We start from the raw sequence: 555,653 nt of genomic DNA on the forward strand, positions 1-555,653 counted from the left end.
TATTATAGAATCTAAATAATAAAACTACTAGTTTAAAGAATTCATATCTTATCCTAAAAACAGACTATATTATAGAAACTAGTTTTATATAAATTTGGTTAAAAGTATATTAAATATCTAATTTAGTAAATACTAATAATTTAGCTAATTAGTTAAGAGTTTTAGTAATAAGTAATAGGGAATAATAGTTCTTTTTTATTATTATAGTATTTAGCTATTAATAATTAATATAAAATTATAGGCTACTATTTTTTTTAATAAATAAAACTAGTAATAAGAAGAGGAATTCGAATGGCTTAATAAAATTCTTTTTTAGGTTCTTAATAAGATACTTTCTTATTTTTTCGAGTTTACTAGAGCTTATTTTATAAAGATAAGCTATTTTTATTAAAAGGTCTAGTTTATTAAAACAGAGCTTATAATTAAAGAATTAAAACTAGGGAAGCTTATTTATTACTTTTTCAGAAAATGCTCTAGTTATATTATATTATTATATAGAAAGAAATACCCGGAGCTCTTAAAGTTCTTTAGGATTAAAAGATAATATATTACCGAGAGTATTAGGTTTATTTATATTTAAAAAGTATATTAGGTTACTAGTTTAAGTATAGTACCCGGTAAGCTATAATATTAGTTATCTAATTACTATAGGTAATAATAAATATCTCTTTAGTTTATAACCCTATTTCTTAAATATATAATTAATCTTATTAATAGTAACTAATCCAATCAAGTTACTAGAGTCTTTAGTATTTAATTAGAAAGTAGTTACTCTAATAAAATAGCGGAAATAGTTTAGTAATTCGACTATTTCAAGAGTATTAAGATCTAGCTCTTTTTTTCTTGCTTAGTATTTAGCTTTTCTTATAAGAAGGTCTTATAAAGAAATAAGAAATACGTTTTTTTACTTCTCGGGTCTAGTTTTACTAGTTTCTTTTAGGATTCTAGTTAGTGTATTTTTAAAGCAGTTAGCTTTTTAATATTTCTTATTAAAATATTGGATTTTCTAAGCAAGGTTTAGCTAATTTGTCTTATAGTTCTTTGGCTAATAGAATTAATTCCGTTAATAGTTTAATAGGATATTATATTTTACTAACTATTTTCTTTTTAGGATTATATTATAAGAGTTAAAGTTAGTAATAAGCAGGTATTATTAAGTTTAGAAGTACTAATTAATAGCTAGATTTATAATAGCTAGATATTAAATAGCTTTACTAGATTATTTATTAAAACCTTATAAGGAAATAGGGGTTTTAAGTTTATATAAAGGCATTTATAATACTTTTATTAAGGGGCAAATATACTTTTAGTTAATTAGAATATATATATTTGTTCTAGTATTTACTAAGTACTAGAAAATTATAGTTTTGCCTTTCTAATATATTTAATAATTAATAAAGAACTAGTTCCTACTAATTAGCTAAGTGAGATTTACGAGTTCTTAGTAAAGTTCTTATTCTAGAAGGGCTATCTTTATATCTAGAGCTAGACTTTTCCCGACTTATTAATATTATATTTCTTATTAGATAGTAAATAAGAGTTAGTATTTTTATTATTTATTCCTAAATTATTAGCTTTCTCTAAATAATTCTTTTTAATAGATATAATCTTATTAAAGTTAGAACAGGTACTTTTTATATATTTAGGCTTTCTATAGCTATAATAATAAAGACTTTTTAGCTAGTCTAGTTTCTTCTTAAATTCTTGGCAGACTACTTCTTTTAGTTATAAAAATACCGGCTGCTAAGATTAATTTATTAGATATGGGATTACTATAGTTTTTTGGATTCTGGCAGGCTTTCTAGCCCGAGATAGTATTTAATAGCAAGTAGTTTCTATTAGTTATTTCTCCTGGAATTACTAATTTTTAATTAAGAGAAGCTTATTTTCTTATTTCATATATTATTTAGTAAGATCTCTAGAAATATTAAACTTCTTATTACCCAAGCTCTTAAGTAGCTCGAGATTTATTTTATTTATTAAATTATTATATTAGTTATCTAGTAACTTCTCTAGTTTTATTATTAAGTAAGTAAACTTTACCTAGAATACCGGAAATAGCTTGTTTTTTTGTTTTAGGTACTAGTATATCTCTTTTATTTCCTAGTATTCTATCTTTTTACTTTTGCTATAAGCTTACTAGAGAATCTTAAAGATCTATTTAGTAGTTAAGATTTATCTAACTAATTCAGGTTCTAGTTAATTATAAATAAAGTTACGGGTATTTCTAGTAACTAGTTATATTATATAAGTAATTTTTAGTAATTTGCTATTAAATTTAGAGAAGTTCTATATTAGTTTATTCTTTATATTAAATATCTAATTATTAATCTAGTAATTATCCTTACTTATAAATAGGGCAGGATTCTTAATTCTAATAAGCTATAATTAATTACTATAAACTAAAAGCAGGAAGGAGCCTTAGTATTAGTCTCTAAATAGTTCTTTTAATAGGGATCTATAGTATTCCTAAATATCTGCTTATTTGGATTTTTACTTTATTACTTTTTCTTATACTAATCTTTTCTTTATATAAAGTCGACTAGTAATTACCTCTAGCTTATTAACCCTCTTAGTAAGTTAGTTAATATATAAGTGAAATTTCTAGTAGTATTTCGCTTATTTATTAGCTATAAGGCAGTATTTATTAATAAGGTTATCCCGTATAAATAATCTTTACTAGGCCTTATCTGTTTTCGGGGTATTTATACTAATTTTGAGTTCTAAGTTAGCTAGCTACTTCTTAATATCTTTTTCTAGAATAGTATTATAATAGCTTTCCTAGTAATATGGGTTTATAATATTAAAGTTTGGCTTCTCTATTTTATTATACTAGGGCCTCTTATCTAATATATTTATAGTAATAATACTTGGCCCCGGGCTATTTATAATAGCTTTAGAAGAAGTATTAGCTATAGAGGTAAATACTAAGTAAGTTTTTCTTATTTAATATTAGTAAACTATAACTAATTATTATCTTATCTAGTTTTAAGTTAATAGACTAAAATTAACTATTATCTTTTCTTGTTTTAAATTAATAGACTATTACTAATTCTTCCTATACTAGGAGAGGGAGCCGGTTCTTTTACTCTCGTTAGTATTAAGGGAATATTATCTATTCTAGTTAAGGGTTAGGCTTCGAGATTAACTAGATTATAGAGAATAATGTCTTTTTTTTTTTATATTAGCAGAGAACTAATTACTAGGAGAGGGATATTATCTGCTCTAGTTAAGGGTCAGGCTCCGAGATTAACTAGGTTATAAAGGATATTATATTTCTAGTTAAGCTCTCTAGTTCTTTATAGTTTAAGAAGATTATTAAATATTAAAAGCAGTATTTTATCTTTACTTTCTAAGAACAAATACGGGTTCTTTACTAGTAGTATTATATTACCTCTATAGGCCAAGTCAAGTAAGCTTAGTATTATATAATAGCGGGATTAATATAATAGTTAAAGGCTTAAAGTTTAAAGAATCTTATATATTAGAAAATACTAAACTATGAAATAAAGTAGAAAGAATACCTTAATCTTTAGTATTATTTTATCTAAATAATTCCAGCTTAGCTTTATTTTATATCTGTTTCTAATATCCTGTTCTTAGTAGATTATGCCCTTATACTAGCTATTATAAATATTCTAACTTATTACTTTTATTTAAATATAGTATTATAATATATATAGCTTTCTTAAAAGAGGTTATAAAAGTATAAAATAAAAACTATCTATTTAATAAAAGAGAATATAAAAATATAATATAAAAACTAGCTTTTTAGAAAAAGATATAATAGTAAATATAGCCTTTTTAGAAAAGAATATAATAGTATAATATAAGAATTAGCTATTTAATAAAAGAGATATAGTAATAGAATTAGTAGTTTAAAAAAAAATAAAAGATATAATATAAGAAATAGCTTTTTAAAAGAAAATCCAAAGATATAATATAAAAGCTAAATATTTTAAAGAAAAATATAATAGTAAATATAGCTTTCTGAAAAAGAATATAAAAATATAATATAAGAATTAGCTATTTAATAAAAGAGATATAGTAGTAAAATTAGTAGTTTAGAAAAATATAAAAATATAAAATAAAAACTAATTATTTAATAAAAGAAATATAGTAGTAAATATGGCTTTCTAAAAGAAAATCTAAAGATATAGTATAAGAAATAGCTTTTTAAAAAAAGATATAATAGTTAATATAGCTTTATTAAAAAATATTATAAAAATATAATATAAAAACTTATTATTTTAGTTTTAATTACTATTATTAGGATTTTATTAATAAATAATATAGTAATAAAAGATTATATTACTTTTATAGTTCTTTTCTAATACTTCTAAAATTATATTATAAGCTTAAGAATATTATATCTTTTATTTCTTTTTATTTATATTATATAAGTAATATATTTATTTTATAAAAGTATTTCAAATAATAACTTTTATTTCTAGCTATAATAATTATAGATTCTTTATATTAAATAAAGTAGTTATAAATAAGGTAATAATTTAAAATAAAAAGCAAGAAAATAATAAAAGAAAGAAATATATAGTAATAGAGAAAAAAAGAAAGGCTTTTTTATAAAGCCTATAAAATAGTAAAGTTCTATAATTATTAAATTAGTATTACTTTTTATAATTCTAATTTAAGAAAATATTATATATTTAAGTTAATAAATTTACTAATATAACTATTATTATTAAAATAGATTATAGATTATTAAATATTACTATATATATTAAAATATAGCTAATTTAATAGTAAATAAAAATAATAAGATTTTATAGCTTAGGCTTTCTAATTATTATAAATAATAAAATATCTAATATAAAGTTTTATTAGGAAAAAATAATAAGAGTTTAATAACTAGTTCGGCTATTTATATTAATATATTTCTTTTATTAATATCCAGAAACAAATTAGTAAATAATACTAGAAAAGTAATATAAGAATTATATTTTCTATTTATTATATTTATATTATATAGTCTTTTTAATATATTTTATTAATAGATTTAAATATAGAAAAAAAGAATAATATTATTTAAGAATTAGATTTGAAATAGGAATTTATTAATATAAGAATATTTACTAAGGCTTTTTTATATTAATAGCCTTCTAGTATTATTTTAGAATTATAAAAGAAATAAAATAGTATTTATTTAAATATATAAAAAAGAAACTTTATAATAAGTAGTATTTTATATTATATTTTATAAAATAAATTATATAAAGATATATTTATATAATAAAAATAATATATTATCTAAAAAGCAAACTATAAATAAATAATTATTTAATAGAATTCCAAGTATTATAATTCCTAGATATCTAATATTTAAAATATTTAGCTAGATATTAGATACTTTCTAGATATATATAATATAGCCGCTTTACTAGAGAAATATATTTGAAATATATTAGAAATATTTAGAAAGCTAAGTTCTTTTAGAACTAGTATATTATAAGATATATATATTTTCTTATAGTTTTCTATATTCTAGTTTTTCTTTCTTTAGCTTTAAATTGTCTTTATAAGAGACCTTCTATCTTGCTTTCTAAGCTCTAAATACTATATTTATAATAGTATTTAAAGCTTATTTTCTTTAATTCTATAGAGAATTTTAAATAAACTAATTTAGAATTATTAGAAATATAAATATTACTAAGATAATAGAACTTTAGAAATACAAGTAATAAACTCTAGAATAATAAAAGTAAAAAGTTTTAGAACCCTTAGAGAAATCAGGTATTTATATCTTTATAAATATATATTAATAATATATTAGAAATTTCTTTAAAAATCCGAAAATTAAAAAATCTTAAATAAAGGCTATTTTTTAATTAAATCCTAAAATAATAGATACCTATAAGCTAGTAACCTAACTACTATTTTCAAGCCCTATTCTATAATCTTATAGGCCCTATATATATATTAATAATAAAACTATTAGAGAAAATATAATAAATTAATTTCTTAGAATATTATATAATTCGAAATAATATTAACCTTTACTAAGGCTTCTATTAATTCAGGTTATTTTATTAGTAGTTCTTTCTAAATCAAATACTTTATTTATTATAGGTATAGTATTTAGGGCTTAGAAAATAAGATAGAAAATCTCTTATAAAAATGATTTAAAGTTAAGAAAAGGAAAACTAGAATATAAGAAACTATAAGAAAGTATATATATCCTATAGTATACTAGTTTTAAAAGAGCTTAGTTTTCTAAATATCTTTAGTATATTTCAAGTATACTTTTCTAATAAAATAGCTATATTATATATATCTAGGAAATATCTAGTATCTAATTAGATACCTCAGATACTAGATATCTGGGAATTATAATATTACTTTTCTTTTTAAAATAAGCTCGTTTCCGAGCTTTATAAAAGCTATTAATTTATCTAATTTCATACTATTTTCCTTTTTAAAATAAAACTAGTATTTCGAATATAAATATTATATATAAAAGGCCAATATCTTTAATATATAACTTAGGAGAATTTATTATTATTTTTATATAATTCTAGATAAGTATTATTTTTTATATAATCTAGCTAATATTATAGGTTTTATAGAGATTCTAATATATTAATATTATTATTATAGAAGTTCTATAAAACTAGAAGGCTATTACTTAGTACTAAAGCTAGATACTAAACTAGATTCTTATTCTAACTAATTTACTAAATTCTATACTTTAGCTTATTTTTACTAGCTTAATTATAATAATTCATTTAATACTATATTCTTATTTACTATTCTCTAGTATTAATAAAAGCGGTTCCGGGTTTATTTAACTTAATAAAGAATTCTAAGAATCTTTTTATAGCTTTTTTATATAGAAAACTAGATAAGGATATAAGAATAATTCAGATAATATTTAATAGTAAGAAATAGATTAATAGCAAGAATTAGTAAATTATACTAGCTTTTTAAAGAAGTAATTAGTTTCTAGTAATAAAATAATATTTTAATTAGGGAATGAGTTCTTTATAAGAGAAGTTTTCTTTATATAGAAATAGGAATATATAATATATTAACTAAGCCTTAGTATAAGTTTTAAAAATAGCTATAGTTATATTAAAAAAGAAGTAGGTTTTCTAGTATAAGATAGGCTTTAAATAGGCAGATCTAGTTTATTTAATATCTAAGAAATTTCCAGAATTATATATTATTAAATATTTTCGGAAATAATTATTAGGTTTAATAAGGTTTTCTTTTCTTTTATAAGGCTTTTAGTTCGGCTATTCTATTTATATATAACTCCTAATTAGGAATTTATTTAGATATTATAAGTAAATTTATAATAGTAATTCAAGTTAAAATCGAGATCTATAAATATTATAGTTAAGCTTTAGATTAGTATAAGTTATAATAATAGCTAATTAAAAAGGCAAATATAGCTTTTAAAAGATTTCTAGTTTATTAGAATATATATAAAAGGCCCTCTTTCTTCTTTTTTTTTCTTTTTTTTTCTAAATATAGTTATTATTTATTATTATAATTCGGAATTAAGAGTCTATAAGATAATCTCTTAATTCTCTATTTATTTTTATACTAAAAGAAATATTTTATATTTAATTCCTAAGATCTAGTAATAGAATCTTATATTAAGAATACTATCTAGTAATAATAATTAGATAATAATAAGAAATAAGTAATAGTAAAGCTTATTCGATTTCCAGAATAGTAATCTAATAATAATATTCTCTAAAAATTATAAATAATAGTTAGAAAATATATATATATATATAAAATTAAAAGTAATAAGCTTTATTTCGGGTTAAAAAAAGCTTCTATTATTAGATACTTTCTTCTAGTTCTCTATAAAAAAGATATATTTTACTTTTTCTAATTCTAGTAATTCTAGAATATATATAATAGTACTAGTAGCTTTTTTAATCTCCTAAATACTATTTTACTTATAGTACTTTATAACTACTTCTTTTTCTAGTTCTATATCTATCTTAAAATATTTATTTATAGATATATATTTATTATTAACTTCGTTTTTAGGGAAATACTAAAATCTATTTTTTTTAATAAATTACTTAAATTAATTTCCGGTATATATCTTTTAGAATATAATACTATTAAGCTCTTCTAGTATATAATATTCTTTTAGTTAATTCATATATTTTATTTTATATAAGCCAAGCTAGTAGTATAATAGTTCTATATTTCTTAATTTATCTTAATTTATTAATTTAATATTATATATAAGAATTAGATTCTTTTTAGAAATAGGCTTTAAATAAATCTAGTAAGTAATATTAAATTACTTCTTTTTTTTTAGTATCTTTTATTTTTTTTAATTCTAGCTTCTTTAATATCTTTATTTCTTATTTATATTTGCTTTATATATATTTCTAGAAATGTTTTTTTATTATAAACTTTATTTTATTTAAGTATTCTCTAGATTAAAAAGTATATTTCTATAAATAATATAGCTTTCCTATTATAAACTATATAAAAGAAAGTAAATTCAGTTAGTTTATATATAATAACTCAGTTAGTAAATAGAATATATAATAGTAAATTAACCTAAGGCTTCTTTCTATTTATTATAAATATAACAAGTACTTAAATAATTAATTAATAGCTTCTTTTAATTATACTATTTCTTTTAAAATTATAGGCTAAAATAATAATTCTATTAATTCTTAGCTTATTAAGTTCCTAAATTATTATTTCTTTAAATTCCGATCTACTATTTATTTTAAGCTATCTAAATAAACCATATTTATAAATAATTTCTTTCTAAATAAACTTAGTAATCTTCTTACTAATTAGGTTCTTTAAAGATCTAGCTTTAATTTATCTTAAGAAATTATTTCTAGTAATAACTAGTAAGTTATATCTTTTATAATCTAATAGTTTAATTATATTAATTCCAAGATAATAGAAAAGAAATATAGCTTTTATTAAATATAGAGCTTCTTCTTATTTTCTTTTATTCTTATATTAATAAATCTTATAAATATTAATATATTTCTATATATAATTATAATAACCTTTCTAGTAATAATAGCTAGCTACTAAATAAAAAGTACTTTTCTTTCTAATATATCTAATCTTATTATATAACTCTTTAATAATAATATCTTTTTATTTTTAGTTATTAATAATAAGTTAAGATAAATATATTTTAGATATAACTCTTTATAGTAATTAATTTCTTATATTATAATTTAAAGCTTTTCTATTTAACTTTCGAAACTCGGCTCTAGATATTTCTTCTAGTCTAGAGAGTATTATAAGATATTATATAATATTCTAGTATTATTCGAAATAGCTATTATCTAAAAAGTCTAATAAAATAGTTAGGTTATTAAATAAAGTATAGGAGTTAGTATTATTATTTACTATTTTACCGGAGATTATATATAAAAGGCTATAGTCTTTACTATATAACTTCCGGATAATTTTATTTTTTAATATTACTAATTTGCTTTTAAATATAGTAAGGCTTTAATTATTAATCTCTAATAACTAGATACTATTATTTAAATATTTAATAAAGATCTTAGAAGTTTAATTCCTTAAAATAATATTATATAACTAAACCGGAATTATTTCCTTTAACTAAACTTTCTATTTAATAAATACTATTCTAATAATATTAAGCTTTATTACTAACTATTTATTAATATTCTTATTATTTTCGGTATTATCTTTTTACTATAGATATCTTAATAATTCATTAGTAATAATATATTTGGTTTCCTTAATATACTTAATTTTAAAGTCAAATAATTAAATTTATACTAGCTAGTAAATAACTAGAATTTTAGAAAGATTTATAACCGCTTTATTTAGGTATATAATAAATATATTAGTATCTAGTTTAAAAATAAAATAAACTTCATATAGCCAAAATTATACTTTCTATAGATATTTTACTAGTCTATAATATTTTCTTTTAATAATATTATATTTCTATTTGGTATTATTTCAGATTTCAGACTTATATTATATAATTCTCTTTTTTCCTTTATTATTATATTAATTAAGAGTTCCGCTCTATTTATTTAGGCTAGTATCTATTACTAATATAATTATTCCCTAATTTTCTAATAGATTATAGTATAACTTATAGAATATTAGAATAGTAATAAGCTTTTTTTAAAGAATTTATATAGCTTATATTTATTTATTACCCTAGTCTTATATTATATCTTTTTTTATTAAATAGTAAATGGGTTTAATAATAATTATAAAGCCTTTAATCTAAATATAATAGTAAATAATAATTCTAATAAATGCCTTACCTTTAGTTATATTATTATAATATTTCTATTTTAAGATTTTAGTAATTCTTGAGTTTAAAGAACTTCTTTTAAGTATTCTATAAATAAAGCTAATAATAACTATATTATTATAATAGAACTATAATTTTTTTTTAATACTAGCTCTAGCTTATTTAATTTTATCTAAAGTTATATCTAGGTTTTAAAAGTATTTAAATATAAAATACCGAATTTCAGGTAAAATAAGCTATCTATTATAATTTATATAAGGTTTCTTAACTCTAATATTATTAATAAATAATATAGTAATTTTAGGAAATAAATTCTCTAAAATAATTATAATAATTCATATAAACTATATAACGGAATTAGTAGTTCCCTAAGATAATATAATTATTCTTAATAGCCCTAGAGATATTATAAATATAATTAAATCTCTATTATAAATATCTAGTATAAGTTAATTATATCCGGAAAAGAAATTAATTAAAAAAATATAAATATATCTAGTAAATTTCTTTAAGATCTTATTAATAAATAAGAATAGGTTAATATTTTATAGAATTACTAAATTCATTTTTATAGTAGTATTAATTAGTCTATAAGTTCTAGTAATCTTTTTTATAATCAAGAATTATAAATTCTAATAAGATCTATTATATTTCTTAAGAATTCTATAATCTAGATATTTTAATAATATTTTTACTATTACTAGTATTAGAGTTTTGAGATATAAGAAATTCTTTTCTTATTAGACTTTATATTTAATAGTTTTAATTAGAATAAATAAGCTAATATTTTTATAGACTTTTCCTATTTCTTTCTAATTAAATATAATTATATTTTCTTAATTAATTATTAATTCTTGAAATATAGCCAGTTTTTCTTTCTAGAGCTAGTTACTAATATCTAATTATTTAAGACATTTCGGAATAAGTTATAAATCTCTTAAAATAGCTAATATTCTTATATTTCCTAGTATACTTTTATAAGTATTTTTTAGCTTTAGATCTTTTAAACTAGTTTAGATATTTACTTAAGCCTTCTCTAGTTCTATTATTAGTATTTACTAGTTAAATCTTCTTATTCTTTATTTTATATATTCCTATAACTAGAAATAGACTATAATTATTATTCTTTTCTTTAAAAGCTATAGTTATTTTTTTAGTACTCTTTTTGTCTAATTTCCGGAATTTATAACCTTTCTATTTAGCTTCTTTTTATTTAAATATAGAAAGTATCTTTTTATCTAGTATTTTAATATATTTTTCTTAAGCTCCTATATATTCCAGAATTCTTTCTAGTTTTAGATTCTATATTTCTTAGTTTCAGAAATATATTCTTTTATTATTAGAAAATACTATTTTATTTTTTCTTTAAAAATATTTTTATATAATATTCTTTTTATTTCTTTTTCTATTAAATCCGGAATTATTCTTAATAATATTCTAATTAGAGTCTTTTTTATTTTAGTTTCTCTAAAAATATTATTAATTTCCTAAATTTCTAAACCCAAAATAAAAAAATTTATAAGAAATTCTAGTATTTTCCTATTTCTCTTAATATTATTACTAGTTATAATACCAGGCTCTATTTTTTCTTTTTCTTTTTAGTTTCCTGCTTTATATTACTTAATTTCTTAACTTTAGAAGCTTAGTACTTTTAAACTATTACTTTCTTTTATTTTCTGGTATTTTTTAAAAATAAAATAATTATAATAATATAAGTATTCTAGTTATTTTTAGAATTAGTAAATCTTCTATCTTATAAACTATTACTTTTATATATAATTTTTATTTTTATTTTTATTAAAAATAATTAACTAAATAAGATTTTTAGAGCTTTTTTAACTAGGAAAAATATATCTTTATATTTTATTTATAATCTTAGCTCTAAGCTTTACTATTTTTATAAATCCAAATTCTATTCTAGTAATAATAAATATTTAATAATCTATAATATTATATATTATTTTACTAATATTTCTAGAAATCTTTTTAAAGAAAATATTAACTTTAGTTCTAGTATTAATTATTTCTTTATATTTAATACTTTTTTAAGGTTCTTAAAATATAAATCAGAAATATAAAAATTATATAATATATTTATAAGCTAGTAATATTCAAATATTAATATTATTATCTTTAAATTAAATAATTCTATTAGTATTAGATACCTAAGCTAGTATTTCTAATTCTTTAAATATTTTATTTATTATATAAGCTATAGCTACTAGCTCTATAAATCTTCTAGTATATTTAACTATATTTAATATAATAGTATTTCCTATTTATAAAATAATAAAATAAAGAATATTATTCTTAATTTATTAGTTCTAAAATATAATAACTAGATCTAGTATTTTTAAGATATTAATAAGTATTTTTTTTTTAAGTCTTTAAAAGTAAAATAGTTACTTTCTTTAGTAGCTTTATTAGAATATTATTAATTTCAGGAGTTCTATACTTATTATAATTAAGAATATACTAGGTTCCTAATTTATTCTATTTTTTTCCGGAAATATTAATATTTATATTTTTAGCTAGGCTATTTCCTTATTTATTATTTCTTAAAATAGTATTTTTTTAGCCTCTTATATAAAATAGCTTTTCTTTTACTCTAGCTTGTCTTTAGAAAACTTTTTTAGCTATTTTTATCTCTTTTCTCTTTTTCCTTAATAAGAAATCTATTATAATATTAATAGAAATACTATTTATAGCTAAATCTTAATACTATTTATTAATTCCAGAACCTAAAGTATTAGTAATTCTAATATAATTTTCTCTAAAGTAAAGCAGCTATTTAAATTCCCTAGATATAACTTATTTGCTTTTATATATAAATTCTAATTAGCTAGTTTCTTTTTCTTTTTCTTATCTAGTAAACTAGATATTCTCTATTAATCTCTAGATATTTTTAGATTAAATATTTAAATTATAATCAAATTCTTCTCTTTAGACTTAAGAAATAATTTAGTTAAATTACTAGTATTTATTAGTAAGAAAAAAGAAAAAACTTTCTTATCTAAATTTAAATAGTTCTTTATATTATCTTCTATTAAATTAGTAAATATATTTATAATTTATAAACTCTTTTATTAGTAAATAATAAAACTAAAAAATATAAATATATTCTAAATTAATATTATTATTCTTATTTCTATTATAGTATCTATAATAAATTTATTCTTTTAGTTCTAGATTTATATTATAGGCTATATTAATTTAAGTAGTATTCTCTAATTATATTTAAGACTAACTTTCTCTAGAATATAATTATTTAGATTCTTTATTTATTTTAGCTTAATTACTATAGCTACTATATTATTCTTTATAACCTCTATTATAATTTCTAGTATATTTTTTTAAAAAACCCGAATTATACTTACTAGGCTATTAATACTATTATATTTATTATAATTAGCTAGATTATATAAATAAATTATAGATATTTTCTCGAATTATAATAATAGCTATATTAAGTTATCTTTATAAGTTTTCTTAAATTATAATAGTAATAAATAGTTTTTTTAGACTTTTTACTAGCTAGTTAATATTATCTTTTTTAGATTTACTACTTTTAGTAAATTTTATATAATTAGCTATAGGCTAGATTCTTTTCTTATTTATATTTATAATAGCTTTAGGAAATATAATAAAAAGAACTAGTAAAGAATAATTATTTTCTAGCTTAGGAATTATATTATAGACTATTATATTCAAATATTCTTATCTAAATCTAGATATATCTGGGTTATTAGTAATATTAAAATAATATTTCTTTTCTTTATACTAATAAAATATTACTATTTTCTTATATATCTTATTATATTTATAAATAAAAATATCTATAGGCTTAAAATTTATATTTTTAAGAATATAATCTCTTATTAGAATAGATAATTCCCTTATAAATTTTTAGTACTAAGTAATTTTATTTATTTCTTTTCTTTTTAGTAATTCTTTTAATATTTTATTAAATATATTAATATAAGATTGAAAAGAAATTTCTTTATTTTAGGCTTATATAATAATCTAATTAAGAAAGTTATAACTAATTTTAAATATTTCCTAGTTATATTCTCGGAATTTCTTTAATAAGGCCTTAAAAAACTTAATTTCCTAGTAATTTTCTGGATTATTAGTATAGTATTCCGGTATAGCCTTAATTTAATTCTTATAAATAAGAGAAATATAATAAATAATTCTCTTTTTTTTAGTATTATTAGAAATATAATAATTCTTATATATATTTATATATTATTTTAAGAATATAGAAATATTATTTTCCTAAAATTATAATATTTTAGGAGCTCCTATAAATAATAGATTTAAATCTAATACTAGTATATATTTATTTTTAGCTATATTAATCTTAATAATTTCTTCTATAATTAATTATAGAGTTTTTATATCTGAGACTTCTACTAATAAAATTCCTAAAAAAACTAACTTTTTATTTAAATATATCTTTTAATTTAGGAACCGGAATTAGAAAAAAACCGGTTAATAATAATAAATATAATCTAGATTTAAATTTCAGTATTAGTAATAATAAAATAATAGCTTTTCTAGTTTTATTTCTATTATTTATACTTTTTTCTTTATTTTATTAGCTTAATATTTATAGTATTTTCCCTTAATTTTATTAAACTAAATATATCTAATAATAAATATAATTTTACTAATTTTACTAATTTTTCTAACTTTTCTGAATTCTTTTTCTTTTCTTTACTTAGTATTCTTTTCTTTTTTTAGAAGTTTCTCTAGTTTATTTATATAATTTCTTATTTCTAATTTCTTTTTAATTTTTATTTCTAATTTCTATTTACTATTTTATTTAAAATTAAAGATATTTCCTCTTTTAAATATTTTTTCCGGATTTAGAAATAAGCTTTTCTACTAAAACTAGTATTACTTCTATTCTAGTCTTTATTATAACTAAAAATAATATATAAATTAATAATATAACTTTATTTCTAAATACTAAAGTTTATTTCTTATTTTATTTTCTTTATTTCTTTTCCTTCTATAATTAGCCTCTATTTTTATTATTCCTATATACTATACTAGTAATTATATCTTATAGCTAACTTATATTCAAGTTACTAGATATATTAGAAATTAATATAAGATACTAAAATTAATACTTATATATCCTTAATATTTTGGCCTTAGACTTAAAATATTATAATAGCTCTTTTCTTTCCTAACTTATTAAGCTAATAATCTATCTTATAAATATTTTTTAGAATTTTATAAAAATATTATCTTAATTATAAAGTTTTAATCTCTCTATATTACTTATTATAAAATATATAGGAAAGAAATTATAATAAAACAAAAACCTATATAAAGTATACTAGAATATAAAACATAACTTAATAATAAAATAATAAATTAAGAATATAAATAATAAAGTATAAATAGTATATAATATATAAAAGCTTAAATTAATTAAATATTTATAAGAGATTATTCTCTAGAACTATAGAAAAACTAGCTTTCTTATATAATTTCTGTAAGTTATATATAAAAGGCTATAGCCTTTATTATATAACCTAAATCTCAAAATTACTAAAATAATATAATTTTTAAAAAATATAGCCTGCTATATTATATTAGCTTTTTATTAAAACTATATATAGTATAAGATAAGAAAAGAAGTTATAATTCTATTTCTAAGAATTATTCTATAAACTAAATAAGCTTTATATTAATAAAAATATAATTATTAGCTTTAGTATTAATAAGAGAAAAAGACTTAATTTCTAATTTATTTATACTAATAATATAGAGTATTATAAAAGTATTTCTTTCTATTAAATAAGTCAAGTTAATCTTTATTAAATTTATATTATAAGCCTCTAAAATAGAGACTTTTTTGGAGATATTTATTTTCCGGTTTTATACTAGAATTAGAACTCAAATTCTCTAAATATTTTACTAGAATAATATATTTCAATAAAATAGAAACTAAGTCTAGTTTAATTCTAGAAAGAGCTATTTTAGTTTCCTTATTATATAGAACCAAATAGTATCTAATATAGTAATTAAACTTGTTATAATTATAATATTTAATAATTAAAAGATCTTTGGTTTTTATAAGATATTACTTATATTTATAAAAGAGTATATATTTAATAAAAATAGTTAATATAGGCTTTTTAGGCTCTTTTTTAGAAATATATTTTTTAGAAATATATAGGGGTATAGTACTAGAAGTAAACTTAATAGAAATAGCTTTTATCTTTTTATATTTCTTAGTTTTCTTATATATAGCCTTAATTTACTAATTATTAGTAATATAATATTAAATAAAGCAAATAATATTAATAGAAGAATTATTATAATATATATATACCAATTCCTAAAGCTTTAATAAAAGCTTTTTATTTAGTTTATACTTAATATCTTAAAAACTAATACTATTTTCTATAAATAGTTATAAAAAAAATATAGAACTTCTAAAATATTTAACTAGAATATATTTAAAACTTACTAAAGTTATAATAAGTATTCTATATTTTATTAGAATTAAAATATAGCTTTTTTAGGTAAAAATAGAACTTTAAAAGCTAATAATACTAATTCGAACTATTTTTATTTATATAAAAATTAGTTAGGGCAAGAGTATTACTAGTAAGTTTATTAGAAATATAGATAATTTTAAGATTCTCAGATAAATATAAATTAGTATTTCCTTATTACTTATTCTTAATCTAAATTAGCTAGTTATTAAAGATAGTATAATCTCTAGTAAAGAAAATTAGATCTGAGAGCTTAGTAATTCTAGTATTTCTAAAAAAAAATATAAGATATAGGGAATTCTAGATAAAAATAAATAGGAAATAGTTCGGATTTCTTTAGAAAAGAATTCGGAATAGCCGGAACTATAGGAATAGCAGAAATAGCTAAAGCTATTATAAACCAATTTATTATAGCTATATAGTATTTAATATTATTCTCGAGTTTAGTATTATAGAACTTAATATTCTCGAAAATAGTTTTATTATAACTATAGATATTCTTATATAAAACAGTTCTATAAATATTTTCCTAGTAGCTCTTTATAATAATATTAATATTTGAGAATAAGATATCGGGTTTCTTGGTCTATTTATATAACTCTCTAGTAGTAATATAGTTTTTGGTTTCTAGAAGCTTTATAATAAAAGTAGAAAGTTTTATTTCTATAAACTTATTTATAAATTTTCCAGAAATACTAATAGAATATTTAATTCGGAAAGAATTACTAACGGAATAATTTGAACTAATAAAAGTTTTATTAAAAGCCTTAATAGAAATTAATATAGTTTCTAGTTATATAATATTCTGGGAAATTAACTTATTATACTTTTCTTTTATTATATTCTTTCTAGTAATCTCATTACTAGTATATATATAGGGCCTATAAGGTTATAGGATAAGACTTGAGAATAGTAGTTAGGTTACTAGCCTATAGGTACCTATTATTCTAGGACTTAATTAAAGAATAGCCTTTATTTAAGGTTCTTTAATTTTTAGGTTTTCGGGAAAATTTCTAATATATTACTAATATATATTTATAAAGATATAAATACCTAATTCTTCTAAGGATTCTAAAGCTTTTTACTTTTATTATTCTAGAATCTATTACTTATATTTCTGAAATTCTATTATCTTTAATAATACCTATATTTCTAATAGTTCTGAATTGGTTTATTTAAAATTCTCTATAGGATTAAAGAAAGTAAGCTTTAAATACTATTATAGATATAGTATTTAGGGCTTAGAAAGTAAGATAGAAGGTTTCTTATAAAAACAATTTAAAGCTAAGGAAAAGGAAACTAGAATATAAGAGACTATAAGGAAATATATATATTCTATAATATACTAGTCTCGAAGGGATTTAGTTTTCTAAATATTTTTAGTATATTTCAAGTATATTTCTTTAATAAAGCAGCCATATTATATATATCTAGAAGGCATCTAGTATCTAGTAAAATATCTCAGATACCAGATATCTGGGAATTATAATATTTATTATTTTAAGTTATTTTTTTTACTAGTTTTATTTTATAAATATATATTTTAAATAAATATATTTTATTTTTATAATCTTTAGCTAATAAGTAAAAATAATAGTAAATATATAAAAGCTAAACTAAAACTAATAATATTTGAGACTAGAATATAAAAAATAGCTATATTTGAATTAATAATATAATTTAAAGAAAAATAATTAGAAAAATACTAAAAATATATTTTCTAGATTAAAGAATTTAAAATAAGTATTAAATTATTCTTAATTAATATTATTATAAGTAATATAGCTATTATAAAAGAAATAAAATAATTATAAGAGTTATAAATAAATAAATAAAACCAAATAGTAAATTAAAAAAGTTAAAAGAAAATAATAATAAAAAGAAAAGAAAATAACTAGAATAAAAAGATATTTATATTATAGTAAAAATTATAGTTCCTATTCAGGTATATTTAATTAGCTGCCTAAATAAAGTAGTTATATTTACTTATTAGAATAAAAAAAAGAATTAAATAATACTAGTTTTAAAATAAATATAATAAATATATATAAGTTTTTATTAATATATTAGTAATTAAGGTTTAAAGTTTCTAAGAAATGATATTATTTTAGTAATTATTATAATAAGCCTTTTATTAGAAAATAACTATTATAATATTATTATATATATCTAAATTTTAATTAAACTTAAATATAATAATATTAGAAAATATAATATTAAATTAATTCTTATATTAAATTTATTATATAAAATTAAACTCAAAATTTGAACTAGTTATATAAAATAAAATAAGGTATTATTTATTAAAACTCTTTAAATTACTTAATATTATATAATAATAAATTATTTTATTTATAATTAAATTAATTATTATTAATAAATAATAAAATATAAAAGGAAATATTTTAAACTATTTTAATACTTTTTAATAATTAAAAAAACTATACTAGAATAAAGAGTAATTATTAAATATTAATTTAACTTATTTTTATTAGAATATAAATATTAATTTTATATAATCTTTTTAATAATTATTATATTTAAAAAAAAATTAATAAACTAAAATTATAATTCCTGATTTAAAAACAAGTAAATACTATATTAGTAGCTTTTATAGCACTCTTATATAAGGCAAGAATGAATATAAATAATAATTATATTAAATAATACTTTATATAATACTTTAGGCTATATTTCAGGATCTTATTCACTGGAGAAAGCCCTATAGAAATATGCGATTCACTTCGCCCCAAAAAAAAAATTTGCCTTAAGTAATATAAATAAGACTTAGAACTCCCAGAATTAGCCCCTGGCTAGTTCACCCTCCAATTTCTTTCGGCGACAAAGAGGAATTCGAGCAACACATTTTGACGGAGCACAAGGGGAAAATCAATCCATCACGAATCTCTACTTTGGCAAAGATAGCTTCCCGACCGGCATTGCGGTCGTTCGACGAATGTCCACTCTGCAAAGCTGGATCTGAGGATATAGACTCAGCTGAAGGTCTGTCTGGGCAGAATGGCAGTCCCGATCGGCTTCCAAGGCACGTTACAGGCCATTTGAAATCCCTAGCTCTGATGTTCCTGCCGCCAGGAGATGACGACACCGAGGACGAAACAGGCAGTGAAATTCCGTCATCCAACAAACGTTCAGCTCGAACTGTGGATTCAAAGGATTCTATTTTCGAGGATCCATTGACATTCGAGGGTTACGATCGTGCCCTTCCACCTTGGGAACCAGACGTTGAAGCTGATGAAGACTGGTTGCTTCTGTCTAAGAATCAGGATTTTGACCCCGAGATTGATCCCACATTACAAGCTTTCGTCAAACGTGCTCAGTCACGGCAACAACCCTTGACCCAAGCCAAAGAAGAGAAGATTCGGCAACTCTAGACATAGAAGAAAAGGCCACCCTTACCACGGCTATCGACGAGATCAAAGCGGTTACTTTAGGAACTAACGCGGAGGTTGACGAGCAATCTAAGAGGATCGAGATGGCCGAGTTACGGTCCAAACTCTTCCTTCGACTTGGGATGGAACGAGTCGCACTTAACTTGGATTACGTTGGGCGTGAGCTCATCTTCAGAGGAGATCTTCAATGTGCTGGGCATTCCACATGGCTGGAAACACACGCAATACTTTTTGACCATTATCTTGTCCTTGCAAAGACCGTCACGCAACGAGAAATTATAGCTAATGAGGGAGAGAAGGAGGTATACGACGTTTCCACACTTGTAAGTGGTCCCTAAGTAGTCAACAGATCTTCGGTCTAACTTTTCACAGCCAATCCCCATCCAGCTTCTTGTCCTTGAGAGTACCGACGATGATCCAGTCATTAAGTCTTCAGTCAAAAGTGTTGGCGCAGTCACTACTGGAAAAAAGACCACCGCAAATACCCAGAATTCAAGGCTCAATCAAACCGCGACACATGACCTTGAACGGCAGAACACCCTGGAGTATGCACAATCAAACAACTCAGTGTCGATCATACCGTCTGTTAGAGAATCGGGCTCAGCGCCTTCAAATGACGCCGATGCTATGCTTATGTATCCGTTTCGGCTCAAGCACCTTGGAAATCAAAACGTATACACCTTATGTGCTCGTTCTGCACAAAATCGGCAAGATTGGTGTGATAAGATCCTCGAGGCTAAGACTCGCTATACTACATCTCTCTTAAAAGAGGATAGTGAACCCTTCCGACTCCGGGTCATGGCTGATAGTGCATTTGCATATGAGGGGATGTCTGCGTCACAACGTAGTGTGGTCTCAGTCAAGGACACACCTTTGGACCGAGCTATCCGAGAGATAGAACAAATATGTGGAGCTAGCCTTCGACCACCGGTATGCAGAGCAGAAATCAATTGTGCTGCAACGTTCAATTGCTATGGAAAGCCGATGGTAGTGATTGGCACTGACTATGGAATCTATATCTCCGAGGCAAACGATCCTCGAAGCTGGACAAGAGTAAGTAAAAAATCCATATTAATGACGATTCAAGCTAAAATAGTTCAGTCTATTCAAATAAGCCGTGTTACGCAAATAGGGATTCTAGAACAGTTCTCTATTTGCCTTATTATCGCCGACAAATCTCTCGTAGCCTACCACCTGGATACTATTATTCCAGGCTTTGATTTTCCTGCTTCGAATATCGATTCCAACCCTCCTTTACCGCAGAAACTTTCTGGAAATCGAGATGTTTCCTTCTTCGCCACTGGCCATATGAAGGAAAGAACCTTAGTCTTCTATAAGGAGCGAGACGGTCTACACTCTACATTTAAGGTTCTCGAACCCGTCCTCCGAAAATCATCCGAGAAATCCCGTAATATTTTCGGTAGGAAGTTCGGTATAGTGACAACAGAATTCTTTAGAGAATTTGACAAGTTCTATATCCCAACTGAATGTTTCACGATCAATCTGTTTAGCGTATATATAGCGATTAGTACCAAGGCAGGCTTTGAGCTTCTTACCCTAGCTAAGAAAGTTCCAATGAGGATTCCCGATCTGAAAAATCCTGATCTCACGAACATCGCAGCACGCCTCGCCAACCAGAAGCCACTTGGCATGTTCCGGCTCTCGAGTTCTGAATTCTTGCTATGCTATGAAGAAAATAGTGTGTACGTGGACAAACACGGTGAAGTCTCAAGGTCTGTCGTGATGGAGTATGTGGGTAAGGCGAAGACGGCTGCGTTGTACGGAGTATACCTTGTGCTTTTTCACAGTGACTTCGTGGAAGTAAGGAATGCGGAGAATGGCAGATTGAGACAGGTGATTACTGGTAGGGACGTTAGGTCTTTGGACTTTGGCACTAATCTCCTTGGTGTTGGTATGGCTACGAATCATTTGAATCCACCTGGCAACAGTGCACAGAGAACTCTGAAGTTGGCTATGGCTCATCCGGAGGTTGCGGGAAGGCGGATTGTGTTGGAGATGATTCTTAATGAGGGGCATTAGGAGGAAGCATCTGGACAAAATGCTGGAGTCTAGTCACTTTCGTCGCCAAGGCTTCTAATGGAAGTGCGGTAAGCAGTTATCCGAAACGGCTTTTAGGAGAGGTGCTCGGAAGCTGACGTTCGCAGTGCCATGGAGAATCATCATGATTTCTTACTCAATTCTATAGAGACTTTCAGCGGTAATACAATTGCACTCCTTCGTCATGTCACTGGAAATAAGGATAGTTTTTTCGAATCTAATTCGGTCTTCGATATGGCGAGACTACTGGGGCATAGTGCCTTCCATTATTGAGAAGATGGGATAGGGGATGAAAGATACGAAGGCGAGAGGAGGCGGCCATTTTTGGAATGCGCACCTGCTAGATCCTCTTACTTCAACACGAAGTGGGCCCTTCACTTTACCCTCCCGGCCTCCCTTCACCTCCACAAACCCCATCGATCCACCCGGGCCCTCGCTCAAAATATATGTCCCCCTCCCATTTCCACACCTCCACCAACCCCCTCTTTCGTACCACACACCGACCTTGGAGACATCCGCACCCGCGACCTAACTCTTCCTCTAACACGCACCCTCCCTCCCCAAACTACAGACTCCCAACCCGACCACCTCCCACTATCTCTCCAGCTTCCACCAATCCGAGACTGGCGACACCAAATCCCGCTCTCAAAGTTCCCCTCTTGTCAATCCCAACCCCTGTCACCTGCCACCAAGGATCGAACGAGAACCATCTACTCCCTTCCACCTCTCGAGCTCTCGAGCCAAGCCCTGCTCGATCGGTACAAGGCAGCAATCGAGACCAAGAACGCATTCCACGTTCCACGTTCAATCTGCTGGCGTCTCCTGCTTTACTGCTGCTCCAGCTGCCGTTTCTGATAGCTGCGTCTGACATCTGAATCGTCGATGGGCTGAGGTTGGCTATAGGCTTGCTTATATGTTCGCAGCTGATGCACTACAGCAGCCATGCTCCACTCGCCGTTTCGGAGGCTCAAGCACCAAACATGTGCTGTCACACCTCACAATCGGCTTGCACTTGCACCCTCTTCACCACACAAGATTGAAAAACACTGCAAAGGAAGAAACGAATAGCAACAAAGAACAAGAGCTATATTCAGATTTACATGCAGCCGGGTATATTGATACACACTCTCACTCTCACTCCCTTCCCTTCTCTCCTCAAGCAAAAATTCATCTCAACTCCTCGAAAAGCGAAGTGGTATCCAACTCCTCGTATGCCCATCCCCGAACGCCGAGTGACCCATCATTACAATCATCTAACAACCATCTCCCCTGTGATGCGAACGAAGTGAGCATCACAGGAATCCACCTTCGGAACCAAAGACGCCCACGCTGCCCCGCCACCCACACCTCTTATCCCGCTCGCTCCTGCTCTCCCCCATCCCCATCCCCACCCCCATATTCTGGCCGCCACCTCCTCGCATCCCCAGCCTCTCCCTCTCCATAGGCTCCTCAACACCATACTCTGAACTGCCCCTCCGACTCCCATCTCTACCCGAACTCGAACTAGCGTTCGTCTGCACAAGTAGCAAACTACTCGTCGAGCTCAACCGCTTCGCAAACTCCGAGAAACTCAATCTCTTCACACTCGTGCTGCTCCTTCTCTTCACGCTTGTGTCAGTCGGTTGTAAGCTCCCATTGTCCCTTGCACTCGGCACCGCAGTCGTAGATATCGAGCGAGACGGCAAAGCGAGGGAGTTCGGGCGACTTCCGCCGTTTCGAGACGAGGCAATTCCAGTGCGAGGGCGGAGACTGGTGCTCGGTGGAAGGTTACCGTGCAAGGCTTCCATAGCCTGGGAATTCAGGAATGGGATCGGAGGACTGCGTGCTGGAGAGAGCGTTCGTTGCGGCGGCGGGATACGGCCAGAGATGTAATCCAGTGCTCTCTTTGCTGGCGTAGGGATGACAATCTCGTGATCAGACATCTCGAGTCCCTCTGCATCATCTTCATCTTCACCCACTTCCCCAGAATCAGACATCTCCGATTCTTCATCTAGATCCCAGTCCTTCCCTTCCCTTCTTGACTGAGAGGTGGCGAGTTTTGCTTGCTTGCGTTGATCATGCTCGGCCATCAGTGCCTCGAAGCGCGCAATGCTGCTTATTTTCTCGTCATCCTTGGGGGAGGAGACGCGCTCACTGCCGGGAATACAGCGCATTTGGAAGGCGCGGTCGAGGATTGTTTCGCGGGGTCCTGGGGGCGAGGAGCCAATTGAGCCGGGAATGGCGGGGGCAACGGCTGAGGCGATGCTGTTGCTTCCTCTTGTGTGAGAGGAGAGTGCGGAGGAGCGGCCTTGGGCGGATGTCCAGCCTTCGATGAATTGGGTCTCGTAGCCGGAGGTTAAGGCTGGTGATGGTAAGTCGTTGGGGAGTGTGCCGTAGGTTTGAGGGTGCGAGGAGGTGAAGCCCATAGGGGGATGGAGGGAGCTTGATTGTGAGGATAGATCTGAACGTCTTGATCGAAGGCTTGGGGATGGGGAGATCAGGGCAGAGGGCCGTTCCCTTGGTAGCGGCGCATGTGGGTATGTATTCTGATGTTGCGTACTTGGTCGAACTTGGAAGTCAGCCCTACTGTTTGAATTCGAAGTCGTCCGGCTGCTAGCAAACGGATTGGTAAACAGCGGACTTATGGGACTTAAAGGACTGTCTTCCGGCTCATCAGGCGTCAGCAATGGCATCACAGCCTGCTGCCATTCGTAGATACTGCGTGGGTCCTCCACGACGGTTCGGAACAGAAGTATATTCCCCCATGGATCCTTCGACGTAAGCCCAGCCGTCCTGCTCGATCTTCGTTTGCGTTGTTTGTCCGACGGTGAATCCGGTTTCATTTCGAACATAAGCGTTGGAAGAGTAGGACTTTGCTTGCGATGCTGCAGTGCTCGAATTTCACACGATTTGAAGGCAGATACCGGATACTGTGACAGAAATTCCCAATCACCCTGCACAAGTCAGACACGGAATGGGCGAGGCTGAAAAAAAAAAATCTTACTTTTGCCTTGTAAATCGAGATGTAAAGCCTTCGATCCTCTGGGCCCGGATGTGCGACATCGACCAGACTCGGTTTGGAGGTTGCGGCTTTCAGCCCTTTGCGCGAGCTTTTTACTGAATTGTCTGTATTCGCAGCAACCTCGTTCTGCGCTTTCAAACCTGCCCCTGTACCGAGGACGACATATCGAGGCTGAGGATCGTTAGCCCACCGAACACAGACTCGTCCGACCGCAAACTGACCTTCCAGACGGCTCTGCCAATGATGGTCCCACGCTCTGGTGGCACCAGCATCAACCCTTCCATGACAATCATCGTCCCAAGTTGCTCTTGGCGAAGTTTCTTCGACCACTCGGAATTCCCCAGGCGGACGAACACAAGAAGATGAGGGAGCGACGGTTGATTAAAACATAATAGCACGAAAGTAATATTCTCCGGCCGCGGTCGCACGAAGAATCGAAGTCGAAGAGGAGGAGGAAGCTGAAGGAGCGTGGGTGACCGGTGGTCGTTGGTCGCAGGCGCAGGCGAGGCGGAGGCGGAATTAGTGAGGAAGGACAGAGAGAGGAGTGAAATCTTGGCTCTCGGGTAGCAGCCGTACTTTAAAGCGAAGCGGCGGGCTGGGCTGGTTGGCGATCCTCCCTACTGGGCAACCTAACTCCGTTTGCCTGGCCGACTACCCGGAGTTGAAGACAGCAGAAAACACAGATCCTACGGCTCGAGGGTCTGTCTGCTCCAGTGGCAGTGGCAGTAGTGGCAGTAGTGGCAGAGGACGGCCAGCATCGGACGGTCTGCGGTCTGCGGTCTGCAGTCTGCGGCGTGCAGCCAAGCAACCAGGCAGTGGCCAATCGGCGTTTTTACTAGTTGTTCGGGTGCAGCTGGTGCAGTGACTGCGTGGCCACGCCGATGGGAACGCATTTTGCCTGGGGTCGTTCCTGGATTGCATGGCGCTCCCCAGCACCAACTCCCACAACATGGCTCGCGAACAAGGAAAGGGGTTGCCGCACTGCACTGCACTGCACTGCACGTAAGATCAGGGAAAATCATGCACGCTGCTGTTGGTGTTGCTGTTGGCTGTAGCCTGTTGGCTGCTGTAATCTGGAGCACTGATCGAAAGTTCATGCTCACTCGTCTCCGTCTATGCGATAATGGGGACCTGCAGTCCATTGGCGAGGTTTCGCCTATCCCGCCCCTCGAGGCCAAACGAGATCGGGAGCATCGTTGCTTGCTTTTCCTGAATGTCTCAGCATCATATCATCTGCTTCCTGTTTCCTCTCTGCTCCCCACCAGATGCTCTTCGTCATGCCAATTTTGCCATCCCCAAGTCCGCTTTCTCCAACTGCCCCTCGTACCTTATCCTATCAGCCAGGTCCACCGCTGTTAGTCAAGATATCCGCTTCTGATATCCTTGGTTCCTCCCCTGCATTAGTGCGTGTCTGCCGAGTCGTTCTTACACTATCGTCCACTCTCTACCAACTGCACGTCGAGGATAGCAACGTTAGATCCACCTCATGAATCAGTCGATCCACCAGACGAGCGAGTGACAACGGCAGATCTACCGTCCGTCCGGCTCAATCCTGACCGCCTTTGAGATAGAGGAACCATCCATTTAGCCAACGATGCCACGGCCCACGAGCAAAGATGAGATGAACCCCAACTGTGCCCCCCAAGCATGAATAGCGTTCGTAGTTCCAACGATTGATGCCTCTTCGTCTGATATATCCAGTACTTATCCCGGTTCCTGGAATCGAGGTCCGGCATGTGCCGTGTCCATGAAATTTCGGATCGATTCAGGGCAAACCTCTTTCGGGGAAATCCAAGCATCCATTGTGAAATGAAATGTAATTGCAAGCCAACAGCCCTCGATACATGCCCCCGATATTATGCTCACATTTGCGGCCGTTCTTCATCCATTCTCGCCCTCGATATGCCAAGGATGATTATTAATTTGAAGCTGCTAAATTCAGTAGTTCACGGCCCGCACCCTGGCCGAAAGTCAAAAGTTCGGACCCCGTCAAACCCCAGATACACGAGGCCGATCAAATCTCCTAACGGTCAAGGGACATCCTGAACACGTGTACCCACGGAGCACTCTGGTACCTGTTCCCATCCTCGTGACACCCCAATCAGGAACACGAGTCAAACGAAACACGGGCCCTTCCCTCCCTCCCATTACTTTCATCAACTTCAAACTCACCGTGCCCCGGATTATCCTCGCCGTGCAGGATTTACACTCGGTGAGTACTGTCTCCCAAAGAAGGAAAGATAGGAGGGGTAAGACAGAGCGCGCATAAGGGTAAAGAAAACATAAAACACCAACAGGAGGGACGTTTAATGCAAAACACAAACCCCACAAAAAAATATCCCACCATTGAAACCTACCCTTCCGCCCCCGCTCCTCCCGCCTCCCTGCGGCCTCTCCCGACCAACCACCAGCGAACGCCACACTTCTCCCCAGGAGAGGTCGCGCCCCATCAACAAACGGAACGACCTTCCAAAAGCGCGCCCTTCTCCGCCTCCAGAGTCGCAACTCCCCGGCGCAAAGTTCGCCCGGCTATTATTGATGTATTAATATCGTCGAATCATCCGCAACAGTTTATTACCATGCCCCTCTAAATCCTGATTCCTGACAAACACACAATGCTTCCCCTCCCCTGAAAACCTAAAAGGGTGGTTCGGCGTGGTGGAAGCGGGAAAAGTGTGGCTTGAGAAATTACTCCTCTGGGAGACGCGAACGAAAATGCACCCCGCCGCCAGAGCCGCCACGTTTTATTTCGCAGCAGCGGCGCCCTTTGCTTGCTTGCTTGCTTGCTTGCTTGCTTCTTTCCCATGCATATGCATACCATGCATTGCATTGCACTGCATTGCATCGAACAAATCTTTTTCGTTGCTAAATCGCCACCTCTTCGTCCCGTTGTTGTTCCGACGGTACTCGCCACCCCGATGACGGAAGTTGCGTGGTCCTGTCCTGTCCTGGTGGAGGGGGCCTGTGGCGTGCGAACCGGGAACAGTTGGTCCATGAACGGGGGGGGGGGGAAGAAAAGAAAGGCCGAAGGGTGCTGGAGGGGGGTGCGATGTGTGGGGTTTTATGTCTGAGAAGGTGTGGTGATAGAGATGGAATAGGAAGGTATAATAATACAGGATAATTTTTTTTCACAATAATTTTTTTTTTTTTCAAGAGAGAGATTGGTGGGGTGCATGAGAGCTGCCGGGCGGATTCAGGGGTAAAAAGGTACTGTGGGATTCGGGGAGGAGAAAGAACAGCTGATTATTATGCGCCAATCCTATTATAAAGAAATGCATTTCTGTTCGGAAAGGTGAGCAGAGCTGCTTTACCAGCAATTTTTTTAGTAAGCTAAGGTCAGCAAGGGTGAGTCGAAGGTACTGCAAGAGCAATAGTAAATAAACTAGCATTAAAGGCGACCTGTTTCTGTAATAGCTCGGATATCTAGGATTTAAAGGAGACACTAAGTAAATACGTCGAAGTCCTAAAAGGTAGAATGTCTATATTCGAGGATCTAAAGCTAGGAGGAGGAGAAGAAAGAGAGAGAAGGGCGTAATATATCATGGGGACATGTCACGTGGCATTCACGTGGCAGACATGGGTTCCAAGTTCCAGTTGTCAGGGGACAGTACGCCCAGCCCAGTGCCGTAACAATTAGCATCGTTTGAATGTAATAGGTGCTTTAATATACGGGACTGGGGGAAAATTTCCAGAAAATGTAGCGATCCTCGTGTTCAAAGCAGCTGTGCAGAGAACGGAAACCCAGGTGCTTTATTTAGCCTACAGTCTTCCTCCTTGCCTCTATTTATGGCATACCGTATCCAAACTCAACGTAGCCGCACTGTGGGCATTTGGTGAGATTTCAAATCGAAATAAGATCAGCCGTAATATTCGTTCTGCTTGATTTCATCCGCGTCTTCTCTGTCATCAAAAACCATCTGGAGACGATTATCAATAACACCAATCTTGACCGGCTGCTTGAGTATCCCCAGTGTTGCTATTCCCGCCCCAGTGTTCTTCAACACCGATGATGGTGTGGAATTCGCAGCCAAGGCCACCAGTTCTGTGATTGACTTCCAAGAACTCGATGTCATCTTTGCAAAACATAATGAATGGACGACATAGATTGTGGCAATTAAGCTGTAGATGAATAATACCAGCGTCGACAAGAGGGGTGCCGCTGTAATTCCGTAGCCATAGCCGTTCACGGCGGTTCTCGATTCAAACTTCGTAGATTGATCTCCTTGCTGATAAGTGTAATTGAAGGCTGAGCCACCAGTACCAAAGACCGTGTCCTTGGGTAAAAACTCATGAATCCATTCTCCGTTGTCGAGACCCTTCAAAGATCCAAGGATTGTAGCCAGACTGCTCGTCCGCGCAAGACCATCAGTTATCATTACCGCAAGGATAGCTTCGACAGCGTTGATGGGAGATACTGCCTTTGATACATTGCCAAGACGTCCTATGCTATTGCAAAGCGACGTGAAAACTGACTCTGAGGAATCCGTAACGATTGAGCTTATTGATTCTGCCCATGCAGGAGCGATTGTAACTTGGGGCCACAATGGCAATCCAGTTGAATCAAGTTGATATTGTGCTCCACCGAGCCACAGAGCTGGTGTTCCAGAGACTATCATCGGCCCACCCAGAAATGAGATTGCCGCAGTGGCATTAGCCCATCGTGCATCGATTGTACAAGCGAGAATTTGGCCTCCCTCTTCGCCGGTTTTGGTTTTGGTCCCAGGAAGTGCGACGGCTGCACCTACAGAGGCTCGCCCAAAGTCTGCTGCTGGAAGTTCGACCCAGCTTAAACCCGGGTTTGATCCGTTACTAGTGGCTGCATCAAACCATTGCTGAGACCCAATTGTGGTACTGCTGTAGTTGACCAGTGGATACTTTTCAATTCCTTGATCGAGTCTTGGAAACTGTATAGTAGCGTTGATGTCGCTCGCGGAGCATCTGACGAAAGTGAGTGGCTGCAAAGCGTTGACTGTATAGGATATGTCATTGTAGTAATGGAAGCAGGTTTTGCCAACATAGCATTGATGTGTGTTTGCATTGTTCCAATATCTTGCCACTTGAGAGAGAGCATCTGCAACCGCAGCAGAGGGCGTTGTAGCAGAAGTTAAATGAGGATGGTAGACAAAGGGTCCGATAAATCGCGCTTCCAAGGTATGAACGGAATAACGACCTGAGATTGAAGCTTTCTCTGGCATAAGCCTTGGAACAGTCCCACCATCAGCAGATACCGAGGAGGGAGAAGGCCAGAAAGAGAGCATTTCCATAGCAAGAAGGCTATAATTCGGTGGAACACACGAAGCATTCTGGGAAGAAATGCAAGGTAAGTCTGGCAATCCCACTCCATCCAAATGCGACGGCCATAGCTCTTGAGACGTTGCGTTCAGCCAAAACACCGTCCCCCCTCCTGGCCAGTTGCGAAGAACTGGCTGAGAGGCTACGGCCGCTGAGGGTCCGATGGTCGCACCAAGAATGGTAAAGACAACGATTGTTGAAACCAAAAGAATTTTTGTGCGCGAGGAAGAGAATGTTGTAGCACCACAGGTGGCAACAAATTCCTTGGACCAAAGTAAGGATATATTGTTGAACTCAAATCCAGTAGTCATGGCTCCAAAAGGCAAAGTGTCGTATATTAACAGGGAACGAATTAAGGCAAACAGAATAGTGGAGAGAGAGGCCACAGCAAGTAATTCGAGCATCTTTGAAGCAAATTGTAGACCCAAGAATCGCAGTCCATCCTGCCCTACTGGCCCCTGCAGCTCATCTCCTATGTAATAGCCCTTCCAGTTGAGGACCAAAAGTGTGATTGAAGCCGTAGTTGGGAGAATGTGGAGTAATGAGACATAGCAGGCCGAGCGCATGTCACCAAGTATTGCGACTTTCTTTTCCTCGACAACAGAGTGGCCCCGAATTTCTTGGAAAAATAGGTAGACGGCGTCCAAGCGGAGAGTATGAGAAAGTTTTCCGAGACCTGTGGAAGGTGTTTTGTACTTTGAGCTTTCTACTTTCAAAGGATCCGGGGTATCTTCCTCCTGACTGACTCCCGGCATCCTCCTCCTCATTGTGGCTTTGGTTGTCTTCCCCCTCACTACTATTCCGAGTGTCTTCCATGCCGCTGTGAGTCTGAGTCTCCTCTGCCTCGCTGTGGCTCTGAGAATTTTCCAACTGACTGTGAGCCTGGGTATCTTCGCCCTCCCTATACCTGTCTGTTAGCAAATAAGTTTTGAGAATAATGGACTGTTTACTATAATTACCCACTTCTAAGAGGAGAGAACTTTGGCCCCTGTGTCTCCTTGCAACCCAGTTTGGTTGCTGTAGGAGGCCATTTCCAGGTGCGGGGAGACGCCATGCAATCCAGAAATAGAGCACGCCTTCAGTGAGTGGTGGAGTCCGACGGAGCACATGTAAATTTGAGCGAGAACTGCGCGCTAAGCTATTTATAGCTTGGAAACTCTGTGAAAGTTAGCAAAAGCGGACGGGATAAAAGTTGGTTTGTCTTAATTCTCTGAAGTTCGTTCCTGTGCAGGTAAATGCTGGGTTTGCAGTTAGCGCGCGGCTGTACAGCAACCTCAAACAGGGGGGGAGCTGCAAATCCTGTGTAGCCTTCCCGATAAGGACTAGCCTAGGCATTCTGTTTCAGGCTGATACTGCTGCCTGAAATAATCCATGGAGGCTACATCAGCCATGTTTTCATCTATTATTGCTTGACAGCCTTTGCTTCAGAGACTAGGTAGGTATCGGACTCCAACCGACATCCCTGCGTGGCGAGAATCCCCTAGTAAATAAGTACATCATGAAACATTACTGGGCTCATAGCTCCCTAATCCTAAATTTCAACTATTCTCGATTCATACCTATTTACATATGCAAGATACCTTTCGTGGGTGTTTATTAATTATACTTTGATTGTGCTCAAACCTAAAGTTACTGCACTGCACACGAATTTTCAATACCTTAACAATGTTCTGACAATTACTATCTCCGGTAATGTAAGCAATAAAGTCATTTACTTAGCTTACAAGCGTTTTGCTTAATGTTTTACTCAATAGGCTGGCGTCCAGGAGAAAGTAACACTGTCCCGTAGAAATACTCTCCCCAATTTATACGGTATTGTGATTGAAGAGTTTTGAGGTCAATCTCAACGAAAAATGCAGTTCATACTTACCGCTATTGATGCCGATAATGCCGATCTCCGAGGAATGAATTGCGAACTTCCTACAAAGGGAGATGGAGGTTATATTACCTTCGTAGTAGACTACGAGGAGGCTCTTCGAGACAAAGCACGTGACAGTCAAGTGCGGGGTAGTCAATATATGAGTGGCACCACCATGGTATCCCTTTCTTCGTTCATATGGAAAAGACCCAATGGATAGAATATACTTCGACAGTACTTGCGAAACGATTCTCTCCAAGAATGCCGAAGGGTCTATGCCAGTTGTTATTACAGCCTTTCGTCAGTATTTAACAACCGACGAGGAACTGCAAATCCATCAACAATTCCACAGCACATGGTGTCGGAACAATCAAGTTATGTGGAGTGGCATACTACGGGAATGTGCTCAGGCATGGGCAGATGAACATAATATGGCAACGCTAACTACGGCAATGGGCCCTTTGATGACCCCAGGGCATCCACTATGCTTGAAGAGCCAGAAATCGAGCGGGGGATGGAGCAAATACATAAAAGGCGCTTCGGCTCTTTTTGCATGGCATATCTTAAGAGGTGAAAGGGTTATAGTATTATCGCCCCCTCCGGAAAGATTTCATCCCTCTGGACAAACGAATTACCAGGCAATAGAGGAGCCGATTTTGAAAAGAGAAAAGGAAGGTGGTACTAGGTTGCGACTCGAAATGGTCCATCCGATGGTGAAAGGAGCTGAGGATTTCATCTACCAGATATGGCCAGTTGATCAGACGAATGCCTGGGTTGAAAGGTTTGGAACGCTAGCCCAGGGGGTACGATGCTGGAGATTAGTAAAGGGAATTTCGGAGAAAGCGAGAGTTAAGGATACCTCAAAATGTGCCGTGAAAGATGGAGTAATTACTCGTGCCCAAAAGAGCGAATTTGACGAAAATAGCCTTCTGTTGAAAGAGCAGGCGGCGTTAAAAGAGAAGAAAGCCTTGAAAGCGAAGGCAGCGCTGAAGACACAGGCGGCATTGAAAGAGCAAGCAGCCTTGAAGCAGAAGAATAAAACCCTGAAGAAGCAGGCAGCCTTGAAAGAGCAAGCAGCCTTGAAGCAGAAGAAGAAAGCCCTGAAGAAGCAGGCAGCCTTGAAAGAACAAGTAGCTTTAAAGGAGAGGAAAGCCCTAAAGACGCAAGCAGACTTGAAGCAGAAGAAGAAAACCCTGAAGAAGCAGGCAGCCTTGAAAAAGCAGGCGGCTTTGAAGGAGAGGAAAGCCCTAAAGATGCAGGCGGCCTTGAAAGAGCAAGCAGCCTTGAAGCAGAAGAAAGCCCTGAAGACGCAGACGGCCTTGATAGAGCAGGCAGCCTTGAAGCAGAAGAAAGCCCTGAAAGCGAAGGCGGCGCTGAAGGAGCAGGCGGCGCTAAAAGAGAAGAAAGCGTTGAAGCAGAAGGCGGCTTTGAAAGAGGACATGTGATATTCTGCCACACCACAACAGGTGGAAGAAAATTTGCTTGGAGAGGGAAGAAATATTATCTGCGGATGTCACGTTCTGCGCACAGGCATATATATAGCTTCTTCACCGCCATTAGGGCTGGATCATTCTTACATATTTACACAAAACATACCCACATTCCACTTCCACAGCTTGTCCAGGCCGTGACAGCGGACCATAATATAAACCATGTATGCCCACTATAATCGAATCTCCCGCATACCCAAGTCCAACTCGTCTTTTACCAATCACGGCATGTCTTCATTCCTACTACAGTATCTCAGCTCTTAGCTCCTCTATGTTCCCGCTGCTTTCTGTAAACGTTTTCTCAATCGCACTGCCGATTCGCTCTGTCAAGCCACCCTAGAATTACGCAACTTACCGTTGAGCATGCTCGGTGCAATAGCTTTTGCGATGATTTTGCCGGGTACGCCGAGGGTTAGGAATGCCCCGAGAGGCTTTTGCAATTGCGGTGGACGGCTGGGCACGAAACTTTCCTCCCTTTTGATAGAAATTCCAGAGAAATAACCGACATCCCTGCGAGCAGAAAGTCTCCGTTACATTCGACGGCGGCTACTAAATCGCAAATGTATCGACGTCAGGAAAACGGGCATTTTTCGCCTTGATTGAGAATGGGAATGGCTCTATAATCTCATAGTCACATCACTTTGATAAGCATAGATATTCAGAAATAGCTTCTTTATACTCAACTTGAGATATTCCCACCCTAAATCAGCTAATACGCTTCATTAACATTTGAACAAGACTTTGGGCAAGTTGACCACCCTCCGCGATCAATGATAGGAACTCGGGACAGTGGATGAGATTTTCCGCCTCGCATGCTATACGTAGACAACGGCATAAAGTGACGGGAATACAGGGCATACGGACAGGTTCAGGGCTGCGAAGGCACTAATACATGTGATTTAAAGGCTTACACCCGCTATGATAGACGTGCATCTGGAAACCATGCAGTGGCTTGGAAACTTCAGGTTAATGTGCTAACTGAACTTGAACACTGAATTTCTGCCAAGTGCCAAAGCAAGGGTAAGAATTCCAACTATGAATGTTCGCCCCGGATTCGATCAACGAACTGCTTCGCAAACCCAGCAACCGGCTGTCAGCCAGTGTGTCAAAGAACCACTCATGCTACTCATACTACTCATGAATATTCATGAGTAGCGTGAGTAGAATATGAGTAGCGTAATGTTCTAAAAATTTGAGTAGAGTAGAGTATATACTCATGAGTAGTATGGTAGTTATGAGAAGCCGTCACGTGACAATTATAAATTAAGATTTATTTAATAATACTTAAATAATAAAGGCAATTATTAAGTAGCTCTAGTAAAGATAAGTTAGGGCTTATATAATACTAGCTAAATACTAGTTTTCTATAATAATAAACTAGTTACCCTCCTCAGAATCTTGATTTCCCTCTACTTACTAAGTAATGCCACCGCCTAATTGGGTAGAGAAATAGCGCTAGAGCGGTGCTAGATGAGAGGCTTACCTAATTAGGCTAACCTATCACGTGCACCTATCACGTGGGTACCTCCTCACACTACTCATACTACTCATAAGTAGCGCTCTAATTGGTTGAGTAGAGTATGAGTAGGACCCACTACTCTACTCTACACTACTCATTTGACACACTGCTGTCAGCCAACCGCTCAACCGAAAGACAACACTCAAATTCAAATGTTCCGCTCGGATATCACACAGCCCTAGTCCCCTCGCTCCCCTATTTACCCGAACAGAGTCCTATTATTACCCACCACTCACCATCCTCCGATGACCCTCGCTTCCCGCAACAGCCATCTTCCACCCCGAAAATATATTAACATCCCGCCTCATGACACTGTCCCAGCCACAATCTCCACATCACCTCCCCAACCGCTTTTCACACCTTCCAGATGCGACTTGAATGTCATCCTCCGTCAGGCACAAGAACACCATGTGATAGGAACAGGAGGCAAGATATGTATTGTTGCATGTCGGCCGGGTAATCTGGCTTTATCCACCACATTTGCATTCTTTCACCAAGAAAATACGAAGGGTGTTGGTGCTAGGATGTATGTACAAGGATGGTTACGACATTGAAAGTGAGCAGTGAAAGAGATTAGAAGAAGATAGTGATAGGGAGAAGAGGTTTGTGAGTAAAAGAATAGCGTAAAAAGGGGGTGTGAGAGATATTTCTCTGCAGCACTGTAGCAACAAGCAACAAGTGCAGCATGGGACGGTAGGTTGGGATCCGTCTTTTTCATAGGATACACACTGTGGGGATGCTGTGACCCTTGATTTTGGTTCTTCGGGGATGTTTGGGACAGTTGTGTCTAGGTCAAGGAGTTCTTCGCAGACGAAGGAGATGAGATGGTTGTCAGGCACAAGGTTATTGTCAAAGGATCAGAAGACATGGGATGAAGATTTGAGAGAGGGATAGGTTATGAAAGGAGGAAGGGATGCGATATCCTTGGTGAAGTGGGACAATGGTGAGTTCGGGAATGACAATATCCTGACTGGGACACACAGAAAGGTATCGTTGTCCAGGGACAGCGATGAGAATGTGTGATGGCCAGTTCTCCAGACTTTGGAGGAGCATACATACGATAAGAGAAATCGGGCTTGGCCAGGTTGGGAAGGCATTTCATATTTTGCAAAAGGTGAACTTAGTATTATTAATGTCCCCACAGTTTTGATCATACACCTCCTACTCATATAAAGCAAATGGTGATGGTATCAATCCCGAACGCCGTCGCTAAAGTCAATTTTATATGCCAAGGATCGCACTCATACGCTGAACGAGGAGATATAATACTGCAGAAGACGTTAGCTGGTGTCATGGAAAATGCAGCGGAGCGATTACGGTCAATACCGATTCATCCGCTCCATCATCGTAGTTAGATAGATAGACGTAAAGAATCAGAGCATGCTCATCAGCAAAACATGCAATCACCCTCCCACCAAGTCGCCCAACACTCAACACCTTTCCCCAATCACGCCCATCAATCCTAACCGTCGACCAAGCATCAGGCCCCGCAGCCTTCAACTTCGCACTCGGAAGATTCTCCAAGTCCCCATCCTCAATCTGCCCAGGATCCAGCTCCGGATTTGTAAGACCAGTCCACACACTCGAGATATTCAGCGAATCTGTAGCAATGCTAAGCTTCAGACTCCCATGCATATTTGCAGCCAACTCCAGCTTCGGAGCCACAGCACTAGAACTTCCGCTTTTCGTACTAGTTGTTGTGGCCATCGCGAGTTTCGTGAATCGGTCAGAGATGGCCTTGAGTTGGATGAGAGAGGGAAGAATAATATGTGCATCTGGTTCTCGAACTCGAGGCTCATGAATCCCTTCTACGCTGACGGCAGTCAAGACTCGGATAGGGATATCTTGCGTGACAACTGTCTCTCGGTCTCTCATGTTTGCATCGAGAGCTTCCTCTCGGAATGCATTGTCGCCGAATGGATCTGCATTTGCTCCGTTCAAGAACCCGTTCGCACTGTTCCCGCTGCTCATTGTGTTTGTGATGATTGTGAGGGAGAGGACTGGAATTCCATCTTTCTTTGTGAGTCGGATCGAGGCGGATGTTGCATTAATAGCAGACTTCAAAGCGCGGTGCAGCGGCGGGAGGGGTAACTCGAGGTTGATGGTATTGTTCGGAGCGGCGGATTGGATCGTGTAGTCTTCGAAGATGGATTCGATAGACAATGAGCTGCAGAGCGTCAGAAGGTGATTTGTAGGTGGTGCTTCGATTACTTACGCCCATACTTGAGTGCCTGTCTCCGGGATGATTGTGAAGCGTACAGCATCATCGTCGAGGCGGACCCATGCTACCTTTCCTAAAGACGATAGCGAAGCAGTGAGCTCTGATGAATCTGGTCAGTGGGGTTTCTAGGCTCGAGGGAGGAAGACCCACTCGAGAAAGTTTGGATATTTCGAACTGAAGTCTTGAACCTCATGGTGTGAATAGAAGAAAGAAGAGCATGGGCAGTTGGGAGACGTGTCGCGCGTACCCTTGTACAGTACCCCGCTTAACCTTCCAATGTCGTTAGCGCGAAATGCGACTACATCAATCTTCACTCTCCACCCTTCACAACCATTTTGTGCAATGTTCGCACGTGAGATACAGCTGCATCATTTCAATTTGCTAAGTACGACTTTGAATGTTCTTGTTACTACAGTTACAATCCATTCCAATTGTTCCATACACGTCCCATCGAATCACCTCTCGTATAAACGGCGGCCGGATACACTCCGTCTCAATGTACCAGCTGGGGATGGATCTCTGGTACTGATGCTACCAGGCCGCTCTCCAAAGATGAGATTACTCTCAGCAGTCAAACGCTGACGAAGTGCAGCAATGTCCAACGAAGTGGCAGTACTGTCACGGGCCCCCTGAAGCATTTCAATTGGCGACAACAGAGCCGGGCGGGAGCGAGGCGGAACGGAATTGCGACCACCTTGCAGGGCAGGGAGAGGAGGGGATTGTGTTGGCGGTCTTGTGGCTGCAAGGAGATGCGGGCTGCGTCTGGAGGGAACAATGAATGAAGCCGTCGCAGCGTCAAAGATCGCAGGGTTGTGGTGATGTGCAGGCACCTTGCGGTCGGGGCTCGTCATCAAATCGGACCAGGCCTCTTGCTCTTCTGGCTTGACAGTCTCACCATCCTCGTCGTCGTCAAACTCGTCGTCATCATTCGCGCTAGTCTTTGGCAATGGCGAAGGCGGCTGAATGTTGAGTGTGATCTGGGCTGAAGCATGACCACTCAGCATATCTCCTGCCAAGAACTCATCACCCCGGCTTCGAGAATCCGCGTTCATCTCATCCATGAACCGAGCGTATTCCGAATCGGCCCGCTGAGAAAATGCACCACGATTGCTCCGTTGGCCACGGCGATTTCTCTTCCTAAACTCTGCAATGGCCCCACCACCAAGCATACCTTGTGGCGTAAGCATGTTGTGATCGGCAAAAGGGTCATCAACACCTAGGTTACCGAATCCGCTCTGCATGTTGGTGATCTCCTGAAGCGAAATACTGCTCCGAAATGGTGGGTGGGTTGGAGTGCCTGCGCGAGCGTGTCTGTCTCGAGCACCCAGTGGTGCGTGTAAGAGGATCTGCTCACCGAATGGATGTTGTGTCACAGGACCCCGAAGGCCAAAGTTGTGTACACCACCAACGTTGCTATCATGCATAACAGCTGGTTCGCTCAAACCTCCGGCGAGCATTTCGTCCATGCTGGGAAGCCTCAACTGGTTATTCGGAGGAGCCATACCGTCACGGGTGTTCTCTTCGGTGAAGGTGCCTTTGTGATAGAGAGACGCCTGGGAGGTACGAGTATTCTCGATGTGTTGATAGCTTTGCATGAAAGCACCTGGAAGGCTTCCAGTACGCGGGACCATTTGAGCGGCGCGGGCAGCCAGAGCACCAGGTGCTTGATCATCAGCAAAACTGCCAGAGCCGCGGACTTGCTCGGATGAACCCGAGTTGCCATGTGCCAACCGACGCTCCCGCATAAGTTGTTCCGCATGGAGCCTGTTGGCGTTCTGCTGACCTGGATGCAATGGCCGGTTGATATTCTTTGGAAAGTCGGGTGGATAGCCTTCAACCTTTCCGGCCCGAGTAGAGAATGATGAGCTACCAACCAGAGTCGCCGAGATGGGACGAGCCGGTGGATCCATCTTGCTAGTGCCCTGAACGATGTGTTTTGCCTTCTGATCGGTCAAGACACGCCGAACTTTTTCGTCACCCTCAACCGTTTGCTCTGCTTGTTCATTGACATTAGCTTGGCGATGATTTCCATTATTCTCAACGACTTTCTGTTGGCGGAGATTGGCATTGTTGTTTTGATGCATGCCACTACCGTCAATGACTTGCTGTTGCTGGCGATTGACACGGGTGTTCCTCAAGCCAGTGGTACTGTGCGTCTGACGGCCAAGACGTGGGACGTAAGTTCGTCGAATCTCCTCGATGTTCATCTGCTCATTGTATCGCCGGAGTCGAAATCTCGTGTTCTCTCGCTTCAGATGCTGTTGCAGAGTGCCGGATTCGTTGATTTGTGCGATGACTTGTTTGCCAGCATTGCCGAATCGGGTGTCAACGGAACTTCCCATATGTGCAGCTCCAGGCACATCAGACTTGTTGGCTACCGAGTAAACGGAGACCGTGTTAGACAGACTGGCGAATCTCGACGGGACTTGGGTATAGGTTCCGGATTCGAGAGTGACTTTTGTGAGGCTGGTCGGATCTAGCTTCTGGGTTCGAAAATCATCGAAGGGATCTGGTTGTGCAGTCTCTCCGCTGTTGATGCTTTCTCCATCCTCCTCGGTGTTGATACGAGTGGCAACCCGAGCCTCTCCTTCGTATCTTTGTCTAGTAACTTTGATGTCTCGAATAGCTTTGTCGACTAAAGCAATTTGGTTCATGAATGGATGCCCGGCGTCAGCATCAAACTCATCAACAGGATCCTGACAAGTTGTTAGCTATACATAACAAACACAAGTCTTCGCTCTTCTTCTTACCAGTGGTCCAAAACTGAGACAGGTACCATTGTCAAACTTTCTAGTCCTCTGCGTGGCTGCCGGTCCGACACGATGGTACGCCTGGTTTGCCAGTGTTAGCTCCGTTACCCCCAGTGGATTATAGCATTTCACCTGTGCAAATCCCTCAGACGGTGTGCTCGGTCGACCAGGAACACCCAGCCCCCAAGTGAGGTTACTTGGGTGTGGGTGAGGGCTTGGATTCTGCGACATCTTTTGACGTGCAATACAGCTAGTATGTTTGCGGCCTTTCTGTGATGTTCTATTCTCTGTTCGCCAGTTAGTTTCTTGCAAATATTTCTTTTGACGCCAGAAAAGTAGATCTTTGAGACACAGTAAGGGGGTTTCGTAGATAATTTTGAGGGTGTGTTTGTTTTGTGCACTTGTCCTGAATGACGGAACAAACGATAAAGGGAGAGATCGGAACAGCACTTCCAATGGCAATACAACTCCAACCCCCAATTCTGGATTTCAAGAGCCCAGCGGCATAGGAAAGGGTACTATGGTGCTCAGGGGGGAGAGATACAGCAGCTGGAAGCACACAAGAGGTAGTGTTTATGAACGAGCCGGCATCGACACCGGCTCGCACCCAACACCTCACAAACGTGAGCCGGATACTAATGACCGGATATTCAGGAAGAAGCGGAGGATGATCAGGGGATCAATGAAGGTGCGAAGGGTGGAAAGGACAGGAGATGACCCAAAATTCTCCAAAACTGACGCCGACAGTTCGCTCCACTGTCTCATGAAGCCGAGCAGGACCGACACCGTTCCAACAAAGAACAACATGTCCAGCAACAGAGATAGAATGATCAACAGCATATCTGAGGAGGCAGAAGGGGTGAACGGCAAGATATCTCGATGCTCCCAAACTGACGCCGACCGAGAGATTGTGCTCCTCCCTGAACGCGAGCCGGACCCGCCGAAACGGGTAATAAACAAACAGAAAAGGACTTACCCAGTACGTCCTCTTTCACAGAAAAGGAGATGGAACCAACTGCAGTTGGCTGTCAAGCACTGCTTTGCCGCTGTGCGAGGTGCGATGTGGAAGGATGCTGTGGTTGTGGGAAAGAAAAATTGAATGAAGAGGTGGAAGTTGGTGTTCGTTTTCTGTTCTGGAGCCTCGTCCTCATGCAGATGCGGATAGCCTTGTCCTCACGTGGGCGCTATGAGGACGAGGCTCTGATATCGATACCGGAGAGATTTAGGGGCTATTCACCGATCTTTCTTCTATTTTGCCAGAAGAGTCCCGAACCTTCGAAACTTCAATCTACCAGATCAATTGGTACACTGAAGAAGTCCTCACCGGTAATGCCTCTAATTCCTCTAGAACGTTGAGGCACTGCTAATCTCATTGTCCAACCAGCTTTCGTGCAATAAATCCCCTTATCCAGCAAGCCACCGTTCAACAAGTCAAAATGAGGGCACCAGATTCGGCACCATTGAACTGGAAGCCCAGCAGAGCGCATTTCAAAGAGCCCTTTGAGGGGAAAGTCCAGATTACGGCTACGGTTACTGAGGAGGTTCCTGATCACGAGATCCGCGAGAGTATCGAGATCGACGAGAAGGAAAACGGACTGAAGAGAGGCCTGCGGAAGATGACACGCTTCGGAAAACGCGTCATTAAGAAGATCGAGAAGTGGGCAAAGGGGATGGGCAAGAAAATAGAACGGAAGACGGGAGAATTGTCGTTGCGGAAGAGGGAGAGAAGAAACGCCATGTCCTACCACAGCACGGGGGATTATATGCGGGATGAGGGAATGATGTTGGCGATGAAGGATAGAGAGGAGTTGGCGGTATACCAGAGGGGCAGAAACTGAGGTTGCAGAGAGCTTGCTTGCATTGCTTGCAGAATGTACGAGCCAAGCAGGAACATTGCTGCGACTGTCCTCACTCGTATCTTGTAATCTTACAATGGCTCGTATGAGGTAACTTCATTCCATGCTCCAACCCGTTCCAAAACCACCCAAGAGTGTCATTTACAGAATTCCGTCACCAGAAGAACTCGTCTTCGCCCCCGGATACTACGCAAACTACCCCTCATTCAAGCTCTCAATCCTCGGACACATATGGTCCAATAATCGTGTTGACGCTCTCCAGCAAGCTCTCCATCGGCCCACTCGGATCATTGTAACCTCCTTCAACACATCCGGTGCCACCGCGAACAAACTCTGGAACACAAAGCACTAGAAATTACTCCCCTCCAACAAATGAGCACTATTGTAAATCTCCCCGTCAAATTCCCTAGATTAAGAACAGCTTAGGGATCCACTTTCCACGTGTCGCCACCAATAGAAAACATCCCAGAAAGGCCTTGTGGTATGCCGAGGAGGCCGAGCCCACTTAGTATATTCTTGTCTGCGGAGAGCGGTCCGCTAATCGAATTAACTGGGTCAAGGGAGAGGATGTTGCCGTTCAAGATTGCGCTGCAGATGGCGAGGAAGCTGGCGATGCCTACGCCGAGACCTTAGACTTTCCTTGGTCAGCAGGGGGAATCAGGGCTTGAGGCATGGGAAATACCTAAGACTATCTGGGTGGCGATGTCTGTCCAGGCTGCTACTCCGTTGTGAGGGAGGTAGTTGTGATTTACTAAAGCACCCAGACCGGTTCATAGACCACTCTGATCTCCAGCGTCAAAGTTGGGTGGCACGAAAGCATGCTTGCCTGTTACATCTACCAGTTGAGTTGCGGGATCGGAAGTCACTGCTCGCTTCTCAGGGTTTCTTAGTGAAGCAGATGCAAACCGAGTTGCCACATTTTCTGCCACATGGGGAAATGCTGAGGTGGAAAGGGGCAAAGCGGCCAGCGCGGCGTGGAAGAAGAGAGATCTCAACTTGAGGGTTTTAAAAGAGTACAAATGAAAACGAACCGAAGTGAGAAAGGATAAACCCCCTGGCAGAGGGAGGTATGGGATTTTAAAATGCCTAAGTTACTAACAACACAGATCAGAGAGATTTCTAGGTGGCGCTCATGAACGGAACGGAGGCTCATCCGAGGCTAGAGTAGAGACTTTAAGTTAAGTTTTATTGTAAGCTTAACTGTAGATCACCAATAAGCCCTCCGTAGTTCCTGGTGAAGAGGGAGCTAAGCTCAGGTGGTGCTTGTGTGAGAGACTCGTGAACGTCATTTGCTTAACCAGAATCGGAACTAAACAGTTATCAAATCAGGACATCAAATAAACACTGGAGAAGAAGAAATGTGGGAAGTAAAAGACTTGTCCCAAATTCTCGGTAGTTCGCGGCCTGTTATACAGCTCAACGCATGCCAGCGGAGCATCCGTAAGCCATTCCTATCCAGGTTTGTTCTCAGAAGAAGAAACTGAAACTGAACCCATTGACTCCTTGAGTGTCTGTCCAGCCCAGGATCGCAGAACTCCCAAAATTAGATACAAGGTATCCTCCCCAGTGACCAGTTACCCCTCATTCATTATCTCATCTCTGAGCGAGATGATCGCGAACGCCTTCATCTGCCTCAAAAAGCGGTCTCAATGCCCCAAGCCTTGACATCTGCAATCAATTGATCGACACCCCTAAATCCGACTCTCTGGCCAGTCTTATCCAGCTCGACGGTTGGGAACGCCAACTCCTTCTCCAAGCCACCCACTCCATTCCCCTCATCAATCTGGCCAACGCTCTTGATATCGGAGAACAATCCTTGCACCCCCTGACCTTGCTCGCCCTGAATCTCAAAGAATGGCAGACCAGCAGCAGCATAACTCTCAGCCGTGACTGGGGAAGGAGGTGGTGCGGTGCCGGTAACGCGTTCAAAGACGTCGGCCGACAAGAGTTGGATGTTAAACATGGCTGTGTTGTCATTGTCCCACGCGGAAGACGGGTGAGGATCGCGGAGGATAGATTGCTTGATGAGACCACCAACGCCGAGGGACATCTCACCGTTGGGAATTGGGTGAGCAGGGATGAGGGCACCGCCACCTTGGAGGTTGAAGACCAGGTTTATGATGGATTTCTAAACGGTGATTAGCTTTGAATGCTTTTGTGGAAATCGGATTCTGAGTGACTTACGTCTTCGATACCATAAGAGTAGAGCAGACGGTCTGCTTGAGTTAGCTATAAAAATGATAAGAGAGTAGGGACAGAGTTACCCTTCTCGAGGCGACGATTTTGGTACAGAAGAGCCATCTGCTCAACAGGAATTTCAGTGCGCTCAGAAATGGCTTTTAACAACTTGAAGACCGTGTGACTGATTCGGACCTTTAAGAAGATTGAGGATCCTCCAAGACGATTAACCTGAATGACACCAAAGCTAGCCTTCTTGATCGGAGTAACCATGATCTGAATGCCGCCAACAGTATCATCATTTGCGATCTGTGCCTCGACCGAGTATCCAGAGCCAGTGGGAACTGCGACGAATTGCGCGACTGTGCCATTTTGCTTTGCAATACCATCAAGCCAAAGCTGCGAATGATTGGCGGGTTCAATAACAGCGTAGTCTTGGATGGGCTTTTGCTCATTGAGAAGGCGGGCTCGACGGAGGGCAGTGGCGAAGGTCTCGGGGATGGGCTCACCAGAGATGGCGTTAATGCCTCCAAGGAGGACCTTGACTGCGAAAGGGCGGGTAGACTTGAAGCGGATCCAAAGAGCCTCCCGTACTGTTGCTTTGTATAAGCTAGGGGTCTAAACAGACTAGCTAAGATGGCAATGGAAGATGAGACGGACCATGAACAGGCATGAAACAACCGCCCTTGAGCATCATGCCCTCGGGAAGAGTCTCCTCGTAATGAGCAACATTATAAAGAGGGAAGTTTCCAAGGTTTGGCGGAAGATGATAAGTAGTGCCATCATCAGGCTGTGTCCTAGTCAGCTCTTTCCAATAGCGCAAAAAGACGGGAAGACTTACAACGCGGATAGTGCGCTTGAAGGAGACAGCAAGAGCGTTTTGATCGTCGCCTTGATGGACGTAGAGGCACCCGTGGGCATTAAGGTCAGGAATCGGCTTGCCAAGCTTGACCCTAAGTTTATTCTCTGCCGCCATCTTGGAGACCTTTTGCGGCGATTTGGGATCTAGACGAGTAAAGTAAGGGAAAGCAAAAGGCAAAATAGCGCGGTGTTGAAGGTGTTGAAAGATGATAAGTGGGAGAAGAGGACTGGGGGGATGAGGGAGGTAAATTTATGAACGAGGAAGACCGCTAGACGTTCGCTTTTGGAATCTGCAAGGCAACAGTACGTCATAACAGCAACGCGAGACACAAAGAGGAAGAATTCACCGAAATATAGGTGCGACGGTGCTGCCTCGGAGAGCAATGTCCAAATCTCAAGGAACATTGATGATAACCATGCTAAAATGTCATGCTTGCAAACCAAATTGGACAAAGACCACCATACTAAAAGAACCAACTCCAAGTTGGCAATCCCCACTATCTCAAGTCCTCTTCAACTTTGATGTTGGGCCTCTTGATTATTTTGTCCAAGTATATTAACTTAAGGTTACTCGGTCTCAATCAACTTTGACGACAACCTTCCCGAAATGGCCCCCTTTGAACAAATACTCAAACCCTTCCTTCGCCTCCTCGAAACTGAACACCCTATCCACCACCGGGTTAATCTTCTTCTCATCATAAAATTTCAACATCTCCTCCAGTCTCTCCCGCGGCCCGTTCAACAGCCCTTTCAATGTGACATTCCTCCTCAATGCCAGCACATTCGTATTGGTCCTATCTCCCATGGCGTCTTCCTTGCCAGACAGGTATCCAATGCAGTTGATTAATCCTCCAAAAGCAATACAATCAAACGACTTCCTCAATGTTTGGGCTCCGCCATTCTCGAAAATGATGTCCACCCCCTCGCCATCCGTCATCTTCAGCACCTCTTGTTCCCACTCTGGATTCGTCTTATAGTTAATTGTCTTATCTGCCCCAAGATTCTGGGCCAGCTCGAGTTTCTCATCCGAACTAGAAGTAATGATCACTGCCCATCATCAGCCCTGCCCTCCCATCCCACTCCGAATAAATCATACCTTCAGCACCACTCGCCTTCGCAATCTGCAACCCACTAATCGCCACGCCTCCAGTCCCCTGGATCAATACCTTCTCCCCCTTTCCACCTGGCTGTCCCAGTGTCCTCATCCCATTAACCGCCATCCAAGCCGTCAACCCCGCAATTGGCAACGTAGCTGCCTCCTCATCACTCAAATATGGCGGCTTGCTCACCAACGCCTCCGCATCAAACACCCTATATTCCTGCAGCACACCATCCAATGGAAACCCCAGACCATGCTTCATATGCTCTGCCTTAACCTGGCCTTTCAAATGCGTCTGATTGAAGATAGAAAGGACCTTTTCGCCTGTTTTGAAGCGAGGGGAGTTGGATAGGAGGATGGTGCCACACATGTCGGAGCAAGGGACCAAAGCAGAAGATTGGGAGCCGGTAGTGGAGTGGTGGTTGTAGAGGCCCATTATCACTTCTGTATCGCGGTAGTTGAGGGAGACGGCATGGATCTTGACCAGTACTTCACCTGGTCCTGGAGATGGGAGGGAAGAGCTGGAGAGGGCGATGTTCGAGATGCCGGATTGTGTAGTGAGCCATTGGCGGTTCTGGGTGGGGAGAGACATCGTTGCCGCTGTTATGAAGAGGTGAAGTTTGAAGAAAAGAACGAAACTTGGAGAACGGTAGAGGAAGGGAAGGGAAGGGAAGGGAAGGAGAGATATGGAAGAGATGAGAAACGGAAACCAATACACTCGCAAATGACAAAGATAAAAATGGAAGACTGCCCCGCCATACTTCACCGTGGTTTTCTTATCGTTGTAAAAGAGGTGACGGAACTCCGAGCACGATTCAGTCTTTGGTGTTCAGCGCGGCGGAAATCCCACTTTCAATGCTGACTAATTGACCTCCATCACGTGCAATCTACCCCTTTTCAAATTCGGGATTCAGGAGATCTCGAATAACGGAACCGAGAGGAAGAGGTGTCAATCGTAATCGTAACCCCAATCATAATCGCCCCCATACCCTGAATCTTTTGCAGCTGCCTCTCGGTGATGCCGTGCTTGGTCTGTCTTCATTCTGTTTACGTTCCTTTTTGGCGGTCGAAGTTTCTGCTGGCAACTCGCACACGCTTTCATCTTGCACCCTGGGCATTGCAGCAAGTAGCTGTAACGAGAAACTGCACACTATCACAAGTCGATCGGCCCTCGATCTTGTCCCACCAGCCCTCGTGAAGGCAGGGAGAAATCGTGGCACCGGATCGCGTTTTGTGTCGTGACCCGCCGGACGACCTTGCTGGTTCTGCTTGTGCCCATGGGTTGTTATTATACCCGCTGAAACGCCTTCTTCGCTCTTCCTCTTGCTTGATACGAGCTTTCTCTAGTTCTTTCTCCAGTGCGATTCTTGCTGCCTCATCAACCTCCTTTTGCCGTTGTTTGGCTTCTGCCTCTCGTTCATGCCATTCTCTCCAATATTTCGCTTGCTGCTCGCTCCGGGCTTTCTCCCTTGCTTCTCTCTCAATTCTCTCTCTTTCCAATTGCTCCTTCCAAGCTCTGGTCCTTGCTTCTCTCTCAACTCTCTCCTTCTCCATTCTTTCCCTCTGGGCCTTCTCCCTGGCCTCTTTCTCTATCCTTTCCTTCTCCCGCCTCGCTCTCTCTTTCTTCCGAAGTACAACCTCCTCAAGTACACTTCTAGCAGCATCATCTTTCTGATCCCCAACCTCCTTTTCTCTTTCTTTGACCCTCAACCGCTCCTCCCAAACCCTTAAGTCTTCGTCCTTTCTCCCCAGCTCTCGCTCCTTAAAGCGTATACTATGCATCCTATCAATCCTCACCTTGCCCTTCTTCTCCTTCTCCTCTTCCGTCTCAGCTGGCTTCCCATAAATCGGATTCAGCATCCACCGTGTCCAACTATTCTTCGCCGCCTCTTCATCCCTCTCCGCTTTCTCATTTTCCTCAAGCTCCCGTATTGCAGCCTGCAGCTTCCGAATCTCTCGCTTTAGCTCGAAGATAGCATCGTCGTGCACCTTCCTGCTTTTCACCCATGTGGCCGCGCGCTCGGCTCTCGCTTTGTTTATCGCCGCAATGCCGGTAATTTCTGTGCTGATGTCTTCTTCATCCTGTTTTGGCTTCGTCTTCGATGTGCCAGGCGCCTTAGGAGTAGCATTTGCCGCTCGTGTCGTTGGTTTGGATTTGATTTGAGGGTAAAGGCCATCGTAGGCTCGGCGTTTGTTCACGTCTTTGAGTGTTTCATACGCTTCTCCTAGCTTTTTATTGCCGGTGCAATCATCAGTAACGGCATGAAAACATGACAAAGATTAAGAAGCCTCTCTGAAGTAAGGAAACTCTGGCACACCAGCTGAAATGCTTCCGTAGCGTCGTGCTTTTTATTCCTGTCCGGGTGAAGCAGGAGGGCTAGCTGCCTGTACGACTTGGTGATCGTCTCTGTGGTTGCTGATTGGTCGACCTTTAGGACAAGATAGTAGTCTTCGGTGATGACTGCAGGCGCCATGCCTTCACTTTGTTTCCATCCCCTATGTCTGAATTAACTTGGAATGTTTGTTTAAAGTGCTTTATGACTTATTATGGACAGAGCCGCATGGAAGGGGAGGGTTTGTTTGCTGTCAATGCATTGTCGAATGTTACACAGCAGTTCTTGTGACACATTGCTGTCCCAATCAGGAGTGTAATCGACGAGACCTTGGACAATCTGACAAAAGTAACAAGAATACCAAAACCAACAGACCTTCATGGAAAATTGCGAGGAGATCTCGGGAAGCAAAAGTGTAAACGGGAAAGCATTGTTTTCATTCCCGAGAACATTGCCATTCCCTATCCTCAACTCAACTCATCTCTCTCCAAACAGCACTTAAATATTGGTATCATCATCCACCAATGCAACCCCATCTATGCTCTTTCGCTCGCTATTCAAATATGATCAATATGCAATACTATACATTTACTCATCATTGTCATCATCATCACTGTCCTCATCCCGGACCAAAACAATGCACGGCTCTCTCGAATGCCAAATCCTCCTCTCTTTCGCGCCAAGAATAGCGTCCATCATCGTCCTTGTATTTGCTCTCGGTCTCCTTCCCTCAGTTGGCTTTTCGTCATGGGGAGACTCTTGGAGTCGAGCTTCTTCTACGGAGGCGCTGATTTCGAATTCGCCTCTCGCGAGAGGCGTTAGCCCAATACGGATCTCGGCGGTTTCGTGGCCTGGGAGGTCGGGGAGAACTTCTTGTTGGATGCCGTTCCAGACTAGCTTCTTTGACAGGTCGAGCGAAATATTGTGTGGTTGATTCCTGATTGAAGGCTGGATGCGAAGGAATGGGGATATTGTACCTGAAGTTCGGTTCGTGATCTTGACTTTGAGCTCAGAGAAGCTGTCTGTGAAAAGCTCCTGCTTTAAGTCACGACTTCCAATACCGTTGACAGAAAGTTCAATACCGATATCGTCGATCTTGAGGGCTTCAATCATGCGCGGAGTCAACCTGAGCCCTCGAAGTTCGATCTCGCCATACCTATGAGGCCCTGATTTTGTAACCCAGGCGCCGTGAAGGATCTTGAGGATTTCCTCCCGGTACCAGAATGCTTCGCGGCTCGCTCGTTCTGTATCAGCAGATACTCGGCCGGTGCTCACGACGAACTGTCTTGCTCGTGAGGGATCAAGTGCTGGTATCGATGCTGATGGATCTTCAAGGAGGACCCGGCGAATTGGAAACATTATACGGGATGTGTTGCCAGGAAGGATCTCTTCATCAATGGCACCACCGTTGGCGATATTAAGATGAACCTGGAGCTGGCACGGCCAAGCGTTTCGAAGATCGAGCAGGAGAAGACAATAGTCATCTGGCGTGAAAGTCTCATCTTCGTCTTCGCCGTTGACATTCGACCAAAGAGATCTCGGAATGCTACCTGTAAGGGGCAGAACATCCATCCTCGCCAGCTCAATGCTGGCGTTGACGGTAACGGTCAGTGGCAGGCTCACTTGCCTTGTGTGGAACTTGTCTTGCACGTCACCGGCAGGTACACCAAGATGGGCGTAATCGATTTGCACAACGGCACTTGTGAGCCCAGGCTTACCAAGAATCTCCATCTCAAACGTTGCTGTCCCACCAGGATCAATATACAGTTTCTCACTATCTTTCATCTTCCAGCGCAGGGCTTGTTTGCGAGCATATATTAATTCGCATTCATACAGTTCTGCCGCGGAAGCTTCGCGATTGCTCATTGCTTGCTGGAGAGGTCCTTGCGTTGAATCTTTGAATGAAAACAAGAGTAGATCTACTGGCGTTTCTTTCGATAAATTTTGTAGCGTGATCGAAAATGTCTGGCGCTCTCCTTCTAATACCATGACTGCAGACTGGGACAGAGTGGTGGATTTGACAATCACAACGGGTTGTCTGTCGATTACATTCAGTCCTAGGGACGTGGCCTTCGGCGGAATTATAGACGAAGTAGCCGTAATGGAGCCTGAGCCAACACTGGTGGGACGATCCTTTTCCTTGAAAAGTGCTGCGACGCCAATGGTTTTGATCTTCACTTCTCCCCGGGGTGACCAAGGCTCTTCAAATATAGGGAACCGTCTTTCCCTACATCCCCTGACTCGGATGACGCATCCAGTTATCTTCAATTGGCCAGAAGCCTTTGGAGTTCCAAATATCGTGAGAATCTGAGTTCGGTAAGGGCCAATTACGGTCTTCTGTGTCCCAGACTCAAACTCAGCTCCTTCCGACTCAAGCCTGAGATTCTCGATTTCAATATCAAACTCGTATGGATTCTGCAGAGTAACTTTGAAAATCGCTCCTTCTCCAGCAACCAGCAGATGATCCACGGCTGCAGTATCCGGAGTCCGTAAAAATGGATTATAGATAAATGGGTTGACTTCTCGTGATGCTGCAACAGCGGATGCACCCGGAAGTTCATTGCGTGTGTGTGGTATGGGCGTTCGAGTTGGTGCCAAGGCCTCAAGCTCCACGCCCCTGACCAGGAATTCGTCCCAGTATTCAGCGGTCAAGTTCTTGACGCCCAGGTTCCTGGCTGCGCCAAGTGTTCTTGATATGTTTGTTGCAAGCCGAATTTGCTCGTCTCGACTCATCGAAGGCGATGCATCCTCACTCCGAGGTCCAGGTGCCACTCCGCTGCCAGCAGTCCGTAATAAGTCCGCTGTAAACTTCAGAACGCCGTTAAAATCCGGTAATGCTTCTGAGAAATTGATGCATGATCGAAGGACATCCAGCTTGAGGTTTCGGCCACCGAAAGACCGGATAGAGGCATTCTGTACGATTCTTGCAATCGTTGCCTCATTTGAATCATCGATGGAGTCGTCTTCCGCAGCACTCAACTTGGACGCAACAACGCCATACGCTTGGCCGAGTGAGCCGAGGAACGTATCCACTCCAACCTCCACATCTCCTTCGCCCAAATCGAGGGCTCCTGCCCCGTTCGTATTGCCATTGACATTACTCAGGGCAGCCAATCCAGCAGCAGGATGGACCCCCATCTCAGCAGCTCCTTTTAGTCTCGCCTGAACCAAACCTGGTATGAGAACGTAAACCAACTCACGGGTTACCATCGCCTTCTTCCTATGATAGCCTAATGAACCAAGGACCGATGCAATTCCACTCAAAATTATAGTCCTGTCGACGACAGGTAAATTCTCTGGTGATGATGTCGTTGGAAATGCTCGGAATAAGATAGTGATGATTTCTGTTCTTGCAGGGCGGATATTCAATCGAGGTGTAGTGAGGTTCGGGCTTTTTTTGATGGGCGTTCCTCGAACCAGTAGTTGCAAGACATCGTCGTCCAGAACTCCGCCAGCTAGATGAATCGCTGAAAGTAACTTCGAAAACCGGATCACAGACTCGGAGAATGGATATTGAGGTAATGACTCTCCAGTATTGTTGGCGGCTCTGGTATAGAGATTTAGGATCCTGTCTAACAGCTCTGGAAGCAGTGCAGATAGGTTTTGCAAAGCAACCAGGCGATTACTTGTTGGACTTTTTTGCTGATCCGCAGCAGTAATTGGGATCACTGCTTTCTGATCGGTAGAAACGTAGCAGATTTGGGGGATCTGGAAGTCTAGGCCAGTCCAAGCAATCATGAGCATGCAGACAATGATGTTATCAAGGGCTTTGGCATGCCACAAGTGATCGAGGTTATTTCTTGCGATGTAGGCGGCATCAATCAACTCCTTCAAGGCATCTCCCCATCTTCCAGCTATCATGTAGAGCGAGCCTATCACAATACCAACTCGACTCTTGCCTTTATTTCTTGAGCGTTCACTGATGCTGTTAGATCCAAACCCCTGGACTGAGACTCGATCGCTGCTGGAGCTTCGGAGATCAGGAGTTAGGCGAGGGTGAACGTTTCTCTGTAGATTTCTGGGGGAACCATTTGGGCCCACAGTGTCATCAAAGGTACTTGAGCCATCAGATGGTATGCCATTCATAGGCGTAGTAGGCCGACCAGACGGTGTTGAGGAATTGGAACCTGCGCCAGGTGGAAAAACAGGCATTGACATTCGGACATGGCTCCGATCAACACTTCCAGCCGGTGATGACGACCGGGAATCCTCTGGTAATGAATATTGGGAATTCCGCCGCGAGAGCATCTCACCCTGTATTGTTGGCCAAGAAGATCCATTGTGCTGACGACTGACCTGGGAATTGCTTGGAGAGTCGATGGTGTTCAAGGCCTGAAGCGACTTGGCCAGTGTTGTCATCTCTGCCAGCAGCATTGAAGATATATCGCACATGATCGTCTTCATGGTTGTTATCTTGCATTTCTCCGCAGGTGGTACTGCAATTAAGCCTTCCGGTAGAGCAGCAGCATTCTCCTTTAAGGTGAAGTCGAACAACAGCAATTGATGCACCAGTGCCTTTGGATATCTGTCCCGGAGATCCTCCAAATCCTGGTATAGTTCTCGCATATTATGCTCTGGCCGAGGGGGTCCATTTCCATTGAGACTCCTTCTCGTCTTCCCTCGATATGATACATGGTTCAGCTCTACGCCATCTGCCAGGGCGAGAATAACCAGAGGCTCGCGGTACAGCTCGAAGGGCGAGAGGCTGAGATGGGTGTTCGGAGGGTAGAAAGTCGTGAGATCGTACACAATCATTCCCGTCGGGAAAGCTAGAGGTGAGAACATGTCTGTGAATCATTAGCACTGTTGTAGCAGAGCTTCTCTACTCGGGACTCGGGGCAGGTCTCACTCCTATTCGGCCGTCCATCTGGACTGATGTCCCCCAATCGCACAACATTCTCAGGCTGTAATCTGTCAACGAAGCTGAGGAACCGAGCGCGCTTGATCTGCCCGATGGGGAGGAGGACCACTCGCACTCTGGCAGGTGCAGCGGGGGAGAGTTGATCCAGCATCTTAACAACATTGGGGATGCGCCTCAGACTGTTGAACGTTAGGTTTGGAGAGGCAGCGGCGCTATCTGGTCTTGATGGGATCCATCTTGCAGCAGGTCCAGTACAAGCAATGTTCGGAGACGAAAATTAAGCCCAGCTTGCTGGCAGAAGCCTTTGTAGTTCGCAGTGTGCTCTGAGATGAATGCCTTCAATGTCTTCTACGGTGACCTTTTTGCACCCTTGACATCGCTCTAATGTAAATCCGTGCCGATGTGACAGACCTCGAGGGTTTCAGTATTCTCCTTTATGCTCTGATGAAAGATTGCCTATTCATGCTCAATTCTTTCACCTTCTCTCAATATTGCAAGTTTATCAATTTCTAACGTCATGGTAAAGCTCTCAAGTTTCCACTGTCCATCAGACTGAATCCGCAATAACCTAATTTTCGGCCCGAGATTCACACTCCGAAGCGAGCGAGGTCCTGGGGGAAATTAATCTAACAATCTTTTCCGTTTGACTTAAGCCTCAACCTGTCCTTTCAGACAACCTAGTTTGCCTGTCTGCTGCTGTGTACAAAGCGAAATGCAGCTCCTGGGCAAGGAGATGTAGAAAGAGGGGCTTGCCAGGCGAAGTCATTCGTCAAGTCAACTCACTGGAGCCACAATTTATGGAATGTTTGAACACAGTTTATCACCTTCCAATCATGTTGGACCTGAGGTTGGGCCCTTAACAATACAATGTCTTCTCGGTGCTAGCTCGGTCCTCTGCTTTCTCGGTCCTCCTCGTCGATACCAAAGGGAACTCGGCCTTCGCCTCCATGTCATTTGACTGATATCTCGAATGGCCTTGCCAACCAAATCAATCTCAGTCAATACGATTCGAGAAGAGATAACCAACATCCTCTAGTTGGATATGAAAGATGCGGGCCCCATATGGAACTTCACGAACATGATGGGATTGGAGAGGCTATTTGCGTCCATGAGAGAAGTATTCAGAGTACTGGTTGACTTCCATGGCGGGGTTCGCAGATGCTAGAATTCGTGACAAAACTCGAACTCGGAACCGGTAGTTTCACTCTTGAAGATGGTATGCTTGATTCCATGCCTCCCAACAAGAGATATCTCCTCTCAATGCTGAGCCAAGCTTTCCAGAAACACGAGGTGCTCCTCAGACCCGCAGCAGCATGGTCAAGAAGGCATGTCAGGACGACTGCCAGTATGTTGGACCTCACGTGCAGAAGACGGATATCTGGATCTGGAGCAATTCCCAGCTCGAACCCGAATGCTGCATCTTTCATCTTGTCCCCAAGTAGATGATGGCGGCCTCTGGTATCTTGCCATCTCTTCCCCACTCTCCCATATCTCTCCTCGCCACTGATCTTTGACGGAGAACCCAGACCACCCGCAGTATAGTTTAGGTTGTCTTGAAGGTATCACATCCAAGGAAGGCAGCAAGCGCGCAAGCTACCGGCTCCTAAGACATGCCATCTTATTAGCGAAGAGAACTTGGTGCCGAGATCGACGTTGTTTACGGGACCAGCTCGAGCTCGGCATGGATCGCACAGCCCCTGAGGACGAAAAGGGGACTTGAGAACCTAGGGAAGGGTAGACGGTTGTACTGGGAGTATCGAGGCAGGGCTTGACCGCACTGTATGAGGATGTGATGTATTGTGGGAGTTAGGTTCGATTTCTCGCATCGATGGACCAGTGCCGCTACCTCCTCTGAACGGATTTACCTGGGAAATGGACGGGTCCTTGCTCGTGGCAATCTGTCGTGTGATTAATCGTTCGATTGTCTTTATGTTTCATTCTATTATCTTCACATCCGTTGCTTTGTTTCTACTCGTAGTCCCTAAGCGCCTAGCATTCGATCCCTCGGTATCTTGTTGATCCCCTGTTCATGTCAAGGACTCCTATTCCAGTAATCTAGGACCCGCATCATCACGAGCATCGCTGCAATCCTTCCACCGCAGCCGACCTGAATGTTGTACAACCTGTCTCCCCAGCCCTCAGTGAAGGGATTTCGATTTCACCGCCTCTTCACCATCCCCAAACATTCTCTAGAACGTGCGAAGTGACGCTCAGACGCTGTTCAGAGAGGCCCATCGGCCATTTTAGGCATTCGACAGCAAGTAGACACTACGACGCTGCTTGATCAAGGTAGCGGGGCAAGAACGACTTGGAACACTCCACTCCGACAATACCCAGACCTGGTGATTTTTTGGAAGTTACCAATCGCCTTTGCTCAAAGAGATGCTATATATCTTCCAAGATCTTCAAATATTGCTAGATGCAGCGGCCATCCTTATGGGCGACAAAGGTAAGAGTAACTCCTACAATCTCAGGCACCTCACTCCAAGCATATCGAGGAACGTGGGAATTGACTTGTATCAAGGCTGTTTGACAGACCCGGCAGAATCTTCAAACAAGCACTCACTTATGTGGACGTGGTTTGAAAGACCTCTCTGAAGCGGTTACCTCAACGCGTTTTTGTTCATGTTCCTACAATCATAGCCAGCGTCCATATCGGTACCTATGACTAACGTAAATGCAATCCACTGGCTTAGCTCTTCCGGTTCGAATGACCCTCGAAACCTTAGGCCCTGCCACGTCCCGTTACTGCGTGCAACGCAAACATTTCTTTTCATGAAATGTTACGCAAGCCGTATGCCGGTAAGCCATGCTTCCGGTTCCGCCAGCCATATTGAGTAACCTTGAGGCCAGGCAGAAATGAATCAACAGACCAAGTTCTCTCTCGGTATCCAGAGTGGTACACTCACTCAGGAAGTGAAAGATCCCCGTGTTCCCCGAAAATACTTTACCAGCTTCATGTCTCCCTCTTTACAAATGCAAACCTCTCCCGATCAGCTTGAGCTGCTTTGCCATAAATCAGTCTCGAAGAAACATTTGATTCAAGATCTCCTATACATTTCAAGTGCATTTTAAGCAGAGATGCTTCAGGTTCAACCCCATTGCCATGTTACTCAAATATACTAATGCTTCTCCAGGACTGCTTCATAGCATAGGAGCTACCTGTCGGCTTATTCAAGCTCGAGGCCAATTATCCAGTCTCCTGGTCATCCTTTTGTGACCGGAAAGCTCTTGATATTCTGTGCGCTACTACGAATTTCAAACGTGCAAACCAACCTTGCACATTCCTGCCAAGTTGAAAGCTCCACAGGAAATTGACCTATCGTGGCATATACTATAGCCTACATAAAGGTCTCTGGATCTTCGCAGCGGGTCGTTTCTGGTTCGGTGTTTCTGGCCGCATTGGAGAGTATCCAACTCTCTGTTGCCACGACCGGTGGCCGATAATCTTGGAAAAAGCCAAAATTGGAGCTCTGCGTAAGCACTTTACAGCAAATTCTTATGAATTTTCGGCCAGGAGAGTGCTAGAATCGAGTCGGCCCGAGAAGCCTATCAACCGCTGCAGACGGTCAGGAATTCGTCACGTGATCTAAATTTCTTCTCGACTCCTTACCACCTTCTCTTACATCGGACCTCCAATTTAAAACCAAGCGGAGGTGGTCCATCAAATTCCCGAAGTTTGGGACTGTCTACAATTTTGGGGCCCTTTGTTTCAGAGCATCTGGGTTTATGATCTGATTTAGTGCTATGATACGAACGATTTCCTGTTTCCTCTGAAAGTCTGCATAATCGAGCACTGAGTGCTTACTTTACTAAGCTTATAAAGCCAAGTGGTATCTACAAGCTTCAAAAGTGAGCCGGTGGTAGTGAGAGGTGAATTGTTGTTATTTATTGACAATGACGATGTCGGTGACGTCTCTCGAGCCTCTGGGGGTCGAAGTGAATAGGGGGAAGCGAAGATGGTATCTCGATGCCAGCACTGGGTTATTGTTTCCAAGCTCTCCGATCTCTGCATCACCCAGGTCGTCGAACCACGTCCCTCTTCAAGCTACAGTCCACAAACAAAGACCCAAGATGGCGCAAACATTGCTACAGACCCTCACCCAGACTGCTCAACATGCGACCGGCAAGGCAATGATCCTTTACGGCTCCCCTCTCGAAAAAGGCCATATTACTTTGTCTTACAATGCCTTGTCAAGGACAGCAGATGAGCGAGCTTTGCATTTACTCCCGCATCTGAACCTTAAGAATAACAATATTGTTCTCCTTCATGTTAACAGCCATTACGTTGCCATAATCTACTTTTGGGCCATTGTTGCGGCCGGCGGCATCCCCTGCATGTCAACTCCGGTCTCGAAGGATGGCTTGCCAAGACGGAAACACCTGACCTCGGTCCTAAAATTACTGAACAACCCCCTTATTATCACGACCCAAGAGCTGGCAAAGGATTTCGCTGATCTGGGCAATATTCAATTGAAAACTACCGAAGAGCTCGAAGCAACACCTACACATCTTCTGGACAGCAAACTTATTTCTCTGGGAGGCTATAAGAAGTCCCAAGATGATGTAGCCGTCCTCATGCTGACATCTGGAAGCACGGGGAACTCGAAAGCCGTGGCACTCACACACAGCCAGATTTTGCATGCCGTTGTTGGTAAGAGCTTACTCCACCATACTACCGAGGACGATGTCTTCCTCAACTGGACTGGCTTGGATCACGTTGCGAATCTGCTGGAAATCCACCTTCACGCCATGAGTCTAGGAGCTATTCAAATTCACGTTCCCAGCGCAGCAGTTCTCGCAGAGCCGATGGTATTCGTGGAGAAGCTTTCGAAGCACAAGGTTTCTTACACTTTTGCCCCCAACTTCTTCCTTGCAAATCTCGTCCGACGGCTCTTGGAAACACCCTTGAAGGAAGAGAACGTACATCCGGCTCGGGTAGCCTATCGACCATCCAGCACGTTCCAAATCCCCATCAGACCGAGACAAAATGGAGAAGATCGAGTTCAATTGCCTAAGAGAGCACTTGTCGATTTGTCGAATCTCCGAGCTTTGGTCTCTGGAGGCGAGTCAAATGTAGTCCAGACCTGCGAAACGCTGACGAATCTACTCCACCACTTTGGTGCACCAAAGTCATTTATTCGCCCTGGCTTTGGCATGACAGAGACATGCGCAGGCTCCATTTACAACACTATCGATTGCCCTATATACGACCTTGGTAGGAACGCGGAATTCGCTTGCCTTGGAGAGTGCATTCCGGGTATGAATTTCCGAATTCGCCTTCAAGACGGCTCCTCTGCTGCCGAGAACGAGGTTGGAGAGTTACAGGTAAAGGGTGAGGTAGTCTTCAAGTGTTACTACAATAACAAGTGTGCCACAGTGAAGAGTTTTACGGAAGACGGCTGGTTCAAGACTGGTGATCGAGGTTTCAAGGATTCTAAAGGTCGTCTTCACTTAACTGGTCGCGACAAGGATACAGTTGTTCTCAATGGGTAAGCATATACCACAACCTTCTATTTGGGCTTTTCTGACTGAAGTCAGTGTAAGCCATCATCCGCAAGCAATTGAATCCGCAATCGAGATTGCAAAGATTCCCGGTGTCACACCGTCACACGTTGCCGTCTTCGCGCATCGAGCTACGAATTCAGAAACTGAATCTATCGTCGTTGTCTACCTCCCATCGTATAATATCTCTGATCCAAGTCCTAGAGTTCACGCAGCAGCATTGATCTCGAAGGTTGTGGTTACTCATTGTGGCACGCGTCCTGACAAGATTCTCCCCCTTGACGCAAACTTCCTCCAGAAGTCTTCTCTAGGAAAGCTTCCTCGGTCCAAAATCAGAACAGCTTTTGAAGAGGGAAAATATGATTACCTGATCAAGCACGATGAGGAACTGGTTGTTTGCTACAAAGACCCTGAATTTGAGCCTGCTTCAACTGGAACTGAATTCACCATCGTCGATGCTTGCAACTCGCTCTTGAACACCACTGGTGCCGAGCTAGGCGTCCATAACGACCTATTCAAGCTTGGTATCTCATCAATCGATCTCCTCAAGCTCCGTCTCCACCTACAGCGCAGCCTCGATATCCCCGAAATACCCATCACCGTCTTTTTCTCCAAGCCTGTGATCCGAGATCTAGCAATCGCGCTCGAGCATCTCCAAAAGCACAGGTACGACCCTGTCGTCGCCCTACAGCCCGAAGGCACCAAGACGCCCCTCTTCCTCTTCCACCCGGGCACCGGCGAAGTACTGTCCTTCATGAACATCTCCCGCCACTTCCCCGACCGCCCGATCTACGCTCTCCGCGCCCGCGGTTTCGACAATGAACTCTTCTTCTCCACCCTCGACGAGCTCATCACCACATACCACACCGCAATCAAAAAAGTCCAGCCCACCGGTCCCTACGCCTTCCTCGGCTACTCCTTCGGCAGCTTTCCCGCCTTTGAGATCACAAAGCTGTTAGAGGCTGCTGGCGACGAAGTTAAGATGCTCGCCGTTCTCGACCAGGCACCATTTCAGCAGGAGCGAGCCCGCAAGTACGATTGGTACGAAGTCAGCTTGACGATTGCTTTTTTCCTGGGTCTCTGCACGGAGGAGTTTGCGTACAAGGCTATGCCTGCCTACCGCCTCTGTTCCCATTCCCAAGTCCTCGATGCTATCTTCATGATGGCTCCGAAGCATCGGATTGAGGAGCTTGGCATGACGAAGGAGAAGCTTGATAACTGGGCAAACTTGGCATTGCATCTGAAGAAGACTGTGTGTGATTGGGAGCCGACGGGTGTGGTCAGCAAGATGGATGTCTTCTACACGGGTCCGCTGGTTGGCTTAGTTCCTGCGAAGACGACTGATGAGTGGTTTATGAATTTTATTGCGCTGTGGGGGCAGTTTGTGGAAGATGGCGAGGGAAGTGTTACGTTCACTGAGGTCGGTGGTACGCATCGGACAATGATCAGCCCTCCACACCTTACTGGCTTCATCAGAACCTTTAAGAAAGTGATGGAGGCAAGAGGACTTTGAATGAATGCCACGTATCAGAATGGCACAGTGGGACTAGAGAAAAGCATAAATGGTAAATCAAAAGCAACTCCACCCTGCAATTAAAACACGTTGATTTCAAAGTACCATTTCTTCTGCGAGCATTGAAAGTGTTAATCCAGCACTCCGCTGAACATCTAGGATCGTTGGAATAGAAAGGCTCATCTGAAAGTACGAATAGCTCTAGATCACATTGGGAACTTTGTCCCATCATTCGGTAGAACATTAAGGATTATGTAGACTTAAATATCTCGCAGACTCGCAGCAATCTGAATCCGGAAGAGTGTGACTGTGTGACCTAGGGGGAAATTTGAATTATCACTCCGCAAAACCTTCGGCATCCGTATATGGAAAGAACCCCGAACACTCAATTTCCATGTCCAAACCAGCAGTGGTTTATTGTATTAATATCTTGATATCTCTTTAATTGCTATTCCCCCCCCCCTCAACTCGAAGGCCCCGCCCCTAGAGGTACGGCATGCGCGTCCACCTTCGCACCGCTCAGCGCAGCCCGTCCCACATCACTCTTAAAAATATCGACCGCACAGCTCACCTCGACAAAGTCTTCCAGCTCCTCACTAACAGTCTTCAGCTTCTCTTTCACGCTGTTTACGCCCTCGAACCCTACGATATGTCTCGCTGGAGGATTCTCGTGACCCCCTATTGCTGTCAAAGCGTGTACTGTCTCCATTACTAGTCGGTCTCGAGCTTCACTGGGCAGGCGTGGGTACCGGGAGACTATTTTATTCTTCTTGGAGGAGGAGGGGCGTGAGGGGTCGTTGATGCGGGTTTCGGGGTGGAGATTTACCACGTTGGTTAAGATGTCTCGCAAGCCTGGTGCTGGGTTAATCGAGCTTTCATATTGGGGTAATTGTGGTGCAAAGGTAATCTTATTCGTAAGCACCGAGATCTCTTTATTTGGTTGCACGATCGTAAGTTTGATGTTAAAGGGCGCGATTTCATATGCCAAGGAGTCGCAGTATCCTTCCAGCGCCCAGGTCGCGGCCGAGTATATTGGCGTCCCAGGTGTCCCAATGTGACCTCCGATTCCAGTCAGGATTATCAAATGTCCGGTGTGCTTTTCTCTTAGAAGGGGGAGTGTGGCTTTTATGAAGTTCACTTGGCTGAAAAATATTGTTTCGAATTGGTCGCGGACCAGGTTTTGGGTTGCTGCGTTGGTGGAGAGTTCTTCGACTGTGCCTACTACCGCTATCCGATTGTTAGCTCGTGCAGAGAAAACGAAATGGGTAGAGGAAAAGGATACCTTCTGATGTGCAGCAAAGCAAAATATCAATCCGTCCAAAAACTTCAACTGCTTCTGCAACAGCAGCACCACATTGTCCCATCACTCGCCCATCACATCTTATCCCTCGTATCCTGTCCTTCCATCCCTCTCTATCTCTCCCCCCGCTCTTGCACTCGTTGATCAGTTCTCTGAACTCTGCACTTCGGTCCTCGTCTTCGATTTCGTGGGGTGGCAGGCCGGCTGCGACGTAATCTCCATGCGCAAGTAGGAGTCTGATCAACCGCACAGCTAGAGGTGATAGCGACGACGTGAGGAACCAGACGCGAGGTGAGTTGTGTGTTGCTGCTGCTTGTCAGCTTCATGCTCGTTCTTGCGATGAGGGGCACTCACGGAAGGAAGCTGCGGGAATGGGGATCTTCGTCGCGGACGCTGCCTCTGACATCTTGCGTTCGGCCATTGTGCCTTCTCACCCTGAGTCAATGGACTTTATGAGAAACTTGAAGCATTTTCGTCCCAAGGGATAGGAGGAAAGAGAAGGAGACGGACTTATCGGCAGTTGGAGGAATACGAGGCTGAGGTGTGTCGTCGGCAATTGAGGCGAGGCTGACAACAGGGGCATTCCTTGGCACCGAACCCCACTACTGTACGAAATGAAAAATCTGGGGAACCTTGACCTGACTCATCCAACAAAAAAATAACCCTTGCAGGAGACCATACAATTGAGATTGTTTAGAGCTTTCCTCGAACATTGGATAGACACTGAATACTGTAAGTAATGGTTTCTCATTTTGAGTACATTCCCCCCACGCGGATTGCTGTGCGCCCTCCGCAATCGGAGAAAATAGACATACATCAGGAGGACCCAATGATTCATTGTCCGAGATGAGCTTTGAACGTTTAGATGCTCCATGCCCTCAATGTTCCATATCCTTCCGATACATTCAATCAACTCCCTGGGCTTCAATTCTTCCAGACAGATATCTAACGGAGCCAGAGGCGATTGTCCCGAATATCCCCGAACATTTAAATACAATATGCCGGAGCGAGCAGATATCACATACTTTGGGGCCGGACCAGCTCTTCTTCCTACGGACGTTCTAGAGACTGCAGCAGCATCTTTGGTGAATTTTAATGGCACCGGCTTAGGGCTTGCAGAGCATTCTCATAGGTCACAGCTGGCGTCGAATATTGTCAATGAAGCAAAGAAGGATTTAGCCACATATTTGGATGTACCAGACGACTATGACATATTGTTCATGCAGGGTGGTGGAAGTGGAGAGTTCTCGGCGACTGTGTACAATCTGGTTGCAGTTTGGGTGGAGCGACGGAAACAGAGGATCCTGAAGGATCTTGGGGTCGAGGACAACAAACAGCTACCGGAGAATGTCATAAAGGAGCTACAAAAGGCGGTCGATGAAGAGCTGAAGATCGATTACCTCGTCACTGGATCTTGGTCATTGAAGGCTAGTCAGGAAGCCGCGAGGTTGATCGGCCCGGAACACGTCAATGTGGCAGCAGATGCGAGGGAGGTCAATGGAGGGAAGTTTGGCAAGATACCGGAGGAATCGACATGGAAGCTCTCGAAGAACCCGGCGATGGTGTACTACTGCGACAATGAGACGGTGGATGGTGTGGAGTTTCCCCGGTTTCCCGCGGTTCTGGCGCCGAAGGGAGTTGATGAACCGATTGTGGTGGCAGACATGTCCTCGAATATTCTCTCCAGACGGGTGCCGATCAAGAACTTCTCAGTCATCTTCTTCGGAGCACAAAAGAATTTGGGGAGCACTGGAGTCACCGTGGTCGTTATTAAGAAGAGTCTGCTTCCACCTACCGTTGCGAATGCAGAGCCATCGCTTGTACGGAAATTAGGTATTCCCAATGGCCCGATTGTTCTTCAATATTCTACCATTGCCAAGAACAATAGTCTTTACAACACCCTCAGCATCTTCGACGTCTTCATTGCTGGCCAAGTTCTCAAAAAGTCGCTCAACACGTTCCCCAACAAAGTGGATGGGCAGCAAGCTCTGTCAGAAAAGAAAGCGAACTTGATATATGCCGCACTGGACGCACATCCGGAATCATACAAAGTCGTCCCAGACAAGAGTGTACGCTCAAGAATGAACATTTGCTTTCGAGTCACACATGTGAGTCCCGTATATTCAACCTGAATGTATCCCGCTAACCTAGAACAAGCTGGAATCGGGCATCGATGATTCTGAGAAAACATTCCTGGAAGGCTCAGTCGGAGTTGGTCTCACCGGACTCAAAGGCCACAGAAGCGTTGGTGGCATCCGGGCTAGCAACTATAACTCGATATCCTTGGAAGGTGCGGAGAAGCTGGCGAAGTACATTGAGGAATTTGCTGCCAAACCGAGGAAATGAAGTTTTCACTTGATTGTTCCTCCTTGGCCTGGTTCATTTGCATTCCATGGAATATTTTTTTCCGACAGTAGTTAGGACATTCAATCTATAAAAGTTTGCTCCTAGACTTACTGATTTAGAGAGGTTGGCTTGGGAAGCTTTGGAACATGTCGCCTTTCAGCCATAATATGAGATCATTGTTCGAGAGCCAGTGGGTACGTTTTTTCAAGAATCCCTCGGTTGTTCTCGGTTGTCCAGTTACATTGTTTCTTGGTAATCGCCTCTTTTCTTACCTCCGATTTGATTTCAAATCAAGCCCCAAAATGGATAAGTCACGTGCGCCTTTTCTCCTCTGCGCTTCTCACCTAGTCTTTGAACCCCCTCCCCAGTGCATTCGTAGTAATCTGTACAATTCAATCCAATTCAATCCTTCAAAATGACATCCCATTTCAAATCTCTCTCCGAAGCAGAAGTGTGGGTTAAGAAGGTAAGATTACTTCCCTTCCCTCCCTATTCCCCTTATCCAACTTCTATAAGTGCTCATACTGAATTAAATATAGTTCCACGTTACAGCAGCTGATTCTCTGGATACAACGAGTTTACAGAAGTTTTACACCAAAGATGCGGTGTTGCAGTATGCAAATATGGAGTTATTGGTTGGGTTGGATAGCATTGAAAGGGTAATATTTTGCAATGCCTTCCACATGGCCTCAAACAACACGCCTCAAAAAATTTAACGTATAAATCATATGAATGTATCATTCGCTGATTGTGATGAGAAGTTCTTTGGTGGTGTCTTCCCACTGTTGGAGAGCATGAAGCATGAGATCATTGAACTTAGTAAGTCACTGTGAATCTCGCTTTGGATGAAGATGAAGTCAATTTCTATACAGAGATTCACTTCTCACACCAAGAATCTCCCAATATACTAGAAGTTCTGGGATATTGAGTGCAACATAACCACCAAATGAAGATGCAAATGCATACTCTCACATCTTCTCTTCTAACAACAGACAGACCTTACGCCCAACAAAATCTTCCAAGCTTGTACGATCTCCTATATCGTTAAGAACGACCCTGAGAACAAGTTGATCAAGATCCCGGCAATGGGGGTCTTTCATTTGGTTGATGTGAGGAAGAACGAGAGCGGGGCTATCTTGAAAAGATTTGATGTTTATTTGGATCCAGGGGAGGTGTTTGCTAGGATTTCGGAAGTTAGGAAGTAGAATCGAGCCCACGACGAGGCACCGGAGGAGAGGCTGTTCAGAGAGTAATTTGATAGTTGGCAAATTGATCTGCTGTGGGTGAGAAAGACGAGAGAAGTATGCTGAATTTGATCACACTTTCCTTCCCAAATCTCACACGTGGAGAAGTCTCTCACTGATCGCTTAATCTGCCTTCCTCTACTCGTCTCAGAGAGCCACCCACCTCCATTACCCCTTTTTTTTCTTCAGAACAACCTCAATTCTACTTCCTATTTGTCGCTTATTCACGCACCTCCGGCCATTCTTCTAACCTTCCCAGCTCTTCGAGGGCTGATCATTTCTTCCTTACTTCACCTTCCCTCTCAGCTCTTCTATTTCCCCTGTTCACATGCAAGCTGCAACTACCCCATCGCCGAGGAGTTCCGCCACCTGAAGAGCGACAATCCTCCCTCAGTTAACGTTCCATCCTAACTAACTTTCCACCCTACATTCGTCACAGCTTCAATCACCTCAACCGCCTATCAGATCTTCAACCTCCTCGAGTTTCTTTTCTCATCGCATCTACATATTACTTCGCCTCCAGCCCATTTCATCATCAACAACATCTCCAGACCACCCACCTTCTTCATACCGAACTCAGCCGCATTCAGTCAACAACGTCCATTCAATCTTTCAACCACCTCTACCTGTTATCGAGTCTTCAACCTCGTCGGCAACTTATCCTAACGACGAATTCAAGACAACATATTATCTCCATCACATCAAACTCAACCAACCGTCACCCGCAACAACTCCCATTCAAACGGCCCACCCGAGCGACTCCTCGTTTCCATCAGTCCGAATTAGACCAGACCTCTTCAAACATACCACAAACTCAACTTTCGAACTCTATCTGCCTCAATAACTCCTCACTTCCAACCTCATCCGTGTCCCCTCTCCCCAGGCGGGATTTGAAATCGCTCTTGAGATTGCACAACATTCCCTCACTTTCAATTTCAAAGTCCCCGACCATTTGGAACATTCGAATCTCGATCACTGTGAAGTCCCACAGAGCTCTGGGTGATTGACTCTAGTCTGTTGCTTGATAAGATTCGTCTTTAAGCTGGATTCTGCAGCGAGGTATGCTGGTAGCTCAGATTTAAGCCTCGTCTCTGGAGTTTTGACTTGTTTCTGGTGCCTCAGAGGAACTTTCGTTGATCACAGCTGTTGATCATGGTGTTCCTCGGTCCCCAAGGTGCCGAGATTGAGGTCCGCCTCGTGAAGCCGCCTTTCGATGCCGAAGAGTCTGCCCGGGTGTACTTTGATGAGTACGAAAAGCTTGGCACACCACATCCTGAGAAGCTCAGCCATGAATGTACTCGGTACATTATTCCCGAGAACACTGCGTACGCCGTTGAGATTACTCTTAAGAAGGGATTCGACTATGGAGACTGGGACGGTGTTATTGTAGAAGTACTCAGAAAAGTAAACAAAGCCTCCATTGGCCAGGAAATTCTTCATAAGCCGACCGATCAGAAAGATCCTCTGCCAATAGGGAGAAAGTATGTTGTGGACCGGTTCAACTATGCTATGTTAGATGGCAAGTTAACTCGTGACGCAACTCTGACATTTCGCGGGCTCAATATTGGTAAGTGATTTCTGTAAGGACCTCGATTCCATCCTTTACTAACCACAAATTAGATGAAACGCTTTCCAACCACGAGACCGATGTGCCAGGTGTTGCTCCACTCGATCTTGGTGATATCACGATTTGTACCTATAAATACAAAAACCTGACATTGCGAGATTGCCAGGGAAAACATTTCCAGAGATTACTGAAGCGCTATCAAGACAACCTCTTAACCCAGGCAAAATCGGTTGACCAGAAAAGCTTTGAAAAGCACGGAATTACACATGCAGTCGGGTGAACCTTCTGACACATCCCTATTTTATTATCTGACTACTGACTTGTCCCAGGGTCGAAGGAGGGACTTCAACAGTAGCACTTGAGCCTCCAAAGAGAAAGAGGGTTACGTGCGATAGTGATGGACTCCGGTCTGCCCATTATCTATGCCGGAGTCAAGGTTTGCACTCCCTTCTCATTTCTGGTAAGCACTAACGCTTGATTAAGTATTCTTTGAACCTAACTCGATTGCCAAATGCTCAATTCCAATGGAGCGTCAGCCTTGGGATTCTCTCATGGACCGCGAACGCCAAGCATGCTTCAAGACTCTCCAGGTATGGTTCTTCCTTCCCCAAACTCGAACTGTGAACCGTCTACTGACTAAAATATTTTGGAGGCTTATGACAAAGACCGAGTATTAATGCAAAAAATATCAGAGGCTAGCCCAGGAGCGGATACAAAAGTGATCCAAAGGCAGCTTCTTGAACTCGGCGAAATTCCAAATCGTTGGCGAGGATGGGGACAGCTATACAAGCGAGAGAGTCAAGCCTTGTTTGAAAATCTACAGGCACATTCCCCGGAACAGACTTCACTGCTACCATGGTCCTGATGTATGAAGCTTCGCCGATCATTTTGGGAGAAGGGAGAGATACCACCAGAAGACAGGAAGGAAGAAACCGAAACCAAGTCCCCAACCGCTGTTCTTGCAGCTCTCCCAACTGTCAAGGAGGAACCTGTCGACATACACACCCAATCACCACCAAATCGAACTCCTCCACTAACTACCAAGGAGGAATCTGTCCAGACAGCAGCACTTCCGAATGCCAAAAAACCACAGCCTGATATCATCATCGTCGATGATAGTCCCCCTCGAGCCAACAAACGATCAGCTGCCAGCATCCCTGACCTCGCGACACCTACTATCAAAGGCGAGCCAACCTACCTCGAGAACCTCCCTGTATCGTCCATGGCAGGCACTCTTACTGCTATTGAGGGAGGACCTGTTAAAAAAGTCAAACTTGAGCCAGGACTTGAAAGTACAGGCGGTGGGGAGGACAAGGAGCTTTTGCGTCTCAAGGAAGAAGATGAGAGGCAAGAACAAGAACTACAAGTAATGCAAAGAATGGCGGATATCTTTCGGCAACGTAACGAGAGGAAGTCGAGAATTTCTGCTCTTGAGGCGAGGGTCAAGGCAACTCCAGGACAGGCAAGTCCGAACTAGGCGAGTTTGCTAGAGAGCGGATATGACTTTGGTGGAAGACCCTCTACTACGGTTTTGCTGATATTTCCCTTCATATTACAACAATTACGTAGCATCGTCAGTGCTCAAAGGACGGTGATTCTGGTTGGAGGCAAGCCTGGAATCTTCATACCCATTTGTCTTTGACGCCAGCAGATGCTCCTCGCATATTTCATCACATAATTCACATCTAATTCCCAAGTATATTCTCCCCAAAAATTAATGGATCCGAACGTACTTCAGAAATAATAAACTCTTTTCTCTTACCTCTCTTCGTGCAGTTGCCCCTTCTTCTTCATGATGAGTTGCATTTCCACTTATCTCACTGCTTCTCTGCTCCTTTTCCAATTCTGCAAACAGTCAATGTACCAGATCTATTGGTAAGTCTAGCACCTTAAATGTACATGTAATCATTCGGCACTGTACAAGCCGTGCCCTCGCACATTCCCCTGCCTTAAAAGACATCATGTAAGATCTTGGCTTGAACCCAGTGCCCTAAAATTCCCAACCACCCAATCACCAAACAATCGACAACCAAACCGTACCTCGCTCCTACCCATTCACCCCAACTGTCTCCCTTCTGCTCTCCAACCCCCAGCTCCTTTTGTCTCAACCCTGAGCACGTGATCACCCTCCTTTTCCACCTTCCTTCGCTTAAACAATCACAAGACCGGGGTCTCACTCACTCACCCTCCTAACCCAAGCGAACTCATCCCTACCAATCGCGCGCGAATCGCCGTATCCAAGATTTATCAACGACCCTGCAGCGAACGCATGTCATTGAGCCTGACAAGGTCAGCCGCTGACGGCCTATCACACGATCCCCAAAAGTTCCGGAAGGTGTACCGAAGTGCGAGTCAAGATTCGCAGATACGAGGGCGTGAGTGAGGTCATGGCACGGGCCGCATGTGTTGTGTTTTGCTCTACATACAAGCAGAAGGGAGTGCTGCACCTTGATTTCGGGGCTTGAAAGTTCGAGGTTAAGTTCGAGGATTTGGAAGGCTGGAAGGCTGGGATGGAGAGTGGCGAAGGTTGGGAAAAAGGACGGAGATGGATAGAGGGAGAGGCAAAGTCCTGAAATGTGCAGTCGTAGCTGTGCTCGTAACTCGTAGTCTAGATTCCTGATTCAGACATGCGAATGCGAAGGGCGAGCCTCTTTAGTTCAACAACACCCTACCATCAGCCGGAAAGAAGGGAGTGAAAAATAAATTGAAAACAGGGCAGGAGGGTAGAGGGCGCGGTCACTTGCTCTTGTCATTTCTTCGGGTTGTAGCCGCCGGGCCTGGTCAGGTTTGCGAGGTATTTGTGGATGGAGGGGTGGATGGGTGGTGAGGCGAGGAATGTGGAGGGAGGGAAGGTGTCTTATATAGCGCGTGTCCCTGTCCACCTTATGAATGGGATTTTCTTTTTCTTTTTGTGATTGTGTGGGAGTGGTCTAGGAGAGGAAGTATATTGACTGCATGTACACATGTACCGCCCGCTCATCTCTATCCACACTTTCGGACCTGGTCTCGAAGGAGAACACTCAGAACCAGAAAGAAGGAGAGTATCGATATCGAAGCCAAAGATGGATAAGATGAAGATGGCATTCACAGTCTCGCCAATGATAAACGCAATCCAAGCGCACCTCGACGAACAGCCTTCCTACCGCTGCACAATCTGTAAGGAAGTCATAGGACAACCGCGACTTGATGGGCTGGTCGAGACAGCAGTTATGCTTCCCTGCGGTCACATATTCGGCTCCCTGTGTATCTCTCGATGGCTAGAGGATGCTTCCACACATCAAGATTGTCCGAATTGCAGGCGAAGGATGATTTATAGCGAATGTGGGCACCATGTCCGTCCGCTCGACATTGAGCTAAAGCCGAGGCCGGTGAGGGACGCGGATATGCCGGGGAAGTGCGGGATATGTAGGGCTGGTGGTGGGGCAGTGGAGGAGAGATTGAAGATTCTGCGGATGAGGCAGGAGGCGGAGGAAAAAGCGCTCGTGGGCATGAGGATCCAATTGCCTGGGTTCTTTGGGGCGTTCTGTAGGGGGAGTATTTTAAGTGTTGAGAGGAGGATTGAGGAGAGTAAGGAGGGATGGAGGAGGGAGTTGGAGGGGTTGTATGAAGAGCTGCGGCGGGAGCATAGGGTGGAGTGGTAGTATTCTGTAGGCCTTGGGTGTGATGTTCGGCGTTGATTCGAGAATCGAGGATTTGACGGAGGCTGGAAGCGGCATTTCAGCAGAAGTGTAGGTAGCTGTTGGAGTTTGGATTGGCGGTCTTGGCGCTGCCTTTGATGATACCCACCTAGATTAAGCCATTGTTGTGATTATGCTCGTTAATTGTCTCTATTGTTTCGACTGCTTCGGCTATAATAATAGTGTATTGACATTGGAGAGTCGTGCATTGTTGGCATCATTGAGAGTCCTTCCTGAATAATAGAGAGTCGTGCATTGTCCGCTTCATCGAGATAGTGTCCTTCCCTGTCTTTCATCCGGTATGCCGTCTTCATCCTCATCCTCGCTATCGTCTTTGAATCCTTCTTCCAAATCCCGAGAGAGCCGGCTTCCATCTTCATTTCGTCCTCTTCGTGCATCTAACGACAACGCCTCTCTCCTATTCTCATCAACTTCATACAACTCCTCACCCTCCTCTTCATCGAAATCACTGCCGTCCTGTCCGTTCACCGCGAATCCATTTCGGCCGAAATCAGTCCTCCACGTCGAGGGTAGTATACTCTTAATCAGGAAACTCCCTATTCGTTGTCGCCAGGAGGTGGTCCGGGTGCTGATGGTTTCCAACGGCAGATACTGACTGTACCGCCCGTGATATCGTTTCCATGTTGGGATCACAGCATAGGATATGACAAGATAGAGGATGAGGGAGATGAGCGCTGGAATGATAAGAGTCTGTGGGACGTCAGCAATGGCCACAGCTGCTTCCGGACTGTCCTACCTTCAGAACCGAGAGCACGCCCATCTTTACATCATCGTCTTCATTCCCTGCAGCGTTCGGTGCTGTTCCAGGAATATACGAGGCTCCGTTGGTCCTTCTTAACAGACCCAAGTTGTGCAGCTGCCGCTCGGACGACATTCGAACGATCGGGAAGTCGCAACACAGAGCAGGAGCTCTGGCAACTGCTTGAGGATGCTCGTGATCAGCAACAACCAGGGCCGACAACAGTCATCGCTCTCCGAATCTTAGTCGGAGAAATTGGACTCTTCTATGGAGGTTGTCCAGCTGGAGTTTCTGGGCGCGGTTTGCGAGCTGAGTGGTGGAGAGGGAACACGATGGCCGAGCTATTCTCGGCTCAACGTCAGGGGTACTGCCACTAGTCGGGTTGGAAGCCTTAATTGGGGCGCGTTAAGGAGAAGCAACATGGAGACTTCATGAAATACACGCGGACACAGACACAGGCACAACCTTCACTTCGCTCTTTTCTCTTGCATCTGTTGAAGGAACGCTCTTTACTCTCCTTGGCCACCCACGTCCACGGCTGCTGACACTTGGATCCCTTCCTTGGGCCCGTGCCCCAGAGTGTTTTACGCCTGCACCCCCCAAGGGAGACGGTTTCAGCTCCGAATAAACGAACGGCCATATCGACAAGGGCATCACCGGGGCCGCGCGATAACACAACATTTCTCCAGATTCTTCACATCTGCCCCCTTGGAACTCGAACTGCAGTTGTGACATATGTGCGGAGTGGTGACAGAGGAACAATCTTGGGTAAGACCCCGACCGCGGCAAATTACTGTCAACCCCCGTTGGGTGCTGACCTTGGCTCCTCCCACGTCGCAGAACCTTTGATCCTTCATGCTAACCACCGCCGTTAATAGCACGATTACTGTACTGGTGAATACACTCTACCTGTGGTCCCACAGCGGTGACAAGTCGCCCATGTGGCATGATGAGAAGGGCTTGGTTCTGAGACAACGGAGAAGACTCGAGTGAAATTGAACGACGACGGCGCATCGAAGTCGCGGCCAGGACTAGGGATCCATAACACATAACGGCGTTCGAAACATTGACTTGTTAGCTTTTGGTCATGTCAGCAGCGGACGCCAAAGCCAGGCAGTCATCGGGGGGCAAGTCGTCATTCTTCTCGAGAAGCAGCAAGAAAGACAAGAGAAATGTCAGTGACGAGGGGAGATATCTGGGGGGCGATTTGGATTCTGGCTCACGATCATCACGACATACACGAGGCTCGTCAGTTGTGTCAATAGAACGTCCGAATTCGCCTGGTGCGGATCAGTCTGGATTGAACATGATGGCCGGGGTGATTACGTCCATTCCTTACGACAGCGTGACGGCAGACAGCAAGTCGCCTATACCGGTGGACTATCTGCCTCGAGGCGACCAGATGCCAATTCGAAGGGAACCTCTGCCACACCATCTCAATAAATCGAACGGAGACTTCCATCAATATCCATCTTTTGACCCCTCCACATTATCCAATGGCAGTTCGCATCCATCTGGGCCCAGACCTCCTCCAGGAGCTTCTAATATAACAATGGCATCCACAGGAAATCGCACGACGCAATTGCAACAATGGGGGCCGGGAAGAGCAAGCGGGGCAAGCACAATGAATGGGCACAATTCGAGATATGACTCCTACTCGACGAATCAATCTTACGGCAGAAGTTCCTTCGACCAATCCAGCGTAGATGGGAGCACCGAACGCTCAAGCGTTTTCTCTTCTGGAAGCTCTTCTAGGACAGCCATGCCGACTTCACATTCCAACAGTTCTTTCAGCAGCACTTTATCACCCTCACATCCACGAGAATCGCACCGCCTCACGAAGCTGCCCCACCATGGGCAGGGCTATGGATCATCCGCATCCCTCAGCGACAGCTTCAACCTCACCAAGCCGACCGACGATAGGATAATCGAGGAGCAATTCCTCGCTTTGATGCAGAAGCGGGGATGGCACAATCTACCAGAGCAAGCGCGCCGGCAGATGATGGCATACCCTGCGGCAAAGAAATGGACGTTGGTACACCAAGATCGATTGACAGAATGGCAGGGTGATCAGAAGCGGCGGACTGTGAATAGACAGACAGGAACAATTGGTGGTCAATATGGCAGAGAAATGGAAATGCTCGCCAATGCCGAGGAGGAGGGAACACCAGAATGGTTCGTCAAGAAGGTCATGGACAACAGCATATCCGCGAAGCAGCTACAAAGTTTGGCAGTCAGCTTGCGAACACAACCGATAGGCTGGGTCAAGACTTTTGTAGAATGTCAGGGTCAGGTAGCGCTCACGAATGTGCTAGGGAAGATCAACAGAAGGCAAGCCCAGGGACCGGCACCAGCTGATGGCTCAACTAGTGACAAAGATCTCGACCGAGAATACGATATAGTCAAGTGCTTAAAGGCGCTCATGAACAACAAATTTGGAGCAGACGATGCATTGGCCCACCAGCCTGTCATTGTTGCTTTAGCAACTTCTCTGATATCGCCGAGGTTAACGACAAGGAAGCTTGTCAGTGAAGTTTTGACATTCTTATGTCACTGGGCAGATGGCCAGGGCCACCTCAAGGTTATCCAGGCTATGGACTATGTCAAGGCCCAACATGGAGAAAATGGCCGCTTCGATGCCTGGATGCGAGTGGTGGAGGTCACAGTCGATGGCCGAGGGAAGATGGGAAGCCTTGTTGGAGCTAGTGAAGAAGTCCGAAGTGGTGGCATTGGAATGGAGAACCTCCTTATGGAGTACGCCGTTGCTACGCTCTTCTTGATCAACATGATTATCGACGCCCCCGAGAGAGACCTTCAGCTCCGAGTTCATATCCGAGCTCAATTTACAGCATGTGGAATCAAACGGATCCTGACGAAGATGGAAGGTTTCCAGTACGATGTGATAGATAAGCAGATTGAGCGATTCCGGGCCAACGAAGCAATCGACTACGAGGATCTTCTGGAGCGCGAGAATAGTAGTATGAAAGATAGCTTCGAGGGTGAAGTCAAGGATCTCAATGATCCCGCTCAAATAGTTGATGCTATCATGCAGAAGGTCCAAGGCAGTAGGACTCAGGACTACTTTGTGTCTGCTATGCAACATCTTTTGCTGATCCCAGACAATGATGGAGAAGAGAGACTACGAATGTTTCAGCTAGTGGATTCAATGCTCAGCTATGTTGCCATGGACAGACGCCTCCCAGACATGGATCTCAAGCAAAGTCTCAACTTTACAGTTCAAAGTCTTCTTGACAAGCTCCACACGGATTCAGAAGCACGCCAAGCTCTCGATGAAGCTCTTGAGTCACGCCAGATTGCCGATTCGGCAATGGCTGAGCGTGATGAGATGAAAGCTCAAATCGAGCTTGGAGCCGATGGTGTGGTTGCAAAACTACAAAGACAGCTAGAAGAGCAGGCCCAAGTCATCGAAGTACAGAGACGGCAAGCAGATGCTCTGAAGGCCGAACTTGAAAATATCCAAACTGTCAGAGCAAAGGAAGCTCAAAGGAATGAGCTTGAAACGAGGGAACTCTACCTTATGCTTCGTGATGCTCAAGATATTGCTGCTTCGAATGCTGCAAAGGGTGGCAGTGCTGCCTTGAGTGAGAGTGATCCTTCACAGATGAAGGGTATCCTTGACCGAGAGAAACTTATGGACAGACTTGAAATGCAAATTGAGCGTCAAAAGACGCAATATAAGCTGGAGGGCCGAGTGTGGGGTGATGCAGCGGGTCCATCTGACAGGTTGCGCGCTCTTCGTGAGGAGATGGATGGCGGCGAACGACCTCCAGGAGGAAGTACCCCACCAAGAGACTACACGAATAGCATGCTTGGCAGCGTTTCGCGACAAACCAGAATCCCTCGAAAACCTGTCAACTCACAAGAAATGCTCCTTGAAGAAGGCGAGGATGAGGATGAGGATGAGGATGGCGCAATTTACGAGAAGCCTCGTCTTGTTGAGATGAGACGACCAAAGCAGACTCCTGGATATCTGGAAGAGATGGGTTCCAAAATCAAACGATACGATGCAAGCGATGACGAAGATGGTGATGGAGTTACCACTGGGCCTTCACATCCAAGCATTGAATCAGATTCGCCGAGGACGCCCAGTGACGAAGGTGCGCCTAAGACTGTTGGCTTCAATGGAGCACCCCCGCCACCTCCCCCTCCCATGCCAGGGCAGACGCCTGGATTCAATGGACCGCCTCCTCCGCCTCCTCCACCCCCACCTCCTCCCGGATCTTTGGGAGGCCCGCCACCGCCTCCACCTCCCCCACCAATGCCAGGCAGCGCTGGCATGCCTCCTCCACCACCACCTCCTATGCCGGGCAAGATGGGTGGAAATTTCTTGGCTGCTCAGCCAGCTTACAATGCTGTACCTACCCTTGGATTACCTGTCGCTAGACCCAAGAAGAAGCTCAAGGCTTTGCATTGGGAGAAGGTTGATACTCCTATGACCACGCATTGGGCTGCTCATGCTCCAACACCTGCTGAGAAGGAAGAGAAATATGCTGAACTCTCTCGGAAGGGTGTACTCGACGAAGTGGAGAAACTCTTCATGGCCAAGGAAATCAAACAGATTGGCAAAGGTGCAAGCAAGAAGTCGGAGAAGAAGCAGGTCATCTCAAGCGATCTCATGAGAACCTTCCGTAAGTACAAATGTGTGCCCCGCTTGAAAATTACTGATCATGTCTAGAAATCTCGCTTGCCAAATTCTCTACTTATCCCGTTGAAAAGATTGTTCAAATGATCATCCACTGTGACAAGGAAGTGTTGGACAACAATGTCGTTATGGACTTCCTACAAAAGGAGGATATGTGTACAATTCCTGAGAATACCGCCAAGTTAATGGCTCCATACAGCAAAGATTGGACTGGACCAGATGCCAACAAGGAAAACCGCGAACAAGATCCTTCAGAACTCACTCGAGAAGATCAAATATACCTCCAAACAGCGTATGAGCTACATCATTACTGGAAGTCGAGAATGCGGGCGCTGGCATTGACACGAACGTTCGAAGCTGAGTATGACGATGTTTCTGGCAAACTGAAGTCCGTTGTTGCCGTATCAGAATCCTTACGAGACTCGGTATCATTGATGAATGTCCTTGGTCTCATTCTCGATATCGGTAACTACATGAACGACTCGAACAAGCAAGCAAGTGGTTTCAAGCTGAGCTCGCTTGCTCGTCTTGGAATGGTTAAAGATGACAAGAACGAGTCAACGTTTGCGGATCTCGTCGAACGTATTGTCCGAACCCAGTATCCAGAGTGGGAGGGTTTCACTGGTGATATCGCCGGAGTCATCACAGCTCAGAAACTCAATGTGGAGCAGTTACAACAAGATGCGAAACGCTATATCGACAACATCAAGAACGTCCAGATGTCTCTTGATTCTGGTAACCTCAGCGACCCCAAGAAGTTCCATCCACAAGACCGCGTGAGCCAAGTCGTCCAAAGATCGATGAAGGATGCAAGAAGAAAGGCAGAGCAGATGCAGCTTTACCTCGACGACATGGTCCGCACGTACGACGACATCATGGTATTCTACGGCGAAGATCCCACCGATGAGAACGCCCGCCGTGACTTCTTCGCCAAACTCGCTATCTTCGTCACGGAGTGGAAGAAGTCGCGCGAGAAGAATATCGAGTTAGAAAAGGTCCGCAAGCGCAATGAGGCATCTATGAAGCGCAAACATGCTCAGCTAAGAGTAACCGGGTCTTCGGATGGCAGCGCACCACCCTCCCCTATCTCCACTGGTGCCATGGACTCCCTACTTGAGAAACTCAGAGCGGCCGCCCCGCAGACAAGAGACCAAAGAGATCGCAGACGAAGAGCACGGCTGCAAAATCGCCACCAAGTCCGTGTAGCCTCGGGCCAGAAGATCCCTGACCCAGACGAGATCCCCGAGATCGAAGAGTCGCTGAAACACCCTGAGTCTATCTCTTCGGACGGGCTGATCAGCCCTGAGATTCAGATTGGTGACGGTGGTGATGATATCGCAGAACGTGCGGCGTTGCTACTGCAAGGCATGAGAGGTACGGATGGCGCGGCGGATGATGGGGAGGCGAGCGAGAGGAGGGATTCCATGCGGAGGGCTAGGAGGAGGGATAACGCTGATGAGGAGCGCAAGACAAGAAGGAGAAGAAGGGAGAAGGCGAGCAGTACGGCAGGGAGTTTAGGTGATGAAGGAGGCGAGGAGGAAGTCCCTGATACGCCGATTATTGAGGAGCAGGGCGAACATGAGGAGGAGGGAAAGGTGGTCGTTAGTCCGCCCAGTCCGGAGGGCAGCGAGAAGAGGCCCATTGAGCTTGATGATTAGGGATTGGGAAGAGGGGAGATTAAAGCTTTGTAATGTTAATGCTTCGTGTGGCATCTTTGTCTTCTAGGGAAGGTGGAGGTGGGGTTTGGGGTTTGTAGTATAGCATTGACGACCGGATGAAAGTCAAAGAGTGGAGGAAGGGGTGTGGAAGATGTACGATGAAAGGGGTGATTCGTTTCTGCATAGCGTGCGTGCATGCGGTTTCTTGAGTTGCGGGAGTTGGTGTGAAAGTATGAATGAATCGAGGAGATTTGAGCGTGGATACTTGGTCCTTTTGCCCTCGTTGTGATTGTTCAAAGTTTTTGATGTCTGACTAGGAACTTTCCCGTGTTTCTACTTTCTTTAGCTTCGGATGAGAGACGAGAGGAATTGGTCTACTTCCTCGACGTCGAACGCTCTTGCCCGAGAGCGGAAAGGTGAACGAATGTTCAAGGTGGGCTGAGACAACCAGGTTATACAGGTTGATCTCTTCTCAGCCCTCGATTTGCGTGTATTTCCCAGCCCTCGGACGTTCCCCTTCGCTCCTGCCTCGACTGCCATTTCAGCGCTACTTCCCCAGGACAAACACCTCGCCCCCGCCTCGCTTGCTCTGCCCCATTCTTTCTCAACACCAACACTTCCATATCCACATCAAGCCTTCGATACATTCTCACGAACACAATCCCTTCAGGGCTCCTCCTCTACTTTGCCTTGAGGTAATATTTACCAAGCGCTCTCCTCGCCTCCACCTGCTGAGTACAAATACGTTGCTTCCACCTTACCTCCTCGTCTCCTCCTTTTTCATTGTTTTTCAACAACAATAACTCTTCCACATCCACTTCGATTCTGCGGCGCCTTTCTCCGAACATCGCGCCTTCAAGATCCTTTCCCTGCTTTTCCTCGGGGCAAAGCTTAGATACCATTCCCCAGGGCGAGTTGACATTAGTTTTGCATCTGTCAATACATACAGCCTATCGCTTCAGAGAACGAGCTCCATGACATTGCAAAGCTGAAGCTGAGACCTCTCTTGCTTTCCTCCCTCGATTTTGATATCAAAAGGCCACTTGACCTGTGAAGTCACCTTTGCTTTGCAGTACATTGACTTCTACATTTCAAGACACACTACCAACACTGGCTCATCGCCATACACTCCCTTCCAACATGGCCATCTTGAAAAGTGGCAACGATGAGTACGAGGTCCGCATCAAGAGATACCTCGAAAAGACATATTTTGATGAATACATCAAGACCGGAGAACGAGAAAAGAAGGCAGCCACAACGTGTAAGCGATACATCGTGGGTGGGGACGGGGTCAGATACACCACCGAAGTTACCTTGAAGAGTTTCATTTCGCCCAAGCCCAGCTCAAGGTTCCAGGTAAAATTGACTCAGTCTGTCACAAGAATATACACAGACCCGCCGATTACAAAGATGGGATCAAGGAAAAAATCACAACCGGGTTGGAGTACGCAGATGTTACAGTTCGAGGACTTAAACTTTGGGGGGCAAGATTTGCCTTTCGAAGTCTCGCCTTGGGTACGCTATTTGTCCAATCTATTTCGGCTTACACTAATGATATCGTAGATGAGAAACTTGTCAACGAGACCGACCTTATGGGAATCAATCCCGAAAGTCTTGGCTTCTTTGAGATCAGGCTGCGCAAATTTAGGTGGGAGAATCGGCGATTAACAGATAGAGAGTATAAAAAAAAAGTGGCAGCCGCGAACGACGCATCCAAAGTTCCACCGCCGCTAAATTCTTCTCTAGTCGTTGGAAATCACAAGGAGCCACGTCTCTGGGACGCTCAGAAAGTTGATGAGGACAGTTTCAAGAAGGATGGAATTGTATACGCAATTGGGTAAACTTCCAGTGTCTTCACCGTACAATGCATAATCGCTAATAACAAAGCTTTGTTGGAGGGAAACTTCAGTTTCCGTTTCCTGAGCCTGCCCGTCAACCGTTTGTCAGCCCCTTCCAACGCGGTTGGCCAAATTCTGTCTCCAAGCCGCCAGCTTACGTATCTCCAACAGTAGATGTGCTGGTCAGAGGCGCATTCTTTCACTTCCACTTCTATCATCGAACCTTAGGTAAGGTTTAAAGCACTCAAGCTTTCAAGATCAATATTAACAAGTTGGAAGAATTCCTCGAATAAACTGGAATCGTCAAGTATGCGCCGCCTCTTTACCTATACGCCTGGAAGGACCTCGACAAAAGTGAACGCCAGACTGCCCTGAAAGAACTTCAAGCAATCAACAAGGAGCATGTCATAAATGCACTAGAGGCGAAGACTGGCAAGATTCATGTAAAGTTTGGCAGGGGCCGGGGCAAGAATGAGGCGAAAGAATGGCGAGCGTGGTTCAAGATGTCAGAATGGGAGAAAGAAGATGCATTTGAAAGCCTGCGGGTAAGTTTGGCACACTCGACTATTCTGGCCTCAAAGTATCTCATTGTGATCCAGAAATCAAAGAAGTCACACGAGCGTGGAGAAGCAATACGCCAGTATGAAAGTCGTAGTGGGGAAATCGTATCTCTTGTCGATGAGGATGAAGAACAATCCAAGGCAGAGAAAAAAGAGCCTTTCCGGCCCAAGACTTTTCCAGACCTCGAATATACAGCCGCAAGATCCGAAGATGGCTCCGCTGTAAAGAAGGAGAGCAAGATCAAGCACGAGCCAGTCGATATCAAAATACGCCTCGAGGATGATATGATGGTCAAGTCCTCCAATGGAGCTACACCTGCGGGAAATAATAAGAACTTCCGAGCTCACGAGGATAATAATATTACCTCTGCAAACGACAAGAGCCCCGGATTTGAAGAACATAAAAATATTGCACCTGCAAGAAATAATGAGGTAGAAGATGATGAGTTAGAGAGAAAGATGGCAAAGGCAAGAGCATTAGAAGAGGAGATTGAGATGGAGGAAAGACTTGCAAAGCTGAAGCGTGAACGACGTGCATTGCAAGACCAGATCGAGGACGCCAAAAGAAAGAAACAGAAGCATGGTGAGGAATGACTTGTTGTGACTCGTGGATTCTGAGAGAGTCCTTCACGTGGAGCTGCAGTTCTTAGCACATGGCAATTCATTTGGGAAATAGACCACTTTTCCATTATTTGGCGGACATTCTACGGGAATTTTGGAGATCATAATTTGCAGAATTTTGGAGCACGGTGCTAGGATCATAATCTTTCAGCTAGTTTTCAGAATTTAGGGGTAGCTTTGAGGAAATTTTGTGAGGTTTCTTCCTCTCCTTCCTAATGAAATATATTCTTTCAACAGAAACTGGGAAGTGTCCCACTCCTCCTCCCCAGAACTTTGAGCTTCTGTTATCAACGTGTGAAAATTTCTTGCTTGTTTAAAAATCGCCCTTCATAATTTGTATCAAACTCGAGGAATTCATTGAGATTGCTTAGTATCCCCAATCCCACGGGTACTCGGCATTCTACAGCAACGCTTTTGATGATTGAAAGATAGCAACTAGCTGAGTAACATCCGGCCGCGTGCTGCAAAAACATTTCTTCCAAGGCTATGGTAGGCGGCATAACAAAACATCACGGCAACAGCAGCTCTGCCAAGACCAAAGGAAAGGTAAAAACTTCTTGAGCCTTTGACACCTAACCCTCCGAAGTGGAATCTTTCGCCAATATTCACTGTATTAACTTCAACCGCAACGCGGGACAAGTGATTCCTGGAAGCAAGCTAGGCAAGGCTGGCCTCGCGTCGATACTTTACCTTTGCCTCGCGTCCCAACCTTCCTCTTCCTTCTCCACACAATACCACGTCGCCAACACCACGCTTACTCCTCGACTCATTGTTTGCAATACCTTGGAGGTTCCGTGGACACATTCTCGTGGTACGTGCATCTCGCACCGGAAAGGGGAGCGAGGATGGTGTGGAGTTGTATTTTTACTTCACTTTCGCCTGTCTTGGGATTGTGTGCTGACGCTTTGGCGGGTTGCAGTCACCTTATTATTCTCAGACCCTCTCGTTGATTTGAGTTCAGTTCATTCCGTCACAATCTTTGCCGAAGTCACGTCAGATATCGAAGGCGATCATCATGGCGATCCTCTCGCTGGGGCCGAACAAGGTCGAGGTTCGCATTCGAAGACACCCGCAGAACACATCCTTCGACGAGTATGTCAAGGTCGGAGACCGGGAGAAAACTGATGCTACCTCTTGCGACCGATACATCATCCCTGAACCTGGTCAGATCTACACCATCGAAGTTACATTGAAGAGAGGCTACAATTTTGGAAAGGCAGACTGCGTGAGTGCTTCTCTTTGCCTTCTTGGCGTGGCAAAACCTATCTCGGCGCTGCAGATTCGTCCCCCCAATGACTACGAAAACTTCACAAAAGAGGACCTCAAGGTCCATCTTACTTATGTTAAACGAGTCAGAGTGGATGGACATAGTATCTCTGGGGCGCGCTTAGTGTTTGGAGAAGTTTCGATTGGTATTTCGGTTGCCTTCAACCCCAGAATTTGCGCTAATCCTGCATTAGATGCAGACCTGCAAAATGAAACCAATGTTATGGGTATTGATCCAAAAAATCTTGGTAGTCTTTGCATTGAAGTCAAGAAGGAGAAATATGACTTGGTCCCCATGACGCCCGGTGAACACGCAAAAATGATTAAGCAAGACAGCAAAGAGATATGTTGCTCTTGTGAATAAAGTTAATCCACTTTCTGACGTTTCATAATGTAGATCAGCAGCCTTGACAGAAGCCAAACCCTTTGGGATGTAGAGAAAATTGACAAGGAGAACTTCAAGAAGCATGGAATCACCGCAACAGTTGGGTAGGCGGCGCAACGCCCCTAGTGCATCAACACATATTAATGAAGAGTAGCTTCGTTGGCGGCCACCCTTCACAGCCATCACAAAGCAAATACTGGATAGCCAATTATAGACACGGAAAGCCACTAGAATTTCTATTCCATTGTCATCCTGCTGGTAGGCAGACTAAGATGAGGAAGTTTCCAACTCAAAACTTACTATTCGTAGAATTCCTTGAGCAAGCTAACATTGTTCTCTATCCACCACCTCTCCATAGCTTTTCGTGGGAGCAATTAGACGAGGGCGAACAAAAAATTGCTCTGCCAAAGCTCCAAGAACTGTCTAAGAAGCGAGCCACCCAGTGGGGGCAGATCGAGCTAGATCCCGATGACTGGCAAGAGGAATGGGATTCTTGGAACGAGATGCAGCCCCATGAACGAAAATATGCCTTCAAGAAACTACAAGTATGTTTCTTCATCCTCCAAAGATCAGCAAATGGCTAACAAGTACTAACAGCAAGAAGAAAAAACATACCGACGAGGCCAAGTCCAGAACCAAATTGCCCAGATTCCAGCAAGTAGAATTCAGGATCTCGACCGTGGTACGCCTGGCACCGTGACAACGGCCAGTAGTCGCGGCTCTGGTTCTCGTCCAATTATTATTCGCGACTCCCCGCCAAAGGTCAACAGTACTCGGAAACGACTTGCAGACTCCCAATTACATCGTCAAAGTACTCGAAGCATCAAGCAAGAAAGCTTCCACAGCCACCCTATGGCTGCGAGACAATCCATCACGAAAGAAGAGCCACTCGAACAAATCAATGTTGGTGATCTTGACGATGCAGATGTCCAGATGCTACCAGCGCCAACTATCAGGCACGACATAGCTCAAGGAAATAAATGCAGCTACTGCGAAGCAGGCCAAATTCGAAGAGGTTCCAGAGTGTGGCGGTGTGGACTTGTATAGTATCAAAGAGTTCTCAAGAAAAGCATCTAAGGTTGTTGTTGTTGTTGTTGAAGGAGAGACGGAGCAGGAGGAAGTGATTGCCGATCTTGATCAGATCGCTGAGTTAGAGTCTGTCACGGAGGACGAGAGAACTGAGGAGGAGAAACGTGCTGAAGCTGAACAATTAGTCAGGGATGACGAGGAGTTTGAGAGAAAAAAATTAGAGACGGCGAGGACAATGGCAGGATACATGGAGGAGCTGAGGTCACAGATGTAGCGCCGGCTCAAGGCAATCATCTTAGGGTGATGTTGGATTGTTTGAAACTGTTTGATGCATATCGAGTAGATGACTGGTTCTTGTTTGAGCCATATACCAGAGAATTGGGGATGTGGGACATTCTTGCCGTAAAGAGCAATGAAAAAACTTAAAATGCAATCTCGAAAAAGGGGGTGGATCACGTGGCTGCAGAAAGGAAAGCTAGGGTGGGCCCAAGATTTGCAGGGGTGTGAATATTGAGCCCCCTTTCAGGCTGTTATGCCAGCCGCCAACAACATGCCGGCAACTCACCACAACCCCTCAATCGAACCCCACTATGAAGTACTATTCTACCGCATGTAAGGTACTGTATCGATCCGCTGTCGGTCCCACACGTCCGCAGCTCTATTGAGTCTTCAGTTAAGTATCAATCGGCCCATTTTCACGCATTCATCTCATTTCCTTCATTCTCTCTATTACTCTGCAATCATGACGACAGCTTCGCGCAAAGCAGTTAAACAATTGGCCCTAGGGTACTCCGATTTCCACCCCTTCTCCAACGTCGACATCACGGATCGAGCTTCTGTACAAGAGCTGCTAAAAACGCTGCTGGACCCCCTCGAACCTCACTTCTCCCCGAACAAAGCCAGAGTCAGAGTCCCTGGCGCCACAGCAGTACGATTCGACAATACAGCTGCAGAGATTGAGGGAACGTGTCGGCCGTTGTGGGCACTATCGAGTTTGCTGGCTGGAGGCGGGGAATATTATGGGACAAAATGGTGGGTTGAAGGCCTGAAGGCTGGCACGGATCCTGAGAATCCAGAGTATTGGGGGGACCCGAGAGATAATGATCAGCGGATGGTGGAGATGTGTCCGTTGGGGTTTACACTCGCGGTTGCTCCGGTGTTTTGGGACTCGTTGTCGGAGAAGGAGAAGGGGAATGTGGAGCGCTGGCTTGGGAATTCTATCAATGGGAAAGTGTAAGTACAAGTACCCTGAAATTCTCGAACTGGTGCTGACATAATGCAGCATGCCAAATACCAATTGGCTTTGGTTCCGCGTATTTGCCAATCTTGGATTGAAGAAGAATGGTGGGAAATACTCTCAAGAGAAGATCGAGCAAGATATCATTCATCTGAATTCCTTCTTCCGCGGTGAAGGGTGGTCCAACGATGGACCCGAGGGCGTTTGGCAGCAAGATTATTATAGTGGCAGCTTTGCCATCCAATTTCTGCAGCTGCTCTATGCGAAGCTCGCTGAAAAGGATGACCCCGCCAAAGCTGCCGAGTTCAAGAAGAGGGCACAGGATTATGCATTGGATTTCATCCACTACTTCGACGAGGAAGGACGAGCTATCCCATTTGGCCGGAGTGTTGGGTACCGCTTTGCGATGGCCGGTTTCTGGGGAGCTTGTGCCTACGCTGATATTGAGCTCCCAGCGCCTTTGACGTGGGGAATTGTCAAGGGGTTACTGCTGAGAAATTTCCGCTGGTGGCAAACTCAGGAACAAATCTGGAGTCCGACTGGCACTTTGACGATTGGATACTGTTTCCCAAACATGTACATGGCGGAGAATTACAACTCCCCACAGAGTCCAATGTGGGCATGTCTTGCATTTATATGCTTGGCTGCTCCCCCGGAGCATCCATTTTGGACATCGACAGAGGAGCTATATCCCACTCACCTGATACCTAAAGTCAAGGCCCTGAAACATCCGGGTCATATCATCAGCTATCTTGGCGGTCATCGACTTCTTTTCTCATCTGGCCAGGCATGCAGCTATCCGATGAAGGGGACACATGCCAAGTACGGCGGCTTTACTTACAGTAGTGCATATGGATACTCTGTACCGACTGGCTGCTTCACGCTCGAACAGTTTGCCCTGGCTTCTCAGCTCGGTCTCTCGGACGATGGTGGAGAGTTCTGGAAAACTCGACGCCTTTGTCAGGAGGCTATCATCGAAACTCATGAAGATCTCCCAGTCTTGAAATCCATCTGGAAACCATATCCCGACGTCGCGATAAAGACTTACCTCATCCCACCAGTCGAAACAACCCCAAATTGGCACCTACGAGTCCACAAAATCGAGGCCGGTCGTGAAGTCATGACCGCAGACGGAGCTTTTGCCATCTACAACGAGAGAGTGCCCGATGGCAGATACCTGGATCTTTACGACCCCGAGAAATGCGAGGGAACAATGCCCAAGATCATCGGCAACTACGATCTCAACACTCCGGAAGGCTATTCGCCAGGCGCAATTGGCGCTTTCGCTGTCTCGAAAGGTGCCGTAGGAATCGTAGCCCTCGAGGCAGATACAGTGCGAACGGCGATGCATGTCAACGCTGACCCGAACTCGAATCTCGTTGAGAGCAGAACAATTATTCCGACTCTGCAGCATACGTTGAAGAAGGGGGAGACGGCTTGGTATGTAACTGCTATTTATGCCAAGCCGCTGAAGGAAAATGTTTCTCCGTCCACATATCTTGATGGTTGGGATACCAAGCCGGCGATACCGTCTTGGCTGATGACTGATATATCTTCAAATTGATTTCAAACATAACGATGGCATTTTGGGGACATTTGGTAAGCAGATTTGGAATGGGCATAGCATCTGCAATGAATCGGCATCCACGTCCCCCAAGAGTCGTCGAATCATCAATGCCCGCAAAACTCATCCATGAAATTTTAGCCCCACCACGTATCGAGCTTTGGCGGCCAATACAGAGCGCCGCTTTTTATATTGATCGCATCTTTACCATCAGGCTGGTCCTTGTGCAGACCCAAATTGAGCATTATCGGCCGAAAAGGCTAAGATTGATGAGGTTATCTGTATACGGGGTCGGATCTTGTGCAACCCACTTGGTGCCACATGGATGCATGCATCCTCGCCAAGGTTCCAGCAGTCCATTCCGAGGCCCAAAAATGACACAATGCGAGTTGGTGCTGGACATCCGGGCTAGTTCTGCCAAGTGGTGCGATTTGCTCAATCGACTTTTTGTCATTGATTGGAGGATGCTCTCATTGGATTCCATCGACTACGGGTAAGCTTCATATATACATATTGCCAACTAAGTTTGCAACTGGAACGGCAAACAAATTAATCCGGGCAAGCACAATATCCAGATTCGAATCCTCACGCTTTGAGGCTCGCTGTCCGAGTTTTTTTTTCTATTAATGCACGCTCGTGTACCATTTCTGGCATTGGCCGCTGATCATGACTTCTCCAATCACATCTCACTCCTCTCTATCCTCGTCGTGCAGGAGAGCTGCAAGTGATGAGAATCACATCAATTAAACGCGAGGTCTCTGGAGCCCCGCGTTCTGGAAGGCCGGGGTCACTCTCAGCCGGCGGAGACAACCGATATGTCCAATCAAATCCATTGGTCGCTGGACCCTCGTATGATATGGCTGTTATGGTTGTGTTGCCCATTGGGTGGATGATATGCAGGCTGAAGTTTACCCGTCTTGGGATCAAGTTGTTTTCCGAGAGTGAGCTAACCTAATACCCTAATATACACCCTTTTGTCATGAGAGCTCCGAGTATTTGAACTTTCAACACCCGCTTCGTGACCCCGCCACCAAGTGGTTCATAGAACTCGCGGATTGTTGCTGTCAAAGTCTGGTCTTTATATTAGGTCTGATCGACGACTCTCGAGCACCGCCAACAGGCCTCGAAGTCGAGAAACTAGCCGCCAAAATGGTTAATATCCTCAAGCACATCGTTAAAAATGATGCGATGAAAAAGTCAGTGGCGCTTGTGACAGCGGGGCGGGCGAACGGTGCTAATATTTGCTGGCAGTGATCCGGTCGAGATCTACGGATGGAGGGTCTTTGCATTAGGTAGGTTTTGTGCATATTTCTCTGGATCACTGCCATCTTCCCCTCTCTTCCAAGCACTCAATCCCCCAATTCCGAGTCAATTTATGAGTTGGAAATATTTGCTGATTTGGACCAAAGCATGCTCAGGTACGAATCCGACTTGAATCCGCCGTTGCGGGGGGGTCAGCTGGAGAATTCCTGTGTGACAATGTGTGGACAAGAACTAACATTTCAAAGCCTGTTTCGGAGGCATGCTTTTCGGATGGGGTATGTTTTGATGCCACAGACGAGACGGGATATACTGACTGGGTGCAAGATATTGGATCCATTGGAGGAATTATTGTCATGCCCGCATTCATGAAGTGTGTTTGGACGAACTACTACGAATGAGGGAGTCCGTGCTAATTGACGCCAGGGAATTTCACCTCACAGATGCAAACTCTTCTACTCTCAATAGCAACAGTACGATCGCCCCTGCGAGCTCTCAGCCGGTTCTAACTATTACAGTCGTCAGCGTTCTCCAAGCAGGATGTTTCTTTGGTTCTCTGATTGCGTATTACGTGGCGGACAGATGGGGACGAAAGGTAAAGTCACTCCTAGTTGGAAGAATAATCACTAAGACAGGGGACTCAGCCTGCGTTGTTGATTTCGGCTAGTATTACGATGGTTGGCATCATCATCCAAGCTACAACCCTCAAATCATTGTATGGCTTGAACCCAATCAGAGCCATAATTCTGTGTGACGAACGCTGACATTGTCCAGGACACAACTTTACCTTGGCCGACTTATTTCTGGGTTTGGTGTGGGCGCTGCAAGCATGCTTACCCCCCTTTACGTGAGTGCTATGCAGCTTGAGATATTCAACAAGGGCTGAAAGTTTGATTCTTAGGTCAGCGAGAATGCGCCCCGTGCTATTCGTGGTGGCTTGACTGGGTTGTATCAGCTATTCATTGCAACAGGTACATTTTGACGGTTTTGTTGGATCCAAGACATGAAGCTAACCTACTCTTAGGAACGATGCTTGCTTTCTGGACCAATTATGTCAGTCTCCCTATCCCGATCAATTCTTTGCCATGATACACACCTCTCCGCACTTGGAGATGATGAGAATGATTTAAAGTGGACTTGAGAGAGGGATCCCTAATTAGCGTCGTCTTCCAGGGAACCAACAAAAATTTCAAACCCCTCAACAAGGCCAATGCTGCATGGCAAGTGCCTTTGGCCATGCAGGCGCTCCCAGCCCTCTGCCTTTTCTTCGGTCTCGTACTTTGCAACGAATCTCCCCGATGGTTGGCTAGACAAGACAATTGGGAGAGAGCCACCGAAGTCCTGTCTCAGGTCACTAAGTACGTTGGTCATATGTAGAATCTTTGAACCGACGTGGCTAATCTGGTCAAGTCTTCCCCCGGACCATCCGTATGTTCAGATGGAGTTGGATGAGGTAAGTAGTTTCAAGATGGACTCCAAGGATATACAGCTAATAAGCTATAGATGAGAGATCAACTTGAAAACGAGGTTTATATTACTCGTTGCAGCTTTCTTGATTGAAACTGACATTATTTTCAGCGACGCCTGATCGGTGGGGCTACGTTTTGGGATCTTCAACGTGAGATGTGGACCATCAAGGGGAACCGAAATCGAGCCCTTATCTCCATCGGTATCATGGTTTGTCAACAGGTAAGCCCAAGTCAAGATCCCCTTGCTAAACCGTTGCTAACTTCGAAAAGATGACCGGAACGTACGACATCCTTCGCCTGTAAATGGGTGATCACTGACCTTTTGTCTTCAGAAATGCCATTAACTATTACGCACCGACCATTTTCCTGAATCTGGGTATTCCTGTACATCACCTCACCTATTTGAAGATGAAAACAGTGCTGAAAATCCAAATAGAGCGCAAATACTGGTCTCTTCGCAACAGGAATTTATGGCGTCGTCAAAATGGTAACCTGTGCCGCCTTCCTCCTCTTCGCCGCCGACTCTCTCGGTCGCCGTACGTCCCATCTCCCTCTAACATTCTCATATGCCTCTAACATCCCACAGGACGGTCTCTACTCTGGACCTCCATCGCCCAAGGATGTGCCATGTTTGTCATCGGCTTCTACGTGCGCTTCGATCCCCCAGTCAAAGGCCACCCCATCCCTCCCGTTGGCTACTTCGCCCTCTCCTGCATCTTTTTTTTCGCCGCCTTCTTCCAATTCGGATGGGGCCCATGCTGCTGGATTATCGTCTCCGAGATTCCCACTGCAAGACTGCGAGCTATGAATGTGGCGCTCGCGGCCGCGACTCAGTGGCTCTTCAACTTCGTTGTTGCTCAGGCCGTCCCGCATATGTAAGTGGAGTTTCTTCTTTTATCCCAGGAGAGGGGATTGCGGGCGCGGACTAACGAGAATATAGGCTTAAGGACGGACATATGGGCAAAGCGGGCTATGGCACATATTTCTTCTTTGGCTCCTGCTGCTTCGCCATGTTCTTCTTCGTCTGGTTCCTGATCCCGGAGACGAAGGGAATGAGTCTTGAGAGGATGGATGATATGTATGTCCTGCTCCTTCGACCTTCATCAGTGAAATATCAAGGGAGGGGAGAGTGCTAACCAAAACAGCTTCGGCGTCACGGAACTCGCAAAAGCCCACATCGATGAGGAAGGCGCTCATGCTTCGACGAATATTAACGAGAAGTTGTATAACACGCATGTCCAAGAGACGACGGCTGATGTGATTTCTCCTCAAGATCGTGAGGCTCAGAGCAGTGTGGGCTCCGATAAGCTCGATAAGCGATGATTAGATAATCGCGCTAATTTGTCAATAATCGATAATTATCGATAATTATCGTTCTAGGCGGTGAGGGGCCCGGCAGAATCTACCCCTCCTGCTCTCTATTCCAATTAATTAATTAATTAATTAATCTTTATACTAGTTCTTTAAAGAATATAACTAATTTGAGATATATTAAAAAAGTAATAATTTGAGTTATTGCTTTATTAATCTAATAGCTAGCTAACTGCTTTGCCTTAGATATAAAGATTAATTCCCTAATACCTGACCTAATTACTTTGCTAGTAACCCAAGTAAACTAACTATCCTATAGTATTATTATAAGGCATTCGCTAACCTTACTAATATCTATTATTCCTAATCTCATTTATTAGACTAGCTTTATATTCTTTTTCTAGATAGTAACCCGCTTTATATAAATAGCTATAAGGTTTATTACTAGAATTAGATTAGTATAAAAATTAGTATAATTAAGAAAAATAACTTATATTTAAACTCCATAATAAGAAGCGCCTCTGCAGACTCTTATAAAGTATATAAAGCTAAAGCTTGGATATATATATTTTATTTATTTTCCTGAGCCAAAATCTCCTTTACTAATTAATAAAATAGTACCTTTGGAATTAATAAATTAGTACTTCTCTAATATTTTCTAATTTCTTAAAGGGCCTTGGCTATAAATCCAGTTAGTAGATATACTAATATTTTTACTAATTAACTAACTACTAGGTCTAAACCTATATTTTCTCTTCTTTTATATAATAGCAGGAATATAATCTTTTCTGCCAAGTATCTTTCTTAGAGCCTTGCTTATAAAAGCCTTCCTAGAAGTAATATACTTGCTATTAGTTTACTTAATTCATACTATAGTTAAATAATTAATTAGAGATTATAATTACTATATCTTAATTAGTATAGTAATTAATATAAATTAAGAAATATATTATAGAAGAAGTTAATTAAGGGATTAATTAAGAGATTAAAGTAGTATAATTAAAAGAAAGGTATTAGCTAAAGTAAAATAATAGAAAAGAATAAGGTAATAGCTTAAAAAAAATTCATATATCTTAAAAGTAAATTATTTTATATTATAAAGTTAATTTTATTTTACTTTACCTTACTTACTTTTTAATCTCTTCTTAATTACTTAATTATATTACTATATAACTCTATATTATAACCTATAAGTTAGTATTCTAATATACTAATTAATTTACTAATCTCTATATAGATTATTCTTATAGTATATTCTATAATAATAAACTATAATTAGTATATTAAATATATTAGTAATTATAAAATATTAGTAATTATTATTAAATTATTTCTAGAGCCTAAAGTAAGTCTATACTTATATTATATTAATCTTTATACTAATTATAATATTATAAGATAATAGCTATATTAATATAGTATCTTAACTAGCTTCTTTTATTAGATCTATTTATACTATTACTTATAAGAGAAAAGTACTAACGAATCTATTTTAAAACCCAAATACTATAAAAATATATAAGTATAATAAAGCTTTTATAAAAAACCCTATTTATATTAAGATTAAGAAAGTAAAAGTAATAAATTAAGATATAATTATAGTAGTAAAATATAAGATAATAAGCTTAGTAATATATAAAAGTACTTTATTATTAAGATAATAGGAAATAGTATAGAAGTTTACTATAAGTATTAAATTAAGAAAGTATTTTCAGAATATTTCTATACTAATCTTTATATTAATCTGGCTTTAGAGAATAATAAAAAAAGAATTAGAAAGTAGTTAAATAATTACTTGGCTATAGTAAGTATAATAGCTTATATATAGCTTAGGATAATAGTAACCCGGTATAAGAAAACATTAAATATAATTCCGAGAATAATATATAATTTAAGGAAATATAGAAAACTAAGAAAAAGCTTAATTAAGAGAAAAAGATTAAGTAAGTTTTAGAAAATAAAATAAAAGAAAAGGCTAATAGTATATAAAGAGCTTTAGCTAAGGTATATAACCTCTTTTTAGATTAGTATAAAAATTAGTATAAAACTAACTAAAATAGAAATATAAGTATATTAAGTTTATAGTATAATAGGAAACTTAATAAAAGAAAAAAAGATTCTTATTCTATAAGATTAGATTATTATATAGTAAGTATGAATTTTACTTATTTTTATATTAATTACTAATTATTATATAATAATTATATTATACTTATTAGTCTTACTAAATTCTTTATACTAGGCAAAAAGGCTATTTAGAGAAACTTAGCTAGTTAGATATAGGGAAATAATAAATGAATTAACTTTTCTAGTTCTATTATTTAGTAGCCAGAATCCGAGACTAAGTTAAATACTACTAGCTTTTATTTCTCTACTAAATCTCGAAAAGGCTATAAAGTAGTAATACTACTAATATATATTAGAAAGAAGCTAAAAAATAGCTTATACTAATATATCTTCTTATCTAACTCTAAGTTATGAGTTATAGAAAATACTATAGCTACTTAATAATATTTAAGAAACTTCTTTAATAAAAGTAGTAATTAGCTAGATATTAGGTCTTTAAAATACTAGTAATTATAAATTATAAAGAAAATAATTGCAATTATACTAATTTTTATACTAATCTTACTATTTCTTACTAGTATTAATAAAAATACTTAAAATTCTACTTCTTTTCTAATATTTTAAGTATTCTATTATTTCTAAAATCTTAGCTATTATTTGGGTCCTATTTTATAATACTATATAATAAGTACCTAAAAAGATTTATTTTACTTTAGTACTTATTACTAAAATTAAGAAAATATTAATTATTATAAATAAGAGCTTTAGTTAGTACTTTCTTTATATATCTTAATACTATTATTAAAGTATAAATAAGTCCCTAATATTATATAGCTCTTTCTAATAATAATTCTTATATTTGTCTTAATTTACTAGCTATATATATTTCCCTAATATCTAAATAATCTTATTAAAATTATCTAGTTCTCTCTCTATTAGCTATTTAATTTCCTTAACTAGTACTAAATTATTAGGGGTAGATATCTAATCTTAATATTTCTCCTAAAGCTTTTTAACTTTAGTTAAGGTAGGCTAAACCTATCTTTTCTCCTAATTAGTTCTAATATACTTTATATAGTAATTCGAATAAAGTATAAGAATAATAGTATAAAGAGATATATTATTAGACTTATAGTAATATATATTAAAGATTTCTTATTCTTTCCGGATTCGAGTATAAAAGTCTTTATTATTTATATATATATTCTATTATATTATAGTTAGTATTATTAATTCAAGTAATAAAGATTAGTATAAAGATTAGTATAAAGATTAATATAAAGATTAGTATAAAAATTAGTATAAAAATTATTACTTATTAGTAATTTATTAAATATTCGAATTAAAATATCTATTATAAAAAGTACCTAATTAATAGTTATAGTATTTCCTTAAGTCTTAAGAATAGCTCTATAGAATAGTTTAAAAAAAATAGAAATTATCTAAAGCCTTTTCTAGTTTTCTGAACTAAGATAATCTAATTTCAGATCTATAAGATACTTCTTATAATAGGTATTAAAATAAGTATATTACTAAAGAATAATATTAAGTATTATATACTAGCTATTCTATTATATTTAATTATTAAAAGGAATTATTCTTCTAATAAGAGCTTTAAATCTAGTAATCCGACTAGGAAAGTAATAAATATATATAATAATATTATAAAGCTAGCCTAATAGTCCTAAAAGTCGAAATTTTATTTGTTTTTCCTTATTACTTAATAAGGCTTCTAAATCTCTCAAGTTTTCTTACTTATTAAGTGCCTCTAATTCTTTATTTATAAAAATATTATAAAATAAAAAGGCTTATATAAAAAGATTAATAATATATCTTAAATAATAAACTTACTATTATAAAGTATCTTATTCTAATTCTTTTTCCCTTAATAAATAAGCCTAAATAGCTCGATATAATATATTATTTATACTAGTATTATTACTAATAATAGCTTTAAGTTATTTAATAATACTATAGTTTTAAAGTATAGGTTATAAAACTATAAATTAGTTTTCTCCTAAATATCCTAGTACTATATAAAGAGCTAGAAGGGCCTTTATATAATTCTTATCTTATTATTTAATAAAATATATAATAATATCTAAAAGAAAATATTCTTATAAAGAAGTCTAGATATTAAAAGTAAAATAAATACTTGAAACTATAAACTAGAGTTTTTATTATATAATATCTTTTAAGCTAATCTAGTATTTCCTAAGCTTTTTTCTTATATAAAAGTAAGTTATAGAAAGAAAATACTAAGATTCTAGATTAAGTATTTAATAAAAGATATAAAATTCGAGCTATTTAATTATTTAAAAAGATAGATTATAGATAATAATTAATAAAATTAAAGCTTTATAAATTACTACTTAATTAAGGTATTATTAAAAGATATATATATTAATTTTAGTTATTTAGCTAGATAACTCTATTTATAAATAAAGCTATTATAGCTAGTTAATTACTTTTAATTAAAATAAACTAATTTCTAATTTACTTTTAATAGTAATATTATATATTAACTTGAGATAATTATATTAATTAGTAAAGACTAAAGTTAAATAAATATTTAATAGATTTTATTTTTTATAAGAAAGATAATAGTAGTATTTAGGTAATTCTCCTATATCTAGATACTCGAGATAAGTATAAGCCTAAATAGCTTTTATAAATTCTTCCCGTTTAAAATCAGATTTGAATTAAGTTAAATCTATATTAGTAAAGGCTTAATAGATTAATAAGGCAGATTTAGAAGCTATATTTAAATAATAGAAGATAAAATACTATTATATATTAAAGAAAAAATAAAAGAAAATATAAAAATTTTAATCTTTTTTAGAAGAAATAGTAATATAAATCTTAGTATTATATATTAAATACTAGCTAGTCTATATTATATAATAGACTATTAAATAGAAAGTATAATAGTATATTTATAATAGTCTACTTTTATATTAATCTTTATACTAATTAGTTTATAATTAAATTAGAAAGCGAGATATTTATATAATAGGACTTACTTAATAGCTAGCTAGGCCTACTTTTATTAATAATTATTAAGGTAATAGGGCTTGCTTAATAGCTAGCTAGGCCTATTTTTATTAATGGAATTATTAATAACTAGATTAAATACTAGCTAGTTTATATTATATAATAGACTATTAAATAGAAAGTTAAAAAGTCTAATAGTATAGTAATAATAGTCTACTTTTATACTAATCTTAATACTAATTAGTTTATAATTAAACTAGAAAGCGAGATATTTATATAATAGAATTTACTAGCTAACTAAGCTTACTTTTATTAATAATTATTAAGGTAATAGGGCTTGCTTAATAGCTAGCTAGGCCTACTTTTATTAATGGAATTATTAATAACTAGATTAAATACTAGCTAGTCTATATTATATAATAGACTATTAAATAAAAAGTTAAAAAGTCTAATAATATAGTAATAATAGTATACTTTTATATTAATCTTAATACTAATTAGTTTATAATTAAACTAGAAAGCCTTAATAGGGCTCGTTTAATAGCTGGGCCCACTTTTATTAATAGAATTATTAATAACTAGATTAAATACTAGCTAGTCTATATTATATAATAGACTATTAAATAAAAAGTTAAAAAGTCTAATAATATAGTAATAACAGTATACTTTTATATTAATCTTAATACTAATTAGTTTATAATTAAACTAGAAAGCTATAATAGGGCTCGTTTAATAACTGGGCCCACTTTTATTAATAATAATTATTAATATTAATTATTTATTAATTACTTAGCTAATAATAATTACTAATTAATAATCCCGATTAATAATTTATTAGAGCCTATACTAGCTTAGAGAGAGGAGGTAAACAAGATTTAAAGGCTAAGTATTTCAGGTTAGTAAGTATATTTAATTAGGAGGCAGAGTTAGTTAAGGTTATCTTAAGCTTAATACTAAATGAGAGTAGTAGGAAAATGAGTGAGATATAATAAATAACGTGGAAATTTAATACCAAGTTTATAATTTTAAAAGAATCTAAAGCTCGAGGAATTTAATTTAATAATAAAGTTAAAGTTATAATTAAAGTATTTTAAGAGTATATATAAGGCATATATATTTCAAAGAAAGAATTTTAAAAATTAGAGTATTATATAAGTAAAAATAATAATTATAAAGAAAATAATCTTAATATTATAATAAAAATAATTAAATAAAGAGGTTTAAATTAAGATAAAATTTAAATTATGTGCTTTTCTTTTTTAAAGTTATAAAGAATTTATATTATAAATAAAATATTATAAAGTATTATATAGATACGGGTACTAGGGAGCTTAGCTTTACTTACTTAGCGGCCCCTTTTATTTAGCTAGATTCAGAGGCTTCCTTTAGAGCTTCTTCTAATTAGATAACTATTTATACAAATTACTATTCCTTGCTATTTGTGATATAAAGTTAATATATATAAAGATCGCAGAGTAGGAAGTTGTATTAAATAGTAAAAGAGTTAATTGAACTAACTAGAAAAGAGCTTGAGTAAAGTGTAAAGCTTTAGGAAATAAGTATACAGATCCTGACTAAGCAGAGTAATCACACTAGCCCCAATTCAGTGATTCTCACTGCGACAAAAGTAAATATAGGGCTTACTTTAATTAAAAACTAGTCGCAACTAGCTTTAAAAATTATATTAAAAGAGCGATTTATATCTTAGTTATTGTTACACTCTACCGCTTCACTAGTAAATTTAGCGTCACGTGATCGCGATAACGCATGCGGCTGGCTAGTATTTAGAACACCAAAGCTCCTGTACTTACGAGCTTCCCTCCTTAGTTTAGAATCCTCGGATTAAGAGCCACTCTGCCTGCTTTCCAAGCCCAGAGCCCGGTTTCGTGACAGTTATAACATGTGAGAATTAGGCTCGCACCACAGTTCACTGGGCCAAAAGACCACAGTATTTACCACAGGTGAATACGCCTAATTACGATTAAATGGCTGGACTGTAGTCACGTGACCTCACACACGTGACATTAGTTTTATGTCATTTTAAATAAAGCCTTTATATATAAGACTTGTAATAGCCGTGGGAAGATTAATAATCGAAGCTTTAGACTGCTATATGACATATTCATTGTGCTGCCACCAGGGGCAAGTTCGCTTACGATTTTCGTACTAAATGTTGTAGTAAATGCGGGTGTATGTAATATAATTGAGATAATCTGGAGCTGAAGGCTCGGGTGCTCGGTAAAATAAGCGAATGTAAGGTCACGTGACACTTGCACGTGACACTAAATTTGAACTCAAATAACCTTCTATAAAGAAATAACGAATATCGAATATCATTGCTCTAATAAACTATTAGACAACCTTCTATACTATATATAGTATGTTTACTTCAAAATTTGTTAACATACTAGGGATTAATAGGAGTTGGAAAAGTGGGATTTTTAATATATTTCCTTGATTTAAGCGAACTTCATCCCTGGAGCAGCGCAACGGATAATGGCGCATATGAGATTGGCAGGACAGGCCCTTACGTTAGTAAGGACAGCTCGAATGGCGGTTCTCAAGAAAACTGTATGGGTGGGATAATCCATGATGGACGGGCAGTTTGTTAGGAGGCTAGATCTGGACTGCCCAGTTCTACGAGGCGCCTACTGTCATAAGATACTGCTCACAAATGGCGAGCTGTCTTCTCCCCACTCTGCGGAAGTAAATGCGGAAGCAAAACATCTTTCAGCGACTCTCAAGAGCCTTCCGAAGAGTCAACACAGAGCGGTGAGGATGCCTGCAACGCAACGCAATGCAACGCACTGCGTATTGCGCTAACGAATAGAAGGCGGCAAAATGATCACCGAGTACATTTGAACCATCATGTGCGGTCTCAACATCTGCCTTGTTGTCGGCTTACCAGACCAAGGACAGAGTCTGATTGAGTTGGGGTCTGCGCGACGTCGCCGAATGTTGCAGGTGGCGTCCAAACATCACCCCTTACATCTGCACATCGATTTTCCCAAGACCAATAGCCCGACATCTGCACCACCTTTGGCCGTTCCTCCCATCCAACTTCAAGTACTTAAGCAACGGTCGAAGTCGCATTCCAGCCTTGTGTTACCCCATTCCTACCCAATGCAAAGTCTAGCACTTATACAACGATGCTACTCCCTTTGCCGATTCAGAATCTCCTTAACATGGTTGCAGCCCTTTGCGTCAAGATGAGAAGCATCATTTTTCGATCCATGATAGAGATGGACGTTGCCTCCACTCCCGATTTACTTTCTCAATTCGCAGGCATCATCCCACTCGCTTGCCACCTCGCCAGCCCTCGATATGCGTTCCAACTGGTTGGAGCTGCAGCCTTGACACACAGGTTGTCTGTCTCCATGTTCCCCCGGCTCGGAGTCTTCAAAAACATAGCAACACTTCTGAAAGAGGGTCCGCAGTTCTTCGACAGAGTGGACTCGCTCGGAACACAAGAAGTCTGGGACGTCAACTGGGGTAGCACCTTCCCTTGCGCGAATGGTGCAGCTGGTACCATCATCGCATCCTACGCAATTCAGGAGTCGCGACGCCGCGAGAAAATCCAGACGTCCGCATCTGGCAATGCAAGTCGCCAGGTTGTAGAAGGCTCTATGGTAAGAGACGTGGAAGGAACAACGATCGCCACCAACGCGTCTCGGGGATCATTCCAGTCATCTCGGCCGGAGAAGGAAGGGTCTATTTCAAGTTCCATGGTCGAGAAAGTTACTAGCCCAGTATTTTATCGAGGGCAAGAGCTTCATGTGCTCCAGGTCAGCAGGAGACAGCCAAATATAAGCTGGTACTGCAAGGCCATTGAGTCGGTCCATGTCCAGAATCTTGCATATCTTGCCCTCCTAGGGTGTGCCGCAGTTATGGCGTTTTGCCAGCTCTATGCCACCATGGCAGCATTACTCATCGGCGTTCTTTCCAAGATTGCTTGTCGCTTTACGAATATCCAGAAGCCACTGAGTTTCCTTGAGAACAATGAAAAGCACGACGCGTGTATGCTGGTAGCAGCGCATAGAAATGCAAGTGTCTGGTACTTGTACATTGGTGATCGGGGAGTGGTGGACCACCTCTTGAACAAAGATATGGTTCGTGTTGAGCCGAGGAGCGCCTTACTGGCCAACTATTTCCAGCTCGCGCATATTCTGCAAGTTATCGCAATGGCCTTCGCTGCAGCGCATCGAGGCTGGGACGGTGCTGTAATGGTGCTGATGATGCTTGTTTCCTGGTTCGCGGAGTGGGAATTCGAAGATCGCCATCTTGCCAAGCACTGGATGAACAAACACGGAATTGGCGTAGAGGCAAGGACTTTTCATTTTGGACGGCGAACCCAAATGATTTGTGCCATTCACAGCTTCAGCGGAGCCCGGAGCAGGCAGTGGATGGACAGTATCATTGTCCCCAGTCTCAGGCGAGATACCCTTTTAGAGCGTCTTGGGCACTCTGCCACAACGCCACAAATCACCGGCGAGACATTACTGACGCCTTCCGACGAGGCGCAAATCTGTCAGCAGAAAGCACAAGTTGAAACCGCTGTTGAGATCATAAAGAGAGCTGTCGCAGGCATGGAAGATGCATAATGGTGTTCCGATCACATGAATGCACTCGTTTCATTTTATGTTACCTCCAGAGTCTCGCGGTGGTGACGGGCAGGTCGCTGTCTCAGTCTCAGCCTCAGTCTCAGCCTCAGTCGGCCTTTTCTTCTTCTTTTTTCTTCTTCTTTTGCTGTTGTTTTTGCTGTTGAATCCGAAAAGTATGCCTGAACTCGGCAGGGGATGCCCATCCCTGCTCGCCGAGGCCAGGCTTTCCTTGGGGCTTTTTGTACCCCCCCTAATTGAATGTAACAGCGGGTCAAAGTGCAGGGGTTTTTTTTTGGTATGGCAACTGGACCGTGCCAGGCTGGTTTTGGGGGACCCACTATTACATTTATTAGGGGGGGGGCGGCGGGAGTAGGGTTGATTCAATATCAGATGGGGCTGAAACGCCCCAAAATACAATTTCGCACCTCTCGTTGCGGATCAATTCGCAGTCTGCCCCGTGCCCCTTGCCAGGGTTCTACGTAATCTACTCCGTATCCCTTTACAGCAGCCTATTGGATAGGTTAACCTAGTGCGCTGCTTACCGTGACCGCAATTTGCTGCAGCCCATGTTTAAGGTTAACTGCTCGAGTCAGTGCGGTGCTGGCGTGGCACTGAGTCACTGCCGAGGCTCTTGCCAGATACCGGACGAAGTCTTCTACCTGTTTGAATTAAACGTATCTTTTCTTTTTTTACTCGACCCGGTCAGAATTCGCTATCTTTCGAGTGCGGGCATCTGTCGTAATGTTTTCGCAGCAATCCCAATCGCCAATCAATCACAGTGCACTATTTAGAGCCCCCAGAACCTCATGCTGCCTGAATTGAATTCTAAAGGTTTCAAAATCACGCTCGAAATATATTTTTGGAGCCGCGACAAGGTTGCCAACTCATTGGCCTGACTTCGAAACGAGACGAAGTACCCCAAACTCCCCAGATATGTCCAGGTCGCCCCAGTCTTTACGATCTCCAAGGCTGTTATCGCCGCAACGCTCACCTGGGCACAGTCTCACATCCCCACCTCAGCTTCCCGCAAGCCATGCCTACTCATCATCATCCACAAGCTCCAACATTTCGTCTGCACGGTCCCAAAGTGTCGATTTACTGGATGAACTCGAGAGGCTGGTAAAGAGCAAGATGGGATGGAGCACCATGAGGGATGCCTCGGAAGTGGACAATAGTATGGCCATGTCTTGGAGTCAGACCAGAGATGATGCCAGTGTCAAGAGTGACAGCTCCGGCGTGACAAGTGATTCTAGCTTGTCGGGAAAGTACGGACATGGGGTGACGAAGACCTTCCGGCCATGTCTTATTGACTTCAAGGAGGAGCTCAAAAAGAACGAATTTCCTTTGTCAGTCTTCAGTTCTGCTTCGGTTAATCGAACACTGACCAAAACTACAGAGGACTCAAGACTGCAATCGAGGATGGCTGTCGGTCACTATACAGAGCCGTGTCTGCTGTAACTCAACGCCGCGGGAGCGATGCATCGGGATTCATATCTCCCACGAGCCTCAACTCAGATCACCAAAGCCTGATAGGACATAATTTCTACTTTGAAGAGCTAGACAAAGCCTACACCATGCTCATGCCAGTCGCTCTCGATAGTAAAACCAAGCACGACCCACTTCCTCGCTCAGAAAGAAATGACTACGTAGGTGAGATCGATAGTCTCCTGAAGAGACTTCCCGTTCATCCTCGACAGCTTCCCAGCGATATGTTGTCACGAATAGGTTCTTCGCGACCCAGGCTCGGGAATCTTACAAGCGTTTCGGAATGGAGCAAACTTGACATCGTTCGGGTCCCTGCCACGCGAGAAGTCCGTCTTGCCTCGCTCAAAACTTTGAGATCCGAAATTGAAATCAAGCCCAACATCCTACCCTACATCAACGCTTCGGCACATCTCATCAACGAGGCACTCAAGCATCTGCTATCTTCCCCTAAACAAGATGAGAATTATTGGCTAGTTGTGATCACCTTCTTGTGGAGCTCGTGGCAGCGCGCAACAATGCTGCACCTTCATAGCCTACTAGACGGCAACTTGAGAAGAGGATTCAACCCAACTAGTCAAGCCCGGCTTTTACGCCTACAGGCGGTGAATCTCTTCAAGGGTGTGGAGAAGATTGATCTTGAAGGGGACAAGCCCGACGACATCTGTAATTGGGCATGGTTGGTACTTCGAAACGACTCCGCGCTCGTTCCTCAAGACTTCCGTTACTTTCTTGAGGTATACCGACAATCTGCGACTACATTCGGAAGGTGCATCGACCATTCCTCATGCCATGGATCCTCGCCACATTTTTGTAACAGGGCCGAGAACCCTCCTCGAGGGCAGCATATCACAGCTTGCGCTTCACAAACGTGCGCTAGAATCACATGGGACCGGGAATCGTGGCATGCCGTCGGCAGGACTGCTCACGAGGACGATACCTCAGCTGATGTGGAAATTGAATGCGTAGACGAAGAGCTTGCATATATTGCGCTAAATTCAAGGGCTGTATGCTTGGCGCTCCAAAGCAACAAGCTCTGCTACACGGCTGTTACCTCCAGCACTATAGCCTTTTCCCACGTCACCGCTCACGGTCGAGAGGGCAGTCCTGACGATGGAATTCCGCGTTGTTGGCATGAGCAGTGTGCAGCAATCTCAACAGAACTTGGAGGAAAATCCTACTGGATCGATAATTCCTGCATTCCTGGAGAGGAGGAGCATCAGCCCGTAAGGAAGAAAATCATCGACGAGATCAATGACATATTCTCGACCAGTAAGGCGGTAGTGATCTGCGACAAAGATCTCATGGACATAGACATCCCCGGGGATTTAGATCTGGACAAGCTAGACTCAAAGGCGATAGACCTACCCGCCCAAAACCCCAACGTAAGGCTTTTGGAGCTGATTGTGGCAAGATTTATTGTCAGTGACTGGAACATGCGAGCTTGGCCGTTGTTGGAGGGCATTCGCGGGAAACAGAACCTCCAGTTGTTGTTTGCCAGAAACAAAGTTCTATCTCTAGCGTCAGTATTGAAGGTCGTCTGTCGGCATGCGCGACTTGATCTAGCAATCTTAGGTTTGACGCTTCGCCATCTGCTTCCCTGGAAGAAGCCTAGAGCCTTGGACTATGCTCATTTGGCCCCTCGGCACGTACCCGCAAGAGAAGCAACAAAACTTCTTAGTTACCGTTCTGCTCGTCGTTATGGAGATCGCAGAATCATCCAAACACTTTTGGAGGGCAGAACACCGTCTTCGTTCTTCGGCTCTCCAACTTATCGTCGAAGCAACGCCTTCTCGTGGTTTCAAAATGCAAAGACTCTTGTTGAAATCAACAAATGGTTGGTTAAATCAAATACAGGCAACGGGATCAAACGTAATGAACCACTTCTTGTGGTGAACGCTTTACCTGCGGTCATATCGACATCCGATAGACCAAGAGATGGGGAGGAAGACTTCATTAGTTGGGCACCCGAATTGCCCCAAACCTACTTGTCTTTTGATGACTCTCAACTACATCTGCGTATGGCATTTAGTGGAAGACAGAAGCGAAGGGAAGAGTCGCCTGAGTTTCAAAACATTGCTCATGTGATGGTGAACTGGAACGCATTACTGATCGACGGCGATGATAGCGCAGAATCACTGAGTGGCCAGTCGCAGGATGTCCTTGAACTTTTCCAGAAGGCTCGAGAGTTGTACAAAAAGTGCGTAATTCTTTTCCCGAATGGTTCCTTCGAACTGTCGCATATGTGCAAAGTTGGCATTTGCGGGTATAACGGACGTCGAGAAGTAATAGCAGGGCAACTCAAAGATTCTGAAAGGACCTTTCTGGACGAGAACTTCTGGCATTGGTTAGGCGTGCGTTCTTGGAACACTCAAATGCAATCTCGACCTTGCACGATGCAGCACGTTATTTTCTTGCCCGACAAGCAGGAACACGGCCGCTACGAGCCCCTTTCGATTCCTCCTCGTGTCTCTCGCGCCCTTCGTCGAAACGATTTCAGGGGCATCTTTGACGAGGTCCCCGAGCGTATGCAACCATTTGACAGCTTCCGAGTACATTATGAGCAGAGTCCTTCAAGATTTGATATGGACATTACCTCTTCGATTCAAATCGAAACGTACCAATCCGTCGTTGTTCAGCATTTTCTCGAAGATGACATGATCCGGACGGACGTTGGGGCACCGCGCTGGGAAGAGTTTGTTCAGGTGGAAAAATTGAATGATCTTATAATTGTAAGTGAAAATCCTAGCAAGTCATTATTATTTGCTAACAGGCGGCTCAGGGCCCAGATGAAGTCCCCAACTTTATCCAAGCCCTTAAAAATCTTCAACATTCAGCTGAGAATAGCTCGTTCAGAAACAACATGGAACTCACGGCCATCATAAAGGAAGCGGAAGTCATGATCGAGGTCTGGCAAGATACTAATGTGACAGCAGAAGGCAATCTTCACAAACTTGACACCTACCCTCGGACACCATTTCTAGAATCTACTGCTGAAATGGACGACGAATCCGCTTCAGTCAAAAATGCCTACCACAAGCTCCTTGCGGTACTCGAAACCCACAAAGGCAAGTATCAGAAGAAACACGAACGGCTACACAATGAGCCAGATGACGCTCTCGATACTTTGTTGGTTTCTATGTTACATTTGAAGCACAAAAGTGAGCATCGACGCACACAGATGCAAGAATGCCTCCGATACTGGTATCAGTGGAAATTATCTGTCGTTCAAGGTACATCGCTTCCTTACGATGATGTGCACGCTCTTTTCGACAACGCTAGTATCATCATACTTTCGAAACTCTGCAGGAGGGAGAAAGCGACGAGGAGACTTGGCGGCAGGATTATCCAGTTGGTGCAGCCACGCCCAAAATATGACCGTGATTTTACTGCTCAATGCAGAGCTGTTCTCAATATCATGGTAGCTTTGAGAATTTTGATTCCTCCCACATACACGGCAGCTTCCCAAACACCACCGCCTTTGTCCCAATCTCAAACCTTGAAATTACGAGGGGAAAAGTTAGCAAAGGAATCGGAGAATATGTTGTTGGAGGGACAAACAGAGGCGGATTATGACGAGCATTCTGAAAATGGTTCAGAAGCCCGGACCGTTATTGGGGATCGTCAAAGATCACCAATGTAAGCTTGTTACTCATCCACTCACAAATTAGGCTACTAATACCTGTTGCTTCCCAGTACCGAGCTCAATTATTCACCATCTCCACATAGAGATCTTCGATCTTCACGCAGCAATGGCGAAGAAGCACGTCCGTTTTCGCCGACGTCTTTGCTGCCCCTTGTCCCACACTCACCTACACCAACTGTCATCCACGATAATTTACTCCAGCAGCCGCCACCACGGATTTTCTTGCCTGTACCTACACCAACTGTCATCCACGATAATTTACTCCAGCAGCCGCCACCACGGGTTCTCTTGCCTGCACCTACTCGGACGACTATTCCCGCACCGGCGTGGGAAGCCAATTACGCAGATAGAAAATTGTCCAGAGGTCAATTAAAGAAACGACAAGACAAGAGGCATAAGTTCTGTCAAGATAATGCCTGTTTTCGTGATCGTGAAACGGGAGAATATTATAGGGAAGTGTCGATGGAGAAGTTGTGATATGACCATGGCGTTGGTTGCGAAAATCTTTTGTTATATGTATGCATATATATGACATGTGTATCTGCTCGGTGAGGGATTTTCCTCAAATGTGTTATGTTTGGAGTTCAGGCGAGGGAAAAAAAAGTTTGGCGTTTAAATTCTGGGATTTATGTTATTATTGTTTTGCATATGGATAAATGTGTAGATATCTGGTTATTCAATGGGGTATCTGAAGTTATATAAAAGTTTGGAGGGTTTGAACGGTGCATTTACATGAAGCATATAGATTTAGAATACTATCTTGCTGATATGTACAAATGTCAAAGATAAATTCGGAATAGAAAAATAGCATTCTGGCCAACAAAGTAACTTAATTGTGCCTTAACGTAAGTTCAAGGTCCATATGAGGGCTTGCGACGACTCAATACCTCCGCGTGGTGCAAGCTGGAAACCTTTAGTACTATTATCGAGATAGTATCTAGAGGGCTAAGATTGAGTTACGATCGATTATACGCGCCCCTGTGAGCGACCTCGTCCACCGCTCCATTGACACTACGATTAACAACACCAGAACGATCACGACAAGTCTTCTGCCAGAGACCACGATCACGATCAACGATAATATCGATACGCTAGTGAGAGCGCGCCCACGATTATCCTTTCCTCTCTCGATCGCCGAATCCACGATACTCGATTTATATAAACAAACCACCGATTAATAGGGAAGGTCTAGTAGACTTCCCTCGATATATATATATACGTTGAATATACAAGGCTCGGGAAAGCGAGGTATAAGGCCCAGTAAAGGAAAGACGTATTTATGGGCAGAATAAGCCTGTAATTAATTACTCTATACGCTTAAGACAAGAGAGAAGCTAGTTAAGGGATAGATACGAGGGCCTCTTTTGAGGAGATACGTATCTCCGGCTTCAGCAACGGTATTGTCTACTAGGGCCCCTGGTCGTAAATATGGGAGGGTAAGAGTATAAAGCGAGCTTGTTTTGGGGTCTCTTATCTTAGAGGATGGTTTGGTTAACGGAAACCTGTTAAACGCACGTCTTAATAAGGCCTTTGTATATGGAGATAGTAGTAATACGGGCCAAATATTATACTATTTTGGATTTATATTAAGGGGATAGAATAAGAGGCTTAGCCCGTTCTATACTCTTGATATAATAAGCAGGTAGTTCCACCAGGTATACGGACGGCTATATTATATTCGAGTCCCTTACTACGATTGTCCTACTTGCCTCGCTGGGGGATCAAGTCTGGACAGTTACGAGAGCCACGAGGTCTTAGTGCCTCGTTATTTCAGAAGAAACCATGGTCTTTCCTTTGTATATTATATTGGAGATTTAGGCTCAGCTTTATAGCCACTTCAGGAGGCTCTGCATTCTATGACTAAATCAATCAATCAATCAAGGTCCATATGAGAGATCGAACGATCCTGCTAAAAAAGAAAATGTACCCTCACCCTATCATCGCATCATCGGCGATTCATCGTATTTTCTAGGCGGAGCCGCGGAGAGGGCATTGCACATCTTTGTTCAATTGTGCCTCCCAGAGTCCCAGGCCTGAACCCCGAAACTTCTCTCCTAGGCGACCATAGACAAATATCTCTTCATCTGCAGATTTTTGCATTTCCTGCTTCCTCGAGAGAAATTGTCTTGCAGTTTGGAAAAAGCTACAGAGCACTATTTCATATCGAGTTAGAAAATGAGAGGGACCTTTCGTTGAATTCTAGAGACGATAGGTGTCGAAGACAACGACGTAAAGTATCGGGAATACAGGGCATTTTGACCCTTGGTGCTCTACAGGGTGCGAAATTAGGGCAGAACAGTGTGTCAAATGATTTAGTTTGATTTGATTAATAGTCGGACTTAACGTCGCGACTAAAGGGGCCCTTCCCTTTGCCCCTTTAGCGTGACGTGAAGTCCGACTATTATAGCCTCTGAATCAAATCAAATCAAGTCAAAATCTACTTAATCAAATCATAATCAACTATAATCAACTATAGTTGATTATAGTTAATTATTTAGTCACGTGAGCGTGCACGTACGCTCGGAGGTTCGAAAGCGAGATAAGGCTAAAATTAGGCTTAGACTAGTCCGTATCCGGTATCGCTTAAGGCGCTCCTTACTAAATCGGGTATCGCGCTGCTTGGTAAGCGAAGCGGCGCGAGCCGAAGGCGCTAAAATCCCTCGATTTTCTAGTAATTCTTCGCCACCTTATAAATCTTATTATTATAAATAAATTAGCTAAAAATAGGCTCTCTCATAAATAGACGCTTTAAAATTAGAGGGTTATATCTAATTAGACGCTTATTAAATAATCTTCTATATTCTAGAGGATTTACATATAAATAAGAGATTTTCCTCAGGTTACTTTCTTCTCCCTTTACTTTATATATAAATATCTCAATAATTATAGCTCCAATTAAGAAGCTTTCGACTATAAATTTACTTATTTTTACTCGATATATTCGAAAATGTCTCAATAATCTTTAATTAACCTTAATATCCCTCAAAATAGAGAGAAATAAAAAAGGATAAAAAAGATAAAGAAGAGGTTTCTAAGAAAGATATCCAGTTTTTTATACCCGATTTAGACTAGCTTTATACTCTTATATATATTCTATAAGTTTTGTTTATATCTTATTAATATAGCCGTTAGTTATTTAATAATCTTTTAAGTTACTTGAGAAATTCAAGTTTTCTTAGTATTACGTAATGATTATAGTTGATTATAATTAATTATAATCATAATCAAATCAAATCAAGTCAAAATTTGCTGAATCAAATCATAATCAACTATAATTAACTATAGTTAATTATAATTAATTAGCCTTGATTTTTTTTTGATACACTGGGGCAGAAGCTCGCTACAAGCCCTTATAACTCTAGGTAGTGCCCCCTAAATCGACATACAGAGGCGCTATAAGATATTCGCATGGGATAGGTATATCTTCTAGGGTTATAGCGCTATTGGTAGAGTAACTATAGCGCTCGGACGCTAAATAAGCAGCTACCATAGGCTTCCTTAGCGAAGACCTCCTTGTACATACATGGAAGAAGCGAGAAGCCCTAAAAAGGTGTGATAGCCCTTATCGAAGGTATAAATGCTGCTTCTGGTGCTTTTACTCGTTAGGGGAAGGGCCTGGGAATATAGGGCCTTACAGCTAGTTTATTACCTTAATCTGTACGTTGGAGAGCCTAAAAGTCTCCCAGTGCCCTGTATTCCCGATACTTTATGCCACTGTCTTCGTATAGTGCATTCATTCCTGTCTTAGTTGCATAATTAAGGCCGTTTCGGGAATTGATAGGGGTAAGGATTACGGGGTTGCGGTTCATCGTCAATTGGCGAGTTGCCGGAGGTATAGTAGGAGGAACGGCTAAATTGACCGGACAATTCGATAAACCAGCTTGCGAATGCTTCGTCTATACCAAGCAAGTAGAGTGATCTTCATGTATGTGCTAAGTCAGCCAAAGCATAAAGTCAGAAAATGATCACAACGAACGACGTTCTGATCTATTGCCACTGATACTGGACACTTGTTTGAAGATGTTGTATTCTGGGAGTAATGGATTACGATTGGGTAGTGTCTTTCTTGCCTAGCTCTCTGCCCTTTCTTTGCTGACAAACTAACAGTTAAGGTAGCCAATACGTTCCACTGACGACGAAATTATATATCATTGCAAGTTTATTTCTCGTCATAGCTCTGTACTATATAGGAAGGCTTTCTAAGACTTCTGATCACTACGTTAATTATCTCTCCACATATTATAATAAGCAACGGAAGCAGCCAAGTTCAAAGGTCAAGGGAGAAAATTTTAAGAAGGCGGAGGCATTTAAACCACTGAATAATCTCTGCGGCGAGACGAAATAGACAGAAGGCCTATGGCTCTATTGCCACAGGTATTGCGACATGAACAAGACTTCTGCCTGTGGTGGTGTCAAAAATGCCAGGAGTAGAATTCAAACCCGTTTGCGACTTGCAATTGATGCAGGCGCGAGCATCGTCATCCCCTCTTTAACCCAGAGGAACGAAAACAACTTAGCCAACACCATCATCTCTACTGCTTGCGCCGATAGATTCTTCAACATGGAACACCACCAAGATTCACGAGTCAGAAGCCGTCCTCAGCTCAAACTTCGACTTTGTGACGATAGAAGTGGCATCGAACGTGTAATTCCGACCCGTGAGCGAGGATATGCTCAAGCCTCGTATACAAACGGCACTTTTCAAGCGTTTATGGAGACGGTGATGGAAATAGCGGGATTTAATATAACCAAAATCAGCGCAGAGAACTCGGTTGTGGTTAGCTACGGAGATACATTAATTGCTTGGGACTACATTGCCTTCGGAGAGCTAAGCACCATCTGAAAAGCACTCTTCAAGACCATCAAGTTCAACCGGGATTTACTGGATATAGGCGAAAAAATCTACCAAAGTCTCGTTCTCAGGGGTGCAATTTTATCGGAGTTCACTTTCGCGGAGAGCGACTGGCCAAAGGAATGGAGCTCGGCAGCCGACCAGGTGCAGTTTTATGGCGAGGAGATTCTTCGAATAAGGGGTTCCGTATCTTACAATCACAAAACTGTCGATGTAAGCGTAAGTCTTCCAGAATACCGAACATCCTAGAATCGATTCTCCGAGTCTAACTAAATCATTGAACAGTGCGGCGACCAGGGAGCCACCAAACGTTTCCACAAAAAATTGGGCACGCTCGGTTTCGAGGTCGCCGACAAAATAAGGCTTCTTCGGGGGAAAGAGAATGCGGCAGTTACGTCTGGGTGAACTCACTCTTTAGGTTTAAGTACAAGTATGTCTGAAAAGGGTTCCATGAACCCGTGAAGGGCGATGATGACACAATTTCTTCGAGATGCGAAGATCGATGATTGTAAATGACAGAAGATGAATTTAGAGTGGTGTAGTTAGTTGTCGGATCTACACTAATTTAATAGTGACACGCTCAGACCTGTCAAACATAAACCGCGCTTAGGCCCCGCCTAGATTATCGTATTCCCCATTTGAAAATTGGACCCATTCATTTTCGCATAAATTCGAGCTCGAAATAGCCCACTCCTTGAGGCGGCGGTATGCTGATGGCGTCACATCGCCCGAATCTGAAATGACAATAGGTTCTGTCGCTGAGAGACCAGGTGGTTGATGAGGAGACACCATCAGGAGGTAGTCCCACTCGCGTCGGTTTTTTATGATTACAGCGACATCCTTAACAATCGCCAAAATCGCATTCGTAAGCGAGGGGGGAGGAACACCAAAATCGCAAAACCACGATATTAACTTCTCTCGACTATACTATTAATTATTAATCAAAACTCTTAGTTCTTACATAGAATTAAAGGAGGCATCGGGGGCTTTCCCTCTAGAAAAGGAGTTTTAAGCGAGAATTATACTTATCAAGTTATTTAGATCCGGGCGAGATCGCGATTTTCTAGCCTCTTGCGCACGCCTCGCCTCTCAGATTTTGAGCCTCGCGAGTACTTTTCTTCCTTTTCTTTAATAACTTTATAACTATAACTCTAGAAGAAGAGTACTATATCTTAAATAAATAATATAAGTGCCCCCTTCCTCTCTGTAAAAGCTTATCTTATTTAAATAATATTCGGGGCTATAGCCGGCGTTTCAGTAAGATTTCACACCAAAAATTATCTCGTTTCAAGTAAAAGTGCCCTGCCTTAAATTACTTAATAACTATAACTCTAGCCTAAAAGTCCTCTTCTAAAAGGAAAGCCCCTGATGCCTCCTTTAATTTAAGCCTATTGTTAAGTCAATTGAAGACGTGGTTATTAAGATGTCGTAGGAAGTGGGCTTTGTAGTTTTGGTGTTCCGACCCGTTTTGGGCTCTCGCTTAAAATGCGATTTTGGCGATTGTTAAGGATGTCGCTGTAAAAAAAAGGGGTTCGCTTAATGTAGCGAACGCCACTTCATCTCCTGTACCCAAGACCATGGACCAATTTGGGACCGAGTCGACGCCTAAATCGTCCCTTCAACAAAATGAAGATAACTAACTGGCCACTGGTTTTCTAACACAGCCAGGGAGACTTGCTTCAGTCCATTTCCGAGGTTGAAATTTCTTGTTCATCTTCACATCAGAAAAGTTTGCCTTGCAACCTCTCAACCGCTTTTTATTCTCCACGATCGCATTCAGATACAGAAAATATGAACAACACCGTACCTGCCCAAAAATGCGACAAATTTGCAATAATCACACTTATTCATTGCCTTAGGCGGGATGAACCTCCTTCTAATGGTGGTCGTAATCGGCGTTGGATTTTAAGAAGGGACAGAGATGTGACGGGTCGAATAAGAGAATTGGAAGATACAAATAGGAAGCTCGAACTGAGGAAAGAGAAACTTGTCAGAGTTTGGGTTGAGTTGACATATGAGAGGGGTGCCAGCACCGTGGAGCTCCAGAGCCATCAAGTGGCAACGGTAGAGGCGGATGAGAAAAGGGAGCCGTTAAAGTTCGAACTGTCTAAGTGGGAATTAAATTGAAACCGGAAGGGGTTTTTTTAATAGTTCAGGAGTACGATGGACCGATTGTTCTCAGAGAGGGAAAAAGGATTTGATTCATTTTGCTCTGAGTGAAGCAAAAAAGGGGGGCGTTTCGTTTAAAGCAAGGTGGGGCTCGATGAGCAAGTGTTCCTAATTTTATATTCATTTATAGAGAACTTGTACCTTTCAGAATTCCAAATGTCAGAAACGCGATTGCACAATATTTAAACTCCGGAGCCAGTAGCTGAACCATAGTATCGCTTAAGTTGAACCATATTATCAGTAGCGAGAATACCCTTGTATTTTCCATAATATGGTTCAACTTCCCTCACCAAAAACCATACTGTATCTACTAGCTTTAATGATACATAGACACCAGTCCTCGTTCGCACCCTCCTTCTAACCCCGACTTCCTCCCAACGGCCCGCCAGGCATACTCCTAGCATATGCTTAACCTTTACTACTAAGAAATACATAAGTAAGTTAGAATATATCTTGCTTTATAATTATTATTACTCAAGCATATGCTTGGCATATAGAACCTATATACCTAGCATATGCTTTACCCTCATTACCAAGAAGCATATAAGTAAGTTAGAATATATCCTGCTTTATTATTACTATTAATCAAGCATATGCTCGGTATATAAAACCCATATGCTTAGCATATGCTTTACCTTTACTACTAAGAAGCAGTATATAAGTAAGTTAGAATACATCTTGCTTTATTATTATTATTACTCAAGTATATGCTCGGTATATAAAACCCATATACTTAGCATATGCTTTACTTTACTACTAAGAAGCATATAAGCAAGCTAGAAATCACCCTACTTTATTACTATCCGTAATATATACTCGGCATATGGAATCCATATGCCTAGCATATACTAACCCTAATCTATAGAGCATATGCAGAGTATAAGGAAAGCATATGCCTAAAATATAATGGCCACAAAACCTATTCATTTGCTCGGCTAGCTGTCTCGCTTCCTTAAGCGATACTATGGTTCAGCTAAATAAACGAGCATATGCAGAGTTTGATAATATGGTTCAACTTAAGCGATACTATGGTTCAGCTAAATAAACGAGCATATGCAGAGTTTGATAATATGGTTCAACTTAAGCGATACTATGGTTCAACTAAAACCCCTAAACTCCGAAATCTGTAGAAATCAACGTCACCATTATCCCCCCGCATTTAACCGAGGAGGGGGGTCCTGGCAAAAGTGGGGGTAGTATATAATAAATCTTTGGTAATGCAAGGTTGTTTTCTCCCTCTTAGGAAACTGATCTGTAGCGCATATAGGATTTTGTCGCGCATGTAGTTCCGTCGTTCGCAGGCAAGGTTTATTAATTGTATTAAATTGGTATTAATCCTGCCCACATTCCAATTGACCGGGGACAATACTTTCACCGCTCCAACGTCGAACAAACCGAGGTCGAAAAGCAATCCTCCACAGTTCGCAATGCCAATCTTTGTAATCACAGGAGCAAATCGTGGGCTTGGCCTCGAATTCTTTCGCCAACTCAGCACCGACTCCTCCAACACCATTCTGGCAGCAACACGATCTCTATCAGGAGATCTCGGCTCTCTAGAATCTCTCAAATCCAATGGCGCAACTCTCCATATCATCGAATGCGATACAGGATCACAAGACTCTATCGCGGCCTTCAGCAAGCAAGTGACTTCCATCCTCGGAGGACCAGAGAAGAAAATCGACTTCCTGCTCAACAATGCAGGCATCAATGCTACCCATTGGCAAACGAGCTTAACCTTGACGGCAGAATCTCTATCCAACCACATGAACGTCAATGTCATGGGTCCCGCCAAAACGGTGCAAGTTCTCGAGAGCCATTTGCAAAAAGGAAGCGTGGTCATGAATATGACATCCGGGCTCGGCTCACTGGCATACATTCGGACTAAGGATCTAGCAGAGTCTGCCGCGTATTCGATCTCGAAGGCGGCGCTTAACATGTTGACTATCCATCAAGCAAATAATCTGAAGGGCCAAGGTGTGGTTGTTGTGTGTGTTGACCGTAAGTGTTATTCTTACGGTATTTTGTTGTCTTCTTCTATGAGAGCTCAGAGCCTGGAGGCTTTACTGGAGACGGCATGATTGTTTGTCTCAGGAGCTTGTCCGCTGATCTCCCAGTTCAAGATCGTGAAGTATCCATACTAATTTGATGACAGCGGGGTGGGTGAAGACTGATATGGGAGGCACTGGGGCAGTGTTGGAAAAGGAAGAGAGTATTGGGGGAATGCTGAAGTGTTTGAGAGGCTTAAAAAGTACGGATTCAGGGAGATTTTTTGTTTATGATGGGTCGGAGAAAGGATGGTGAGAGGGAAACAGTTAGGCAATAGTATTGGGTCAAATCAGGGAAGAGATGCCTCTTGTTTTCATTAACACATTAATACTTTAGTTTCCTCACAGGTTGATTTCCTTCAGAATTCCTATTAGAACCATTCCAATGACCGTCAGCTTTGGAAATTATCCTATTTTAATTACATTCCACCCCCCTTTTATTTTTATTTTTATTGAAGTGTTAGGGTGGGGGGTTCTGGGGGTGAGCGAAAATCTGCCACATAAATTAGAAAAGATTATTTTCTACGACATCGACTCAAAATTCCGGGAATAGATTATGATAAAGACCTACTACCCTTCTTTTCCAAGGCTGATATATATCGCACTTCTTTAAATTCACTGGAAAAGTGGTTATTGTTTGTTTTTGAGCGAGGATTTTGGGTGGTCTTGAAGGAAACGTCGGCAAGTGCGGGGTAGATTGGCCCCGAAACTACCGAGAACTATAGGGCATCGAAGCCTGTAGCATGACCAAACTTCCACTGGGCAGAGAGTTGTCCCTGGATGTAAGACGGCGCGACTTGAAACGCTTCGCCAAGACTTCTACGTCAAATCGTGGTACCTCATAAAAATGTGCTCTTCCTCTAGCGTATCTCAACATCGTTTGGGGCAGATTGTTAATAAACCTCACAAACAGCAATGCGCCCCAGTCATATGTTGTCTCCATCATTTTAAAGCAGAAAATTGGCATCGTACCCCCTTCCCTACAATGTCCACTCCATATTCTCAAACGATCTGAACCCCGCGCCTCCTCCTCCGGCCCCCTCTTCCCTCCGATACAGAAGCAATCCACCTCATCCGCACGCATCCTGACGTATCAGTGTGGAAGCATGGCCCCAATTTTTACATAAACTCCCAATACTCCAACCCCTGGAGTTCCAACTAACAATTCCCTAGTACAGGCAACACCACCGACCCTATTTTCGTGACAGAAGAATGGATCCAACGCACTTTCGCCCCGGAAAACACATTCAATTTCCTGACCACGTTGCTTCCATCTCCTACATCTTTCAATAATGTAGATGGAACCGTGATCGGCTTCCTAGGCTTAAGGCTCATGGCCAGGACGTCTGTTGCTAGCATCGGCTATGAGATCTCTCCTTCCTACTGGAACAAAGGGTACCTCACTGAAGCGCTTTCCGGATTTCTCAGTGCTTATTGGAAAATACATCCTGAGGGATTGCAAGGCAGTAAATTGGATGAAAGCGGGAGAGTGTTCGTGGATGCGACTGCCCTGGAGAACAATGCTGCGAGCTTGAGGGTTCTTGAGAAGGCCGGGTTTGTTAGTGTTGGGCAAGAAACGGCGAAGGATTGGTATGGGGGACCGGATGTAGTTTTGAAGAGATGTAGGGTTTGGAAACCGGTGGAATAGTGGGGTAAGAGAGATGGCGGGGAAGGGGAAACGTCTGGGTATGGGGGCGCACTTGAGAGTCACAGAGGTGCCACGAAGGCTATAATTTTCCAATTTGTGCTCTGCATGGATAAGATGACTCAATTTCGTTTTTTGACCCCTATGCTGCTAAATAGAATGGTATGGATGTTCGAGATCTGCGAAGTATTTTGCCCTCTTGATCATTGTAGGAAAATATACACAAAGTCTTGATAGACCAAAGACATCCAAATCGACCACGCGGATGGGGCCGGATTCTGCTATTGTGCCGTTGAATGATGTTCGAGGCCGGCATGTGGTAGCCATCGATGCCTCGAGAGGATTCTAAGCCAGTATCTATTCGAGTACGGTGGTAAGACCTAGCACAGTCAGTAAAGTGGTAAAGTCAAACTTAATATGGTAGAAATATTGTGTTCTTGCACACCTGGAAAAGAATTTTGTATGGCAGGTGCTTTGTGAAAAATATATTCAACATGCAGCTCGCAGTAAATGCCAAGGCCACTTTGTTGAAGAAGGCATTGTCTGTCTCGCAACTGGAAGACACCCTGTTGCCGTCCGAGCCTTGGTTTCTGTCTCTGCAACCTTAATTTGCTCTTGGCTCGAAGTTAAGAAGATCAGTTGACGGGAAGCCGGTGAGGAGCCCGGGCATAAGTTGCAAGTTGACCGCTGTGTCGAGCTTCGAATTATTTCTCGATACGAAGGAGGTATCAACAAAGTGTGAACGGATATTTTCGTTCAGTAGCGTGAGGAGCCATGACTTGCTCCATGATTTCGAGGAAGTTGGGTCACAGATAGGTCGAAAAGCAGCCCAACTGCTTTAGTGAATCAAGCGAAACCTAAAGACCAGAAAAAGAACATTGACAGCATTCGCAGATGTGATGCGTAGCTTGCCCCCTAGTTTGAGCTCGAGAACAAAAAAATCTCTTCCAACGGGCATTTGACAGATGGAGGGAAATCTTGAGATTTTGCTTCGACTTCTTTTCCTTTCCCGAGCTCACAATGCGTCTCATTTGATTCACAAACTTTAGTGTTACATGCTATGAAACACAACCCCATGAGAAAGCCATCCCTAATGCTTGGCTGTGGGAGTCACAAAAGCTCACCAATCTCCGGTGACCCACGTCGGGCTGCAAATGCATCTGAGTCTGTTGCTGTTCGACCTGACCCCCTTTTCGTTTACAGCCACGCTTAGGCAACATTTTGGAACCAACCCGGACACGATTGATAAGCTTCGAACGGTCCGTCTGAAGCGTAGCAAGCCATCAACTTCGAAATATTATAGCACCTTAAACACTGGGAACATTTATACTTACGCATATTTAAGCACCTAATTGAGCCTGTTACATAATTGAGTGACCCATAAAGTGATGGCCGCTTGAACGCAGAGCATGGTTGTGTGATAATTTTCTTTTCGCCTTAGAAATAAACAACACCATGCGTTTACGCTCGTCATTTCGATCCTGTGAGATGTTCTGTTGAAGATCGTTCTCTGAGCCTCTGTGTTAGTACCCCTAGGCGGTGATGGGGTCGCTTCGGAAAGCAGTTCAGTCAAGGTGCTGGCAACCTCGCCGAGTACGACAGGGAAGTTCAGCTTGCCCAGGTCTCGATGCCTTCGGGAAATGTTTTTCATTCATTTGCCAACATTTCCGTGAATAAAATGCTGTTCACTAATATCAAAATATAGTTCGCAGAGGCTTCGAGTTCCAAATTAGGACAATGGTGATCTGAGCCGAGGAAACCCTCCACTTATGGAAGGGCTGAAACAGGCTTTGGACTCATTTCTTGGTCCCGGGGTTTTCATCTGAAAAATAACCTAAATTAATAGCGATATCGTTTCTATTGGTTCTTATGCTAAAATTATTTTTAAATATTAGCAGTGCGAGTTCTCATTACAAAACGCGGAGTAACGGTTGCACCGTCGTTGGTGCGGATGAGCCCCTTTTCCAGGGCTTAAGGCTGGCTCGCTTAAAACGCCACTCTGCTCTCCTTCGGGTGGTTTTCGGATCAGGAAATCGCTTGGACGGGTACCTGAATCCGTATGCGGGCTCGGGAGCAAAAGAATGAAGCGCTCCGATGGACTGCAGTAAACGAAATATGCATCCATCCCCTTCGTTTTGGACTGCATAATTTTATGAACATACAACTGCGGTGACCAGTCAGAGAACGGTGTTCCTGGATCTTCGCCAAGAACGGCCCCGTTATTGGCCAAATTTGGTTACAGGAAGAGGAGAGCACAGCCCCATGTGTCCAAGAGTCTGGTGCCATCAAAGTCTCTATTGAAACAGGTTTTCTCAAAAGCCTCAAAAGCCTGTCATGCAATTTCACTGTTGTATATAGCCTGTTCTTCCTTCCTCAAAGTAAAAGCTTTTCTATCCATCAGTTGTTAATTCGTTCATTTTCAGCATCACGGTCTTTACCCATTAATTTCAACTCGTCACTCATTTAGAAAAATACCTCAATACCTTATCTTTCAACCGCAAAGATGTTCCACAAATCCCTCGGTGAACTGGCAGTCATTGCCTCCAGCGTCTTGGTAGCGACAGCTCAACTTACCCCTCTTCCTGCTCCCTTGCATCCAGAACTTATCATCTTTTCCCCTCCCATGATCGAGAATCAGGACTACGACATCAAGATCGATCCAACGTTTATGGAGCACGTCAAGACACTGGACACGATTGATCAGCCACTCGGTTCGGGAGAGTGCATGGTACCCGGACCGGACGGCACCAACCAGGGACTCGGTCTCGGCGGTTTGTTGCTCTTCTTCACCGTGGAATATAACTGACGCAAACCACAGACCTCGATGTCGACTTTGGTGGTTATCCTGGCTATACCATCCAGTGTGAGAAATGAGTAGAGTAGAGTAGAGTAGTGGGCCCTACTCATATTCTACTCAAGTTTTTTTCTCACTACTCATACTTTACTCAATACTCTACTCAACTACTCTAGAATATTCTTGAGTAGTTGAGTAGTATGCACGTGATGCTACACGTGACATGCTAACCCAATTGGGTAAGGCTCCGGGGTGGCCCGAGTCTAGCGCCACTGCACTGCCCAATCAAGTAGTGGCAAGGCTTAGTAAGCAAGGTAGAACCTTAATATATTCTTAGGCTTCCTTAGCTATTAAGGGCAAACTCTTCTCTCAAGGTACTCTTATTATTTAAATTATATAATAGACTTAATAAGAGTACTATTAAGATAATATCTTATTTAAAAAGCTGGGAGTTATTTAAAGACGAATTAGAAGAAGTAAAAGGAGAAGAAAAAAAGCAGGAAAAGAAAGATTTCGAGGAAGGAAATCTGGTTTTTATAGAAGAAAAGTAGTATTTAAGTAGCCTTATATAAGCTCAAGCTTAAATTATATAGTACTGCTTAATAGGTACCTTATTTATTTATTAATAATTAAATGAACATTAATTTTCTATATTCACGTGACTTACACGTGACTACTCTTGAGTTACTCTTGAGTAGTACTCTACTCTACTCTACTCAAGTACCATATTACGCTACTCAAACTCTACTCTACTCTACTCAAGACTACTCTTGAGTAGCTTGAGTAGCTTGAGTATTTTTTGCTCACACTGATACCATCCCATCTGGTAACACTTTTGACAATGCCTGTTGTGTGTTCTACTTGGTCACCGCAAACACCCCATTCCCGGAAGCCTACGTCGCCATTTCCGAGCCATGGGCAATCTTCAAGAAGGATCCCGGGTCAAACTTCACCAATCCGTGCGCTGTCTCGAAGACAGTCAGCTCCAGCTCGTTCTATGTAACACCAACAACTCTGCCAACCATTTCATCTACCACCGCCAACGTTACTTACCCAACCACCAGCATTGCTTCCTACACAACCTCCACTGTCTACACCACGTTCATCCATACAGTCACCGATTGCCCCAAGACTGTGACCGACTGCCCTGCACGTTATACATCCGTTGTCACTGACGTGATTGCCCTATACACCACCGTGTGCCCAGTCACAGCAAAGCATACCCCACCAGCATACACAACCACAACCTCGACAATTTACGATACTTCTATCTACACCGTCACCGAGTGCCCAAAATCAGTCTACTGCCCCGACCACTACAAGACGGTTATCACTTCTGTTTACCCAGTGTCCACAACTGTGTGCGTCGTCCCCGTCATGACTGAGGCAGTTTACTACCCGACATACCCGACGTCAACGATCAGTACCTACGCTGCGGTGAGGTACACGCCAACTTACAGTGCCAGCTTGGCTCAGTTCACGGGAGGTGCTGAGTCGGCGCACAACTCAGTTGGGATTATGGGGGCCGGTCTTGCCGCCGTGATGGGTCTGGCCTTGGCTTTGTGATTGTGTTTCTCAATAAGGGCCATTAACTGACCCAGTGATTTTATATCTTGGGTGGATAGGGTGATGAGACATGGCATCAAGGCTAGCCTGGGGAAGAGGAGTGTTGGGGGAGGGTGCGTTAACCGTCGCGTTTGTTTTACACACTACCTTTTCTTGTAATAATCAACCTTTCGGCTCTCTGCAATAATGCGGATTGCACGTTTTCAATTCATTTCCCCTACACTACTCACTGTTGTTGCTGGAACTGTCGAGCGCGCGAAGTTTCACTTCAATTCTGTCCAGGACATTCGAAGGCGATTCACAAAGTGTCTATCATCTGCACCTCCACACCCCCATGAATTATGTTCGATTTTGACGTCACGGCTGAATTTATGTTGATTCGAAGTTCTCGTTTCCACGCTGCGAAGTTGCTAGCTGCACAGAGTAGAGCAACCTCACCATCGTTGTATGACTTCAAGTTTTATTCGAAATCACTTGTAAAATCTTCTGAAACCCAGTTTAGCTTCTCAAACTGTGTGCGGGCGAATTGTGATAGGATGAGATTTCTAGCTGTGGTATACTTGTAAAGTGAGGTCGAAGGGGTCTTGCGAGACAAGAAATTGTCGCTAGAAACACGGACTCATCAGAGGCAATGAGGGGCAAGCGCGGGGTCCAGTTCCCTGAGATTGCGCGGATTACGCGAAAAGGAGCCTGAAAGAACGCATAAAGAGGAAGAAAGACCCTATTCTGTGTCTTTTAAGGTAAGATCTCCCTGGGCTCGCATGTTCGCAAAGGCAGAATGATATCCATGATAGACATTCTTTTATGCCGCTTCACTCTCTTATCATTTCCAAGTTTTTGGCCTCTGTGGCCGAGTACTGGTATTTTTGGAGGGCGTCTCCAACACCCCTGCAGCATTGAGGCTGTGCCTCCTTGTGTTGCAGACCCGAGAGCCGAACGTTGGAAACCGGGGTAAATGCAGGACCTGAGATGAGATCGTGGGGTTGCACCAGCTTCCTTTTCAACGCATCTCATCTTTATCATCCTTTACTCGCCCACTATCATCCTCTAATCATAGTAATTGTCTAAGTGTGGCAGGCTCTGACTCGGGCCTTGGAACCATGGCCCTTTGCGCCACCTGTCGAGACTTCGACATCAAGAAATTCAACTCTGCATCAAACACTCAATCCTTCGAGCTCACGCTCGTAGCCATCGCGGCCTCGGAAGGCTGTCCCTTTTGCAAATTCATATACGCGAATAAACCTGCCCATAATGTAGCATGGGAAATGAGTACTTTAAGGGTGTATTTCAAGATGTTGACTCCGCCTGATGTTGGATATGATATGTTGCCGCCAGGACCTGGATTGCGGTTCACGCAACTGCAGGTTTGGGTAGGAGGCAAGGAATCTCTTGTTAAAGGGAGGTATCGTAAGGAGTTTAGATTGGTTTCGGATCCAGGTATGTGCCTAATTGCAAAAGTGCATTGTATATGATAATAATATGCTCACGTGAAATAGGTAGTGCAGCTGAACTAAGTGGAGATATCCCACGAGCGTATATTGGGAATACTTCGGATTCGGAATATCAGTTCAATGTTCTGAGGCAATGGCTAGTGGATTGTCAATCGCGGTCTCATTTTGCTTGCAACACGACGATCTCCGGAGATGTCTTGATCGATGATAATTATCACGTACCTTTGCCTTCACGCTTAATAAGCGTGGGGTATCCTGGCGATAAAATGGTTTATTTGCGGGACACTGGGGGAGAGAAAGGTGCTTACATTACTCTAAGTTATGTCTGGGGTGGACCAGGAAGGATACCGAAGACTACTTATTCAAATATCGCAGAGAGGAAAGGCGGCATCTTGGTCTCGAGCTTGCCAAAGACGTTCCAGGATGTTATCATCATTACCAGGAAGTTGAATGTACCTTATGTATGGATAGACGCCCTCTGCATCATCCAAGACGACGAGAAAGACTGGGCTCGACAAGCGGGCCAGTTGTCTAGGATATACCAGTTTTCTCTTTTCACCGTGGCAGCTACCGGAGCGGAAGATACGAGCAGAGGATGCTTCTTGGACCGAGTGCCGACATCTGTCGAGATTGTCCCTGTGATAAGCCTCCCATATCGAACGAAAGAAGGCGTTGTTTCGGGGCGGTTCATGGTATTTGAGCAGCACAAGACATTCGCAGAAGAGTATGACCGCTTTGTTGAGAAAAGCCCCTTGCTGAAACGGGGTTGGGTATTCCAGGAACGAGTGCTTTCGAGACGAATGGTTCACTATACCAAAGGGAAGATTTTCTTCGAGTGTAGGACACATAGATTTATGAATGAGTGTCAGGAGGGTGTGGGCAAAGGCGAGACCCAGCTGGGATTCTGGGGGCCAGAGATCAAGGCGGGAACGATGTTTCCAAAGAAGGATCAGAATCCGTTCGACTCTACTCTCATGGGTCGTTGGTATATGGCTATCAAAATTTACTCGCAGTTAAGGTTGACGAAGACAAGTGATAAACTTGCTGCAGTCGCGGGAGTTGCGAGGGAATTTCAGATGTTGTTCTCAAAAGAGAGAGAGGCGGCTGGGAAAACAAGCAGAGATGGTTCGGCATTGCATACACCGCTTTATGTTTCGGGTCTCTGGTCTCATGATCTCCTGTATGGTCTATCGTGGTATCCGTCTAAGCCTCCGAAGCTGTGTATTGCGGGCAACAAAGTTCCTTCATGGTCTTGGGCGAGTTGGCATACCCCAATCGAATGGCCGGGAGTCATGACCTTCAAACCCGAATGCAGGATCATTGTTCCAGAAATGCTAGAACAGTACAAGAGGATTGAGCCGAGTTCCGTGAAGTCGAGGCAGGGGGTGAAAAGCTCTGAACTTTCGAACTTCGAAGCGGACCTTCCACGAGGAATCACTTTGGACACAACAATGTCCTTTCTTTCGGAGCTCCAGGTCACTGGAAAGATCCGAGAAGTGTGGAGGAGACCTCAAAATGCCAATTGTCTAACAAATGATGAGAGAAAGGAGTTCTCTGATGCTTCGGAAATGGGTGTGGTGGAGAGGCACTGGTTGCAGTACTGCCATGCAGTGTATTTTGAGAAAAATGCAGCTAAGCCTGCCGGCTATGGTTGTTTTGAGGATCATTGGCTTGCAAAGAGCGTGGAATTATTTCGTTGGGAAGAGACTGGCGCTGCACTGAATGGAGGACTCGACGAAGCTGAAGCTACAGCTTTGTTGCTGTCGTTGAAGGATAAAGGTTTGGGGAACAACAGATCTGCACCAATCAACCAGACTGGCGATGATTTGGAACATGCGATTGCGGCGTCGTTGGGGAAAGCAGCTTCAAAGAAAGGCGTACCTCACCAGGCTGACTTGGATGAAGAGTTTAATGACCAGTTGGCAATTGCTCTTATGTTGTCTGCTGAAGAGAGTTCAATGAGTAAAATTCCGAGTGGCGGGGCGGAAGATGCTCAGCTGGCACAGATGTCATGTCAAGTGGCGGACGCTGATGAGAGTACAAACAACCTCGAGCAACCTTCACCCTCGATAGATGCGAACACGAAGATGGCTAACAACGCTCATCTTACAGAAGAGCCATCAGAAGAGGCTATTCTCGCAAGAAACAACGAAATTAAAGAACTAGTGCCTTCGCTCCCAAACACCAATACCAATCACCACGCAGTAGGCGGAAAGAACAAGCAGTTAGCAGTCATTGAGGAGAACCCTCACTCAGTGCCAACTATTTAAGAGGACTTCGTCGCCTTGGAACACTCCATCAACCACCAACCTCCAGAACAATTACTTCAAGATTCGAAAGGAAAACAAAAATCCGTCCCCGATACCCCAACCACGACCAACCACCAACCACCACAAATCCCATCCCGAACCTCCTCATCCCAACCACCGAGCTCAACCCAACCACCTGCCCCAAATCTTCAATCGTCAAGACCACAAACGTCAGCAAACGACCTCCCACAAATTCCGGCAAAGCTCCATTTCCTCCCCCTCTACTCCACACGCGCAACTGGGTCTCTAAGTTACCTCGGACTTTCAGCAACAGTGTACACAGTCCTTTTTCTCAGGGAAGCCGGAGAGAGAGAAGGGAGGAGAGCGTTTGAGAGGGTTGGTGTGGGGAAGGTTATTGAGAAATCTATCTTTGGGAAGGGGGAGGCGGAGACGGTGGTGCTTGTGTAAGTAGTGTGGAAAGGATGGAATCCAGTACTGTAGAGAATCATTGGTTGAATGCTGAATGGGATTGTTAAGAAATATACAGTGGATGCGGATGACCTTGAATGTTTTGGAAGTGCATGGTCAAAGAGGGAAGTTATCGATTTCGGTGAGAACTCTAAGTGAAATGAATGCCGACTATTTGCAAAAGCGATGAGTAATTAAAACAAACGTTCGATGTACAACAAATTTGCAAGTGGCAAAGGGGAAGAGTGGTTGTGGTGTGCTTGTTTGATGAAGGTGAATCGGTGGTTTGAAAAGGAGTCTTCTCGCTTGCAGCCCCTGAATATTTAGCGAGAAGAGATGGAAGTTGGCGACGTCTTCTCATCAGGAAAAGACTTCGCGAAATGTAAGCCATCAAGAGTCATTGAGGATCCTACCATTAGATTCATGGAACATAAGGTGCTTGGGAGATGGTCCGTTGGTTTAGCGTCATTTGTATTCTAACATCTATGCTGCCGTGGTTCTATCTACGGGTTCATCATCATCGTCATCATCACTGCCAGCTTGCAGCTCCACCTCCCCATCCATCATCTTCTGCCACTGATCTGCAAACTCCCTCATTCCCGTCTCCCCACCTGCACTCGCCTGAACCACCTCCCTCGGGAGTTTATGCGCACTATACTGCGGACTAGCAAAGCAATACGCCTCTGGATCATCTTTCCTCACAAATCTAATCTCCGGCTTCCATTCCACTTCCTCCACATCTACATCATCCTGCATATCCTCATCGCTGCTGAGATCCAGACTCTCCAGTAGCGGTAGATCCACTCCCGAGTCTGGGATACCCAGTAACGGTTTCGGGAGCGGCATCGTAAGAAGCTCTAACCAGGAAAATAACAAGGGATCCGTTCGTGGCGCCCATGGATTGATATCCATCAATCGAACCTTATCATAAGGTTCCGGCAGATAGATATCAAACACAAAATTGCCATCCGGAAACGTGCTCTTCAATGTCTTCTCGAAGTATTTCAGTATCACCTCCCTCAACTGCTCTTTCATCGGGAACAAGAACTCAAAATGATTGAGATCCCGCTGACAAATCCCTATCACCCTCCTTTCTCGTACGAAACAGCGGAATTCACAAGATGGGTTGACTTTAAACCACTTCCTGAGCACCAACACGTATTTTATGTCTTCTTTTGTCAAAGATTCCTCTTCATCCTCTTCGCACCCATCAAAAACATGCTCCAAATCATGCGTTACGAAATCTGAGCTCTTGAGTAACAAATAAATATCATTCGGCGTTGCACACTCCATGCTATTTTTCTTCATGCTAATCCATGTTGCGTCTTTCGGCGCGGACCAATTTAGCTTTGGTGCTACCAGGCCGCCGAGCTCATGGATGGTTTCTTTGATGGCTTGGTGGATTGTGGGGAAGGAGAGCGAGGGGTCGGGATCGGGATCAGAGTCCCAGTCAGAGGAGGTAGAGGAGGAGGGGTTGTACGTTGAGGGAGGTGGGAAGGTGGGTGTTTCTGAGGGGAGGATTATGCCGTCCTCGCGGAGGTAGGAGAGGAATTGTGGCGTGAGGGGGATGATTCGGGATTTGAGGGCTGAGGAGCGGTATATTTGGGTTCGTTAGCTGTTATTCCGCATAGTCGGGGGGAGTGTGCTTACTTTGAGTGCCAGTAGTCGTAAGAGCAGTGTAGGATATGCGATTTCTTGACTGGTTCGAAGGGGAGTCTAGTGAGGGGTTGTGGCTCGGGCTGTGGACCGTCTACTGGATCTAAAGCTGGCATCTTTGCGTTGATGAACGAACTCTCAAGAGCAAGCCACAAGATTAAGGGAATATTTGAGCTCGTAGAGGGGAATCTCCGATTTCAATTTCTAGCTTTTAGGAGGTTGAGTCATTCCAAAGTGAAGCTCGACGAGGGGCAATTAAAATACTGCCACGCTAGCCACACCGCCTGTGATACTTTCCCGCCATCACCAGAACCTTCAGCCTTCTTCCAACCCCAGTTCCCCACCACCGATTCCCCGTACCTACACACTTTACGAACCAAAACCATGTCCTCAAACGTTGGTCTCAGTACCCCAAGAGGCAGCGGCACATCCGGCTATGTCCAGCGCAACCTCGCACACCTCAAGCCCCGCGATTACGGCAAGCCTTACTCGACAGACCTCGAAAGCTTAAAGCACCGGCAACGGCAACCTGACAAGGAGATCTTGGAACACGATAGGAAGCGCGATGTTGAGGTTAAGGTTTTCGAGTTAAGAGATCGGTTGGAAGATGAAGGGTATGTCTTGCTCCCCACCCCAGTCTCTTCCACTCCCTCTTTTGATTAGGAAACGTGGGCTAATCAGAGTATTACAGTGTCGACGAAGAAGAAATTGAAGCCCAAACAGACGCACTGAGAAAGAAGCTACTGAAAGAGAGTGAGAGGGGCGGTGGACCAGGCAAGAAAGGGCTCAAGATGCATCAGGTACATGAGCTGGCGGAGGCGAAGATTAAGCAGGATGATAGGTTTCGGAACGCGTTGGGGATTAGGAAGGATTATGTGGAGGGGGGCCATTGGAAGAAGCAGGAGGAGAAGTTGAAGGCTGCTGCGGAGAAGGAGAGCCAGGCGAAGGATGAGGAGAAGTGAGGATTGGGGATGGAGCTATGGTGTGCATTGTTAGGTTTGGTGTTTGGCGTTTCTGGATGCATAAGGGGGACATTTGAGGGGCTTCGGGAATTAGGGACGTGGAGTCTGTCATACGGAGCCTCTGCTGTCTTGAGCGATAACACGCTGAAGGTGCGAACGAATCCCGGATTTCTTTTTGTCATACCAGTCTAAGTACCTCACAGTTTATGCCTCTTCTCCCCACTCGCAATCTTCCTGAACTCCTCCTGTGGAATTCCCGCGTTAAATCTCTCCAACCCAGCAAAAACCTCCGCCACCCCCTGCGCATCCAACACATCTCTCTCCGGCTTGCGAATCAACGCCTTAATCTTCGTCAAACTATCACCAATCAAATGATCCCCCAGTCGATTCTCAATCTCCTCAAACACCAACCGCTGAAACTTCTCCTCTTCTCCTCTCCCACAATCGAAAATCTTGTTCACAAATCCCACCTGGAGGAGTTCTTCGGATGTGATGCGCTTGCTCATGATGAGCGCTTCGTTCGCTTTGCTGATCCCAAGGCGTTGGACGAATGCTCGTGAGGCGCCGCCTTCCGCGACGAGTCCGAGTGAAGAGAATGGCGTTAGGAGGAAGGTGTGAGGGACGCAGTAGATGAAATCTGAGAAGGCGATGAGGGCGGCGGATAGACCGATTGCGGGGCCGTTGAGAGCTGTGACGAGGATCTTGGGGTGGGTGTAGAAGGCGTGTGTGATATTGAGGTTGTTGGCGACGAAGTTGCGGAGCCAGTGACGCGCGAGATCCGTTCCTTCCGGTTGCGACCTGGAGATGGATACATCGGCGCCGCTGAGTTCTGTTAGTAGTGGCCTTGTCAATGAAGTACCAGCCACTTACGCTGAGAAATATCGTCCTGGAAATATGTCAGTATCGGTCAATGCTTCCACGGAGACTGAGACATACCTTTCCCAGTCAATACTGTAACAAACACCTCCTCATGCTCAGAAACCTCTCTCAAGAACTTAGCAATCAGGTAATAACCATCTTGATCTAAAGCATTCAACTTCTCCACATTATCGATCGTGATAATGGCAATCTTGCCCGTATATTCAAGCGTGACTGGTCCCGCCATCTTATCCCAAAGTCTCAATTGAAGTTCGCAAAAGAGTTTAGATGGATATCAAGAGAGATTGGGACGTTGGTGAGAGTGAAGTTCACTGGGAGGACTGTGGGGTAAAACTACCATTTCAAACCGGAGCCGGTTGAGCCTCGGTCCGGCATTTAATCAAGTCCGACTATTAAGGTTTGCAGGGGTCCAGCTTGCATGAGGTGGCGGCCTTGGACGGAAGGCGCAAAGATTTATCGTTCGATATCGACATCGAACCCGAGTCTGTCTCTGCACCACAATTACTCTCTCAGCCCGCTTCTCTACGCACATTTAAGATGGGTGGTCCCAACCTCGAAGTGTTCAGGGTACGCCCCAAACCACAATCTCTCTTCCCATCTCACAATCTCTCTTCCCATCTCACAATCTCTCTTCCCATCTCACAATCCCTTCCCCGCCCTTGCTCCCCGTCTGAAGTGTGCTGATCATGAAGTAGTTCGGCATGTACATCATGTTTCCAATCGCAATCATGTACTACTACGGCAAGAACCTCGATAACCGCTTCTCGGTGCCCGATTTCTGGCCCAAGCCGGAGCAGACGAATCGCATTCCGTTTGAGAAGGAGGAGATCCATAGTGAGTTGGAGAGGCTGAGGCAAAGAAGGCTGTTTTTGAGGGAGAAGCGGTTGGAGCAGGATAAGGCTTGGGGAAGGAGGAGTGAGGGGGAGAACGGGAGTGATTCGTAAGGTGTACCGCCTGGGGTTGATGCGGGGGGTTGGGTGCGGATGACGGGCCATTGAGTCGCAAAAGCGAGGTTGGAAAGCACGAGGGATGATCGAGGAAACTGCGGAATCTGCATCAACTGAGAGGGAATATTGCATGCCCGCGGCGTTTTGCATTGGAGGCGTTTAGGGAACTCTGCGTGGCAAGGAAAAGGGACCAAAAACTCCATTCCAACCGAAGAGAGGGGCGGCATCCCGCTGCTTTATACAAATACTCTACACTTGTACCCCTGTTGTACAGTATTCCATCTATGCATCTAGTTTTACCTGCAGATCTTCCCAAATATCATCTGCCAGACCTCCCTGAGCAGCATTCGCATACACACCCTGCACATGCGGATTATCCTGCAAAGCCTCTACGAAAGCCGATAACGCTTTCACCGCATCCTGGGACTCCAATGGAACTTTCGTATCCTCATTTGGATCCCAGATGATATCCGAGCTCTCCACCTTCAGATTGAGACTTTTCTGCAGAGCTTCCGCAGCGGCCATAGTCTTATTTGGCTCCGTCCACACCACAATGCTTCCATCTTCATCCGCCTCAACATCTTCTGCTCCAGCTTCAATAGCTTCATCCAGCACCTCATCAACCCCTAGATTCCTCTCGTCTTTCTCGAACGCAATCCTTCCTTTCTTCTGGAACAGATAATTGGTAGGCGTGACCGAACCTCCATGAACCTTAACAAGATGTCTCAGATCCATCATTGTCCGCGCCTTATTGTCCGTTTCGGCATCGATGATCATGGCAACGGTGGGTGGCATGATGACTTCGAGTGTGACATTCTCAAGAGTTGCTCCAGTTGCAGATTTCCCTTGGCCGCGAGCAATTGCGGCTTCCATTGAAGCTTTTGGGAAGCCGGCTAGGAGGTGTAAGCTTCTATAGATATCGAATCTGAAGGTATTATACCCCATTATGTACCTTTCTTCGCGGATACCAGCAGTGATGCTAGTCTTGGATTTGAATTTGGGTCTCCGCCATACACTACAGTCGGATCAGCACCCTGGTCTCAAAGCCTGCAGACTTCTGAACATACTCTTTGAAGCAAGAGCTATCTCTCTGGAAAGGCTAGTCCGTTGCGAACCCTTATTTGCATCTGCCTTCCCCTTATCATGCTTGATCTTGGACCATCGACTGTGGCCTGATTGAAGAGTAGATGTCGTCGAGAAGAGACATCGTGAACAAATTAACTCCTCCTGAGGAAGTCGAGAGACAAAAGAACGGATACCTCTAGAAAATGCAGCCATATTGCAACTCGAAGAAAAGTACTGTAATCTGATGTTGCACGGAAAATGTTTCTGGAAGCTCATCGGATAAACTTTGTTTCGAAGAGAGCTCCGATTGGCTGGCAGCAAAAAGGCGAGATCACGCCCTGTCTGGGGACAATCTTTCGAAGCCTCCCAAAAAGCCTTGCACCCCCTTAACGCCCCAGTGAAACTCCACACGTCTCTCACCTCCATAATACAGACGTGTCAATGTCATCGACACCTCTCCCGAGCTCCATAAATGGCTCCTACGAAACTCCAACCTCCCGAGTCGATACCTCGCCTACCCCCGAGCTCGACGTTAAGAAACTAGCCTCCCTCCCCTCCGAACAACAAGACCTCTACCTCCTAACCTTCGTCTCGACTCTCACCAAACATGTCGAGAGCTTGGCAGCAGACGACTGCACGGCACAGCAACTATATCTCAAGAAGGAGCTCCTACAGATCCTGAATCTAGCCGCTCCTCCACCGACAAGAGTAATACGAAATAATCTAGGGAGATGCTTTGCGCATGTACTGGGGAAGGGGGACAGGAAGTTGTTGTTTGAGACGGTGAATGACCTGGTGGGGATTATTGGGAGTGGGAAGGCGAAGACGGAGGGCGATTTGAGGACCAAGCACGCGGCTGTTTACTGTCTGGGAGATGTGTTTGCGGCTGCGGGAGATAGTGCTATTGGATTGCACCCTCTGGCATGCACCGCTCTTCTGAAGCTCTTGAAACCTGCTCAGAATAATGCAGGGCTACGGGCCGCAATATTCAGGGCCTCGGGAAAGATAACTGGCATGGTTGGAACGAGCATGGATGAGAGCATATCGAGAGATGCGTGGAAGCAAGCACGGAGTTATGCATCGAGTGATAAGTCTTGCTTGGTTCAGATTGCAGCATGCAAGTGTTTGAAGTTGTTGTCGAAACATACCCCCTATTTCGATAATTCGAGCGATTTCGACAACCTTAAATCAACTATATTCAAGACTATTGACTCGTCGAGTCCGTTGGTACGGCAGGCAGCGGGAGACTGCCTAGCGGAGGCTTTGGTCAAGAATCACTCGGAGGACGCGGTGCAGGATAATGATATCCCGAAGATCAGGAAGCCAAAAAGGACCAATACCAAACGTCAGTCCATGGCACCAGGTGCGGATGATGAGGAGATCCAAAGACCCGAGAGTCCCGGTCCAAAGAAGAGCCACGTTCTATCCTTTACTCTCCAGGAAATGCTCAAGCAGCTATCAACATTTTATGTTAAGCCCTCTACAAGCAATAAAGCCAGATCTGGGATAGTTGTTTGCTATACTAGGATCTTCAAGAGCTTGAGTGAGAGAAACGTGGAGACAATGTACATGAAGATTGTGGATCATCTAACCATCGATGTCCTGAGCCACCCCAACATCACCGCCAACCGTTACCGTCTATTGGCTACTAGGAGATTTGTGCAAATCATTTTGGAAGAGGCTATTGGGCAATCAATTCTCGGAGAGTCAGGCCAAATAGATTCCGCCAAGTCTTTGATCAACGACATCCTCAAGAACTATCCGCAGGTCATCAAGGAGCGCCCTGAGCCTGGCAAGCATGCGCTCATTGCTGTCCTGAGTGCTCTAGCATCGTTGATCAAGACACTAGGCCCTGCTGCGAACGCCTTCTCCGACTCGTGTCGAGATGGTTTGTTGCAGGTTCTTCAGCATCCAAGCTACACTGTTCAAGTGTATACATCCTTTTGCTTGCGGACATTTGCTTTGGCCTGTCCGCAACAATTATTGCCTTGCCTCACTATCTGCATGAACAGCGTCAATCGCGAGTTAAACTTACTGTCGACGGGCAGAAATTCTCCTCGCCGCTGTGTAGGATATGCAAATGGTCTCTCTGCGATGATCAGCACGGCGCCTCTGCAACCTCTCTATGGCTCTGTCGATGTCAACAGCCGTGTTCTATCACTTGCAACTGGGCTCCTCAAATCTAGTAGCAAGTCTGAGTTGCGCGTCTCCAGCACCCAAATTCAAGTAGCCTGGATCTTGATCGGCGGTCTCATGTCTCTGGGTCCCAATTTCGTCAAGATCCACCTCTCTCAACTCCTTCTACTGTGGAAGAACGCTCTTCCCAAACCGCTTGCAAAAGACAACACGTCTCAGCGCAGCTATTTGGAATCTTCCTTTCTTACACATGTGAGAGAGTGTGCTCTGGGCTCCATTTTGGCTTTTCTGCAATTCAATAGCAGACTCTTGACTGTAGACGTGTCGAAACGAATTGCTGCAATGCTCCAAAATACGACTGCATTTCTAAAGACCCTTCCGCCGAGAAAGACTACGGAGGATATCACGCAACGGCTCATGCCATCTTTACAACTACTTGATTTCGATCTCATGGTACAGCGACGCGTGCTTCAATGCTACACCAAGCTGGTCAATCTCAGCCCGGCTGGCGGGAGTGAAGCTTTACTACAATCCAATCTTCTCACTCTGGCCGTATCATTTTTCGCCGATCCTGACAATTATACCCCAAGCTCATTAAGTACGTCAATCGCAAGCTCCGCTGGCAATTTTGAAAGTATCTGGGACATTGGGGACAATTGCGGCTTTGGAGTCACAGGCTTAGTCCGTGGCTTCGAAGTCAAAAGCCTTGCTGGCCAAAATGCCAATGATATCAACGATGCTTGGATGTCCGAGAGTGGGGCCGACAATGCCATCTCGAAGGTCTTGTTATCGCCAATATGCAGCTCCCTCGAACACGACTCGCTCTCCCTGTACCTGGGCAATCTGGGGGCATCGGATGCTCTTCCAGATCCCCCTGCGACTGAAGTTGTCAACATAGCCATTAAACTATTCGCTATTGCCTTTCCTCTTACTCCTCCCAAGATCCAGGAAAGTATCCTTGAGCAAGTCGCTACCTTCCTTTCGGCAGGATCGCTGCAACGAGATCCTGGACGGAAAGCAGCGATGAATATCAACGTCGCAACCGCCCTCTTGAGCACTCTGAAGGTTGCCGTGAAGGAGACGCAGTCCCCATCAGGCGACTTGACGAACGCCGCGGTTGAAAAGCTCATGCAAGAGATAATAAGAACGTTCGTTATTCATCCTGATCAATACCTCCGAAACATTGGATACGAAGCACTCGCCAGATTATGCAATAGTTCCGGTAATGCCTACACGAATTCGGAGATCAAGTATCTCGTCGACACGATTGTCGGGAATCGTGAACCAAGTGCCAGGGCCGGATGCGCGATGGCCTTGGGTTGTATTCATTCCCAGGTTGGCGGCATGGCTGCTGGTTTTCATCTGAAGACGATTCTGGGGATACTGATGTCCCTGTGCAATGATCCGCACCCCACGGTCCACTTCTGGGCTTTGGAGGCCTTAGCCCGAGTGGCAGACTCGGCGGGGCTGACGTTCTCTGGTTATGTGTCCAGTACACTTGGTATAATCAGCCAGCTGTACGTTGCAGACACACATAATGAGGAGATCTCCTCTATCGCAACGTCAAACTTGGAGCTAGAGTTACCCACGACGGCGGTCATTGCACGATGCGTGGACTCCCTTGTTAATGTACTAGGACCAGATTTGCAAGACCTCAGCAAAGCTCGAGAGCTGATCCTGACTCTTGTGGGGCAGTTTCAAGGCGAGGAGAACACTCTGGTCCTGGGTGGTAGTCTCCGCTGTCTTGAGCATCTTGCTCTGTACGCTCCCGGCCACATGCACTTCTCTGACTATGTGGTTCTACTGCAGAAAGACCTCAATTCAGAGTACCCCGAGCTTCGAGACATTGCCATCGACGGATTGTATAACCTCATGAAGCGCAATTCAGAAGACGTGGTCAAGGCTGCAGAAGCAGGTTTTGAAGATCAGCTTTGGTTGGCTCTGGATTCAGATCCAAGCCACGAAGGAATCAGGAACGTCATCAGAAACTGGCTCCAACAATCTTGCCTCACTGAAACTACCCGCTGGCTTCAGAGATGCCAAACTGTTCTGAGCATGACGAGACCGAAAGCAGTGGAGACGGCCACAGCTTCCGCAATGAAGAGTGTCATGCCAGACTTGCAGGATGAAGAAGTTGCTGGGTTTGCTGCTGCGTCTGGCGATGCAAAAGACGATGGTACGAAGGCTTCGGGCTCGGATCAAGAACCATTGCGATGGCAGGTTCGAACATTCGCCATGGGCTGTCTCGGCGAAATGTTCCAGCTCATCAGCAAAGCTTCACCTCCTGATAGAACATCCCCAGCAGAGATGGCTTTGCAAAAACGGATCGCTGATATCATTCGAATGGCATTCTCAGCATCGACCTCTAATGTCGTTGAGCTCCGAGTATGGGGTTTGAAGATCATCGATGCTGTTCTGAAGATGTTCGGCAAAACTCCCGATCCTGACTTTCCCGAGGCACCACTGCTGGAGCAGTACCAGGCACAAATCAGCTCAGCGCTCACACCTGCTTTCGCTGCTGATTCATCGCCCGAGCTCGCATCGGAAGCTGTCAATGTTTGTGCTCAATTCATTGCCACAGGCATCGTCACTGATGTTGAGCGAATGGGTCGTATTCTGAAAACACTGGTCACTGCTCTCGAGAACTTCTCGACCGAGGCCGAGATTCAATCAATTGGAGAATTAAAGGGCCTCAGCTCCAACGCACAAGTCATGGTGAAGATGGCAGTCTTTTCGGCTTGGGCAGAACTACAAGTCGCAAGCACAGAGCAACACTATTTGGTCGATGTCTTGAAGCCATACATCGGAACTCTAACGCCTTTGTGGCTAGCTTCATTGCGTGAATTTGCCAGACTCAGATTTGAACCAGATATCTCGATGAGCTTGGGTCCTCCATCCTTGTCTGGCAGCTTGGATAGTATCTACTCAGCTCTAAACCGTGAGACTCTATTGAGATTCTATCAAGAGTCATGGCTTAAACTCGTCGATGCCATTGCGAGTCTGATCGAGCAAGACAGCGAGTTTGTCTTCGACGCTCTGGACGGCAAGGAGGCTGATGCACCTGCTACAAACGGCCATTCCAAAGGGAATGATATCAACTACCGAGATGAACCTGTCGCATTCTTCTTTGTGCTCTTTGGGATTGCTTTCGAGGCTCTCGTTGCCCGGCCGGGAAGCGATGCACTTGCTTCCAAGGAGCAGACCCTCGAAATTCTTCAAGCTCTCAAAAAAATCTTGCACCCAAGCGTTTCTGGCCATGCGATTTACCGCGAGGCAATCTTCTCGGAAACGATGGACCTGCTTGATCGACTTGTGCTCACTGAGGGTCTTGATGTCCAGGGCGTTATTGTGCAGATCGCTCGAGGGCTATGTATTTCTCATCCATCCGCGACGAAAGTGGAAGCAGCAGAAGATGGTGATTTGTCAGAAGACATCGAGCAACTCTTCGAGTTGACGCGGATCATTGTTCTTGTTCTCGCCGGACTTCTGCCAAATCTCATTGAGGCCAAGCAACCTGCCCGGCACGCATTAACGGATGATGCAGTGTCTCTCGTTCGCCTGTCTTTGAACGCTCTCGTCGATGCAGCAGAAGTCTTCCCATCTATCATCAAGACCGACCTGCACGCCTGCATCATCCACATATTTGCCACGATCCTGGGCACAGCAAGGTGTCAAGCTGTGGTTGTCCCGCAATCACTTCCAATCCTTAAACGATTTATGACGAGCATTTCGACACCACCTAAGAAAGGCCGCGACCCTCAAGATACAAACCTCACTCAAATCCAAGGCTGTCTCAAACGCTTTCTATCTATATATCTCAATGCCCAAAAGCGCGAAACCGAGGCTTCACTCCCATGCGTCAAGAACTCTCTTCTAGCATCCACGGTCCTCCTCACCAGCGGTAAGAACTACATGTCAGCCAGCGAACCACTCGTCTCTCGCTTCCTCGACGAAGTCATTGATTGCCTGAGTGATCGCATGGTAAATCATCCCTACCCCTGTCTCCTGCGTCTGCTAACAAAATACAGACTGCCAAAGTAGCATCGGGCTGCATCCGAACGCTCCTCTTGCAATCTCCCAAAACGCCAGCCGATCAAAGCATATCCCGCTACCTCCTGCCTCGTCTGATTGCCTTCGCAACCAACGCGGAATCCGAAGACCCAGAGAATGCTCGAGCACTAGTAGCCCATGCCCTCACGGCATTCGTGACAACATTGGCGGGACCGCAAAAAGGCGTCGCCATGTCGGTCATCGTGCCGACTTTACTTGCGAGAGCAAACAGTGAAGGTGAAGAAGTATACAGAGAGACGAGTGCAAGGTTATTGGATTTGGCGGGGAGCGATCAGGCTGCTTTCAGGGGCGTGGTTGCTGGTATGACAGATGCGCAGAAGCAGTTTATGGAGAGTGTTATTGTTGCTGGCAGGCAGGCGGGCCAGGGACAAGGCAAGGCTAAAGATGGCGATGGAGAGGAAAGGGAACCTACGATTGCATTGAGGATGGACTTTGGTGTGTAGGTGTGTGGGATGAGATTATGAGAGGTAGATGAACATATACCCTTTTGTCATTGTACCCCCAGGTCCGGAGCACATACTTTTAGCGTCTTATACCACACGATCCTCCGCCCATTTCAACTCGTCCTGATACCCCAGTCCGATATTTTCTTTAATAACCTTTAGAAGACCTTTACTCCATCCTCGTAACCACCAAACCCTCGGCGCCCTCTCCAGCACCACGCAATAATACGCCAGCAACACAAGCGCTAAACCCTGCCTCTCCCTGAACAAACGAATGCACTTCTCAGGCAAGACAGCCGTCCAAGCCATCGATATATGAGGATCCGTCCCGCTCTCCATACCACTTATTTCCCTAAACACATATTTCAGCGAATCAATCGCAAGCGTGTAAGCCTCAACATCACCCTCCCTACTACGTGTACTGTTCAGTTCATGCAACCGCTCAAACACACGCTCCGTTTCCTCGTCAAGGCAGTCGGATTCCCCTGGCTTCGGTTCTAAAGGTAGAAGGCCTACGGTACAGTCAAGTCTATCGGCCACGCCCACAACCTCACCCCACCCCTTCGCAAGCAGAAAAATCTGGCACAAGTCATCGATCACCTCGATTGCCGCCTCCTCGCCGGGTCTATAAAGTCCGAACGCAAACATCGCCGTGAGGCTCGAGAATGCAATACTCGCAGCATAGTTCCACTCCTCCAAATGTTCCAGGATGGAGTGGTACAATGCGAGGCCTTGGTTGTGGTGCGCCGTTGCGAGTCTAGTGTATCTTTCTCTTTCGGTTAGGTTGGTTTGCGTGTCTGCTAGGTGGAGCGCGGAGAGGGCGAGCAAGCCGTGCAGAAGGAAGTGGTGCTTCTGGGCTTGCGTGAGGATTACGGTTTGGCAGAGCTCGAGGGCTGCGGCGTTAGGGCCAGAGGTGGCGACGACGGTATGCACTGTTATTGTGAACCAGTGGATCATTAGATCGATGCCTTCGAGGCTTAGAGGTGCTGGAGTGACGGGTGTACTGCATAGCCTTGGGTCATGCAGAGGAGAGGATTCGTGAGACGGCGAGCTTTCGTTGCTGGGTTGGTGTGATGCACTATTGGAAGTGAAAGAATGAGAAGTGGTGGCTTCTTCAGGTACTCGTACCCAGACTAGTCTTGTTGATGGGAGATACGTGCAGGTGGTATCACGAGATATGCACTTGTCACATGACGGCTTTTGCTCATTGCACTGCGTGCGGTGGAACGATTTAGTTCCTTGGTCCAGCTTAAAAATGGGGGGGTGCTACGACGGCGGCGGAAGGAGGAGACGTACTTTCACTCTTCTCTACTTACAGTTTGTGCATCCGCCCCGTGATTTCTTGTGAGCCTTCCGAACTGGCATCGTCTCGCGTGTCAGGGCTGCTTCTATCGATTGGTGTTACGTTGGTGCACAAAACCAATTATTAGGCCAATAGTAAAATATGTATGGGATAAAGAGTCTCTCTGTTCCTTCTCGTTCTCGTTTTGAGTTGCCTGGTTGGGATACTATATACGATGGGAGGAACGACGCGGCCTGCCCCACTTGGTTTCAAGGACCCGACTCGGCGACAGGTTCGAGGGAGCCAAGCCACCGTATTCGTTTAGTGCTACCTCAAACCTACTAGTGTGTTCGTCTTCAAATTATGTTATGTTCTTCGCTTCCAAGACCATGTCTTCGAAAGTATTTATAATTGAGAAGTGTTTTGTTGCCTTTTTCCTGTCCTGTTCCACTTTTCGATCAACTGGGTGCTGCATTCCGTTTTCAATCGGTCATTTTGAATATTCTCTCAGACGAATCACGCAATACATGAGTTACGAAAGTCGTTTTCTATAACTTCCAACCACTTTTTGGATATCCTTCCGTTCCAATCATCATGGCAAATAAATTCTGGACCAAAGAACGCCCTTCAGCTCTCCCACTCCACGCTAGCCTCCTCTGTTCCCAATTCCTACTCGCCATTATCGTCGCTGTACTCTACGGCGTAGACTTACGCAGTGCCACCGAATCTTACGCTAATGGCCGAACGCCCTGGGTCTACGCCGAAGTCGTTGCAGCGCTCTCCGTCCTGACTTGTGTGGGTTACTGTGTTTTGTCTAACAACCCGGCTGCTTGGTTAGTATGGGAGTTTGTGCTGTCCATCCTCTGGGTAGCATTGTCCGGTGTTTTTGGGTCTATCTACATTGGTGGGAAGAATGCGGGTTATGCGGGAGCCACGTCTTCTGTACTGAGGATGAAGATTGCTGTCTAGTTCGACCTTTTGGGCATGATTCTATGGCTTTCCAGTACTGTGAAATCGGTTGTGGGTTGTTGTTGTACGACAAGTCGAGGAACGAAGCGGCTGCAGAATGAGGCGGTTGAGGACGAAAGTGATGCCCATTTTGTGGGACCAACAGCGGTGCATTCAATTGAAGACCTCATTCAAGGTAGCGTAGAGAAAGTGGATGAAGATAGGCGACGGGATGGATTTGAAAAAGGAACTACGTGGCCAAATGACTCTGCAGGAGCGCATTCGGGCCCCTCCTCATCGACAGAATCTCAGATGAAGGGGGTGGACCTCGAACCGCCACCGCAATATAGTAATTAACCTGTCTCTGTGGACTTGAGGTTTCTAAATATATCAAGTTGCAAACATTTGGCATATGCCCGATCTCATTTTTATATCCTACCTGTTAGCGATGAGCGAAGAATATTTCCTTCGAAATTTTTGCGAGTCCAAAGCATGCTTCCTTTAATTTCGATTTTCTTGTTGCTCTCCTCAGCGTAAATTCTCTGTCAGAGGTTTTCTTGATACTGTTCAGAGAGTGTGGCAAATAGTCTTCACTGTTCTTCACAATATCTTGCGGATTTAACACGAACAATAATGAGTTAAATAAGCCTCTGCAATTCTAGTCAGGTATTCAACCACCTAATTCTTCTTTATCTTATCAATGCTTCGATGCCTATCTTTTCAACCATATAACGTAAGCAAGCACATGGCATCAATCATGGGCAAAAGGAGCCAATTCATTTGAACCCCCTAAGCCATCCAGCTTCTTCCTACGCCTCGCTTCCCTGAAAAGAGTGCCCGGATGAACGAAGATCAAAAGTACCGAAACAAACAGCATGAACGACCCATCGAAAACATAGAGCATAGATTCATGCGTCGCAATATAACCATCCCCGCTCTGATTAAACTTCACGATCCGAGCAATATTTCGCACGACGAACAAGATGCTCACAACGTAGAGAACAACCATGTACTTCCTCCATCCCAGGCCAATATCGTGTCCTGATCTTCTATACCGCACATGAAAAACAATAGCGAGTATTCCGAAGAATGAGAACATTGCAACCTGGAGGATGAGACCAGCAAGGACAATATGGGAGCCGGTTTGGTTGGTTTGCGGGTCGCCACTCGCCCTCAATACGGAACCTGCGAGCTGGCTGGCGAGGCATATCACGTCGCCCAGCACGAAAAGTGAGGTAAGCCATCGAGGTGAGATGAGGGAGGAGGAAGCGGCTTTGAGGTTTCGAATAATTCGTCCGAAAGTCATGTAGACTGTAGCAGCTAGCACGGGTGGTGCAGCGAGAATAAGGAGGCCAGATATGACGAAGGGGAGAATCTTGTGGGTGTTTGCTGCGGACCATGCTCTACAGTAGTACCCTCCTGCTTCCACTAGCGCCCAAGTAAGAATATCTCTATGGTAGCGAGCTTTGAAACTTACTGGCGCATCCAAAAAAGAGAGGGATGAAGAAGGCGGCACGAGAGGGAACACCATGATGAAATGAGCGAGTGCGCTCAAGGCAAAAAGAGCGAGATAGGTATATGCTGCAATTTTGGATGGAATGTAATCATAGAGGTCTTGAGCAGTTTCTCCTGCAGCAGGAGTAGTGTCGGAGGTTGAGTTCGACATCTCCGAGACTTGAAGAGCAAAGGTGATTAAAAAAACAATGGACACAGAGCGTTGGTGCTTTGGGATCTCCACTGCTTTATCTATGAGAGTTTGAGACACCAAGTTGGAAGGCATGGAGGCCTTCGTTTATGAATACGGTTTGTCTCAAGGGCTTCAGCATGAGACATGGGCCAACCGACAAGGCAGCCTCTGTAAAACCTCTCGAAGAGATGGATTACGTGTTCTGCAAATTGGAGAGCTGGATATCCCTTCGAGGTTGAGTTTCGGAGTCTCGTTTTTATGGGGGCGCTCCGAAAAAAGGGGGTTCGGTTAGCCGAAGTAGGAAACAAAATACGAGAACGAAACTCCCATTTTCCTCCGAATCGCATGTGCAGAGTTCTGTCGCTTTGCAGATTCCTCCTTCTGTTAATCCCTCCCTCCTTCTCCTATTCATGTCCTGCATCCTCTACATCCTCTTCCAATTCTTGTTCTAGGTTAAGGGTGATCTCGCCACCTAGGGTTGGACAAAGTTCAAACAACTCTTCATCTTCTTCTGCTAACGGAATCGCGATTGGAGGCATGTTGTCTTTGCCGAATTGTCCAGCACGAGAAACCGGTTTCGGTTGGTGGACTGCATCGACTATTCCTCTAAGCTATTCGAAATCAGCGGGTAGTAGCTAGTATTGGGAAATGGGGGAGATGACCCTTGTCTTTCTCATGAACTTAGGAACAAACACAATTCCACCCGTGCATACAGCGACGCCAGCAAACTGTATCACTTTTCAATAAGCTGATTCTCGACAATGCTACTGTCAAGTATGGGGCCGACCTCAGTATGAATACTCCATGCACAAGCACTAGCCTTTGGCCACCACCCAGCACTGGGCGTCAATTCGGCAGAACTAGCGCCCGCGCCCCCAAGTGTCACATCCACAACAGACTCATTCGAAGTTAGGACAGCAATCCCTTTCTGGGTATGGTATACGTTTTGGCTACAATCCGAGTACTAGACTCCTTGACTATCGCTCGGTGGAGTGGATGGGTCAGCAATTTGACAGCGTTCTCTCACGTCCATCGGATGAAGATCTTCTCAATGCCTGCCTGGTGGTAGCGCACCGGAGGTTCCGTGACAAGAACAGCGCCTTGCCCTTTGATACTTCTGGACTTTGCGTCGATCATGCCTCCCGCCAGAATTTTAGGAGCTCTAAAAAGGTTTTCTTAGTAAACGCTATTCACATATGCGATCCCAGCGGAGCGCAGGGGCGAGGGCCATTCAGAATCTCTCATTAAAACCTGTATAAGAAGAAAACATCTTTAAGCAATCAACTTCGAGAACCACGGATTTTAGATCATTCGAGCCTTAAGCTCAAGGCAAGACTCGCTGGGAAAACGTCTCAAATTCTTTAGAAATTAATTAATGAAATTATAATTCAATTACTTCTTTTTTCAGGCTCTGAATATTGAGTCTTAATTATCTATTGTTGTCTCATAATGATTAAGTGATTACGTAGGCTTTGGGTTCGGAAAGCCATCTTGGGTTGTCACGGCGCCCGCATCTCATTTAAGGCTTCCTCTCACCTTCAAACTTAAATAAGTTGTCACATAATAATGTAAATCTAAAATCCTTCTATAACGTGAGAAACAATCCTTTTCACTATAAGAATATTAAGTTTGTTTTAATTTAAATAAGAGTTTCGCTACCTATTATAAAGTGGCAGCGTTAGACTTTTGATACTCCTTTGGTTTTAGTAAGATGCGAGCACTATGGCAGTGCAACGGAGAGTGAGTTCGCTATGCCTGAATCTGCCTGGAAAGTGCCTTATGCGCACAGACTGACCAGTTGCCCAATCTGAGTGCGATTTGGATCAAGAACCGCTTTCAAGGTTCCGAATAAAAGTGAGGAGATACAGTGAGCACTGAGCATAGAAGAGCTCAAATCGCGAATAGAAAGGTGGGATAAAAAAAGATTCAGGTTGAAAGTCGCGGGGCTTTCGCTTCCTCTCGTGACATGAAAAATACCATTTCATCATCTCTTGCGGAAGTTTATGAAATATAGTGCAAACCTTTCCTATGCCTTCAGACGATAGACTCCAACTAGACTGAAATTTCGAATCACGTTTCTCAGCCCCTTTCTCAACTCCCGCGAAGCCCCATAAGCGTGACGGAATATTTTCCTCCGCCAAATTTACCCGATTGCCTCGTCCACCTTCGGACCGTCACATAGATTACCTCTCGATATTTTATCTGGACATTCACGCACACGGTGCATAATTTAGTGCAATATGCAGGTACCATAACTTTTGCCAGTGGTCATTCAGACGGAAATTAATATACTTTCTGGTTAGTGCAGATAGATGGTGTTAATATGAATGCGGGGATTTCCAATTCTTATAGTCTACTACTTTCCTTCTTTTTTGCGGTCTGTTTTCACGGAAAGAAAATCTCAAGTGAGGATCTGCAGAATATAATCCTTTTTCAAGATGTTCTCAAAATCTCTCGCAGCCGTGGCATTACTCGCCACCAACGCAGCAGCCACCATCTATTATGCCGGCGTTGCAGAAAGCAGTGGAGAGTTCGGTGTCTGGAGTCAGACCACAACGATAGGTACCGGTTTGCCCGGCGTTTTTGGCAAAGACTACTCTTTCATCAGCAAAGAAGCAATTGATACCTACGTCGACCAGAACAAGGTAGTTCCTCTTTCCCCCAAAAGAAAATCTGCAAACCGGTTTAACAAGAAATAGGCAAACCTATTCCGCGTAGCCTTCCTCCTCGAACGCATGTGTCCGCTCTCCAGTGGCCTGGGATCGAAGTTCGATGAAGCCGTACGTTCCCCTCCCCTTCTATTTCTCCCAAGTTCTGACATCGAAAAAGCATTTCAACAATTTCGCGGATGCCATCAACTATATAACCGTCACAAAAAAAGCATACGCCATCCTTGATCCCCACAATTACATGCGGTATAACGATCCCTCACAGCAGCCAATGACTGGGAGCGTGATCGGTAACTCCAGTGATTCGAAAGCTGCTACGACGGCGCAGTTTGGAGCCTTCTGGGGAGAGCTTGCTAGACGGTTTGTGGATAACCCGAAGGTTATCTTTGGCTTAATGAATGAAGTGTGTATCCCCTTTTGGACCTCTGATTGGAGAGTGAGGAGAGAAATGATAGCTAATATTGAACAGCCTCATGATATGCCAACTAGTCTTGTGCTTGCCAATGACCAAGCGGCTATTGATGCAATCCGCAATGCCGGAGCCAAACAATTGATCATCGCGCCAGGAAACAGCTGGACAGGTGGCCACTCCTGGATGGAAGGCTCCGACTCTTCGGGAGCAACGATGTGCAAGATTAAGGACCCACTGAATAACACCGCATTCGACATTCACGAGTACCTCGACACTGACTACTCCGGCAGCCACCAAGAATGCGTGAACCTCGCCTCCACGAAACTCGCCCCGGTGACAGCATGGCTCAAGAAATACGGCTTCAAAGCCATGATTACCGAATTCGGCGCCTCTCCTTTGGCATCCTGCAACACTTATGTGACGGATATACTGAATTATATGGCGACGAATGATGTGTATATTGGGTGGACAGCATGGGCTGCAGGCCCGATGTGGGGAACGAGGAGCCCGTGCTGTAATGGTAATAAGGATTTCGGGAGCTTGGAGCCGGGCAGTACGGCGAGTGATGGGAGCCCCGGGCTGTATACGACGCTTTGGGTTAATCAGATTCAGAAGTTGTTGCCGACGACGTTGGTTTGGAGTGGGATGTCGAGTGTTACTGGTGGGATGTAGATCGATGAAATTGGTGGCTTGGTTGGGAAAGGGAAGAAGCGGGAAAGTCGAATTCGAGTGCAGAGTAAAGAGCGAATTGTATATAAGCTGTTGGGGGTAGAGTCAAGCATGGAATGCTCCTCAGTCTGCCTTCCCCTTCGTCCCAGTCTCGACTCCGATGAATTGTACGCTACCGCTCCCGCTCCCACTCGTTCTGGGGACACCGAGCTCTCGGGTAGCGACTCCGTGGATGACTTGATCAGTCGTCAAACCAGTCTCCTTGGTAACGCGTACAATCCTCTGCATATTTCCTCGCGTTCTCCTCCCTTTTCAACATCCACAAACCAGATGACTACGCTAGCAGCAAAGCACAGCGCAAAGAGGAATGGGAAGCCCGTCCTACCGAGGCCTCTAACCCCTGTACTGCCAAAACCCCGATTTTTAATTGCATTCGACATTAGCACTTTGCACATAGCGCATTCGCACTTTGCGCAGTGCATTCGCACGTTGCACTTGACTTTTAGTATTACTTTAGGCATTAGAAATACTGTATTTAATTAGGGCTAGACCCTGGAACTAATAGTATTAAGGTTTAATTACAAATCGAGAATTAATTACACATATTACTCGCTATTATTATTAGTAATAAATATACTTTAATATTAACTATTTATAGTTCGCAAAGTTTGAGGGGGTTAATACACTAAATATCGCTCGGTTACCATAGTAATTTAGCGCTTTTTAGTAAGCCTCGCCTAATTTTAATTACTTCCAGAAATCGCGATTTTACACTTCCCTTATTAATAATACTATGAAAATTATTAAAACCATTAAAACAACTATAACCCTCTATAAATCTATTAAGATATCTCGCCCAAAGATAGATCTAGACCTGATCCGAGCTTATATTATTAGCTAAATACGGGCCCATTATATAACTAAAGAAATTACTAAAAATATTAAAACTACCTTTAGCTAGATAGTTTCAGAAAGAATAATTTATTAATAACTATAATTCTGGGGTATTTGCAGACGCGTAATTACTCAAGATACGCCAAATCTACGCGCTCAGATTACTATACTATTTAGGATAAGCTATACTAATAATGAAATAGTTATTAAGCTTTAGTATTACGGATATAATATTAATAAATTTCAAGTAACGTATCTACGGAGAAAGATTAGGCTTCTATGGCAAATAGGCGTATTTGAGAGAAAAGAAAGAAATACTTAGCTATTTGAAGTCCTGCGGGAAGAGCTTAATAATAGCCAAATTAAAGACTATAAGCAAAGGCTTTTATATAACTATTTCCGAAAAAATAGCTAATTAGTTACTCGGTATCTTCTTCTCTTATTTTCTATTAATTTCTTATAATCTCAGTTTATAAGTATATGGTCTAATTAATTAGGTTCTATATAAAAATATCTTATTTATAATATTATATATTCTTAATCCCGAAGCTATTATTTAATAAATAAGAAAGATATAATTAAATAAGGAAAAGTATATTATTCCTGGCCCGGACTATATTTAGTTAATTAATAGGCATAATAAGCTATTTCTATTTAGTATTAATATTTATATATATATTAATATCTATTCTCGGGCTATTATTTGGATTTATATTAGTATATTAAATTACATATCTTATTTAGTAATATAGTAATATCTTATAACTTGTACCTAATTAGGCTATATTCTTATATTTTTTCGGGCTAATAAAAATAGTAAGCTTTCTTTTATTATAGAGGTATACTTTTACTTCTCTTATCTTATAGATTTTTTTATTCTTTATATTTAAGACTATTTCTATTTCGGGAAAAGTACTAAGAATTAGTATATTAAATCCTAGTAATAAAAGCTAGAGATTTCCTAATTATTTTAATAGCATGTGAGTTAGGCTTTCCTATACTACTTATTATATTACTTTTTTTAGTTAAAGCTATTCGGAATTTTATTCCGGTATATATATATAATCTAGCTAATATTTACTTATAAAATTACTTTATAGAACTAGTAAATAAAGAGTAATATAATTCTTAGAACTTATGAGATCGGATTATATTATTAGTGCTTTATATGCCCAGAATTAGGGATAAGGTCTTTAGATATACTAATTTGTGGAATATATATATAATTAGGATAAATCCTATATACTAAAATTATGTCTCGGGGAAGCCCTTTTTCCTTTACTAGTATCTAAAGTAAGGGGCCAAATAGTATAATTAACCTATAGATATAAACCTCTATAATAGGATTCTTAAGAATTATAAGTATTAGGATAAGATTCATGTATTTTTTTTAGTTATTTATTAGCTTACTTTATATACTAATTTTTATAGATCTTAATAAGTACTTTTTACTAGTAATACTTAATTAGTATTACTAGGCTTTACTTTCTCATAGTATTAACCTTAATACTTTAAAGCTCTCGGATATTAGGGCAAGTAATAATATTTCTTTATATATTTATATATATTATATGCTTCGAGCTATAATTTATAATTATATGCACGCTATAATACTTCTAGTTCTAGCTAAATTAATTATTTTATATGGGAAATATAAGGCGGCTATTATAAGAGAAGGTGCCCTAAGTAAAATCTTTTAGTCTAATCTTAATTTCCGAGCTCAGGTATTATAGAGTAATTAGACTTTCTAATTTATAGTACTACTAATTCCCCCGGAAGGCTTTTTTTATATTAGAAATAATAGCTTGAATTGCAGGTAATCTCAGGAAAGGTTAGTTAGCTTAAATATATAAGATATATGCCTCTTTTCCTAATTTCTTTATTATTTACTTATAGAAATTACTTTCTAGCTATTTATATAACTAATTCTATACCTCAAATTCCTTAACTTTCCTTAAAATTTTAATTATAATATCCGAACTAACTTTAATTAATTTTTTGAAATATATAACTTTATAGCAAGATACCTGCCTAAATATGGCCTGAGATCCTAAGAAGCGCTTCTATGAGTTTACTATTAAGTTCTATAATTAGTACCGTGCTTATAGACCTAATAATACCAAATTTAGTCTATAAACCTCTATTTCTATTACTTATTTTACTGCCCTTATATAACCTGGTATTAGCTAGCTTCCTATAATATCCGGCGGTATTTTAGCTTCTTTTTCTTTTCTTAGCTAGCCTATTTCTAGTACCTATATCTCTTAATAGCTACTTTCCGGATTTATTTTAATAGGCGGCCCTTAGTAAGTTCTAGTATCTTATTTATCTCGTTTTTTCTTCTTTAGATTTTATATTCTTGGAAATAAAGCTAATTTTACTAATAATAGCTCTTCTAGTATAATAGGATCTCAAGTAATCCAGAGTACTAGATACCGAGATAATCTAATTACTATAATATATAATTTTCCTTATACTAGATAACTTCCTATTTCTTAATATATAAGTAACCTTATAAAGCTATTTTTTATTACTCCCGTAACCTTAATATAGCTAATAAGTAATCCTAGTAAGAAAAGGGAAAAAAATAAGGCATAATTAGTACTAGAGAAGTTTCTAATATACTAGGTTATATATAAGTTCGAGTATATATTACTAGATACTTATTAGGAAAGCACTAAGACATAATTAAAATATAGGAAAGCTAGTAATTATATTTTCTCTTCTTTCTTATATTATATAATTACTAATATTTATAGCTAAATATGTTTATTATTTCTAAAATCACGCTATTTCCTTTATTAAGAAGTTTATATTAGAGCACGTTTAGCTAATATTTAAAGAATACTAGTTTTATAGTTATTTATAATATAATAACTATATTATTTTCTAGTCTTAAAAAAAGTAATTTAAGCTTTATTTTAGTAATAAAAAGAACCCTAAGCCCTATAATATTACCTTATTAATAATCTAATTAATTAGGAAATATATTTATAGCCTTAAGTTACTATTTACTAGTATCCGAGAACTTAAAGCAAGTATTACTATACGGGTACTAAGTAATATATCTAACTATAATACTTTTAGAGTACTTAATTATACTAAGTATAAAGAGCTAATTTGGCTTAGTTATATTCTTAATCCTAATAATTCCTTTACTATAAACTTTAGGGCATAATTAGTTATTTCGGGAAATAAAACTCCTAAAGTAATTTTTGAGATAAATAAACTAGAATATAAAACTTCTAGTTTTTTTACTATTATTAATTCTTGGGCAAAGTTTAGAATAATTATATAAACCTATTTTCTTTCTTATTCTTTTTTTCTAATATATATTTATTTAGGATCCCGATTTACTAGTAAACTCTAACCTAACTACGAATTAATTTGCCTTAAAGAAGCCTACTATAGGTTTATCTAATTACCTAATTTTTATATCCTTATTAGAATCTAATATACTTATATTAGAAAAGCTATTTCCCAGACTTTCTAATTTCTCTCTAGAGCTTAATAACTATCCGCTGCCTTTAACCTAATTACCTATTCCTACTTCTATTACTAATACTAAATATTAGAAAATACCTGCTCTTTACTAGTACCTAGAAATAATTAAGCCTATTTCTCCTAAATAATTCCATTATATAACTTACATAAAACATATTACTAAGCCTATTAATTATAAGAAATAATTAGATCTTTTACTATAATTAGATCCAAGCTATATTTAGTTAGAACTCATTTACTTACTTAGTTCTTAACTAGCTATTTCTAGAGTTTTAGTTTATCTTATAAAATTAAAACTAGATAATTAAATTTCATATGTTTTTCTATATATAAAAGCTATGCTTTTAGGTATTTTTAAGTATATAAAATTCCCCTATTTACTATATAACTAGGCTTTATTTATTAAGTCTTTTTTCTATTAGCCGGTTTATAGTTAACTGGCTTTATAGTTCTTTTTTCCCTTATTATTTTATACTTTTCCTTTAGTAATTCCTTTATATACCTAAACTCATATTTATCTATATTTTTTACTTTGTAATTAGCTTCCTTATCTTATTTTTTATAATTATTATATATGCCGCTATAATAATTCTCTAGCTTAATATAGCCTATAAAGATTTCTTACTTATTTATATACTTTTTATACGGGTTAGTAATCTATAAAACTTTACTAAACCTAATTAGGAAAGTCCTATAGCTAGGCTAGCTAAATAACTTACTAGTATTAAATTAGAATAGCTTTAAAAACTCGATAATTATATAATACTTTACTAATTAGAAAGGTATCTATATAGTTTATATTATAGTTCCGAAACTTGAGAAGTTTTTTAGGTACTTAATTAATACTAATAATCTCATTTTGCTTTACTATTATCCTATAAGTCTAGAGCTAATTATATTAGCCCTATATATTATCTAGTAAAAGAAGTAGCTTATTCGGGTAATAGTAACTTGAAGTTTGCCCTTATTATTAACTAGGAAGTTATCTTAATTCATATAAGTAGCTATAGTAATTATATTAAAAGAGGGTATTAAGGTATTAAGGAAATAGAAAATAAAGGCAGCTAGTATAGGCCTTAAATCTGGATTATTTTTTAATAAATTATTTCTATTTAAAATATACTAAGAGCTTATATAGAAATTATATAATAATAGGAAAATAATTATAAGAAAGAAAAGTCAGGTAATATAAAGAAGTCTTTAAATAATCGGGGCAAGAAAGTAATTAATATAAAGTAAATATTATATAACTTACCCTATATTTCTATAACTCTTCTATTATTATAATTACTTACTTACTTATATATATATATATATATATTTTTCCCTCTTTTCCTATTTCTTTTCTTAATATATAAAATACTAAACTAGAAGCCCTATAATAGGAAGACTACTATTAACTACTTTTACTAATATAAATATGGCTAAAACCTTTATTTTTTATACTAATTTTATATATACTTTTATATTATTAAGCGAAATTAGTAATATTATATTCTTAATCTCTATAAAAAATCCGGACGTAATAATAATAGGCTATATAATAGCAAATAAAATAGTTCTTTTATCCGAATATTTAGGTAGAGAAATATATATATATTTCTATTTAAGTAAGCTAAAAAATAAGATAATTTTTTATTATTATATATATTCTTACTATTAATATTATTTTAAAATTTAGCTCCTAAATTTATACTATTATAAAGTACTAAAGATTAGTATTTTAGTATTAGAAAAACGAGGCTAGTTAATATAAATGAACTTAATTTCTAGACTATATATAATCTATATTATATACTAATCCTAATACTCTTATTATATAGCTAATTAATAAATACTATAAAGATTTCAAGTTTCTAGTAATTAGTAGTATTTTTATATTAATTAGAGTAAGAAATACTAAAAATCATTATCTAAAAATTAGTAATTATAATATATAATAATTACTTCTTCTAAAAATAGATATTTCTCTCTTTTCTCCTTATTCTTTTATTCTCTTTATTCACATTCCGGTATATAAATAGAAAGCCTATAAGATAAAGTATAATAGGATAGGATATAATAGAATAAGAGAAAAATGCCCGAAAATCGCCTAAAAATCGCCAAAAATTGGCACCCCTAATATATAGTAATTACTTTTTTAAATCTATATATATATCTTCTTTTTCTTTTCTTCTTTTCTTTCTCTTTATTTATATTCTAGTATAAGGATAGAAAACCTATAAGGAAGCTAGGAATAGTAAGGTTAATAGCAAGTAACGGGTTAACTATTACCTTGATTTTCTATACTAATTTTACACGCATATTAGTACTATATAGCTAGATTAGTAATATTTTATTCTTAATATATTTTAACTAATTAGATTTAATAGCAAATACTTATTAATAGTAAATGAACTAGTGCTCCTATTCAAATATCTATAGCCTAGAAACACATGTATTTCTAAGGCTTAAAGAGGCATATAAATGGGACAAATTATTTACTATTACATATATCTCTATTATTAATTTAATATTAGATAAATCTATTAGGTTTCTAGTACTATGAGGCATTGGGGAGGGAGGGTGAGTCACGTGAATAACAGGCTTCACACCCCCATAATCCATTAACTTGAATTATTCTTAGAATTAATGCTATCTGCTTTACCTAATTAGCCCAAAATGACTTAAATATATCCATTAAGGCTTGGATATTACGTATTAGCAATAGAATTATTAATTATTAAATTTTGATTTTCTAGTATTAAGTACGATATGCGCAAATGCATTATGCAATGTCATTTCGGGGTTTTGGCAGGAGCATCGCTATCGGCCTCGGTACGTCCAGTTATTGTTCGTTGCATTGATGATACCTTGGACAACGTTAGGTCCGATAATACTTGACTATTTTAAATTAGTGATCAATGTTCGACTGTGAGGGAAACAATGACTTACGGCTCGATTCGTGATACCGAACAACCCGAAAAACATATTCTCATATCCTCTTGGTGTGACTTTAGACATCACCGTTTGCGCATACGCATAATACAGAGCCTGAAAAAGACCGAATAGGATGTTGTAGATTCAGAAATCGCGGACATGGTGGTACCCAACTTTCTCAGTCCACAACCCAAGCATTCCATAGAATGGGATAAAGGCCGAAAAAAGCTGGTCACCATAAACATGTGCTTCGTCTTTAGACCAAAGTGTTTCTGAATGTACCAAAACCCGAAGGTTGAAGTAATCGAGCAAGCTGCTTGCGACAGTCCGAGGTATGTGAGTTGCAGGAAGGGGAAAGAGACTACTTGATTTTGAATAGTTCCAATCAATGTACCAGTTGTGTTCAGGCCACCAGCGAGCAGAATGTTTGGGGTAGGTGCCGGATTTCTTTAAGCGCAAGCCAGACTTGTTTCCAGCCGATTGTGAGGTTGTTGCTTCCTTTTGGGAGCTTTGGGCCGGGACGGGGTTGCTGGTACGCAGATTGTGGCATAAAGTGACGGGATTACAGGGCATTTATACCGCAAGCCCACTCTCAGGCCACTTTCTACTACACTCACCCACTAAAGTCCCCTATATTTCCAGGCTACTCTCCTGTAAGCACGCTATAAACTATAAACAAGTGGTACCACACCTTTAGAAGGCATATCCCCTGTACTTACAGGGGCAGACTCGCTAAAGGGTCCTATTAGCTCTCTTACAGCGCCCGAGCGCTACGGTTGCTCCGCCAGCAACACCATAACCCTTGAAGATTTTCAACCACCTTGGAAATGTCTCACAGCCCTTGTTTTAGGGGTTCAGGCCTAGAGTTACAAGGCTTATAGCAGGCGCAGTACCTTAAGCCACACCCTGGAGTCCGCTAACACCCCTATACGAATGTAAATGCCCTGTAATCCCGTCACTTTATTGCGCAATCTTCGTAGATAAACCATCATATGCCGAGGACAACCCAGTCTAACAATGTCAGTGAGGACAATTGAGTGGCATAATAGAAAGCTTACATGAATTAGTCAAGCAGGAGCGAGGTTATTGCCAAATGGATTTCTCTGAAGTGGCAGGAGACTGAATGATTGATCACAAGAGTGAGGAGATATCCGATGTTCGAATGAGCGGTTGATATGCTGCTGACGTGGCTTCGCTCCGAACTCTCGATTTTGTCATACTCGGCTTGAATGATCTTGCCGTATTTCAGATCCTCTTCTCGTGCCTTTCTGACACGGGGCATGTAGCGAGCAAGCCTCGGGAAAACTGCAGTGTAGAACACGAGGGTGGCTCCCTAGTTGAGCGTGAGCAAGTATCAAATGGATGGAATGGACAGAAGGCCTGAAGAGAGATTCACATATGAAATGTACGTAATGATATAGAACACTATAGCAGCAAGCCACTGATCTGGTCTCCTGATAGCCATCATGTAATACTGGAATATCCAGCAAATAACCGTCAGGACGAGGAGTAACCAACGTCCAAAGTTCCCATAGTCTGCTGCTGACCCCAGAGCCACAAACATAACCGTCATGACAGCGGAGCAAATTCCATTTGAAATGAGCACAATGCTCGCCATCGATCTGGTTCCTGAGCCCCAGGGGACGACACAGCCTCCCGTGGTGCAATTATCCTTTCCGATTGGTGTGACTACTGGATCCCATCCTGCACTGCTCAAGGCAGAATGGAAAAGGGCTTGGGAGTATGAGCCTGGGCCAACTCCGTTGTCACCTTGCATTTGTCAGTGATTAGGGTCAAGATATTAGGAGCCAGGGAGATCTTACATTGTAGCAAAGGTAGTAGGTCAACAGCTCCTTCCTCGTCATTGTCAGCTGATCGAACGCGTCTTCATCCGCGCCAAACAACTGCTCATACTACTCAAGGTTCTCCTTCAGTTTCTGCTTGCTAGAGCCGTCGATGTCGGCCGTTTCTGCCGCCACCTGTCGGGAGATAACTTCGTTCAGTGTGCTGACACCGATTGAGTCTTCCATTTTTCAAAAATTGAGACGAAAAGATGCTCGAAAACTACTCCGGATATCCCAGATAAAAAGCCATCACAATGCGGAAACCAAGCTTTTCATATAAAACCCCACTCTTTTCGAACCGGGCCATCGTAATCCATCGCGAGCAGCTCACGGATTGCCGTTCAAGATGGCGTGGGGGTTGTTTCAATGAGGAGAATGATCTTCATGTAAACCTTGAATTCTCGCGCGTCGGCCGCCCGGAGGAGAGGGTTGGTCCTGCAAATACTACGTTGCATAGTTTTTGATGGTTTGCAGTTGGCGCGAGAAGAAGTGGGGAGGTTGAAATAGAGGAGCTGCACGTGATCGGCAACCTTATTTCCACTTCTCGGTCCTCGTCTCGTATTCCGCAAACACGGGACAGTACATGGAAGTCTTCGAGGGATGTCACGTAGGAGGTGGATTGGATCCTTCACTGTCGACTGTGGTTGAAAAAGTCTGTTTGAACTTAAGAAGGGTTTCGGATCTCTCAAGTGAGGGGAGGCATTCGATTTGCAGATTTCCCACTCTTCATGATGACTGAGCAGAACAGCGCGATGGCACCGTGGTCCGAAGATGAGTTGAGAGCCAAAGTGGGACAGGTGCGTTGATTTTGACATCTTACGTGTGCTTGAGTAATTCTCTATTCATCGTTGCATCGATTTTGATCTTGTCCTTACAGCTTGTGGCCTGGTCGATCCCCACTATCGTCGAAGTCTCGACGCATCCAGCCGGCCACGAGATGAATGTACAGTCTGGATGAAATTAAGCAGCTTCTTAACAGCGGTAGTCGTCTTTGCCTTACTTATATATTTTCCAGCTCTTCATCGTCGGCTTCCACGGCCACGTCGCAAGCGAAGACATCAGAACCCTCATCACTACCCACAAAGTCGGCGCCGTGATCCTCTTCCTCCGCAATGTCTCAACCGCCACACAACTCACCGAGCTCACCACTTCCCTCCAAGAGATCGCTGCAGCCTCGGGTCATGAGCAGGGCCTCTTCATCGCCATCGACCAAGAAAATGGTCTCGTCACGCGAATCAAACCGCCTGTTGCTGCACAGCTTCCTGGATCCATGGCTCTGGGTGCAACAGGAGATGCATCGAATGCATTCAAGATCGCGTCGGCGACAGCAGAGACGTTGAAGGCTTTTGGGATTAACATAAATTATGCTCCGATCGCTGATGTGAATTCCGAGCCAAAGAATCCGGTCATCGGGGTAAGATCCCCGTCGGATGATCCCGAAACTGTTGGAAGACTTGTATCTGCGCAAGTGAAGGGGTTAAGTGAAGGTGGGATTCTTCCATGTGTGAAGCATTTTCCAGGACATGGGGATACTGCTGTGGATTCGCATTTTGGGTTGCCGGTTACAGCGAAGAGTAAGGCAGAGCTGGATGCTTGCGAGTTGGTACCGTTTCGAAGGGCGGTGGTTGAGGGTGTTGAGTCTGTTATGACGGCTCATATTGCTATGCCTGGAATCGGAGACCCGAGCTTGGGAGAGGATCATCCTTCCAAGAAAGTACCGGCGAGTTTGAACTCGGATGCCATCAAGATTTTAAGGGATGAGATGAAGTTTGATGGCATGATCGTCAGTGATTGCCTGGAAATGGATGGTGTGAGGGCAACTTTTGGAACAGAGAAGGGTGCTGTCATGGCGTTGAAGGTGAGGAACTAGGTATCCGCTGTACCGAATGGGAGCTGATCATTTTTGTGAACAGGCAGGAAATGACTGCGCGATGATCTGCCACACGATGTCGGCACAAGTTGGCGCCATCGAACAGGTCGTTCAAGCAGTGAAATCTGGCGAGCTTTCGCAAGAGGCCATTCGATTGTCGGTGGATAGAGTCAGGATTCTCAAAGCCAAGTATGGCATTCAAGCTCCGCTGGTGGCTGAAGAAATGTGGAGAACACGCGACACAAATTCGAGGAATACTAGACAAGCTGGCCTTGCGGCTGATATCTATGCCAAGAGCGCAACGGTCGTCCGCTCCGAACCTGGCTTAATCCCACTTTCGCCGCACACCATGAACACGAAGCTTGTTTTCGTCAGTCCTGGGAAGACCCCAGTCGGCGGTGGAGCAGTCGGAAGTGGAGAAGAGAAAACCCGGGAACCATATACGCCAGCATCGTACATTGATCTGATCCAGGTTCACAACCCAGATGCCATTGATGTTCGATTCCACGATGGCTTTAAACTTTCGAGAGAGGAAGAGAAACATATCGCCGACTCTGATGTCATCATCTTCGCAACGAGGAACGCAAGTCTAAGTCCATACCAAAAAGACCTTGGCTTGTCTCTGGGGAAGAAGTATGGAAACAAATTGATTGTCGTCGCAACTTGCGATCCATATGACTTCCTCGAGGAAAAGGCTGACATCAAAAATTACATCACGATCTATGAGCCTACGATCCCTGCATTCAAGGCAGCTGTGGACATCATCTTTGGAATTGCGAAATCTCGGGGCTCCTTGCCTGTCGGAACTCCTCCCGTCAAGCATGCCATCAGGGGTCTCACCAACTTCAACGAGGATTTTGAACATATATTGCAGATGTGGAAGACAATCTTTCCGAAATGGCCGATCGAACGCTCGCGCATGCAAAACCTTCTCCGCCAACCTCCTGGTCGACATTATATTCACGAGAAGGGGCTCTGTCTATCCTTCCTGACCGATGGGCCACACGGCAAAATTGCTGCAGTGGGTGTGCTGCCAGAATACCGAGGTAACGGCCTCGGCACTGCTTTTATGAAAAAAGCACAAGCCGAGTTGAGAAGTATGGCTCGTGCTAATGGGGATGGGGAATTGAAGTCGTTGGAGATCGGATCTGTGTTTCCTAGATTCTGGCCACAGGTGCCGACTGATTTCCCACAAGAATTCAAAGATTTTTTTCTTCACAGCGGTATGCCATGCTCTCATTTCGGTGGTTAGAGACAAATTTTTGACAAAAACCAGGCTTTCACAAATCCACGGCACCAACCGCCCGGGATCTCTACAGAGATATCCGCGGCCCTGTCGCTCCACCAGAAACCCTCGAGCGAGTCTCAAAGATGAACCTCAAATTCTCTCCCTGGTCTCCAGCGCTGTATGAAGAATGCATGACAAAGCAAAGGGGCAATTTCAGGCAAATCGTTCGTCCGTTCTCCCCTATACCTTTTCCCGCTCTCTAACGCTGTGTCCAGGGGTGGGTCAACGCCTACGAAACTCTCGCAGCTCGGAATCAACACCACGAAGTAATGGTGGCCTTCGACCCTGACACGAACGCACAAATCGGATGGACATTGATGTGTTCTCATTATGCCATCATCAGCGACGCCTTTGCTTTCCTGCCATTGATGCCATCGAAAGAGAAGACAGGGCTCATTGCTTGTGTTGGGGTTGATGAGAGTGCGCGAGGCAAAGGAGTAGGACTGGCGCTACTGGTAAAAGCCATGGAGCATATGCGGGAACGGGGGATTGAGGGTGTGTGTATCGATTGGGTTGTGATCAGAGGCTTCTATGAACGCCTCGGATTCGAGGTTTGTTGGGAATATGAAGGTTACCAATGGTGAGGGGACCACGTGCCAGATGGGAAAGAATGCATGCAAGCCCGTTTGGATACAGCCTTCCTTCTTGTGTGTCGACAGCGTGGGAAGACGGGAGGAAACATGCATTCGGATCGCCGGCGTGCTTGTACCCGTCTTCTCTCGGAAGTGGTTTCTTCTCGAGTCAACATTATACAAACGCCTTTCGGAACTTCGTCAAGTTTTGAGTCACAATAATATCACACGATTTCGACACGACTTCCTCAGGAAGGGCGACCTGACAGGGCGCGTTTGACATCACTTCATCGTACCAACGGGTGAGAGTACATTGTGAGCGTTCGGGATGCTCCCTCCACTCAAGCTTGGCAATTGCTTCCTTCCAGCTTTCTCGGTTGTCAAATTTCCTCTTCTTGCCGTATTTGCGTGCGAAGTTCTCCTTGCTTTCGCTCCCAAATGGAGAAGTGCGCGGTGGTGGTGACAGACCCTGAGGTCGCTCCTTCCTCAACTGCCAATCCTTCCACACCGTCTCTTTTGGCGAACTTCAACTTCTCAACTTCCTCCACCATGAATTTTCCTATTTTATGATCGCATACCCTCTTTCGTCCACCAGTTGGCGATATGGCCGACTCCGTGACTCCTCTCGTCGATGCCGCCTATGTGTTGACCATCCTGTCCTGCCTGATCATTCTCGCTCGAACGTTGTTCCGCCGTCTCAAGCATGAAGCCTTCAAACCCGATGACTACTTGATGTTGGCTTCCACCGCCATCTATGCGGCATATACGGGAACGTTTATTGTTGCTGTCAGTCTTGCCAAGGCAGACGATGCGTCCAGCGATCTGTCATCTGGCATATGAGCTGATACAAAGCAGGCATATCACGGCACCAACATTAGCCAAACGAATCTACAGGACTGGAAGGATGACCAAATTGCATACGGCATCGGCTCTTTGGACCATGTCCCCAAACCTATCTGCTGACATTCGTCCAGTGGTCCTCGGGTCGCAGTCCCTCCTTCTCAGTCGCATCTTTTACGTGTCATACCTATGGACGTTGAAAGGGTGCCTGGTAACCTCTTGTCTGTTCATTTTTCTCGCTGCCCCGCTAAATACATCTGATAGCTGATCTACTGCTACCTGCGCCTGCCCCTACGAACGAAAGAGGTTCTCACAATCAAGATAGCTGCCGGCGGCCTCGCGGCGAGTTGGATTGCTTGCATGATATCGTTCTTCACGGAATGTATACCGGTCCAGTTATATTGGCAGATACAAATTGACCCTCCAGAATGCACTGTAAGGAGATTCTGCAGAGAGATACTGTTGGCGGAACGCCCATTTTATCATCAATTATACTGATTATGTACAGAGAGCGGTGCGCAAAACGATTCCCTGTCAGCTGCTTTTGCTGATCCTTTGCAGATTGCTGCAGTAATTGCTACGGAAGCAGTAAGAGTTCAGATCCTCGAACAGCAGACCTTGAGATTAACTCAATTACCAGACGAACATCTTGACCGATCTGATTTTGATGGCAATACCTCTACCGATTCTTCTGCGACCGGTTCCCCCACGCCAGTACGTCAATCGCATTCCTTATTCATGTAGATACATATCAGACGGAGGCTGATTGGTGATTTCACAGGGAACTGGTACCACTCTGTGCATTATACTTTGGCGGCATTCTCGTACTGGGCTCTCTTCCTGCCAATTAAACCTTCGGCTTACTTGAAGACAGGTCATCATTGCCTCATTTGTACGAGTGGCATCTGTGCTCACAAACTTGCTCGGTCAGCATGAATTGATATGGGGTCAGGTGAGATAAGTCCTTCAACATATTGCATTGCACTTTGCTGATTTCTTCGTGCAGATTGAATGTCTCCTTGCAGTAAGTCGAACATCTGTACATGTTCCATTGGATTCGCCCCGATATTGAACTGATGATATTCGCAGACCGTCGTTGTCAATGCCCCTGTTCTTCACGGAATTTATCGCCACGGCTGCAATCACATTCGAACATGGAAATTTGGGAGAGTCCATTGTGCACAGGACTACGAGCTTGCAGTACAAGAACCGGCAAGGGTGAGGAATTCTATTCCTCAACGAAGCGAAGAACAGCACTTGACTGCCATTGAGGAAGAACATGGAGGCCATCCTCGGGGTGGAGAACGAGCTGAATACCCCCAAACTGAAGAAGAGCAGCCACCACCACAAGGAGTAGAGCACAAGCCAACTAGGATGAGCGCCACCCGCGCCTCTCTTCGGAACTCTGTAAGTGTCTCCACTGCAGCTTTTCCTTCTTGTAAGCTCCTGGTCATCTGACTCTTCAAAACAGATCTCTGCTGCTGCTGCAACTGTGAAACGACTCTCCGATCAAGTACGAAGCAGTTTCGATATCGGAGGCATCGAAATGAGACGAGAGCTTGTGCAAGAAATAAAACATGAGCCCCCAGCACCAGCAGGGCCTGTGGAGGACGATCCCTCCGGATTCGATATTTACACCGGTCCACCACCGCTTCAGCTAGCTCATGTTAGCACCCAGGCCTTCGGAGGAGAAGGGCCACGACCCAAACACCTTCGCCCTCCGAGATTCACCGCACTCAGACGGAAGAAATGAGTTCCTTTGGTTGCTTTCCTATGTGTTTTTGGGGAGCTTTCGTTTGGCAGGGTCTCAAATTGGATGTTGCTGGTGTTGCAGCAGCTATCTGGAAGCAGAAAACCACTGGACTGCTTAAAGAGGCATGATTAAAAGAAGGAGGCTGTCAGACTGACTCAGTACGCAACTTCCCAGGAAGCAAATTGACGACAGAATAATAGAATTAGTAGAACCCATGCCTGATGTCTCAACCGGCGTGTATTGTTAATATTTAGACTCGGGAAATTTAAAACCGCACGCTGTCGGCTAAGGCCCTGTTTCGCACGGACGCACGTCTTTCGATTGCTAGCATCCGCCAATAACCAAATACTAGCGTTCAATACTCAGTATTCAAAGCTGGTATTCATATAATTTAGAGGTGTTTCGCAAAATGCAAATACTCAATAACTATCGCAATTACGGAAGTTTCAGAATAATCTCCGGTGATCTTAAATCTCAAGGCTTACTTTTCTTTAGTAATTACTCCCTATAATTATAGGGTATTATAGCCTAATAATTATTTCTCTCCTAAGGCAAAAGTAATTAATTAATTAATTACTTTACTATAGCTTTCCTATTAAGAAAGAATTCACAACAAAAATTATACGAGAAGCGCGATATTTATATAATAATTAAAATATTATACCTTAAGAAGCGCTATAAAGGTAGTTGGAAAAGACAAAAGCCAGTATCCAAATACTCAGTTTTTTCAGAACCACCTACCATAGGTGGTTCTGAAAAAACTGCGATTTGTATGGGAGCAAATACTGGTAATCGAATACCAGTGTTTGGTTGCTAGTATACAAAAATTTACGAAACACTAAAATTCCTAATAATCGAAAGCTAGTGTTCGATTGCTGACCAAATGCTAGCATTCAAAAGTTGCGAAACAGGGCCTAAGCATCAACCTGGTCATGAAACCGCTAAAGCTTCACATTCTTATTTTTCGTCTGCAAGCCTCGTATCATCCAAATCCGCTATCTACCAACTTTCCATCATGAAATACATACTAACCGATACGTCCGGCTTCATCGGCACCGAAATCCTCACTCACTGCCTCTCAAATCCCCTGATCACATCCCTGCTCATCCTTTCTCGACGGCCCCTCCCAGACATTGCATCCCTTGCTCCCATCATCAAAGTCATTGTCCGAGAAAATTTCCTCGAATATCCTGAATCCCTGAAATCAGAACTCACTGGTGTGAAAGCTGTTCTTTGGTATGTAAGAATCCTTCCTCCCGATTTCTGGGACAGTGGGGCGAGAGTGGGGTAGGGATTCTCGGGAACGAAGTTGATGGGCATGAAAAGGGCATTGGGAGGTTCCAATTCAAATCCGATACCAAAGGGGAAATGCGACGAAGTGGAGGTCCAGTATCCTTTAGCATTGGCGAAAGCGTTGATCGAAGCGAGTAAAAGTCCGGCGGAGCATGTGTGTCATGTAGTGAAAATCAGGTTTCTACTTATTACCGGGGCATTGTCTGTTCGTGACCAGACCAAAAATCTTTGGATTTTGGAAGAGGGAAGGAAGGCGAGGGTTTGTTCCCTTCTTTTTGGGACAATGGGGGGCTTGGAAGGGTGTTGACGCTATGCAGGGACTTGCAGAGACGAAATTGTTAAAGTTGGCGGAGGAGAATGGGAATTTTGAGGCGGTGGTTGTCAAGTGTGGGTATGTTCTTAAGAAAGAGAGTTCTGTGCCGGAGGTACTGGTGGAGGCAAGTAGGAATGTGATTCGGGTGGATGAGTTGGCTGCTGCGATGGTTGAGCTTGCTGTGATGGGGAGTAGGAGTCAGACAATTGGGAATGCGGAACTGAGGAGTATGGGGAAGAAGCTGCTGAAGGAACGAAAGGAGAAAGATAAGTGATGTATTGAATGAACACTCTCGTGTTTAAATTAAAGATCATAGAGTTAAGTCTACCTCAAACTCCAGGAACAATATTGAAGGCCGAGGTCGATAGAGAACGCCTTGAAATGGAAACCCGAAAAGGAACGACGAAGGTCTTCCTACAAACTTCCGAACTCGTCCACAATCCACAGACAAAACTGTTCCCACTCTTTATTCCATTCCCTGATTCTCTTCGCGCGAATACCGGTTCCGTTGACACCAGCAGAGATGTCATCTAGCCATGTTTGTGTATCTTGATTCTCGAAATTGGACCATTTCACACTGTTCTGAGCAAGTGAACCCTGGATCTCGAGTTAGTTTCATTCACAAAACTCTCCGGCTTTTACTTACCAGTCCTGCCAGCCCCAGGTTTTCCCAACCTTGAATCGCCTGCCAAAAATCATGCGTCATGCCGGAAGTATCATGTCCCATCAAAGCAGGGTCATCATTCGACAAACTTGCCGGGACGCCTCTTGCCAACAATGCCGGCAACGGATGGGACATGATCGAGGCTGTGTATCTCAATACCTCATTCGAGATGGGACAGCTCTCGATGAGGATCTTTTTCTCTTTCACCATGTCAATTAGGAGCGGGTGTTTGTACAGCGAGAAGCCGTGCCCGATTCTTCTTGAGCCGAACAGGATCGCGTCGAAAAGATTTTGATCCGTGCTGTTGCCGTCTCCGACACATTCTCCAGCGTGGAAGAAGAATGGGATATTGACTCCTTCTTTGGCACATTCGTCTTGAAACCACATGAGCTCGGGCGTCAGGTCGCGCAGAGTCCGGCCATCATCTTCAGGCCCGACGAGATCGTAGCCTGAGATGAGGTGAGGGTAGCTCTTCTTTGCTTGGATGCAAAATTTCATATCTATGAAGCGATCAGTCCTCGTTCTCACCAGATGTTTGGACAACAAACCTTCGATGATAGTCTTGGTGTTGAAGCTCCGCAATGTATCCCAAATCAACCTAACTCCCCAAAAGCCCTTGCCCTCTTCACTTTTTACGAAAGTGTTAATCTCCTCATCTATGACCCTCACCAAATCCAGTCTCCTCTCCGTGTGTTCATGCTCCCCCTCCAGCCGAAAATTGCGATTCATACCCCGCATCTCAACCCACTTCACCCCATCCTCTTTCACTGTCTGTAAAAACCTCCTAATGAATCCCCTCGTAATGGGCTCGTAAAACTCAATCGGCGCAATGGTTTGGAACGCGCCCTGCAGTTTCCTCCAGATGTCGTCCACGCCCAGATGGTGAGCCACGTTATCCTCCTGCGTGATCGTACACCTGCTCTTCAACCACTGGACAAACCCCTCCCTGCCCCCGTTCGGAAAACGCTCACTTGCACTCTTCAAGCTTACCCAAGTCTCACTCACGTAGCCTTTCTTCCAAATCGAACTCCCATCCGCATTCCCGTTCTTCTGGAACAGGATTCGCACATCGGCCTTTGCTCTCACATCCTGTCAAGGCCTGAAGGGGCTGTGGGGATAATATGGGTGTTTATTTGTATAAATCGTAAGGAATCATATGTGCCCTAAAGGCGGGGAAGAAGCTATATATATATCTATATGTGGCCTGTGCGTAGCACGTGACATGCCCCCTCAAAAGGAAGGAAACGTCCCCGTTGAGCCTAGCCCACGCCGTCCAAATGGGCCATTTTCCCCTTAATATAAGCTAGGAAAGAGGAACGAATAGAGCTCGTTGTGAGAAGTGAGCTTATTAGAAGAAGGGAGCTCGTAAAAAGAGCGAGAGTGAGAGGAAGGGAGGAGCTCTTTATAAGAGTAGGAGTGGAGGGGCTCGTCGTGAGAGCAGGAGTAGAGGGTTGTTCTTTATCTACTTCGTCTTTATCGGCGGAGGTAGAGGGGCTCGTTACGAGAGCAGGAGAAGAGGCTTGTTCTTTGTCTTCATCTTCTTCGTCTTCGTCTCCTTCGTCTTCGTCTTCGTCTTCTTCGTCTTTATCGGCGGAAGTAGAGGGGAAAGGAGGAGTCGGTGTATTTCGTAAGACTATCTGGTGAAGGGCTTGAGTGATTTGTTACATTTGAGTATTATTAAAGCCATCGAATCGTGGAGGGGTTTTAAATCGTGAAATAAGAGCAGCGCAAAGCTTAGAGACAGGAACACACGAGAGGAGATAACGTTCCAGGGGTGTAAGCTCTATGGAATACCAGAAGAGAGCTATACCACGAAGGCAGAGAGGGAAAGCCGTACGAATATCGTCGTGCTGAGTCTCTGCAAGGTGCAAGAGCATGTCCGTAAATGCGTAAATGTCCGAAAAAATCACTATCTTTCCCGTTATATCTATACCTTGCGGATCGAAATATCCGATATCTGTCGCTCGCAGGCGAGAAGAAGGAGGGCTTACAGGAGTATTTGTGGAAGGGTTTGCAGGAGGGGTAGGGGCTATTCTGGAGGGTGGCGTGAATATGGGTCGAGGACTTAATTAAGAGCTCGCAAGGTATTAATATGGAGGTCGAGATCTTGTAGGTAGGGTATCGATTTGGAGGTCGATTACGGATACGGAGTACTAAGGTATTAATATGGAGGTCGAATCTCAGGAGTAGGGGGGGGGTATTAATCTGGAGGTCGATAAATCGGAGGATACTAAGGTATTAATATGGAGGTCGAAAATCTTAGGGCATTACTATTATGTCAAGGCCTAAAAGGGCTGTGGGGATAATATGGGTATATATTTATATAAATCGTAAGGAATCATATATGCCCTAAAGGCAGGGAAGAAGCTATATATATATCTGTATGTGGCCTGTGCGTAGCACGTGACACATCCTTACTCACCAACCCCCCTCCCAGTAAACAAATACAAACCCCCTCCGTCTCAATAGCAGTCTCAATAACCCACTCCAAATCCACCATGGCCCCAAGATGACAATGAAGCAGCGCGCCTTTTGGCATCTTTTGGCAGATTTTCCACAATGAGGTCTTCTCCATGTGGGATTTAGCGAGGTTGAAAATCATGCCCGGGAAGAGCTCTTGCTTCTCAAGCTCTGAGTTCTGGGCCGTCGACCAGAAAGCTTCGAGCTCACGGGCACGAAGTTCTCCGGCCAGAAGGCAGGCCTTTTGGGCGATGGGGGAGAGGTTTTGGCGGAATTCATGGTCTGTGGTGCATGTGTTAGCGGACGAATGGATAGTTTTTGAGTAGGGGGGAGGGGGGAGGTGGTACCACTGCGTTGTGATTTTTCTTTTGCGATGAGGGCTTCGCGGTTTTTGAAGAAACTTTTGACGGAAGCGCTTTTACGGTCTGGGATTGAGATTTCGAAAGCCCGTTCTTCATAGGGCGCTTCAGGGGAATGGAGATGCCCGATGGAAGCACTTTTCCGTTCCGGAGTTGCATCGCCATTCATGTCGAAGTAAATTGGATCCAACAGAAGTAATGAAAATAGGTTCGAGAAATGAGGGGAAACAAGTTGACCAAATATACCGACGCTTATTAAAGGAGGGAACTTTATGTGTTTGTTTTGAGGTATGTGAGGTGCCGGCGGTAAACCGCAGAATATGAGTCAGTCCGACAAAAGTGGGGCGAGCCCTGATTTAGGCCCCCATACGGAGATCGCGACATAATGTATGGGGAATACAGGGCCTCGGTGCTCTACAGGGTACGAATTTAGGGCAAGAGTTTACTCTAGGACCCTATAACTCCAGGCCGTGTTCCCTAAATCGACGTCAAGAGGCACTATAAAATATTCGCAAGGGATAAGTAAATTTTCTAGGGTTATAGCGCTATTAGTAGAACAACTATACCGCTGGGACGTTGAACGAGTAATTATTATAGGCCTCCTTAGCGATAACTCCCTTGTAAGTACAGGGGAGAATCCCTAAAAGGGCATAACAGCCCCTGTCGAAGGCGTATAGGCTACTTTTAGGGGAAGGGCCTAAAAATATAGGGCCTTATAGCGAGTTTGCTACCTTCATCTGTACGCTAGAGGGTCTAAAAGTCTCATAATGCCCTGTATTCCCGATACTTTATTCCGCGACCTCCGTATAGGCCCGCTTTTCGAGCTCTTCCGTGTTTCCCGGTCCCTACGGAGATATCTTAGGAATCCGCTGGTCTATCTCGCATCGGTGTATTATTCTCGCCTAGAGGAGAGTATCGGTAGTCGATACTGCTTCGAAATTCGTCGTTGTGCCTTGGGTTCATGCGTTTTTTTTACTAGAGAAGAGCATTCTCCAAAATCGTAGGAACTCCATTGTCGACTTTTATGAAGACAGGATATCGTTCAGTGATTCAGTGGAAAGCGGCCAGAAAATGGAGTGTGGAATAAATGGCCTGGGACCGACTGGCGATCGTGTATAGCCTAATAGGGATACACCATTCCCGCTCTAAAAAACGGGGGCTCGCTTAGCCGAACTTATTTGAAGCCTCCAAACTTTGAAACCTTTCCATATACATACAGCTAAACCTAATAAAACGACTAGCTTTATTATTATGATTATTTGTTCCTTTCTGATAGATAGTATAACTTATATCGCTAGTTGTTGATGTGTCTGTAGTGAAGTTTGGCAACTACCAATGATGCCCTTCCAATTCGACTGCGGGGAGAGAAGTGGGTTCCAAATACTCAGCCACTGATATAGATTAGTGACCATGAGAATATGTCATGGAGAATATACTCGATAAAATTGTTCCTACTCTCTACGCTAACAGAGTATCAGACCCGGAAGATTAACATTAAACTGACCACACAAATACTCGCCTCACCAAACAGGCTCAAGACGGAGCTCCAACCAATAGAAACCAACAGGTACATGATTACGCTCAAGACGACACAAATCAAACTGATTCCAGCAAGCATCCAAGACCAAAACCACGCCGATCTTGATAATTTTGCATGAAAGATAGTGGGCCAGAGCAATGTCACTATGCTCAAAACCTGCAGCACATTACTGGACAGCAATTGGTAGAAATTCGCATCTACATGCGATCCAGGGCCGACCGGAGTGGAACAAAAACAAAAGTACGCTGGTATAGATGCAAGGAAGAAAAAGTTGAACAGCATGAAGTTCAGAGAAGGCAAATGTGCTGGATAGGCATCCACCGCATGGGGCGGTACCTGTGGACTGACGTCCCTGCGAAAGTCAGCCGAATCTACAATAATGGACCATGAGAGACCTACCAAAACTCAGAAGTTAGTGTATTCATCAGCTTTTCCGTCATCTCTTCGCCCAATTCCCTGTATGAATCTTCATAATATTCATTCAGTGCTTCCAACTTCTCCTTCAAAACCTGCATAGCAGGAAACTCTAAATCTTGTGCCTCTTTGGCTAGCTTGATATAATCGCGGAACACCTTGGCCTCTCGAATGACCGCCTTCAGACGCAGATGGGTCTCGTGTAGTCTGTGAGCGACGGTAACAAGATACTCTCTGCGCGTCGCCGGCCGCTGCTCGATGAGAAGTCCTTGACTCTCTTCAAATGCTCGATCCGGGTGTTGTGTCGCAAACCCGTTGATTGCTTTCTGCTCCACGAGCTTAGAGATCCGTTTGAAGAGTAACCGAGTATAAAAGGTCCTCGCAGATGAATTCAGAACCACCGAGTTCAGCTGGCGCTCCGAGAAACCTTCGACATATTTTCGTAAGGCGAAGAGGGGCTGGCTGTGGTAAAGCTCGGGACTCCGAAGCCACTCGTCTAGGACTTGCAATTCAACTGGTGGTAGTCCTTTCCACATACGCTGGAAATGATAGTCTATGTTTTCAAGACGATGTAAGGCGCTGAGCTCATCAGTGATTGTGTCCGCCGCCCACAGGTCAAATCGAAGCAGGCACAGTACAATTCTACGGATATTCGACTGATTGGCCATGGGGTTCTGACAGACCGTCAGCATACTCGCTAAATGAAGATGTGCATCAACACCTGCCTAAATTCCTTCCTTGCAGGAGATGGAAATGATATGCTTGAGGAAGAATGGGAAACCAAGAGAGTTGCAATCAGTATTGCGGCTTGAGATCCACGCCGACTTCGGCAAAGATTTAAACCGGAGGCCCCAAAGGGTGCATTCATTCACAAGACCGGAGGCCGAGCGCCTAGTGCAAGGCAGAGAGCGAGGCAAATGATCCCCGACTTCCTTTTTTGGCCAACTGCATGCGGCTGAGCAGGCTGCAGCCTCGAGCCGAAAAAGCAAGTAACCATCACCCACATCTTACCAACGCTATGAGCACCTCGACCGCCCGATACGAATGTTCACTTGCAAAGCGGGGCAATCGAGTTCGGGTTGAAATTTGGCAGTAACCGGAAGACCTGCACTGAGAACCAGCTGACTTACCTGTACCTTCTAAAAATCTAATTTGTGGAGAAAGTAAAGAATAGGGGTGGGGGTTTGAAAACAGCTGGGCTAGATCTATAAATAGCGCCAATAAGCGAGTTAAGCTCTGCCAGTTTGCAAAGTAGATATAGCAAAAAGGTATTATCTTAGAGGTAGTGACTTACGAGCCTGTTGACAAAAGTCCGTGGTTTTAGGGCATTTCGCTAAGAAACAAATCCTGTAAGTACTCGTGGTACTCCCCCCCCCTAAATAAATGTAATAGTGGGTCCCCGCAAAACCACAAACTTTTCTGGTGTCTGTTACGAGGGTAGCAGGCCCGTTAGCGAGAAATCTCAAGGGCTTAAGCGATATTAATTATAGGCAGCGTTCGAGCATTAAACGGCAACCGAGATCAAGATTATTTCTAAATTATCATAGTACCCAAACGCTAAAATGAACCCGCAAAACTGCTACTAAATCAAGCAAGAAAGAACTCGAAGATGTCTAGCCTCCTGCGAATCTTGTTCTCACACCACTCTAATCTCTCCACCATCCACGACCTGCTCAGGTGCAGGTCACTTTCCACGAATTGAATTCAACGCGACCATAGCTGGAATAAAGGTTCTCGCATGGCGAAGATGGCTCATACCATCCAATATTATTCAAGCAATTATCATCATCATAGACGTAGACTATCCCTGTTATTAGTAAATCACCCCTAGAAACCGGACATGGAGGGGGAAAATACCATTGCAGTTGTAGCCCGGATGCGCAGTATTGATGTGGGCGACATAGAAGTCGGCCTTATTGCAAGCGGTGCTCTTGGTTGTGCCGTCGAATGAGACAAGGTCGGTTGGGGCAACGTGGAGATCGCCGCCGGGAACATTGCCCCAGCACTTTCCTTCGTTGCCAAGTGAGGTCTCCTTATAGAGGGTGAAGTCCAGGACTGAGCTGGTAGGCGGTGGCCAGTCTCTTTCCTCCGTAATGGCTGGGGCAGCACTGATGGTAGTGGCAAGGAGAGCCATGGAGATGGCGGAGATGAGTGCCGCGAAGGAAACCATTTTTTGTATGATTTGAGATATTTCTGGAGGTGACTTGATGAAAGGAGTTTGTGGATGAAGTTCAAGTCTGCAGTTAAGGTTTGGAGTAGTGGTCTAAAGTCTGGGTAGGTTAAAGGACACAGAAGTGGGAGAAGGCATCTCCTATATAGATTCTCCACACCTCATATTTCCACTTCAACCTCTAATAGCCCATCGAAAAATTCCTATGCGTCAGACCAATCAACGGCTCTGCCACGTTAAGCCTCTTTAAGCTCTTAGGCTTTTCTTAGTGGTGTACTTCGCTGAAAAGAGGTCCATACTACAGCAGGCGAAAAACAATGATGCTCACCAAAACCTGAAAATGCCCACGAGGTAGAAACCATAGAGAATAGCCACGTTTTATCAAGGCTTAGCCACCGCTGAATTGAAGATAGCCTTCGGCGCCGGCAACTAACGCGAGCAAGGCACTGTGTCAATGCCTAGCGATTCCTGGCCGAATTCCCCAACCACTTGGTTGGATCCGAGCACTTGAGACCCTCCACGTATTTGGCATGACTCCATCTCCGAATTCCTGTGCTCGGCCCTAGTTTGGGGCTGTTGTATCCTCTGGCTTTGGGGAGCGAAGCTGAATCGAGTGGGCGAATAAAAAGTTTCCGTAGCCATCGCCATAGCCTCGGTGTGGCGGCTGACTAAGTCGGACCTGAAAGGCAGAACGAAACATATCCTCGCCAATGACTCTTCGGTGTCTATAAATATATTTACGTTAGCTTTGAGCACCAATCGTACGGCAAGATATTTTTGGGGCCAAGAGGGCCGGTTGGAAAATCGTACGTCTTGTGGGAAAGACTAAAACGACCCCCCACCTCCCCCGGGCGTCGATTAGGGGTGCCGATAGGGGCCACACTAACCGAAATCAGCAGGCGGTGGCAGGTGCCCGTATATATTACTTTGTATGCACCAATGTATGCAGATCAATGTATATTGGTACCCAGTACGCGCATCGCATTCTCTGAATAGTACGTCATCATCGTCGTTTCTGTCACGATCAAAGCGCCAGTGGTTCAGGGACCGTTCGTTGGCATTGATACGACTATTCTAAACTAAGAGAAGAAGAGGTTTCCTAGGGAAACGCGATCTAAATACAAGAGTGCGACGCGACGTCACGTGCAGTCGGCTACGTCGGCGCTAGACCCCTTATGGTTATAGCCGGAGCGTATAATCGTGACAGTTTCCAGACAAATTTGGTTATATCGCAATTAGTTCAAAAAGAATTAGGGTCTTATAGGCCTGTATAGCGCATATTTCTTCTTAATCTCTTATAAAACAGGAAAATGTAAAGCAATACCTTCCAGGGTATTAATTAGGGGTATTAATTAGGGGTGTCGACCTTAAGAGAGCCTGAAAATTTAGCGATTAAGTACCTGGAGCTTTTGCCTCGTGCGTAATAATTACCTAGGCTCTCCCCAAACCTAAAGCTCTAATATATAACTTTCCTTATACCTGTATTAAGAAATCAGATTCGAGCGAAAGGCTTAAGTATATATAAACAATAAATTAGGTCTTATTAAAACTTTAAAATTTATTAATACTCCTACTCGAGACTTGTGGGGGGGAGGGCGCAGGCGGGAGGAAATGCCGAGCGCTAAGCCAAAAAAAGATTTTGCCATCGACACCCCTAATCGACACCGGGGGGGGGGGGTCGTTTTAGTCTTTCCCCGTCTTGTCGCATGTATGTAGCTTAAGCGAGAGTGCGAGACTCTAATAGGGCTTGAGGAACATTCTCGGGGTGTTACTAAAGCAACTAGAGCTAAATGTACTAAAGCAATGGAGGAACTTAATTACGAACAAAATTATAGTGGGAGAGCATTGATCTGGCCTCAGTTGGTGGTGGTTGAGGGCTAGGAAGACACATGTTGGGCCGAGGGTGGAGGAGTGTGATATGGGTGGTCGTGAGCATTGAGAAAGAAAGAGGGACTAGCACAACCACCAACTATAACTACCAGGATATAGTTAGTTGATTCAAATGTTGTTCTATTACTTATGAAACTTTCAGGCCTTAAGGGCGTAGTGCTAAATTGGAAGGCAATATTTATTATAAGTGATCTTAGTCTATTCTAGTCTATTACTAAATAGTAACTTTACGAGCCTAGTATCATAAGTCTGTGTTTTTAGCGAAGTTTTCAGGCATCGCAAAACCAAAGTCGCCCACTTCACTTTATAGTTTCACAACAACTATAAATTAAAACCTTATATAATTCAAACGCACACGATAAAAGAAGCTAGAATGAGTTTAGCAGGCGTTTATAACTAATTCAAACTATAAAAGTAAAGCGTCCAAAATTGTTATGGGGTTCGTTTCTTAGCGAAACGCCCTAAAAACACAGACTTGTGATACTAGGCTCGTTAGCCTCGTGTCCTGTCTTCATACTTATAGCCATAGGTTTCCACTAAGTATTACTAACGTCATCTTAACTTGATTCCTCATTACTCGTTTAGAGTAATGTGCTTACGTAGTATTTCTCGCTATCCATGCAATAAGAACGGCACTACCTATATCATGCATGGTGGCTGTTCTGGAACAAGGAGGAGGGCGTGATTTAGGCCAATAATTCAAGACCGCGTCTCTTACTTTCGAAAGTCTGCCTTGTGGCGGAAAGGCATAGTCCAACTTCTCAAAACCCATCTCATCTACTTGAAATCGATGAGTGTAGCTGGAACGTTGAAAAGAAAACGAGATAACAAGAGGCAAAAGGTGGAGGTAATAGCCAATTCGAAAAACAGAAAGAAAAAAACCTACTACTTTTCGGAGCCTTGAGCTCTTGGTGGGTGGTGTCAATGAGGTACGAGAGAAAGGCTCAAGAGTGCAGTAAGTCTGGGTAAGCGTGATTCGCCTATACGCATCTATGGTTGAAAGTTGACACCCTCAATTAATGGTATACCCTCCATCAATAACCTAGAAATGATCAGCATAATATTCCAAAATGCTGCATCGAGCTTACCATAGCATGCCCCTGAACAAACGATGCCTTACTACTGCATAAAAATAGACAAGCATCTGCAATCTCCTGTGGTGTTCCCCTCCTATTCATCGGTGCTATGGCAATGGAAGTTTCCAGCGCCTTTGTGAAACCCGACTCCCCTTGGGTCATTGGTGTACTTGGCCTGTTAGTGCCAGTCCATCCATGCACATGAATGAATTAAAACTTACTCGACGATACCAGGACATACACAGTTGATTCTGATGTTTTCTTTCGAGTACTGCAAAAGATCAATAAAAACTCTTCACACCTTAGGGTGCTCTCACATCAATAGCGTCACTCTTTGTCATTGATATAACCGCAGCTTTCGAGGCACAATACACAGCTACTCAACATCAGCCCCTCATTCATTTCTTTCTCTCATCTTGAAGTAGAGTACTTACGCGCATTATTCGTCGACACTATCCCCAGCTGACTTGCTATATTGACAATCGCCCCTCGATTCCCCGCCCTCCCATCATGAGTCGGGAGTGGCTCTTGCTTCAGCATCTGAGCCAGCTCAAACCTAGAAGAGAGCCAGACGCCGCGATAATTGATGTTAGTCACGAAGTCGAATTGCTTCGCAGTCAGATCTGTTGAGCGCTCTCTGGTTCCTCCAACCCCTACCCGTCACATTAATCAGCACCAAATACCTCTATCTCATCCCCATCACCCCTCAAGTCCAATCAGAGGAACAGAATGGATTGCTCACCAGCACAATTCACAGCGTAATCAACCCGACCAAATTTTGCAACAGTAGCTTGCACCATGTCCTCAATCTGGGCTTCTTCTTGCGTATCAACTTGGTTTACTAGGATATCTACGTCGGATGAGACTTCCTTCAAGTATTTTGCTGTTTCATGGAGACCCGTAAGGTTGATGTCGCTGATTGCGATTCGGCGGCAGCCTTCTAGAGCGAACTTCAACGAATTAGTAACCTGCTTCTTTAGAAGCCAGGGAGCCAAGAGAGAGCCGGGAGCATGTCTCATTCTCCCGACCAGTAAAATAGGGAGCTGGGGGCATGGGACAAAGGAACAGGTTGGTTACGGAGATGGCTGTTGCTCGGCCGATGCCTGGATTGAGGTCAACATAACTTGTATAAAGTCGTTCATATTGAAAGACAAACTGGAGGGAAGAGCATGAAACTGGTGAGTTGAGCATACCTGAAGCTGCGCCGGTCACGAGGGCAACCCCTGGGAATAGTGTCATGGCTTGAATTCCAAACTAGTATTGGAAGGAAAGGGGGGGAAGTCCTAGGGATATTCAACCTCGGAATGAGATGCCAATAATCGATTTATGAAAGATGAGGAAAGAGGATTTAGGATTTTTGGAGGGGCACAAAGTCGGGGCGGAGATCCGACGAAAATCAAGGTGGGGTTGAGGGCGGACAAATCACGGAACACTTGTTCGTCTGATATGGGGTTCACGACGGAAGTGGGGTGTCAAGCTCAAGATTTACAGGAAATGCTGAAGCCACAATTATACTGGTGGCTGAAATTCTGATATCATTTCTCGACTCGTGGTCGATTCATTCAACAACCCATCCTCGACTGGGTATCTTCTTTTGTGTAACTTTCCTAGCTGGTAGTGGCCATCCTATCCCTGCTGTTCCTTCCGCTCTCAGATATGGTATCACCCAGCATTCCCTGATTTTTGTATCACCTTCACCTTTCGTCTTCGGCATCACTTCCTTAATGGGCTTGCTGTAGTGTAACAGTGGTGTGCCTTTCGCCAGCGCGGCGAGTTGTCCGCCAGTGATGTCGGTAAGAGCATGCATTCTTGTCTTTGGGATCTTCTCTGGTGTTGCAGCTGCAGGCGCTGCTCGCTGCAAATATGAATATACAATGTATTCGGGACATTCTTGAGGGCTGATGTGCGCCAAAGGTGAAGATGGGTGAATGTATACTGCTTTATCGTCGTCGTCTCGCTTGATGTGCGACGGGAAGAGGGTGAGGTATGGCACGTCGATGGCTCGAGTTGGCTTTCGTCCAGTCTCTAAAGGGTGGGGTGACATGTCTGCTCGAATCGCGATGTGGTCAATGAAACCAGCTGCAACCATTTGCTTCAGAGCTTTGACCTGTTTCGCAGATGGTGGATCAAGCTTCTCCTGGTATTGCAAGCCTGCGAAAGCCGTAATATTCATGTGGAGAAGATCTGTAATCTGCTTTCGAAGTTGCAAAATCTCTTTCAAAACTTTGAAACGAACATAGTGAGCTTGGCACCATGCCTCGGTAAGTTCGTGTGCAAATTCGCCGACTACCTGAAGTAACTTGATTGCGTCGGATTTGTCATCAAGAAAGCAGAAGTCCTTCTGAACTTTGTTAAATTTCCGCCGGATGCACTGACGGAGATCTTCCTCAACCCGTTCTGCGTTTGTCAAGTATTCATCCTCTTCCCTTGGCGTAGCCGCTGGGATGACTTGATTTTCTGGAATGAATACATCTGCAGCAGACAGTCCAGCCACCAGCGCAATGGTATAGGGTAGACAATCGTGGAGATGGCCAACTAGTAGTATCCGAGCAAAGCGGGGGGATAGAGGAAATATTGACATCGTAGCACCTGTTGAGGTGATTTGTCCGGCGGGTGATATCGCAGACAGATAACTGAGAAGCTTCTCTGCGCTTGCGAGGCTTTGTCGTTCTGGCGGCGTGGGAAAAGGAAAATTCACCACATGCTGAAGATTCATAGCCTTCAGTTGAAGAACCACACCCTCGATCGGCATCCGCAAGATTTCTGGATCTGCAAATTCTGGGAAGTCCCGTTCATACACAGCGGATGAGTATAATCGATAACAATGTCCAGGTCCAGTACGACCAGCACGACCGGCTCGTTGGCTGGCGCTGGCTTTGCTGATCCACCCAACCTCAAAGCTCTGTACACCGGTTATTCGATCGTATTTGCGTTCTTTCGATCTTCCACAATCGAAGACATAACGAATGCCCGGTATTGTGAGACTGGTCTCTGCAACATTGGTAGCCAAAATGACTAGCCGTGATCCATCTGGTGGAGGCTCAAATACTTTCAGTTGTTCTCGAGTTGGTAGCAGGGAGTAGAGAGGCAATACGTGCATCTTTGTGGGGCCAGTGTCTGCCTCTCCTTCCACATCAAAGTCGGCATCGTCAAGATCGATGTCAACGTCATCCTCATCGTCGTAATTGTCATTATTGTCGTTAAGGCTGTCTCCAAAATCGATATCTTCTGTCTCTATTGAAGCATCCTTTCCAGATATCCTGACTGGTGGGCCAATTGCAGATTGCCCAATATGGAAAGCATCCTTTAATCGTTTGCTCAGCTGGGTGATCTCATTTTGGCCAGTTAGAAACACAAGAAATCCACCAGGGGGCAACTTTCTGTGCCCCTTGCTGATTTTTCGGAATGCTTCTTCAACGTAATCGTGATGTGTTTTCTGCGCGAAATGAACCGTGACCGGATACTGTCTTCCTTCGGCCTGCAAGACTGGAGGAGGCGAAGGAAATAATGTCGTATTCTGAGTGAAGTCCGTAATTCTCAACGTTGCTGACATGATTATGAGCTTCAGCGGCTTTATGGAGGGATCGTCTGTGGCCATTTCTTCCCGCAATTTGACAACTCGGCTCAACATCCCAATCAGAATATCTGTATTCACACTTCTTTCGTGGGCTTCGTCAATGATGATAGCCGAGTACTTCCGGAGAGCAATGTCTTGAGCGACTTCACGAAGAAGGACACCATCAGTCATGAACTTAATCGCAGTCTGGGCCCCAACGGTGCCTTCAAAGCGGATTTGGTATGCGACCCGTTTTCCATGGTCTCCCATTTCGTCTCCAACCCGTTTGGCCATACTAACAGCAGCAACTCGACGTGGTTGAGTTACTCCAACCATCCCAGGTGTTAGCGAGTCTGGCGAGCCATACCCAGCTTCAAATAAGAACTGAGGAACCTGAGTTGTCTTTCCAGACCCAGTAGCACCATACACGACTACGAGATTGTTGTTGTGAACCGCTTCCATTATTTTTTGTTCTTCTGCCACAACCGGAAGCTTCAGTCGTACTTCTTGAATCTCCGGTGGTCTTGATACAGCAACACTGAACGCTTTTCGGGCGGTATTCGTTGTCGGTTGTAGTTCCAGGGGCAGAGTGTCCTGTTCAGGAGCCCTTGGCTTGAATCCGACAATCTTTGGAGTATCTGTTGCATTGGTAATATTCGAGGATGGTTGATACCCGAGAGCTTCATTCAACTGCTGAGTTGCCCATGCTTTAAAAGCGGATGATCTCTCCTTCTTTGGAGACGAATCGTCCTCTTCTTCGCCGTCCTCAGTCTCCTCCGTCTCGTCTTCGGACTCATCCTCCGAACTCGACGTCGCTTTCTCCTGGTCGTTGTCTGAAGCATCCGAAATATCGCCATAATCCTGGGTCGAGGCCTCCCCATCAGTATTACTGTCCATCTCCGAAGGAGAACTGAATCCTGTCCACTCTGGCTTTTCTGGTGCTTCATGCTTGAAGGATAATTTGGAGTTTACACCTCCTCGGCGCTTCCTCTTTTTCAAGACAGGTTTTCCTTCTCCATCCACTTCCAAAGGTCTCTTTAACCCAGCTCCCAGAGCTATGGTAGGTTGTTTTGCTGTAATTGGGATCGTTATAGGGGATTTGAAAAGTCCGCCTCCTGCTTGTGGTTGTTCATCGTCCGATGAACTTTGATCCTCAACCTCTCTCACCTTCCTCTTCTCGAATAACACTTCGTCATTTTCTCCATCAATATCGATTCCAGCCTGACTATCTTTCAAAGCTCTGCTAAGCCTCTGCCTCTTCGTCTCTCGTCCTTGTCCCAATTTCCTGCTGCTCTGGTAGAGACTGGTATCCGTTCTGGCATTTGCAAGTCGTGATACAAGTTCCCGATTCTCGTCCTTCTTCAATTTCGTTTCGATGTATTTCTCTAACCGTTTCGCCTTCTTTCCACTGATCTTTGCCCCTTCCTTTCGCAACTCTTCCTTCATCCGCTGCTTCTTCTCTTCGATTTCAGCCTTTGCTGAGGGGATGTGCTCCACCGCATTGGAATCCACTGCGGGTTCAGAGTGACCGGCATGCTGTTTTGACCGTGCAATAACCTTGTGTTTCCGCTGCCGGGGGACGAATTTGGGCATCTTGAAGGTGCATCAAATCGTCTCTCGATGTTCAAGTTGCTGCAAGGTTTTTGGGAGGAACTTTTTTCGGCAGAAAAAGGCGGTGAAGCCATTTGACAAGGCAATTCGGCAGCCTCGCGAGGATCCCCCTCCGACCAACACGTCTTCATCCATCAAGATGTCAACGCCAAGTCTGCCTACGGGCCTCCGAGATTTAGGCGTTGATGGTGGTGTAGAGGATTCTCGTTTTCCAGCACCATCCAAACAGGCAGCCGGGCTCGTCAACGGAACACAGACGGACGTGTCGTCTGTTTACTTCTCAGACAAGATCCTGATCACAATCTCCCAGGGCGGTCGGTTATCGCAATGGGTATATCTTCTAAAAGTTTACCCTCGAATAGTTCTGACATGCTAGGCAGATCCAAGTACCACTCTCATCCGCCTCTCCCACCACATTCGATACGGCGCTGCCATCCAACAACGAAGACATGCTTCCGCTCGGGCATTTGACACCAAAGACGCTGCTTGGCGCAGGTGGTGAGCAACGAGAAACATTGGGTCATCTTTATGCAAGTCAAATCGCGAATGTCATTGCTACAAGGAATCCCGAGGAATCGAGGACGGTAGTTGTTGGACTTGGACTACAAAAAGTTGAGATGGAGAGGGAGGCATTCTTCGATTTGTTGGAGCTCCTTCAGAAGGTTATGTGATGGGACAACAACTTCGCTGAAGGGCGCCGATGAGCATTTATCACACTCCGTAGGTGATGGGATCAGATGTCAGGGGCTTGAAAACCTCTTACTACAGATTTTCACAGGGGATGCTGCTCTCCACCCGGTCTCCATTTTATAACGCTCCGCTTTTCACAACGCTCCGGAAAGGCTATAAAAGTGAGAATATACAGCAGAAAGGAATCCCTGGTAGCAGAACAACGAATTTTAAGCTGCCACAATCACTGCACTAGGTGCTTGAGTCTGCCCAGCCATTTTCTTCTTCATCTCATCATTCTCAAGTTTGAATCGGAGTTGACACCCTGTTCTATAGTCAGGATATTTCTCAAACTCTTCGATCTGCTGCTATCTTTACTTACAGTCACCACATGAAATTGGCTCGTATTTTGGCGGATTCGTTTCGGAAGTACAAGAGGGAACCACACCTTCCACGCAGTTGAAGTTGAGCCCTGGATCTTGTTAGTGATCTTGACATGAAGGTTCCGAAAATTTGTACTCGCCGAAAAAGAACGGCATTGAGACTCGTTCGACAGTCGATCGATTGTACACTCTGTGGACTGTGCTTTTATAAATATCATTGCACAGTCGCATCATGAAATCTCCGATATTGACGACAATCGTTCCTTCCACAGGAGTGGCTTTGATCCATTGGCCATCTCGGTTCAGGACTTGAAGGCCTCCAGTCATATCTTGCCAGAGCAATGTGAATAGTTGCAGGTCAGTGTGGCTTCCCAACCCCACGGCATTGTTTACTGTTTCCTCTTCCGTTGTGGTTGGATAATAGTTGAAGACTCCATCAGCTCCTGGATACGTTGTCCGGCTGTCAAAGTAACTTTCTGGAAGGTCAAGACTCAGAGCAAATACTTTGACCAGCTTCCTAGCCAACGTTAAGCAAGCTGCCCAGTATCCGAGAACTTCATCCTTGAACCCTGGTAAATGGGAAGTCCCTTCCCATACGAATTCTTCTCCTCGAATCCATGGCTTCACCTCTTCCGGAATTGCATCCAGGGTCTTTGGATCTGGGTCATATTGCGGCGAATATCTCCAGCCCAGCTTTCAATTTAGTCAGTCTCTCAGTCTCTCACTGCCCCTAATAGCGATAACCAACATACCGATTCCTTGACATCTACACTTTCTCCAGGGCTGATGTTCGTGGTCCTAGGTCCTTTGTATCCGTTGAAATATTTTGAGAAAGACTGGCTGACTTTCATCTTATCTTCGTTGGGCTGGGTGAAGAATCTATTTTCTTCAGCACAAAGTCCAGCCTCGATGTTACCGATACTCACGCCAACAACTGCTTCTTCGCATCCGCAATTATCCTTTCCGAAATCCCATGGTTCTTGATGTAGAAGAACCCTGTATTCACGGCGGCTGCTCTGATTTCTTTGGCCAATGCCTCCCGGTCTTCAAATTTCGACGAATAAAGAGGCGATAGGTCGATGATGGGGATCTCTTCAGTCGTACAATCTCGGGGCTGGGTGTTTAAGACATCTCGGAAGACTGGTCCATACGCTGTTCGGAGCTCCAGCTTTGAAGTCGTCGTTGTGGTTGAGATGGTCATTTTGAGATGTCTTGGGGTTGTCAACGCGTAGCGTACGACGTTATGTCGGCCGCGTCGGTTATGTATTCATGTCTTTTGTACGTACGCAATCCCGACTGTCTTATCGTTCACTGAAGCTTACCCCGAGTTATCCTGGTGCGTGGTTCCCGCCTTGTGGTCCTGATGTCGAGCTTGGAGTCCTTCAATCCTGTGAAATTGGACTCGGTGCTCGCCGGAAGTCGATTGCTATTCTCCAGGATTAAAGATAGGCAATGGTTACAAGAGTTCCCTATCAGATAGGTCAACCTTATCGATCTTGGCTCCTGCAAGTCATCCGCTGGAAATAACAGTTCACGTGATTTGTATCCCACTCTTCAACCAAAAGTTCTGCAGTGCCACTTCAACTGCACCTGCTGCTGCTCAGCGTTGATTAACTGTGGCTTCCAATACCGTGGTTCTCAACAGGCCCTTGCAGCCTCTTTCACAGTTATTCACATGATTTTGTACCTGGGAGCAAACCTAAGAATGTTATCAAGTGATTTGCACGACTCTTGCTCTGCTCTCTACCTTCCAGACTTTCACCTCAAATTGATAGACCTTGCAAGGTTTCTCGAATCCTTGTCAAAGCTGCAAGCGCCGCGCTAACTCCGCAGATATGCTGTATCTCTTGACTTTTTTTTGGGGGTGTTACTTTCGAGAATGATAGGCCAACCTTGACTTGGCCTTGGCCTTTCCCCATTCGCGATAAGGAGGAGAACGTTGTACCCAGGAGCAATCCCCATTGTCGTAACAAGCGGCCCTGATTTTCGTATCATAAATGGGATTCATGCTGCCTTTCTGTTGAGTGTCACTGTTCTTTGGTTTGTCCAGAGATATGAGACCATCCTTCCTTCGTTAGTCTATCTTGATTTTCAAGGCGTCAAACAAGCTATTCCGCACTCTCAACTTACTCCATCTCCTGGCCTTGCAATATGGCAAGCAGCCTTATCAGACGTTTTCCCGAGAGCATTCCTGCTCCTCATTTTCAGGCGAAAGGTGCCGAAAACGTGCATGGAGAGGATATGTGGCTGGACAATGATGACATTCGACCACTGAAACTGGCTGACCGGACTTGGAATCTTTGGACTTACCTGACTTTCTGGTTCTCTGCAAGTGAGTTTAACTTTGGCATGGAGATCTTGGAGTAATTGTTAATATGTTCAAGCCGCCACCGTGTCAAACTGGTACGCAGCATCCAGCGCGCAGGCCCTGGGTCTGAGTATGTGGGAATCGATCGGATGCTCATTTGGCGGTCAAATTCTCATCGCTATCGTCATTGTGCTCAATGGACGAGCAGGTGCGAAGTATCACATGTTAGTCCTCAATGTCCCACCAACAGCCTCACATTGACACCGAAGCAGTGGATACCCGATCCTGAACAGAGCAGCATTTGGCGTGTTTGGTGCTTGGTGGCCAACTTTCAATCGAGCTGTGATGGCTATTGTCTGGAACGGCGTGAATGCTGTCCAGGGTGGGCAATGTATTTATGTCATGCTCCACGCTCTCACACCTAAGATCGCCAATATTAAGAACGTGATGGGCTCCGGATCAGTCCTTGATTCTGGTGGGATGATAGGATTCGCAATCTTCTGGATTTTAACCTGCTGTTTCCTCGTTATTCCAGTCCCAAAGGTATATTGACCATGCTGTTTCAAGTTGTCTTGCTAATCCCTCACAGATGAGAGGCCTCGTGTACGCAAAGCTCATCGTCTTCATCATTTCCGCCATCGCCATGTGTGCCTGGACTCTCACCCTAGCCGGTGGTATCGGCGAAGTCGCCCGCCAACCCGGAACAGCACACGGCTCAACGAAAGCCTGGCTAATCGTCCGCTTCCTCCTCCTCGGCGCTGCAAGCTGTGCAACATTTGCTTCAAACGCGGCAGATTTCCAAAGATATGCCACAAAACCCAACGACGTACTTCTTGGGAATTTAGTCGGCTTTCCCCTTTCCAACGTGAGTCACCGTTCCCTGATCAACACCCTCAAATAATACTAATGAGAGAAGTTCCTCGTTGCTGTGGTAGGCAATCTAGTAGGAAGCAGCAGCCAAGTCCTCTACGGAAAAATCATCTGGTCGCCACTAACCTACCTCGACATGCTTCAAACTTCCTCTTATACCTCCTCCCGTCGAGCCGGTTGCTTCTTTATCGCTGCCGCCTTCGCCTATAGCGCCATCTTCTCCTCGATCTTCGAGAACTCGTTGCCGGCTGGGAACGACATCGCTGCTCTCTTTCCAAAGTACATTTCTGTTAGGAAGGGATTCTTCATTTGCGCTGTTATCTCATTCGCGATTAATCCGTGGTATCTTTTGGGGAGCGCGAGTATATTTATTTCATTCCTTGCCTCGTATCAAATATTTCTCTCGTCGATCACGGGGGTCCTGTTATGCCATTACTATGTTATTTCGCGCGGGTACCTGGAGATCGATGATCTCTATACAAGTAGGAAGGAGGGAGTGTATTGGTATTTCCATGGCTGGAATTGGCGCGCCTATCTTGCGTATGTGGTCGGCATTGCACCGAATTTTTACGGGTTTCTGAATAATATGGGGGTGCACGCGTCGGACGGAGTAGTGAAGGCGTATTATTTTGCGTATCCGATTGGGCTGTGCGTTAGCTTTTTGGTTTATTGGGGGGCATGTTGGATTAGTAGGCCGGCGGGCATGGTGGGATTGGGGGAATGGAGGGAGGTTAAGGATTATGTGCGGCCGGAGGAGAGGGGTGTGGAAGGGAGGGCAGATGTCGAGAGTGAGAGTGGGGGGAGTGTGGAGAGGGAGATGGTGGTGAAGGAGGCTGCGGTTGGGGTAAGTCCGGCGAGGAGTGTGGATAAATAGATCTTAGAATTGAACAGAGGATTAGATGGCGTCATGTACAATAGATACTAGACCAAGAATGGTTTTGTTTGGTATATCATATGTTCTGGATTGAGGTTGTCTAATAGTGTGCGGAGCCAGATCTTGGAGACGAATATATCTAGATGATGCGAACTCATTTGAAAGACATGTTTACTATTTAGCTTATGAAGAGGTAATGTAAGAACAAAGACTCTCCTCTCGCTATGAAACAGTTTTCGATGACACGTTCACGTTCTCCTCGATCTCGGTGTCAAAGCTGCCGCCGACACCGAGTAAACTTGGGCGAACAGCCCCCTATCTTATCAAGTCAACTGATATCCCGATAAGAGACCTCAGAAAAACATATCTGGAGTGCGACGTGCAACAAAAGACCTTAGCGTGTGACTCATTCATTCACTGCAGATATCGAGTCTCGTGGGTGCTCGCCCATCTTTGGGATGGGAGGGGTTCCTTTCAACATCCTTATCCTTCGTCGGCTATCAACTGTCCACACTAGCAGGGGGGGCCTGGCTCAGGGCGAAAACGCGATAGATGACTAATAGGTTTCTAAGCAAAGGCACACGTTTTCGCCCTGAACCAGGCCCCCCCTGCTAGTGTGGACAGTTGATGGCCGACGAAGGGATAGGAGGATGAGAACGAACCACCTCAAATATATTCAAAAACGTAAATCACAAGGAGTTTATTGAGTGGTAAAGAGAAGTATTGGGGTGTTCATTTGCTGATAGTAGAAAGAAACTCGGAGACGGGGCAAGAGAGTGATTTGGCAATGGAAAGGGGAGGCACTGGTAGGAGGAATAAGTTATGAAGTTGAGCCGAGGACGCGCAATCGAAACATGGACACGACGGTAATTCAAGTGAATCATGGAACTCGAACTTGTTGCATTTTCCATAAAGGGAACTTGTCCACGGTCGATGAGTTCCCGATGAGTTCCCAAAGAGTTCTGAGTGAACATGAATTCTCATTATGAACAATAAGATATGCAACAAAACCTGGATATTCAAGATTCACTTTCCACTTCAACGACGAACTTGATATTTCCAAAACTTTTGGACACCGAGTCAACATGCAATAGAAGTGTTGAGAAGCAGTTGACGCCAAGAGCCAAGGCGGAAGTACGAATTTGAGGCTTCATGTTGAGGGATATATATAGATGTTTGACCACATTGAACCGAATGTGTAGAATTGGTGAAATGATTGTTTCATTATACTCTATCGTCAGATGCGAAGTCTGTGCTCTTGATCGAGAAACATATCTCAATCTTTTGTGGCGTTTCTGTAATGCTGGGGTATATCCATCGAAATGCACCAGGTCCTGAACGCCAACCAATTGATGCTGCCAATTCCCAAACTCATGACATATATCCTACCATCACGCCGAGCTAGCTCCACCAGCAGATACTAACGCCTTGCTGCTCTTCCTTCGCTTCGGCTTCGGTGGTCCGCCTGCTCCTGGTGTCTTCGGACTCTCTTTACTCTTGCTACCTTTTCTTGCAGGTGGAATATTAGTTTTCAATGCTGGCGGCGCTGGTGCGGCTTTAGTCGCTGTTGACAGAGGTCCTTTAGCTCCTGCTGCTGTAACGGCAAGTTTCCCTGCTTCCTTTCTTCCTGTTGACGAAAGGTGGAACTCTCCTGGTTGGCCGGTGATGGGATTCTCGTCCATATATTCGTCTCCGTACTTGAAAGATATGTCTAGGGTTTCTTCGAGGAGGCGACTGCCGAGGTATGTGCTGCTGTTCGTTGACACGGCTTGCTTCTTTGACTGTAGCGAATCTGGGAGGGGTGTGTTTTCCTTGCTAGTCTGTGCGAGTTGCGATTCTGTGGATCTGAGACGGTTGGCGGTTGGTGGTGGAAGGTAGGTATGGCCAAGTGCAGGACTGAAGTCAGGGAGGGCGGCGGCGGAAGAAATGAACTTGGTTAAAGAGTCGAGGACGGACAGCTGGGTCTCATCAGCGCTTTACCTGTGGGCTCTATCTCTTCCTCTTACCATTCGGCTTCCGAGAACATCTGAAACAGCAGGAGCCATGTAGATGTTCTCTCCAACCACGAAATATGACGAATGCACAGTGATCTCGTCCTCTTCCGGAGGTCTCTTCCTCCTGGTCTGTTTCCTAATCACCCAGACTCCCGTGCCTGTACCAGGTGCCATTTCCGCAGGTTCTTGTGCCACAATAAACTCCAAGCCATTCATCGTCTTCAGCCGTCCTTCGAAGGCTTCTCTTGTCTGGATGATGGGCATCATATTTTGGTTGAACATTGCTTGGGAAGTGAGAATAGCATTGTTGGACGTAGGATCGTAGAAGGGTGATTGTGCGAAGTAGAAGAGGACGGAATTCGAATGTATGCCCTGCATCGACGCTGCTATGGGAGGTGATCGCCATTGGATTTCGTCGAGTGGAGGTTCTTGAGAAGCCATGATGGCTGCAGTTCTCTCAGGAAGGCTAGAGGGAAAGTACTAGAGGAGGATCCTGATAACAGTATCGCAATCAGTTCGAGAATGTGCAGTTCGAGAAGGAGCTGCTGGAAGGCAGCTGACTCTCTCACGGATCGAGGAGCTTTGGGGTTGATTTCATCGAGAGACGAGGGCGAGGCTCAGATGCGGAATTAAGGTTCACTGAGAGTGCGCTAAGAGCGGACGCTCCAGGCCGCTAGTGGCTCACTGAATAGCCCCTGCTCCACCACTCCAGCCCCTCACTTTGAAAATCTACCTAAGCACGAATGTCGGGAACAACTGCAACGACTGCACAACGACACGGTCTGGCGTCACATTCTGCTTCATGATCTAACTGCTCTATCGACCACTCTTCTCCTTACACCGACAATGGATCTCCTCTCCTCAATCCGCAAAGAAGGCTCACGTGGCGGCGTGAATTTCTCTTGGGATGACGTCCAGACTTCCCAGCATCGCGAGAATTACCTTGGCCACTCTCTCATGGCACCTGTTGGACGATGGCAGAAAGGCAAGGACCTCAGCTGGTACGCGAAAGCAGATGACAAAGACCTCAAGGATGGGGAGACGGCTGAGCAAAAGAAAGTCCGGGAGATGAAGGAGGAGAAACGGAGAATCAAGGAGGCAGACGAAGACGCCCTTGCTAGAGCACTGGGATTACCGGTTCCGGACAGGAACGTGAGCGGGAGCAATGCGATTACCGTTGGGGAGGTAAACAGAGTCGTGAAGGAGGCAGGGGTAGGCGAGGGTGATGATGTCGAGGATATCGGGAAAGGGAAAGGCTTTGGGGATTTTGTTGGCAAAGTTGCGGCGGGTGACAGCCTGGAAGATATTAAGGAGCCTGAGAGAGGTGGGCTGGCTAGAAACGGCCGAGACAGGGACGAGAAGAAGGGTGAGGACAGAACCAGAAGTCGAAGTCGGGAAAGGAGACATAGACGATATCGAGATCGATCCAGAAGTGGAGAGAGGCGTAGGCACAGATCAAGAAGTGGCGACAGACATAGGCATCGACGTAGACACGAGGACCACAAGGAAAGGAGGCCCAGAAGCCGCAATGGCGAAAGAAGAGAGCGGAGATATCGAAGCAGAAGCCCGGACAGGCAGAGAGGGAGAATAGATCGTGGTGTAGACCGTGGAATACGTGGGGAATATGCTGATAGACCTCGAAGAAGTCGATCTCCTGATTCACGGGAACGAGGGAGAAGAGACAGGGATCCAGAAAGACGTCGATGATTTTCGTCCACAGAATTGGGACTTAGCGATGGCGTTCTGGGAGTGTAACCTACGAAAATAAATTGATGTCGTGATCATTCTCTGCCTTTTCAAATCTATGAATATAAATAATTTTTTGAGTGACCCCTCGAGATTTGGGACCCTGATGGCACGCTGTTCGTTTCGTCGTCACTCGCCTGCCATGACGATGCCTAAGTCCTAGTCAACTCAGCTACCTCCGACAAGCTACATCGACGCGGCCCCGTTGCTGCCTCCGTCCTTCCAATTATTTCCCTACTATTTTTCTTCTTCTGCAGGCTCGGAAGCGTACCTGCAACCGTTATTTCCAAGAGATTCGAGACTCGTCTCTCTTTTTCGCCCCCGAAATAAGCCGTGTCCACTCCACAGCCTTCCTCAGCCTTCCCGCAAAAGATCACCTTTCTCATCAACACCCTCGAAATAGACAACAAGGAACAAACTCCCTACCGACTCCCTAAATCTATCTCAAATGCGATAGCACCATTCCGTATACGCGAGAAGTGCGGTTGGGAATCAGGACGGAGCTTATTCAGGGACTGTGTCGCCACAAATAATCATGGACTTCACAAAGCTCAGAGCTGCGGCTCTGAAGGACGGCGACGACGAAGAAGCTGTCACGGTCAATACTCGAGCCCTGATAGACAAAGTCCTTGCGAGATACAGTGGTGAATGGACCACGCTGCGGGAATTACTACAAAACGCGGCAGATGCTCAAGCCTCGACAGTTGTGATCAAGTTCGAGACTCTACCCTCGGCCCAGGTCCCTATTTCGAACACAACCAACAGTGCTGAAGTCCTGAAACATGTGCTGTTGCACCATACATTACGGCGACTGCTGGTCACGAACGATGGATTACCGTTTGGGGTCAACGACTGGTCGAGGCTGAAGAGAATAGCTGAGGGTAACCCTGACGAGACGAAGATTGGTGCTTTTGGTGTGGGATTCTACAGCGTGTTTGCAGATTGTGAGGAACCCTTCGTCAGTTCTGGAAATGAAGCTATGGCATTCTACTGGAAAGGCAACTCGTTGTTTACCAGAAGACTACAGCTGCCTGCGGCTGAAGGGAACCCGAATACCAGCTTCGTCCTCGACTATCGAAATACTACGACACCTATGCCGAATCTATTATCCATTTGCCAATTCTTGGCAACCAGTTTGACGTTCGTTGCTTTGCAGAATATTGAGCTGTGGGTGGACGACTGGCAAATATTGTCCTTGAAAAAGAAGGCTGCTCCCAGCATAGAGGTTCCTATAGCCAGGGATGTTGAGACGAAGACGAAGGAAGGATTGATGAAAGTGAGCAGCATGGAACGAGAAAGTGTCCAAATGGACGCAACATTCATGAATGTTGTAGGTTGGAAGCCCTCAATTCCGGCAACACCCAAACCAGGCAGCTATGACAACGCCTATGGCACCAGCTCTGCTGATGTGCCTTCGTTACGATCTTTCTTCTCGCGGTTAACAGCAAGCACAAGTCATGCTCAGCTGAAGACGAAGGCAATGAGAGACGAGAAGGTTCTTCAAGATATCGTTCTTGAAAATCTCACTGGAACGACGACTGCAAACGTGTTCTTGCGGGTCACTACTGCCGTTGTCAAAACCCATATTGCTGCCCAATTCGCAGCAGAGCTTGAGCGTGCTACCAAGAAGCCACCACCCAAGACTACGAAGCTTGCGATTTTGACCGCATCATATGATGAGATTGCAGCTTCGGCAAAGGAAAATCCAGTAGCGAAAGGGATTGACATATTTGCCTCCGTTCTTCCAGGCAAGAAGCCTGGTGGGCGAGTTTTCATCGGCTTCCCTACCCATCAAACCACTGGGGCTGGGATGCATCTCTCCGCGCCTTCAGTCATTCCAACTGTCGAGCGAGAATCGATAGATCTGAATGCCAGATGGGTTAGAACTTGGAACTTTGAGATGCTCCGAGTTTCTGGTATCATGGCTAGATTGGCATTTGCGAACGAGATGGTTGATCTTTCCACCAAGATTAAGCGCGCGACAGACCAGAATGGTCATGGAACCAAGGTCACCAAGGACGAAATCGCTCAGTTCATACCTGAAGCGTTGCACAACTTGAAGACCTTTACCTTCGGGGAGTCGACTCCCAGTTCCCAGGTTTCGCAGATTATCGAGGAGGCATTTTGGACAGCCTACAAGAAACCGTCCATCGAAATCTATAGCACCCGAGGCGTTTTACCGACGACAAAAGTCCGATTGGCTACGGAAGACTTGAGTGGTTTCGTGGAAGGCATTCCTGTAGTTCCTGAGGCTTTGGTTGACAGCGGGTTTGTGAGCAAGCTGAGGGAGTTTGGGCTTATCACAGAAATCACCATTGGCGACGTCAAGCAAGAACTGGAAGCTAAGGCCTTGACGAGAGACCAGCTTATTCAATTTATTGGCTGGGCTGGTCGCAAAGCCATCACTGGGGATATCGATGGCCCGACGATCAACTCACTTATGGATGTCGCCGTTGCGATGACTGGTGAGGTTGAAGGTTCTGGTGATATCATCACACTGGGTAGTATCAAGAATTACCTCAATGTTGGCAAGATTCCGGCAGAGGTCCCGATTCCGCCCACGACTATCCCTTTTCTGTTCACTCGAGCATCGTCGATTAATGAACTGCAAGCCCTTGGCTGGGAACCTCTCGAAGTTGTTCCCTGGCTACGATTTTTGATTGAGACCAATGCCAATCGGCCTGAGCTTCAGAGTCTCAGATCAGTCCTCTTTGCTGCCCAAGTACTTCTGATATTGTCAAGATCCTGGGATGGCCTTAGCCAGAGCTCGAAGGCAACAGTCGTTTCCCTCCTCCAGCCTATCGCTGTTGTGCCGACAAAGTGCAGCATGAAGAAGCCAGGAGAAGCTTTCTTTGCAAGTGTCAAGCTTTTCGATGACCTTCCCACGGTCACATCATGTCCTGGAGTAAAGGAGAAGTTCCTCGCTGCTATTGGTGTCCGAAAGACAGTAGATCTCGAAACTATTTTCAGCCGTCTTCTTTCGCCCACTGCAGACGCGAAGCAAGGTGAAAAGCCTACGAACAGTCGCCACATGGAATTGATCAAGTATCTGGCATCAGTCCGAGATGACATTCCACCGGAAGATCTGAAGAGATTAAAGGCTACCCCAATTTGCCCTGCAGAAGCAGGTCCGAAAGGCATGGAGGCAACTCAGGGGAGCGCCAGGTTGTACAGAGTCTCCGAGATATTTGAACCAAAAGATGCACTGAGAAATCTTGGACTGCCAATACTGCAGTGGCCTGGCCCATCTGGAAGCTACAGACCAGGGAGCTTGGAGGGTCGATTTTTGACACTTCTTGGCATCAGAGCGTTCCCATCTGTCCCCGAACTCATCGATATGATGGCATCAGAAGATGCGTCCTCGAGGGAAAAGTCCATGATCTACTTCATTTCAAACCACCATATTAATGGCTATGCTGCTTTTGAAGTAGGATCCTCGACAAAGTCATTTCTACCTTTGCAGGGGGATGACAAACGCCTGGTCAGCCCGGCTGAGTGTTTTACGAACCACGAATGTGCCGTGCTTGGGTTTAGTATCTTAAGGAGAGAACTTCACAACCATGCGAACAAGTTCGGCGTAGCGATGGATCCTCCCATGACTGAATGCGTGAACAGACTCGTGGCTAAGCCGCCCCAGAGCAGGCGCGAGGCTATCACTCTATTCGGATACTTTGCAAGCAGACTTGGTGAGCTTGGGCTGAACGCTGTGGCGAAGATTGCCGATGCACGCATCGTGCCTGTATTGGCCAAGAATCAGACCTCAAATGGCTACATCAACGAGAAAGCTGGAGATCATAAAGACCTGAGACATCTCACCCCACGTCAATGCTATTTAGGCAGCTCTTCAAACTATGCCGACATATTCGACTTTGTGGATTTTGGCAATGAAGCCAATGCTTTCTTGCTAAAGTGCGGTTCGAAGAATGAGCCGACGAAGCTTGAGCTTGCTGCTTTGGCGTGCAAGGAGCCAGCGCGATTGCTTGGAATCATGCAGAGCCCCGAGAAATACTTGAATTTGCTCAGAACATTGGCTGATGACCTCTCAATGCTGAAGAAGGACAAGGTACTATTCAAACAGATGAGACAGTCCCAATTTCTTCTAGGGTCAGTAGAGATCCCCGGAAACAAGGAGAACGTGAAGGGTCGGAGATTGAGTGGTCTTCAATCTGCCGATACTGAGTATGATTCGGATCCAGAGGATATCGAAGATGCTCCTATCAAGCAATGGCAGCTTGCCCTGCCGGGACAGATCGTCGTGGTAAGTCCTTTCTGAGATAGTTTCTGTGTCGATACTGACGTACTGCAGAACGATGATTACAATGGGTATCGGCTATTCAAAAGTTCCCTTATATGTGCTCCGGAAGAGGACAAATTAGAGACATTCTATCTTGCACTCGGCGCCCAGACACTTGGAAGTTTAGTCCAGGAGGATCTACGACTCGGACAGCCAGCCGAGAAACAATCTTCGGCCGTGAAACTCCGCAGCCACGTCCTCGAGCGGTCGAAGCTCTTCTTACACGAGTACAGTCGCGACAACATCAAACATGACAGTCGTTGGTTGGAGAAGAACCTGACAGTTCAGACAGTCAGTTCGATATCCCTTCGTCGGTCCCTTCGCGGACACAACTTGTCACACACAGAGAAAAGATCTGCCGCATACACGAATGATCGACACAATGGGTATACGCTGTTCATTACAGCTGGCAGTCTCGATACATATCAGATCAGCCTGGCGTTGTGCAAGATACTCCTCGACCGGCCAAACCAGAGTGCCTATCTCACGTTTGAGCAGTTCCTGAATCTGAACTTGTACCAGCTTCGGGCTCGAGGATATAACGTTGAACGAATTCTGCGGGCAAAGGCGGCGGAGCAGAGGATTGCAGAAGAGGAACGCAGAAAGCAGCTCGAGGCGGAACAGCAACAGATCAAGGAACAGGAAGAGTTGTGGAGACAACAAAATCAACTTGTGTCTGCCGCAGCTGCGAGCGAGCGAAGCAAATCTTCTGATAAACCCATGCCTGGAGCTTTTGGTAGCGATTCTCCGGAGAATTCACCTACGCCACGTGCAAAGTCACCGCCGAGACATAGGTCAAAGGGCATATTCTCTGGTCTGAAGGAGCGATTGGGCATCAACAGCAGCAGCGATGAGGTGCAAGACCAATTGCAAAACTTCCTGGATGGACCCAAGCCGCCTCATGATCACCAGCCTGACAATCCGCCAACGTACGACGAGGCCAGCAAAGGCACAGTCTCGAACCCTGGAAAAGGAACCGAGCAAGTCTCATCACCACATGCTGTCCAGCAGAATCTCCTGAACGCGATCCAGTCTTCTCGAGCACACGATTCCTCTGATTTATTCTCTCCACCCAACACAAAAGCAATCAAAGAACAGGCAACATATTGTGACGCGACTCCCTCGCAAAACATCACCTTCCTCGCCGATGCGTCGAACGGCACCAGGATCTTCGTCGACAAGACCATCGCCTCACCTACCGCATTCCTCGCGCAGAACGTCTCAGCCCTGAACTCCTTCGCCGTTCTCCTCGACGACGTATGTGACATCTACTCCCTATCTCGGAAGGCAATGCACATCTTCTACGACGAATCAGGCGCCACTATCGCGTTCAACCAAAACGGCAGCATATTCTGCAACTTCCGCTTCTTCACGCAATTGCATCAGAAGAAGATGGAGAGTGGGGATCCTGAGGGGAGGAAGGAGGCGGCGAGCTATTGGTGGGTTGTCGTTGCGCATGAGCTGGCGCACAATCTGGTGATGCCGCATAATTCGGAGCACAGCTTTTACACGTAAGTTCTCATCCTCTCCTCCCTCTTATCAGAACTTTTTTGGGGAGCGGAAGCTGACAAGAAACAGGGAGAACTTGATCGCGAACTACTTCCCCAAGATGATGGCTAAGGCTGCGGCGTACGCATCGCACGTCCCGAACCCGAGTCGCAGAGCCCTGTTGGGATCGGGACGGGAACAGAGTCTGTTGGATTAGAGGCGCTTGGAGAGATGAGATGTATAGATGGGTTGGCTTTTGTTTGTGTATCCGGCATTGTATTGTGACATGGCATGGCATGGCGTCTTAGAGATAAGATAGAGAGACAGACAGAATGGTGGGCAAAGACTAGTATATTTACCGGGTTTCTTTCCCTCTCTTGTTGCATCCCTTTATAGTATATTGACTTATTCTCGGGTTCCGGGGCGGATATCAAATCGTTAAATTCGTGAGTCCATTTCTTCTGCAGAAGACTAAACAGATGCTGATTAAATTTATTGTGACATGCCCAAGTAGGTCGGTCCATCGCAGGGTATCAAAATCCAACCACGGCGCCAAGAGCAACGAACTCCTTTCATGCTTGTCTATATTCCCATTCCCTCAACGCCGTCATAGGCCAAGTGGCAACCGTTCATGCTCAACTTGTTCTCTCTCACATCATCTCAGTATCAACATCATTACGCCGAGAAGAGCAACCACTCCCTCCCATCCAACATCCACCGTTCCCCCCGCATTCTTCTTCGTCGTTGGCGTCGAACTCGTCACAACAACAGTCGTCGTCAATACACTCACGCTCACACTAACACTTGCCGCAGCACTACTCCCCGTCTTCAACCCGACAGTCGTGCTCCCACTAATCACAACCTCCGTGATACCCCCAATAACTGTCGTCCGTCCACTGACATCCAGCCCACCCAGCGCACTAACCGGAACGGTCGTCGGTCCAAGAATCCACTCCTGCTGCCCATCGATCGTCGTCAGTACCCCCACACCCGGAAGCTGTTGTGCTGTAGGCGAAGGGATGAGCAGGTACGCAATCCCGTTTATTATGGTTGTTCCCACCGGGCCCATTGCACCGTTGGAGTCCGCCGGTAACGCAACCGTGGTAGGACCAGGCACGACAAGCATCGTCGTCCCGTCCTGCACCACCGTACTCCCTTGCAAGCCCGGCGGCGCCTGCGCAAGCGGAATCGTCGTCTGAGGCACCACCAACACGGTACTCCCTCCCACGATCGAAGAGGAGAAGATCCCGCCTGGATTTGGGAGAGGGTTTGAAGCGGGGTTGGGGAGCGTGGTGGACGAGGGGACGGAGAGGAAGGTCGTGTCGGATATCACGGTTGTGCTCCCTTGCAGCCCCGGCGGAGCGAGGGATAGGGGGATCGTTGTCGGGCCGGGGATTACGAGGACGGAAGTTCCGCCTATGACTTGTGTTGAGAATCCGGCTGATTGGCCTGGAGGCAGTGGAGGCGAATTGCCGAGAATGGAGTTTATGATGGCGCCGATTGAGTTGGGTGATGGGTCTGGATTGGAAGGCGGAGTCTGCTTTGGGGCTGGAGCAGCGCTCGTTGGCACCGTGTCTCCAAGCTGTGTATCTGACGGCGCGGGCGTTGCCATGACGCTCGGCATATAGACCGTGGATGAGGAGGTGAGGCCTCCACCGGCTGGTATCGCTACCGTTGACGGTAGTGGTGGTGGGGGTGTTGTGTGAGGTGCGAGAAAGCACCGCTGGAAGATTATGGACGGGCCGCCTGGCACGCAGCCTTTCAGACCTGGGTATTGTGCGCTGTATGCTGGCTCCTGGATGAGGAAGTCCAGCAAGGTTTGCGGAATGTATCCGTATTGCTCCAGGCCGCTTCCTTGCACGCATTCGCTGGTCGGTTCGAGAGCACCGGTCTCGCCCCATGGAGGTTGGTAGATGAAAGGCGCTGTCAGGGAGATGACGACGCCTGGTTGGCGAGGAGGAGGTGTCACGAGCTCGTCGTCCGAGTTAGTATAGTACGTCGTTTGACTCACTAGTGTTGCGGTCCTTATTGGGGTCGTGGTAAATGATGTGGGCTCAAAGAACGTGAGGGTCGTCGAAACCACTCCTTCGTACTCTGACTCGGAAACGACTTGGCCCGCGATACTTGGTCCGCCGAAGTATGCTTCAGCGTTCGAATTTATGTTGAGAAACCCTTTGGAGGTTGTGGCGCACATTATGTTCCCGCCCTCGTCATAGACGGCTTCAGCAGTAATGATTTTGACAGAGTTGTAGACGTAAAATGCAGCTGGCGATTTCCTAGTTGGAAGGTTCAGTCAGTGGTCAAAGACTTTCGACTCGGAGTCTACATACACGAGCTCGCCGCCGGTCATGGTAGCGGTTCCAGTCAACGGATTGTCGGTCTCAGAGGGACCAGGTGCTGGGTTGGACAATGTGGCGAGAGGGTTCACGCCCACATTGTAGCTAAACATGAACGAGGTGTTTGTCACGGTCACAGAGGAATTACTCCCGATTATTGTTCCCAAGCCATCGGGCCCTTTTGTGACATAGGTGGTGACGGCCGTCACGTTTACCAGGCCGTATGTTGAGCTTGTGCTGTATATTTCCCACCACTCTTCGCTGATTGTATCTTGGACGACGAAGCAACATACCGCACTTCCGCCTGGGTCTTTAGAAAGCTTTATCGGGTCTGATGATGATGATGTTGAGCTTGGGATTGAAGAGAGTGTAACTGGGGTTTGCGTCGAGGGAAGTGTGCCCGAGGCTGTCCTATTAGAGAAGGAGAGAGACGCTATTGGTGTCAGCTTTCTGGATTGAGGCTCGTCCCGAAACGTCGAGTGCGCCTACCTCTGGCTCTGAGGGGAGGCTGCTCCAGTTGAGCCCGGACGACGGGAACAACGCCCAGCCAAAGAACGAGAAGCTTTCGTGGAAGCATCATGGAGTCATGAAATCATGAAAGCAGTACAACATAACGACAGGATTGCTTGAAGTATTCAAGCACGAAGGAAATGATCTCTTAACATTTGGGGGCAGAAGTAGAGATTAGAGCATCTCAAACGGTCAGTCCACCAGGGTCCGAAGTTCAGGCGTCACCCCAGGACTGCCTTACACGTGCACGACAGCGATCCTCCGGGAAACTTGCCCAATCGGCTGGAGAAAGCTGGCAGTGATTTCACAAGGCAATGCACGGAGTCCAGACGGCCTTGGAAGTTGGAACCCTGTCGCCAGGTGTGTATTTACGAGGTCCTGGCACGCTTTGCACCACCCCAAATGCGGTGGTTCAGGGGGGGCTGACGACGACTCGACCAACAAACAAGCTTAAATGCCACAAACTACGCCTCGGGACCGCATGCACCGCCTCAAACGAAACTCTAATACTGCAAGCACTCGACCTCGGGGACCAAAACACCCTCACACCGATGCATCTCTGCGCCTCCGCGAATCAGCGGCGAGGTCTGTTTCGGGGATTCATCTTCTGGAGCTGCCCCCGCCCCAATGAGCAGGCTGCTGCGAGATCAGACAGATGCCAAGAGCGCGATCGTTACCACAACCTGTCGAGTGGATCAACTAGATCAACTGGATCAACCAGATCAAATGAATCAAATGAGCCTAAGGCTGATGGATGCTTGCGGAAAGGCGGGGACACGTTATTACTCCCTGCAAGCCATCGGAGTTGTGTTACTTGAGGACGCCATGAGTGCAACACTGGTGAACGACCAAGCCTATGGAGGGCGTGCGGCCGTTCCTTGACCCTGTCCCTGACGGCCTGATGCCAGTGAGATTATCTTCGCCATCATGATTCGTGCCTCCTGCATCCACGGCATTCACGGCTTGGCAAGCCATCCGAGCAGCCTGGCTTGGCCCCCAACTGGGTCTCATAGCTCAAAGTGGGATCGACGTCCTTGCTGGAGAAAATATCTCGTGTCGTCCCGCCATGCTCCCATTCAGCCTCGATCAATCATTACTGTCTGTCTGTCAGAGGAACCCCGATGTTGGAACTCCAGGAGGACCTTTCTCGATATGTTGTAGATCATGCGTGGGGCTAACACCCACCAATGTTGGGGCACTTTGCTCTCTATTCTGGCCCTTGGGGGCCGAAAAGTGGCGGCGGTCGCAATCGCAGCGGTGGGACGGGTGGAGGCCAGAGGCACATCGCCAGCAGCGATCTCGGTCACTCCATCGCAAGACTGGTACAATTGCACCCCTTTGGAAATCCTCTTCGAAAACTGACTGGGACAGGGACGGAAACGACGGCCCATGGTCAACCTTCACCGTCCAAATCGGAACGCCTCCTCAGAGCGTCAGGCTCTTGATCTCAACCGCATCTGCGCAAACTTGGGCGGTGGCAGCAGAAGGATGCGGGTCCGGTGATCCCACAAACTGTGTACAATCACGCGGTGGGAGGTACGACTACAATGCCTCCTCAAGCTGGGTCCCGAATCTCGCCTCCGCCTCAAATCAAATATACTTCCTCACGCTGGAGTCGAACCTGGGTTATGATGGAAAAGGGAGATACGGCTTTGATGATATCACCCTCGGCTTTCAGGGAGAAGGGGGGGCGAGCTTGAAAAATCAGACTGTCGCTGGCATTGCGACGAAGCAGTATTACATGGGTCTGTTTGGATTGGCTCCCAGACCGACGAATTTCTCTAGTGACGGTGCTGCTATTCCGAGCTTCATGGAAAATTTGAGAAGTCAAGGGGAGATTCCTAGTGTAAGCTGGGGCTATACTGCAGGGAACCAATATCGTGAGTTATTTGGAGGAGTTATTTGAATGTTGCTTACCACTGACCTTTCAACTGCAGGTTTGAACCAAGTCCTAGGAAGCTTGACTCTTGGGGGCTATGACGCTTCAAGATTCATCCAAAACGACTTTTCGGTTCCCTTCGCACCAGATGCCGACAAAGACTTGACCGTTCAAATCGACAGTATTAGCACCGATAAAGAAGTGTCTCTATTGTCATCTCCTATCATGACGTTCCTCGACTCAACAGTCCCGTATATCTACCTCCCCACCTCCGCTTGCACACTCTTTGAAAATGCATTCGGCCTCGTCTGGAATGACACTGCCCAACTCTATCTTGTAAATGCAACTCAACACTCACTCCTCCAGGCCCAAAACCCCAACGTAACCTTCACAATTGGCAACAACTACACTTCTTCCAAAGTCAACATCACCCTCCCGTACGCAGCCTTCGATCTCACTGCTTCATATCCTCTCGTCAACGATACATCGCGGTACTTTCCTCTCCGTCGGGCTAATGATAGTACGCAATATACCCTGGGACGAACCTTCTTCCAAGAAGCATACGTGATCGCCGATTTTGAGCGAAAAAACTTCTCTGTCTCGCAATGCAAATGGGTTCAAGCGCCCCAGAACATCGTGGCTATCCTCCCACCTGCGGATAGCGTATTAGGGCCCACTTCACAGCATAAATCACTTTCCAAGGGAGGCATCGCAGGGATTGCAGTAGGGGTTGCTCTCATAGCTCTGGCAGCCGTCCTCCTATGGTTCGTGTGGTGGAAGCCACGACAGAGAAAGCGGAAAGCAGCCGGGCTTGCAGCTGGCTCTTCCACTCGCCGAGAAACTCAAGAATACTACAAACCGGAATTGGAGAGCAGTCCAGCTACTACTGCAGTATTTGAAGCCCATGATGAAAGGAAAATCGATCAAATGGTGGAAATTGGAACGCATAATGAGATACATGAGCTTCCAGCCCGAGAGGAGGTTGCTGCTGAGATGACAGGGACAACGAGCCCAAGCGAAATTGGTGGGAGGGAGCAGAGATGGAGCTGGGTGAGAGGGGATAGTAGAGCGAGCAGGTTCCGGTTTGGGAGTAGCAGTGGGGGGACGAGGAGCCCGGGGAGCCCGGGAAGTACGCGTGAGCCCGGGGAGGATACGATGTCGAGTCTGAGTTCGGGGTATGGCACTCTTGTGGATCATATTGTGAGTCCGCAGGTTGTGAGTCCAGAGAGCCCATTTCAGAGCTTGGGGGAACCGAGCAACAGATAGATAATAGCTCGGATATTAGTAATTGAATTCGAACATAAGTTCATATTTTCTGAAAGACTTCGTGCATTAAAAGCTTTGGGGTATGATTTGCGGGATACATGCGTGGCCTTCACCGTTGAATCTTTCAGAATATCGTACAAGTGAGCGAATGAGATTGAAGTAACATCCGGTTATGGGAAGGGAGAAGCTTATACTAGATGTGGATGAGCTCGTGGAAGTTAGTGAGCTTTGGTGTACTAAAATAAAGCCACCTACGAACGAAAGTCACCCCCCAGTACCTTTTCAAGTTACTTGGGGAAATCATTCACGAGGTCTCATTCGGTGTAACCCGAAGCCCTATCCGCGTATCTGCACCACTGTGGCTAATGCTTACAGGCATGGGCACACAGCCTCTGACACCCTAATCCCCCATAAAACAATTCACATACCCCGCCAATCTCAACCTCACATCTCAAGCCCTCCAACCCCGCCTAAAAAGCCATGTCTCAACCACCACCAAATACAAGCCTCTCTCTCTCCGCCCGGCTAGCACTCTACCTCGGCCCCCCCTCTGTAATCCTCCTCACCTCCCTCGCCTCCCCAAAAACCGGCCTCCTCTCGCCCCTCGCCTTCCTGCCCACAGTCTCCGCCTACCGCGCATGGTCGTCCTCCAACACCCTCAACCCCTCCCCGCGCGCTCCCCTCGAGCCCCTCCTCTGGACCTACGCGCTCGCCGGAACATGTGGCCTCCTCAGCGTCAGCGTCAGCCTCATCCAACTCGGGATCTGCAAAGCCGTCTCATCCCTCCTCTTCTTCCACGATCCCGCCGGTTTGAAAGATTTCTGGGTCGAGTTCGCACGCAGCGGTGTTGAGGGGTTGACGGCCGGGGAGGTACTGAAGCGGGCGGAGATCGCCTGGGGCTGGAAGAATTGCGTGGTTAATGCGGCACTTACCTTCCTGGCTGCTGGGCTGGGTGAAGAGGTTTTGAAGTACGTGCCGATTGCTTATGCTCGTCGTCGTAGTACGGCGGAGGAGAGGAAGGGGAGGAAGAGAGCGTATCTGGACTATGCGCTTGCTGGTGCGCTGTCCTTTAGTCTGATTGAGAATATCGGGTTCTTGTATGCGGCTGTAGAGAAAGGAGGGAGCTGGTCGGGGTTGGCACTCTCGGTTTTTGAGCGCGTTATCATTGCTGGGACTGGCCATATTACGATGAGTGTGCTGACGGCGTTGAGAGCTACTCGGAGGGATTATTTCGGGGATCGGCTGAGTTGGTGGGAGGTGGTTGGGCCTGCGGCGTTGTATCACGGTGCGTTTGACTTTGTGTGCTTTAGTGCCAGTTCGTGGGAGGGGAATGTTGGGTGGATTCATCCTACCGGGTTGGGGGTTACGAGTGTGATGTTTGGATCTTGTTTGGGCCCGGTTGCTAGTGCAATGTGGCAGACTAGAAGGGAGTGGAAGGGTCTTGAAGATCGGGATCGAGTGAGAAAGAATGAAGACGATGATGGGAAGAGATACAAAAGGTGAGTGTTGGGAACAGGGCGATTCCCCTTGATAGATGGATCATGGTATACAGCTCTCCTCTGTGAAGTGCATCTTTTATCTTAGAATTCAATCAAAATGCCCCTCACGAGTATATCTTCGTTTTGCTGGCATGAAAGGAGAGCCTGTTCCGTGGCGGATGAGTGATGAAGTCGCACCAAACCCATTACTCTTGAAACAGAATAGGGTGAATCGATGCAAACGATTGATGTGCTAAATACATGAATATAAGAGCTCCAACTCGTTCAACTGATATCGAAAGAAGGCGAAATGCAGTTCCAAGATGTTTGAGACAGCTCCTAGGACCGAGATTTGCCCCCTAGTTTCGCAAAACCCATGTGAAAAAAGCGTGTAAAGCGATATCAGTCTGCGTTTCAGCAACATATACAATAACAGTCTATGGTGCTATGGGAGCTGCGGGTAGAAAATGTTACCTTTCCGTCTGCTATTACAGGATGGACATAGGGTTTTGTCTTTGTTTAGAGGTCATAGCGCTTCAGCCGGGAGCCTTCCAATCGCCTAACCAGACTCTTACAACTGATGATCTGGTTGATATGGGTATGGCTGGTATTTAAGCATTGAAATGCAATGCGAGCCACTTGTTACCGGACACATTAACACCATTTCGGTGGGCGAAGTCACGATACAATAGCTGACGTCAAAGGTGGAGAGCATCTCAGCGATCACGAGTGCAAAGTAGAGAGTAGATTCTAAGTGAAATTGGTTTGAAGTAGATATCTGATGGAGAACGATCCTCACTCCTCAAATAAAAGAACATGTCACGTTTGAGAACCCCTGAAACTGTGTGACAAAGCTCTGGAATATTAGCGAGAGGGGGCGGCGAGACCAGTAAAATTTAGCGAAGCCCCCCTGAAAGCCTGCTTGTATACTAGCGTGCCTGATCTTTCACTTGAGAAATCTCTAAGCTTTAAGAAGATAATCAAGATAGAATTAAGTCGTTATTGAGATGAAACCCTGCTTCTTTGGTGACCTAAGTTTTCTTCCTACTTGAAGAGGCATTTACGAGCCGGTGGGCAGTAGTCTGTGCGTTCAGGCCTGTTTTCAGGCATTTTCAGGCTTCACAAATTCGCTTATAGGCCTTGGAAAACTAAAGTCTCCTTAAACACTTAAAAGTTATAAGATAACAAAAAATAGTCACGACTTCATATTTAGCATTAGAGAAGTAAAGTAACTAAAGCATAATTTGGTTAATTAATTTTTAAAGATTTGATCAGTTGAAAATTTTATTTATTAGTAAAATGCCCTGAGCGTACAGACTACTGTCGGGAGGCTCGTTAGCATCTTCTCGACCGCCCCAAGCCCCAACCTCCACTTAAACCTTGAACTCACCCATACAACCCCGCCTCCTAAAGCCCTCTCCACGGCCCAAACCGCAGCACTATTAACTGCACTCCAATACCTCGCCTTCAGCCTCTTGCTTAACACATTTTCCACAAAAGTTTCAGCATAGACCTCAACATTCAAGGCGACATCAACTGCTCTTTTTCCCGACATCCAAGGGTCAATGATGGATTTTGCGGGGCTGTAGACGGAAGTCTCTGGTAAGGTGGATGTGGTGTGGAGATTTTGCAGGAAGTGAGATTTCACCAAAGCTGTAGTTTCCTGGAACTTATCAGAGATACGACTTGGAGGCGGTAAGGGAAGCACAAACAAGAATAACCTTAACCCCCAGCGGCTTCATCTCAATGCGGAGAGTATCTGTGAGGTTGTTAACTGCCGCCTTGCTAGCATTGTAGATCGGTCCCCAAGGCACGGGACAGATTCGGCAATGCTTCTGAGGCTGATGATCATTCCTCCCCCTTCAATTTGAGGTTTGGGAGCAGCAGCTATTAAAGAAGGGGCAAAAGGTTGAACCGTGAGGATGATGCCGACGACGTTCGTCTATATACCCTCTTCACCTCAGCGATATCCGCATCAAGGAGGAGCATTATATATCCTTTCCATCTCAATCAGTATTTCTCTTCACTCTAGTCTATCTGTCGCTGTCCCAAGAGCGTAACTCATAAACCCCGAAATTGTTCACAAGTACATTCAGCGTTCCTCCCATCACCTTGCTCACCCACTCAGCGGCCTTCCTACAGCTCACTGCGTCCAAATATCCAGTTCTAGTACTTCAATCCCAGCTTTCGTCAAATGTTGTGCCTTTTCAAGATTTTGAGCTGTCGTGAAGACGCGGCATCCATGCCTGTGGAATGGAAAAGCAAGCGCGGATCCGATGCGACCTTCACCGTGACCAGTAATCTGTACGGTCTGTCCGTTCCCCTTGTCGCTGCTAGGAACCTGCTCCTCCACACTCTCAGCACTCCCGAGCGAAGATCGCATTATTTTATATGGATTTATGGATTAAGGTAAGGAAAACGTAGTGGTTTTGGGGTGCTGGGACGAAATTATTCTGGCGATGCAGGAAGGGTTTCAAACACGAATGTTATGAGACTCTCGGGACCTTTTCAAATATCCGACTTTAAACTTTGTTTTACATTGCAGTTAACTTGGTTTTTGGCTTTCAATGGGCGAAAGTGTGTACAGGAGAACCGTGGTACGGCGATAGGGGGATGACTCTTGTGCCTTCACATTACGGACCCGTCAGACATCGAACAAATTAAATAACAGTCTAAAAACTAGAACGAAAAGTTCCACCTTCCAGGTAATGCAATGACGATTCTAGACCTCGATTAAACTCAGGGCTCAAAAACTCCCTTCTTCATAGTCTGGGCAGGCTTCTCAGCCTGCACATACTCGATACTTTCTCTTGCCTGCTCAAATCGCACCGCCCCGTATCGAAGTAGCTCGGCAAAAGTCCCAGGCTCGATGTCTTTACTCTCATTTCCCTTCTCGTCCCAGATGAGACCCCAAGCCGGCGTCTTCGTGAGATTTTTTCCGTGGGTGATCTTTTGCATGCTCGACTTCGTCAAGAGTCTCCACACTAACTTGTACGCCGTCTTGTACTCCTCCGAGTCCGGGTCTGCATCGAGCTTGGTTGCCAGCGCATTGGCAGCATCTTCACCACGATAACCAACTATCGTCTCTGCACCCCAATCTTCCTCCAGGGCGTCAAACCAAAGGATATTGTTAACTGAATAATCTGCGCAGCTGAAGCCGTCTCCTGCATCCTCGAGCATGGTGAGACGAAGAAAAGCCGTCACTTGAGTAATATATTCGAAGACCGTGAGCGGCTCAACGATGAATTCCCAGTTATAGCCGCGTTTCTGTGGTTCCGAGAAATCTAGACCCAAGGCAAACGACAAGAGGGGGCTTTGAATCATGCCAGAATAATTCGCGTGGCCTTTCCACAGATAGACGAAAAGGTCGTGCCAGCGCTTGATGAATGGATCTCCTTTCCGACTCGCAACGAAGTGGTTTGCCATGACCGTTCCGTACATGTTTGGAACGCTGACTTGGAACGGGGATTTTGGATCCTCGAGTTGTGCCCAGCAGATTCGATCCATGGGTCGGAAGAGGATAATTCCCACATCCATGAAGGCTCCGCCATGGAGATAAAGCAAGGCGCCACGAAGGAAGTCTGCGCTGTGCGGTCCCTTGTAAGGACCGTCCATTGTGCCCTTGACAAATGTCTCTGGGAGCATTTCGGGAGGAACGAACTTCAACGCGTGATTCGGCGAGTCCAGAACGGTATCGAGGACTCGAATTGTCCAGCCAGGGTTGATCTTCATCCAACCGACTATGTTTCGTTGACACCATGGCGGCATTGCTGGCAGACCTGCGTGCCAATATGCCCAGATATTCTTTTCGCTTGTTACAGGGACATGTTTCGTGAGGGATGAGAGGATCTCGTCGTCGGATCGGTTTTCGGTGGGCTCAACGAAGTGGACCTGATCTTGGAAGTCTGTCGGTATAGGGAATTGTGTTTCCGCCATATTTGCCAAGGTTCAAGTCCAGTGCAGTTGAATGAGTGCTGTCAAGTCGAAGAGGAAGATATTTATATCTACGAGGGCTTGTACGTGGATCACTGCCTCCTTTGTCTAACGTAAGCACCTGTGCTTGAAGTCAGGGTTTAAAATTAGTGCATGCCTGCGGCTATACCGTCAGAACTCTGTCGGAATCATTTCTCCACAGACACAAGTCGCTTCGCAGATGTCACGAGATCTCGCAATAATTGACCAATAGTCGTGGTTGGACCCACTCCTAAGAGGCTCCCCCTGTCGGGAAATAGACTCGCGGTGAACAGAGAAGTGCTCCTCATTTCAATATCCTCACGAGCCCCACTCAAATCTGGACCTTCATCTACGATAAGATTTCAATATACTTGAGCTTCCGGGATATTCAATGAGAGGAGCTTGTGATGTGCAATAACTCAGTTTAAATGAGTTATTCTATATTTGGAGAGGATTTATTTGTAATATCCAGCCTGACTGCGACGTGAGGAAATGAGCAGCTGTTTCTGTTCCCCAAAGTCTTGATTTACGGAAGGCCGTAAGCGTGTGATGTGCCAGCGCAGGTCGGAGGTCCGACACATGGTATACAGTGCAGTGAAAAACCAGCATCAATACTCTAATTTAGCGCCGTTCACATCAAATTCACACCCCATGCTTTACTCACCTTACTTCCATTATTTACTAAACAACTACGCTTCCAAATATAAATCTATTTTTATAAAGCAAAAGCGCATGCTCTAGTTACTTTATATTGTGACGGCGGAGCAGAGCAATGGACATATGGCACAAAGATCTCTTTTCCTGTCTTATAGAATCTAAAGCTAAGGAGAGAAGAAGAGAAGTGAGGTGTGGTAGTGGATAAGTAAGTAAGACTAAAACAACTAAATCGCCGAGCTTGGTTTGAACCTTAGCTTGAAACCATGTCTGTATTAACCGTGTAACACCAGCCGTCACATATATTATAGGTTTTATTAGCCTTATATATGTGAGTATTAAGTTATTAGAAAATCGAGAATTTTTTAGTTTTTGGTATTTATATATATATATATAAGTTCAAAGCTACTTAAAATCTATTTAAAAATATAATTTTTAGGTCTTTAATTTATTACCTCTAAATTTTAATCCTATTATATTATATATAAAACTAGCTTTCTTTATATATAAAAGCTTTTAAATTAGAGAATAATAAATTATAAAGCTAAAATATAAAATTCTTATATATATATTTTTTATTCTTTTATAATTTTTAAGTTATTATATATAATCTTTTTTTAAGCAAGTTATATGTCTTTTAAAAAAAATAGCTTTTATAAAAGCTTTTATATATAATAAAAGCTAAGTACTTATTTTATTTATTTTACTTTTATATATTTAATTTAGTATATTAAAGAAATATTTAAACTATTTAAATTACTTAAATATATATTTATTATATTAGTAATAATTAATATAATAATTATATACTACTTAATATATATAACTTCTAAATAATAAATTAAAGAAAAAAGAAATATATGAGGCTTATCTTAACTTTTATTTACTTTTAAATATAATATAGCCTTTTAAAGTAAGTTTAAAACTAAAAACTAGCTTAAGGAACTCATATATAAAAATATATACTTATATATAATATACTATTTTAGTATATATTTAATAAGTATTAAATAAAGTATAAATAGAACTTACTACTTTACTTTACTTTATTTATTTAATATAATTTTTCTTATATAATTTAATTTAAGTTTTTTGAATTCTTTTTTTATTTCTTATATTTCTATTATATTACTTATAAAATAAAATAAAATAAACTATTTATATTATTTATTAATAATTAATTATTTTTTTTATTATTATAGTATAATAATTTTTATTTAAATATAATTAAGGCTTTTATATCTTATATATAATAATTATATTAAATTTTAATTATAAATTTTCTTTTCCTTAATTTTCTTAGAAATTTGAAAGCCTCTTATTTAGTAATTCTCTTATCTAAAATATTATATATAATTCGGCTTTAATTACTTCTAAGAAATTTAATTTATTATATATTTATTAATCTTTATTAATATATATTATTCTTATAACCTTTTATATTAATTTTATTTATAACCTTAATTATTTATTGAAGTTATAGTATTTCTTTATTCCTTAACTTATATTAATAAAGCTTCTCTTATTATTAGCTAGTACTAATATTAAGCTATATACTCTTTAGTTTTAATACTATTACGTATTATATATAAGCCATATATAGATTTATATATAGCTTCTTCCCTGCCTTTAGGGCACTATTATTTCTTACTATTATACTAATATATACTTATATTATTCCCATAGCTTCTTTAGGCCTTAATATAGTAGTAATGCCCTAAGATTTTCGACCTCTATATTAATATCTTAGTACTTTATATTCATAATTAATTTCTAAATTAATATCCTACCTATAAGATCTCGACCTCTATATTAATACCTTACGAGCTCTTAATTAAGTTCTTAACTTATATTTACGCTATTCTTTAGAATAGCCCCTATTCCTTCTATAAACCCTTTTATAAATACTTTTATAAGCCCTCTTTCTTCTTGCCTGCAAGTAGCGGATATTAGATATTTTAATTCGCAAGGTATAGATATAACGGGAAAGATAGTGATTTTTTTAGATATTTACGTATTTATAGACATACTCCTATATCTTATAGAGACTTAGTATAATAATATTTATATAGCTTTCCCTCTCTATCTTTATAATATAGCTCTCTTTTAGTATTTTACAGAGCTTATATCCCTGGAATATTATCTTTTCTTATATATTCCTGTCTCTAAGCTTTGCGCTACTCTTATTTCATAATTTAAAACCCCTTTATAATTTGATAGCTTTAATAATACTTAAATATAATAAATTACTCAAGCCCTTTACTAGATAGTCTTACGAAATATACCGACTTCTCCTTCCCCCTTTACTTCTGCTAATAAAGACGAAAAAGACGAAAATAAAGATAAAGAAAACAAAGATAAAGAAGATAAAAACGAAGAATAAGCCTCTTCTCCTGCTCTTATAACGAGCCCCTCTACCTCCGCTAATAAAGACGAAGTAGATAAAGAATAACCCTTTACTCCTGCTCTTATAACGAGCCCCTTTATTCCTACTCTTATAAAGAGCTCTTTCCTTCCTCTCACTCTCGCTCTTTTTACGAGCTCCCTTCTTCTAACGAGCTCACTTCTTATAACGAGCTCTATTCGTTCCTCTTTCCTAGCTTATATTAAGGGGAAAATGGCCTATTTAGACGGCGTGGGCTAGGCTTAACGGGAACGTTTCCTTCCTTTTGAGAGGGCATATCACGTGCTATATATAGGCTACATACAGATTTATATATAGCTTCTTTCCCGCCTTTAGGGCACTATTATTCCTTACTATTATACTAATATACACACTAATATATACCATATTATTCCCATAGCCCCTTTAGGCCTTAATAAATACCATTAATCAGGTCAATGTGGTCAGCTTGTTTATCTTGCAAAACATAGATCTGCTTTCATTTCGCCTCCTGATCTGGACATTTAATCATTTCAAAGGTTTCACACCGTTTACGCTTGTAGAGTTCTGTTTCAGATCCCTTCAAGCTGGCTTTCGAACGCTCTACTCGATCCAAGAATAGCCCAATCCTTCTATACTTATGGCCATCTTGCACCCCTAGGACCTTCAGTTAGTCACGTGGCGTTCTAGCGTGTTAAGCAAATGAATGTTGACATTGGGAGCAAAGGAAAGGCATGCGCTCCGTCGTTTGCGTTTTAGGGCCATTAATAAAAGCCTGGGTTCACTTACAGCACCTCAGGAATGCCACGTGATGGTTTCCATCTCTTCTATGAATAACGGGGAGGTTCAAAGCCAATCCCAGATTCGTCATCGAGTATGGCTGAAGCGTCGTGGTCCTCCATACAAAGTCTAGCCCCGACTCAGCAAAGTCTTTGGGGGAGTCTGCCAATAGACCACTAGTCCACCTTTTTGAGCGCCAGACGAAAATGGATTGATCTGTATTCGTTTGAATGATCTCAAGTTGGAGTCGCCGGAATGCTCTTTCTAGCCCCTCACCGTACAAGATGGGCATACTCACGCCGAAGAGGCCCATGAGTGCGTATGCAAGGTCTTCTTCTCGTGTTGTGAGTCGTTTGGCTGCCCATGCCATCTTTTGAGCGGCCGGGACCACTTGTATATCCAACTCACCGCGAAGCACTTTCGCAGGGATGCCCGTGATTTCTGTAAGTGCCCCTGCAAAGATCGCAGCATTGATTCTGGCTGTGGGAAGCTATAGAGCAGCTTGGGAAGAACTCCCCATTGTCGTTTTGAGCCCAATGGCTCCCCAATCACGTCCCAGAAACTCAATATAATAGGGTGCAATCAGTTCCTGTAGAGTCCAACCCCTCGTAAACCAACGACTCTTTGACAGCGCCTCATTAATCTCGACAGTTTCAGATGATCCTTTGCCCGGAACGTCCTCAAGATAAGCATAGCAGACTTTCGATTCCTCATACCACCTGTACATGGAATTAATGGCCTCCGACAACTCAGCACTACTTTTCCTGTCGATACAGCATGTATCAATCCATACATATCGGTGACCATCCTGTAGGGCCTTCTCGCAACATTTCTGGACCTTGGTGTATCCTGCCTTCCCTTTTGCAGCCTTACGATCTTTGCGGATGTCCCGGAAGGTAACTTCGTTGTCGCCCCATGTGTGTGAGAGGATGGCATACGGTGGAATGCCTGCTCCTACGAAGTCTTTGAGCTCGAGAGTTGCTGTGTTCAAGAGCCACATTTTTGAGAATCGTTAATAATGTTTAAGTTGTGCTTCATCCTGTCATGTTGATGAATGCTGATAGGTTCCGGGTAAAGTCCTACGCCACGTTTATCGATCACGCGAACCAGCTCTGCCCTACCAGACTACAGCCAACTGAATCTTCTTCATGATGGCTTGGGCTTCTCGAAGAACTTCAAGATCTCACAATCCGGCACAACAATCCGTCAAATCATGGGAAACATTATCTTTCTTCTTACCAGAAAGTCTTGCTTGGTTGAGTGTCATTTTGTCCTCAATAACACGTGTACAAATAGTTCAACCCTTTAATACAACATCAGATCCGGGACTAATTCTCGGAGAAACGGGGTTTGATTTAACTTTCAGATACTGTGCAGAGTCTCACGAAAGAATGAAATAGTCCCTATTGAATTCAGATTAACTCCAATTCTCCTGTAACGTAAAAAGAGATTACGCTTGAACTAGGACCTCTAAAGCTTATTTCTACTAATACTAAAAGCTTACTTTACGTATATTATAGCTTAATTATTAAAGTTATATAAATAATTTATAAAAGAAATATTTATTAAATCTTAAAAAAAAACTCTTTATATGTTTTTTTTTAAGTCTTTAATTATTTCTTATTATTTAATATAAAGTTATATTTATATATAAAGCTGTATTTATATGCAGACTGTATATATATATAGAGCTATATTCACGTGCAAACTATATTCACGTGCAAACTATATTCACGTGCAGAGCTACATTTATTCCGAAAATAAATACTAATAGGGCATAGTATTTTTTTCTGCCGGTGTATATATATACCCTGCTAAAAAAAAATTGTAATTAGCTTTTCATATAGTATATATGATTCCATTACTAAAAACACCCAAAAAAAGTATGCTTTTTATATTTAATCTTTGTCTTAAAGCTACTGGCTCGAAATGTCGGCTTCTTCTAAAGTACTATTTCTTTTTAGATTTTAATCCTTAAAGTATAGTAGTCTTGCTTAGGTTTAGTTAGGTAATCTGTACTTTTTCCAAAAATCTCTTATTTTCGTATTTATAACCTTCTATAAATTTTATATTAATATTAGATATCTACTTATACTAACCCTAGGCTTTTATATTTGTTTCTAGCTTTCTACTTCTTATATAGTAAAAGGTATAGTAGTCTCGCTTATAGGGAATATAGTAAAGGCTTTTTCCCAAGACGCTACCCTCTTTAAGTAGGGCTTTGCTAATACTATAGTATAATGCCGAAAACTATAGTTGCTTAGTATTAAGTAGAAGCTTGGTTTTAAAGAAGCAGAATACTAATTTCAACTCCCTAGTAAAGGTTTGGAATAATGCTCTAGAGCCTGAACTGAAGTGGAATAGGGCTTCTTATAAGTAGCCTGTTACTAGCTGCCCCTGCCCCCGAAGGAGATAGGCAGAGGAGTATAATGAATTAATTATAGAGGTTAGTAACTAATCTTAGGGTAATAGAAAAGTATATACCTGAATAGCTAGAAATTTGAGTATATTTCTGCCTATTAACTATAGTTTTAGGTATTTTACTATAGTATTAGTAATTTTTTTTAAGTATACCTTTTATTAATATTTTATTTACTAATATAAGTATATTTTCTTCTATAAATATAGTACTTTATATTTCTAAACTAATTAGGGTTTATATAGGTTTTCCTTTATATTATTAAATTATTATTTTAGCCTACTAAATACCTAATAATTGAGCTTGAATTAAAATTAGTATTCTAATTACCTTAATTATAAATTTGTCTTAAATTCTACCTCTTTTTTAAGTAAAGCTACTGGTAGCTTTCTTAATAAAGAAAGTAGATTCTATATAATCGGAAATCTATACTAATATTAAGGAGGTTATATCTAAAATACTTTATAAAAGTAGAGGCCTCCTAAATTAAATATTATTAATTAGAAATCTAAGAGAAACCTTATAAATAGGGTATTTCTTTATATAATTTAATCTTAAATATTAATCTGGTAAAATATATAATCTTATATTATTTTCTGATATAAAGGGCTATTTTAAGTATAAATATACTTATTATAAATAAGCTTTTCTTTAAATTCTTATATAGAGAGCTATTAATTAAACTCTTATATCTTATAAAGGTTCTTTATTATTAAAATATAAGAGCTAGTTAATACTTTACTTTCTATAGCCTAATTTTTATTAGTAATAAATTAAATAAAGTTATATTATTAGAAATAAGAATTTACCTTAAGCTTATTTAAAGCTTTTATATATATTTTGAAATAGTTAGTAATAATAAGAAATTTCCTTATTACTTTTCTATTCTATAGACTTGAATTTATTTAGAACTATTATAATACTAAAAATATATAGAAATAAACTAAAAGCTTACTATAGTTTTTATTTTTAAGATATATAAATAAATAATAATATAATTTCTTATTTCTAATAAGTTAAGAAGTTTCTTTAGTTATAATAAGCCTTTTATTTAGTAAATAGACTTAATTTACTTATAGATATATTATAGATATTTAGATAAAGTATTATTAAAGTTATTTTTACCTTATTAGAAATATCTAGTAATAATAAAAGTTATAAATTACTTATAAAATCTAAAAAATGATTATTAGTAATAATTTTTTTAGAGGAAATTAGTACTAATAAGGTATAAGCTTTTAAAGTTTATAATATAAGAATAGATTTAGAAGTCTTAATAATCTGTTTTATTCTTTTTTTAAAGTTAATATTTTTTTAAAAATAAGCTTAATACTTATTACTAGTAAGCTATTCTTTTATTATAGTAATATTATCTTGTTTATTAAAGTTATAATCTATTTTCTTAGCTATATTAAAGAAATTATCTATAGCTTCTATTTTAAAATTTCTTAGTATAAATAAAATCTTTATTTAGTTAATAGGCTCTTTTAGTAAGCTTCTTATAAAAGGCTATAAGAATTATATATACTAGTATAAGTTAGAGAGATTTTATTATATTATATATTTAATTATTTCTTCTAAAATATCTAGAAATACTTAAGCTAATAATAAAGTTATATAAAAGTAAATATATAATTATATAAATTAGAATAGTTTTAATAGTTTAGTTTACTAATTAATAAGAATCCTATATATTTAATTAATTATTTATTAATTAATTATCTATTAAGTAGCTTCTTTATTTTCTTTATTACTAATCTTTATATTATTTTTCTAAATATATATATATATTTTTTTTCGAGAATATCTTTTATTATATTTTTAAGTAGTATTTTCTAATAAAGAATATATAGCTATTTATATATAATACTTTCTAATAAAGAATATATAGCTATTTATATATAGTATATTCTAGTTAAGAAATAAAGTATATTTAATCTAGCTATTTCTTTATTACTTTATTAGTTATATTTATTTTTTATTTCTTTATTTCTTTCTTTTAGATAGAATTATTTTCTAAAATAGAATTATTTTATAATACTAGATTAGCCAGAATTCTATAATTTTAGTTTACTAATTTATAATAATAAACTAAGTATTTTCTGCTTTTTTTATAATATTTATAGTATTTTATATTATAAACTCCGGTATATTTATAAGAAATAAATTTTCTTTTAGTAATAGAAGTATATTTAGTAGCCTTAGCTATTTTTATAAGAGATAGCTTAGTTTTAGAATTATAAACTTTAATCTTATTAGTAACTAATTTTATAATTCTTATAAATTCTATTACCGGAAATATCTTTTTTATAATATTCTATTAAGTTTATATTTTATAATAATTTTTATAAGAGATAAATATAATTTTTTTAAAGATTTTTTTTATATTAGTTAAAATATAGGAATTTTTTAGAAACTTTAATACTATAATATTACCTATAGTAAACTATTTAATAACTTTATTTTTAGAAAATCTAGTTATTTTTCTTGAATTTATTTAGTTATTATTAGAATTTCTTTATTTAGTAATTCTATTCTCTATAGATATATTTTAAGAGATACTATTATTACTAATATAGAAAGGTACTTAACTAGACTAGATACTAGAAAGTAATACTAAGACTTTTTTTTAGTAGAAAACCTGATCTTTTAGAAGCCCTGAAATATTAATAGCTTTATAGTTAGAATTAGTATAATTAAATTAATTTCCGGAAATTAGTAAAAAGAGCTTAGTTTTTATAATACTTTTAAAAAAGAGAAGTATATTAGCTAATAGAATTATATAGTTATAAAATCTCAGACTAGTAAAAGCAAGTTAGGTATATATAATTGGCTTTTTAATTAAATATTATATTACTAATTCTACTATACTTTTAAAGGCTTTTAATTAGATAATAATAGTTTAAAGCTTGTTTTAATTAAGCTATTTAGAAGTAATTACTAGTAATAAAGAAGTATTTATTAGTATAGGCTTTATTTTAATAGAAATTGTTTTTTAGGTAGTTTAGAATACTAATATATTAAAAGCTATAGGAAAAGGTATTATATAAGATACTTGTAATATAGGTAATAGTACTTTTAGTAAAGAGACTAAAAGATTTAGTTATTTTTCTCTAGCTAGGTTTTATAGAATAGAAGCTCTAATATTAAGGTATTTACTAAGCTTTTAGAATTCAGCTAGTAGCTCTTTATTTTTCTTTTTCTTAAATTTCTTAGATAAGCTTTTTTTAGTAATAAGTTCTCTATTTTTAGAAATAATTCTTTCTATTTTATATTTCTTTTAAATAGTAAAATAAATAAGTAATATCTTTTATATAAAAGTAGCCTTAAAAGTAATATATATATAGGCTATTTTAAAACTACTATTATAGTTATTAGTATTTTTTATAAGACTTATATACTAAAATATAAAGTTATTATTTTTTATTTATTATAATATTATTATTATAATATTATTATTATAATATTATTATTATAATATTATTATTATAATATTATTATTATAATATTATTATTATAATATTATAATTAGACTATATTTTAAGTTTCTAGATATTAAAAGCAGATAAATAACTAGAGATTAACCTAATATTATAGTAATAGAAGAGAAATAAGTAAATTATTTCTATTTAATAATAAAATTAATTCTTATCTTTAAACTTTTTATTATTATTATATTAAATACTTTTTATTAAATAAAAAGCTATAATTTATAAAATAAGATATTTTATATATAATATATATAGGGTTGCATGTGACTTAAGGGCATGTAATGAACCTCGGATATTGCGAGTATTAATTAAGGAATTTAGTAGCCCTTTAATATTCTAACTAATTACTATTTATATTATATATATTAGGCTTATAAATTACTAATTATATATATGCTATTAGGGCCTCCTATTTAGAGGGGGCTTCCCTGGATCTTATAAGAGAGATAGAGATTAGTTCTATACTAAATTTAATATTATGGTTTTATAATATACTAATTTATTTTATTATTTTATTACCTATTAATAAATACCTTATAAGCTAATCTCTTTACCCTTAAAGGAGGTAGTTTAATAAGTAATTATATCTCGAAATCTGCGAAATATATGATTTCTCACCAAAGCTATTCCTATAAAGGAAGTCAAATAGATTAATCCTAATGCGGGTAATAGTAAAGGCTTGTTTAATACTTTTAATAGGGCTTTTCAGGAGCTTCCGAGAGCTAGTAATAATAACGTAAATAATTCCGGTAATAATTAAGATACCGAGATTAATGCCCGAGTCACTATTATTTAAGCTATGGAATAGGGCTTATATACTAAAGTCAAAGCGCTTTAATAAAAGCAAGAATTAGTAAATATAATTAACTAATATATCCTATAATTAGAGTAATATAAAAGTACTCTTAAAAATACCTTATGGTTTACTATATCTCGTGGAAACTCTATTTATAAGTTCACTTTCTCTTTTTTAGTAATTCTTACTAGGGAACTTCCTGAAATAGGATTAGAACTTATCCCCTTTCCTAATATAATAAGCTTTGAGAGTAATCTTAATACTATTTATTAGGAGTTATTATATAATGTTCTGAAAATGTATTTAGACTAAGAGAAGCTTCTTAAGATCCAGATACCTGACTTATATTATAGAAAGTTTTTTAAGAAATAGAGAATATTTATGTTTTTCTAGGAGGCGGTTTTTAGGACCTAACCTTAAACTTATAATAGATATTTTTCTAGAATTAACTTTATTATAAGTGCCCTTAGAAACAAATCTTATAATACTTGGGAAGCTATAATAAAGTAAAGCCTATTATTATATGAGGTTTATTAGGAGTAATTTAAGGCTTACTTAGCTAATATACTTTAAGTACCTTAAACCCGTTAATAAGATATCTTTAAGAAATTCCGAGATCTTTATTAGAAGAATAGCGAGATAGTTACCGAGTTATATACTTAAATAATTAGTCTTAAAGTTAACTAGGACTTATGCCCTAAGAGGAATCGGGTCCGGACTCTTAATATTACTTTATCTAACTATAAGACTTATTAGATACTTGTATTTATTTTCTTAGGAAGTGAGGTAGTATCTATTTCTAAGTAGCTTAAGAAAGCTTAGAAAGCAGAATATATTACTTATCCTAAATTAAGGAAAGTAAAGGCGGGAAAGTCTAGTAAGAGTAATTCTGTTTCTAAGAACTCTAACTTAGCGAATTCTGATTTATAAGGCTATTAAAAAAGAAAGAATAAGTTCCGAAAATTACGTAAGAAATCCTTAGGTAGTGCTTTGGTTTCTTTAAGGCCTTAATAAAGTACTAGTTTTACTTTAGGTATAGTTTATTAAACTTGTAAATAGAAAGAATATTTCTTAGGAAGTATAAAGTATTCTAAGTATATTAAATAGGCTTAATAAAACCCTAATAAGGCTAAAATTATAAAAGAATTAAGGTATTTATAGAAGTAGGTTAATACTATTATTATAAAAAAGTACTTTAGAGAAAACTTTCCTAAGAAATAGGGAAAAAAGAAGGCCAAATCTTAAATATTAATAATTTTGGCTATAATAAAAAAGGTATATTACTTTATATAATTATTTAAGTAAGATTAATATAACTAGAAGTAGGTACCTTAGAAATATATAGCAAACTTAGTAATACTAGGTTAGACTATAATTTTCTTAATAATAATTAGACTTAAAGCTAAGGCTTTATTATTTTAGCTAAATATAATTAAGAATTTATAACCTTTTATAGAAATAGATTTAAGGTCTATTAAGCTTATAATCTTAAGGTATTTATTATAGATAATTATAGTAAAATGCGTTCTTTTAAGCTCCGGTTTTATGAGTATAAGAATATTAGCTTTTATAGCCTTATTTTTGGTATGGAATTTTATAAAGTAACTCTTATATAATATATAGATTATATTAAGAAATAATAGATATATATACTTATATGGCCTAATAATATTGAGATCCTAATACTAAAAGAATTTAGTAAGGAGCTTAACTAGTACCCTGAGCTAGTATCTTAAGTCTTATTCTTAACTAAAGGCAAATATAACTATTTTAGATAATAGGCTTTATATATTTATAATAGTTATTAGATCTCTACTTTATTATATGGTTTTAGTAATATTAAATAAGAGTTTTTAACGTGGCAAATTAATACTTTCCGGAAAGGGGCCTTAGAAGTACTTATCTATTTCCGGAATAATAAATACGAAGACTTCTTAGAGGTTTTTAATTCTAATAAAGCTTCGGAACTTCCTAATCTTAGTGGTATTAAATACTTTATTAATATAGATAATACGGTTCTATATGGGCCTTTATATAATTTATTAGAGATCTAACTAGAAGTATTATATTTGTATTTGCAGGATATGCTTTATAAATATTAGATAAGGCCTAGTAAAAGCCTAGTAAGGGCACTTATTCTTTTTATTTCTAAGAAAAATAAAGAACTATGCTTTTATATTAATTATTATAGACTTAATTAAGTTATAATTAAGAATTAGTATCTGTTTCTTTTTATTAATAAGACCCTTAACTAGCTCTAAAAAGCTAAGATCTTTATAAAGCTAGATCTCAAGAATATATATTATTAGGTAAGAATTCGTAAAGAATATAAATAGAAGATGGCTTTTAGGATCTGCTATAGTTATTTTAAATATCTTATAATGCCTTTTAGGCTAGCTAATATACTAGCCATATTTCAAGTATATATTAATACTATACTTATAGGGCTCCTGGATTATTTTATAGTTATTTATTTGAATAATATCCTTATTTACTTCCGAAATAAAGGTAAATACTATAATTACGTTTATTAGATACTTATTAGGCTATATAAAAATAACCTGTTTTATAAACTTAGTAAATGCGAGTTTAATATTAAGGAAATTGAATTTCTGGGCTTTCTTATTAAAATAGAAGATATTTATACGGATCCTAAACGGGTCTATAGTATTATTAAATGGCCAGAACTAGAATTATTTTATAATATTTAAGTATTTCTTGAATTTACTAATTTCTATTATAGGTTTATTTACTATTACTCTCAGGTAACTATAGGCTTAATAGATCTCTTAAAAGAAATAAAAAAGGGCCGGAAATCCGGTTTCTTTATATAAATAAATAAAATAGCTAAAAGCTTTAAGACTTTAAAAAAAGCTTTTATTATAATACCTGTCCTAGTTTATTTTAATCTTTCTAAAAAGATTTATATTAAAACTAATATATTAAAATTCATAATTACTAGTACTATTTTATAATAAGTTAATTTTAATAATGGCCTGAAAAAATACTAGTATCTAGTAATATTCTAGTCCCGGAAACTTTCCGGAGCCAAATATAATTATAATATTTATAATAAGGAATTACTTATAATTATTAAAGCCTTTAAGTATTAGTATTATTATCTTAAAAAGTCCAGGTTTATAATTAAGGTTATTATAGACTATAATAACCCTTTAATACTTTATAGAAATAAAGTATCTAGAAGAATTATTAAGGGGTATATTAGATAATATAATCTTATTAATATATAATTTTAATATTATTTACCTATAGAGGCGCCTTAAGATCTAGCGTAAATAGACCTAGTAAAAAACCCTAATTATAAAAAAGATCCTATTAATATAACTTGGCCTTCTGACTTTTTAGAATAAGCTAAAGAAAGCTTTTATAGTTATAATTAGAGGTTTTTATTAGATATCTAAAGAGTTTTCTTTTTTGGAAATAGAGGTATTATTTTAATACTTTGGCCGTATTTATAATAGCTAAAAATAAATATTTATTATAAAATAAATAGATAGATTATCTTATAGATTCTCTTATTATAAAATTAGTTAAGAAATAAGGTATAGGGAGATACCTTAAAGGCTCTATTACTATAGCTAAGGTAATAAGGGTATTTATAACTATATTACTTAATAAAAACTAAAGATTTTTTAGTCTCTCGAGTTTTTGAATTAATAGTTATAAATATCTAATTTCCCGTATATAAATATGTGTAATTACTAAAAGAGCTATAGTACTAGCTTCTTTATCTAAATTCCTTCTAGATATTATCTAGGTAGCTTAGAGAAATAATTCTTAATATTAGAATATTATAAAATAGAGGCTTAATAAGAAAGATATTAAGGAAAAAGAAATCTGGAAAAATAATTTGGGCTTATTTAGGTATTATTTAAGAATTATTATACCTAATAATCCTGCTTTATATTAAGAAGTTATAAAGCTTTATTATAATAACCTAATAGCTAGATATTATAAAGTAAAGAAGACTCTCGAGCTTCTTAAAAGGTCTTAGTATTAGGAGAATATAAAAGAAGATATTTATAATTATTATTAAGAATATAATATTTACTAGAGAATTAAGGCAAAGAAGTATTTATTATATAGTTTACTTGGTAGTTTATTATAGCCTAAGAGACTTTGGGGTAAGATCTCTATAGATTTTATTATAGGTTTATTATTATATAAGAACCCGGTAGGAGGTCCTAATTTTAATATAATTCTTATAGTTATTAACTAGTATTCTAAAATAGTAAGATATATTATATATTATAAGACTATTAACTTTCCGGAGCTTACTAAGATTATATAAGAATATATTTTCTTAATCTTTGGCTTCCCTAATAGAATTATTTCTAACTAAGAAATAATATTTACTAGCTAGTTCTAGTTTACTTTCTGCTTTTACTTAATATATAAATAGTATTTAAGTATAGCTTATTATTCTTAGATAAATAGTTAGATAGAAAGATAGAACTAGGCCCTGAAATATTACCTGAGATATTATTATAATACCTAAAAGAATAATTAGTTTAAGAAGTTATCTTTTATGGAATTTATATATAATAACTTAAAATATTAGGTTTTATAAGATATATTTTTCTATATATATTATAAATATTATCTTTAATTTCTATAAAATCCTGAAAATAGGATTATAAGAAAGATATTAGCTATATATAAGAGGCTAGAAATCCTTAAAGTAAAATAAAGAAAGCTTGAGGATTTATAGTATTATATATAAAATAATTAGGAAACCTATTATAATAAGTACTAGTTAGCTAAATATTATTTTAAAGAAACCTAGATAATATTATTAATAAGAAATATTAAACTTAAGGCAGGAAAGCTTAAGCTAAAATTTATAGGTTTATTTAGGATTCTTAAATATATTAGTAATTTAGTATATAAGTTAGAATTATTAAATATATATAATTATTTATATTTAACTTTTTATATTTTTTTTCTTAAAAAGTATATAATAAAAAAGAGTTAGGAATTATTTCTATATTTCTCCGGAGAACTTCCGGAATTAGTAAATAATAATAAAGAATAAGAATAGGAAGTAAAAGCTATTATTAATTACTAATAAGATAATAGAAGTAAGAAGTAATAGTATTTAATTAAATAGAAAGCCTGGCCTAAAGATTATAATATCTAGTTACTTGCTTTCCCTAATCTTAAAAATTTTAAGGAATTTCTAAAATTATATAACTAAAACTATGGCTTGAAATCCAAAATTACTTTTTAATAATCTCTTAAGATTAAAAAGAATTCTGAACTACTAAGAAAAAGGCTACTTAAAAGAAAGAAAGAACTTAAATAGCTAAGAAAAAGCCCGGAATAATAATAGAGATGCTTTTTCCCTAGGTTTTTTTACTTATAAAGGTTTTCTAGGGTTTTATTAAGGCTTATAAGAATTATATTTAAATTATTAGAAAAAGATTTAGGATTAAGAAAAGTTTATTATAAGTAGACTAGTTATAAATATCTTAAATAAATAAACTCTAATTCCTATAAATTCCTAATTCCTAAAGCAAGAATACTAAATACTAGTCCTATTTAGGACTTAATAAAGAATTAGCTAATACTTTCCGGAATCCGCTTATTTCTTAATAGAATATAGTTATATTATAATAATATTAGTATTAAGAATATTAAGAGAAGTAAGTAAGGAACTTATAATTATTATATATACCTTATAAAAGACCCGAATTTCTAAAGTTAGGTCCCAAATAACTATAAGTATTATATTATTAGTATTTAAAGTACTAGTAATAGATTACTTAGTAATTTTAGTAATAAGCTTAATAATAAGATTAATGCCTTAAAAGTAAATATTATAGTATTTTTTTAAGGAATTAGTAAGTATCTAAATATATTAGAAAAAACTTATTTTTAGGATACTAACCTAAATAATATTATTATTTGCTTTATTAAGACGAGAAAAAGAATTCCGAAGCTTATTAGTATTTTTCTAGTTTTTAAAAACCTAATTAATAGTATTATTCTTATTAGTATAATACTATTTAGGATATATTTTAAGAAATTTCTTAAAGATTATAATAGTGTTTTCCTAGAACCGGCAAGCCTCTAATAAGTAGCAAGGAATCTGAAATCGCATTAGCTTTAATAAATATTAAAGCTAAAAAACTTACTAATATATAAGACTTAGAATTCTTATTATAATAGTTATAATTCTTTTTGCCAGGTACTATGGCATATAAGGTAAAGGGATTAATAAGTAAATACTTAAAATATTTCAAGTATCTACTAATAATAGGAAAGGAGGCTATAAGATTACTTTTATATTTATTATTATATAAATAAATAATAAAGCTAGAAGAAGATATTATAGAATTAATTAAAAGTAATTAAAAAAGACTTAGAGAAGGGCAGAAGAAGAGGCTAGAAGGTAATAATAGAAAAAGTTATTATATATATAATTATTAGAAAGAAAGAGAGCATATAGTAATACAAAGAGGTTCTTTTATAGAAATAGAGAACTACCTGGATTAATTACTAGTTTTCGAGCTAGTTCTAATCGGAAATTAGTATAACTAATTAATACATGTTTCTAGGAGCCCGTAAATAATCTCTAGGATCTCAGAAATATTTATATAAGTTTCTTATATAAATATTTATTAAATTCTTTCTATATAGCTATTTAGATTATTCTAATACGAGATCTAATAGGTAGTATTAATTTTATAAGGTAATGCCTTAGTACTTTGAATTAAGCTAATTAGAATACTTAGATCCCAAATAAAATTATAATTACTAGCTAGCCCCTATATCTGAAGTATAATTATTCTTTTTTCTTGCTTATTTAGCCCTAATCTAATTAGATAATTTTTATATCTATTATCTAGATTATATTAGTAAAACTATTTTCTAAGATACTAGAAGTTTATATTAATTAAATAAATAATTAATTAAATATTTACTAGAATAGATTAATAAATCTTAAGGACAAGATCCTAGAAAGGGAATATAGTTATAATATATATAGGATTATACGTGACTTAAGGGTATATAATAAATCTCGGTTATTACGGGTATTAATTAGGGAGTTTAGTAGCCCTTTAATATCCTAACTAATTACTATTTATATTATATGTATTAGGCTTATAAATTACTAATTATATATATGTTATTAGGGCCTCTTATTTAGAAGGGGCTTCCCTAAACCTTATAGGAAGAATAGAGATTAGTTTTATACTAAATTTAATATTATGGTTTTATAATATATTAATTTATTCTATTATTTTATTACTTACTAATAAATATCTTATACTATAATCTTAACTAAATACTTATTTTTAAAGATATATAATTAAATATATATAAAGACTTGGTTTTTAATATAAAGTATTTAATTATAATAGCCTGAAAATATATATTATATATTAATAAGATTAATTTATATATTTTTAAATTTTTTTATTAAAATAAGCTTATCTTATTTTATATAATAATTCTTATACTTATATTTATAGTAATATTTATTAATTCAGTTATATTTTTTATTAATTTTAATAAAGAATTTATTTTTGCCAAAATAGCTAAGCTTAATATATATTTGAGTAAATATATTAAAGGTCTTATTTCCGGATATTATAAGGTAATATTTATAGTTCTAACTAGCTATTTAATATAACTTTTAGTTATTATTATTATTATAAAACTTATATTTATAAAGTATTTTTTATTTAATTTTATTATTTTTCTAGTTTTTAGGCTTAAGTTTGGAATTATTAAGGAAAATCTATAAGTAGATCTATTTAGTATATACTAAATACTATTTATTTATATATTAATTTATATTAATTTTTATAATAAAAGCTGTTTTAATATAGTCGGGAAATATCTTATCTAAAATTATAAAAATTAAGAATATAGATTCTTTATTTAATATTTAAACTAAAGATATATTAAGAATTTTAGATAGTTATTAAAATAAGGAAAAAAATAATAATAAAAAAATAATTAAATAATTAATATAAAAAAAATTAAATAATTAATATAGAAGATATTAAGTATTAGAAAAGCTTTTTAATTATTTTAATTTTCGAGTATTTATTACTAAATAAACTAATTACTTATATAAAGTTATTTCTAAATAATATATATTAGTCTGAAATAGAAAAGTATATTTTATTTTTATATTAATTTAATTTATAGTAAGATTTTCTATTACTTTTTCTAGAATATAATAAATAATATATTATAGTTTATATATATAAATAGTATAGCTTAATAATTAAAATAAATTTATTATAAGATATATATATCTCATATAATAAAAAGATTAATTATTAATTAAATTAGATAAAATATAATACTATTTTATTATATTACTAGCTATTAAATATAGTAATCTATAAGTAATTTAAGTTAACTTTAATATTCTCGAATTTCTATATATAGCCTAGTCTATAAACTTAAATAACTTTATATTTAGTAATATTATAATTATAATATTAGTACTAAATAATTTATTTTATTATAATATATTTAAATATACTTGTTTTAATTTTTTTAAAAGTATAGTTATAAAGCTATAATATTCTAAAAATATTAAGTAATATTTTTCTTTAAAAGAAATATATTCTTAATAAATAGTAAAAGTAAATATAGAATTATATAATAATATATTACTTTATATTAGTATTTTTTTTTTATAAAAGTATAATTTTATTTTATTTTTTTTATTTCTTTACTAATAATATTAAGAATAAGTATTTAACTACTTTTTATTAATATTTCTATTAATACTAAAAGCTAGTATCTAATTATCTTATAACCTTTTTTTTTTTAAATTTCTTTTTCGAATTTTTTCTCTAAATTTTTTCTCTAAATTTCTTTTCTAAATTTCTTCTTTTTTAATTCTTTTACTAATAATATAAAGAGCTAGTATCTAATTATTTTATAATTTTTCTCTTTTTCTCTGAATTCTTTTTCCTTTAATTTTTTTACTAATAATACTAAAAGCTAATATCTAATTACTATTTCTAAATTACTTTTATTTGGAATACTTAATTTCCTATATTATAAGTCTTTAACTTATTTGCTTTTTAGCTAAATTTTAGATTTTTCTAAACTTTAATACTTTTTTTTCTTTTCTAATATCTCTTATATTATAATAGAAATATAAAATATAAAGTAATATAGAAGTAAAAAATAGGCTTCTATAATATAGGATTATAATATATAAATAAGGTATAAAGTTAGAGAGTAAAAATTAGTTAATTTCTAAGAACTAAAAAGAAGAAAGAAGTAATATAAGCGGATTATAGACTATATGGATATCTGGAGGTTATATAATAAAACTATATAACTAGGGAATAAAATTCCTATTATAATATCTTTAAGCTTTTTAGAAATATTTTTTTTTAAACTTTCTAAAAGAGGCTAATTTCTATTTAAATTCTTTCGAACTTTAATATCTTTTTCTTTTAATATTTATAAAAGCTTTCGAGCTATTATTAAGTATTTTTATTTTTTATTTTAAAATATATACTAACTTATTTTTATAGGAAATAGCTTTTTTCTTTTTAATCTTAATTTCTTTAATATATATCTTATTTTTAGGCTATTTAAATATTTTCTTATTTATTTTTATAAATTATATATTAATTTTTTTTTTTTTAGTTTCCTTTACCTTATCTTATTTTTCCTTTAATTTTATTATATATATACTTAGTTAGTACTAGTTCTTATAACTTATAGTTGGGTTTTCTATTTATTAAATATCTAAATATTTTATTTTATTTTTATTTTATATATTTTATTTTATATACTTTATTTTTTTTTTATTATAGGTTAAAATTTAAATAGTATTTATTTTAAGTATTTATATTTTCGGATATATAAGATTTCTATAGATTTTTCGAGATTATAAACTAGTTTATTTTAATTTAGAAAAGCTTTTTTAAAAGTATTCTAGAAGTTATAGTATTTACTATAAGCCTTTCTAAAAATTAATATAATATAAATAATTCTAGTTTATTTTTTTTCTATAAAGTAAACTATTATTTTAAGTTTATATAAAAGTCTTAATTATTTCTCGAATTAAAATATAGGTATTTCTTATTTTTATTAAATTAGATATAAAGAATAATAGATATTTTTAGGCTAGACTATAATACTAGTTAAATATTAAAACTCTTCTTATATCTTATAAGATATTACTTATAGCTCGAGATATATTATATTTAATAGGGCTTCTATATTTAATTACTTTATAAAATAATAAAATATATTAGTATTATAATTAAAGAAGTTCTATTTTATAATTTTATTTACTATTTATAAGATTTTTTAGCTAATAAATCTTGGCTAATAGCTAAGAAACTTATTAGCTATTTTATTTAAAGCTTTTAGAAATAGGAAGTTATTCTAATAAAGACTTAGTATTAAAATTTTAATTTAATTAATTAATTTAAATAAAGAGTTTATAGTAGAAGTCTTTATATATAAATAATTCTATATAATAAACTCAAGTCTTTATTTCTGGTTATATGAGTTATAATATATAATAAACTTAAAATTTTCTGGCCTATTAAAGCTTGGGTTATTTTTAGAAGAATTAATAAACTTTTCTAGATAGATTTATTAAAGCCTTAGTTTTTGAAAATATTAGTTTAGCCTTTTTACTTTTTTTTTAGATAATAGTTCGGCTTTTAGAAATTATATATAAATATTGAAATAAATAAGGAAATATATTATATATACTTTCTAGATAAATTAGAATAAAATCTATAGAATTTCTATAATAATATTAAATTTATAATACTAGCTAGTAAAAACTTTAATAACCTTAATAAGACTTGAATTATAAGCCTAGTTCTTAAATTTTTTATTTAACTTAAAGATTAAATAGTCTATAATAGATTACTTATTATAGAATATATTATATTTTTTTCCTAAAAAGTATTAGATACTAGTAATAGTTTAAAAGCCCTAAAGCCCTTAAAACTCTTTATAAGTTTTAAACTTTAAAGCTTTTTTATAACTAGCTAATTATATAGAATTATATAATTATATAAGTCTAATATTAGATTTAAAGCTTTTAGTAACTTTATATATAGTTATAATATAGATTATTTTATTATTATTCTAAAATAAACTTTTTTATAAATAAAAAAAATAAGTATTTATTTTAGAATAGCCTATATTAATAAGAAATATATATTATATTCGAAAATAGCTTATATTAGTAAGAAATATATATTATACTCGGAAATAGCCTATATTAATAAGAAATATATATTATATTTAGAAATAGCTTATATTATTAGGAAATATTTATTATATTTGAAACTAGTCTATACTAATAAAAAATATATATTATATTTAAAACAAGCCTATATTAATAGAAAATATATATTATATTTAGAAATAGCTTATATTACTAAAGAATATATATTATATTCGGAAATAGCCTATATTAGTAAGAAATATATATTATATTTAGAACTAGTTTATATTACTAGAAAATACTTATTATATTTAAAACTAGCCTATATTAGTAGGAAATATATATTATATTTGAAAAAGCCTATATTACTAGAAAATACTTATTATATTTAAAACTAGCCTATATTAGTAGGAAATATATATTATATTTAAAAAAGCCTATTTTATTAGAAAATACTTATTATATTTAAAACTAGCCTATATTAGTAAGAAATATATATTATATTTAGGCTAAATATATATTATTAGAAAATACTTATTATATTCGAGAATAGTCTAATCTTTATTACTAATAAAAAATATATAACTATTTTCTAAATAAGCTATTTTTAGAATAAATAATTTAAATAAATAAATAGTTTATTATTACTAGATATTTCTAAAGCTATATAAATAGCTTATAAATAGTAAGAAAATATAATATAAAAGAGAGATATAGAATAATTTCAATTTCTTATTATTAACTAAACTTTATATAAAACTATATTACTAATAAGCCTCTTTATTATATTAAGCTTATTATTAATAAGTTATATTAATTTCTTTTTTTATTAGAGAATACTATTTATTATTTTTATTATATATAAGATAAAAGATACTAAAATTCTTTTTTTTTCTTATTTTATTAGTATTCTTTTTATTAAAGAAAGTTCGGGTTTTCTATATAGTATTTAAAAGTATTAATACTAATTTATATTCTTTATATTTCTTTCTAAAAATACTTTAATCTCAATTATATAAAATATATAAAAAGAATATAAACTAAGAATATTTATTAGTAATAAGGAATTTTTTAGAAACTAGAATTTTTTATTTTTTATATATTTCAAATATTTTTAATTAGCTTCTATATTAATAGGAAATGATTCTTATATATAGTTTACTAGAATTATAAAGAAATAAAATACTTATTAATAATAATTGTTTTTCTAAACTTCTAATTATATATAAGGTTTTTTAGTTTTAATATATTTTAATAAGTTATTAAAGAAGAAATAGATACTAAAAGCCATGAAATTGACTTTAATCTCTTATTATTACTAAGAAAGTTAAAGATAAGAGAAGAAGCCTAGAAGCTAATAGCCTTTAATTACTTTAATACTACTAAGATTTCTCTAGAATTAAGCTTAAACTTTTCTAAGAAAGTTAAGATTCTAGTAATAGCTAAAAGCTTATTATTATTAAGGGATTTAGTTAAAATACTCTATAATTTTAAAGATTTCTCGGTAATACTGAGATATTTAGTAAATAGCTTAATTCTAATAAGGTTTTCTATTTAAATAACTAGAGATTTCTTAGTAATATTAAATAATTTAATAAGAGGCTTAATATTTCCGAGAATTTTTACTAGCTGAATTAGAAAAGCTTTTATAGGAACTGGTTTTCTTTCTTATTTAATACTAAGTATATATTTAAAGAAATAGAATATAATATTCGGTTTTTTACTAGGGAATTAGTTTATAGAAATTAGCCTATTATAAAAGTTATAGCTTTTTTTAAAAAGTATAAATATTAGTATTTATAAGGTTTTTAGATAAAATATGAGCCTTTTCTAGTATATAACCAGAATTAATTTCTTTTTATAAATAAGTAATTATACTAAACTTCTTGTATTTCTTTATTAGAAATAGTATAATATAATATTAGAAATAAATAAATAATATTTGAAATTAGCTTTATATAAATAAAGAAGTTATAGAAAGCTATAAATATATAATATATTATATTTTAATAGAAATCTCTAGTTATTATAGTATTCTGTTTTATATATATTACTTTATTAAAATTAAGGCCTTTTTATTATTATCTATTATTATATTTATATAATTTATAAAAAATAGCTAAAAGAAAGCTATTTATAATTAAAATAAATACTGGTATTTATATTTATTTCTATTATAAGAGTATTATTAAAATATTATATATATATATTTTTTATTCTTAAATACTATTAATTTTTTTTTAGCTTATATAATTTATAAGGCAAGTTTTATAGATTATAAGATATATTTTATTTATTATTTATATTTTTTCTATTATTTTCTTTCCTTTATTTTTATTTTTTATTTTTTAATCTTATATCTGTTTTTATATTCTTTTTTTATATTTTATAAACAATTAAGGCTTTAATATAAAAAGTTTTATAGATACTAAATAAGGCTTTCTAGACTTTATAAAATTAGTATTAAGTTAATAGAAAGTATAGACTTTATTATTATTATTATATCTATAATTTATATAAGTATTATTAAATTTATTTTCTATAATTATATAGTATTTAAAAGAACTTTTTGGTCTCTTTTTATTATTATAAGTAGTATAAGCTTAGGAAAGTTTAGTATTATAAATATATATTAAGCTTGCCTTTAGATTTGCCTTACTTTTCTCTAATTTCTTTAACTTGTTATTTTAGTATAACTTAATCTTTCTAATTTTAGCTTTATTATTAATTTGCTTTATTATATTAGTAGTATTATTAGATAGTATTAAAAGATTAAAGTATTATTATAAAGAAATAATAAAAGGAGAAGAATATATATAAAGCAGAAATTAAGAAGTAAAAGAATTTATTAGTTAAATATATTAATAAAAAAGAATATTATAAATTAAATCTGGGTTATTAGAAAATATATTATAAATATTATTTTTTCGCTTATTTATACTTTTATTATCTTTACTAGAGCTATTATCTAAAGCTATATTTAATATATTTTTAATAAAGGAAAGTATTTAATAATAGTAGTATTATATATTGAAATTAAAGTTATTTTTTTAAAAGAAGTTAAAATTAAGGTTAAGGTTATAACTAGTATAACTATATTTTTATTATTTACTTCTTAGATATAAAAATATATATTTAATATAATTATTTAAAACCGAATAACTTTATAATAAAAAATATTCTGAAAATAAAAATATTAGTATTAAATAGCCCTAAATTAGATAAGTTTAGATATAAAGAAAATTATAATTTTAGATATTATAATTATAAATATTCTTAATCTTATTAATTTATAAAGCTAAAGTATATTAATAATTATTAAACTATACTTGATTTATATAGTTAGCTAATTTAGTTCTAAAGTCTCAAGTATATTTTTAATTATAAGTTATATAAATAAATAAAAGTAACTAAAGAATTTTTTCTAGCTTATTTTCTAATAGTATAAGCTATTCCCGAATATAATAAGTATTTTCTAGTAATATAGGCTATTCTCAAATATAATATATATTCTCTAGTAATATAGACTATTTCCGAATATAATATATATTTCTTAGTAATATAGGCTATTCCCGAATATAATATATATTTCTTACTAATATAGGCTATTTCCGAATATAATATATATTTTTTAGTAATATAAGCTATTCCCGAATATAATATATATTTCCTATTAATATAGGCTATTTCCGAATATAATAAGTATTTTCTAGTAATATAAGCTATTTCCGAATATAATAAATATTTTCTAGTAATATAGTAATAAAGGAAGTAAGGAGATTACTTAATAGGTAATTAATTAGTAAGTAATTTATATTCTTATTAGTTAGCCTCTCTCTTTTATTACCCAAATTACTTATTCTAAATAAGGAAACTATCTCTAATTTTTTTTAAAAATACTACTGCAAGTAGTAGTATTTATTTTATCTTATAAATATTAAAAGTTTAGTTTTTATAGGGCAAAAAAAATATTATTACTAGTAGGATAAGTAATAGTTTATTATTCTTATTTGAGATAACTTGCCCGTAATAAGGTATTTCCTTAAATAGAGAATAAGGAGCCACTATTAGTATATTATATTATAACTCTACTAACTTTTTCTATAAGAAAAATACTTGTTATTATTATAATAATTAATTAAAGGGGCCTTGTAATCGGGCATACGCTTTACTCGGGCAGTAAGGAATATGCGTACTAGCCGCATCTGGGGCACAGGTGCGGCAGCGTTTTTTTTGCGGTGATAATCTTACATTCACATTCCCGAGCAAGCCGAGATACGCGTGCCTTGAAGATATACTTCTTAAGGGTTGTAAGGGCAAGTGAGGGACGTACTTCTTGCTCGCCTTATGTGCGCGTGCCGGGGGCTAAAAAGTAGCTGAAAAAAGAAGCCTTATTTTACGATAAAATTACAAAATTAGCCTTCTTGAGAGCGGGGGAAGGTCTCTAGCATATAACCAAAAGAGTATTGACCTCTAGTTATTACTACTTTGGGCGGATAATCTAGATTTGGGAATGCTCTGCGAGCTGGACAGGGATTTGGTAGGGGTCAATAGGGGTATTCACATATTGTATCTATCTATTCCACTATATACCTGCGAACACATTTCTGACTTCTTACACATAAATATCAGAGGACAATACGTTTCAATCTATATCTAAGATAAGGTAAGCAGCTTTGCAATGGGTAGAACTATTGCACATATTTAATGGCTGACAGAAATGTTCAGGGACTTTTGGGAAAGAACATCGCAGAAAATGCTACTTTCGGAGGAATGCCACAAACTCGTATCACCAACAGTTAAGGGTCTCACAATTCTGCGATACGAGGGAAACACTTAAGCAGACTGACCCATTTTGCGAGTGACGATGTCCTCCAGACAAAGGATGGGTGATCGTTCATTGGAACACTGCAGAAGTAGGCCATCCAATTGTTGGGGGGGAAAAAAAGCACCGATGCTCAGACCAACAGAGCAGCTATAATGTGAAGTTTGATGCAAAGACCAAGGAAGCGGAGAGGCTTTACTGTCTCCAAGAGTAGTTTGAACTGAAGTGTCCCGTGATTAATTGGGATTTGTAGCAGAATCTTCCCTTGTTCTATCTTCCGCAGGTTTGAATTTTGAGCTTTCCTTGTACTCATTACCGCAACAATTTGAAAAGTTATATGCAGCTTCTGGTTGTTTCTCATGCATACATGATTTTGACGGCTGTGCTGCTGATGTCTGGTTGGGCAAGATGGCCTTGTTTTGATAAATATCTCGAGCAAAGCTGCATTAATGACTTGATAGCAGACCATGAGAACTTGATTTTCCTTGAAAGAAGATACTGCTTACTTCCTTGTCTGAAACTTCAAACTTTAAACGTTCTGATCCGACTGCACGTGAATCGACCAAAATAGACAATCTACGGCGACCTCTCTCTTATCTCAACAGCGTTCTCCGTAGATGTTGTCTTCTCACCCACCTCATCCGCCATCTCGATATCCTTTGGCGGAATTATCGCCCCGACTCCTGCGATTGGAGCTTCCTCAAACTTTCGTCCCCTCTTCTCAGGTCCCACAGCGACCGTACACGCAATGCCAACAGCAATAATAGTGGTAGCAACGCCCATGACCGGTCCGTAAGCCTTAACATGTTTGCCTCCTGCATCATGCACGAAATTCTTTTCTGCGATTGCATTGACAATTTGCGTGCTTGGGGATGAAATCATATTTCCCAGCTGGTACGTGAGACCCGGGAAAGAGGAACGGAAAGCAGGAGGAGAGAGTTCGTTTAAGTGGATGGGAATGATTCCCCAGGCACCTTGTACAAAGAATTGAAGCATGAATCCCGAGGCAGAGAGTGATACCTCGCTTTTGGGAAGGATCCAAGCAGGGATGAGAAAGCAGGATATAATTGCTGAAGTGATAATGGCACGGCGACGACCGAAGAATTGAGACAAGTATCCGATGGTGAAGCCCCCGAAAATGGATCCTGTTTTCATCCAGATACTAGCACGACTTGCGGCGGCGTTCTTCAGCCCTTTAGATTGGAGCATAAAGGTAGTGTAGGAATCTTGGGAAGTATGGCTTGGATAGTAAGTACTTTTCGTAGCAGAGTGAAGCCCTTAATAACTTACCTATAGAAGTTGAACCAAGTCATCATAATCACGCAGTAGACACAGATCTTCCACTCTTGCGCAAGCATGCCCCTAGTGTCTCTCCAGAACGCATGAGCAGTAATTTTCTTTTGCCCATTTTTCTTCGCCTCGAGAAATTGTCTACTTTCCGGAAAGAAGATCCGAATAATTCCAACCCCAATAGACAATCCGGCACCGATCCAGAATACTTTCTACAATAATCAACACACATCAATTATCAAAGGAAGGAGTTCGCTTACCTTCCAGGAATTGGTGCTTCCTCCAACCCCCAAATTCGCCGATGCCGCCAGCACGTACCCAAGAGAATAGCCTTGCTGCAAAATTCCAGACATCAGCCCTCGGGCATTAACAGGACAATGCTCGAGCGCCATTGCGATTGCATTCCCATACACTCCTCCCATAAACAGCCCAAACAGGCTTCTTACTGCCAAAAACTGGTGGAAATTACGGCTGTAAATAGTCGCAATCTGCAAGAGACCCACGGCGAACATATTGACGACCATGGGCCATTTGCGCCCAAACCTGTCACCTGCTAGACCGAAGAAAGCGGCGCCAACCGACCTCAGGAGGAGGGTTAGAGTTAAGGCCGTGGTGATGTTCGTGTTGGTTGTTTTGTAGTAGGTGGCGAATTTTACAGTTTGGATGGAGAGGGCGTGAAAATCGAAAGCATCGGCTGTCCAGGCAAGCAGACCACAGATGAAGAAGACCCACTATCGGTTGTTAGTATAATATACTGGCAAGACTCTGTGAATTAGTCTTTCATTCCATGGAACTTACATCTCTCGCACGCAGCTGTGCAAAAAGACTAATGGGATTCTTGAGTGGCTCGGGGGTTTGCCATTCGCAGCTCGACTCCCCATAGTCATTCGTAACTTCAACTCTCTGCTTCCATTTCAGTAGATCAGACAAGTTTTGCTTTGCGGTAGGAATGACACCCTTGGCGATAGGGTCTGCGGGTTCATTGGGAGAAGCCATGATGTTTTCTTGCGTACTCTTCTCGTAAACTAGCTGGTTCGTTGACGGCTTGTCAAAGATTGAGAAAATCCACAAACGCTGCAGATGCACCAAAGCTGCAATAACTATATACCCACCTCAGGTCATGGCGTCGGCCAAACACAGTCGGAAAACCTTATTTACGCCGAGACTGACTTTGTCAAGTATGCACCTAGGAGGCAGATAGAGCAAAATGCGAATTGTGTATCTCAAATGGCTTTCAGGCTATATTCAGGCATATTGAGGTGGCTGCATGGCAGGCTTGGCGAGATTACTATAGGGCGATTTAGCGCCTTATCCTCAGCTTGGAAGATGGGTGATAAACACCTTCCTGTTTGGAATTATCAAGTAGCATACAGGGATTTTCTCGTAGCAGAGAAGCAAATGAGCGGTCAGATTTTTAAAGCCTTAGACCACGTGATACCGTGGCGTTGGTCGCAAGCCCGGGAGTGCAGGACGAACTGGGACACCCTGTAGCTTTTCTCGTTCTCGCCTACAAGGTCTACGCCAAGTTCCGTCCCCTCCAATAAACCGCCTATGAGGTGCTCTAATTCTACACACTACTCATGTACTCCCATGCCAGTTCCTTATATTATCCATATATTTGAACATAGCCTCCGAAGATAGGTGGCTTGGCTTGAGAAAGCGATCGCCTTCTTGCATGTTGCATTGCAGTATCGCTTGCCAATTTTTATGTGCAGCATTTTAGCCATTCGATAATCATGGTGACCTATTCTTGGTCTCATCTGAAGGCAGAACGTAACCAGGTCCTGAGCACCTGTCAAGGCAGGAAGTTATAATTTGGAAATATTTGAGGGGAAGGTATTGAAAAGGGGGCTTCCCGAACCACTTAGCGAACCCCTGAACTCGGCTATTGAGAGGTACAATTTTAGCGCGTTCTCAAACTACTTTGACCCCCCTACATATCGAAATTTCATCTGCGCGTCGATAAATATTTGCGCACTACTAATACTTTGGAGGCGGACTTCGCTTTTTTTTGTCGTTCTGGGATTTCATCTTTTAATTGTACCCTCAAAAGCGGTCTTGCGATAGGTGGGCAAGAGTCTGACTTGTCAGACCTAGACTGCGAGCTGTCACCGGAATCACAACACGCAGACATTATTTTGAATATCTTTGAGAGAGCAGAATATTGTGTCTTAATATGGATAATATGAATTATAAACTAAAATAAATTACAGAAGTGAAAATCAGGATTCAACCAGCGAGAGCAGGAACAATAGACACCACTAAGACCCTCCCCCAAGATCAATAGCCAAAACCCTGCCACCCTGGACATCAGTTCTATTAACCAACCTAGTGTGCCCACCATTTGTTGTAACATACAACATCCTCCGATCACTCTTCGTCCTCCCAAATTTCGCCGCTGTATTCCCCTCAATGAGTACCAGCGTATCGAGATTTTCATAATCCAGAGAAACCACCTTTCCTGCGGGTGTAATCTTTCGGATAAGATCAACTCTCCCTCTCGCAATATATGCATCACCCACGCCATCAAACGTAAAGTCCCTGCGGGAATCCAATCATGATAAATTTACACACGGAAAAAAACCCAATTCCGTAATCGTGAAGTATAGAAATCCTTCCCTGGTATGCACGCCATTGACACCGAAGGAGATGCCACCCACAAGCGCAGTCAACGTAGGGTCAGGCTGCGTGGCAGTATCATTAAGCACGACATCGTATATCGAAGTCCCCAGATTGAGGCGCCAGATCACTCTAAGAGGGTGAATTTGCTTTCCTTCTAGACGACAGTTGCTCTACTCAAGATAATGACGTCTGGGATATCCACAATCTTGGATACCACTGCCGTGCCATCATGGCGGAAATCCGGTTTCTAGACTGAGAACGATTTTTGGTTAGCGACGGCCGTGAAGCGGGAGAAATTACCTTTGGTGATGGCGCAGGCATCTCCTTTCGATCTCTGCAATCCGGAGGATTCCGAGAGCTTCTGGGAATTGTGCGACTAATTTTGGGATGGGGTTTTGATAGAAGGGGTCTATTTGATATAGATTAGGCGAAATGATGAGTGTAACCAGGTGCTGTGCGTTGGAACGAACCGCGATGTTCTCCATTCAGGTGATATTCGGAAATTCGCAAAGCTGACGGATGGTTGGAGGAAAGCATTGTTCTGGTTGAAATGGGTGTGCAATGCACAATTGAAGCAATAAGAGGATTGCCCAAATCATCATGAGAAGAGAGTATTGTGTCGTGGTCCTTTCAGCTTTACAGTTATCGAAGCAAAATCTGATGGCTTGTGAACCTTGGTAACTGAGGAAATGTTCTACTTATTACATACCAAGTATTGAGCCATGCTGTTTAGTATTTATCTCGGTGAGGTTGTTTAATGTACAGTATTACAGTGAGTGAGGCAAATGCAACCTGGGGTCGACAATGTTACGCGGATTGGTCGCTTGGATTGAAGAACTGGGGCAACAGCGCGACGAACCACAATAAGTAGAGCTTACTGTATCTCATCGCGGAGTTAACCACTGAGTTGTATCGTCGGGGTGAAGTTCAGGTCCTGAGATGGCTCCGGGGAATAATTGCTTACCGGACGGCGAATCTTCGTATAGTATTCCTTCCAGCTCGGATCCGTTGGTCGCGAGAGAGTCGCGAGAACATATTGTGAAGGACTAAGAAAGTAGCGAGACCTTATTCCCACTCGGAACTACGTGCGGGACTGACCTTTAAGACGCTTCGAATGGTATTTCTGCATTCATCTGATATCTTTTATAGCTGTTGCTTTTCTCGGTGAAATCGATGTGGGCAAGTGAGACATAGTAGCCTTTGAGCAACAAAGATCACCGAAGTTGAGAAGGAGATATGAGAAAGACTCCCGAATTGAAACCCGAAACGAATGTCCGGATCGTATTTTGATTCTTGAACCAAAAGATCGATACACAATTCATACCAACTAACACAGAGGACGCCAAAAGTTAACCAAACCGAAGCCCCATAGAATTCAAACTCATATAATCCATCAGACTTTTCGGATCTAATTCCCAGGTCCTTTGGTAACCCTCTTCGCAATTCCCTCAATCTCACCTTTAGGCAACATACGACAGTTCACGCCCATCTTGTGCTCCAGCCCTGCATAAGGTCCTTCTGCATATGTTCTTTCACCACGCCAGAACATCATACATCCGCAGTGGCCGCACCGATTGAACGAAAGGCCGCAGTCGGCGTCCTCGCGGATGTAAGCTTGGAGTGTGGTATCGCTCGCCGTTGTCACTACCACATCATTGCGTTGAAAGTAGGCCCATAGAGCGCCGTATTTGTAGCAGACAGTGCAGTGGCACTCGAGGAGTGAGGTGGGTTTGGAAGGCAGTTCAACTCGAACGCGACCGCAGTGGCAAACGGCAGTGAAGGCCTCATCTTTGCTGCCGGAGGAGTCGTGGCGGGGCTGTTCGGTAGCCATAAGTGAATAAGAGGAATTGGCGTGGTAATGCTGGAGAGACTCTCTTTCGTAGAAGTATTGGTTGATGATCGTGAGAGATTTGGAAGGCGAAGGATCGTGAAAAGTCTTGGATAAGTGGAGTCTGCAGCGCAGCAGGTTAACCTGTGTGTTCCACCGGGTGAGATTGCAGGGATTCAAAGTAAACCATTTTCAAAGTGACCAGGTGGAATTTTCGTCAGGCATCAACTTCCCGTCTATGTAGCACAGCGAACGGGACGCAGTAAAGCTGTGTCCCGTTCGCTAAGCATTAATTATATCTTTATAGTAAGTAACCCAAATACTGTTTTCTAACTATATCAAAACCATTTCTAAAGTGTTCCCAAGCGGGGGGGTCAACCGCCCCACGGACCCCAGGCGAACCCTAATTAATCCGAGCCACCCTCGCGGGCTCGGGACCAACCCTAGCCTCCTAACCAAAGCGTTTCTAAACTTTGTCTAAATTGTTATAAAATCGTTATGGAACTGGTTCTGTCTTGAGGTTAAAAAGTCAATTTTCTTTAAGTCAATAATCAGGCAGAAACAACCTGGTGGGTCTTTATCCGCACTCGATAACTGACCTGGCGGAGCACACAGGTTAATTTGGTGCGCTGCTCACCGGGATAGAAGTCACGGATTCACGTGGCTTACCCCGCCTGCTGTCACCTACTATGTGTACTAGCTGTGGCCAGGTCCCTTGAGTCAATCAGCATTGGGCATGCTCTCTTACAATCGCTACGTCTTCGAATTGATCTTTCAATGAACGGCAGGTTTATATCAATATCTAAATTAGCTAGAAAAAGGCCGGAGAGGAATGGCGAAATTATCGTGATATTCACAAAGCGGGTCGCATTCAGGAGCTCAGCAAGTAGTGAATCTTTCCGGGCATATCTCATTACGGTTAACCTTAGTCAACCATCTTATCAAATCATTCAGATGGAAAATGCGATCAAAGTAATTTGACTCCGCAGCACTCTTCAGCCATTTCCTGGTATGGTCGCTCTCAATTCTTAGCACGGCTGCACATACATCAATTAATTCACCTTTTCGTTATGATCCCTTCCAAGTGGGGGACGGCGGATAGAATCCAATCGGTCAAAGCTAAAGAATTTGGTAATATTAATATTCATGTTTTCCGTTTGATGGAAACTCCATCGCAGTATTAACAGATACATCATATCACAATCTCCGGACGTTGTCAACCTTGACGCACTATTGGGGGCTTCTTGACCGAAGTCAACGCCCTTGGTGTAGGGACAAACTTGAAGAAGTCGTATTCCCTCCCGCTCCGGCGAGCCTACTCTGGACAAACGCCAAAGCTTGGCTGCCATATTCTTTTGGGTACTCTTGATGTACCGCTGGATCGTTGTTGGCCCTTACTATAAAATAGATCCGCTGCGTCGCAATAACTTTGAATGATCTCGGCAACTGCTGTGCAAATCTGATCACTTGGGCGAGGAGCAAACTAGGATTATTAGCTCAATTCAACACAAACCATTAAATGTGAACGACTCACTCCAAGGTCCGTCGAATTCCCAACATTATAGGGTGCTCCTAGAGTATGACGAGGATCTCCCATAAGAATAACTGCTTTGACTCGGGCCGCAACTGCGGCGGAAATCGGAACGGTGCTGTTAGTAACTGCTCAGCCGGATCACCTACTCCACACATAGCATTATCCATGACCTGTGCAACCTGTGAATATCCCACCAACACAATCTACGTGTCTGGGAACTGAGTTGAGAAATTGGTGACCTGGTTCGTTGTAGCCAGAACGCCCGCTTCTGCTGAACTTCCATATATATTCCCACCCGTTGCTGGGTGATTATTTGCTCCTTGGTGCTCCTGGGTTCGCAGCGACGATCATGTCAACGAGAAGGCCTGAGGATCCGAAGCTATTTGATTGAGGTACTGTGGTCTCTCTTGCGCCGAATACGTAGACGTTTGGGCAAGATTGCTCCCGTGATTCGACGATAGTAGTGTGCCCGAGAGCATCGGTGACGCAGAGGCCCCCGCCGATAGCAAAAAAAGAGTTGCTCGAGAGAACATATTGAAGAATGATGGTATGGAAAGAATGAATTGCAATAGCCCAGCTTGCGAACACCGAGCAATGCAAGGGACGAGCAAAGAAAGGTGCGCCAAAAATATGATGCGGAGGAATAAGCAAACGGTATGATACTTCGTGGCCTAAAGGCCCGGACAGCAAGGCCAGCATTGCATATAATGTTCAAGATTCACACATCCTGGCGATCTCTATCATCCCATGTCTCGACGCCACGGCGGGCATTCCCCACAGTAACTTCACTATGAGGCACTCCGCTTTACATGAGCTTCTCATTGGATTGTTTTCTAGGGAACCTTGCTAATTTGTATCAAAGTCAAATAATTGCGGGAAATATCAAACTGCTGGCGTGGATAAGACAATTGAGAATTTCGGCGGAATGCCTCTGTTTACGGTAGGTTTTTCGGCGGTTAAGGACCCAAAGTTCTGAACGAGAAAACTATGAAATGCGAAATTGCGATAGTACTTTAATTTATACGTAATTGCACGTAAAATAAGTACGGAATCGCGTAAAAGCTAAGTATCGTTATAAAAATTATAAAAATCTTTTACTTCTCTGATTAAATAATCTCTTTTTAATTAAAAAATAAAGAAGAAAGAATGAGCGTGAGGTGCAAAGAATGTTTTTTATCTGTCCGGTCGCTAAGCTAGCTTTCTCCTTACAACCTAGCTCGCGCAGATAAAGTGGGGCTACATTAAGGTCTACCCATTAGGAGCTATCAATTTAAGCTAACCGAGATCCCTAGTCAATGCACACCCCAAGCGAATGCACACCCTGATTTTAGCCGAACCTATATTATTAAATAGTTATTTACTAAACAACTAATAATAATAATAATATAATTTTTTTATATTTGAAAAGAGAAGAAGCTAGAGTATTCTTTTATATATTATATGTAGCTATTTTTAGATTTTAGATTTATTTAAATTAGCTTTCATTTAAAATTTTGAGATTCTTATATTCTTTAATTTAAAACTTAATATCTTTATATATATAAATACTTTTAACTTCATTTTTATAAGTTCACTTTACATTATATATAGCTATAAGTTAATACTATTATTTTTATATAAAATAATATATTAGATATAAAATTTATTTAAAGATTTCTTTTTTAAAAAAAGAAACTTAAATTAAAAACTAAAAATAATCAAAATTAAAATAAATCTTTCATATATAAAGCTAGCTAAAAGTGACTATTCTAATATATAAAATATTTATATAACCTTATAATAAGTATAATATTATTAGTAAAAAATAATATAAAAGTTTTTATTAAATATAAAAATATATATAAGTCCGGTTTTCATAAAATTATTAATTTATTTCATATTCTATATACTAGTTTATAATATTATAAACTTTGTTTTATAAAAAAACTCTTTTATTTTATATAATATAATTAATTTAAATATAAATTCGACTTTAAAACTTAAAATTTCGAAATATATTATAAATTCTTATAAAATTAAGTACTTCTTTTAGATTCGTTTTTTATATTATAAAAATAAAAGTCTTTATTAAAAGTTTTAAAATTAATCTCTATAATATAAGTATTAATTATATTTTTAAAGAAATTTATATTTTAAATATACTTTATTATTATAAGGATATATTAATAAAACCAGTTCCTAAAAGCCTTGACTAAATTATATTATTACTATAAAATTAAGTAGTTTTTAGTTTTTAATCTTATTTATAATTTTATTTAAATAATATTAAATCCTGGTAATTTATAAACTTTAAGCTTAATATTAAATACGCAATATACAATATTACGTAAACTTTATACTATAATCTTACTTAATATATATAAAACTAATGATATACAAATTTTAAAGTTAATCTAATTATTAGTTACTTAATTGTTAAGGTCTAAAAATCGGTGGTTTTGGTGGGAAAAGGGTGTGCATTCGCTTGGGGTGTGCATTGACTAGGGATCTCGGTTAATCAAGCGGGAGCATAGATAAAAAATTCTTTATATCCCTTCTTTCGTCTTTCCCCTCTTTTTATTAAAAGGAATCCTTTCGCAGACCGTTTTTGAGCAAATTAGGGGTTTTATATATAGAGAGAGAAATTTCGAAAATAAATTTTTGCGAAAGTACTTAATTTTGGTATAGTTGTGTACCAAAATTTAAGTACTTTCGCAATTTCGCAGTTCACAGGTTGCTCGTTTACGAGCCTGATCGCATAAGTCTGTGCTTTTAGCGATGTTTCCAGGCCTCGCGAAACCAAAGTCGATGACTTTACCTTGTATTTATTTAAGAACTACTAACCCTATTTTCTTTAAACTCGAGCGCATAAGATAAAAGAAGTTAAATCGGGTTTAGAAACCTTATCCTAAGCAATTATGAAAAAAGTTAGAATTGTCAAAGTTCTCTTCAGTGAACAATCGTTAACCTTAGCGAAATGCCCTAAAAGCACAGACTTATGCGATCAGGCTCGTTAGAACTTTTGATTCTTAACCGCCCAAAAACCTACCGTAGATCAGGCAGCAACAGCGCGAGGCTGTGTCCGACGAACATCTTGAGCTGAACCCGGAAGTTTCGAGACATCGTCTTCCCTAACTACATCGGCTTCAGACGCAGCGGCATGGGTAACATCTTTCTGCTCATCGGATCATGACACTGTAGCCATGGACCCCATCGCTGCAATCGGATTTGCGGCCAGCATCCTCCAGTTCATCCAATTTTCCACTTGCCTCGTGCGAGGGGCCTACGAGATCCAGCGCTCGTCTACCGGCACCACTTCCGAGAATGCGCAGATCAGCAATGTAATATCCGACCTCCAAGAAGTAGCCGATGACCTAGAAGCAGACTTCAAGGGGAGCAACAAGCACGAGAAGGCGCTGCTCAGGCTGGCAAAGCAATGTCACACCGTCTCAGACGAGCTCATGAAGATTCTGGGCAGGCTGAAGACGAAGGATGACTCTAAGTGGGAGAGTGTGAAGGTTAAGTTAATGAGCATTAGGAAGGAGAAGGAAGTGGCCTCGATTGAGAAGCGATTAAGTGCATACAGCATCGAGCTTCTCCTCCGCCTCTCCTTGATGATGCAGTATGTGGTTCATTATCTGACCTTGAGCCGATTGCGCTGACATGCAGACAGAGGCCAGCAATCGACGATCAAAGACCATCTTGACAAAATCCAGCAAGAAGGCGTCAAGCTTTCCAGCCAGAGCGCCGAGCAGATCTCGGAGCTCCGGAAAGAGCTTGCGAGCAGTGTCAAACAGCTGCGGGCAGAGCCTTTGAAGATAACCGGTGATCCAGCTGTCGCTCAACTGCTCGCGGAACTCGGTGGTATCATGGCGAAGATCGAGATCAGGGCGAGAGCGCTGCCAAGGGAGAATGCCGTGCTTCGCCGTCTCTACTTTGATACTATGTACTCGCGCGAAGACACCATCAGCATGGCCGAGAGCGGTACGTTCAAATGGATGCTTGGAGAGCAAGATGCTGCATCATCTAGATCTTCAACATCGGGAAGCGTTGCGACGGACTCTCAATTAAATAGCGAAGATGAAGACGAAGGAGTAGATGACTCTAGAACAGATATAGCGGAACCCTTTTCAGCTCCTGAAAGTGAAGAAAATCCGAACCAAAGCTCACCATCGGCTCCAGAAACCGAGGAACCCTTCCCCCCTCCTGAGGGCGAACAACATCTGAGCCGGAACCCATCATTGGCTTCGGAAGATCAAGTGGACGAGTCTTCAATTGTGCAAGCTTCCAGTCCCGATCCATCACCAGAATTGGATATGCGAGAGATCGTCGCAAACTCATTCCTGTCTTTCATAGAGCACGGCAACGGTATTTTCTTCATTTCCGGAAAAGCTGGTTCTGGGAAATCCACTTTGATGAAGTTCCTGGGAGACCACGATCGTGTAAAAGCTCTCGCAGAGTCATGGGCTGGAGAAAAGACCCTGGTGTTTGCGCCCTTCTACTTCTGGAACTCTGGAGATCGGCTACAGATGTCCTTGGAAGGCTTTTACAGGACGATCCTGTTTAAGATCCTGCAGCAGTGTCCTGAGATGGCTGCAACACTATTCCCACAGGAGTTCAACGCTCACCATACCAATGATAATTTCCTGGGCCCGTTCCGGATCGTTGAGCTTAGAGCAGCTATGGAAATCTTGACGAACACAACGGAGTTTCCGAGCAATCGCTTTTGCTTCTTCTTTGACGGTATGGACGAGTATGAAGGTGACAGCCTGGAGCACCTCCAACTGGCTCGCATGTTCAAGTCTTGGGCCAGTTCTAGCGACATCAAGATAATATGCTCTGCGCGACCTCATGAGGAGCTCATGAAGGCGTTTGCGGACGCGCGCGTACTTGTTCGCTTACACGAGCTCACCAAGGGAGATATTCATAAGTTCCTCATTTCCCAGCTTCATAGAGAGCTCATAGAATCCGGGTCGGAAGATAAGTTGGAGGAGTACACAAGTTTGGTCGATGATATGGTACAGATGTCCGACGGGGTATTCCTCTGGGCCTACCTTGTGATGAGATCCATTCTAAGCGGCATTGTCCATGAAGATACAACCCAGACACTCAGAGAGCGAATGCGGAGCGCACCGAGAGAGCTAAACGATCTATTTAGAAAGATCCTGAGCAGCGTCGACCCCGCACTGCAAGGCAGGTCAAGAAACATGCTTCTGCTTGCCATAAATGATCCCTTCTTCAACAACATCCCCGCTATTGCATATTCTTGGCTACCAGATCTCCAAGACGATGAATTCCCATTCTCTTCCCCAATGAAACCTCTCTCGCAGGAAGAAGTGGATACACGACTACGCATTGTCCGAGGTCAGCTTTCAGCACTTACCAAAGGCTTGCTGGAAATGCAGACCACAGATGCGACTGATGCCTACTCCAAGTACACCGTCGGTTTCATGCACCGAACCGTTAAAGACTTCCTCAGGAATGAAGATGATTGGAGAAGAAGTGCCTCAGGAGGAGACCTGCTCTCAACAGAGCAGCCTGAACTATATTGGCGGCTCTGGTTGGCCATTGAAAAGTTCACCCCTTCGCGGAATCTGGCGGGCAGCTTTTACACACCTTACACACCTTTCTTCTGGATAAGGACGTGCCCAGATTATGTCATTGCGCCACGCATTCTAGATGCATTTTGCGAGATTGTGGACGCAGCCAATATGTCATTCAATTCAAAGGCCCATCTAGGGGTGCGGGCCCATGTATCCGTGGAACCATTTCAACTCGGGAAAAAACGTGAAAGATCACAGAGATATTTTTACTACACAGCCGAGAGCATATCGCCCATCCGGTGTGCTCTCTTCTATAACCAGTCCAACTACATCATGTCGAAGCTGAAATCGAAAGCTTTCCTCAACGGACATAGAGCGCAGCTGCCTCGATTCCTCCTCATCAAATCCAGAGAACTCAAGCCAGATGTCCAGTTCTGCAAGGCAATGTTCGACTTGGGCGTGGTCCCAAGCGATGAAATCACCATGCTCGAGGACCAGCCTCCCAAGCCCATCTGGCTGGTTTTCCTTCGCACTTTCCTCCATGACATCTGTTGGGGACCAGATTGCCCTGAGACTAAAGCCAGGGAATTTCTTGTCCCCATCTGGCTCATTTTCGAGGAATTCCTGCTGCGTGGTGCGGATGCGGATGTGATTTTCGTTCTGAGGGAATTTCCCCCACGTCCTTCTCCACCTCCTCCTGGTCCTCGTGCTCTCCTCACTCGACATGACATATCCGTCAGGCAAATGGAATATCCCACTTATTACCTGGAGTTGGAACAGCTGGTAGACGCCTTCAGCCCGTCGAACGCTAGATCGCTGAGGAGGTTGCTATCAAAGCGTTCTACCGACAACCTTTGGGCCAAAACAAGCGGCTTTGTAAGCAATTTTGCGTTGTGGAGAAGCTCGGCTCCATCGTCAATGAGGGACAAGTATTTGCCAATTGAGACGGAGTGGCTAAGCACTAGGAGTTGGGTGCCGCTAAGTGTGATGACGAAGTCGCACGAGCTCGCAGATGACTTTAAGTATGATATTTTCTAGGCGAATGATTGGGCGATGGGCTTCAAATCCCGATTCTCATCCTCTGTCAGACCGACGGAAATTAGAAGTTCATATAGGTAGCTTGAATACACTCTTTTGTCTTGTTGGACAGGGAGAAAGGTCGCGTTGATACCTTGGTTGGGTTGAGGAGCCTTTTGAAAACTGTGGAGATTGTGAAAGAGAAATCTAATGAAAATATGTTGAAGGGTGTAGTGAGAGGCAGGAGTTTATTATCTGTGTTGAATGTTCTTTGGATAGGGAACGAGGTAGCAGAAATTTTGGGATAGGGTGCAAAAGACCGAATTCTCACCTAGAGGTTTAATAGTGGAAGAAATCCTACACGGCACACATCTACACGAAAACCTAGGCTATCCAGTTGCTTCCAATATTAACTAATAATCCTATACAGTATGTGTTGCATCAGAGTACGTGGGCAAGATGCGTGAAGATGATGTGGACGACGCTGCTAGTGGTTGGCGAATCAGGCGGCAGCATTTCTATACTCTACTTAATAAAAAATATAAAACTCTAGTTATTTAGTAAGAGTATAAGATAAGTTTTATATAATAATAAGAGTAATTAAAGCTTTAGTAATAATTAATATGTTAAAAATAAGCTTCTAGGATTTTAATATTAAGCTATTTTTCCTTACTTATCTTAATAACTTATTAACTGAACGTTTTCCGGGTCGTACCTTAGCGTGGTTTACGTTTCCCTGTGTGTTTGCCTGGGACTCCGTACTCTCTATATGGCAGTTCTCTTACTTTGGCATCTTTCCTCACCCATCTCACCCATCTTCTCTATTATCTCCTCTGCTAGCTTCTTTCTTATCTCTCTAATCCTATCCACTAAGACCTTTCTTACTACTCTAGTCTCCAGAGGTTTACATGGTGAGAGGGTAAATAGAAACAACTTTCTAGCAATTCCAGAACTAATTCCTCCTGTGCTTGTGGTCCAGCTGCCGAAGACTTTAAGCGCGTGAATGCAGGTGAGGGAATCTTGGCCACATATCGTGTTCCCACTCATAGATCAATACTCTATGAATGCTTTAGTCTTTTGCCAAGAGCGAGCGTCTCTTTATTAGAAAAGATATCTATCTCCCTTGTAATAAATAATAGCAACGCCCAGCGGGCTGAAAAGTCATTTAGCCCATTCAAATTCTGAGCCTTAAGCTATATATTTCGGAATATAAGAACTTTCGTGGGGCATTTTGACATAGGTAGGTGTACGCAAAGCTTCGAGTGGTGCTCTTGTTATGTCGCTCCAGTGTCTCATTACTGATCTCGTAAAGAAATTAGAATATCATTATCATAACAAAATCCCACAGGCATGCCATCATTACATTCCTCCATTTAACAATAACCCCAAACCCTCGAATCAACCCATGGCCACAGAATTTCCAATCGCTATATTCCAGAATAAGTCGTCGTCCTCGGCGTGGCAATCAACACTCACCCATCATGTCCTAGCCACTCACCAATCCAGTCCCATCACCCCACCCTTCCCTAACCCGTTCCCTCGTCTTTGATCAGCCCCGACATCTTCAACAACTCCCTGTCAGCCTCGATATCGCCCATCCCCATATTCACCGTCTTCCTTCTCTCCGCTTCCCTTGTCTCCCACAGCCAAGCCCTCCTATGCTCCTCGGCTACACTTGCATCACCAACGCCCCAAACCTCAATGGCATCAATCTCAAACCGATCCTGCCAATCCGCACCATTGCCAGATCTTGCCGTCGCCGGCAATCTCGAGGGCTGGAACGAGCTCCCGCTCGAGGTGATGTGCGTGAAGACCCCGAATTCGAGTGCATCGTCAATGTGCAGCGATACGGGCCCGAGGGGCACGTATTCGTCGCCGATCAGCGAGCTGCGGCGGGTTAGGCTCGGGCTGGAAGGGCCGGAAAAACTGCTCTCTGAGAAACTGCCAGAGCCGTAGGCGGTGTCACGCGCCGAGTAGTTGGTGATCGAGGACCGGCGGGTGCTGTTGGACTGCTGCGAAGCTGTCATGGAGCTGTAGGTTGGGAGGGGGGAGCCGAAGCCTAGACCCGAATAAAGTGAAGGAGGTTTGTTGAAGTACGTGTAGTTTTGATTGACGGAGGAGGCGGGGAACACGTCGTGGACGGGGGAGAGCTGGAAGAGGGTAGGTTTGTCATTTCCAAAGCTGGATTTGTTGCTTGCTTCCCAAGGGACGGGGACGTAGGCGCCGTAGATGATGCGCTGGGTGTCTGGAGCGGATGCTGCTGTTGAGGCCGTCGCGGATTGAAGGGGTGGAGGGGAATCCACGCTGGAGGAGAGTCGACGGTGCGGGAGTTCGTCGAGGAATGCGCGCGCTTGGCTCTGCTTTGTGGTGGGGGAGAGGAGGGTGCCCGAGACGAGCAGGATGGAGGGTGCATGCCACTTGAACACAGACTTCTCAAAGGAGCCCATGCTGTAGCCTTGGTTATGGCCGAGATAAAGCGGATGCAGGCGGTGAAAGATACTCTTGTCGGAGAAAATGAAGGAGAGCTGGGAGAGCAAGTTGAGATCGAGGATGTCACCTTCCACAGGTAAAAGAGGCTCCGGTGTTGGAATTTGCACAGGTTGTATATGAGAGGCAACCGTAGCATTTGGAACTTCGGGAGTAGATACCGGTGCAGCGTCTTCGGGAATGGAGGCCTTGCTCTTGCGGACATCGAAATCCTTTGGGAAGAGGAATTGCTCAAACAGAGGGTTAAAGCTATCGAACAGGTGAGGAAGGGTGTTTGCGATCACGGCGTCAAAGGCCTTGTATCCGATGCCAGAATTCTGCCCGACCCCAAAGGACGCCAGGATGCACTCGGAAGTGGCACGCAGACCTTCGAATCGCCTCTCGTGCAATTGAGTTGTGTACAATGACACGTTCTCCGCGCGTCCGATAGGGGCAATGAGAAGGAGGAGTTGGAGAAGCTTTAGAAAGCGTTCGCTTGGGATCGAGCCATGTTGGACATTAGCCTTCTCACCCTGCTTGTACACTTCTAGAGCATCTATCAGCTCAAAAGCATGGAATGCGAGCTCGTCTTCGTCGCCTCCACCTTCCTCCTGCTTTTGGTTCCCCATCGTCGAAGCTTCGGCTCTTGTATCTTGGGCTTCACTCGCAAAAGCAGCCCCACCTGTTGTCTCCTCTGCAGGGTCCGTTTTCTTCGTGGTAGCAGTCGAAGCCTCTGGCTCAAACACTGCACAAGCCCTCCATATCTCCCGTCTCCAAACCTCCTTCCCATTGTGCAGCACCTTCATATACCTGCCCGTCATCAAACACACTATCCTCAACAGCGCGTCGCCCGTCAACACCGCCGGCGCATGGCTTGGAAACGGAAAGGCGCCTACATAGCTGCACAAGTGATACAGCGCCGCTCCCGATCCCAAGGCGTCAGGCAGCTCAAGGAACTTGACAAGCGTGGCTTCTGGCCAGTATGTCACCCCACCCGACTGCTCCTCGGCCAGCGACTTGAACGTCTGCTTGAAGCAGCGGAGTTCGAAGGGCGAGAAGCATTTCTTGGCGAAGATGTTAGTGAGTCGGAGGGCGAGTTCCTCTTTATAAGTTCACACCATCATCAGGATCTTAGTTCTCATGAGGTTCTGCTCTACGATTCTGCATACCTGGAGAGGGCGGGTCGGCGGCGGTCGAATTGCCCTGGCCCATGATTATAAGTGTACAGGTGTTGGAATGTTGTTTCTCTTATTTCCTCGTCATCCGCAAGCATGTAGAGTTTGTAATCGAGAGAAGGCTGATAAGGATTCCGGATCTACTGTACCCCACGAGTTTACCCCGCAGTTACGTTAATCGGCCATGACAAAAGAAAAGCTATCGCTCTCCGGATAAGCGAGAAGTCACGTGCGGTGCTGCTTCGAATACGGATGAGGAATATCGGGAGGGAATAGCGGCGTTATTTCCAATTTAGAAGGAGTTTTCTTTGGGATGGTTTCTTTGCGCAGAATTTAATGTTCGGATCGTACGGGTGCTGAATCTTCAAAGGAGGGATGACCGCTGTAAACTAGATGGAGGAAAAGGCTCAGAGGCCGTCGCGTGTCGATACTCTAGTACTCAGTGTGTCAAATGATTAGGTTTGATTTGATTAGACCCCCTTACTCAAATCAAATCAAGTCAAAATCAAGCTAATCAAAGATGATTAATTAGATTTATCACGTGACTACGCATATAATTCTGGAGCTTTGGAAGCCGAGATAAGGCTAAAATAAGGTCTGGGCTAGCCGTATTCGGTATTGCTAAAGGCGCTCTTTACTAAAGCAGGCCTAGCGCTAATTAGTAAGAGAAGCCAAAGGCGCTAGAACCTCCTTGATTTCCAGTAATTTCTTGCCACTAATAAAAGAGCTATAATTAAACCCTTATAGTAATTAAGGAATAAGAAATAAGGAAAGAAGAAAAGAAGGAGGGAAAAGAGAAAGAGATTTCTAAAGAAGAAAACTATTAAGATAAGGTAATATTGCAATAGTAGTAAAGAGCTTGAATTGAGCTAAAGGCTATCTGCCAGGCTTAAGGAAGCACTGGCCATATGCTAAGTCACGTGTAATTGTGCCACGTGACCGGCACCACATAACAAAACCTGGAAACTAGTTTATTATTTTAGATTTAGACTAATTTTATACTCTTATATATGTTTTGTGACTGCAGGAACAGAGCAATGGAACGAGGCTCAAAGATTAATGATTTCCTATATCTTGAGAATTTAAAGCTAAGGAGGAAGGAGTGAGGTGTGGCAGTGGATAAGTAGGTATGGCCAAGACTACTGAAACGCCGAGCTTTGGAAGCGAGCCTGGTTTGAACCATAGCTTGGAACCTTAGCTGAAACCAACCCCTTTGGCTGAAACCAACCATGTGACACCAGCCGTCATATGTTTTATAGATTTTATTTATATCTTATTAATATAGCTATTAGTTATTTAATAATATTTAAAAATACCTAAGAAAATATACTTTTATATTATTACGTAATAATTATAATAAAAATAAAGCCAATTAAATCATACTTAATTCTAATTAATTAGCCTTGATTATTTTTTGATACACTGCTCGTGCTCTCGTGGCCCTTCTAGGCACATTTGGAAGGGAAGTTTTCTTAATAATCGGATGGGTATTTGGATTTTTCGAGGTGTTTAAACAAGCGATTATTCGGATTTTACATAGGGCTATTCTATTCTGGTGATTGGTTCACCTCTTAGGCAGCACTAAGCATGCCTCTGATCGGTGACCAAATACGAAGATTGCGGCATAAAGTGACGGGATTACAGGGCATTTGTACCGCAAGTCCACTTTCAGGCCACTTTCTACTACACTCACCCACTAAAGTCCCCTATATTTCCAGGCTACTCCCCTATAAGCACGCTATAAACTATAAACAAGGGGTACCACACCTTTAGAAGGCATATCCCCTGTACTTACAGGGGCGGACTCGCTAAAGGGTCCTATAATAGCTCTCTCACAGCGCCCGAGCGCTACGGTTGCTCCCCCAGCAACACCTTAACCCTTGAAGATTTTCCACCACCTTGGAAATGTCTCACAGCCCTTGTTTTAGGGGTTCAGGCCTAGAGTTACAAGGCTTATAGCAGGCGCAGTACCTTAAGCCACACCCTGGAGTCCGCTAACACCCCTATGCGAACGTAAATGCCCTGTAATCCCGTCACTTTATGCCGCAATCTTCGTAGGAAACCATATCCGAGGGTTGGTGCGAGCAATAGTAAATCTTCCCTCATATTTTCGTTCTCGCAGATAACGGCTCCAACTTTGCATTGTCATCTGTACGTTAACCTCCTGCCTTATTTAGATTCCCGAGTATATAGCACATGCCGCTGCGCCTGTAACACTACTCAATCGATGATAGCCTTGCATCGCTGACGCATAAGTTGCCATGAGGCTGGGTGACACGGCCTCGGCTTCGAGATGGACCCTCCTTTTATCCAGCTGTCACAAACTCAATCTCATATCTCGAATAGCTCATCTTCGACAGAGGAGTCTGACTCAAAAAGTGTGAGTGGCAGAGCACTCAATTAAACTCGGTTGGGCATTATATGTACTCACATGAATATATCAGAGCGCGCCATCATCTGCATCTTCTACCAGTCCATCGCCAGGTCTCAGCACGCACAACACGAAAAGGGCAAACTATCACGTGAAAGATATTTCAGAGTTTGCCAGGACAGTTGAAATAGTAAGGCCAGTTTGTAGGATGATCCGAGAAGTTGCAAGGTTAACGCTGCTCTAGTCTGCGAATAGAGCATTTCCAAACCGCGGACTCACTAGGTACAGGCGCATTGAAGTGCTATTACTCAGATGGGAGGAAGACGAGTTGCAAGTTGAGTGGGAACTTAATGATCTTGCCAAAGTCTTCAGAGCTTATAAATTCAATACCGAGACATGGCTGATTCCAACTGAATCTCCCTATATGAAAATGATGGGCAAAGCATTGCAATTCGTAGGAGACTACCAGAGCGAGGACACTCTCCTTATTGTCTATTACGGCGGGCATGCGAAAATCAATGAAGCAAGGCAGTCCACGTGGTCTTGGTAAGCTTGAAGTTTATTCAATTTTTCCCTATACAGAGCCCCGTAATAGATACAGGCACTATTCAGCCTTTCCCTCTCAATCGGTGCTCGGGAAGATCGAATCTTGCTAAGCTATAGCATAGTACTCGTGATCTTGCCCACAGCTCCTTTGAATGGAATGGATGCCAGGCATTATTCGAGCAATTAAAGTCAGATACGCTTCTCCTCTTAGATTATTGCGCAGCTGCAGCTACAGCCGCCACTGTACCATGCCGCACGAATTCGATAACGGAGATTATTGCTGCGTGCGGATGGGAGACGTAGGCCCCTGAACCAGGTCTGCATTCTTTCACTAATACTCTTATCGAAGTGCTTGAGGACTGGATTGAACACAAGTGCTTTTCGGCTGCAATGCTCCACTGCGAAGTTCTTTCGATTCTGAAGCAACCTCGGCCAAGGAGAAACAGGGAAATCAGCAAGAATCCAGTCTATATTATTAGCACATCAAATCCAAAAACATGCAGCATTGAGTTAGGTCGTCGGTCTGCTCTCACTTCCCTCGTCGGAGAAACGATGCAAACCATTGACTCTACTTCTTCATAAAATCAGCCCCAGGTCTCCTCTTCGATGGAAACAGACGCGGCTGGCTCTAAAGGCGGTATTGTGCATTCCATTGCAGGTAACGATCATAGTTTCGATCTTTCTTCCCTTCTTGCGACACTTCCAGACAAGACTTTTCTCCACCCTCACGTTATAATGTCAGTCGCGTTGGAAGAGGACCAAGTTTTGAACTTAGACAGCTTTCAAAACTGGATGAGGCTTTTCCCTGCGCTGGCTAAATACGCAAAGATTGAAGGTGTGTATCACAGCCATTCAACCCTAGTACTTGTTTCGGTGCCTGCCATTATTTGGAATATGTTGCCAGAGGATCCAGCTTTCAATTTCGTCAGTTATGCAAGGTCCGCGAACCTCTTGGAGCCCTGTCCCCCACTGGTTCAATTATCAAACGACACCTCCACATCCTGGGCTCAAGATGACAACTCCTCATTGGGCTCTTGGGATTCCTTTGAAACGGTAGTCCCTGGGAGGACCTCTATTCTCAAAAGTGCATTTATAGCTAAATACTTCGCTCGTGAAGGCGAAAAAGCACATACGCCACCACCTCCACCACCACCAAGAAGGTTTTCCTATCTGGGAAAAGCGTTGGACCATCCGGAAAATTATGCTAAGATAGACCAATACGGGCCCCTAGGTCTCAACACCCTCTTCGATCCATCTAAACCTGCTATAGCAGACTTGGTATTCGTTCATGGTCTTGGAGGAGGTTCAAAGAAAACGTGGATGAAGGAGAACAACCCCTCGTCATTTTGGCCCCAAGAATGGCTTCCAAAAGATGATAGCTTCCAGAACGTCCGAATCCATAGTTTTGGCTACAACTCAAACTGGAGGAACAAGGAGAATGTTCTCACGATACAAGACTTTGCAAAAGCACTGCTGGCCGATATCCAAAATTGCCCTCGGATTCCAAGAGGATCTCACGTAAGTCACAGTTTTCAATCTATATTAACCATCAACGACGAGTTCTCCAGATATTGCCAGCATCTCAAGATCTATTCTTGCTACGAAACACTCCCGGCATCATTAGGTCTCACAAGGACCATTGTAGTTGAGAAAGACCAGGCTGTACTGGGCTGTGCTAATGAAAGGTCTACATTCTTAAACACTGACCATCGCAGAATGTGCGAGTTCGAAGCGATTTCCGACCCGAATTATCAAACCGTCCGTGATGTTTTAGCATCCGCCGTTGCTGATTTATACAATCACGATGCTCGCTGGCGGCAAGAGCTGAAAGAATGCCAACAGAGTCGTCTTGATGAAGTCCTTGGTGTAACAACAGCCGTCGAACATGATTTTATAGAGATCGATCGCCTACGCACGCCAGGTACCTGCCAGTGGCTGATAGAAAAGCAAAGCTTTCGGGAGTGGCAAGACTGCCCTAAGGGCACGCAAATTTACTGGATGAATGCAAGACCAGCTACTGGCAAGACTGTCCTCAGCGGAAAAGTAATCGCTCATCTCAAAAGCGTTGGGTTAGATTGCAGCTATCACTTTTTCAAGAACGGCAACAAGTCCAACAGGTCAGCCATCAGGTCATTCCTTCTTTCAATGGCCTGGCAAATGAGTCGAGCGAGTCCTGAGGTCCTATCCAAAGTTCTCGGAATCTGCGAAAAATATGATCAACTAAGCAAGGCGGATTATCAAATCCTTTGGCGTAAATTATTTCTGGGCGGTATCTTGTGGACCCGGTCTCAAGCCCCACGCTATTGGGTTATTGATGCCTTGGATGAATGCATGTCAGGGAATGAGCTGCTTCGTGTGCTTTTGAAAATTCCAGAGGGAGCAAATCTACGCATCTTTGTTACGTCTAGAAAAAAGATCGAACTGAAAGGGATACCTTTCTCACCGAGTTTGAACATCAAGTCAGAAGAAATCTTAGTGGAGGATACAAGGTCTGACATAAAACTCTACCTTGATGCAAATTTTGATCAACTTCCTGTATCAGATCAGCAAACTCGGCAAGACTTGGTGGCTCTGATACTGGAGAAATCCGACGGTTGCTTTCTGTGGGTTAGCTTGGTTCTGCGGGAACTGCGTATGGTTCATACCATCTCCGATGTTCAAGAGGTCCTTGCAGCCGTTCCTACAGACATGGGTGTCCTATATTCTCGCATATTGGACACATTATCTGAAACTCGACGTGGTGAGGAGCTCGTCAAATCTGTCTTAAGGTGGACTGTGTGCTCTGCCCGGCCCCTCAAAACAGATGAACTTTCCCACGCTCTTCAATTCGACCTCAACGACAACATTAATGCCGTCGAGAGTGTGATATCTATGTGCGGGCAGCTAGTCTTTATTGACTCGCAGTCTCGAGTGCGAATAGTTCACCAAACTGCACGGCAGTTTCTCCTTCGCCCGGATATTGATTCAGTGTTTGCGATTAACAAGGAGTTCGCCCATACTAGGATCCTCCTAGCTTGCATGAAATATCTGACCAGCGATGAGATAAGAGGGCCATCTGCGCGCAAGAGATCTGGTTCCAAAAGCCTCCTGGAGCTCTGTTCATTTGCAGAGTATGCCTGTACAATGTTCTTCCAGCACTTGAGCTTCGCATCTTCGGCGGATGATCAAATCGCGTTAATACTGGCACGGTTCTTGTCCTCTACCAACGTCCTAATGTGGATAACATATGTCGCTGCTCAACAGTCCAACCTTAATTTACTGATTGAAACTGCAAAGGCCTTGAAACAATACTTCCAAAGGAGAAGCAAGCATCAGAGCTCATTTGGCAAAGAATTCGTGATAATTGATGCTTGGTCAACAGATCTAGTGTGTCTCGTCTCTCATTTTGGGACATGCTTATTAGCTTCGCCATCCTCGATCTTTACGCTCATTCCACCCCTCTGTCCAGCGGATTCAGCCTTGAGAAAGCAGTTTGGGTCGACTGGACGCGGGATTTCCATACTTGGACTATCAGCAAGAGCCTGGGGTGATTGTCTCTCTACTGTTATCGAGCCCCATGATCAATACGCCGCCCTTGCGGTTTCCAAAACGCAATTCGCTATCGGTATGGCAAGTGGGAAGATAACAATCTATGACCAGACCACTTGCCAACAACTAAGGACTTTAAAACATCAAGAGGCTGTGGGGGTATTGAAATTTGACAATGCGGCTGGTACACTTGTGTCTGCAGGCACCAGTTTTGTCCATGTGTGGGACGTGACCTCAGGAAAGAAGCTTTGGGGTTTCAACATCTCCGACCAATGCTTGCCGCTAGAGTTCGCAGACCAAGATCGACTACTGCTAGGTGCCTTGGGCAATAATTGTGTCACGATCTGGGACATGACCACGGGAATTGTAAGAGAGATCGCAGGCTGGACAGAAGATCTTATCACACTCGCTTACGCATCCCTACGACCAATTTCCGCCAAATTCTGCCCAGACGCTACTTTGCTCGCTGTGCTGTATACGGGAGAAGATATCGTTCTCTGGGATTTGGAGCTCGACGGAGAATATACCATTTTCAGTCGAGGCGCTGGAGCCGAGGTCATCTGCGTTGCCTTTAGCAACGCTAACAACAAGTATTTCGTTGCCTCTTACAGGGATGGCGATCTGGTGTTGTTTGATAGGTCAGAGTTCCAAATTGTCAGGAGAATACTTGCCAATGCACAAGTCATGACTTGCTCCCCGGACGGGCGGACTTTAGCTTGCGGTGATCTCCATGGAAATATATCAATATTCGACTTTGAAGGACTCGAGCTCTTGTATAGAATACGCACAGACGGATGCATACAACGGCTGGAGTTTAGCGGTGATGGTCGATGCCTCCTTGACATGCGCGAACGGCAGTGCCATATCTGGAGCCCGGAGGTCTTTTTAAGACCTGACCTTTCTGCTGAGGACAGTGGTTATGCGTCGGTGTCATTGGCCCCGGCCCAGGAAGTCAAATGCGCGGAGTATGGTAGTCCTGCAAATATCACCTCTATTGCAATTTACGGCGACCGTGAGCACATCTTTGTTGGGAAAGGAGATGGTTCAGTCTCCTTGTTCGATGCAAATTGCGGGAAGCAGCTTCGAACGTTATTCAGTCTTGGGCGTGTCATCAGCCTTCACTTTGACAATGCAAGCGACACATTGATCAGCCTGGACGATTCCGGTCGCGTCATGATTCATCATTGCACCGACTTTGCGGAAACCTCGGAAGAGTTGAAGCCGTCCTTCGATCAGGAATTCTCGGAGGCCATTCGTCAGGTGCTTGGCAATATTGGCCACACTCGACTACTTGTGTCTTCGAGCTTAAAAGATATGCTGTGGACAATATCTAGCAATGGCAACTTGATCACAAAGACAATCGAATGGAAGAACCGAGAGTCATTTAGATGGGCCAGCCACCCTTCTCAGCAGGACAAATTGGTTCTACTTATCGGCAGCGTTCTCCATTTCTACGAATGGTCCACCTTGAACCGACTGACTGGGCCACAAGGGATACCACTGGAGCTTACCAGGCCTCCCGCTGTTAACATTAAGGCTATCATGCTATGTTTTGGAGATAATTTCTTTGCAACACTATTTAGCGACGTCACAGCGCCGCACTGTAACCTCAGAGGGTTCCTTTGGGATACCTCAGATTTCCCCGAAGATTTGACATCTCCGTTTCAGACTCAACCATACTGCATTCTTGATGAAGGAGTTCGACATCTCATTGGCTATTATGGCCGAAATCTCGTGTACCTGACGCATGACGGATGGATCTAGTCTACCGACCTCCATACCGCAGCGGCCATACGCCACTTCTTTCTGCCGGCCGATTGGCTTTGTGCGAATGGAGAGTTGATCATCGAAGTGACGGCCACGGAGACTTGATCTTCGCCGAAAAGGACGAGCTTGCTGTTATCAAACGGGGTCTCAAAAGCAGATCCGAAATAGATCCAAAGTGATAGAAAAACGAGGAGCATTCATCAGGAAGAGCAAAGCTTGTTGAATTTGAAATGGGCATGAATTTTCGTTCGTGCGGAGCGTTAAAAAGGGGCTGTGGCTAGAATAAGCGAGATTAAGCGAAATGTTTCATTTGTATCTTGTACCGAAGTATACCCATTGGGAATTTTTTTTAAGAGACTGGCCCCAGTTGAAAAGAGAAATACTTGGCGAAGCCCATAGTCTAATACCATTGCTACTGACATGGGCTTCCGCACTATACCACAGGAAGCAATTGAAATGTTTCAAGAGCATTATTTGTGAAATTGTGATTAGAAGCTGAGATATCACGGTTTTTGCCCAAGCGGTCGATGCAGCCTTTGTGTGGCAAACCCCTCCTTTAGCAGACCACGTAACTGGCCTAACCAAAAGAAATACTTGAGGCATTTATTACCTAAATGTAGAGGGTTTGCAGCTGAGCTTTCCTCGATCAAACACTCTCCATAAAGTCGACAGCTATCAGCTCTTAGCTCCTCAATCTCCCACCGAGTTTAGGCAATATTGCTTCATCCCTCACCTCCTGATTTTGTCGCCTCTCCTAGGTATGGCTACACCTTTCTGCTCGGCACGCTTGGGCGGCCAAGACTCAAACTTCGGCAAGCCGAGCATACGCTTGTTGCGCCTCAGTCCATCAGCGGATGGCCAGCAAGGCACTGGGCCGGATGGGTGCCGAAGCCCATGAAATCATGGAAATTAACCAAATTACCTTCCTAGAATTCGCCATTGCTTCAGACGACAATTGGAATTTCAACTCCCAAGCCATATCTGCTGAATATGGGACGAAGAAGGTCAGCTGGACTAAGCTGATTCGACCACTGGTTGTCCATATCTCCTGGGACAACGCGATTGCAGCTATAACTTGCTCTTAAGCCGTCAACATTAGGGGCGGGGGTGGATTCGACAAGAACTCGCCGTGGTTTTGTGTCACAGTTAAACTCTGCTCTGGGCAGACTTCGCAAGTGGGTTGGCGCTTCTTACGAAAGTGGAAGGCAGATATCTTCACCACAACTTTGAGTGAGTATCCCATACTGCGGCCAGTGCTCTTGCAAGATTTTTACCAGGCTTGAGGTAGTCTGACCTTGTGGTCAGTTGTCAGCTCCCTCAAAATCTTGAGTCTTTCAGATTGCAATGACCCGAGGGATTATATAATATCAATCATCGGAATGGCGATCGACTTGGATTCTTCACATTACGGCCACCAATGCTTGGTTCCAGATTATTCTCTTTGCTCTTGCAAAGTTTTCACAGCAGTCCTCCCAGACTGGACGATGAAGCTGAGAGCGACCAATACCACGGCCCTCAGACCAGACAAAGTGGCACCTAATGCAGGCATTCTTGTCTAATTTGAAATGGCGAGGCATCAGTTCCTCGTGGACAACCTCATTGGTTAATATTTCCCTTGCTATTGCTTTCTAAAGCTCTTGAAGGTCTCCTGATCCGTAACTGTATTATATTATATAAAATATTATATATATATATTATTTAATTATTCTAGAATATTCGAGAGTAATTAAGTAAAGTATTAAGTAGAGTATTAAGTAGAGTATAAGTAGTGAGAAAAATATTTGAGTAGAATATGAGTAGGGTCCACTGTTCTACTTTACTCTTTTCCCACGCTGATTGTTTCACGCTTACTTGAGCCAGCAGTACGTTCAAGAACTACAAGAAATCGGCATTTGTGTGGCATCAAGTTGTGCAAATGTTTCTTAGATTCAATCCAGCCATGGAATCCATTCTCAATTGCCACCCCTTCAACTCTTTTTCCTTTCTCCCTTTCAATTGGATTTTGCTCAATATCCTTCTTGAGACGCTCCACGAAAGGCAGCTGCTCATGCAGGAGTATATCGATGTTCAGCACGATGAGCAAAATGTCGTCGTTTAGCAACGTGTTGAGTTGTGCTAGAATAGGCCGAAACCGTGGATCTTTCGAGTAATTTACGCCATACATATCCATCAACGGGAGAAAAACAGCAGTGGGGTTCCACTTTGGGAAAGTCTCTGGCTGAGGCTTCTCTTCTGGTTTTGGCCTAGGATCCATCTAGAGGCCTTAGTAGCCACTCCCTCTGCTCTTGAATATTGCACTTGATCTTACCACAACATAGAACGTCAAAATCCCCTTTAAAGCGTTGTTTGGCGGCTGATGTGTTTATTCAACTGGAATCGCTGCCGTAGCAAGATTTCCGCCGGCCGAATCTCTATCCTCCACCTCCCTCATGAGTACCGCTGGCTAAGCAGGACACAGCACAAACTCAACCACTTTCCTGATCAAAAGCTAAGCGCATTACCCGCTATCCCCACAACAGCCGCCTTAACACTCGCACTTCCCCACAAAGTATAGTCATATGGCACACTAGTCAGTGTCCCCAGCTCCGCAGCATTCTCTCCATCCATAAAATCATTATTAATCGCCATGACAAACCATCATCAGTGGAACAAAGCGGTTTCTTGCTCAAGCAGCCTCAATGCCAGACTTCCAGACACAGTCTGGGCCGCACAGGGATCTCAGCCAATGGGCCACGACCGACAATGGAAGCAACACAAAAGGAAAGATCTCCCCATGTTCGTGCCAGTTGCCCTCTTCCTCTACTTTGCGTAAGTAGTCTCCCTAATCTCTTGTTTGGATGCTCACATTATGGCCCGCGCATTTATGAATCGTCGTAGCTGGAGTATCGTAAGGCCCACCTGACTCGTTCAAATACGACGTGCTGAGTAGAAGTCCCGTTGGGTTCCCAATCTTGCTCTCGGGATCAAGTGGGAGTATGATGTGTTGCGTTCAGGGACGGCGGAGGGGAATTGCAAAGTGACCCGGCGTAGTCAAGAAATCTGCTCAAGGCAAAGCCAACATCTGTACCATGCCAATCCGAGCCCTTCTGGCCAGCAACACTCGCCAATTCGATGTAGCCGTGGTCCAAAGTTTGTAATTTGCATCTAACATGCCTCATATCCTCTTTCAAACCACTCTCTATCCGTTTCGTTCGTTCGTCTATTGAGGAGGTCGTTAATCTTCAAAAGGTTCAATGGTTAGCAATTTACTTCGCAACGTTTCAACGCAGCAGATTTACTTACAGTCTCATTGCACCAACAGCCACACTTAGAGAAAGTTTGTAAGTAAGAATCCTATCCTTAAATTGCTGGACCACCTTCTCCTTAAACGCCCACCTGATACCCTTCCACGTCCGGACCTTAGCTGTCCCATCGCGCGTAACTTGTGTTGTGAACCCTTCAAAGACGTCTAAACAGTTCTCGAGTGGTGTGAGCAGCCAATCGCATAGTGGCTGATTTCGGGAAAACTTGTCTTATGCCCATGAGCACGCCGAGGACTTCGTAGAAGGCTTTCAGATCGGTCGAGAGTGTTGCAATATCTTTGGGGGCACCACGGAGCCCGCCGATGAATTCGGATCTTTCTTTCGAGCGGTGTAAAATGGATGTGAGGAGGCCAACCATGCCTGCTGTCACGGAAACTGGATCCATGGCTCGGGAAAAAGCCCGGCAGCGGGCCGCAGAGAGCCGGAGAAGCTAGGAGGAAAAGTGGTGGGACACGGAGCTCACACCGGAGCGTTTGTCACGCAGGTCTAGACTCTCTCATTTTTGCAAGTTCGTAGTGGAGTTGAGATGGAGGCAACGGGGCTCTGAGGGAGGTGCTTTTTTCATGGCTCAGCCACAGTGCAAAGCCCCAACACGTGCAAACGCGGGGTAGCATCAGCTGCAGCCAACCTCCCTTGTCGATTTAAGTTTTCAACAATGCATTGAGCAGAACATGCTGTTATCTCGTTGATACTGAAAAGATTGGTAGCGGTTCGCACACGAATGTCATAACTGAGGCAGCCTCTATTTCGGCTCAGGCTTTTAGACCTGAAGGGGGCATGATGTTGCGTGCTACAGAGCGATCCCCGCCGGAAAAATAGGCAGCTCAGCTTCTCAACTCCACGCTGCAGAGGTTCCAAGGGTTGATCGCTAAATTGGAACCTTGATCCCTGATACATAAAAGGCTGAACAGGGCGGGTAAAACTTAGACGACACTTGTCGACACCAACATCCTACATCTTACTAAAAAGACGCTCTATCTAATCTTTGCGCACTGGCCTTTGATGGGAAATATGGCCACCATTACCAAGCTGCCTGCGGAGCTTGTTTACCAGATTCTCAACAGCTTCGAGGACCACAAAACGACTCTTTGCCGACTTTCTCTCGTGTCGTCCTTCTTCGTATCGGTGGCTCAGCAGCTTCTTTTGAGGCACTTAGTCCTATCAGTTGATATATCGCTGAATGGCATCAAGACTCCTTTCGACAAGATCATAAAAAAATTCGACAAGACCCCGCATCTTTCAGCGCACGTTCTGACCTTGGTGCTCTCTTCTCGACACCAATGTAATGAATCCCTTGATTCTATCAAGCGAGCACTCGACCTTCTCAATCGTGTCACCTCGCTACAATCCCTCGATCTGAAAAACACACTCATGCTGCCTCGATGGGACATAAGCCCACCGAGCTCCGGCTCCTTCCTCGAAACAAACCGTCTCACTCGACTCACGAAGCTCAAGCTGAGAAGTCCATGGATCTCTTGGAGCAGCCTGGTTACACTCCTATATCTCCCAAACCTAGAACACTTATCCCTGGATTATTTTCCAGACGACTTTGCATCCCCCGCCTATGAGAACATTCAAGGCAGGATCTGTGCACTCCGGTCTCTCGAGCTAGGAATCTGGCACGCACAACGTGGGCTTCCTCTGAAGAGATTGCTCGAGATGACCACCAGACTGGAAGAATTCATGCTAAGAATGGGCCCAGAGACATCCTCTGGCAGGCATTCCTATAATTCTTCAGAGATCAGTCAAGCTATGGTACCCATACACGACACACTGAGGGTTCTTAGCATCAGTGGGGCTGATAGTTATGATGCGCAGCCCGTATCTCCTCTCAATTTGAGCGGTTTCAGAGTGTTAGAGAAGGTGGAAGTTTTATCAAGTTTATATTTTGCATCGTGTGATGCGGAGAGATGGCGAGTGGGGCAGTATAAACTTCTGCCACGTTCGTTGGTCGATCTGCAGGTACGCTCTTCCCAAGGGTCCCGCAGAAACATGGACTAACAGCTTTCCTCCCACAGATCAACTTTGTTGAAAAGGCTCGAATCATTACAACAATGGATCCAACACCATCCGTGCTTGAGCATTGGCAAGTAAACTGGCTATCAGAATTGGCTGTCAATAAAAACACTCACTATCCGAAGTTCCGCTCTTTGATTCTTCGAGAGTCGCATAGTCAGGGGTTGGGTCGCTCGCATGACCCCTTCGACAAAACAAAATGCCACCAGGTGGAATTGCCGGAGGGTGTGAAGCTGGAATTTGAGACGAACTCTATCTCGTTTCAGGGCTGGGCTCGCAGGTAGTTATGAGCATGATGATTGTGTTTGGAGGTGTTCTCGGGGGGGGGGGGGAGTTGGCAAGATGGATTGCAGCTCATACTTTTTGCTCGCTGTTGTCCGTTTTGAACACCAGGGCCAATCTACCTGATAAGTTGAGCCAAACCAGAACAACAAAACTTATTGGGTTCAACACAATAGCACCTGTATTACCGGACATCATCGCCTGAAATTGTTTGTCTTGGGCAAATCTTACCACGTCCTGCCCCTCCTTCCCCCTTTTCGCTCACGTACCGTGTACAGTACACCAGTTTCAACCCCCCCCTCCTCGAATTTTTCTAGGTATCACTCAACCTTTCCATTCCAACCAACAATGTTTAGGGGTCCAAGTGATGCTTTAAAATAATGCACATCAGTGGAGCTGAGAAATATCAAAGTTTGTGTAACTCAATTCACGTGCTGCCGTGCACGCTCATGTTCAAGCGAGAACCTGCAGGCTTGGCGGTTCGGTATTATTTCAACGACACTTCTTTCTTCTAACAGGGTCTGCTCCAAATTCATTCTCTTACATTCTGACGAATCAACAGCCATGGTGGTCATCACTTACTTCCCCGAAGATTTTGGCATGCTCTGAGCACGATACCTCCACGCTCTGCAATATTTCTCTCGTCTGCTCCTACTTGAAACTCTTGGCCCAACGCGTACTCCTAGAGCATTTAGTTCCGTGCCTGGGCTTGAGAAAAGATGATTAAGGCATGGAAGTTCTCCTTTCAACCATCTCATGAACTTCTCCACGGGGATCCAAGCCTGCCAACACGCACCCGAAGCCTTGAATTCTCTTGGACGGATGCAGTACCACCGAAGAATAATCGAGCTCTGGACGTCCTTCAACGTCTCTCGTACTCGGAATATTTGCAGATATCCGCAGCACTGAACTACGCCCTTGTACACGATGCAAGATTCTATCCATCGTTTCTCAGGACAGACCACTTGCCGCGACCTCACCGCTCCGAGTCGGAATTGTTGAGTGGATTGATTGACATCCTCACCGCACTACGTCGAATTGAGTTGGGAGGCCGGAAACTGGGTCATGATGATGCCTTGCAGCCTTTGCTGCAGAGTGTGGATCTACTGGAGAAACTTAGCATAAGACTAGAGAATCACTACTTACCTTCCTGGCTCGGGCAAGCCTTGGTAGCAGCCCGGCACTCTGTAAGAGTCTTTACTCTGGAAGAGTCCAAGATGTGCAGATGGAGGGCGGTATACCATGGGTCATGTCTAGATTTGCGCGGCTTCGAGAAGTTGAAAAGGACACAGGTTGTGTCTCCTGCTTTCGGCGCCCAATATGCGGATTCGTGGAGGCGTGGTCTCTATCGACTCTTGCCGAATTCCTTGCTTGAGCTTCAGGTAATACCTTTCCGCGTTGCACACATATAGATGCACTAACACCGGCTTGAAATTGTTTTCCCACCTGGAACAGGCATCATCAATGCTGTATCACGGACAACAGCAGAACGAAACGGGTACCAAAGGTTCCACGCTGGGATCTGAGCTGCGTGATGGAGCTACCCGTCAACAAAGCCACTCACCTCCCGACATTCCATTCGCTGTCACTTGAAGAGCGGGTCGAGAATGCACTTGTCGAAGCATATATCGTGGTGGCTCAGCGAGTGTCGTTTTGAACCGTTAACCAATGAATCGAAAGAGGAGAGGAAATGAAAAGAGAGGAGGGGGATCCTGAGGAGGGACGATCTGTTATATTAACGTTGGGCAAACCTACTCTTAGCTCGAAACACGAGCTGGCAACCCCCGGTGTAAAAGCAGCATCGTACCCGCAGGATGGGATCCTAGAAACGACAGGTCTAGGTGCTAGACCGATCGGAGAAAACATCTTGATAAACTAGCGGGTTCGGGAACTGAGATCTTCAGTTTCAGCTTCAAAATTGAAAGTGTCGAAACTTGATGATCCCCCCTCCTTTCCCTAATCTGATCCACGTGACCATAAACGAAAGAGGCCTTTACGAAGAACTCATTTTACTTTCACTTGTAATTTCCACCTGGATTCCAACCCATGAGAAGCCAATATATATCTCGAAATCCAGGACAATAACACCCGTTAGACAGGCCTCAGGTCTCGTCCTGTGCACGAAATGCCGAAAATGCTCCCTATTTCGGGTTACTAAAGACCGAGGATAGTGGGCCTGGCTATTCCCGACGACTGCCCGACGCGGCCCGAACAGGCACCTTGATATCAATCTTTCCCCACGGTCCCGGACCCTGCGCGCGCAATACACACTGACTGGTCATCCGAGCTTTCCCACTGCTCCCAGATTCCCACATATCGAACATGAATTCGGTCCTTTTTGGCGACTTCTTGCGTTCTCTCTTTGCGAGTATCGGATTACGCGATGCTCGTATCCCGAGAGCCAAGTGTAAATACGCGGCCGCTGCAACGTTACCGCTTTTCCTGGCGTTTTTGTGGTGATGGAAGATATTCGTTTATGGAGGTCTGGGGCATGAAGCGGAGGTCCCGAACGCCAGCGACGCCATGGCATGCAAGCAGCTGTGGCCGAAGGATAGGGCCTGCGAGCAGCGAATCCAGCGGCAGCGGATGAGGATCCAATGAGCACAGGGGCTGTGGGATTCTAGAATGCTTCTATGTCGTCACGGAGTAGGATGCCCTATCCAGCAGCACCGGACACCGTCGCTGCCAGAGTCACAGGTTGATGTAAGGCTATGCATGAGGCTGCTGCAACTCTACTCTAAAATTCTCCGGGAGATAAAATGTCACCGGAGGCTTTGTTTGGAGTGTGAGACGTCTGCTGGAGCATCCTAGAAACGGCCAATTTAGGAGAGAAAATAACGTTTGAGACAACTAGAGCTTGAGCCAACGGCGCCGAGGCCTTCTAGCGGCCCATCCTTTCCCAAGAGGACAACTTCAGACGACAACACTCCCCCGAGGCAATAGACTGCAGCACGCCTCCTGCTACTTTGAGCCTATCTGCGATTGAGTTTACCAGTTGATCGGGGTGCAGGAGCTGGCAGCGAGCTGGACACCATCGCTCCGGAGTCTGCTGCATCGACTCGGCCGCTGCCAATCTGCATCTGCGTCTGCGGCGCTTGACGAGTCGAAAGGGGCGTCATCATCATCTCCAAGCTCTCCAACCACCGTCCAGCGGCCCTGAGCAGAGAGCAGATGGCTTCACGTCGCTTGGAAGCTCCGAACGGCGTGGCCAGGGCCAGATTGATGTGTCTCCCGCCGCTGCCGGTAAGTGAGGCCTAGGAACCCGAGACACGCGTGGATTTCGTATCGAGCAGCAGGTATTGCCGCTGAGGACCCTGGGGGGGGCCCTCTCTGACCCGCCCAAATAGGCCATTCAGTGATAGAAGGCGGCAGCTCGCGTGGCCCATTGGGCAGGACGGGTTTCCCCAAGGACGTTACCAATGTTTGACAGCTGAATAATGCTTCACAAGCGCCAATCTGCTATCGGGCAGCAGTAGGGGCGCTTCGCTGCTGGGTGTTCGTGCGCGTGCACAGGCGTGCACAGGCGTGAAGAGGCGTGGACGGCGTGGACGCCGCGGAGGGAGTGAGTTGTGCAGCTTGCTTGTGCTGGCGTGCTGGGGAAATAATGGGTGCTGCCCGGACGGCTTCGCTTTGCGTTTTATTGACAGCTCAGGGGGCAGCAAGTGGGTCGAGCGGTCAAAGTTGAGCTCGCTATGCTGCTTCCAGCGCCCCTGCCCACGGCTCGTTCCCAGTTAGGGACGCTGTCCGGGAGCGGCACAAGGTTGGCGGTTGGCCCCATGTGTCTCGCTCCTTGGGGGACGCGATCCCAGCGCCCCAACGTCTTTTTTATATGTCCCCCCGTTTGAGGATCGCCATCAGATACGACTTTAGGCACTGCGGTCGAGGCGTTCCCGCTGCCAATGGGACTGGCGTCCACCGCAGGAGCAGGGCTATCACCAATGCAGATCACGCGCCAGCCACTCTTGCTCGTTCGAGACTGCCATGGGCGCTGGAAAGGGTGATCGCATTGCCGTTCAAGGAGGGGAAACTAACGGCGATGGGGCCTTACCATGCCCTCCTCCCTTACCTTATCCAAGGGACAGCGGAAGGAACTTAAAGCCATGAGGCTTCCGGCCCCTCAGCTACTTTGGCCCCTTTCAAACACCTGGTCCAATCCCACGAATCACCGTCTAGTGCCATACGGGCATAAGCCAGAGCTCCGGTCCTCATCTACTTTTACCTCCCATGCCTGATTTGATGGCAGCAAGATCATCATTGATTCTATGCGCTTGAAACTTTACATTTTCTGTGTATCTTTAAATCTACCTGGCGGCCCGGACGAGGGAGAGATGCGTCGATGTCCATCACACACTCAATGACGATGGCAAACCTTAAGCCAGAAGATGGAGAGCATTCCATCTGGCATGGCTACAGCCACCAAGCTCCCAGCGTGTCCCATCCCCCCGCATTCGACTCGAACTATCACTCTCCCGCGTTGTCTATCCCGCACCATGGACGACCCCAGAAAGGGACTTACCGTTCTCTGGACATTCCGTCAATACATCCACGTCCTCGAGAGGGATCTGGGGTCATGACTGCATCACCACCGCCCTTGAACACCCACCACAGTTATCCATCGTTGAAGAGAGCCTTTCAAGGGGAAATACCGTATGGGGAAAGCGTGCAGGAGTTCAAGGACGAGATCGACGCACCGAAGCCCACGATCAGCCAAGACCACAGGTTGCTTTCTTTTGGTAAACTCCAGGAGAAGCACACCATCATCGACGGTCAAGGGCGAGTACAGCAAATCGAGTTGACAGCGCAGATCCACGGGATGTTCTTCTTATCGGAATTAGCAACACCAGCAGGAGAGAATCATCTAGTGCAGCCCGAGCTGACATGCTACCGACGAAACTTGTTCCAGATATCTGGAAGCGTCACTACACCACGAAGCGCCTTGTCAATAATTACTGAACACAACAATAGGATTCCCATCGTTTCATTGGAAGTCGTCATCTCCGCTACCGAGTCTGTTGACAACCACATCGTGAAGCTGATCGTTATCCCGTGGAAGACTCCCCCACCCAACTCACCCGAAATCCCAACAGGCCAGGAACATGAGCCTGCACCCATACCACTACTACCGCTCGACGAAGGCCCCGATGCAGATCCCGACTTCACGGTGTATCCGATTGCGTATCGGAGGTTGCAATTCAGGATTGCAACGGCAAACAACGGTCGAAGACGAGAGCTTCAACAGCACTTCACACTTCACCTCAACGTTGTGGGGACTTTGGCGAATAGTACGAAGTTGAATGTTTGTGAGACGGCTACCGCGCCAATTGTGGTCAGAGGTCGAAGTCCGAGAAACTTTCAGGCGAGAAAGGAGATTCCTCTTGCGGGGTCGTCCTCTTCTCGTGGGCAGCCTCCTGAGCTTCAGGTTGCTACAAACATTATGTCGAATACTGGCGGCCATGACGGAAAGAAGACGGCGAAGCCGCAAACGCTTGAGCTTCCAAGGTCACCTTTCACGTTCGATTCGAGCACACTTTCGGGATCTCCCTCTATGATTCGACAGTAAGTTCATATTCTCCTTGTTATACTATTGAATCTCCCTGCTTCGTTATAATACCAGAGCAGCGCTACACTCCCGCGCAATCCTTGTTGTGGAGAGAACCTTATTCTTTTTTTACGTACACTTGCTGACAGAACAAGGACTTATTCCTCGTGGAACGCAACTCAAACTCCAGATCACACCACGGCACCAAACACGCCAAACTACCCAGCGCCGTCAATAGGAATAGACAATTACCTGCAGGTCAACCAGTCAGATCCAAATCTCGCTCAGTCAAGCACGCATTCCTCAGCAACAAATCTTGCCCCCGGTCCACCGCCACTCCGTCAACAATACGCTTACCACCACCCTCCTTCCTCCGAACCACCCTCTTCCACCACCCTTCGCTTCATTGACAGCAACCCGCGACCCGCAAAATCCCCACGACACGTTGCGCCTCCAGAGGTCCCCTCAAACGCACCTCAAGCTTATTCCGAGTACTCGACCCGCTTCGCGGCTCCTTATAGCCAAGCACCCTCCGTAGCCATGCCCTCGCGGGCACCCGAGTACTTTCCCACCACGCAACAACATTCAATGACCATGAACCAGCCGTGGACCAGCGCGTCAGAAGGAGGAGGAGTCTACGGCACAAGTCAACCGCCCGGCGTCCATCAGTACGAGTTTCCAACCGAGCAGAGCCAGTACGTGAAACAAGAAGGAGAGGCACCTCACCCACCTATGCATTATACTTGGAATCTTCAACAGCAATGATCTGACCTTAATCCTAAACTCTAAAACCTAATTTCGAAATTTCGATACGACCCCTAGAACGATTTCCACGACGACACCGACACAGATACAGAATGACTTAAGACTTGCCTTGCTTTACCCGTTTCGAATCGACTCTCTACTTATTACTGTACCGGTACGCTTCTTAGGCCGTGCATGAGTCCGGCGCAGGGAATTTGCTTTTACTGATTTTGATGGAGATGAGGAGGTTGGATTGCTACTTACTAGAGAGCAGAGGGAAGAGGTAGAGTTGGTCGATGAGGGTTTGGAGTACGAAAGATATACACGCAGCACATACAGGATTGTAGGCGCAGGATGGCACTGGATGGAGGAAAAGCACGATACCCTACAGCAAACACTTTCACAATATACATGAATAAGACCGTCATTGACTTGCTGCGGATTTCTGCAAGAGGAATCTGTTTGAGGTGTCCTTGCCTTTATTGGAGTATATATGATTCTTCTACAAAGACCCAGAATCTACTACTATACTTCGGATAACTACAGATTGGTTGCTTCCCCTGTCGCAACATATCCCCAAGTTGAATTCCGAGAAAGGAACCTTCTCTCGTCTATTGCCAGCTAAATTTCCCTGCTCTAGAACAAATAAAAGTTGACACATTCAGAAACCACAATATCCTTCCTTTTCTTCGGAATCATGGGAAGCAAAAGGCCCATTTCCCGTAAAGGGTAGACTCCATCGAATCAGATCAGTTCCCCCACTCCAATTCCTGATTTTTGTTACTGGAAGCCCAAAATCTCTACTATTCGCATCTTGAATCCAAACCCCCCTTTTCACGCGCAACCGGTTTTCTACCAGTTTCAACGGCTAAAATCTCACCACGCGATTGGCCTTCCTCGGCGATATTCTGCTATTTCCCCTCGTCCCCTAATAATACCCGCAATTATTTCGCATGGCATAAGCCCTCCATCAAACTCGACAACCATCCCCTTCCTCCCGTTTTCTGCGCGGAAACCTTATCTATTGGTCGCGTTGTTCATTGGTCCGTCTTATGTTCGTGGCGAATGCCCCCTTTTCCCTGAGAACGCTTGCGATTTTCATGCCTTTGATGACTCGTCGGCTTTCAAAACGGACAATCCCCAGGAGATCACCCCAGCCACATTTTCCTCCAAAAATTGCGTGGTTTCAAGCAGAAACCGATCGAAATTGGGGCTGGGTCACTGAATTTCTGCTAGTAGTGTTTCAAGAAGAGATGTCATTTAATCCTCGCATCAGAGGATTTGCAGACCCGGTTTTCTCCCGGTTTCAACCCCTCCAAACCTCACCCCGCATTTCAAAAGCAAGACCTCCAAATCTGGTGAGCTCCTCGCTATCAACAAGTAATCATTTTATCCTTCATAGCATAAAAACCCTCATCAAAAACCCAATCTCGCAATGCCCCCCATTTTTCGCCACCCAATTCCCACGAAAGCAATGAAGAAATTTCCCCACACACCCCCGTGACCCCCCATCCCAGGAAATCGATATTGCGGCTTGCCCCCCCCCCCCCCCCCCCCCCCCCCCCCCCCCCCCCCCCTCGCCTCTCTTCCCATTCTCCAAAGAAAATAATCCTTCCGGCTACATGCATCCGGCCCCCAACCACCAATTTCTTCTTTTTGCACTCGGTAGCCGAATGAATGGGTGGACATAGCTTCTTAACCCCGGCCACTACAACCAGAGACAAGCAATCAGAATCCCGATATTAAGCGTAATCTTTGTTGAATTGTATATTTCGGAAAGGAAATTTGGGGGTTGGGGAGAGGGGGGGGGTCGAAAACGCCATTTTGGGCTGCTTTCAGCATGAGGGGAGATTCACCATGCGTAAATGTTTTCGCGGTTTATCATTTTTCAATGAGACAAAGGGATAATCACTGGCCTTGTATATATTCCAAGTCCAAAAAAAAGGGGGATCGGGCTTGAACACTTCGAGTTTATTTTCCCAAGGTCTATTTATCTATCCCATGCGCTATCACTATTGATAAAACTCTTTAGGCCGGATGCGGTGGTGATGGTGACCCCACGGTAAGGATTTGACCTTCTTATCGGGATTCGGAACTGCTTGGTTGGTGGAAGTTACCGGGAGGACGCAATCATAAGGCGTAGATCCACCGTGTCACTCATTTTCCGGCATTCGGCTCGGGAACGACGGTGAACAGAGTCTTTCATCTCCGCCTATAGCACAATCCTGCCATAGTGAGGATGATTCCAACAATGGAAATTGGCACCCCGACTGCGACTGCCACGGGAACGGTAGCTTCTCTTCTTGAAAGGGCTTCGTAAAGTTGGTCCCCTAGTGCCGGCATGAGGGTTGTGCTTTTCTCTGTGCCGTGTGATAATTCTTGATGGAGTGCTCGACTTAGTGTTGATCCGAGTGTTCTATCCCCTTAATGAGACCTCACTTGGTCGAGACTTAGTACTGACACGGGTTTTCAGTAAATGATTTTGGGATGCAGAATCCGAGTGGTGTTGTCGAAAGAGGTTAAAAACAAATATGAGATTTCTTGGCAGATTATATCGTATGGAACTGCGTAATAATGCATTGTGAATCAAACTTGTAATTTGACAAACAGCTTGATTGAGAGCTGCTTTACTTTAACCAAAAGGGTTCTGATTTATCACGCTATGAATGCAGTGCTAATTGGATTCATCGACGTCGTGGAGATGAGATATAAGTAAGTGGCCACAGAATTAATGTACTAAAGAACGGAAGTAAGCTATTTTGTGAAGAAGGTTGTTTCAGATTCCAATCTTTCCTTGGGAGTCTGACCGACCAACCACAGAGACTTGCGCCGAGAAGCCGAACCGGCGAACATAATTTTTATCCCGGCCCCCACAACGGTTCCTTCAGCCTCGCCGACCCCATTCCCTTCAATCTCGACGACAACCAGCTCCAGCTCCGCAGCCTCGCCCATCCACACCAGATTATCGGGACCCCAACTCTAGGCCCAGCTCCGCATATTTGTCCTTCTTTTAGCCTTGGAACCTGCAAACGCAATCCTTCAGCCCCCATCAAGATCCTTTCAGCTTCGTTCGCGATATCCAGATAGCAACGAAGAGAGAGAGGATGGATTTCGACCTCCCCAACGCAAAACGGTACCCCCCTCTTTGCCTTCCCTTCCTCCCCCCGTCCCTCCCTCTTCACCCACACACCACCAAGCTAAACACCCTCCAGCGTCCGCCGCTCCGAGCTCTTCTCACACTCCCAATCCTCAACCCCCGAACCAGAAGCAGCAGACCCCGCCTCCACCACCCTGCTGCAAGCCCGACTAGCCGCTCTCTACGGCCCCCTCGACACCCTTCCTGCCCCCTCCGCCCCTTCGAATCCTGCGAATCCTCCCCCCAAGCACAAAGCAGCCGCATCTCCGCACGCGCCGAACGGGGTTCGAGATCATGCAGACGCAGACGCAGACCCAGCGCAGGAAGGTGGAGATAAGGACGAAGAAGAGCACGCCTTCGAATTCCGCCTGTTCTCGGGGCCCTCCGCCTCCGCGCCACGGACACAGAAGATCGTACTAGACGACGAAGCCTCGGAGCTCGGGGAATGCGGGTTCATTCGTCGAGAACGAGACAGGGCATTCTACATTGCAGCAAAAGCAGAAGGCGAAGCGCGGGCTCAATTTCAATTCGCAGCTCTATCTGGAGAAGATGTTTTGCAAGGAATGAAGAGGAGGAATTGGGGGCTCGAGGTCCCGTGGAGGGTGAGGATTTTGCGGGGTACATCTCTGTCGGCTTTGGGACAGAAGGTGGAGGTGAGAGGTATAGTCACTGCACAATCTGCGGATGGGGCAAGTGAGAGGAGGAGGAAGCCAGGCAAGAAACGACGCGTGATTCTGCGGGAGCGGAAAAGGAAGATAGAGGCGCGGGAAGAGGCGAAGAGGAAGGAGAGGGAAGGCAAAGAGGAGGCTGAGCGGGAAAAACGGACGCGGAGGAATCGAGAGAAGAAGGTGAAGCGGAAGGTGAAGGAGAAGGCTTTGAAAGCCTGCAACCCTGAAGCTTCTGCCTCTGCCTCTGTTCCTGTCAACGATCAATCAGGCAGCGAATAATTAATCATCACTTAAGACGCTCTTGGAAAAAGGGATGGAGAGGAAGTTAGAGAAAGGACAATCAATTCTACCCTTATCCCCAGAAGTAATGGAAGGATCAGAAATGCAAGCGCGGCGCAAACCACGATCTATGCACGCGGAGCCCATGCTCGATGCCGGATAGGTAAAATGCAGAAACGCGAATGCCAATGCAGAACTAGGAATTTTTACAGCGAGAAACTTCCTGCAATACCCGAATCCAGTCCCGATCCAACCTCATATCCATCCAGACTTCGTCTCTCATTCATTCATTCTCCTCCCTCCACGGACGCTCAAACATCATACATCTTCCCCCTCGCTTCCAACGCCCCTTTGATAGCATCACAGCTATCCTTCGCATCCCCAAACAGCATCTTGGTGCCGGGCATATAGAACATCGGGTTCGGGACGTCCGCATACCCACTCGACATACCGCGCTTCATGACGATAACCTGCTTGCTCTTCCACGCGTGCAGCACGGGCATGCCGGCGATGGAGGAGCCGGGCTCCAGGGCGATCGGGTTCACGGTGTCGTTGGCGCCGATGACGAGGGTTACGTCGGTGTCGGAGAAGTCGTCGTTGATCTCGTCCATTTCGAGGACAACTGCGAGGGTTAGGGGGGGAATTTCAAAGGAAAGATTGTGTGAGCGGGGGTTGAGGCGGGGCGGACTTACTATCATATGGCACGCTGGCTTCTGCGAGTAGCACATTGCATTGTCCAGGCATACGTCCTGCAACAGGATGAATAGCAAAGCGAACATTGACACCCTTATGCTTCAGCATCCTCGTGATATCACTAATTGCGTACTGGGCTTTTGCAACTGCCATGCCGTAACCCACCACAATTATCACGCTCTCGGCTGTGGCCAGAGCATCAGCTGTTTCGTCGACCGTGGTCTTTGTGATCTGTCCCTCGATCTTGTATTCGCTGTTATCGGTCGGTGCTATACCGCCGAAGAGGACGTTTGTTAGGCCGCGATTCATGGCGACGCACATGATGTACGAGAGAATGGAACCGGAGACACCGATGAGGGCGCCTACGGTGGTGAGGAGCGGGTTGTCGAGCATGAAACCCTCAGCGACGAGAGCGAATCCAGAGTATGCATTGAGGACGGTGATAACGACGGCTAGAGTGTGTCAGCCGACTCTTAAAGAGGGGGTAAAGAGGACGCACGCATGTCAGCGCCACCGATAGCGGCAGTGGTAGTATAACCTTTCAAGAAACTGAGGATGGCATTTCCAGAAAGACATGCAGCAGCAATGATTGGTGATCCAGGTGCCATTGCGAGGAAGGTGCCCATGGTAGCAACATTAAGGCCAAGAAGGGAAGAATTGAGGAAGTGTCGTGGGCCAGGGATTCTGATTGGCTTTGAGGACATGCGACCTGCAAGCTTGAGGAAAGCCACAACCGAGCCGGTGAAGGTTACACCGCCTAAACGAATGAGCAAAGCTTCTAGAAGGACGGAACAGGAGCTTACCAATCAGGACGCCCAGGTATCCGGCTACCATATGCAAGGTGGAGATATCTGCTCCCCCAATATGTGCCATCACACTACCGAAACTGGTCAAGACGGCTGCTAGACCGACGACTGAATGCAGTGCGGCCACTGTCTGAGGCAAATCAGTTGCAGTTGTTCTACGACCAATGATCAGACCTAAATGTGTTAGTTGCTGCCAGGCAAATTGTGATCACATTGCCCACCAATAATAGCCCCAATGCCAGCGACTCCTCCAAATTGAGCCAAAACCGCAGGAGGAAACCCAACAGCAGCCAAAGATGCAAGAATACCAGAGCTGACACCTAATATGCCGAGGATGTTTCCCTGACGAGCGGTAGCTTGAGAAGCTAGGCCGGACAGAGAGCCAATGCAAAGAAGAGAGCTTGCGAGGTATCCGGCTTGAACAAGACCAGCCATACCAGTGCTTGCGGCGGCAATGTATCCTCCGGTGAAGAGAACACCAGGAACAGCATACAGCCATGGATACTCAGGTGGATCAGTTGGGCCTGTCAATGTCAGAGAAGTCATTCAAGGATTCCGCCGCAACTCACGCTTGAACATATCCAACATTCGCTTCGTAATGACGAATCCTCCCGAAACGTTTACGAAGGCCAACAGGACTGACAGAGCTCCAAGGACTTGGGGGATAGTATGCGGGAGAATACCGCCACCCATGATGAAGAAACCTCCAACACCGACCATTCCTAAAGATTCAGTTAGTCTTGGCCCAACTCACGGAAAAGGTATTCTCACCAGAAATGGCATTGGTGACACTCATGAGCGGCGAATGCAGAGCAGGGACTACACCCCAGACAGTGCGGTATCCGATGAGACCCGCCAGCGCGAATGTGAAGAAGTTGCCCATAAAAATTGGTCCTGTGGCTTTACCCAACGCAAGAGCAAGTCCCATTCCACCTGTCACTGTGGCCACTTCTCGTGTGGTCTTCTGCCATGGCGTAACAGCAACAACTTCAGGAGCCTTGGTATCGTGTGCAGGGTTGACGGGGCGTGGTGGTGGAGGAGCTGGCCGTGGAGCTGTTGGCACAATGTCTCCTTTGTAGGTGACGATCGAGCCTCGAATAACCTCATCTTTCAAGTCAACTCCGAAGTTTTTCTCTTCTGGTGCCATTGAAAGGAGGAATTTGGTGATGTTGTTCGAATACAGTGTTGAAGACTGGGTCGGAAGTCGTGATGGGAGGTCAGTGTATCCTGGATTATGATTAGGCGGATCTGAAAGGTAGCTAGAACTAGACAAACCAATAACAGTAACACCATTGTGCTCAACCAACTGTCCTGGTACTGTAGCCACGCAGTTCCCACCGTTCTCAGCAGCAAGATCAACGACCACGCTTCCAGTTTTCATGGCAGCAAGCATCTGGGAACTACGATCAGATGACAACAGGCAGAATACATTCATTCAAGCTTACCTCTTCCGTGATCAGCTTCGGGGCAGGTCTCCCTGGGATCAGCGCTGTAGTGATTACAATGTCTACTTCGCGGCACTGCTCCAAAAAGAGTTTCATTTCGGCTTCGATGAATTCTTTTGACATCTCCTTTGCATATCCTCCAGCTCCCGAGCCGTCTTCTTCGATTTCTACTTCAATGAATTCGGCCCCAAGTGACTGTACTTGTTCTCGAGCTGCTGGTCGGGTATCAAAGCCTCTGACAATGGCTCCCAAGCGTTTTGCCTATGGATGTTCACAAATGATTTAGGGGGACTTGGAGGAAGTACCTACTGTTGCAATTGCACTCAACCCTGCAACGCCAGCTCCAATGACGAGAACTTTACATGGCGGGATCTGAATACGTGTGAGAGATGGAAAAGATTAAGTTAGTGAACTGTTTACCTTGCTGTGAAGCATTATTAGCGCGATTCTACTCTCTGATTTGGAAAACTTACCCAGCTGCAGTTACTTGCCCAGTCATAAACCTCCCAAAATGATTAGACGCCTCCAGAACAGCTCTGTACCCCGCGATATTGGCCATTGAGCTGCATGTCACGTGATCAGTCCCCTCTTTCACATGCTGAACAGCCGAAACCTACCTCAGTGCATCAAACACCTGAGCCCTCGAGATTCTAGGAATCATATCCATAGCAAAGCTGGTGGTCCCACTGTTCGCCAATTTCTCCACCACCTTCTTGTTCTGCGCCGGATACACAAACGATATAATCGTCGACCCAGGTTTCAATTGATCAACCTCGCTCATCTGGCCATCGAAACTGGGTGCCCTGACCTTGAGCAGGATGTCGCTTTCAGACCAGATGGTCTTGCTCTCTCCCAGTGTCACGCCTGCCGCCTCGTAGGCCTTGTCGGTGAATTGTGCTTCAGCGCCTGCACCGCGCTGGACCAGGACGCGCTTGAAGCCCTTCTTGAGCAACAACGAGGCATTTTGTGGGGTAATGGCTACGCGCCGCTCGTTGGGGTAGGTCTCGCGGACGACTCCAATTGTAAGGTCTGCGTAGGGAATCGAAGTTACAGGAGGGACGTAATCGGGAGGAGCTGCAGTGTCGCTTTCGTGTCTTGCTGGGAGGATCCTCGAGACGCGTGGACGGAGCTCCTTTCGCTGCTCATTCCACTTCTGCGACGGACGGTAGAGCGGTCGAACGTGACGAGCTGGAGGGAGCACAGTTAGATAATGGTATTAGATAATAGTACCTGGACCTTCTCTCGGCTTGCTGACATACCTAGAAGCCCAAGGTTGGAGCGCCGTGACAGACGAGCAGCAGAATGTATGCCAGCTCGACACTGGCCTAGTGTCGGCCGCATTGTCGACGAGTTTATCATGGTCGAAACAGGCGTGTGGTCCTCGCAGTCGACGCCGTGGAGCCGCGAGGGAGTGCGAGCATCGGCCAAACAATCGAGGCTCGCGTCGAGGACGAGGCCAGTCAGTCAGTCAGTCAGTCAGTTCACCTCGCTGCTCGGGGTCCAAAATGTAGGGAAAGGTCACGGTTGCACACCGATGGGACGAGTGCAAGCAGTGAGTGAATGTGTACACAGTAAAGTCGCGCATTTGATTAGATTAGTAGAGCCGGCGGCGGCGTGTTTGAGCCTTTTGCCAAGGGTCGCCGCGCCTGCTTTCAGCTGCAGCTTCCTCTTCCATTCGTGGGGTGCGCGTGCGAGTGCGAAGGGCGGGACAGGCAGAACGGGAGCGGGACACGGCCGCTGACCTGACCTGAGTGAGGCGTGTGGGGTTTTGCGGAGCGGTGCGAGGGGCGCGAGGGGTGCGGGGGAAGCTGAGAGTCTGAGACCGAGCAAGTCCACCACTGCTGGCTCCACGGTGAAACTCTTACTGTAGAATCGCCGAACGGTCAAGCGCATGGTTCAGACAGGCAGCTGCTCTGAGGGAAGGCCAGAAGAACTGAACTAGAAATCGCCGAGTTCTCGAATGCTCCTGCATCCCACCCAGAGCAGCGGCGATGTGGCGGCGGGTAAGTCCAGACAGATGCAGGTTCAAGAGGCGTGCATAAGAGGAGCCGCCCGCATTCGACGATGTGACTCGGGGAGTGTTTCATCCGAGTTTGGATGAATTGGAAACGTTTTCACATTATGTTTAGCTGCCGAGTGGTCGAATGGGGAGCCTCCTATGTGCATGGGGGGTACAAGAAGGTGCACGTGACGTGAGGTCTCACCTCACTATAACTATCGAAGATAAATCTCCTCTGAGGTAGCTCTTTCATAATACACGAGACCACTGTAGTGCTTCGTTGATCGTTCTGTCGGTTTGAACGGTCTTCTAAGCACAGGCTGCCACGTGATAGCCCCTGGAAAGGTCTCGCTTCATCTCGCTTGTTGTATTTCCTCCCCTTTGTCATGCACGAACACCTGTATAACGGACAGAAAAGGGGGCGCCGTTTTTTATATTCTGAGGCAAACTAGATAAGTAATTGCTACCAATTCGAATGTTTTCCTATCCAATTGCACTTTCAAATTTATACATTTAGAAAGACTGTAAGGTTCTAGAAAGATTTGAAGGTCATCGTTTACTGATGTCCCCCTTAAATGATCATGTTGATGATTAGCACCTCTGTATTTACCCACCATAGCCTGTCTCAATAAATCCTCTTTTAAATTGAACGATCTTCTCAATCTTGTAACTATATATATTACCTAATGCGAATGTGCTCGATGAGTTTTCGTGTCGCTTCTTGCCAGTCTAGCAATTTCGCCGTTCATAATTCCCTCCACATAGCAGCTCCCAACAAGATTGTAGTACCGGAACTCGCCATCTGAACGCAAAACATATGGCACCTTTGCGCCGAACAGGATGGCAATTTTGTCACCTTTCCTGCTCGTCCTTGGCACCAAACCAAAAGAGCCCTTGTAAGAGAAACTGCTATGTTCCAATGGTTTGTTTTCCAGCCGCGATCTTCAGCGGCAGTCAGTACTTTGTTCTGATCTCTTCTCGCGGGAGATGATAAATCCCAGCAATTCCCTGGAAGTATTTCGAGACTTCTTCCCTCCCAGCCCAAACGTTAAGCGTGCTGAATTCAAGCTCACCCGTCTTGGTCGTCCAATTGCTGCTTTCCGATTTCGCGCTGCCTCCTCAAAGCGCCTTTTGCCAGGGAATGTTTTAAAGCTTCTTGCGGTTCTGGTCGATGATATATGTGAACTGGGCGCTAGCCGGGAAGAACTGAGGCAAGGCGCAAACTATATGCAGGTCATTTCAGCGCTTGGCAACTGGATTATTTCAAACGATCGACCGGGGCGTTCAGTTTATTAAGGACACCCCTAAGAAGTATGACTAGGAGTGGAACTGAAGAGACATCTCGCCATTGACCTCTCCATACCGTTTGTAAGATTACACGCGGCGTTTGGATTCTGGATTTGACATCCCAACTTCGGAGCTAGATACGCCCATCTAGTGAGCGTTTTGCCTAGCTTTTAAGCCCTTCTCTGTGTACAGTGTATCAAAAAAATAATCAAGGTAATTAATTGTATTTAATTAAATCAAGTAAATAATTAATTATAATTTGATTATCGACTTTCAAAAAAAATTAATTATTAGAAAAATTATAATTAAATATAATTAATTATTTCTAATTATCACGTGAAACCCATATAAAAGTTATATAAGTAATAAATTCTCTTCTTTTTCTTTAAATAATATACGACTAAAGCATAAAGAGAGTAAAGGTTAATTGATTTCCAAAGAAGAGAGAAGGAAAGCAAGGTAATATATATGTGAATTATTTGCTCCGGATATCACATGACCGCACCCACGTGACTAGAGAAGTCAAAACCCTTCTTATAGTACTTATTTACAAAGATAAGTAAAGCGAGTAAAGGCGGGATACTAGCTATTAAGCCTATAATAGTAAGGCGATATCTAAATTAGGGTAAAATACGCTTTACTTTTGCGTTATAATACTTATATTATCTTTATAGTTATATATAGTAACACGTGACCCAGTAATTAATTATATTTAATTAAATTAAGCAAATAACTAATTATAATTTGATTACTACGATTCTGACTTAATTTAATTTGATTACCGGCCAATAATTATAATTAATTAAATTATTTGACACACTGTCTGTGTACCATATCATTACCATTGGCCGCATGATGTCGTATCGCATTTGTAATCCATTTCTAGTAATTAACGAATCCGAATCCCTGGCCTCCAAGTGCTCCTTCTTTGTGGTCTGCACAACACATATTGAAATGGAAAATGTTGCATCTAGATCTTGACCTTAATCTTAAAACCGACCTGGACGGCTCTCGAAAGGACAGCGAAAATAGTCCCAAACAGTAATGCAACGCCCGTGAAAATAATGAGTCCCGAGTATCCACCATGCTGATCATTCTGTATCGCTCCTCCGATGGGACTTCCGATAAGTACACCAATAGACGAGAACGCATATAAAGCACCACTTCGGGCACCCAACTGGCTAATATGTCCGAGCTTGGCCACCATGGCGGGAATAATTGATAGTGTACAGCCAGATGCAAATCCATACATAATCGCATACATGATGATGGGAGCATTTGAAGCCGCGGGTAACCAGAGGGCGAGAGTCATGATTGCACCAAATGCTGAGAGGACAATCATGACGTTGAAGACACCGAAAGTATCGCCGGCATGAGCCGGGAGAATGCGACCCAATGTCCTATTCCGCGTGTTAGTACGATTAAGATTTGATTTGACTCTGTGGCAGCACTCACGATACCCCGTTCAGTATTGGGACCAAGTAGCTCGCCAAATTTGTTGACATCCCCGACGCTTCTCCTTGGACGATGAGGAAATTGAAAGGAAGGAATCCGCCCAAGTAGATGAAGAAAGCCGCAAGTGCGAGTAGTAGGAAAGGCCTTTCCATGAAAGGCCTCACCAATTCCATGAAGTGGAATGGTCGACGAGCCGGCGGAAGGTGGGATTTGATGGTAAGATTGGCAATAATAAGGAGACCCAGGAACAGGAACGCGACGGCTCGCATCGTCCACCCAAAGCCAATTTTGGGTATTAAGTGCTGAACCATGATAGGCAGCACAACGCCACCAATGCTCGATCCAGAGAGCATGACGCCAAACGCAAGGGCGCGATGTCTAAGGAACCAAGTGCCACAAGCCGCAATAACTAAAGCGAATGTAAGACAGGATTCTCTAGTATGGGCTAGAGACGGACGTACCCGGGTAGAAGAGAAAGCAGCATCCAAGTCCACTGCATACACTTTGTGCAAGAAAAAACTGGTAGTATTCTGTCGAAATCGAAGTCATCATTAACCCAAAGATGTGCAGAAAAGAGCCAAGCAAGATAGGAATCTGTGGTCCAAGTTCGTCTGCCATTTTTCCAGCAATAAAACCCTAGAAGTGAAGAGTCAATATCATGAAAGAGTCGAAACACTTTTGCTCGACATACTGGGGCGAATAACATGAACGACTGGGTTGAAGGGATCCAGGCAATAGTACTCGAGGAGTATTGTTTCAACTGATTTTTCTCATAATAATTCTGGAAGACGCCAATACCTTTGTGATGTTAGCCACTCGTGCTGCTTTGAGATCTAGACCGGTACTCACAATTGATCCAGCCAAAACTACAGAATACAGCACAGAATCCTCCCACAACCACCGACCAAGCTTGAAACCCACCATCGGGGAAGTCATCGGGATTGGGTCTAGTCAATTCTGTTTTCAATTTTGTCCCGAGCTCTGGTCGCGGTTCTGGCTCTGGTTCTGGTTCTGGTTCTCGCTTGGGTATGGAATCTTTCGCAATATCCACAAGTGAGTACTCTGATTGAACCATGGGGAGATTGGGATCACGATGGAGTGTGGTTTCAGACGAATAGTCCATGGTACATAGACATGAAAACAGCAACGCCACAATCAATAGAATGAATAAGGAGAGAGTAAAATCTACAAACTTTGCATTCTGTCCTCAGAGAAAAGAAACGACCTCTATATATACACATACAGCAGTAGACATTAGGGAATCATAGCGGAACTCTTTGGGTTGATGGATATGCAAAGATGACAGATGAAAGAATCCCTGGCGACATGCTCGCGGAAGTTTTCTCGAGTAAGTTAGATGGACACAGCTAGCCGTAATTCCGATGGACTCACTCTATCTCGGGATTACAAATATCGGAAGCTGCGGAGATACTGATAAGCCCGAGACTGGGGCGGATCTCGCGAGCCGCTTGGCGAATATTGCGGCTTGCCCCCTCGCTTCCCATCCTCCAAAAAAAAAAAAAATCCTTCCGGCTCCATGCATCCTTGCGAACCTTGTCCTTGCGTCGCAAAATGGTTCCAAATTAGGATCGGGGTCCAATGCCCGTCAGCAATTTTTCAACCTCTGTGAACTGCGACGTCAAACTACGACAATCTTGCAAGTACTGTGGTCAACATTCGATTTCTAAATTCTAAACCTCACATCACGACTCCAAACATCATGGTAGCTAGACTCCGAGTTCCAGTCCATTCTATATTTTTCAACTCAACGATGCATGTGTCATTGCTGACCGTTCGATCTTCACCCAAAGGTTGGGGAAGTAGAGAAATCCCGGGCTTGTCACGACTGCAAAAGACGTAGAGTCAAAGTGAGATACGGGTACTCCATATCTTCTACTCGTACTAACCTCCGCTGTAGTGTGATTACCGAAAACCAATGTGTTTAAGATGTGAGAAGGCCGAAATTGATTGCAAGGGCTACGAACGCGATACAATATTTGTGAACCGAACTCCTGGGAATCTCTCAACGGTGCTAAGCCGGAACAGCCTTAACACCCATGTTCCTAGGAGTTTTGATGAGGATCTGCAGGCGCTCAAATCGCAAATTCGGGAGCTAGAGGGTTCGCGGACACAATTTCGACTCCAAGCCTTGGAACTCTTGAAGAAGCTATACCTACCTCAGCCGAGCCTAGCCAGCATAAGAGAATCGTCTCTATACTCCTGGCTTCCAACTGTTTGTGAACTTGAGGGAGAAAGTCATGCTCTCGACCATTCTCTCCTCACATTCTGTGTGGTACAAGTCGCTGTCACAAAAATGGGCAGCGCTTGTGTTGACGAGGCATTACAAGTCTATAACGAAGCCCTTCAAAAGCTGCTTGTGGAAATTGAAGATTTTGGCGCCGGACAAAGTAACGAGATTTTAGCTGCTATTTCTGTGCTTTCCACTTCCGAAGTATTTCTCTCGTGCCAATCATTTTTGTACACAAAACTCACCAAGATTAGCTATTCGTTTGCTCTACAGATCATGCCTGGCGTGCTCATGCTCAGGGCATATCAGAAATCTTGCGTATTCGAAGTGGCATGAACTCTCCCACGCCAATCTGCCGGAGCTTCTGCACACGTATTCGAGTCCTCCTTGTACATCTGCCGATTTCTTTTTAAGGTTTCCACGCTGACCAGGTTTATAGCTGATGGAAGCCCTTTCAGACCGTCGTACTAGATCGATGACAATCTACCATTGTCACCAGCTCAGCCAACTCATGTCTATGAGCAGCGAACACGATTCATTTCACGAACTGATTGACGTTGCTTGCGAAGTACCTGCCCTTCTTGAAGAATCGGACATACTCACTGCTAGTCGCAATGTAATGCCCGAGCAATGGAATGCAAGCCCTTTCAAGGCCTCCTTTGCCGTACTCGAGAAGCTCCATGATCGTCACCAGAAATATAGAGCTAAAACCGGAACACCGCTATATTGGGCCATGCCATCAGGTGTGGAGAACCCAGCAGATGACCCCTACAATAACAAATTGTTCCCTTTTGCTCTCCAATTTAAATCCTTGGAAACCGCGGGTCAAGTGGTCCTCTGGTGGGCAATAATATTACAGGTTTTGTGCAGTATGATAGATCTCTATCAACACTTTTTCGGCAGCTCTGCCCCTTCATCGGCATTTGACCAGTCAAAGTCTGGGGATCTTAGGGGGCCGGAATCTCGTTTGAACTCGAGGTTTCCTACGATGTCTTCAGTCAAAGACGAAGCCCACAAGCTGGCCCGTTATCTCTGTCAATCTATCGAATACTGTCACAAAATCGAGCATGGAACTTTCGGCCCTCAAGTGACGACCTACGCGCAGTGGGTCTTGAAATCTTACTTTCGACAATTTCATTATGAGCGTGAGCTTGTCTGGTGTTTGAATATCAAGAACATGAGAGGACCTGGGTTCCGTCACGGTATTGAGTTGATGGGGTTTCAGGATTGACTGAATAGCTTTTTGGAATGGCCTCACAAGGCCATGAGGGTGCATTCCATTTGTCGATGAACTGCGCAATGTGCAGTTGGAATCTCATGACTCAACGGCCACCAGCGGAGCTTATCCGAGACAACGATCGCCAACCAGCATGCTACACAGTAGCCTACACTAAAAAACCCGGCGTAGGATAACGTGTTGAAACCAAAACCAAACCACACTATGTTATCACGTTGGCAACTACCCACAGGAGATACCGAACCAGAGGAAACAATGAAATGGTAGTCAACCATCTCTCAATTTGTTCAGCGAGTACTAGTCCAATGTGGTGCGGGTAATGGTATTGTCATTTTGTTATCAGACACACAATCGCATGCCATGATTCCTCGGATTAACGTTGCTCGCATGTAATTCAGACAATTAAGTTTTTTTGGTGCAGGTTGTCAACGCAATGCGAGTCCTCCATAAAATGCTACAACATAAAAGAAAGAAAAGAGCTGCTCTTTGATGGATCATTAGAGCATAGAGTGCTACTCTATGCTTGTGATATTCAAAAGTCTTCGGACAATTTGGAGTAGTCGATGGGCGGCTGTACAGAACACCGGATGGATGACGGAGGATCATAACAGCGAGAATTGATTGACAGCCGAGAGTTTAATAAGCAGTCTTCTACTAGAGACTCTGCCATAAGGACCAGCAAGCTTTAGATTCAGTCTCTATGGCATAACTTACCCAAGTACTTTCTGAAAGGCATCGAGTCTTCGAGGCTAATTAAAGTAATTAATAACATCCCTAGATTATTATATTTGCTATTTCACGATTATAAGTAATATAAGTATAGTAATTATTTATCTTATTTAAAGGCAATTCAAATACTTTTTATAAAAGTAATATATTACTATAAATTTTAAAAGCTATCTAGAAAGCAAATCGGGCTATAATATAATTATTATATTTATAGATTACTTATCCAAATACCTAATTATAATTCTTATATAAGATATAATTATAGCCAAATAACTAGTATCTCTATTTTTACTTTATATAATATACTAAATATGTATTTCAGAAATAATTATATTAAATTAGGAACCCTAATTTATATCCGATTTTTAAAGCGAATTCTATACGAGAATGAGTATTAAGCTTAAGTTCTTAATAGCTAATTACTCTTAAATAGATAAATAAACGGAAATTATTAATTAGTATTTTAATTAGAGATTATATCTATATATTAACTACTATTAGAATAACTGAAATAAATAGGTTATTATAATTAATTATTAATAAGTCTTTCTTTAGTATAAAGCTATTAGCTAGTTCCTATTTATAACTAAAAAGAGCTATAAGCCTTATATTTTTCTGGATTAGAACTCTTCTATTAAAGTTAGTTTATCTAAAAAGAAGCTAAATAGAAATAAAGCTAAAGTATTAGTAAATTAATTATATAAATTATAGTAATTTATTTAAGGTTATATAGAGCAAGTATAGGAATAATATATAATATAAACTAATAAATACTACTATCTAATTGATTTTAAAGTCAGGAATAAAGTATAGGTTACTATAAAGTACTAGAAATCCGATTATCCGAGCCAGAAGTTAGGGAACTTAAATAGAAAGCCTATTTGAGATTCTAGAATGGTATAATTACTTGTTTTTTCTAAAGCTACCGGAAATTATAAAAATATATCTAGTTTTTTATATAGAGAAGCTATAAAAGAATTCTTAGAATTCTTTACTAGGTTAAGCAAATCCGGAACTATTTCTATTAATACTAGAAAATAGCAAATAAGAATATAGTATTAAACGGGTTATTATAATTAAGCTAGTAAAAAATAAGCTAAAGTATAGAATCTAGTAAGTTAGTTGAAATAAGAATCTAGTATAGTATCTAGCTTTAGTACTAAATAATAGCCCCCTGGTTTTATAGAGCTTCTATAATAATAATATTAATATACCAGAATCTCTATAAAATCTGTAATACTAGCTAGACTATATAAAAAATAATACTTATCCAGAACTATATAGAAATAATAATAAATTCTTCTAAGTTATATATTAAAGGCACTTGCCTTTTATATATAATATTTATATCCGAGATACTAGTTCATTTTAGGAAAGAGAATAGTATGAAATTAAATGAATTAATAGCTTTTATAAAGCTCGAAAATAAGCTTATTCTAAAAGAAGAAATAATATTATAATTTATTAGATATTCAGATACTTAACCAGATATTAAATGCCTTCTAGATATATATAATATGGCTGCTTTATTAGAGAAGTATACTTGGAATATACTAGAGATATTTAGAAAACTAAGCCCCTTTGGAACTAGTATACTATAGGATATATATACTTCCTTATAGCCTCCTATATTCTAGTTTTCCCTTTTTTAGCTTTAAATCGTTTTTATAAGGGACCTTTTACCTTATTTTCCAAGCCCAAAATATTATACTTTGTAATAATAATTAATTACTAAGAAAATAGTTTTAGGGCTAAAAGAAGTTAGTTTTAAAAAATAATTAAGTTAAATAATTAAATAACTAATTACTTATTAATTAATAAGAACTAGAGTTTTTTTTCTTTGAACTACTAAATACTTTTTTATAAAATTAATAAATAATTTCCCCTTTTAATATAGAATAAATTAATTTTATTATAGGCTAATAAATACTTCTTTAGTATAATTAATTCTATTTTCTAATTTATAAGTATTAACTAATTAATATTAGTTTACTAGTAATATATAATACTATTATATAATTATAAAATATTATTTATATAAGTTAATAAAGTAATTAATTCTAGAAGTAGGAATTATAGTATTATAATATTAATATGCTTTCCCTAAATCTGCTAAGCCTAATTTGGACTAGTCTATAGGAAGAGCCGCGCATGTGACGCGAGGTTACATGTTCATGTCCCGTTGCCTCCGAGTCACATGACTACGTCACATGACTCCCGGGACACCAGGTGTACCAACAGTTAGAAACACCTCGTGCAATGTGACGAGAGCGCCAGAGGCTCTCATAATTAAGTATAAAGCGCTTGGTTCAGGTGCCCCATACCCCGGACCATCCACTGTCCGGTCGTGTCTTGTGTCAGAAGACCTTTCAGACTCCAAGCCATCCCATTCGATATCGATATCACCTCTAGCCTCCTATCCACATTTATTTTACTTCCAGGTATCTTTGGCCACTTACGAAGTCAATGTCTACTTCTCGGAATCATAGCTCACCATCTTGCCAACTCATTTCTTGGTACTACAATGCCTGACATCCTTCCTGCGAATTTTATCCCTGCCTCATCTACCCCGGCTAGAAACACTTTCATCACAGAGCGCTGTTGAAAATCAGGGGCTGTGCACCATATGGCCCACTTTTAAGTGGAGTCGTAATTTCCAGAGTTTTAAGGAAGCTGAGCTTCCATAGAAAAACACAACAATTCAAGCTTCATTTCAACAAGCGCGAAGGTCAACAACTCATTATAGGGACTATAAGCACTACAAATTCGTCTACAGACCTATACTTGCCAGGCTTCAGCCTTTTAGATTTTAATACTGTCCAAATGCTGTAACTTCCAGATTAGGCAGTTTTAGCAAGGATATGATGTTGACGCGGTGCAAGTAGGGTACAGTATACAGTACATAGTATTTATCCAGCACTTCGTTCCATTGTATAATACAAAACACAGTGCAATAGACACCTACCAAGCCTCCCTTTCCTTGAGAGGCCTAATTTTAAACTTTTAATCGTAAAATAAGGAATTCTTTTTTGGCCAGGCTTTACGCCTTGGCGTGCGTACATTAATTGACTTTATTATACCTTGATTTTTTCTCGCTTATTTACAATTCGCGACTTAAAAAGTATATCCTCAACCTCCCAGTAACCCTCACTCCCAGCAGCCGTCACTTACTACTAGCGCAGGCACTCCTAATGTTAAAGAACTCCTAATCCCATTGCACTGTGCTTGTTTAGTGTTTAACTTCGGACGTTGTAAGGCCACCTGTTGTTCAAACGGAGCAATTTGTTTCCTAGGATTTTCTTATGTATTACATTGACGGATCCTATAATTAAAAAGGACGCACTGGATACAATCTCCCAAAACCGAGCCTTGGCTGCTATGCTCGGCAGACGCTCCTCCCCACCATAAGGTGGATCCAGTTTTTCCGACTTTCTTCGCACCCGCCGTTCCGCTTCCTTGAATGCTTCCTCGTCGGATGACCTGAGCTCCTCAGGCGGCATCTTATCCCGCCATTTCCTCTTGAACCGCCTGGGTTTACAGTAACCTTCGAAACCGACTTCCCCCAAAATTCTCTTTGCTAAAAGTCGGTCCAACTTTCTGAGCTAATCGTTGTATAAAGCTTTGCCATTTTCAACATGGCGCGGTCAAGGGTAATGTTTTGATGTACTTTGCTCCGAGCTTTAGCGCATGGCATATTGTGTAGATGTAGCTGTTGATTTTCCGGTCCTGTTGAGCCCAAGCTGGCCAGTCCTAGTCTACACTTTCCTCGATCACATATTCGAGACGGGGAAGTCTTTCTCCTGAGGCTGATGTTTCTTCAAGAGCCGTAATCTGCAATCTCATGGGTCTGTCAAGCTTCCCAGAGAATGAAGCACCCTCCAAGAGTTTCAAGCTGTCCTTATCAACTCCAGCCAGAACGGACACAAGGCAAAAATCTCTGCAGATAGGCGTGTTACGTAGCCACAGGGTTGAAACAAATGCTATGATGGTCAAGATAGGCTGCAAGATAATTACGAAGCACAGACCAGGAGAGGCACGCATCGTAGGGACTTCCATTAATAGACTCTCGTCAAGGAGGTAGGTCTCATTGTACCGGAAGTCGGGATCTTTACCAGGATTCCATTCCTGCCAGATCGGGCCATCCGGTTGTATCCAGACGAAGCCCTCACTATCCGCTACCTGCGAAGAGTACATTGCCGCAGTGACAACACTGAAAGTGGGCAAGAGCCATGGTGAGTCCTTGCGCGACTCCGCAAAGGGACCCAGAAACTCGGCAAGAAGCTCGACGTAGTGAGTGAGCGGCAGCTGGCAATTGGATAGGTATTGGTATTTCGACTCAAGCGGCGTTGGGTCACAGCTGCCTGACAAAAGCTCGATCGAGTTGCGTGTGACCTTCCACTTACCACGGCATGCGTGTCGATGAGTGTCGAATCCTCGTGCCGTTTGCTCAAACTCTCGCTTTATATCGTGTGGCTGAATGATAAATTTAGGCCTTGTATAGTATCCCATGAGGCTCCACGAAGGATCCCAGGCATATGTTGAGTTATCCGAGGCGCTCGATAGCATCTGCCAGCCGAAGTACCACCTGTTCCACGGCCAGATATCTGTAGCAGCTCTCAGTTCCGGCCCTCCTGGGAAGTACTTTCTCCAGAACGAAGAGTCCCTGCGGTGAGAATCCGCTGTTGAATTGTAATGTGTCACAGTTCCTCGGACAGCGGCCTCCAAGTAGTATGTTGCGATGTTTGTCAACTGGCTTTGCAGATGGGAAATGTGGTTGGGCAACGGGCTGTCCAGGGCAGCTGCTGAAGTATTGGATAAGAGGAGGATGTTGTACCCATAAGCTTGAGTGCCCTTGGTCAAATCAAGAAAATCCGCGTCGTGCCGAGAGGCCGCCATGTAAGGATGAACAGCACTCGCCATGATAGTTTGGCCGCCCGCATGTTTCAAGCCTTGTGGGGCAGTAGGCCCATAGTATCCTACAGAGGTCGCAACTTGCACCCATCCAGTACCGCCGGTGAACTGCTTGTAGACAGCGCTTAATATCAAGGGCAATGCCAATAGGAAGACAATCGAGACTCTCCAAGCGGGACGAAGTCTTTCCCCCCAAAGAGACCATCGCATGAGACCATCATAATTCTGCAACCCTGAAGAGCCAAAGCGAGCTTCGATGAGCATGAATAAGAATGGCGCAACCTTTTGTAGACATTGATTCATGAGACTGAGGAGGAATCCCACGATCGTGATCTGCCCGGTGTACTGAAGTTGTGTAGCATAATGGAGATGTGGCGAAATGGTAGCAAGTGCTAGGCCCGCACACGTTATCGAGACGATAACAGCAGCCACATCCAAGAAGTTGAGGATAGACTTCGATGGCTTCACATATTTGCGCATCGGCAAGGCAGGACTGGAAGGTGGCACGGCATTGCTAATCTCTGCCTCTTGCGGGCCCGTTGGCGAAGGCGTAGGTGAAGGCACATTCACGAATGAGGCCCGAGATTCTCTCGACTGGTCAGGTAAAGCTTTTAGCGAAGGCAATGTCTGTCTTTCAATCAAGAGCAGGGGCGGGTCAGCAATCGAAAAGGGTGTCGATGGTTTTCTGGATGAGTGATGAGTAAGCCGAAGGGTAGATGAAGACGAGCTTAATCCATCTAGACTCCATCGTCTTTGTTCAGCAGGGTCTAAGAAATGATCGCATTCTCTAGGCATGTTTTGAGAGGCTTTGAAAGTGGTTGACAAGATATATAGACTCGAGAGACAGCCTTCTTATAAAATACCCGAGGCATCCCCTAGGTAGTCATCCGCATCCGCAATAGAGCCACTCATCCTGGGCTACATCGGCACCGACATGCAATACGTGGCGCAGCGGTGGCGCAGCGGTGGCGCAGCGGCAACGACGTGCATACAGGGCGCTTTTGTGTCACCATCGGCTAGCTAGAGCCAGGCAAGGCTGTCCAAGAAATGCCTATTATTATCTTAATAAGCCACCCGTAAAAATATTGTTAACCTAGCTCGATCTTAGGATTTTTTGTTATAAGGATCAACTTATTGCTTGTTTACGCTACCTTATACTTCGTAACGAAGCGATTACTCGATTTCCCGCTTAAATGCACCCTACTTAAATGCAAGCTTCTTCCCCTAAGACTAAATATTTAATTATTAAATAACTATAAATTATTTTAATAAAAAGTAAGTTAAAATTTAATTATTAGATAATCTATTATTTATATTATATAAGGTTATAATATATTAAGGTATTATAATAGAAATTTATTAAAAATTATTAATATTAGCAAATATAATAAATTCTTTAATAACTTTTATTATAATAATAATATTTTATATTTTATATTATTTTAATATTAACTCATATATAAATATTAGTTTAAAAATCGAAAACCTTATAAAAATAGCTCTTAAAATAAATTAAATACTTTAAAAGTTTTAAAATTTTGTTATAATAAGGTAATATTGCAGTAGTAGTAAAGAGCTTAAATTAAGCTAAAGGCTATGTGCCGGGCTAAAAGCACTAGCTACACGCTAAGTCACGTAACAAATTTTAAGATTTATTTTCAAAAAAATTAAATTTATATAAAGTTAATAATATATTATTTAAAAAGAAATCCTTTAATTAAAAAATTTAATTATAATTATAAATAGTATATAAAAGATTAAAATTTAAGTATATATTCTTTATATATATAAATTTAATTTTTTAATTAAAATATTATAAATCTTTTATTTTATTTTAAATTTAATATAATAATAAGAAAATTATTAAATATTAAGTTTTATTTTTATTTTTATAATAATAGAAAGTTCAGATTTATAATTAGTTTTATTATATATTTATTATATATTATTATTTTAAAAGTTATTAAATATATATTTATAAAAATGCATTTTTATTAAAAAATAATTAAATAAGAATATTTTAAGATATTTTTATTTATAAATATATAATTTATATATTAAAAAACTTAAATAATTAAATAATCTTATAATAAAGCCTTTTATTTATTTTATTTTTTATATATAAAATTAAAAAAATTAAAGAAATTATATAAATATAAGCTAAATTTTATAATTAAACTAATAAACTCTTAAATTTTCTATTAAATACTTTATTTATATATAAATCTTTTTTAAATTATTATTTTTAGAACTAAATTACTATAATATATATAGGGTCGCACGTGACTTAAGGGCATATAACGAACCTCGGATATTACGGGTATTAATTAGGGAAATTAAAGGCCCTTTAATATTATAACTAACTACTATTTATATTATAAGTATTAGGCTTATAAATTACTAATTATATATATGTTATTAGGGCCTCCTATTTAGAGAGGGCTTCCCTAGACCTTATAAGAGGGATAGAGATTAGTTCTATACTAAATTTAATACTATGGTTTCATAACTTACTAATTTATTCTATTATCTTATTACCTACTAATAAATACCTTATAAGCTAATCTCTTTATCCTTAAAGAAAATAGTTTAATAAGTAATTATATCTTGAAATCTGCGAAATATATAATTCCTTACTAGAGCTATTCCTATAGAGAAAGTCGACCAGATTAATTCTAATATAAGTAATAGTAAAGACTTATCTAATACTTTTAATAGGGCCCTTTAGGAGCCTCCGAGAGCTAGTAATAATAATAGAAATAATCCCGGTAATAATTAAGATACCGAGATTAATACCTAAGTTATTATTACCTAAGCTATAAAATAGAGATTATATACTAAAGTTAAAGCGCTTTAATAAAAGTAAGAATTAGTAAATATAATTAACTAATATATCCTATAATTAGAGTAATATAAGAGTATCTTTAGGAATATCTTATAGTTTACTATATCTTATAAAAACTCTATTTATAAGTCTATTCTATTTTCCTTAATAATTCCTATTAGAGAATTTCCTAAAATAGGATTAGAACCTATTTTCTTTTCTAATATAATAAGCTTTAAGAATAATCTCGATACTGTGACGGCTGGTGTCACATGGTTGATACGGACGTGGTTTTAGCCAAAGGGGTTGGTTTCAGCTAAGGTTCCAAGCTATGGTTCAAACCAAGCTCGCTTCCAAAGCTCGGCGTTTCAGTGGTCTTGGCCATACCTACTTATCCACTGCCACACCTCACTCCTGTCCTCCTTAGCTTTAAATTCTTAAGACATTGGAAATCATTAATCTTTGAGCCTCGTTCCATTGCTCTGTTCCTGCCGTCACAGATACTATTTATTAAAAGCTATTATATAATATCCTAAAGATATATTTGGACTAAAAGAAGCTTCTTAAAGTCCGGATACCTGATTTATATTATAGAAAGTCTTTTAAGAAATAAAGAACCTTTATATTTTTCTAAAAAGTAGTTTTTAGAACCTAATCTTAGACTTATAATAAATACTTTTCTAGAATTAACTCTATTATAAATACTCTTAGGAACAAATCTTATAATACTTGGGAGGCTATAATAAAGTAAAGCCTATTATTATATAAGGTTTATTAGAAGTAATTTAAGGTTTACTTAGCTAATATACTTTAAGTATTTTAAATCTATTAATAAGATATCTTTAAGAAGCTTTAAGATCTTTATTAGAAAAATAATAAAATAGTTACCGAGTTATATACTCGGATAATTAGTCTCGAAATTAACTAGAACCTATATTCTAAAAGAAACCGGGTTTAAACTCTTAATATTATTTTATCTAATTATAAGACTTATTAGATACTTATATTTATTTTCTTAGGAAATAAGGTAGTATTTATTTCTAAATAGTTTAAGAAAGCTTAGAAAGTAAAATATACTACTTATCCTAAATTAAGAAAAATAAAGGCAAGAAAGTCTAGTAAGAGTAATTCTGCTCCTAAGAACTCTAACTTAGTAAATTCTAATTTATAAGGCTATTAAAAAAGAAAGAATAAATTCCGAAAATTATATAAGAAATCCTTAGATAATACTTTAGCCCTTTTAAGGCCTTAATAAAGTACTAGTTCTATTTTAGGTATAGTTTATTAAACTTATAAATAAAAAAGATATTTCTTAGGAAATATGAAATATTTTAAATATACTAAATAGGCTTAGTAGAACTTTAATAAGGCCAAAACTATAGAAGAATTAAGATATTTATAAAAGCAAGTTAATATTATTACTATAGAGAAGTACTCTAGAGGAGATTTTCCTAAGAAATAGAGAAAAGAGAAGGCTAAATCTTAAATATTAATAATTTTAGCTATAATAAAAAAGATATATTACTTTATATAATTATTTAAATAAGATTAATATAGCTAGAAATAAGTATTTCGGAAATATATAATAGACTTAGTAATATTAGATTAGACTATAATTTCCTTAATAATAATTAGGCTTAAAGCCGGGGCTTTATTATTTTAGCTAAATATAATTAAGAATTTATAATCTTTTATAAGAACTAATTTAAGGTCTATTAAGCCTATAATTTTAAAATATTTATTATAAATAATTATAGTAAAATGCGTTTTTTTAAGCTCTAGTTCTATAAATATAAGAATATTAGCTCTTATAGCTTTATTTTTAGTATGGAATTTTATAAAGTAATTCTTATATAATATATAGACTATATTAAGAAATAATAGATATATATACCTATATAGCCTAATAATATTAAGATCCTAATACTAAAAGAATTTAGTAAGAAGCTTAACTAGTATCCTAAGCTAGTATCTCAAGTTTTATTCTTAACTAAAGGTAAATATAACTATTCTAGATAATAGGCTTTATATATTTATAATAATTACTAGATTTCTATTTTATTATATAGTTCTAGTAATACTAAACAGGAGTTTTTAATATAGTAAATTAATACTTTCTAGAAAGAAGCTTTAGAGATACTTATTTATCTCTGAAATAATAAATATAAAGACTTTTTAGAGGTTTTTAACCCTAATAAAGCTTTAGAACTTCCTAATTTTAGTAATATTAAATACTTTATTAATATAAATAATACGGTTCTATATAGGCCTTTATATAATTTATTAGAGATCTAACTAGAAGTATTATATTTATATTTATAGGATATATTTTATAAATATTAGATAAGGCCTAGTAAAAGCCTAGTAAAAGTATTTATTCTTTTTATTCTCAAGAAAAATAAAGAGCTATATCTTTATATTAATTATTATAAACTTAATTAAGTTATAATTAAGAATTAGTATTCGCTTTCTTTTATTAATAAGACCCTTAACTAGCTTTAAGGAGCCAAGATCTTTATAAAGCTAGATCTTAAGAATATATATTATTAGATAAGAATTTATAAAAAACACGAGTAGAAAATAGCTTTTAGGACCTATTATAATTATTTTAAATATCTTATAATACCTTTTAGGCTAGCTAATATACCTGCTATATTTCAAATATATATTAATACTATATTTATAAGGCTTCTGGATTATTTTATAATTATTTATTTAGATAATATTTTTATTTATTCCCGAAATAAAAATAAATACTATAATTATATTTATTAGATATTTACTAGATTATATAAAAATAACCTATTTTATAAACTTAGTAAATACGAGTTTAATATTAAGGAAATCAAATTTTTAGGCTTTATTATTAGAATAAAAAGTATTTATATAGATCCTAAATAGGTCTATAGTATTATTAAATAGCTAGAACCAGAATTATTTTATAATATTTAAGTATTTCTTGGATTTACTAATTTCTATTATAGATTTATTTACTATTATTCTCAGGTAATTATAGGCTTAATAGATTTCTTAAAAGAAATAAAAAAAGGCCGGAAATTTGATTCCTTTATATAAATAAATAAAGTAGCTAAAAGCTTTAAGTATTATAGTTATTATAATATATAATACTAGTAGGGGTTAGACTAGAGCTAGAGAGGTATCTGGTATCTAAGCAAGGCATCTATAGTTACCTGATTATTACACGTGATCCCAAGCTTAAGCTAGTATATAGGCCCGTATATAGCTTGTGATTATTTAGATCCGAGGCTCTTTTGGGATCCTCTTCTCTCTTTAGCTTTAAATCGTCGAAATAGAAATAGTCTAATTACGCCTTTTAGGCCCTAGATCTTGTACTCGTAATATAATTCAAAGCTTACCTATTTCTTAATCCTGTAGAGAATTTAAATAATACCTATCCGATTAGTTTTTGACAAGTATAGACGTAATATGCCGTGGCTATTCCCGAACCGGTTAACTAATATTAGAATAAAAGAAAGCCCTAGAATAACTAGGCAAGAAAGCCCTGGACTGGCCAGGCAAGCGGATAGGCTAGTAATCTTACTATTAAACGAAGATCTATAAGAAAGCAAGTCCTGGAATAACTAGGCAAGTCAGAAGAAGCTATGGCGCAAGATACTACTAGTATATTACTAGAAGATAAACCAGAGCCTCTTATTAAGTCTCCTGAGGAGTCTGAGTATTCCGTTAATATTTATAGTAAAAGAGATACTTTCTTCTAGAGAACAGAAGAAGAAAAGGGACCTGCCTTATTAAAGGCAAAGTTCCAAGAGTTACTTTAGAACCCAGAGGCTTTATATAAAGAGATTATTAAGCTAATTCTGAAGATGTATAATATCCTTGCCTATAGCGAGAATTATCGGAATTAGCTAAGAGAAACTAAGCAAGTCCTATAAAAGAATAAAGCTATTATTAAGAAGCTTATTATATAGCCTGCCGGAATAACCGGTTCCCTTGCTTTAGAAAATAGATACTTAGTTAAACTCCCTAATTCTTTTATTTTTAAAGGTATAACCAAGAATAGTATTACCTTTAATAATTAGTTAGTTCAGATTAAGAATAAGCTCTGCAGTAACTCTAATACCTATTAGACAAAGAACCTTAAGATTATTTATATATCTGGCTATATAAGTAGCCATATTCTTATATTAATCTTTTCTCGCCTGAACCAGAATAGTTAATATATATATAAGACTATTAGGGAACTATATACCTATCTAGAGAAGCTATATAGTAATCCGAATAAGGAGTATAATGCTCGGCAAGCATTTAAGAAGCTATCTATAAAGAAGGGCCAGATTTTTCAGGAGTTCTATATTCTATTCCTGAGGCATATAGTAGACGGAAATATTAATCTATAGGATCTTAAGGACGACCTGAATAATAAGCTCACCTGGAAGCTTTAAGAGGCTATAGCTATGTATTATAATAACCTGGCTATCCGTACTATAGAGTTCATATAATACTATATTATAAATAATTAGTAGATCCGAGCTCGCTATAAAAAGAAAGAATAGGCATTTAAGAAAGCTAATAAAAGTATAAATAAGCCAAGCCCAGGAGGCGCCCCTTATATAAAGCCTGCTTCTAAGACCCTAGTAATAGACAAGCCTATTACCCTAAAGCCCGGATTCTCAGATCTTAAGTACTATAATTATAATGGATTTAATTATATGTCTAGGAATTATCTAGAGCCCAAGACAAAATATATAAAGTAAGTTTTAGTAGCCAAGCTAGTAGTACTTATTATAAGTAAGCTATTTAAGGATATAGAATAGGGAAATAAGGACTTCTAAAGAAAGTCTTCTCTTTAGGGCTATATTATATAAATATAATAAAAGTTAATTTAAGCTAGTTACTAGGAAATAAAGTATTTATATTTCCTTATATAATTAGTAATAATAAATTAGGTATTAAGACTTCTTCTTTTATTAATACTAGAGTAAATAAATATACTTTTATTAATTTTAAGTTTATAAGAATAATTAAATAATTTCTAGATATTAAGCTTACTTAATTAGTATTACCCTATAATATAAGGGGGTTTAATAATAAGCAGGCCATACTTATTACTTATTATATTGAGCTTATACTCTTAATTAATAAACGGAAGATCCTAGTACCTATACTAGTTATAGGGCTAGGTAAGTATAATATAATTTTGGAATAATAGTAATTTATAAGTACTAGTATCCTAATTAATTATAAGAATAGAAAATTAATCTGGCCAGATAATTAGCCTAGAAAAAAGGGTTAGGATAAGGTCCTAACTACTATATATAAGAACTTGGAATCTGGGAAAAGCGACTAGTACTAAGAAAACGCAGATAAAAGAAATAAAGCTATAGCTATAAATAAGTTCTAGAGACCTTAGCTTATAAAGAGGAAACTTCCTTATTCTTTTCCTAACCCGGGCTCAGAAAGCCATATATAGTAAAAGGATTAAGCTTAATACTATAAAGAAATATAAGTAGCCTTAGGAAATATAGAAGTTTTTCTTAAGCTAGAAATAGAAATATTAAAACCATATTATCTAAAGAAAAGCTATAAGATCTAGTTAAGGCCCTCGGTTAATATTATAGGTATCTCGCTAGCTGCTTTCTAGATAAACCTATAGAAGAAGGAGAACCTTTTCTTTATAATATCGTTTTTCGAGATTAATAAAGAGCTAGAATTATAATAAGAGAACGAGTTTGTTCCAGGCAAGTAATAGCCAGGAGAGATAGAGCTATAGTAGCTAGTAAGAGTCTTATTAGAGAAGTTTAAGGATTTTGCAGATATTTTCTTAAAGGAAGTATTAAATATCTTATTTCTATATTAATTATATAACTATAAGATTTAGATTAATAATCCCGAAGGCCCAGAGAGCCTAGGGTATTTCCCGCTTTATTAATAGTTGACTTATAAGCTATAGGAGGTCAAGTGCTTCCTTAAAGAGAACCTCTAATAGGGCTTTATTAAGCCAAGCTAGTTCCCTTTTATATTCCTGATTCTTTTTATAAAGAAGGCTAATAGAGCTCTCTAATTCTATATTAATTATTATAAGCTAAATAACTTAATATAGAAGAACTATTATCCTTTTTCCCTTATTTATAAGACCCTTATATAGCTAGCTTAAGCCAAGATTTATATAAAGCTAGATATTTGGCAAGTATTTTATTAGATCTAAATAGACCCAGAATTAGAAAAACTTATAATATTTCATATGAGATATAGGGCCTATAAGTATAAGGTTTTTTTAGGAAGGCCTAACTAATGGCCCTGCTATATATTAGAGATATATAAATAATATTCTCTTTAATTACCTTAATATCTTTTATATAGCTTACTTAGATAATATCCTAATTTACTCGAATAATTCCCTAAAATATAAAGACTATATATAAAAGGTTCTTTAGTAATTACGGGATACTAGCCTCTAAGTAAATATTAAGAAATTAGAGTTTAAAGTTATTTATATAAAGTATCTAGGCTTTATTATCTTTACTAGAAGTATTAAAATAGACTCAGATAAAATAGTAGTTATTAAGAACTAGTAATTACTAAAAATAGTTAAAGAAATATAAGGCTTTCTAGGTTTTTATAACTTTTATTAGTACTTTATTACGGAATATAGCTATATAATAAAGCCCCTAATAGCTCTAATATATAAGAGAGTTCTATTTAAGTAGATAAATTAGTATTAAGAAGGTTTTACTAAACTAAAATAAGCTATATTCTCGGTACTAATTCTATATTACTATAACCCAAATCTTTTTACTATAATTAAAACAGATATATTAAATAGAGTTATAGCCGGTATTCTCTTATAGTAAGACCTCTAGATAGGACTCTAGTACCTAGTAGTATTCTTTTCTAAGATTATATAATTAGTAGAACTAAACTATAATATTTATAATAAAGAGATACTTGCTATTATTATTTTTTTAACTAAATAGCGAGTAGAGCTAGAAGGCCTATAGGAGGCACTCTTTATAATTTATTTAGACTACTAAGCCCTCGAGTACTTTATAACTATAAAGAAGCTCTTAGTAAAATAAGCTTACTAGGCAAAATATCTTTCCTATTACTATTTTAAGCTTATATATTAGGCAGGCAAGTTAAATAAATAAGCAAATATCCTAAGTAAGAAATACGAGAATATAACTATCTAGAATAAGATAATAGTAGCCTACTAAACCTAAATTCTTCTCCTATAATAAAAAATTAATAATAATATTATACGGGATCTCTAGTTAGCCCTAATTAAGGCCTTTATAAGCCTGGCTTAAGAAGAAACCTAGTATAATAGTATCTAGCTAGTAAATAAGCTATTAAGCGAGAACCGAGAGTTACTAGAGCTAGAAGAGTTACGGGATAAAGCAAGAAATAAGAAGAAAGGCATTTAGATATTATAAGATAGCCTCCTCTTATAATATAGTAAACTATTTATACCTAATAGTATAATAATACCCGAGATATCCTTATATACTGCCCTTATTTAAGAGATATATATATAGCCCCTAATAGAATATCTAGGATAAGCCAAGCTTTAATAGCTTTTTTAGGCCCGCTATTACTAGCCAGGCCAAGATATAGATATTAATTAGTATAAGAATAATTACTATATCTACTAATAATCCCATATTCCTAAAGACAAGTAGTTAGGGCTCTTGTATTTATTACTAGTTCCTAACTACTTCTGGTAATATATATTAGTGAATTTCAAGAAGTACCTAGAAAATAAAAATAAGTATAATATAGTAGTAATCTTTATTAACTATCTAGGCAAGTATCCTATTATAATTCCTGTCCGAGATATAGTAATAGCTAAAGAGTTAGTATCCCTATTTCTTATTTATATAGTTTACTAAGTTAATATTCCGGAGACTATAGTATCTAATTAAGGCCCCTAGTTCATATTAGATTTCTAGAGCAAGTTCTATAAGTATATTAGTATAAAGCTCAAGTTATTAATTACTAATTATTCCTAAACTAATAGCTAGATAGAGATTATTAACTAGTATTTTAATTAATAGCTATATTTCTACGTGAATTATTACTAGGATAATTAGAATAAATAGGTAGTAATAATTAATTACTAGTAGGTAGCTCTAGTTTACGAGACTATAGGCTAATTCCTGTTTCTTATAGAGAAAAGCTATAAACTATAGATATTATTTGACTAGAAAACTCAAGTATAATTAGGCACCCTAAAAAAAGAGCTAAATAGACAGGAAATAAAGGCCCTAGTAATATGGCTCTATAAATTATAGTAAAAGATATAGAAAAACATAATATAAGTACAAGAATACTATATTACTCAAGCTAATAAATACCGCTAACTAGTAGACTTTAGAATAGGAAATAAGGTATAAATTACTACTAAGTACTAGAAGAATAATTATTTGAGCCGCAAGCTAGCTTACTAAATAAAAGAACTATATGAAATCCTGGAATAAGTGGGATATTCTTTTAGGCTTAAGCTTCCGGAATTAATAAGAATATATCCGGTATTCTATATAGAGAAGCTATATAAAGATCTAGGTAATCCTTTTCCCGGATAAGCAAATCCGGAGCCTCTACTATTAGAACTATAAGACAGGGAAACGGAATATAAAGTTCAAGAGATATAAGCGGTGAAACTGCTTTGTGGGAAGCTAAAATACCGAGTCTAGTAAAAAGAATAGGACCCAGATCCAGAGTAGTATCTCGCTTCCTTATTAAGTAATAGCGCCCTAGCTTTTTAGAGCTTCTATAATAAGAATCCCGAATAGCTAGGACTACCCTAGAATCTCCCCTATTAGTTAGACTATACCAAGAATAATATATTGCTAGAACCGCATAATATAAACGGAAATCCTTTAAAGTCACGTGCAAAAGGCCCTGGCCTTTAATATGTGACCTATAACTTGGAAATTTAATAGGGACTTTTAAAGCTCGGGAACAAGCTTACTTTAAGGGAAGGAAGTAATATTATGGTTATTATGATATATGGTACTAGTAGGGATTAGACTAGAGCTAGAGAGGCATCTGGTATCTGAGCGAGGTATTTATAGTTACCTGATTATTATATGTGACCCCGAGCTTAAGCTAGTACGTGGGCCCGTATATAGCTTGCGATTATTTAGATCCGAGGCTCCTTCGGGATCCTCTTCTTTCTTTAGCTTTGAATCGTCGAAATAGAGACAGTCTAATCACGCTTTCTAGGCCCTAGATCTTGTACTTATAATATTAAGACTTTAAAAAAAGCTTTTACTATAATACTTATTCTAGTTTATTTTGACTTTTCTAAGAAAAGTTATATTAAAACTAATATATTAAAATTCGTAATTACTAGTACTATTTTATAATAAGTTAATTCTAGTAATAGCCTAAAAAAATACTAGTATCTAGTAGTATTCTAGTTCCGGAAACTCTCCGGAGCTAAATATAACTATAGTACTTATAATAGGGAGCTACTTATAATTATTAAAGCCTTTAAGTATTAGTACTATTATCTTAAAAAGTTCAGGTTTATAATTGAGATTATTATAGATTATAATAATCTCTAATACTTTATAGAAATAAAATATCTAGAAAGCTATTAAGTATATTAGGTAATATATCTTATAATATATAATTTTAATATTATTTACTATAAAGGCGCCTTAAACCTAGTAAATAGACCTAGTAAAAGACCTAATTATAAAAAAAGTCTTATTAATATAACTTGGCTTCTGATTTTTTAGAATAAGTTAAAGAAAGCTTTTATAATTATAATTTAGAGGTTCTTATAAATATCTAAAAAGTTCTTTCTTTAGAATAAGTATTATTTAATACTTACTATATCTATAATAGCTAAGGAAAAATATTTATTATAAGATAAGTAAATAGATTATCTTATAGATTTCTTAATTATAGAATTAGTTAAGAAATAAGATATAGGAAAATGCTTTAAAGGCTTTACTATTATAGCTAAGGTAATAGGAATATCTATAATTATATTACTTAATAAAACTAAAGATTTCTTGGTTTCTCGAGTTTTTAAATTAAATAATTATAAATATCTAATTTCCTATATATAAATATATGCGGCTACTAAAAAAGCTATAGTACTAGCTTCTTTATCTAAATTTCTTCTAGATATTATCTAGATAACTTAGAGAAATAATTCTCGATATTAGAATATTATAAAATAGAGGCTTAGTAAGAAAAATACTAAAGAAAAAGAAATTTGGAAAAATAATTCGGGCCTATTTAAATACTATTCTAGAATTATTATATCTAATAATCCCGCTTTATATTAAGAAATCATAAAGCTTTATTATAATAACCTAATAGCAGGATATTATAAAGTAAAGAAAACTCTTGAGCTTCTTAAAAGGTCTTAATATTAGAAGAATATAAAAGGAAATATTTGTAATTATTATTAAGAATATAATATTTACTAGAAAGTTAAGATAAAGAGGCATTTGCTATATAGTTTACTTAGTAGTTTACTATAGCCTAAAAGACCCTGAGATAAGATCTCTATAAATTTTATTATAGGTCTATTATTATATAAGAACCTAGTAAGAAGTCCCGATTTTAATATAATTCTTATAGTTATTAACTAGTATTCTAAAATAGTAAGCTATATTATATATTATAAGACTATTAACTTTCCGGAGCTTATTAAGATTATATAGGAATATGTTTTCTTAATCTTTAGCTTTTTTAATAAAATTATTTCTAATTAAAGAATAGTATTTACTAGCTAGTTCTAGTTTACTTTTTGCTTTTATTTAATATATAAATAGTATTTAAGTATAACTTATTATTCTTAGATAAATAATTAAATAAAAAGGCAGAATTAGATTTTAGAATATTACCTGAGATATTATTATAATACTTAAAAGAATAACTAGTTTAAGAAGTTATTTTTTATGGAATTTATATATAATAATTCAAAATATTAGGTTTTATAAAATATATCTTTTTATATATATTATAGATATTATTTTTAATTTCTATGAAATCCTGAGAATAGAATTATAAAAAAGATACTAGCTATATATAAGAGGCTAGAAACTTTTAAAATAAAGTAAAAAAAGCTTAAAGATTTATAATATTATATATAAAATAATTAGAAAACCTATTATAATAAATACTAATTAGCTAAATATTATTTTAAAAAAGCCTAGATAATACTATTAATAAAGAATATTAAACTTAAAATAGAAAAGCTTAAACTAAAATTTATAGGTCTATTTAGAATCCTTAAATATATTAGTAATTTAGTATATAAATTAGAATTACTAAATATATATAATTATTTATATTTAACTTTCTATATTTCTTTTTTTAAATAATATATAATAAAAAGAATTAGAAGCTATATTTATATTTCTTTAGAGAACTTCTGGAATTAGTAAATAATAATAAAAAATAAGAATAGGAAATAGAAGTTATTATTAATTACTAATAAAATAATAAAAATAAAAAGTAATAGTATTTAATTAAATAAAAAGCCTGGCCTAAAGATTATAATATCTAATTACCTACTTTTTCTAATCTTAAAAATTCTAAGGAACTTCTGAAATTATATAACTAAAACTATAGCTTAGAATCTAAAACTATTTTTTAATAGTTTCTTAAGATTAAAAAGAATTCTGGACTATTAAGAAAAAGGCTACTTAAAAGAAAAAGAGGATCTAGATAGTTAAGAAAAGGCCCGGAATAATAATAAAGATATTTTTTCTCTAGGGTTTTTTTATTTATAAAGGTTTTCTAGGGTTTTATTAAGGCTTATAAGAATTATATTTAAATTATTAGAAAAAGATTTAGGATTAAGAAAGATTTATTATAAGTAAACTAGCTATAAATATCTTAAATAAATAAACTCTAATTCTTATAAATTCCTAATTCCTAAAGCAAGAATACTAAATACTAGCTCTATTTAGGACTTAATAAAGAATTAGCTAATATTTTCCGGAATCTGCTTATTTCTTAATAAAATATAGTTATATTATAATAATATTAGTATTAAGGATATTAAAAAAGGCAAGTAAGGAACTTATAATAGCTATATATATTTTATAGAAAGCCTAAACTTCTAAAGTTAAGTCCCGAATAATTATAAGTATTATATTATTAGTATTTAAAATACTAATAGTAAACTATTTAGTAATCTCTATAATAAGCTTAGTAATAAGATTAATACCTTAAAAATAAATATTATAATATTTCTTTAAGAAATTAATAAGTATCTAAATATATTAGAAAAAACTTATTTTTAGGATATTAACTTAAATAGTATTATTATTTATCTTATTAAGATAAGAAAAAGAATTCCGAAGCTTATTAGTATTCTTTTAGTCTTTAAAAACCTAATTAATAATATTATTTAGGATATGTTTTAAGAAATTTCTTAAAGATTATAATAATATCTTTCTAGAACTAGTAAGTTTCTAATAAGTAATAAGAAATCTAAAATTGTATTAGCTTTAATAAATATTAAAGCTAAAGAACTTACTAATATATAAGACTTAGAACCCTTATTATAATAGTTATAATTCTTCTTACTAGGTACTATAGTATATAAGGTAAAGGAATTAATAAATAAATACTTAAAATATTTCAAGTATTTACTAGTAATAGGAAAAGAGGCTATAAAGTTATCTTTATACTTATTATTATATAAATAGATAATAAAGCCAGAAAAAGATATTATAGAATTAATTAAAAATAATTAAAGAAAACTTGGAAAAGAATAAAAGAAGAGGCTAGAAAGTAATAATAGAAAAAGTTATTATATATATAATTATTAGAAAGGAAGAAAGTATATAGTAATATAAAGAGATCCTTTTATAGAAATAGAGAACTACCTGGATTAATTACTAGTTTTCGTACTAGTCCTAATCGGAAATTAGTATAACTAATTAATATATACTTCTAGAAGCCTATAAATAATCTCTAGGACTTCAGAAATATTCGTATAGGTTTCTTATATAAATATTTATTAAATTCTTTCTATATAGCTATTTAGATTATTCTAATACGAGGTCTAATAAGTAGTATTAATTTCGTAGGATAGCGCCTTAGTATTTTGGATTAAGCTAATTAGAATACTCAGATCCTAAACAAAATCATAATTACCGGCTAGCTCCTATATCTGGGATATAATTACTCTTTCTTTTTACTTACTTAGCCCTAATTTAATTAGATGATTTTTATATCTATTACCTAGATTATATTAGTAAACCTATCTCTCAAGATACTAGAAGTTTATCTTAATTAAATATATAATTAATTAAATGTTTTACTAGGATAGATTAATAGATCTTGGGAATAAGATCCTAGGAGGGGAATATAGTTATAATATATACAGGATTATATGTAACTTAAGGGCATATAACGAACCTCGGATATTACGGGTATTAATTAGGGAGATTAAAGGCCCTTTAATATTATAACTAATTACTATTTATATTATAAGTATTAGGCTTATAAATTACTAATTATATATATGTTATTGGGGCCTCCTATTTAGAGGGAGCTTCCCTGGACCTTATAGGAGAAATAGAGATTAGTTCTATACTAAATTTAATACTATGGTTTCATAACTCACTAATTTATTCTATTGTCTTATTACTTACTAATAAATACCTTATAATTACAAATTATTACTATTTTCTTATATTACATTTAAAAAAATTATAAAAAATATAAATTATAAACTTTTTTATTTATATTTATTTATAATTTAATAGCTTTTTAAAATATTGAAATATAAAGTATTAAATAACTTAATTTAAATAAGTTTTCTATTTCAAAATATACTAAAGTATATATAAAAGCTAATAAACCTTTGAATTTTTAATTTTTAATTCATAATACTAAATTTAGTTATTTCATTATATTTTATTTAAGAAAGTTAGTTTATATCTTAATTATTTGTATAATTATTAAATTTTAAAAGTTGTGAGTTTTCGCGATTTTGTATGTAATTCGCCCGTGCACGTAAGCGGGGCGTGCATTTAAGCAGGAAATCGAGTAACGCGATGGCAAAACTTATAAGACGGGTTTCTAAGATATTGACTTTAGTCACCTTCGCTTTCTAATCTAGCATTATACTTACTTAAACGGTTTAAAGCTTTGAATATCATCTCAAATCTATACGCGATCTCAAAGACGAGCTTAAGGCTTTAAGTGTAATTTTACACTCACTTATCGAAACAATCAATATTATTATCAACAAAAATGTAACGCTCACGTTGCCTTGTGATAGAAGCAAAGGTTATTTTGAGTACAGAGGAAGAGGAAAGGTGCCTCAGCAGAATCAATTTTATTTGCTTATTGGGAGCAGTGTCCAGAGCCGCTTCGTAGGCTGAGCCCAGCTGATAAAGTCATTGGAGGCCCTGCAGAGCGAATTCAACACTAAGCACACTGCATCGGGGCTAAGAGCGCCCACTGGGTTTAAAATAGAGAGGGTTGTTGACAAATCGAAGACGAGAAAAGAATAGGAGATGAAGTGAGTGATGGCACTGGCAGGGCGTCGAGGCGGTGCGAAATCCGGTTGAGACATCAGCCATCCGGAGCTGCGCCTCCACCAAAAGGGGGAGTGGCTGGAGAATGCCTTGTGTAACATACACTACGCATGATATAGCCTTCTCCTCTTTTCGGTGATATTCGAAAGAAATATCGACGACAAAAACGACAAACCGGAGTATCGGGTTAAACAAACGTTTCATTATGAGCTCCCTAATCACTGGAAAGCCAAACCCCGTCTCGACGAACCCGGATAACCTCAGGAACTTCCTCGAGACCGACTCCGATAACCTCAAGAGCCGGTTATTCGCCGAGCTCGATCACACCGATCTGAAGACGCTAGATATCATCTGCGCCTATGTCCAGACGAGTGGAGTAGTTAGGTTACGGAAATTCTTCGAACAACTGCAGGAGATGGCAGTCAAAGTCCGAATCATAACCACACTACAAATGGGCACAACTGAGCTAGCAGCCCTTGAGACACTCAAGAGGTTCAACAACATTGACATCAAAGTATTCAACTACCCAAGCGATCGGCGGCTCACATTCCACGCCAAAGCATGGTTGTTCAGATATCTCGATGGACACGCTACTGCAATCGTCGGCTCATCGAACATATCGAGATCAGCACTTCTTTCTGGAATTGAGTGGAACTTAGTTCTAGCCAACCAGTCTCCAGAGACAAACCAAACAATACAATTCTTCACCGTGTCTTTTCAGGAATACTGGTATGAAACCGATGTGCGCTTTCGGGGCAACTTGATCGAGTACTCGGACGCAACGCGCAAGCACCTCGATGCCATTCATCAAAACGAGTGCACTAACATCGACATCGATATTGACGCGAACGAGACGGACCCTGCGATCCGTAAAGCAGTGGAAGAGCTTCGGGATGCGCAAAAAGTCCTTCAAGCTAAAAAATCGGCATGCATGAAGTTGATGAGCAAGAGATCCAAGCGACCGCTCCAAGCTGAAAGTGAAACCAGACCAGAGAGGAAAAAGCCCAAGCGGGCAGAAATGGCACAAACACACTCTCAACATAACCAACAGAGTGGAGAAGGACTCGATCAGATGATTCCGCAACAATCAGGTTTGCAAATGCAGACGACATTGCCGCAATTTGAGACAGCTTCATCAGATACCATGGATGGTTCAGATTTCTGGCTGGACGACAACCCCGATGCCCCAGCAGGCCTCGACAATGCAACTTTCCATAATCTGTCACTTCACTCAAACGAAGAGCTAGAATCTCACTTTCCCCCGAATCAGACCATTGAAGATTCCAGAACTCAGATGGATTCGGATACTGAAGTTAACGAGATTCTGCTAAGCCTGAGCACTCTGGTCCGGGATTGGGACCGTATGATTAGACAGGGCGCCAAATACAAAATTTTCCCGGGATTTCTAGTGAGCGCACGAAGGCATATTGAGAAGCTTATCGACACAGGCAAGGTAGGAGAGCCGAGTCAATTCAAGGACTAGTATCCCGTCACAGCAATGTAAGAAGGGTTGAGTAATTCAATTGACAGCCCGGAGGTATGTTCATCTACTCTTCAAGCTTATATTCACGAAGTAATGAACTTATCTTTGACTTTTCTACATGATCATTGTATAAACTCTAGTCTCCTCTGCAACATATGCCCAGGTGGCCGTTGTAATATCGTTGTTGGCCGAGCCTTCTGTACAGAAGCCCCAAACCTAGGAAGCGCAGAAGCGAACTACTTACACAGAAGACTTGCGGAACAACTGATGATTTCCCTGGCCTTGGATACTAACAGTTCATTGCCCAATGGTACAATTATTGTGAGGGGATTTGCAAGAACAGTGTAACTCTGGCACTTTTGTAACCACCTTCGACCACTTTTTGACGTTCAAGAAACTCTAATGAATCTCAAAATTCCGTTCCTGGTATTTTCCAGTCTCGAGACTGTCCGTCACTCCTCCTCTCATAATGCCATCGACATATATCTCTCCAATCAGCTCCCAATGCCCACCAGCCCCTCCCTCAAAACAACAGGAAAGCTGCATCCTAGGAGCACAACAATCTTATCGCCAATCTCAACCCTCTGCGGAGCAAAGCCAATGCGTTTGTCCTCCGAGATAACAAGACGCTTGGCATGCATCCTCAGGGCTGCCGAGGAAACTATGGCGCGTTCACGCTTCTCCAAGATCTCGTCATCTGCAGGGTTGTCTGCTTTTAACACCGGAACAGGAGAATCGCCCTTTACTAGATGCGGAAGGAGTCTTTGTATAAGGCTGAAGAAGAGCGTGAGACGCTCCGTTTGATCCTCTTTGAACTCGCTTCCGAGTAGGACGGCGCCCAAGACCCACCAACAAACGTTCTTTGGAAGACTGCTAGGTTCTCATCTGTGGACCCAACATTATCAATGAAGAACGTCCACCAGCTATGGAATGCCTTGAGCGTTGGCAACACCTCGCTTTCAGGACCATGAACGTACAGAGGCTCAGAGATCTTGGCAATTGTATCAACCACGCAGCCAGCGGCTGTCAGGACCTGTTCATTGTTGGAAAATAAGACTTAAAAGTACGCGTTACAGGAGTATAAATAAGCATCAGTTTCTAACTTTCTAGACCGAATTCGTGCGGAGACATGGTTTCGTGCGGAGGACATGGTTTCGTGCGGAAGACATGGTTTCGTGCGGAAGTGGTTTCGCGCGGGGAATACGTTTCTGGAGAAGGGAGGTATGGATTCAGAAAATAGATTCCGAATACCCAGCATAAACAGAATACAGAAGGGAGGATGCAGCATTCGCTAAGCAGTTCGGCCGCATGTGGGTAGGCGATCGATGCGATGGCAGCAATCGCTTGGATGCCGGCGAAACTACATGACCAGTGAGCACAACAATCCTTTGCCGCGTTCACAGCCAGGCGGCATTAAATTTTTGCTTCGCGCAATTACTGGTTGGAGTTCTTTCCCAAATTTGGAACCTTTGGTCACATGATTTCATTGCACTTGGGTTAGTCAAATATATGAAGACATGAGAACCGTTATGCTTCTGCTCCGTGGTAACACAAGCCGCGGTAACGCCAGCTCTCGATTTTGCGCAAGCTTTCCTGTCGCCGCAACACTTTTACGCGGTAGCGCAACTTTTCTGCGGCACCGTAGCTGCACGCTTTCTAGTCCCGATTTGCGGTACCGCGACCCCGGCTACCGCAACACTTTTACGCGGTAGCGCAACTTTTCGCGGCGACGCAGCTTTGCTCTGCAGCACCGCAGTATATCTCTACTCTACTTTTTTTCCGATGCTCCGCAGAACACAGTACTTCCCTATACAACGACAGACATTAAAAAAAAACTCATGCTAGCTTAAGATACTTCTCTTTATAACCATTTCTCTTAGCTCAGATACAAGCTCCACATATATAACTTCTTGCGAAACTGTAGGCAGTGTATCACGCTTGTATATTCCTTAATGGAGCAAAGCTGCGAAGTCAGGGATATAACAAATTAGTCTGAAGAGTACTACGAGAAAATCGTTGAAAACTTTACTATAAGAGAAGCTGCGCAGGGGGATTAGGCTTTCCTTTTATGACCTTTTTACAGCATCCCTATTAACCCCATCTTAGCCGGGATGGCAACAACATAATCGACGAGTCATTAAATATTCCGTGCTATAAAGGTTAGAAGAAAGCTAGTGGCAGTGGTATAACACTCTTGGAGGCACTCAATGTATCGCTTCAAGCTTGAATATGAGATTTTCGGTGGGAAATTAAGGAATAAGGAATTAACGATTAGAGATCATGTTAACATCTCTCATTCATATAAGATTATATATGTGATAACAAGGCCACCCCATTTCTGTCAATTTCAATACCTTCAATACTCAACACATTAAACGCATGCAGATAGCCATAACCTTGGGAAGTATCTTTCTTATTCACGTCTACCGGGCCCGGGTCAAGAAGGACCTGCATAATCTTGGGCCTAGGGTGAAAGAGAGCGTAGACAATGGCGTCTAACCATTCATATCTTATTAAGATACTCAACCACCCACTACTCTTTTAATAAACATCTTTTACTATTGAAAGGGAAAGTGAGAACCGAATCACTATAGCTAGCTGCCTTCATAAGCGGTGAAATATTCGGACAACCCATTTGCTTTCAGCTTGTCTGCGGATTAGAAACTTCGGGGATAGCCCAGTTGAAGATCAGACAGAGGAAGACATTGAATATGACACAGCTTACTATGCAAATTTTCACACAGAAGAGTCTACATAGTCTACCCTCAGGGGGGACTATCGTTATAGTATTCAAGTACAGGGCTCTATACTTCGAGCTCACAAGAGCATATCCCTAGCCTATAGCCTTCTCGGCGCACATCGCTCTTAATACCCGAGAGCCTGTTCCTAACGTAGCATATACCAAATATAGTATACTCTCGAGAGCTTACACTCGCAGTGTATCAAGGCAGGGACTTATCATTGGAATATCACGCAACATGGTGCTGCAGATTCGCAGGACCGAAGCTTGTGTAACAACCTGTGAAGCGGGACTGCTCCGAGCCGCGTGGCTCAGCCTACCGACATGCTTCGCCACATGCAGAGTCTCTTGCTTCGGGTCTTGAAAGGTTAGATTCTATTTTGACGCAGGTCGCGAGCTGTAAATATTTATCTGAATGCTATAAATATCACTAATCTGATTAGCGGCTGCCGTGATTATTTGCTGCGATGGCAAAATTGTCTCCAAAAGCTCAGCCTGATCCAGGTTTCAACAAATTGAAGCAGTTTTGAAGACAGCAGTGTTTTGTCATGGAAGAAAAAAAACTCGACAAAATTTGGAACAAATTCAATCACTATTATGCTGCTGTTTTATGCAGGTTTAAGGTTAATTGCTTACTCGAACTCAGTACATCGAGTCCCTCACAACTATAACATGTTACCCATGTCATAGACATCCTCGAAATCATCTGGAGCTGTTACGAACTCCACGACTCCACAAACACCTCTGCTAAAACATATTCGGGGCCGAGCATTCTCATTGAGCTTGCCCCAATCCTCTTTCGGGATGTGTTCTTTGAATATCCGCGCAGCTTCTGGCAATACATCAGTCTCTGATAAACAGCTGCGGCCTTGCTCTTCCATAGCTATCTTCCACCCGCAGACTTTGATGACACTTTCGCGACGCCACATACCTTCCCGGTCTGGGGCTTGCCTCAGCAATGACCCGGCCTGGCGTCTGAGCGGAAGAACTCGGCACTTCAGCGCAAGGAAGAAGAGTGGCAGTATGATGTTTAGATCGAAGGATAAGGTTGGTTGATTGTCAACAGAGGGTTTGCTAATGGCTATCTCGGCATATGCGATGAGTTTCTCAAAGTCGGTGGTATATTCGTCGAATGCCATCTCGGATCCAAACAACAGCGTCTTGAACATGATTCTCAGCAATAAGTGATAGAGTTCGAGATATGCAACTGCCCAAATTTGAAATGCGTCTTTCTCTAGCGAGAGGCTTCTGGCCATATTGATGGTTACAAGATACCATCGTTGGAGTCTCTCAAAGTGGACTTTGCGAAACCGGTCTATGGAAACAGGCTTGGCGATAATCCTGGAACGATCCGTATCGTTCCTAACGAGCCTGCTGACAAAAGTCTGTGGTTTTAGCGATTTTTTCAGGCCTCGCCAAACCAAAGTCATCAACTTCACTCCACGATAATTAGATAACTATTAATAATACTATCTTAAGACTCGAGAGTATTCAATAAAAGAAGGTATATTTAGTTTTAAGAACTTAGTCTACAAAATTGCGATGTAAATTATAATTATTGAAATCCTTTTCAGGGCTGTTTTGTTAGCGAAATACGCTAAAACCACAGACTTTTGTCAGCAGGCTCGTAAGCGAGATTGTACCTTAGGCCTTAAACTGCCCTATAATTATAGGGAGCTTATAGCATACTTCCACTTAGACTTATAAATAACTTTATAACTACTAATCGTATAAAAATTTTTTTTAGTTACGTAATTACTCTATTTAATCCTGGCTTTCTATTTCTATTATATATAGGAAATTTAGATTTAAGCTTATCTCAATGCGGCAAAAAGAAGTGTTTTGAGTTTTCGTGAGGCTCGTTTAATTAGGAAGTACCTCATATACAAATTTACTATGTAAGGTACTTTGCCCTGGATCGTTCCAACCGTTCCAGGATTATCGCCAAGCCTGTATGGAAAGCATTTCAACGGAGGCGTAATGGTCTTTGTCTCGCAGCTGGCGCATATGGCCGAATACAAAATTGAATTCGTTATCCAAAAAGCTGCGTGATTCAAAGACGCTCGAAAACGAGTGCGATCGTGGCTGCAGAAATCGTGGCCTCGAGCCAGTAAAGATAGCTCGTGTTTAAAAAGGTATAGACCGAGCCACCGTTTTTGAGGTCATTAATTATGTTCCCTCTAATATTATAATCGATTAAATGGTTCCCCTAATAGAGATAAGAGTATTGTATTACGGCTAGTGGGTCTGGATCGGGGGGCTCGACTTGGTTAATAGAGATTCCGGGAGCATGTAGGCTATATATGTCACACTAGAGTATCTTAGACATGACTCGTAGTAATTATAAGAAGATAGTATAATATATATCTCTTATATTAGAAGGAAAAATATTATTAGATGCTTTTTTGAATAAAAAGTTCTTGGCCAACTAATATACGAAGTAGATAGTGCTTTCTCGAATAATAAAAAACGAGCCGTAAAAGCCGATTTCTTCTTATACTAATACTAGATTATTAGCTATATTATTAAGCATTACGAGGAGAGATATTAGCTCTTTGAGTATAATGGGTCGGTATATAATAGCAATTGAGGCTAGAATTTGTTTATATAAATTAGCGTTATCTAAGCTATATATCTGTGCAATTATCCGCTCGTAGAGAGAATCGAGTCTAGGCGAAAACGTGCTTAGTTTGGCGATAGCCTTCCATTATAAGATCTTCTCAAGGTTTTAATAAACTAATGCTATTTAGAGAAACATGCCATTTGCATGTAAGGATAGATAGTCTAGTATAGCGTCTCGCATTTTGTCATCGTATTTCTTTCTCTTTACTAGCTGAGACACCTTATACTAAATAAAGCTGCCAATAGCCATAGAAACAGACTCTGGGTTAAGCTCGAGGCACAGCCTCACCTTTGCGGCCCGCCATCTCTAGCCTTTCCTCGATGTCGGGCCAGTTACGGCTAGAGACGATTCACTTAACTCGAGATAATATAGGGGATTACTGGATAATGAAATCTAGTAATTTTGGCAAGTTTATCTCGCATTCGTTAAGCGCATTAATAATTAGGTAAGTGTTATTTAGGTTTGGGTCCCGTAAGATATTTGTAAAGATCTCGCATAAGGCAATCTAGGCATTCATATTCTTAAAGAGCACTTTTCTTGCATGGTCATGCTTCTTCTATATATGTGAGACAAGCGACGAATACTGGTTGAGGAGCAGGTATAATAGCCCTCGTAGCATAGCTATAGTATGATTAATTCGCAAGTTCGTGGCTTAATAAAAGAAATAGGATAATATACCTGTTTTAAGCATTGACTTTTCTAGCTTATTAATAATGCCGTAGAGTAGCATTATCTTCCCTTACCGGGGCCGCCCTTAATCTATAGCAATTGGCTTTGCTAGTCGTTACGTTACTATTAAAAGTCGAAGTTTTCAAGGATCTAGTAATACGAGTTCTTCAGCAAGCTACTCTTAGTATCTTTAATTCGTTTTTTATTATTGCGGGAATTAGTAAAGTATAAGTCTGAGATATATTTCTTTAGCTATATTATAAAGTATAAAGTAAAATACCTTAAATAAGAAACTATAGTAAGCTTATATAAGCTATTAATAATCAAATCCGGAATAAGTTAAGGAGAACAAGTACGAATTATAATTTTTGAATTAATGTTTTGCCAAAGCCTATATACTTTCTTCTTATTAAAGAATCTTCTTTATTACGAATTAGCTTTTGACTTCGTTAGCTAATATAGTCACCTAATAGTTACTTATATCTTATTGCTTTTTAAATATATATAATGCAGCCGCCTTACTAGAAAAGCATATTTAGAAGGCTAAGCCCCTTATAAACTAGTATATTATAGGATATATATACTTTCTTATAGCCTCTTATATTCTAGTTTTCCCTTTCTTAGCTTTAAATTATTAAAATAAAAACAATTTAACTTTACTTTTTAGGCTCTAGATCTTATATTTATAATATTTTCTTTAAGTTTATTAGCTTATTTTAAAGATATAGAAGCTAATATTTATAATAAAAGCCAAATAATTAAAATATAAAAGAAATATAATAATTAAATAAATAGCTCAAAATATATAAACTAATTATTATAAATAATAGTATATAAATATAAGATATTATAAAGCTATAATAACTTTTTTTAAGTATTTTAAAAGAAAGAATCAAATAATAATATTAAAGATAAAGATCTAATATTACTTAAACTTTATTAGAAAATGTATTAATTTTGCTTTTATTTATATTTCGAAATATATATTATATAATATTAATATAAGTAATATATTATAAGACAGTTTTATAATATTTCTTTATATAATTTAGTAAATATATCTAATATAAAAGCCTAATATTATAAAGGCTATAATTAATTTATTATTTTACTAATATCTTTTTAATATATTTATTATAAAAATATTTACTAAAAGAACTAGAAATAGTATAATTATAAATCCTTTTATAAATTATTAATTACTAGTTTTTAAGATATAAGAAATACTTTATTAGTCTCTTATTTAATATTATAAATAAAATTACCTGGCTTAATATAATATTAAGCTCCGATTATACTTACTTTTTTGCCTTTATAATTATAGAAATACTAGTATTAATAGGCTTATTATATTAAATATATAAATAAGATCTTTTTTTCTTTATATTATAATATATTATTATATTATTAATTATTATAATTCCTTTTCTAATAATAATATCTTAAATAAAATAAAATTTATATTAATTAGAAATAGCTATTTTAATATTATTTAATTAAACTATTTTAATATATTATATATTTTTTTTTAATTATTTATTATTAATTACTAGTTACTTCTTTTTAAAGCAATTAATAGTTTTAATTAGAAATAGCCTTTATTATTATTTTATTTTATTTTAAAGATATTAATAAGCTTTCTAATATTTTGCCTTTTTCGGGCTATTTTTTAAAATTCTTAAAAGTCGATTTATATATTAGGCCAATTTTATAATATATAAAAAATATTTAATTAATACGAATTATTATAATATTAACTTTTATAGCTACCGGAAATTAATTAACTAGCTTATTAAATAAGCAAATTTTATTAACTTTTTCTTTAATTTCATATTATAATAAATCTTTAAATAATTAATATTAATTCTTTAATTAAAATAATATTTAAGAAAGATATTAATATTAGAATACTAGAGAATAAGATTTTATATAAAATTACTAATATTTATTATATTAAATATCTTATATTCATATAAATATATATATATAAAGAAAAAAAGGGAAGTATTTATAGCTTTTATTTAGCCTCTTAGCTATTAAGTTATAAAAGTAATACGGCTTTATAATTTTAATAAAGCCTATAATCTAGTTATTTTTCTTTATCTAATATTATATTAAGTTTAATAATAGCTTAAGTTTATAAATAATATAAATACTATATATTTTATAAAGTCTTTAATAAAAAACAAACTTCTTATTAAATATTTCTCGAAGTAATAATTATTATTTATTTAAATTATCTAGAATATTGAAACTATAAAGCCTTTTCGGAAAGTTAATACTTGAAACCTTAAAGGCTAATATTTTAAAGAATATATTAAATAAAAGAATATAGGAGCTAAAAATAAATATTAAATTAAAAATAATTTCGGGAATAAGAAACTTATTATTATAATATAATTAATAAATTAAATTAAATTAAATTAATATATAGGAATTAGAATATTAGATATATATATTTTTATACCGAAATAGCTTTTAATATACTTGCTAATTAGCTTAATAAAAAGTTAAAAGCAATTTTTATTTAAATTCCGAATTAAAATTAGCTTAAAATATTAAAAGTAAAGTTTTATTAGAGCTTTTAGTTAATTACTTATAATACTCGTAAACTAATAAAAAAAGATCTTTTAAATTTAAAGCTAGCTAATCTCGAAAGTTATTTATATTATAGCCAGAAATATATAAGTAAACTTAATAAAATCTTTAATATATATTATTATATTTATTTAATATTATTAAGTTTCTTTTATTATTATTATAATCTTAATTATCTAGTATCTTATTAGTAATAAAGTTAATTTCAAAAAGAGTTAAAAAAAACTATTTAGAGATAACTTATATTTTAATTTTATTAATTTATTTACTTATCTCAAGTTTATATATTAACTATTATTATTTTTAAAATATTTCTAGTAAGCTTATATATTTGATTTCCGGTTACTACTATTTCTTCTTCTCTTATTACTAGTTATAAATCTAGCTTAAAATATTATATAAGAACTAAGTATTAATTTTTTGGAAGAATTATTTTAAAAGGTTAAGGTTTCAAGTTATTAAGGATTTTATTTAGTACGGGACATCTTGCTTTCCCGGGACAACTTGCTTTCCCCGACTAAAGGGAAGGGCCCCTTTAGTGCGACGTCAAGTCCGACTACTACTGAGAAGTCGTAGAAAATAGTTTCATGGTTTTGGTGTTCTTACCCTTTTGCGCGCGTCGCTTAAAAATGCGATTTTAACGATAGTTAGTAATATCGCTGTAGCTAGCTGTGGGCCTCAGTAGGGCAGGTGAAGTGCTCTCTCGAGCCGCACAATCATCAACAATAATGTCCAACATCCAAGCCGCACCTCAAGCCGTCGATCCCGCGATCGGATTCTCAACATTCAACCTTCGACCCTTCTACCCGCCTGTTGCGATCCCGGCAATCACGATTGGACTGATCTATCTGATTATTATATCTTTCTTCTCCTTCTCATTCTACCTCCCAATCCACATGAAGTTCATCCAACGGCAGCGCCCGCTGCACTTCTACCAACTCATCATCTTGCGCTGGATCGCAACTGTGACAACATACCTCTTCCTCTCCCTCTTCTACTCACTCATCTCCCTCGCGTTCCAAATCCCCTTCTCCAGCGGTCCAGCCCCACACACAGAAGTCGCGAATCCAGCGACGGTTTACGGAAAGGGCAGTTTCCCGGTATATTGGATGATCGATTTCGTCGGCATGAAAGCGCTTGGATTAGCGTGCGAGAATGTCGCAATGGTTGTGGGCATGCCGTATACGAGTTTCTGGCTCATTTTCTGGGTCATCACGAACGTGAGCACGAGTTTCTATAGTATTACGCTTGCGCCTGGCTTTTATCGATGGGGTTATGCGTGGCCTTTACATCATAGTGAGTCCAATGTCCACTTCATCTGGAAGCACTTTGGTTGATACAGTGATAAGTTTCGCAGTTGTCAACGCGAGTCGAACGATCTTGTTCGACACCCATAGTCAGATTGGCCTCAATTTTGGAGTTCTTTTTGCGTGGTGTGCGGTCAACACTGCTTTGTTCCCAATATGTTGTTGGTTTATGAGGTGGAAGACTATGAGGCAGAAGAAGAAGGAGAGCGAAGGGAAGGAACAATGAGGTCAGTGAGACCGTGTTTGAATACTGGGCGGAATGCAATACCTGGTATGTTTAATCAATAACAGGATACTCAAAAATGGATATCAATAGGACAATCAACGTTTCCATTGTTTCTGCCCAGATACGAGAAGGAAGCGACTGAATCCGAGGCCACGAATCCCAATAACCATTCTTTGCTACCAATCTGATAGTTTGGAAAATTCGATTCAGTGCAAGACATCGACCTTAAGGGGGAGAATAACGAAGCCCATACTCCATTCCGGGACCATTCACACTTCCCCACCCACTCACAGGATCGAATCCAGAGACAGCGGTGAAATACGGATCATCCGGAGTATCACCCGAATCGTTATTCCCAATTTTCACATCATTGAACACTCGTTGGGGCCTTGTGACTGGTGGAGTCGCATATTGAAAATGTCCCAGCTGATACAGTGTGGGATTCAGCAGGCCAAAAGACCGATGAAGTACAGCGCCATAGGAAGCGAACAGGCCTGCCATCAAGGGAGCAGAGCACGAAGTCCCAATGAAGTTGAACGGTGACCCGCCGAGAATGAAGCCATTGTAGCCCACATTCGCCGCAATGTCGGGAAGGAATCTCCCGCCCGTCTTGACGGTGCCAGCGGAGTCCTTGAAGGATGGCACCTTGAAGGCTGTTGATACGTACTTTAACTGGTATGGTGGAGTAGGAAACATCTGGCTCATTCCTCCACCTGTGGTTCCGCCGCCTGGGAAAGTGAATTGGGACGAGGGATTATTGATGTCGCTCCATGCGTACTCGTCGAAGGTGATCTTGTCGGTTGACTTCACGACATTGCCGACTACGGTTCCGCCGACTGTTGTAACCCATGGGTCACTAGCGGGATATCCAACATGCTCTGCTCCAGGATCGTTGTCGTTGGATCCCCAGTCACCAGAGATAGCGAAGAAAGTGACCCCCGAAGCTGCAAGACGCTGGAAGAGGGTGCTGAAGTTGGTACCGAGATAGAACTCGTCGTACATTGTCCAGCTGCATGAAACGACATGTGGTCTCTTCTCTGTTCCAGGTGTAATGAGGCGATTGAGGAAGGTCACCCAACCAAGCTCCGTATAGTCGCTGAAATAGACATTGACTGTGCAACCTTGAGCGATAGTTGCTGAAGTTTGAATGTCTTGTGTGACTTCATCAGTGGGAAAGGCCGGGTTGTTGCTGTAATTGTTCGACCCAACAGTTAATGAGACTGGTACCACTGTCGGAACTTTCTGAAAGCCGGGAATCTGGTTGGAGAAGTACTTTGTGATATCCGTGGGATTGTAGTTGCTGTTTGGACAACCGCCGTTGAAGATTCCAATGACTTGGTTGGTGGAGTCGATACCGGGTGGGAAGTTGTAGATCTGGGCGACGTCTGTGACCAGCAGTCTGGTTGAGTTGGGTGGATCTCCCGAGAAACCTCCTGGTGCTGAAATGCTTCTGCTGTCTAGTCCGACAATATGGGTGATAGGTCCATGAAGATGAGATGGAATTGACAGTTCACCGGTGTACCCATGATAGGTTTCGGTCAGCGGGTGTTGGCTTCCCAATTTGATGCCTCTTCTCTTGGATACAATAGCCACTGGCGTTGGCTTATGGTAATAGTTGAGTTGGACACCAAGCAGGGACTTGATCTGTGTTGCTGTTCCAACAGCAGTGATGGCTCCAGTGCCAAGATTCTGATCGAGAATTGTCATTCCGTAGTCTTTCAGTGTAGAAGCTATGGTTGCGGCATCTTCTTCTGAAGATCCGTACTTCTCAGCAAATTCTTCAGGTGTTGGGAAATTCCGTTGATTTAAGGGAGTCTTCTCCCAGAACTCCAAATCGGGCAGCTCTGGAGCTCCGGCCTTTGGTCGAACAAGGACAGTGAAGCCAACTTGCTTGCTCTCTTTAACCTCTCCAAGGAGCTGAGATTCCGGAGGATGTGGGCGAGCACTGCCCTCAAGAATATGTGTAGCAGGAGCAGACATGACTAGGTATCTAGGTGAGTGATGTTGGCGAATGTTGATCTTATATTGAGGGCTTTGTCTCGTACCTATTTGCTAGGATGGAGAGGACGATGTTAAAAACGCGAAACAAAGAGAAGCGGGGCATATATATATGCAAATAATACTACCCCTCAAGCTGAGAAGCTGCTCACGCCACGAATTCATGACTTCTATTGGTCTCATTGGAATCTCAAGTAAGCTTTCATTGCTGTGACAGGTGCGGAAGCGAGGATGCAAACATTTGGTTCGCTCAACCAAAATTCATTCCGAATGACTGCACAGTACTCGCCGTAGGTCTCATCATCACACCACTTCATACTACCTTCGAATCCTAATGTACTTCAAGCCCGGTCGAATCATTTTGAGACATGGAAAGAGCTGAAAGTCTCATGCGCGCCTCTCCAATAGGGGGGCACTTGCTTATGCGGTCGTTATGCACGATCCCTCACTTTCAGGCAGCCATTCATTGACATTTTTCCGCTCTCCGCTTCGTGCTCACCCCGGTACCCGCCAGTCGCCTGAGCCGGTGAGCCGGGTGAGCGGCGCTGCCCTAGCTCCCGCGCGCGAGGTGAGGAGGAGCGGCCAGAAATGTAGTGGGGGAGTTGATGGTTGTAGAATTGGTCAGGTGTCTAGAGGATCATGACCAGGATGCCCCATATGCTGCTACGGCCGTGGCATCGAAAGCTAAATTGGGCGTAGCTCTTGATCGATGAGTGGCCTTCATTTGTGGCTCATCTCACACTTGGAGCCCTGCCTGGATTGATGGGTGCGGCATCGATGAAAAATCCCATGCGGAAATCCGACCAAGAGCATATATGGTGTGATGCCAAACAGGCGCGGCTGAGTCTGGACCCGACGGATCCCCTGGCTCTCTGAGCCCTTTGGCCAACCTAGAGTAAAGGGGAACCGAGTACGATACAGTATTGAAGGTTATCAACAGAAAAGGGAAGTATAAATAAGTTAACGAATTTCATGCCTTGCTATGCAGATTTCCTCAACTCCACGCTAAATTGCTTCGGAAAACCCGCAATGCACCGCATCTTACCTCAGTGATGATATTCATAATATTCTCCAGCATTCACAAATTGCTTCAACTTTTCCTCTTTCTTGCTTTCGGACAAGCCAGCACCAACTCGATGACATCGAATAAGATGGTCGCGCAAATCACCCTCTTCAGCGAAAGTTTCTTCAGGACATCTCTCCGATACCATCGGACATTCGTAACGAATTCCCAACGCGTAGGCTTTCCATCGTGGTGTCTCTGATCTTGCTCGTCTTTGGAGAACCAGCGATAGTGCAATACCATCGAGCTCTTTGTCAACATTAGAGTCCTGGAGATACGCTTGGGTAACTCGGTAAATTTCCTCTTTAGTGCTCTCTTTGCGCCAGATACCCTTTTCTTTCCACTCATCTAACTTGATCTTTCCTAGTCCACGATCGAGAGGTTGAATGTCTTGGCCAACGATTGTCTTCAGCGTCTTAAACAGCTGGCCGATGACCGATATCTTTGGTGCCTCATCCTCGGTTGCCTGCTCCGGGACGTTGAGACGATGGTATCCATGCCTCCTGCCATTTACTGTTTCTTGCAGCATGCTTTGATGATATTGTTCACAGTCCGTGGATACTTTCTTTGCGCCATTGAGCCACCCAATAGGTCTTCTGAGGAAACCTGGTTTGCTACGACTGAATCTGGATATCCCAGTGCCGATACTGACTGTTAATGCATTGGCTTCATGAATGTTCCGATGGACCTGGCTAACTTCGTAGAACACCTTTTGGGACGGATTGTTTAGTCCAAAGCCACCATCAATGTATTCCATCTGGCCTATTTGAATCGAGTTGAAGTAAGAAGGCGCTGCTGACGTTGCCCTTGCTGCCTGCCATATCAAACACGAATCTGCAGGTCCCGCCTTTTCAATCGGATTCGAAGTTTTGTTGCCATTGGTTTCTTCACCTGCTTTCACCCGTTGGTGGTGGGCATAGCTTCGAAAAGGGACTGGCACATCGTGTCCAGTTCCTTTGTTGTGGCCCCAAGCGTACACGATTCTGCAAGGCATCATTAGTATCATTTGGAAGTACTGGCCCGGATCATACTCACGTTCGACACATGTTTGGATTCATGGCAAAACAATCTCCTTCTTGTTTGCGGAGGTTATCCTGCACCACCTTGTCCACCACCTTCTCCAATGTCCTTTTGTTGTACTTGGCACATGGCCAAAAAAAAAAGGAGTAAATCGATACGACGCCCACCGCGACTTTCCAAATACTTGCTTAGCTAAGTCGGCATATTCTTCGAGACAGTCGTCAACGCTCATGCGAAGTCGTGAGAGCATGATTGCATTGAGCCTGCTTGTCCATAAAAATTAGAATGCTCTGCAAAATAGGTTGAAAAGACTCTACTGACCCTCCAGTACTAGTTCCCGCTATCCAGTCAAAGTAGTGATGTGGGTAGAAGCGAGACTTTTCTTTTCCAGGCTCTTGTTCCCTTTCCTTTGCCTTGCCGTTTGCGATTCCGTTATTAAGTATAGTAGATCCGCTGCTGCTCAAAGGTCTCGTTGCTGTTGACTTTTGCCTCCGGAGCCTCTCAGCGGAGGTTAGTGGAACATCGGGCCAAGGTATGGGGTCGAAGCTTGAATCGACTTTCTTGCCATTACGCAATGGTCTCGATCGCTCGATCGCCTCAACCTTGTCCATCAATGCCTTGAGAATGAGCAATTGTGAATAGCCTCGCACTCCTCCACCGTCTGCCGGATCGTCATTAGCTGATTAACTTTCCATTTTTAGAGATGCTCACCAAGTGTCAGAATGAAACAGTAACCCCATAGTAACACAAACTGTCGAGTTTTGTCTGCTTTACCCAGGACCGTGGCTTGCTTAATCCTCTCCTCGACATTATCAACTTTGTTGAATGTGATCTCTTTTGCGATTGAAGTGGGTCTCTCCCCGATCGAGTGTGGACTGCGCTGATGCGATGTAGAATTTTCTCCCAATTTACCGGATCGCGGCGATGTAGGGCGGATTTTGTCTGCTTCTAGGTTGGCTTCGAGGTGTTGAAATTGGAAGGTTGACTTTGTTGGAGAATTTAAGGCTTTCGCTACCTCCTTTACCAGTGGACTTGCTGGACGAATGGCCTCCACCGATGCATTCATGATCTTGAGTTAAGAAAAACTAAATATATAGACAGAAGCAAAAAATTTCGCTGTGCTTTTGAGATTATTGATATAATTCCTGGGTGGAAGGCTTCAAAGAGTGAGTTGAGGAATAGAGGAAAACTGACAAGGCTCCGAGCCGCCTTGTATAGACTATCGATGCAACCTCTTTCCACGAGGCTCTGGCCGCATTTCGCACTATGCGAATGTGTAGCGCGGACTTGTCAGACAAACATGAGTCTCCAGCCTCTTAGAATATGCAGATGTCTTCGTGTTACCAACCTAAATTTGTCTTAAGCCTCTTGAACATGGGTCCTTCTGCGAGGCGGGCGCGGACGCTGCAGTGAGCTCCAAATTGGGCAACCTGAGAGGCTTGAAAGTCAGGTGCAAATAGAAGCGAAATCATTTCTCTGGAAAACCCGGCAATCCTTTGGAAACCAATGTGGGCATAGCGTGTTTATCAAGAAAATTTCCAGGTTACACAAGAAAGGTGTGGTTGTACAGAAAATGGGGCTAAGCAGCCCAGAAAATTCCATGGTGTAGGTGCCACATACGCTATTCGTTGGGGGCTAGTTCCAGGCGCATCAACGCGCCCATAAGTCTGTCAGTGGCTTATTGCGGTGGCAACCGGTAACTGGTGACTGAAGAAGATCCTCTGGGATTCAGAATGATTGACTGGAAAGAGAAGGGGTGCGGAAAGAAGCCACAGACCGATTTATGGGCATGAGTAAAGTTGTGGAACCATTTTCATTCCCTCTGTTCCCACGCTCTCTGACTTTCCGCCAGCTCTTACTGACACATAGGTTGCGTCAGCCGCCCCGTGTCAGAAGGCTCCCGATTTTGGCTGCAACCAACAGTCTCGGTTGGAATTCGTTTCTCGAATTAGACCAGCTGGACCGCCACCCTGATTAATTATGGCAAGCCAATTGGCCCTAGCACAAAGCCCAGTGTCGCCGGCAGATCTCAAGGCAAATTTCAAAATGCATACTTAACCTCTTAGACATCCCACAAAGTGAACTTTGTTTATCGCCGAGCCTCAATTATACTCTACTGCCCTTATGTGATCACCTGCCCAATCACGCTCCAAACTAGAGCTCGCATCTGATGGCTGTGAACAGACAAGTGAAGCCAAGCTCTCAAGGTTGGAAATCCACGACGCGCAAACGCCGCCTCTCATCAATTGTGTACGATCCAGCGAGGGAAAAACTCTCCGTCGAGTCGATTCCGGTTGAAAAGTTAACAGGTAAATGGTATTTCTGAATCTCCTGCATGAAACTTAATAACACTGGGGACATAGGCTACACTCCTGTTGACTGTCCTGGTAGCAACAGCCATGTCGACATTTTTATAGATATTGGGGAAGGCGTCACCAAAACCCTCATTGCGAGAGTTGACCTCTCGAAATTATCTGCTATACTGTTATAGCTTCTATGTCGGAGAAAAAACTGGCCGAAATTGGCACGTGTATATAAACTAAAACACTATGAATTTACATATTTAATACTTTATTATTTGCCTACTATAGTGGGGATTGGGTGAACGTTTCGCTAATCATGTATTTCCACGTAACTCCTCAGCTTCTCGCTCCTTTTTATATTTAGCCTTTTCCCTTTTTACGAAGAAGACTGTTACGGGCGAGGCCTTTATACAAAGAAGACTAGTGGTTCGATTAACTGAATAGAATTCTCTAAGGAGAAAAGAAAGAGAAAAACGGAGAGAAGCGGAACCGTATTCCCTAGAGTGTCCGAGCTCCCTGAATAATGCATAGTTGCTCCGTTAACTCAAATAGGCGCGTCATATAACAAAGGCCCCGGCCTTTATTATATAACTTGGCAAAGGCTTCTAGCCGAGTATATAAATCGGGTTTTAACCTATTATATTACCCCCCTCCTTATCTGCAAACGCCGGCCCTGCAAGTATATAAGCAAAACTTCTTTTTATTAAACTATCTCTTCCTAAGCCTCTAATACTATTATCTCTTTAAATACAGAGCATGGTCTCATATAAAGCATATATAATTTTTCTATTTTATAAGTAGCTTCTTTAAGAGCCCCTAATTATATCTTATATATTTCTTATTAAGAATCCGTTTAATTTCATACTCATTTTCTGTGAGGCGCACACTATAGCAGGGTGCTACGCAAGTAGTCAAGGTAAGGGATGGAATCCAAGGTAAAGTATAGAGTGAAGCGTGGAAGTATAATTGATTCCAAGAACTGGTTCCTATAGATAAACTAATCGATGCCCATTTCCAAAGCTCGCATGCCTCCATATATAGAATCTAGTATTCCGCTGGATGTACGGAAGCACTAGTCCCAATTAGAGAATGCGATCCCATATAAGTACTAGCCCAATTAGGCTACCAAATCCAGCTAGACGCTTGCTATTAATATATACATTACATTTTCATTATTTACAAGTTACGGTTATGGCTATAAGTCGTCTTGAGACTAACTTAATAGCGGGTCTATTACGGCTAGCTAAAGAAGCTTGCTATAGAATATATTATATATTTCTGGAAAGGTATTAAGCCAAAAACTATAGCTTTCTATTATTTTAACTACTATATATTTAATATATTTTATATTAAGATTTTTAGTTAGCTTATTTATTCGGATATTCTAGAGATTAATGTTACAATAAGGTGGTTGTTGCAGTGGTGGTAAAGAGCTTGAATTGAGCTGAAGGCTGTATGCCAGGCTAAAAGCACTGGCTACACGCTAAGTCACGTGCAGTGGCACCACGTGACTGGTGCCACGTAACAATTAAGCTAGACTTTATTTCTAACCTTGAATTCCGGGGCCCAATCTCTTTTCTGATTTATTATTTTTTCTTAAAATCATTAGACTATTACTATTATAGCTTATATATACTCTTATATATTATAAAGCCTATATATAATATTATCTGCTATTTGAATAAATAATAATTTCTTGCTTTTTTTACTAATTTCGTTCTAGAGCTAGAGTATCATAACTCTTGTAATCCGGAGTATACTCTTATATCCTCTTAGTACTTCTCAAGTACGATCCTCACGCTCCAAGACTCCAGCCAGCCTGCAACTCTCTATACGTCTCGGCTACCCACCGAACCCTGGCTTTTTTCCTCAATTGCTCCTATATATTACTGCTTTTGTATATAACGGTATACGCTTGTCAAGTTTCACTCCCGTATAGGGGTCTTATATAATCGTCTTCCATGCACTTGTCCGCGAACACTATCCTCCGAACGTAGCTCGATCCGGGATCTTCCAATTTCATTACTGATTATACGAAGGCGACGGGCGAAAAAAAACCGTCCAAATCCCTTAGCGAGAATTTGCACAATCTTAGCTTTGCGATAAAAAAATTCTCGTAATTATAACTTGAATTTAACTCTAGCAAAATTATTATAAAAGATAGATCTGCTTCTTCTCTATCGCACAAACTAAAAAGTAAAGAGTTTAGACGTTGTATTGAACATTAGTGCAATTTTCTAAAGGTAGCGATTTTGGTGTTCCTCGCGATTTGGCAGGTGGCCGGTTTTTTCGCCCGTCGCCTTCGTAAATCCCCCTTCTCTCCTTACGCCCCTGCTTCGTGCCACCTAGGCTCCTTCTAATTACCCCGTTACTATCGCCGGAGGTTCCAAAGCCTCCAACTAGCGATTCTCTTGGCGTGAACGTTATATATAATTAACCTCGTATAAGACTACTCGTAGGGAATACCCTCGACCTAACGTAATATACGGTTCGACGCGTATCGAGGAGAAATGAATTCGCGAGTATACCTAAAGTAAAGATCCTCTAGTAGTTAATTGTATCGATTTGTTGTGAGCGTCCTCTAAACACATTTATTATTAAAGAATGCTTGGTGCGTGTCTATATATATAGATCTTGTCTGAATCGATATTTTCAGTGCTTGACGCGCGGCATATGAGGAATCGCATCGAATTGTCGTGTTTTCGGTCTCGCAGACCCTGTGGGACTCAATCTTGGCTCTGCAGACTCTCAATCGAGAGCTGCAGGTTCCTAGAGGACACCGCGTACAGGTGTTGAGTCTTCGTCCTCCCTGGTTTCCATTGCTAACCCACAAGTGCGTTTACAGCCTCGATTGTTAATCCATATAATCAAGAAGGTCAAATATGGTGGCTCATATTCCATATTATATAATCTCAACTTCTACAACTTCTGCGTCTTGTAACCAGTTTGCGCCTTTATCTGCTTGACTGAGGAAACCTACGCGCTTAAACGTCCTTCCCTGGACATTTTTGAGAACCAAATACAACCTCTGTGTATTTTGTGTTATCCTGCCCTCTTGGTGCTTTAGGTACCCCACAGTCAAGCAGTGTAAAGTATCGCCAGGCAAAACTTCCTCTGATATTCCTCGGGGGCTAACAATATCCAACACGAGATTATCTCCCGGAGATACAAACCTCTTGGAATTATCAGAAAGTAGCAGAGGTTCTTTGCCCTGGTTTTGAAGCGGTGGAATCTCTGCGAGAGCGCCCTTAACCTGTAATAGTCCTCCATTCACCTGACCAAAAGCATTCTTGCTCAAAAGCGGGCATTTTGCAGAGAGTATAGTAAAACTATCGTCCACTTCTATTGAGCGATCTCTTGAATATTCGATACTCGGTGCTGCGGTTGTGTCATGTATAGGGATAATAGATGCCCATGACCAAGTAGGAATTGTAGCCTTTGGCCCTGAGAGACGACGGCACGTAACATCTGAATTCCTTCTCCACAACAAGCCTTTCCACAGATCTGATAGCCACAAGCCTGCAAGGTATGATGTGTCGAGCGCTTCAGCGAAACGGCAAGCAAGACCGGCCAGTGCAGGGAGGCGGTCACCATCGTGTGTAAGTTTCAGACCAGAATACGCATCTATAATACGATACCATTCATCAAGCATATTCTCAGCCGACCCCAAACCTTTATTGTCGAACTGTAACATCGCAAACGGGGACTTCCAGGTATTTGTAACGTGCCTTGCCATTCCATAGATTTCCTCGTGTACTTCTGGAAATTTAAAGTAGCCACACTCACAGCTGACATCTTCCCGGCATTCCCATATGAGCTCCTCTGAATGGAAGTGCACTGTTCTAGGAGACATTACAGTTTCCTGATAGACCCATGCTCTACTAAGCAAAGGAGCACCTGTTTCAATACCCCCGCGCTTCATACAAATGTTATCGTGGCCGTGCCGAACAGGTTTACGGACAAATGTGTCTGCCACCTCTGGGATGGCTCTCCCTAGTTGAATCTTTTCTCCAGTTGAAAGGTCAGTCTCGGTATTTCCCAATCCAACATTTATCGGTGATCTAGGAAATAGGCAACCACCGCTGCTATTAAGAGAGGCAGTTGCTGCTAGTGTCATAAGAGAATTGAGATACACCTCGGCCATTCCGGCCGACTCTGTCTCCCAATCAGAGCCGCTGTCTTGAATAATACATAGGCTATCAATCCATAAGAATTGTAGGCCGAGTTCGCGAGTAATGAGAATCGCATCCCGGAATGTTTGACCAAGGGCTTCCCAAGATATCTCTTTGTAGTGCTGAAGGAGAGTTTGTGTCGTTGTCTGAACTGGTTGGTGTTCCGTGTTTCCCCAACAATGGCTTAAAGTAATATAATTCGCTCTTTTGCCACTAGATTCAAAAAGGCGAGGCGAAGTAGCTTCAGTTCCCACGTCAATCACACGGGTTGGTAATTGTGGCTTAGTAAGGATATTGCAGCTCCGGTGTAAAGAGTTACAGGCAGCAAGCCTTGTGTTGATGAAGCCTGCACAGTGCTTGACTGAAGGGCGCAATGCTATATGGGTGGTTGGTCGTATATTGCTTAGAGAATTTGATAAGGAAGATGCATCTTTTCAGCAGATTTAGCAAATTGAGGAATAAAACTAAATTCAGGATGCTTACTAGATACCGTGTACACTTCAAGGTGAAGTTCCGATGGTAAACCTTTGGCAATGACTAGTTCAATAGTGAACTTGCGCCTAAGCACAATTTCAACCTTGCAGACTCTTCCAGGCAACAACTCTTCAAACGAAGGTGAATTTCCCCCTACTTTCCGTTTGCAACCCTGCTTGATTGCTCCAAAAACAATATTACAGTAATTGCAATTTTCAGAAGCCTTTAATTTGGCTAGCGTTGTCGTAATCCGCTTCCGTAATTTGCTATATTCATGGAACTGTGGACTGCATTTGCTGTACAATGGAAAATATTTCCAACTAAGGTTTAGGCAAACCTGGCACTCCGCTTGCGAGCACTTGAAGAGATCTGCAGGCGAGGAAGGATGTTGATCATCACATGAGGTGCTCGTGTAGAAACCAGGTACTTGAAATTCCGATACGCACTGATGCTTCCAATTATGCTCTGAAGTACTCTCGATCTCATCCTCGGAGGTATCTGGCTCGGTAGTTGAAACTCTTGCAAGTGTTGCAGATATTGCGTTCAATTCGAATGACGGCCGTCGTCGCGTAAACACTTTCGGCCAACTCAGCTTGGATAATTTCCAATTCCTTCGTAATAATTTCCAACTTTTTGCAGCTGAGTGGCGATTAGGAGAAGTGTTTCTTGAACTCGACTTTAGAATTCTGCTGACGTCTCGCTTCTTTCTGGCTTCGTTCCAGCTAGATTTCAAATCTTCGGGCCATTTTGGGTTCGACTCTGAGTTTGCTGAGATTTTATCTGTCCGGGTCGCTGGGGGGCAGGTCTTCTGTGATGCAGAGATGCATTGATTGTTCGTACCTGAAGTCTCAAGCTTAACAATGTCAGCACTGTTTCTTCAACGGCAATGAAATGAAAGAGCATAAGAAATCCAAACTCCTCACACCAACTATCCTATTTGAACTAGACTCCCAGGTCTCCCTTTCCGCCTTGAAGTTTGCTTGTTCGCAAGCTAGCTGCTCCATAGAATCGGCAAGGCTCCGCTTGGTAGTATTAATTAACATCTCATCTACTCTCAGGCGCTCAAGCCAGTCCTCTTTACTTTGTCTCAATTCATTGATAAGTTCTCTTCCAGATTCCATTAGCGGGATGAGACCCTCGAGGCATCGACTGAGGTTAATCGAGTCCGTCAGGCCTGCCAAGGCTGGGTCTTTCAGTCGATCGAGGATGTTTTCGCAGAACGCTGCGAGTGTTTTCTCTTGTTCCAGGAACCGCGATATTGGTTCGGAGTGCTCCATTATATTTCTTGATAAATCTAGATAATTAATGTTCAGGAAGTCGAAGTCGAACATGTGGAGAGAACAGCCGTGTGGCAGTGTTGCATTGTCTGGTTGGAGTTTGACAACTTGATCATGACAGTTCATCCGGTATACAAACTACAGTGTCCCGGTACACCTAGTTCCAACAGGCACTCATTGGGAAAGTGAAAATGATTAGTAGTTTAGCGACTTTGTTTGTCAGCTACATCGCTTCTCCGGGGTCCAATACATCCACGCCATGGCGTGGATTAATTGGCTGACTACTCGCTCGCATCACCAAAGGGTCCCAATACGTTTACCACCCATGGAGGTTTATAATCTTGCTTAGTCAGCCCAACAAAACCTACCACCCACCACCTTACCACCTTAATATCCAACTTCTTCTTGTGACAGTTAGTGCAAATCGCCTGTGGCGTGACCAAATCGCAAGTCGAATCCGCCAGTCCAGAACTTCGCAAATCGCCATATGGGATTAGGGTTTAGGAGCAGGAAGTTAGTTAGCCAATAGGAGAAAAGGCTAAGGGTTTAGCGAAGAGCGAACGCGTTGAGGAGAGCAGGCGTCCTCTGGGTATTTATTCTGAAGCTCCTTTAGAATCCTCTTGTTTCTAGCAACTTAGTATTCGCAATAAACGGCATTCTAGTCGCAAGTGCTCCTGCATGAGCTCCCTTTGCACTGCCCGTGACAATAGGTGTCATAAGCCATGTGAGCTCCAATATTGTAGCCTGCAGGCACCAAAATCGACATTTGAACCTGGCGCGCCAAGTCACGTGATTAATCTCAAAAGCATTGTGATCGACAAAGACGATCGCCCAGTCACAGGAGGGAATCCGCCGTGGGACATTAAGAGTGCATCCCATACTCCCGTCATATATAATTCTCAAAAGGCAGTGCAACTCTGAACAGGGACACTGTCTGACTACCTACACCGTTTCAGAGGCCGGGGTGATACCTTAAATTAGTCCTACTGGACCCCAATTTAGCTCCGGCTCGTCAGCGAAGCATGAACAGCGCTATAACGAGAGCCGGAATGGGCACCTAGAAGACTAAGGGGGAGCCAAAAAAGGGCCCCCAATGCTTAGTAGTGGGGATCCCGTTTTGGCTCCCGCAAGCCAGTGAAACAATGGCAATGGCAGCCAGCATGGGGGACTCGGCAGGGTTAGAAGACAAAGGGCTAAGAAGCCAATCACATATGCTTTTGGAGTACGCGGATTCCGTACAGTACAATTTAGAGCACACCGACTTTTAACACTGAACCCTAAACTATATGGGCCAACTTCTCCGACACCCAAGTGGCATAAATGTAAGTCTGCAATACTTTATTTAGACCATCTTTCTTGTCTTCAGGTTGCATCCCCTTTTCTTGCTTAATTTGGGGAAGTTAGTGTTCAGTCTAATAGAACTAGGGTTCTCTTTATCGATGGCAAAAGAGTACAAATTTGTCAAACTCGACTTCTCTGCGATCCAACTTCTTCCTCTCCTCCTCGACTATATCGGGAAGCTGTAATATCTGGCTCTCACCGAACTCCCGAGCATTTAAAGCGCCCTCGAAATCTCCCGTCAAATCCAGCACTGTGGCTAAGGCGAAGGAAGTACGTGCGCAGGCCCCGGCCTGTAATTCGCTTTGGCGTAATATCCGAAGAGCTTCGCGGAAGAAGGTGCTGTAGTTGATGGTTTCAGCATGGGCTACATGAGAAAAATTAAACACGTAGGAACTTACATAGCTAAGTCTAAATCCCCCCTCTCTCTCATGATCACCCCTATTTTGTGGTTGGTGAGACCTGTATAGTAGTGTGTCGGCATTTGGGATTGTCGAATCTTGAGACAATCGAACAATTTATCAAAGGCTTTCTCGTGTTTGCCTTGCTTGAGATATGCACTGCCGATGTTGAAGTAGTCGCTTTTAAAAAGGTCAGCAGATTTCATGTGTCGTTAAATCAACATGCTTACATGGCTGCTTTAAGACTTTGTGATCCGTGATTTTTCACAGTTAGCTCGAGGGCCTTTTTACCAACCTCTATTGCTTCGTCCAACTTCCCGACTTCCTGGTAACAGCAACAAATATTGGCAAAATAAAGATCTTTGTTATCTTCGAACGCGGTTGATGCGATCAACTCTTCGAGCAGAGGGAGGGCTTCTTCAGGACGCCCTGCTGATATCAGGGAGTTGGCAATGTTTCCGTCAGATAGCATGATCCAGAGATCATCATATATGTTCCCAGGCCGGGAAACACTTTGTCTGAGGGCTTTAGTCTTCTCGAACCAGTGTAGGCCATGATCTTTGCCATTTTTCTCATATGCTATAGCGCCCCGAGTATTGTAGAGATCAGACGTCAGCCACGCTACGTAATACTTTCCAAATCCAGGGTGTACATTTCTAGTCATAGCTTCCTCTAGTATAGAGCAAGCGCGATCAAGTATGACCTCGGCATCTCTATATTGAGCTCTCTCATAAAGGAACCTAGGGTACGTCAGATAAGCAAACAGCATCAAAGTATAGTTAGCTGAGCTTACCATGTACACCGACGCGCAATCTCACAAAGAAGTATTGGAGGGTCGAGGTTTTCTTTGTACCACAAATATTTCTCTAGCAGAGAAGAAACATGCATGTTGTAGTCTTCACAATCTCGCCACTGATTCCACAACGCGACTCCGTTAATTTGCTCGGGGAAACTGGCATTGAGCAAGAAAACCGCACGTTGGAAGCATTCTGTTTTTCTTGCTGAAGGCATGGCGTTGAGAATCGATGTCTGAACTAAGCGATGGCAAATAAGTCGGTCTTTCAATTGACTCCGCTTTATAAGAGACGCCTGCCTAAGATATGATATTGCTTGTTCTAGGCTGTCCGAGCATTTTTTTTATTAGCGATTATTCATCTGTAACAATATGAAATATGCTCACGTTGCCGGTTCCTCCAACGGACTTGACAGGAGAGCCTGTGGTATCGGCAAATTGAAATCCAAATTATAAGTTCTAAAAAAAATTAGCAAGCCATTTGACTCGTCATCAAGTTTGACTTACTTTCGCTCTCGTAGCTTGGGGTGAAATAATGGTGTGGGGACACCATCAGGGTCCAGGAATGCCACTAGATCAATGAGAAGTCGGGTACTGGAATCCATGAACTCTAGATTGAAAGTAAAGGTAGAGTTAAGAGACCTCTGGTAGGCCTGAGCATCCCAATGGAGACTGGCAGGATTCTGAAAGATGAACTTGCGATCGTATTCGCCATGTACTTCTTGAAACCTTGGAAGTGTCATGCCACGTGAAGCAGTATAGCTTCCAACCAGATCAAGAGCTAGGGGTAAATGTCCTAACGCACTTGCAACATGATCTGCCGAGGCAATATCAGCGCTGTTCGGATCGTAATCTTCTTCGGCATCTTCATAGACGATTTTGATCAAAAATTTACGGCTATCCACATTGCTGAACGGTTGAACTTCTATTTTGAATGCAGGATACAGCCGAGCAACTTCCGTATTCCGTGTCGTGACGATAATAGTCCCCTTGGCACCCTTTGGCCAGTAAGGATTCAATAAGACAGGATCTTCGACATTGTCAAAGACCAGCAACCAGCGCATAGGGCGTATAGCTAGAAACAGGTTTAGCGACCGCTAACACGGGTATGGGCTGGATTTACGAGGGGCATATGAAGCCCCCAAGAAGGGTAGGACTCGCCTTCACGACTGCTAGAATAGAGCCAATCCTTAAATATATCCCGAACCTGGGTCAATTGCTGCATATATTCACCTGCTACTCCCAATGCAAAGGCCGGAGCTGCGAAGGATTCTGCCAGCTTCAATTCTGTTTCACCAGATATCCAGAAAACTGCATTGTAACAGGCCAGATTGCGGTATGCAAATTCAAGGGCAAGTTGAGACTTACCAGAGCCTCCAATGCCATAAAGTCCACAAGCAAGGAGGGTGGAAGGGTGCTGTTGTGGTTGCAGCAGATGAGTGCTTAGGCGTTGCAGCTCGGGTTCGCGGCCGTAAAATTTGGTGTTTCGAATGTGGGGCAGATTCTGAAAGCAGTCTGGTACTGACACCATCCTTAAGGGCTTCACCAATTTCAGCAACTCTTGATGTTCGGATTTTCGTTCTGCTTGGGCAGCAATTGCCGCTTCGATGTCAACCCACGAGCGGAGGTCCTCAAGGCGGTGTAGCCTCGCCTCCGAATTCCGATGGAAAGCTCGACAGGGATATGCCGCTAGGAAGAAGTTCTCTGGGAATCATCAGCTGATCCGCCTTCTTTTTTACTCTACGAACCAAATGAGAGAGACTATCGTATATAGGTGGATAAATTTATACTTATGGCAGAGTTGCTTAGAATAGATACCAAGTCCTGGCAAAGTCCGATGAGCTCTGTATAATACTGAACCAAACCTGTTTTCAAACTCTCCGTGAGCGGTCTGGATCCATACTCTGCTAGGTACAGATGAAAACGTGGCAAACATTTCTCAAATGACTCAAACGCGTTGGCCATGAGGTCGAGTGTATGTCTATGACTAAGAGCAATCTGACGCAGTGTCAGTCAGGACTATGTGAGCAAATTGGTCTGGTAACACACCTCCAAGACGAGAGCCACTGATCCCCAGACCAGGGCGGCAAAGTTTGGGTCAGAGGAAACAAATATCTTGATAATGTTGGAAAAAGAGGTTAATTGTGCTAGGAAAGGATTGACTCGATCTAGGAGCTTCGCAAACCCCCCTGAGCTGTACCTCCGGCGATATTCCTTGGTTGTATTTAAGAGCTCACTTTGTGTAGTTATACTTCGAATACTTCGAATTTGGCTTGGCGTAAGGGATGCCAGGTAGGTGTCTTGCGCCTTGATCCAGGCGCTCTCAGTATCTCGTACCATATCCATAAGTTTTCGTGGAAGCAAGCCGGTGCTCAGTCACAGGGCTGCGGAATCCGAGGCTTGGCGTACGGCCGTCTTGGGGCGGAAACATCTACCTACCTATATTCTAAAACTTTAGTCTGCCTTGCCAACATAGCCTCCTAGAAACGCCACATTTGCCAGCAACAAGCAGCTCAACCCGATGCATTGGGCACATATAGTAGCCCAAGAGTTAGGATATAATAGGTAACATTCAATTATCATTTTACATTGCTCAACCAATATAGAACTAGTCATTATATGGATTATGGGAGTTCTAAGCCTTATTTTTACTACCCAGCGCAAGTTCACTTTCCTCTTTTTATACTAAAATTATAGTAGAGCTTAATAGTAGTTAAGAAAGAGTATATAATCAGCTAAATTAAAGTTAAGATAAGAGTAAAAGAAAAATAACTTAAATAAGAAGCTATTATAATAGTACAAATAATAATAGTTAAGTAATATGTTGTATTGCAACTGCAGGTTGATCACGTGACCACATTTACTGTATTTAGCTCCGGCAATCCGTCCTTATCTTATATTATTACAATATAACCGCATTTTACTGCAACAAATGGTAGCAATGCCTTTCGATTAGACCTCTTAATCACGTTTTCTATTAATGAACAAATCGATCCTTAGCCATCGCTATCCGTACGATAACCACCGCCTGAATCGGAGTCCTCGCCCATTACAGCGACCGGTACTGCCTTCCCGACGCTTCCCGCACCATAAACGACTTCCATATCAACCATGGCGCATATAAGCGTTGCAGTAGCCTCTCCTGCTCTCCCTGATATCGTCTTATTAGAAGGGCTTCATCTGCAGATCTCACTCAGACTTGGTCTGGGAAGCTCTCAATAGCCGCTTGGTAATGCCATTGACTTCTTCTCCAGCTCTAGCAGAGCCTATTTCATCGACTCCTTTGCCTCCCGAGAGCTTCCATTGCCCTGCTCCCCTGCGATCAAACCTCCTGCCGACGAATCGAACCCCTGCATCGACTGCTCTCCTGTCGACGAGCCTCCTTCTGTCGAAGCCGGCGTCACTCTACAGCCTGTACAGCCTGTACAGCCTTGACTGCCCCCTCTGCCGACCTCCTGCCGTCTCTGCGTGCAGACGACCCTTCTCCCCCTCTCCTGCGCTCCCTGCGCTCCCTGCGCCTCGATTATATATATATCGTGGTGTTTAGAAGAGCTTCTGGCTCCTGGTGGTGCTGTTGCTTTGGTGAACTTTAGGGACATGGATAAGGACACGGCGGAATCGCCCGATTAGGAAGGAGACACTGCCTAAAGGCGGCGAACGGCCGAGACTGCGTTTTTGGATGAATTGGCCATCGAGGATGCTAGCAGACCTCTCTTTTTAAGCGGGCATATATCCCATGGCAATTGCATGCTGGTCACGTGAGTTTACATCACGTGACCATTTCCACTATATTTAGCTCCGGCCATTTGCGCAATACCTCACTTCTCTTTCTTATCTTATATTATTATAATATAGCCGCATTTTACTATAATATAATATATAGTTTATGAATTTAAAGCTATTTTATTAAAATTATTAATTAGTAACTTTATATAAGCTTTAGATTTAATTAATAATTTAGTTTAAATAATATCGTTTAATAATAAATCCTTTATAAATAATATAAAAAAAACAGCTTATAATAAAGAAGTCATATAATTATATAAATAAAGAAAATAAAAGCTATTATAATTAGTTAAAGAAATAAAATAATAAAGTATTTTAAAAACATGCTTTTATTTTATTTTATTTAAGTATTATATAATAATTATTTATATAATTCTTATTATATTACTATTATAATTTAGACTTTATATTTTATTTTATTATTTTAAAGTTTTAATAATAAAATATATTAAAAATATATTTCTTAATCTAATATAATCTAATAAGAAAATAATATAATAGAAATAAAAATAGAAAAAGAGATTTAATTATATTAATTAAAGAAGAAAAAAAGAGATTTCAGACTTTTATAAAGCTATAATTTTACTAGTTTATATAATAGTACTATTTTCTATATATAATATTATATAACCTGTTTTTTTAAAAATTTCTTTTAGAATATTTCCTTAAATATATTAGTTTTATATTTCTGCTTTTTTAGCTTTTCTATTTCCAATTACTTTTAGTATCTTTTTAAATCTTTTAATAGCTATCCTAAATAATAGTTTTATTATTTTATTAGCAATTATTTTAGCTATAAAAATATAAGTTATCTGGGCCTTTTATATTTTTATTAAATCCCGAATAAAGTAATAGGCAATTATAAAATATTCGAAATAGTTATAAAGGTAAGGGTTTTTAGCTAGAATAATTACTTTTAAATTATTTTCTAATATATAAACCTTAACTTTATTCTTTTTAATATATTATAATTAGCCTAAATTCCTGAAAATCTATATAATCTATTACTTTTATTTTATATATATAACAAGTATTATATATTCTAACTTATAGCTTAAAATAATTACTAATTATTATTTCTTACTTAATTATAAAATTAGTTCTTTATAAAATATTATAATATATTTCCTAATACTTTTCTAATTAGATTTATTAATAGCCTAATTAGTATTAAAATAAAAAGTAAAATACTTAAACTCTTTTCTAAAACTATAATAAATTTTTTAGTTTAGTATAAATTAAAGATATTTTATTAAATTTTTAAATATATATTTGTAATATTTAATTAAATTATTTATAAATTAAACTAATTTACCAAATATAAATATAATATCCGAATAAGTTAATACTATTATAAATATAAGATATTTAATATTTTACTAGTATTTTCTAAAATAGCTACTTAGAATAACTTATAATTAAATATCGGAATAAATTTCTTTTTATAAAACTTTTATATAATTTTGAAATAATTAAGAACTATTACTAAATATTATTTTTAATTAAAATAAATAATATAATTCTTTTTATTTCTAATAACTTTATAGCCAAGAATTTTAAAGATCTTTTTTAAAGGCTTGGCCTTAAATTTATTAAATAATTAAATAAAAATCTAATTTATATTTAACTTGTTTTCTATAATAATAATATTATTAATATAATAAAAAGCTTAGTACCTCGATTTATATATATAAATACAAATTAACTAAACTTTATATAAAATTCTAATCTTTTATTTTTTTAATAAATTAGTTAATTCTAATTTCAAGTAATTTGCTTTAATTTATATAAGCTTCATAATATTTTAAATATAAATCTATTCTTAATATTTATATTTTAAAAAGGCTATAAGTAAATTTTCTTCTTTAAATTTTCTTTTTTAAATATAATTTTATAAATATATTTTTAATATTAAACTAGTAATATTTTAAGTTCTTTTTAGTTATTATTATTAGAAAAAGTCGAAGTATATTTATTTTTACTATTAAAGTAAAATCTAGTTATAGTTTTTATCTTTAATTTATATAAATTCTTATATAATTAATTATATTTTATATTATTTAATTTCTTTATTAATAATAAGTTTAATATTAAAAATCTATTTATAATTAATTAAATTAGCCTTTTCTAAAAAAAGAATTTCTTTTTAAAAGTTATTTTCTAGTAATTAAATTATTTTATTTATAATTACTTGCTTTTAAAACTTGTTATATATAAAGTTATTTATTACCTTTTTATAAAATATTAAAATTAGAATTCTAGTTTTTACTTTTATTATAAGTATATAATTAAAAATTTCTTTTATTACTAGCTAGTTATTTAATATTATTTGGTTTTTATTTTAAAAATAAATAATTATAGAATAATATTTATATAAAGTTAGTAAAATTATTATTATTTAGAAATAGGAAATATAATATTATAGTATTAATATATAATTCCTAAATCTGCTAAGCCTAATAAGGTCTAGTCTACTAGTCGAATTACTTATAGAATATAAAATTATATAACTATATTCTATATCTTATATCTTATTACTTATATCCCGTATTTTATATCCCGTAATTATATATATAACTTCTAACTTCTAACTTCTATAATATTTTTCTATTCTATATATTTATTTCCCGCCCTATTTATATTTAATCTATTTCTCTATATCTAATTATATAATATTTGTATTAATTAGGTACTTAAAGGCATTTATTGGCTTCGATTTTCCCTTAATCTATTTAATTTCTGTAATCTCTTATTATTTATATATTTAATAGAAATATATTATATTAATTATTAGATACTTTTTTCGAATAGTTCCTAATTTAAATAAAATATTTATATAATAATTTCGAATTCATATAAACTACTAGTAATAGTTCTATTTCTAGTATTATATTAATTATAAATTTAACTAAAATATTTATATTAAAGCTATAAGCCATATTATAAAGTTCTGAAGCTAAAATACTTCTAGTTACTCTTTTATATTTAGTAAAGAACTAGTAAATAATATTAGTATATCTAGTTCCGTCTACTAAAATTAGAATATATCCGATTTAGAAAGAGAAATCTCTATTATTTATAAATAAAGCATTTGTAAAAACAATTAAATATAAGGATTTCTTTATTAGCTTTACGAATTTTAGTCTCTTAATAATATTCTCAATTTGCTATTAAATATATTTATTAAATGCCTTTATATTAGTTTCTAAAGATTTAATAGCTTAAATAGTAATTAATAGGTTATATAAAGCTTCTGGTTAATAGACTAATATAATATATACTTTTTTAGTATATTAGGTAATATATTAGTTCTTAATAAAAAGATTTTAATAAATAGTATTTCTATTATTTATAATAATAGTATTTTTTATAAAAATAGTTCGGAGGTTTTTATACTAGTATTTCTATATAAGAGTAATTCCAGTAGTATTTATATAAAAAATACCTTTATTAAATTTGAGATTATAATTAAAAGTAAGATATTTATATTTTTTGGTTAAGAATTTAGCCTTTTAGAGCTTTAGTTACTTTGCCTTTATAAAATTATTAGTTTAAAGGCTAATAATTCCGAAGAATTATATACTATAAAAAAGGCAAGGGTTATAAATTAACTATTCTATAAAAAGCTTATTAATATAATAGAAATAGTAAGTCTTAAACTAATAATTCCCGGCTTCTGGTATATTATATAGTAGTTTCACGACTTTTAGAATAGAATTATTTTTCAGATTTAGTTCTTTAATAAGCTTACAAAATGGGTTAATATAAAAATTGCAATTAAATAAAATTATTAATTAGATATAAGTTTATAAAATATTATATAAATATAATTCTATAGTATTTATTATTATAGTAGTAATATTAAGAATAATTCTCTAGCTAATATATTAAATAATAGGCAATTATATTAATATTACATATTTCTTACTATTATTATAAGCTTAAATAACTAGTTTCGACTTTTTAAACTTTCTTTTTATATTCTTATTCTTGATTTTATTAATAGACCGGAAATTGAAAATATGTATTTTCTTTAGTATTTAAAATCTGGAAATAATTTTAAATATATCTTTTTTTAAAAAACTAGTAATTTCAACTTAATAGAAGTCCTTATATAGGTTATTATTTTATAGAAATACTATAAAATCCGGGTTCTTATAAGAGTATCTTTTATTATACTTTAGTAGAATAGCAGGAATAATAAAAGAAATTATATCTATATTACTTTTAATTTTACTATAGAATTCGGAAACAGTTTTAGGTTTGAGGCTATTAATAATAATTTTAATATTTCCTATATAAAATGGCTTTATAAAGATTAAATAAAAGGTAGTATTACTATATAATAAAGCTAGTATATAGTCTTTTCTATTAATAGCTACTAGCTTATATAGCCTATTCCAATTACTAGATTAACTAGTATTTCCTTTATATTATATAAGAATATCCGAATTCAAGAGAAGTTTATAAATATTAGTAATATTAGAACTATTTCGGGTATTTAGGGCATTTGTAATTTAATATCTAGCTTAAAGCTTCTGAATTTCTATTATTACTTTTTTAGATATTACTAATTACTATAATTTAATTAATAATAAAATATTATATTTAGTTATTTGAAATAAAGTATTATAAATCAAAAGAGTTAGAATAATATTATTGAATTTAGTAGAATTATTAATAGCTTTAAAAGCTATTTAAAATATAGTATTTTTATTAATTCTATTAATTTCGGCTATAATAATAAAATAAATATATTAAATCGGGCTATAGTAGTATTTTATAATTCCGACGGAATTATAAGCTTTTATAGAAACGATTTTAATATTAGTTTCTATAATATTTATAAGCTAAGTGAATTTCTTATTAGTAAATTGCTTTTTAATATCTGCTATAATTTAATTAAAAGGGCCTAAATAGATATTAATCTAATATTACTTTAGGGCGTTTTAAATATATAATATATTAATATTTTAAAGCTATTAGCTAGCTTAATATCGAGTGCCTTTATTAATAATATAGAATATAAGCTTACCGGAAATATAGAAAATATTAATAATAATAGAATAGTTAAAACTAATATTATTTTTTAGATTAAACTTGAATTATTCCAGTAATTATCCGAATTTCTAGTATTACTTATAGTATTTTATAAAGTATTTAAAGGCTTCTATATTAATATTATAGCCTGCTTATTCTAGTATATTTCGGAACTTATTAATAAATAAATAACTAAAATAGTAATATAGATATTATAATTTGACCTCTATAAAAAAATAGGAATTATAAAAAAATAATTCGGAAATAAAGCTTTATAATATAGGATTTTAAAATAGGAAAAAGTATTTAAAATATTATATTATAGATATAAAGTATCTAATAGAAATAATAAGATAATTAGTAAAATTATTAAAATAGATTTTTAGCTTATTTATATTAGCTAAGCTAAATAGAAATAAAGTCTTTATAGGTATAATATAGAATTATATTTGTTTAATTAGTGTTTTTATTATTATAGATCTAATAAAGAATATAAATCTAATACTAAACTAGATATTAATTTAACTTTTAGTAATTTTATTAAATTAGATACTATTATTAGTATATTATAAAGCTTGGAATTAGTTAGAACTAGTAATTGAGAATCTAAAGGCTCTGGTATTAATTATAATTCTATAAAAGTAATAAATATTATATTTTAATATATTATTAATTATAAATATCTGGGTGTTTTTTATCTATTTAATAAACTCTAAGATATAGTTTTTGCCTATTATCTAGTATATAAGGGAAAAAGAAATGAGATTATTTATAAGAGTATTAGTTATAGAAATAGCAAAAGCGGAAGTAATAGAAGCGGCTAAAAAGCTCTTAATAGAAGTGAAATAGAAATCTAAATAATGTTTTTTTTGTCTATTTCTATTAGTAAAGCTTTAAAAGTATTATTTACTAATTTGTTTTTACTATTCTTATTATTCTTTTCTCTTTTAAATTTAGTAATATATTATATATAAGTATTACTAAAATATTTATTAAAATTACAAGTATTTCGAAATCTAAATTAGTAAATATTTCTATTCTTAAATTAAGCTTTTTTAGTCTTTTATTTCTTTAATATATATTTCTATAAGTAATATTTGGGTCTTTTATATATAAAATACAATTTCGGAATATAATTATTATAATTATAAGACTTGAAATAATTATTACGGGTTTCGAAATTATAACTAGATTCGTATTAATAATTTCTGAATAAATAATAGCTTAGAAGGTTTTGAGAATAGTATTATTAATTAATAAAGAGAATCTCGGTATTAATCTATTATTTCTTTTTATAAGTAGTAATAGATAATTAGAGCTTATTAATAAATTAGCCGAAATTAAAAAAAGAATCCGAGATTATATATTAGTATACTAGTATATTTTAATAGGAAATAATAATTTTATTATATAGGAATTCGGTATTTTATAGGATAGATACTAGTCTATATTACAATTTATATAAGTTATTAATTAGTAATTAGACGAGTTTAAATGTTTTTTTTTAGAGTATTAAGCTATTATAATTACTATTATAATAGTATTTTACTTATTTAAATTTCGATATTAGAAATTAGAGCTTTTAAAAAGGCTGCAAATATTTATATAAGCCTTTTTATATATATATTAAGAGAGCTAATTATTATAAAAGTAATCTTATACTAGTTTTTTTAATATAATAGGGAAAGTTTTTACTAATACCTCTTATAGAAGCTTTATATATTAATAGATATCGAGGAAAATAGCGAGTTTTTAATCGAAATTATAATTAGTTCTATTATATTTTTGTATTTTAATATATATCTTTACTATTTTTCTAATTAGCTTTATAATAAGAGAGCTATTTAAAGAGCTATTTAAAAGTAATAGTAATAGTAAAATATTATTAGTTTTGGCTCTTTATAGTCCGGTATTAGTAAAAGTAATTATAGATAGTAAAGAAATAATAAATAATAAAGAAATATAAATAATAATTAGTTTAATATATTAATTTTTCATAATACTATTATTTAGGAATATATATAATAAGATAATAGGGCCTGCTTTAAGATCTAGTCTAATAGTAATAATATTAGCTATAATTCAAATATATTATTCTTTTTCTTAAATAATATTAGCTAAGAACTATATAATAGTAAGTTTCTTATTATTTTATTTAATATAAATACTACTATATTATAAAGCAGCTTATAATTAATATAGAATATATTAATTTAGTTAATTAAGTATTTCGAGATTGAAATTACTAAAATTATTCTTAAATAATTCCCAGAGATTATTATTAGTTAACTTCTCTATCTTATACTAGAATAGTTTTCTTATTACTATAGATAATTAAATTAATATCACCTTTCTACTTCTTTATCTATATATATCTATTCTATAGTTCTACTATACCGAATTTCTAGGGCCAAGCCCTTCTTAATATATATATGATTTATAGTAAGAGAGGTTTAAAGATAAGATAGTTTATAGTAAATTTATAGAAAGGGTTTAATAATAAAGGTATCCAGATATCCAGATATCTAATAGAGATACCAGATATCTAGTTTAGATACCTGATTTAGATACCAGATATTTAGTTTAAATGTCTGATTCAGATACCAGATATCTAGTTTAGATGCCTGATTAAGATACCAGATATCCAGATATCTAAAAGTATTAAGAATATTAAAGTAAATATTTTATTCTTAAATATTTTGTCTATAATGAAAAATTTAAGAAATAAAATATTATAATTCCGGGAGGGTCTAAAGCTTTAAAGAGCTTTAAGGGCATATATAGAGTATATATTCCGGTGAGAGAATTCCGTAAATACAAGTATTATATAAGTAGAAAAGATAGTTTCTAAAAAAGTAGTTTTAGGGCTAAAAAAAGTTAGTTTTAAAAGATAATAAAAAGTTAAATAGATAGATAATTAAATAGCTAACTATTTATTAATTAGTAAAAACTAGAGTTTTCTTTCTTTAGGCTACCGGATGCTTTTTTATAAAGTTAATAAGTAATTTCCTCCTTTAATAAAGTTATTATTAGTTCTTAGTAAGAGCTAGCTATTTTCTTATTTAAGCTATTAAATGCTTTTTTATAGAGTTAATAAATAATTCCCCTCTTTAATATAGACTAGTTTAATTTTATTATAGGCTACTAGATATTTCTTTAGCTTAAAAGATTCTATTTTCTAATCTATATATATAAACTAATTAGTATTAGTTTACTAGTAATATATAGTATTATTATATAGGCATGAAATACTAGTTATATTAAGTTAGTAAAGTTATTATTATTTCGAAATAGGAATTATAGTATTATAGTATTAATATATAATCCCTAAATTTACTAAGCCTAAAGGAGTCTAGTTTACTAGTTAAGTTACTTATAGAATACGAGATTATATAACTATATCCCGTATCTTATATTCTATTATCTATATCCCGTATCCTATATCCCGTAATTACGCACGTGACTCTTAAAGAAATAGCTATACTAATAATTAAATTATTAAAAAAAGTATTAGCTTTTTTTATTGTTTTTTCTTTTTATATTATTTTTTTTCTTTTTATATTCTACTTATAAGAATTAATTAAAGAAAAAAAAGAAGAAAAAAAGAAAAATATAAATAAATTTATATTTATTTCTTATAAATATTTAATTAAAATATTTTTTTATAAAAAAAAGTAATATTAATAAATATAAAGCTTTTCTTAATAATAAAAATAGCTTATAAAAAGAAATTAAGAAATTTCTTAATTATATTAAGCTATTTTAATTTTAATAGCTTAAAAGCTTTAGCTTAAGCTCTTTTTTATAATTCTAGTAATATTTTTTTATTATAAGCCTTAAATTAAAGAATATAATAAATATATTATATTAGCTATTTTATTTTATTATTTATTAATATTAGCGTTTTTATAAAAGTCTTAAAAGCTATTATATAATCTAATAATTTCTAAATATAAATAATAATATTATATATTTATTAAATAAACTTAAAAGCTTAAACTTAATTTTAATTATTTCCTTATTTATTAGCTTTTTTTTATTTTATTTTAGTTATTATATAACTTAAAATTTTAATAAAAAAGCTTATATAATAAAATTAATAAAATTACTAATATAATAAATTTATTTTTCTTATATATTTTATTTTATAACTTTATTAAAAAAGCTTAAATATATTAATAAAGAATATTATTTAAAGAAATATTATTAATAATTATTATTTTAGGCTTTTATATAATATTATAATTCTTAAAAATAAAATAAAAGATAAAGAATTAATTTTTTTTATTATAATTAAATGTTTTTTAAAAAGTAAAAAATAAAAAAGTTTTTTATTTCTTGTATTTTATATAATAAAATATATATAAATTATTAAGAAAAGTTATTAATTAAAGAAATTATTATAGTTATATATTATATTCTTATATAGTAAAATAGCTAATAAGGCTTTTAATTTTATTATTATATCTTTTAATTTATTTATTTATATAATAAAGCTATTTCCTTATATATATATATATATATATATATATTAGTTTAAATAACTTATAATAGAAATTTAAATATTAAAAGAAATATAATTAAATAAAGTTATTAATTAAAGAGTATTTTATATAATAATTCTATTCTTTTTTTAAACTTTAAAATAAGAAAATATAATTTTACTTTTATAAGCTCGATTTATAATTTAATAAAAATATATAACTTTAGTTATTTAATAAAAATAAAAAAACAAGATTTATATAATAATTAAATAAATTAAAGCTTTAATAATAATTCTTATATTAAAACAAGCTATATAAACTTTATTATTAAACTCTTTTATTTTATTACTTTTCTTAATTCAAATTTATATTAAAGTTATTTAAATTATTTATTTATAATAATTTAGCTTTTACTTTTAGCTTTTAATATAATAATCCGCTTATAATAATACTAGCTAAAGTTATATAAAAGTAATTAATACTTAACTAGTTTTATTTAGAAAGCTAGTATTTTAGTAATATTAGTTAATAGTTTTTTTCTTTTACTTTCTTTTTCTCTTTCTTTTTTTCTTTCTTCTTTTTCTTTCTCTCTTCTCTTTTCTTTCTTTTACTCTTTTTTTTCTTTTTCTTTTTCTCTTTAGATTTATTTTTTATAAAATAGAAATAGAAATCTTTAAGCTTTAATTACTATTCTAGCTTTATTATTATATTATATAAAACTTATTTAACTCGGCTTATAAAAGAAATATAATATTTTTAATAAAAACTTGTATTTATTTTTTAAAAAATAAAGATAAAATACTATTCTTAATATTTAGTAATTTTCTAGAACTTAAAAGAAAAAGAAATAACTTATATCTTTATAATCTAGTTAATTTCGAAGTTTAATATTTAACTAGAGTAAATAATACTTTCTTAATATTAATAAAAATAAAAGAACCGGTATTTCCTTTTCCTTTAATAATTAGTAGTTTTTAATTTGAAATAAGAGATATAATAATTAATTTCGGGTTCCTGATTTAAAATAAAAGAAATTATTTAAATAAGATTATCCGGTTAATTTTTTATTAGTAAATAACTTTTAGATTATTTTATACTAGCAAATTGCCTTCTAGCTATATATAATATCCTCTAACTAATTCTATTTTAAGAAAACAATATTCTTTTACTAATAATTTGTTTTCTTTTACTAATAAGAGAAATGAGAAGTCAGGCTCTAAATCAGGCTTTAAGAAAATTGAAAGCTAGTAAAATTCTAATAACTCTAGCTTTATAAACGTTTTTATAAATGATTTTATAAACGATTTTGGTTTTGGGGCTAGTTTTAAGGCCTTAAAAAAAGATAATTATATATCGAATAGTAATTATTAAAAGCTAGCTATTTTAAGAATTTTATTAATACTTTAATTTCTCTATATACTTAAATAAATTCATTTAAATTTGGTTTTCGAGAAAAGAAGGAAAAGTAATATAATAGTAGCTATTACTTAATTAGTTTTATCTAACTAGTCGGTATTTTAGTAATTTTAGTAACTTTAGTTAGTATTTCTTTTATTTTATTTTCTTTTTCTTTTACTTTTTTTTTTTAGCTTTATATTTATAAAACAAGAAATAAAAATCTTTAAGCTCTAATTATTACTTTAGCTCTATTATTATATTAGTAATAATAGCTCAAGTAATTTATTATATTTTTTAATATTCGAATATTATAAAACTTAGTTTTGTAATAAATATAATAAAAAACGTCTTATTTAAGATTATTTAAAATAAGAAAATTAGAAAATTACTAATAAAGTACTTTTAATAGTAATATATCTAAAGTCCTTAATATAGAATTTATTAAAGCTAATTATATAAATAATAAATTTAATTTAAATAAAAAAGATATTTTAAAGATATCTTTAAATAAAATTAATATATAAAATAAAGAAAATAAAGAAGGAAAAAAGAAAGAAAAAAGAAGAAAAAAGTATAAATTAAAAGTAATATAATAATTATTTAGTAATTAATTAGTAAACTTAACTTTTATATATATTTTAATAAAATAATACTTTTTCATATATTAGTAAATAAATTTAAAAGGGCTTAAAAAAGAAAATATTATAAAATAAAAACTATAATAAAATAATAAAAATAGAAATATATTTAATAAAGCAAGAATAATATATAACTTTTAAAGAATTTAATTAATTAATTAATATAAAATAAAGTAATTTAAATTACAAAAAAGTCTAGCTTTTTTATATATTACTTTTAAGTTATATAATAATAAACAAGTTTATAATTCTATAACTATTATATAAAAACTATAATAGCAAGAATAAAGTAATAAAATAAGGCTTAAAAGATTTAAGATTTTAATATTTTATAGAATTTAAAGCTAAGGAGAAAAGAAGTGAGGTGTGGTAGTAGATAGGTAAGTACGGCCAAGACTACTAAAATGCCGAGCTTGGTTTGGAACCCGAGCTTGATTTGAACTTTAGCTTGAAATCTTAGCTAAAACTAACTTATAGTATTTATATAATACTAACTATTATAAAAACTATTAAAATAATATAATTTTTATAAAATATAACTTGCTATATTATAATATTTTATACTATAAGTATATTAGTAATTCGCAAAAGATAAATATAAAAGAGGGAGTTTAAATACTTCTAAGAATTATAATTATAAAAAAATAAAAAATAAAAATTATATCTAAAGAATTAAATAAAAGAAGTTTTTATAAGATAAAATACATACTTTAGTCGTGAGGCAAGCAGCGATTAATAGCCTTATTATAGAATTTAAAGGAGGGAATAAATTTCATAAATAATACTTTTATTTTAGTGTGATTTACTATAGTGGGGGGTGGGGGGGGGAGGCACTTCAGTGGGGTAAATTCGCTTGCACAACTAGGAAAAAATGAACGGTTTTTTTCGCCTGTTGCTTTTATACTTAATGAGACACTTGGTTTTGCGAGATACTTACTTTCCCCGACTATAAGCAAAGCGAGCAAATACAAACTGACTATTAGGCTAAGACTAGCGCCTTAAGAATATACTTCTTAAGTAATTACGAGAGTAATGGAGGAACGTGCTTCTTACCTGCCTTACGTGCGCGCGCCGGGGGCTGAAATATAACCAAAAAGAAAAGCCTTATTTCACGATAAAATTACAAAAACTGGCCTCCTTAAGAGAGGAAGAAGGGGACTAAAAGGGAAATAAATTTTCAATTATATAAGCACCCTTTTAGAGCAGCCCTAAAAGAGTACTAGCATATATTTAAAGGAGAGTTAACTTTTGTCGTGTATAAAAATTACTACTTTGGCGAATAATTCTGGTTTCGGAATGCTATGCGAGTTAAATAAGGGGATTTATAGGTGTTTGTAGGGGCTCTTATATATTGAACCTATTAATAAGGAGTAAAACACTAGTCATATATACTAAAAATAACACCCATTCTGTTCTCTTTATTCGATTCGTTCTATTACTTCGCTTCCGAAGTCATGGTGTCATTTATTGAGGACGGAGTAGATATCTAGGCAAAAATATTTGCAGATATGCTAAGAACCCTAGTGTTTGGGGACAGCAGACCCCCCACCAGAAGGACCGCCGCATCCACCACCACTACCACTCCCACTACCTCCCCCTCCTCCACTCCCACCATTCCCACCACCCCCGCCGCCACCGCCTCCATTGCCACCTCCCGATGACATGTCCGACATCTTCACCTGGCTAATTGTCAGATCTTGCTCACTTCACAACATTTTGCATTTGCAAATGCAGAACATTGAATTAAGCTATAAACAGAAGAGTTGAAGACATTAAACAGGTGGCTTACGCTTAAAAAATCTATTTGTTTATTTTACTTCGGAGTGATACTTTTGAGGTTGTCGCATTTTTTGGACCTCCCATCGACTTTCAGGTCTGATATCTCCTTGGTCCTTGCGGCGTGTAGGGTTGGTATTTGAGGAGCGATTGAAGAGAAACAGAAAATAAGGGAAAGGAAAGGAAATGGGATCTGGTGCATAGCAAGCATTTTATACCACCTAAGGTAACTATGCCAGCCATTCATCTATCCATTTAAAAAATTCTAACTTGTGTGATGTGTCTGACAGAACATTCATCATTGCCTTACATTTGCTGGACAAGAAAAGCATTGGACAACATCTTTTGTCTTATCCACACCGCTCGTGTCTTGAAACACATGGTATTTCTTTGACTGTTCGCACCGCCAATGAGCAACTAACTTGATGTTGTATGAAAATGCTAGTGGTGTGCGGAAATTCTTGTTATAGGATATTGGCTTTGGAACGTCACTGCCTGTTGACCAATCTTGATCGGGCACGTGACCGGTCAGGATATGCTATTCGCCCCCCCAATTCTCTCCCCCACATTAAAGTTCAGCACGCCCGATTTATATGAGAAGAAGAAACCACATCAGTCTCACCTGGGACGGGAATTCAGGCTTCAGAGTTTGGTTTTGCTTCTTCTCTAACCCAAGTCGTGGCAGGCTAATTTCGCCTCACGTGTTCACGTCCAAATGTCCCACCAAGAGATTAAGAAGGTATACAAAAAAGTGTGTTACATGCGGGTACCCACCTGGTTGTTTCACAACAGCCACCCTGGATGTGTGAATCATTATTTTATCTCCCATCTCGTCCCGTCTCGTCTCGCCTCGCCTCACTGAACTTTTATTATCACCTCACTTTACTTCAATCAGAACAAAGGGACAAAATGCCGAACTCAATGCCGGGGTCAGTGAATTGCACTTTCATTTATTCATGGCTAGCTCTCACGACTATAAAATTATTAATCACATGGATGCTCATTACTTTATAGCGAATCGCACCAAGATGGCAGCAAGGAGTTTCCTGACAAAGTCGAGACAATTGCAAGATTAGAGTCCACAATGGAAGCGGTTAAAGAGATTCAAAGAATATGCAAGGTTCCATCAATCTGCTTTGGAGTTCTCCACAAAGGCGAGGTCATATTCGCGCGAGGTCTCGGCGAGAGACGACCAGGATCTAATCTATCCCCTGACGAAGATACGTTGTATCACCTTGGCTCTGTCTCGAAGATGTTTCTTTCTAGTGCCATTGGAATCGCTGTTGATGACGGCAAGTTAGGGTGGGATACTGCCGTCTCTACATACATTCCTGACTTTAATCCTATCGGAGACCCAGAGATCGGGAAGAGGGCTGATCTGATTGATTGCTTGCGACACTCCACAGGACTCGGGAACCCTCAAATCCTGATGCAGGCTCCACGAGGCCATATTATTGGGCTCGAAGAAGATTTCGTGAAGCTCATGAATGAGGTACCAACAAGCAATGACTCCGGTCAGCGATTCAATAACTGGTGGCTGTACAATAATTACAGCTATGCACTGGCAGCTATTGCGCTCCAAAACGTTTACGAGCAACGCTACCATAAGTTTCTTCGAGAGCGAATCTTCAAGCCATTGGGAATGTCCAGAACTGCTGTAACCACCTCAGATTTCATTCATGACGACAACGTCGCACCTCCAACAGCAAGGCTGGAAGATGGCCAGGTCGTGTTATTAAACTCAGAAGAGTTCACGTCTGGCGAGCACACCCCAACGCTGGCAGCCATGGGAATTCGTAGTAGTGTCACGGATATGCTGAAGTGGGCCACAGCGGTACTTGCTGCCGAGAAAGCGGAGTCCAAAGCGAAGGAGCATGAAATAGGAGGCTTACCTTATCCATCGGATATCCCTAATGGCGACAGCTCTACTCAATACCCATCAAGAAATCCACTTAAGAACATATCTATCACACGGCGGAGCCAGTGGACACGTCCCGTGCCTGACAAATATCAAAACGAGTCGGCATATTGCCTTGGCTGGTGCCGTATGAGGATGCCTACTTCCATGTTGGGCTGGACCGGTTGGAATTACATGACTCGATACGACGATGAGAAGACCAACCAAAACTATATCCTTGGCACATCCTCACCACCAAAGCTGGTAATTCAGCACAATGGGCTCAATAATGGCAGTTCCTGCGCCTTCTACACCTTTCCCGAAACTCAAAGCGCCATTATAGCCTTCTCCAATGGCATTCAAGACGGCGACGCCGCGGACTTCACAGCACACACCATAATCCAAGCGTTGTTCGATCTTCAACCCCATGTCGATCTTCTTCCATTGGTAAAAATCGAAGCCGCCAAACGTCATAATCAATTCTACCAAGATATCTTATCTGACTGGAAGAAGTACCGTAATACAGATCAACCAGAGGCACCGCTCACAGAATATGAGGGTAAATACGAAGCTCTCGCCACGATACTCAATATAGCTCGCATACACACTTCAGACGGAAAGAGATTATCTATCACCTGGGGTAGAGTTGTTAATACCCGGCGGCGACTTGACTTTTATAACAAAGATACATATAGTTTCCTACCGTTGACGCAAGACGAGTGGCTAGCAGAATCGATGTTTGATTGGGATTACTACACCACTGGGCTGCTAGAATTCCACAGGGATAAGGAGGGGAAGGTCAATGAACTGTCGTGGAAGTATGACGAATGGGAGCATCCAGCTATTTTCAAAAGGAAAAGTGATTACGCTACAGAGACTTGTGGCGTTGCTAAAGAGACTCGCGAAGAGAATGGCAGTACTAACCGAGAGAAGTCTGGTTGAGCACAATGACTAAAAGAGTAGTAGCATATTTAGTCTTATTTATAAGGCCTTAATTAAATATTTCAATCTTATTATATTAATTCTATTAAACCTGCACTAAATAACTATATAATTATAGCCTAATATAAGTTACTATAACTTAATTTAAGTTATTTATATTTCTCTTTTAATTAATAATAGTTTTAAATATATTAAAATAAGCTTTTAATTACTTGTTTTTAATTTTCAATTCATAAATAATACTATGGTTTCGGTTTTAACCTAGTTACTTAACTAGCTTACACGTATATTACTTATATTTATTAGTTTTAATTATTTCTAATTACTTTTAAATTATATAATAATATATTATATTATATTATATATACTAAAGAAATTTATATATAAGAAATTTAAAATATTAAGCCTTTTATAAACTAATATATTATAAGATATATATTTATACTTTTATGGCTTTTTATATTTTAGTTTTCTTTTTTTTAGCTTTAAATTAATTTTATAAAAAAAACTTTTTGTTTTATTTTCTAAGCTTAAAATATTATATTTATTATAAATTATATATTATTTAATAAAGAAATAATATAAAATATAATAATATATAACTAAAAAATATTAAAGTCTTATATTAATAACTTGTTTTACTTAGCTAAATATTAATATAAATTTAAGTTAACTTTATGCAATTATTTTAAAAGGGGCAATTTAGAAATTCTCATAAGGATTTGGCTTTTATTATTTTTCGTAGTAACTTATTTTAATTCAAATCAAGGAGAAAACACGGTTGCAAAAGGCATTTCTGGCCATAGCAAAACAGATACATTATCTGGTTTCTGCATGCCACTTGGTTTCTATACACTAGTTGATTTTCATACAATATTTGATTTGTATACTATTTCTAGTCTCGTGGTCACAATATCCTGTTTGATTTTGCTCAAGTAATATTCTACGATGGTTACAAGCGGACCTGCTTACTCGCTCTTCTCTATATATCTCAGCGTCCTCTATCAGCAGGATACCAAACCAGACCCGTCCGGTTTCTCAGCCTCGCTAGAAAAAGTTCAAAGTCGGGGAGGAGAATGGCGAACCCCGCATTAGCGGTATTTCCGTTTTAAGAAACAAGCTCCCATATCACCGCACCTCACTCCCAGGTAACTCCACTCCGCCCCCAAACTGCCGCCCATCGCCATGCAGTTCCCCCACATACCTACCCTCACTATCCAACTCTTCAGCCCTAAGCCCATACCTCCCCTGCGTACCGCTGCCATCAATCTCAACCGCCCTATCCACCGCCAGATCCGTCCCAACCTTCCCCTCCTTCTCAACATCCTCAATAATCTCTTTCTCCCCCACCACCCCACCACCCCCCTTCTCAGGAAGTTCCGCCCTCCCTCCTGCCTTCCTAACCCCCACCGCCGCAGCACCAGGTACGAACGTACTCGCCGGCTCCCCTGGCGTCTGAGACTGCGTACTAACCTGCTGTTGGACAAGAAGAGCCTTCTTCTTCTGCCTTCTCGGCAACCAAACCAAGAAAGCTCCCAACATCACCGCAATCAGAACCAACGCACCCAGCACCCCGCCCACAATTCCCGCAACATTAACCTTTTGCCCTCCACCCCTTCCAGAGTTGGGGGCGGAGGTTGGGGTGGTGATGAGGGTTTGCACGCCGGTTTCGGTGACCTGGAAGGTGGAGCCGCCGTTCGTTATGGTGTAGACGATGGCGCCGGTGACGACTGCTGTTGAAGGGTTGCTGGCGTTGACGGTAGTTGTTGTGGCGAGGACGCTGCGCGGGTAGCCGGCTGAGGTGCAGTAGGTGTCGTAGATTGAGAAGGCGTCTGGGATCTGCGAGGGGTCAGTTTTGGGTTAGGTTCTGGGGTTGCATTTGGTTTATAGGGGGGAGAGGGAAAGAGGGAGGGGAGGTACCTCTGCCGTGCCGGTGCAGACCTCGATGATGCATCTGGAAATCAGGGAGGTGGCCTTGGTGGCTACGGCTGCGGTGCAGTAGCAGCCGTTGTAGTAAGGACTTTCTCAATTCGTTAGTCTTGCCTTGAGATTGGATTTAGAATGGGGGGAGATGGCTGAGGAAAGAGAGGGGAGGGGAAGGGGAAGGGGAAGGGGAAGGGGGAATACCTAGTGCAGCCCAGCGCCGCAGCGAGTATGAGCCCATCCGGTTGTCCGCCGAATGCTTCCTGCATCAGGCATTCTCGGACGCAGCCCTCGGCGACTGCATATCCATCCGAGCCGGTTATGCTCACCGTTGAGAGATCACCTGGGGCGGCTGTCGTTATTGCTCCCGGTTCGCCGCCGTTACCGTTAGCAGCACTCGCGCTGCTGGTTTCAACGATGACGCTGTTTGCGCTGGTTGTCGCGGTGCTAAAGGCAAAGGGGTTACCGCCGAGATTGAGAGTTGCAGTTGCGGCGCCATCTGCGCCGAGGACGCCATGGAGCGCGCATATAATTGAGATCAGAATCTCAACTTTCGTGTGAGGGGCCATTTTCGCTGTTACCAGCTCATACTTGACCCTTAGGAGGAAGCTGGGCGAAGAGGAAGTTCAAGAGAGGTGGAAAACCAACGACGATGAGGTTTCAAAATGTGTGGCACAAGAGGGCGACACGAACCATTTTGAAAGGACGGCAGAGCCTCGTGATGAATCTCATGCCGTTTCTCTAACCCGAGCTCGGTCATTGAATCAAGCCATAGGGTGAAATTGGCGTATCAGAGACTCGGGCTGAAGCGAGCGGGCGCTGCTGTCAATAAAAGCTTTCGGCCCCTTGTTGAAATCCGGTGAAGTGATTGGCAGGTTTTGCCGTGAGGCTGACAGTTGTACAACTGTTTTGGGGAAGTGGGGCTTCCCCCTATCTGGTTGGTCCAATCGTGGAAATTGAGACGTATTTAAGCATTTCGCCAAGCCAAACATAGATTTCGAATTGGATTGAAGATCCGCAGGGATGTTGTTACTTGTAAGGATATTTGAAGCATTCGAGAAAGGTTGTTTGATAAGTCGGTTTTTGGGCCGCGAACTATCCTCATAGAATTTCAGAAACCTCTCATATCACTCAAACACTTGCTAACCTTACGGAACCTTTCCTCGTTCTTCCCCTGTTCTAACGCCAAAGGAACCGGGAGGACAGTCCTCGTATTCTCATGTAGATGTAGAACTAAGAAAGGCTGCGAAAACTCGACTTGATTCAACCCCGCGCTTGACGAAGAAAAGGGAAAGAAGATGCAAAAGACAATCATTTTGAGAATATCAAAATAAGGTGCCGCCATGAACAAGATCGCCTATCTAGATCTCCTCTTGAAGCTCAAAATCATCTCACTCGCACATGATACATTACTTCTCCGCCATGTTGAACACTCGTCAGCCGGGGGCAATACACCGTCATTGTTGACTCGGTGACATACAAAGCCAAATAAACAAATACAATGATACCCGAGGAATTGTTGAAATGATATCTTCGGTCTGGACTTGTCCTCCCACTTGGAATCTCGTCTCTTCAAAAGGGGTGATCCTTGCACACCCAGCGAATCGAAGTTGCAGCAGGTCTTCGCTGCATTCACCGAACCGGATCTTTTATATCATTCACTGCTCCCGCCGTCGCCCTTGAGCCGCACTCGCGGGGTTCTGTCTCTATTCTTGCACTACGTAAGGTAAAGAGACGTCCTTGTCTGCCTTGACGTTTCTGGCTTGCGCTGGGCTGTCTCTCATTTGAAAACGACATCACGGACCTCACTCCTACGTCGGTACTGCGGAACGCCCCTCCCGCGACCTCGCCACACCGCGCTTCGCCCTCGCACCGGGCCGCGAGGAAACCCGTCAATCCGAGTATCGCTCTGATGCTCACTGTGTGATTATGTAGACGCTGCTTGTGCCACAGAGTCATTCGGCAGATCTTGCACTCGAGCTGATCTCGTTGGGCAGTGCTTTGCTCACAGATTCTACTCTAGAGCGACACCTAGAAACTCATATTTAGCAGGTGAGAATTTTTTGGTGGAGATTTGTTCCGGCCAAATATTGCGTATTAAGGTTATCACGTGCTTATATGACTCTAATTACAGCCAAACCAAACGCCACAAATACAATTTTAGCGAGATTAGAAGCTACGGGCTCGCAAGACAGCTAGGGTGGGTTTCCGGGCGAGGGAGAGAGCTCTACGGATTAGTTTTGCTCCTCTTATAATTAAAAAAAGCCCCTTCTTGAGTTTGGCTACTTCTTTACCTATAATGCTTGTTGATAAAGAAATAAAAAGGCAAAGCAAGCTCAGTAAGCACCGTATAAGGCTATAAGAGAAGATATAGAATAATTAATTCGAGTCCGGACTAAATATATAAGCGAGTATAAGCTTAGGAGTAACTTTACTGGCCTATTAATTCTAGAGGACTATTTAAATAAAAGCTCTTAAAAACACGAGTTCCCGCACGCTTATATATTATATTAGTGCGAGCTTGTAGCGAAATATAGCTATATCTAATAAGGAGAGGGTTTTATAAAAGAGAGTTTAAAATATAAAAGTAAGGCTTGGAATAACTCGTAAACAGAGTTAAAGAGCTTAATGAGTAAGAGTAAGGCATAAAAAGCCTATGAGAGATAAAAGAGAGTTCTGTGTCTGTGGTGTCACGTGATCCTCCTGACCTCGTACTTTTACAATTGCAATATTCAGCGCAATCTCTCATTCTCTACTCGCTCCAACAACCCACTTCGCAGCCCATCCAGCAAGCTCACAACTCAGTCTCAACTACGCAAGTATTAGCATTCAACCATATCCCGATACTCTCAAGAAACTTACCTCCAGGCTCACGACCCTTCATACTTAATCGTCCCTTGATCTTATGTCCCAATACCTTAACCTCATCCTTCCCAAACTTCAGGTGTCTCACCGCCTTGATATTCATAATCCCTCTTTGCTTCCTATACAAATCCGCTTTGGCTGCTTTCTTATCCTGGTTCTCTCTCCTCTTCTTCAACTCCTCGTCTTCGATCTCCGAGTCCGTGAGATCCTCTTGCACGCCCAGGGATGAAGCGTCGTCGGAGATTATAGAAGTGATGGAGGATGCGTACTGTGTGAGTTCTTGTCCGAATTCCTTGCTGCGTTCATCGCGGGGGTCGGTGGGAGGGTCGTCAATTTCTTTCTCGGAGCCGGGGGCTTCGCGGGGGATGCGGACTGGGCTGTGCTCGTCTTTGTCTTTCATGTCATCTCCCGGGTTGGAGCTCACGATTGAGCTCGCTCCGTCGATTCTCCCTTGATCGACGAGATCTTGGATAGGCTTTGGGGTCTCACGCTTGACAATTCGGGTCCGGTATCCTTCAGCAACGCTGCATTGCCACGATTCATAGGTCTCGTGCTCGTCGTTTGTTTTTACCCACTGGTAGTGCGTGTTGTCCATCCCCATCTTGAATCGCACCGTCAATTTCACGGTGCCGATTTTCGCCGCCTCGATGTCGTTTCTCTCCTTGTTGACATCGGTGAGGTAGTTTTGCGTCAGTGATTTCGAGTTGGCTTTGTCCGCCTTGTACACCGGGAGCGTTAACTCCGTCACGGTATTATCGACGAGGTCCGAAAGCCAGTACATGGCATATGCAGTGGGGTGTCGGGAATTGAAGGAGAAAAATTCGAGACGGAGAGGAGCTTGGTAACGGCGTCGAACGGGTACGATGACCCTATGTTTGTGAAGTTCGTTGGTTCCTTCCTTGATATATTTCAAGTCCCATGAAGCACTCTGCTCACTCTTGTTAACCCAGTCCCTCGAAATAGCGCCTTTGCCAACATCGGTATTGAGAACTATTTTGGTTCCGGCAAGGACGCCGGTGGAGTCTTCTGCAGTTACATTTTCACCGAGAACCTCAACAGATCCCAAATCCCATCCCAGGAGATTTGGTGGCAATTTGAGATCGACAGAGCGGAATAGAACCGAGATCATGATCCGACCATATCCCATTCCGCCATCCAACGCATAAATGGCAGTGCTTTGTGAAGAAGTCTGTAATACCTCGCTCAGCTTGATTGTAACAGCGCCAAGGATCGGGTCATGCTCTCGGTGAACGCTGTTTCTACAAGTGACGGTAAAGATACTTGATCTCCAATCGCGAACAAACCGTTCAGTTTGTGCATTGAAGATGGGATTTGACGATTTGACTTTGGTCCTGGTCTTGAAAACCAAATCATCGTTTTGAAGAATGGTGCAGTAAGAGGATGGCAAGTCATCAGCTTCTTCATCCGTATTTTCACCAGTGATTTGAGCTGGTGTCCAAGGCTTGTACGACCCAAAACTTCCACTCGGTCTTTCAATCTCGAGGTTCTCAACTTCATGGATAAGCAGAGAGCAGATACCGGAAGGCAAGCTGGGATCCGGAGGTGTGGTAGTGACGTCGATCTCATGCTGTGTAGTTACGATTCCTTTGTCGTCTTGAAATTCTGGTCGATCCCGAATTTCCTTTGGTAGAGCAACGTTCTTTCCGTCAGATCTCATTGACTCCTTGAATTGGGACCTGGGGAACATTCCAATATCCCAGTAGAGCTTGCCGGGCAAGGTCTCGCCTTTGTCATCCTTGAGTTCATCTACCCGCTCTTCGATCCGGTTGCTGTAGTTTTTGATCAGTTCCCGGAGGTCGAAGCTGACTTTTCCGACTACGTCATCTGCGGTGACCATATCGGAATCCCAGAGCTCGACAGAGAGTCTCTCGCCAGCCGTCAGCTGATCTTGGTAGATCAATAAGCAAGTTTGCTCATTCCAAATCGGGTTGAGGTCCTGTTCAATGATGCGTGTACAGTATACCGGTTTTCCGAATTGTGAGAATGCGAGAGTGATGAACGGGTCGCTCTTGCCAGACTTGTCCTGGGCTGCAATTCCTTCTGCCCGCTTCAATTTAATGTAGATCAAACCCATTGCATCGGTCTCCTTTTTCACAGCATCACCCTGTAGCATCTTGGACATGTCCATGATCAATGACTTTGGGGCGACGTAAACATCTAAAGCAGCTGCGATAGAGGAATTAACAAAACCAGAGATGAGTGGCAAGTTAAGCACATTGATACCCTTCGATGTCAAGGGTACAGCTGATGCATCAATCTTCGGCAAGCCCATGAACGTGAAAGTCAGATTCTTGAGAAACGGAGGATTCGGCGTGAGCTGGAATCGCAGTCGAATAGTTCCGATAATTCCATTCAGCTCGACGAAGATGGGAAGTGGGATGCCGACAAGCCCTTGAACTCCTAGATAGAAGACGACTTCCAAATGCAAGTTCTTGGCCTTACCGATGACGCCTTTGGCGGGAATTGCATGATATGCAAACGACATTTCGAGGTTGTAGTACTTGGCACCCTCGACGTCTTCCCCTTCTAACTTGCGTTGTTCTGCTTTCTTTGCCTTTTCTTCAGCTGTTGGCTCTTTTCCAGCCGCCTTGTGCTTCGCGTCAGTCTCCTCTTCGGCACTTGGTAGCGATCTCAAAGATAAGATCTTGAAGGCCTGGTCTCCCAAACCGATCGACGAAACTCGGACGTTCTGGATCAGGGCCGGTGGAACAGATGCTTGCATTACATCTTCGAGTGTGTCTGCCACGGCAGCGAACATTTCAGGATTGATCAACTTCCACACAATTCCAACAAGCGAGTTCATCCACTCGACAGACTCAGGCAGGAGACTTTCAGTCGCAGCAGTAGCACGCCTGCGTTCAGCGTCCCAGTTGACGGCATTTGCATTTTCTTGGATATTTCGAAGCCAGAGGTGAATTCCACAAGCAACGGTGACTCCAGCGAAGAGAGAACTGATGAGGCCTTTCCAACCTCCCACAAATATCCAACTCAGGGCCACAATCCCAACAAGGACCGCAATAGTGGTCTGCTGCACAGCTCCCTCCAAGGCATAGAAAGCAGCCTTGAGATCTGCCAGTGGGAGAGGGTGGTACAGAACCTCTTTATTCTTCGAGTGTTGTAAATACTCCTTCGTTCTGTTCGGGTCGGCTTCTGGCGGTGCTAGGTCGTCCAGTGTCTGTCTGTAGGCCTCCCCATCTCCAGTTGCCCGCCTATCAGGATTGGGAACAGTGATCTTTGGTCTCCGAATTGCTTGCTCAAAAGATCCATCAACATCTTGAATAAGGACTTCGTTCTTCGTTGTTGGATCGATCACTCGTCGTCGAGAAGCTGCCTTTGCTGCTGCGATCTTTTCTGAGTCTTTTCCAGAAGCTGCTTTGGATGCATCGGATTTCTGGAGGTTCAGACGCTGGGCAAGCTCTTCACCAAGTTTTTGGATAGTGGGAACCTGTGTTGGCCTCGGTTATTAAAGCTCACAACTGCTGAGTTGAGGTGCGCACCTTGTTCCTTTGAGAATATGGAGGCATCTTGAGCTGACCCTGAGTTGATGGTGATGCTCTCCAAGCTCAAAGTGATCTTTCTTCGAGTTCAACCCCCTCAATTGAAACTGGTTGTTCTTAGATGACGAAAGAGGTTGCGTAGCTTGGAGCTTGGTAGTTACAAACAAGGCCGAGAGTGACGTCAGCGATCTACCGCATCCTTTCTACGCATCATTCCAAGCTTGACCGGCTTCTTGGGCTTCACTTTTCAATAATTCCGAGGCATTGCTGATTTATGATGAATTGAAGAGCTTCGACATCTTATCGTTCTCAAGAGAGGAATATTGGAACTCTCACGGAAATGTCTTCAACAGGAGGAAGTGACGGTGCTGGCCGTCCAGCTCCAACCCCAGAGAGCAAACCCGATGATTCGCACCACCCGACAGCAAATGATATAGTAGATGAGTCAAAAAGCTTACCAGATCTCCCAGGAGATCAATCAACTTCTACAAATAAGGTATTTTAACTCTCGAAACACAATTCTTCTCGAACAGTTAATTGAGTTAACCTAAGGAACTTCCTCCGCCTCCTCTACCACGTAAAGATACTGGCTTGCTACCTGTAAATACAGTAGGTCATGATTGTCGAATTTCTCCTAGAGCGTTAAATTAATTGATTCAGAACCAGCCAACTCCTCAATCCGAATCGAATAGTGCTGCTCCCAAACCGGTTCCTCGAATTGACCCATTGCGAGCAGACCCAACACAATACGGCCAAGCGTATTCGGAACGAAACCCTCCCCCAAATATACAAGGACTCCGCGAACACGAGGCAAAACGCCAAGAAGCGTCTCGAGCATACTTTGCAGAAACACAGGAGAAGGAGAAACCTCAAAAACACACAGAGAGGAAAGACCAAGCATCTGCAGCAGAAGATGGACCACAAGCAGGTGCAACAGACGATGTGCCAATTGGAGCTGAGAAGTCGAACGTTCTTTTCCACCCAACTCCTGAGGTCAACTTCGACCGCGTTTTCAAAGCCATTGAGAACGATCTGAGACAGGTGTCTTGTGTTGTATTCGGTGCGATTATGATTTTGGATTGGCTGTTCATCGGTGGAGGATGGAAGGGCCTCAGCAAGTCTCTTTTCCCAGCTGGAGGTGTCGCTGCAGCTGTTTATTATGTCCTCACCCATGTCGGACAACAGGCTGCCGAGAGAAAGATGGAGTCCTCCGACCCAAAGACAGAAAAGTTGAGATACGTACCCGAATCTGTGGAATGGATGAACAGTTTAGTGGAGACATTGTGGGCAACCCTGCAGCAAAGCTTCTTCGATGGCATTGCTGAACAAGTCAACGACATGATCAAGCCCTACATCCCCGAAAATATACCCGCAACTGTCAAGATTACGGAGCTTGGCCACGGCTGCCACTCGGTTAGAGTTCTTTCAATGAGATCACTCCCTGATTCCGAGTTTGGTGACTTGGTGCCGACTCATGGGCTCGACAAATCAGGGTCAGTGGAGCAAGCCAAAGAACGTGAAAACGCAGCGGCGAGGGGAGAAGGTGGAGTGTTTTACAACCTCGAAATCGCAATTGCCTACCATGAATCGCCTTTCAAGCCACGGAAGGACCACATGCACGTCGATATTCTGGCAATGGTCGGGCCTGTACCAGTTCCGATTTACGTCCAAGTCAAGGAATTCCTCGCTACGATCAGAATAAGACTTCAAATGCATCCGGATTTGCCCTTCCTGAAGAACGTCACTTTTGCACTGACCGAGAGTCCAAAGGTCAACTCTTGCGTGTCTTTGGGTGCTCCATGGGCCCTGGATCTTCTGAACCGTCCGATTATCGACAATCTCCTCGTCTCTCAAATCGATGCGGCAGCCGCAGATTTCGTCCAACCAAAGTCAATGAGTCTTGATATGACTATGTACGTCGGCGGCTCAGACCAGAAGGAAAATACAGATGCTATTGGAGTTCTGTTTGTCAAGATCCACCGAGCAAGAAACTTAGCGAAACAAGATACAAGAGGGCCCGGTGCTGATCCTTACCTCACGATTGCCTTCTCAAAGTACGAGAAACCGATGTACGCCACTCGAATCATCAAAGGGGATCGCAATCCAGTGTGGGAGGAGTCTGCAGTCATAATGATCCGATCGGAGCACGTCAAGCGTCAAGAGAACGTCTTGCTTCGACTGTGGGACTCGGACACTACTGGTTCCGACGATGTATCCGGAGTCTGTGAATTTCCCCTTCAAGAGCTTATCATGAAGGTAAATCAGATGCAAAAGCGAGAGGATAAACTGCAAGGAGACGTCGCAGGCACAGACGCTGAAGGGATCCTGGAGTGGGAGATCGGCTACTTCCCTCGCGCAGAATTCAAGAAGCAACTGCGTACCGACGCTCAAGATCCCCGCGATGTCCACGGCGATAAGATCGAAGTAAAAGAGGAAGATAAAGTCCAAAACGCACAAAACACCGTCCCAGACCCATCCCTTCCCTCCGGTATCTTAGGATTGACGATCCACCAATGCATTAACGTACAAGCCGACAACCCGAACAAGAAGTCCATGGGGCAAGTACAGATCCTCGGCCAGGACTCTGACGGTGAGGATGACGCCAAGGAAGAAACAGTGTCCATCGAGTACATTCCATCGCTCTACGTCACGGCAGACATAAACGACAAGCTCGTGTACCGCACACGCGTAAAGTCCATCACCAATGCGCCGAACTTCAACTCCAGCACTGAGACGTATGTTCGCGACTGGCGCATGGCGACCCTCACCCTCTCCGTTTGGGACACGAGAAAGAAATCGAACGATTGCCTCGTTGGCGTCGTGGCGCTAAAGATGTCTGACATCTTTCACGAAAGCTCTTCGATAGTTAAGTTCTATGATCTTAAAGGTGGCGCTGGGACGGGAAGGATTCGTATGAGCATGATCTTCCGCTCGATGGGTGTGCAGCTGGAAGAAAACCTCCTCGGTTACTCCGTTGGCTCCTTCGTCTTCTCTTCCAACATCACATGCACAGGCTCAAACCTCAACACGAGGAAGTTGTACCTCCGCAACGCAGGCAGCGAGCGCGCCATCAAGAGCGGAGAGCAATCCGAGAGTGGATATACCTGGACACTCAACGAGAAACAGCGAATCCTGCCAGTGCATCATAGATACATGTCCCCCATCGCCCTCGAGTTCTGCGGCACTTCAGAAGCCATCCCGTCCCCCGGTCCCCTGGGAAAGAAGCTAGCAAAGAACAAACACTACGCAATCCTCTGGCTCTTCCGCCTGGTCGACAACAAAGTCTCCACTTTCACCCTCCCGATCTACAAAACTAACAATCCAGATAGACTCTTGCAGAATGTGGTAGATGAAGCAGACGATACCATGGCATTGGAAAAAGTTGGTGAGGTGAAGTTCGAGGCGAAGTTCAGTGCGGGCTTGGATGACAGCCACGAGGAGTTTTTAGGGAAGGGGTTTGGCAGTCATGATCATTGGAGTGCATTTCAGAGCTGGAAAGCCGCGAGGGCTTCAGGTGCGTATGTAGTTCTTTGAATCTGGGGGTTGAAGAGACCGGGTTTGATATTATGCTGATTTTGGAACAGGGCAGAGGAGTTCGCAGGCTGAGAGGAGCACGAATGGGACGGTTGCGAGGTTGTCGAAGGGCCTGTAGATGTGGATTTGATTTGGGGTGAACATGTTTATTGTAAAAGTAACAAGTCATTGCAAGGAGCTTTATGAAATGTATATGGCGGTGGATTTGGATATTTCCTCACGTTCGGGTAGCGAGAAACATCAGGGGGAAGCGATAATCACGTGCCAGACAGCCCTTCCCTTTCCTCGCCTTTTTGTGCACTAAAATTGCAGTGCATGGGCAGCCACGGCCATGCTTCAGCCTCGTGAGTCCTTGACTGACAAGAGTACTATATTCAACAGATCCATATTGTGAAACCAGAACATTTCCCTTGCGATCCTGCACAGACGTGCAAAGTCTGTCTCTTGAACAGGAAAATACAACACAGCGATCCTCCCATTGCGAGAATGATCACAGAGTCTAATACTACCAATCTTCCACCAGCAATTCGTACAAACTCACGACAGATCTCCCCTCTCACTTCTTCCCTTCTTCTCTACCCTCTGCTTCGCACGCTCCTGCCACGTCTCCCATTTCGCCGCCTTCCTCGCTTGCCCGTTCCTCGACTTAACATTTTCTCCTGCTTCCCGAACTTCTCCTTCAACTTCTCATATCCCGGAATCTCTGGTAGCCCTGTTTTCTCTCCCAACTTCCATCTTCTCTTCTTCAACGCGAAACAAAACGACACTCCTCATCTTGCCCGCTCCATTCACAGGGATCACCCTCCCTTCAACCTCCACCTCTTGCTCCTCGCCGGGCTGCGCTTCCTGAGCTGGAAAATCGCGCCAAATCTCAACCCTATTCGTCTTCCCGATATCTTTCCTCAGAACCACGAGTTTGGTGACGCGGATAGCCTGTTCCTGATCACCAACTTCCATCAACAGGACCGAAGAGGAGCTCCGGTCGTAGATGCGGAGCAATTGGCGGTAGAAGATATCGGCGTCTTCAGCTAACTCCGCATCGCCTTTCCGTCTGGCTTTCCAATTCATATATCTCTGAATCCACCTTTCGCTTCCGGGCGAGTAAGTGGCTTCGGGAACGAGCGCGAGGCGAGGTTCGTATTTCTGTACCGAGTGAGAGGTGGTGGAAAGGAAGGAAGAGCGGGAGATGTACGGTGGGTTGCTGATTATGATGTTGAAATCCCCAAGAGGGCGCAGGAGTGATGTGAAGATGTCATGCTCTCGGAACTGGATTGGTGCGGTAGGATCAATGCCAAGAACACGCTCGTCTTTGACTTTTTGCTTTTTTAGGTACTGGAGGAGTTTGTGGCCTTTGAGGTGAGATCTCCTCTTATAGCCGGGGATTTTTCCTTGTAGTGCTTGTTTGAGTTCCTCATCTTGCTCTTTGCTCCGGGGAAAAGCGGGGAGATGTCCTCTGTTGATGTTGAAGGCCAGATTCTCGTCTGCGAGTGCCACGGCTTTGGGGGAGATGTCTAGACCGAGGGTTTTGATGTTTGGGAATTTATTGCTTTTGGAAAGGAGGGAATGAAGAAGGAGAGAGATGCAGCCGCTTCCTGAGCAGACGTCTAGGATGCTCAGCCCATTTCGTGGGCTGGGAGCCTTCCAGCGGCCGCGTCCCGGGAGGGTCCTTCTGAACGGTAAACAGAGTTGCTCATCCAACGAGCCATTGATAAGCAACTCCGCAAGGTGTGTTGTATACGCCTCCGTCTCTGGTCTGTCACTCAATTGTCAACAATGTCACGTGACAACATCTGTCATGACAACAAACCGTGGGATCAAAACACCAGGCCGACATTTAATATCCAGTTCCCCAAAAGGCTGCGAACCGAGAATATATTGCAGGGGCTCAGCTCGAGATCTCCTTTCACAGAGATGGAGGAGGCGTTTTCTAAATGCTCGGGGACATAGTGGGGGAGAGGGAGATTGGACATGTTCTGTGAGCCAGCGTAGCTCGTTAATGGCGGATGGGAGGTCGCGAGTCCCTTGCAAGACGAGGGGGAGGAGTGTAGATTTCTTGTGAGCGCGGAGGAGGAGGGAGTGCGGGAGTCGAGGCATGAGCCTGAGTCCGAGGTGGAAATGTCTTCAATGAGGCGTTTTGCTGCCAAATGGAAGGGAACAGCTCATGACGTCGAGTTAACAGGCTTCATAGCGACCAACAATTGCTCAAACAAGAATTAAAGAGTGTAGTATGAATTGGGCTTTGAGACGAAAATTGAAGTTGATTTTGATATCTCCGCCCCTTTTCGGCATTTTCGATACGGCAGCCGAGAAGCTTCAATGACGCAATCAGATAAGATCTCCTCCATCACCACCATTTTGTCCAATCCATCTTCACCTCCCTCATGTTCCTCCGCCCCATAACGCGATCACCGTCAACATGGCGCCTCCATCGATCTGCAATTCCTCCTCTCCGCCACTACATCTCAACCCACCTTAAACCCTCATTTCCTTCCATCCCAACGTGCCCGAGTCCAACATGCTCCTGCGCGCCCACTCCCTCTATGCCGGAAGGTTTGGAGATTGATCATGAGAAGAATTTGAATGGGACAATGGCAGCCTATGCAGAGCAAGTACTGATCTGCACCGGGAAATACGACTGGATGAGCAGGATCGAAGAGGAGAACGCGGGGGATAATCTGGCTGCGGATATTAAGGAGTTGCTTGGACGGGGCGGGGTGTATCGTGATGTTTGTATTTCCCCAGTGTTGTCTCCGGATTGTGCTAATGATTGGCAGCCATACCACAACGTCTCCGTAATCAATTCCTCGTTCCCGAGTTCCGTGCCAGAACGAAGAGAGATACAGACAACGAGCGCGTATATCCTTCCAAGCTTCAAATACGTCCCTTTCCTCCCACGAGTATCGTTTGATTCCGTGCAAGCGTTGGTCAAGGGCTACTTACTGCCGAAGAAGTTGCATCCTGCACACGACAACCTTTCGCCTATACACCGAGACCGATTGCTACGCAGTGAAAGCCAGGGGTCATTCTTATATGGCGTGCAAGATGTGGAGGATGTGTTGGTACTGATTTGTGGACATGGAGGGCGGGATGGGAGGTGTGGTGTCATGGGACCGGTGCTGAGAGAGGAATTTGAGAGGCAACTGCCAGGTCAAGGTTATCAAGTACTCAAAGGACCCGTGGAATCGTCTCCCAACAGGGATGAATTACTGCTCGAGGATGGAAAGAGGGAGCAGGCGGGGAAGGGGATAGCGAGAGTAGGCCTTATAAGTCATATTGGCGGACACAAGTTTGCTGGGAATGTGATACTGTATTTCCCGCCTGGGTTGAAAGGAAAAGATGGAAATAGACATGCGTTGGCGGGGTGCGGGATTTGGTATGGGAGGGTTGAACCTAGGCATGTGGATGGTATTCTGAAGGAGACTTTGGGGAATGGCAAGGTGGTCGAGGAGATGTTTAGAGGCGGCATCAGGCAGGGCGGGGAGATTTTGAGATTGTGAGGATGTACTTTGCATGTTTGCCGGAGAAGAGAGTGCTTGATTGGAGGATGTTTGAGGAACCTCGCAAGGCGAGCATAAAGCGAAGTCGAACCCAAGTCATCCTATTTGCGTAGAACATATTGTGGGGTTGGCGTACGGCTGCATTGAAGGCGATTAGACTGGGGGATGTTGGCATAGATTCAACTCCTGTACGATATGTTCAACAACTCCGTTCTCGCAAACTTGAGCTCCTTCCTGTCTGCCCCACGGAGTTCGGCCAAGGGCCAAGCAGCAGTTGAGGAGGGGGCTCCGGGCCGAAAGGTACGTCTCATTTGCCAACCTCTAGCTAGTGACAAACCCCTGACAGCGTTTTCCCAACCAACCAGGACGAGGCTGAACCTTCGTTCTAGCAAGGCAGCCAAAGCCGAAAACGGGCTTGCGCTTCAAAGCCCGAACTGGTGGAAGGCTGGGAAGGTCCAAAATCCTGATCGTAAAGCCTTGGCACAGTGCTGCAGCTCGATGTGGAAGCTGAAGGAAAAATTAAGAAAATTATGATGTAAGTGCTAAGATCGAAAACGCAAAGACGAGAAACATGTAGATCTGGGATTTCGATGTCCTGGCCCCTGTCCACGCATACAGAGACCCATTGATATGCAAAATTATGGAGTATCACATGAGAGAAAGTTACTGCGTTTAGCACAGGCAGAGCTTTTGCAGCTGGTCCGGAGCTTTTGCCCCTGAGGACAGTTTTTCAGGTAGAGCACCAGAGACAGCAAACGGATCTGGCCAATGGCGATTCACGGCGGGAGCATTGGAGCTTTGACATGCAAGCTCTGCCTCGGAAGAAGGAGGATCTGACTTTCCCCATCGATGATAGTCTCGATTGCAGTGACTTTCGTATGGGATTCTGCACTTCGGCAGCCTCTCCGTCACCGAGCTCCACCAAAGTTGGCACCGCCACAGCACATTCCCCTCCAACCAAGAAATGGCATGCATTGTGCATTGTGTGCAGCTCGGCTTCGCCCTTAAACTGTATTTGGTCTTTAGCCCAGTGTTTCAGTGCAGCTGATGGTGTTATTTTCAATGACGTCGAGCAGCTCGAGGGGTAAATTTTCAAGCGAGCCAATCAGCGGGGTCGGTTCTGGCCCCGCTGACGTACATGGAGCCCCTTGCAGTGGCGCATTCGCAACTGAAGGCCTAGATGCTACGATGGCCGGCAAGGCAAAGTGAGTGAGAGCTTCAAAGAACGAAATGACGTCGGTCATCACGTGAATGTAAATTTCCAAACGCGAGGATTTGGCCCGGTCAATGAAGAGGCAAGAGGGGTACTTAAGGACCCCTCTTCCTCCATCTCGACCCTTCTTCCTACATCACACAACAACATCAAACTTCATACCAACACACACACAAACAAACTACACCAAACAAACTTCAATCAATCCAAAATGGAGACCATCAAGGTAAGCTTTTCTCCCTCCCCTCATCAACTTCCTCTCAGCTTTCGACCTCTTCCTCCCGATCCTTGGTGTTTACATTGCTGACTTGCTACCAACAGAACGCCGCCAACTACGTTTCCGAGTCCGTCCAAGGCACCGGTTCTCAAGCTTCCAAGGAGGCCAACAAGCAAGTCGCCAAGGACAACGATGCCAGCTTGAGCTCCCGCGCCACTGCCGCAAAGGATGCCGTCGGAGACAAGCTCGACCAGACCTCCCACGAGACCAAGGCTGATGTCCACAAGGGTATATTCTCACCTTCTCCTTCCTGAACTTCACCTTCAGCTTGCTAACATGTTTGCAGAGGCTGCTAAGCACTAAATTGTGACACCACCAATGATTGATCTTGGGATGGTATGCATGGAGGGTTTCTCATTGTGCGATAGGATGGCGTCATAGGGACATGGCTGGCATGGACAAGCATCGGTGGCTCTACACTTTTTCGGTGGCATGAATACCCGGTAGCATAGCAATCGAAGCTTTGTAGAAATTTCTTCTTCCCGAAATGTGATCTTGCCGTGAATCTCCGTTGTTGATATAAATGAATTAACATTTCAACCGGTATCAAGCCCAAGGATGCTGCGATCACCTCAACACCAATCAAAGCCTTCTCATTCTCGTGTTTCTCTAAACGAGGCATGGAAAGGTACCAAGGTCTTCAGCTCTAAGCTGGGGTTCCTTGGGCTTGGACACTTCCAGCAGGCCAAACAAAGTCTTTCTCTTCTCATCCTGGCGTCGGTAAAAGATATTCAGATCTGCTACGTCTCTCTATATCCATTCTACGTCCTCATTCCTGTTCCATCTCACCAGCGTTCCTTTCAATCAAAGGAAGGCATTTCAGTCTTGCTTGGAGAGTCCCTCGCTGCAAATTACGTCACTGAAAACGGTCAAACGCAAAACAGTCGAAAAAGCAGGACTGCGGGTTCCGAATTTTAATTCCTGCAAAGCCTCTGGACAATTGAGATTTCCAGTTTTTAGTTCATTCCTGAAAGATGAAGATTTCTACTTTGTTTCCAGAGGAGTCTCGCAATGTTGTTGATCAGGCCAAGCAACGCGGGGTAAGGGCCCGAAGAAAGGGGTAGAATCAGGGGTGAAACCGCGCTAGCGAACCTTCAATCCCAGCACCGATCACGATGAGCTTGAAGGTGCACGACACTCCGTCAACAACATCCGTCTCTGCAATTGATGCCAAGCAACAATCTGCGCGCGATCTGCAGCTTCAATTCCTCATCTATCTGATCGGAATCGAATTCTAGTCAGCATTCTCCGACGTCAAAAACCACGCTCAAACACGAAACTCGAGCAAGAACATGGCGTCAGCAGGCACGGGGTCCATAATGGACCACCTCGACACAACAACCATCGTCTCCCTCTCTGCCGTCCTCGCCATCCTCTTCACCTCTCATCTCCTTTCCCTGGCAACTCTACACCCCACAACGCCCACCCGCCTGCGAATCCTCTTTATCTGGCACCTCTTCGACTTCCTGATCCACAGCATATTCGAAGGCTCCTTCCTCTACAACTGCTTCTTCCTCTCAGTCCCCTTCGTCCCCACCCACCCATACGCCGACCTCTATAACAACTTTTTGGGAACAGGGAGATTGTATGGGAGTGCGTTCGGCGATAACTGGGGTAGTAAACTATGGATGGTGTATGCAAAAGCGGATCGCCGCTGGGCCGGCGCTGATTTGACGGTTGTGAGTTTGGAGCTGCTTACGGTTCTTGGAGCGGGACCGTTGGCGCTTTATATTTGCTATGGGATTGCGCGGAGGGAGGTGATGGTTCCGTATTGGATGATTGTGCTTGCTACCGGGGAACTATATGGCGGTTTGTCTTCCCTCCCCTTCTACAAGTGTGGGGGATTTTGTGCTGACAACAGAAAATAGGATTCATGACCTTCTGCCCCGAATGGCTGACCGGTAACCCAAACCTCGACGCCAGCAACTTCATGTTCAAATGGGTGTACCTTGTCTTCTTCAATATGCTGTGGGTGGCGCTGCCGTTGTTCGCGTTGCATGTTAGTTTTGTGGATATTAAGAATGCGATGGTTATGCGAAAAGGCATGGTAGCTGCTAGAATTGAGTTGAAACGGAGAGAGGCGGAGAAGGGAAGAGAGGGTAAGAAGGGAAAATAGGGGCTGCAACATAGGGTTGGGCTGTAGTTGTGGTGGTTGAGGGGCTGTAAGAGACTAGCATGTGAGGTTTGCATTATGTTCGATGCCCAAAGGTACTATTGGTGTTAGTTTCAATGTTCCAATTAGCTTTTCAATGTTCTGCATTGTTCGGTTCAGTGTCCCACTCTGCTTTGGTTCAGTATTATTTTCGATTTCGGACTTTGAGGCATGGAGATGCCCCAACCAAGTATCGCCCCTTGCGATGTGGGGACTGCGTGAGTAAAACTTCTGCTTGAACCCTCGTCTTACCCAGTCTCTTCTGTCTTCTCGGGAATATATTGGCGCATTACCACTTCGCAGCGATCCAACTCTCAACCACCAACGTTCATTGAACCAGCATTATCGGGTATCCTCACCAGCCAGTTGGCTAGGTACACTGCAGTGCAGTCACGAATCAAGTGAACCGCGATAACTTTTCCTACTAAAGTCATGTCTACGTTTCATTAACTTTCCACAGCTGCTGCTTTGTTGTCAAGGTTATGTCATCAAGTATTATCATCAACACACCAATGAATGCCATCACTGGTTCGCGAAGGATATCTTCGACAAGTTATCACCATTCTCCGTATGCGCCTCAAAGGGCAATTGGGGGTTCGTAAACACAAACAATGTGTCTCTTCTTAATGTTCCCAAAGTCACTTGACTTCGAACAGAAACATGCCGTGATTCTAGATACTCGAAAAGAATTTAAATCAGTACTCAGACTTCTTACTCGCACATTCCCGCTCGGGCTCGTATCAGTGATTCCGAGACCTCTCGCTCTTCCCCGTATTTGAGAGGTAGATCTCATTCCATGGAAGCTGATGAACTCGACGCCCCTCAAGAAATGCGCTTTACTAAAAGAGTTGTATGCGCAGACTACGCGAACAGAGGAATTGTTCATTTGTAGAAAAAATGCCATTGCAATGTTGATGCGAATAAAATCTTGTGTTCCTTGAGACACAGTGCTGACAATTGCTGAAGCAGAATGCAGAGAAGATCTGGAGAGCATGAAGTAACGTTCTGCACCCAAATTTCGTTCACCACCTCGGAAATCGCATGATGCCAACATGGAAAAAATTCTCAGCTATCTACAATGGTGAATTCGTTTGAACCCTTTTGCGGATATAAAGACTTGAATCTATCGCAGACATCGCCAGCCGCCTCATGGTTAGTAAATGCAGTTTTGCCACCATCGGACGAACATCACCCGCAGCTTAATTTAAATCCCACGAAGAAACCTTCCAGAACTTGTCACGGAAGCGGGATGGGTAGCGGGAAAAGGTTAGTGTATCAGCCACGATTCTCGGGTTCATGCTTCCTCCTGCATGTCGGGATAGCACTCCTCCGCGTTCTGATTCGGTGCAGAGAACAGGAGAAAAGAGGTGCGGTCTTTGGAGTAAAGATCTACAGCGATCTGACAGGTTCCCAAGTCAAATCGAGAATCAGGAATCGGGAAGTCCGTTTACAGCATGAACGGGAGGATAGGAACCCCACAGAGGTTCATCCAGTTCTCGTATTCAGTTCAGCACGGAGCTCGCACATTTTCGAGCGGCGAGCGCACATCTCTCGAAACTCTCCCATGATTTCCCTCACGTGTCGTCCAGACAAGGCCTCCCTTCCAAACGACCGGAAAACCTTCTTACTGGATGTTCACCAGCCGTCTTGGCGTCGCCATGGGAACAAAATTCAGATATATTAAAAACCAGAAAAGCCCCATTTACTCAAATCGAATCGAGGGCATGCCGTCCAAAGTGCGGCGACGGGAGCAGGCCAAGCTTCAGATTAAAGTGATGTGAGGCGGGGCAGGCAATAATGGGCAGTTGTATTGCAAGTGCTGCGTCGGAAGCAAGATAACCTTAAAACACCTCTCAGCTTGGCGGTCGGCGTGGTGCTCCGGATGCGGGTGCTTGGCGTGATACGGCCTTCATGCGAGAGGACAAGTACTTAAGATCAGACAGGTGAGTGGTTTTAATGTCCGATGGGGTGTGGCCGCGGCGACCTCTTTGCTTTTTTGGGTAGTGGTTGAGGTGGATGTGCGGTTCACGAGTGAAGCTTGACGGGGGAGGCGGCCTAGAGAGATACGAATAGAGTTGAGGCAGCAATTTATTAAATGAAAGGCAAATCTTTAAGTTCAGCCCTGCATATTTAACAAGGAGGGGTGATTGCGATTGGGGAGGCAAAGGCTGGAAAATGACTCGTGGTGGGGGAAGTGATGAGTGTGAGCAAAAGTATGTTGCTGGCTGCTTTCACAAGGAGATGAGAGGAATCATAGGATTCAGGACACTCCTTCAGCTTTCAGATAGATGATTGGGCACGAGAGGGGTCAATCGATCGAGGCCGGAATTAAGAATTGCATTTCTTGAATCAATTCTCCGGAAAGGCTGCTCGAGTGAGGTTGGGATCCAATCACGTGCAGCAGCGAACCGAGCGCATTCGAGTTCTCAACCTCGTCTCCTTCTCACCTTCCGGCAAGCCAACCTCCACCAAAGTCTTGAATCTTTTGATCTTCAGTTACAACCCACGGAAAGAGTGGGCTGTCTTTCTAACTTATTCGTGTGGTGTCTCTTGGCTCGCCGCTGAGGTGTCACAAGTGGTCGTTGCGCGGCATGTTTGTGGTCCAGAAGTTTCATCCCATAACTTGCGACTCTTCGAGCTTCATCCAACGCCACCATCGTTTCCCGCGCCCACGGAAGAACTCCCGGCCCGCTGATCGCAAGCACGGATGAACTATCTATCACTGGATCCTCCTCCGATGTATTCCCGGGGGCTTGCTGGCCTTGGCAGCTCCTGAAGCAGCCCGCTCCCGGCGCTCCGTGTCTTCCGCTCTCACAGTTGTCCCGAAGTTGTCGACCCGACATTGATGTTGAAGAAGATGTCTTGAGGTTTTTCATGGTCGACAAGGGGCAGCGGTCCAGCCAAGAGTTATGTTACCAGGAGATGGGATGCTTTTTGCTGTTCATCGGTCGTTAGCCCACTGATGTACCCGTGCCATGCGATCTGAATTGCGATAATCGAAAGGTTATTCATGTCTTTGTCTAGTCACACTTCAGCGTGCTGCGATCATGGAAGGACAATTCTACCTACAATCGCATCTCCCGCTAGGATGATGGGAGAGTTCACTACTCTTCGCGTTCGCTGACTCGCTGCTGGCCGCCCTGCATGCACTCCCCTGGCAACAAGCCCGTCCTGGCGGGGTCAGGGGCCTAAGCGAGAATCTGCGACGACGTCGAAACCTCCCGTGCGCCTTGTCAATGCCTTCACACTCTTCGTGCTTCATGGCCACGAAGGACCCAAGCACCAAAGCGTAGCGAGTTCACTTAGTTCACACCATCACTCATCAGAGAATGGGCGCAGTTGGCTTGATCCGCTGCAGGAAACCATGCTTTTGCGTCCAAATGGTGCTGTGTGGGAGCTGTCGTGGACTTTGGATCCAGGCAAAGTGATTTGTCCCGGCTCTGAGCCTCTTGTTCAACCAAGGACCCTGGTGAAGGCGATTGAAACCGCCAGCCCAGTACCGGGAATCCTCTCCACCAAAGGAGCTGGGAACTGCTCCCCCACCTCGTCCAGGGCCGACCTAGCTGGCCGGACTCGACTCAATCCGCGCATCGACCACTTGACGTGTATCTGGTGGTGCATGGACTCTTCCCTTATACTTCATGCGACCCTATAGCAGTGCACATCTGTGTCTTTACGTTCTTTTTTGAGTTCTGCTTGTCAGTTTGTCAGTTTGTCGTTACGTCCCATCCATTCGTTGGGCTTGTCTGTCATCACTGCTGGCTCAGAAACGCGTTTCAAATTTCTTCTTCCACCGTTCTGGCCTATCGGTGTTGTCCACTCTTTACTTTCCCTCATACTGGAACTTTCTCCTCTCTGACACCTCACTCCCTCACCACACACCATATGCGGGCTTCATGACTTAACACCACGAACGGCAACGCTAAGGCTCGCTGCCTACGATCAACATTGATATCGACAGCTGATGGAAAGTCTGAGATCGGGGAGCACAATGGCGGCTGCTTCGGTGCGGTATTTGTTGGGGAGAGCGGCAGAAAGGACGTTCAACAAGACGATGTCTGGGATGATGGCTGCGAACGGTTCAGAGCCGCTCACCCAGTCGGCGGCAAACAGAACGATCTCGCCAGCAGCAACAAAGGCAATAATAGATAAGCTGGTATTTCAGGACAGCAAGTCGGTCAGGACCTCGACGATTATTCTCGCAGCTTTTAATATGTTAGCTGCTTTGGCAACAGCGATCAGTATCCTTTACGATTGTTACTGGGCATCGAAGAGATGTGCTCCGAAGTACAAGGCGACGTAAGTGCAGGCGGATGAGACAAGAGACTTTTGCTGACAATTGAAAGGAAATTCTGTATATCAAAGATTCATCCGGCGGAAACCTTCCCTCTCATCTTAGCGATAGCAATTATTGTTCAAGGACTGGTGTTTGCTGCAGTATCAGGGGAAGGTTTACAATCATTGTTCATCATGCACTGTGGGGTGATAGCACAATTCGCCTGGGTTGGTATGTATCACCGATGAAGTGCAGAAGGAAGGCAGGCTGACAGATCTAGCACTCTTCATGGTGCCATACCTTCAATTAGTTTTCGGTCTCGAGTGTGCTCTGCGATCATTTCGGTCATTGCCTTTCCAAGCGAGAGGGAAATACGACGTCACGATATGCCTTGGGGTGGTTGTGCTGATGCTTATTGGGACGTGGCTTCCTTCATTCTTCGTTCACTCGAATACTTGCTTTGCTTCGTTAGTGTGGTATGTGATGCGATACGGCAAGTTGGGGTTGAAGTTATTGGCTGTCTCTGCGGGTTTGATGACCTTAGCCGCCGTCATAATCTTCGTGAGATTGTCAACCGTTACCTTGATTGATGAACACCAAAGAATTGCGGCATCGAGGATGGTCTATTACCTCGTTTTGGGGATAGTCTCATTAGTAAGTTTGTTCTTGCTCACGCGACATAGAAACTAATCATTTTTTCAGGCACTCGTCATTCCGTATTTTGGGTCTTTGGTCGGAGCACCGGGAGATATCAAACTCGCCATGATGGCCACAGTTGTTTTGAACCTGTCGGGATTGATGAGTGGATTATTACAACTTTTCCTCAGATCGAACACTGTCGCGACATCATTCGGTGCTAAGCAGGGACGACAGTGGGATCGAAAGAAGCATCAGATCCGGATTTTTGGGCCGAATGAATTGGCAATGCGCAACCATATAGTCAATCCAGTTACTGGACCAAGGACACAGCGAGAACTGTCGAGTCGGGCTACGAGCAGGGCGAGTCTGGTGGGAGCTGAGAAGGGAAGAGCCATCAGCATGGAGTCGTTGAACAGTTCGCCAACACTCAACAACCCTTTCTCGCCAAAGTCGGTTGATGAAATAGGCGATATGCCATCAAGACCTGGGCCAGCGGCTGGGTTCAAACAATCGCGAGGACATTCACGAGCGCCTTCTTACTCGCTGTTCCCACCTGAGGGAAGCAGTCCCAGCAAGGTTCAGCAACCAACCTCAGTGTACGACATCAGCGACCTGGCTCCACCGCCTGTAATACACTACACAGGCGGACCGCGCCACCGCCGCGATTCTTCAATAGCATCATCAGCAACAGTGCAAATCGGTCTGCGAATATCGCACGCCCCTTCACCATCTCGAGAAGAAATAACCGCCGTGCCTTTACAATCCACCACCTACAAATTCACCGCTCCCTCACCTGCAAATGCGGCAACCTCCACCTTACCCTCGGCCTCATATGCAGCTGCACCTCTTCCATCAACCACCTACGCCAGCGGCTCCACGAACCCCTTCCTCCCTGCAGCAGCTAGACCCGCGCCTTCCCCCTCGCCATTAAAAATCCAAACCAACGTCCCCTCAACACCCGCCACCCCTCTCCCCCCACGAAGTCCGCGACGACCAACACCACTAAACACAACCGCCACCAAATCTCCCCAATCCTCACCAACTCAATCGTTAATCAACAAGACCCTCCCACCAACACCGAAAGACTTCCTCCCAGAACTCGACACCGCGCAGCCAACGCAGCCAGTAAGGCAAAGCACCACCCAACTTACGCCTGCGGTCTACTCACCCGAGAAGAAGATCAAGACTTCAGGGCTAGGAGAAGTGAGAGGCGCGCCGACGAGCGCTACATTGCCAAGTAGTTTGCAAGCAGGGAGGGGACCGCTGGGAAGTCCGTTGAGTCAGCAGCAGACGAAGGCGGATTGGATATGATCCCCCTTGTCGCTCCTTCTCATTTTTCGGCTTCGGTTTGGTTTCAGGGCTTGGGCACGGTAAACGGCGGCATAGAAACGGTGTTTGGGTTTGGGTTTTGATGTATACGATCGGAGAATGGTGTTCACTTCTATTGATACCCCGAGGGGGTTGTTTTATATTGTCCCATTTTTTGGATTAGGGTTGGGTTGGTACACTATCGTTTATTTGTTGACTCTTAAGGAAAACATTCACTGCACGATGTTCTTGGTGGAAAAGAAACATGTGATGATATTGTGGAGTGGATGAGATGGGATGGGTACACAGATTGTCTGGTGAGGTTAGACATTCGTATATATGACCGGACTGGAAAGAAAGTATGATAGGATAGGACGATCATCATCTAGGCCTAAGAATGGAAATGAAGATCTTCAAACATACTTGCTTTCGCACATTTCTGTGAATGCCTTTCCTTAGGCTCAAACGTTTCTTAAACTACCTTCTTTGCTCAGTCTGCCAAACAAAGGTCATGAGCAACCCAAGTATCTGATTATTCAAACTCGGCATTGCTCTATAACATCGTCTCATCCGCTCCACCTCAAAGCACATCAATTCATGTGTCCCGTCCTCCTCGATCCACCTCATGCAAGAGCTTCGAACACTCGTACTTTTCTCAGCCAAGATGGTTTGTCCACTGCAAACGGCAAATCACCCATCTTCAAACGCAAATCAATCGCCCGATCGCACATCTCCTTCGTGCTCCTCAAGGCATGTATATAATTCTTAGCATTCATATCATATACGGTAGCATATCGCCACGTTTCTTTCGCGTTGCTTAAACTCTCCCAATATTCCTTGAATCCCATGCCAAGATCTTTCCAACTGCTCATACACTTCCATCCGCTCCTCTCACGCCAAGGGTTATTTAGATCCCATGGTTTTTAGAAGTACGGCTCTTTCTTCTGCGGGTTTACTACATTTTCATCGCGTCCACGGAAATGTCGTTATGGTACAGCACAAGTGCTTCTATTTCTAGATGTGCATTCACAAAACTCCATTATCTTCAGCTTCTCTCCAGTACCACGAATAGTTGATACCCAACATGTCTGGAAGTTGACCGTGCGACTAGTCACCTGATTTCAGGGGGTAAATGCACTTCTAGAACAAGCCTCTGGCTTTAGAAAACCTTGGTATGATTACGTACCCCTTTCATGTTTCCGCAACTCTGTTTTACATGCCATTCTGTTATTCTTAATCGAGCGTACTCCGTACGGTACTCTCAAGAAAGTCCCTCCTGGCGCTAAGGAAACGATGATTCTGGGGTTTTCCTTCACGAGATGGAAGCCCAGCCCCTCGCATCTTCCGCTCGTTCGCTTTCATTGGAATGGAGGCGATTGTCGCTCAGTACGTACAATGCATCGCTAGCAGAATAGCTGATCGAAGGAAGATAGATGCGAAGGACCAAACTCTTGTATCTGGCATCGTACTCCACTTCTACATCGCAGTGCAGCGTACAGTCGGTCCGATCCAAAAGCGACAAAAAAAAAAAAAAACCACCACAATACTAATTAATATAAATCGTATTAATTAAAACTATACTATATACTATAGGAATTAATTCTATGTTCTCAAAATTATAATATCTTTATTATTAAGGAAGTTATAATGCACGTGATTAAGCGAGCAAATATATTGGCGTTTTATATGGTCGTTTTTTTTACTTTAGTTATCACGTGACTGCCCCCCTAAATTGACCGCTCTTCTATAATTATATTAATACCTCAATAACCACAAACCCAATCAAGTGCTCCTTTTATATACTTCCAATAGCTACCTCTATAAGGCTTCAGAAACGCAAGCGAGCTGATTTAACTCTTAATTCAATTATAGTTCTTACCCTAGCTAAAGAAGCTGCAATCCAAGCAACTATTAACAAATGGCATGGGAAACCCTCTAATATAGAGGATAATTCTAATAATTCAGATATTAAACCAAGTGATAAAGTAAAGCTTGAAGATTCAACGCTCTTTTAGGTTTAGCGGAAGCTTTTTATTAGTAGTAATGAGACGATTATTTTAGAGAAGCCTATATTCGCACAGCGAGAGCAAAGACTTATAGAACAAACTAGTAAGTTTCTTATTTTATTTTCTTATTTTTATATTATAATATAAGTATACTAATATTATTTCTAGCTTCCAGAGGCTCCTATTTCTCCAAAATAATAAAGGAATTAGCAAAGCCATTGAGAACTCAATAAAGACATATACATGATTAGAGGGCAAAAGATACTCAGGTTACAGAGTAATCTAGTAGGCTTAAGACCCCTGTAATTATACCACCTCTTAAATAAAAGAAGCTATAATTCAATATTATTAGAAGGCCAATTAATATTTCTAGGAATATATAATTAAGGGAAGAGCAAAGGCTTAAAGATAAAGATAATAGAACTAACGAGCTACTTTTGGATGCCCTTATTAGAAACACTTGCGGAGATAACAAAGCTCTAGATATACGAATGACTTACTAAGAAGTCCTTAATAATGTGAATATTAAGCTAGCTCAAACCAAAGAGCTATATACTTCACGTATAATTACTAATTTATACTTACTTCGGCAATATACCCAATAGCTTCTAAAGCTAGGATAATATTAACTTGGAAGGATTAATACATTACTTCTAGTAGCTTCTAGTAATTATTGCTTTAATAATAGAAAGATACTAGCTCGGCGAATTAGGGGGCTATTTAATTACTATTAATAGTAGCATGGCATTTCACAGGAAACTAGGGGTAGTAAAAGAGCTAGTACCTCCTATCTGGATAACGAGGATATTTTTTTAGCTTGCCATACTTGGTTAATTAATTAAGAGCTTGGAACAATATTACTAAACGATTTCCTGAATACCGTTAATTAGGAGATTTTACCCCAATTATTATTGATAATAGAAAAGCCTATTGCTCGTAGCATAGCTTACTTATGGCTCCCTAGGCTCGGCTTTTATTACCATGAGACTAAGAAAGGGCTTTATATAAATAGACACAAATGACCTAATATGATTCAGTATTATTAAGAGATATTTTTACTATTAATAAAGGAGCTTTTATTATATATAGTTTAATACGAGGAGGATAAAGCTAGTACGTAGCATATAATTTAACCTTTACTCCTAATTAGAGTTCAGGTATACGTAATATACTTCCATAATAAGAGTTATTTCCATGGATATGACTATAAAAAGAGCCTCTGGCTAGCAGATAGTCAGCAAAAAATGCCCGGAAAAAGTAAAGGGAGGCTAATTCACGATTCTGAATTCGTGGGCCCTAAAGGACGTATTAGGGTACCAAATAATAAAGGCATTTTTATCCCGGATAACCCCGATTTGGATATCCGCAAAATTATATATCCAGGCTCAAATAGGAACCCCTAGTAGGATACAAAACAGCTACTAGTATAGATTACTAGGATACTCAATATATTCAAACAGAAGCACCCAAACTATATAGCTATTCTAATATTCGATTAGTCCTCCGTATACGCTTTGCATGGCGAAGGTGCACTAAACGCCTTTGGTATAAATAAGGCACCAGGAGAAGTTAAAAAGGGTAATATTAAGGCCTATAGAAGGAATACGTACTTTTCACTAGAGTATATGATTCCGGGATTACAGGGCACTATTCAAGTCCTTTGGCAACTTAATCCGAATAGAGAAAGAGAGCCTAAGGGCATAAAATAGATTCTCATTAAGCGAGATTATAATATACCTGGCTTAAGATTTAAGTATCCAAAGGGTACTAAGTATACTGTACCCCTTAAATACTCTCCTGCTATTAAATAAACGTGCTATTTAGCTCGTATACTATCGAACCACCAAGACTTCTTTAAAGAGAAGTCCCAAGTTAAAGAGCTTATTATAGATCGGGGACATAAGGCTGTGTTTTTACCGAAGTTCCACTGCGAAATCAACCTAATTGAGATATACTAGGGATATAGCAAAACTCGATATTATCAAGTAAAGAAGGCTAGCTTCCCAGATACTAAGATTAAGGTAGTAGAGGCACTTGAATCTTGTTTGATTGAGACCAGTGTATCAAAAAAGTAATCAAGGTATTCCGAATATTCATGAATATTCATAATTAGCTTGAATAGAATATAATTACCGCAATGCTTAAATAATTTGATTAGATTAGAATATATAATCATGAATATTCATGAATACTTTGATTACTCTACACGTGACCATTGCACGTGATACGCTAGCCTAATTAAGTAGAGGTCCCACTCTAGTGTCTCCTTAGCGCCACCTCGCTGCCTAATTAGTGGGTCGAAAGCCTTGCAAAGACGATGCTAGATCGGGAGCCATACCTAATTAGGTTAGTATATCACGTGAGACTGTCACGTGTATAGTAATTAAAGTATTCATGAATATTCATGATTACCTCAATTAGAATCTGATTAGAATATAATTAGTGGGTATTTTTGATGAATAAATTAGATTACTAGCCAGTATTCTAATCTAATCTATTCATTTGACACACTGATTGAGACTATACGGAGATTTTGCAACCGTATATTCCGCTGGATAGATGTATATCGGAAGGGATTAAGTATTAAACAAGCTGCTTGGTATATACGGAAGCAAAAACGCCATAGAACAATATCTAAAAAGGTAATAAATAAATGGGATAATATACAAAAGTAAGGGAAAGAAGGTAGCTAAGTAATAAGTAAGGTTTATGGATTTAGTTCGGCCAAAAGTTAGCTTGAAACCTATATAATTAGGGCCCTACTATATATATAATATATATAATACCAGAAAAAGCTATATTTAGTATTTAGGAAGGTTTACTTAAGCTTATAGGGCTTAATTATTATTATTATATTAATAATAAGGCTAGTGAGATGCCGCAATCTCCCCCTGAAGTCCGGAATCACGTGATCTTGCGAGCAAATATATTAGCGTTTTATATGAGGAAAAATCAAAAAAGTAAAAAGGGTCCGTACACTTTGAACCTCGATTATTAATGAACCACAAATTATATTAAAAATCTGATTAATAGGTATTTTTCGCCTGGTTCTACTCTATAATCGCATCACTTAGTATTAATTAATTAGGGTTGTGGTTAAAAAGTTATTATGGGCGTAAAAGAGCGACCGTTTTGTCGCTTTTGGATCGGACCGACTGTATGCAACATACAGCCTTTGATCTGTGTGTAAATACGGACGGAACCTCACTTCCGTCTCTCCCTCCTCACGTCCGCGCATCTGCGCCGCTCGTCGAGACTCGACGCGTGCCTGCACGGATCCTTCTCGAAGGATCACGGCTTGTTTAATCTACAACTGAAATCCTTCCTGGTCCTAGCCTACAGATGTTATTTTGGGTGTGAGATTGGGTTTTGATTTGCATTCGTGAAACGAGGGGGGTTTTGAGCTGATGGTTAGATTGAACATCAGGGGGTCTGAGGGTTCGGTGGGATGTGGGGCTGGAGGGTTGCTCACGTGGTTTTAAAGTTGGATGTGGATGGAAGAGGTATATTTGATTGCACTAGTCAGAGGATAATTTGGAGTCTATTTTCTGAGTGGCTTGGATTGAGAGCATTTAAGACAAGGAGAGAGAGTTGGTATTAATGCTTGAGAGGGCGTGCAGGCGCTTGACACGGGACTAGTATTTCACATAATGAAAATAATGCAAAGTTGGCTCTCCGTTATGCACCGATTTCAGCTACGGGGCCTTCATGGTTTCCCTTTACCTCTCAATCGAATGCTGTTCTAGTTCAATTTCCAATCCCGAAACTTCCCCACCCCTAAAGCTTTCTCTAAACAAATGCACCTGTAGTAAGCGAATCTTCCTTTATAAACCAGATACCGGCTTATAAATAGAATCTTTAACTAAAGCATGTCATTACTTATACCCCCCCGCCCTTACAAAAATACTATATTTATATTACTAAGGCCCTGTAATGGCTGATATAACGGCATAATCTACCGGGAATAAGGAATCGGAAATAGGTCTAACGGAACTACGCCAAAAAGCTTGGGTAAAGTAATACTAAAAGTTCGAGACATTCCCCCTTCTTTACTCTCTAGCTTAGTATTTTCAATACATAAGATTTATTAAACTTTAAGCCTTTAACTATTGCATTAATTCCGCCATTATATAATACTAAGCTCACTCGACTTGGCTTATAAAAATAATATAATATTACTTGTAAAGAACTTGTATTTATTTATAGAAAGTAAAGATAAAATACTGCTTTTAATATTCGATAATTTCCTTGAACTATAAAGAACTAGAGAGCTTAGCTAGAAATATAGCACCCTTTATAACCTAGTTAATCTCGGAGTCTGGTTATTGGCTAGAGCAAATAATGCTTTCCTTCTAGTAATTAGTTCTTTACTAATATAAAAGAAAAAAGACTTTATTTTTATAACTCGATTAATCTCGAAATTTGGCCTTTAATTAAAGCAAATAACAAAACCTCGATATTAATAAAAGTAAAAGAACCGGCTCTTTCCTTATTATAAAAAGAATTAGTTATAATTTACTAATTTAAAATAGTAAAAAAAATAGTCGGTTTTAGTTTATTAACTTAAAACTAGATAAAATAATAATTAGTTATAGTTTACTAATATTAAATAAGAAGAACATATTTAGTACTTATCTTTATAGCCTATAAAAGAAAGTCTTAGTATAAGATAGCACTTTTCTTATATTTTGACTAGTTTAGACGATTTTAAAGAAAGGAGTACAACGGAAAAGGATCAAATCCTAAATAAGATACAGGAACTCGCCAATCATCTTATTAATTGCTTTTTCCTTCCGAGTAGCTCCCCTCGCCCGGGCAAGCATATATGCCCTACATAGCCACCGCCAGCTAGCGGCATCCACGCCACCGGCGCATAATATTCCCAACAACGCCCAAAAGAGTCAGAGTCCTGTGGCCTCGAAACTCTGCGGAGCCAATAAGAAACGATTGATATGCCGTCTGTAAAAGCGGTGAGCTTTGGCTTTCCTTTTCAATCCCGCAGCCTATTTTTTTCTTCCTACTTTCGGGCGTTTAAAAGCCACTCATGCTGCGACGCCCAACGCTTTCCTACAACCTGCATACCTAGGTATTTGATCTTCTTCACCGCTCGAAATACATTAATTGAGAGAACCCCATCAAAATTTCAACCACAACCCCCCAGAAGCACAGCTCTTCTTTCTCTTACTCATCGGGCCTCAAACTCGAGCGATCTTATATATTTTCGAATCCATTCCCGAAATAACATCTCCTCTCGAATTACTCAATTGAAGGACCAGCATGCGTCGAGTCGTGCTGGATGAAATATTCCCTCTATCTAGTAGCTTTGGGATTTGGTTGCTCTGTCTTCCACTTTTATTTCATCCTGCACAAGCGCAAGATATATGCACCATCCCAACACCGCTGCCCGCCTCTCAGAAGCCGAACTTCATGAGCTGCTTATCCACAATTCAGAACATGAGTCCCTATTGCCGGAGCAAGAGCGGATATTTTTATGACATGAATGCCGGCATACTCACATTCATCGGCTGTGAGGCCATGTGCGGTCAAGGCATTGGATTATGGGAGTGGAAGGACACATTTAATCGCCTTTGGCTCCTGGTTCTACCTACCGTCGTCCTGATTGCTCACCTTGCTTTCCCTCCTCTGGGTTGGCACAATTATGTTGTTGTCACTTTTCACGCTGTCGGCAACCCAGTGGGCAGCCTCAGGAGCCTTTTAACACGTTGCAACAAGCATCGACAGCTCCGCTGTGCTGCTAAGAAAAATTTTCCGCAGGAACTTCAACTTTCAGAGGCGGTTGCAACTGTTTTTGCAGCCTATGAAGAGCTCGGCTGGCATGACGTCTCGACACACTTCAAGGAATGGGTGCCGGAGAATCTTGGCTTGGAAGAAAAACTCATCATCACACGAGCAAGTCGTCAATTATCTTCCACAAGACTGTCGTCGACACTTTCAGCTAGTGTCGCGATTGTGACCCTGGTGGGGACTCTTGCGGCGGCTATTCTTCGAACTATCCAACAAATAGATGAGAATAATACCCGCGTTTATATTGATACAGCCCACACTATTGCAGTGGTCTGTATTCTCTTCATCTCGATCCCTCAGGTGTGGTTTAGTGCTAGACTTGGGACATTCACAACTGAGTCCGATGCAATCTACATCATAAATACCATGAACAACTCTCTGACTGTTAGAGCAAATGGACACGCGATTTTCCCTCCTATAGAGCAACTTGCGAGCTGTCCTTCACAGTCTTCTACCCGTGATCCATGGCTTTCCGGACAACTACGCACACGGCTTGAGTTATGGCTTTCTAGGCATGGCCTCTCGTGGCTCGAAGAATTCTTCACTCATTGTACTCTGCCACACGACAATCCCGAGAGCAGGATATTTCATCAGAACTCGCAGGAGAAGTCAAGCCAATTGAGCATCAATCCCTCTTGGCGTCCGTGCCCGCATTTTGATACAGATGGCAAACACCATTATAAGTTGTTGCTATTAAGTGTTCTCTGGGTCATCTCTGGGGCATGTCTTCCAGCAATCTTCCTGTCCGCAACAAACCATGCAGATACGAGGAAGATCGCAATTGGCTGCCGCTCCATGACATGGTCTATAATCATGGGGACTTGGCTTCTTAGTTTTGTGTCCGACAGCGTTATCCGATGGCTCATCTGCCGTCGTTACACCCGCCCTGATCTGATTGATAAAATCGCATTGATATGGCGGTGGACTGTATATAAGGATGCATTTGTTACTTTTGTTGTTGTTGTTCTGATTTTGGTTGTTGAGGTCGGAACCTACAACTCCTGTTGGTGTAGAGTATCATTCTCACACCCAGCGATTGTGAACATAATGCCTTATTCCCCCTCTCAGTGGAAGACAGCGCAGACTTTGTGGATCGGTCTTCCGTCGGCAGGGCTGGTCGTTAACTTTAGCCTCATTATGTGTGTTGAACTTCACTGGAAGGAATGGAATGGTAAGTACCCACGCCTTTCCCGAGAGGGTGGGAGTCCTCTATGCAAGAATAGGAAGGAAACGGAGAAAGAATTAGACGAATTGAACATGTTGGAAGGACGACTTCATAGAGAGCGAGAGCGAGAGGGAAGCGAAGTAGTTGAATTGCAACAATCTGGACAGGAATCTAACCATGGAGAAGATACAGAGCCGCAGAGTTTTTTGCTCAGTATTCTTAGTCTTACTGTACATAATGAGAGAGACTAGGGTGCACTTGATTAAAGGCCGTATGTGGACAAAGTTCCCCCAGCGTGCGGGCATGGTACGGCACGGTCGGGCGTGAAATTTTTTCTATTTTTTAAATCCCCAAGAATTGTATGTTCTTAAATTCACCGCCTCTCTCAATATCTATAGTTCTTTTTCGAGCAATTTGAAGGCACCACATTAACTTTGGTCACATCCACATAGGGATAGTCTACTATGTGCCAGCAACTGTGTCCTACGTCATTAGGTCAAGTAGTAGGTCTTCTTGTCTATCTTTTTATTACCATACTTTTCCTTAAGCTCTAATAACTTCCAAATTCAAGGGTACGCTAGGGTGACGCTTGTTGATTTCTCTCACGAGAATGAGAGTGGTCATGTCTAACGCGTATTCACATCCGGTCAACATAAAGAAAGCAATTTTATGTATTGTACACCGCAACTATCTCCATTTACAATAGTAACGGTCTCCTAAAAACAGAAAAGTACCATTAAACTACTACCACCTAATCCTTCACCACACATTCTCCACAACTTTATGTCTACAAGTGTTCTGAACTCAAATTTTCTGAGAGATCCCAGGTTGGATAGCCTCGAGTTAACGAACCAGCTGATCCCAAATTTTCTTCTATAAAGCCATTTCATCTAAGCTTATAACCGTCGGACCTGGCCTACCACTATATTAGCATCTCTCTTCCCGAAATGAAAGTACAAGAAAATTGGAGATTACATACTTTATAACTCAATAATTAGCCGTATATTATGGGAGGGAAACTGCGACAAGACAAAAACCCACATAAAGTATACCAGAGTACAAAACGTGACTTAATAGTAAAATAACAAGATTAAAGGCATAAATAGTAAAACATAAATAGTATATAGTATGCAAAAGCTTAATTAATTAAATATAAAGAAGGAATTATTATCTAGAACTATAGAAAAGCCAGCTTTCTTATATAATTTCCGCAAGTTATATATAAAAGGCTCTAGCCTTTATTATATAACTAAAATATTAAAACTATTAAAATAAAGCAATTTTAACAGAATATGGCTTGCTATATTATATCTAACTCCTTATTTATTTATACTTATTCTCTAAGTACTAAAAACTAATTAAAAATCCCTATTTAGAGTTCGAAATAACGAAATAGTTAGAATCTTCCTTTACTAGCGTTTCTAATTTCTTCTTAATATACCGAAAATATAATCTATTACTCTTAAATAGTTTTATTTTATACTCTCGAACTTGCTTAAAGATAATCTAAATCTGTTTAATTATATTCTTATACTAAATATAATATAGTTCTTCTTATTATTTAATATCTGCTTTTAATTATTAGTTAATTTCAGTCTTTATAGCTAGATACTAAAATAGCTTATTATAGCGAATTATATTATATATTATACTAATATATTTCAAATAAATAGCTTCTTTAAATTTTATATTACCTTTAATGTCCTTAAATTAGCCTTTAGTAAAAGAGAAAAGCTCTTAATAAAAAACTTTAATAACTTTATAAAAGACTTTATTTCTATATATTTTATTCTAAATAGTAATTAGGCTTATTAGAATTATAATAAAAGAGTTTTCGAGTAATAAATTATTATTAAACTATTTTTTAATTACTATTTTATTCGAGAATTATTATTTAACTATAATTCTAGACTTATAAATCATTTAATTAAAAGTATTTATTTATTTAGTTAAGTATTATATATTTAAATACTTTTCTTTTATTTCTTTTACTAAATATTTATTTAATTCCTTTATATTTTTCAAATTGAAATTATTATAAATAAAGAAGTAATTAATATTTTTAAGGACTTTTTTATTAAAGAAAGCTGCCTTTTTATAATTTATAAAGAAAATATAATTAATATTTTAATTTTTCTTATTAAGAGAGAACTTATTATTTAAAGTTTTAATAATAGCTAGATTATTAGTATTATTTTTATATTAATAGTAATTAATATTTCCAGAAATATAATATTAGATTAATTAAAGATAAATAACTAGATAAATAAAATATTTAGCTAATATTTTATAAAATTCAAGCTATATTTAAGAAGTTTGCTATTAAGAATTAAAAAACTAAAATAAAATAGCTATTATCTAGATTTCTATATTTTAATATTTTATTTTTTTTAGAAATAAAACTATAATATTTCTATTTTCTCTATTAAGAGTTCTCGAATATTAAGCTTTTTAATTTATTTCAAATAATTCTTTTTATAGATATAGCTATTTATATTTAGATTAGAAATACTAGATTTAGAAATAGAAGCTATAATATTAAATTAAAGCTATAGATTTGAGTAAAATTAATTAGAAATCCGATATTTAATTTTATAGTTTATAATTTTTTTATTTTCTAAAAAGAAATCCTATATTTTCTTATATATTTAGATAATAGAAATATATTTCTTATTTTTAGTAATTTTATAAATCTTAGTAACTATTTTCAAGATATTTATAAGCTTAATATTAATTATCTAGATAGAGAAAATATTAGTAAATTATTAAAAAAATATTTTATAAGAAATTTCAAGAAATCTATTAATAATTCTACAATATTCTTATTTATAAATAAGTTCTAAAATATTATTATATAACTCTTTAAAGATATAGTTATTCTAATAACTAAATATTAGCTTCTATTTAGCTAATATCTTATAAATATAGTATTTAGATATATTATTAATATTATTAATTCTTTTTATTTATTTTAGTTTTTAGCTTTCTAAATAATATTTATTTTTTATTTTTCTCTATTTTATTTTCTAATCTATTACTAATCTTATACTTAGATTAGTATCTAGATTTATATTATTTATTAGAAGTTTTAGGCTTGATTTTTTTTTCTTACTAGATTCTTAATTAATTATACTAGTTCTATTAGTTCTACTAGTAATACTAGTAATACTAGTAATAGGTTTTATTAGATTAGTTCTAGTCTTATTAGCTGAATCTAATTAAGTTATTATTAAAATTATAATAGAAATCTATTTTCTAGGCTTATTATAAAAACTAGAAAAAGGTTTATTATTATAATATCTTTTAATAAAAATTCCGGAAATATTAAAAGTATATTATCTAGCCTCAAAATTATTAACTAATAATAGCTTAAAAACTAATTTTCTAGATTTCGAAATAGCTTTAATATATTTAAATATTTTAGTAATATCTAATTTAGTAAATATACTAGTATTCTAATACTTCTTATTCTTAATATATTTTAAAATAGCTTTATTAATTAATTAAATAGCCTTATATATTAAAGCTTTTATTTTTTTTTAAAAATATAACTTTTTATAAATACTATTAATATATTAGCTAAAGGCTTTATTATATAATATAATTCTATTCTTATTCTTAGTTTCTAAACTATTTATTATAGGTTTAATTTATTAAGCTTCTTTTATTTGCTTTTAGTAATATCTTTAATAATATTCTCGAATTCTCTATTATTAGCTTAATAATTCTTTAGCTTCTCTTTAATTAATTCTAGTCTAATTCCGTTTTTAATAAAGGTTTTCTATTTTAAAAGCTTATTATATATATTACTTAGCTTATTAAAGATATTTGTATTAAATTTAGTAATTATAGCTATGTTTTCTAGTATTAATAAGCCTTTTATAATTATTTAAGCGCTTTTAATATTCTAAATTTTAATACTATTAATTTATAGGCTTTTAGTAATACTATAACTTATAAGAACTAGTTATTATAATTTATTAAATTAAGAAATCTGTTTTTCGGCTATTTTATTATTTTTAAAGAAGTTATTTAGATATTATTAATATAATAATTATAAGTTATAGAATTAAAAATTCTCGAAATTATAAGAATTTCTTTTAAATATTTTTTAAAATAAAAAAGAAATTAGAATAAACTTAAATTATATAAAAGTATTATATATATTCAAGTTTTTTTTTTCTAATAAAAAAAAATAAAACTGAAATAGTAATATATATAATAGAGAAAATAAATATAATAAGTAAATATATTTAAAATAATATAGTTATAAATTAGAAATAATTACAAAAAATAAAATATAGAATTAAGCTTTTATTATAAAAAAGAATACTAATATATATATTTAAAGAAATATAATTTAAGAAATAATTAAGATAAGTTAAATTAAATAATAATAATAAAAAAATATAAAATTTATAATATAAATATATTTTAATTTCTTATTTACTTAAAAAAATTTATTAATTCAAAAATAATATAAAGAAAAAGAAATAATATAGGAAATATATAAAAAATATAAAAAATATAAAAAATAAAAAATAAAAATAATATAATATATTTTTATTAAATATATAAATAATAAAAGATTATAAAGTTAAATAAATTAAAAGAGAATTGAATTCTACTAATAAATACTTTTAAGTATCTAATTAATATAAATATTATATAATTAGATATAAAAAAATAAATTAAATATAAATAGAATAGAAAATGTAATATATATAGGGTCGCACGTGACTTAAAGGCATATAACGAACCTCGGATATCGCAGGTATTAATTAGGGAGTTCGGTAGCCCTTTAATATCCTAACTAATTACTATTTATATTATATATATTAGGTTTATAAATTACTAATTATATATATACTATCGGGGCCTCCTATTTAGAGAGGGCTTCCCTGGATCTTACAGGAGAGACAGAGATTAGTTCTATACTAAATTTAATACTATAGTTTTATAATATACTAATTTATTCTATTATCTTATTACCTACTAATAAATATCTTATAAGCTAATCTCTTTACCCTTAAAGAAGGTAATTTAATAAGTAATTATATCTCGAAATCTGTAAAATATATAATTCCTTACTAAAGCTATTCTTATAGAGAAAGTCGACTAGATTAACCCTAATACGGGTAATAGTAAAGGCTCGTCTAATACTTTTAACAGGGCTCCTTAGGAGCCTCCGAGAGCCAGTAATAATAACGGAAATAATTCCGGTAATAATTAAGATACCGAGATTAATACCCGAGTTATTATTACCTAAGCTACGGAATAGGGCTTATATACTAAAGTCAAAGTGCTTTAATAAAAGCAAGAATTAGTAAATGTAATTAACTAATATATCCTATAGTTAGAGTAATATAAGAGTATTCTTAGAAATACCTTACGGTTTACTATATCTTATAGAAACTCTATTTATAAGTTTATCTTATTTTTCTCGATAATTCCTATTAGGGAACTTCCTGAAATAGGGTTAGAACTTACTTTCTTTCCTAATATAATAAGCTTTAAGAGTAATCTTAATACTATTTATTAGGAGCTATTATATAATATTCTAAAGATATATTTAGATTAAGAGAAGCTTTTTAAGATCCGGATATCTAATTTATATTATAGAAAGTCTCTTAAGAAATAGAGAATATTTATATTTTCCTAAAAAGTAGTCTTTAGGACCTAACCTTGGACTTATAATAGATACTTTTCTAGAATTAATTCTACTATAAGTATCCTTAGAAATAAACCTTATAATACTTGAGAGGCTATAATAAAGTAAAGCCTACTATTATATAAGGTCTATTAGAAGTAATTTAAGGCCTATTTGGCTAATATACTTTAAATACCTCAAACTCGTTAATAAGATGCCTTTAAGGAACTCCGAGATCTTTATTAGAAAAATAGTAAGATAATTACTAAGTTATATACTTGAATAATTAGTCTTAAAGTTAACTAGGACCTATATCCTAAGAGGAACCGGATCCGGACTTTTAATATTACTTTATCTAATTATAAGACTTATTAGATACTTATATTTATTTTTTTAAGAAATAAGGTAATATCTATTTCCGAGTAGCTTAAGAAAGCTTAGAAAGCAGAATATATTACTTATTCTAAATTAAGAAAAGTAAAAATAGGAAAGTCTAATAAGAGTAACTTTGCCCCTAAAGACCCTGATTTAGTAAATTCTAATTTATAAGACTATTAAAAAAGAAAGAATAAGTTCCGAAGATTATATAAGAAATTCTTAGGTAGTACTTTAGTTCTTTTAAGGCCTTAATAAAATACTAGTTCTATTTTAGGTATAGTTTATTAGACTTATAAATAGAAAGAATACTTCTTAGAAAGTATAAAGTATTTCAAGTATACTAAATAGGCTTAATAGAACCTTAATAAGGCCAAAACTATAAAAGAGTTAAGGCATTTATAGAAGTAGATTAATACTATAGCTATAGAGAAGTATTTTAGAGAAGATTCTCCTAAGAAATAGGGAAAAGAGAAAGCCAAATCTTAAATATTAATAATTTTAACTATAATAAAAAAGATATATTACTTTATATAACTATTTAAGTAAGATTAATATAGCCAGAAATAGATACCTTAGAGATATATAGTAGACTTAGTAATATCGGATTAGATTATAACTTCCTTAATAATAATTAGACTTAAAGCCAGGGCTTTATTACCTTAGCTAAATATAACTAAGAATTTATAATCTTTTATAAGAACTAATTTAAGGTCTATTAAGCCTATAATCTTAAGATATTTATTATAAATAATTATAGTAAGATATATTTTTTTAAGCTCTAGTTTTATAAATATAAGAATATTAGCTCTTATAGCCTCGTCTTTAGTATGGAATTTTATAAAATAATTCTTATATAATATATAAACTATATTAAGAAATAATAAATATATATACTTATATAGCCTAATAATATTAAGATCCTAATACTAAAAGAATTCGGTAAGAAGCTTAACTAGTACCCTGAGCTAGTATCTTAAGTCTTATTTTTAACTAAAGGCAAATATAACTATCCTAGATAATAGGCTTTATATATCTATAATAGTTACTAGGTCTTTATTTTATTATATAATTCTAGTAATACTAAATAAGAGTTTTTAATATAGTAAATTAATACTTTCCGGAAAGAGACCTTAGAAATACTTATTTATTTCCGGGATAATAAATATAAAGACTTCTTAGAGGTTTTTAATCTTAATAAAGCTTTAGAACTTCCTAATTTTAGTAGTATTAAATATTCTATTAATATAAATAATATAGTCCCGTATAGGCCTTTATATAATTTATTAGAGACCTAATTAGAAGTATTATATTTGTATTTATAAGATATGCTTTATAAATATTAGATAAGGCCTAGTAAAAGCCTAGTAAAGATATTTATTCTTTTTATTTTTAAGAAAAATAAAGAACTATATTTTTATATTAATTATTATAAACTTAACTAAGTTATAATCAAGAATTAGTATCTGCTTTCTTTTATTAATAAGACCCTTAATTAGCTCCGAGAAGCTAAGATTTTTATAAAGCTAGATCTTAAGGATATATATTATTAAATAAGAATTTATAAAGAATATAAGTAAAAAACGGCTTTTAGGACCTGCTATAGCTATTTTAAATATCTTATAATACCTTTTGGGCTAGTTAATATACTAGTTATATTTCAAGTATATATTAATATTATATTTATAAGGCTCCTGAATTATTTTATAGTTATTTATTTAGATAATATTCTTATTTATTCCCGAAATAAGAATAAATACTATAATTATATTTACTAGATATTTACTAGGCTATATAAAAATAACCTGTTTTATAAACTTAGTAAATACAAGTTTAATATTAAGGAAGTCAAATTTTTAGGCTTTTTTATTAGAATAGAAAGTATTTATATGAATCCTAAATAGGTCTATAGTATTATTAAATAGCTAGAACCAGAATTATTCTATAATATTTAAGTATTTCTTAGATTTACTAATTTCTACTATAGGTTTATTTACTATTACTTTCAGGTAACTATAGGCTTAATAGATCTTTTAAAAGAAATAAAAAAGGGCCGGAAATCCGGTCTTTTTATATAAATAAATAAAATAGCTAAAAGCTTTAAGATTTTAAAAAAAGCTTTTATTATAATACCTATTCTAGTTTATTTTAATTCTTCTAAAAAGATTTATATTAAAACTAATATATTAAAATTTGTAATTACTAGTACTATTTTATAATAAGTTAATTCTAGTAATAGCCCGAAAAAATACTAGTATCTAGTAGTATTCTAATTCTAGAAACTTTCCAGAGCCAAATATAATTATAGTACCTATAATAGGGAGCTATTTGCGATTATTAAAGCCTTTAAGTATTAGTACTATTACCTTAAAAAGTCTAGGTTTATAATTAAGGTTATTATAAACTATAATAATCTCTAATATTTTATAGAAATAAAGTATCTAGAGAGCTATTAAATATATTAGATAATATATCTTATAATATATGATTTTAATATTATTTATTATAGAGGTACCTTAAATCTAGTAAATGAACCTAGTAAAAGACCTAATTATAAAGAAAGTCCTATTAATATAATTTGGCTTTTGACTTTTTAGAATAAGTTAAAGAAAGCTTTTATAATTATAATTTAGAGGTTTTTATAAATATCTAAAAAGTTCTTTTTTTAAAATAGGTATTATTTAATACTTGCTATATTTATAATAGCTAAGAAGAAATATTTACTATAAAATAAGTAAATAGATTATTTTATAGATCTTTTAACTATAGAATTAGTTAAGAAGCAAGATATAGGGAAATATCTTAAAAGCTTTACTATTATAGCTAAGGTAATAAGGGTATTTATAACTATATTATTTAATAAAACTAAAAACTTCTTGGTTTTCCGAGTTTTTAAATTAAATAGTTATAAATATCTAATTCCTTATATATAAATATATATAACTACTAAAAAAGCTATAGTACTAGCTCTTTTATCTAAATCCCTTCTAGATATTATCTAGGTAGCTTAGAGAAATAATTCTTAATATTAGAATATTATAAAATAGAAGCTTAGTAAGAAAGATACTAAGAGAAAAGAAATCTAGAAAAATAATTCAGGCTTATTTAAATACTATTTAAGAATTATTATATCTAATAATTCCGCTTTATATTAAGAAGTTATAAAGCTTTATTATAATAACCTAATAGCCGGATATTATAAAGTAAAGAAAACTCTCGAGTTTCTTAAAAGATCCTAGTATTAGAAAAATATAAAAGGAAATATTTATAATTATTATTAAGAATATAATATTTACTAGAAAGTTAAGGTAAAGAGGTATTTACTATATAGTTTATTTAGTAGTTTATTATAGCCTAAGAGATCCTGAAATAAGATCTTTATAAATTTTATTATAGGTCTATTATTATATAAGAACCTAGTAAGAGGTCCTAATTTTAATATAATTTTTATAATTATTAACTAGTACTTTAAAATAATAAGATATATTATATATTATAAGACTATTAACTTTCTAAAGCTTACTAAGATTATATAAGAATATATTTTCTTAATCTTTAGCTTTCCTAATAGAATTATTTCTAACTAAGAAATAGTATTTACTAGCTAGTTCTAGTTTGCTTTTTGCTTTTACTTAATATATAAATAGTTAGATAGAAAGGCAGAATTAGGCCCTAAAATATTACCTGAGATATTATTATAATACCTAAAAGAATAACTAGTTTAAGAAATTATTTTTTATAGAATTTATATATAATAACTTAAAATATTAGATTTTATAAGATATATTTTTTTATATATATTACGGATATTATTTTTAATTTCTATAGAATCCTGAGAATAGAATTATAGGAAAGGTACTAGCTATATATAGGAAACTAGAAACCCTTAAAATAAAGTAAAGAAAGCTTAAGAATTTATAGTATTATATATAAAATAACCGGGAAACCTATTATAATAGATACTAGTTAGCTAAATACTATTTTAAAGAAGCCTAGATAATATTATTAATAAGAAATATTAAATTTAAAGTAGAAAAGCTTAAGCTAAAATTTATTAGTCTATTTAGGATTCTTAAATATATTAGTAATTTAGTATATAAGTTAGAATTACTAAATATATATAATTATTTATATCTAACTTTTTATATTTCTTTTCTTAAAAAGTATATAATAAAAAAAAATTAGGAGCTATACTTATATTTCTTTAGAGAATTTCCGGAATTAGTAAATAATAATAAAGAATAAGAATAAGAAATAGAAATTATTATTAATTATTAATAAGATAATAGAAGCAAAAAGTAATAGTATTTAATTAAATAGAAAGTCTAGCCTAAAGATTATAATATCTAGTTATTTACTTTCTCTAATCTTGAAAATTCTAAGGAACTTCTAAAATTATATAACTAAAACTATAGCTTAAAATCCGAAATTATTTTTTAATAATCTCTTAAGATTAAAAAGAATTCTAGATTACTAAGAAAAAGGCTATTTAAAAGAAAAAGAAAATCTAAATAGCTAAGAAAAGGTCCGGAATAATAATAAAGATATTCTTTTTCTAGATTTTTTACTTATAAAGGTTTTCTAGAATTTTATTAAGGCTTATAAGAATTATATTTAAATTATTAGAAAAAGATTTAGGATTAAGAAAGATTTATTATAAGTAAACTAGCTATAAGTATCTTAAATAAATAAACTCTAATTCTTATAAATTTCTAATTCCTAAAGTAAGAATACTAAATACTAGTTCTATTTAGGACTTAATAAAGAATTAGCTAATATTTTCCGGAATCTGCTTATTTCTTAATAAAATATAGTTATATTATAATAATATTAGTATTAAGGATATTAAAAGAAATAAGTAAGGAATTTATAATAGCTATATATATTTTATAAAAGGCCCGAATTTCTAAAGTCAGGTCCCGAATAGCTATAAGTATTATATTATTAGTACTTAAAGTACTAGTAATAGACTACTTAGTAATCTTAGTAATAAGCTCGGTAATAAGATTAATGCCTTAAAAGTAAATATTATAGTATTTCTTTAAAGAATTAGTAAGTATCTAAATATATTAGAAAAAACTTATTTTTGGGATACTAACTTAAATAGTATTATTATCTGCCTTATTAAGACAGGAAAAAGAATTCTGAAGCTTATTAGTATTTTTCTAGTCTTTAAAAACTTAATTAATAATATTATTCTTATTAGTATAATACTATTTAGGATATATTTTAAGAAATTTCTTAAAAGTTATAATAATATCTTTCTAGAACTAGTAAGCCTCTAATAGGTAGCAAGGAATCTGAAATCATATTAGCTTTAATAGATATTAAAGCTAAAAAACTTACTAATATATAAGACTTAGAATCCTTATTATAATAGTTATAATTCTTCTTACCAGATATTATAATATATAAGATAAAGGAATTAATAAGTAAATGCTTGAAATATTTCAAGTATCTACTAGTAATAGGAAAGGAGGCTATAAAGTTACCTTTATATTTATTATTACAGGAACGAATAATAAAGCCAGAAGAAGATATTATAAAAATAATTAAAAATAATTAAAAAAGACTTAGAAAAGGGTAAAAGAAGAAGCTAGAAAGTAATAATAGAAAAAGTTATATATATAATTATTAGAAAGAAAGAGAATATATAGTAATATAAAGAAGTTCTTTTATAAAAGTAAAGAACTATCTGGATTAACTATTAGTTTTCGTACTAGTCTTAATTAGAAATTAGTATAACTAATTAATATATGCTTCTAGGAGCCTATAAATAATCTCTAGGATCTCAGAAATATTTATATAGGTTTCTTATATAAATATTTATTAAATACTTTTCATATAGCTATTTAGATTATTCTAATACGAGATCTAATAGGTAATATTAATTTTATAGGATAGTGCCTTAGTACTTTGGATTAAGCTAATTAGAATACTCAGATCCTAAACGAAATTGCAATTACTAGCTAGCCTTTATACCTGGGATATAATTACCTTTCCTTTTTACTTACTTAGCCCTAATTTAATTAGATAATTTTTATATCTATTATCTAGATTATATTAGTAAAACTACCTTTTAAAATACTAGAAGTTTATATTAATTAAATAAATAATTAATTAAATATTTACTAGAATAGATTAATAAATCTTGGGAATAAGATCCCCAAAAAAAATATAGTTATAATATATATAGGGTTATATATAACTTAAGGGTATATAATAAACCTCGGATATTATAAGTATTAATTAGGGAGTTTAGTAGCCCTTTAATATCCTAACTAACTACTATTTATATTATATATATTAGGCTTATAAATTACTAATTATATATATACTATTAGAGCCTCCTATTTAGAGGGGGCTTCCCTGGGCCTTATAGGAGGAATAGAGATTAGTTCTATACTAAATTTAATATTATAGTTTTATAATATACTAATTTATTCTATTATCTTATTACCTATTAATAAATACCTTATAGAAAACAAATATATAAAATAAAGAAATATTATAAAAGAGAAAGTTATATATAAAAGGCTATAGTCTTTAGTATATAACTAAAACCTTAGAAATAATATAAATATATAAAGTATTTAAGAAATCTAGTACTAGATTAGATTAGAAAATTTATATATAATTAGAAAAAAGTATTATTTTTTGTATTTTTAAAGAGTTTTTAGTATTAGTATAGCTATTTCTTTAAGAATTATATATATAATTATAAAATACGGGATATAAGATATAAATAATAAAATATAAAATATAAGATATAATTATATAATCTTATATTTTATAAATAATTTAACTAGTAAATTAGATTTCTTTAAATTTAATAGATTTAGGAATTATATATTAATATTATAATATTATAATTCCTATTTCTAAATAATAATAACTTTACTAACTAATATAATTAGTATTTATATATTTATATAATAATATTATATATTACTAGTAAAATAATAATAAACTTTTAAAAATATTTATTAAATAGTTTTTTTATTTAATATTAGAAAAAAATAAAGAATATAAATAAATCTATTATATTAATAAATAGCTATTTATATCTTTTATAAAAAGTTATAAAAGCTATCTTTTACTAATCTAATATATAAATTAATTACTAGAAAAAGCTTTTAATTATATTAAAATATAAAAATACTAATTCTTTATTTATAACTTCTGAAATTTTATTTTATTTTAATAAAGAATATATATTTTAGTATAATTTAGTATTTATTCTATATAGATCTATTATAAATTGAGGCTTTCTATTCCGATATATAATAAATTCCAATAATATATAAAATAAAGGCTATTCTAATAATACTAGTTTAATAATACTAGTATTTTATAATAAATTAAGAATTATATTTATAGTATTCCGGTTATGTTTTTAAAAAAAACTATATAGTATTTATTTGAGATCTAAAATATTAGTATTTTTATAAAAAGAAATTAATATTTTTATTCTATTATTAAAATAACCTAACTTTTTATTAAAATCTTTTTTTATTAATAACTTATAGAATATATTAATAATTATCTTCTTTCTAAATATTAGAAATATTAGCTTAAAATAGATTAATACTAGAATCTAATAAAAGCTAAATTAAATATAAATAGCTATTTAAATACTTCTTTTCTATATTTTACTATATTAGTAATAGACCTTAAAAAACTTTAGCTAATTCGAAATATGTTTTAGCTTCTTTATTTATATTTTATAAAGCAGTTTTTAGATAGTTTAGTAAACTAATAACTTTATTTATTAGAAACTTAATTAAAGTCTTTTCAAAATTTATATAAAGTAATAGCCTTATAATTCTGTCTATAATACTATTAATAAATATATTAAATATATTTAAAATAAAATTATATTATAGCTAAGAATTTATAAAATATTTATAATCTAGATATAATAAAATATTATATTATATTATAATATTCTAACTATAATCTAGAAATATAATAATTATTTTCATTATATAAATCTGAATTTAATAATACTAATTAATTTATATAATATATTATTTTTTGATTTTAATATTAGATAAATATAAAATCCGAATCTTTTTTTTATTATATATAAAATAATTAAAATCTAGATCCGTTTTTAACTAAATAATATCTATTTTATTTAACTTAAGAAAATATATTTCAAAAAGAATATTATATTAGAGTTTATTAATAATATATACTTTAGTTATAAACTTAACTATTTCTTCTTTTATTATAAGAAATTATATAGAAATATATATAAATAATATTATAGCTAGGCTATTACTAATACTAAATAAATTAATAATATTTTTATTTATTTATTATAAAATATTAGAAAAGTAAACTATTAGTATAGCTATTTCTCTAGGAGTTATATATATAGTTACGGGATACGAGATACGGGATATGAGTAATAGGTAATAGAATATAGGTAATAGAATATAGAATACGAGATATGGTTATATAACCTTATATTCTATTAGTAACTCGACTAGTAAACTAGACCCCTTAGGCTTAACAGATTTAGGAATCATATATTAATACTATAATACTATAATCCCTACTTCTAAATAATAACTTTACTAACCTTATATAAATAGTACTTCTATACCTATATAATAGTACTATATATTCCTAGTAAACTAATACTAATTAGTTAGTACTTATAGATCAGGAAGAATTAAGCTATACTTATCTAAGATTCGGTTACTTAGGAGTAAAGCTATTATTCCAGTTAAAGAGGAAATAACTATTAATCCTATTACCTATAATTCGATTATATAGGCAGGAAAGATACTTAATCTTACTAAAGCCTAATTATACTATATTAAAGAAAGAAATATCTATTAGTCCTATTACCTATAATTTGGTTATATAGGTAGAAAGGGTACTTGATCTTGCCAAATACCAAAACGGTTAGCTATTTAACTATCCTATTTTATTCCTATTTAATTCCTATAAAATCCTTTCAAAAACCACCTTCTTTTAAATCCCTGGAGCTTTTAAGCTTTAGAACTATTAAGTTCTTCCGGAATCTTAATATTTTACTTCTTAAATTTCACTTCCTAAATTTCTTATTATAAATGAAATTTTTACCTCAAATATAATACCTACTATAAATTACCTATTTTATAAACTATTCTCTTTCTTATAAACCTATTTTCCTTATAAACTATTATACCTTAAACTAGATATGAGCCTATAGAATATATAATAGCGAAATATACTATAGTAGACGATTTCTTTATTAGATTTATCTAATCCGATTACTCTATAAATAATAATAATTTTAAGGAATTAGTAAGAAAGTAGAGATATGAGATTAATTTAAACTTTACTAAGGCAAATAAGATAACTAAGTTCTTGGATACTAAGCTATTTTAATATATTCTCTATAAAATAATTAATAATAATCTTTAGAAGCTATTTAGATATAATTTTAAGGACTTTACCTATTAAGGAAACTTTAATAAATTCGAATTCCCGGAGATACTATACCTATATAAGACCCTTTAGTATAATAGTATATTTATATAATAAAATAGTAATACTAATACTATTATAAATACCCTATATACTATTATAAAAGAAAATAAATAGTATATATAGTTAAATAAGAATATATTAGTAGCTAGACTAGACCTTATTAAGGAACTAATCCTATTAGGCTTTATTACTCTTATAAAGAATAAATACCTAGAACCTATTATCTTTAATATTCCTATATTACTATTATTTCCTTTACTACTTCCTTTACTATTATATCCTATACCTCTACTAGATTTATATACTAGTATAGAAGCTCTAGAAGCAAATAGTATATTTCTACTATTACTACTACTATAACTATATCCGAATAACCCCTAATTTCCTTTAATTATAAGACTTATTAAGGAAGTTACTAAGATCTATACTAAAGAGTAAAAGTATAATAGATCTAATAGTAATTTTAATTATAAACTTACTATTTTCCTTAATATTTACTAATATATAGAGCTTCTATAAGAGATACTAATGCGAGCTTTTCCTACTATACTAAAGGGACTAACTCAAGACTATTTCTATAGTAACTAGCTCTTTTAATATATATATAAAGAGGCTTATATTAATATCTATAGCTTTTTTAAAGGCCCTGGATTCAAATATCGAAATTTAGATAAGTAGAATACTACTATATTAGTTTCTATAATAGCTAAATTTCCGGAAAAGATAATATTTAAGACTATTTAACTACTAATTAATAAACTATATTAATTATAGTATAGTCTTATACCTAACTTGCAAAATACCGAATTCCTTTATAATAAGATTATTATTTCTTACTAAGGCTCCCGGGTATATAGATATATAATCTCAGACCCTCTTATAAATCTCGGCTAGCTTATTAATAAGCTCTAGTTATCTATTACTATATACAAAAGTAAATAATAGGCTAATTCCGAAATCTTTTTAACTAATTAATAATATTACTCTTAGAACTTTCTAAGCTATTATTTCTCCGGAAATTATTAATATAGACCTAGCTATAACTTTAGAACCTGTAATAACTACTTTAAGTCCTATAATTATAATAATTATATCCCAAAGTTATGTTTTATATATAAGAAACCCGAATACTACTTATAAAAACATATATTAGAGAAATAAGAGGCTAAGAAGGCTTAATTTAGGAATAAAAATATCTATTAATTCAGATCCCGAAATACCTGCAACTTTAATAAACGCTTTAGTAGTACTTATATATAGTATATTACTAAAGCTAAAGGTAAAGAAAATAACGAGAGTAATAAGAATAAACTAGTAAATAATACTTTTAAGGCTTTATTAGTAGAAATAAATAAAGAAGAGAAATACTACCCAGATTTCTACTTTATTTTAATTAAGAGCTTTTTAGCTACTCCTGCTACTCTTATTCTACTAATAACTATAGCTAATACTCTTATAAATAATCTTACTTCTCTTTCTCTTATATACTAGATAATAGGCAAAAACCATACCTTAGAGCCTATTAAACCCTTAATAAAAAACGCCTAGACTTTTATAATTAATAATATATTAAGATATAATACTTACTACTTTTATAAAGTTATAATTAATACCGGAGCCTCTAGATATTTAATTACTAGTTCTAACTAATTTTAAGCTCTCTAGTAAACTAATAATAATATTAAATTTAACGAAATTACTAAAGGTTAAATTAATATCTAGTTTAGTATTAGATCTATATCTTCTATTAGATCTATAATAATAAATACACTAATTAGGCAAGTATAATTCTATATTATATCTTTAAAGACTCTATTTTTGCTTAGCTTAGCTAATATAGATAAGCTAGGGGTCTACTTTAATAATCTTACTAATTATCTTATTACTTTTACCAGAAAATATATACCTATAGTATAATATTTTAAATATTCTTTCCTGCTTTAGAATACTATACTATAAGACTTTATTTCCGAATCCTTTACTTATAATTCCTGTTTTCTTATAAAAATCAAATTATAATATCTATATTATTGTTTTAGTTATTTATCTATTAGTAAGCTCCGAAATATACTAGAATAAGCAGGCTATAATATTAATATAAAAGCCCTTGAGTATCTTATAAAGTACTATAAGTAATACCAGAAATATAGCTAATTACCCGGATAATTCAAGTTTAACCTAAGAGATAATATTAGTTTTAACTACTTTATTATTATTAATATTTTCTATATTTCTAGTAAGCCTATACTCTATATTATTAATAAAGGCACTCGATATTAAGCCGGCTAATAGCTCTAGAATATTAGTATAATATATATCTGGGATATACTTAAGTAATACTAGATTAATAACTATTTAGGCCCTCCCGATTAGATTATAGCAGATGCCGGAAAGCAGTTTACTAGTAAGAAATTCGCTTAGCTTGCGAATACTATGGGAACCAAGGTCAAGATTATCCCTATAGAAGCTTATAACTCTATTGGAATTATAGAATGCTACTATAGCCCAATCCGATATACCTACCTTATTATTATAGCCAAAGTTAATAGAATTAATAAAGATACCGTATTCCAAATAGCTTTTAAGGCTATTAATAACTCTGCGGAACCTAATAGTATTATCTTAATTCTTTTGGTTTATAGTACTTTACCTCAAATAACCGAATATAACGCCCTATTACTTACTATATTATAGTAATTAGCGGTACTCAAGAAGGCAATAGTAGAAATTCAGAAGCTTTAAGCTAGATATTAAATTACGAATACTTTAAATACCCGAAATAATCCTAGTATTACTAATATTTATAAACTATTCCTGAATTCAAATATTCTCGTTTAGTATAAAGGGAATACCGGTTAATCTAGTAGTTAGGATAGATTATATAAGCTAGTAGCTATTAATAGAGAGGACTATATACTAGCTCTATTATATAGTAATACTACCTTCCATTTAATCTCTATAAAGCCCTTTTATATAGGGAATATTAAGGTTATTACTAATGGCCCCGAACCTGAACCTTTTCCCGAACCTAATAGTGAGGCCAAAGGCAATACAGGTATGATTCCTCCTGCTATTCTACTAAAGTATAGTAGAAGACATCCTTATAAAACCCCGGATATTATGGTATTCCTATAAGACAACAAACTATATAAGGATTCCCGTTAAGTTAAAGTCGCTAGCCTCCTAGAAAAAGGCATATTTAAGATTACTTCTAGATCTCAGGTACTAAAGGAAGTATATATCTTTAACTCCCGGTTTATTAATAAGATTAAGAATAAGGATACAGAGAAAAAGCTTAAGAAATCAAGACTAGTTATCCAAGCTTATAATAATAGTAAGAAACATATAATATTAATATAATTACCTATTATCTAATATATTAGCCAGAGAATTATCCTTAGTATTACTATTATAATAATAGATACTACGGAATTATATTTATATAATATCTCGCAAGCTTATATCTAATTAATAACCTTACTTAATTGCAATTTCTATATTAACCCACCCTATAAGCTTACTAGAGAACTAAATCTAAAGGACAATTCTGTTCTAAAAGTTATAAAACTACTATATAGTATACCGGAAGCTAGGAACCACTAGTTTAAGACTTACTATTCCTACTATATTAATAAGCTCTCTATAAAATAGTCGACTTATAACCCTTACTTACTCTATAATAAGTAACCTTTCGGAATTATTAGCCTTTAAACTAATAATACCCTATTTATTAGAACTAATGATTTTGTAAAGGCAAAGTAACTAAAGCTTTATAAGGCTAAGTTCTTGGCTAAGGAGTATAAATCCCTTACTTTTAACTATAATCTCAAATTTAATAGAGATATTATCTATATAAATACTACTAGAATTACTCTTATATAGGAATACTAGTATAAGAACCTCCAAACCATTTCTATAAAAAATACTATTACTATAAATAATAGGGGTACTATTTATTAAAATCTCTCTATTAAGAACTAATATATTACCTAATATATAAGAAAAGTATATATTATATTAGTCTATTAACTAGAAGCTTTATATAACCTATTAATTACTACTTAAGCTATTAAACCCTCGGAAACTACTATAAAGGCATTTAATAAGTATATTTAATAGTAAATTGAGAATACTACTAGAGAACTAAGATTTATAAAGCTAGTAAAGAAGTTCTTATATTTAATCGTTTTTATAGATACTTTATTCGCAAATAATAGAGATCTCTCTTCCCAAATCGGATATATTCTAGTTCTAATAAATAAAACTAGATATACTAATATTATTTACTAGTCCTCTACTAAATACAAGAGAGTTACCAGAAGTATTCTAGCTTCGGAACTCTATAGTATGGCTTACGGTTTTAATATAGGTGCTTTAGTTAAATCTATAATTAATAGAGTACTAGAAATAGAACTACTACTAGTCGTCTATACGGATTCGAAGTTATTATATAAATATCTCATTAAATTAGATACTACTCGAGAGAAACGCCTAATAATTAATATAATATGCCTTTGCCAGGTATATAAATAATGAGAAATTACGGAAGTTAAGTAAATTAAGAGAGAATCGAATCCTGCCGATTCCATAACGAAATCAAAGCTAACAAATACCCTCAAGTGCCTAATTAATATGAATACTATATAATTAGATATAGAGAAATAGGTCGAGTACAAATAGGACAGAAAATAGATATATAAGATAGGAGGATATTATGGGAGGGGAAGTCATATATAAAAGGCCGCGGCCTTTGGCATATAACCAAAACCTCAGAAGCAATATGGATATATAGAGTATTTGGGAAATCTGGTACTAGGCCGGATTAGGGAATTTGCATGCAATCGGAGGGAGATACTATTTTTCGTATTTTTAGAGAGTTTCCAGTATTGGTATAGCTATTCCTCTGGGAGTCACGTGTATAGTCACGGGACACGGGATACGGGATATAGGCAATGGGTAATAGGATATGGGCAATAGGACATGGGATACGGGACATGGTTATATGACCTCGCGTCCTATTAGTGACTCGACCAGTAAACTAGACCCCTTTAGGCTTAGCAGATTTAGAGATCGCATATTAATACTATAATACTATAATCCCTACTTCTGAATAACAACTTCACTAACCTTATACAAATAGCACTTCCATGCCTATGTAACGGTACTATATATTCCTAGTAAACTAATATAAACATTTATAATATAGTAATTAATAAAACAAATATTAGTATTAATATTAAAATAATAAAATACTAGATTTTTTCCCGAATTATAAATTATAGCTTATATATTTATATAATATTTATAGGCTTTATTATTAATAAAATATACTTTTCTAGTTATTTTTTTTGAATTTCTTTAATTATATAATTAAGAAATAGATTTTATAAACTATAGCTTACTTTTTATAAATAATAGCTCGAATTCTTATAATAATACTATTTATAGCTTTATTAATAAAGAAATAAATCTTAATTTTTATAAAGCGGAACTAAAACTATCTAATAATCTAATAATTAAAATATTATTATTAAAAGTATTAAAAATATAAGATAATTATATAAAATTATTATTTTATAATAAAAGAAATATAAGATTAAAAAGTATTTCTAAATAAGAAATAAAATGAGAAATAGCTAGTAATTTTCATATAATAAATAATACTGAATTTATAATTATAAGATTAAAAATAAAAACAAAAGGCCTTTTTATTTAATTTAGAAATAGTAGTTTACTAATTTTATATAGCTACTATTCTCGTTTTCTTATAGGATATTAAAGTCTATAAATATTAGTAAAAGAAGTTACTAAATAGATTATTATTAAATAGGCCTTAATATATAATATATATATTATAAAAGATCTAATAAACTAATTCAGAAACTTAAACTAAATTTAAATATTTATTATTATAGTTATTATATAAATAGTAAGCTAGTACTTATAGGCTATTATTACGGAAATTAAAATTACTATTATAGTTATTATAGCCTCTTTAGTAAAATCCGTTTTTATAATTATAGTAGCCTCTATTATTATGAAACCGGGCTCTGGGTTTAGAAAGCAGATAGAATAGCTTTTAATCCGAGGATTCTAAACTAAGGAAGAAAGCTTATAAGTATAGGAGCTTGGTATTCTAAATACTAGCCCTAGCCGCATGCGTTATTGCAATCACGTAATACTAAATTTACTAGTAAAGCAGTAGAGTATAATATCTATAATAGTTATTTTAATATTTATATCTATTATAATATTTTCTATAGTTATTATATTTATTATAATTCTTATATTTTCTATAGTAATTAAACTAATTTTAATTATTATATAAGTATTAATTACTTTTATAATTATTATATATTTCTCGATTATAGCCTTTACTATTTTCTTTTTAATTTAGATATTATTAATTAAGCTATATAATAATTAAAGTATTTAATTATTATTAATATAAGTTATTAAGAATTTATACTATAGCTTCTTATAAAATATAATAAGGAAAATTAATAAAATAAGAGTTTTTCTAGTTTTAGTAACTCTAGTTTCTATTATTTTAATAATTCTAATATAAATTATATTAGTTATATTAGCTATACTAGTTAGAATTATTAGTAAAGCTTTTTATATTTAATTTCTTAATTGTTTTATAAATAGAAATATACTAGTTTCTAGCTAATACTTTTTATATATAGATATTAGCTATAAATTATTTAATAATATTAGTACTATTAAGCTTAATTACTAGTTTAAAAATAGAATCGAGTTCTTTATAGAAATATTAGATAATTAGGTTCTTATTAACTTCTCTAGCTTTAATATATAGAGCCTGCTTCTTATATAAATAGTTTTATATAAGAAGTTCGGATTTCTTATTAAAAGAATATTATATATAATTAGTTTCTTATAATATAATTAATATATTTATTCGGAATTATATAATAAACTTAGTTATTTATAGCTAGTTAAATAATAATAAAAAGACTATTAAACTATAACTAAGCTACTTTCTTTATAGCTTTAGAAAACAAGCTAAGAATTACCTTTTTATTATATAGCTCTATTATATATTTTAAGTAATTAATATATAATATAACTTGAATAGTATTATTATATTAGAGATTATTAGTCTTAAGCTTATTAATATACTAGATTTCGGATTATTTTATAGAAGTATTTTAATATTACTATTATTATTATAATTAGTATTTTCCTTAATTAGATGAATTAAAATATATAGAACTATTTCGGAATTGTTTTATAAAAGCTATAAATTAACTAATATTAGTAATATAGCTATTTCTATTTATAAGATCCTATATAGCTCTAATATAGTTTAAAGTATAGATCTCTAGTTTAATAATATAGATAGTAGCTATAGCTATTATCTTATTAGTATTATTAAAGACTTCTATTATTTTAAGATTTAAATAATTTATATAGATTTATTTCTAAGCCATTTTAATAAAGGCTATATTTTTAGTCTATTACTTTATAGTATATTTTATATTTCTTATAGAAATAGCTATATTATCTAGTATTTCTAAAGTAAATCTTTTTAGTAAATCTTTTTAGTATTTTCGAAAGATTAAAGAGAAATAAATAGGCTTAAATAAGAATTTTAGATCTAGCCTTAGCTAGACTAGTAATAATTATTATAAGCGGATAAATAATAAGTATATAAGGTTTTAATAAGACAGAGAATACTATTTAAATAGTAAATTCTCGGAAATAGGAGATTTATCTTATATAGGCTCTTAGTAGTTCTAAAGAGCCAGACGAGATATAATAGATTAAGGTATAGCTAAATAAGAAATAGCTTAAGGAAATAGAAATATAGTAGTTTGAGGTCTTATTTTTATAGGTTAAGGAGCTTTCAAAAGAGAAATAGAAACGGTTAAGGTAGGTTTCGAAATAATAGGGAAAGCTAGAGAGGGTTCTATTTGAGAGGGTCCTGCTAGGGAGAGTTCTAAAGGCTTCTTCCGGAATTAGCTATCTACTTCTCAAGCTCTATACTTTTAATTCTTTTAATTTCCAGTCAATATCTAGCTAATCTATAAGAAATGTTATAGTATAGTACATATAGTATAACTACTAAAGACTATATAATTCTTCGATTAGTAATTTGGATTCGAATTGATAGCGGATTGAGAGGTATATGGGGGTTAGTTAGAATCGCGAATCTGGTTACGTATACGAAAATTGGGCTTTTTCTTGAAAAAAGGAGGTCAACTCAAGAATCTTGGGGTATTACTACCATATTACGACCCGTGGCTGGTGTTCTGGAAGCAGAATCAGCTATATTGGGTGTATATGTAAAACGTCTAAAGAGAGAAAAGAAGAGAGGAGCGGGGAGCTCGAGCTAAGTACAGGGTGCCACGCTAGGGCCAGGTCATGTGACGCTGACGTCACAACAGCACTCTTCCTACAGAGTGGCCAGGCCAGGAATCCATCCAATGTCTGGTTCGCAAGTCTGGCGGTCTCTTCATTTGGGCTGCAACTGCCTGTTGATTTATCCGCGAAGGTAAAGGACGCGCCGCAGAACGACTAGGCATGATCGAGGGCGGCGGCTCCTCTGTTAAAGGACCTGAACAGAAACTGAACGAGATATACATCACCGTCCTCGAGAACTCTGTTGGCCATGACTACGATGATGAAGAGAGAGAGGATTCGTACGAAATGCTGAGAAAAGTTCTTGGAAGTATCGTTATTCTCTTTGCGCCCCTCTCTACCCAATCTTTGACCAGGTTGCTCGATATCCCAAAAATAAAAGTCGACCAGACGTTGGAAGATCTACATGCCATCCTGGATATCCCAAAGCTGCAAAATCGCCTGATCCGTCTCCATCATCCTTCATTTCCTGACTTCCTTCTCGACAAAGACAGGTGCGGTAATCACTTCTGGGTAAATGGGAAGCAAGCACACGAAGCTTTAGCCATGAGCTGTATACAGCTTATGTCAACTTCTCCGAAGCAAGACATCTGTGGCTTAGACGCTCCCGGCGTGCCTGTAACCGACGTTGCAAACAGTCGAGTGGAGCAGTGTCTTCCTTCTGAGCTTCAGTATATATGTCTCCACTGGATTCAGCATCTCCAGAAGAGCAGTATATAGCTTTGCGACAATGGCAAAGTACATCGGTTCTTGCAGAAGCATCTTCTTCACTGGTTTGAGGCCCTGGGATGGATAGGGAAGGTCTCTAAAGCGATTTATGCCATTGCTTCCTTAGAGTCTATTACAATGGTAAGCAAGCCCTAGCGCGATATTAATATTTAGTTAATATTTAATCCTAGGCTTGTAACTATCCACAAGTAACTAAATTTGTCCATAATGCAAAGCGATTCGTCCTCTATAATAGGTCAGTAATCGAGCAAGCTCCCTTTCAGGTATACTCGAGCGCACTCGTATTTGCGCCGCTAATGAGCATAGTGAGAAAGCAGTTCAAAGACAGCGTACCTCAATAGATACGAAGATTACCAAAGGTTGAGAATAATTGGAATGCATTATTACAAACGCTCGAAGGCCATTTAAGTCCTATTGACGCCATAGCCTTCTCGCCGGACGGCAAGCTACTAGCGTCGGTATCGGGCGACGAGCCATTGTCGCAATTATACGGCAGCACTATTAAGCTGTGGGATGCCGGCTCGGGAGAGGTTCTACTGACGCTCAAGGGCCATCACGTTAAGCTGTGGGGCGGTATGGAAAATATTCTTTGGCTTCCTTCTGAGCATCGAGCAAACTATATCGCTGTTTACGGGAACATTATTGGTTTTTGTTATCCGTCTGGACGAGTGACATTTATAGAGTTTAGTTTCTAAATATTCTCTTCTCCTACTCCCCGCCCACCTCCGTTATAGATGACGTCCTTTTATAGTATAAGAGCAACGAGATTAGCAATTCCTTATTGGAAAGAAAATCAGTGTGCCCCTGCCAACCCCCGCAACACCCCTGTTTTGCTCGCGTTGCATTCCTAAGACATGGGTATATGCCCAAAGGGGAAATAACAGGAGGCCAACTCTGATTAGAACGCATAAGCACCCTCTCTGGGTAAACCCTAGAACGGGTGCTTATGCAATTGCAATTGAGAATTGGATTCCCTTCTAGCCCCCTTCCCCCACGTATAGTAAGCTAAATTCTGTAATTTTATTATAAAGTAAGACTTTCTTTTTCGGCTATTTTTAGCCCGTAGCGTGCGCACAGAAGGTGAGCAAGACGTACGTCCCTCTGTGCCTTTCTTACCTTCGCTTAGGAAGTATATCCTCAAGGTATACGCTCCTGTAAGGTGCCGAAGGTGCCGAACGCCGTGCCCCTAGCCTACTAAGCTCCTAGTATTAGTAGAGAATATACTTTAAATATAGATGTGCTTCGTACGCAGATGTATCCCGTGCCCCATACGCCGTAACGCGCCGGAGGCGCGGTACGGGGTGCCCCTAGCCTATTAAGGTCCTAATATTTGTAGAGATAAGCTTTAGAACTCCCAGAACTAGTACTCTGTCTAGTTAGTGATATTTAATTAGAAATACAACGGGCTTTGAAATCAATGGCTCTAAAGGACATAGGTGAAGTGCATTAAAGGTTGTATTAAGTATATATAGTAATATTTAAGGATTGGGGGAAAGCAAAAAGTAGATGATTATAATCAAGGGACTAGAGTCTACCGTCAGCCATAGGTGGGTCAGCGAGCTGCTGGCACGTGCTAAAACCTTTAATCCTCAGGCAGAAGTTTAATTCTGTTATGTTGTCACGTGTTGATCTCACGTAACCTATACTTACTTAGTTTACCGAGCACATCCGAGCCTTCAGCTCTCTATTATCGATATTATATTACATACACCTGCATTTCATGCAACATATGTGATGTAGTGGAAATAACGCCGATGGCGCCGACGTGACGAAATTCTCAGGCAGGAGTCTCCCTATACAGCAGGGAGACAAGCGAATTCAGGGGTCTAGAATGAGGCTAACCATAGAGGGTTAGTGTCTATCAGATATGGGTTAAAAATAAAATCACTCAGTGTTCGGAACTGAAGCCGATTTCGAACTTTACTATATACCTTTTTTATATTAAAAAAAAAAAGTAGAAAATTATTTCTTTTTAAATTATATAAAAAAGATAGTAAATAGTAATATATAAAGGTCGTGGGTAAGAACTATAAACTAGAGTTGTGAGGAAAGTTATAGTTTTAGTGAGGCGAGAAGTGCGAAGTGGCGAGTGGCGAGTTGCGCTGGGACTAATCGTGCGTCGAGACTAGCACTAAAGCCCCTGCGTCCCTGCGGGTTTAGTGCGTATCAGCGATACGGTCAAAAATCAGCGATACGGTCATTTTTTTAGAATACCAATTTTCCTAATTTTAGTGAAAATCAGAGAAAAATATTTTACAGTTTATATGGAGTTTATACTATATTTAATAAATTAAATTCTCTTACTTTCATATTACATATGTATATAGTAAAAAATGGTGGAAATATTACATACTTCACCTTACTAGCGACCCCTCCCAAAATGCTACCAACTTAGAAATCAATTAATTACAGAATAACTATATCCTAAATCGTATACCCAATAATAGTCTCCTCTCTACTAGCTTCCAATCTGACTATATAACCAAAGCCATTATCATAAAATAAAGGGGGAGGGGATAGTAGTCTAACAAAACCAAGCTCCCTAGCTAGCATTTCCACCCGCATATTACCAAACTCACTAACCTATTCCTCCTAGTATCCGGGAGAAGCTAGCCTAAAATCTATCTTATTCGCATAAAAGAGCTCTATCTTGCAATTAATTTGCCTCTGTTCTGCCTATTTTACTATTAATTTTTAGTAGTGAGCCTTTAGACTAGTTTTACCATATTTAATAAATAGTAGTTTATCCCTATAGCCAAAGGGCTCCCCTAAATTATACGGAGCTATTTCCTCCCGAGTACGTCTCCTATATAGAAGCTTACTAGTAATATGCTTTGTAATATAGGTATTAGTCTCCCTGATTCGGCAATTTAGGTAGGTATTAGTATTCATCTCTTTAGGAATAAAGAGAGACTCTCTGCGATATGCGATTTGACGTATAGCCGAACCCTTGGATATAACTCTATACTTTTGTATATACTTTCTGCCCTTCTTATCTAGCTTATTATACTATTCCTGGAGTACTACCTTTTCCCTTACAAGCTCTCTTTCCATAATTAGCCCAGCCTTAATTAGCTTAGGCTTAGTCGACTTCTGGTATATCCTCTAAGATCTCCAAAAACTTGGTATAAGAGCGTATTTCTTATTATCCTTTATAAGGATAAAATAATCGTCTAAACATTAATATATATAGGTATTATATATTATATGATTTATAGAGGTAGGGGGGTTTTGGAAAGGTTTTAATAATAGAGGGATTTGCGGGGGTAAAGGCTCGATTTGCTTGTCTACTATAAAATTAGCCTATATTACTATATAAATTACTAATTAATAAACCTTCTTTTGGTTCGAATTAAGCTAGCTTCTCGTATATATACCATATTATATTAGGTCCTAATAGGCCCGCTTTGGTAAAGGCACTAATAATAGTCCTATATTTGAATGTCCTCCTATAAACCGTCTGGTATGCCCCTAGAAAATCAAGCTTGGTATAAATAATATTACTATACTAAATCTTATTATAAATACTAATTTAATACCAGTACTTGAGAGATTAAAAGAGGCCAATATTGAGCGGTTAAAGGAGATATGTACTATATAGTAGTAGTTAAAAGGGGACGATCTTGTGGGACTAGTAATAATATAAGAACTCGTCTAAAGTATGGGAGCCATATCCGTCAAAAATCAACATCCTCTATTTGCCTTGTATATATTAATATATCTGATTATGGAAGTACTTAATATATTTCAGGCTTAGAGTATTGTTTAAATACCCAGTAGAGCTCGTAGCAAAGACTAATTCGGTATCCAGATTATTATTAAAGTATACCTCTACCAGGATCTTCTCCTTTAAAATAAGGAATAGTATAATTACTTTGCCCCCAGCGGATACAGTTTTGATTATAGTAAGTGATTCTCGATTATCGGGATCTGCCAAGTAGATAGCTTTCGTATTAAGGTATATAATAACGATCTTTCTATTTAAAACGCTAATACAAAAGCCCGTTTCGTCCATATTCCATATGTCTTCAAAGCAGATCCCATACTTCTCTAATACCCCATAATACTCCGTAAAATGCTCTTCCAGATCCTTCTTTCGATATGCCGCCTTCCGCTCTTGTACTAGTGTCTTTATGCAAAGGGTTTTAAACCATTATTATGCCTATAGGCGGTTCACTTGGTAGGTGGAAGCACTATCCCCAAGGATCTTATTAGCCGCCGCCCGTACTGTCTTGAGATCAGCTCTATGGCCTAAATAGATCATAAAATTAATAAATTGCTTTAGGGCCTCCTCCTGATCAGGATTAAGGACCTTGTTGAGGCCCCCTTTGGTGTTTTGTGGTATGCGGCCAGCCAAATACGCTTTCCAGAGGCGTAATTTGACCCTGAATTAACGCGCAATCGTAGATTTTTTGACGTGTGGGTTCCTGGTATAGAAATCGGAGGCCTGGGCCATCCTTTTCTCTTCTTCTGGGTCGAATTTGGCCATGGTATTAATATTTAATCAATTAAAATCGATATAATAGTAAAAAAAATGACCGTATCGCTGATTTTTGACCGTATCGCTGATACGCACTAAACCCGCAGGGACGCAGGGGCTTTAGTGCTAGTCTCGACGCACGATTAGTGAGCCTAACCGCTTTCCCCACCAATACCATCTGCGCACTTGGTCGCTGTGGCTACCGGTAGCCATCGGTATTAGGCCCCAATCTGCCTCTCATGCCTCAACTTTCAATTCTGGTCCTTAAACAGTTCTTTGGTACTTGTCCTGACTCTCGCGATCCTTCGCCAGCACACGCAATCACACCTAGAATCATATACGGACAGTACGGTCATGGACGGATTGTCAGCCTTGTCGGTTGCTGCGAGTGTCATTCAGTTCGTTGAGTTTGGCTGCAACCTCCTATGCAAGAGCCAGGAGATTTATAAATCAGCTCATGGAGCATCGATTCAACAGATAGAGTGTGAGGTCGCTACCAAGCGTCTTCGAGAGTTGAGCGTAACATTAAAGCAATCCCTCGAACTGCATACTGCGTCGCCAACCGAACACTCTAAGGCTCTTGATGGCATCTGCAATGACTGTCTCGCCGTCTCAGATGAATTGATTCTGCGTTTTGACAGACTACGGTTACCAGATGGGGACAGACATCGGAAGTGGAAAAGCTTTCGGCAGGCTCTTAAAACGGTGTGGTCGAAGGCTGCAGTCGACGAGCTTGCCGCGAGACTAGAAGCCCACAAAAAGGAGCTTGACTCGCACCTACTTGCCTCTCTAAGGTAATATGCAATACTTTCGTAGCCTGTCTGCATTGATACCGATGCCAATTCATACTGACCGACTTTGTACAGTGAGAGGTTCCACAGTCTTTCCATTTTACAAAATAAGAATTTCGAAATTCTCGACTCGACCTTGAAGCAAGGTATCGAAGGCGTCGTGAAACAACTCAGGATAATACACTACAAGCTTGAAGAAAAGCGCGAGGATATTGTCGACGAATGGTTCTTAGATAACCTCAAATTCGAGACAATGGCACATAGACACGAGTCAATTAGAGACGCTCACGAGAAAACATTCTCCTGGATCTTCCACCGCCCTACGGCTGGTCAAGGGGCCTCGAGCGCTACAGCATATCCCAGACCTTGGAGCAGTTTTGCGGACTGGCTGCGTGCCGATGGATCTATTTACTGGATAAACGGCAAAGCAGGCTCTGGAAAGTCGACGCTGATGAGGTTTATAACCCACCATTCGGAGACAACGGCTCTTCTGAAGGCCTGGGCAGGAACAGCAGATCTTCAAGTGGCATCTTTCTACTTCTGGAACGGCGGAGCTTCGGAACAGCGATCTTTTGATGGGCTCTTGCGAACTTTGTTGTTCCAAATTCTACAGGACTGCAAACATCTCATTCGCCACATCTTTCGGGAAGAATGGGACAATGCGTTTGCACTGGCGTCGAAGAAAGAGACCTTGCACCATTCACCGTGGAGCTTCAACAGACTAGAGAAAGCATTTGAAGAACTTGCAAACCTCACTTTCAATGCGTTGAACTCGTTCAAACTTTGTTTGTTCATTGACGGTCTTGATGAATTCGAAGGCGACCACCTGCTTATGATCGAGCTTTTGCAAAGGATTGTCCAAAAGCCATGTGTGAAGGTGTGCGTTTCCAGTCGGCCGTGGCTAGTCTTTGAGCAAAGCTTCCACTCATGTAGCCACCTTCGATTACAGGACTTGACTTATCCAGATATCAGCAAGTACGTCTCTGATTTGTTTTGCATCAATCCGAGGATGCGACAACTCACAAGGAAGAGCCAAGAACTTGCAAAAATATTCAAGCAAGAGATCGTATTAAAGGCAAATGGGGTCTTCTTATGGGTTCGACTTGTTGTTCCGTCCATTCTGGATGGCTTGGGGAATTATGATGAGATTGCCGATCTTCGCAGAAGACTGAAACTTATACCTCCGGATCTCGATACCTTGTACAGCCACATGTTAGATTCAATTGAGCCAGTGTATCTGATTCAAGCTTCGAGAATCTTTCAGATCTTCAATGCAATTTCAGATCTCGGCCTGCGGCCCACGGTGTTGATGCTCGAGCAGGCTGTGGGAGCCACGTATGGGCAAGCTGTGAGAGGAAACGCTAGCACTATGGGCGACGAGGAAATTGGAGCAAGATGTGAGAGAATGACTGCCCATCTAAAGGCTCGTTGTCAAGGTTTGCTTGAAGTCCATGATATCCATGACCGAAAGTGGGAGGATGCTTTCGAGGATGCTTACGAGGATGATGATACCCTCGACGACACTCTCGACAATACTCTTGACAACACTCTTGACGATACACCAATTGAAAGAACAATAACCAGAACAGCCGAAAGAACAATCGAGGAAACCCGGACAGACTTGAAGGTTTTTTACCTCCATCGTACTGTTAAGGACTTCTTGAATAGCGATGCCATTCAAAGGAGACTAGTTTCAATTTCAGGAGCCGAGCAGGAATTTGATCCACATGCGTCACTTCTCATGTCATATGTCATAATGCTAAAGAGGTGTAAATGCTTATTGCTCGACAAGATTTCCCAACCCGCAAATGAGCGTGTATGGCTAGTCCTAAGAGATGCGTTTTCGTCAGCTAACATCGCCCAATCAGCGAAAAGAACCAGAGTACCCCGCCTTATGGCTCTGCTGGACGCTCTCTATCAGTGGTCGGAAAATTGGTGGCTAGAAGACATTGAAGACGGAAGTTGTGTCGAAGGCTTTGCACACTATATTGTTACGGGATTTCGAAATTCCTTCCTAGCACTCGCTGTATGTTTTGGACTCAGCTCATTTATCGACCATCACCTAGAAGAGGAAGATCCCTTGTCGATCGAGCCGGAATCCGCGCCATTACTGGACTATGCCGTCGGTCTTCATCAACCTCTTAAACGTTACTTACATCCAGCAATAAACTCTATCCCTTCCAGTATGATAGAAGTACTTTTACGACATCACAAAGATTTTCAACAAAGCCCGGAAAATGACAATTCACCGTGGGCCTACAGTGTGTTCCGCGCCTGGAGGCACTTTCTCGACACTCTTAGAGATGCCCGTGAGCATGACAGCCTAGAAGAGTTGAGTAACAAAGCACGGATATTCAAGCTCTTCTTGGGATACGGTGCAAATATCAACATCGACTGCCGCAGCTTGGGATATGAACCAGACCGACGTGGACGATGTTCTCTTGGCATGGTCATCGACGCTGTATTTACTCCTGATCTTCCTGACGAGGCTGCCAAACTACAAGAAGAGTTAGAGAATAGGAGAATTATTAGAATTGAAAAGAGGCCCAGAGAAGAGTCGGTACCATCTGGCAGCAAACGTCTTCGGACGAGTTTCAAGGAGAGTCGGAATGCAGACGGTAAGGTCTGCATCGAATTGTTGGATGAGAATGATTGAGCCTATCTGGAATACAACATCTTCCAAACGCTTAATCCTGACATTGGCGCTACAACCGCTTGACTTGCAAGAGCCTGCACTAGGGGGATCGTTGAAGGATGACACGACTGTACATGGAGACATCTGGCATCGTGGCCGTCACCTCTGAGGTCCAATGGTCTCTAATACCCCGGATTCTAGAATTTCTGAAATTGATGAGACGCTTCACAGGCTCATTACCCTCTCAAATAGACGTTCGACGTGACTCAGTCATGTGACTCATGGTCACAGGCAACCTTACCTCAGCGGGCTCAGGCCATTTTGGGTCTAGCCTCATGTCCGATAGTGACTATACCTAATCGAGAAGTCACATGAGGACTAATCGGATAACATGACCCAATTATATAATTAACCTCAAGCGATCCAATCACCTCTTAAAAATAGCCTGAGCTTACTGAGGTAAAGGCAACCGTGACACGTAGTCCCGTGACATGGTGCGTAGAAACCAAGTGGTATATTGTGGGAGGGAAACTGCGACAAGACAAAAACCCACATAAAGTACACCAGAGCATAAAACGTGACTTGACAGCAAAATAATAAATTAAAAGCGTAAATAGTAAAATATTAATAGTATACAGTATACAAAAGCTTAATTAATTAAATACTGAGAAGGGATTATTCTCTAAGACTATCCCTTCGTCCGGTAGAAACTGTCCACACTAGCAGGGGGGCCTGGCTCAGGGCGAAAAGGCGATAGATGACTAATAGGTTTCTAAGCAAAGGCACACGTTTTCGCCCTGAGCCAGGCCCCCCTTGCTAGCGTGGACAGTTTCTACCGGACGAAGGGATAGAAAAACCAGCTTTCTTATATAATTTCCGCAAGTTACATATAAAAGGCCGCAGCCTTTACCATATAATTAAAACCTCAAAACCGCCAAAATAATATGATTTTTAGAGAGTATAGCCTGCTATATTATATCCGACTCCCTATTTATTTATACTTATTTCCTAAATACTAAAAATAATAGAAAAATTCTATTTAGAATCCGAAATAATAAAATAATTAGAATCCTCTTCTATTAGCTAATCTAATTTCTTCTTAATATACCTAAAATAAGACTTATTATTCTTAAATAGTTTTATTTTATATTCTCGAACTTGCTTAAAGGTAACCCGAACCTACTTAGCTATATTCTTATACTAAATCCGATATAGTTTTCTATATTAATTAGTATTTGCCTTTAACTATTACTTAATTTCTGCCTTTATTACTAGATATTAAGAAGGCTTATTATAGCGAATTATATTATAAATTATACTAATATACTTCAAATAAATAGCTTCTTTAAATTTCATATTATTTGTAATATCCTTAAATTAACCTTTAATAAGAGGAGAAAGCTTTAGATAAAAGGCTTTAATAATCTTATAAAAGATTCTATTTTCGTATATTCTATTCTTAATAATAATTAGATTTATTAGAATTATAGTAAAAGGCCTATTAAATAATAAATTATTATTAAGCTATTTTTCGGCCTTTATATTATTCGAAAATTATTACTTGCTTATAATTCTAAACTTATAGATTATCTAGCTAAAGGCATTTATTTATTTATTTAGTTAAATAAATTATACTTAAAGTCTTTTCTGCTATTACCTTTAATAAATACTTACCTATTTCCTTAGCTATTTCTGGCTTAAAATTATCGGAAATAGAAAAGTAATTAATATCCTTAAAGAACCTCCTACTAAAGATAGTAGCCTTCTTATAGTTTATAAGGAAAATATAGCTAATATTCTAATACTTTTTACTAAAATAAAATTCGCTACTTAAAGCTTTAGTAGTAGCTAGATCTTTAGTATTATTACGAACCTGTAAAGGGAGCTCACGAATAGAGCGCTTGCGAGGGAATTGTTTATTGAGAATTCTAAGGTAAGGAAAGAAGAAGAGGTTTCTCAAGGAGAGAACCGAGCTTAAGTACAAAGTGCATGCGCGTAGCTTAGCGAGCTAGTTCTAATTAGGTGCGGAGCACGTGACGTGACGAGAACTGTCACATTACCCCCCCCTTTGAAAAAAGCTTGTCCTCAAGCGTGTAAAGCGTATAAAAAAGAATTGTGCTCCGGTATTCCCTTCCAATTGTCCTGCCCTGCCCTGCCCTATAGGGAATTATCCTTCGGCATTTGCCTCCGTATAGCTCCAGTATATGCCTCCGTATAGGTCAGTCCTTTCTCCAGTCCATACCTCCGTTCAGTACAAGTATATCCTTTGGCGGGCGGATACCCTTGTACTATCCCCGCTTTTATAAGACCTGGTTCCCAGGTCTCATTAAAAAAAAAATTTCCTCCCTTCCATCGCTATTGCCAAGCTCGTTACATATAGAGCTATTCGTGGAATTGAGAGAGAGAGAGAGAGATTTTACGACCTTCTCAGGCGCGCGTGACTAGTAGGATCTGTCTAAGCTTAAAGCCTCCAGGAACGTTAACGAGGCGTTCAGATCGAACAGGGCTACTAACGAGGTAACCTGATCTAGCAGGAGCTTCCAAGCCTGTATCCATTTTCGAGAGCAGTAAGGTTACTGGCCTGTGGTGCCCAGAGCTCTGGGGCTTGATCGAAAATAGCCTTTGAAAGTGAATTCGTAAATTTCGAAGGATTCGAAGCTTGACGGGTACGGAGGGGAGGGTTCGACGTGGGTATTGCAGAGGATATCGTCTCGTACGATTGGCGTAGCAGTCAGGTGCAAGCTCTATTAGGAGGAAGAGATATTTTACGACCTTTTCAGGCGATACAGTACTACTTGTTTAAGGCAGGAGGAGAAGAGAGGACCGCAGGCCTTACAAAAGGGGCTCCCAAGAAGCACTTGCAAGTAATGCCGTAAGTCGAGGAGGAAGGCAAAGGCGAAGGGGTGAGTATTTTACGACCTCTACAGGCACGCGCAACCGGTGGGATATTCTAGAGCCTTCCCAGGCAAAGTAGTAATCTTAGAATAATATTACAAACCTGCAAAGAGAGCTTATAAATAGAGCACTTGCAAGGGAATCATTTATTAAGAATTCTAAGATAAGAAAAGAAGAAGATATTTCTCAAGGAGAGAACCAAGCTTAAGTATAAAGTATATATATATAGCTTAGTAAGCTAGTTCTAATTAGGTATAGAGTATATAATAGAACAAGAACTATTACAAGTATTACCTTTATACTAATTATAATTAATATTTCCAGAAATATAGTATTAGGCTAGCTAAAAATAAATAACTAGGTAAATAAAATACGTATTTAATATCTTATAAAATCCGAGCCATATTAATAGATCTATTATTAAAAGTTAAGAGACTAAAGTAAAATAATTATTATCTAAATCTTTATACTTTATTATATTATTTTTTTAAAAATAAAATTATAGTATTTCTATTTCTTTTATTAAAAGCTTTTAAATACTAAGCTTCTTAATTTATTTTAGGTAATCTTTCTTATAAATATAATTATTTATACCTAAATTAGTAATACTAGAGTCATAAATTTGGATAAAATTAATTAGAAATATAATATTTATATTTATATTTCTTAATTTTCTAGTTTTTATAAAAGAAATCCTATATTTCCTTACTTATCTAAATAATAGAAATATATTTCTTGCTTTTAGTAACTAGCTTTAAAGTATTCTTAATATTATTAATATTTCCTATATTAATAGAGAAAGTATTAGTAAGCTACTAAATATATATTATATAAAAAGCTTTAAAGAATCTATTAATAATTCTATAATATTCTTATTTATAAATAGGTTTTAAAATATTATTATATATTTTCTTAAAAATATATTTATTTTATTAAATAAGTATTAACTTCTATTTAGCTAGTATTTTATAAATATATTAGATATCTTTAAATTTCCCGGATTTAATATTCTTAATCTTTTATTTTTTAGTTCTAAATATAAATACAGGAGTTTTTCTAGATAATATCTTTTTCTTTAAAATAAAAAGTTCTTTTTTACTTATCTCTTCTTTATTTTTCTTTATTTTACTAGCCTTATATTTAAACTAGTATTTAGATTTTTACTATTTATTAGAAGTTTTAGGCTTAACTTAATTTTTTTTTCTTACTAGATTTTTCTTATCTAATTATACTAGTTTTATTAGTTTTATTATTAGGCTTTATTAAATTAGCTTTATTTTTATTAGCTAGATCTAATTAAGTTAAAGCTAAAATTATAATAAAGATCTATTCTTTAAACTTATTTTAGAAAGCAGGAAAAGGCTTATTATTATAAACTTTTTTAATTAGAATTCCGGAAATATTAAAGATATATTATCTAGCTTTAAAATTATTAACTAATAGTAGTTTAAAATCTAATTCTTTAGGTTCTAAATTAGCTTTAGTATATTTAAATATTTTAGTAATATCTAATTTAGTAAATATATTAGTATTCTAATATTTTTTGTTTTTAATATATTCTAAAATAGCTTTATTAATTAATTAAATAGCTTTATATACTAAAGCTTTTATTTTAAAAAGAAAATATAACTTCTTATAAATATTTCTATTAAGCTTATTATAAATATTATTAATATATTAGCTAAAGGCTTTATTATATAATATAATTCTATTCTAACTTTTGGTTTTTAGACTATTTATTATAGTCTTAATCTTATTAAGCTTTTCTTATTTATTTTTAGAAATACCTTTAATAATATTCTCGAATTTCCTATTATTAGCTTAGTAATTCTTTAGCTTTTCTTTAGTTAATTCTAGTTTAGTTCTGTTTTTAATAAAGGTTTTCTATTTTAAGAACTTATTATATATACTATTTAGCTTATCTAAAATATTTATATTAAATTCAATAATTATAGCTACTTTTTCTAGTATTAATAGGCCTTCTATAACTATCTAAGCTCTTTTAATACTCTAAACTTTAATACTATTAATTTATAGGCTTTTAATAATACTATAGCTTATAAGAACTAGCTACTATATTTTATTAACTTAAAGAGTTTATTCTTTAGCTATTTTATTATTTTTAAAAGAATTATAAAAGTATTATTAGTATAATAGTTATAGGTTACAAAATTAAAGATTCTTGAAATTATAAGAATTTCTTTTAAATACTTTCTAAAATAAAAAGTAAATTAGAATAGACTTAAATTATATAAAGATATTATATATATTCGAGTTTTTTCTTTCTTTCTAGTAAGAAAATAAAGCTAAAATAGTAATATATATAATAGGACAAATAGATATAATAATTAGATATATTTAAAGTAATATAATTATAAATTAGAAATAATTATAGAAAATAAAATATAAAATTATACTTTTATTATAAAAAGAATATAAATATATATATTTAAAGAAATATAATCTAGGAAATAATTAAATCAAGTTAAACTAAATAGTAATAATAGGAAAATAAGAAAATAATATAATAGAAATATAAATATAGTACTAATATCTAAAGTATTAAAATATTAAAAAAAAATCATAATATAAATATATTCTAATTCTTTTATTTATTTAGAAATATCTCTATTAACTTAAAGAATAATATAAAAGAAGGGAAATAATATAGGAAATATATAAAAAATAATATATATAAATATACTAAAGTTATTAAAAAAGTATAAAATAAGTATTAATAAAAAAGAAGTTAGAATAATAGAATTAAGAAATAGTTTAGAATAAAATATTACTTTTTCTAAAACTAATTTATATCTTTTCCAAAAACTAATTATATTTATTTAGTATTTATTAAAATTAACTTTATATAATATAAAACTATTTAGTTAATTAGAACTTTAAAATAATATTTATATTTATAAAAATAATATTAAAGATTTTAGAGATTATAGAAAAAGAAATTATAAAATAATATAAATAGAATTTATAATATTATTATTAAGTTTAAAATAATTAATATTAAAGTTAATATAAAATATAAAAAGATTAGATATTTTAAATTAGTATTAAAAATATAAAATTAAAGATATTTTCTTAATTATTTAAATAATAGTTTAATAATAAGAAATAAATTAATAATAAGAATTAGTAAATTATATTAGCTTTTTAAAGAAATAATTAGTTTCTAGTAATAAAATAGTACTATAATTAGAAAAGGAGTTTTATATAGGAAAAGTTCTTTTTATATAAAAGTAGGAATATATAATATACTAACTAAGCCTTAATATAAGTTTTAAGAGTAGTTATAATTATATAGGAGAGAAAATAAGTCTTTTAATATAAAGTAGACTAGATATAAAATAGGCTTTAAATAAATAAATCTAGTTTATCTAATATTTAAAAGATTTCCAGAATTATATATTATTAAATATTTTTGGAAATAATTATTAGATTTAATAAGGTTTTCTTTTTCTTTTATAGGACTTCTAGTTTAGCTATTCTATTTATATAAAACTTCTAAAAGATTTCTAGTTTAGTAAGAAATATATAAAAGGCTTTCTTTTTTCTTTTTTCTTTCTTTTTTATATATATAATAATTATTTATATTATAAGAACTTTCTAGAAAGTATTATAGTTTGGAATTAAGAATTTATAAAGTAATTTCTTAATCTTTTATTTATTTTTATATTAAAAGAAATATTTTATATTTAATTCCTAAGATCTAGTAATAGTATTTTATATTAAGAATTTTATTTAATAGTAATAATTAGATAATAATAAGAAATAAGTAATAATAAAGCTTATTTGATTTCTAGAATAGTAATCTAATAATAATATTCTCTAAAGATTATAAATAATAGTTAAAAGAAAAAATTAAAAGATATATAAAGAATTAAAAGTAATAAGTTTTATTTTAGATTAAGAAAAGTTTCTATTATTAGATACTTTCTTCTAGTTTTCTATAAAGGAAATATATTTTACTTTTTCTAATTCCGGTAACTCTAGAATATATTACTTCTTTATATTATTATATATTTGAACTATTCTTAAGCGGTTAGCTCTCGGGGCTCCTGGAAAAAAACTGGTCACGTGAGGAATACCAGAATTGCCCCCTTCTAGGGAATTGCATATCGGAATATAATTATATCTAAATCCTTAGAGCTTAGCTTAGGATTATAGAAAGAATACTTGAGTACTTTTCTCTATATTTTAGTAGTTCTGAGATATAAGGGGCTTTTATTATAATTTTTTAAAGCTCGGGAGAAAATCTAAAACTAGTAGTTTTATAAAAAGCGCTAAGAAAAGAAACCCTGACCTTATATTACTTTCCTTTCTTTTTTCTTTTTATTATTATAGATCCTCTCTGTTTTTATATTTCCTATAGGTAAAACCGGCCTGCTTCTGACTTTATTATAGAGCGGACTAAGCTATATAAAACTTGCTCTTACTATTAAGTTTATATTCTTCTCCTTTTCTGGCTTAATTAACTAGTTAATAGGCCCGAAATACTACTAATTATACCTAGTAGTATCCTGTTTTATAAGAACTCAATCCGAATACTCTCCCTATTTCCCGGTAATAATAATAGTTAATTACGGACGTCTCTATAAACGAGCCAGCCCTATAATACTAGTAACGGATCTGTTAACTATCCGTTATGGCCTCAGTTTATATTATAGAGAACCCTCCTGCCGATTTATCTACTATATGTCCTCTTGCCTTCCTCTCCCGCTTCTGGCTAGCTCCTATATATATAACTAGTCTGTTTATAGGTTACTATATAGCTTATAGAGCCCTTTATTTTGGCTATATAAATAATTACTTTAAGGCCTATTATAAGAAAGGTAATATAATACTTCCTCTAATTTATAAGCCTTTTCTATATTTCTCTTACTTCTTTATAGGTAATAACTTACTTTACCGGGCTTTCCGGATAAATATCCGGATATATAATTATACTTTTGCCTTTATATTAATTAGCTATAAGAAAAATATCCGGATTAACTTCTCCTATAGGATCTAGTACTTTTAGATCTATAATAAGCTCTTTTATTTCTAAGGCCTACTATAGCCCGCTTTATATACCGAATCCACTTTTATATAGCTCTTCTTTTATAATCCGCTCTTTATAACTAATATACTGGCTACTAACTTCCCTTATTTAAATTATATAATTCTTTTATAGCTTACGGATATGTTTACGGATTATAATCCGTTTATTATAATTTATAAGATAGCCTATAAGTATCTTATAAGCTAGTAAACCGATTTCCGGATCTTATTTAACCCGTAAATATACTTAATTCTTGAGTTAGGTACTAATTATTATTATAAGAACTTCCTAATAAATAATAAGGTTATAGCTCTTATCCCGGATAAATATATAAATACAAGCTACTATAATCTAGTACTTATAATTTATAAGGCAGGCTATAAGTATCTGCAAATATATATAGTTAATATTATATATATAGTTAATATTATATATATAGTTAATATTATATATATAGTTAATATTATATATATAGTTAATATTATATATATAGTTAGTTAATATTATATATATAGTTAATATTATATATATAGTTAATATTATATATATAGTTAATATTATATATATAGTTAATATTATATATATAGTATATATATTATTCTATTATATCTTGTTCTTTCTATATAGTAACCTGGGCTAATACTATGGTTTATAGTTATAGGATTATAATAGAACCTATTAGTAAATATAGCTAGAATAATAGGTTTTTTACTAGTATTACCTCTATATTTATTCGGTTTTTTCTTTATTCTTTTATACTAGCTACCTCTTTTAGTAATATATTATTAATATATATATTACTTATAAGACTACCTTACTTAACTAGCTCTACTTATATTAGTAAAATATTCGTATAGATATATATATAGAACTTATAAATATTCTAATTTATAAGGATATTTATATGAGTAATATTAGCTATTATTTTATTTTCTTATTAAGCTTTACGAGTAGTAATTACTTTATATAATAGTTCTTTTAAGACTTAATAGCTATTATATAATACTTTAGTAAGCCAAGCTTCTTTATTATCTTTATAGCTAACTTATATTAGCCTGAGATTATAGATTATCTTTTAAATAAATAATAAGCTATTAATTATCCGGATTTCCTTTATTAGGTCTTTATATTAAAAATAAGAGAACTACTTATAAATCTAAAGAATTATCTTTTCGGACTATATATAGGCTATATATATATAATTAAGTACTAGAAATATAGCCTCTTATATATATACCTGCTCTTATTTCTTAGAAAAGAAGCCGTTTTCTTAATTCCCGATTTAGTTAATAAAGTTATTTATATCGAGCTCTTAGACCCGTTATGGAATCCTATAGGCAAACTTATAACTATAATAACTAGTTATATATCTTACGGACTATATAATCTCAAAGATAATTTAAAAGCCCTATATATAGTTTATAAGACACCTATAGCCCTGCTCATATACTAGAAGAGATTTCCTAAGGTATTTATGGCTATAATAATTATTTATAAGAATAGATATCTCGAGTACTAGTACTAGAATAATAGCTATATATTTATAGTCTATAAACTAGGCTTTTCAGGCCAGGAAATCGTCTGTAATAACTATTAGATTATTTTATATAACCCGTATCTTCTCTAGAAGTTCCGCTCCTATATTAATATTAAGGTTTATATTTCCGTATAAGTAATTAAGTATATTTATAAGTATATCTATAAAGAAACAGACTATATAACTATTATAGTTTTAGAAACGGATAATAAGATTACCTAATACCTTTAAGCTTAGTATATAGGCCCTATAGAGGCTTTCTGGCACCTATTTAAATACTTAATATACTAGGAGTTCTCTCTGGTCTAGTACTTAGTAATCCACTTCCCTAGGTAATATATAGTCTGTTTTACAAATAACTTCTTACCCGAGCAAATTACGGACCGGGCCACAAATACCCGTTTAATCTTAATAGCTTTCTTTAAGTATAATGTAATATATAAGGACGGCTGCTAGTACCTCTATTACAAGTTCCTATAGTACTTTATATGAGTTACTAAGACCCGGATATAGAAGCCCTATAAGCGAGGATATAGTATTAGTTATATTTACTACTATAGCCCGATTTTAGGTAAGCGGTTCTACTTATAGCTCTTACTAATAATTATATATAGTCTATAGTTCTTTAATAAACTCTATTTAGTTAAGGGTATTCGTTATCCTATATACTATACTACTTATATTATTTATAGCTTAGTAGAAAATAATTAGAAGTAGTTCTAGTATTTTAATAAGGCTATTTTATTAATAACTAGCTATAGTTTACGGATATTCTTTCTTATAAGTATCTGCTAGTAGCTAATTACGGATATATAAATAATCTGGGACTAATATAAGAAGCATTTCTGTAATAACTTGGCCTGTAAGCTAGCCCATAACTTATTAATTAACTTCCCGCTATCCTTAGTTAATTCTTATTATAATTATAGCCTCTTTTTACATAATCTCGGTCTTATAAATCTCTAGCAAATACTTATAGATATTGCCCTGCCTAAGAATACCTTTAACTAGATTATAAGCTACTATATAGCTAATCTATAGGTTAATTATACCTATAAGATATTACTAGTAACCGTAATATAAGCCTAGCTAAATATAGACTAGTACTCTTACTTTTAGACAATTATAGTAATAATTATAAATAATTTATAGACTATTTACTTCTACTTATAAGGCCCTGGCGGGACTAGTAAGACATTTTTTATAAGACCCTTTATTACTATTACTATAGCCAAGGTAAGGTAGTTCTATATATAGTATTAATAGGTATTATAGCTCTCTTTTTCCCGGACAGATATATGTCTTATTTCTAGTTCCGGATCCCGCTCGAGCTTAATAAGTTATCTATAAGTATAATTACTAAGACTAGCTAGCTCGGGGCTCTCTTATATTTTATAAACCTAATTATCTAAGATAAGATACTCATATAGTATAAGTATTACTTTAAGGTAATATACTAGCTAATAGTCGATTTATAGTCAGTTATAGATAATATTCTCTTTAGAGGAGTACCTATAATTCTCGGGAGGAACTTTACCTAGATTTTACTAGTAATTCCATATAATTTATAGGCTAATATAATACGGGCCTACTTATAATAAATATGGATCTGGCTATAGCTCTATTAGTTATTATTACAGATTAATATACGGGTTTATAATAACCTATTTAAGTAGGATTTTATAAACTAGATTAGTAATCTGCTATATAACCTGTCTTTAAATAAGCAAATTATACTCCTGCCTTTTATTCCATATATCTAGTTAGTTACGGACCTAATTAATTATATTTACTTATAAGAGTAACTTTTACGGGCCCTATATAATTACTAGGCCTTTAGTAAATAAGTAATCTTATTAACCCTGAATAATTTAGTCCGTAAGCTTAACTAAATAATTCTAGATATGTTTTCTGGCTAGGAACGGATATATTTTATAGTAGATTTGGCTAATATAAATAAGGCAAATCCTGAAATTATAGAATTATCTCTAGAGATCTTATAAAGTATCTATTTACCGGGTCTATTCCTCTCTAGACTATAACTTAAGATTAGTATACCCGTAATACTCTTACGGAATCTCTATCTATAGGAAGGGCTTTATAACGGGTTGCGGATATTAATATATAGCTTTGGAAGGTTCTTAATTCAGGTATAGCTACTAGGTAGCGACTTTAATAGCTAGTTATAGACGATTTCACGGATCAAGCTCTAGTTTATAAATTAGTAACTATCTTTTATACTTTCTTATAAGTAGTTTCCACTTGCTTTATTCTTTATAATAACTATTAATAAGTTATAAGGCTAGTTATTTGAGGCAGTAGGAATAGAATTATAATTACTAGTCTTTTCTTATAGCCAGTTCTATATGGCAGCCTTACGGGTTATCTTATAAGTAGGGCTTTATATTCTTTTACTCCCTAATATAGACTATACAAGTAATATAGTATATCCAGAAATATTATAAGGTCTTACTTAGCTTTTGATTTACTTACGGGTAACTTTATATACTTACGGGCTATTTTCCTTCTTATATTATCTATAAAGGGTCTATAAAGAGTCCGTATCTAATTTATATACTTAGCTAAAACCCTTTACTAACCAAGTCATATGACTTTGGCCAGGGCCTTTATTATGTAATATGCCCCTTTTAATTCCAAACCCACTCGGGACAAGTTTAGGGCAAAATTATTAATTGGCCCCGGAGCTTGTATAGGGCCGCTAATTAATAATTTTAGCGAAGCGGCCCTAAACTCGTCCTCTTCTATATTGTCCTATATTCGGACCACCCTAAGTAGTTGGCTCTCGGGGCTCTGTAGAAAAAACTTTCACGTAACGAATACCAAAATCTCTCTTCTAGAAAATCGCATATCGGAACATAATTACGTCCAAATCCTTAGGGCTCAGCTTAGGATAAGAGAGGAGAAGCTCAAGTACCTTTCTCTATATTTTAGTAGTTCTGGAATGCGAGGGGCTTTTATTACGATTTTTTAAAGCTCGGGAGGAGGGGGGGGGGATTCTCAAGGCTCTAGCTAGCTCTCGGGACTCCCTAAAAATCCAAGTCACGTGAGGAACACCAAAACTCTTGCATACTATATACTACTATTCTAATGCCTAGCAAGCTTAAGGGAAGTTCTACGGGTATAAGAGAAAGCTTTATAAAAAGAATAAGGCTATAAGGTTTTATATAAGAAGAAAGAGGAAGCTTTATAAGCTTATAAGATAGCTTAGAAAAAATAATAAATAAAAGAAAGGGCTATAATAAATTATAAAAAAAAGAAAAAGCTTATAAATATAAAAAATAAGAATTAAGAAAAAAACTATAAAAAAAAAGTATAAATAATAAGAAACTTATAGAGGTAAGTAAAAACTTAAAAGGGCTTATAAAAGAAAAAGTAAAGGCTATAATAATTTATAAAATAATTTTTATTAATATAAATAAAGCTTTTAAAAAGTTTATAAAAAGAAGAGAAAAAAGCCTTTATAATATATAATGATTTATAAGAATTTATATAATATAATAGTTTTATAATATATATAAGTAAAAGCTATAATAATTTATAAAAAAAAGTAAAAAGCCTTTCTAAATATAAATAAGGCTTAGAAAAAAGAGATTAAAAAAAAGATTTAAGAAAGCCTTTATAAAATAATTTTTTTTTTATAATTTATATTAGAAATAAAAAATAAAAATAAACTAATTTCAAAATATTAAATATAAGTTCTTATATATAATTAATAATTTAAATAATTTAAAGAAATTATTTTAAGTTTAAGGTTTAAGAATTTATAAAATTAATTATTTGAAAATATAATATAATATAATAAATATATAACTTAAATTATTTATTAAAATAGCCTTTAAATTAAGAAATATATTTTTAATATATTTAATAATATAATTTCTTTTAAAAAGCTCTTTTAATTAAAGTCTTTTAAAATTATTATATAAAAATTATATTTAATATTTAAAACTTTTTTTTAAAATAAACTTATATTAAAGAAAACTTATTAACTTTTAATAATAATTTATTTTAAAAACTTATAAATAACTTAAAATATTAATAAAAGAATTTAAAATTAAAAATAAGAATTTATTAAAATAAATAAAAATACTATATAAAGCTTAATAAACTTTTATTATTTTGTAATTTATATATATTTAAATTAATTTTTTAAACTTATTTATTTTTATTTTTATTTAAAATACTTATATTATAAAATTTAATTTTATTAGACTTATATTATTAAGATTTAATAATTATAAATTTTAATATATAAGATATTTTTTATATATTTTATAATAATATAAAATAAGCTTATATATTAAATAATATTTTAAATTTAGATTTATTATAATTTTTATTCTATTAAATTTAATATTTAAAAGAATTATATTAATATTATATATTTAATTAAAATACAAATTAAAAGAATATTTTATATAAAGAAATAAAAAAGCTTTATAAAAATACTATTATTTCTTATTATAATAAAAAGGCTTTTTATAAATTTTAATTAATTTCTTTATATAATTAATATTAGAAATAAAAAATAAAAAATAAATTAAACTAAATATATAAAATACAAGTTTTTATATATATAAATAACTAAAATATATAATAAATAATTTTAATAATTTAAAGATTTTATATTAAATTTAAAGTTTAAGAATTTATAAAATTAAAGTTCTTATTAAAATAATTCTTAAATTAAATAATATATTTTTAATATATTTAATAATATAAAGTCTTTTATATATATAGAATTTTATATTATATTTAAAGACTTTTTAAAATAAATTTATATAAATATTTTATATTAAAGAAGAATATTATTTAATATTAATAAAAGAATTTTAAAAAGAAATTAACTTTAAAAGTAAAAATTTATTAAAATAAATAAAAATATTATATAAATATAATTTAAATCTTAAATAAAGCTTAATAAACTTTTGTTTTTTTTAAAAAAAAAATTTATGTATTTTAAATTTTAATTAAGAGAATAGTTTTAGCTTATTTTTAAATAATTTTATATATTTATAACCTATTTTCTTTCTTATATAATTTATTAAAAGTTTATAAAAAGTTTATTACTAAGAAAGTATTATTTAAAACTACTCGGGACGAGTTTAGGGCAAAATTATTACTAGCCCCGGAGCTTGCAAAGGGCCGCTAGTAATAATTTTAGCAGAGTAGCCCTAAACTCGTATAATAATACTAGTAGTTTTCTTAATTTCTTAAATACTATTTTACTTATACTATTCTATAACTATTTCCTTTTCTAGTTTTATATCTATTTTAAAATATTTATTTATAAATACATACTTATTATTAACTTTATTTTTAGGGAAATACTAGAATCTATTTAAATTAATTCCTAGTATATATCTTTTGAAATATAGTATTATTAAGCTTTTTTAGTATATAGTATTCTTTTAGTTACTTCGTATATCTTATTTTATATAGGCTAAACTAGTAGTATAATAGTTTCGTATTTCTTAACTTATCTTAATTTATTAGTTTAATATTATATATAAGAACTAGATTCTTTTTAGAAATAGACTTTAAATAAATCTAGTAAATAATATTAAATTATTTCTTTTCTTTTTAGTATTTTCTATTTTTTTTATTCTAGTTTCTTTAATATTTTTATTTCTTATTTATATTTACTTTATATATATTTCCAAAAATATTTTTTTATTATAAACTTTATCTTATCTAAATATTCTCTAGATTAGAAAGTATATTTCTATAAATAATATAGCTTTTTTATTATAGATTATATAAAAAGAAATAAATCTAGTTAATTTATATATAATAACTTAATTAGTAAATAGAATATAGTATAGTAAATTTATTTAAGGCTTTTTTCTATTTATTATAAATATAATAAATATTTAAATAATTAGTTAATATTCTCTTTTAATTATACTATTTTTTTTGAAATTATAAGCTAAAATATTAATTTTATTAATTTTTAGTTTATTAAGTTCCTGAAAAAAAAATTTAAATTCTAATTTACTATTTACTTTAAGCTATCTAAATAAATTATATCTATAAATAATTTCTTCCTAAATAAACTTAGTAATCTTCTTACTAGTTAGGTTTTTTTAAAGGTCTAGCTTTAATTTATTCTAAGAAATTATCTCTGGTAATAACTAATAAGTTATATTCTTTATAATCTAGTAATTTAATTATATTAATCCTAAGATAATAGAAAAGAGATATAGTTTTTATTAGATATAAAGCTTTTTTTTATTTTCTTTTATCCTTATACTAATATATTTTTATATATAGTTATAGTAATTTTTCTAGTAAAAATAGCTAGCTACTAAATAAAAAGTATTTTCTTTCTAGTATATCTAATCTTATTATATAGTTTTTTAATACTAATTTCTCTTTATTCTTAGTTATTAATAATAAGTTAAAATAGATATACTTTAAATATAACTCTTTATAGTAATTAATCTCTTATACTATAATTTAAAACTTCTTTATTTAACTTTTAAATCTTGATTCTAGATATTTTTTCTAATCTAAAAAGTATTATAAGATATTATATAGTATTCTAGTATTATTTGAAATAGCTATTATTTAAGAAATCTAATAAAATAGTCGGGTTATTAAATAAAGTATAGAAGTTAATATTATTATTTATTATTTTACTAGAAGTTATATATAAAAGGCTATAGCCTTTACTATATAACTTTCAGATATTATTATTTTTTAATATTACTAATTTACTTCTAGATATAATAAGGCTTTAATTATTAATTTTTAGTAACTAGATACTATTATCTAAATATCTAATAAAGGTTTTAGGAATCTAATTTCTTAAAATAATATTATATAACTAAACCGGAATTACTTTTTTTAATTAAACTTTCTATCTAATAAGTATTATTCTAATAATATTAAGCTTTATTACTAACTATTTATTAATATCCTTATAATCTTTAGTATTACCTTCTTATTATAAGTATCTCGATAATTTATTAGTAATAATATACTTGGTTTCTTTAATATATTTAATTTTAAAATTAAATAGTTAAATTTATATTAGCTAATAAGTGACTAGAGCTCTAGAAAAATCTATAGCTACTTTATTTAGCTATATAATAAGTATATTAGTATCTAGTTTAAAAATAAAATAAACTTTATATAGCTAGAATTATACTTTCTATAAATATTTTACTAGCCTTTAGTATTCTCTCTTAATAATATTATATTTCTATTTAGTATTATTCTAGATTCTAGACTTATATTATATAACTTTCTTTTTTCCTTTATAATTATATTAACTAAGAGTTCTGGCTTATTTATCTAGGCTATGGCAACTTCTGTGAAGGAAGGCAATACGCCTACATCACGTGATGGTGATGCCATTTTACCTCAAAAGCTCTTAGCTAAAAATTAAAAATTAAAATTAAAAAATTAAAATTACAAGGTTCCGTAACTTAAGAAGGTAGAATCTCACTCTTAATAATTGCCTGTACGAATATTATCACGGATATATCTAAAATATGTACTGGTCTCATCCTTCTTCTCTCCTTTCATCCTCCCCCGACGAGGATGGATCTTGTCATTGGGGTCAGTCCACCAATCCTCGACGATCTGAGCTTGCTGCTCCAAATTCATATCCTTGAAGGGTAATCCAGCATCTGGATAATCGTACGATGTACTTCCTCTCAACTGGGATGCAAGTGCATCTGCGAGAAGCGATAATTGGAATGGGGTGTGGTGGATCTGCCAGGCATGTACAAGTTCATGGATCAAAGTAGGTTGATTAGACTGCGGATTTTCGAACATGCCCGGCATGCCGCCGACGTTGAGAGTGATTGAACCATCCGACATGGGGAAGGTGAAGGCGCGACCATCTTTGCCTTTGGTATCGGTGATGCGAATCTTGTCACGAGGCGGAAGGGTCCCGTTGAAGACCTCATTGTTGGCCCATCGATAGTCCTCCTCTGAAATAACCTTGGAACGGGATCCGGCCGAGGCGATTCCACCTGCGGCAATAGCAAGCAGAGTGTTTCCTGGACCAGCCATCCAGAGAACTCCGTTGAGAATACGAGCCCCTGGGACGAGAGATCCAGTCATCACTAAAGAGCCGACTTCCACTCCGATAAAGATTAGGATTCCAACTCCATCCAGAAGACTTCCAACAGACCACTTGACAACCGTGTTGATCAGACTTTCAAAAGTAGATTGAAATCCACTAGTGTACACCACGCTGATGGCAAAGGTGCCATTTGCATAGTCGTCGTAGTGCTTCTGTATGAGTCCGATGTAGTCCTTGTCATTGGTTTGATCCCAGGGATCATCTCGTCCGCTGCTCCCAATGATATGTCCTGAGACATGGCCAGAATGGACCAATGTGATCGGAGCCAGGTTGGATTCGGGGCGCGGCCGAAGAATACCGACCACGCCATAGTCATAGTCGTCCGCACCGCTGTCATGTCCGTCTCCGTTCCATCGGATCGATCCTTGCTCTTTCAATGTGATGGAAGTCCAACCGCCAAGAGCAGCAAGCCCACCACTGAGTATAGGAGCGCCAAATCTCTTCGTTCGGAAGTCGTACCAGTAACGATCACTAACACCGCCGTCTGACGCTGCGTACCAGATCTCCATGGTACCTGGTTCCCGAGATACGCCCATTAATTTGCCGTTCGGCTTCGCACTGCCTCCGGGTAAAGTTTGAAACACATTCCAGGACGGCATACCTTCGTACCAGTAGGCATTAAACATGGCACCGTTGGGAGCAATCCAGAAGATCTCTTCTGTACCAGAATAGCGATGAAGAGAACAAATTCCGGTTGACAAAGACGCGGAATCATGTCCGGCCATCTGATACCTCGTCCATGGAGTCTTTCCCTCAACAATAAAGGCTCCCTCCAAGGATCCTTTCGTTGAAACCCACCACAAATGAAGTACATCTGATCTTCTCGACTGGGCTCTGAGACCGCCTCCGATGACTGCGCTGCCAGGCCCGGCTCCTTCCAACTGATATCTGTGCCATTCTATCTTGTCGTACATCCATGAGCCTTGAATGCTTCCATCGGTCCCCGTCCACCATACTTCCATTGCTTTTGGCTCTCGTGAAACAGCAGTCAGGCCACTTGCCGGGTGTCAAGGCCTGAAGAGGCTTGTGCGGATAATATGGGTGTATATTGGTATAATAGTAAGGAATGATGGTGCCCTGAAGGCGGGGAAATAGCTATATATAGGCCTATGTGTGGCCTGTGCGTAGCACGTGACACCGGGGCAGCACTGCCTAGCGGGGCTAGCTGATAACGCTGCCAACCAAGGGAATTATCATACCAGAAGGCAGATTCGATCGAGCCCCTGGGTGAGATCCACCAAACTTCCATATGGCCTGAGGCCCTGGAAACCGCGCAAATCTTGGAGCCTCGAACTGCTTGTCCGGGAGGGGCGAGCTGGTAATATTGCCAATTCTTGCCATCATCGTACCAATACATGCCCTCAACTGATTTAGTTGGAGAGATCCACCATCCCTCCATATGGGTTGGAATGCGCGAGAGGAAAGCGATCCCGCCCACTGCTGCGGCACCAGCTGGCGCCATCTCAAAGCGGCCCCAAGTTCCGTACCAGAAATAGTCAATAACAGCTCCATTGGGGGCAATAAAGAAAATTTCCATATGTCCTGGAATTCGTGACACGGCAGCAATATCACTTCCGCCTGCCAAGGTATGCCCCGGGGCAATGTTGTAAAGGTCCCATCCAACCATCGTGAAACTGGTAGAAACTTCGGGAGGAAACTTGAAAAGAATACTTGAGACTTGATATGAATGAATTGGTTTGGATTGAACTATTGGTACGGCTGATGAGGGATAATCTTCAGAGGTTGAATTTTAAGTCCTATAAGTATTTTAGGGTTGCGAAGGGGGGGGGGGGGGTTAGGGGGTCTCAGAAAGAGCAACCCTCAAACAAAAGCAAATCCCGAGAGGGCAACGAGTCGGGAAGCTTGTAAGAGAGCCAAGAATTGTCGTATAGCTTGGCATAAGCCCCTCGAGAGGTGTCAATGCATTTTGGCGCAGTCGAGACTCGCCATCGTAGACTTGGCGGTTTCTTCAAATCCAGGTAAAGTTACACGTATCTCTACTCGTATAACCGGCCACTCACTTGGGTCGATTTCAGCCCTATTTCAAGGCTGGAATCAGCTGAGCGCGCCACCCGGATTTCACCGTGGATGTGAAGCGCTAGAATGGAAATCACCGCGCCAAGGAAGAAAAAGGAAAGCGAGGCTAAGGAGCATGAAGACTTTTAATATTTCGATATAAAGTAATTGTATAGAAAAAGAGCAAATAAACGGCCCTTAATAAAACGCTCAGCTCTTGGCTATAATACTTGCTTTTTAAGTTATAAGGGTATTAAGGCTGTGCGGTAGTTGGTTTAATAAGGCAGCTATTATAACTGCTTATAAAAACCAAAGATTTTTATATTAATTTTATAAAAACTATTATTTTTCCCTTATATATACCTCGATATTAATTAATTACAAATAACTTTATTAAAACTCGCTTAATTAAAAAGGTAAGTAAATATAATTAAAGCCTTAAAATAAGTTTTTTTAATTATAAAAAGAATTATACTTTTTAAATATAAGGTAAATATAATTAATTAATACTTTTATAATAATATATAATATAACATAAAAGTAAAGGGTTATTTTATATTAAATATTATTTATAAGTATTAATAATTAAAATAAAAGAATTATTTTATTATTTTATTATATTTATTATATTTAATTTAAATAAAGTAATAAACTTCTTATATATAAAATTTAATATAAAATTAAATGTTTTATAAGTTTTAAGACTTTAAAAAAAATATAAAAAAAATATTTTAATATTTATTATTAGTTTACTAATAATATAAAATACTATTATTTAGATATAAAATACTAATTATATAAGTTAATAAAGTTGTTATATTTTATAAATAAAGATTATAATATTAAGGTTCTAATATATAATTCCTAAATATACTAAATCTAACTAGTACTAGTATCCGGTATATCTTATTACCTATATATAGGAAACCAGATTATATAATATAAATTATATAATCTCTAGGAAACTAGTTATACTAATACTAGTAACTATTTAAAAAACGCAAAAAATTAATATAAAAGTATAAAAAACATCTAAAAAACAGTATTTTTTATTTATATATAAATTTCCTAATCCGGTCTAATACTAGATTATTTCTAAATATTTAATATATTTTCTTATATATCTATTTCTCTTATTTTATATATCTCTATTTATATTTAATTTATTTTTTAATATTTAATTATATAATATTTATATTAATTAGATATTTAAGAATATTTAAAGGCTTTAATTTTATTATTAAATTAGTAGAATTTAATTCTTTTTTAATTTATTTAATTTCTATAATCTCTTATTATTTATAAGCCTAGTAAAAATATATTATATTAATTATAAATCGCTTTTCTTATATAATTTCTAGCTTAATTAGATATTTATAAAATAACTAATAGGATTTCTATTACAAATATTCTATTAATTATAGTCTTAACTAAATTACTTATATTAAAACCATAAGCTATATTATATAATTTGGAAGCTAGAATACTTTTAATAACTCTCTTATATTTTATAAATATTATAGGCTAAGCCTTTATATAAAGAAAACTAATAGTTTTAATATAAAAAGAAATAATTAAAGAGAAAAAAAATCTCGCTTTTATATAAGCTAAATATATATAGGCTATATATTTCTATAATTATAGTAATAAAGGTTATATAACTTATATAGCCAAGTTTAAATTATAAATCTAATCTATTATAATAAATAATTAATAAATAATATTAATATATCTAGAACTATTTATTAAAACTAGAATATATCTAATTTAAAAAAAGAAATCTTAATTACTTATAAAGAAAATATTTATAAAAATAATTAAATATAAAAACTTCTTATTTAGCTTTATAAAATATAGTTTTCTAATAATATTTTCGATTTATTATTAAATATATTTATTAAGGGCTTTAATATTAGTTTCTATAGATTTAATAGCTTAAATAACTATTAAATAGTTATATAAAGCCTCTAATTAATAAGTTAATATAATATATATTTCCTAAGCTTATTAAATAATATATTATTTCTTAATTATAAGATTTTAATATATAATATTCTTATTACTAGTTATAATTATATTCTTAACTATTATTAAATAGAAATTACTATACTAGTATTCTTATATAAGAGTATACTAGTAGAATTAGTATAAATAATACTTTTATTAGACTTAAAATTATAATTAGTTATAAGATATTTATATTTCTTAGCTAGGAATTTAGTTTCTAAAAGTTATTATTTTCAAGAAATAAAGTATTATTAATCTAAAGGCTAATAATATTAAAAAAATAATTATTATTAAAAGAATAAGAGTTATATATTAATTACTTTATAATTAGCTTATTTATATAATAAGAATAATAAGTTTTAAACTAGTAATTTCTAGCTTCTAATATTTTATAAAATAGTTTTATAACTTTTAATACTAAATTATTCTCTAAATCTAGCTCTTATATAAGTTTAGAAAGTAATTTAATATAGAAATCGCGGTTTAGTAAAGTTAATAATTAAATATAAGCTTATAATATATTCTATAAATATAGTTTTAAAATCTTTATAATTATAATAATAATATAGAAAATAACTCTTTAGCTAATATATTAAATAATTAATAATTATATTATAATATATATAGAGACGCACGTGACTTAAGAATATATAATAAACCTCGGATATTACGGGTATTAATTAGAGAGATTAGCGGTCCTTTGACTTTATAACTAACTACTATTTATATTATAAGTATTAGGCTTATAAATTACTAATTATATATATATTATCGGGGCCTCCTATTTAGAGGGGGCTTTCCTGAACCTTATAAAAGAAATAGAGATTAGTTCTATACTGAATTTAATACTATAGTTTTATAACTTACTAATTTATTCTATTATCTTATTACTTACTAATAAATACCTCATATATATTAATACTATATATTTCTTATTATTATTATAGATTTAAATAACTAGTTTTAATTTCTTATATTTCTTTTCTATATTCTTATTCTTAATCTTATTAATAAAATAAGAATTAAAAATATATATCTTTTCTAATATCTAAAATCTAAAACCAATTTTAAATATATTCTTTTCTAAGAAACTAATAACTTTAACTTAATAAGAATTATTATATAAGCTATTATTATTATATTATAGAAATACTATTATATTAGAATATTTATAAAATTATTTTCTATTATATTTTAGTAAAATAATAAAAGAAATTATTTTTATATTACTATTATTTTTATTTTTATTATAAAGTTTAGAATTATAAAATTTGAGATTATATTTAGATTTATTATTAATTTTTATATTTCCTTTATAAAATGGTTTTATAAAAATTAATTAAAAAGTAATATTATTATAAAATAAAGCTAATATATATAACTTTCTATTTATAGCTATAAGCTTATATAATTTCTCCTAATTACTTTTCTAGTTAGTATTTCTTTTATATTATATTAGAATATTTAAATTTAATATGAAATTATAAATATTAGTTATAGAAAATCTATTTTATATATTTAGGATATTTTTAATTTAATATTTAATTTATAGATTCTAAATCTCTATTATTATTATTTTAAGAGCTATTAATTATTAAAAAACTAAAAATAATAATAAGTTATATTTAGTTAATTAAAATATATATTATAAACTAAAAGAATAAAAACTATATTACTAATATTTATAATATTATTTAAAGCCTTAAAACCTATTTATAATATTATTTCCTTTATAATTTCTTTAATTTTAATTATAATAATTCCTATAAAATAATATATTTCTATAAAAACGATTTTTATTTTAGTTTTTATAATATTTATAAATTAAATAAATTCCTTATTTATAAGTTATTTTCTAGTATTTATAATAATCTAATTAAAAGAATCTAAATAAATATTAATCTAATATAGTTTTAAAATATTCTAGATATATATAATACTATTAGTATAACTATAGTTATTAATAATTATATAATATAGAGGTAACTAGAAATAATAAAATATAAATAATAAGTAATAATTATATAATCTTATATTATATAAGTAACTTAACTAGTAACTAGTCTCTATTAGACTTAATAGATTTAAGAATTATATATTAATATTATAATACTATAATTCTTACTTTTAAATAATAATTACTTTACTAATTTATATAAATAATATTCTATAATTATATAATAGTATTATATATTTCTAATAAACTAATACTAATTAGTTTATATATATAAATTAAAAAGAATTAAACTATATTTGCCTAAGATTTAATTATTTAGAAGTAAAGCTATTATTTAAGTTAAAAAGGAAATAACTATTAATTCTATTACCTGTAATTTAATTATATAAATAAGAAAAATATTTAATCTTATTAAGGTCTAATTATACTATATTAAAGAAAGAAATATCTATTAGTTCTATTATTTATAATTCGGTTATATAAATAGAAAAAGTATTTAATCTTACTAAATATTAAAACGGTTAGCTATTTAACTATTCTATTTTATTTCTATTTAATTTCTATAAAACTCTTTTAAAAACTACCTTCTTTTAAATTTCTAAGGCTTTTAAGCTTTAGAACTATTAAGTTCTTCCGAAATCTCGATATTTTACTTCTTAAATTTCATTTCCTAAATTTCTTATTATAAATAAAAACTTTTACTTCAAATATAATATTTTCTATAAATTACTTATCTTATAAACTATTCTCTTCTTTATAAATCTACTTTCCTTATAAACTACTATATCTCAAACTAGATATAAGCCTATAAAATATATAATAATAGAATATATTATAGTAAATAATTTCTTTATTAAATTTATCTAATCTAATTATTTTATAAATAATAATAATTATAAGAAATTAGTAAAAAAGTAGAAATATAAAATTAACCTAAACTTTATTAGAATAAATAAAATAACTAAGTTTTTAGATACTAAACTATTTTAATATATTCTTTATAAAATAATTAATAATAATTTTTAGGAACTATTTAAATATAATTTTAAGAACTTTATTTATTAAAAGAACTTTAATAAATTTAAACTCTCGGAAATATTATATCTATATAAGACCTTTTAATATAATAGTATATTTATATAATAAAACAGTAATACTAATATTATTATAACTACTTTATATACTATTATAAAAGAAATTAAATAATATATATAATTAAATAAAAATATATTAGTAGCTAGATTAAACCTTATTAAAAAACTAATTCTATTAGGCTTTATTACTCTTATAAAAAATAAATACCTAGAACCTATTATTTTTAATATTTCTTTACTATTACCTCTTTTACTATTTCTTCTATTACTATATCTTATATTTTTATTAGATTTATATACTAGTATAGAAGCTCTAGAAATAAATAATATACTTCTATTATTATTATTATTATAATCTTATTTGAATAACTTCTAATTTCCTTTAATTATAAGACTTATTAGAGAAGTTACTAAAATCTATACTAAAAAGTAAAAATATAATAAATCTAATAGTAATTTTAATTATAAACTTACTATTTTCCTTAATATTTACTAATATATAAAACTTTTATAAAAGATACTAATATAAGCTTTTCTTATTATATTAAAGAAACTAGCTTAAAACTATTTCTATAATAATTAACTTTTAATATATATATAAAAAAGCTTATATTAATATTTATAGCTTTTTTATAATAGCTAAATTCCCGGAAAAAACAATATTTAAAACTATTTAATTACTAATTAATAAACTATATTAATTATAGTATAGTTTTATATCTAACTTATAAAATACCGAATTCTTTTATAATAAAATTATTACTTCTTACTAAGGCTCCCGGATATATAAATATATAATCTCAGACTTTCTTATAAATCTCGGCTAACTTATTAATAAGTTCTAGTTATCTATTATTATATATAAGAGTAAATAATAAGCCAATTTCGAAATACTCTTTATTAATTAATAATACTATTCTTAGAATTCTTTAAGCTATTATTTTTCCGGAAATTATTAATATAAACCCAATTATAATTTCGGATCCTATAATAACTATTTCAAGTCCTATAATTATAATAATTATATTTCGAAGTTATATTTTATATATAAGAAACCCAAATACTATTTATAAAAATATATATTAAAGAAATAAGAAACTAAGAAAGCTTGATTTAGAAATAGAAATATTTATTAATTCAGATCCCGAAATACCTGTAATTTTAATAAATATTTTAGTAATACTTATATATAGTATATTACTAAAACTAAAGATAAAAAAAGTAATAAGAATAGTAAAAACAAACTAGTAAATAATACTTTTAAGGCTTTATTAATAGAAATAAATAAAAAAAAGAAATACTATTCAGATTTCTATTTTACTTTAATTAATAGCTTTTTAGCTATTCTTATTACTTCTATTCTACTAATAACTATAACTAATACTTTTATAGATAACCTTATTTCTCTTTTCCTTATATATTAAATAATAAATAAAAACTATATTTTAGAACCTATTAAACTCTTAATAGAAAATATTTAGACTTTTATAATTAATAATATATTAAGATATAATACTTACTATTTTTATAGACTTATAATTAATACTAGAGCCTCTAGATATTTAACTACTAGTTCTAATTAATTTCAGGCTTTCTAGTAAACTAATAATAATATTAAACTTAATAAAACTACTAAAGGCCAAATTAATATCTAGTTTAATATTAGATTTATATCTTCTATTAGATCTATAATAGTAAATATACTAATTAGGCAAGTATAATTCTATATTATATTTTTAAAAATTCTATTTTTATTTAGCTTAGCTAATATAAATAAGCTCGGAATCTATTTTAATAATCTTATTAATTATCTTATTACTTTTATTAGAAATTATATATCTATAATATAATATTTCGAATACTCTTTCCTATAGCTTTATAATATACTATAAAGCTTTTTTTTCGAATTCTTTATTTATAATTCCTGCTTTTTTATAAAAGTCGAATTATAATATCTATATAATTAATTTAGCTATTTATTTATTAGTAAATTCCGGAATATACTAAAATAAATAGGTTATAATATTAATATAGAAGCCTTTAAATACTTTATAAAATATTATAAGTAATACTAGAAATATAACTAATTACCTAAATAATTTAAGTTTAATCTAAGAGATAATATTAGCTTTAACTATTTTATTATTATTAATATTTTCTATATTTCTAGTAAGTCTATACTTTATATTATTAATAAAGGCACTCGATATTAAGCCGGCTAATAACTTCAGAATATTAATATAATATATATCTGAAATATATTTAAATAATACTAGATTAATAACTATTTAGGCCCTTTTAATTAAATTATAGCAGATATTAGAATGCAGTTTACTAGTAAGAAATTTACTTAGCTTATAAATACTATAGGAACTAAGATTAAAATCATTTCTATAAAAACTTATAATTCTATTAGAATTATAAAATACTATTATAATCTAATCTAATATATCTATTTTATTATTATAACCGAAATTAATAGAATTAATAAGAATACTATATTTTAAATAGCTTTTAAGACTATTAATAATTCTATAAAACCTAATAGTATTATTCTAATTCTTTTAATTTATAGTATTTTACCTTAAATAACTAAATATAATACCCTATTACTTATTATATTATAGTAATTAGTAGTATTTAAAAAAGTAATAATAGAAATTCAGAAGCTTTAAGCTAGATATTAAATTATAAATACTTTAAATACCCGAAATAGTTCTAATACTACTAATATTTATAAACTATTCCTGAATTCGAATATTCTCATTTAATATAAAGGAAATACTAGTTAATTTAGTAGTTAGGATAGACTATATAAGCTAGTATAGTACGGCAGGCCGTACTTTCTAAAAATTATATTATTTTGGCAGTTTTAAGGTTTTAGTTATATAGTAAAGACTATAGCCTTTTATATATAACTTATAGAAATTATATAAGAAAGCTGGTTTTTTTATAGTTCTAGAAAATAATTCCTTTTGAGTATTTAATTAATTAAGCTTTTATATACTATATACTATTTATATTTTACTATTTATATTTTACTATTTATACTTTTAATTTATTATTTTACTATTAAATTACGTTTTATACTCTAGTATACTTTATATAAGTTTTTGTCTTATTATAGTTTCCCTCTTATAGTATCTAAGTAAATAATAAATTAAACTTAGACTTATAAGGCCTTATAAGGCCCCTTAAGCTTCTATAAACTTATTATATATAATAAGAGCTTAAATTTTAGGAGTTAGATAAAGTATAAAAAGTTTATAATTTTAATTACATATAACCTTATATATTATAAGGTGTAATTTTTTACTTATATAAAATGCAAAAAATTTCTATATAAGCCTATATAGAAATAATCACGTGCTTTGTAGTTCCCGCAATATTAAAGATATTAAAAATCGGAGACTAGGAGATTAATTACTATAAGATATATAATAATTTCAATTAATATGACTTATATTAGTTAGTATTTTGGTAGGCTTTTTTTTCATTTTGTTGCTTTTGGATCGGAATGACTATAGTTCACTAATTATTCTGGAAGGGTTCATTGGCTAACTACCTAAACTACTCAGCCGCCTAACTAAAAAATCCTACTATTTAATTAAAGCCTTAATATAATTATAATTTCTATTAAACACTAATACTTTATAGTATTTTCGACCCCCTGATAGCTATATATTACTTTAAAACTACGTGGTATTACCCTATTCCGATGAGATGGCGAGGAACAATCCAAAGATTGCAGCAGAATTGTTGTTTGCCAACCAAGATCTTATTGGGTTGAGGGCCTTGGATGTCTATGTCGCTGTGGTCGAGAGTCTGACTGAAGCCGGCATCGCCGTCATCCCAAACAACCATATCACGCAAGCAGCTTGGTGTTGTGGAATCAACCTATGCGATACCGCTTGGTGCAACGATCACCTTGGGTCAGTTTGTCGAGTCAGCCAGACAGAAGACCAATGGATTGAGAACTGGGTGAAGATCATATCGTTCTTCACGAACAACCCCCTAGTCATTAGAGCAGACCTGCGCAACGAGCCTCGAGGCTTCTGGGCTACAACGCCATGGGGGAAGTGGGCTACTGCTGCAGAATGTGCTAGTAGCAAGTTGCTCGCCATCAATCCGGACTGGCTCATGTTCGTCGAAGGAGTCTCGTCGTCCAATGACCTTTCAGGCGTCCACAAGCGACCCGTCGTGGTTGATGTCCCGGATCACGTAGTATATTCCGTCCATGTGTACAGTTGGTCAGGATGGGGTAGTCGGGAGGGTGTGTACGCAGAGCGGCCGTTTATGTCGTTTGTCAAATCGATGAAGGAGAACTGGGCGTATCTTCTCGAGGAGAACATCGCTCCTGTCTTGGTTAGCGAGCTTAGCAGGCTGCATGAACCAAGCGAGGGAGATTTTCGTTACTGGAACAACTTGTTAGAGTTCCTGAAGTTCGTTGACGCTGGCTTTGCGTATTGGGCTATCAACCCGAGAAAGCCTGACGACAATGAGAAGGAGAGTTATTCGCTTGTCGAGGATGATTGGGAGACCCTGATTTTGGACTGTCGACTTCGAGACATGCTGGAGCTTAACAGGCAATGATATTTACTCTTCGGGTGGTTGTTGTGTTGAGGTTACATTGCAGCGCATACGACGTATCGATATCTGCGCTGTCTTGTACTGTCCTAGACATCGTGACTCGCACCCTGCATATTCATTCCTCCCTTCTTGCATCCGATCACAGATGTCAAGGAGCGGTTGATCTGTATCCGAATCCTATTTTTGCTCTGAAAATAGCCTTCCGTGCAGTGGTGCTCGATCTTTTGGCCGGGTTTGCGATTTGACTTGCACCTGTGAAACGAGGGGGGTTTTGAGCTGAGGTTAAATCGATGGGTGGAGCAGAGTCTGAGGGTGAGGTGGGGCCGGAGGGGCTGTCACGTGCTTTTTCTTTGGTGTTGAAGAAAGATTGGATTGAAAGAGGCCTTTCATGAGTTAGCTGGAGAGCTTAAAATGTGGGTTTCCGTCTGGGTGAAGTTAGCGTTTGGCTGGCGTTAGTTTGAGCACGTGTAGGGTTTCACGTGATTATGAAAGAGCAGCGAAATCGGCTCTGCTTTTATCCGCCGTGGCGTACTGCATCCGGAGCACGCATCCGGAGCACCTTCATGTCTTTACTTCTATTTTTAGCTCATGAACGCCTTCCAATGGAATGCATGTGACTTTGTACCCAATCCCGAACCTCAGCTTCCCATCTCCGAGATCTGGGGACCTCACCCAACTCAGTCAGGTCTTCTTACCCGAAAATGGAAATATTGAATCTCACACCTCGCATGTAGAAAAATTGCCGTGCCAACAGTCCTCGGGTCCATCGATCCTATAGGGCTATGTTCCTTCGCACGTAATCCCTTACCAATCATTAGCATTTTCTGGTGCAGCGGCTGTATGACGCGCTGCAACGATCACTGGCTGGTTGATGTAAGAGGAGCGGAGGAGCGGAGGAGCACAGAGCAAAGGGAGGAGGGAGAATCAGTCCACGCAAAGGTGATGGGGAAGCTGATCATAAGAGGGAAATACTTCTCCCTTGGGGGTTGGATTGCTGTTCGCGAATGGTGGATGTGTGGGTGTGCTTCCCCGGATTTGCTTGGCCAACGCTGGTGGTGAGGGGCAGATGCGGATGCGTTGCGCCACTTCAGGAGGCTTTACCCCGCAATCTATCGAGACCTCTGACGCCAAGCGCTGTACTTCCAGCACCGTACCCAGAGAAATGTCAGCCTGCAGACTGGATAAAGTAACTTTTGCCCCATCAAATACAAACGACACGCGGATTCCACGAATGGACAAATCTTTCAGGAAGGAGGTATTATTGTGTTAGAGAGCACAGAGTGGATGCTGGAAAACAATCGGAAAGATACCGAAATCCCTCATGTGGGTTACCGCCGATGTCCCGAGACATCTCCGATCCTCGACTTGAAGCAAGGGAATGTGACAGCGTGACACAGGGAATGTTACCCCGCGTTAGCAAGCAAAGACTGAAATCATTGTTTCTGGAGCTGTAGGAAGCCCGTGAGAATGACATTCAATCGAACATTGGAGGCGAAGTGTACATCATAGTTTATATGAAGCTTCAAAATGGACGTGACGCGTGATAACCTTAAGGGGCTTCAATCCCGAATCCCCGACGCAAGGCCCTCGTCGGGATTGCTTGAGGAATGCCACCGCAACTCCCGTGAGCAGCAGCTACCTGCCCTAGCTCTCGGAGACGTGGGAACAGACAGAGACGGACCAGCAGTCTGACGTCTGACCTCCTCCCGAGAGCGAGCGATGGATGGCTGGAGCGTGTCTGACGGCACGCAGCTGCGGGTGGAGCAGACGCAGGAGGAGGGCGAGTACCTGCCTACGCCTACTACTTGCGGATGAAAGATGAGCAGAGACGGGGGAGGGGAAGGGGAAGGGGAAGGGGAAGGGGGAGGAGCTGCGTCGGCATGGCGAGGGGAGGGGAGGAGAGGACTATAAAAGCGGGAACTGCCCCCGGGGAGCAAGTCTGCATATATTTCATCTCGTCTGCTTGAATTTAATTTGATTCACTTCACTTCTTTCATCTGCTCGCACTTACCCCTCCATCCACAACCAACCCAACACAACTCCTCCCCGTCGGACAGTCTGACTTGACACTACAAAAAGTGCGTACACCCCGACTCCTCTCAATTGCCTCGTACCGTCCTCTGCTCGGTCGATTCCCATCGTCTGCGGATCAATTGCTCCCATCGCCCGAGGTGTCTGTTATTACGTAGCCGTTGTACTGATGTCTGTCTCTTTGGCTGCAGGCAATCTTGCGACCCCGCACTCCGGCAGGTTGATCATCCAACACAAGCACCGCTCTCTCCCTAATCCAATTCTCACTAAAACATCAAATTAGTCAAAATGGTATTGCTCACTCGTTCGCTCTGCCGCTTCGCGCGTCCTGCACTCACATCTTCCTTCCACTCTGCTGCGCGGCCGGCCCACAATGCACGGGTGCTGTCTCGTGGGGCCCTCGCGCTGCGGCACAATCTTGGGAGCATCAGAACGCTGACAGGGAAACGTGAAAAGGTCAAGGTCCTCCTTGTGTTGTACGACGGCAAGAAGCACGCCGAGGAAGTAAGTTGCCCCGTCTGCCACTCCACAGCCAGCTGGCAGATGCTAATTGATCCAGGTGCCCGAGCTTCTAGGCACGACAGAGAACGAGCTCGGTATCCGCAAATGGCTTGAGGATCAAGGACACACGCTCATCACTACATCCGACAAGGAGGGCGAGAACTCCAAGTTCGATCAGGAGCTGGTTGACGCTGAGATCATCATCACTACACCGTGCGTCGTCTGCTCAATTGGCAGGACTATTCTGACATTCGCAGCTTCCACCCAGGTTACCTCACCGCCGAACGTCTCGCAAAGGCCAAGAAGCTGAAGCTTGCCATCACTGCTGGTATTGGATCCGACCACGTCGACCTGAACGCTGCGAACACGACCAATGGCGGCATCACCGTTGCTGAAGTCACCGGCTCCAACGTCGTCTCGGTCGCCGAGCACGTCGTCATGACCATCCTCGTCCTCGTCCGCAACTTCGTCCCCGCACACGAACAAATCCAGGCTGGTGAGTGGGATGTCGCTGCCGCTGCCAAGAACGAGTTCGATCTCGAGGGCAAGGTTGTCGGTACCGTCGCTGTAGGACGTATTGGAGAGCGTGTCTTGAGACGTCTGAAGCCGTTCGACTGCAAGGAGCTTCTGTACTTCGACTACCAACCCCTCAAACCAGAGATCGAGAAGGAGATTGGTTGCCGACGTGTCACGGATTTGGAGGAGATGTTGTCACAGTGTGATATTGTTACCATCAACTGCCCTCTCCACGAGAAGACCCGAGGTCTCTTCAACAAGGAATTGATCTCCAAGATGAAGCCTGGTAAGCTATCTCTCCACATTTGTTTATTTCGATGCTGACGATACAGGCTCCTGGCTCGTCAACACCGCCCGTGGCGCCATCGTCGTCAAGGAAGACGTCGCCGCGGCCCTCAAGTCCGGCCACCTCCGCGGCTACGGCGGTGACGTGTGGTTCCCGCAACCCGCACCCAAGGACCACCCCCTCCGCTACGCCAAGAACCCCTTCGGTGGCGGAAACGCCATGGTTCCCCACATGTCTGGCACGTCGCTCGATGCGCAGAAGAGATACGCCGACGGCACCAAGAGCATCCTGGAGAGCTACCTGTCTGGAAAGCATGATTATAGACCGCAGGATTTGATTGTGACGGGTGGTGATTATGCGACGAAGGCGTATGGTGAGCGGGCTAAGATTAGTGCAGCGAATAAGGCATAGGTGAGAGGACGATACCAGTGGATGATGAATCGAGGGATTTGGAAAACATGGCAAAAGTGTTATGTGCTGTAGCTTTAGGAATGGTACCTTTAACTTTGACGATCGACGATCAAATGGAACAATTATTTGCAGGCATTCGTTGTTTGTGCTTGTGTAATGGTGAGGCGAGACTTGATGGCGAAGGAGTGGCAACGTTGCGTGTCGTAACTTGCTCGAGCTGCTCGAGGGAAAAGGCATTCCTCTTGTTCCTCTTCCTAATCGATCACCACCTTTCGAAGCCAAAGCCTAGGCGCTGTGCTGTGCTGCGTTGTACTGTGCTGTGTAAAATCGGTCAGTATAGAGGCTGTTCTTCCTACTATTTTGTGAGAAAAATTTGTAACGGGAGTGTGCTATGAGGGAATCAATCGCGAAGGGGTAAGTGAGGGGAGGGGAGGGGGGAAGAGGGGTGTTTGTTGCTTAGTGGTCAAGGACGGGATGAGTGGGGATCGTACGGTAAGTACTTTGGGTCATGAGGAGGCGGGAAGGGAGAAGGTGAATGGAGAGTGGGGCGGGGGGAGCTGGGGAGTTGGGGAAAGAATGAAAGGAAGGAAAGAAGGGGAAGGGGAGAAATTTGCGGACTGGTCGGGAGTGCGCGGGGTGAAGAGTAATGAAAGAAAGAAAGATGAGGGTTTACGGGGTGCGGCAGCGAGAGGGGACGTCATCTACAATGGGTGAGGCTGTATTGGATGGATGGATGGATTGTAGGTGTGGAGGGAGGGCTGTAGGGGGTGTGTGGAGGGGAGGGGGTGTTAACATAAGGCAGGAGGCGTGGAAGAGTTTGGTAGGTCTTGGGGTTCGAGTTTTGGGTTGGGTTGGTTGTGGGTGGCTGGTGAATTTGAGACGTGGAAGTGAATAGCATGGGGAAGAGATGATCGTAGGAGGACAATAGGTATATTTATCCTCTTGCTGTTCCTTTCCTTTCTTTGAATCCACGCACATAACAGGGTTAGAAACAGAAGAGACCAGGGAACGGGGTTTGGCGGTCGGTCTTGGGGTGGATTTGGCTTAATTGGTTACTGTTTAGTCTTTCTTTCTTGCTTGTTTGCTGCTTACGAGCGAGGCGTGTATAGCGAGATGTGTAGAGATGGGAGGAGTAGAAGGGAACTTAGGGAGGTATTGTATGTGTTTAATGAACCAGATGCTATCAAGGCGCGGGATAAGAGTGGGACAATAAGGGGCGAAGAAGTATAAGTTAATGCTATAAATAGGGAAGAGATAGGAAGAGGGAGATAGGGCGAAGGGGGAGGATCTTGAGGCTCCGGGGAAAGACGTGCTGTATGACTCCTATCCGGCACCGCATCCAGGGGGTGAAGATATGACATTGGCGGTGTTGAGGGAAGGAGGTGAGGAAAGGGTAATTACAACACCAGAATATCAGAATGAGAACATCTTCCAGGCGAGTAGGAAAGTCAGTCCTCTTGAATAGAAGGGAAGAGATAGAGCGATATCCACCTTGCTCTTATGGTATATCTGCTATTCGAAACGTACTTAATACTTTCTGAGGCCCAACTTTTTCACTCTCCTATTGGCATTCTCCCTGTTTCATCATATTAGCGAGATTTAGCGAGCCAGCCCCTATAGTTCTGCATACTCAACTACCCCTCTTTATCTGTTACAATATATCTTTCAGTTCATATTTAGACTGTTATCTGAACTCACAGTTTTCTTAATTATGATAGATGAATAATACAGGGGCCTTTTCGAAGTCTATTGAATATCTTCCAGGCAAGGAAGAAATGCAACTCTCCGTTGGTCACCAAAGTGACTCCTCTGGCATACTTCCAATATTATACAACCATTTCATCGGCTCATTATTGCTGAAGTTAAACATTTTATCTGTTACCTAGAAAGACTATGAGTGGTAAGTTATATAATTCTGCCCCACCATAAATCCGAGCCCAGCATCAGCTCAGATGGTGTCACGTGCTGCGCACAGGCGTGTATATAGCTTCTTCACCGCCATTAGGGCACCACCATTCCTTACAACATATACAAACACACCCACATTCCACTTCCACAGCTTGTCCAGGCCGTGACAGAGGGTATGCTCGAATACATCTGTTGGAGGTCATCAAGACTTGTATTAGGGAGACAAAAGTTGTGAGTGCGACTATCATCTAACAAATTAAGAAGCAAGCAGTGAGAACTAGACTTCCACCCTGCCATGCATTCGGTTCCTCGCTTAAAGTTTCCCCTTCCTTCCATCCTCACCAATCTTCAAGATCGCCGTCTGATTTTCCTTCTGCACCCTGTCCCAGAGACTTCCTTTCCCAGCTTCTCTCCCTTTCTGATCCTCTTTCCTGAGAAACTCCTCTGCACTCTTGATCCTGTCCGGATGAATTTCATCCAGCAACGCATAATCCCTCTTAATCACATCATTTTTCCATGTATTCCAAAATCCAGTAAAGTTATCTTTGAAACTCATTGTGCTCTTGTCCTTGGGGTCAGCATTGTACCCAGCTGGTATATCGCCAGCACGATCTCTGAACATGATCTTCCAATAGTCCTCAAGACTCGTATCGATGTATTGAGCAGGATGGCCTGTAACTTTCTCGAAAGCGGCAGCAAGCTCAACGTACGGGATTGGCGCAATTGCAACTTCGAGATCCAAACCACTCGCACGCTCTGGATGATCGAACAGCCAACGAACATAGTACTCGCAGTCATCAAGTGCAACATGCACGACTGACCCCTTTCCCAACGGCACACGCCAGGTGACGACACCGTCCTCAACCGTTGGCGTCATGACCGTCATACTCGAAATTGTCATTTCAATGTATGGCCCAGTTGTAAAGAGCGCGGCTCCCATGCGCTCCTTGTTCTTCTGGTTTTGGAACAGAATCCATTCTCCGATCCGCCCTTTGCCATCATAATGTCCTGTCCGGAACTTCGAGTCGTATCCGCCCTTCTTCAAGGCATAATCTAAGTTTCCATAAACAAAGAACTTGATCCCTTGCTCGAGTGCAATTTCATAGGAGCGGATAGCCCAGTACATTTCCGTCTTCTCACCGGTGTTGAATCCATCAATGTTGACGAAAGCACCGTCGCAACCGCTGAAACCTTGCTGGAGCTTCGATTCGTCACCGAACGTGCCTTCCATGAGCTCAACATTGCCGAGTGAGAGGAGCTCTTGGGCACGCTTGGATGTTGTGTCGCGAGTGAGAACACGGCATGAGTATTTCTTGTCTTTAACAAGGCCGCGGATGACGGGAATGCCTTGAACCGACAAGTTAGCATAGCCGTTCAACAAGAGTCTTGAGAGCGAATATGGCAAGCTCTCAAAACATATCTGTAAACATTTCTTGAGATCTAAGATTCATACGCAACTGTGAAGATAAGGTAAAATTATACGTACCCTGAGCACCAGTGCCGCCAATAACGAAGATTTTGGAGACCTGTTGAGAAGCCATATTTTTGTATCTTGACGAGATGAGGGGAAAGATGTTGAAGCTGGGTCAATATTCACCTTTATATGCGTCGGCATATAATGAGCTGAATTGTAGGGTGAGTGTCCTTGAGCTTCTTCCGTTCTTTGTGTTTAGTGATCCGGGCTGGGGTTTTCTCTTCGATTACTCAACAAACTCTCTATAATCATTCCGGGTTCAGTAATCAACACATCTTGCGATTTGGGGATTACAGCTTCCTTGATGTACTTTGTCAATCCAATCAGAGCAGCCAAGTGAACTTTTGGGCTTTATGTTATGGTTGTTTCGCGAATCGTCGCTAATCGCTCTCTGCCTCGGCCCTAAGAAATGAGGACGCTGAGGGGCACTTCGTTCTCCCCCAATCGTGCAATGTTATATCGTTCAGAAAGCCGAATGAATCTTATTAATAAAAAAGGTTTTTTGGTGTCTGGTTAGATGACTTGGTTACGGTTAATTTATAATTTAATTCTGAAAAGACCCTCAAACTTTGAAGACTATGGATACAGTAGAACTTTGTTAGTAATCGAGGAAGCGGGCTTGCAGTCAGAAGTAGGGTGCTTTTTCTGAAGTCCCACACAATCCTGTAAAACGATGAACTTGAGCTTCTTTAAACTTTCTTCGACTTACAATACGCAAGATCAATGCTTCTATTAGGTGATAGTTTTGTAAGTTTTTATATATACAAAGTGTAGTAAACAAACATGGCCCCTGAAATACCCCTTAAATTATCGTTATCGTAGCGCGCTTATCGTCTTGCATAGGCATTCTCATTGCTGCGCCACATCGCCCTGTGCATCTTCCAAGGCTCCAGTGTGTCTCACGGGGGTTGTTTCACGTCGTTCTATTCGCCCTGATAGATTTAATTGTGCTCGAGAGTTAAAAAAAATGACGCGGAAGGATTCCACTAGGCTTAATTTATTTCGCAAGTGGTGGCGGCGGTGCAGATCCCCGCACTTGCAGTGAAATCAAGGACGAAAGTTCTCCCGACTGATTTCGCATCTCGCATGTAGACCCAAATCTGGAAATGCTCAACGTCCGTCCGTCACGAAATCGATTGCTTATTGAGGCTTTGCACTGAAGGACCAATGGCGTTGCACCGTTGTACAAGCTGACAAGACAGCAGGTAAATCACTCAATTCTCCAGCCTTGAGCCACGCAAGGCTTGGCTAGCGACATCCGTTGGACGAAGCAATTTTCGTGAGCACCTCAATGTCTTACAAGGAATTTCTTATTCCGTATTACTTTGAGGCCATTCTGATTGGTTTCTTTCTGTTTATTTCCTTGGAGATCGGAGTAGCAGCGTCAGCCGTACCGTTCCCCGAATCTTGGCAAACATTCATGAGGAATATAAAATCAATTGGAATCCCACATATCTTTCAAAATGGAAGAATACCTCTCAACCTTCTGTCAACCCTCTCAATTTCTCGACACAAGCGCGATGCAGACCTCTTGGAACACCTCCTCAATGCTTTGCACCGTCCTCCAGCTGTTGGACCATGCTATCACCACCCTCGCCCACTCACATTCACAGTGTAAATCAACCCCTGGATCTCACACTTGGCCTAGCTCCCACGAATGGGACAGACTCAATAACTCCATCTCTGGTCGACTTCTCCAGCCCCCTCCTCCTGGTGCAGTCTGCCACCCCTCCCAGCCTACTTACGACCCCTCTCTTTGTCCCAGCGTAGTAGCAGGCTGGAACACCTCCAAATGGCAATCAGATGACCCCATCAGTTCAATGGGCAATAATTTCAACAACGATACTTGCCTCCCTGACCCTAACGTACCGTGTAGCGGGGAAGGATATCCGGTTTATGTTGTAAATGCAACTTGTGCCGACGACGTGAAGAAAGGGGTGGATTTTGCGAGACAACATAATATTCGATTGATTGTAAAGGGAACAGGACATGATTATTTGGGAAGGTGAGCAACTTCCAATTGATAACAAGAGAGTGGATCGTAATGAAGGCATCAGGTCCGTTGCTCCAAATTCCCTCTCGATATGGACACTCCATATCTCCGGGCTCTCTTTCCAAGACGGCTTCCAGCCAAAGGGATGTAAGTTCTCAATTGATGGAGCAGCAGTCACTGCTGCAGCTGGAACTCAAATGCTCGAGATCGACTACAAAGCTCATTTGAAAAATCTCACTATTGTTGGTGGCGGAGCTGGCACGGTGGGAGTAGGTGGTTACTTGACTGGCGGTGGACATTCGGCTTTCAGCTCAACCTACGGACTTGCTGCTGACCAAGTCCTCGAGATGGAGATTGTAACTCCAGGTGGAGAGATCTTGATTATTAATGAATGCCAGAACGCCGATTTATTCTGGGCAACGAGAGGAGTTAATACCGCCGCCCCTTTCCAGTTCGTGTTTTGACCGTTCAACAGGGAGGAGGCTCAACATTCGGCGTCATTACCTCCGTGACCTTCAAAGCCTACCCCTCCATGCCCATCATAACAGCAACCGGGCTCCTTGCTGCTTCACCCGGAACAGACGCCTTCTGGGACGTATTCGCGAAAGTCCTCTCCCAGTGTCCCGCTTGGGACGACCAAGGCATAATGAACTACGGCTTCGTGGCTCGCAATTTCTCAGGCCAATTCGGCCTCACTGCCCCCGTTGATGCATACGTCGCCTACTTCATTATGCCAGTGCTCCATCCGGAAAACACAACCGACTCCTTTACTGCGGCAATCAATAAAGTCTTCGATGAAGCAACCGCTGGGGCTCCCATTGAGTTCCAAAGGGCGGTTTCCCCGCAGACGTACCCTGATTTCTGGGCTTGGTACAATGTCAACAATGGACCCTTGGATGCTGGTTATGACCAATACCTTGGATCCCGATTATTGGATGAAAAGGCGTTGACACACAATCTGACAGCGCTTGCAGAAGCGTTCAGGGCTGCGACTCCCTTGGGAGGTGTGACGAGTGTTTACTTGGTAGGTGGGCATGGGGTGATAAATGCGAAGCCAAGGGGTGGAAGTAATGCTGTTAATTCGGCTTGGAGGAAGGCTTATGTCCATTCAGGTATGTACTCAGGACACATGCGAGAAAGTTGGCTAATTGAAAGTAGTGATTGGGGTGGGTTGGGAACCATTTGATGAAGCAGAGAAAGCCAAGCAGACAGACCTTCTGAATAATGTGTATACTGAGGCGTTGAGAAAGCTTGCCCCGGACATGGGCGCGTATGTGAACGAGGTTGGTTTCTCATCAAAGTGCTGGAATTCAGACAACTGACACAGTGACGAGGCATATACTTATGAACCCAACTTCCAACAAACTTTCTGGGGTACTAACTATCCTCGCTTGTTGGAAATCAAGAGGAAGGTTGATCCCCATGATGTATTTTGGTGTCATCCATGTGTTGGTAACGAGAGGTGGAAAGAAGTTGACAATATGCTTTGCAAGGTGTAATGAAGGGTTAATGAGGTTATAGTAGACTATGTAGCAGTACACAATAGGGAAAATAATTTAGTGATATCAAAGCCCCCAGCCCCCCGTATTCAAGCACATTTGGTAAAGCCCAAAAGTACCTGTGGCAAGGGAACTGTGCATTTAGAGTAAGCTGGGACATTCTACCGAGTATCTCGTCAAACTTCAATATAGAATTATATTGTGTACGAGTTATGATTATCATGCATGGGGTATTAGTCGTGACTTTACCATTTCGGGGGACCTGGATACTAACCTGTCTGGTCCGGTCCGCGACGCAGTTAGGAGAGCTTCAAAAGTGAACTAGGGTTTGCAAACCCCACTACACACTTTCTAACCAAACCATAATAACTATACAATTTCGAGATTTTACATACCAGGTTTCTAAAGAAAATCCTAATCGTACTTCTTTCTATTCCGTTCTCTTCGTCACAACTCCGACGAAGCCACGATCGTGCCAACAACATTTCCTTTCTTCTTCTCGCTCTCGGACGAGCTCCAAGTCCGCATCCTCTCCTTCGTTCTGCAATCTATTGGCGAATTAATCTCCATTCAAAGACCACAAGAAGCACAGTTACTCCGCGAACCAGTATGGCGCCTTAAACCTCCCCCTTTTCTCAGCGTGAACCGAATATTCAGATAGGAGATGCCGAGGCTGCGGCCAGCAGGTGGAAGGAGCCCCTCCTCCTCCAACGACGAAAAGAGGTATGTTGAGAAGCTAAAGATTATCGCATCGGCACAAATGGATTCCGACTTCGCAAACGACATGCTTGTCCTCCCAAAGGAAATGTTCTCCGCCGATTCGGAGACTGGTGCCTCAGACTTCGAGTCCTGACGGGGAATATCCTACTTGGAGAAGCTTGAGACGGTGGTGATCAACTGGGTGAGCAAAGATTGCCCGCTGACGAGCTTTTGTCAGATGAAAACGAGTCTGGGGACCGGAGGGACTGGGCTATGAGAAATTTCGTCAAGTCTAAGCTGGCGACAGAGAAGTATTACGGCAAGGTTGAGGTTCCGAAGGTCGTCACTCTGAGGCTGGAGAGGCAGGATGAGGAGATTGAGAGTATAAGATAAGAATCTTTTGTGGAACAACCCAACCCGGTTCAGATCTTCCTGGGCCGAGACAAGCAAATGCAATTGGCAGTGAAAGACCATCATTCAAGCAGGACAGTGCACAAAGAAAAGGGTATTGATATTCGCACCTTCCAAACCAGCTATGCAATGCCACATCTCGCCATGCCGATTAATGAACTCCACAAATTCCAAACTTCCAACTCCCCTTCCAACTCGGACAACATGCACGCACCACACCAATACTCAAACACCTTTCTTCCTAAACAACCTCTTCGTTCCACCCACTTTATCCATCTCCCCAAAACTCGACTTCCTCTGACTCTCTTTCATGCTCTCCCTCTCCTTATTCCTTTTCTCCTTCTCCGCGCTTGCTTGTCGAACCTTCTCCTTCATACTCTCAACCCACTCCTGATCCTTCTCACTAATGGTAACCTTCTTGCTCTTTGGGCCTGCAAGACCCAGGCTCGAGTCTTCCTCCGTCCAACTCAACCGCGAGCTACTTCTGAACGATGGCCCAGTGCTGGTAGAGCTCGCTTCGCTGCCTGCTGCCGAGGGAGGAGTTTCGTAGGAACGGCGGTCAATGCTAGGCAAAGGGGTCGAGGGGTTGCGGATATCGTTTGCACGGTACTCAGATTCGCCAACCGACTTACGGGTTTTGCGGATGTTGAGACTGCTACCAGGCCGATCAATTGATCTTTCGAGAACGCTCTGCGGACGGGGGACTGGGCTGTCTCTCCCATTGCCACGGATTGTGGCAATTGAAGAGCTGTTGGAGACGACTCGTGGCGGCAGATCTTGGATCTCGACTCTGTCGTTGTCGGCTGCTGTTCGTCGGCCGTGGTGGCTGGCATATTCTTTCAGGTACTCGCCGAGATCTGCCCATCCACCGCCAACGCGGACCATGACTCGCTCTCCGTGTTCTCCTACAAGTCGGACGAAAAGCTTGATTGGTGCTTCGCCTGTGGAGCGCGATAAATGATAAAGCTTGATCTCGGGATTTCCTGGCGTTCGTGATCGGTGGTTTGTCTTCGAAAATGCTGGTGCAAGAGTAAATGAAGGAGTGGGTGCACGTGAGCTGGTGCTGTAGTTACTCATACTCGAAGTTGACCGAAACGATGGAGTTATAGACCGGCGAATCTTCTTTGGCTGGAGGGTGTTTGTTGAGAAGGGATTTGCTTCAAGTTCCGATGTCAGGCGGATCCGTGCAGGAATGGATTCCAGCAGCGTGCTGATTTGCTTCTGGAGTTGCTCGTCGCTGCTAGTCTTCTTGGGACTCGACAGTGGTGCTGGAGATACATCGAGATCGGCAAATACAGGCGGTTCGAGCGGGGTCAGAGGCCCTGTTGGATCAGAGGGAGAGAAAGGAGGGCTCTGCTGCATCCTCAATGAAGGATGTTTGGATATCGCGGCGGCCGGAGGTGAGTCTGGAGGGCTGTAGTCATAGGAGTTTCCATTTCGAAGTCCAATGCGACCAGCTGTTGGGGACTCGTCGACTTCTGGGAAAGCCTCCAACCTCGGTGATGTGGGGGAAAGGATGGGAGAAGATGGTACATCGCCGACTCGACCATTTACAATCGTAGGCGTATCAGAGGAGATACTACCACGATGGAGGTCAGGCATCGAGATATCTTTGATGCCATTACCGATGTGTACGGTTGAAGCTTTGTGTGCAAGAGCGGGGACTGCAGATTCCTGAAGTGGTATATCTAGGGTCCCTTCGTTGCATACTTCACAGCCATCCCTTATAGTACTTATCTCAGATGATTGGACAATCTTCTCTTCGCGAACCGGCGACGACGCAATTTGCACTTCCTCGAGCGCCCGTGCAATATTGTCAGACGACGTAGGAGCCTCACTGCCATCCATGGTTGGCACCGATTCCCTAACCGTCAATCGGCCGGACAATGTCAAAGGGGACGTCAACAGAGTGATTGATCCACCCATTCCGACTGGAGATCGCGTGGCCCTGACCGGTGAGACAAGAGGACGGAAGTACTTAGCAGGTTCTGCCTCTCGGATCTCTGGACTTGGATCCGTTGATGGGTAATCAGCCACGACAGATATGTTTCTGCTGTGGCGCTTGGAACGAGAGCCATCAGTCTCCAAGTTTCGCTTACGGGTTATGCCAGGGGAGTGCATGGCAACAAGGGGAGAGGTTTCGGCGTCGGTATCTCCAGGGGAATCAAAGACGATCCATTCCGTATCATTTGACTTGCCCATGCCGGTATGCTCGCCTGTTTGGCCATAATCAAGAGGAGGCCTTGTGGGAGACTGCGGCACAGAAGCTGCCTCGCGAGGTTTGAAGATACCATTGAGCTGCAGTGACTCGCGCCTCTTTGTCGAGTCCGAAGAACTAGGACGTTCTTGACTGAATAACTTGGGCGTTGATGCTCGACGAATGAACTTTGAAAATGCTTGACTAAAACGAGGAGTTCGGGGACTTTTTGAACCTCCGTTATCATCCGGTTCAGTAATTGGCGAAATCCCAGTTTTGGGTGTACCGGGCGTCGATGGTGATCGCTGTTGGGGAGGTTCAAAGTGGATTGGTGAGGCAAGAGATGATTGTTCCGGGACGACTTCATCATGAGGCTGCTTGATAACGTCTAGATCAACTCCGTCATATTGGGAACCCGGAATCGATATCGAGGGGTGTGAAGAGGGCTCGGACTCTTCACTGTCATTGCCGTCGAAGGGTGAAATTTTTGACATCTTGGCAGAGGTGCTTGACGACTTCGGAAAAGCAGATGCCAAGGCAACCCCGGCCCCGACAGCAAGCGCAGGAAGTGCTACATTAGATGCGGATATACCCATTTCGGTCTCTTTAGGGGGTTGAACTAGGTGGAGCTCGGGGCTTTTGACAAACATCGCTTCTCGCTGCTTGGCTGCCTGGGCTTCAGTCTCCGCTTCTTGGGTGGCTTTCAATATGGCAACTTCAGTGGCTCTTGCGTCTTCCAGTTCCTTCAGGGATTGTCCGCTCCTCGCTGCAGCTTCTTCGGATTCTTTCAAGGCTTGCAGTCGGGCCATTTCAGCTTCTTCGGCTTCCTTCTGTGCTTCCCGTCTGGCGATTTCACTGTCCTCGGCATCTCGTTGCGCCTTTTGTCTTGCTCGCTCAGTCTCCTCAGCAACGATCATGGACTGGAGTCTAGCCGATTCTTCTGCTTCCCGCTGCGCCTGTTGCCCTGTCAGCTCCTCAGCCTGTTTCTTGCCTTTTCGTTTAGCTCTCTCAGCGGATTCTGCTTCTTCAGTTTCCTGCTGGGTTTTTTGTCTTGCAATTTCTGCATGATGTGCGTTGGCATTCTTCAGCACCCGCAGTTTTGCCATTTCATCTCCTTCAGCTTCTCGTTCCGCCGTTTTAGCAGCACATAACTCCTCCGTTTCCTTCTCGGCTCTCTGTCTCGTGAGATCTACATTATGAGCATCCTCCATATCCTGGAGGGCTTTTCGTCTTGCTCTCTCGGCTTCCTCGGCCTCTTGTTCGGCTTTCAGTTTCGCAGCTTCAGCCACCCGTACTTCCTCCGCTGCTTGCTGGGCCGCTTGCTTGGCAATTTCAGCATTGCGAGCGTCCTCGGCATCTTGCAGGGCTTGCTTTCGAACCCTCACTGCCTCAACCTCCTGTTCAGCTTTCAGTCTAGCGGTCTCAGCAGCTCGTGCGTCCTCCGCTTCCTTTTGAACCTTTTGGCTCTCAATCTCTACCAGACGGGCATCCTCGGCGTCTTTCAAGGCTTGAACTCTTGCTCTTTCAGCTTCTTCGGCCACTTGCTTCGCTTTTTGTCTCGCGTTTTCAGCTGCCTGGGCTTCTTCGGCTTCCCGTTGTGCTTTCCGTCTTGCCGTTTCTGCTTCCTCGACAGCCTTGGCAGTAACCGCTTCCTTCAACCTCCTGGCCTCCTCCGCCTCTTGCCTGGCCCTCGCCATCTTGGCCCACTCCCCCTGTCTGACCTTTCGATCGCCAGCCACAACCCACTCGCCATAGTCCTGCTCGATTGTTTCCATCCGATCCAACCAACTCTCCGGTAGAGTATCTTCCCTTCCTTCCAATGTATCCAGCATGTAATCCAAGTTCTGGCCCAAAGATGTAACCTTGTCTTGTAGAACTTCCCTCATGACACTGAACGTTTCTCGAGACAAAGTAATATCCTCCCCATTCTGACTTCCTGGATTATTTATTGTGTTCCAACCACTTTTCAACGCAACCTCTGCATCTTCCAAGGCTTGCAATAAAGGAGGCACTTTCCGCAGGACCGAAAGCCGAATAGACCAGACATCCATCAACCGCATCAATCTGCTGAGGTTTGGCAGTGCTTGTAACACTGTTGCCGTAACTATCGCTGTAAAGTCGTCCATTTTGGTGTACGAAGAGAGAAAACTTGGCATCGGAGCATTGGAAGCGGATGAGGAGGGTCGAGACTTCGCAGAGAAATGGGTATCCAAGACCTGGCGCTTGATTTCCTCCACATTGAGCTCCTCCATATCCGCCGTGATTTCATCAAGACGGATCTCGTACCGCAGGACTTCTTTTGAAAAGAGGCCACCCACATACTCTGACTCGTTCATCTCTGGAGTGCCAGTGCCATCCTCCTCGTATTGGTTGGTGTTCCCATCCGTACGACTTGACAATTTCCGTCTCTTCGCTGGTGGAACCTCGAAGCCCAGCAAGCCGCCTTCTGCTGGCCATGACCAATTTGAGAGTTCGTCCACCCATTCTTGTATGTTCTTTGAAGCCAACGCCGCCTGCAAGCCGAACGCTTGTTCCGACGGGGTTGCGTTTTCGATGCTGGCTCTTAAGCGGCCAGAGGGGTTCTTGAAGGCTTCGAGGGTTGTTGCGGGGGTTAGATCGGCGAGGATATCGTCTACGGGTCGTTGTCGAGTGGGGGATCGCGAGGGAGTACGCGTGTGCAGGCTGGGAGGAACAATTCGAGGGACGACGGGCGAGGAGAAGACTGGAGTGTCTCCCATGGTGGTTGCTGTTGGTTAGTTGATGGAGGCGTTGCTGTGATGTCGGCGCATTGGCTCACAAGGCCAGAGTGAGTGAGCTTTCTGAAGATAGAGGGGATTCCAGCATGATACAGGCGCGCAGTGAATGGCAATTTAGGTCGTTTGAGATGCTTGTTCATAGCCGCTTAGTCGTGGACGCGGGCGCTCGCAGCATCGTGTAACTGGAGGTGCCTGGAACAAAGAAATGGATTTCGAGTGCGCTATGTCAAGATAGAGTATCGCGGCGGCGCAGTGTAGAATAACGAGTGAAATGCAATAGGAGGAGAGATATTGTACAAGGAAATTCGTCCACCGAGGAACGTGCTGTAGATAGATTCGCTTCCTTGGCGATCTTTATGCATCAATCCGCGCTAATATTGAGCAGGGGTCAGAAGGTTAGGCAGGAGAAGGGACAATTTTGTGAAGAATTTATTCCTAGTAATTTGAAGCGAAGATAGATTCTCTCAAGAGGCAAGTAGACCATATAGTCCTGTGATGAATTCAATGTCAATATTGACTTTCAACTGATGTTAGAGAACTTTTTTAGCTGCATGTCCGATCGCGGTGTGGAGTAATCTTGTGCTCAAATCCAGCCAATCAACGCGAGGCAAATTAAGGCCAGGAAAAAGATAATCCGGGGAAGAAATTCTTCTCCGATCAACACCAAGACTTTGGGTCAATGGCCACGAGATGATAACAGTGAGCTGCCCAATTTATATCCTCGGTTCAATGCTAATCGCACATTCAGCAACGACTCGGTCTGCAAGGTCTGCGGGCCAGAACATCCCGCAATCTTATCCCTCTTCGAACCCCACGATTAAGCCTCCGGGCCCTCACATCCACTGCACAACGATTCCAAGATGTGTTCCACGCGCAGACTGAGGACCCCAATACCTCTGCTATTCTCTCCTCCCTAAAGACGCCCTCCAAAATCCCACAAACCCTTACAGAAAAAATTGTCCAACGGTATTCCCTTGGCCTCACAGAGGGCAAGGTGGTGAAGTCCGGCGACTATGTCACCCTCTCCCCTTTTCACTGCATGACCCACGACAACTCATGGCCCGTCGCCTTGAAGTTTATGTCAATCGGAGCCTCCAAGATCCACGATCCCAAGCAAATTGTGATGACCCTCGACCACGATGTGCAAAATAAGAGCGAAACGAATTTGAAGAAGTACCGACAGATTGAAGAGTTTGCTAAGAAGCAGGGTGTGGATTTTTATCCTGCTGGGCGAGGAATTGGACATCAAATTATGGTGGAAGAGGGATATGCGTGGCCGGGCACAATGACAGTTGCCAGTGATAGCCATAGTAATATGTATGGAGGTGTAGGTTGTCTGGGCACAGCTATGGTTCGGACAGATGCTGCGAGTATATGGGCTACGGGCAAGACGTGGTGGCAGATTCCACCGATTGCGAAGGTCACGTTGACGGGTGTGCTGCCGAAAGGAGTTACAGGAAAGGATGTCATCGTTGCGCTCTGCGGGCTCTTCAATAATGATGAGGTCCTAAACCATGCGATTGAGTTCACGGGAAGTGAGCAGACTATGCGGACTTTACCTGTGGATGATCGACTCGCGATTGCGAACATGACAACGGAATGGGGTGCATTGACTGGGTTGTTTCCAATTGATGGGATGTTACAAGCATGGCTGAGGGCGAAAGCTACAACTTCGGCGCTGTTCGATGGCAAAGATACTCGATTTACACATACACGGATCGACCACTTGATCCAGAACCAACTAGTGGCCGACAAGGGAGCTACATATGCCAAATCCCTCTATCTCAACCTTTCGACCCTCTCGCCCTACGTTTCAGGCCCCAACTCCGTCAAAATCGCGACCCCATTGCGAGACCTCGAAGCCAAAGACATTAAACTCAACAAGGCGTACCTGGTGTCTTGCACCAACTCCCGAGCATCGGATCTTGCAGCTGCTGCCAAGGTCTTCAAGGAGGCATCGGGATTCGGCAAACCTGCCACGATTGCTCCAGGCGTGGAGTTCTACATTGCTGCAGCCTCTATACCAGAACAAGAAGCAGCCGAAGAAGCAGGGGACTGGCAAGCTCTTCTCGATGCTGGAGCCAAACCTCTTCCAGCTGGCTGCGGGCCCTGCATCGGTCTTGGAACTGGACTCCTGGAGCCCGGAGAAGTTGGAATCAGCGCCAGCAACAGGAATTTCAAGGGCAGAATGGGAAGCCCGGATGCAAAGGCCTATCTCGCCAGCCCAGAAGTCGTCGCTGCCAGTGCTTTGAGCGGGAAAATCAGTGGCCCAGGATGGTACGAGAAGCCTGTTGGTGTTGAGAAGGTTGTTCTCGGGGAAGGAAACGGTATTGCAGACGAGGACAGAGCTATCAGCATCGAAGAAGCTCTAGACAAGTTGATTGCCCAAGCAGATTCTATAATTGAATCTGCCGAGCAGAACATTCTTGGCACGTCAACAGCAGCTGAGGAAGAAGTGGACGACAAAGCATTAACAGCAATTCTCCCTGGCTTCCCAGAAAAGGTAGAAGGGGAGATCGTTTTTTGCGACGCGGATAACATCAACACCGACGGTATCTACCCTGGAAAATACACTTACCGAGACAATGTCTCTGTTGAGAAGATGGCAGAAGTGTGCATGGAGAACTACGACCCATCGTTCGGATCCATTGCCCGAGAAGGTGATATTTTGGTGTCTGGATTTAACTTTGGATGCGGAAGTTCAAGAGAGCAAGCTGCGACTGCAATCCTCGCCAAGAAAATCCCCATGGTTGTATCCGGAAGCTTTGGAAATATTTTCGCAAGGAACAGTATCAACAATGCGTTAATGGGTGTCGAAGTCCCGCGGCTGGTGCAGAGACTGAGAGAGCACTTCAGCTCCACCAATATCAAGGAGCAGATTGATGTGAAGGAGCCAGCTGAGAATAGGGAGAGTTTGGACAGCCCGCCACCAGCGCAGCAGGCAAGTCCAGTGGAGGAGAAAGTATTGACGCGCAGGACGGGATGGAAATTTGTGTGGGATGTGAGGAGAAGTAAGGTTTCCGTAACAGAGGGGGAAGGGGGCGATACCTGGAGTCAGCAGGTCGGGGAATTGCCGCCGAACGTGCAGGAGATCATTGCGAGGGGTGGGCTGGAGAAGTGGGTTAAGGCTGAGATTGCGAACTCTTCATGATGATTAGAGTTTCGCGAATGTAGAATACGGTACGGTAGTTTTGATAGAAATGGATCTGTACCTCTGCAAGATCAAGCTTCTGGTACGCGTTCCCGTCCGTCACTCCTCACATGCTCGATTCTCGATCGCGTTTCTACTCTAAGATGATGCGGATCCAACGGCAATTACTCACTTACCCGATTCTTTTGTCATTCCAAATCCGGCCAATCTATCAGAGTCCAAAGATAGGTAGGAAAGAATTTTCTGGCGGATGGATATTATTTTCGCCTGAACAATGGAAACGGCTCATCCGTCGGCAACTCAACTTCCGCGCCCATCCCTCTCTCGAACCTGGCAAATTATCATCAGCGCCTCTTCAGCCCAACGTGGCTAAGTTCAGCTTGGGGAATCAAGCTTAATATCTAGCGCCCAATCGAACGAATGAAAAGTGCTTGATTCCCAAATCATCCCGAACTGGAATCGCTGATGACGAGATCGATCTGCCGGAATTGGCATAGCGTGGCCGTACAGATGCAGGGTCTGCGAGGATCTTGTCCAGCCTCACTCCATTCCTATAACTTGGGTTGTACTCTGATGCATGTCTCTAATTGAAACAACATGGCGGTATGGCGGTAATCTAGAAACTATGTCTTATGGTACGGCAGCATCGCAACAGCACATCCATTAGTACAACTTCTACCTCCAGGCCGGAGGCGTCGAAAAGACGTTCCAAACCAAGCTTTTGTGGCCCCGCTTTGCTCCATCCATGACCCGTCCCGTTTAGCTTGTCCATGAGAAATTGATTCACTTCAATTGACTGATCAGAATAATACTGCTGAGGTCATTTCCCGATATCAAAATGAGCTAGACACGTAAGAGCGTTACTCGCGGAGACGCAGATCAACTTCAGGCAAATCCGCACCTCTAACATTTAAACACGGGGAATTTCAACTCTAGCGCGATCCAGACGTGCCTCCTCCAGAGCTGAATCCCTGCTAGACACCACTCCGGGAGATGGGATTCCCGTCCAGCCCAGGCACCTCTGCCCCTGGCTACGAATGACGAGATGCTAATTTGATCACTGGCACCAGTCCCGAGCTATTTTCACCAGCTTCGCGAGTCGACACGCGGAGTGAACGGTGACCTTCCATTAGTGGCTCGCACTTTCCTTGGAGCAGACTCCTTTTCCGCCCTCTTGCTCAGCAAGAAGTAATCCCCCCAAGCGAAGATGGATGGCACCTTCCCCCCCTTTGTTCCTTTGTTCCTGCCCAAATAAAGCACCTCTCGCCCATTCCTTGTTGATTTCCTTCTTTCCTCTCTCCATCTCTCACCAACACCACCCATTTTGCATCAGCATTTGCCACACTTGCCTCACCAAACCAAAGCAAATACATTCCATACTCTCCTCGCTCTCGAATATCATCGCAAGCATGTTTTTCAGAACTCTTGCCCTCGCGGCCACTGTTGGCTCTGCTCTTGCCCAGCGTCCTGCAAACATCTCCATCTGCGATTACTACACCACTGCTCTATTGAAGAACAACACCGCGGCGAACCAGAAGACACTGTTAACTCTCGTCGTCAACACTGCAGCCATTGGCAACTGTAAGTCTTCTTTTTTCCATCGTCGAGCTACTCGCTGACAACTCGCAGATACCCAGCCAAACATCGGCATCACGGTTCCAGGTATCCTTGCTCCCGCCATGGTCAATGGCACCGCAGTCAACCTCGCTCCGTATTTCACCGGCATGTTGGCGTCAACAAACAGAGGTGGCTCGATGGGTATTTCCGTCAACTTCCTTGATGGAGGTGGAGCTACCCCCCTCATGATGAACATGCCAGCCAACGACACAAGCTCAAACCAATAGCAAGTAGTCCTACCCCAGAATGACACATGGTCTAACGTTTGCCAGCTTCCTCATCAATCATCTGTACGAGTACTTTGGTGTTCTCCTCGGCTGCTCCATGCAAGGAGGTGCTGATTATTCTGCCTACGAAGGCGATGCTTCTCAATATGAAGTCCATAAGTACGTCCTTTCCTTATTTACTTCCGGCCATGGCTGACAAGATCAGGTTTATGCAGCTATCATACGCCGAGGTTACTTATTTCATTGAGCAAGTGGGCATGTCTGCTGCTTCTTTCGGTGTCGCGACCGAAGATGTCATGTTGGTTGGAACGGCTCTCATGAACGCATTCGGATACCGTTGCGAGCCTCCAATGACCATCGTCCCAGCACAAGGTCCTCAACTCCAGAGCATCTGCGATGATGAGACCTGCCCTCTCTCACCCAACGCCACTTGCGCTTCCTACAACGGTACCATCCCGAAGCCTGGGAACGCCACGATTCCCGGATCAAACTCCACCGCCACCTCGACTGGCTCTGGCAGCAAGACAACTGGCGGAAGCACTGCTACCGGCTCCGCTCCTGTAGCTACTGTGTCCACAGCCGCCGGTGCGACCGTTGCTTTCAGCTTCGCAGCTGTTGTTGGTGGTTTGGCGGCTATGTTCTTGTAGGAAATCGTTGCTGATTTGGACTGTAAATAGTATTACGGAATGCGGATAGCATCATTTCGATGGAGATGGGGCATTGAGGGGTTTTCGGAAGGAGAATTGAACCGTCATGAGGAACCAATGGCATGGAAAGCCAAGTAACTATACCACGGAAACAAACGTAATTGATAATGTTCCATCCATCTGGTGCTTCCCTCGTGCATCTGAAGGCAGATAATGGTTCATGGTTATGATCGATCGCCCCGGTTGGGGTCTGGTCGTGCCCGTGCCTCGTCAGCAATCATCTCCATTTTTCCTGCCGCATCAAGAGCAACCTTCCTTGTGTCCTCGCCAACCTCACGCATCTGCCCAATCTCCCTAAATCGGCGTTGCCAAAAACTCCATTTCTTAACCGTCACCTCCTCATTCTCAAAAACCTCTTTCCCAGCAATCAAAATCCATGCAGCAGCGACCGGGGCGCGGAAATCAAGAATCTCGACGGGGCCGCCTGCTGGATTCGGAGTAGGGTACGGTGGTTCCGCAAGCACATCGCGGAACTCGTACAGCGCGTAAAATGTGAAGTCACTATTCTTACACAGCTTTAAGTGCGAAAGATGCGCCGCGAAGTGGTGAAACGAGACCCATCGTCCTCTCTCCCAGTCGAAATTCGGATCAGAAGGTAAGATCTCTGTGTTGATTCCATTTACCTCTTCCAGCGCGAGTTGCTTTAGAAATGGCAGGTCTTGCCAGAGTCGCGATTCGGTGCCCCACACGGACGCGATGCGGTCAGATGAGAGGGAGGCCAGGGATTTGATGAAGTGGATTAGGAGGGGTGAGGAGGGGTGGGTAGAAGGCACTTGGCACGCGAGGTCGAGGAATGTGTCCCAGAGGTTCCAGAGGAAGTTTTCGGGATCGGCGGTTGTGGGGTCGGGAACGGTGGTGGCATCTTCGGTTGTTAGTTTTGTGTAGAGGGCGTCTATTGCGTGCGCGGTAGAGAGAGGTGTTGGCTGTGTTGCGGAGGAGGACGGGTTAACAAGGGCGGTGATGAGGCCAAAGACTGCGACGCAAGTACTGGACGGCTCGAAGTCGCCGTATTGTTTGATTTCAAGATTTAGGTATGGAGCCGCCATTTTTACTATGATGTTAGGGGAGGGGAGGATGTCAAGAATGGTGAAGGAAAGATATTGAGTTTTGAGATGTGGATGAGGTCGCGAAAACGCCACGAGGTTATTATTAGCTCATGGCTTGAGCAAAAGCAATGCTGTTGTACAATCCAACATATTGCAGGGGTGGTGTTCTGAAGGTTCTTGTGTAGTAGGCTCGTATAATTAATTGTCTTTTCTTAGTGAATATTAGATCGAACGATTATGGCGTCACGTGCTTCTCCCCTATTCCCACCCCTCGGCTCTCGGCACTAGGGTTGCTGGGTTGTATCATTACCCGTAATAACGTAAAAAGGTTCCACTATTACGTATCGTAATGAGCTTTTATCTTTACAGCACGTATACCCATATAAATATAGATCAGGAGGTTTAATTAGCCTATTTCAGGGCATTAAAATCGAAGCTATTCAGGAAATCGTCTACTTATATAGGGCCCTCCTATTTCTGCCTTATAATTATATCCTTATTAATTACTTACTGGGCTTTAGTAATATTAATTTCTTTCAGTCTCCTTTTCCCTAGTACTAATATAGGAATTATAGACTGAAATAAGCCTTAAAAATACTCTGCTATTATTAAATTATTCTCTAAATTAAATATTATACCTTATATAATATCTTTATTAAATATTATTTCCAAATTCTTTTATAATACCCGAGTATTAATATATATAAAAGAGAGCTTATTAAGTACTTTAACTAATAATTAATTTCGCGATTTCATATAAAGAAGGTTTATAACTAAAAAGGCTTATTCGGAAATTATAGAATCTATAATAGTATTAAGAAATTAGAAGGCAATTATAGCTAGGCTTTTATTAATAAATTACTAGTAAATTTTAGTAAAATATGAAAATTAGAGAATATATTACTTATAGAAAAGTACTAGAATATCTTCTTATTCTCTATATATTTCTAATAGTAATTTCTAAAATAAAACTTATTATTTTAATAAATATAATTAATAAAAATATATAAAGTTTCTGAATTATTATATTTATTTAGAAACTCGGAAATTTTTTACTAGCTTAATTATAGAAACTAATTAAATCCAGTATAATTATTAGAGCTAAATAAGTATATTAGAAAATAGTAAATATATATTTGCTTCTTAAATTAACTAGTTTAATTATAGCTTATATAATTAAATTACTTTCAGATATTATATATAAAGATAAAATATATAGAATTAGTAATTTTTTTAAAATATACTCGAATTTTTATCTAATAAAAATATATTATACTAATTATATTATAAGTTAATTCAAATATTTTTTATTTCTTATAAATAATCTTAAAAAGGTCTCTTATTTATCTTAATTTAAACTAGAAGTTCTTATTTTATATTAAAGCTATAATTTTCTTTATAATAATCTTTAATTTATTAATTTATAAATTTTTTATATAAAGCTTTAAAGCTTTTTTATTTTATAAAATAAACTAAATAAAATAAAACTATAGCTAATTAATTAGATAAATTATTTAATTAGAGCTAATTCTTTAAATTTATTTATATATTTTATTTAATATTTCCGGTAATAATTAAAGTAATTATTTTATTAAATATTATTATTTGCTTTTATTATAAGATATCTATTTATAGTATTAATTTATACCTAAAATATAAAATAATTAATTAGAAATTAAACCAGAAATTATAAAGTTTAAATAATATTTATATTTTAGTCTTTTTTTTAGATTCTATAATATTCTTAATAATTAATTGAATTTTATAAGAATTATATTTAATACTAAAAATATATACTAAATTAGAATCTAATTTAAGCTTTACTTAATTAGCTTATTATATAAAACAGGTATTTATTAATAAAAACCCTAGTTTCTTAAAATCTTTTTATATAATATTTAGAGTTTTTTATTTTATAAACTAAATAGTTATATTTATAATTATATTCTTATTTTCTAAGCTTTTATTATTCTAAAAATATAATATTTCTTTTATAATTACTAATATATTCTCGATTTATATATTATTAATATTTATAGACTCGTCTATAATAATACTAATATTATTTAAAAATTTAAAAATTTTAATAATTTGAATTTTTATAAAATTATAATATTAATTAAGAATTATAAAACTAAAAATATTATAATAAAAGAAAATATAATTTAAAACTTTAAAGAATTCTTATTATTCGAGGATTTTAAATTAATAGAAAAACAAATAGAATATAAAAATAGCTATATTAAATAAAGTATTAAACTTCTATTTTAAAAATATTAAAATATTAAAAGAATAAAAAGCAAGCTTCTTTATTTCTTATTATTAGAAAAACCTATTATCTAATTTTTTTTAATATTCTTTTTATTAGAGATATAAATATATTTATTAAGGTAATTTTCTATAATTATAGTATTTTATATATAGGTAAATAATATTCTACTATTATAAGTATAGTATTTAGGGCTTAGAAAATAAAATAGAAAGTTTCTTATAAAAATAATTCAAAGCTAGAGAGAGAAAACTAGAATATAAAAGGCTATAAGAAAATATATATATCCTATAATATACTAGTTCTAAAGAGGCCTAGTCTTTTAAATATTTATAGTATATTCCAAATATATTTCTCTAGTAAAATAGCTATATTATATATATTTAGGAAATATCTAATATTTAACTAAATATTTCAAATATTAGATATTTAGAAATTATAATATTATTTCTCTTTTCGAAATAAACTTATTCTCGAGCTTTATAAAAGCTATTAATTTATTTAATTTTATACTATTTTCCTTTCTAAAATAAACTAATATTTTAAATATAAATATTATATATAAAAGATTAATATCTTTAATATATAACTTAAAAGAATTCATTATTATTTCTATATAATTCTAGATAAGTATTATTTTTTATATAATTTGGCTAATATTATAGGTTTTATAAAAATTCTAATATATTAATATTATTATTATAAAAACTTTATAAAACCAGAAAACTATTACTTAGTATTAAAACTAGATATTATACTAGATTCTTATTCTAATTAGCCTATTAAATTTTATACTTTTACTTATTTCTTATTAGCTTAACTATAATAACTTATTTAATATTATACTTTTATTTACTATTTTCTAGTATTAATAGAGGCGGTTCCGGATTTATTTAATTTAATAAAGAATTCTAGAAATTCTTTTATAGCTTCTTTATATAGAAAACTAGATATATTTTTATAATTTCTAGTAGCTTTAAAAGAAATAAATAACTATATTATTTTAGAATCTCAAATAGGCCCTCTATTTAATTCCCTAGTTTCTGGTTTAAATAATTAGATTTCTAGTATTTTATAATAACTTATATTTTATTCCCGACTTTAAAATTAATTAGATACTAGTATTTATTAGCTTATATTATATATTATTCCTATATTTATTCTATATAATCTTGAGTAAATTATTATAATTTATATAATTAATTTACTAATACTTTAGCTTTATTTCTATTTAGTTTCTTTTTAGGTAAACTAGCTTTAATAAAAGAGTTCTAGTTTAGAGAAATATAAGGCTTATAATTCTTTTTAGTTATAAATAGAAACTAGCTAATAGTTTTATATTAAAGAAAAATTTATTAATAATTAATTATAATAATTTATTTATTTTAATTATTCTAATAATAATTAATATATAAATATAATTTCTAATTAAAATACTAATTAATAATTTCCGTTTATTTATTTATTTAAAAGTAATTAGCTATTAAAAGCTTAAGTTTTATATTAATTCTCGTATAAAATTCATTTTAAAAATCGAATATAAATTAGGGTTTCTAATCTAATATAATTATTTCTGAAATATTTATTTAATATATTATATAAAATAAAAATAGAAATACTAGCTACTTAATTATAATTATATCTTATACAGGAATTATAATTAGATATTTAGATAAATAATTCACGAATATAATAACTATATTATAGTCCGATTTGTATTCTAGATAGCTTTTAAAATTTATAATAATATATTATTAAAAATAATTAAAAACTAGAAAGAAATAAAGCAAACTAGGCTTTTTATTTCTAGATATATATAATTTCCTATAAGTATAGTAATTACTATAATATTAATTAATATCTTTTACTTATAAATAGCTAGTAATATTATTTCTTTAGTAGCTAATAGAGCTTTATATATTTAGAATATCCAGAAAGAAGTTTATTATATATTTTATAAAAGTAGTCTAGGAATTATTTTATCTTTTATAATATAAAGTTTTCTATAATATAAGAAGAGGCTATTTTATAGTATTTAGATATTACTTTTAGTTTAGACTATTATATATAGCTTTTCTAGATTTAGTAATATATAATTATTTTATAGAATCTTATTTATAAATTATAAGCTACTATATTTAATAGAAGCTTCTAATAGTATTTTAATAGAAATAATTATAATAGAGTTTATTAGTAAAGCTTTTAAGAAAATACCTTTTTTTAGGAGAATTATATTTCTAATAGAGATATTTTTCTCTAGAAAGTCTTTAATATATATTTGATTTTTAGAACCAAATTCCGAATTAAATAAACCGACTTTATAAAATATTACTATAAGCTATAAGTTATAAAAAATCTCCGGATTAATTTTATTTTTAAAGAAAAATACTTGAGTTTATAGCTTTTTCTTAATTTGGTTCTAAATATTTATTTTATTTTATTTTTATAATAAAGTATTTATTTATTTATTTAATTTTCTAGAATAATATATAAGCTTAAAATAATAGTAAAATAAGAATTTAATCTATTTAGCTTATTAAAAAGAAAGCTTTTTAATAATTATAAAGTATTCTAAGATATAATAATTAAAATAGATTTTAAAAGAAGTATTTTAAAAGCCTTTTAGTTTAGTTTTCTGTTTTTCTAATATTTATATTATAATAAGTATTTTCTTATTATATATATTATAATTAAATTTTATTAGAAATATGGTTTTAGAAAAATAAGCTATAAAATATTAAAGGTCTATTTCTGAGTTTTATTAAGAAAATAAGCTAGTAATTACTTTTTTAAATATATTTATTTCTATTATTATAAGTAAATCTGAATTATAGTATTATAAAACTAAAATAGAAATTATAGCTTTTTTTTTAGATAATTAAAAGCCTTTTAATATTACTCGAACTATTTTAAAAAAAAATACTCTTTTTTATAAGTAAAATAAGAGATTAAATAATCCGTTTATATTTTCTAATAAAGTATTTATAGAAGTTATAAAAACCAAAAAAGAATTATATATTCTTAATTATTTTTAGGAATTACTAGTTATATATTATTTCGACTTTATTAGAATATATTTTAATACTAGATATAGAAATAATAAAGCCTAAATACTTTATATATATAATTTTAAATTCCGATTTCTTAATATTTATTTAGAGGCTAATAAGATATAAATAATCTAATATTTTATATATATACTATTTGTATTTTATTAGGTTTTCTAAATAAATAAGAATATTATTAAAATATATTATATAAAAGTTATTTAAATATTTGAAAAATATATTACTTATATAATATTAATATATAGCCGGGCTATTTATAAGGCCTTTTTAAAGAATATTATATTTATATATTTTATAATAAATACGGAATATTATTAGTTTCTAAGAATCCGGATCTATAGCTATATAATAAAAAGCTTAGTAAATATCTAATTTAGTATAGATTTTAGCTTTAAATAATTAATTTAAAGTCTTATTAATAAATAGAAAAAAATATTAATTCTTTTAAATAATATTATTTAAATAATAGAAATTAATATAAAAGTATAAACCTTTATTTACTTTCTTTATAAAAAGAACTAATAAAGTAAAAAAAGCTTAATTAGCTTTAATAAAGCCTTTAGCTAGATTATTTTCTAAAAAATACTTGATTTTTAGAAGCTTTTAAATAGATTATTATTAGAGAGATTAATATTTAATATTTTTAATTCTTTTTAGGCCTTTAATCTAAATCTTATAATTATATAATTTATAGAAAAAAGAAATATTAGATTTCTTTTTAGAAAAAATAGAGATATATTTCTTAAGTTCCGGAAATAATATTCTCTAGAGCTACTAAAGCTCTATTTCTTCTAGTTATTAATTCTCCGAATCAGAAATAGTTTTTTCCCGAACTTTAAGCTTTTTATTAGTTTTATAAATAAAGATTTAACTAATAATATTATCTTTTTTCTTAGCTATATAATTAAATATTATAGAAATAAGAATAACTAGATCTAATATTTACTTTTTATTAAAAACCTTTTCTTATTTCTTTGGCTTTTATTTGAGTATTATATTTTAATTAGGCTATAAAAGCTCTTTTTTTATAATTTTATATAATTCTTTTTAATTAGTCTAAAAAGAAAAAAACTATTTAAAAATAAAAGATTTCCAGAAATAGCTTATAATAGAATTTCATTAATTAGTATTTTTTTAATATTTTTTATTAGGTTATTTCTTTAGCTATTACTAAGAAATACTAATAATATAACTAAATCATATAGATTTGGGCTTATTATTTAGCTATATAAGCTTATATTTTCTATAATTAACTAGAATATTAATATATATAATCTATTTTTTTTATTAAGAATAATATTATAATTTTTAAGATTTAGAATAATTATAGATATATTAATATTTTATTTATTAATTAGAAATAAGACTTTTATATATTTCTTAGTAAACTTAACTAGTTTTTTATTAAAACTATATATAATATAGGATAAGAAAAAAGATTATAGTTCTATTACTAAGAATTGCTTTATAAGCTAAATAAGTTTTATATTAATAAAAGTATAATTATTAGCTCTAGTATTAATAAAAAAAGAAAACTTAATTTCTAATTCATTTATATTAATAGTATAAAGTATTATAAAAGTATTTCCTTTTATTAAATAAATTAAATTAATCTTTATTAAATCTATATTATAAGCTTTTAAAATAGAGACTTTTTTTTAAAAATACTCGTTTTCCGGTTCTATATTAGAATTAGAGCTCGAATTCTTTAAATATTTTACTAGAATAGAAACTAGATATTTTAATAAAATAGAAACTAAATCTAATTCAATTCTAAAAAGAACTACTTTGGTTTTCTTACTATATCTAATTAGATAATACTTAATATAATAGTCGAACTCGTTATAGTTATAGTATTTAATAATTAAAAGATCTTTAGTTTTTATAAAATATTACTTATATTTATAAAAAGATATATATTTAATAAAAGTAATTAATATAGGCTCTTTGAGTTCTTTCTTAAAAATATACTTTTTAGGAATATAAAAGAATATAATACTAGAAATAAACTTAAATAAAATAACTATTATTTTCTTATATTCTTTAGTCTTTTTATATATAGCCTTAATCTATTAATTATTAGTAATATAATACTAAATAAAGCAAATAATATTAATAAAAGAATTATTATAGTATATATATATATATTAATTCCTAAAGCTTTAATAAAAGCTTCTTATTTAGTTTATATTTAATATCTTATAGACTAATGCTACTTTCTATAAATAGTTATAAAAAGAGAATATAGAACTTTTAAAATACTTAACTAAAATATATTTAAAGCTTATTAAAATTATAATAAGTATTTTATATTTTATTAGAATTAGAATATAGTTTTTTTAGATAGAAATATAACTCTAAAAACTAATAGTACTAATTCGAACTATTTTTATTTATATAAGAATTAGTCAGAATAAAAATATTACTAGTAAATTTATTAGAAATATAGATAATTTTAAGATTTTCTAAGAAATATAAATTAGTATTTCTTTATAGTTTATTTTTAATCTAAATTAGCCAGTTATTAAAAATAGTATAATTTCTAGTAAAAAGAATTAAACCTAGAAGCTTAGTAATTCTAGTATCTCTAAAGAAAATATATAATATAGGGAATTCTAAATAGAAATAAGTAAGAGATAATTCGGAATTCTTTTAAGAAAGATTTAAAATAGCCGGAATTATAGAAATAATAGAAGCAAATAAAGCAAAAGTAATTAAAGCTACTATAAGCCGATTTACTATAGCTATATAGTATTTAATATTATTTTCGAGCTTGGTATTATAAAGCTTAATATTTTCAAAAAGGCTCTTAATATCTTTATAGCTTGTTTTATATAAAATAGCCTTTTTAAGATTTTTCCGGTAACTAGTAATAATTAAATTAATATCTAAAAGCAAGTAATTAGCTTTCTTGGCTCATTTATATAGTTTTTTAATAGTAATAAGCTAATTAATATATAGGAACTTTTTAATAAAAGAAGAAGCCTTTTCCTTTATAGATTTGTCTAAAAAACTTCTAGAAATATTAAAGAGGCATTTGGTTCGGAAAGGGCCGCTAATAGAATAACCTGAACTAATAGAAGCCTTAGAAGAAATTAATATTATTTCGGATTATATAATATTCTGGGAAATTAACCTATTATACTTTTTCTCTATTATATTTTCTCTAGTAGTCTTATTATTAGTATATATATAGGGCCTATAAGGTTATAGAATAGGGCTTAAGAATAGTAGTTAAGTTACTGGCCTATAGATATCTATTACTCTAGAACTTAATTAAAGAATAGCCTTTATTTAAGGTTCTTTAATTTTCGGGTTTTCGGAAAAGTTTCTAATATATTATTAGTATATATTTATAAAGATATAAATACCTGATTTCTCTAAGGGTTCTAAAGCTTTTTGCTTTTATTATTCTAGAATCTATTACTCGTATTTCTGAGGTTCCGTTATTTTAGTAATACCCATATTTCTAATAGTTCTGAATTAGTTTATTTGAAATCCTTTATAGAATTAAAGAGAATAAGCTTTGAATACTATTATGGATATAGTATTTAGGGCTTGAAAAGCAAGATAGAAGGTCCCTTATAAAGATGATTCAAAGCTAAGGAAGGGAAAACTAGAATACAGGAGGCTGCGAGGGAGTATATATACCCCACAGTACGCTAGTCCCAAAGGGGCCTAGCCTTCTAAATATCTCCAGTGCATTCCAAGCATACTTCCCTAGCAAGGCGGCCGCGTCACGTGCGTCTAGGAGGCATCTGGGAATCGTGATATCTGCTATCTTTGTAATAGATATATTAGGTAAATAGAGTAAATTGTCCATCTTTTGAGGGCTCCTTTTTAAAGGCATTATAAACCCAATTATGTTTAAGAGTATACTAAACGTTATTGCCTCCTATTTTGTTAATTATTTTGGTACTAATAATTAATAATTAGGAGAGATAGAGAATTCAGGAGAGAGATTTTTTACTGCCGCCTGCTTACCGCTCGCCGGATTAGGCTAGTACGTCACATGACTGTAATATAAGGTATAAAATGCTTTTATTATTACAATTACGGTGGTAATAATAATATACTTCTCTTTTACAATAAAGTGGCAACCCTACTCGGCACACTGCCATACTTCACGGCTCAATTTTATTTCGTGCGCTTTACACCTGACATTCAGCTTTACTCTCCTCCCATTACCGGCTATGCAAATTGATCAATGTCACTTTATCTCATACTTATACCTATCATACGCTTGCTCCCGAAGCGGCACCTACATTTTATCAGTCTCAAGTTAACGCCACTGCAACGAATCAAATGCTTACCTGTAGCCGAAAAGAGTGTCCAAATGGCAGCAATCGCTGCTAAGTTTGGCGGACAGTATCTGGAGGACAATCAGCAATAATGGCCATTCCTGCAAGCAGAAATACCTACGCATCTCCCATAACCTGAATGTATCCTACCCACCACACCCATTGAGCAATCCAGCATCCAAGCATTCCAAAGAACGTCCATTTAGTCAAAGTTCTCAGCCTTCTGGTCTCGGGATCAGCATCATCAGCTCTCGACCTCTCCTTTTCACGCTCCTCGATGAGATGGTCCCATTTCCTCAGCGTCCAGCTCCATTCTGAAATGGTAGCATCCCATCCAGCGATGACACTCGCGCTTGCTTCACAGCTTCGAGTTAGGGTCCCGATATCAATCTTTGTCCTGGCGATCTTTCTTTCAAGTGGCTCGACCCCAGTCTCGAGAGGTTGCATGCTGGTAAAGAATCTACGGGCTGCGCGAATCGGATGCCGCAGTTGTGCGGTCGTGGTTGGCAAAATCTGCAGTTCGAGATTGCGAAGTTGGGTTTTCGCCTGCACGAGTTGTCTGTGCAAATTATTGAGGGTTATGGCTTCGGCTGCTCTTGTTGACGTTGCTGCATCATAGCCCCGTTGGGCGTTATCCCTGAAGGTCGGAAGCTTCAGCGATAGATCTGAGTTCTCTCCTGAGCGTCTGCTGCGACCAGACGAGTGACCATTTTCGTAATAACGTGTATCGTAATCGGTGACTTCCTTGTACCTATTTCCTGACTCTTTCCTCGCGAACTGAGTGACTGCTTGTCTGACACTGTTATGGTCTTGAAATGGTTGCAGACACAAAACGCTGAGATTTTTCTCCAGACTTCCTAGTGATTCTGCTGCGAAGCTATTCTTACTCAAAAGAGTCCGACAGTCGTCCCGATGTTTACGTGCTTTCACGGCGAGTCCATTGAAACTTCTCCCAAGCTGCAATAGATAAGTGTTAACTCCGAGGACAGTCCACGAACATGCACCAATAGCGAATATGAAGCAAGCGAGCCACATAAGTGCTCCAGCGTACATGGTGATTGCATCGTGGCCACCTTGTGCATGACTCAGTACGCCATTATTGAACAGCTTTTGCAGTCTGGCAAAGGTCACTGCAGAACCCATGCTACAGATTTGTTAGCAGATTTATTTGGGTAGCAGGAATATGAACTTGCAAGTAAGCTGAGGCTAGCTGCAGTATGACTTCGGCAAATAAAGTGGATGCAGCAGCGCCAGTATACATTGTTTTTTCGGCGTCCATAGGCATGAGATAGAGCATCACCATCCACGCAAGCCTTGGTCTTGTACACCAGAGTAGGATCAATTGTCCAACATTGACTGATGCGAATCCCGGTGTTCGCTGGATCAAAATTGCGTTGACTGCATTGCTCAAGACATGTAAGCAAAGTGTCAAAATACCGGAAATCCACCACAGATGCATATCAGGTTTGCCGAGCAAGCCAAACGTCACAAAGAATATCACTGATCGCCTCCCCAAGATGGGCATGATGATAGCCATTGCAATATTTACTGCCGCAAAAGCACATAGCTTCGCACCTGTCGACGGACAGTGAGGCCTCGCAGGTGTTTCGGCCGCTCTCTTAGTCGATGTACCAGATTGCTGGGATGGTGGCGACCAGCTGACGTTCCAATGCCAAGGGATCAGGTCTTCTCTAAGAGGATAGTAGAGGTGATGCCAATCAGCAGGAAGCCCTGTCCATTGATCAACCAGAGAGCACGTAGTGTACATCCAATTCGCGAGTTCTCCACGCTCCCACCAATGGTTACAGCTGTTCAAACACGTTTGTCCGTATTGAATGGATTTGCAAAATTCCGGCCAGTTCCACGCTTCCGTGGGATATGTACAGTTCGAGGGGGATTGACACCGGAGAGTCGTGTTTTGCTCGTAAAGAGTCTGGTTCACTGCCTGCGAGCACCCTGTTCCCACAGTGCAATTCGGATAAACGGCAATTGGAGCTTGATCAACTGCCCAATATACAAGGCGGTCGATAAATGGGAAGGCGCCATTCCATCCACTAAACTGAGAACATAGAGTGCTCATCCATTGCATTAGCTGACCTTGTTCTGAGGGAGGCTGGCAGTTATCGCTGCATGTCTTCCCGTACTGAATGGTGCTGCAAAATGCTGGCCAGTTGACCGCATCCATTGGCTTGGCGCAGTTCGAGGCGGACTGACACCGGAGACTCACTTGGTCTGAAAGTGATTTGTTCACTGCCTGTGAGCATGCCCCGGCTGCGCAGCTCGGATAGGTTGCGAATGGAACCTTGTCCGCCGGCCAATACGTGGTATTGTCGATGAACGGAAATTGCCATTCCATCCGCTGAACTGTGAACATAGAGAGCTCATCCATTGCATCAGCTGTCCCTGTTCCGATAGTTGCTGACAGTTGTCGCTACAAGTCTTCCCGTACTGCACGGTGTTGCAGAAAGATGACAGACTGATGCAAGGGGGTGTAGATGTACATTCCCCCTTCCTTTGTTTGATCGAGCCCACAGCAGATGGTTGTAGAGCGATTCAGGGATTCAGTTAATGTCTGTCGACATGTCGAGTCCATACAACTCAAGTAGGCGGGTACCGGTGCCGAGTCGAGTGCAAAGTATTTCGAACCATCGATAATCAACAAGTTAGCCTCCCAATTTGCAGGCATGCCAGAAAATGAGGAAGCCCCTGTGCAGGTTCTATTGACCCAAGTGTTGTAAAGAGTGTACGCAAAGTCAACGTTGTCTCCGCACATCCCAGAGCATTGATCCTGGTAGACAGATCCACAAGCACAATTCCTATCCAGGGACACCACAGAATCAAATTTCTTGGAATAGAAGTCCACAGTGTACCCTTGATTTGCTAGGTAGATCTCGCTGGAGTTGACAATGCAATTGGTCCAAGCAGCGACGTAGTTGCTCTGACATGAATCGGACCGATCCACGTAAGTAGGAATCCTATACGTAGGTTCAATGTTGTACGAACTCTCAGCATTGGATAGACCTGGTTTGTAGCTAGAAGTGGTGCTGCCGATAGTCAATGTGTCGATGGAAGGCGAGTTGGTAGTCCCGTATCCGGACGATATGCCCATACAAGTCGCATAGAGCCAGTTCAAGTACTCCCTGTTGTGGACAGGCGTGGCGCATGCCGCCGAACATATTCCCTCATTGAGCCCTTTACAGACACAATGTCTGTCTATCTGATCTCCATGAGAACTGCAGATTCCAAGGAAGTGATGGTTGCACCTATTGACTGTGCAATCTTGAACATTTTGCCAGCTCCAACCGCATGGCCCTTCAAATTGAGTGCGCATGCAGGTTGGAGTATCTGGTATTTGTGAGCCCGGACCCTTGGAACCTGGATTGAGCCAATCGGGGGGATCGGGGATGCTAATGTCTGCCACTGATGGCAACGCAAGTAGGAGCACGAAGATGACAATGTCTATTGGCAAGTCCCAAAAGCACAACGCTGAGGGTCTATTCAAGGCTGCCATTGTTGCTTCAAGGCTGAGACTATAGAATGCGCTCCTAGTTTGCTTGGATGCGCGGGTAGTTGAATACAACTTTTTTTCCCTTTGTCCTCAGGTTGGTTAGTAAGCTCGCCGCTTCAACTCAGGCGCTAATCGCCCTTGGCTCATCCTCGGCTCACCAGGCTCACCCGAGCAGCCTAAGCGGAGGTACGAATGGCGCAAGGCAGCAAGTGGTATGCCTAGCGTCTTAGCTGTTGCCCGTACACACACTGTAATCGGGCGCATGTCTGATTATGACTCAACGAAGGGACACGATGGCTGAAAGTAAATTAGGTGAATTGCTTTATATTTCATATCCGCCACTTGTTATGACATACATTTTCGTTAACAGATCGCGGTAATTGCCCTATCTGCTGACAAATTGTCATTTTTCAGGCTCTTTGTTATACAAACCTCGTTTAATTTGTTATGAGAACCATGAATAAGCCGCTAGTTCGCGAAAAACGATCGAAGTTAGGATACCGAGCTTTGGACAGCGAGCTGAGAGAAATACGTATTCTTTCAATCCGGTCGAATTCCTCGTTGGGAATAGAGTGCAGTCTTGAGCATGCCTCATTGCTCACTTGTCCACCATACAAGGCGCTTTCATATACCTGGGGCGATCCTGCAGATACGACCGATATATTACTCAACGGCTGCTCATTTCCTGTTACTCGAAATTTTGCAACAGCCCTCCAACATATTCGGTCTTTCACGGAGACTGTTAGCTTCTGGATTGATGCAGTCTGCATATAAGTCGATTGATACCGAACTAAACACCTCCGAAACTTGAGATTTTGACCTCTGTTTTCTGAGGAGTTTCGTTGCGCGCCCCCGGCAAATACTATAATATTACTTCCTCTTTGACCGCTTTGCCGGAGTTATATTAAATGATGTTGATCGGCCCAATTATTTCCTTCAAGCCCCATTCATCATTTAGCATCTCTCCATGCATAAAGTCATGCATGTAACAAGCCCCATTAAGAGCAAAGTCTGATGGGCCGCCTTTACCGCGAAGCACAAAAGGCGTACGTCCATCGCATAAAAGCCAGACCTGGTCGCCCTTCTGAACGGTCTCCAGGCCCAAACCTAGCATTCCTTTCTCTGTTCTAAAGAGTTTACGACCACAGGAGAGATAGCAAAATGGGGTAGAAAAAGTACTATAAGCATCCTGCAGTTCCCTCAACTCCCGTAAAAACTGCCCGTCGTTACTAAATAGCTTGAGTCCCTGCTCAGTCTTTGAGTACCAGTCACAGGGCTTGTCCACATCTTCCCGAATTCTCTTTTCATCTGGAGCCCCCATAGTTTCCAGAAGGTTTATCAACTCGGAAAAAGCAACATCGTGATCTATGCGTAGAGAAGCCTTATATCTTTTGAAACTTATTTGTAGTGTGAACCAGGCCATGAAGTTATTTTCAAATAAGATTGGAGCATTTCCAGGATCACTGGTGTCATGAGTATTGATAATTAGAGTCCTCCAAAATAATTCCATCCTTCGGCGACCCCTAATTTCCAGAGGCATAGAGAGGTAAAATCGAAGGAGGTCTCGAAATGCTGTTTCGGATTGTATTGCATCTGCCAGTGTCCCAAGTTGCACTTCGTCTACTGTATCGAATTGCGCGCCATAACATCTCAATGTTGTCTGTGTAAAAGAAAATCCTGGGAATTGACGTCTTATAGCCGCAGACGTATCCGAACCTGGGTTGATGCTGCATATATCGACTGTTTTCTCTGCACAAGAGTAGTCAATAACCCACGAGGGAAGGTTGAGCTTCAAAGAATCGCTGGAAGCCCTTCTGGTATCCGAAACATAGCTCAATGCGAGTGAGTGCGTCAGAACTAGCTTTGTCACATGAGTGAAAAGTTCGTTTACTGGGATGTCGTAGTTTGGTGATATATACTCTGAGATGGAAAGGCCAGGGAATGAGTGATCAAAGACTCCCAGGATCGAATAAATCTTATCGTGTACCTTCAAGCACTCAAAACTTCGACAGGAGCTCAGAACTGCAGTTAGCCACCACACAAACTCCGAGTTCTCTTTCCACCGGCCATTGAGAAATCCCTTTTGAGCGCTGTCACAGAAAGGAGAATCCTTGATGGATTTCCATATGGACAGTTCTTTCAACAATGGACCCGTAGCGTTGTTGTCATTCGGATCTAGCTTGATCTGACTCTGCCAACCAAGCTCCCTAATACTATTAGAAAGCATACTGAGTCGGTCGAAGGACAGCTCTATGTTCCCGCAAAATAATCTGAGATTTTGGGCTAGAACCACCTCCTGGATTACCCAGGCGCGCGAAAACCATCGACAGGACTTCCAAAACCATCCAATCCGACTAAGCCTGTCACTCGAGTCGACCATGCTGATCTTAGCCCAGAAATTGGGATCTCGAAGTGGACGAATATAAAGACTAGATTTGTTTGCTTCTAAAGCAGAGACAAGGCTAGTTGTACCCCAGACAAGGTCATTGATGCCTCTATGAAGAGGTCCAAGCCACCCCAAGACCTCCTCTGCCGAGGAGTAAATCTCTCCCATCATGATCACCTGAGAAGGTACCTCAAATTCATCTGCTTGGTTGATGCAAAGAGCATCAGCCCATAGCAATTCAGCTACATTGACCTGGGTGAGTGCAGCCAAAGCATTGAATAGATTCTGTGCGACAGCCACGTGCATCCCATTGCAGGTTATGGATTCCGTAAACTCAGATGGGCATTCGGTTTCCTTCTCCTGGGTGTTTCGATAGGGCGCACCCCAGGTATATGATAGAGCTGCATAGCGAGGATTTAAGAGGAGCGATGTTTGGACGATCTCGAAGGATAATGAATTTGAGGATCGGGAAAGAGGCTTCAGGAGCCTGATTTCATTGGGATTCAACGGTTGATATTGAAATCCCATTTTGTACATGTAAATCAAGAGTAGAAAATTCTGTTGTAAGGCTGGTAGACTTGGTGTGTGATGCTTCTGTAGTGGTGATGTCGCCGATGTTAAAATGAGAAGCTCCAAATCAGAGTTTTACCCTCGCCCGGCGCCGTCACGTGCTTATCATCCATTTGTACCATATTAATAGCTGAAAAGCGGCTGGGACTTCTGGTGTGCATCTGACCAAATGCGTTAGTGTTTAGGAAGAAGGGTCACTATTTATAGAAGGGGCCGATTTTGAACACCGAAGCAGGGGTACGCCTGCAGCCCTCTAGGGTGTGTTAGGTTGGCCCACGTAGGTTTGTATTTGCACTTTAAGGTCATCGCGCTTAGAGTATTTTATTTTGGCGTACGCGCCTTGTCCGTATTATAGACGGAAGTACTCCTAATTACAGTACTACCAATTGGAGTACTCCGGCCTGTACTACGCAGATTTGATTTACTAGAGATCAAAGCACATCAAAGTTTGATATTGAAACATAATGCTACCCTCTTTCCAGAAAATCAAAGTGCATTTTCACCTGAATAAATAATGTAAATGCTGTTTAATATAACTGTTCAAGTCGAGAGGGTATGATTTTATAAGACAAATGGCTAGCGGAAAATCAGTTTTGGCGGTCCAAGAAGCTGCTGGGGGTGGTGACTTGCTGATTTCTCTCGTCGGGATCAATGCATTCTGTATTGACCAGGAGGACACTCAGGAGCGAAGCGAGCAGGTTCAATATATGAAAGCCATTTATGAACATGCCCAGGAGGTAATCATTTGGCTAGGTCCGGATAGAAACGACGGCGTCTTTGCAATAGAAGCTATGAATATGGTATCCGATAGTCAGATAATATTAGGATCAAAATCTGGTAACCCTCCGGGCTTTGTACCTCCTACTATTAGTGACAGGTTTTTCAAGGTACTAGATCTGCTTCTTGACCGAGACTGGTAGACCCGGGTCTGGGTTATTCAAGAAGCTACATTTCCGAATGAAACCTATTTTATGTGCGGCAGATATAAGACGGAGTTTACAAGAGTTACTATAACTGTGATTCAAATATTGTATTCCAGGATACTGCAGGCATTACGTCCTGGCTCCGAAACTCCAGATCTTGTACGCTTCCAGAAAGTCATAAGCTTGTATAGCATCAGACAAGGCCGAATCAACCAAGACGGAGATCTGGATCTCCTTCACTTCTCGACCAATCACGAATACGCAAAGCATCCGACTTAAGTAACAAATTATACGCTTTGTTTGGGCTTGCAACCAATACTCTAGGTAGAGAGTTAAACCCAAATTACTCGATACCGATTAATAAGGCCTTTATACGGTTCGTAGATAGGATAATAGAGATACAAGGCAATCTAGATATCCTTGGATACTGTAATGGTCCTGAGAGCCCGGAAGGCCCTAAAAGTTCCTATCTGCGTCAGCTCTTGAATCCGATTCTATCTTGGGTACCTAATTGGTCAAAGATGCTCGATGTTACGGCCTTTACGAAGAAAAATAATCGCAATAACACCTATATTGGAAAGCTTTATAACACTAGTAACAGCTATCCTCCAGTCTCCCAGCTTCTCTACGAACGCCGCATTATGCTTCTACGAGGCTTTACGTTCGATATTGTTTCGGAAGTCGGCGGAGAATATAATCATGAATCTGGGTCGTTGACGTTACAAATCTGGAAAGCGTGGATTTCCAGAGTTCTTAGCAGGACTTACCAAGCAGCGAATATAAACAGGGAACATCCCACGTTTGATAGTACTCTGTGTAATGCCTTCCTACGCACTATTATTGCAGATCTTGGAGAGATGGGGAAAAGACTTCCTAAATTCCAATCTGGTTTGACTTGGCCTCCCAATGGGAACATTGAGACCGAGCATCTTCTTTCCTCAGCTCTGAGAGGTCGAAGACTTTTTGTATCTCAGCTCGGATATATAGGTTTGGCTCGATATGATGTGGCAGTAGGAGATGCTATCTGCGTAGTACATGGTGGACAAGTTCCATTCGTTTTGGAAAGAAAAGAGCCGTACTATCGATTCAAGGTGGAGTGTTATGCTCATGGTTTGATGGATGGTGAAGCTATGGATTACCCAAAAGTCTGGCAAGACTTTGCGTTACGATAGTGATCTCTGGGATTGTGGCTAGATATTAAACCAGGAGATTGGATAGAATTTTTCCACAAGTTTTACTGCAAAATTACATGATCTAGGATTGGAAACTATGAAAGCTATTATAATTACATCTTGTTTGGTTGCTAGCTTCGGCCACTATAGCAGTAGTATTTGCATATTTATCTTCTAGCGAAAAGTAAGCGTGCAGGCACGTATCTGTTACTCTACGAGCTCACTAAAGATGGGTGGCGTATTGTAGGGATGAATATCGGAGCTTGGGGTGACTGACCTGCCTGGAATGTAATACCTGGAACCTGGGGGATACTAGCACTGGATGATGAGACGATTAAATAAATAATAGAACTGAAGGGTAAATAGTCGCGCTGGAGGATTTTCACGCTTGATGAACAGTCACGCTCAGAGGACGTTCACTCTAATATTCTATTTTTGTATAATATTAAAGCTCAATTCCAAATTCTTTTTTTTTGCATCTTCCATTAGATAGTGTCGCCATTATTATATTTAGTATTTATATCTATGCTTTTTGATTCTAGAAGCGCTTTGAAATAATCGCTCACCCCCTAGCCATGCTACTCACTATGCCTGGCACCAATCAAATAATTCCAGAAGATCCTGGGACATCGCGGCTCATAGGAGAAAAATCCTGGGAGAATAAAGCTTCTGAGAGAACATAGCATCTAGGATATTATTGGTCCCGGGACAACGCGGCTTGTAGGAGGCATGGCGCAGTCTGGAGCCAATATTGGTCCCTTCTCTTAAAATAGCAATTGATGTCACACAACAAATAGCACAAACTTTAAATAACTTTGTTATATAACAACTTGTTGTACAACAACTTGTTGTACAACAACCTGTTGTATAGCTATTTGTTGTATAATTATTTGTTGTATAATTATTTGTTGTATAATTATTTGTTGTATAATTATTTGTTGTATAATTATTTGTTGTATAATTATTTGTTATATATAATAACTTGTTGTACGACGACTTGTTGCATATAGAGGCATTGTGTGACAGGCTAGACTCTGAATAACTCAGGAGCATAGGTTTAGATATGACCGTAATTAATTAAGGAACACATGAAGAGCTAATGATATAATGGGTGCCTCCCTCTTATCAAAAACGTTTCCTGTCCCTCGTTCCATCCCTTGCTCCACTCTATAGGCATTGCGCAAGGGCGGGTTGCAAGGACAGCACGTAAGGGGTATGCGAAGACTCGTTCCGAGCTTCATCTAGGGGTTAACCCCTCACATATTGAGTTAATTACATGATTCAAAGATATTGATAAATCTATAACTGCAATAGGCCGGCCCGCAGATTACAAATCGGAAATTATTAAAAGGTAGTGTAAGTTCAAATATTATTATAATAGTATGAACATTACAATTAACGTTGTTCTCTTAATTACTGTTACGATTCGGCGTTTTTGGCCCTTAGAATCATATGACCAGTACACGTGACTTTTTACATGTATATAAGTCCAGCTGAGGGGCCTAATTCCTCCTTCTTTCCTTGGCTTAAAATCTCGCCAATAGAGTCAGTTAATAGTAAACCTTTCTGCGAATTTGACTACACGTCTGTGAGGAAGTAAATGGTAGGCGATAGGGACGATCACGTGAAAGCAAGTGAAAGTGAGAATGGTATCAATTGTAGTACGAAACTGATCTCTGCCTTTCTTTCTCAAGTCAGAGATCAAGGTAATAAGAACTGCTACAGTTCCGGAACTTCCGGTAAATACTGTCACACTTTCTGAAATAAAGCAAGTGTGCAACATCGCTTGTCATAACATGGCTCTCAAAACAATAAGGAAACAATGCCAAGGCATGTTCCTGATCCTTCGCATCACCTGCCCGATACGGCACATGTGACGCTCACGTGCATTCCCATGGAAAGCCATATGACACTATTTGAAGTTGAGCACGAAGCTCCTATCTAAGGAAAACTATCTGCTTATATAGAACTCCGTGCAGGTTGGACCGTCGTGGACCGCCATAGACCGCCGTGGTCCCTAGCGTTCCAGCGTTCCATCACATGACCGCAGTCACGTGATTCTGGTACCATGGCTTCTCTGTGCAACCAGTGTTGCCGAGCCTCAGGGCCATGGCAGCACGTGCTACGTCACAGGTGACCGTAACAGCTACCTTAATAATTCATTGGATTTTCTATACGAAGATTCTAAACTAAGGAGGGAAGAAGCCTTTAAGAGGGAGAAGTGTGCTTATTTATACCCAAAAACAAGTCAGATATACCTGTGTCACATGACAAGCGGGAATTCCTACTTCGTGGCAGCCTCAATCTAAGGCAATAGTGCCGAATCGCTATATAAGGAGCTTTCTAACAACCCACGATAGCTTTGACAAGAAGAATATTACTAGGTTGCTAAGCATCTTTCAAAGTCCCAAGGTTGGCTGCCAGCACTGGGATTCTAATAATCACGGGCCTGTGCTAATACTACGATCGTGTTGATTTAACTTCTTATGCTGGTATTATGTAAGCAACATATTCTATCCATCGTAAAGGCCACTTAGGCTTTAATCAACTCTTTTAAACACTTAGAACTAGACGACTGCGCTATATAAACACCCTGGACTTTATGAAATTGGTAATGAGGCTAAGCTACATGTCACGTATGAATAAGCAATAGGTCCAAAAATGGTTCTGGAAGAATCTTGGTCGCAAGGGAGCCAAAACGGGATCTGTGCTTAGAGACAGGACGAGGAAAGTGTAGCCGGGCATCAAAGGGGTCAGAACAAGCACCGTTGGTACTAAAACGACCTCTTAATGCATGCTCAGGCTGACTGTACCGTGGGCTCAGATTGCTCAGGGCGTACTCAGGAACGGCTCAGGTTAAGGCAGCAGCTGCTCACGACCAGACCCTAAAACGGAACCAGCGAAAATAAAAGTTGAGTCTGACTTATGTGGTAGTCGATACACTGCTTCTATCTGAGTATAGGCCATTGAAGATGCTTGAAATTTCTTAATTTGCCTACAATTGAGAAGTGACCCCACTAATAAAGTTGGGAAGTCGATGCTGGGAGAACGCGGAAGGAGGAGAGGGCGAGCAGAAGACAAGACGAGAGGTAGGACACGCACTCTTGTATTCGTGGCTTGGGAGTGCTCGAAGACTCAGAGTACATGGAAGCGATTAAGTGAATCGAAACCCAACTTTAGGTGGTATAGGTTTAGAAGTATATATATTTGTAGAGTACTTATTGGACTATAGTCGAGAGACGTTGGATCTGACTTCTGAACACAAAATCCGAATACCATTCTTCTTTATATATCATACCAACTCAATTACCTCTTCCCCTGCCGCCTTCAGGATACCTTGCAGTCTAGTATCAAAGATAGAACCGACTCCTAGTCTCGAATACTTGCCTCTACCCTGAGGCTCAAGAAAAAGAACATTATATACGACAGGAATTTCCAAACCAAGGACTCGAGCCAGAACCGCCGTGACAAGACCAACGCCATCAGTCGATGAGATATGGAGAGCTAAAACCACAGTCGTCTCATAACGGCAGAGCTGTTTCTGAATTTGCGGTCTCTCGAACGAGCCATATCCTGCAATGATTCCAGTCTCCTGCGGCGAAACGACGATTCGCCAAGCTTTTGACGAGTCAGCGGGCACGGTGTGGAAGCTGTGTCCTGGCACATTCGCTACGAGTCGAAGATCCTTTGTGGAAAGATTTGTCCCGATGTAAACAGGAGTTAGACGCCCTCTAACCAGCAATGACCCTGGCGCCAGCCTAGACCACCCCATATCCTCGGTGTCGCTCTCTCCTGAATTATCTTGCTGCGGTGCAAGCTCCCGTAAGTATTGTACTCCACGTACGGGCGAGTTCCCATCTACGGACAGCATGTGTCCTTCGGTTGTTTTGAGGCCGATTACTTGCATTTCGTTTCTTGTGCGGGCTCGCCTAGGCAGCCAGAATATAGGGAGTAAGAGTGAACACCAGGACCACGACGACGCAGTAGAAACTTGAGCTTTGGCGTCTTCCGCAGCTACTCGATCTTTCAGGTGCCAGAGCAGACCATAATGGATATCCTCAAGCCATAACCCCGACACATATTCCAGTGACACATTAGCTGAGACTCTTTCGTTGGCTGAGGCCAGCGTGTTCCGAAATTCCTGAGCGAGTCCAGAAATCGCCACCACGTAGTCCTTCTCTGGGAACGTGAGTGTCTGCTGGGAGTACTTCTCGACAATGGTGTACCAAGTCGAAAACCTATCGGGGACAACACCTTTCTGGCTTTCCTCTCTGATAGCATATTTCATTTTCAAGACCGACTGGTACGTGCTGAAGCCTGAAGACTCCTCGGCGAATAGCACCTCGTTATTCTCGTTTTTTGGCCGACGGCTCTGGCACTCAAAAACTAGTTGGTTTTTGGCGAAATATAGAATGCGTCGACTGAGGAGCCACTCTTGAAACACCCAACCTCGGGTGAGAAGACCTCGATTGTAAGTATCATAATGGCTTTTGCTAGCATCAAACTCAGGTATATACACGAATATGTGTCCCTTTGGCACGCTAGCCACATCAAAGTATGGCAGACGTACCAGGCGTTTGAACATCGCGTCCTTTGCTCGGGCTAACAGAAAGCCATCTTCTTTGGAAGCATCAACCGCAGCGACAGTCATCAACGAGTTCCGGTAGTACACGGCCATCTTAGAGGCTTCTAAATTCCAGTCCTTCTGATCATCACCACTCTGAACGATGCAGATGGAGTCGATCCAGACGTATTGGATGCGCATCCGCCGGGCGACCTCGATGGTATCGAGGAAGGTTTTGGTGAGCGTCTCCCAGCCCCGTCCAATGCGTCTTTCTTCCAAATTGGACATAGTGGTACTCGCAGCTGGCGTCTCCTCGTTCCAGCGATGGGTTAGGGTGATATAGGAGCCAACTTTGTTGCCGGTCTCGGATAACTGAAAAGTCCTGCCTTCAATGAGCTCCACGCATCGTGTTGGCAATGGCGAGTTTCTGGGATCAATAGATCTTGATCCCGAAAGATGAATCTCACACGCAGGATGATTGAGACAACCATCTAACCATGTCCTAATAGCTGCGAAGTGATGGGGAGACTTGGGATCGCTGCCTAAATACCGGCCGACAAAGTGACCACTCTTCGCAGCGGGACTACCTAAAACAATAATTGTTATCAAGGACTTCAAGTGAAGAGAACAACACAGTAAAGAAGAATATCAATACCTTGACTTGCAACGAGGCACAACTGCACCGGATAACCCCCAAATTCCTCCTTTGTGAATGTTGCCGTAAGACGACTAAACTCATACCTCGATCCATCGCCCATCGAGTCTGCAGTATTGCGAAGTGACAGCCAGATTCGACACTGAGAGTTCTGCGTCAGGCTGGCAATCTGGGACGCGAAGTGGTCACATAATAGCGAGCAGAAATCGCAATGGCTGCGTGCGTTCAGCAGGTCACTCAATCGGAGGCAGACGGATCCCGATGGTCTTCGCCAGAGGCTGTATAGGTCGAAGCTGGCACACGACTGGCATAGCGGCATTCTGGAGGAGACGTAATCGCAATTATTCCTCGCGATGTTTGCACAAAGGCGTTATTGAAAGTCGAAAGTTGAAAGGCTGTTGGCAGGATGAAATTTTCAGGCTCGGCAAAATACCTGAGGCATCGATACTGGTATCGATACTGTATGGGTATTGGTCAGGTATTAATAGTATCGATAGTATCGATACCAAAATCGATTCTTACCCCTAAAAATTATCTCTTCATTTTATTATTTAATTTATATAAGAATATATTCATACGTAATTCCTTTAATTTCTAGTCTTTCCATGAAAAAAATTTATTTACTATTATTAATAAAAGTTAATAATATCTTAATTTTAAAAATACCTCTCATATTCGGAGAATTAAGCCCTGTATTTGTATTTCTTATCAAGGCACTAAATATATAAGCGAGCCTTACGAAAATCTCAAAAGCTCATTTTTACTTAAAATAGCTATATTGAAATGGGCTTTAGCCTAAAGTATAAGATAAGTATCTAAATAGAAAGCCTAAATTAAGGAGAATATTTGTATTACTAAAAGTTTTCTTATAAGAGAAGTGGTTCTAAAGTTAATTGTAATTAAAGGGGAAAATTAGGTTCGGGGAATCGATACTAGTATTAATACTATTAATACCTTATAATTCTGGCATTAATACATATTAATACCTGAAATTTAGGTATTTTTGCCGAGCCTGGTCCAATGAATTACAAGGCTGGCAGCCTCGTAGTATATTTATTAGACAGAAGTTTTTTTTCCTTTTAATATACTTTATTAGTTTTCAACTATATAGCACGGCTTATATAGACTAGACGGCCCATATAAAGCAGTAGGTCAGCTTTTTAAGAGGATAAACTAGTAAAACTCCCCTCTACTTCTATATTATATTCTATTATGACCTATAGTCTTCTCTATACAGGTATCCGGCTCCTTGCCTTAGAAAGAAATAAATAAATACCCCAGGTCCCTCTATCTCGTATATATATCTTTATATAAAAGGCTTTCTAGACAGATAGTAGTTACATCAGGTCCTCCTATCCTAGGCCCTCTCTTATATATAAATAGTTATATATCCAGATATTAACTAGTATTCCCGGTAGTCTATTTATGGCTCCCTTTCTTATCTGACTAAAATCCTCCCTATCCTTCTTATAGACTATAACTATAACCCGCCTTTTTCTCCTTTATATTTTTATCCGGCTCTTTGCTCCAGTTATAGGTATATATTTAAACGAGTTATAATATATAAGAGGAGGTCGAAAGTAAAGGGTTATATCGTAAAAAAAATTTCTCGGATCTCGATCGTAGGTATTACTCGCAGGCGATCGTAATGGCGTTATCGGGGTCTCGACGTCGAAGGTCGTAATTCAGTCTTAGCCTAAGAGCATGAAAGCCCTTGGTTTCCAGCCTGCACTGCGTGGAAGTGCTGAATCGTCGCAGGCCGTCGGACAGAAGTGCTCTGCCCCTGAACTACCAATACTGGACGCCCGAGAGGTATGAGGCTGAGACTTCCGGGTTTGAGGCGAAGCCTCGATGACAAGATTGCGCCTGAAACAATTGATGGAGACACGTAATAAAGCGCTTCAATTGATGGATTGGTTTTCAGGTTGATTAGCCTGATTATTTAAGATGGATGGTTTACAGTGGGCTTAGGTAAGCCTGGAAAGCACACCTGTTGCACTAAACTTGACACTCGAGCCAATCCCGGGCCCACGGTGAGTAGCTGAAAGTCATAATAAGAGCCCGGTTTTGCGCCCCTCCGCTGGTGTCAGAAACCAAATTGCCTGTATATACCGAGGCCGATAGCGATGCTCCTGCCAAAACCCCGAAATGACATTGCATAATGCATTTGCGCACATCGCACTCGATACTAGAAAATCAAAATTTAATAATTAATGATTCTATTACTAATACGTAATATCCAAGCCTCATTAGATATATTTAAGTCATTTTGGGCTAATTGGGTAAAGCAGATAGCATTGATTCTAAGAATAATTCAAGTTAATGGATTGTGGGGGTGTGAAGCCTGTCATTCACGTGACTCACCCCCCCTCCCCAATGCCTCATAGTACTGGAAACCTGACAGATTTATCTAATATTAAATTAATAATAGAGATATACGTAATAGCAAATAATTTGTCCCATTTATACGCCTCTTTAAGCCTTAGAAATACATGTGTTTCTAGGCTATAGATATTCGGATAGGAGTACTAGTTCATTTACTATTAATAAGTATTTACTATTAAATCTAATTAGTCAAAATATATTGAGAATAAAATGCTACTAATCTAGCTTTACGGTACTAATATGCGTATAAAATTAGTATAGAAAATCAAGGTAATAGTTAACCCGTTACTTGCTATTAACCTCGCTATTTCCAGCTTCCCTATAGGTTTTCCATTCTTATATTGGAATGTGGATAAAGAGAAAGAAAGGGAGAGGAGGAAGAGAAGATATATATAAAGATTTAAGGGAGTGGTTGTTATATATCGGGGGTGCTAATTTTCGGCGATTTTCAGGCGATTTTCGGGCATTTCTCCCCTACCCTATTATATCCCACCCTACTATACTCCACCCCGTAGGCTTTCTATTTATATACCGGAATATGGATAAAGAGAACGAAAAGGTAAGGGGAAAAGAGAGAAATATCCATTTTTGGAAGAAGTAGTTATTATATATCGCGATTACTAATTTTTAGACGATTTTCCCGCGATTTTCGGCATTTCTCACCCTAATTAATATAAAAATACTACTAATTACTAGAAACTTGAAATCTCTATAGTATTCATTAACTAGCTATATGGCAAGAGTATTAGGGTTAGTATATAATACAGATTATATATAGTCTAGAAATCAAGTTTATTTATATTAACTAGCCTCGTTTTTCTAATACCAAAATACTAACCTTTAGTACTTCGTAATAGTATAAATTTGGGAGCTAAATTTTAAAATAATATTAATAGCAAGAATATATGTAATAGTAAAAAATTATCTTATCTTTTAGCTTACTTAAGTAGAAATATATATATATTTCTCTACCCAAATATCCGGATAAAAGAACTATCTTATTTACTATTATATAGCCTATTATTATTACGTCCGGATTTTTTATAGAGATTAAGAATATAATACTACTAATTCCGCTTAATAATACAAAAGTATATATAAAATTAGTACAAAAAATAAAGGTTTTGGCCGTATCTATACTAGTAAAAGTGGTCGATAGTAGTCTTTCTATTATAGGGCTTCTAGTTTAGTATTTTGCATATTAAGAAAAGAAGTAAGAAGAGAGAAAAAAAGGGATATATATATATAAGTAAGCAAGTAATTATAATAGTAGAAGAGTTATAGAAATATGGGGTAAGTCATATAATATTTACTTTATATTAACTACCTCCTTGCCCCGATTATTTAAAGACCCCTTTACGCTACCTGACTCTTCTTTCTTATAACTATTTTCCCATTATTATATAACCTCTATATAAGCTCTTGGTATATTTTAAATAGGAATAATTTATTAAAAAATAATCCAGATTTAAGGCCTATACTAGCCGCCTTTATCTTCTATCTTCTTAATACCTTAATATCCTCCTTTAATATAATTACTATGGCCGCTTATATAAATTAAGATAACTTCCTAGTTAATAACGAGGGCAAACTTCAAGTTACTACTACCCGGATAAGCTACTTCTCTTACTAGATAATATATAGGGCTAATATAATTAGCTCTGGGCTTATAGGATAATAATAGAGCAGAATGAGATTATTAGTATTAATTAAGTACCCAAAAGACTTCCCAAGTTTCGGAACTATAACGCAAACTATGCAGATACTCTTCTAATTAGTAAAGTACTATATAATTATCGAGTTTTTGAAGCTATTCTAATTTAATACTAGTAAGTCATTTAGCTAGCCTAGCTATGGGACTTTCCTAATTAGGTTTAGTAAAGTTTTATAAACTACTAACCCGTATAAAAAGTATATAAACGAGTAAGGAATCTTTATGGGCTATATTAAGCTAGAGGATTATTATGGCGGCATATATAATAACTATAAGAGGCAAGACAAGGGAGCCAATTACAAAGTGAGAGATATAGATAAATATGAGTTTAGGTATATAGAGGAACTACTAAAAGAGGAGTATAAAATAGCAAGGGGAAAAAGAACTATAAAGCTAGTTAACTATAAACCGGCCAATAAAAGAAAGACTTAATAAATAAAGCCTGGTTATATAGTAAATAGGGGGATTTTATATACTTAAAAATACCCAAAAGCATGGCTTTCATATATAGAAAAACGCATGGAATTTAATTATCTAGTCTTAATTCTATAAGATAAACTAAAACTCTAGAAATAGCTAGTTAAGAGCCAAGTAAGTAAATGAGTTCTAACTAAACATAGCTTGGATCTAATTATAGTAAAAGATCTAATTATTCCTTATAGTTAATAGGTTTAGTAATGCGTTTTACGCGAGTTATATAATAGAATTACTTAGGAGAAATAGGCTCAACTATCTCTAGGCGCTAGTAGGGAGCAGGTATTTTCCGATATTTGGTATTAGCGGCAGGAGTAGGAGTAAGTGATTAGGTCAAAGGCAGCGGATAGTTATTAGGCTCTAGAGAGAAATTAGAAGGTCTGGGAGATAGCTCTTCTAATATAGGCATATCAGATTCTAATAAGAATATAGAAATTAGGTAATTAGACGAACCTATAGTAGGCTTCTCCGAGGCAGGTTAATTCGTAGTTAGGTTAGAGTTCGCTAGTAAATCGGGATTCTAGATAAATATATATTAGAAAAAAAGAATAAGAGAGAAGATAGGTTTGTATAATTATTCTAAACTCTGCCCGAGGATTAATAATAGTAGAAAAACTAGAAGTTTCACATTCTAGTCTATCTACCCCAAAAGTTACTCCAGGAGTTTTACTTCCCGGAGTAACCAATTATGCCCTAGAGTTCGTAATAAAGGAATTATTAGGATCAAGAATATAACTAAGCCAAATTAGCTCTTTATACTTAGTATAATCAAGTACTCTAAAAGCGTTATAGTCGGATATATTACTTGGTACCCGTATAATAATACTTGCTCCAAGTTTCCGGGTACTAGTAAGCAGTGGCTTGAGGCCATGGATATACTTCCCAACTAATTAGATTATTAATAGGGTAATATTATAGGGCTTGGGGTTCTCTTTACTACTAGAACAAAGCTCAAACTACTTCTTTTGAGACTAGAAAGTAATATAGTCATTATATTATAAATAACTATAGAACCGGCATTCTTCGAATATTGGCCAAACGTGCTCTAATATGAACTCCTTAATAGAGGAAATAGCATGGTTTTGGAAGTAGTAAACGTACTCGGCTATAAATATTAGCAGTTATATAGTATAAGAAAGGAGGGGGAATATAATTACTAGCTTCCCTATACTTTAACCACGTCTTAGTACCCTCCCGACAGGTATCTGGCGACATATACTCGAACTCACGTATAACCTAGCGTATTAGAAACTTCTCTAGTACTAATTATGCCTTACCCTTCTCCCTTTTCCTACTAGGGTTACTCATTAGCTATATCGAGGTCACAGGAGTAATAGAGAGTAGCTTTGCAAGATTACCCATACGTTAAGAAATAGGAAGTTATCTAGTATAAGGAGGATTATATACTATAGTAATCAGATTATCTCGACGTCTAGTACTCTGGATTACTTGAGATCCTACTATACTAGAAGGGCTATTATTAGTAGAATTGGCTCTATTTCCAAGAGCGTAAAATCCAAAGGAAAAGGGACGAGATAGACGAGATACCAGAACTTGCTAAGGGCCGCCTATTAAAGTAGATCCGGAGGGCAGCTATTAAAAGGCATGGGTGCTAGAAATAGGCTAGCCAAGAAGAGAAGAAGAAGCTAAAATACCGCCGGATATTACAGGAAGCTAGCTAATACCAGGTTATATAGGGGCAGTGAAATAAGTAGTAGAAATAGAGGTTTATAGACCAGATTTGGTATTATTAGGTCTATGAGTACGGCACTAATCGCAGAACTCAATAGTAAACCTATAGAAGCGCTCCTTAGGATCTCGGGCCATATTTGGGCAGGTGTCTTGCTATAGAGTTATATATTTCGAAAGATTAATTAAAGTTGGTTCGGATATTATAATTGAAATTTTGAGGAAAGTTAAGGGATTTGAGGTATAGAATTAGTTATACGAATAGCTAGAAAGTGATTTCTATAAGTAGATAATAAAGAAGTTAGGGAGGGAGGTATATATCTTATATATCCAAGCTAACTAACCCTTCCTAAGACTACCCGTAATCCAAGCCATTATCCCCAATATAAAGAAAGCCTTCCGGGAGGGTTGGCAGTATTATAGGTTAGAAAGTCTGACCGCTCTATAGTACCTGAGCTCGGAAATCAAGATTAGACTAGAAGATTTCGCTCAGGGTACCTCCTCTTATAATAGCCACTCCGTATCCCCCGCATGAAATAACTGATTTAGCTAGAACTAGAAGTACTATGGCATATATATAATTATAAATTATAGCTCAAAGCATATAGTATATATAAATATATAAAGGAGTATTACTACCTGCCCTAATATCCGAGAGCTTTAAAGTATTAAGGTTAATACTATAGGAAAGTAGAGCCTGGCGGCACTAATTAAGTATTACTAGTAAGAGGTACTTATTAAGATCTACGAAAATTAGTATATGAAGTAAGCTAATAAATGACTAAAAAAATACATGAATCTCACCCCAATACTCGTAATCCTCAAGGATCCTATTATAGAGGTTTATATCTATAGGTTAACTGTACTATTCGGCCCCTTGCTTTGGATACCGGTAAAGGAAGAAGGGCTTTCCCGAGACATGATTTTGGTATATAGAATCTGCCCTAATTATATATATATTCCACAAATTAGTATATCCAAAGACCTCGTTCCTAATTCTGGGTATATAGAGCACTAATAGCGCGATCTAATCCCATAGGTTCTAAGAATTATACCACCCTTTATTTACTAGTTCTATAAAGTAATTCTGCAAGTGGATATTAGCTAGATTATATATATATACCGGAATAAGATTCCGAATAGCTTTAACTAAAAAAAGCGGTATAATAAGTAGTATAGGAAAGCCTAATTTATACGCCACCGAAATAATTGGGAAATCTCTAGCTCCTACTACCAGGATTTAATATACTAATTCTTAGTGCTTTTCCCGAAATAGAAATAGTCTTGGATATAAAGAATAAAAGGATCTATAAGACGAGAGAAGCAAAAGTATGCCTCTATAATAAGAGGAAGCTTACTATCTTTATTAGCCCGAAAGAATATAGGAATATAGCCTAATTAGGTACAAGTTATAAGATACTACTATATTACTAAATAAGATATGCGATTTAATATACTAACGTAAACCCAAATAATAGCCCGAGAATAGGTATTAATATATACATAAATATTAATACCAAACGGAGATAGCTTATCGTGCCTATTAATTGACTAAATATAGTCTGGGCCAGGTATAATATACTTCCCCTTATTTAATTATATCCTTCTTATTCATTAAATAATAGCTTCGGGGTTAAGAATATGTAATATTATAAATAAGGTATTTCTATATAGAACCTAATTAATTAGACTATATACTTATAAACTGAGATTATAAGAAATTAACGGAAAATAAGAGAAGAAGATACCAAGTAACTAATTAGCCATTTTTTCGGAAATAGTTATGTAAAAGCCTCCGCCCATAGCCTTTAATTTGGCCATTATTGAGCTCTTCCCGCAGGACTTTAAATAGCTAAGTATCCCTTTCTTTTCTCTTAAATACGCCCATTTGCCATAGAAGCCTAATCTCTCTCTATAGACACGTTACTTAAAATTTATTAATATTATATCCGTAATACTAAAGCTCAATAACTATCTTATTATTAGTATAGCTTATCCTAAATAGTATAGTAATCTGAGTACGCAGATTTGGTATATCTTGAGTAATTATACGTCTGCGAATACCCCAGAATTATAGTTATTAATAAATTATTCTTTCTGAGACTATCTAGCCAAAGGTAGTTTTAATATTTTGGGCGATTTCTTTAGTTATATAGTAGGCCTGCGTCTAGCTAATAATATAAGCTCGGATTAGGTCTAGATCTATCCTTGGGCGAGGTATCTTAATAGATTTATAGAGGGTTATGGTTATTTTAATAGTTTTAATGATTTTCGTAGTATTATTAATGAGGGAAGTATAAAATCGCGATTTCTGGGAGTAATTAAAATTAGGCGAGGCTTACTAAAAAGCGCTAAATTACTATGGTAACCGAGCGATTTTCAGTGCATTAACCCCCCCAAACTTTGCGAATAATAAATAGTTAATATTAAAGTATATTTATTACTAATAATAATGGCGAGTAATATGTGTAATTAATTCTCGATTTATAATTAAACCTTAATACTATTAGTTCCAGGGTCTAGCCCTAATTAAATACAGTATTTCTAATACCTAAAGTAATACTAAAAGTCAAGTGCAACGTGCGAATGCACTGCGCAAAGTGCGAATGCGCTATGTGCAAAGTGCTAATGTCGAATGCAATTAAAAATCGGGGTTTTGGCAGTACAGGGGTTAGAGGCCTCGGTAGTATATCGCACACAATGAACGAAGAGATCGATCCACGAGCAGTAGCACCAACCTTCGCAACATACTTCGAAGCAAGGCCGTTCATCCGACCTCGGCGCTGGATGCTCACCCTGGAGTTCGTAATCCTTTTCGGCGCCATCTCTCAACACCTACCTCTCTGCGTAATTGGAATCTGGGATTGGGCCAGCTCTTCCATTTGGCTACAAAATGATGTTACAGATCCTCAGCTCCAGGTATTTCTGAGAAGCACCTGGTACATATCGATCGTAGCGGCCATGGTTGTCCTTGTCATCGTCACGATCTTCTCGGGCGAGTGTTTGGGGCCGGTCTTCCTCGGCCATCCGTTGGTTCTGGATGTGGTGTTGACGACCTCTGAAGCGGTCCTCTTCTCCTCAGTGACGGTGGCTTACGCGAGCAATATCGGACGCTCGTCGAGTGATGGATCTGACTGGGTCTCGTTGATCGTCCCCGTGCTCATGCTCGAGACGGGATTTGTATTTATCGCGTGCGTCGTCCGGACGGGCACCGCGTACTACGAGCTGCGGACCTGGAATCGCACGCGGAATCAACGCGCGGGAGCAGGGGATGGAAGCCCTATGTCGTTGGGAGACATGGAGGATGTCGAGGAGCCGCTGCTCCAGGCGTACCGGGACCAAGAAGGAAGCGGTGAACTTGTTCTTGAGCCTACCGTGCGAGTACACCCTCGCCTGCACCACCTCCGCGACAGCGTCCTGCTCGTGATCATCTGGCCCCTCGCGTGTATAAGCCTCGTCGACGTACTGTTTGCTATCTTTGATGTGTCTCTCCCTAAACCGAGAGGTATCTGTACATGGTATGTATAACTTCCTCTTACTCTCGCCTAACACTTACTAAAGACGCGTGTAGGGTAACAATCATAACTTTTTGTCCCTCGATTGTTTCCTTTCTGTACATTCTTATTCTGGGAATTTGTATGCGGCACCGATGTTTAACGTACAAGATACACTGTCTTATGCTTCTAGTTGTGGTTCTTTGGTGGGTCTCCGAGTGGGTTATTAATATCTACTCCATGATCCCCGGATTAAGGCCACACGAACCAATATATTATCGCAGACTAGGTAATTTTCCTCAATCAATGCGGATACTCGGCGAATTCATTATGGCATTTACTATCATTTTTTACTTTTTTATCTCTATGCTAGCTACATAATATATATGTATTTAAACATAAGCCTTGGAATACTATAATGCAAGTTTGGAGGGGAACAGTGTATCAAAGGAATACTCAGACTACTCAACTACTCAGAGTAGTTACTTATTGAGTATTAAGTAGAGTATGACTACTACTTGGTAATTAGTAGCTGAGTAGAGTAGAGTAATTACTCTGAGTTACTTAAATAATAGATCACGTGAAGTATTCTTTTAATTTCTTGCTCGTTTTCTTATAAACCTTTCTTTTTGAGCTTTGTTTTTATTTTAGCTTTATAAAATTATATATCTTGTCTTTAAGAATATATTTAATAAGACTTTATAAATAATTTAAAGGCATTTTAATTATTATGTGGGTTTTAATACGTGATTTGACTTAAAAGCCGAATAAGCAAAAAGAGCTTAAAAGTAAATAAAAGACAATAAATTTAAGGCTTAATATAAAAATGAGTTTAAATTATAATTATAAACCTTTTCTTCTTTCTTCTTTCTCTTTAACTTAAAATATAAAATATATTATAAGCCCATATAACTTACTACTTATACTACTCTGAGTTACTTAAGTCTGGACTCAATAAGTATTAAGTAGAGTATAAGTAGCATATAAATTCATTGAGTAGAGTAGAGTATATAGCACTATTCTACTCTACTCTACTCATTTGATATACTGAAGGGGAAGATGTAAAAGGTAAACAAATCAATTTATAAAGCCAAATCACTTCTTACTATAATCCTCCTTTTCCCACATTCTCAAAACATTCTTCTTTACCTTCCCGGTACTAGTCTTCGAAAGCTCGTCTACAACCTCCGCCTCTAAATATAATTGCATGCTGTCACAGTTCAGGTTTCGACGTTCTGGTCACCTGACAGGCACGCACGTGGTGCGGCCGTAGAGCTATGGGAATGCGCATGGAGATATTTAGGACGCTAAGCCCCTTAGGGGCTAGCGCACTGTGGGTGCACTTATGCTCACAGCCTCCTGTATTCTAGCTTTCCTTTCTTTAGCTTTGAATCGTCTTCGTAAGGGACCTTCTACTTTGCTTTCCAAGCCCTGAATGCCGTACCCGTAACACATGCAACTTGTTACGAGCCTGGTGCCCACTAGTCTGTGGATTACAGGGCCTTTAGCGACCAAATAATCACTGAAGCAAAACCTCGACTTTTGCAAATAAACTACAATAAAATAAATTACTATAAAAAAATCAACATTCACTTCTTGTAATCATATCCCTCGATATTTTAAAGCATTACAGTTTGTGGTTATCGAATATAACTTAGTTAAATATCGCGATTTATGTTTTGCGAGGCCTGAAAATCTCGCTAAAATCCACAGACTAGTTGGCACCAGGCTCGTTACGAGACCGGGTGTTACATTAGCTGTATATATTAGCAGCCGACGCTAGGGAGGGCTACTCAGCTAGCTACCCACCCATAGAGAATAGATTATTTTTCTGCCCTACTCTGGCCTTTACTATTATTAAGAGCTACCGGGATATCCTATCCTGTAACAGATTAGTAGTAATATATTAAAACGATTTTTCAGGACTACTAGAGCTAGTAAAATATAATTCTTTTACTAATTTTATTAAATGAATACAGAAGGAATATACTACTACTTACCTAATAACCCAGACGCTTCCGCTTTCTTTTCTCTTTCTTTTCTTATTAGATATTCAAAACACTTTTGCTTATTATTAGTAGGTATTAATAGATTAATTATTTGGCTTTCAGGTACTTACCGAATTCCTATAAACGGCAGATATTATTCTTATTAATAACTCGACTATATTTCTCTTTCTTATTAGAGGTATTAATTCCTTAATTATAATTATTAAAGATTCTTTAAACGTTTCCCTATATATATTTCTAGTACCTGCTAATAGTCAGGCGAGTAAATCTACTACTAATTCCCGCAAACGACTCCGATTAGTTAAGTTCTTATAACCTACTCTCTTTTAAGTTTTTCTTATAAATATTACTATATTTAGTTATTACGAATCCTATACCTTCCTTATTACTATTAGATATAGAAATAGCTTTATTAGTAGCTATTTCCGTACTAGAGGCCTCTAAATACTATTCTTTCATATTTAATAATAAATATTTTAATTACCTGAAACAGAATATAAAATCGAAAAATAGTAAAAAGAAGAGACCTAATTATTATTAGCTATAAGAGAGTATTATTCCGGAGAAATAAATTAAATATTCTAAAAAGATATATAAAAGAAATATAGTTTTAATTATAGAGCTTTTAAAAGCTAATAATACTAGAGCTTTATATTTATCTGAGCTAGATAAGCCTATTACTATTAGAGAATAAGAACGAATTAATATATACTATACCTTAATAATAGAGAAATCTTCCCGCTTTAGCTTTTCTAATATATATATCTTATTATTACTTTAATAACTTAATAAATAATTAGTCTAATAGTAATAATACCAAGCCTTTTAATATATTAAAAAATTATTTATAAATAATTCATAAATAATTTAAATAAAATATAAGTAATAAATATCTTAAATAACTTAAATAAAATAGAATAATTATTAATAAATAATTATATAAAAGTTATATAGAAATTAATTAATTATAATTAATTAATATATATTTAAATTTTAAAAAAAGAATTAAGGTATTTATTAAATAGCCTTATATAAGCTAAGCTAATACTTATATAAGGCTATTTAAATACTAATTTTCTATAATAAATAAACTAATTATTACTATTATACCTATAGTATTACTAGTAAATTTAGTATTATATAACTATAATAATACATATAGCTATACTAGTATTTAGAATACTAAAGCTCTTATATTTAAAAGCTTCTTTTTTTAGTTTAGAATTCTCGTAATAAGAGCTATTTTATTATATTTTCTAAGTCTAGAAACTAGGCCTTATAATAATTACTAAGGTTTAATTTACTTACTAAATACTATTACTAATAGTAAAGTAATACTAGATATAGGCCTTTTCCGGAGCCCTATTTATTTAGGCTATTTTAATTTTATATATAAATTATATAAATCATTTAAATTATTAATAAATAATTATAAATAACTTAAATAATATATAAATAAAATAAAAGTAACGGGTTTTAAACTTATATAAAATAAAAGTAATAGCTATTATTCTATTTTACTCTATTTATTTAATATACTAAAGCCTTTATTTATTAATATTACAAGTTCCCAAAACTATATTTCTGGCTTTTAAAATGAATTAAATTAGTATATATTAGATAAAATAAATATATACTTTTATTAGTATATTTATATATTTAATTCTTTTATATTTAAAAAGTTTAAATAATAGGAATCTGATTTTACTTATAGCTATATATAACTTAACTATTAGTTTACTAGTAATATATAATACTATTAGTATAGCTATTTCTTTAGGAGTTATATATATAGTTACGGGATACGGGATACGGGATATAAGTAATAGAATATAGGTAATAGGATATGATTATATAATCTCGTATCCTATTAGTGACTTAACTAGTAGACTAGACCCTTTTAGGCTTAGCAGATTTAGAGATTATATATTAATACTATAATACTATAATTCTTACTTCTAAATAATAATAATAACTTTACTAACTAATATAACTAGTATTTCTATACCTATATAATAGTACTATATATTACTAGTAAACCGATATTAATTAGTTTATATATATAGATTAGAGAAGATTTTAGATTAGTCCTAAAAGTATTCGGTAGCCTAAGACAAATCTAGTCTATTCTATATTAAAGGGGGGAACTACTTATTAACTTTATAAAAGTATTTGGTAGCCTATAAAGAAAATATCTAGCTCTTACTAATTAATAAGTAATTAGCTATTTGACTATCTATCTATTTAACTTCTATTATTTTTTAAAACTAACTTCTTTTGGCTCCAAGACTACCTTCTTAGAAACTATCTTTTCCACTTATATAATACCCGTATTTATAGAACCTTCTCTCCGGAATATATACCCTATATATATCCTTAAAGCTCTTTAACTACTACTTCGATTTTACTATTAAATTGAGTTCTTTGAGCTTCAGACCCTCCCGGAATTATAATATTTTACTTCCTAAATTTCTTATTACAGACGAAATATTTAAGAGCAAAATATTTACTTTAATACTTTACTAGGTATCTGGCATCTCAATAACCAGATATCTGGTATCTCAACCAGGTATCTAAACTAGGTATCTGGTATCTAAACCAGGCATCTAAACCAGGCATCTAGATATCTTTATTACTAAACCCTTTCTATAAACCTACTATGAACTACCTTACCTTTAAACCCCTCCTGCTACGAACCATATATATATACTAGAGAGAACCTGAACTCGGTTTAGTATAGATACTAATAAGGGAAAGAAACTAATTAAGAAATAAGAAAATAGTATTAATCCGGTAACTATAATAAAGACTAAACTTTAGAAATATGTAACTACTAAGATATATTAGTATATCTTATATAAGAAGAGTAATAATAATCTATAGGATCTATTCCAGGATAACTTCAAAAACTTTAATAATATAATATATAATCTAATTAACTATATACTTATATAAAATCTTTAAACCTAACTTTACTATAGTAGTATCTATATTAAACAGAACTATAGAAACCTTACTATTATATAATTCTTTATTAATCTTATCTAAGAGAAAATAAAGAATATATAAAACGAAGCTAATATTATTAATAATAGTCTAATTAGAATAGATCTTTTCTAGAGACCTATTATATTAGTTTATCTTATTCTAGATAGAACTAGATATAAGAGAACTAGATAATCTCAGTCGAGAAATCAAGCTATTTATCTACTTTCTCTAAATTAAGGCTATTTACTACTTTTACCTTTACTACTACTAGTATTACTACCGAACCCGAACTACTATTAATTAGTACCTATTATTTCTACTAGGAAGCTTATTAGAAAAGTAATAAAGATATATTCCGAAATATAGAAGTATAATAGAACTAATAATAGTTTTAATTATAAACTTATTATCTTCCTTAATATTTACTAATATATAAAGCTTCTAGAAGAGGTACTAGCGAGAGCTTTTCTTACTATATTAAAGGACCTAGTATAAGACTATTTCTATAATAACTAGCTCTCAAGCCATATATATAAAAAGGCCTATATAAATATCTATAATTTCTTTAAAGGCCCCGGTTTCTATTATTAAAATTTAGATAAATAGAATACTATTACTTTAGTAATTATAATAGTAAAGGATTCTAAAAAAACAATATTTGAGTTTGTCTAAATACTAATTAATAACCTATATAAATTATAGTATAGCCTTACTCCTGCCTTATAAAGTATCGAATTCCTATATAATAAGATTATTACTTCCTATTAAGGCTTACTAGTATACTAATATATAGTCTCGGACTCTTCTAATAATTTTGGCTAGCTTATTAATAAGCTCTAATTATCTATTACTACCTATAAGAAGAAATAATAAGTTATTACTAAAACCTACTTTACTAATTAATAATACTATTCTTAAAACCCTCCAAATTACTATTTATCTAGAAATTATTAATATAAACCTAGTTATAACTTCAGAAACCGTAATAACTACTCTAAGTCCTGTAATTATAATAATTATACTCCGAAGTCGTATTTTATATATAAGAGACCTAAATACTACTTATAGAAGTATATACTAGAGAAATAAAAGGCTAAGAAGGCTCGATTTAAGAATAGAAATATTTACTAATTTAGATCCCGAAATACCTGTAATTTTAATAAATACTTTAGTAATACTTATATATAGTATATTACCGAATTTGAAAGAAAAGAAGATAATAAAAATAATAAGAATAAACTAGTAAGTAATGCTTTTAAAGCCTTATTAGCAGAAATAAATAAAAAAGAGAAATATTACTCTAATTCTTATTTTGCTTTTATTAAAAGCTTTCTAGCTACTTCTATAGCCCCTATTCCTACTATTTCTATAACTAATATCCTTATAAATAACCTTATTTCTCTTTCCTTTATATACTAGATAATAGATAAAAATTATATCTTAAAATCTATTAAATAAATAAAAGATATCCAGATATTTATAATTAATAGTATATTAAGATATAATACTTATTACTTTTATAAAGTTATAATTAATACTAGAGCTTCTAGATTCTTAACTACTAGTTCTAACTAATTCCAAGCTTTATAGCGAACTAATAGTAGTATTAAACTTAATAAAACCACTAAAGGTCAAGTTAATATCTAGTTTAATATTAGATCTATATTCTTTATTAGATCTATAATAGTAAGAATACTAATTAGGTAAATATAATTCTATATTATACTTATAAAGACTCTATTCCTATTTAGCTTAGCTAATATAAATAAGCTAGAAGTCTACTTTAATAATCTTACTAATTATCTTATTACTTTTACTAAATACTTTATACCTATAATATAATGTTTTAAATACTTTTTCTTATTTTAGAATACTATTCTATAAAGTTTCATTTCCAAATTCTTTACTTATAATTCCTGCTTTCTTATAGAAATCGAATTATAATATCTATATTACTATTTTAGTTATCTATTTATTAGTAAGCTTTAAAATATACTAGAATAAATAAGCTATAATATTAATATAGAAGCCCTTAAGTACCTTATAAAATACTACAAGTAATACCAGAAATTCGGATAATTATCGGGATAATTTAAGTTTAACCTAAGAGATAATATTAGCTTTAATTACTCTATTATTATTATTATTTTTTATATTTCCAATAAGCCTATACTTTATATTATTAATAAAGGCACTAGATATTAAGCCGGCTAATAGCTTTAAAATATTAGTATATTATATACTTGGGATACCCTAAAGCAATATTAGATTAATACCTATTTAGGCCCTTCTAATTAGATTATAGTAGATACCGGAAAGCAGTTTATTAGTAAGAAGTTCGCTTAGCTTGTAAATACTATAGGAACTAAGGTTAAAATTATTCTCGTAAAAGCTTATAGTTCCGTTAGAATTATAGAATACTACTATAGCCCGATTTAATATACTTACCTTATTATTATAGCCGAAATTAATAGAATTAATAAGGATATCATATTCCAAATAGCTTTCAAGGCCATTAATAATTCTATTAGACCCGATGGTATTATCCTAACTCTTTTAGTTTATAGTACTTTATCCCAAATAACTAAATATAATACCCTATTACTAACTATATTATAGTAATTAGTAGTACTCAAGAAAGCAATAATAGAAATTCAGAAGCTTTAAGCTAGATACTAGATTACGAATACCCTAAATACCCGAAATAGTTCTAGTACTACTAATATTTACGAACTTCCCTTGAATTCGAATATTCTTATATAATATAAAGGAAATACCGGTTAATCTAGTAGTTAGGATAGGCCATATAAGCTAGTAGCCATTAATAGGAAGAATTATATACTAGCTCTATTATATAGTAATACTATCTTCTATTTAATCTTTATAAAGCCCTTTTATATAAGGAATATTAAAGTTATTACTAATAGCCCCGAACCTAAACCTGTTTCTAAACTTTATAATAAGGCCAAAGATAATACAGGTATAATTTCTCCTGCTATTCCTACTATTCTACCAAAGTATAGTAGAGAATACCCTTATAAGAACCCGGATATTATAGTATTCCTATAAGATAATAACCTATATGAGAACTCCCGTTAAGTTAAAGTTACTAGCCTTCTAGAAAAGAGTATATTTGAGATTATTTCCAGATCTCAGATACTAAAGGAAATATATATCTTTAACTCCCGGTTTATTAATAAGATTAAGAATAAGAATATAGAAAGAGAGCTTAAGAAGTCAAGACTAGTTATTTAGGCTTATAATAATAATAAGAAATATATAATATTAATATAATTACCTACTATTTAATATATTAGTTAGAGAATTATTTTTAGTATTATTACTATAATAATAGATACTATAGAACTATATTTATATAATATCTCGCAAGCTTATATCTAATTAATAATCTTATTTAACTATAATTTTTATATTAACTTACCTTATAAGCTTACTAAAAAGCTAAATCTAAATAATAATTCGGTTCTAAAGATTATAAAACTACTATATGGTATACTAGAAGCTAGGAATTACTAGTTCAAGACTTATTATTCCTATTATATTAATAAGCTTTCTATAAAATAGTTAACTTATAACTCTTGCCTTCTTTATAGCAAGTAATTCTTCGGAATTATTAGCCTTTAAACTAATAATACCCTATTTATTAAAACTAATAATTTTGCGAAAACAGAGTAACTAAAGCTCCAAGAGGCTAAGTTTTTGGCTAAGAAATATAAATACCTTACTATTAACTATAATCTTAAGTTTAATAGAGATATTATTTATACAAATACTACTAGAATTACTCTTATATAGGAATACTAGTATAAAAACCTCTAAATCATTTCTATAAAGAATACTACTATTATAAGTAATAGGGGTACTATTTATTAAGATTTCTCTATTAAGGACTAATATATTACCTAATATACTAGAGAAGTATATATTATATTAGTCTATTAATTAGAAGCTTTATATAACTTATTAATTACTACTCAAGCTATTAAATCCTTAGAAACTAATATAAAGGCACTTAATAAGTGCATTTAATAGCAAATTGAGAATATTACTAGAGAACTAAGATTTATAAAGCTAGTAAAGAAGTCCTTATATTTAATCGTTTTTATAGATGCTTTATTTATAAATAATAGAGATCTCTTCTCTCAAATTAGATATATTCTAGTTCTAGTAAACGGAACTAGATATACTAATATTATTTACTAGTTCTCTACTAAATACAAGAGAGTTACCAGAAGTATTCTAGCTTCGGAACTCTATAGTATGGCTTATAGCTTTAATATAAGTACTTTAGTCAAATCTATAATTAATAGAATACTAGAAATAGAACTATTACTAGTAATCTATATAAATTCAAAGTTATTATATAAATACCTTATTAAATTAGGAATTACTCGAGAAAAACATCTAATAATTAATATAATATGCCTCTGCCAGACATATAAATAATAAGAGATTACAGAAGTTAAATAGATTAAGAAAGAATTAAATCCTGCCAATTTCATAATAAAATCAAAGCTAATAAATGCCCTTAAGTACCTAATTAATACAAATACCATATAATTAAATATAGAAGAATAGATTAAGTATGAATAGGGCAGGAAATAGATATATGAAATAGGAGGATATTATAGGAGGGGAAGTTATATATAAAAGGCTATAGCCTTTGGTATATAACTAAAACCTTAGAAGTAATATAGATATATAAAGTATTAGGAAATCTGGTACTAGGCCGGATTAGGAAATTTATATATAATTAGAGAGAGATACTATTTTTCGCGTTTTTAGAGAGTTTCTAGTATTAGTACAGCTATTTTTTTGGGAGTTATATATATAGTTACGGGATACGGGATACGGGACATAAGTAATAGAATATAAGTAATAAGACATAATTATATAACCTTGCATCTCATTAGTAACTCGACTAGTAGACTAGACCCCTTTAGGCTTAGTAGATTTAGGGATCGCATATTAATACTATAATACTATAATTCTTACTTCTGAATAATAATAATAACTTTACTAACTAATACAACTAGTATTTATACGCCTATATAACGGTACTATATATTACTAGTAAACCGACAAATACTATTATATAATTATAAAATACTATTTATATATAATTAGTAAAATTCTTATTATTAAAAATAGAAATTATAATATTATAGTATTAATATATAATCCCTAAATCTACTAAGCCTAATTAGAACTAATCTATAGAAATAGCTAAATATTACTTTATATCTTATTATCTATTACTTTTAAATTATATAATCAAGTTATATAATTATTATACTAATATTAAAAACTTTCTAAAAATATAAAAAACTAATATTAAAATATAAAAGATATCTAAAAAATAGTATTTTCTATTTATTTCTTATTTAATATATCTATTTCTTTTATTTTATATATTTAATTTATTTCTTTATATTTAACTATATAATATTTATATTAAATAAATACTTAAGAGTATTTATAGGCTTTAATTTTATTATTAAATCGGCCGGGTTTAACTTTCTTTTAATTTATTTAATTTCTATAATTTCTTATTATTTATAGGCCTAATAAAAATATATTATATTAATTATAAATTGCTTTTCTTATATAGTTTCTAGCTTAATTAGGTATTTATAAAAAAATTCGAAATTTATATAAATAATTAGTAGGATTTTAATTTTAAGCATTTTATTAATTATAGACTTAACTAAATTGCTTATATTATAAAATTTAGAAGCCAGAATACTTCTAGTAATTCTCTTATATTTTATAGAAAACTAGTGAATTATATTAGTATATTTAAAGCTATTAGCTAAAACTAGAATATATTTAATCTAATAAAAAAAGTTCTAATTACTTATAGAAAAGACATCTATAAAAATAATTAGATATAGAGGCTTTTTATTTAGCTTTATAAAATATAATCTTTTAGTAATATTCTTGATTCATTATTAAATATATTTATTAACGGCTTTTATATTAGTTTCTATAGGTTTAATAGTTTAAATAACTATTAAATAGTTATATAAAGCTTCTAATTAGTAAACTAATATAATATAGGCTTCTCGGGCTTATTATATAATATTTTACTTTTTAATTATAAGGTTTTTATATATATTACCTTTATTATTTATTATAGTTATATTTTTAATTATTACTATTTAGAGATTTCTATATTATTATTTCTATAAACGAGTAATACTAGTAGAATTAATATAAATAATACCTTTATTAAACTTGAGATTATAATTAATTATAAGATATTTATATTTTTTAGCCGGGAATTTAGTCTTTTAGAGCTTTAGATACTTTACTTTAATAAAGTTATTATTTCTTATAAATAGAATATTATTAGTTTAAAGACTAATAATACTAAAGAAGTAATTATTATAAAATAAATATAGGTTATAAATTAATTATTCTATAGCTAGTTTATTTAAGTAATAAAAGTAATAAGTTTTAAATTAGTAGTTTCTAGCTTTTAATATTTTATAAAATAGTTTTATAATCTTTAATATTAAAATTAAGCTCTAGATTTAGTTAATTAATAAGCTCTAGAAGCAAATTAATATAGAAATTATAATTTAGTAAAGTTAATAACTAAATATAAGCTTATAATATATCTTATAAATATAGTTCTATAGTTTCTATAATTATAATAATAATATAGAAAATAACTCTCTAGCTAAGTTATTAGATAATTAGTAATTATATTAATACTATATATTTTTTATTATTATTATAGGCTTAAATAATTAGTTTTAATTTTTTAAGCTTTTTATCTATTCCCTTATTCTTAATCTTATTAATAAAATAGGAATTAAAGATATATATCTTTTATAATATCTGAAATCCGGAAACAACTTTAAATATACTTTTTTCTAAAAGGCTAATAATCTCAATTTAACGGGAATTCTTATATAGATTATTATCCTATAGAAATTGTAATGGCAGGAACAGAGTAATGGAACGAGGCTCAAAGATTAATGATTTCCTATATCTTGAGAATTTAAAGCTAAGGAAGAAGGAGTGAGGTGTGGCAGTGAATAAGTAGGTATGGCCAAGACCACTGAAACGCCAAGCTTTGAAAGCGAGCTTGGTTTGAACCATAGCTTGGAACCTTAGCTGAAACCAACTCCTTTGGCTGAAACCAATCATGTGACACCAGCCGTCACAGAAATACTATTATATTAGAGTTTTTATAGAATTATTCTTTACTATACTTTAATAGAATAGCTGGAATAATAAAAGGAATTATATCTATATTACTTTTATTTTTATTATAGTATTTAGAATTATATTTAGAGCCCTTAGAACTAATTTTAATATTCCTTATATAGAATAGCTTTATAGAAATTAAGCAGAAAATAGTATTATTATATAATAAAGCTAGTATATATAACTTTTCTTCTATTATTATAAGCTTATATAATTTCTATTAACTATCTAGTTAACTTATATTTCTTTTATATTCTATTAAAATATTTGAATTTAATATAAGTTTATAGATATTATTTATAAAAAAGCTATTTTATATATTTAGAGTATTTTTAATTTAGTATTTAACTTATAGCTTCTAGATCTCTACTATTACTTTTTTTAGAGCTATTAAATATTAGAAAATATAAAATATAAAAGTATTATATTTATTTAATTAAGGTAAAGTATTATAAACTAGAAAAATAGAAATAATACTACTAATTTCTATAGTATTATTAAGAGCCTTAAAGGCTATTAATAGAGCTATTTTTCTACTAATTTCTTTAATTTCGGCTATAATAATTAAGTAAATATATTAAACTAGGCTATAATAGTATTTAATAATTTCTATAAAGTTATAGGCTTTTATAGAAACAATTTTTATTTTAGTTTCTATTATATTTATAAGCTAAATAAACTCCTTATTAATAAACTAATTTCTGATATCTATTATAATTTAATTAGAAAAGCCTAAATAGATATTAATCTAATATATTTTTAGGATATTTCAGGTATATATAATACTAATATTCTAGAGCTAATAGCTCCTATAATATCTAGTACTTTTATTAATAATATAGAGAATAGGCTTTCCGAGAATATAAAATATATTAATAATAATTAAAAGATTAAAGCTAATATTATTTCTTAGATTAAACTTAAATTAATCGAGTAATTTTCCGTTTATTTAATATTATTTATAGTATTTTATAAGATATTCTAGGGCTTTTATATTAACTTTATAACTAGCTTACTAACTAATAAATAACTAAATTAATAATATAGATATTATAATTTAGTTTCTATAAGAAAATATAGATTATAGATTAAAGACTCGGATATAAAGCTTTATAATATATTATTTTAAAGCAGAAAAGAATAATTAAAACATTATATAATAGGTATTTAATATCTAATAAAAGTAATAATATAATTAATAAAATTAATAAAATAGATTTATAGCTTATTTATATTATCTAAACTAAATAGAAATAGAGTTTTTAAGAGTATAATATAGAATTATATTTATTTAATTAGTATTTCTACTAGTATAAATCTAATAGAAATAGAAGAACTAATACTAAAATAAATAATAACTTAATCCTTAATATTTTTACTAAATATAATACTATTATAAGTTTATTATAGAGCTTGGAATTAATTAAGGCCGGTAGTTAAATATTTAGAAGCTCTAATATTAATTATAATTCCGTAAAAGTATTAATTACTATATCTAGATATATTTCCTATTATAAAGATTTAAATGTCTTTTATAAATAGCTTTTCAGGTTCTAAAATATAGTTTTTGCCTATTAACTAATATATAAAAAAGAAAGAGATAAGTTTATTTATAAAACTATTTATTATAATTATTAGTATTTTAGGAGCTTATATATTAAGGGCTTATTTATTAGGTAATTATATATCTGAAATAGCTAAAAGACTTTTAATAGAAATAAAAAAGAAATCTAGATAGTATTAATTATATTTACTAGAAGAGCCTTAAAATTATTACTTAGATTATTCTTATTATTCTAGTATATCTCTTATTTACCTTTTATATAAGCTATATATTATAAATAAAAATAACTAAACTTTTAATTAAAGTTTCGGGAATTCGAGGCCTTGAATTAATAAAGGTTTCTAGTCCTAAATCGAGCCTTTTTATTCTATTATTTCTCTAATATATACTTCCAGAAATAATAATATAGTTTCTTATATATAAAGTATAACTTTAGAGTATTTAAATTACTATTATTATAGTTATAGAACTTATAGGAATTCGAGTAATTATTATAGTTTCTATAATTATAATTTATAAACTAATAGTTATTTAAATAGAAATATTAATTAATAAAAAAAGTAGTTTAACTATTAATCTATTATTACTTCTTTTTATATATAATAATAAAGGATTATAGCTTATTAATAAACTGGCTAAGATTTATAAAAGAATCTGAAACTATATATTAGTATATTAAAAAGCTTTAATAAGTAGTAATAATCTTATTATATAGGAATTTAGTATTTTATAAAATAAATATAAGTTTATATTATAACTAGTATAGGTTATTAATTAGGATTTAAATAACCTTAATTATTAATTTTTTAGAATACTTAGCTATTATAGAATTTAAATTAATAGTATTCTATTTATCTAGATTTTATTATTAATATTTAGGACTTTTAAAGAAGTTATAAATATTTATATAAGCTATTTTATAGGTTTATTAAAATATCTAGTTATTATAAAAGTAGTCTTGTACTAGTTCCTTTAATATAATAGAGAAAGCTCTTATAAGTGCCTTTTATAGGAGATCTATATATTAATAAATATTAAAGAAAATAGTAAGTTTATAATTAAAACTACTATTAGTTCTATTATATTTCTATTTTTTAATATAGATTTTATTAATTTTTCTAATAAGCTTTCTGAGCCGAGATTATCTAGAGAGCTTTCGAGTTAAATAATAATAGTAGTAGTAGTAATAAAAGAGGTAAATAGATATTCTATATATCTTATTCTAGTAATAGTAGTAATAAAGGCAGTAATAAAGATTAAAGTAATAAAGGTAATTAAATATTTTATATACTAGAATATCTAGCCTCTTTTAAAGTTATAAAAACAGAAATAATAAATCCATTTATAAGATCTACTTTTATTAGACCTAATTAAATAATATTAGCTTTATTTTATATATATTTTACTTCCTTATTAATAATATTAATTAAGAATTAGGCTATAATAAAGTAATTAGTATTCTATTTAATATAAATATTATTATATTAAAAATAGAATTAGATATATTATAATTTAGTATCCCTTTGTCCGGTAGAAACTGTCTATACTAGCAGGGGGCCCTGGCTCAGGGCGAAAAGGCGATAGATGACTAATAGGTTTCTAAGCAAAGGCACACGTTTTCGCCCTGAGCCAGGCCCCCCTTGCTAGCGTGGACAGTTTCTACCGGACGAAGGGATAATTATATTAACTAAAAACTAGAATATTAAAGTTTTTAATATTATTCTTAAATAGATCTTATAGATTATTATTAGTAGTTCTATTTATAGTATACTAATATAGCTTAGTATTTAAATACTTCTAAAGATTCTCTTTTATTATAATTATTAGATTAATTTTATTATTATATTTCTTAATCTTCTTTTTCTATTTATTATTATTTATATTAATTCTTTAAAATATATATATATAGTTTTAATATAGAAAGGATTCAAAAATGAAGTAATTTATAAAAAGTTTATAAAAAGATATTAGTAGTTTATAAATATTTTGTTATAAAATTTCATTTATAATAAGAAATTTAGAAAATAAAATATTAAGTTTTCGGAAGATTCTAATTCTAAAGCTCAGGGCACTTAGCTTAAGAATAAAGCTAAAGCTAGTATTTTTAAAATACTTTTAAAAATATATATAAAATATATATTTCCGGAGGAATTCTAATAAAATAAAGTAATATATAAATAGAAAGTTAATTATTAAGAAAATAGTCTTAGTACTAAAAGAAATTAGTTTTTAAAGAATAGTAAAGTTAAATAGACTAGTATAGTACGGCAAGCCGTACTTTATTAAAATTGCTTTATTTTAATAGTTTTAATATTTTAGTTATATAGTAAAGGCCGTATTCTTTTATATATAACTTATAGAAACTATATAAGAAAACTGGTTTTTTTATAGTTCTAGAGAATAATTCCTCTTTTATATTTAATTAATTAAGCTTTTATATACTATATATTATTTATACTTTACTATTTATGCTTTTAATTTTATTATTTTACTATTAAATCACGTTTTATATTCTAGTATATTTTATATGGGTTTTTGTTTTATTATAGTTTCTTTTTTATACTAGATAAATAGTTAAATAGCTAACTATTTATTAATTAATAAAAGCTAGTATTTTCTCTTTAAGTTATTAAATGCTTTTCCGAAGTTAATAATAGTTTTTATTTTTAATTTAGAAATAGACTTTATTATTTTAGGCTATTAAATACTTTTTTAATAATAGGGCCTTTTTCTAATCTAAATCTTCTAATCTAAATATAGACTAATTAGTATTAGTTTACTAGTAATATATAATATTATTATATAGTTATAAAATACTATTTATATATAATTAGTAAAGTTCTTATTATTAGATATAGGAATTATAATATTATAGTATTAATATATAATTTCTAAATCTACTAAGCCTAATTAGAACTAGTTTATAGAAATAACCGAATATTGCTTTATATTTTATTATTTATTACCTCCGGATTATATAATCAAGTTATATAATTACTATACTAATATTAATTTATAAAAAGTAATATATTTTAAAAGATTTTATTTCTAGATATTCTATTACTTCTTTTACTAATATTATATTAATAGTAGCTATTTGCTATTAAGGCTTTATAGTTTTAGTCTTTATATTCTTTTTTATTTTAGTTACTAATATAGTATTTCTTGTTATAGCCTAGTCTATTTATATATTCTTATATTCTTATTTAATTATTTCTTAATTCTCTCTAGTTATTTTTAAATAAATATAGAAAGATGCTTTTTATTATAATTTAATTCCTATATTAGTTCTAATTCGAATTCCTTAACTCTAATCTTTTATTTATTTTTAATATAGTATTTACTAATAACTATTATAGCTATTTGTATTCTATAACTAGGCTTATAATTTAGATAAAATTTAATAAATAAGCGGTTTTCTAGCTATAATACTAATTATAATCTCGATCTAATATTTTAAATATTCAGGAATTCTAGTATTCTTTTTCTATATATATTTTTAGATTAAGCCAGAAATCTCTCTTATTTATATAAATATAAATAGTATATTTAAAATAAGAATAATAAATAAAATATTACTAAAAATTATATATTTTATAGATATATTTTTATAAATTACTAGCGGTTTATAGCTATATTAACTAGACTAGCTTATTAGATATATTATATTATTCTACTCAATTATATAATATTATAGAATATAGGCTTATAAGTTAGAATTCGATTTCTTTTAGCTAGAGCCCGGAATTTTAATAATAATAAAATATATTTTTTTTATATTCTTTTTATTAATCTAGTATTTATTATATATATCTTTTATAGCTTATATAAGATCTTTTATAATAGTATAGAAAAGGGATATAACTAAATAAATTATTATAAGGCCTGGTTTCTAGGCTTGAAAAATATAATAAAGTAGCTTTTATTATAAGAATTCTAAACTAAGGAAAGAAGCTCTAAATGCGAGAGCTTTAGTATTCTAAATACTAGCCCATAGCCGCATATGTTATTGTAGTCACGTGTGCTAAATTTACTAGTCGAGCTATAGGTATAATATAAATAGAGGAAATAAAAGCTAATATAATTTGCTAAGAAGGGAAGGATAGTAAAGCTGTCCGAGCTATGCTTTTATCCCGCTTCGCTTAGGGTCTCACATAATACAGCTGTCCGTATAATCCCTACTATAGTAGTTAAATACAACTTTCATTTTCTTTATTCCAAGATTAGTTAATCTCACCGCTTCTATTCAGGTACTAATTACCCTCGGCTCACCCTCTCCTTATCTAGCTCACCTGAGTAACCTGAGTAGCCCCTAAATAGCCCTAAATAGTATCCACTTCTTACTAATATATTTAATCTCTAACTAGACTAGATATATATTAGGGAATTTAAATTATTAGCTAATAACTAATTCAAAAGAATAATATCTTTTAATAGCTAAGTTTATTAAGATCTTAAAATAAGAAAAATATAATAGCTAAAAAAAAAGACCTAATATAATTTATTAATAAATAATACAAAAAATTTATATATAAAAAACGTTTATATTATCCTAGATAACTTCTTTAATTATTAATAAAAAGCTTAAATAGTTTTTAAATAATAAATTTAATATATAAATATTATATATTAAAAGTTTATAATAAATTCTATTAATAAATAAAAAGTTATTAATAAAAAAGTAAATTGCAAGAATTAAAGTTAGTATAATTTTAATTCTATAATAAATAATTAATAATTTTTAAAGCTTTAAATTATAAGAAATTTCTTTATATTATAAATAAATCAAATTTCAAATTTTAAACAATTTTATTAATAATTAAAGAAGTTATCTAGAATAATATAAATGTTTTTTATATATAAATTTTTTATATTACTTACTAATAAATTGTATTAATAGTTTTTAAGAATTTATATATACTATTATATTAAGATTAAAAACTATTCTCGTATAATAATACTAATTTATAAACTTTTATATAAAGAAGTATTATTTATAAAAAGAAAGCTATAAGTTTAAGCTATAATATAATATAGATAAATAAGTGAAATTGTACTTATTTTAGTTAAATTAGAGTTTTAATTTAATTAGAGTCGGATTTAGGTAATAGTTTTTATAGGTATTATTATTATAGCTTAAAGTTATTTCATATAAGAAGCAGAAATAGTAAATTATTCCGGATATCTAATAGTTATAAAATTATAAATAGAGCAGACTATTTCTTAAACCTCTCTTAATAAATAGGTTATAGGAATAGGAAACCTTTAGTATTATATATAGTATAATAAAAATAATATAATATAGACTAGATATAAAATCCAAAATATATATAGATAGCTTGGAAATTATAAATACTTATTTACTTTATTCCGAGCCTTATTATATTAATAAAATAAAACCCATTTAGGGTACAAGAATATAATTATATTTATATAGGAATATTTATATTTATAGAAAAATATAAAAGTCTATAAAACGTTTTAAATAAAATAAATATTTATATTATTATATATAAACCGAGGTTAATTTTTAGAGCTAGTTCTAGACTTTCTATTATAAGAATCTATATAATATAAGCTTTTAATAGGCAATTACTATTACTATTATTATTATAATTAAAAAAGGCTAAATATAAACCAAAACATATCTTATAATATATTTTCTATAAATTTAGAAGTTATAAAAAAAAGCCAAAGATTAGGATATTTATAAAAAATAATAAACTAAGGTTTAAATATAGAAATAAATAATATAGCTCAGATTCTCTTATAATTTCTTTCTTAGTAGTTCTAAAAGGCTTTAATTATAGTTATAAAAAATCCAGTTATATTAGTTAATTAAATTCAAAGCTATTATTATAAAAAGTTATTGAGTTTAATAGCCTAATACTTATTAAACTTTAGGAAATATATCGTTTTTATATAAAGCTATAATAAATAGGATATTAATTCTTCGAGATTTGCTTTATTTAAGTAAATATATTAAGATATTATAAATAATATAAGTAGTTATCCAGATTATAAGCTAAAATATAATTATAGTTTTTTAAAGTCTTAGAATAACCTATAAAACTAATTATATATTCTAGAAAATAGCAAATATAGTAAAATATATATAGGTTAAAATCTATAAAATATTTTTTTTTTCGGTAAGCTATTTGAAACTTTAACTAGTTTTTATTATAGAAATATATTTATTTAAAGCTTTTATTAGAACTTATTTAGAAGCAAAAATTAAAACTATAGCCTATTTTATTATCCTAAATATTAAAGTTAAATACTACTTATAGCCTATTATCTATTCTATATTAGATCTTTCTTTATATTAGAATAATAAGTTCTATTATTATCTATATATAAAGAATTATTATAGTAAAATAGCTAATAAAAATACATTTTATATTTTTATAAGCAGGAATAAAAAAGCAGGCCATATAATTATCCGATATATAAAAAGTAGTCTATTTTATATTAAGCTTAAAGCTTAACTAAATAATTATATTTAATTAATACTAGTACTAGAAATATATTACTAAATAAAGAAACAGGAGATTACCTATAGTAATAGCTTTATAGAACCCGCTTTATAGCCCGGTTTCTTACCTTATATAATAAAGAAATATAATAGTTATATAAATTATAATAGCTTTTAAGGATATTAATAAAATAGTCTAATAGCTAGTTATATATCTAATAGTTTATATATCCTATCTAATATTCTTTGAAATTATTATATTATTAGGTATTTGGCTTTCTTATTCTTCTAGATTAATTCTATTTCAGCTAGTAATATAAATCTTTTTAGATATATAACTAAACTAAATATTATCTATATCTGGAGAAGAATACAAGAGATTATAAATGAATATATTATAGGATATAGACATTTTTATAGACGGCTCTAGGTTATATTTATAATTCTCTATTTAGAGAACAGATAATAGAAATATAAAGTTTAGGTTCTCGAAAATACTAAATATACTATTATATATTATAGATTTCTAAGTTCCTTTACTATCTACTAATACTAAAGATTTTTAAGCGGCTATATAAGGCTAAGATATGGCATCTAATTAGATTAAAGAATTATATATTAATTTTACTAAAATTCATATTTTATTTATTTATAATATATAAATAGATTACCTTTTTCTTTTTAAGTAAATAATATTATATAGTATAGAAATTAAATTATTCTAGTAATTATTTGAGTTTTATTTATTAAACTAGAGCTATAATAAATATTATTAAAACTATTTCTTTTAAGGTAAAAAGAAATATTATTCTTTCGGGTTTTATTATATTTAGCTAATCTATATATAAATGCTCTAAAAGGCTCGATATTTCTACTATAATACTTATAAATCTAATACTCGCAAGCTTATCTAGTTAAAATAGCCCTTACTTATCTGATTTATTCTTATTTCAGGATTTGAAAAATAATACTAAATAAATTCAAGTAAAATAATAGCCAAGGGAAAATATATCTAATTCTAGTAAACTAGCTTTCTCGGTAATTTACCCAGGGGCCAGATATTAGTAAATGCCTTAAAAGGTTATTTTTATACTAATAATATTCTTTTTACTAATATCTAGATCTATAATAATTAGGTGAACTTTCGGATATAAATAGTTATTACCGGACTCATTTAATAGAAGAATATTATTCGGCTTTAGGTTCTTATATTTAATATTATTCTAGTAAAGGTACTTAATTCTAAGAATATATTATTTAATTATATTTGGCTAGAATTCCAGATATTATAGGATATATTAGAGATATAATAAGCTCTTTCTATTATTTACTATATTCTAAAGAAATTATTAGAGTAATAATTATATCTAAAGCTCTATTATTAGGGAAGTAGTATTAATTTATTACTTTTATTTAATTATATATATCTCTTATAATCTGAGAATATTCGAATAATTATAGAGTTATAAGTACTTTACCTTATTCCTTAGTTAATTATATACTCTAATATCTACTAATCTTATTTCCTTAATTATAAAGAATTTAACCTGAATCTATTATAGTATTTCATTTATAGTTATTTGAATAGCCCTATAGACTATATCTTGGATATCCGCAAATATAGGCCGCTTATTATTTTTAATATATAGTATGAAAGCCCTTGAAGTATAGGATTTAATATTATTCCGCTCTTAGAGATTATACTAATAGGAAGGTATTAATTTAACTAAAGTTAGTCCGCTACCTAAAGCCAAGATTTCAGCCTCGTTTATATAATAGATATAATTTCGATTTACTCTTATCCAAACCGCAGTACTGCCTCTGAGATTAAAGGTTTATCCCTATTATAGAATTATAGAACTATAATTAAGGTATTGAGGAAGATAGTTATCTCTATATTAACCTCCTTGAGATTGAAGTAGTAGCGGCCTCAGCCTGGTACCGCTTTTAGGATCCTGATCACTACTATTAGAGCGGCGAGAACGTGGCATATATTTATATATCATTTTATTAAATAAATATATATATTGTAATATGGTTAATAGAACTTGATATCGAGGCATAATCGCATAAATAAAAAGTAACAGATTCTCTATAGATAAGCATCTGACATTATCTAGAGAAATGCCGGATATACAAATTTCCGTACTCATACTGGGCTGGTATTAACCCTTTTGGTCGCTGTGGTAAACCAGAGCTGGGGGCCTAAACGAGCCCATTTGGGAGCTAAAATGGGTTCTCAGTACATGCTCAGGCTGACTCTGCCGTGTGCTCACGTTTCTCAGGCCGATGTCAGGCAGTGTTCAGGCATGCTCAAGGATGCTCACCCTCGGCTCAGGTTAAAGCGGCGGCTGCTCAGGTCCAAACACTAAAACGGAACGAGCGAGAAAAAAAAGTCGAGTTTGACTTATCTGGTAGTCGGAGTGATTTGAAACCACTGGGCGATAATCACAATCCGATGTTGACATCGAAAAAAGATTTGAGTGACTCCTTCTAAATGAGGCAAAGCAAATGTGGTGTTCAGGGAGACTAGTGCACATACTTATGGCTTATCAGATCAGGCTGTGAATTGTAGCATTTTGGATGCTTGGAGCCATCTCCTGTACAATCTGCAGTACTTCGGCTGCCTCTGCATCTCCGGGCCAGGAGAGCCTTGCAGCCTTTTAAGTGCAGTTGCACATTGGATTATCAAGCTCAGCAGATGCGATTATCCAATCAAGAGCTAGTCTGACAGCCATTCTGGCAGCTATGGTGGAGAAGTGGACGAGTCAAAGGATGTGAGCAATGTTGCTGTGCCATTTTTGAAGCCTTGGCTGTGCGTCCAACGGTTTCGGGGAGTGTGGTGCCGGCATACCGCAGTTCGCGGACCAACATTTCGTATCCGATAGGAGGAAATCAGCAGGATTTGAGAAAGAAGGAACTGAAGTCGGACGTAGGTAAGGAAGTGCAGCGAGGCTCTCCTGCAGCTTCCCCAACTGAGCCGTATTAGTTGGGGTATTGCAGCACTGTAACTAACAAGTCACAACGTTCGGCGTGTACGTAGAACGTGATCTGCTTTGCCAGCGTGACAACTGGCTTGCTGCCTATGGAATACTTTTAGCTGAGAGGCGTCCAACGACCTTGTAGAAATCAAACCAAAGTAGCATCGCGTGATGTAGTGCAGAGCCAAGCCTGTTGACCCTTGCCACAACGTCCGAACTCGGGACTCGATTTGAATTCGCTAATCCCGGAGAGGCTGAATGTGGCCGAAGCAATATTTAGATAGACTATAGACAGTAGCCAATATACAGGGCTGGAGGTGCATTTGGTCGACAGGCTGGATTGTGTGGGCTATCTGCAGCATCTAGCTGACCTGACGAATCACAGTTACCTGCATGACGATTGGTCAGCTTCGACATCCCTTTAAGCAAGTAAGGAGGTGAGACAGCAGACAGAGAATGACGATATCTTGTTGTGAATTGCCCTTACTAGTGTCTTTGTTATTGGGCATTTTGGCTGATTTCAATCCCTGATAGTAGCTCTTGCTAATAAGTTTAATATGGCCTGGACGGCGGACGCGGTTAGAAAGAGTGTGCATAATATAACGGGAAGAGTGCCGGAAGGGGCTGTTCTGAAATAATGCTGATCTTGGGTCAAGGCGCGGAAGAATGGGAGAGGTAGCTGAGAATAGATTTTTTGGAGGTTTGCGAGGCCCGGCGAGGTTAATGAGTGAGGTAGGGGTTTGCAGATGCGAGAGTGGAGGGAATGGATTTTTGGATGAGTTTGTAAAGATTCTAATTAGGAATAATTCCTTTCTCAAACTTATTACTTCTGTTTGGAAGTCGGTTAGTGGTCGGGTGGTGGATGCCAAGCCTTCCTGCGACAGAGGGGCGCTGTTGCAGAGAACCGTGAACAGATGTTCCAACGCGAGGCTTCCATTCTGCGGGATTTGCAAAAGTTGCATAGATTGTTCTACTAAACACGCGTTCAGCCCTAAATCAGTATAGCTTGGCCACTAAGGCACCTTAACCCTCCCTTAGGCCCTACATGCCAGGTGCAACTTGCAGGAGACACTGTCGTCTTGATTTCACATCCGAAGATTGCAGAAGAACTGCTGGTCAAACGATACGTGATTTATTCTTCGAGGGTGCATTTTCCTGCTATTTGGGGGAATAATGGTAAGGATGTGCATTACTTCAATACTTGCCTTTGATGGCCAGTGAGGTATGTATCAAGAACTTCTTGTAGAGAAAGAAAGGGCCGTATTGACGTGGGAGTTGCGTGGCAGCGGATCACAAACGCGTGAAGTTTCTCCGCCAACGGACTTGTCTTAAATAAACTGAGGGAACAGCCGGCGAAGGTGATGGCTGAACAAACGAAACGTCTGATATTAGATCTGTTTCAAGCTCCACTGGAGTTTCAACCCCTTCTTGAGGATTGCTGTGCTGGTATATCTTCGACAATAGCGTGGGGAGATGAGAGCCTGGAAAGGCAAAAGAGACCATTACCCGCTCGGACGAGTTACTTGAAGGTATCTCGCCAGAATCAATCGAATAAGCTCTCTATTGGAAACTGATCGATATATTGGATGTTGACAATCTGTAGAATAGCTAGATACAGGAGTGTAAAAAACATAAAGGAGAGGAAGGAATCTAAAGTACAGTTCTTATATACCCACTAGTGGGTGGCGATTTCCTCCAGTATATTATAAATCAGCCGATAAATTGGATGACTTATATATTTAGTGAGCGTTCCCTGAGCTTCCATAGTGAACCATTATTAATGAGGGTGGTGGCGAACTAAATTAGTGATTGAACCTGGTGCTGAAAGGACTGTAAAGCTAGCTAAGCTAGCTAGTTCAACACTCTCATTCTTAGAATAATTTCTTGCTTGGATACCCGGTTCCCTTCCGCCATAGCGAGTGAACGAAAATTGAAGGGCTGAGCGTGAGCGAACTTTCTGGCTTGGTCAATGGGTCCAAGGTTGAGGGGAAATTAGTGAAGATAAGGAGCAGTACTCGTGGGCGAAAGATTTTTTGAAAGATGGGACGTTGGATGAGGAAGAGAAGGCGTATATGGTGGGAATATTGTCGCTGATTAGGGTGTGCCGGAAAGTGCTTCGATTTAGGGGTTGTGTATTACCATGTTGTGGTTTCTAAAGTGGTAAAGACCTGGACAGGAAGATATCGATGCTGTCTGTGGGGAGGGAATGCCGAGTACGGGAGATGTTCAGAAACTGCCTGTGGTGAGAGCGATCCTGAGCAAGGTATTAAGGTGGCGGGCTCCGGTGCCGTTTGGTAGTGTTCAATAATTCTGTAATTACAATTCTTCCTAACTGAATAAGGTGTTCTTCATATGCTAGAGCAGGATTATATATAGGATGGGCATCATATTGCGAAAGGCAGTTTGTGTTTTGCTCTCGAGTAGTAGGTCTCTTGAGTTCTCTTATTCTACTTTAACCATATCCAGGGCGATCAATCAAGATGAAGCTTCATATTCTGATACAGAGAACTATAAGCCTGAGAGTTGACTAAAGCTGTTATACCCGACATATAGAGAACCCTTGATCCGATATCCGGGAGTCGGGAATCATTTCGATTTCAGTTTGGGACGGCGAATGTGTGGTTAGGTTGGACTTAGCGAACCCGTGAACATGACCATTATTGTTTCACTACTGTGGATCTGTACCGCCCAAAAGAATATTAATAGCAGAATAGGTTGTAGATTGAGTCGTCTTGGATGGATTATGGTCCATTTGATTGTACCGCCGAACCCTTGTCCATTGGACATCAAACCACGAGGTGAGTGGAGGATCAAGGTTTTGTCTTCTTAATATATATGCAAAAATCCAAAGAGATATTGTGGCAGCCAGGCAGGAGATGAAGAGAAAACTGAGCAAACTCCTTTCTCGTTCGGCCCAAACTTTCTTGTCATTTTTTTTTGAGATACGTGAGCAAAGAAAGACATGCATTCATTCTTCCCACTTTCATTTGAGGTGTAACTTATTATATAGTATTAGAAAGCCATCTAATTATATTACAGGGTTGGTCCTCGACCAGTTCACCTTTCTTTTATTATCAAAGTTTATATATAGGTGTGTGATCGCGGGGTTTTCGTGCGTTTAGCAACCAGCGCTCTTGAAGATAGCGGGCTTCAGCATGAATATCGCTAAATTTATAACACCGAATCGCTAATTTTCGAATATGGGCATAATGACTTCAAAACAGAAATCTAACATTACTAATACTTTGGAATGAAACAGTCGTCTACTCTACACGAGTCGAGCCAGTTATCAAAGTTATTAACCATGGTGGATTGAACAACATTATCCTCTCAAATAGTCTTCCTATGATCCTATCTTGAGAGTTGCCTTCAAGCCCAGCTTTTCTTCTAATCCTCCGATACTACCGTAAAGCCTCCCTGCTCGAGCTTTGTACCGGTGGCAACTGATGGGAGTCCTTGGGTAGGGAAAGGCGAGAACAGAAAGTGATCCTTTGAAGATAGCACCGGTTGTATGCTTTGTAGCGTCTGCAAGATGCTAGTATCAGGGGAGAATTGGTCGGGTGTTGCGGAAGACAAACGATAAAAGTCTGTTAAATCTCGGTTGCTAGTGCTGAAGGAAACGTCAGCATCCCAGACGTATGCCAGGTATCGAAGGGCATCAATGGCTCGCAGAGCAAACGCATGACATTTGGCCATTTCTTCTAGATCCGAGATTCCCTGCAGCAGTTTCCCTCTCACTTCAGAGTTCGAAGGATCGGTTTTGACTGCGACTAGATGGATGATAGCAGAGATCAAGACGAAGTAAGGCACAAATGACGGTGTAAGTCGCAGCGTGTAAAGACTCGCGTAAGATTTGACGATGCCAGTGACTGCATTGGCTGCTTGATTACACACATCTCGTGGCAAGACACCAAATGTGGTGAGTTTCAAATTGATGAATGGTTGGAAGAGCAGGAGCGTGGCAGAGTGGTAAAATAGACTAGAAACTTGAAATTAGTATTAACCAAGGAGTTTGATGGGGGTGACTTACTGCGCAAACAACACTGCCGGCGTGAAATTTTGCCCAAGTCGAAGGCTCTCAGGCATTGTATCGTACCAATGGATGTAGTGATTGTACAACTCAACCAAGGCTCCACTAGTGATTTCAGAGCCTGGAGTGTACAGAGTATAAAGCGCGTTATGAACCCTTTCCGAAAGTTCGCAGAACGTTGTGTACACGGTTCGGAGATTGGAAGGCTGAGAGAATTGTCGATCTAGTGGTGCTCCTTGAAAGAGATATCAGCTCCCTTGTGCCCAACTATGATTCTCTTATCGCGCCTTACCGCCGTCGGTGTAAGGAACCCATAAAGCTTCTTCTACGCGTTGTATGATAGCTGGCTTGGCTGGAAGCTTGATTTGCTGGGAAAGTTGCGGGAGAGAGCCTGTACAAAGTGAAAGCATCCTGTACACAACGAGTTAGTTACCATAGATCTGAAGTGGCAGCTGGAGAGGGGTTTATTAGCCTTACTCGTTCAACGATAAGGCGCCCCAGAAGGTTGCTTTATAAACCGACTTCTCGGAGTCATCACCATCGACATCGTCATATGTGCTTTCTAAATGCAATCCCATCTCGACAGCCAGCCGTATTGACTGCCCGGAGAGGAAACTACTTTCGCTAATGCGGCCACAGCTAGCTTCGCGAATCGACATTACCCCAGGGCTTGAACCGTGGTCAATACATGACGATCAGTTTTTTTGTAGAGGAGTCTCAGAGCTTCCGTGAAGAAAGTATCGCCAGCCGTTGTTCGATCATGGGGGTCATGTAGAATATTAGGTCTATCCGAGAAGCGACAGGCCAGCGCTAGAAGAGCATTGACTAGCAATGAAGAGCAATATCTAGTGTTTCCCTTCCTATAATCTTCCATGAAATGCTCTTTACTAACCGTCGCGAATATCGGATACTCCCATCAGAAGTATAATGCCAGCAAATGCTCTACCAAGGCTCCGTCAGATGTGACCGCCGTCCAAGATTCATTGTGATGCCTCGGACTATGGTGTCTCAAGAGATCCTGGCAATCTGTTTGATCCCCCAAGAGCATCTGCTGTCCATAACCTATAGCTGACTCGATGCCGCTCTGAGTTGGTGCCTATTTGTGCCAGTCGCCGAAGACTGGGGGTGAATGACATGCAGTAGAAGGAACCGTGAAGCATGGTGTCGAGCCCGCCATGTCCTGTAGACGATCATGTACTGAGTAATTTGAGGCTGAGGGGGATGCAAAATTTTCCATTGTTCTGGAGATGCTTTCAAGCGACTCTCCGTTTCGCAGCCGATCCAGGATGTCCACTGAATTATCCGAAGACAGTGCATCAAGTATTCTGTTAGTGCGCTTTTGATCTTCTCTAAGTCGCTGAATCTCTGACCTCATCTCTTCTTTGGATTGTCTAACAGGCACATCATAACTACATTCTGTGACATTTTGAGAGACACATCTCCCACACGGCGTTTCCCCGTCACACTGGAGATAGCAAGAACAGTCAGTATGATCACTGTTAAGAAGGTCACCATACCTTAGCCTTCCTCTTTCGGCATTCCACACAAGCATTTGGCGTAACAAATCCGATTCCTCGCCGTCTCCTTGATGTACCTGCATCCATAGCCACTTGTTCGCCAGCTAGAATAGGACTACACTCAGAGAATTCTAGTCCAAACTGATAGCCAGAAATAGATGGTACAGTATAAAAAGAAGGTAGAAGAGGAGTTAAATCTGGACAATTATCACGGGATGGGACGAGGTGAGGGAGTGGTTGCCTCGGGTGGTATTGTACTACTATCCCCCCCCTTGAATAATTACGAGTGGGTCCTTTGGTAACGCCACACTGAAACTTCGTCAGTATCCCCGAATTAGGAAATATCAGGTGCTTTCGAGAGCCGCTATTCGCTATAGACCCTCGATTGCGTGCCTTTAGTGGTGTGAATCGTGGCATGAGAGTGTGGCGAATATTGGACTCACTCGAAATTGTTCATGGGGGGGATAGTAGCATGGGCATGCTTGTGGCAAATGGAGTGGCGTGGTTCTCGATATCGAAAGGCAAAATGCCATGCCCACTCTTGGGATACCGAGGGATTCCCATCTCTGGAGCGGGATGCGTGGGGTTTCAAATTTGGTTTCTTGGTGGGCCGCCAAGGTCCATATATTTTCTAACGAAGCGCCGGAGGTATGTCCGGATCTCGAAAAAGGAGGCCATAAGCGAAAAAAAAGGCGGCCGCCCGCCTTTTCTGGGAGAAGTACTGTATTGTGTGTGGCAGGCTTCCATTTACAACGGTCAATACGTACCGGAGGACCTACCCGACCTTTTGTAGCACCAGTTTGGGAGGCTGTTTAGAGTCTAATGTTGGTTTGTCGTGTCAGTCACGATACATTTTTGAATCTGCTCAGCCGAAACAGCGATGACGTCATAAACTACTCTAACAGTGTCATCGAAGCCTCGAAGCCCCGCTTTCTATCAGCAGACTGCATTAAGAGCCAAGACATCAAAGAATTTGACATTTCAATTGGCGCAATCTACAAGGGACATGCAGACCCCGGTCCTTGTCCTCATCTGTAGAAAAGGAGGGAAAAGGATGATTTATATGGAATCGTCATACCAAGTCACGGCATGCTTCAAGGTATTGGTCAGATCCAGGTTCCAATATCCAATTAGCGTTCACCAATGACTGAAGGATGTCTGGAGCTTCGTCTGCTGACCAGTGACATGGGATTTATGGCAACAATGCGAAATTTAAGTAGATTCTACCGGGCAGATTTCTTATATTCTCACTTCAGACAGAAGTAAATAAACGTTGACGTTAATTGTGGTGACGTCAAAGTTTTGACCATCCAACGCTTTGAATTTCTTCACCGGAGGCCCCCTCTCCCCTCCGCACCAACCTTACATCTTCCACAATTTTCTCCAGTACAGTATTACGAACAGCCATTCCGACCTCTTCCATAACCGTAAGAAATCTCACATCAGCATGTCGGATATTGCGAAGAAGTGCTACGAGGCGGTTGGCCTTGGTAGATTCGGCTCCAACAGGTTTGTTTTACCCACCCGTCCGTTTTCTTATTTCTCAAGGCTACGAACTTCTTCGACTCAACCATTGCTCGTTATACTAATGCCGTGTCCTGTACAGCCACCCGATCCATCCTGCCACAGTGCACTTCCCACTCGCCTTCCTCACGCTCGCCAACGGTCTCAACCTTCTGTATGGCATCGTGCTCTACTTCTCCAGCAATCCATTCTTCTCCCGCGACCAAGAGAACCTCGGCACGCTCTCCATCCTAGGCTACGCTTCTAATGTGCTGGGTATCATTACTTCGATCCCGGCCGTACTCACGGGAGGCGCGGAATTATATGCGATGATTCAAAGCAATGGATTATATCAGACGAGCGAGAAAGGGGAGAAGACTCTGGTGCCGAAGGTCAAGATTGCTCTTATGCATGTGAGTGTTTTGCCTGTTTTTTTGGGTTGTGAGAGTTGTCATTGACACCGTACAGGCTGGTCTCAATGACCTCGTCGTCGCAGGCGCGGTGTTTAATTGGCTGCAAGAGCGGAATGTCGCTGATTATCAACCAGCCGGCTACCAGGTCGTGATGAGTGCAATTCTTATGGCTATCCAGACGTATGCCGCGTATCTTGGTGGAGATCTGATCTATGCACACGGTGTAGGCGTGCAGCGCATGGGAGAAGCTGCGAAGGAGAAGCAGCAGTAGTGTGGAAATGAATAATAGGAGATCGGTGTTTCGCCAGTTACGAAATTCTGATTGGGTGAGTGAATTCTTCGTCTGAATCTGGTGGTTTCTTGCGTGGCTGGTGTTTGCGCTGTCGTTTGGTATTTTTTGGGAAGCTATGGGAAGTAAGCAAAATGTGCGCCAACTTGGATGGAAGGAGGACGACCGAAACAAAAGAAACCTTTCCAAGCCAATCTATTACCGGCAAGCTTCTCTATCATTCTACTGCTACGCCTTCTTCAACGGACCCCTCCAACCTGTTCTCTGCAAAAACTTCTCCCAGCTTAATGCTTGAACACCCATCTCTCTCCGAGCCCAGTGTGGGCAAAAACTACTCAAGCTACTCTAGAGTAGTTTTGAGTAGAGTAGAGTAGAGTTTGAGTAGCGTAATATGGTACTTGAGTAGAGTAGAGTAACTGAAGAGTAGTCACGTGCAAGTCACGTAAATATAATAAATTAATATTTATTTAATTATTAACAAATAAATAGGATATATATTAAGCAGCACTATATAATTTAAGCTAGAGCTTATATAAGGCTACTTAAATACTACTTTTCTTCTATAAAAACCAGATTTCCCTCCTCGAAATCTTTCTTTTCCTGCTTTTTTTTCTTCTTTTACTTCTTCTAATTCGTCTTTAAATAACCCCCAGCTTTTTAAGTAAGATATTATCTTAATAGTACTCTTATTAAGTCTATTATATAATTTAAATAATAAGAGTACCTTAAGAGAAGAGTTTGCCCTTATGTGAGGCACTTAATAGCAGGGTAATACACAAGTAGTTAAGGTAAGTAAGCTATAGAGTGACGCTTGCAAGTGTAACTAATTCCAAGAATTAATTCTAATAAAAGACTAATTAATACCCTTTTCCAAAGCTAGAAGTATCTCCCTATATATTCCCTAGTATTTAGCCAAGCATGCGAAGCCCTTTACTTAACTAGGAAATGCGAGCTAATACGATCCGTATAATTCTAATTACAAGCTTTATCCAAAATAGGGAACTAGATCCATAATATCTAATACCTATCTATACGCCATTATGTATGCCTATTATATTAACTCCTCCTCTGGGCCCTTATCTATAAGAGGCCTGAGAAAACTATAAATAGCTTTATAAATAATCTCCTGAAACTTTCCCGGCTATTAGTTCTCCCTAAAAATTTCCCATAATTACCCCATTATTATACCAGGTAATAGGATTAAGGATATAGTTTACTAACCCTGCCTAGTTAACTCGCAAATTACCTCTGGCAATTCCCTCTCGTAAAAGTAATACGGATATAGTATATACTATTAGATATAAAGCTCTTCCGGTCTCCTAATTAGTTCGTAAATCCTAACTTAGCCTCTATTCGCAAATAAATTATTACTCTATAGGCCCAAGAGCTTAGAAAAGTTAATCCAATCTTCTAATTTATTTATAAATTCTTTCTTTAGAATTTTCTGGGTATTTCTGGTATAGAATTAGTTCCGAGTTTATAATTACTATTTAGGGAGAGGGTATTATAAAAAGGCCTCTCTTTTCCCACTAACTAATCTTCTCTTTCCTTAACTATAATACTATATCCAGCTTCTTCTTGTTCCTTACCTTCCTTTTTTAAGCCTTCTTTAAGCTCCTTTAAGCTTCTTTAAGCTTTATTTAAGCTTTATTTAAGCTTTATTTAAGTTCTCTTTTAATTTCTTCTTTTATTTCTTTATTTATTAAGATAAATACTTCTCTTAATACTTATTAGCCTATTACTACTTATTTAGCTAATATTTTCATATTCTTAATTTATTCTTATTATTTTTAATATTTCAAGAATATTACTAAGTTTCCTAATCTTACTTATATTAAGAGTAATAATTACTTAATATATAATTATTACTATTCTAAAAATAAGAAATATAATTCTATAAGTTATAATTTCCTTTATTTATTTCTTATTCTAATACTATTTAAGGTTTTTTAAGTATATATAATATAATTAAATTATTTTCTTTAAGCTATTAATATATATAAGCATTTTCTCTATTCTTTATTTAAAAGAAAAAAGGCTATTATTACTCTTTTTTTATACTAAATAATATATATTTCTTATATTAAAACTATTATTTAAGGCTAATAAATTCCCCTAATAATCTAAGAAATAGGTTAAGTAATTCTTATTAGCTTAGTATAAATATAAAGTATTTTTAATAATATAATTAATATTTTTTAGTATTAAGTAAGCTTATTTCTTTCTCGTTTTTTACTAATAGCTAATAGCTTTATAGGCTAATTTATTACTTATTTCTCAAAAAAAATCCTAATAAGAATAATAATAAAAATAATAAAGAATAATTATAAGAATAGAGTATTTATAGAATATAGAAATTAGAGTTTTTAAAGTTCTTAATAATTTTTATATAGTTTTTCTAAGAATAAATATATGATTTTTAATAGTTTCCTAATAAAAGTATTTATCTTTTATATTTTTATTTAGCTAATAGTATTATAATATTACTCTTCTCTAAGTATTCTTATAATTCTTAAATTATATTCTCTAGATTACTTAGTAGTTCTTATATATTATTTATTAGTAAATAGCTTTTCTAATAAATAAAATACTTTTTTTTTTCTGCCTTTCCTATAGGCTATAATAAATTTTACCTCGAATTTTTTTTTATTCTTAATCTTAACTAGTTCTAGTTTTACTATAGTATTAGCTTGCGAGTATTATAGTTTCAAGAAAAAAACGTGAAAAATATTATAAATCTAATATAATAATAGTAATTTCAAGTAATATATCTATTTATATATTCCTATAATTTTCAGAATTTTAAAAAAGCCGAGATATTTATTTACTAGCTTTATACTAGGTTATAGCTATTAAATATTCTTTATTATATATATTAAATTCCTTATTAATATATTTCTTATTATAATACTTTTTTTATATATTTACTATTTCTTATTATTATTTCTCTAGTACTTTCTATTTTACTTAAATTCTTTATATTTTTTCCTATATTACTAGTATTCTTTTTTCTAGAATATTATCCTTAATATATAGTTTAATACTAGAATAAAATCCATATAATATATAAAATAAAAAAATTCCTATTATTAAATATATAAAATTATTATATATGAATTTTATAAGAGAAAGCTTTATTACCTAGTTATCTTACTAGTAGCTAGTATAGTACCTCAAGTACTATTTTAGAGTTTGGTTTAGATTCTCTATTTATTTATTAGTTTACAAGTGAAATACTATATTTAGCTATTATTAAACTTTTAAGTAAAAGTATAGACTTAACTAGAACTTACTTATAAAAACAGATTCTTTATTAGAGATTATATCTATAGGTATACTAAAGTCTTTAATAATATAATACATAAATAGCTCTACTAATTCAGGAGCCGAGATTTCCTTAGTAGTCGGAATATATTATACTATTTTTATATATCTATTAATAATAATAAGTATAGAATTATATATTTTACTATAAAATCTAGAAAGAAATAGCCCTATAATAAAGTTTATAGTAATTTCTTATTATGGCTTAAAGGAAAGAGGAAATAAACTAAGTATATTATATAATAGATATTTCTTTATCTTAGTTTATTAATATATAGGGCAAGTTTTAATATAGTCTTTTATGTTTTTTTTTTATACTTTACTAGAAGTATTTTCTCTAGAAAATCTCTAGTATCTTATTAGTACTAAAATACTTATTTATAAAATTATTATAATTAGCTTATAGTAATTTTTTTGTAAGAGCCGGCTTATTTAATATATAAATAGTATTCTAATATCTTAATAATCTAGATATATTAAGTTTCCAAGTTTTAATAGCTTTAGTAAAGATCTTTTTTAAGAACTATTTATATTACTAGTATTATACTAATAGATTAAGCCTTTAGTACTATAATAGTAATTTAAGTAATATTTCTTTATTTTCCTTATATACTATTTTAGACCTAGCTATTTATATAACTAGAATCCTTAGTATATACTATTTATAACTAGCTATACTAGTAATAGGCTCAAGTAGTAATATTTCTAGTATTACTTTATTACTAAAATGAACTTCTTTTTTAGAATTCCTTAGTATCTTACTATTTAAGAAATACTTATTTTCTTTTTTCTAGGCCTTAAACTATAGTATTATAGGAATAGTATAGTATCTTATTACTATTACTTATAGGGCTTTCTATTCTATATTCTATAGCTTATTATAAAATATAGGTAATAAAATGTCTTTATTTATACCTGCTATAAAGTCTGGCCTTCTTAATAGCCTATTAGTAGAATTATTATACTCCGGCTAGTATTCTAAGATAAAGTCGAAAATAGCTAGCTTTTTTACTTATCTTATTTATTAACTATTTAGTTTTCTCTTAGTTATAAAATATTTTAAGTTATTATAATTTATCTTAATAATAATAATATATTAGATATATACCAGGTAATATTATTAAGTATAAAATACTAGAATAATAATTAAGAGCTTAGAATTATATATTTTATATCTATTCTTAATTATAGTTGTTTTTTTTTAAATAAAAGGTAATAAGATATTATCTGGCTTTTTTTTTTTACTAAAGAACTAGGAAATTATACCTATAATTATAAATCCTAAAGTATTTATTTTTATATAAATCTTTAAGGCTAGATTAAAATAATAAAGAATTAGTACTATTTTAAATATAATTTATAGTTTTCTAAAAGTCTTATTTGCCTTATTTATCTAGCTAAAATAATATTATGGGTTTTTACTAGTTCTTAATAAATTAGTTAATTCTTTTATTACTCTAAAGTATTTATAAATAAACTTCCGGTAAAAGTTAGTAAAACCCAGAAATACTTAGATTTCTCGGATATTATTCTTTAGGACTAGCTATTTCCTAATAGTAATAATCCTACTAGCTTCTATTTTTATATTATCTGGGCTAATTATAAACTCTAGGAACTTTATCTTCTCTATATTAAACTCGTATTTTACTAAGTTTATAAAGAGCTAATATTATTATAGCTATTTAAGTATATATTAAACTATTACTATATATTATTCTGGGTTCTCTAAATAAATTAGAATATTATCTAGATAAACTATATAAATAATATTTATAAGGCCTACTAATATATAATTAATATATACCTGGAATATTACCGGAGTATTAGATAGTTTAAAAAGTATAATATAATACTTAAAATATTTATAGTATATTTAGAATATTATTTTTTACTTATTACTTTTTTATATTTATAACTAATAATAAGTATTCTTTAAATCTAGCTTTATAAAGCCTATTTATAGTCTTACTAATAAATAATAATAATATTCGGTTTTTAATAATAATTCTATTTAGACTCTAGTAATTAATATATAAATATAGGCCGCCTTTTTTCTTTAGAATAAATATAATTAGGATACTAGCTAGGCTAATAAAAATAATAAATCTATTCTTTTTTTAGGCTAGTATCTAGATATTTCCAAAGAACTTTAAGCTCTCTTTCTAATAAAGTATATATAGGATTATATAGTAATTAGGACCCTGGTTCTAGATCTATATAATACTTTATTATATAATAGTCGGGTAATATACTTATAGCTTCTATAGAAAATATTTAGAAAAGGTCCCGATATTTCTTAAGAAATATAACTATCTTATTAGTAATAATAATAATAATTCTTTAGCTATTTATTATAGGATAAGTAATTAATAAAAAAATATATATCTTATATTTTATTATTTTAGTAAACTTTCTAATATTTAGAATTTTAATTTCCTATAATTAAATCTAGTATTTTTATATTACTTTCTTAAAAGAAATTAGGGAATTAATCTAGTAAAGCTATAGGAATCTAAGTATTATATTAATATAGTTTAAATTAAAATTATATAATATAAAATATATATTAGTTTCTTTTTAGTTCTCTAGTATATTCTTAGTAATAATCCTAAAAATATAATTTCTATATAAATAAATTCTTCTTTTCTCTAGTAAGAATAAAGAAATTACCCTTAATATTAATAAAATACTTATATCTAAAGCTAATTTCCTTTTTATATAATTAGCCTTTATACCCGAGTTTACTAATACTTTAATTCTTTAGCTACTTTTTCTTATCTTAATAGTAATCTTAATTACTATTTTTATTTTAGGGGCCTTGCTTTCTATAATATAAATAAATATAACTATTATAGGATATACCTGTTTTCTAGCTTCTTTAGTTCTAGATATTTATATAATTTATAGCTAGACTTATTATAGTTATAGTAAGTCGGTTTCCCTTAATTAGGGCAAGTAATAATATAGTAATTCTTTTTCTAATAAATAAAGCAAATTATATCTAGTCTTATAGATCCTAATATAAGTATTATATTAGATTCTATTACTATATCTTTATTATCTCGGTTTTATAAATCTTATAATAGGAATATATTTCTCTTTTATTTTCCTTTATTATTTCTTTTTTCTTTCTCTTATTTTCTTTCTTTTATTATCTTATTAGCTTATTATTATATTTCCGTTAAGTAAATAGGTTTAAATTATTCTTAACTCTTATAATTATAGAAATAAGCTTTTCTCTTTCTTATAGGGTATTCCCTTAATAATTAATCTTATTCCAAATTTCCTGTCTTAAGCTACTAAATAAGTTATTTTATTTTTATAATAAACTCGTATATCCCAAGTTATCTAATAAGTTATCTAAATAAAACATAAAGCTTTAAATACTTTAGCCTGGCTATTATTTAGTATCCTTAAACTTAGTAAGAGTATTATTATTATAGTTCTCTGAATCCAAGATAGAATTCTTTATAAATTTAATAAAGGTCTCCTAATCCGTAATATTAATACCTACTAATTACTTCCTATACTTCTAGATATTCCTGGCTATATTCTTAAAATAAGAAGTATAATATATAACCTTTATTATATTAGTAGCCCAGGTAATTCTATTATCTTTATATTACTTTAACTTTACCTAATAGAAGAAGTCCTGGGCTTCTTTAATATTCTTTTCCTAGTAAGTAGGCAGTTCTCGGGTTTTTAAAGCCCTCTAAATTAAGAATACTATCGGAGATATAATAGGTTCTATATTGGATATCCGAATATCTTTAAGATAATATATCTAAGCTTCTAGCTTTTCTAGATCTTCTCTCTATTATATTTCTGTTTCTAACTCAGTAATATAATAGCGAGCCGCTACTAATTTCTCTATTATTATTATCCTACCTATTAGTTCTAGGAGTGTCTGAGTTCTATTTCCTTTTCCTAATTAGGTAATATAAAGAGTACTTGACTGGGCGCTCTCCTGGATATCCGGTTAGGTTATCCTAGCGGTAGTAGAGGCGCTTCTCCTGGTTAATACTCTAGCTATTAATTTTTTATTTATTAATAGCTTAACTATCTCGCAACAAACTACTTCCCGAAGGTTAGATTAATTAGAATATGAGACACTTAATAGCAGGGTAATATATAAGTAGTTAAGGTAAGTAAGCTATAGAGTAATGCTTGCAAGTATAACTAATTCCAAGAATTAATTCTAATAAAAGACTAATTAATACTTCTTTCTAAAGCTAGAAGCATCTCCCTATATACTCCCTAGTATTTAGCCAAGCATGCGAAGCCCTTTACTTAACTAGGAAATGCGAGCTGATATGATCCGTATGATTCTAATCGCAAGCTTTACCCAAAATAGGGAACTAGATCCACGATATCTGACACCTGTCCATGCGCCATCACGTGTACCCATTACACCTTAATAGCTAAGGAAGTCTAAGAATATATTAAGGTTCTACCTTGCTTACTAAGCCTTGCCACTACTTAATAGATAGTGCAGTGGCACTAGACTCGGGCCACCCCGGAGCCTTACCTAATTAAGCTAGCGTGTTACTTGTAATATTATATATAGTATCACGTATATACTACTTAACTACTCTAGAATATTCTAGAGTAGTTGAGTGTCACGGGTACGGCATTCAGGGCTTGGAAAGCAAGGTAGAAGGTCCCTTACAAAGACGATTCAAAGCTAAGGAAGGGAAAACTAGAATACAGGAGGCTGCGAGGGTAAAGTGCACCCGTAATGCGCTAGCCCCTAAGGGGCCTAGCGTCCTAAATATCTCCATGCGCATTCCCATGCTAGCTGTCAGGTGACTGTGTCAGGTAACCAGAACGTGGAAACCAGAACTGTGACATTGAGTAGAGTATTGAGTAGAGTTTGAGTAGTGAGAAATTTATTTGTATAGAATATGAGTAGGGCCCACTACTCTACTCTACTCTACTCATTTCCCACACTGTCCGAGCCTGCTGCAGCTTATCCATCCCAATTGTCCCATAGCACGCCCCATTATCTGGAGCAATAGCCAACCACTCACCCAATACCCTCACTTCCTTCCCTTTCACGCTATCCACAACTTCCAAGCTCGCAAATTCCTCCAAACTACACTGTCGATACTGTGGTACGGCAGGCCGTACTCGTCAAAAATCACGCTGTTTTGGCGGTTTTGAGGTTTAGGTCACATGGCAAAGGCTACGGCCTTTTGCACGTGACTTGCGGAAATCATATAAGAAAGCTGGTTTTTCTATAGACTTAGAGAATAATCCTTTATGAGTATTTAATTAATTAAGCTTTTATATACTATATACTATTTATGCTTTACTATTTATACTTTTAATTTATTATTTTACTATTAAATTACGTTTTATACTCTAGTATACTTTATATGAGTTTTTGTCTTATTATAGTTTCCTTCTTATATATTTTATAGTAAGTAATATAGAGAGAATAGAAACTTTATAATTAAGGTAATACTCTTATGAAATTCTGAGAGATATCTATAAGGCGGATTATTAGCTTAGTAAGTTAGGAAAGAAAAGGGCTATTTTAATACCTTAAGCCTAAGGCCGAAATATTAAGGATATATGAATATTAATTTCAGTATCTTATATTAATTTCCGATATATCCAGTAATTTGAATACGAATTAGCCGCAAGATATAATTACTAGTATAGTATATAGGAGTAGTAGAAATAGAAACTAATTATAGAAGGAAAAGAAGTAGAGGAAATAGAATAAGAAAAATTATACTAAGATAATATAAGTTAAACCTTAGTTAGAAACAGACTTTAGTACTCGGAAATAAAGTTATACTATTAATTTATATATTATTTTTAGTTATAGTAAAGACTGGAATAGAGGTAGTATTAGTTTTAGTAAAAAAGCTTATTTCTAAGTTCGGAAAAAATATTTAAAAGAGAAAATATCTTTAATTTTAAGTAAAATAGTAAATAGAAATTAGAAATAAAAATTAAAAAGAAATCAGAAATAAGAAATTATATAGATAAACTAGAAAAGCTTCTAGAGAAAGAAATAGATATTAAGTAAAGAAATAAAAGAAAATTCAGAAAAGTTAGAAAAATTAGCAAAATTATATTTATTATATTTATTATTACTTTTAATAATATTAATAAATATATCTAGTTTAGTAAAATTAAGGAAAAATACTATAGGTATTAAGCTAAAAAAATAAGAAAGAAAGTATAAGTAATAGAAATAAAACTAGAAAAGCTATTATCTTATTATTACTAGTACTAAAACTCGAACCTTAATTATATTTATTATTATTAACTAGTTTCTTTCTAATTCTAATTCCTAAACTAAAAGACATATTTAAATAAGAAGTTAGTTCTTTAGGAATCTTATTAGTAGAAGTTTTAGGTATAGAAACTTTGTAATTAATTATAAAAGAAATTATTAAGATTAATATAGCTAAGAACAAGTATATACTAGTATTAGATTTAAATCTACTACTTATAAGAGCTTCTAAAATACTATAATTTTAGGAAAGTAATATTTTTATATTCTTAAAATAGTATATAAATATATATAAGAACTATTATATTTCTAATAATACTAAAAGAAAGAGAATTATTTATTATATCTCTTTTATTTATAAAAATTAGATTAAGGCTATATTGAAATACTATACTAATAATCTAGGAAATTACTAAGAGACTAAGTTTTTTAAGGCCTTACTAAAGGAATTCCGAGAATATAACTAGGAAATACTTAAAATTAGCTATAACTTTCTTAATTAGATTATTATATAAGCCCAGAATAAAGAAATCTCTTCTAAATCTTATATTAATATATTTAATAAAATATTAAAGGAATTACTAAAGAAGAAAGAAATAAATGAAATTACTTAATACTAAGAATTTATAAAGAAATTATTTATTCTAGTAAGAAATTATATTCTTAAGAATACGAATTTCGAGCTTATAAATATTTCTACTTATAAATATAGTAAGATATATAAAAAAGTAGTAATATTCTATTAGTATAAAAAAAAGAAATACTATTTTAATATTACTAATAATCTAGATATATTTAAACTTAAATAAAAATACTTGAATATAATAATTTATAATATAGTTCTTAAGCCAGAAAACAATTATTCTTTACTAGTTTCTTCTATTATATTTCCTAAAGCTATTATAAATATAAGTAAAAAAAGAACCTAGCCTATAACTAATTATATAAAACCTACTAAAAATAATAAATTCAAGAAAAATAATATTAACTAGCTAGCGAGAAATCTAGAAAAACTATTTATTACTACTATAATTTAAAGGAACTTATAAAAATAACTGAATATAACTACTATTATAATTCGCGAGAATATACGTGGCCTATTTATATAATCTAGTTAATTATAGCTAGTATAATAATATTAATAGCCTAGTAGGTATAATTCAGGTCTTCGGGAAAAATATATTAGAAATTATAATAAAGATTATAGAAAATATTATAGTAGTTATAGTAATTAAGCTAAAATAAGTAAAGAATCTAAATAACTATATTCTAGAGAAAGTTAGTCTTAAGTATAATTAAAAAATACTATTTAAGTTAATATAGCCTATAATATAGATCTAAAATCAAAAGAATAAATTTATTATAAATACTATAGTAAAAATAAGAATAATAATATTAATTTAGAATATATTTATATCTTTTAGTTTTATTACTTATTAATAAAAGAGCTTATAAATTATAAATATATTTATTAATTTAATAAAAGATAATATAAAGGGCTATTTAAACCTAGATAAGAAAGTATTTTCTTTTTCCTTATTAGTAAATACTAGTAATTTAACTAAATTATTTCCCAAGTTTAAAAAAAAGAATTTAATTATAACTTAAATACTTAATCTAAAAATATCTAGAGATTAATAGGAAATATCTAGTTTACTAAATAAGAAAGAAAAAAGAGAACTAGCTAACCGGAATTTATATATAAAAGTAAATAAGTTATATCTAGAAAATCTAAATAATTATTTTATCTTAGAGAAAATTATATTAGAATTACTAATATTTTAGGTTCTGAAATTAATAAATAATATTAAAATTTGGCTATAAATAGTATTTCTATTAATACTATAATAGGTTTCTTATTAAAGAAAAAGGAAAAAGAAATAGAAATAGCTAAAGAGGTTTTCTAAAAACAAGCTAGAATAAAAGAAAAGCTACCCTATATAAGAGAGTAAAAGAATATTACTTTAAGAAATAATAAATAAGGAAATAATCTAGCTAAAGATATAAATATTAATACTTCTAGAAATAAATAAGACAAATTAGGAACCTAATATATTCTTAATTAAAATAAGTATAAGATTTCTAAAGTTAATAATATTCTAATAAAGCTACTAAAGAAAATAACTATTTTATTTCTAAAAACTTAGAAAAGAATAAGAATATTTATTAATACCTTAAAAATATTAGATCTAGCTATTATATTAAATATAATTAGATATACTAGAAAATCTATAGAACTAGTAACTACGGCTTATATAATAAATAGAATATTTAAGAAATTAGAAATACTAGCTTAAGTATCTAATATTAATAGGATTATTTAATTTAAAGATAATAGTATTAATATTCGAATATTACTAGCTTATAAATATATTATATAATTTTTATATCTCTAATTTGTATTTTAAGGACCTTAAGAAAGTATTAAATATAAAGAAATAATTAATACTAAAGCTAAAGTTAATATTTTTCCTAAAAAAATCTTTAGAAATATTAGTAAAATAATATATAATACTATAGATTATTAAATATCTATTATTACTAAAATAAAATTTGGATTTATAGAAATAGTAAAACTTAGAGCTAAGGTTATAAATAAAATAAGATATAAAAATGCGTTTTTCCTAATTAAAGAAGCCCTAAAGATCCTGTTTAGTTAATTATTCTTAGTAAAAATAAAAATAAATATTATATATAGGAATAATAATTTGTAAAATAAAAGATTTACTAATTTTAAAAATAACTAGAATACCTATATTATTATAATTATTTCATTTTTAAAGAATATTAGAAAGTAAAAGAAAGTAATAGTTTAAAAGTATTAAGTTTCTAGAATTAAGAAATTAAGTAATATAAAGCAAGAAACTAAAAATAAAAAATAAAAATAGAGCCTAATACTATAACTAGTAGTAATATTAGGAGAAATAAAAAGATACCGGAATTTCTTATAAATTCTTTTATTTTGGGTTTAAGAATTCAAGAAATTAATAATATTTTTAGAGAAACTAAAATAGAAAAGGCTCTAATTAGAATATTATTAAAAATAGTTCCGGATTTAATAGAAAAAGAAGTAAAAAGAATATTAAATAAAGCTATTTCTAAAGAGAAAATAGAATAGTATTTCCTAATAATAAAGAAATATATTCCTAAAGCTAAGAAATATAGAACCTAAGATTAGAAAGAATTCTGAAATATATAAAAGCTTAAGCAAAATATATTAAAATACTAGATAAAAAGATATTCTTTATATCTAATTAGGAAAAAACTAAATAGAAAAGTTATAAATTCCAGAGATTAAATAAAAAGAATACTAGAGAAAATAGTTATAGCTCTTAAAAAAAAAAAAAATTATAGTCTATTTCTAGTTACGGAAGTATATAAAATAAAGAATAAGAAGATTTAACTAGTAAATACTAATAATAGAACTAGAAAAAGCTCTAGTAAATATCCGAACTAGTTTAAGAAATCTAAAACTAGAAAATATTTATAAAAATATACTAGGAAATATAAGAACTACTTTTTATTAAAAATATTAGCTATTTTAAAAGATTTATAACTTATTCCGGAATGCCTTAAATAATTAGATATTAGTAACTGGCTCTGGAAAAAAAAACTAGCTATATTTCAAGAATTAATAATTAATTAAGAAAATATAATTATATTTAATTAAAAAGAAATAAAAAAAGTTTATAAGAATATTAGCCTACTTATTTTAATTAAGACTATTAAGTATAAGGCCTAGTAAAAGAAGAATTTCCCATATTCTAAAGCTCTAGTATTAGTAATAGTAAAAATACTAGTAAAATATCTAGATTATAAAGTTCTTAAAAAATATAATAAACCTTACCAAAATCCATAGTTCTTAATTATAAAAAAGGTTACTAGAACTTATAGACTAATTAATACCGCTATAAAAATGAATTTAGTAATTCTATAAAATACTAACTTACTTTTATTTACTAATAAGATCTCGAAGAAATTTACTAGATATATTTATATCTTTCTAATTAATTTCTTTTCCGGATATAATTAACTTATACTAAATACTTATAGTAGAGATTTACCTATATTTGTAATGCCTCTAAGGCTATTAAGAATAATTATACTATTTTAGGGAACTACTAATTCTATTATATAGTTTATATAAGTTATTATAATTATTCTAGAGAATCTATTTTCCAAAATCGCTATATTATTTATTAATAATATTAGAGTTAAGGAACCTTATATAAATTATAATAAATAGCTTATTTTACCTGAAATTCGGTGTTTTATATTTGAATACTTTTAAAACCTAGATATAATCTTAGATAAAGTTAAATAAGCTAGAGCTAGTATTAAAGAAAAATTATAGTTTTATTATAATAATATAATTATTATTAGCTTTATTTATAAAGTACTTAAAAGAAGCCTTTTAAGCTTAGGAATTACTAAGATCTTAAAATAAAAACATTATAATAATATAACTAAAAATAAGGCATTTATTAGAATTATTATTTATTATTATATCTGGATTAAAAGCTTTATAATTATTACTAAACCTATTTATTACTTAATAAGAAAAAATATAATATGAAACTGGGATAATAAATAAAAGCAAGCTATATGAATTTTTTAAGAAAAGCTTATTATTATTCTAATACTTTATAAGTTATATTATAATTTATTAAAAAGTTAAAGAATAATTATATTAGTAATAAATACTAGCCTAAATAAATAAGGCGGAACTCTTAGTTAATATAATAATAAAGGAAAAAAGAAAGTTATATAATATAAGTCTAGAATCTGAAATAATACTAAATAAAAATATAATATTATTAAGAGAAAATAGTAAAGGCTAATAAAGTATTTATAGAAAGTATAATTCTGGCTATATGAAATTTATTTTATTCTTGAACTAGATACTAATATATTTGTTATATAGCTAAATAAAGCAGCTATAAATCTTCCTAGAGCTCTAGTTATTTATTAGCTAGTATAAATTTAATTATTTAACTTTAAAATTAAATATATTAAAGGAATTAAATATATTACTACTAATAGATTATTGAGATTCTTATAATAAGAAAACAATACCAAAAATAATAAAAATATTAATAAATAATTAGTAATAAAGCTTAATATTATTAGAATAATACTTATTAGATAGAAAGTTTAGTTAAAGGAAGTAGTTCCGGTTTAGTTACGTGATATTATTTTAAGGAATCAGACTTCTAAGCCCTTTATTAGATATTTGGATAATAGAATCTAGTTACTAGAGATTAATAATTAAAGCCTTATTATATCTAGAAACAAATTAGTAATATTAAAAAATAATAATATCTAAAAGTTATATAATAAATACTATAGCCTTTTATATATAACCTCTAGTAAAATAATAAATAATAATACTAACTCCTATATTTTATTTAATAACCCGACTATTTTACTAGATTCTTTAGATAATAGCTATTCTAAATAATACTAGAATATTATATAATATCTTATAATATTTTCTAGACTAAAAGAAATATCTAGAGCCAAGTTTCGAAAATTAAATAAAAAAACTTTAAATTATAATATAAGAGATTAATTATTATAAAGAATTATATCTAAAATATATTTATCTTAACTTATTATTAATAATTAAGAATAAAGAGAAATTATTATTAAAAAGCTATATAATAAAATTAGATATATTAGAAAAAAGAATACTTTTTATTTAGTAGCTAGTTATTATTACTAGAAAGGTTATTATAACTATATATAGAAGTATATTAATACTTATAAGATTTATTAATATAAGAGCAAAAAAAACAAGAAAAAGCTCTATATTTAATAAAAACTATATTTCTTTTCTATTATTTTAGAATTAATATAATTAAACTATTAGACTATAAAGAATATAACTTACTAGTTATTACTAGAGATAACTTCTTAGGATAAGTTAAAGCTAAACCTTTAAAAAACCTAACTAGTAAGAAGATTACTAAGTTTATTTAGGAAGAAATTATTTATAGGTATAATTTATTTAAATAGTTTAAGGTAAATAGTAAATCGGAATTTAAAGAAATAGTAATTTAGGAACTTAATAAGCTAGAAATTAATAGAATTATTATTTTGGCCTATAATTTTAAAGGAAATAATATAATTAAAAGAAAATATTAACTAATTATTTAAATACTTATAATACTTATAATAGGTAAAAAGAAGCCTTAGGTAAATTTATTATTATATATTCTATTTATTAACCGAATTACTATATATAAACTAACTGGATTTATTTCTTTTTATATAGTCTATAATAAGGAAGTTATATTATTTATAGAAATATACTTTCTAATTTAAAGAATACTTAAATAAGATAAAGTTTATAATAGAGAAATATTTCTAGAAATATATATAAAACAAATATAGATAAGAAATAAAGATATTAAAGAAACCAGAATAAAGAAAAATAAAAGATATTAAAAGGAAAAGAAATAATTTAATATTATTTATTAGATTTATTTAAAGTCTATTTCTAAAAAGAATCTAGTTCTTATATATAATATTAAATTAATAAATTAAAATAAATTGAGGAATATAAAGCTATTATATTACTAGCTTAGCCTATATAAAATAAGGTATATAGATTAACTAAAAAAATATTATATATTAGAAGAACTTAATAATACTATACTTTAAAGAATATATACCAGGAATTAACTTAAGTAGTTTATTAAAATAAATAAATTCTAGTATTTCCCTAAAAACGAAGTTAATAATAAATATATATTTATAAATAAATATAGAACTAGAAAAGAAAGTAATTATAAAATATTATAAATAAAATAGTACTTAGGAAATCGAGAAAGCTATTAGTATTATTATATATATTCTAGAGTTATTAGAATTAGAAAAAATAAAATATATCTTTTTTATAGAAAACTAGAAAAAGGCATTTAATAATAGGAATTCTTCTTAATCTGAAATAAAGTTTATTACTTTTAATTCTTTATATATCTTTTATTTTTTTCTTCTAATTATTATTTATAATCTTTGGAAAATATTATTATTAAATTATTATTCTAGAAACCAAATAAGCTTTATTATTATCTAATTATTATTACTAGATAATATTCTTAATATATGAAATTCTATTACTAGATCTTGGAAATTAAATATAAAGTATTTCTTTTAGTATAGAAATAAATAGAGAGAATTAAGAAATCATTTTATAAACTCTTAATTCCAAACTATAGTAATAGATAATAATTATATTTAGAAATAAAAAAAGAAAAAAAGAAAGAAAGAGGCCTTTTATATATGTTTTACTAAACTAGAAATCTTTTAGAAGCTCTATTTGCCTTTTTAACTAGCTATTCTCGCGGCTTATACTGGTCTAAAGCTTAACTATAATATCTATAAATCTCGACTTTAACTTAAATTACTATTATAAGTTTTCTTATAATATCTAAATAAATTTCCTAATTAGAAGTTATATATAAATAAAATAGCTAAACTAGAAGCCTTATAAGATAAAAGAGAAACCTTATTAAACCTAATAGTTATTTCCGAAAATACTTAATAATATATAATTCTAGAAATCTCTTAAATATTAAATAAACTAGATTTGCCTATTTAAAGCCTACCTTATACTAGAAAACCCACTTCCTCTTTAATATAACTATAGCTACTCTTAAAACTCATACTAAGGCTTAGTTAGTATATTATATATTTTTATTTTTATAAAGAACTTCTTTTATATAAAACTCTTTCTCTAACTATAATACTATTTCATTACTAGAAACTAGTTATTTTTTTTAAAAAGCTAATATAATTTACTAATTCTTATTATTAATCTATTTCTTATTATTAAATATTATTTAAATAATTCCTATATTCTTAATACTAATTCGGAATACCTAATCTTTTTACGTTTTATATTAACTTTAATATTAATTATTTCAAACTTAATAATAGTATTATAAATCTTTTTTCTATATATTCTAATATTTTTAGTATTACTTTTATAAATATAAATATTATTTTAAAGTTCTAATTAACTAAATAGTTTTATATTATATAAAATTAACTTTAATAAGTACTAAATAAATGTAATTAGCTTTTAAAAAAAAATACGAATTAGTTTTAGAAGAAGTAATATCTTATTCTAAGTTATTTTTTAAACTTATTATTCTAATTTCTTTTCTATTAATACTTATTTTATATTTTCCTAATATCTTTAATATACTTATATATCTTATCTTTTATATATTTCCTATATTATTTTCTTTCTTTTATATTATTTTCTTTTATATTTCAATATTTTAAATACTACTATTATATTTATATTTCTATTATATTATTTTTTTATTTCCTTATTATTACTATTTAGTTTAATTTGCCTTAATTATTTCCTTAATTATATTTTCTTAAATATATATATTCGTGTTTTTTTTATAATAAAAGCCTAACTTTATATTTTATTTTCTATAATTATTTCTAATTTATAATTATATTACCTTAAATATATCTAATTATTATATTTACTTTTCCTATTATATATACTACTATTTTAACTTTATTTTCTTATTAGAAAGAAAGAAAAACTCGAATATATTTAAAAGAAATTCTCGTAATCTCGAGAACCTTTAATTTTATAACCTATAACTATTATATTAATAATATTTTTATAACCTATTAAGAATAATAAAATAGCTAAAAAATAAATTCCTCAAGTTAGTAAAATATAATAGCTAGTTTTTATAAGCTATAATATTATTAAAAGCCTATAGATTAATAATATTAAAGTTTAGAGTATTAAAGAAGTTTAAATAGCTATAAAAGGCTTATTAATACTAGAAAAAATAGCTATAATTACCGAATTTAATACGAATATTCTAAATAAGCTAAGTAGTATATATAATAAGCTCTTGAAATAGAAAACCTTTATTAGAAACGGAACTAGACTAGGATTAACTAAGGAAAAGCTAAAGAACTACTAAGCTAATAATAGAGAATTCAAGAATATTATTAAAGGCATTTCTAAAGGCAGATAAGAGAAGCTTAATAAGATTAAGACTATAGTAAATAGTATTAATACTAAGAATTAGAATAGAATTATATTATATAATAAAGCTTTTGGCTAATATATTAATAATATTTATAAGAAGTTATATTTTCTCTTTAAAATAAAAGCTTTAGTATATAAAGCTATTTAGTTAATTAATAAAGCTACTTTAGAGTATATTAAGAATAAGAAGTATTAGAATACTAATATATTTATTAAATTAGATATTACTAAAGCATTTAAGTATACTAAAGCTATTTTAGAATATAAAGAATTAAAGTTTAAGCTATTATTAGCTAATAATTTTAAGACTAAGTAATATATCTTTAATATTTCCGGAATTCTAATTAAGGGAATTTATAGTAATAAGTCTTTTCCTGCTTTTTAAAATAAGCCTAAAAAATAGGCTCCTATTATAATTTCAGCTTTAACTTAACCGGATCTAGCTAAGAAAAATAAAGCTAATTTAATAGAGTCTAATAAGAAAACTACTAATAAAGCTAGTAGAACTAGTATAACTAGATAAAAAGAACCTAGTAAGAATAAAAAGTAAACTAAGCCTAAAACTTCTAATAAATAATAGAGATCTAAGTACTAGACTAAATATAAGATTAGTAAAATAAAGAAAAATAAGGAAGAATTCTTTATTTTAAAGGAAAAAATACTATCTAGAAAAACTCTTATAATTATACCTAGAACTAAAAAGTAAAAGATTAAGAATATTAAGTCCGGAGAACTTAATAAAGGCATTTAGTATATTTATAAAATACTATCTAAATAGAAGTTAATACTTACTTAGTAAAATAAGTATATTTTTAAAAAAGTATATAGTAATATTATGAGACTTATCTATAAGCAAGAATACTATAGGGTTAATAATAAATTTCTTAAAGCTCCCTATATAGTATATACTTAGTAACTTACTAATACTCTCTTTATTAATATATAAGAGATTAAAGATACTCTAAAGCTAGTTACTAAGATCTATAAAATTACTAAAGATAAGAAATATATTTCCGTTACTTAAATAAATAAGGAAATATGGAATTTCTTTTTTAAGAATTAGGAAATTGAGAAGTATAAATATAAGTACTATATTTCTAATTAATTCCGCCCAAATCTATAACTCTAATTTAATACTATAGTTTCTATTCCTGAGTCTAGTATTACTAATCTGGATACTAATAGCTATATTTATAAAAAGAATTATCTGAAATAAATTAAAAAGCTTAGTATTTGAGAGCTTTTAATAAAAGAAATAAAGATATTATAGTTTTATTTCCGAAAAAATAATATATTAATATATAGAAATCTTAGTAATAACTACTTTACCTTAGCCTCTTAATTCTTAATAGTAGATTTATTAATATGGCTCGGATTTTATAAGATATTAAATAAGTATTCTATTTATCTAGTTACTTATTTTTAGCTAGCCTAATACTTTATTTCTAGAAATATTAATTATAATTAGTATAAAAGTAATACTAAAGATCTGGCTACTACTAAAGCTTTAAGTAGCGAATTCTACTTTAGTAAAAAGTATTAGAATATTAGCTATATTTTCCTTATAGACTATAAGAAAGCTATTATTTTTAATAAGAAG

The 555,653-nt window shown here is 38.3% G+C and overlaps 121 protein-coding genes across 121 annotated transcripts; 64 read left to right on the forward strand and 57 right to left on the reverse strand.

The window, feature by feature from the left end:
- The first annotated feature begins 19,989 nt into the window (after positions 1-19,989).
- K444DRAFT_605554 (CNH-domain-containing protein) lies at positions 19,990-22,306 on the forward strand. The gene is made up of 3 exons (XM_024878861.1): positions 19,990-20,521; positions 20,571-21,251; positions 21,300-22,306. Exons 1-3 carry the CDS (start codon positions 20,282-20,284, stop codon positions 22,236-22,238), a joined length of 1,860 nt encoding a protein of 619 aa, XP_024726292.1. The 5' UTR covers positions 19,990-20,281; the 3' UTR covers positions 22,239-22,306.
- A 1,242-nt stretch (positions 22,307-23,548) lies between these two features.
- On the reverse strand, positions 23,549-25,550 carry K444DRAFT_549657 (uncharacterized protein; the record flags this gene model as incomplete). Its single annotated transcript, XM_024876476.1, has 3 exons — positions 23,549-25,189; positions 25,240-25,428; positions 25,479-25,550. 3 exons carry the CDS (start codon positions 25,548-25,550, stop codon positions 23,549-23,551), a joined length of 1,902 nt encoding a protein of 633 aa, XP_024726293.1.
- Positions 25,551-27,563: 2,013 nt separating this feature from the next.
- Positions 27,564-27,883, forward strand: K444DRAFT_622952 (uncharacterized protein; the record flags this gene model as incomplete). Its single annotated transcript, XM_024882203.1, has 1 exon — positions 27,564-27,883. One exon carries the CDS (start codon positions 27,567-27,569, stop codon positions 27,846-27,848), a length of 282 nt encoding a protein of 93 aa, XP_024726294.1. The 3' UTR covers positions 27,849-27,883.
- A 975-nt stretch (positions 27,884-28,858) lies between these two features.
- On the reverse strand, positions 28,859-31,728 carry K444DRAFT_605560 (uncharacterized protein). The gene is made up of 2 exons (XM_024878862.1): positions 31,509-31,728; positions 28,859-31,450 (listed from the first exon to the last, which is right to left on the reverse strand). Exon 2 carries the CDS (start codon positions 31,314-31,316, stop codon positions 29,115-29,117), a length of 2,202 nt encoding a protein of 733 aa, XP_024726295.1. The 5' UTR covers positions 31,317-31,450; positions 31,509-31,728; the 3' UTR covers positions 28,859-29,114.
- Positions 31,729-32,682: 954 nt separating this feature from the next.
- Positions 32,683-33,234, forward strand: K444DRAFT_549340 (uncharacterized protein; the record flags this gene model as incomplete). Its single annotated transcript, XM_024876447.1, has 1 exon — positions 32,683-33,234. A coding segment is annotated over one exon (552 nt), but the record flags the coding sequence as incomplete, so codon positions are not given.
- Positions 33,235-36,496: 3,262 nt separating this feature from the next.
- On the reverse strand, positions 36,497-37,851 carry K444DRAFT_577836 (cell cycle checkpoint protein-like protein). The gene is made up of 4 exons (XM_024877586.1): positions 37,788-37,851; positions 37,632-37,737; positions 36,734-37,583; positions 36,497-36,684 (listed from the first exon to the last, which is right to left on the reverse strand). Exons 1-4 carry the CDS (start codon positions 37,828-37,830, stop codon positions 36,658-36,660), a joined length of 1,026 nt encoding a protein of 341 aa, XP_024726297.1. The 5' UTR covers positions 37,831-37,851; the 3' UTR covers positions 36,497-36,657.
- A 2,651-nt stretch (positions 37,852-40,502) lies between these two features.
- K444DRAFT_299263 (uncharacterized protein) lies at positions 40,503-41,626 on the forward strand. The gene is made up of 2 exons (XM_024871705.1): positions 40,503-40,640; positions 40,835-41,626. Exon 2 carries the CDS (start codon positions 40,908-40,910, stop codon positions 41,484-41,486), a length of 579 nt encoding a protein of 192 aa, XP_024726298.1. The 5' UTR covers positions 40,503-40,640; positions 40,835-40,907; the 3' UTR covers positions 41,487-41,626.
- Positions 41,627-42,354, forward strand: K444DRAFT_299256 (uncharacterized protein). The gene is made up of 2 exons (XM_024871704.1): positions 41,627-41,713; positions 41,772-42,354. Exon 2 carries the CDS (start codon positions 41,824-41,826, stop codon positions 42,223-42,225), a length of 402 nt encoding a protein of 133 aa, XP_024726299.1. The 5' UTR covers positions 41,627-41,713; positions 41,772-41,823; the 3' UTR covers positions 42,226-42,354.
- A 1,167-nt stretch (positions 42,355-43,521) lies between these two features.
- On the reverse strand, positions 43,522-45,397 carry K444DRAFT_671020 (uncharacterized protein; the record flags this gene model as incomplete). Its single annotated transcript, XM_024887700.1, has 5 exons — positions 43,522-44,371; positions 44,428-44,459; positions 44,508-45,014; positions 45,082-45,211; positions 45,263-45,397. 5 exons carry the CDS (start codon positions 45,395-45,397, stop codon positions 43,877-43,879), a joined length of 1,299 nt encoding a protein of 432 aa, XP_024726300.1. The 3' UTR covers positions 43,522-43,876.
- A 462-nt stretch (positions 45,398-45,859) lies between these two features.
- K444DRAFT_549689 (NAD(P)-binding protein) lies at positions 45,860-46,973 on the reverse strand (the record flags this gene model as incomplete). Its single annotated transcript, XM_024876477.1, has 2 exons — positions 45,860-46,329; positions 46,379-46,973. 2 exons carry the CDS (start codon positions 46,971-46,973, stop codon positions 45,860-45,862), a joined length of 1,065 nt encoding a protein of 354 aa, XP_024726301.1.
- A 506-nt stretch (positions 46,974-47,479) lies between these two features.
- K444DRAFT_549217 (DnaJ-domain-containing protein) lies at positions 47,480-48,855 on the reverse strand (the record flags this gene model as incomplete). Its single annotated transcript, XM_024876434.1, has 2 exons — positions 47,480-48,610; positions 48,700-48,855. 2 exons carry the CDS (start codon positions 48,853-48,855, stop codon positions 47,480-47,482), a joined length of 1,287 nt encoding a protein of 428 aa, XP_024726302.1.
- A 447-nt stretch (positions 48,856-49,302) lies between these two features.
- On the reverse strand, positions 49,303-53,726 carry K444DRAFT_638889 (Trs120-domain-containing protein; the record flags this gene model as incomplete). Its single annotated transcript, XM_024884312.1, has 2 exons — positions 49,303-53,501; positions 53,564-53,726. 2 exons carry the CDS (start codon positions 53,724-53,726, stop codon positions 49,303-49,305), a joined length of 4,362 nt encoding a protein of 1,453 aa, XP_024726303.1.
- Positions 53,727-57,472: 3,746 nt separating this feature from the next.
- Positions 57,473-60,593, forward strand: K444DRAFT_638890 (acetyl-CoA synthetase-like protein; the record flags this gene model as incomplete). Its single annotated transcript, XM_024884313.1, has 2 exons — positions 57,473-59,067; positions 59,117-60,593. 2 exons carry the CDS (start codon positions 57,473-57,475, stop codon positions 60,591-60,593), a joined length of 3,072 nt encoding a protein of 1,023 aa, XP_024726304.1.
- A 322-nt stretch (positions 60,594-60,915) lies between these two features.
- Positions 60,916-62,417, reverse strand: K444DRAFT_577850 (short chain dehydrogenase/reductase). Its single transcript, XM_024877587.1, has 3 exons — positions 62,248-62,417; positions 61,876-62,199; positions 60,916-61,820 (listed from the first exon to the last, which is right to left on the reverse strand). The coding sequence occupies exons 1-3, from the start codon at positions 62,312-62,314 to the stop codon at positions 61,057-61,059; spliced, it is 1,155 nt and encodes a 384-aa protein (XP_024726305.1). The 5' UTR covers positions 62,315-62,417; the 3' UTR covers positions 60,916-61,056.
- A 301-nt stretch (positions 62,418-62,718) lies between these two features.
- K444DRAFT_622962 (phosphoserine aminotransferase) lies at positions 62,719-64,392 on the forward strand. The gene is made up of 2 exons (XM_024882204.1): positions 62,719-64,001; positions 64,051-64,392. The coding sequence occupies exons 1-2, from the start codon at positions 62,892-62,894 to the stop codon at positions 64,237-64,239; spliced, it is 1,299 nt and encodes a 432-aa protein (XP_024726306.1). The 5' UTR covers positions 62,719-62,891; the 3' UTR covers positions 64,240-64,392.
- Positions 64,393-64,634: 242 nt separating this feature from the next.
- K444DRAFT_622963 (uncharacterized protein) lies at positions 64,635-65,556 on the forward strand. Its single transcript, XM_024882205.1, has 4 exons — positions 64,635-64,705; positions 64,779-64,898; positions 65,001-65,058; positions 65,236-65,556. The coding sequence occupies exons 1-4, from the start codon at positions 64,655-64,657 to the stop codon at positions 65,442-65,444; spliced, it is 438 nt and encodes a 145-aa protein (XP_024726307.1). The 5' UTR covers positions 64,635-64,654; the 3' UTR covers positions 65,445-65,556.
- Positions 65,557-67,771: 2,215 nt separating this feature from the next.
- Positions 67,772-68,569, forward strand: K444DRAFT_299456 (uncharacterized protein). The gene has a single exon (XM_024871707.1). The coding sequence runs from the start codon at positions 67,919-67,921 to the stop codon at positions 68,525-68,527; it is 609 nt and encodes a 202-aa protein (XP_024726308.1). The 5' UTR covers positions 67,772-67,918; the 3' UTR covers positions 68,528-68,569.
- Positions 68,570-70,013: 1,444 nt separating this feature from the next.
- On the forward strand, positions 70,014-70,691 carry K444DRAFT_638894 (uncharacterized protein; the record flags this gene model as incomplete). The annotated part of the gene is made up of 1 exon (XM_024884314.1): positions 70,014-70,691. One exon carries the CDS (start codon positions 70,014-70,016, stop codon positions 70,689-70,691), a length of 678 nt encoding a protein of 225 aa, XP_024726309.1.
- Positions 70,692-70,991: 300 nt separating this feature from the next.
- K444DRAFT_549405 (uncharacterized protein) lies at positions 70,992-71,622 on the reverse strand (the record flags this gene model as incomplete). The annotated part of the gene is made up of 2 exons (XM_024876454.1): positions 70,992-71,438; positions 71,485-71,622. 2 exons carry the CDS (start codon positions 71,620-71,622, stop codon positions 70,992-70,994), a joined length of 585 nt encoding a protein of 194 aa, XP_024726310.1.
- A 952-nt stretch (positions 71,623-72,574) lies between these two features.
- K444DRAFT_638896 (FH2-domain-containing protein) lies at positions 72,575-77,808 on the forward strand (the record flags this gene model as incomplete). The annotated part of the gene is made up of 2 exons (XM_024884315.1): positions 72,575-76,136; positions 76,184-77,808. The coding sequence occupies 2 exons, from the start codon at positions 72,575-72,577 to the stop codon at positions 77,806-77,808; spliced, it is 5,187 nt and encodes a 1,728-aa protein (XP_024726311.1).
- A 1,140-nt stretch (positions 77,809-78,948) lies between these two features.
- Positions 78,949-80,924, forward strand: K444DRAFT_671029 (uncharacterized protein; the record flags this gene model as incomplete). The annotated part of the gene is made up of 4 exons (XM_024887701.1): positions 78,949-79,252; positions 79,372-79,631; positions 79,955-80,191; positions 80,228-80,924. 4 exons carry the CDS (start codon positions 78,949-78,951, stop codon positions 80,798-80,800), a joined length of 1,374 nt encoding a protein of 457 aa, XP_024726312.1. The 3' UTR covers positions 80,801-80,924.
- Positions 80,925-81,842: 918 nt separating this feature from the next.
- K444DRAFT_549718 (uncharacterized protein) lies at positions 81,843-82,457 on the forward strand (the record flags this gene model as incomplete). The annotated part of the gene is made up of 2 exons (XM_024876478.1): positions 81,843-82,239; positions 82,288-82,457. 2 exons carry the CDS (start codon positions 81,843-81,845, stop codon positions 82,455-82,457), a joined length of 567 nt encoding a protein of 188 aa, XP_024726313.1.
- A 1,611-nt stretch (positions 82,458-84,068) lies between these two features.
- K444DRAFT_605591 (uncharacterized protein) lies at positions 84,069-86,573 on the forward strand. Its single transcript, XM_024878863.1, has 2 exons — positions 84,069-84,740; positions 84,790-86,573. Exons 1-2 carry the CDS (start codon positions 84,250-84,252, stop codon positions 86,306-86,308), a joined length of 2,010 nt encoding a protein of 669 aa, XP_024726314.1. The 5' UTR covers positions 84,069-84,249; the 3' UTR covers positions 86,309-86,573.
- A 760-nt stretch (positions 86,574-87,333) lies between these two features.
- K444DRAFT_605596 (putative quinate permease) lies at positions 87,334-90,433 on the forward strand. Its single transcript, XM_024878864.1, has 21 exons — positions 87,334-87,504; positions 87,560-87,600; positions 87,718-87,726; positions 87,817-87,846; positions 87,896-87,941; positions 87,995-88,041; positions 88,087-88,163; positions 88,213-88,283; positions 88,343-88,415; positions 88,470-88,539; positions 88,593-88,621; positions 88,742-88,926; positions 88,979-89,021; positions 89,072-89,095; positions 89,147-89,257; positions 89,308-89,318; positions 89,370-89,421; positions 89,474-89,573; positions 89,624-89,912; positions 89,978-90,115; positions 90,183-90,433. Exons 1-21 carry the CDS (start codon positions 87,458-87,460, stop codon positions 90,358-90,360), a joined length of 1,671 nt encoding a protein of 556 aa, XP_024726315.1. The 5' UTR covers positions 87,334-87,457; the 3' UTR covers positions 90,361-90,433.
- A 7,806-nt stretch (positions 90,434-98,239) lies between these two features.
- Positions 98,240-100,408, forward strand: K444DRAFT_622973 (uncharacterized protein). The gene has a single exon (XM_024882206.1). The coding sequence runs from the start codon at positions 98,595-98,597 to the stop codon at positions 100,008-100,010; it is 1,416 nt and encodes a 471-aa protein (XP_024726316.1). The 5' UTR covers positions 98,240-98,594; the 3' UTR covers positions 100,011-100,408.
- Positions 100,409-100,604: 196 nt separating this feature from the next.
- On the forward strand, positions 100,605-104,757 carry K444DRAFT_299656 (uncharacterized protein). Its single transcript, XM_024871708.1, has 4 exons — positions 100,605-101,356; positions 101,407-104,224; positions 104,275-104,378; positions 104,429-104,757. Exons 1-4 carry the CDS (start codon positions 100,944-100,946, stop codon positions 104,448-104,450), a joined length of 3,357 nt encoding a protein of 1,118 aa, XP_024726317.1. The 5' UTR covers positions 100,605-100,943; the 3' UTR covers positions 104,451-104,757.
- A 4,765-nt stretch (positions 104,758-109,522) lies between these two features.
- On the forward strand, positions 109,523-110,395 carry K444DRAFT_638903 (uncharacterized protein; the record flags this gene model as incomplete). Its single annotated transcript, XM_024884316.1, has 3 exons — positions 109,523-109,915; positions 109,997-110,209; positions 110,276-110,395. 3 exons carry the CDS (start codon positions 109,523-109,525, stop codon positions 110,393-110,395), a joined length of 726 nt encoding a protein of 241 aa, XP_024726318.1.
- A 3,018-nt stretch (positions 110,396-113,413) lies between these two features.
- K444DRAFT_605601 (NAD(P)-binding protein) lies at positions 113,414-114,624 on the forward strand. Its single transcript, XM_024878865.1, has 2 exons — positions 113,414-114,157; positions 114,312-114,624. Exons 1-2 carry the CDS (start codon positions 113,587-113,589, stop codon positions 114,458-114,460), a joined length of 720 nt encoding a protein of 239 aa, XP_024726319.1. The 5' UTR covers positions 113,414-113,586; the 3' UTR covers positions 114,461-114,624.
- A 479-nt stretch (positions 114,625-115,103) lies between these two features.
- On the forward strand, positions 115,104-116,093 carry K444DRAFT_622976 (uncharacterized protein). Its single transcript, XM_024882207.1, has one exon. The coding sequence runs from the start codon at positions 115,538-115,540 to the stop codon at positions 115,850-115,852; it is 315 nt and encodes a 104-aa protein (XP_024726320.1). The 5' UTR covers positions 115,104-115,537; the 3' UTR covers positions 115,853-116,093.
- Positions 116,094-118,352: 2,259 nt separating this feature from the next.
- On the forward strand, positions 118,353-120,209 carry K444DRAFT_638905 (uncharacterized protein; the record flags this gene model as incomplete). The annotated part of the gene is made up of 2 exons (XM_024884317.1): positions 118,353-118,620; positions 119,536-120,209. 2 exons carry the CDS (start codon positions 118,353-118,355, stop codon positions 120,207-120,209), a joined length of 942 nt encoding a protein of 313 aa, XP_024726321.1.
- Positions 120,210-121,309: 1,100 nt separating this feature from the next.
- Positions 121,310-123,930, forward strand: K444DRAFT_638906 (HET-domain-containing protein; the record flags this gene model as incomplete). The annotated part of the gene is made up of 2 exons (XM_024884318.1): positions 121,310-121,646; positions 121,706-123,930. 2 exons carry the CDS (start codon positions 121,310-121,312, stop codon positions 123,928-123,930), a joined length of 2,562 nt encoding a protein of 853 aa, XP_024726322.1.
- Positions 123,931-124,829: 899 nt separating this feature from the next.
- On the reverse strand, positions 124,830-126,239 carry K444DRAFT_622978 (D123-domain-containing protein). The gene is made up of 2 exons (XM_024882208.1): positions 126,034-126,239; positions 124,830-125,983 (listed from the first exon to the last, which is right to left on the reverse strand). Exons 1-2 carry the CDS (start codon positions 126,147-126,149, stop codon positions 124,861-124,863), a joined length of 1,239 nt encoding a protein of 412 aa, XP_024726323.1. The 5' UTR covers positions 126,150-126,239; the 3' UTR covers positions 124,830-124,860.
- Positions 126,240-126,367: 128 nt separating this feature from the next.
- On the forward strand, positions 126,368-127,280 carry K444DRAFT_658001 (cwf21-domain-containing protein). Its single transcript, XM_024886208.1, has 2 exons — positions 126,368-126,647; positions 126,725-127,280. The coding sequence occupies exons 1-2, from the start codon at positions 126,418-126,420 to the stop codon at positions 126,993-126,995; spliced, it is 501 nt and encodes a 166-aa protein (XP_024726324.1). The 5' UTR covers positions 126,368-126,417; the 3' UTR covers positions 126,996-127,280.
- On the reverse strand, positions 127,062-128,180 carry K444DRAFT_671037 (ClpP/crotonase). Its single transcript, XM_024887702.1, has 3 exons — positions 127,932-128,180; positions 127,866-127,881; positions 127,062-127,817 (listed from the first exon to the last, which is right to left on the reverse strand). Exons 1-3 carry the CDS (start codon positions 128,098-128,100, stop codon positions 127,193-127,195), a joined length of 810 nt encoding a protein of 269 aa, XP_024726325.1. The 5' UTR covers positions 128,101-128,180; the 3' UTR covers positions 127,062-127,192.
- Positions 128,181-128,411: 231 nt separating this feature from the next.
- K444DRAFT_649022 (uncharacterized protein) lies at positions 128,412-128,818 on the forward strand (the record flags this gene model as incomplete). Its single annotated transcript, XM_024885528.1, has 2 exons — positions 128,412-128,441; positions 128,570-128,818. The coding sequence occupies 2 exons, from the start codon at positions 128,412-128,414 to the stop codon at positions 128,816-128,818; spliced, it is 279 nt and encodes a 92-aa protein (XP_024726326.1).
- Positions 128,819-129,103: 285 nt separating this feature from the next.
- Positions 129,104-130,099, reverse strand: K444DRAFT_549719 (DUF28-domain-containing protein; the record flags this gene model as incomplete). Its single annotated transcript, XM_024876479.1, has 3 exons — positions 129,104-129,714; positions 129,774-129,836; positions 129,889-130,099. The coding sequence occupies 3 exons, from the start codon at positions 130,097-130,099 to the stop codon at positions 129,104-129,106; spliced, it is 885 nt and encodes a 294-aa protein (XP_024726327.1).
- A 228-nt stretch (positions 130,100-130,327) lies between these two features.
- K444DRAFT_549570 (ARM repeat-containing protein) lies at positions 130,328-136,536 on the forward strand (the record flags this gene model as incomplete). The annotated part of the gene is made up of 2 exons (XM_024876468.1): positions 130,328-136,003; positions 136,051-136,536. 2 exons carry the CDS (start codon positions 130,328-130,330, stop codon positions 136,534-136,536), a joined length of 6,162 nt encoding a protein of 2,053 aa, XP_024726328.1.
- Positions 136,537-136,623: 87 nt separating this feature from the next.
- Positions 136,624-138,498, reverse strand: K444DRAFT_649025 (uncharacterized protein; the record flags this gene model as incomplete). Its single annotated transcript, XM_024885529.1, has 2 exons — positions 136,624-137,774; positions 138,381-138,498. The coding sequence occupies 2 exons, from the start codon at positions 138,496-138,498 to the stop codon at positions 136,624-136,626; spliced, it is 1,269 nt and encodes a 422-aa protein (XP_024726329.1).
- A 1,019-nt stretch (positions 138,499-139,517) lies between these two features.
- On the reverse strand, positions 139,518-140,432 carry K444DRAFT_649026 (RTA1-domain-containing protein; the record flags this gene model as incomplete). Its single annotated transcript, XM_024885530.1, has 1 exon — positions 139,518-140,432. One exon carries the CDS (start codon positions 140,430-140,432, stop codon positions 139,518-139,520), a length of 915 nt encoding a protein of 304 aa, XP_024726330.1.
- A 425-nt stretch (positions 140,433-140,857) lies between these two features.
- K444DRAFT_638914 (uncharacterized protein) lies at positions 140,858-141,590 on the reverse strand (the record flags this gene model as incomplete). The annotated part of the gene is made up of 4 exons (XM_024884319.1): positions 140,858-141,064; positions 141,167-141,181; positions 141,241-141,403; positions 141,481-141,590. 4 exons carry the CDS (start codon positions 141,588-141,590, stop codon positions 140,858-140,860), a joined length of 495 nt encoding a protein of 164 aa, XP_024726331.1.
- Positions 141,591-142,891: 1,301 nt separating this feature from the next.
- Positions 142,892-144,206, forward strand: K444DRAFT_549433 (glycoside hydrolase family 5 protein; the record flags this gene model as incomplete). Its single annotated transcript, XM_024876457.1, has 4 exons — positions 142,892-143,101; positions 143,153-143,233; positions 143,283-143,525; positions 143,592-144,206. 4 exons carry the CDS (start codon positions 142,892-142,894, stop codon positions 144,204-144,206), a joined length of 1,149 nt encoding a protein of 382 aa, XP_024726332.1.
- An 8,108-nt stretch (positions 144,207-152,314) lies between these two features.
- K444DRAFT_299822 (uncharacterized protein) lies at positions 152,315-153,404 on the reverse strand. Its single transcript, XM_024871709.1, has 4 exons — positions 153,344-153,404; positions 152,917-153,290; positions 152,579-152,853; positions 152,315-152,531 (listed from the first exon to the last, which is right to left on the reverse strand). Exons 2-3 carry the CDS (start codon positions 153,136-153,138, stop codon positions 152,584-152,586), a joined length of 492 nt encoding a protein of 163 aa, XP_024726333.1. The 5' UTR covers positions 153,139-153,290; positions 153,344-153,404; the 3' UTR covers positions 152,315-152,531; positions 152,579-152,583.
- Positions 153,405-153,931: 527 nt separating this feature from the next.
- K444DRAFT_577897 (glycoside hydrolase family 3 protein) lies at positions 153,932-157,589 on the forward strand. Its single transcript, XM_024877588.1, has 5 exons — positions 153,932-154,161; positions 154,380-155,222; positions 155,278-156,457; positions 156,511-156,686; positions 156,738-157,589. The coding sequence occupies exons 1-5, from the start codon at positions 154,093-154,095 to the stop codon at positions 157,104-157,106; spliced, it is 2,637 nt and encodes an 878-aa protein (XP_024726334.1). The 5' UTR covers positions 153,932-154,092; the 3' UTR covers positions 157,107-157,589.
- Positions 157,590-157,747: 158 nt separating this feature from the next.
- K444DRAFT_299858 (uncharacterized protein) lies at positions 157,748-159,765 on the forward strand. Its single transcript, XM_024871710.1, has 11 exons — positions 157,748-157,880; positions 157,950-158,145; positions 158,199-158,369; positions 158,443-158,448; positions 158,496-158,522; positions 158,575-158,648; positions 158,716-158,758; positions 158,809-158,886; positions 158,941-158,958; positions 159,024-159,341; positions 159,406-159,765. The coding sequence occupies exons 1-11, from the start codon at positions 157,849-157,851 to the stop codon at positions 159,685-159,687; spliced, it is 1,245 nt and encodes a 414-aa protein (XP_024726335.1). The 5' UTR covers positions 157,748-157,848; the 3' UTR covers positions 159,688-159,765.
- Positions 159,766-160,725: 960 nt separating this feature from the next.
- Positions 160,726-161,890, forward strand: K444DRAFT_622992 (uncharacterized protein). The gene is made up of 2 exons (XM_024882209.1): positions 160,726-161,238; positions 161,297-161,890. The coding sequence occupies exons 1-2, from the start codon at positions 161,000-161,002 to the stop codon at positions 161,565-161,567; spliced, it is 510 nt and encodes a 169-aa protein (XP_024726336.1). The 5' UTR covers positions 160,726-160,999; the 3' UTR covers positions 161,568-161,890.
- K444DRAFT_549749 (Metallo-dependent hydrolase) lies at positions 161,708-164,945 on the reverse strand (the record flags this gene model as incomplete). Its single annotated transcript, XM_024876480.1, has 5 exons — positions 161,708-161,890; positions 161,940-162,457; positions 162,506-163,046; positions 164,368-164,699; positions 164,765-164,945. 5 exons carry the CDS (start codon positions 164,943-164,945, stop codon positions 161,708-161,710), a joined length of 1,755 nt encoding a protein of 584 aa, XP_024726337.1.
- Positions 164,946-166,201: 1,256 nt separating this feature from the next.
- Positions 166,202-167,486, reverse strand: K444DRAFT_622996 (uncharacterized protein). The gene is made up of 3 exons (XM_024882210.1): positions 167,456-167,486; positions 166,716-167,404; positions 166,202-166,668 (listed from the first exon to the last, which is right to left on the reverse strand). The coding sequence occupies exons 2-3, from the start codon at positions 167,396-167,398 to the stop codon at positions 166,251-166,253; spliced, it is 1,101 nt and encodes a 366-aa protein (XP_024726338.1). The 5' UTR covers positions 167,399-167,404; positions 167,456-167,486; the 3' UTR covers positions 166,202-166,250.
- Positions 167,487-168,369: 883 nt separating this feature from the next.
- On the reverse strand, positions 168,370-168,900 carry K444DRAFT_671045 (uncharacterized protein; the record flags this gene model as incomplete). The annotated part of the gene is made up of 2 exons (XM_024887703.1): positions 168,370-168,531; positions 168,588-168,900. 2 exons carry the CDS (start codon positions 168,898-168,900, stop codon positions 168,404-168,406), a joined length of 441 nt encoding a protein of 146 aa, XP_024726339.1. The 3' UTR covers positions 168,370-168,403.
- A 2,851-nt stretch (positions 168,901-171,751) lies between these two features.
- Positions 171,752-173,211, reverse strand: K444DRAFT_605631 (short chain dehydrogenase). The gene is made up of 8 exons (XM_024878866.1): positions 173,060-173,211; positions 172,944-172,969; positions 172,609-172,816; positions 172,301-172,519; positions 172,184-172,242; positions 172,088-172,137; positions 171,879-172,035; positions 171,752-171,832 (listed from the first exon to the last, which is right to left on the reverse strand). The coding sequence occupies exons 1-8, from the start codon at positions 173,103-173,105 to the stop codon at positions 171,803-171,805; spliced, it is 795 nt and encodes a 264-aa protein (XP_024726340.1). The 5' UTR covers positions 173,106-173,211; the 3' UTR covers positions 171,752-171,802.
- A 3,946-nt stretch (positions 173,212-177,157) lies between these two features.
- On the forward strand, positions 177,158-178,022 carry K444DRAFT_605635 (uncharacterized protein). The gene is made up of 2 exons (XM_024878867.1): positions 177,158-177,364; positions 177,414-178,022. Exons 1-2 carry the CDS (start codon positions 177,173-177,175, stop codon positions 177,702-177,704), a joined length of 483 nt encoding a protein of 160 aa, XP_024726341.1. The 5' UTR covers positions 177,158-177,172; the 3' UTR covers positions 177,705-178,022.
- On the reverse strand, positions 177,933-179,592 carry K444DRAFT_605639 (Clavaminate synthase-like protein; the record flags this gene model as incomplete). Its single annotated transcript, XM_024878868.1, has 5 exons — positions 179,012-179,592; positions 178,838-178,964; positions 178,199-178,778; positions 178,085-178,174; positions 177,933-178,027 (listed from the first exon to the last, which is right to left on the reverse strand). The coding sequence occupies exons 1-5, from the start codon at positions 179,284-179,286 to the stop codon at positions 177,933-177,935; spliced, it is 1,167 nt and encodes a 388-aa protein (XP_024726342.1). The 5' UTR covers positions 179,287-179,592.
- A 337-nt stretch (positions 179,593-179,929) lies between these two features.
- Positions 179,930-182,567, forward strand: K444DRAFT_577913 (uncharacterized protein). Its single transcript, XM_024877589.1, has 5 exons — positions 179,930-180,417; positions 180,470-180,617; positions 180,666-180,936; positions 180,983-181,258; positions 181,310-182,567. Exons 1-5 carry the CDS (start codon positions 180,237-180,239, stop codon positions 182,135-182,137), a joined length of 1,704 nt encoding a protein of 567 aa, XP_024726343.1. The 5' UTR covers positions 179,930-180,236; the 3' UTR covers positions 182,138-182,567.
- Positions 182,568-183,291: 724 nt separating this feature from the next.
- On the reverse strand, positions 183,292-184,597 carry K444DRAFT_577917 (MED6-domain-containing protein). Its single transcript, XM_024877590.1, has 2 exons — positions 184,144-184,597; positions 183,292-184,095 (listed from the first exon to the last, which is right to left on the reverse strand). The coding sequence occupies exons 1-2, from the start codon at positions 184,570-184,572 to the stop codon at positions 183,529-183,531; spliced, it is 996 nt and encodes a 331-aa protein (XP_024726344.1). The 5' UTR covers positions 184,573-184,597; the 3' UTR covers positions 183,292-183,528.
- A 272-nt stretch (positions 184,598-184,869) lies between these two features.
- K444DRAFT_623003 (uncharacterized protein) lies at positions 184,870-185,923 on the forward strand. The gene has a single exon (XM_024882211.1). It carries the CDS (start codon positions 184,978-184,980, stop codon positions 185,836-185,838), a length of 861 nt encoding a protein of 286 aa, XP_024726345.1. The 5' UTR covers positions 184,870-184,977; the 3' UTR covers positions 185,839-185,923.
- A 202-nt stretch (positions 185,924-186,125) lies between these two features.
- On the forward strand, positions 186,126-192,290 carry K444DRAFT_300085 (uncharacterized protein). The gene is made up of 3 exons (XM_024871713.1): positions 186,126-190,135; positions 190,184-191,682; positions 191,750-192,290. Exons 1-3 carry the CDS (start codon positions 186,413-186,415, stop codon positions 191,874-191,876), a joined length of 5,349 nt encoding a protein of 1,782 aa, XP_024726346.1. The 5' UTR covers positions 186,126-186,412; the 3' UTR covers positions 191,877-192,290.
- K444DRAFT_300035 (uncharacterized protein) lies at positions 191,972-194,336 on the reverse strand. The gene is made up of 2 exons (XM_024871711.1): positions 192,164-194,336; positions 191,972-192,105 (listed from the first exon to the last, which is right to left on the reverse strand). Exon 1 carries the CDS (start codon positions 193,851-193,853, stop codon positions 192,315-192,317), a length of 1,539 nt encoding a protein of 512 aa, XP_024726347.1. The 5' UTR covers positions 193,854-194,336; the 3' UTR covers positions 191,972-192,105; positions 192,164-192,314.
- Positions 193,732-194,697, reverse strand: K444DRAFT_300071 (uncharacterized protein). Its single transcript, XM_024871712.1, has 4 exons — positions 194,485-194,697; positions 194,360-194,428; positions 193,852-194,212; positions 193,732-193,801 (listed from the first exon to the last, which is right to left on the reverse strand). The coding sequence occupies exons 1-3, from the start codon at positions 194,573-194,575 to the stop codon at positions 193,953-193,955; spliced, it is 420 nt and encodes a 139-aa protein (XP_024726348.1). The 5' UTR covers positions 194,576-194,697; the 3' UTR covers positions 193,732-193,801; positions 193,852-193,952.
- Positions 194,698-195,877: 1,180 nt separating this feature from the next.
- On the forward strand, positions 195,878-197,182 carry K444DRAFT_478065 (acid protease; the record flags this gene model as incomplete). The annotated part of the gene is made up of 2 exons (XM_024872955.1): positions 195,878-196,385; positions 196,443-197,182. Coding segments are annotated over 2 exons (1,248 nt in total), but the record flags the coding sequence as incomplete, so codon positions are not given.
- A 921-nt stretch (positions 197,183-198,103) lies between these two features.
- Positions 198,104-199,293, forward strand: K444DRAFT_623006 (uncharacterized protein). Its single transcript, XM_024882212.1, has one exon. It carries the CDS (start codon positions 198,131-198,133, stop codon positions 199,151-199,153), a length of 1,023 nt encoding a protein of 340 aa, XP_024726350.1. The 5' UTR covers positions 198,104-198,130; the 3' UTR covers positions 199,154-199,293.
- Positions 199,294-201,271: 1,978 nt separating this feature from the next.
- Positions 201,272-201,451, reverse strand: K444DRAFT_513941 (uncharacterized protein; the record flags this gene model as incomplete). The annotated part of the gene is made up of 1 exon (XM_024873526.1): positions 201,272-201,451. A coding segment is annotated over one exon (180 nt), but the record flags the coding sequence as incomplete, so codon positions are not given.
- A 285-nt stretch (positions 201,452-201,736) lies between these two features.
- K444DRAFT_623007 (uncharacterized protein) lies at positions 201,737-203,224 on the reverse strand. Its single transcript, XM_024882213.1, has one exon. The coding sequence runs from the start codon at positions 203,062-203,064 to the stop codon at positions 201,868-201,870; it is 1,197 nt and encodes a 398-aa protein (XP_024726352.1). The 5' UTR covers positions 203,065-203,224; the 3' UTR covers positions 201,737-201,867.
- A 3,676-nt stretch (positions 203,225-206,900) lies between these two features.
- K444DRAFT_549164 (HET-domain-containing protein) lies at positions 206,901-207,899 on the reverse strand (the record flags this gene model as incomplete). Its single annotated transcript, XM_024876431.1, has 2 exons — positions 206,901-207,379; positions 207,413-207,899. The coding sequence occupies 2 exons, from the start codon at positions 207,897-207,899 to the stop codon at positions 206,901-206,903; spliced, it is 966 nt and encodes a 321-aa protein (XP_024726353.1).
- Positions 207,900-230,102: 22,203 nt separating this feature from the next.
- On the reverse strand, positions 230,103-231,919 carry K444DRAFT_605661 (putative carboxylic acid transporter protein like protein; the record flags this gene model as incomplete). Its single annotated transcript, XM_024878869.1, has 4 exons — positions 230,103-230,873; positions 230,924-231,135; positions 231,184-231,654; positions 231,722-231,919. The coding sequence occupies 4 exons, from the start codon at positions 231,917-231,919 to the stop codon at positions 230,210-230,212; spliced, it is 1,545 nt and encodes a 514-aa protein (XP_024726354.1). The 3' UTR covers positions 230,103-230,209.
- A 1,194-nt stretch (positions 231,920-233,113) lies between these two features.
- On the reverse strand, positions 233,114-234,269 carry K444DRAFT_638934 (uncharacterized protein; the record flags this gene model as incomplete). Its single annotated transcript, XM_024884320.1, has 6 exons — positions 233,114-233,120; positions 233,282-233,464; positions 233,498-233,607; positions 233,846-233,954; positions 234,016-234,086; positions 234,255-234,269. The coding sequence occupies 6 exons, from the start codon at positions 234,267-234,269 to the stop codon at positions 233,114-233,116; spliced, it is 495 nt and encodes a 164-aa protein (XP_024726355.1).
- Positions 234,270-234,655: 386 nt separating this feature from the next.
- Positions 234,656-235,508, reverse strand: K444DRAFT_623009 (uncharacterized protein). Its single transcript, XM_024882214.1, has one exon. The coding sequence runs from the start codon at positions 235,374-235,376 to the stop codon at positions 234,954-234,956; it is 423 nt and encodes a 140-aa protein (XP_024726356.1). The 5' UTR covers positions 235,377-235,508; the 3' UTR covers positions 234,656-234,953.
- Positions 235,509-236,504: 996 nt separating this feature from the next.
- Positions 236,505-237,351, reverse strand: K444DRAFT_713306 (uncharacterized protein). The gene is made up of 2 exons (XM_024888292.1): positions 236,908-237,351; positions 236,505-236,856 (listed from the first exon to the last, which is right to left on the reverse strand). The coding sequence occupies exons 1-2, from the start codon at positions 236,931-236,933 to the stop codon at positions 236,628-236,630; spliced, it is 255 nt and encodes an 84-aa protein (XP_024726357.1). The 5' UTR covers positions 236,934-237,351; the 3' UTR covers positions 236,505-236,627.
- Positions 237,352-239,966: 2,615 nt separating this feature from the next.
- On the forward strand, positions 239,967-243,864 carry K444DRAFT_671059 (uncharacterized protein). Its single transcript, XM_024887704.1, has 2 exons — positions 239,967-240,508; positions 240,560-243,864. The coding sequence occupies exons 1-2, from the start codon at positions 240,090-240,092 to the stop codon at positions 243,465-243,467; spliced, it is 3,327 nt and encodes a 1,108-aa protein (XP_024726358.1). The 5' UTR covers positions 239,967-240,089; the 3' UTR covers positions 243,468-243,864.
- Positions 243,865-244,972: 1,108 nt separating this feature from the next.
- Positions 244,973-247,124, reverse strand: K444DRAFT_649042 (restriction of telomere capping protein 5; the record flags this gene model as incomplete). Its single annotated transcript, XM_024885531.1, has 2 exons — positions 244,973-247,014; positions 247,082-247,124. The coding sequence occupies 2 exons, from the start codon at positions 247,122-247,124 to the stop codon at positions 244,973-244,975; spliced, it is 2,085 nt and encodes a 694-aa protein (XP_024726359.1).
- Positions 247,125-250,898: 3,774 nt separating this feature from the next.
- K444DRAFT_549147 (WD40 repeat-like protein) lies at positions 250,899-255,296 on the forward strand (the record flags this gene model as incomplete). Its single annotated transcript, XM_024876430.1, has 1 exon — positions 250,899-255,296. One exon carries the CDS (start codon positions 250,899-250,901, stop codon positions 255,294-255,296), a length of 4,398 nt encoding a protein of 1,465 aa, XP_024726360.1.
- Positions 255,297-256,731: 1,435 nt separating this feature from the next.
- K444DRAFT_638938 (uncharacterized protein) lies at positions 256,732-257,553 on the reverse strand (the record flags this gene model as incomplete). Its single annotated transcript, XM_024884321.1, has 2 exons — positions 256,732-256,835; positions 257,151-257,553. The coding sequence occupies 2 exons, from the start codon at positions 257,551-257,553 to the stop codon at positions 256,732-256,734; spliced, it is 507 nt and encodes a 168-aa protein (XP_024726361.1).
- A 709-nt stretch (positions 257,554-258,262) lies between these two features.
- On the reverse strand, positions 258,263-258,986 carry K444DRAFT_638939 (uncharacterized protein; the record flags this gene model as incomplete). The annotated part of the gene is made up of 3 exons (XM_024884322.1): positions 258,263-258,518; positions 258,582-258,757; positions 258,807-258,986. The coding sequence occupies 3 exons, from the start codon at positions 258,984-258,986 to the stop codon at positions 258,263-258,265; spliced, it is 612 nt and encodes a 203-aa protein (XP_024726362.1).
- A 400-nt stretch (positions 258,987-259,386) lies between these two features.
- K444DRAFT_671063 (uncharacterized protein) lies at positions 259,387-260,943 on the forward strand. Its single transcript, XM_024887705.1, has 2 exons — positions 259,387-260,563; positions 260,620-260,943. The coding sequence occupies exons 1-2, from the start codon at positions 259,604-259,606 to the stop codon at positions 260,899-260,901; spliced, it is 1,242 nt and encodes a 413-aa protein (XP_024726363.1). The 5' UTR covers positions 259,387-259,603; the 3' UTR covers positions 260,902-260,943.
- A 4,316-nt stretch (positions 260,944-265,259) lies between these two features.
- Positions 265,260-267,203, forward strand: K444DRAFT_549244 (p53-like transcription factor; the record flags this gene model as incomplete). Its single annotated transcript, XM_024876438.1, has 2 exons — positions 265,260-266,455; positions 266,588-267,203. The coding sequence occupies 2 exons, from the start codon at positions 265,260-265,262 to the stop codon at positions 267,201-267,203; spliced, it is 1,812 nt and encodes a 603-aa protein (XP_024726364.1).
- Positions 267,204-269,844: 2,641 nt separating this feature from the next.
- On the forward strand, positions 269,845-271,265 carry K444DRAFT_671066 (uncharacterized protein; the record flags this gene model as incomplete). The annotated part of the gene is made up of 2 exons (XM_024887706.1): positions 269,845-269,894; positions 270,395-271,265. The coding sequence occupies 2 exons, from the start codon at positions 269,845-269,847 to the stop codon at positions 271,263-271,265; spliced, it is 921 nt and encodes a 306-aa protein (XP_024726365.1).
- Positions 271,266-271,576: 311 nt separating this feature from the next.
- Positions 271,577-275,568, reverse strand: K444DRAFT_549418 (NAD(P) transhydrogenase, alpha chain; the record flags this gene model as incomplete). The annotated part of the gene is made up of 14 exons (XM_024876456.1): positions 271,577-271,887; positions 271,958-272,410; positions 272,458-272,715; positions 272,762-272,938; positions 272,986-273,288; positions 273,334-273,486; positions 273,536-273,991; positions 274,040-274,157; positions 274,210-274,470; positions 274,519-274,581; positions 274,630-274,633; positions 274,683-274,772; positions 274,827-275,283; positions 275,469-275,568. 14 exons carry the CDS (start codon positions 275,566-275,568, stop codon positions 271,577-271,579), a joined length of 3,204 nt encoding a protein of 1,067 aa, XP_024726366.1.
- Positions 275,569-278,465: 2,897 nt separating this feature from the next.
- Positions 278,466-280,025, reverse strand: K444DRAFT_649045 (monocarboxylate permease-like protein; the record flags this gene model as incomplete). The annotated part of the gene is made up of 5 exons (XM_024885532.1): positions 278,466-278,895; positions 278,951-279,359; positions 279,412-279,586; positions 279,642-279,748; positions 279,800-280,025. 5 exons carry the CDS (start codon positions 280,023-280,025, stop codon positions 278,466-278,468), a joined length of 1,347 nt encoding a protein of 448 aa, XP_024726367.1.
- Positions 280,026-280,560: 535 nt separating this feature from the next.
- Positions 280,561-282,752, forward strand: K444DRAFT_623019 (uncharacterized protein). The gene is made up of 5 exons (XM_024882215.1): positions 280,561-280,673; positions 280,762-280,818; positions 280,869-281,402; positions 281,453-281,587; positions 281,638-282,752. Exons 1-5 carry the CDS (start codon positions 280,671-280,673, stop codon positions 282,427-282,429), a joined length of 1,521 nt encoding a protein of 506 aa, XP_024726368.1. The 5' UTR covers positions 280,561-280,670; the 3' UTR covers positions 282,430-282,752.
- A 4,162-nt stretch (positions 282,753-286,914) lies between these two features.
- K444DRAFT_549121 (uncharacterized protein) lies at positions 286,915-288,555 on the reverse strand (the record flags this gene model as incomplete). The annotated part of the gene is made up of 1 exon (XM_024876428.1): positions 286,915-288,555. The coding sequence occupies one exon, from the start codon at positions 288,553-288,555 to the stop codon at positions 286,915-286,917; it is 1,641 nt and encodes a 546-aa protein (XP_024726369.1).
- Positions 288,556-305,580: 17,025 nt separating this feature from the next.
- Positions 305,581-307,090, forward strand: K444DRAFT_300450 (uncharacterized protein). Its single transcript, XM_024871714.1, has one exon. The coding sequence runs from the start codon at positions 305,612-305,614 to the stop codon at positions 306,887-306,889; it is 1,278 nt and encodes a 425-aa protein (XP_024726370.1). The 5' UTR covers positions 305,581-305,611; the 3' UTR covers positions 306,890-307,090.
- A 3,204-nt stretch (positions 307,091-310,294) lies between these two features.
- K444DRAFT_671072 (uncharacterized protein) lies at positions 310,295-310,885 on the reverse strand (the record flags this gene model as incomplete). Its single annotated transcript, XM_024887707.1, has 1 exon — positions 310,295-310,885. One exon carries the CDS (start codon positions 310,883-310,885, stop codon positions 310,295-310,297), a length of 591 nt encoding a protein of 196 aa, XP_024726371.1.
- A 5,362-nt stretch (positions 310,886-316,247) lies between these two features.
- Positions 316,248-317,052, forward strand: K444DRAFT_658023 (uncharacterized protein; the record flags this gene model as incomplete). The annotated part of the gene is made up of 2 exons (XM_024886209.1): positions 316,248-316,815; positions 316,877-317,052. 2 exons carry the CDS (start codon positions 316,248-316,250, stop codon positions 317,050-317,052), a joined length of 744 nt encoding a protein of 247 aa, XP_024726372.1.
- A 54-nt stretch (positions 317,053-317,106) lies between these two features.
- Positions 317,107-319,135, reverse strand: K444DRAFT_577963 (subtilisin-like protein). The gene is made up of 2 exons (XM_024877591.1): positions 319,098-319,135; positions 317,107-319,042 (listed from the first exon to the last, which is right to left on the reverse strand). The coding sequence occupies exon 2, from the start codon at positions 319,030-319,032 to the stop codon at positions 317,278-317,280; it is 1,755 nt and encodes a 584-aa protein (XP_024726373.1). The 5' UTR covers positions 319,033-319,042; positions 319,098-319,135; the 3' UTR covers positions 317,107-317,277.
- Positions 319,136-320,024: 889 nt separating this feature from the next.
- Positions 320,025-322,199, reverse strand: K444DRAFT_671075 (FabD/lysophospholipase-like protein; the record flags this gene model as incomplete). Its single annotated transcript, XM_024887708.1, has 5 exons — positions 320,025-321,096; positions 321,149-321,241; positions 321,301-321,396; positions 321,455-321,794; positions 321,845-322,199. The coding sequence occupies 5 exons, from the start codon at positions 322,197-322,199 to the stop codon at positions 320,097-320,099; spliced, it is 1,884 nt and encodes a 627-aa protein (XP_024726374.1). The 3' UTR covers positions 320,025-320,096.
- A 1,045-nt stretch (positions 322,200-323,244) lies between these two features.
- K444DRAFT_623024 (uncharacterized protein) lies at positions 323,245-323,673 on the forward strand. Its single transcript, XM_024882216.1, has 2 exons — positions 323,245-323,442; positions 323,497-323,673. The coding sequence occupies exons 1-2, from the start codon at positions 323,304-323,306 to the stop codon at positions 323,622-323,624; spliced, it is 267 nt and encodes an 88-aa protein (XP_024726375.1). The 5' UTR covers positions 323,245-323,303; the 3' UTR covers positions 323,625-323,673.
- A 3,166-nt stretch (positions 323,674-326,839) lies between these two features.
- Positions 326,840-327,928, reverse strand: K444DRAFT_481087 (HET-domain-containing protein; the record flags this gene model as incomplete). The annotated part of the gene is made up of 2 exons (XM_024872998.1): positions 326,840-327,429; positions 327,517-327,928. Coding segments are annotated over 2 exons (1,002 nt in total), but the record flags the coding sequence as incomplete, so codon positions are not given.
- Positions 327,929-330,594: 2,666 nt separating this feature from the next.
- On the reverse strand, positions 330,595-334,231 carry K444DRAFT_605690 (uncharacterized protein; the record flags this gene model as incomplete). The annotated part of the gene is made up of 9 exons (XM_024878870.1): positions 330,595-331,039; positions 331,099-331,278; positions 331,329-331,838; positions 331,892-332,218; positions 332,279-332,350; positions 332,399-332,966; positions 333,053-333,595; positions 333,682-333,829; positions 333,941-334,231. 9 exons carry the CDS (start codon positions 334,229-334,231, stop codon positions 330,793-330,795), a joined length of 2,886 nt encoding a protein of 961 aa, XP_024726377.1. The 3' UTR covers positions 330,595-330,792.
- Positions 334,232-349,922: 15,691 nt separating this feature from the next.
- K444DRAFT_638956 (beta-lactamase/transpeptidase-like protein) lies at positions 349,923-351,852 on the forward strand (the record flags this gene model as incomplete). Its single annotated transcript, XM_024884323.1, has 2 exons — positions 349,923-349,942; positions 350,028-351,852. The coding sequence occupies 2 exons, from the start codon at positions 349,923-349,925 to the stop codon at positions 351,850-351,852; spliced, it is 1,845 nt and encodes a 614-aa protein (XP_024726378.1).
- A 906-nt stretch (positions 351,853-352,758) lies between these two features.
- Positions 352,759-354,478, reverse strand: K444DRAFT_671079 (uncharacterized protein). Its single transcript, XM_024887709.1, has 4 exons — positions 353,980-354,478; positions 353,773-353,872; positions 353,057-353,691; positions 352,759-352,899 (listed from the first exon to the last, which is right to left on the reverse strand). The coding sequence occupies exons 1-4, from the start codon at positions 354,342-354,344 to the stop codon at positions 352,857-352,859; spliced, it is 1,143 nt and encodes a 380-aa protein (XP_024726379.1). The 5' UTR covers positions 354,345-354,478; the 3' UTR covers positions 352,759-352,856.
- Positions 354,479-356,311: 1,833 nt separating this feature from the next.
- Positions 356,312-360,209, reverse strand: K444DRAFT_671080 (C2 domain protein). The gene is made up of 3 exons (XM_024887710.1): positions 360,159-360,209; positions 356,638-360,106; positions 356,312-356,586 (listed from the first exon to the last, which is right to left on the reverse strand). Exons 1-3 carry the CDS (start codon positions 360,183-360,185, stop codon positions 356,570-356,572), a joined length of 3,513 nt encoding a protein of 1,170 aa, XP_024726380.1. The 5' UTR covers positions 360,186-360,209; the 3' UTR covers positions 356,312-356,569.
- A 205-nt stretch (positions 360,210-360,414) lies between these two features.
- On the forward strand, positions 360,415-363,964 carry K444DRAFT_623026 (C2 domain protein). Its single transcript, XM_024882217.1, has 4 exons — positions 360,415-360,654; positions 360,711-360,767; positions 360,819-363,672; positions 363,743-363,964. Exons 1-4 carry the CDS (start codon positions 360,499-360,501, stop codon positions 363,808-363,810), a joined length of 3,135 nt encoding a protein of 1,044 aa, XP_024726381.1. The 5' UTR covers positions 360,415-360,498; the 3' UTR covers positions 363,811-363,964.
- Positions 363,963-365,929, reverse strand: K444DRAFT_671082 (S-adenosyl-L-methionine-dependent methyltransferase). The gene is made up of 2 exons (XM_024887711.1): positions 365,500-365,929; positions 363,963-365,445 (listed from the first exon to the last, which is right to left on the reverse strand). Exons 1-2 carry the CDS (start codon positions 365,784-365,786, stop codon positions 364,380-364,382), a joined length of 1,353 nt encoding a protein of 450 aa, XP_024726382.1. The 5' UTR covers positions 365,787-365,929; the 3' UTR covers positions 363,963-364,379.
- Positions 365,930-366,093: 164 nt separating this feature from the next.
- On the forward strand, positions 366,094-367,451 carry K444DRAFT_623029 (Sucraseferredoxin-like protein). Its single transcript, XM_024882218.1, has 2 exons — positions 366,094-366,418; positions 366,467-367,451. The coding sequence occupies exons 1-2, from the start codon at positions 366,233-366,235 to the stop codon at positions 367,187-367,189; spliced, it is 909 nt and encodes a 302-aa protein (XP_024726383.1). The 5' UTR covers positions 366,094-366,232; the 3' UTR covers positions 367,190-367,451.
- K444DRAFT_300575 (uncharacterized protein) lies at positions 367,287-367,792 on the forward strand. The gene has a single exon (XM_024871715.1). It carries the CDS (start codon positions 367,385-367,387, stop codon positions 367,721-367,723), a length of 339 nt encoding a protein of 112 aa, XP_024726384.1. The 5' UTR covers positions 367,287-367,384; the 3' UTR covers positions 367,724-367,792.
- Positions 367,793-368,538: 746 nt separating this feature from the next.
- Positions 368,539-369,171, forward strand: K444DRAFT_623031 (uncharacterized protein). Its single transcript, XM_024882219.1, has 3 exons — positions 368,539-368,628; positions 368,724-368,907; positions 368,966-369,171. Exons 1-3 carry the CDS (start codon positions 368,614-368,616, stop codon positions 368,980-368,982), a joined length of 216 nt encoding a protein of 71 aa, XP_024726385.1. The 5' UTR covers positions 368,539-368,613; the 3' UTR covers positions 368,983-369,171.
- An 827-nt stretch (positions 369,172-369,998) lies between these two features.
- On the forward strand, positions 369,999-371,477 carry K444DRAFT_638963 (EBP-domain-containing protein; the record flags this gene model as incomplete). Its single annotated transcript, XM_024884324.1, has 4 exons — positions 369,999-370,488; positions 370,548-370,778; positions 370,975-371,049; positions 371,311-371,477. The coding sequence occupies 4 exons, from the start codon at positions 369,999-370,001 to the stop codon at positions 371,475-371,477; spliced, it is 963 nt and encodes a 320-aa protein (XP_024726386.1).
- A 3,420-nt stretch (positions 371,478-374,897) lies between these two features.
- On the forward strand, positions 374,898-377,057 carry K444DRAFT_549382 (uncharacterized protein; the record flags this gene model as incomplete). The annotated part of the gene is made up of 4 exons (XM_024876452.1): positions 374,898-375,130; positions 375,178-375,338; positions 375,388-375,761; positions 375,810-377,057. 4 exons carry the CDS (start codon positions 374,898-374,900, stop codon positions 377,055-377,057), a joined length of 2,016 nt encoding a protein of 671 aa, XP_024726387.1.
- An 8,692-nt stretch (positions 377,058-385,749) lies between these two features.
- K444DRAFT_623033 (uncharacterized protein) lies at positions 385,750-386,382 on the forward strand. Its single transcript, XM_024882220.1, has one exon. The coding sequence runs from the start codon at positions 385,913-385,915 to the stop codon at positions 386,279-386,281; it is 369 nt and encodes a 122-aa protein (XP_024726388.1). The 5' UTR covers positions 385,750-385,912; the 3' UTR covers positions 386,282-386,382.
- A 23,586-nt stretch (positions 386,383-409,968) lies between these two features.
- On the forward strand, positions 409,969-411,321 carry K444DRAFT_713352 (uncharacterized protein). The gene is made up of 3 exons (XM_024888293.1): positions 409,969-410,641; positions 410,669-410,778; positions 410,829-411,321. The coding sequence occupies exons 1-3, from the start codon at positions 410,092-410,094 to the stop codon at positions 410,997-410,999; spliced, it is 831 nt and encodes a 276-aa protein (XP_024726389.1). The 5' UTR covers positions 409,969-410,091; the 3' UTR covers positions 411,000-411,321.
- Positions 411,322-414,370: 3,049 nt separating this feature from the next.
- K444DRAFT_549235 (uncharacterized protein) lies at positions 414,371-414,790 on the reverse strand (the record flags this gene model as incomplete). The annotated part of the gene is made up of 1 exon (XM_024876437.1): positions 414,371-414,790. A coding segment is annotated over one exon (420 nt), but the record flags the coding sequence as incomplete, so codon positions are not given.
- A 30-nt stretch (positions 414,791-414,820) lies between these two features.
- Positions 414,821-415,143, reverse strand: K444DRAFT_713362 (uncharacterized protein; the record flags this gene model as incomplete). Its single annotated transcript, XM_024888294.1, has 1 exon — positions 414,821-415,143. A coding segment is annotated over one exon (204 nt), but the record flags the coding sequence as incomplete, so codon positions are not given.
- A 274-nt stretch (positions 415,144-415,417) lies between these two features.
- On the forward strand, positions 415,418-418,798 carry K444DRAFT_671088 (uncharacterized protein). Its single transcript, XM_024887712.1, has 2 exons — positions 415,418-415,932; positions 416,005-418,798. The coding sequence occupies exons 1-2, from the start codon at positions 415,493-415,495 to the stop codon at positions 418,583-418,585; spliced, it is 3,021 nt and encodes a 1,006-aa protein (XP_024726392.1). The 5' UTR covers positions 415,418-415,492; the 3' UTR covers positions 418,586-418,798.
- A 16,564-nt stretch (positions 418,799-435,362) lies between these two features.
- K444DRAFT_623035 (uncharacterized protein) lies at positions 435,363-437,220 on the reverse strand. Its single transcript, XM_024882221.1, has one exon. The coding sequence runs from the start codon at positions 437,128-437,130 to the stop codon at positions 435,526-435,528; it is 1,605 nt and encodes a 534-aa protein (XP_024726393.1). The 5' UTR covers positions 437,131-437,220; the 3' UTR covers positions 435,363-435,525.
- Positions 437,221-446,915: 9,695 nt separating this feature from the next.
- K444DRAFT_623036 (glycoside hydrolase family 5 protein) lies at positions 446,916-448,084 on the forward strand. The gene has a single exon (XM_024882222.1). The coding sequence runs from the start codon at positions 446,966-446,968 to the stop codon at positions 447,833-447,835; it is 870 nt and encodes a 289-aa protein (XP_024726394.1). The 5' UTR covers positions 446,916-446,965; the 3' UTR covers positions 447,836-448,084.
- Positions 448,085-449,706: 1,622 nt separating this feature from the next.
- K444DRAFT_671091 (putative formate dehydrogenase) lies at positions 449,707-451,687 on the forward strand. The gene is made up of 4 exons (XM_024887713.1): positions 449,707-450,367; positions 450,423-450,577; positions 450,622-451,166; positions 451,213-451,687. Exons 1-4 carry the CDS (start codon positions 450,152-450,154, stop codon positions 451,575-451,577), a joined length of 1,281 nt encoding a protein of 426 aa, XP_024726395.1. The 5' UTR covers positions 449,707-450,151; the 3' UTR covers positions 451,578-451,687.
- Positions 451,688-452,066: 379 nt separating this feature from the next.
- On the reverse strand, positions 452,067-452,301 carry K444DRAFT_623038 (uncharacterized protein). Its single transcript, XM_024882223.1, has one exon. It carries the CDS (start codon positions 452,276-452,278, stop codon positions 452,084-452,086), a length of 195 nt encoding a protein of 64 aa, XP_024726396.1. The 5' UTR covers positions 452,279-452,301; the 3' UTR covers positions 452,067-452,083.
- A 162-nt stretch (positions 452,302-452,463) lies between these two features.
- On the reverse strand, positions 452,464-453,017 carry K444DRAFT_623039 (uncharacterized protein). The gene has a single exon (XM_024882224.1). The coding sequence runs from the start codon at positions 452,936-452,938 to the stop codon at positions 452,666-452,668; it is 273 nt and encodes a 90-aa protein (XP_024726397.1). The 5' UTR covers positions 452,939-453,017; the 3' UTR covers positions 452,464-452,665.
- A 750-nt stretch (positions 453,018-453,767) lies between these two features.
- On the reverse strand, positions 453,768-455,026 carry K444DRAFT_605717 (NAD(P)-binding protein; the record flags this gene model as incomplete). Its single annotated transcript, XM_024878871.1, has 2 exons — positions 453,768-454,832; positions 454,972-455,026. The coding sequence occupies 2 exons, from the start codon at positions 455,024-455,026 to the stop codon at positions 453,799-453,801; spliced, it is 1,089 nt and encodes a 362-aa protein (XP_024726398.1). The 3' UTR covers positions 453,768-453,798.
- A 1,480-nt stretch (positions 455,027-456,506) lies between these two features.
- On the forward strand, positions 456,507-458,451 carry K444DRAFT_649057 (FAD-binding domain-containing protein; the record flags this gene model as incomplete). Its single annotated transcript, XM_024885533.1, has 5 exons — positions 456,507-456,964; positions 457,017-457,380; positions 457,428-458,064; positions 458,111-458,235; positions 458,287-458,451. The coding sequence occupies 5 exons, from the start codon at positions 456,507-456,509 to the stop codon at positions 458,449-458,451; spliced, it is 1,749 nt and encodes a 582-aa protein (XP_024726399.1).
- Positions 458,452-459,786: 1,335 nt separating this feature from the next.
- Positions 459,787-464,496, reverse strand: K444DRAFT_549450 (uncharacterized protein; the record flags this gene model as incomplete). The annotated part of the gene is made up of 3 exons (XM_024876458.1): positions 459,787-461,056; positions 462,121-462,146; positions 463,390-464,496. 3 exons carry the CDS (start codon positions 464,494-464,496, stop codon positions 459,787-459,789), a joined length of 2,403 nt encoding a protein of 800 aa, XP_024726400.1.
- Positions 464,497-465,194: 698 nt separating this feature from the next.
- K444DRAFT_623043 (homoaconitase) lies at positions 465,195-467,883 on the forward strand. Its single transcript, XM_024882225.1, has 2 exons — positions 465,195-465,213; positions 465,263-467,883. Exons 1-2 carry the CDS (start codon positions 465,205-465,207, stop codon positions 467,663-467,665), a joined length of 2,412 nt encoding a protein of 803 aa, XP_024726401.1. The 5' UTR covers positions 465,195-465,204; the 3' UTR covers positions 467,666-467,883.
- Positions 467,884-469,074: 1,191 nt separating this feature from the next.
- K444DRAFT_649059 (uncharacterized protein) lies at positions 469,075-470,156 on the forward strand (the record flags this gene model as incomplete). The annotated part of the gene is made up of 4 exons (XM_024885534.1): positions 469,075-469,246; positions 469,295-469,508; positions 469,555-469,668; positions 469,715-470,156. The coding sequence occupies 4 exons, from the start codon at positions 469,075-469,077 to the stop codon at positions 470,154-470,156; spliced, it is 942 nt and encodes a 313-aa protein (XP_024726402.1).
- Positions 470,157-470,227: 71 nt separating this feature from the next.
- On the reverse strand, positions 470,228-471,443 carry K444DRAFT_300887 (uncharacterized protein). Its single transcript, XM_024871716.1, has one exon. The coding sequence runs from the start codon at positions 471,260-471,262 to the stop codon at positions 470,381-470,383; it is 882 nt and encodes a 293-aa protein (XP_024726403.1). The 5' UTR covers positions 471,263-471,443; the 3' UTR covers positions 470,228-470,380.
- Positions 471,444-480,663: 9,220 nt separating this feature from the next.
- Positions 480,664-483,630, reverse strand: K444DRAFT_623045 (uncharacterized protein). The gene is made up of 4 exons (XM_024882226.1): positions 482,094-483,630; positions 481,022-482,044; positions 480,913-480,971; positions 480,664-480,860 (listed from the first exon to the last, which is right to left on the reverse strand). The coding sequence occupies exons 1-4, from the start codon at positions 483,287-483,289 to the stop codon at positions 480,835-480,837; spliced, it is 2,304 nt and encodes a 767-aa protein (XP_024726404.1). The 5' UTR covers positions 483,290-483,630; the 3' UTR covers positions 480,664-480,834.
- A 1,192-nt stretch (positions 483,631-484,822) lies between these two features.
- Positions 484,823-488,566, forward strand: K444DRAFT_605729 (uncharacterized protein; the record flags this gene model as incomplete). The annotated part of the gene is made up of 4 exons (XM_024878872.1): positions 484,823-485,170; positions 487,077-487,094; positions 488,039-488,251; positions 488,285-488,566. Exons 1-4 carry the CDS (start codon positions 484,856-484,858, stop codon positions 488,564-488,566), a joined length of 828 nt encoding a protein of 275 aa, XP_024726405.1. The 5' UTR covers positions 484,823-484,855.
- A 671-nt stretch (positions 488,567-489,237) lies between these two features.
- K444DRAFT_486060 (uncharacterized protein) lies at positions 489,238-489,453 on the forward strand (the record flags this gene model as incomplete). Its single annotated transcript, XM_024873113.1, has 1 exon — positions 489,238-489,453. A coding segment is annotated over one exon (216 nt), but the record flags the coding sequence as incomplete, so codon positions are not given.
- A 3,195-nt stretch (positions 489,454-492,648) lies between these two features.
- Positions 492,649-495,063, reverse strand: K444DRAFT_578013 (HET-domain-containing protein). Its single transcript, XM_024877592.1, has 2 exons — positions 494,679-495,063; positions 492,649-494,610 (listed from the first exon to the last, which is right to left on the reverse strand). The coding sequence occupies exons 1-2, from the start codon at positions 494,995-494,997 to the stop codon at positions 492,752-492,754; spliced, it is 2,178 nt and encodes a 725-aa protein (XP_024726407.1). The 5' UTR covers positions 494,998-495,063; the 3' UTR covers positions 492,649-492,751.
- Positions 495,064-501,805: 6,742 nt separating this feature from the next.
- K444DRAFT_549645 (uncharacterized protein) lies at positions 501,806-501,967 on the reverse strand (the record flags this gene model as incomplete). The annotated part of the gene is made up of 1 exon (XM_024876475.1): positions 501,806-501,967. A coding segment is annotated over one exon (162 nt), but the record flags the coding sequence as incomplete, so codon positions are not given.
- A 1,715-nt stretch (positions 501,968-503,682) lies between these two features.
- Positions 503,683-504,516, forward strand: K444DRAFT_671101 (uncharacterized protein; the record flags this gene model as incomplete). The annotated part of the gene is made up of 2 exons (XM_024887714.1): positions 503,683-504,445; positions 504,512-504,516. Exons 1-2 carry the CDS (start codon positions 503,728-503,730, stop codon positions 504,514-504,516), a joined length of 723 nt encoding a protein of 240 aa, XP_024726409.1. The 5' UTR covers positions 503,683-503,727.
- A 26,393-nt stretch (positions 504,517-530,909) lies between these two features.
- Positions 530,910-533,324, reverse strand: K444DRAFT_658037 (uncharacterized protein; the record flags this gene model as incomplete). The annotated part of the gene is made up of 8 exons (XM_024886210.1): positions 530,910-531,669; positions 531,721-531,955; positions 532,013-532,131; positions 532,198-532,363; positions 532,414-532,630; positions 532,667-532,738; positions 532,841-533,185; positions 533,238-533,324. 8 exons carry the CDS (start codon positions 533,322-533,324, stop codon positions 531,078-531,080), a joined length of 1,833 nt encoding a protein of 610 aa, XP_024726410.1. The 3' UTR covers positions 530,910-531,077.
- A 162-nt stretch (positions 533,325-533,486) lies between these two features.
- On the forward strand, positions 533,487-534,106 carry K444DRAFT_300957 (uncharacterized protein). The gene has a single exon (XM_024871717.1). The coding sequence runs from the start codon at positions 533,653-533,655 to the stop codon at positions 534,028-534,030; it is 378 nt and encodes a 125-aa protein (XP_024726411.1). The 5' UTR covers positions 533,487-533,652; the 3' UTR covers positions 534,031-534,106.
- Positions 534,107-534,475: 369 nt separating this feature from the next.
- On the forward strand, positions 534,476-535,869 carry K444DRAFT_578018 (uncharacterized protein). Its single transcript, XM_024877593.1, has 3 exons — positions 534,476-534,746; positions 534,844-535,153; positions 535,209-535,869. The coding sequence occupies exons 1-3, from the start codon at positions 534,685-534,687 to the stop codon at positions 535,422-535,424; spliced, it is 588 nt and encodes a 195-aa protein (XP_024726412.1). The 5' UTR covers positions 534,476-534,684; the 3' UTR covers positions 535,425-535,869.
- The last annotated feature ends 19,784 nt before the right edge of the window (positions 535,870-555,653 follow it).

The sequence above is a fragment of the Hyaloscypha bicolor genome (assembly GCF_002865645.1).
Source record: "Hyaloscypha bicolor E unplaced genomic scaffold K444scaffold_191, whole genome shotgun sequence".
Lineage (NCBI taxonomy): Eukaryota > Fungi > Ascomycota > Leotiomycetes > Helotiales > Hyaloscyphaceae > Hyaloscypha > Hyaloscypha bicolor.

Coding starts and splice junctions, on each gene's coding strand:
- K444DRAFT_605554 (XM_024878861.1), top strand. CDS start 20,282: ATGGCCGAGTTACGGTCCAAACTCTTCCTTCGACTTGGGATGGAACGA. Junction 20,522..20,570: donor TATACGACGTTTCCACACTT/GTAAGTGGTCCC, acceptor AACTTTTCACAG/CCAATCCCCATCCAGCTTCT. Junction 21,252..21,299: donor ATCCTCGAAGCTGGACAAGA/GTAAGTAAAAAA, acceptor AAAATAGTTCAG/TCTATTCAAATAAGCCGTGT.
- K444DRAFT_605560 (XM_024878862.1), bottom strand. CDS start 31,316: ATGAGGAGGAGGATGCCGGGAGTCAGTCAGGAGGAAGATACCCCGGAT.
- K444DRAFT_577836 (XM_024877586.1), bottom strand. CDS start 37,830: ATGAGGTTCAAGACTTCAGTTCGAAATATCCAAACTTTCTCGA. Junction 37,738..37,787: donor AAATATCCAAACTTTCTCGA/GTGGGTCTTCCT, acceptor CAGATTCATCAG/AGCTCACTGCTTCGCTATCG. Junction 37,584..37,631: donor ACAGGCACTCAAGTATGGGC/GTAAGTAATCGA, acceptor GACGCTCTGCAG/CTCATTGTCTATCGAATCCA.
- K444DRAFT_299263 (XM_024871705.1), top strand. CDS start 40,908: ATGGTGCTCAGGGGGGAGAGATACAGCAGCTGGAAGCACACAAGAGGT.
- K444DRAFT_299256 (XM_024871704.1), top strand. CDS start 41,824: ATGAGGGCACCAGATTCGGCACCATTGAACTGGAAGCCCAGCAGAGCG.
- K444DRAFT_577850 (XM_024877587.1), bottom strand. CDS start 62,314: ATGGCCGAACGCAAGATGTCAGAGGCAGCGTCCGCGACGAAGATCCCC. Junction 62,200..62,247: donor CATTCCCGCAGCTTCCTTCC/GTGAGTGCCCCT, acceptor GACAAGCAGCAG/CAACACACAACTCACCTCGC. Junction 61,821..61,875: donor GCTTTGCTGCACATCAGAAG/GTATCCTTTTCC, acceptor ACAATCGGATAG/CGGTAGTAGGCACAGTCGAA.
- K444DRAFT_622962 (XM_024882204.1), top strand. CDS start 62,892: ATGCCGGAGCGAGCAGATATCACATACTTTGGGGCCGGACCAGCTCTT. Junction 64,002..64,050: donor TTTGCTTTCGAGTCACACAT/GTGAGTCCCGTA, acceptor ACCTAGAACAAG/CTGGAATCGGGCATCGATGA.
- K444DRAFT_622963 (XM_024882205.1), top strand. CDS start 64,655: ATGACATCCCATTTCAAATCTCTCTCCGAAGCAGAAGTGTGGGTTAAG. Junction 64,706..64,778: donor CAGAAGTGTGGGTTAAGAAG/GTAAGATTACTT, acceptor AATTAAATATAG/TTCCACGTTACAGCAGCTGA. Junction 64,899..65,000: donor GGTTGGATAGCATTGAAAGG/GTAATATTTTGC, acceptor TGTGATGAGAAG/TTCTTTGGTGGTGTCTTCCC.
- K444DRAFT_299456 (XM_024871707.1), top strand. CDS start 67,919: ATGAAGCTTCGCCGATCATTTTGGGAGAAGGGAGAGATACCACCAGAA.
- K444DRAFT_605591 (XM_024878863.1), top strand. CDS start 84,250: ATGACGACAGCTTCGCGCAAAGCAGTTAAACAATTGGCCCTAGGGTAC. Junction 84,741..84,789: donor AATTCTATCAATGGGAAAGT/GTAAGTACAAGT, acceptor GACATAATGCAG/CATGCCAAATACCAATTGGC.
- K444DRAFT_605596 (XM_024878864.1), top strand. CDS start 87,458: ATGGTTAATATCCTCAAGCACATCGTTAAAAATGATGCGATGAAAAA. Junction 87,847..87,895: donor AGGCATGCTTTTCGGATGGG/GTATGTTTTGAT, acceptor ACTGGGTGCAAG/ATATTGGATCCATTGGAGGA. Junction 87,942..87,994: donor GTCATGCCCGCATTCATGAA/GTGTGTTTGGAC, acceptor AATTGACGCCAG/GGAATTTCACCTCACAGATG.
- K444DRAFT_622973 (XM_024882206.1), top strand. CDS start 98,595: ATGGTTGCAGCCCTTTGCGTCAAGATGAGAAGCATCATTTTTCGATCC.
- K444DRAFT_299656 (XM_024871708.1), top strand. CDS start 100,944: ATGTCCAGGTCGCCCCAGTCTTTACGATCTCCAAGGCTGTTATCGCCG. Junction 101,357..101,406: donor AAAAAGAACGAATTTCCTTT/GTCAGTCTTCAG, acceptor CCAAAACTACAG/AGGACTCAAGACTGCAATCG. Junction 104,225..104,274: donor AATTGAATGATCTTATAATT/GTAAGTGAAAAT, acceptor CAGGCGGCTCAG/GGCCCAGATGAAGTCCCCAA.
- K444DRAFT_605601 (XM_024878865.1), top strand. CDS start 113,587: ATGCCAATCTTTGTAATCACAGGAGCAAATCGTGGGCTTGGCCTCGAA. Junction 114,158..114,311: donor GGTTGTTGTGTGTGTTGACC/GTAAGTGTTATT, acceptor ATTTGATGACAG/CGGGGTGGGTGAAGACTGAT.
- K444DRAFT_622976 (XM_024882207.1), top strand. CDS start 115,538: ATGGCCAGGACGTCTGTTGCTAGCATCGGCTATGAGATCTCTCCTTCC.
- K444DRAFT_622978 (XM_024882208.1), bottom strand. CDS start 126,149: ATGCCAGCTTTAGATCCAGTAGACGGTCCACAGCCCGAGCCACAACCC. Junction 125,984..126,033: donor TGCTCTTACGACTACTGGCA/CTCAAAGTAAGC, acceptor CAGCTAACGAAC/CCAAATATACCGCTCCTCAG.
- K444DRAFT_658001 (XM_024886208.1), top strand. CDS start 126,418: ATGTCCTCAAACGTTGGTCTCAGTACCCCAAGAGGCAGCGGCACATCC. Junction 126,648..126,724: donor GATCGGTTGGAAGATGAAGG/GTATGTCTTGCT, acceptor AGAGTATTACAG/TGTCGACGAAGAAGAAATTG.
- K444DRAFT_671037 (XM_024887702.1), bottom strand. CDS start 128,100: ATGGCGGGACCAGTCACGCTTGAATATACGGGCAAGATTGCCATTATC.
- K444DRAFT_299822 (XM_024871709.1), bottom strand. CDS start 153,138: ATGGCGAGCATTGTGCTCATTTCAAATGGAATTTGCTCCGCTGTCATG. Junction 152,854..152,916: donor TCATTACGTACATTTCATAT/GTGAATCTCTCT, acceptor ACGCTCAACTAG/GGAGCCACCCTCGTGTTCTA.
- K444DRAFT_577897 (XM_024877588.1), top strand. CDS start 154,093: ATGATGACTGAGCAGAACAGCGCGATGGCACCGTGGTCCGAAGATGAG. Junction 155,223..155,277: donor GTGCTGTCATGGCGTTGAAG/GTGAGGAACTAG, acceptor TTTTGTGAACAG/GCAGGAAATGACTGCGCGAT. Junction 156,687..156,737: donor GGGGCAATTTCAGGCAAATC/GTTCGTCCGTTC, acceptor CGCTGTGTCCAG/GGGTGGGTCAACGCCTACGA.
- K444DRAFT_299858 (XM_024871710.1), top strand. CDS start 157,849: ATGCGGCATATACGGGAACGTTTATTGTTGCT. Junction 158,146..158,198: donor GGACGTTGAAAGGGTGCCTG/GTAACCTCTTGT, acceptor TACATCTGATAG/CTGATCTACTGCTACCTGCG. Junction 158,523..158,574: donor CAGTAATTGCTACGGAAGCA/GTAAGAGTTCAG, acceptor CTCAATTACCAG/ACGAACATCTTGACCGATCT.
- K444DRAFT_622992 (XM_024882209.1), top strand. CDS start 161,000: ATGGGCATGAAAAGGGCATTGGGAGGTTCCAATTCAAATCCGATACCA. Junction 161,239..161,296: donor GAAGAGGGAAGGAAGGCGAG/GGTTTGTTCCCT, acceptor TGACGCTATGCA/GGGACTTGCAGAGACGAAAT.
- K444DRAFT_622996 (XM_024882210.1), bottom strand. CDS start 167,398: ATGGCCAATCAGTCGAATATCCGTAGAATTGTACTGTGCCTGCTTCGA. Junction 166,669..166,715: donor ACACTAACTTCTGAGTTTTG/GTAGGTCTCTCA, acceptor TGACTTTCGCAG/GGACGTCAGTCCACAGGTAC.
- K444DRAFT_605631 (XM_024878866.1), bottom strand. CDS start 173,105: ATGACACTATTCCCAGGGGTTGCCCTCGTGACCGGCGCAGCTTCAG. Junction 172,817..172,943: donor GCCGAGCAACAGCCATCTCC/GTAACCAACCTG, acceptor AATTCGTTGAAG/TTCGCTCTAGAAGGCTGCCG. Junction 172,138..172,183: donor CAAAGAGTGACGCTATTGAT/GTGAGAGCACCC, acceptor GATCTTTTGCAG/TACTCGAAAGAAAACATCAG.
- K444DRAFT_605635 (XM_024878867.1), top strand. CDS start 177,173: ATGTCAACGCCAAGTCTGCCTACGGGCCTCCGAGATTTAGGCGTTGAT. Junction 177,365..177,413: donor GCGGTCGGTTATCGCAATGG/GTATATCTTCTA, acceptor CATGCTAGGCAG/ATCCAAGTACCACTCTCATC.
- K444DRAFT_577913 (XM_024877589.1), top strand. CDS start 180,237: ATGGCAAGCAGCCTTATCAGACGTTTTCCCGAGAGCATTCCTGCTCCT. Junction 180,418..180,469: donor GACTTTCTGGTTCTCTGCAA/GTGAGTTTAACT, acceptor AATATGTTCAAG/CCGCCACCGTGTCAAACTGG. Junction 180,937..180,982: donor TCGTTATTCCAGTCCCAAAG/GTATATTGACCA, acceptor AATCCCTCACAG/ATGAGAGGCCTCGTGTACGC.
- K444DRAFT_577917 (XM_024877590.1), bottom strand. CDS start 184,572: ATGGCTTCTCAAGAACCTCCACTCGACGAAATCCAATGGCGATCACCT. Junction 184,096..184,143: donor ATGTTCTCGGAAGCCGAATG/GTAAGAGGAAGA, acceptor GATGAGACCCAG/CTGTCCGTCCTCGACTCTTT.
- K444DRAFT_623003 (XM_024882211.1), top strand. CDS start 184,978: ATGGATCTCCTCTCCTCAATCCGCAAAGAAGGCTCACGTGGCGGCGTG.
- K444DRAFT_300085 (XM_024871713.1), top strand. CDS start 186,413: ATGGACTTCACAAAGCTCAGAGCTGCGGCTCTGAAGGACGGCGACGAC. Junction 190,136..190,183: donor TGCCGGGACAGATCGTCGTG/GTAAGTCCTTTC, acceptor GACGTACTGCAG/AACGATGATTACAATGGGTA. Junction 191,683..191,749: donor TCGGAGCACAGCTTTTACAC/GTAAGTTCTCAT, acceptor GACAAGAAACAG/GGAGAACTTGATCGCGAACT.
- K444DRAFT_300035 (XM_024871711.1), bottom strand. CDS start 193,853: ATGTGCGCCACAACCTCCAAAGGGTTTCTCAACATAAATTCGAACGCT.
- K444DRAFT_300071 (XM_024871712.1), bottom strand. CDS start 194,575: ATGATGCTTCCACGAAAGCTTCTCGTTCTTTGGCTGGGCGTTGTTCCC. Junction 194,429..194,484: donor GCCTCCCCTCAGAGCCAGAG/GTAGGCGCACTC, acceptor TGACACCAATAG/CGTCTCTCTCCTTCTCTAAT. Junction 194,213..194,359: donor GCAAACCCCAGTTACACTCT/CTTCAATCCCAA, acceptor CAACATACGGCC/TGGTAAACGTGACGGCCGTC.
- K444DRAFT_623006 (XM_024882212.1), top strand. CDS start 198,131: ATGTCTCAACCACCACCAAATACAAGCCTCTCTCTCTCCGCCCGGCTA.
- K444DRAFT_623007 (XM_024882213.1), bottom strand. CDS start 203,064: ATGGCGGAAACACAATTCCCTATACCGACAGACTTCCAAGATCAGGTC.
- K444DRAFT_623009 (XM_024882214.1), bottom strand. CDS start 235,376: ATGGCTACCGAACAGCCCCGCCACGACTCCTCCGGCAGCAAAGATGAG.
- K444DRAFT_713306 (XM_024888292.1), bottom strand. CDS start 236,933: ATGTTGGGAATTCGACGGACCTTGGA. Junction 236,857..236,907: donor GGAATTCGACGGACCTTGGA/GTGAGTCGTTCA, acceptor TAATAATCCTAG/TTTGCTCCTCGCCCAAGTGA.
- K444DRAFT_671059 (XM_024887704.1), top strand. CDS start 240,090: ATGGACCCCATCGCTGCAATCGGATTTGCGGCCAGCATCCTCCAGTTC. Junction 240,509..240,559: donor CGCCTCTCCTTGATGATGCA/GTATGTGGTTCA, acceptor ACATGCAGACAG/AGGCCAGCAATCGACGATCA.
- K444DRAFT_671063 (XM_024887705.1), top strand. CDS start 259,604: ATGGGAAATATGGCCACCATTACCAAGCTGCCTGCGGAGCTTGTTTAC. Junction 260,564..260,619: donor GTTCGTTGGTCGATCTGCAG/GTACGCTCTTCC, acceptor TTCCTCCCACAG/ATCAACTTTGTTGAAAAGGC.
- K444DRAFT_623019 (XM_024882215.1), top strand. Junction 280,819..280,868: donor GCAAAAGACGTAGAGTCAAA/GTGAGATACGGG, acceptor CCTCCGCTGTAG/TGTGATTACCGAAAACCAAT. Junction 281,403..281,452: donor CTGTGCTTTCCACTTCCGAA/GTATTTCTCTCG, acceptor CACCAAGATTAG/CTATTCGTTTGCTCTACAGA.
- K444DRAFT_300450 (XM_024871714.1), top strand. CDS start 305,612: ATGAGCTCCCTAATCACTGGAAAGCCAAACCCCGTCTCGACGAACCCG.
- K444DRAFT_577963 (XM_024877591.1), bottom strand. CDS start 319,032: ATGTCTGCTCCTGCTACACATATTCTTGAGGGCAGTGCTCGCCCACAT.
- K444DRAFT_623024 (XM_024882216.1), top strand. CDS start 323,304: ATGGCTGTGAACAGACAAGTGAAGCCAAGCTCTCAAGGTTGGAAATCC. Junction 323,443..323,496: donor TCCGGTTGAAAAGTTAACAG/GTAAATGGTATT, acceptor CTGGGGACATAG/GCTACACTCCTGTTGACTGT.
- K444DRAFT_671079 (XM_024887709.1), bottom strand. CDS start 354,344: ATGGCCCCTCACACGAAAGTTGAGATTCTGATCTCAATTATATGCGCG. Junction 353,873..353,979: donor GCGGCGCTGGGCTGCACTAG/GTATTCCCCCTT, acceptor GAATTGAGAAAG/TCCTTACTACAACGGCTGCT. Junction 352,900..353,056: donor GAGTTGGATAGTGAGGGTAG/GTATGTGGGGGA, acceptor AACTTTTTCTAG/CGAGGCTGAGAAACCGGACG.
- K444DRAFT_671080 (XM_024887710.1), bottom strand. CDS start 360,185: ATGCCTCCATATTCTCAAAGGAACAAG. Junction 360,107..360,158: donor CATATTCTCAAAGGAACAAG/GTGCGCACCTCA, acceptor AGGCCAACACAG/GTTCCCACTATCCAAAAACT.
- K444DRAFT_623026 (XM_024882217.1), top strand. CDS start 360,499: ATGTCTTCAACAGGAGGAAGTGACGGTGCTGGCCGTCCAGCTCCAACC. Junction 360,655..360,710: donor AATCAACTTCTACAAATAAG/GTATTTTAACTC, acceptor AGTTAACCTAAG/GAACTTCCTCCGCCTCCTCT. Junction 363,673..363,742: donor GAAAGCCGCGAGGGCTTCAG/GTGCGTATGTAG, acceptor ATTTTGGAACAG/GGCAGAGGAGTTCGCAGGCT.
- K444DRAFT_671082 (XM_024887711.1), bottom strand. CDS start 365,786: ATGCCTCGACTCCCGCACTCCCTCCTCCTCCGCGCTCACAAGAAATCT. Junction 365,446..365,499: donor CCTGGTGTTTTGATCCCACG/GTTTGTTGTCAT, acceptor ATTGAGTGACAG/ACCAGAGACGGAGGCGTATA.
- K444DRAFT_623029 (XM_024882218.1), top strand. CDS start 366,233: ATGCCGGAAGGTTTGGAGATTGATCATGAGAAGAATTTGAATGGGACA. Junction 366,419..366,466: donor GGGGCGGGGTGTATCGTGAT/GTTTGTATTTCC, acceptor AATGATTGGCAG/CCATACCACAACGTCTCCGT.
- K444DRAFT_300575 (XM_024871715.1), top strand. CDS start 367,385: ATGTTCAACAACTCCGTTCTCGCAAACTTGAGCTCCTTCCTGTCTGCC.
- K444DRAFT_623033 (XM_024882220.1), top strand. CDS start 385,913: ATGCCTTATTCCCCCTCTCAGTGGAAGACAGCGCAGACTTTGTGGATC.
- K444DRAFT_713352 (XM_024888293.1), top strand. CDS start 410,092: ATGATCGAGGGCGGCGGCTCCTCTGTTAAAGGACCTGAACAGAAACTG. Junction 410,642..410,668: donor TCAGCATCTCCAGAAGAGCA/GTATATAGCTTT, acceptor ACAATGGCAAAG/TACATCGGTTCTTGCAGAAG. Junction 410,779..410,828: donor CCTTAGAGTCTATTACAATG/GTAAGCAAGCCC, acceptor ATTTAATCCTAG/GCTTGTAACTATCCACAAGT.
- K444DRAFT_671088 (XM_024887712.1), top strand. CDS start 415,493: ATGGACGGATTGTCAGCCTTGTCGGTTGCTGCGAGTGTCATTCAGTTC. Junction 415,933..416,004: donor CACCTACTTGCCTCTCTAAG/GTAATATGCAAT, acceptor GACTTTGTACAG/TGAGAGGTTCCACAGTCTTT.
- K444DRAFT_623035 (XM_024882221.1), bottom strand. CDS start 437,130: ATGGAAGTATGGTGGACGGGGACCGATGGAAGCATTCAAGGCTCATGG.
- K444DRAFT_623036 (XM_024882222.1), top strand. CDS start 446,966: ATGGCGAGGAACAATCCAAAGATTGCAGCAGAATTGTTGTTTGCCAAC.
- K444DRAFT_671091 (XM_024887713.1), top strand. CDS start 450,152: ATGGTATTGCTCACTCGTTCGCTCTGCCGCTTCGCGCGTCCTGCACTC. Junction 450,368..450,422: donor GCAAGAAGCACGCCGAGGAA/GTAAGTTGCCCC, acceptor TAATTGATCCAG/GTGCCCGAGCTTCTAGGCAC. Junction 450,578..450,621: donor GAGATCATCATCACTACACC/GTGCGTCGTCTG, acceptor TGACATTCGCAG/CTTCCACCCAGGTTACCTCA.
- K444DRAFT_623038 (XM_024882223.1), bottom strand. CDS start 452,278: ATGACGTCCCCTCTCGCTGCCGCACCCCGTAAACCCTCATCTTTCTTT.
- K444DRAFT_623039 (XM_024882224.1), bottom strand. CDS start 452,938: ATGTCATATCTTCACCCCCTGGATGCGGTGCCGGATAGGAGTCATACA.
- K444DRAFT_300887 (XM_024871716.1), bottom strand. CDS start 471,262: ATGGCGGCTCCATACCTAAATCTTGAAATCAAACAATACGGCGACTTC.
- K444DRAFT_623045 (XM_024882226.1), bottom strand. CDS start 483,289: ATGGATGAGCTCTCTATGTTCACAGTTCAGCGGATGGAATGGCAATTT. Junction 482,045..482,093: donor CAGCTAGCCTCAGCTTACTT/GCAAGTTCATAT, acceptor ACAAATCTGTAG/CATGGGTTCTGCAGTGACCT. Junction 480,972..481,021: donor ATTCAGGTTATGGGAGATGC/GTAGGTATTTCT, acceptor ATTGTCCTCCAG/ATACTGTCCGCCAAACTTAG.
- K444DRAFT_578013 (XM_024877592.1), bottom strand. CDS start 494,997: ATGCCGCTATGCCAGTCGTGTGCCAGCTTCGACCTATACAGCCTCTGG. Junction 494,611..494,678: donor GTGCCTCGTTGCAAGTCAAG/GTATTGATATTC, acceptor TTATTGTTTTAG/GTAGTCCCGCTGCGAAGAGT.
- K444DRAFT_300957 (XM_024871717.1), top strand. CDS start 533,653: ATGAGAGTGTGGCGAATATTGGACTCACTCGAAATTGTTCATGGGGGG.
- K444DRAFT_578018 (XM_024877593.1), top strand. CDS start 534,685: ATGTCGGATATTGCGAAGAAGTGCTACGAGGCGGTTGGCCTTGGTAGA. Junction 534,747..534,843: donor GGTAGATTCGGCTCCAACAG/GTTTGTTTTACC, acceptor TGTCCTGTACAG/CCACCCGATCCATCCTGCCA. Junction 535,154..535,208: donor TCAAGATTGCTCTTATGCAT/GTGAGTGTTTTG, acceptor GACACCGTACAG/GCTGGTCTCAATGACCTCGT.